We start from the raw sequence: 558,026 nt of genomic DNA, 5'->3' as shown, positions 1-558,026 counted from the left end.
CTCAGCACAGCAACACCCAACCCCATGAGTGCCACGAGCGGAGGCTTCCCAAAAGCTATTGCCAGGTCCAGGGGGGCAGAGCTAAGGGTTTGTAGGCGTTTACCTTCACTCGAGTTCCTGGTTTGGAGGTTTGAGTTTTGCTGAACTTGATGGTCTGGGGAGGGCACCGGGCACCCTTAACACTGCGTTAAGGAATGGTGTGTTGTCACTCCCCCGGACGCCCCCCCTTCAGAGCCACGCACGCTGCTGTGCCCAAAGCAAGGAGGGCCCAGGCTTGTTCCCAGAGTTTCCCTGCCCACACTCTGCTAAGGGGCACGACTGCCTCTGGAAAGGCTCTGCCACCGCTGTTCACCTCTTGCGGGCAGCCCAGATCCGCTGAGCAGACCAGCCCCTTGTATGACAACCAGAGCCGGCTGGAGCTGTCTTCGGGGCTTGCTTAGATGTACCCGATCCACAGGCCCAGCAGGGGGCAGCAAGACCTCACCACAGTGTCCGCTCACCAGGGCTCTGGCCTGCACTGTCCCAGCGCCGGGGCACCCTGGCTCTGCCCGGCGTGTGCAGGGTGGGAAGGAAGGGGGCGTGGAAGGAGCTTGGGGGCAGAGGGCTGCAGCGTGGGAGGTGTGGCTTTTCTCTCCCACCACAGGGCAAAATGTGCCAGGCGCTGAGCTCATTTACACGGCTCTCAGTACAGAGTCACTCAATGGAGAGACTGCAGATTAACAGCCGGGTAAGCGAGATCAGAATCTAGGGTGACCAGATGCCCTGATTTTATAGGGACAGTCCCGATATTTGGAGCTTTTTTTATATAGAGGCCTATTACCCCCCACCCCGTCCCGATTTTTCACACTTGCTATCTGGTCACCCTATCAGAATCTGACCCTGCTTGTCCAAGCACTTTACATGGGCACGGCCAGGCTGGGTCTGAACAGGGGTCCTGAGTCCTGCCTCTGCGAGCTGCCAGCACCAGCTGCTTCAGAGGAAGGGGCAAGAACCCCACCTCCAGCAGTTATGGGAGCTTCCTGACCCTGCTCCCTAGTGGTCAGCTTGAGCCCTGGAGCAGGAGGATTTCTGTCCCTTCCAAAGCTTTATATTGCAGGGTGGCCAAAGTTACTGACCCTCCCAGCTGCATACGACAGTCTTCAGATGTTTGAGAGCCAGGTGCATTTGCTGGGGCTTGGGGCTTCAGCCCTGTGGGGCACGGCTGCCGGGGCTCAGGGCTTCAGCCCTTGTCCTGCTGAAGCCCTAAGCCCCAGCAGGTGCCTCCCGCAGGGCTGAAGCCCCGAGCTCCCACCGCCCCAATCTGGTAGGTGGAAAATGGGGACGGGGGGACTCCGCAAGCTGCACTTTACCTGTAAAAGAGCCACCTGTGACTTGCAAGCCGCAGTTTGGCCACCCCGGTTATATTGGCTTCACTAAGCCTCTGAGCGGCTGCAATGTGCCCCATTCGATGTAAACTAGGCCTGGCACTTGGCCTCCTGGTGCATTGCCCTCAGTCTGGCAAAGTGCGAGCCCAAAAGAAGTCCCCCTCTGTACTCCTGACTCAGCAGAGGAAATCCTGCCTTTATCGTGGAGAAAGCAGCGTCCTCCTCCACTGAAAATAACATAGGGAACTTAGCGATTCCCCCACCCAAATCCGGGGCCTGCCTCACCACTGCCCTGCTCTCTGTGCCACCCTCTGCACCAGGGCAAGCGCGTCCCAGGCTGAGCTGGTAGCATGAGTGTGACGATGTGACACAGCAGGGAGGGGGGAGTGTTGACCTGGGAATGTGCCCTGGGGACGGGAGACCTGAGAGCCTGTTACCTGAGCCAGGAGGGGGAGGGGGAGGTGACACCTCTGCCCAGGAATGTGGACGGAGGCTGCAGCAGGGAACCTGCTGGGTGGGTTTAGTTTCAGTTTGGGGCTGGGTGGAGGAACACAGGGAACCCCAGGGCTGGGGTCTAAGCTCCCTGCTCCCCCAGAAGGACTTGACTGAGGGGTCCTGGGTGTACCCACAAGCTCTGTTTTGGACTGTGTTCCTGTTGTCCAATAAACCTTCTGTTTTACTGGCTGGCTGAGAGTCTCAGTGAATCCCAGGAAGAGGGGTGCAGGGCCTGGACTCCCCCACACTCCGTGACAATGAGACACCCACGTTGCACTGGTGAGAATGCTACCAGACCCAGGCTTGTGGTGTTTTGGTGCCAGAGAGAATGGGGCTCTCTCCGGACACCCCAAAGTCCTCACTAGAGCCCCTTGCAGGTCCTGAATTCTCCTTGGTCCCATGCACAAGAGTTTCCTGTATCACTGCATCAGCCAAAAGCTGAATCCTAGATCTCCTACTCCGGGGGTGCCTCGGGGAATGGTGCCCTAGAAAGACTCGTGCTTGGGGATGGAACGACAGCAATATAGGGCAGAGAGGGGAGGGGAGTGCAAGGAGGGCTTTACAAATTACCCTTGATTAATGATGGGCCTGAATCCTGAAAGGCAAGAGGGCAGCTCCTGCGAACGCTGGGGCGGGGCCATACACCACGCCGAGCTAGAGTTTAAACACACCGGACTTGTGCCCTTTCCAGCTTTTTGATGATGGATAAAAAGAGGCTGAAAGGGGGTTGTTTGTTTGTTAAAAGGGGTTTTGAGTTATGATGATGATTAACGAGTATCTATCTCCTGGTGCCTGGCTCCAATTGTGGCCCCAGATGCCCTGGGGCCAAACACTGCACAAACATAGAACCAAAAGAAGGTCCCTTCCCCAAGGAACTTACAGTCCTGCTGATTCTCTTACTGTAGCAATAACAAGTCTTAGCTCCCCCGGGTGACAAACTGGCCCCCAGAAACGCTAGGCCAGAGGCCTAAGCCTTCTCCTTGAGTTCCGAGTTGAACCGGCTCATGGGGCCTCAAGCTGGGCAGCCAAAAACCAAGACTCCCAAAATCAACAGCTGCTTTTGACTTGCCAGCCCTGGCCCCTGGGGGCTGATTGTCCAGAGTCCTTCCTTGTTCATGACACTTGTACCCTGCTTTTGTGCTGCCTCAGCTCCTCCAGGGGGCGCCAGTGCTGCAGCCTCATCACTGACTGTAATTGCTTCAGTGTCTTCATTAATAAGATGGGAGTAAAATTACACGAGTGCCAGGCTCAAAGGCCGCATGGGACCGGAACTGCAGCTGCCTGGAAGGGGCAGTGTGGGCTCGTGGGCAGTGCACAAGGCTGGGAGCGGGATTGCAGAGACCTGGGTTCTAGTCCTGGCCCTCGTCTGCTGTGTGACCGTGAGTAAGTCACCAGCCCTCCCTGTGTCTCAGCTTCCCCCTCCAAGTCATGGGGCTCGTGGCACGGACCACCGGCCGTCTTTGAGAGCGACTGGGGAAACAGGCTCCTCTTGAAGAGCTAGAGACCCTCAGGGCAGGGAGGAGGAGTTAGACCAGGGGTCTCAAACACGCAGCCGAGGGTTATTTTCTGCGGCCGGCCAGCTCCCCGCGGCCCCCCAGCATTTACCTCGAGCGTCTCCAGCCAGACCCGTGCGCACCGGGGGCAGGGCAGGCTCCCTGCCTGCCTGCCCTGCCCCCGCGCCGCTCCGGGAAGTGGCCGGGACCGGGGGGGGGGCAGGGGTCTGTGTGTTGCGCCGGCCGCTCCTCCAGGCACTGCCCCCGAAGCTCCCATTGGCCGTGGTTCCCCGTTCCCAGCCAATGGGAGCTGCGGGGGGCAGTGCCTCGAGCCATGGCCAGGGCAACACACAGACCCCTGGGCCCCCCCCAGGTCCCGGCCGCTTCCTGGAGCGACGCGGGGGCAGGGCAGGCAGGCGGGGAGTCTGCCCTGCCCCCTGTGCGCGCCGGGCCGGAGCCCACCCCTGAACCCTCCTGCACCCCAACCCCCTGCCACACCCTGCCCCCCTGCCCTGAGCCCCTTGCCGCACCCCGACCCCCTGCCCTGAGCCCCCTGCCGCATCCTGCACCCCTCCTGCACTCCAACCCCCTGCCACACCCTGCCCCCCTGCCCTGAGCCCCCTATTGCACCCCGCACCCTGACCCCCTGCCCTGAGCCCCCTGCCGCACCCCTCACCCCTCCTGCACCCCAACCCCCTGCCACACCCTGCCCCGAGCCCCCATTGCACCCCGCACCCCGACCCCCTGCCCTGAGCCCCCTGCCGCACCCCGCACCCTTCCTGCCCCCAGACCCCCTGCCCTGAGCCCCCTGCCACACCCCTCCTGCACCCCAACCCCCTGCCCTGAGCCCCCTGCCGCACCCTGCACCCCTCCTGCATCCCCTGGGGCCAAGGAGGGGGCAGAGTTGGGGTGGGGATTTCGGGGAAGAGGTGGGACAGGGGCGGGGCCTCATGGAAGGGGTGGAGTGGGGGCGAGGCCAGGGCAAGGGCGGGGGGTCAGTGATGTGTCCCTTGGGCCAACGTACTAGTCCTCATGTGGCCCTCGTGGTCATTTGAGTTTGAGACCTCTGAGTTGGGGCGCTGTGCCTGCCAGCCTGGAGGGGCTTTTCCATCCCCACTACAGGACCCTGCAACCATTCAGCAGTGGAGGAAGGGAAGTGTAGTTACAACCAGTGGCCCTCTAATTTTTCCCACCCATGTGTGGAATGAATTTTGTTATGTCCACCAAGGTGGAGGTGATGTGTGACGCCTCACCTTCGTATCGGTGCACATAACAAAATTCATGTGGGGGGGATGGGAACAAGGGGTTCGGCGTGCGGGAGGGGACTCAGGCCTGGGGCAGAGGGTTGGGGTGCAGGGTGCATGGGCTCTGGGGTGGGGCCGGGGGTGAGGGGTTCGGGGTGCGGGAGGGGGCTCAGGCCTGGGGCAGAGGGTTGGGGTGCAGGGTGGGTGGGCTCTGGGGTGGGGCCGGGGGTGAGGGGTTCGGGGTGCGGGAGGGGGCTCAGGCCTGGGGCAGAGGGTTGGGGTGCAGGGTGGGTGGGCTCTGGGGTGGGGCCGGGGGTGAGGGGTTCAGGGTGCAGGAGGGGGCTCAGGCCTGGGGCAGAGGGTTGGGGTGCAGGGTGGGTGGGCTCTGGGTGGGGCCGGGGATGAGGGGTTCAGGGAGCGGGAGGGGGCTCAGGCCTGGGGCAGAGGGTTGGGGTGCAGGGTGGGTGGGCTCTGGGGTGGGGCCGGGGGTGAGGGGTTCGGGGTGCGGGAGGGGGCTCAGGCCTGGGGCAGAGGGTTGAGGTGCAGGGTGGGTGGGCTCTGGGGTGGGGCCGGGGATGAGGGGTTCGGGGGGCAGGCTGCCCCAGGACTGCGGTGGGAAGAGAGGACTCCCCCCAGCCCTCTCTTGCGGCAGCAGCTTGGGGCCGGTGAGAGGCGCCTGTCCCCGGTGGCAGCTCCAGCAGGCCTGGCCCGGCCGAGGAAGGGGCTTCTCTCCGCAGAAGCTCTGGCGGGGCTGGGCTGAGGCAGGGGTGCAGCTTACAGGGAATGTAGATTGCAAGCCCCTGTTTATGCTCCTCTTCGGGGTCGTGACCCCTGCTCGAGGCCGGGTGGACGCACTTTTGCCGCCGGCCACTATAATAACTTTCCGACTGGGGTCGTGGAACTGTTGCAAACATCCATTCGCCCTCGCTGGGGCACGGGGAGCGACCGTCAGCCTGCACTTACAGCTGCGCACCCAGGTGAAATGACTTGCTCAGTCCCACAGCACAATGGCGGGGAAGCCAGGAATAGAACCCAGGAGTCCTGCCTCCCAGTCCCCTGCTCGACCCACTAGCAGACAGACGCTCCCCTCCCTCCCTGCGGCTGAGCTCTCCCTTTCCCTGCTCCCCTCCGGCAGAGGTTCTGGGGTGCTCCCAGCCGCCCGGCTGCACAGCACTGCCTGGAAATGACGGTCAGGTGAAGGAGGCTAATAGCCTGTAAATGTCGGGGGCGGGGTGGGGGGGGGGATGAAATAAAACATTCCCTGCTCCTTCACTTGGGATCGCGGCCAGGTTCAGAAGCCATCTCCGGCCGCACGGCAGGGTAGACAGGCCGCGTGCGGGGCAGCTGCGTGAGATGGAAAGATGGATTGGCCCATGAGCCCAGAGAGGATGCAAGAAATGGCCTTGCTGGCTTCTCGCCCTCTGGGCTCGGCTGGAGAGAGCTTCCCTTAGCTCACACATCCCCTGGCCTCTGCTCGGCAGCCTGTGGTCTCGAACCCGAAGCTGCCCTACCTGGCGCCACCCGGGAGACTGTACAGCCCAGCAGACCACGCTGCCTCTGGGGCCAAGCAGCTAGCCTGGATGGAGTGCTGTGCATTTAACACAGCCCAGCCCAGCCCCGCTCCGTCAGCCAGAACAGACCTAGCTGGACCTTCGGCTTCAAAGCACAGGCCTCTAGCACTGGAGAGAAAGGAATTGCTCCATTAGCTCGCTCCTTCGCTAGGGTGCTGGGCATGAGCCCGGGCTACAGGAGACCCAGCTGTGCTGGGTGACCTTGGGCAAGTCACTTCCCTTCCCACTCTTTGTCTTGTCTGTTTGGACTGTAAGCTCTCTGAGGCAGGGCCTGTCTCTCTGTATCGCGCCGGGCACAATGGGAACCCGATCTCGACTGGTGCCTCCAACAACTACGTCTGTAATTATACGGCAGCTGGGAGCGACCCGTAAGAAGTCGAATAACATTTTCCACGATAAGAGATTCCTGCAGTCTTCGCCTGCCACACTCTCATGCCTCTGCTGTTTGCAGCAAACCTTTGAAATCAAGGAGGGAGAAAGCCCTGGGGTCTGCAAAGTGTCTTTTCTTTCTCCCCTGAAATTCTGCTCTGGGCTTGCGGAGATGCAGACTTTGGAAATCATCACCCCCCTTCCAGCACTTGCATTTTCAGCACAATGTTGGCAGCAGCCCAAATGACAAGTGAACATGAACATTCAAAGAGGCTGGACCCTCCTGCCCCAGCCGCACTACACTGGAGCAGCCAGCCTCTCCCTGGGGTGGGGAAGATAGCCAAGCAGGGGGGCCCTTGCTGACTGGACCCAGCACACGGCTTCAGTGTCCCATTCCCCTCTGGGGGCACCACACAGGGCAGGAGCTCCCCCAAGGTGAGGGAGGGAAGGAGAGAGAAAAGAGATGCTAGGTTACCCCCAGAGCTAGCCAATGGCCCTAGCAACCCATCCCCAGGGTAACAGCTGTTTCCTGTGGGTAGCTTGAGCAGTGCTGAAGGTTCGGGTTCAAACCCTGCTGCTGTATGATGGGCGGGAGGGAGTTGCGTATATCCCCATTTGTTTTTACATTTGTCTTTTTTAAAAGAAAACTTACAGGATTAAATACAAAAATATTTAACTAAAAGAATGTTCTTTAAATGGCAAAGTCAAGCACTCAAAAGTCAGGAAATGCCAGGACTTAGGGTGCCCCTTACCCTCGCCCTTAGGTACCTCTCTGGCTCCCTCCCACATTCATCCTTTCTGCACCCCTGGGAGATGGTACTTCCCAAGAAGCACCACCTTACGGGTGGGGAACAGAGAGACAAGGACTTGCCCAAGACTCCCCGGGCAGAGCAGGGACTGGAACGCCCATCTCCTAGCCCCAGGCTAGCACCATAACCACTGGACCAGCTGCCCTGACGTTGACCCTGTGTTGCAGTCCTGTTTTGCACAGGATCCTCCCTCGTTCAGGGCACTGGAGTGACAGCGCTCAGGGGAGGAGTGAATGAGACTCTTTTTACAGTTCAGGGCAATGCACCCCGATTCCCCCTCATGGCAGCCACTGTAAAATCCCAGCTCCCCAGCCACCAGCTCTCTCGGGCAAAGACTCGCGTCTCTCCCTCCTGACTGGGGTATTTCCAGACTGCCCAGCTCCCTGCCTACATGGCTGGGCTGCCCAACGTGGCTGGTCTTACTTTTCTCCTCAGAGGCAGTAAATGGTGGAGTTGCCCCAGTAAATGGTGGAGTTACCACCCAGCCCTTTCTAAGCAAGCCCATTTATTCTTAAGGTAAGAGCATTACAGAGAAAACAGATTAAAAACAATAAAAGAACCTGCACACATGCTAATAATCTCACCAGGAGCACCCCACCCATAAGCTCTGGCAGGAGTCAGTCCTTTAGACCCCACCAAGGGGGTTTTCTGGGGTTACAAGTTCATAAGCCCCAGCTCAGAACAAGCACCCATCAGTCTTGTGGGGCCTCATAGGCCAAAATCCTTCCAGCCTGTCCAAGGAAGGATTGGGGGCCCCTAAGACAGAAGGTCCTGTCCGTTTGCTGGATCAGGAAGAAGGATATTTATCCAAAAGTCCTTTCTTTGTCTGCTGGTCTCTGGCAGGGCCAGCGTGAGACTCACTGGAGTCCAGGGGTGGAAACTAAGGAGTGGGCCCCCAACCTGCTGAAGCCCGAGTTGCCTGGTGTCATCGTTCACGCCCTGAATGTTTGGAAATCTCTGCTTTAGTGTGATTTATTTCCTCTTTTAGAGATGAAATGACTGTCGTACTTGCATTACATTTATCCCAGTGACTCTGTAGATATGATGTAACTTAGCTTCACAGGGCCCCCTGTGGCATGGGGGCCCCGTCAGTTGCCTTGCTTGTGACCCCCTAACCCAGCCCTGGTCTCTGGAGAATCCAGCCTGACCCAGTAGATGGGAGAGTCGCTCCAGGGTATGGCACCTCTCCTGAGTGACTGCGCTTCCCCCACCCCCCACTCAGTTCCTAGGGGGCTGTGGTCCCCCTCCCCCACGAAATGACCTACAATCCCCGGCCCACAACAATACAGACACGTAATTCAATAAGGTTTGTCCAGGCAAGTGCCACACTGGTCCCAGCTCTTTGCAGGATCCCTGCCTCACGAGCCGGAGAAGTCGAAGGAGGGTGGAGAACAAGGCAGGGCCTGCAGGCGGGCAGGACAAGGCGCTGGTTAAGGCAGGGGATGCCAGGCAAGCCACAGGGTCAGCGGGTGGACACTACCTGCGCCTGCTTCATTTTCATTTACAGAGACACTGTCTGTGGTGCCGCTGCGAGCCAGCGCCCCAGGAGCCTGGCTACCCAAAGTGGACATGTCTCTGTGCCAGAAACCTGCCTCACTGAGCCGTCCTTCTCTTTCCCCCTTTTCCTGGAGGCATCCAGGCGGCGAAGGAAAGTTGGCCCGTGGGAAGTGAAAATGAAAAGGAGCGACAATCCCAGAGCACCCTAGGCTGGGAGCTGACAATTCAGGGGCCTAGGCTGCAATTCACAGTGACCAAGGGAAGCACCTGGAAGTAGCCCCTTGCATTAGCTCCCCCTGCCCAGAGCCAGTCACCGCCCGGCCCAGAGCAGAGCGCCAGGCCTGGGGGAGCCTAATCCAGCACAATCAACGGGGGGCTGCTGGGGGTTGGGCATGAGGTTGGTCTCAGCTCAGGGCACAAGGGGCTGTCGGGGGGGGCATGAGACTGGTCTCAGCTCAGGGCACAAGGGGCTGTCGGGGGGGTGGGCATGAGACTGGTCTCAGCTCAGGGCACAAGGGACTGTCGGGGGGGGGCATGAGACTGGTCTCAGCCCAGGGCACAAGGGGCTGTCGGGGGGGGGGCATGAGGTTGGTCACAGCCCAGGACACAAGGGGCTGTCGGGGGGGGGGCATGAGGTTGGTCTCAGCCCAGGGCACAAGGGGCTGTCGGGGGGCTCGCTCGAGCTTCCGAAGGGCCCGCCCGGCGCGGGGCAGAGCCGGGCCAGGCTCCCCGCTGAAGAAGCAGCGGCCCGACCCGGTCCCTCCCGGCTCCAGCCCGCAGCCGGACTCCCGCTCGGCGGCTGAGTCGCGGAGCCGGGCCGCGGAGCCGTGGGCTTTGGGACCCTGGAGCCCACTCGCTCCCGCGGCTCTGCGCTCTGCTCCGAGAGCCCCTTCCCGGCAGGTGCCTGGGCCCTGCCTCCCCGGGCCACGGCTCCTGCCTTGGGGGAGCGGGCGGAGCCGCCGGCCCCCGGCTCTCCCTAGCCCCCTTGGGCCGTGCGTGGCCCTTGGCCAGGGGCCGGCCGGAGAGGGGCCATTGCGGGGGCCGGGGCTGCAGCCCGGGGCCAGAGGCACCCGAAGTTACAAACAGAGACAGCGAACCACGAGCCCGGCTGCAGCTTCGCTTCCTGCCCAGCGCGCACCGCGGAACCGCAGCCCCTGCAGCTGCTCCTGACTTCCTCCCCCAGCCCCAGCCAGCGCCTGCTGCAATCGCCGCGCCGCGCCGAGCCGAGCCGCGCCGGGGGCTGCCCGGGCCGAGCCGACCCCCTGGGCGCCGCTGAGACCCGCCCGCGTGGAGATGGAGCCCCGCAGGGGAGCAGCCGCGCCTGGCACCCGCTGCTGATCCGCGGGGGAGGCTGGGAGTGCGGGGAGCTCCTGGGACAGCCCCTTGGGTGCAGGCGGGGGCTCGGAGCTGGCCCCGCTTTCGCCGACCCCTCGCGCGTTGGGAGGAAAGTTTCCTCCTTTTTGGCCCCTTCCTCTTTTCCAATCTGGATTTGGGAGCCTGGAAGCAGCTTTCTGGGCTGGGCAGGAGCAGCAGGATGGGCAACGCGGCCGGTAGCATGGACCAGGCTCCGGCGAAGGAGACTAAGACCCCGCCACCAGCGACAGCTCTGCCAGCCAAGCAGCCTGCAGCCCCGAAGCAGCCCATGCCCAGCGCTGGGGAGCTGGAGGAAAGATTCACCCGTGTGCTGGTAAGTCACTGTGCCCCCAGGACCGCCCGCCCACCTGCATTCCCCGCAGCCCCAGTGGGTCTCTGTGGGGAACAATGTACAGTGACAGCGTCTATTATTTAATTGCCAGAGGGTGTCTGAGGGTGCATCGCAGCCAGGGGGACCTGTAACCTTCCCCCTCTGGCTGGCCTGTAAGACAACTTTCTGGACTTGCCCATTGGAGCAGGGAGGGCCTCAAAGCGGCAGGCCCCATGGTGTCCAAGTCACTGGGATGGGGGGCCAGCACACAGGAATGGCCAGCCCGGCCCCCATTTCAATCCAAGCGTGATGGTCCGGTGTCCAGAGAGAAGGTCACCAAGACCTTCCACTCCTTCCTTGAAGCTAGTGCGTGAAGCTTCTTGGCCTCTCTCCCTCGGGGAGGAGATATCAGGCCTCCTGGAGAAATTTTGCTGTGGGCGGGTGTGTAAGAGCACGAGAAAACCCGGCTGACATCAGGCGTCTCTGAGGGGACCCCACTGCACGCCCACCCGGTCACATGCCCGCCCTGAGCTCCATAGGCACCATAACTTTTCCCTCCTGTGTTCTTGTTACATGACCTTACCTCGGCTGCCTGGCTAGCTGGGCCCGTGCCTTGCAAACGGAAGCAGATCTCTCTCTGCTTTCAAAAAAGAGAGAATGGATGGTTCACAATGTCAAATTAAAATGGACGGGCGTTGGCCAGGGGAACCCCCCAGGCAGGAGCAATGAGGTTCTGACACATCACTTCCCTCACCCTTTGATTTGTAATTTGATTCAATGCCTTGATCTTTGGGATTGTTGGGAGACAGACCTGGGGGGAAGGGGTTAAATTCTAACCCAGAGATTTAGTGCTTGGCCCACTCCTGGCACGGCCTAGAATTTTAGATGTTTTGGAAACTATCGTTTGTCAGATTGCATCATTGGTCCAACTAGTCCATGATCCTGCCTTTGGCAGCAGCCAATGCCTGATATTCCAATGAAAGTGTGTGTGGGTGTAATGCACTCAGCCCCCTGTGCAGTGCTGAGGAGGTGAACTGTTCCTTCCTGACCCCTGCAGCCATCAGTTTGTGTCCTTAAGTTGCATGGCAGTGCGTCTTTGGTATTTGGAGTCCATCCTTGTTTTAAATCTAGTCTCAGATTTGACACTCTGCCCTCCTGCAGCAAGGAATTCCGCAAGTTGTTTATATGCTGCTTCAATTTGTTGCCCTCTAATTTAATTGAGTGGCTTCTCCCCCCACCCCCACCCCCCATCCAGTTATGGGACAAGCACAAACAGAAGGGACAGTCCAGCTTTCACAGTCACTAGAGCTCTTTGAAATCTTCAGCACCTCGGTCAAACCCTCTTTAATGCTACTGGTTTCCATGCTAAACAATATTTGATTTTGAAATTCCTTGTTTTAGAGACAACCCCCCCCCCCACCACCACTTTCATCCTTGTCACCCGCTTTGCTCTCCTTCTTCTAGGCCTTTTTCAGCCTCTTCTCCACCTCAGGACGAGGTGATGAAAACTGGGCACAGAGCTGCACATTGGGTTCCACTCCTGGTTTAAGTTAAGAGGCCGTAATTAAACCATATTGTGAATTGCATTTTTCCCCTTTTATCCCATTTGGGGAGCCTGCTGCTCCTGATTCCTTCACTCCTGGGGCGAGTCCTAACTCATGTCTCAGGTTTCAGAGTAACAGCCGTGTTAGTCTGTATTCGTAAAAAGAAAAGGAGTACTTGTGGCACCTTAGAGACTAACCAGTTTATTTGAGCATGAGCTTTCGTGAGCTACAGCTCACTTCATACGAAAGCTCATGCTCAAATAAACTGGTTAGTCTCTAAGGTGCCACAAGTACTCCTTTTCTTTTCATGTCTCAGGGGCTCTCCCAAGTTCAGCGTCCATCCGTTTGCCGCTGCATGCTGCACTTGATCAAGTTGTAACAAGGCTTGGGGCACCGTTTTCAGAAAGTGCATAAGGGAGGCTAAGCTCCTGAGTGCCTGAGTCCCTTTTGGAAATGGGATTTCAGCTCCTCGCACTCTTGGTCTTGCCTGTACAGTTGTGTAATCCCTGCACAGCACCTACCGCAGACACTCTGGTGACAGGTGCTTTACACGTTCCCTAAACTGGTCCTTTCCCCTCCTGTCATTCTGCCAAGTCCTTCAGTACCTTCACGTCCACTTGGCGTTTCTCACAATCTCCTCCATCATGGGTTGTTGTTTTTTTTTTAAAGGATGTGTGGTCTTGTGGTGAGGTCACAGGTAATGAGGTAAACTGGGCTCTATTCCTGCCTCTGCCACTGGCTTGCTGCGTGGCCTTGGGCAAGTCCTTTTCCCTTCTTGAGCCTCAGTTTCCCTATCTGTAGCATGGGGATAAGCTTCCTCCCAGCAGGGCTGTGCGACTTCATTCAGTGATTTTTGTACAATGCTTTGAGCTCCAAGCGAAGACTAGCAAAACTAGCCCAAATGACTTCATATCATCCTTGGTGCCCTCCATATACACAGTGAATTGGATGGTCCAGTCCTGAGCTCCTGGGCGCTTCCCTTGCATGACCCTTTGTTTCCTGTCAGTTAATCAGAGCCTACACACAACAGGAGCTTTGCTCTGTGAGTATTTCCCTTAATAGTCTCTTCACAGTGTCATGGATTTTGAGACCAGATGGGACCATTATGATCATCTAGTCTGACCCCCTGTGCAGGCCAGCCAGGGAATCTTGCCCCAGGAGCCTAGAACTCCTGCTTGAGCTACAGCCTCGGAAGGCCCCTGGCGGGGGTCTTGTTTTGATCTGACTTTTAACAAAGCCATGTCTGTGCACCTCCCAAAGGCTGGGGGAAGGGGTTAGCCATGCAGTTCAGTGGGACCAGTAGAACGTGGGCAGCTTGAGTTTACTGCCCTCTGTAAGCCTGGAAAGAGCCACTTCCTTGCTGCCCCTGGCAAGAGGAGGGGGCTCGGCTCTCAGTTCCTGCAGCTTTTGCTGTAAAAATACAAAGTTTCCGGCTGTTACAGACACACAGCAAAGATTGCACACGAGACCCTGGTACCACCCAGGCAGTGCCCCATGGGATGTTCCTAGCCTTGAGCCCAGCACAATTGACAAGACTCTGGTCAGTTTTCACTATTGCTGTTCAGCACCAGGCAGTCCTTAAACTGACAAGGATCATGTTGGTTTCACTCTGCTGCTGGCTGGGAAAGCTCGGGTCAAGGCTGATGCATTCTTTTCAAGACTTTGCTGTCTTTTACACCAGTTGCAGGAGTGGGTGGCTTAGTAATCAGTACCAGGCCTGGAATTCCTGCCTTGCCTGGAACACCAGCTCTACCATCAGCAATGTCCACCGACCCTTTCGTCCTTGTATGTGCCATAGATACATGGGTTCTATGCAGTTGCGGGTTGGGGAGGGGTTGGGCCTGGGTTCTTTGTTCAAAATTTGCCTTCCATTGCAGGGGTGGTTGAATTTCGGTGGTTCTATGTTTATAGGTTACATGCCGCTTGGGGTGAGGCAGGGGCTATATGAGGGTAAGATGACGATTACATCTACAGTGTGCTCCCAGGATGTGTTGCTCCCAGCGCTGAAGGCTGAGCATGGTCTGCTGGTTACAGCAGGGGACTGGGAGTCAGGATTTCTGGGTTCTGTTACTCCCTGGCTGGGTGGCCATGGGCCTCTGTTTCCCCATTGGGAAGATGGGGACATTGTGAAGCTGATTGAATGCATGCGAAGCTGTTTAGGATCCTGGGCTGCAAGGTGACGAGAAGAGCAAAGTAGCATTATTAGAACAGCGTGTCTTAGTCCCATCCGGACCTCCAGGACCCTGTGCCTAGCTCTGCAAGAGGGAGTTCACAGCAGGGTGCCTGCTTGCAGTAACTTGGGAACTCTGACTCTTGTGAAACATTGCTGATGTCCCAATCTCTCTTCCTTCTTCCCGCGGACTCCCCCATGCCAGAGCCTGCTCTGAGCATGGGGGGTGGTTTTTGCTAGGCATGCAGGAATTGGAGCCTGGCATTTATCTAGGTCCCAATCCTTCTAAATCTGCTTGTGAACTTTCACAGCCCTCTCTAAACGCTTCTCTGTAATGGCAAGTTGGTGGGTAAAACATTACCCTCAGCAGGGGCCTGCATGCTGGTTAGTTCAAAGTTTATTAACAAGAGTGGTTGGTTGCTGGTATCCGCGTTGCGTTGTGGGTGCAATTCATGTGCACACCATCCCATGCTCTCTGGCAGCTCCTGGCAGCTGTAGCTGCACCAGCAAAGTGGAAATGTTGGGGCTTGGCTGGGCTGGGCTTTGCAGGCAGCTGGGATGGCACTGCAGCCCCATGCAAGTTCCCTTGGACTAGAACCAGCTAGGTCTTTGGACAGAGAGAGATTTGCAGTGTGGGTCAAGCATGTGGCCTAATGCATTAGCCTTTCACCCCCAGAGACCTGGACTGCAACAGGACTGAGGTTACCAGCGGGTGAGTTTCTGAATCCTTCTCATGGCATCGGACATCACTTAGGACAAAGCTCTGCCATCCCTGTCTATCCTGGAGATCTCTCTGTGTTGTAAAGTCCCCTGCTGGGGACTACCCCTTGGCAGTCACCCTGTAAGCTGTGCCAGCAGGAGTTGTCATTTCTCAGAGGGCTACCCAAGCTGGACAGGTCAAATGGTAGGGACCAGCCAAAAGGCAGAGCTCTGGCCCTCCAGGACAGGGGATGAGCAACGGCCTATCCCCACAGAACAGTCACATCACAGAAACACAGCAAGGGATGAGGACACAGTCACACAATGCAGCATGAATGGAAACCTGGGCTCAGGAGAAGCCAGGCCTGGCAATTACAGGGGTCCTGCAGGAGATGGCTGAGGGGCAGGCTGAACTGTGGTAAGGGGCTGAGGACTGGGCTACCAGAGGATGAGCCTGTAAGTCAGGAATGAGGTACTCTGGCAGAGCTGGGGGTGGGATAGCAGGGGGTTGGGGGTTGGAATTGAGGGGCACAGGCAGAGTTGGGGGACGGGGGACAGCCCAGGGCTGGAATTGCAAGGGGATTGCAGGTCAGGATTCCTGGCTGTAGTCAGTGCTTTTTATCCTTGATTATTAAAGCCTTTTCTCCATGGCGAGTTACACCGGAATTGCTCTAGCAGAATAGCTGTTCCTCTAGAACTTGCCCATGGGAACAGAATAAAGTCAGTCTAATCTGGAATAAAATCGCTTTTCTTTTGGAGAAGAGCATCTACCCAGAGGTAGTCTGCTGCAGCATTACCCGTCAGCTTCTCCGCCTGGACGTGCCCTCGGTCCAGGCTTGGGAGGGATTCCCACTGGTGCAGCTTTTCCAGGGGCAGTTTGCTAGAATTCCCCGGTGCCCACAAGCCTGCAAGCCCAGGTGCTTCTCCGCTGGCACCGTCAGGGGTGGGGAGAGGGTCCGGAATGGAAGATGGAGCTGGGAATTGAGGCCAAAGATGCGGGGAGGGGAATGTGAGCAGGGGCTGAAGGCAGGCCCGGCCAAAAATAGCAGAATGAATTTTCAGCTGGGCTGGCGAGCCCACATGACCCCTCCCTCGCAACAGCTCTGTTCAGAATTTGGCTGTGGGGCTTATGCGCAGGCCGGGAGGGGGCTCAGAAGATGGGAACTGGTGGGGGTGTTGCCAGCTGGGGATAACAACAGTGGGAGCTGCAGTTCCGGGGCAGGGCGGGTGAAACTCCCCCGATGCAGGTTGTACAAACTCCCTTTCTTCACCCAGGCAGGGTTTTTTTCTTTCTCCTCCTCAGATCTAAAAGCGACCAGCAGAATCCAGGTGGGGTCATGAGGTAGGGAAGCGATTTGGGCTTGTCTAAAGCCCCAGGGAATTCCAACCCCGTTACCAGGGAAAGCAACAACCAGCTCTGTGAGCTCACTGGGCTGTCTACACCAGGCCTGCGCAGCGTTCATGAACAGTGGGTTTGCTTCAGTGAATCAGAGCACGTCCATTCGGCCAGTCTCTCTGGCTCCTGCTGCGCTCTTGTAGCCTGCCGCGTTGGAGCAGCCGTGGCCCCCGCTGGATCTTATCACTGGTCCATCTCGCCTGGCCTCCTACGCTCACCACACCAGTCCAACCAGTGGACCAGCTGGGCTCAAGTTCTCAGTTTCCAAGTGCTCAGCACCCACAACTGGGACCAGATTCTCCACCGAGCTCTGAGCCCACTGTGCTCTGCTCTTCTGAAAAACTGGCTCTTACTCTGGTGCTTAAAATGGGAGCTGAGCACTTTGGAAAATCTGGCCCGGAGCAGCTCTCTTGAAGGCTCTGGCCGCAATCTAATTTAAAAAATAGCACTGCACAAAATCGGTGCCACACATGTTGAATGGATTAAAAGCTGGCCAACTGATAGACGTGAAAAAGGACTTGTTAATGGGGAATCGTCATCCAGCAGGGGTGTTTCCAGTAAGCTCCCACAGGGATCTGTGCTTGGCCCATTGCTAGTCACTATCTGTATTAAGGATCTGGAACAAACTATAAGCATTGCTGGTAAAGTCTGCAGATGAGACACGCTGAGCAAGTGGTAAACAATGATGGGAACAGGTCATTCCTACAGAGCCATCTGGATAACTGGGTAGGATGGCCTCACATGCACAATGTGTGTCTTCATGCAGGTAGGTGGAAGGTCAGACCCCTCGGAACAAAGAACGTAGATCACACTCACAAGACAGGGCAAAAAGTCCTTCTCCAAGGGTGGCTTATTCTTTCAGGGATCAGCATAAACTGTGTCTCCACTAGGAACACAGCAAGCCCTTCCAGGTGCAGACCAGGCCTAAGGGAGCGAATGCAATCTGTGCATGTGGAAGGAGGGAGGTGAAGGTGCATTGGTATGGCATTGGTGAGACTGTTCCTGGCTGCTGTGTCCAGGGCTGGTGTCCACCCTTCAAAAGGGATGTTGACAAATTGCTGAGAAGAGACCTGCAGCCTGGCTTTAGGGAGAGAAACTGAAGAAGCTCAGTGTATTTAGTTAAGGTTGAGAGGTGACATAATTATGGTCTGCAAGTCCCTATGTGGGGAGATTTCTGATAGCAGAGGGCACTTTAGTCTAGCAGACAAAAGCATAACGAGATCCAGCGGTGTGGAGCTGAAACTAGAGAAACTCAGATTAGAAACAAGGCACAATTTATAACCATTAGAACAACTGACGTAGGGTTCTGTGGCCTGGAGCCTTTACATCATTGGGTGTGTCTTTCTCACGGCCCCGCTCTGGCTCAACCAGAAGGTCTGGGCTGGGTGAGGTTCTCTGGCCTGTGTTATACAGGAGGCCAGACCCAATGAGCGTAACGATCCCTTCTGGCATCACACGCAATGATTCTCTTCTCCAGCCCAGGCAGTGACCCATTCCTGCCATTCTTTTATAAGGCTCCTCTGCAGCTGAGCAGCTTGACCCATGCTGGGGCTGAGCGCTGCGGACTCCCCCTCCTACCAAGCCCAGAAGTTACTGAACAGGTTAGACCCACCTGCCCCTCTGTACAATCCTGCACAGGAGTGGGTTGGGGTGGAAGGAGCTCCTGCTGCTTGGCAGCCCTTCCCTGGTCATACTCCCCAGCACCTGGACTGGCAGTGAATCTTGTCCCCAGTCACCGTCCCTGCCTCCTCCGCACGACTGCCCGCCCCGTCTGGCCGTGCGGCCCCGCCCTGACCCGTGGGCTCTCTGCCGGCTGCCTGGGCGGGCGCTGCACCTGGGCCTGTGAGGTAGCGGAGGGAGCGCGGACCTGGAGCCGTGGGGAGTGTGGGAGGGGGTGTGAGAGGCTGGGACCGAGGGTGGCTGAGCAACCACAGTGACTCCATGTGCGGAGAGAAGCTGCTGCTTGCTCTTAAAATAGAGGTGGGAGCAGCAGGCGGCTGCTCTGTCACAGCAACAAGCTAAGCAGCCTCCGGCGTCTTAGCAGCTCCTTGCGTCAGCCGTGGAGCGCGAGCGGCGGGTTCTCTCCTGGCATCAGGGTCCCGGGAGGGCCGAGCAGACCCCATAGCTGGTGCTGCGGGTGGGAGGGGGGAATGCTCCAAGCCTGGGGACCTGCTCGCTTCCGGCCCCCGGAGCCTCACCTCGTAAGGGATGGAGACCTGACCCAGGGAGCGGAGTCAGTGGCCTTGGCTTTTGGAAGCCTGCGCTGGTCAGCCCGGGCCAGGGCAGGGGCTGCCTGGCTCTGCGTGACGTTCCCACGAAGTGGGGGCAGCTCTGGACCTACCTGATCTGACACTGAGCTGGAGCCACGTGGTGCTGCAGTGAGGAGCCGGCCCTGAGGCCAGGTTAAGCACCACCAGAGACCCGGGGCAGGAGGCAGGCCGGTCCCTGCTGCCAGGTGAGGCTCCTGTCAGCCCTGAGCCTGGGGCAAGGCGACTGGCCCTGCTCCTCAGATGGGGTCAGTGGGTTTGGGGCCAGAGGCTGCTCAGCTAAGCCCTGGCTTTCCTTGCGGGCCCAGCCCTGTGGGGTCCTGCCCCCGACCCAGCTGAGCGCCGTGAGGGCATGGGGGCCTTGGGAGTGGCTCGGCCAGTTGCTGCAGGGGGGTAGATGCACTTTATTCTTTCTTGGGGGAAAATGTGCTGAACAAATTCCAAGCTTGGGCAGGGAATTGGAGTCTGTTTCTGCCTCCCCCATTCTCCTGGGCAGGTCGGGGTATCCTGCCCCAGCAGGGCTGCAGGGGGGCGTTTCTATTCCAGTAACACTAGAGGCCCCCAGTGAGATCAGGGCCCATTGTGCTGGCACTGCAGACACAGACACAGGCGACCTGTGGCCCCTCAGGCCCAGCGAGGGCAGGGACGTGCCCAAGGTCACCCAGCAGCTCAGTGTCCAACTCTGGAATAGAACCCAGGACTCCTGATGCCCAGTCCAGGGCCCTACCCACTAGGCCATGGTGCCACCATAGCTTGCATGGGAGGGAAGATCTGACTCTTGCACCTGCCATGTTTTCTGAGTGGTCTGGTAAAGGTCTAGCTGGGCTCCAGGGGTCTGTCTCCCCACCATTGCTGTCGCCTACTGCAGAGGCAGCCGCCATGCTGGGGAGTGCAGCAATCGCTCCCCGGTGGCTTGTCTCCGTGGGGCCATTGCAAGTGGATCTGTTGGGGCCTGGGTGCAGGATGCCCGAGAGCAGGGGCCCAGCAGGGTGGGGTGAACAGGACAGGTTCCTGTCTGATCCTGGAGCAGGTCGAGAGACAACTGGAGCAGTGGCAAACCTGGCGCCTTCAGCCTACTTCAGGGAGGAGTGTGAACCATTGCTCCGGCCGTACTCCGCTGACCTGGGGGCCAGGACTCCTGGGTTCTGTTCCTTTCTACCATCCTCTGTGTGACCGTGGGCCAGTCACTGCTCCTCTGTGCCATGGGGACAATCTCCCTCCATCCGGTGAGTGTGAGAGCTGATCATGGACAGGGATTTGAGAGCTTCTGGTGGTGGTGCTAGTAGAGAGGGGCAACGTGAGGCTCCTGCCTTTCAGACACAAGCTGGGCTGGTGATTATTCCCGCACCAGATCTGGGTGTGGTTCGTGCATCTCTTGCTCAGTGTGAGACGCGTCTTTCCTGCTTGTGCTCGGACTGGCTCCAGCTGAGCCGCTCCTTCCCCCGAACCTTGGGAGATGGACTCTGCGAGGCTGCCCTGTCCCTCGCTTCCCAGGGCAGAGCCCCCTCCCACTGCACGTGTCTGCCCCTGCACTGATCATCAGGGTCACCTCAGGACCAGCCCCTGAGTTTTTGTGGGTCTGCCCCACATGCTGGGTGGAGTGATGCCATTCTAAAAGCTCGAGATGGAGAAGGCCTATTGGCTCATGGAGCCACCCCCCCTGCCCCCCAAGCAGGAGTGGTCCCTCTTGTAATGTGCTAGTTTTAAATGTCCCGAGCAATGGAGGCTCCACCAGACAGAACCTTCCGCCTCAGCTCTCTTCCCTCGCATGGCGATTCCTGGGGCTTCCCCTGCAGGAGCTCTCTCCCAGGCCCCAGCTCCCTCTGCCTCCCAGCGTGAGGCTCCGATCCCCGGATATCCTGGGTGACGTGCCCTGGACGCACCTGCCACTCCCACTTGGCAGCAGTGACCCTGGCTCCTGATGCAGGGTCCAGCCCAGGAGATCTCTGGGTCTATACAGCGCCACGCACCTCATGGCTCAGCCTAAACTGTCACTTTTAACTTCATCCCCCATCACTTCTACCTGCACCATCCCAGGCCCCTAGTTCATCCCGCTGCCTCCACCGTGGAATTTGCAGTCACTCCGCTCCGAGCACCGTGTGCTGTTCAGAGCTGTACCACGGCATAGCCTCCCAATGCTCCCGCGAAGCTGGGGAGCAGCCACCCTGCCCCACGCTGGGATGTTAAACAGCTGCCATGCTCAGCCCTCAGCAGTGGCTGCATTTCAGTGCTAGGGGATGTGCTCCGTTTGCAGGGAAAGGCATTGTATAAATGGAAGTGCTTTGACAACTGCTCTCCCCAGAGGCAGCATTGACTTCTGGGCTCCAGAAATAAGCCGTGGTGCCCTGGGTGGGGCATCGGGTCAGGGAGGGTTAATATGGCACAGATGGCAGAAGCCAGCAGTGATTAGCCTAGGTGGATGAATAACCCCCAGTGATTAGCCAGTTAGGCCTGTCTCCTTGCTGGTCCCTGCCGTGCTGGGCGCAGAGTCTCCAGAGTGGATCTGGTTCGTCTGGTTGTGGGTCAATGTACTGAAGCCGTCAGTTCGTCAGCCAGGCCCAACCCTCAGCTCCCACCTCCCCAGCCCCGGGGGAAGGGAATGAAGGCGGCCATCCACACAGGACACGCCTAGTGCTCAGCCAAGTCTGCTCCAGGTGCCCTGGATCCAGCTCTGCTTCTTTCCCCTCTCGGCAGCTAGAACCATAATCCCCGCCTGGGGCCAAGCAGGCCCAGGCCAGGGGCGCCTGCATTTCAAGGCCATAACCCTTTATTGCCCATGGCCTTATGCCCCCGGTTCCTGTGGCCCAGCACCTGTGGGGCTGATCCGAGCACTTGTGTCTCTGCCCCTGGGGCCAGGACTCCAATCCAGTCACCCCTGAAATAATGGGGGTCTCTCATCAGCGCCCAGTGCAGAGATGGCTGCATGCCAACAGCACGTTGCCACTGGCCCCAGGGTCCCGGGAAGGTCGCTCTGGGCTCTGAGAAGCTCAGGACTGCAATAGCGGGTGGAAGCCAGCGTAGTGCTGGCCAGCATTAGCCGTGTCTCAGTGCCACGGGCACCGGGCCGGCTAGGAGGGTTTATGGAACCCGGTCACCAGCCTCCGTCAGCTGAACACTTCAGCTCTGATAGTTGGCCAGGTGCTTTTCCTCCTCGCTGGGCAGCCCCCACGTGGGTAGCAAGTGCCTCATCCTAGCCCTGGTTGGGAGTCGGGGCGAGTCCCTTTTTCCCCTCTGATACTCCGCCTGGCACCATGGCAGCAGCATGGTCCCTGCCAGGTGCCTCCTTGGCACTGTATCAGGAGGGTTGGCGGCTTGGGGGGGAGTATAAAGCCCTCCCTCTCCCCCCGATTCGGGGGCCAGAGGCTCATCTTCATCCCTCCTGCTCTGCAAGGGGCCTGGAGCCCGGGTGGTTGCATCTGCTGAATAATCCGCTCCCTTCCTTGAGGAAGAGCCGAACCTTGGGCCATCAAGAATGCAGGCAGCGGCTGCGCTGCCCGGTGTCCGGCGTGGCCGTGGCAGCAGCAGGAAGAGCCCAACAGCACGTGGAGGGTGGGTGCAGAGCCAGCGGCGTCGTGCAGTGCGGCACCTCGGGGGAAGGAGGCCCCTGGAGCTCGTTTGGCCACGCAGTCCCTATGCACAGGGCCCATACGGCTGGATACTGACCAGCCCCAGGGGCACAGGCAGTCAGGAGGGTGGAGGAGCTCATGGGCATGTTACCGGGCCCAGTTTGTAAACAAGCCAGGGGGGCGGGGGGGCCACAGGAGCAGGTGCCGAACCTGTGGGGCTTGTTGAACCTGCCCGGGGGGGGGGGGGAGGGGCGAGGGAGGCCCCTTTGCATAGCTTGGGGGCATGATTGCGGCTGGCGCCCAACAGGGCCCTCGGACTCCAGTGTCTCCAAAGGGCAGCACGGGGGGCTGGGGTGGGGACCCATGAGCATCCCCAGAGTGGGGGGTTCTGGGGACTCCCCCATGAGGAGTCTCCCCTGAGGCTGCTCCTGTACTGGCCCCTCCATCAGCATGAGCTGGACTCTGGCCGCAGTCCTCTCCATGCCCCACTACTCCCGCCCACGACCAGCTCCTGGCACCCTAGGGTGCTCCTGCACCCTGCCCCAGAACAGGCCGAGGCCCCTGCCCTGGGAGTTCCCCCTCTCCCCAAGGTGCCAGGAGCATGTGTTTCTCGACGGGAAACCGAACCCACAGGGAGGGCCCGGCATTTTCTCGCTCTGCTTCTCGTGCCACAACCCGCTGAAGCCACCCGTGATGGTAGCCAGGGGAGCAGCAGGGCGGCTGCTTCCTTCCCCTCGCTGCCTGGCCGGCCTCAGGGGCACTGGGAAGCGGGAGGGAGGGGGACCCCCCACGAGCCGCAGCCACCGCCCAGCTGCTCCCAGACGGGCCCTGGGTGCTGCTGCCAGGCCAGGCTGTGCTGGCGGGAGGTGGTGACAGGAAACAGCGCGGCTGCCTCTGGGGAAGGGCTGGTGTTGAGCTGTAGCTGTGGCTGCCCTCCCGCGTGCCTGCTGTGTGTCCGCCCATGGGCGGCTTCTGTGTGATGGGGCCTCTGCGTGTGCCCCAGGCATGTGCCCATCTCTGGGTGCCCCTGGGATGTGCCCCGGGCATGTACCTGTCTCTGGGTCCCCCTGGGGTGTGCCCCGAGCATGTGCCTGTCTCTGGGTCCCCCTGGGGTGTGCCCCAGGCATGTGCCTGTCTCTGGGTGCCCCTGGGGTGTGCCCCGAGCATGTGCCTGTCTCTGGGTCCCCCTGGGGTGTGCCCCGAGCATGTGCCTGTCTCTGGGTGCCCCTGGGGTGTGACCCAGGCATGTACCTGCCTCTGGGTGCTCCTGGGGTGTGCTCCGAGCATGTGCCTGTCTCTGGGTGCCCCTGTGGGTGTGTGCCCCAAGCGTGTGCCTGTCTCTGGGTCCCCCTGGGCATGTACCTGTCTCTGGGTGCCCTTGGGGTGTGCCCCGGGCATGTGGGCAGACCCTGCTCGTGTTATACTTCGTTTCGCTCTCTCTCGTCTGTTCTCATCACTGAGCGGTCAGGTGGGATTAGCACACTTGCCAGCTGGCTTGGCTGGGCCAAGGCAGCCCCTGGCTGCATCCCCTCCCCCCACTCCCCCCAGGGGCTGCTGCTTTGTCTCCACATCATCCCTCGATCTGCCTGGGTGACAACCCTGGAGCCTCACCCCCCATCCTGCCACCAGCGTGGGAGAGCGAGTGCAGTCTACTGACTGGGGCACCGCCTTGGGACTCAGAGACTTGGGTTCGGCTCCCAGCACCATCCTGACTTGCTGGGTGACGGTGGGTGACTCCCTTCCCCCTCTGCACCTCAGTTTCCCCTCTCAGCTCTTGTCTGTTCAGGCTGTGAGCTCCTTGGGGCAGGGCCTGTCTCTCTGGGTGCCTTTGCACAGCAGCCCCTGGGCCTGTCTCGACGCCCCTGGGCTCGTGCTGCCACCCTGAAAATTGCCGTATGGACGGTGCAGCTCGGGCTCCGAAGCCTGTGGGGTGGGGCGTGGGGCTTCAGAGCCTGAGCTCCAGCCCAGGTCACGGCTTCAAGGTGCTGTCTGCACAGCTGTTCTGAGCCCATCAGCCAGAGCCTGTCTCAGCCTGGGCTCAGAGGCCCGCTGTTGCGGGCTCTTGCTGGCTGCGTAGCTGTACCCATGTGTCTGTTTCACGCCTGGCACCACGGGGCCCTGATCTTGATGGACCTCTGGGTGCTGCTGGCATACAAATGCCAGCATGTCCAAGGCTGCCCTTCTAGCTCCCACCCTACCCTGCCTTCCCTCTGGAACAGTTTCTCTGGGCTGGGTCAATGGCTTTTGCCCTCTGGGCTAAAGGCGCTGGCGTAACCCGATTGGAGAGGGTCCTCTGGTCCAGCTCAGCTAAACGCTCCAGCCCAAGTCTTCAGCCACCCCCAGCGGTGCCCTGTTTCCTGAGGTTTCAAAACGTGTCTAACCACTCTCTGTAGGACACACAGGGCCCTGCAATGGGCATCAGGACTCCTGGGTTCCCAGCTCCGCCACTCACTGTGTGATCTGGGGCAAGTCATGGCCTCTCTCTGGGCCTTGGTTTCCCCATCTGTAAAATGGGCTAATGATGCTCGTGACCAGAGATCAGTGGATGAGAGTGCTAGAGCAGTGCAGAGTATTCTGATCCTTTACAGGAAAGCTTATTTATATGAGGCCATGGGTGTCTGGGACAGGGCAGAGAGAAGTAAGGTGGCAGCTCCCTGCCTGGCACAGTGAGGTGCGTGTGTTGGGGTGGGGCTGCCGGGGAAGCCTGAGCTGAGATCGGAGCCCAATTGCCTCGTTATCTGCAGCCCACACAGCAGCTGAGGAAACACAGCCGGGAAGGAGCCAGATGGCTTAGGTCGGTGTCCCCAGGAATCCCAGCCCAGCACGGACTGGTGCCTCTCTGGCACTGCTGTGGAATAGGGCCAGCTTCCCGCGCAAGCCTTGCCCTGTGTCCCCCAAGTGGGGCAGTGCTGCCAGCCCAACGAGCATCCATTCCTGTGCCAGATGGGAGCAGGGGAGCCGCCGCTGCCTTCATGTCTCAGGCTGCCGACTGAGGCGCAAGGGACCCGCTGTCGTTGCCAAATATAGGCCAGGTTTCCCTGGGGAGGCAACTGCCAGCTCCACAGCCCTGCTCTGCGGGACCTCAGGTGACTGCACGCCAATCGGATCAGCACAGAGCTCCTCGGGCACTGGAGCCTGGATTTGGGGCAGAGCTCCTGGTGGTGGGATCTGGGGCTTTGGTGGCACAGCCCACTGGAGGCTCCCTGCCACCCCCCGCCCCCCATGGCCCTGCCTGTCTGAGGAGTGGCAGCAGGGGTCAGAGTTAAGATCATTGGGGAAGTCTGTGCTTTTTGGAGATGTTGTTTTAGGCTCTCTGCAGACTCAGGCAGTCACATTCCGGTCACGTTTTTCAAGCTTTTTCTTTACATCTGCAAAGGCTGGAAATGTAATGTTTTCAAATGACAGCTGAGATCCTGGGGGCCTAGCCACAGGCCCATAAGCCCGATGATTTAGTCCAGTCCTGGCTGCAAACTGTATTGAGCACACATATGGGAAAGAGACATGGTAGGAGCTGCTGGCTCTCACTCCTCTGCTCAGGCCATTACATCAGCCTCTCCCTGCTGGGTCACCAATGTCCCTCTAAACAGGAAAAGTGGTGCACAATGGCCCATTTGTGGAATCGGTATAGCTGGGGATTGCACTGGTTAACTGGCAACAAGAAGAAGTACTTTTTCACACAATGTACAACTAACCTGTGGAACTCATTGCCAGGGGATGTTGTATAAGCCAAAAGTATAACTGGGTTTAAAAAAGAATTAGACAAGTTCATGGAGGATACGTCCATCAATGGCTATTAGCCAGGATGGGCAAGGATGCAACCCCGTGCTTGGGGTGACTCTAAACCTCCAGCTGCCAGAAGCTGGGAGTAGAAGACAGGGGTGGATCACTCCAGAATTGCCCTGTTCTGTACAGTCCCCCTTGAAGCTCTGGCACTGGTCACTGTCAGGGGCAGGATACTGAGCTAGATGGACGATTGGTCTGACCCCATGTGGCAAGGCTTACGCTCTTATATTTGTATTGCAGTGGTCCCCGGAGCACCCAGTTGAGATAGGGGCCCTACTGTGTTCACTGGTAACAGTAGGGACCATGCGGCACAAAGACTCAAGGGGCACCTGGGAGTCTGGACCCCTAGGCTGGGGTAAGCCACCAAGGCTTGGGTCCCGGAGCTATCGACTGTCCAGACAGCATGTACAAAGGTGTTAACTGGCAGTCAATTCACTGGAGTTTAAAAACTCCTATGTAGGCAATTGCCTCTGTTGCAGCTCCTTGTTTGTAGTAATAATACTGACCTACATTTATAGAGCTCCTTTTATCCCAACGCACTGTGCCATGTGGAGGGAGGAATTGCTTCACCCAGCACTGAAATGCAGCCACCTCTGGAGTGGAATGGGCAGCTGCTTAATAGCGCAAAACAATGCAACACGTTAGTTTAGGACAGGAAGTGAAGAAGGATTCCTTATGCAACTGAAATTGCTGGAAAGAGCTAGGGAGGCAGGAAGTAATCAACCAGACTGGCACTTGGCCCGAACACCAGGGTTAACTTGACCCTCCTCTTGCAGGGTGCTGTGGGATTTTTAATGATCACAAGTGGTCGAAGCCTTGGCGCTATGTCTCATCCAAAAGACGCCCCCCAGCAGTGCCAGCCCCACCTGGGGAACACCCTTCCAAGTGCTGATGGGGGCGGTGCCCACACAGCTGCTGAGATCTGCTGAGGGGGCTGGCAGGCATGGAGCATTCAATCTGTTTACTGCCCTCTGCTTGAGGAAGCTTTGCCTCATTCTCAGCTCCCCCTGGCCCGGTTATCACTCCACGTGCCTGGGCAGGGACACCCAGAGCATGGTGCTGTGCCCAAGTGCTGCCCTCTGTTCCCAGGGGAGGATGTAACGGTGTGCTGGCATGGGCGGGGTGCACAGCTGGGTGCCCTGAGCCCACCTGAGAGTGCGCAGGTGTGCTGACAGCTCCCTGCAGGGTGGAAACTCCAGACCAGGGAGGAATCCAAGCAGGGTCTGATCTGGAGGCTCGGGGAGGGCCGTAGACAGCATGTGCTCCTCTGCTCCTGAGGCGATGGGCTGGTGAATTGCAGGTCTAGGCACCTTGCGGCGATGCCAGTGCAGCATCTCGTTTGCTGAGGGCTTCACGTCCATCAGTAGCCAGGCAGCCGAGTCTGGGCCAGAGGCCGGTGAGGAGCTGGCAGCTCAGCTGGGAGCTGTGGGAGCAAGCCAAGTGGGTGGGCAGGCTCCAGTTTACTAACAGTTGCGCTTTGGAAGCTATATGAAGCACAGCGAGCGAGCTGCCCACAGCAATTGTGATGAACAAAGCCCTGGAGTATTTCTAGCACATCCCTACGAGGGATGGCAGCTCTACGTTCTGTGGGCTAGTGCTCGGGCTGGGAGCATGCCGACCTGCGAGCCCAGCTGGGCTCTTAGATCCTTAATGGAGCCCCCAGAGGTATTGGAAATGGGAGAGGAGGCCAAGTGGGACTCCCTGAATGGTTGGGAGTTAGGGATCCTAGCCCCAGCAGAGTATGGGGGGAGGGGCTGGTCGCTAAGCCAGGGCAGGAATCTGCCCTAAAAGGCATTAGGACAATTAGGAAGATGGCTGTCTTGGGACAGGAGCGAAGTGCCCAGGTTCAGAGCTGCCCCGTGTCCATGGGGCCCTCACATTGGTTTAAAGTCCCGTTGACCTGCCTTCCCTGGACTGGTGAAACGGCAGGGGTCTGCCCAGCTGCGTTAGCCACCCCTGGATGGTGGCACCCAGCAGCTCTCCTTGGTCAATGACGTTACCCAAAGAGGGGCTATGATTGGCGGGTGGCATTGCTCTCTCTCTGCTGGAGCGAAAGCCCCACCCCTTGCCAGCCCCTCCCGTGCCAGGCTCCACAGCCAGGACTGTGATGCGTAAATCTCTCCCATCAGGGTATCTCCGCTTTACAGATGGGCAGGGAAGTGACTGGTTGGAGACAGGAGTTCTGGCTCCCAGCCCTGTGCTTTAGCCCCAAGATCATCCTGCCAGGGCTGGTCCATGCTGGGAAACGCCACCTTGTCCATGAGCGACTGGGCCGTTAAACGCTGCGGGTAGGTGGGGGCGGTTGTGTGTGACGCTCAGGGACTGAAGGCAGCCCTGCCTGCCCGGAGTGCCCTGTGCTGTTAGTTAGCGGACCGCCTGACATGCCGCACTCGCCCTTGTGTCCACTGCTTCCTGGGTACCAGGTGGCACCGTGCAGCATAACCCACATCCCCTCTGGCTGGTGGGCACCGTGGGGATGGGACCCATTCCTTAGGAGAGCGCCCCGTGCAGGTGCAGCGTGGGCTCTCAGCCGGCTGCTCTCAACAGGAGCACAATCCTGTTTGGTCACCTAGGCGGTGAGCGCCGGGGCTGTTGATTGTCTCAGCGAGGCTATTTCTATTTCTAGCCTCGCAGCCTGCTCGGCTCAGCTCGGCTCTGCGTGGCTGCGTGAGGGAGGGAGGAGGGCCCCCGCCAGATGCTCACCCTCGTGTTTCCAAAGCAAAGGGACCGAATGAGCCAGCACGGATGGGATGAGTGTGGAGGGGAGTGGGCTGGATCCAGTGGGACCTGGCTAAACCCAGCTGTGCCTGGAGCAAGGCTCTCCCCAAACCCTGGGATGCCTTTCTGCCGCAGGTTTCCCCACTGCTGGAGAATCCCTGAGCCCTCTCCTGAGGTGGCTCCGTGTCCTCGGCAGAATCTCATCTCCTCTGAGTCGCACACACTGTCTCTGGCAGCCTCATTCATCCCGAATGCACCACAAAGGGCACTGAAGTGCAGTTAGCGGGTGGTGAGATTTCCGCTTCACGAGTGGCTTGGCAGGTCTCCTCCTGGATGCACTCCTCTCAAGTGAGCCGAGTCTCTTTCGCTTTGTTCTTGAGCAGTTTTGGTTTTAAGCCCAAATCCCTCTGGGAGTGTGTTTCCTCTCGTTTCTCATTAGCTGTGCTCCTAGGATGTTCTGTCCATGTTGCCCAGGCTTTGCAGCCTGGTAGCCTGATGACTTAAACTATATTGTGTGAAATGCCATGAGCATTGGCTGCCCTCCACTTTGAGCACTGTGAGAAATCTACAGGCACTTCACAGCTGTCACTGTCACCACTCAGAGTCATGGCAGCGGTGGGGCTAGAACTCAGATCCTCCTGCTCGCAAAGCACAAGCCCTGAGCCCTTGGGCTAAAGGAGAATCCCTGTTGGCAGTGTAGGGTCTATGACCCTCAGTGGAGCAGTTCTCAGTCCATCCGGCCCGGTAGAGGGCACTGGTTTACATAAAAACCCGCCAGCTCATCACATGATGGAGGTGCATCCCTGAGCACCATGTGCCATGCCATTGTTCCTGCCTTCCCTGGGCAATGGCGCTTTTCCTGACAGCTGCCCCTCCCTGGGGCCTTAGCTCCTGTCTCCTTGCTGTTTGTGGGGTGATGATTTTCTTTAGAACCAGGAAAATAACCCACACCCTGCATTAAATGTCTGTGGGGAACTGTGGGCTTCATCTCTCGAGCAGGATCTGTGGCCCCCGTCCCCTTTTAGTGCCCCTCGGGGCTCCTTTCATGGCTGCAACCCCATTGCCGCCCTGAGTCCTGGCAGGCTGCCCGGGGAGCTCCAGAAGCCCCAGGGCAGGCAGGTCTGTGTGCTCGGGCTCCATCTTGGACGCCAGGGTGGAGCATGGACTGCTGGGAGCTGTAGCTCAATGGGCCCTGTGCTGGAAGGGAGCAGGACTTTGGCCTGGTGGCTTCCTCGCTGGGTTCCCGGCACCAACACTCAGGGAGCGAGCTGCGCATAATGTAACTTGGTCAGGCCCGAGCCCTCCCCCAGCACAGCCGAGCATAAGGAGAAGTGAAGTCCCCCGTGCTACCTGTTTGGAAAGGGGAAGTGAGGTCATGTCCTGTTCCCTCACACGCGAGGCGGGGGCAGCCTCTGGAGAAGCCAACCGTTTGTGCCCAATTACCACACGAGGGGCCCGATCCCGGGACATGCCGAGCTGCCCAGGGCCCTCGCTGGCTCCCCGTCTCTCCAGATCGGGCCCTAACCGACTGCCACGGGATGGGGAAGCAGGAAGGAGCTGGGTTGAGCAACATCAGTGCTGGGAACACTGCAGCACACAACATCCTGCCGCTGAGCTAATGCCTCTAAACAGACACCGATTTCATGGGCTGAGACCCATCACGTGGCTGCACACGGCTCTCACGTAGTCTCTCGGAGGGAGAGCGTTAACCGCCCTTAATGCAGCCTTTCAGATGGCAAGGGGCGATGTTCACCGGCTGCAGCTGGGGGCTGGGAGCCAGGACTCCTGGGTTCTACAACCCACTCAGTCACTCTCTGTGCGGACTTGGGCAAATCACATCCCCCATCAGTGCCTCAGTTTCCCCGTTCTATAAAATGGGAGATAACGATACTGACCCATCAGGCAGGGCCAAGCTGTGAGGCTTGAGTAGCTGATTGTAAAGCGTCCAGAGACCCCCGGTTAAAACATGCTGTCAGAGGGAGCCTGGGCTTGTTGAGACGGGTGATGGGGAGCTTAAATCACTGCACTGAAACTCGACTTGGCTTTATTGATCCTTGTGTCCTACACAGGCCGCGCCGCAGCACTGAGTGAGCGCCTGGGGTTCTGGCCTGGTTCTCCCCCCCGCCCCCCCGGCGCCGTGCGCAGTGCAAATCCCGAGAGGGCATGGGCCGATTCCTGGGTTGGTGGTGAGGAGCACTGGAGGGGGAAGTCCTCAGGACGCTATAGGCTGAAGCCTCTCGTTCTGCAGCCAGACACTAGAGTGGATGTCGGAGGTCTCCACCTGTCCAGGACAGACTGTCTGTGTCTGTGCCAGGGTCCAGCTGGCAGTGACCATGCTGGGCTGGGAGTCTGTCTCTCTGAGACCTGACCAGGCCAGGCAGCTCTGGTTGGTGATGGAGCAACCCAATCACTTCCTGACTTGGAGCTGGAGCTCAGGGGCTCCGTCCTTGGAGGTGGAAGGGTGGGGTGGGGTGGTGGGGATGCAATGCTGGTAGGAGGGTGCAGACCTGAGCTCAGCCCCTTGGGTACAGGGCACTGGAGGAAGATGGGGTGACATCACCCAGATACCTGGGATGCGAGGGACCCTGCCTCGTCCAGGTTGGGCATAGACACACAGATGGATAGGGCTCAGCCCTCCCCACACAGGGGCTCTCCTCCTTCATCTGCTTCCCTCATGGTCCTGGCAGCTGGGATGTACCTCGCCCAGCGCCCACTCCTGTCTCATCCTGTCTGTCTCCCCTGCAGGATTCCATGAACCTGCCGCCCGACAAGATGAAGCTGCTCAGCCAGTACGACAGCGAGAAGAAGTGGGAGCTGATCTGTGACCAGGTGAGACTGAGGTGCCCAATCCAGGGAAGTCTTCAGGCGCTGCGGGCACCCATGCGCCACCCCCCATGGCCACCCTAGCACCTGCTGCCAGAGATTCAGCTCCATCCGTTACCCACTGCTACACAACACTCACGGCAGGAAACTCACACCCAGACACTTCCTGTGTTGCTCAGGTTGGTACCTGATCACGGGCGTTCAGTCTGCCGCTTTGCAGCATGACTCACGACAGTGGGGCCGGAGCGGGAGAAGTCACGCTCATTGCTTCAGCCCACAGATGTTCCAGATGTCAGGGGAGGTGCTAGGCCGGCAGCCTCTGCTCCCAGCTGGGACGGTCGGAGGGCTGGCTCCCCTGCCAGCAGTTCGCAGTCATGGAGGTGCCTGCAGAGGAATCTGATGGGTTGAATCCTCTGAAGCCAAGGAGGCTAATCCCAGCGGTTCCTCGATGAGTCATTTCTCTCCCCGTCTGTCATCTCTGCACCCAGCCAGTCAGTTCCTTATCAGCAGAAAGATTCACTCCGCTGCAGGGATGGGCTTTCTGCCAGGGGCCGTTAGCTGGGCCTCCACCCAGGCTCAAGTAGCCTTTTCCTGGTGATCTGCAAAGAAAGCTGGGGGTCGATCCTCCCCCTGTGTGTTGGTGCTGAGAGGCCTTCGGGAGGGAGCAGGGACTGGGCATGTGTGTGCACTAGTTCTTATCCAGTTCAGAGGGGTTGGGGGGAGCAAGGCCCCGTGCTTCCGAGGCCTGCCGGATGGGGCCCTTAATGCCTGCCAAGCGCTTTGAGGATGCAAACGCCGTGTAAGTGCTGAGTATTATTAGAAACCGGTGAAAGATCAAATGCCTCAGAAAACCCTGTAATTGATGCATCTCACTGGAGCGACTGCTGCCCTGGGGGAGGGGCTGGTAGTTTTTGCTAGTGACTGGATATTTTAACCAGTCAGCCTCTGCACTTGCTTCTTAGCTCAGGGGCTCTGGTGACTCCAGATTTTGCTTTGGGGGGGTCTGTGTTGAGCGAAACCCTCAGGTTTGGGGATGGGGGCTTGGGGGTGGGGGTGGGATGCTGAGCTTGCGAGCAGCGAGGCCCCAGGCTCACTCAGGTTGGCAGTGACCACTGGGCATTGCTGCCCCAGGGCTGCCTTCTTTCTCCTGATGGGCAGTTAATTTGGCTCCTGCTCCTGGGGGCCCTGGAAGGAATGACAAAGCCCTGATCATGGCTGAAGACAGGCCAGCGGAGAGGCTGTAGGCTGGGTGGGCCATGGAGACTGACCTCCCTGTCCACTTTCGGGCAGTCCCTGCAGGTTCGGGGCTCAGTGCCCTGCTAATCGTGCTGTCCCTGCGCTCTAGATAAATGGAGGCCGTGGGCTGTTCACCTCGGGGCTCATCCAGCACAGTCATCCCTGGCCCTAGCCCAGAGCTCTGCTCAGGGGTCCCAGGGCTGCGCAAAGGCAATGGGTGTCATCAGCCCTTTCGCCTGCCTGTGGTCCGGGGGCCTGAGTCTGACCAGAGCTTGCTGGGCCGTGTGCTCCCTGAGGAGATGGTGCAGGGCAGGAGTCATCACGTGCCGACTGGGGATACTGCGCAGAGCAGGCTCTTCTTGGCTTGTTCCATGGCCAGAGCCTCAGGGCCCTGATTCTGTCTCTATCTCCCGCCCATCAGTGAAGCCCTGCAAGGGTGCCAGGAGTCCAGCATCTCGGAGGGGGCTCGTGCATTCCTACATCCCAAGGCCGGAAGGGACCATCCAGTCTGATCCCCTGGATAGCAGAGGCCAGACACCTGCCCCACAGTGATCCCCAGGGCAGGTCTGTTAGAAAAACGTCCCATCTTGATTTAACAATTGTCAGGGTTAGAGAATCCACCTTGCGAAGTTGTTCCAATGATTAGTTACCCTCGCGGTTAAAAATTTACACCTTTCCAGTCTAAATTTGTCTGGCTTCAACTTCCAGCCATTGGATCGTGTTACATCTTCCTCTGCTGGATTGAAGAGCCCATTATCAAACCTCCGTGTGCCAGCCTCTGTCCCCAGGACTGTTCTGCTCTGCTGCAGTCACTTCCCTTCCCTTTGCCTCAGTTACCCCATCGATCTACCAGGAAGGAGAAGTCCTGAGGCACTTGGATGAAAGGGGATCTCGATGCCTAACCCAGGCCAGCAAAGTGTGGCTCAAGCTTTTAAATCCAGTGGTCCCAGTTCAAGCCCCATAGATGGATCATCATTAGAGAACTATATGTTTCTGTTATGAAGGGTGCGTCCACACTCAGACTGCTACAGTGGTACAGCTGCAGTGGAGACAGTGATGGGAGGGGCTCTGCTGTCAGGCCTGGTCTACATAGAATCATAGAATATCAGGGTTGGAAGGGACCTTAGGAGGTCATCTAGTCCAACCCCCTGCTCAAAGCAGGACCAACCCCAACTAAATCATCCTAGCTGGGGCTTTGTCAAGCCGGGCCTTAAAAACCTCTAAGGAAGGAGATTCCATCACCTCCCTAGGGTAACCCTAGACCTCCCGCACTGCAACTTGAGACCATTACTCCTTACTTTGTCATCTGCCACCCCTGAGAACAGCCGAGCTCCATCCTCTTTGGAACCCCCCTTCAGATAGTTGAAGGCTGCTATCAAATCCCCCCTCACTCTTCTCTTCTGCAGACTAAACAATCTCAGTTCCCTCAGCCTCTCCTCATAAGTCATTTGCCCCAGGCCCCTGATCATTTTCATTGCCCTCCGCTGGACTCTCTCCAATTTGTCCACATCCCTTCTGTAGTGGGGGGGACCAAAACTGGACACAATACTCCAGATGTGGCCTCACCAGTGCTGAACAGAGGGGAATAATCACTTAGAGTCATAGAATCATAGAATATCAGGGTTGGAAGGGACCTCAGGAGGTCATCTAGTCCAACCCCCTGCTCAAAGCAGGACCAATCCCCAATTAAATCATCCCAGCCAGGGCTTTGTCAAGCTTGACCTTAAAAACTTCTAAGGAAGGAGATTCTACCACCTCCCTAGGTAACACATTCCAGTGTTTCACCACCCTCTTGGTGAAAAAGTTTTTCCTAATATCCAAACCTAATATCCTAAACCTCCCCCACTGCAACTTGAGACCATTACTCCTTGTCCTGTCCTCTTCTACCACTGAGAATAGTCTAGAACCATCCTCTCTGGAACTACCTCTCAGATAGTTGAAAGTAGCTATCAAATCCCCCCTCATTCTTCTCTTCTGCAGACTAAACAATCCCAGTTCCCTCAGCCTCTCCTCATAAGTCATGTGTTCCAGACCCCTAATCATTTTTGTTGCCCTTTGCTGGACTCTCTCCAATTTATCCACATCCTTCTTGTAGTGTGGGGCCCAAAACTGGACACAGTACTCCAGATGAGGCCTCACCAGTGTCGAATAGAGGGGAACGATCACGTCCCTCGATCTGCTCGCTATGCCCCTACTTATACATCCCAAAATGCCATTGGCCTTCTTGGCAACAAGGGCACACTGCTGATTCATATCCAGCTTCTCGTCCACTGTCACCCCTAGGTCCTTTTCCGCAGAACTGCTGCCTAGCCATTCGGTCCTTAATCTGTAGCGGTGCATTGGGTTCTTCCGTCCTAAGTGCAGGACCCTGCACTTATCCTTACTGAACCTCATCAGATTTCTTTTGGCCCAATCCTCCAATTTGTCTAGGTCCCTCTGTATCCTATCCCTGCCCTCCAGCATATCTACCACTCCTCCTAGTTGAGTATCATCCGCAAACTTGCTGAGGGTGCAATGCACACCATCCTCCAGATCATTTATGAAGATATTGAACAAAACCGGCCCCAGGACCGACCCCTGGGGCACTCCACTTGACACCGATCTGCTGGCAGTGCTCCTACTAATGCAGCCCAATATGCCATTAGCCTTCTTGGCAACAAGGGCACACTGCTGACTCATATCCAGCTTCTCGTCCAGTGTAATCCTCAGGTCCTTTTCTGCAGAACTGCTGCCTAGCCACATGGTTAGGTTGACGTAAGCTGCCTTGCATCAACCTAGCCATGGAAGTTTCTTCCTTTAACTGTGAGTCCTGCTGACGTAAGTGCCTCTCTACGCCGGTTTAGTAATGCCACTTCCCCGAGCGGTGGAGAGTCATGGCCACTGTACTTAGGTGGACAGTGTCAGTGCAGACTCTGTTGCTTATATGGAAAGGTGCTGACTTTCAGGAGCCGTCCCACAATGCCCCACAGTGACGGTACACGCATGACTGGTGAGGTTGTGCACCGCCAACACAAGGAGCCAAGCGTGCACGCACAAGCAATTTTATAACTGCAGTGGCTGGATGCCGATGTAAGTTAGGTCGATGTAATTTTGTGGTGTTGACATGGCCTGACTGTAGCTAATCCACCTCCCCGCGGGGTGATAGCTAGGTCAGTAGAAGAACTCCTTTGTGGACCTAGTGCTGTCTGCTCCGGGGATTAGGTCGGCACAGCGATATCTCTCAGCAGTGTGGGTTTGTCACGCCCCCAGAGATGGAGCTAGGCCCATGTACGTTTTCCGTGTAGACGAGACCTAGGACAAGTAGCTCTTAAAATGAGTTAACATCTGTGTGCCCAGTATCTGCAGTGACACTAGATAGCAATTGATTGATGGGCACACTGCTCACCGGCTGGTGTCAGGCAACAATCCCTCTTGCACAATATTATACTGTGGGGCGGGAGGCAGGCCCAGCGCTGTGCCCTGCGGGGGGAGGGAAGGCAGGTGCAGCGCTGTGCCCTGCGGGGGGAGGGAGGCAGGCCCAGCGCTGTGCCCTGGGGACGAGGAAGGCCCAGTGCTGGGCCATGTGAGGGAGGGAGGCAGGCCTGGTGCTATATCATGGGATGAGGAAGAATGGTCTGTGGTTATGCACAGGATTGGACATCAGGAGATCTGGGTTCTAATCCCACCTCTGCCACAAACTTGTCCTTGGGCAAGTCCTTTAATTTCTCTACTTTGTAAAATAGGGATAATATTCACCTAATTCATGGTCAGGGCTTGTGCAGCTTTATGGACGAGTGCATGTAAAGAGCTTTGAGAGCCTGGGTTGGAGGGGATAGGAAGGTGCGGCGTACTATAACAGATGTGGCCTGCGAGGTTTACAGAGCATCCAGCTCTGGGCAGGACTGGCCGTTGGAGGTGGTGAGACTGGAGACCTGACTAGAGAGCGCGGTGGTGTGGTCTGGGGCAGGGGACTGCAGAGTTATCACAGGCAGCTTCTCTGTTCTGTCTTCAGTGGCGTAGCTTCCGAGCTGGGGAGGGTCCCTGTGACTCCCCCGCCCCCAGGCAGCCGCAGCACTACGTGATGACAGGTGTCTGCGAGTGGCTTGTTGGCCGGTGGCAGCTCGGTGTCCTAAAGAAGAGGGCTGGCTGTGAGTTCTGAGCCAGGCGGGCTCACTTGCTCCCACTCAGCATGGAAATCCTGCCGGATCCTGGCAAACGTCCTGTCTGTGTAAAGCCACTAATTCCCCGTCTGGCTAGTTCCCGGGGGCAGACGACCTGGGCAGCAGATCGCTTCCAAAGAGCGAGTCTCTCTCCCTGGCCCTATTCAGCCGTTTCTCACGCACATCTCAGACCCCTGCAGTCTCCTCCGCGTCCCGCTCACTTGCGGGTGCACTTGTGCACACACTGTGTCAGTGCTCGGGGCTGTGTGTTCTCCTCCGTCGTCTGAGGAAGCTGGGCCTGAATGTCTCCCTTCTCCCCCATCCTCGCAGGAGCGGTTCCAGGTCAAGAACCCCCCCTCTGCGTACATCCAGAAACTGAAGAGCTACTTGGACACGGGTGGAGTCAGCAGAAAGGTGACCTCCGACTGGCTGATTGCCATGGCGGTATTATCCTCCCCTTTTATTCTCCCCTCTCCTTTGCCACCCCTTAGCTTCTGTACCGCAGTCGAGAGCCGAGGTCCCCGAAATGGGGTCGTGCACCCCCCAGGGGCACAGGAGCTGTTGGAAGTGGTGCACTGTAGCAGGGTGGTCTGTCCTCTGTAAGGGGGAGGAGAGCCTGGACCAGACAACCCCTTTCCATGCCATGAGCCCTTCAAGGACACAGGTATTGCAGGGTGCAGCAGACTACCTGGGGGTCAGGTCAGGTGGCTACCTCCTTCTGGCTGGCTGGCTGGCTCCCGGGAGGAGAGGGAGAGCAGAATTACAGGGCAGCAGCAGACCAGGAGAGAGGGTCCCAGGGCTGGGACCCAGAAGAGAGACTGGGGGCTGGGGAGCCTGCCCGAGTCACAGCATAGCCCCCAAGGCTTGGTGGGGGCCCCAGAACCAAAGGGAAGAAGTGGGGGAGCAAAGGAGGCTCCCTGGAGCGGGGCTGGCAGCTGGATACTGGCGGGCTGGGGAAGCCGGCTTGAGTCACAGCACAGCCCTTAGGAGAAGGGCTGTGGAATCGCTTGGCTGCGAGGAAGGCATTTAGTCCAGGGACCGGGGCAGAGGGAGACCCACGGGAAAGATGCTCCAGAGGGGTTGGGGCTGGGAGAGCTGCGTGGCTCAGAGAAAATGGGAAGGGAGCCCTGGAATGAGGTGAATTGGAGCTGGAGCTGCCTGATGCCAGTTGAGGACCCCTCACTTCCAGCCAAGGTTCCCTCAGCTCCCTATGCCTCCCTTCTGAGCACTCTCTGGCCTTTTACACGCCCACTCCCTCACATGCTACCAGCGCCCCTCCCCACAGTCTAACCTCATTGGAGCCGGTGGGAAACAGAATTCCCAGCTCACAAAACTTTTCCTGATTTCAAGAACTGCCCCGTTCTGCATCGGGATGAAACTGCGACTTTTTGTAGTTTTTTTGTGTGGAAAAACCTCAGAGAGACACCCCTCCTTGCCATCCCCCATCATCCCAGAATAGCCGGTAGCCTGGGGTCAGGGCACTCCCCTGGGATGTGACAGCCCCAGGTCCCAGGGCTTGTTCTGAGTCAGGCTGTTCTGGACTGAGGCTGCGTCGCTCTCTCATTTTGACTCGAAATTCCATCCTGGGCCCGAGGAACCTTCCTTACAAAAGTTTCGTTGAAGCTGGGACGTTCCTGCGAAAAGTTTTGGATTTAACAGATTGGCATTTTCTGATGAAAAACCATTTAGTCAAAAAATTTCCAACCCCCTCTAAACCTCACGTCCTGTAGCCCTCCCCACCAGGCACCCCCAGCCAAAAGGCCTTCTCTTCTAGATTCCCCCAGGCAGATCTCCACCAGCCAAATTTGAAACTTATTTCACTTTGACTGTAAATACTTAAGTCTGTTAAGGCCTAAAATAACTGTGCACAAAAAGGGGATGCTGGCATGAGGGAAGGCAAGCATCTGTTCCCAGAGGGTGGTACATGGACCAGTAATGTTTGGGAATTGCTGCTCTAGAGGTTATTTGGAGTTAACACAGGTGGTAAAAGAGAAATGAGGCTGCGACCTGGCCAGTGATGTGGCAGATCTGTCTAACTCCCCTTTGCTTTTTGAAACGCAGTTTAAGAGGCGAGTGCAGGAGTCCACACAGGTGCTCCGAGAGCTGGAGATCTCGCTGAGGACCAACTATATCCGGTGAGTGGCTGATGCCCAGGGTTAGTGCAGATGACTGTCTCCCTCTAGTGACCGCTCCCAGCCTGCAAGTGGCTCAACTCGTGATAGGGCTTGTGCTTTGGGGGCTGCAGGTCTGTGTTTTAGCCGACAAGGGGTGTTGCACTCTTGCCTGCTAATCGCTGCAGGCCTGCAAGGAGGCAAGAAGCAGGAGCTGCTACCAATGCTAGCCGGAGGTCTGCTTTGGCTCCAGCAGCAGAGCGGCTGGTTTTTGAGTACAAAGATCCCTGGTTCATGACCCGTCAAGGGTGGGTTCCTGCCATGCTCCATCTGCTGCTGCTCCTCAGCTTGGCTTTCATATGTCATAACTGGTCGTGCCGTGTCTCGGGGGGGGAAGCACTGTGGGGAACTAGGAATGGCCCCCACTGAGTTTGCCTCCGTGCTACCATCCCACTGCGAAAATCGCATGACTGTGGTGGTGAGGCTTTTGTGGGCCCCTGGCTGTCTCCCAGCCCCATCCGGATCATGGAAGATCCAGAACAGGTGCAAGTCTGGGTGGAGATGGGAACTTCACTCCTCTGATGGTTAGAAAGCTTTGCCTAATTTCAAACCTAACCTTGTTGATGGGCAGTTTATATCCCTTTGTTCTTGTGTCCACACTGGCAGGTCTGTGGCCCCAGGCTTCGTGCAGAAGCCTCTCTGAAGTTACCTGGAGTGCAGTGTGTGACGGGCTCTCAGGATCAGAGCCAGGCTGGGTGGGAATGGGCCGTGAGGCCTGGCCGGCCCAGTGTCTGGGCTGCCAGGGTGACCTGGAGTATGTCTGCTGCTAAATCTACCCCCGTGCTGTCGGGCGAACCCACTGGGTAGTGCTCTGGCAAATGGGACCCAGCACTGATCTGGAACGTCTATACTGTTGTCTGAGCATGGGGCAAAAGCAGATGGGCAGTGCCCCTCCCTGATCGTGGGGCTGGGGCTGTCCGGTGCCATCTGGGGCCTGGCCCAAAGCCAGTCACGTCTCAAAGCAATGGAGGCAGTTGGAGGCGTCTGTGGGCGGGTCCTGTGGTAATTGGGCTGGGGGTGATGGCAGCCGAACAGGAGACAAGCGGCGGGGTTGCATGTAGAGCAGGAAGGCAGGTCTGGGGGTTCAGGCATTGGGTTCTGAGACTCAGGCGACCTGGGGGCAATTCCCAGCCTTGCCTCAGACTCCCTGCTGGCCTTGGGCAAGTCCCCGCACATCTCCGAGCTGCCATCCCCACCTGCGAGATGGGGTGGCAGTGATGGCATGCCTGACCTATGGCTCAGTCTGGGGGGAGCTCTGGGACTTTGGGGGCCGGGCGGAGGGACTTGAGCTCTCAGGAAACGAAAAAAAGGCTCCCCCTGGAGCAGGGAACCTGTGAATAACCATGCAGTGGGGGATTCAAGAAGAGGGACTGCTGGCTGCCCTTGGGGGATGCAGCCACATAGCAGGGCCCTGATGGAAAGTGAACCTCTCTCTCCTGTGAAGCCTGCCCATGCATCCAGCCAGGCCGGACCAGGCTGACTCGACACCACCCATACCCTCAGAGGGCTGCGTCCTTACTCTGCTGTCCGCCCTGAGTGTGGGCGGCCTAGGCTAGTGGGGAGAGAGCTGGGATGGGGGGGGACGCAGCCCTGCCCTTCCCCACAGCTCTAGGAAGGGAGCAGATTACTTAATCCCAGGGCTGTGGCCCGTGTGTGAGGGGGCAGAGCCAGCATGCTTCCAGCCCACTCTGCCCCTCCCACTGGCTTGTGCAGAGCAGAGCTGGGTGAGCTGCCCCTGTGCTCCCCATTGTCACGGAGTCCCTGGGCGATACTCAGGAACTGCTCCCTACGAAGCCAGGCAGGACTCTGGGGAAGTCTCCTTTCTGTGAGCAGCCTGTCTGCAGGACACACAGCTCACCCAGCTTCCACCTTCCTGGGTCTGACCTCGGAGCATTCAGCCTCCTCTGCCCCTCCCTGCGCTTCCCCCAGCGAGTCCGCCCAGGCGGGCTCCTGGGGAAGCCAGAGGGTCCTGCCCCCCAACTCCACAGTCAGACGGGACTCTCAGCCAGCCAGTGAAACAGAGATTTATTAGATGACAGGAACATGGTCTAAACTAGAGCTTGTAGGTGCAGAGAACAGGACCCCTCAGCTGGGTCCATTTTGTGGGGCAGTGAGCCAGACAACCACGTCTGCCCTTCACTCCATGTCCCCAGCCAGCCCCAAACTGAAACTCCCTCCAGCCCCTCCTCCCCTGGGCTTTGTCCCTTTCTCGGGCCAGGAGGTCACCTGATTCCTTTGTTCTCCAACCCTTTAGCTCTCACCTTGCAGGGGGGAAGGGCCAGGCCATCAGTTGCCAGGAAACAGGGTTTGGCCATTCTCTGTGTCCAGACCCCTGCACACACCTGCCCTCTAGGGCTCTGCAACCATCATACACCCTTATCCCACCACCTAGATACTTAAGAACTGCCTAGGGGAAACTGAGGCACCCCCACACTATTCAGAGGAAACATTAAGAACAGTCCCGTTTGGTCACATCTCTCCCCCCTTCAAGACCGAACTGAGCGGGGTCACTTTAGCCGGTGACCTGGGGAAGTTGGAAGCCACCAACGTTCCCATGGATGCCCCAGCATCTCTCCCATTCCTTGGTGGGAGTTACACCAGGCCCTTCCAGTTTCACGCCCTCCCTTAGGTTGGGGATGGTCGATAGCACTCGCATACCGCAAGTGGGAAGGTTTATGCGGCCCGTGCCCTTTTGCCACCCCAAAACCCCATGGGGGGTCAAACTGGGATCGGGTCTTCTCCCAGCGCTCCAGTCTGGAGGGCTGCAATTCGGGCTCTCTTGGTTAAGAGCCCCCATCTTGACCTGGGCCACATACTGTTCACTTACAGAACTAGCATGGAGACATCCCTTTCTCAACAACCTTGTCTCCCCAACAAGCTGGCCAAACACAGCCACTTGGTTATAGGACTGTTTAACTTTCTTAACAGCTTTCACTCCATCTGAGACCTTCTCAAAGCTATCCACACTGGATCTTTCAACAGGAATGTCAGTGGATCCATTCACAACAGAAAATTTCTGGCTGTTACTTCAGTTGCAGTAAACTGCTTGCAAAGACTCCATGAGGATTCCTTTCCCCAGGGCTTTTCTATGCAACAATTCACCCCTCACAGAAATTCTGCTCTTACCCTCTTTACCTAGGGCTTGCTCAAGAGGAACACTTTCCTGAGCAACAACAGACTCTTTCTGGGTCTCCCTTACATCCAGAATTACCTCTGGCCCATCAGGTGGGTTCCTACACGATCCCCTTTCAGGCAAACTTACAGACTGCATCAGAGCCAGCATGAGCCCCCTTTCTGGTGTGCAAGGGGACGGGGAGCATCTCTCTGTCCCACCCAGCCCCAGGGGCCTGGTTACAGGCAGGCAGGTATCCTGAGCCTAGCAGCTCCTCCCCCTGTCAGCCAGGTCATCTGAATTTTCACTGACCATTTCCCTCTCCACCGATTGGTTTCCTGGATTCAAATTCAAACCCTTGGCTGTTACAGGAGCAGGGCCTGGATCCTGTCCCTAAGAGACACAGTCACCCCACAACAGGGTCTCACAACTGATATCCTGGAGAACCCCAACGACCAGCCATCCCCACCCCGCCTGGGTCTGCACAGGGATCTGGGCCGTAGGCAGGGCGAGGGGCTTCACCCCTAGGACCCTCACCCAGCTCACACAGCCCCTCAGCATCTGGTGAGGCTGCACCACCCGGGGCCTGACAACAGTTCTCTCTGTCCCAGGATCTTGCCACCCCAGGAATGTCTCCCCATTGACCATCACCTTCCGCTCCCACTGGGGGTCCGAGGGGCCTGAGCCCAGGAGACTCCACACAGACATATAGGTTGGGGTCAGGAGTGGGAGCCTGTCCACCTCCCCACCCATCTGGCTGACGGAGTCTATGGCCTTGGGACCCAGCAAGGGAGCTAGACACCAGGGCTTTTCCACAGGTTCAAATCTCCAGCATGCTCAAAGGCAGTGAGGTGGGCATCCACATCCCCCCCCTCCTTAACCAGGGGCAGCAATTTAGTCTTGAGGTTCCCTGTGGAACTGGCCCCCCGGGGTCTATCCCCACTCACCCCTGGGAGGTCCCGTAACCCTCTCCGCTCCACCACTGCCAGTTCATCCTTCTGCTGCTTCTGCAGCTCTTTCTCGGGCTCTTGCTGTCTCTCACAGTCCTCGTGCTCTCTTGGACTCAGCTCCAATCCCGTCCGTGTCCGATCCCCGGATGGGGAACCCAATCGTGAAGACCCCCGTCTTGTCAGGGACAGGAGTCTTGGGGATGCCTGGCTACCACTCCAGCTGCTCTGAGATCCTGCTCTAGTCCCATTTGGGGTCAGGAATCTGTTCCTTAGAACGGTCATCCTCCTCCAGCTGCACGATTAACTGTGCCTTGGTGAACTTTCCAATGCTCAACCCTCTCTTTCTGCACACAGTTACAATGTCCTTCTTCAGGAGACGGTGACAGGCTGTGACTCCGCTCTTCCCGAGTTGTTGTGGACTCACAGGCCTGTGTGCTCTCAGCTCCCCACGGTTTCCAGGGAGAACCCCTAGTGTGCCAGCCCTTCTCGAGGTCACCACCTCTTTGCCAGGGTCGAGCTGCAGACTCCTCCGCCCCTGGGACCGCTCGCTGCAATCCCCAGGGGGACCCTGTTACTGCAAAAGTCCTTCTCTCTCCCAGGGCCAAGCCGCAGGCTTCTCCGCCGCTGAGACGGCTCACCACAGTCCCCGGGGGACCCTATTACTGCACAGTCCTTCTCGCTGGTCACACACTCCCAGGGGTTAACCGCCCCCCGAAACCGCTCCTCTCCGAGCCTTCAGCACGCCTGGTCCTCATCAATCCCCCTTCGTTTTACTGCTCCCCCATTGCTTACTGCAGGAAGTGCCATCCACGGGGTGCAGTACATCCCACCGCTACCACCAGTTGTCACGGAGTCCCCGGGCGATGCTCGGGAACTGCTCCCTACGAAGCCAGGCAGGATTCTGGGGAGTCTTCAGGACACACAGCTCACACAACTTCCACCTTCCTGGGTCTGACCTTGGAGCATTCAGCATCCTCTGCCCCTCCGTGCGCTTCCCACAGCGAGTCCGCCCAGGCGGGCTCCTGGGGAAGCCAGAGGGTCCTGCACCCCAACTTTGCAATCAGACGTGACTCTCAGCCAGCCAGTAAAACAGAAGGTTTATTAGACGACAGGAACATGGTCTAAACCAGAGCTTGTCGGTGCAGAGAACAGGACCCCTCAGCGGGGTCCATTTTGTGGGGCAGTGAACCAGACAACCACGTCTGCCCTTCACTCCATGTCCCCAGCCAGACCCAAACTGAAACTCCCTCCAGCCCCTCCTCCTCTGGGCTTTGTCCCTTTCCCGGGCCAGGAGGTCACCTGATTCCTTTGTTCTCCAACCCTTTAGCTCTCACCTTGCAGGGGGGAAGGGCCAGGCCATCAGTTGCCAGGAAACAGGCTGTCGGCCATTCTCTGTGCCCAGACCCCTGCACACACCTGCCCTCTAGGGCTCTGGAACGATCATACACCCATATCCCACCACCTAGATACTTAAGAACTGCCCAGGGGAAACTGAGGCACCCCCACACTATTCAGAGGAAACATTAAGAACAGTCCTGCTTCGTCACACCCGTCACAGCTGGGTTCAGTCTGAGCAGGGGTAGCCACAGGGCTGGGTCGCTCCGGCCCGAGGGGAGGGCTGTGGGGAGAGACGCTCTAGAAAGGAAGCAAAGGAAGAAAAGAGAAACGGGCTTGGGGATGGCGGTGCAGCTGGTCTGTCCCTGCCTGATCTCCCTGGCTAACGCACCTCCTCTCCCCCAGCTGGGTGCAGGAGTTCCTGAACGAGGAGAACAAGGGGCTGGACGTGCTGCTGGAATACCTCGCCTTCGCCCAGTGTGCCGTCACGTAAGTTGCTGCTGAGCCCTTTGCTCCTGCCGGGGAGGGGAGGGCGATGGGCCGGGTGCCATTTCCTCCCCGAGCGTCGGCCCTGCTTCAGACCCGCGCCGAGCTGTAAGCACGAGTCGTGCCTGTGACTTCAGGCCTAAAGCGGCAGACCTGCCTGAGCGCCATGCTTCATCGGAGCCCTGCTCCTGCGTCTACAGGGCCTGGCTCTGGACTTCGGCCACAGATCGACTTCTCTAGACTGCCCTCTGCGTCCCTCGCTAGCAGCCCGTGAGCTGGGGGGGAGGTGGCCCCTTCGCTTTCTTTGTGGCTTGTTGGGAAGGAGTCCCTGAAAGCAGCCTCCCGGGAGGGCAGGGCCAAGAGCCACAGGCTGGGGCAGCCCACGTGTCTGCCATAGGAGCCTTCCACCCGTGCACCAGTCTGTGCCCTCTGGCACCAGGCCCCGGGTGTCATGCAAGGAGTGCCAGCCCCTAGTGCAGTAGAGCCTGTCCTGGACTGGTCGTGGGAGGGGAGGGGCCACACGAGCCTGCCCCATGCGACATGAGGGCTGGGGCCCCAGCTCTTCATGGGAGGCCAGCGGGTTGTGGGAGCGGGGCTCCCTCGGCCCCGTGTGACCAGGAGCAGGTTTCTGAGAGCAGAGGGGTCTGGGATTGAGCAGCCTGGCAGAATGAGACCAAGGGCTGGGAGCTGAAGCTGGACAAACTCCGACTAGTGGAACAGGGTAAATTCTCCATCCTGGAGAGTGTTTAGATCAAGACTGGCCGTCTCCTGACAGCTCTGCTCAAGCCTGGCATTTCGCCAGGGGTGGCATGAGAGGCCATCGGGGGTGGCCAGTCACCTGAGAGTCTTGGTACCATCTCAAGCAAGGTCTCGTCCCCCTCCCCTCATGCGCCTTGAGCCTTCAGGGCCAAGTGCGTCGTGCCAGCCTCTGGGAACATGCACAGCTCCCGGACCCGCAGGGTTAGGGGCCATCTAGTCTAACCCCCAGCCGAGAGGCAGGGTTGGCTGAGCACAGGGGCACTGGGACGGTTCTCTCGCCCATGCTGAGGGGGCTGCACGGATTTTGGCTCCAGAGACGGGGTCACCAACTGGCAACGGCTGAGACACTTGCTCTAGCTGAGACGTTCTGGGCCGGGTGGCACCCCTGCGGGCGGGTCTGGGGCCTGTGCTGTGCGGGAGGACAGGCTTAGATGACCCTATCTGGCCTTAAAATCTCTGAAACCCCCGGTCCCTTAACAAATGTCGCCCCATATGTAGGAGCGGTTCCCCTCCCCTATCCCCTTGTCCGTCCCTGTCCTGGGTGCTGAAATTTCTGCAGCTTGCAGAGATCTCCCTAAAAGCCCGTCCGTCTCCACTCCCTCAACCTGCTGCCTTGGGCCGCGCCTGCGCATAGCCACCGGCCGTGGCACTGCTGGTCCCCGGGGGCGTTTGTGGGGCCATGCAGGGCTGTGGTGGCAGCAGTACCTGCCCTGGGCGAGTGCGGCTACGTGTGGCTCTGGCTGGCTGAGTGGTAGCGTTGGGCTGAGGGGGCTGGAGGCTGGCGGGGGGAGCGAGCTGGTGTGGGCCAGTCTCTGCAGTCCCAGAGGAGCGAGAGCTGGGCTGGGCTGGGCAGTCTCATGCTGCCCCTGGGCTCGAGTGGTGGGGGCCTCTGCCGAGGAGCCGTGAGGTACCTGTGCCGGGGGACCTCCTCTCACCGGGCTCTGTCGCTGGGTCTGCCCTTCCCCGCCACTGGCCGGGATCCTGCGGCCTCATATGAGGCCTCACTACATTCTGCTGACTCACACGTCTGTCTTCACGTGTGTGGCTCCAGGTACAATATGGAGAGCGCAGATAACGGGAGCCCGGGCTCTGACAAGGGCAAGTCCCCGGACAGATCCATGGAGGACCTCAGCAAGAGCAGCTCCTCGTCCCCCACACAGGGCTCCTCCAAAACGAGGCACCTGACTATCAGGTAACACACGCAGCCAGCATGGGACACCCCCGCCCTCCGCTCTGCTCAGAGATACTGGAGGAGAGGCCATTGCAAGTGGGCAGCCATCCGGTCGGGGTTCTTCTGGCCAAGCAAACAGGCTGCAGAGAGTCCTCTCCCGTCCCAAAGTTAGCACAGCTCGTGGGCCTGATTCTGCCCTGGGCCAGGAGGGAGGTGCCCAGCTCCCAGTGGGGAAGAATTACATCCACACACACACCAGAACATCAGCTCCCCTTGTGGGAGTGCCCGGGGCACCACTGCACTTGGCCTTTTACGAATCTCGACACACACAGCTTTGTCTCGGTTGCTCTGGTGCTGACCCGCTGCCCATCTGGAGTCAGTACAGCCTGGAGTCGCTGGTCTGAGGAACCCACCCCTCTCCCCACCACCTTTCCTTTTTTGCATACCATATATTTAACTCGTGGCACTCCATGCTGCAGGATGTTACTGAGGCTAATGGCTTGGTGAGTGTCAGGGAAGGGTTAGAGCCCTGAATAATGGAGCCGGTTGAAATTTTTCACAATTAAAATAAAAATAAATTTAAGAAGACCCACCACCACCCAGAAATAAATGTCCAGCACTGCTCCTCAAGTTCTGCGTGTATTGGCTGTGGCTGAGTGACGCTTGCGCAGCGGGGTCAGGGCTGTAGCCGCTAGAGGACCACCAGAAACTGCACTGACCTGATGTTGGCCAGAAGCCAAGTGTGGGTAAATGATAATCTGGGGGGTCTCTAACAACTGCCCCCTAAACTGATAAACATGGAGCTTGGTGACCCAGAGAACATCTGTACCTGAATTACACCCCACTCCCGCAGCCCCAGGAAGCACGGACTGTCTAATGCAGGGGACCCAGCGCCAGGAATCCAGGTTCTGTCCCTGAGAAATTATCGTAACTACTTATCTGTTACCACTGGCCTCTTCTCATGTATTTCTCCTCAGCACCCCCAGGTGGTAAGGAAGTGCCATTGTCCCCATTTCACCCAGCTCAGGCACAGAGAGACTAAACGATTTGCCCAGGGTCACACAGTAGGTCTGTAGCAGAGCAGGGAATTGAACCTAGTGCCCTGACCACTAAAACATCCCGACTCTGCTCCTGACTCACCATGTGACCTTGGACAAGTCCTGTCCCCTCCCGTGCCTCGGTTTCCCCATCAGGATGCTAGCACAGGATAGGTTGTGAGGCCTAAAAGGACAATAGGTTAAAATCTTGTGGATCTGAAAACAAGGTGAAATGTTCAATGTGGACGTTGTGGAGCTGAACCCACCCACACCCAAGCTGAATCTGGCTGGTTCTGATCCATATTGATGGGAGACGGTTCTAGTTCAAAGCCCGCTCACCTCATGCGGCTCTGTGCATGCCCGTTCCCCTCCTACATTCTAACCACAGGCTTCTTTTGCACGCTTCCCTCGGGCCGTGTCTCATGGTAGGTAACCAGGGCTCGCTCTTGGGGATGGTGGAGATTTGGCTCTGCCGTCTGCCCCAGGGTTCCTAGTGCTTGGGGTCAGGCTCTGGCTCACTTCCCAGTTCTGTTTCTAGTCGTGTGTAAGGTCGTCCTACGGTGCCGCTTCACGCTCCCTTTGTGTGCAGTCAGACCTACTGACTCAGGGATACAGGTGTTTACTCCTGTTATCTCCGTGGGGCCAGCCCAGTCAGGGGGTGGGGGTGGGAGCTGGAGTCTGACCCCACTGGTCCTGTGAGGCCAGCCTAGCCACAGGGGGAGCAAGCTGGAGTCTGATCCCATTGGCCCTGTGGGGCCAGCCCAGCCATGGGTGGCAGGGGGAGCCGGAGTCTGACCCCGTTAGCGCTGCGGGACCTGTTTAGCCGGGGGAGGAGCCTTTTGTGCATGCGGAGAATCGCTCCTTTGGGTAGCGCTAGGGCTGCGCAGGTGGTGTCGAGAGCCTGCTTTGGCCTGCAGAGCCTTGGCTGCTCATGGTGATGTGCTAGGAGGAAAGAGCCTGGCGTGTCGTCCCCCGCCACCCCTCGGGGTGTGTTTGCAAGGCTGGCAGCTAGGAAATCACCTAACCACAGCACGCTGGGCATGGAGCCAGAGAGATGATAGCCATGGCACCCCAGGCACTGTGCCAGCTGATTTCCAGAGCAGAAATACCCTTAAGAATCAATAGGGACTTACTGAGTTCCCGGCTCACCCGGCTGCTACCTGCAGTGACTGCTCAGGAACCCAACCCAGAATTACTGGCTTAAAGCCCGTACGGGTGCCCCTGGAGACTGCGCCCTTGCGGGCTGTGGGGGTGTCAATGTGTGCCGTCCGCTCGGAGGGGTTGGGACGCGGGAGCAGCTGCCAGTGCAGTGACAGGGACAGGGCAGGGACCCTCTTTAGGGACGGGATATTTAGAAATGGGAGCATGGAAAGGCAAAGGAAGTTCACTGCATGCAAAGATCAGAGGTGTGATGAGCAGGGCCTGGTGGTAAAGCCAAGGAAGATCCAGGCCCTGGGCCCTCTAGCCGCCTGTAAGAAGAGCGTGGTGCTTAGCGCACAACCTGGCCTTGCTCCCTTGCTGGACGCTGAGGCCTCCTGGCCATCTGCCTGTGCCCCAGAGAGGTCGCCAAGCCCCCGCCATTCCACTCCGCCACGTGCCTCCAAGGAGGGCACCTCCCCATCAAGGACTGTTTCTCCCTCCTGTCCTGCAGGCCGCAATCCTCCTTCAGGTGCTGCCCCTTGAACCAGCAGATCCACACATTCTTTCAACAAGTCCACCCAAGCGTCCCCTCCAGCGCCCCTTGGAGCGATCAGGAGAGTAAACCCAGGCCACCTATGAACTCCTATGCGCCCCGGTGAGCCTCCCGCAGCCAGCTGAGATCACCAGTGCACTAGGGTGCAGACTGGGCCTGGCCGGTGCCCTTTGCTCTCCCCGGCCAGCCGCAATGCCAGGTCGTTCCAGGCCATAAGCCCCCGTAGTGTTGGTGAAAGGCACCGGACGAGGGTCCTCTCCTGATTTCCCGCAGCAGGTTCAGCAGCTGCCCCGCTCGACCCACCGCAGGGCCTCAGTCCTGTCCTGGCGCGAGGCAGAGCCCGGCCCACTCAGTCGCTGGCCTCTCTGCCAGGACGGCCTGTGGGGGGGTGTCTGGGCTGCAGACTGTGGACGGGTCAGAGGGGACCCCGTTCCCAGTCTGAGCCAGCCAGGCCCCCAGCCGGTGCTTTCTGTGGCTGTGCTGCCCACCGAGCCCTTCCCTGGCGTCACCCGCTCTCTCCCTTTGGCCCAGACTCAACCCGGCGCCCAGCAGGAAGGCTCTGCGGAACTCGCGCATCATCGGCCAGAAGGACGACGTCCACGTCTGCATCATGTGTCTGCGCGCCATCATGAACTACCAGGTGGGCCAAGCACGCTCGCCAGCAAGGCAGTTCCCGGTGGGGTGGGAGACTCCTGGGCAGAGAGGGGGGCTTGGGTCCTGCTCTGTGCGGCTGTGCAGGGACCACGGTAACCCTCGGGCTGGAGCTCCCTGTCCAGGCAGTGCAGAGCAGAGCCCCCCCACTCTGGGGCAGGGAGCCCCTCGCCCTTCCCAGCAGCCAGCCGGGGAGAGACGTGTCTGGCGTTGTGATCTCCCTGCTGAGTGTCGGCCCCGCTTAGCTGTGAGCCACCCCAGGGAGCCTCGCTGTCCTCAGCTGTTACCAAGTGCTGACTCTCTGGGACAGTCTCAGGGAAATCACCCCGCCCGGCGTTGGCCCGGACTCCACCAGCCGCCCGGAAAAATGGAGGGACCCCAGAGGCACAGTGCCAGCGGCCCCCACCATTTAATCTGCGGGGTCCCAGCAGGAGACAGTCCCCGAAGCCCAGATGGTGCTGGGGACCTCTCGCCTGCCCCTCGGGCAGTGAGCTGTTTGATTCATCTCCAGCCCAGGCACACGGGGTGGGGGCGAGTGCGGGCTCCCCCCGGCACCCCGGGGGCGTTCCTGGGCGGGCTGTGCTGACCAGAGGGTCAGTCCCACCGCATGGGGGCCTGAAACCTGAACATGACTGAGCGGCCACCTTCCTGCTGTCCCCTGCATCCCTTTCTCCAGCATCCCCCCTTCCTCCTCTTCTTCCCCCTTCCTTCCTTTCTCCCCTCCCCTCCCCTCCCCTCCCCTCCGGTTGGGTTCTCCCTCTTGCCCCCAGCTGCCATCCCTGCAGCCCCTCCTGATGTGCTGCCTGGAAGCCTGGACTCCCTGCGGCTCTGAGCCTGGGGGCTTGGTCCACGAGGGAGACCCTTAAGTGCTGCAGTCTCTCCTCGGCAGGGGAGGGGGCTCTGAGCGCCATCATGCCCATGGCATCAGCTACTCCTCACTGTGGTCCTTGTAACTGGCCTGGCTCAGCTTGGTGTGTCGGGTCCTGTGGGGGCCGGCAGAGGGGGCAGAGCAGCTGGCAGGGGGCTTGCCAGCACCTTGGGCGCGATGGGCCTGCAATCCGTGCCCCTCTGGTCCTGCCCAGGTGGTCTCTGCCTTAAAGACACACAAGCATTTCAGAGAGCGTGTGGGGGAAGGGTGAGGCGTGGGATCCACCCCAAGTTTGCAGATGACACTAAACTGGGAGGAGAGGTAGATACGCTGGAGGGCAGGGATAGGATACAGAGGGACCTAGACAAATGAGAGGACTGGGCCAAAAGAAATCAGATGAGGTTCAACAAGGACAAGTGCAGAGTCCTGCACTTAGGATGGAAGAATCCCATGCACCGCTACAGACTAGGGACCGAATGGCTCGGCAGCAGTTCTGCAGAAAAGGACCTAGGGGTTACAGTGGACGAGAAGCTGGATATGAGTCAACAGTGGGCCCTTGTTGCCAAGACGGCTAACGGCAGATTGGGCTGCATTAGTGGGAGCACTGCCAGCAGATCGAGAGAAGTGATTTTCCCCTCTATTCTGCACTGGTGAGGCCACATCTGGAGTATTGCGTCCAGTTTTGGACCCCCCACTACAGAAAGGATGTGGACAAATTGGAGAGTCCAGCGGAGGGGAACAAAAATGGTCAGGGGGCTGAGGCACACAACTTACGAGGAGAGGCTGAGGGAACTGGGGATGTTTAGTCTGCAGAAGAGAAGAATGAGGGGGGATTTGATAGCTGCTTTCAACTACCTGAAAGGGGGTTCCAAAGAGGATGGCTCTAGACTATTCTCAGTGGTAGCAGATGAGAGAACCAGGAGTAATCGTCTCAAGTAGCAGTGGGGGAGGATTAGGTTGGATATTAGGAAAAACTTTTTCACTAGGAGGGTGGTTAAACACTGGAATGCGTTACCTAAGGAGGTGGTGGAATCTCCTTCCTTTGAGGTTTTTAAGGTTAGGCTTGACAAAGCCCTGGCTGGGATGATTTAGTTGAGGATTGGTCCTGCTTTGAGCAGGGGGTTGGACTAGATGACCTCCTGAGGTCCCTTCCAACCCTGATATTCTATGATGCTATGAAACCTGCTAACACCTGCCTCTCCCCCTAGTCTGGATTCAGCCTGGTGATGAACCATCCAGCCTGTGTCAACGAGATCACCTTGAGTCTGAACAACAAGAACCCCAGGTATGCTCCCCGCCCCTCTTCCTCATGCTGTGGGTCCCTGCTGCGCCAGGTGCTGTACAAACACACAACAAAAAGCCAGGCCCTGTCCCAGAGAGTTGACAGGCTAAGTAAGAAACAAGAGACGGCAGCTGCAGACAGAGATGGGGGAGCACAAGGAAGCAGCGAGACAGGGCTGGTCAGCGGTGGCCTGGCTGTGGCATGGCAGCAAAGGAGGATTTAAGGAGGGTCAGGAGGCAGCTCTGCTGATGTTTTGGGGAGCTCCCCCCAGCATGCAGGGCAGCACGGGACACGTTGTTTGAGAGGTTAACATATGGGCAATGGAGGCTGGCAGGGGGCTGATGGACCTGGGAGTGAACTGGAGACCATAGGGAGGGGGCACAGGCTGTGCGGGGGCTTGTGAGTGAAGACGAGCACCTTGTGGCTGGTGCCAAAGAGAAGGGGCAGCCCCCAGAGGGAGTCAGACCCTGTGTTCTCCCTGTAGGACCAAAGCCCTCGTCCTGGAGCTGCTGGCCGCCGTGTGCCTGGTCCGAGGAGGGCATGACATCATCCTTGCTGCCTTTGACAACTTCAAAGAGGTGGGTCCCCCAGCGACCGGGTCGGAGCCGGTGGGGTCCAGGAGCCGGCTGGCCCTGAGGATCTCAGAGCCCCTGCTGGAGAGGATGGGGGGCAATGGGGGTGGGGCCTGGCCTAGGGGTGGGAGCCAGGAACTCTTGCCTCCTAGTCCCAGTTCCGACAGCAACTCTCAGTGCAGCTCTGATAAATCCCTGCCCTTCCCCAGGCCTCAGTTTCCCCATCTGGTACCCAGCTGCCTGCTGGGGGCTGTGCTGGGCCAGGTCTGAGGAGAGGAGACGCGCCAGGTACTAAGGGACGAGGCTGCGGGTGGCAGCCACCGGAATTTACGCTCCGTGACTGAGCAGCCTGGTTCTGGTCCCTCGGTGCCGCCTTGCTGTGTCTGTGCGTGTCAGGAGCTGGGGGAGCCCTGCTCGATCACCTCCCGCCCCGTCTCTTCCGCAGGGCTGCACCCCACGGCCCTTCTCTAGGGCTCTGGCCAGTCAGATAGGTAACCTGGTCGCTGCTGTGGGCGGGTCTGAGCTACGTCTCCCCTCCAGTCCGAGGACCACGTTGTGCCCTCGGCGTAAGGACGTGGGTGCTGCGCGTGGCCGGCCCGCCCTGTGCCAGAACTGAGCAGAGCATGGGGTTGGGCCCAGGTGGGGTCTCTCTGAGGGACAGGTCTCTGGCTTGGGGGGGAGCATCATGGAGCACGTCTCTCTCTGACGAGCCCCTGCCTCACATCTTGTGGGCCGGGTCCATGAGGGGCTCTCCTTGGCACTGATGCAGTGCTGGAGTGGCGGGACCCTCTCCCCTCTGCAATCCCCCATTCCTTCACAGCCCCGCTCCCTGGAGCCTGTCCTCCCTCCCCGGAATACACAGACATTTCCGCGTGCCCAGCGGGCATCTGCACGGCAGCCGGCCCCTCACCAGCTCGGTGTGTTTTGGCTCACGCTCCCCTCCGTCCCCTCCCTCCCCTCCGCAGCATGCCCTGGCTGGCAGAGCTGGCGTGTCTCTGCAGACAGAGCAGGGGGCAAGGACCCCATGCTCTAGCCAGGATGGGCAGAGGCAGGGCATGTCTCTGCTGCCAGTGCTGGGGCAAGAACCAACCCTCCTGCCATTGCTGCCTCCTGGGAGCCCCCAGCACTGGCTCCGGCTTGACTGCAGGTGGGGGTGTTCAGACTGGGGTCAAAACGTGACCTCTGCCCTCCGTGGCTCCCTGCCCAGGGCTGACAGCTGGCATGCGGGTGTGTCGCAGGGTGTCGGATGGACGCCATACCGAAGGTTTCCCATCTCTTCCTCTCTGCGCCAGCCCTTAGTGGTAGCAAGGAACAATCCGGCGCCCTTCTCTAGCCCCTTCTGCCAACGATCTCAAGGTGTTTTCCAGACGCTGATGTATTGACTCTTGTAAATCCTATGGAGGGAGGTCACAGTTACCCACCATGGTACACATGGGGAAACTGAGGCACAGAGTGGGGAAAGGACTCACCCAAGGCTCCACGGTGAGTTAGTGGCAGAGGCAGGAATGGACCTCAGGTCTCCTACTCCTCGACCCTGGCTCTGACCATAGGGCCTTGCCTGGAAAGCTGGTGATACAGCACGGTATCTCCGCCCATGACCAGTCTTGCCCTGCCCCCATACAGCCAGGAAGGGGAAGTCTTTTAGAAGTTCCTAGAGGAGCTAGGAGCACAGTCCCATTGGCTATCAATGGGAGTCATGCTCCTAACGCCCTTAAACATTTCTGAAAATCTCCCCCAAATGACCTTGGAGCCAGCCTACAATCTTCCGTCCCACTCACATTTAGCCGCCCCCCCCACCTGCCGTCCCTGGGGAACAGCCTCCCCGTTCTGGGCTCCTGAAACCATCCCTCTTGCTGTTGGGGTTTGTAAAATCCCCCCACTTCTGACCCCTTGGCGTCGCGGCTCTGAAGGAAGGGTCTGACGCCCCTTTGAAACGGCCCCACGTCCCGTGCCCCCGGAGAGGGGAATGCCCAGCTCCTCTGCCAGGCACTCAGTGCGGGTTCTGCGCTGCCAGCCGTGAAGTTCTCGCAGGCGTGGCAGTGCCCGGCTGCTGCCAGCGTCTCCCGTTGGGCTCCCTCAGGGAGGTTCTAGTGCAGCATGGGATGGGACGGGGGCACTTCACGCAGCGGCGGAGATTTGCCTCTCGCGGGGGAAGGCCAAGCACTGGGGAAAGCTCCCTCACCTCCCCGCCCAGAGAGCGCGGGGCACTGAGGGAAGGGCTCCTGAGTGTGGAGCTGCTAATGGTGGCAAGCGATGGGCAGAGGCTGTGCCAGAGTCCTGGGGACCCTGCATGAAGTCTGCCAGTGTCCCCATGTCCTGCCTGGCGGCCCCACGCTGCCCCAGCCTAGCCCTGCCCCCCAGCCTAGCCCTGCACCCCAGCATAGCGCTGTCAGTGTCCCTCTGTCCTGCCCAGCAGCCCCCGGGGCCGTGTGTCACGGAGTCTCTGGGCGATGCTCGGGAACTGCTCCCCAGGAAGCCAGGCAGGACTCTGGGGAAGTCTCCTCTTGGGGAGCAGCCAGTCTGCAGGACACACAGCTCACCCGGCTCCACCTTCCTGGCTCTGACCTCGGAGCCTTCAGCCTCCTCTGCCCCTCCCTGCGCTTCCCACAGCCAGTCCGCCCAGGCGGGGTCCTGGGGGGGCCAGAGGGTCCTGCCCCCCAACTCCGCAGTCAGACGTGACTCTCAGCCAGCCAGTAAAACAGAAGGTTTATTAGACGACAGGAACATGGTCTAACACAGAGCTTGTAGGTGCAGAGAACAGGACCCCTCAGCTGGGTCCATTTTGGGGGGCAGTGAGCCAGACAACCACGTCCGCCCTTCACTCCATGTCCCCAGCCAGCCCCAAACTGAAACTCCCTCCAGCCCCTCCTCCTCTGGGCTTTGTCCCTTTCCCGGGCCAGGAGGTCACCTGATTCCTTTGTTCTCCAACCCTTTAGCTCTCACCTTGCAGGGGGGAAGGGCCCAGGCCATCAGTGGCCAGGAAACAGGGTGTCGGCCATTCTCTGTGTCCAGACTCCTGCACACACCTGCCCTCTAGGGCTCTGCAATGATCATACACCTTTACCCCACCCCCTAGATACTTAAGAACTGCCTAGGGGAAACTGAGGCACTTCCACAATATTCAGAGGAAACATTAAGAACAGTCCCACTTCATCACACCATGTCCTGCTGTTGCCCTTTGCTGCTCCCCCTTCTGCCCTGGTGGAACAGAACCAATGTGCCGAGGGCCCCTGCGTGGTGGCTGTTCCACGCTGGCAGCGTGCGAAGTGCTGGCCCCATTCGGTCAGCGATACGATGCTCGGGCAGGGCTGCTGGTGCCTGGCAACGAGCTGCCCCAGCTGTCGCTCTGTTACTGCTGTAACCCTACAAGGGGGCTCCAACAAAGGGGCCGATTGGGTGACATGGACTGCAGGCTGGATTGAATTCCCGGGCGCAGCAGCAGGGAGCTGGGCTGAGGCTAGCGGGAGGCGAGTGGGAGATGGGAACCCAGGCTGACAGCTGAGCGATGAATGGAGGGCAGAGGACCTGGTCGCTTGTGCTGGAGACGGGCCAGCGAACCGGAGCATGGCCTGCAGTCATGGGGGCCGGACACGGTGGGCTCCATTGGCTCCGTGACTCGGGTTTCAGTTCACTAGCATGTCTGTTTCAGCAGCTACCCGTGCTGTCTCTCTCCTATCCCTGCATCCCAGCCATGGCTGCGCTTGGAGCCAGGACGCCTGGGTTCTATTCCTGGCTCTGCTGCTAGCATGCTGGGTGACCATGGGCCAGACCATTCCAGCTCCATGCCTCTGTTTCCCCATCTGTATAATGGGAATAATGAAACTAACCCACCTCAAAGGGGGCGTGAGGCTCCAGTGCCTAGAGTTGTTTTCAGAGCCTTGGCTGGAAGGTGCTATCCTAGGGGAATCGGTATTAATTAATGTATTGAGTGAGTTCTCCGAGCCCCTGCTGGCACTGCAGGATGGGCCATGGGGGGCTCACATTCCCGTGGCAGGGCCCCCACCCTGCAAGGACAGTAGAGAAATGAGAGCCAGGGAGCAGCTGGAGGAATTTAATTGTCCACACCCCCCAATTCCCTCTCCTTGTTGGTTGGCTCTGGCCCAGGTCCTGTGGCCCGGGCAGTGCCCCTGCACTGCACAGGGGTAGGATGGCGCAGGCATCGCTAACTGGAGAAGTCCTGCCCAGAACAAGGCCGTCTCTCTGAGGGCCAGACCTTGCCCATGTCCTCATGCCCTGGCGTTAGGCAAAGGACCTAGTGCTGGAGCTGGACCCAAATGCCCTGACCATCACAGGGCCCTGTTCTGAGCTGCAGCGTCCCTCCTGGTAGGGAAGGGGCCTGGACAGGGCCATGGTGAACCAAGGAGGCTGCTGAACTCAAACGCAGCCTCCGGTTCTCTCTGGCTCTAGCTCCCAGCCCACCTCTCCTCGTATCCCTATCCTGGGTCTTCCCAGGGCCTGCCCAGCCTCCACCAGGCTCACAGAAGGGGCTGCCCGCTGCACTGCATTGGCCTGACCCTTCCCAGGAGTCGCTGCCCTGGACTGAACATTTATGCCTCCGTGGTTTCCATCCCTCTGCAGCTGGGATTCCAGCAATCGCCATGTGGCCGCCTGCTGGTGTACCCTGGCCATGTCCACGTACAAGAGTCCCTCTCCCGCTCTGGGTCGCTGTCATTACGAGTCCCATGGGGCAGCAAGGCATTGGCTTTATTGAGCCATCTGGTCAGCTGATGGATGCCAGTTTTTGGAGTTTCATCCTGGGCCGAGTTGTTATCGAGGATTTGTATTTCAGCAGCACCTGGCAGCCTGGTCACAGACCAGGGCCCCATGTGCGGGGCGCCGCATGGTCTCTTACCTTGGGGGGCTTTGACCTACTAGAGTAATGTGGCAGGGAGGAGGAGCTGGAGATCCCCTGGGAAATCTACCCCCCTTTCTCCCCCAGCTGCCTTTGGCTTCGTTTCTAGGAGTGCACAGAAATCTCAGTCCCACAAGCCTTGGAACAGAAGACGGGCTGCAGGGGTTTTACGCCGAGGGCTCAGAGCTGGAACAGGCTGTGGTGAGGGGTGGGGTTACGCCGGGGCGAGCTCAGCGAAGCGGGGTATCTGCTCTGGCACACTCATTCATGCACATGCACCCCCTCACCTACACTCGCAGACCTGTGCACTGCCCAGACTCACACGTGTTCTGGGAACTGCAACGCTTTTGGACTGTGGCTGGCTGCAGGGCAGACACCGTACTGCTCTCTAGGGCAGCAGGATGGCACCGTCTGGGCCCGGCTCCCTCGCTGGGTGGCTTCTCTGCTGGGCAGGGAGCAGCAGCAGCCCGTGGCACAGAACCCGCCTGCGCTGAGCGGTCTCTGCTCCTGCCCACAGGTCTGCGGAGAGAAGAATCGCTTTGAGAAGCTGATGGAGTATTTCCGAAATGAGGACAGTAACATTGACTTCATGGTGAGCATTGGGGGAGGAGAGTGACGGGGGGGAGGGCAGCCCCGTCGCCTGCCCCATCCCCCAGACCATCCATAACATGCTGCTGCTGCCTCAGTGTTCAGGGCTTGTGTGATGTGAAGACTTGGCTGGTTTTTCCATCTGCTTAGTGCAGGAAAGAGCTGTTTGCTCCGCCTGTCACCGTAGGTGGGCATGCCCCCCTGCCCCTGGGATGGATCCAGGGCTCCGCACACGGCCTTCAGCCCTCTGTTAAACCGTACATGCGCGGCGCTGAGGAAAGAACCTGTAACCTCACTCCCAGGCCTCTGCCACCTGAACTACGGGTGAATCCCATTTGGGGTCAGTAGTAATAGGGCTTTTAGCGTGCATAGGCATCAGACCACTAGAGGGCAGTAGTTTATATATTGCAAGTCTGGAGGGTCTCTCTCGGAGCGAGCAGGGGGCAGTTCCAAATGCCATTAGCCCCTCTGACTGGGTCTTCGAGGCTTGATTTTCCCTGTGTCCGGCAGCTGTGTTGGCTCTGGGCTTGCCTCCTCTCCTCCCACTTAGCGTGGCTGTGTTAAGGGTCCAGCTGGGTGACACTTCTTTGGCAAATAGTAAATCCACCATAAAATTTTTCGGGCACTGAATTTGGGCCGAACACGGTGAATAGTTTCAGCCACAAAAAACCCTGAAAGCAAAAAAGATTATTTAGCCAATGTCTAAACAAACTGGGTTGACGCTTTTGTTTCAAGTCGGCGTTCCGAACGTTGCATTCAGTGAAAATGATATTGGTGTGGTGGTGGTTTTTGTTTCATTGAGAGGAAAAAACGAAAAAAATCCCACTTTGGTTTGAAACAAAATGAGTTATTTATTTATTTATTTATTTAGGGTTTAGCCACCAAACAAAAACAATCGCTGATTTCTTCCGCTCTGATTAAGGGAGACAGTGTTCTGGAGCGGGTGGCAGGACGCTGGGGTTCTCTTCTCTGCTGCTGACTCGCTTGACCTTGGGCCTCCTCTCTGCTAATTCCTTAAAGCACTCCGCGGCCACGCTAGGGCACTAGCTCTGGGAGACGCCATCTCATGCGTGCTGGAACTGTTCACGCTGGCTTATGTGCCTAGCACGAGACCCTCGAGCGGCAAGGTCACAAGATTGGGAGGCCAGGCAGCTGCTTCTGGTGCTGGTCACTGATGGCTATAGTGTCCCTCCTTGTGTCTCACTACCCCCCGCCCGCCGCTTGCCCTGGTGGAAGGAGACGCTCTGGTGCTAACCCTGGGGCTCCCCGGCAGGTGGCCTGCATGCAGTTTATCAACATCGTGGTGCACTCGGTGGAGAACATGAACTTCCGCGTCTTCCTGCAGTACGAGTTCACTCACCTGGGGCTGGATGAGTATCTGGAGGTGAGGCTGCTCTGACCCCCTGAGTTCTGAGGGAGGAGAGAGGAGGCTGGTCTGTATGCCCCCATCACTGGAGGTGTTAGCCACTGTCCTCTCAACGAGGGACATCCTCTGTCTACAGCCATCTCCTTTAATGGGCCTCGTCCGCACGCACCACGTGTGACATACCAGCCTGGGCTATTGGCCACGCAGCCTGGAAATGCTGGGACAGAGAAGGGCTGGGCTAGGACTGGGGTCCTCCGGCTCCCTCTTCCCCAGAGCCACATTCCAGACCAGTTGTGTTGGCTGGAGGCGCAGGGTGTTTCTGGAGGCTGCGCGGAGACCCCAGAAGAGGAGGTGTGTGTGGATGTGCATTCAGCTGAGAACGTTAGACTCAGGACGCCTGGGCCTGGGCCTGGCTTTGAATGGGGACCCTTGCTGTCTTGTGACAGAGGCTGCGTTACACGGAGAGCGACAAGCTGCAGGTGCAGATCCAGGCGTACCTGGATAACATCTTCGATGTGGGTGCCCTGCTGGAGGACACAGAGACCAAGAATGCTGTGCTGGAGCACATGGAGGACCTCCAGGAGCAAGTGGGGCATGTAAGGGCCCTGGGGCACCAGCCAGGGCAGGCAGGGAGCGAGGAGCCGTTCCTGCTAAGGGCGGCTGCAGGAGCCGATCTGCGTATGGGCAGGAAAACGCTGCCATGTGCTCAGCGTCTCTGTGACCTGAGAGCGGGAGGGATTCCAGGGCTGCTCCTCCAGGCCCCTAGTTGCTTTGGTCCCCGCTGTTCCCGTTTTCGGCCAACGGGAGTTGCTAGGGAACAAGGCCTCCATGCCACCTGTGGCTCTATCGGACCAGGAGCTTTGACCCTGGCAGCGAGTGCCCTGGCACCGCCGCTTAGCCCAGGGGTTTCCCACGGCCTGGGCTTGCTGTCCCAGGAGTTCTCGCAGCCCCTGCCAGCTGGAGGGGGGACGCTGGGACCTTTCTCTTGGGCAGGGGGCTCCCAGCGTGGTCTCCTGGCATCGGGGCTGTGTCACCTGCAGCTCCCCTCCTCCCTCGGGATGCTGGGAGCCTGTGCCCAGGCCCACCCCTCGTGGGGGACTGGCTGAGCGCTGGCTCCTCTTGCAGCTCACAGAGAAGCTCCAGGATGTGGAGAACGAGTCAATGGCCAAGATCGCGGAGCTGGAGAAACAGCTGAGCCAGACGCGCCGTGAAGCAGAGACGCTGCGGGTGAGACCAGCGGGGAGGGGAGGGCAGGGCACCTCGGCTAGGGGCAGGGTGAGGCCAAGTGGGGAGGTGCAGGGGGGCAGTGAGAGAGGTGTCGGGCGGGGTGGGGGAGGTGTGGGGGCAGGGAGACGGGGAGCGTGGGGGGCATTCCAGTGGGGAGATGTTCCCGCACTGAGATCTCGCAATGGTGAGGGGCTGATGCTGCTGTCAGCCGTCCCGAGTGGCTCCTCTCCCAGCGCGGCGGGGCTGGGACGGGGGCCCTCCTGCTGAAGGTGGGCTCCTGGTACCCAGCTGCCAGTGCCGGAGATGGGGCGGGGGGGCATGGTGGTGCCTCTCTCTGTTCGTGGATGATCCCCCCACCCCCGCTGGATCTCTCGGGCGGGCTGGTCCCTGCTGGCTGCTGCGCGAGGCAGAGGGGATCGGGTCCCTCCGCCTGTGAGGGGGGATGGCACTGATGCCCGCGGTGCTGTGTGTGTCCGCTCAGGAGCGGCTCAACGACTCCAGCGGCCAAGCCCGGCCCCCCCTGCAGCAGCAGCCGGCGGATGCCCGTCCCTCGGCCTTGGAGCAGAAGCTGGAGGAGCTGGAGGAGAAGGGGTTAGTCCGGATCCTGCGTGGGCCAGAGGGAGCCGTTGCCATCGAGATTGTCCCTGTTGTCATGGAAACCACAGCAGTCCCCACGGTTACTATAGAAGCTTCCGCCTCTGCCAGCACAGGTACCGTCAGTGGGCAGCGTAGCTGGGGGGCTGCAGGGGTTAATAGGACCCCTGCATTGGGAGTGAGGCTCTGAACACTGGGTTACCGTGGCCCACCCCTGGGCTCCTCCCCTCTGGCCTGTCCCGGCTGGGGCTGCAAGCCCCGGAGCCCCCAGGGTGGCTCTTCGCAGGCAGGGAGCTGGATCTCCACATGCTGGTGCTGGCCCCGCTGCCCACCGGCTGCCTGTGTTCGTCCCATGGTGCACACGGGCCACTGCCCGGGATCGGGGCCCCCAGGCCAGGGGCTGCACAGATCTTTCAGATACGCTCTCTGTCTACACCTCCCAGCTGAGGATCTGAAAGCATTTTGCAGAGGAGGGTCAGCATCATACACCAATGGTACAAATGGGGAAACTGAGGCACAGAGAGGGGGCTGTGACTTGCCAGAGGTCACCCAGCAGGTCAGTGGCTAGGGACAGACGCCTCTGCCTCTTGCTGAGCCTAGTCTCTCCCTTGCTGGCAGGGTGGATGGGTGACATTTCTCTTACTTATTTTGCAGATTTCCCATCTCCTTCCATTTGCTGCCCACTGCCGCCCCCTGCTGCTGCCCAGACGATTCCTCCGCCTCCATCTCCCCCACCACTGCCCCACACCGACGACGCAGGCTCTGTCAACCTGCCTTCTCAGCAGCAAGCCCCACCTTCTGCACCCCCTCCAGCTCCACCCCTTCCTGGGAGCGACAGCCCTCCGCCTGCCCCGCCCCTTCCTGGGGTCGAAATCCCACCACCTCCTCCCCTCTCGGTGGAGCGTGGCCCGGCCCCTCCCCCCCCCGCCGCCCCCACCCCTGGGAATGCCAGCTGGAGAGGTCAGTGGCCCGAGCACAGCAGCCAGTTCAGGTGAGTCCGGTTTCCGGGATGTGATGGTGTCCATGGTGTGTGCAGGGTGAGAGCCAGAGCACAGCGCTGGGCAGAGGGGCCGGGGATGCCCTAGGAAGATGGGTCCCCTGGTTATCCACCGTTCAGGCATAGCATCATTCACACCATAAATAGGGTGACCAGATGTCCCCATTTTATAGGGACAGTCCCGATATTTGGAGCTTTTTTTTATATGGGCTCCTATTACCCCCCTCCCCCATCCCGATTTTTCACACTTGCTATCTGGTCACCCTAGTCACAAAAGGGATGGTCAGTCCCCCGGTCCAGACAGCCCTCGCCCCTGCTGAGCCAGCCAGGGGAACGGGTTTGGGTGTGCTGTGGAGACTGATCACACGCATCTCTTCACCGCCATCCCCGAACAGCCTTCAGCTGAAAATGACCTGGGGCCGATCTGTCCCCCGACCTAGCAGTGAACCCCCCCGCCAGCCTGTATCAGACCATCGGTCCGTCTAACTCAGTATCGCACCTGTGGCCATTCCAGCTCGGGTCCTGGCCGCTTAGCCTGGTCCCTGGCCTTCTGCCAAATGGATCAGAACGTCGGTCCATCTGCCGCCTTGCCTCCAGCGGCAAAGCCGTGCTCCGGGGAAAGGAGATTGCCCACAATGCCCCTGGCCAGCTGGGCCGTGCTCTCATGGAGGCGTGAAAACCCTTCTGCAAGCTTTGTGAGGGTGCTGGAGGAGCTGTGAGGTCCTGGCGCCGCAGGTTGGTTCTGTGGGCGCTCATGCCAAGCTTTCCAGCCCACTCCTCTCCCTCCCTCTCCCTGCTAGCCGTCAAGATCAAGAAGCCAATTCAAACCAAGTTCAGAATGCCCATCTTCAACTGGGTGGCTCTGAAACCCACCCAGATCAACGGGACCGTTTTCAACGAGCTCAACGACGAGAAGGTCCTGCAGGTGAGGCTGCCTTGCTCCAGGCGGATAGGCGGGGGGGCGGAGCAGGCTCTGAGCTCTGCTGGCCTAGGCACTTCTGCGTGGAGACTGCCCGAGGGGCCTGCAGGCCGGACTGGCAGCCTGGTGTCGCGAGACTCCGCGTGGGCTCCTGAGCCCGGGAGCACCCAGCCCTGGCACAGCCCAGCCTCCTCTCCCAGCCCAGGGAGGTGAGATGGGGCAGCAGCGTGCAGGAAGCAGAGGGAAGAGCCTCCTGCCTGCCAGCCTGCTGGGAAGTGGCTGGAGGAGGCTCTTCAGCACCCTGGAGAGGGGCTCTAGTGCTGGGACAGTTTCATGGACGTCACCAGTATGAAGCCGGCCCAGCCCTAGAGGAACGGGCTCCCCCTCTCTCCCCTGCACACCCCCCCACATTGTGCTGGTGCTCCCCCTCCCTCTCTGCATCTCTGTCCTGCTGCATTCTGCCTCTCCGCTCCCCTCCCCACAGGAACTGGACATGAATGACTTTGAGGAGCAGTTCAAGACGAAGGCTCAGGGCCCCAGCTTAGACATCAGCACCCTGAAGGTGAAGGCTGTTCAAAAGGCCCCTAGCAAGGTGACGCTGATCGAGTCCAACCGAGCCAAGAACCTGGCCATCACGCTCCGCAAGGGCGGCCTCAGCATCGACAGCATCTGCAAGGCCATCGAGACGTGAGTGCCCTGCCCCACCCTGCGCAAAGCACAGGCCCGAGCCCAGGCTGGCTGCAGCCGGAGGCAGGAGACGGGGGAGGGAGCAAGGAGCACACGGCTTGGACACAGCCTGGCTGGAGGGTCTAGAGCAGGGCCGGGCAAACTTTTTGGCTTGAGGGCCACATTGGGTTTCCAAAATCGTATGGAGGGCTGGTTAGGGGAGGCTGTGTCTCCCCAAACAGCCAGGGGTGGCCCGGCCCCCGCCTCCTATCCGACTCCCCTGCTTCTCCTCCCCTGACAGCTCCCCCGGAACTCCTGCCCCATCCAACCCCCTTGTTCCCTGTCTCCTGATGGCCCCCCGGGACTCCTGTCCCATCCAACCCCCTTGTTCCCTGTTAGCTCCCCCGGGATTCCTGCCCCATCCACCACCCCCTGCTCCCTGTCCCTTGACCACCCCTGCCCCCCCCCCCCGACTGCCTTCTGCCACCCCAACCAACCCCCCTTCTCATTCCTGACTGTCCCCCCGGGACCCCGTCCTCATCCAACCCCCCTGTTCCCCACCCTTTGACTGCCCTGACCCCTATCCACACCCCCACCCCCTGACCACCACCCCGAACTCCCCTGCCCTCTATCCAACCCCCACAGCTCCCTGCCCCCTTACCACGCAGCATAGAGCACTGGTCAGGCTGCAGCTCTGCAACTGTGCTGCCCAGCAGCCCAGAGCATTGCGCCCACGGCGCGGCAAGCTGAGGCTGCAGGGGAGGGGCCAGGGGCTAGCCTCCCAGGCCAGGAGTTCAGGGGCCAGGCAGGAGGGTCCCGCGGGCCGGATGTGGCCCGTGGGCTGTAGTTTGCCAGCTTCTGGTCTAGATCCAGGGCCTGTGAGAGGAGACACCCAGGTGATGGCCAGAGGTGGGGGGTGGAACCCCGGGGGAGGGGAGAGGCTTGGAGGGGCCCAAAGCTCAGCTGAGCTGAAGTTGCTGGCCAGACATCCAGGAGCTGACGTCGGGAGGCTGAGCTGAGGTGTAGGGCTGTGGGGAGGGGAGCCTGGCTAGACGGGTCTGGGCGTCTCTGGCTAAGGCTGGCATCGGAAGCCTGGCTTGGAGGTGAGGGCCTAGTGAGAAGCAGGGCCAGGGGTGAGGAGCAGGGGATGCCCACAGAGAGGACAGGGGGGCCCAGCGAACGGGGCGCTGCAGGGACAGCTGGAGAGGGATGGGAGAATGTGGACGGGATGAGAGCGGAGGGAGGATGGAATTGGAAGCAGGGAGCTGTCGCCGGCATTGAGAGGTTGAGGAGGAAGAGGATGGAGTGGAGCCCTGGCGTGTGGCTGGGAAGAAGCCGTTAGACTTTGGTGAGAGCTGATTTGATGGTGTAGAAGGAGTGAGAGATGCCTGGAGCGGGTCTAAGGGCTTGTCTACAGGGGAAACTTCCTGTGTAATTGTAGCACTCGTAGCTGTGCTGGTGAATTCCCTGCGATGGGATGGGAGAACTGCAAACAGCCTTGCAGACACTGCGTTCAAGGAGCCTGGAGAGGAAGAGAGGCAGGGGAGTCAAGGATGGGTGGTTTCGTATGAAAGAGACTAAGGCATCCTTGTATTGGGAGGGAAAGGTACCTGAGGGGAGGGGAGGAGACGGGATGGCGTCACTGGGATGGCAAAGGAAGAGCAGAAGAGAGTCTGCGACAGGAAGGGGGGGGTTGAAGGGGGAGGTCACACTGGATCTTGTTGGTTATCTCTTTGTGAAAGCCAGTAACATTTCTGTGAAGAGGGGGTGGGAGAGCTGAAGCTGGCAACACATGTCTGCGGTGGGTACGGGATTCAATCTGTCTGGAAAAGTAAAGCCACGTAGCTCGGGAAATGGTAGAACTGGAGAAGAGAACGAACTTGTAATGGAAGTCAGCATGGTCTGAACTTCCAGAGATGCTCCGCTGCACGAGAGCAGGAAGTGGATTTTGGGGTGAACCAGGGCTGAGAACTGACAAGGCAGACCATGTGATGGGAGAGGAGCAGAGACATGAAGGGTGAGGGGGGCGGGGGACACTGAAGCATGGAGAGAATCAGCCACTCTGGTCAATGGAAAATAAAGGGAAGAGCTGGCAGGGAGGAGAGGGCTGAGAGCAGACTGGGCTGAGTCACAGAAGGGCCAAGTGACAGGGCGTGGGCAAGGATCAGAGGGGAGCTCAGCCCCAGAGAGCTCAGAGCGAGCCTGGCGTGGGGAGGACCACCTGGCGGGAGTGGCTGTTCAGGGGAGTGGCGGAGTGGATCCAGAGCTGCGGGCCGAATGGGGCGGGGAGATGAGCGGCTAAGGCTCTGTTCCCTGCGAGGGACACTGTAGCTGGGTGTGCGATGCTGCACTGGCCTCTTTGCCTCCCTCCCCCAGGTACGACTTGCAGAGCCTGAGCCTGGATTTCCTGGAGCTGCTGCAGCGCTTCCTGCCCACCGAGTATGAGCTGACGCTGATCCGCAAGTACGAGAAGGAGCAGCGGCCGCTCGAGGAGCTGTCGGACGAGGACATCTTCATGATCAAATTCAGCCAAATCCCTCGCCTCGCCGACCGCATGAACATCATGACCTTCCTGGGCAACTTCAGCGACACGGCCCAGCTCCTGATGCCGGTATGGGCCAGAGCGGGCGGCCACCTGGCCTGCACCCACAGTGACCCGGGCAGGGGCTCTGCCGGGGGCCGGGGGTAGTGACATCAGAACGCTCCCTCCTGGGCCTCCTCCGGGACTCAATGAGATCGGCGAGCAGGGGCTTGCGGACGCTGAGAAGCATCGCAGGCCTCCAAAGAAAGGCCCGGTGCAGGGAGGGGTGGGCTGGGGGATCACGGGCATTTATTCTTCAGCAATCTGGCTTCTAATCTGCCCAGTCAGGTCAGGAGACCCAGAGAACAGCCTCGGTGCATCTCAAGCTAGTTCATTAGCTATCAGAGCTGCCACGTGCACTAGGGGACATCTGCATGGGCAGCTCGCCTCTGGGGCTGGGATAGCAAGGAGGGCAGCCCGCCAGGATGGTGGTGCCTCAGCTGAGCCGTGGGGTGGGAGAGCCCAGGGCCGGGGCAGCCGAGCCAGGGCAGCCCAAGGCTGGGGTGGCAGGGGCTGCAGGTCAGGACCAAGGGCCAGGGCCTTTGGATGAGCGGGTCCAGAAACCATCCTGAGTGTCGTTGGCTGTCTGGAAGCACTGGGACCGGTGTCATGGTGCGTTCTGGGTGGGTGGGGTTCCTTATTTTGGGCAGGGCTCGGCTGGGGTGGGAGCCCAGCTCTGGGTACTGTGGGGGCTCCCCGGTGGGGATGCCTGGGGAGACTCTTGCATGGGGTGGGTCCAGCAGGGGGGCCTCGTGCTGACAGGGGGAGGGGTGATTTGTGCTGAGCAGAAGGCAGTCTCTGCAGGCACTTTGGACTCGGGCTTTGCCTTGCTGGCCCATCTCACCCGCCTCTCCCTCTGTCTGCAGCAACTCAATGCCATCATCGCAGCCTCCATGTCCCTCAAGTCCTCCACCAAGCTCCGCAACATCCTGGAGGTGAGGGGCCTGGGGCCCGACCGGGTGCCGGGCAAGGCCAGAGCGGCCCCAGCGGGGCTGAGGGGGTTCCTGTGCCCTGGGCTGGGCTTGCCTGTCCCACTGGGACCACTGGAGTCTCTCCCTGCTCAGAAGCTCCTGCGGCGGGCAGGGGGCTGCTCTTTAGGGGCGTGGGCTGGCGGGGAGGGTCCAGGCTGGGCTGAGCTGAGCTGGGCTAGGCTGGAGGAGGAGGGCCCGGGCTGGGCTGGGGTCCTGTCTTGGCTGTGCGGGAGGGGTGGGCTAGGCCGGGCTGGGTCAGAGGGTCTGGGCTAGGCTGCGGGGGAGGGTCCGGGCGGGGCTGGGTGCAGTGTCTTATTTGGGAGAAGACTCCCCCAAGCAGCCCTGCAGCCAGTTGGCTGGTGTCCTGAGCTGCCAGGCTGGGTATCTGGGATTGCCAGTCTCAGTGCCTTTCTGCCCCGTGCCCAGGCCACCTCCCCACTCCAGGGGGGTGCCCCCCTGGCTGGCTAACAGGGATCGGCGCCCTGGCTGCCATGGGAGCTGCGGCTGGCAGGGCTGCCTGGCACTGCCCCGCCTGGTGATCGCTCGCAGCCGTCTCTCTGCAGATCGTCCTGGCCTTCGGGAACTACATGAACAGCAGCAAGCGTGGGGCGGCCTACGGCTTCCGGCTGCAGAGCCTCGACGCGGTAGGTTGTGGGGAGGAGGGCCCCCCTCGGCCCACAGATCTCTGGGGACAGGAGCCCCAGGAGTCCCCAGGCAGCACCTGCTGTGACCGGACAAGGGGGAGGAGGGTCAAGCAGCAGGTTTCACTCTGTGGGTCTCATGCGGGGGGAGTGGGGAGCTGGCATCTGGGGGCTCCTGACTCTGTCAGCCAGGTCTGCCCCCCAGTGAGGAAATCCAGCACTAGATCAGAGGGTCTGCAAAGTCTGCTTTCGCTGCCAGGGCATAAACAGCGTCCCCTCACTGTCTCCTCTGATCATGCCAGGGAGGGGTGATGGTGGCTGGGTGTGGGCACCGGGGGCACTAGCAGGAGGTGGACAGTGACAGCTGGGAACTGAAGGGAGCAGGAGGTTTGCAGGGGGTGGGCGGTGGCAGCTGGGTGTGGGCCCTGGGAGGTTGGCAGGGGGCGGGCGGTGGCGACTGGGTGTGGGTGTTGAGGGGTGGCAGGGGGCAGGTGCTGGCTGGGTGTGGGCCCTGGGGGGTTGGCTGGGTGGACAGTGGCGGCTGGAGGTTGGCAGGGGGCAGGCGGTGGTGGCTGGGTGTGGGCTCTGGGGGGTTGGTGGGGTGGACGGTGGCGGCTGCGTGTGGATGCAGGTGGCTGGGCGTGGGCTCTGGGGGGTTGGCAGGGGCAGGCGGTGGTGACTGGGTGTGGATGCGGGTGGGGGTTGGCAGGGGGTGCGCGGTATTCGCTGGGTGTGGGATCTGGGGGGTTGGCAGGGTGGACAGTGGTGGCTGCATGTGGATGCAGGTGGAGGTTGGCAGGGGGGCAGGCGGTGGTGGCTGGGTGTGGGCTCTGGGGGGTTGGCAGGGGGTGGATGAGGGTGGGGGTTGGCAGGGGGTGGGCCCTGTGGGGGTGGCACGGGACAGGGGCAGTGGCAGGGCAGGAAACGGTTACTCCCTGTAACTGTGGTTCTTCCAGATGCGATCAGCCATATATTTCACTTTGGCATGTGCACGCCCAGTGCACCAGAGCTGGGAATTTTCCCTAGCAGCACCCATAGGGGCAGCGCTTGCACCTCGTGGCCAACCCCATCCCTGTCTGTATGGGGCGGCGGTGCCCCGATCCCTTTCTGTTCCTTCGCACTGAACACCCCTGAGTTACGGCTCCAATGCAGAGGGGCCAGAGTGGGGGTCGTAGAAGAGATGTTTGCAACCCATCTGGACGAACCACAGATACAGGAAGTGACTGTTTCTTCTTCTCCGAGATGCAGCCATGTATTCCACGTGGTAATTCACAAGCAGGACCTGGGAGATGAGCTCGGCGTCTGCCTGCACAGGGATTACAGGGCCACCTTACCAAGGCCTGCATCTGCTCTGGGTGCCACGGTAATGGCCTAATGGGCTGTAAACCACAGAGGAAAACTATTGACGTAGCTTGCGCTTTTGTCTAATGAGCTCGCACCCCTCGAGGGGGTTTAGGGGGACAATGACCTCGAGGGGGTGTAGCCGAAGCCAGAGGTACTGGAACTGGGGGGGCTGCCATGCCCCTGGGCTTGAGGTGGTTTCCATCACATGCAGGGTTTGCAGTTTGGATCAGTGGCTCTCAGCCCCCCCGACTGTGCACATTGTCCCAGCGCCCCTAGCCAAAGCTGTTTCTTACACCGCTTTGACACAGGAAGTTATCCAGTGTATGGAGCCTGCCTGTCCCTTCGCACGGTCTGCCTATGACACAGAGAGAAGGCAAAGCATAGAAAGGTTTTAGCCCTGTCCAGGTAGAAGGCAAGACGTTGTCTGACATCTAATGTGTGGAGACGCTGCTCCTCCACGGAAGAATGTGGCTTAGGAAAGAACACAGTAAATACACCGCCTAGTTCAGATGAAATTGAGAGACCACCTTAGACGCAAATTTTGGGGCGGCCTCAACATCACTCTAGAGAATTACATGTAAGGAGGCTCTGCTTTCAAAGCCTGCAGCTCCCAGACTCCACGCAGATGTCATCACAACCAGGAACGCAGGTTTTTGACACAAGAGAGAAAAGGGGGAAGTTGCCAGAGCCTCAAATGGGGGTTGTATCAGCGCTGCCAAGACCAAGTGACGGTCCCACGAGGGAACCGGTTCCAGCACCAGTGAGAGGAAGGATTTCTTTTAAGAGTCTTGCTACCACAATACTGGAAAACACCAATCTTCCATGAATTGGCAGATGAAACACCAGATGCACCTTCAATGAGCTAACTGTAAGGCCCGATGACGGATGGCCTGTGGGATGGTCGGGAGCGGAGGAGAAGCATACAGGAGAGCCGCTTGCCAGCTGAGGTGGAAGGGAGCAGAACAGATGGTTGTCCCATGTGGCAAGCAGGGCGATCATTGGGGTGCCCCAAGCTGTGACAATGACGCGCAGGACACTGGACTCCCAGGACCACTCGTGACTCAGGGAAAAGTTCCTGCTGAGATGGTCACGAGACGGTTCTGGACTCTGGGCAAGCAGAACCCAGCGTAGAACTGCCACAGTGTGGGCACCCCTTTCCGTGTTCACATAACACATCGCGGCGCTCTTGTCAGCGATCATGCGAGCCACTGAGCCCCGATGCGCTCTAGAGAAGCGTGACAGGCATTGTAGATGGCACATTGATATACAGTGACGCTTCCTGCTCCGACCACAGACCCTAAACACCAGATGTGATCCCCAGTCCATCAGGAAGGTGATGGTGACCACAGTCCAGATTGGTAAGAGCCGGATGAAGGGAATGCCCTGACGTTCTCCTGGACCATCCCCCAGGATCAGCGAGGGAGGAAGACCAACCTGTCCAGGGGCGGGAAGGGTTGGACGGTCAATGGTCCTCAGCCATATTTGAAGAGGGCGAACATGCAGCCTGGCAAATGGACTCACCTGTGGGCATGCGGGCATGTGGCCCAGGAGCCTTCGGCACCTCCGAACTGTTGTGGAAGGTTGAAGTGCAGAGCGAGACAAAGGCAGAGAATCGTCTGAAAACCATCAGTTGACAAAAACACCCTAAAATCATAGAGTCTATTAGGACCCCAGTGAACTCCATTTTGAGTGGGGCCCAATGTTGACTTCCTCGTATTGAGGTGAGACCCAGATGGTCAAGTCAGCACAGTGTAATGTGCACATGAGAGAGAACTTCTCTGGGCCTGCCCCTTAGTAACCGGTATTCCAGGGGTGGGAAGACACAGATTCTCTTCTTCCTGAGACCAGGAGTTTGGTAAAAACCTGGGGAGGGGCAGAAGACAGACCGAAAGGAAAGACTGTACACTGCAAATGGCCATTTGCCACGACAAATCGGAGAAATCTTCTGTGGCTCGGGAGAATTATCACGTGGAAATGCGTGTCCCGAAGGTCCGGAGCATTGGGAACCAGAAAGTGCCAGGAATAGAAACCTTGGCCCCAGTGCTCTGGAGGAACCTTCTCCACCACTCCCAAAGCTAGTAGAGAGAGGACCTGCTCAGGAAGCAGCTGTCACTCATCCGGGGGGGTGCCTGCAGCCCGCGGGACAGGGAGCCAGGGTGGAGAGGAGTAGGGGAGAGGCACTGGAGAGCATAGCCCGATCTGACTGTGCTTAGGACCCAGCTGTGGGTGGCAATCAAGCCTGTCCCTGAATGGAGGGGACAGGGAATGAAAGTCAAGACTGGACCCCTGTGCTGGGCGAAGGAGGCTGGGGGAGGGCATCTCGCCTGGCCGACCCCAGAATCCGATGCTGCTGCCTCTGGGACCTGTGCCCCTGTCTGGGGTAGTCCTGCTGTTTCAGGGGAGGGAAAGATTGCCCAAAGGAGTGTTGTGGGTAGTGACCCGTAGTGGCGCCTTTGCACCGCCGGTGTGCACCCCCAAGGAACCCAGGGAAGCTCTAGAATCCTTGCAGGAGTGCCGAGCTCGGGCCATTGTGACCGAAGTCAGCGAGGCTGGGGAGTGCCGCCGTGGTAACATTGCCGGCGTGACGTCCAGTGGTGCCGCGGAGGTCCTTGTGCCAAGCCCAGCACCAGCCTCACTTGCACAGTCTGCGGCAAAGGCACATCGGGGTGCGGTGCTGACAGACCCAGAGGTTCAGCAGGCCATCCGGACAGCGAGGCTGTGGCTCCCATAGCCCCAGCGAAACCCTGGACTAAGGAAGAGCTCAGGAGGGAAAGGCAGGGGAGATCCACTGCCGCCTGATACACTGCTGGCATGGAAACCGTCACCCACATCGGTACCGGATTCAATAGCCGCGCCGGGGCCAGAACCGAAGTCGATGGTATGGGGTCTCGCTCGCCCCTGTGTGGTACCGGGCAGTGACTGGAAGCACCTGCTCCATCCTGTATGCCAGCAGGAGCCGTGCTCTTCTTGGAGGAGGAAGACGAGTGTCCACGAGACCTGGAGTGGTCTCGATTTGTCTTACAAGCCCCTTTCCATGGCGCACTCGCCGGAGAGGCCCCGGTCCCAAAGAACGGGCTGGTACCACTCGCTGAGGCCGAGGGTGCCCTCCGACCCTAGGCCTCGGTGCTGAAACAGGCCTCGTGGCCTGCTGGACACGGTGCTGCTTTAGGCAGAGGTCTCCAGCCACCCGTGTGTGTTTTGTGAACGCGTTACAAATCGAAGGCTGCTCTCGGACGGGGGCCTCGCCTAAGCGGAGCAAGCACCCTGTGAGGGCATTGATGGGGGTCTTCCCCCCACCCCAATGGACGGTGTTTGAACCCTGGCGAGGGCATCGCCGGGGAACACTTAACTCAGCCAACCGACTGACGCGGGCATGAAAGGCGCGAGCTAACGATGGGCTCCCGGACCAGCCACGTCAGAGGAGGAGGAGTTGTGAGGTTCAGAACCACCCAGAGCTCTGACTCCAGCCACAGGGGGACGAAAGAACCGAAGGAGGGTCGGGGTGGCAGGGAAGGGAGGGGCTGTGGCCGCGCGGCGTGAGCGCCACCTCTTCCGGGTGCTGCCAGGAAAATGCTCTGGCTGGTGCGCACGCCTACGTGGAATATAGAGCTGCCTCTACCCTGAGAAGAAGTGGCTGGGGACAGGGAGGGGAGGGGGGTGGCAGGGGGAGGACAGTGGCGGCTGCGTATGGGCACGGGGGGGCAGCAGGGGGCGGAAGGTGGCGGCTGGGAATGGGTGTTGGTGGGGAATGGCAGGGGGAGGAGGGTGCTGGGGGGGAATGGTAGGGGGAGGACAGTGGTGGCTGGATAGGGGTCCTGGGGGGATGGCGGTGGCTAGGTATGAGTGTTGGGGGGTGGCAGGGGGCAGACAGTGGCAGCTGGATAGGCGTGCTGGGGGGACTGGCAGGGGGAGGGCAGTGGTGGCTGGGTATGGGCACTGGGGGGGGAATAGCAGGGGGGACGATGGTGACCGCTGGGTATGGGTGCTGGTGGGGTGGTGGCTGGGTATGGGGCAGGAGGCAGAGGCTGGGTATGGGCACATGGGGGCAGCAGGGGGCGGAAGTTGGCGGCTGGGTAGGGGGCGGAGGCTGGCAGCTGGGTGCAGGTTCTGGGGGTGGACACCTGGGCATGGCCCCAGCCTGACTGTGCCGTCCCCCAGCTGCTGGAGATGAAGTCGACGGACCGGAAGCAGACTCTGCTGCACTACATTGTGCGGGTGATCATGGAGAAGTACCCGGAGCTGACGGGCTTCCACACCGAGCTGCACTTCCTGGACAAGGCGGGCTCAGGTAGCCAGCACGGCTGGAGCTCAGGGTGCCCGCAGGCAGGGCCAGGCCCGAGCCCTGGGGAGGTGGAGCTGGAGGGCGCAGTCCTGGCAGGGCTGTGTGAAGCCTGTCAGAGGAGCCGGGCCAGGAGCACAGGACGGCCCGGCTCTGCAGCCCTGCCACTCCCCACTGACGCTGCATTCTCCTCTGCCCGCCCAGTGTCCCTGGACAGCGTGTTGCAGGACATGAGGGCCCTGCAGCGGGGCATGGAGCTGACCCGCAAGGAGTTCATGCGGCAGGACGACAGCCAGGTGCTCAAGGACTTCCTCAAGGCCAACACTGAGGTGATGGAGAAGCTGCAGACTGACAGCAAAACTGCCCAGGTAGGTGGGTCGCCCCAGACTGGGGGGGCTGAGCCGAGACAGCCTAGGGGGGCGGGTCACCCCAGACCAGGGTGGGGCTGATGCTCTGGAGTGGGGGCTGTGCCAAGACTGCCCAGGTAGGTGGGTCACCCCAGACTGGGGGGGCTGAGCCGAGACTGCCGAAGGGGGTGGGGCTGATGCTCTGGCGAGGGGGCTGGACTGAGACTGCCTAGGGGGGTGCGTGGCGGGCTGATGCTCTGGTGCGGGGGCTGAGCTGGGGGTGCTCTTGGCCTGGAAGGGGACCTGGCTGGAAGGCCGGTGCCTGCTGGTGGTGCAGGGGGAGGGCCCAGGTGGGGTTGCTGGGGGGCTCTGCCTCTGGAGCAGGCTTTCAATGGCAGCGCCGTTGGGAAGGGGAGCCGTGGGGGGAGCAAACGTGCTGCCCGCCCTGCGTAATGCCATCCACCGCAGCGGGGCGCCCCCCAGGCAGAGCAAGGCTCCTCGGCCCCAGCCAGCTGACGCCAGCCTGGGAGCGGGGTCTCCAGGTCCCCAGCAGGGAATCTACCTGGGGGTGGCTGCGCTAACGGGTCCCCCCTGCCGGCAGGAGGCCTATGAGTCAGCTGTGGAGTACTTCGGGGAGAACCCCAAGACCAGCCCCCCTACCATGTTCTTCCCTATATTCGTGCGCTTCATCAAGGCCTATAAGGTAAAGGGGCCCCAGGAGCTGGGGGGAGAGGCCATGCTGCCCTGCGGCCTGTGGGGCAACGCTCTGGTCGTGCCATGGCAAGAGAATGGCAGCAGCCCTGGGAATCTGCCTTGGCTGGGACTGGCCTACGCCAGCAAGGACCCCGTGGGGCCCCCTGGCCCCGGGCTTATTGGCTGGGCAGACTGGATCTGGGATCCATGAGGGATGGGCACAGAGCCCCGTGGCACTCAGAGGCCATGTGCCGCTGTAACCCTGCGGGGCTCAAGCAGGTTCTGCCCAAAGACTGGCCTCGGGCCCTGCCTGCAGGGCCAATTCCAGCCAGGCTTTGCAAGCTCATCTGCTGCGATCCCTTGCAGCCAGGGGGCGGGGTGGGTCTGCTTCCCGGGCGGTGGGTGTAGAGCCCCAGCCTGTGTAACCAGAGCCCACACCGTTCTCCTCCCAAGAAAGTGGAGCAGGACATCGAGCTGTGGAGGAAAGAGGAAGCAGCTGCCAAAGAAGTGGAGTCCAATTCCCCCAGGAAGCCGGAGCCAAAGGTACGAGCCAAGCTGTAACCCCCAGAGCTGGGCCCCGCTTCATCCCACAGCCATGACACCAAGCGCCTGTCCCATGTGCTCATTCAGGAGCCCTTCCCAGGAGGTGGCGTGTCGGAGCCAGATTCTTGCCAGCTCCGACATTCTGCCTCCCTCAAACCTCCCCTGGCCGTTGGATTCTTCTTCACTTCCTCATAACCCAGAGTGTAGCGTTGCTGTGTGCTGGTACACAGCTGCCATGCTCTACCCCAGAGGTGGCTGCAGTTCTGTGGTGGGTGAAGTGTTTCTTGTATCTGGTTTGTAAAGCACTTTGGGGTCTCCTCCTACCGAAGAAGGAGACACTGTCTGTGAGGGGCCAGATGGCTGAGGGCACTAACTTCTCTCCTTTCCACGGTTGCTACCACAGTCTCCTGTCCACAAGGCCAAGCGCCAGCAGATGGACATGATCGCTGAGCTGAAGAAGAAGCAGATGGTGAAGGAGCCCCTCATTTACGAGGGAGGAGATGGTGCCATTGAGGACATCATTTCGGGTAAGGGGGCACAGACCCAGAGACCAGCAGGGTCTTCCTGAACCCTCAGACTGACACCCATGGGAACTAACGCACCATACGTTAGCCAGTGGGCCAAAGCCAGGGCAGCTGGTGCAGAGCGGGGTCCTGGCCAGGTGGCACCAGAAAAAGCCCATTGCTCTGTGATGAGTTTTCTTTGGGCTCTGCATGTCACATGACCACTAACCCTTGCTCCCTTTCCCACGCCTTGCCATGTGGTACACACCATTGCTGCCAATCACAGGGCTGTGCTCTGGCCTTGCTTCCCAAGGCACCATCCCCTGCCATCCCCTGGCCTGGCTGGCAGCTCTCCCGTCCCCTGGAGCTCAGGGAGGGGTGGGCCAGTGGGCTGCGTAGCCCAGAGGAGTGTGTTGAATAGGTGGAGCAGGGAGCTCCCGGGGTCTGTTCTCAGCTCTGGCACTGTCGTGCTTGGGGCGAGCTGCCTCCTCTCCGGGGTTTGGTGTCCCCAGCTGTGCAGTGGGTTGGTGCTGTGAGCTGGGAGGGCATTAGTGTGTGCAAGGAGCTGCCAGGGCCGGGACTGAGCATCTCTGCCTGGCAGCTGCAGCTCAGCCTGGGGGCTCCCTGCTGCCTTTCCGTAACGCCCCCGGATCTCTAGCCCTCCAAATCTCCCTGGGCTGTGCCAACAGTCGAACCATCCCCTGGCCTCGGGCTGAACTGACCTCCCCAGCAGCTGAGAGGGGGCAGGCTCAAGGCATCCACCCCGCAGAGGCTCGACATTCCTCTAGAGCATCGTTGCAGCTCCAAGCAGCAGTCCTGGCCGCTGTGCAGGGCTGAGCTCTCCCCGTGCACCTCGGTCTGTCTCTCATACATCCTTGGCCTCACCTCCTTCTGCGGCTCTCTCCTGCTCTCTCTCTCTCCCCCCCTTCTGCTGCCTCTCGGCGGATCGCTCTGCTCAGCTCTGAAGACGGTTCCTTTCACAGCCCGGACAGGCAAGCGCTCGTCCCGGCTCTTTTGCGAGGCCAGCTTCAATGAGGAGAGCCCCCTGTAGCTCTAGGTAACCCCCGCCTGGGGAGCCGGGTTCTGGAGGGGTGCCCAGGCCTGGGCTACCGACTGCGTTGGAGGAGCTGGGCTGGGGGAGCAGATTCCTGTGCATGCACCTGCCGGGAATTCCACCTCTTCCCTCTGAGCTGGGTGCGTGTCCGGCGGGAGGACGCTTTTCGGCTGCCTCCGTCCCCTGCGCAGCACGACAGCCAGGGAGGCGGTAGGCCGGGGGCTCACGTCTGTCTGCTTTGGGCCGTGATCTTGTTTGCGCTCACGCTCAGGAGGGTTGGGCCCAGTCCATATGGGGGTGGCAGAGGCCTCGACAAACGGCAGGGGCCTCAGCAATTGGTGCGGGAGGCGGCGGGCCTCCCTTGGCGCCAGCACAGAACGGGGAGGCCCGGCGAGGCGCTGGCCCTCTCCTGCTGGCCTGTTTGGCGAGCGTGGCAATATGAAGCCGTGTCCCTGGCTCCTGGCGTTCCACTTCCCTTCGGAGCCGGCTGGATGGGAAAGGCCCCTCCTACCCCACCCCACAGCCAGCTGCAGTGGCATGTCAGGGTGGCACGTGGCATCTGCGGGGGGTGAAAGGCACCAGTGAGGGGAGTTGCTCTCATCGCCTCAGGGCAGGTGCAAAGGGCTGCGTGGTTTCCCCCTTGCTGGTCAGGCTCCAACCAGGCTCCGTTTTCTCTGGGCACAGGTCTGCGGAACCAGCCGTACAGGCGCGGCGACACCGGCCGGTGCAGCAGCAAGAAACGACCCATGGGCCAGACCCTCCAGGTGACCCCTGACATCTCGCTGTGACAGCCCCGCCTACAGTGATGCCCTGACTGGAGGAGGCCAGCCAGAAGCACCCCCCCCCCCCCCCCCCGGGGAGAGGAGGTGGATGTGACCCACAGGGACTGGGCCACCATGGCCACTGGCCTGAACCAAGGACTCTCACACCGATGGGAGAATCCCTGCTCGCAGCTTCAAGCCGCTTAACTGCTCCGAGTGCCAGCTGGTGCCATGCACACCCTTCCCCCCCAAACCAGCCCTGCACGTCTGGCACAGGGCTCTCCCCCACTGGCCATGTCCCTGCTGCCTGGGCAGCAAAGCCAGTGGCCAAGTCATTGGCTCTGGGGGGAGGGGGAATGTTATGTGTGTGGCAGCTGCTTGAGCTCCACATGAGAGACCAGAGGGGGGTTAGGGCCCCGGTAGCGATTCCCATCCCTCTTCTCCCTCACGCAACACCACATGCTGGGCTGGACCACAGCCACTGAGGGGGGCCCCCCAGTGCACCAACGGTGAGGTCTGCCCGCAGTCTGGTCTAGCCCTGCCTTCCTGCTTGCCAATGTCTGGCAGATGCTGTCTGACTTGGGATTACAGTCCATGGGCTGCATCTTGTACTGTGATTGCCCCTCCCCTGGCCTGACTGGCCTTCTTGTGCTGCTTTAGGGCTGACCCTGACCCCGACCCCAGCCTCCCGCTCGGCCTTGACACTGCCTTGCCCTGTTCTCTGTTGTAGTGAGAACAGAGCGCCCAGGCTCTCACCTCCCTGGCCCGGCCTGGCTGCAAGGGGGACCTACAGAGCAGTGCTAGGCTGAGAGGGGCTGTTGCACCAACCCTCTTGGCTGGCAGGTGGGAATAGGGTGACCAGCCATCCTGAGCTGAGGGGCTTTGTCTTACATAGGCACCTATACTCCCTCCTGGCCCCTGGAAAAAGTGTCCCGAGTAGTCACACCCTTCTCTGGTCACCTAACGTGGGAACAGTATTTTAGGGTGGCTTTTAAATGTCTTCCTTGGCTTTCTTGTTATGCTGCACTGCGTGGGGGAGGGAGGGGATGCCGCTGTTCCTCCCTGGGCTCAGGATGGGAGCAGCCCCTCTCTCATCCCCAGGGAGGCTCAAAACAATGACAATCAACAGGGGTAAAGCAGCACTATTCCTCATGTCACCACAAGGTGTCACCCTTTCCCCATGCCATCTGCACCCCCCCACCCCTGGGCTGGGCTGGGGCCACAGCTCAGACCTAGTGCCCCCTATGCCCTGGGCAGGGCTGGAGCCCCTAATTGTACTGCTGAGCCTTTCACAGGCAGATGAGTGACAATCAGAACAACGGGCTCTGGGCTGCAAGGCTGGCCGGGATGTCTATCAAAGCCCTAAGCACACACCAGGCTGCCCGGGTGCCCCCATTGGCAGGGGGCTGCAGTAATGCAGCTGTGGCCTCCTGGCTGCAGAGCAGGGATGTGACTCTGGCCAGCTGCAGCAACCACAGGCGCAGCGTGTGTCTACGCTCCCAGCTGCATGGCTGTGTACCCAGCTGCAGCGAGGGCTGTGGGCTGCAGCTCCCCATCCCCTCCCCTTTAGCCCCCGGACTCATGCCTCAGCCCCAGGCGCTGGTGGAATGATGCAGCCCCCCTGCTTGCCGGAGTAGAGGAGCCCACTGAGATCGAGCCCTTAGTTCCACGGTGCTCGCCCCCCTTCTCTCGGCCTGACTCAGGGCGTGCAGCTGCCATGGATCCTCTTGCTAGGCCAGGCTTTTCGAGCAGGACTAGCCATGTTTGCAAGCCAGAGCTGTGATTGCTTCCTGCTGTAATTAAGAGGCAAAATGCCAGCTGCTTGGTCTCACTCCCAGACGCTCATCACAATGCAGGCGGGGTGGGGGGTGGGGAAATGAATGTGTAACTTATACGATGCCTTTAAGAAACAGGAACTGCTCCTTTGTATACATTATTTTTATATCCTGGCTGTGAGGCCTGGTTTAATCTGGTAATAAACCCACTACGGCTACAGTTCCCGGCTGCTCCAGTGAGGCCTCCTCAGCCAGCATGTGAAACGTCGCTGCCTTCCCTTGGTGCAAGCAGGGCTGGGGTCGTGAAGTTGGTCCCGTGGGGTGGGGGTGGGGGGGCAGAGAGAGGCAATAGCATCTAGTCAGTGGACCAACTGGTGGGGGTGGGCGGGAGATGCAGTTGAGCTTACAGCCAGGAGCTCTGTGTACACTCACACATCTCGTCACCCCCCCGCAGCTGGTCCAGCAGAGATGATCCTGCCTCACCCACCTTGTCTCTCCAGGGAGTGAAACAGCAGCAGGGAGAAGATACACTCCAGAGCATGGAGATTAAGGCAAAGGTCTGGGGTAGCTCAGGGACAGCATCACTCACTCGGAGCTGAGAGCATTCCTTGGCCTCTGCTGAGCATTACCTGGGGGACACGAGTCCTGCAGTTACCACTGGGAGCTGAGGCCTTCATGCTGGAGGGGAGCTGCTGGCATGTTGGGAGCAGTTCATCCTCCTCAGCTGCTCTAGGGGCTTAGAGGGTGCTGGGCATCACATCTCCACAGAGCGTTCTTGCCCCAAACAACCAAAAGCAAGGAGGGGAGACATGATATGCCTCAGGTCACCAGCCGAGCCAGCATTCAACCCCAGGGCTCCTGCCCAGTCCAGTGCGCTGCTGGCCCAATCTATTTGTAAGTGTCCCAAACAATAGGGCCCTCACCCCGAGGGCAGCTCCTCTCCTGATCCTTAGTGCATTGTTTCTCTTCTCTTCAATTCAGCCAAGTTATAGGCCAGTGCCAATTTCACATCTTCGGTGTGATTATAACCTTCCACTGCTGTGCAGTTATGCTCCTACCCCTGCTTTTCTATATTACAAACACTGCAGCCACGCAGATGCCAACAACAGAACCCAGAGTACCAGACACACACCATGGGGTTTGCTCCCATCAAAGTTCTGTATGTCCTGAAACTGGTCACTTAGCTCATGCAGCTTGACACTTGGAATTCTGCAAATGCTGGGTGTGACGGGTTGGATCACAGAAACCCCCTGGGAGCTGCCACCTGAGGACTCCAGCACCCTGCCTGGTTTGAGCCAGACCTGCTAGCCTGCTGCAAACCCAGACCCAGGTCTGAACCACGTCCCCTAACAGCTGCAGGCTTAACTGAAAGCAGCTTACAGAAGTGTTCCTGCCTTTAACACTCAGATGCCCAACTCCCAATGGGGTCCAAACCCTAAATAAATCTGTTTTACCCAGCTTATACAGGGTAAACTCATAAATTGTTCACCCTCTATAAAACTGATAGAGAGATATGCACAGCTGTTTGCCCCCTCCCCCCCCCAGTATTAATACATACTCTGGGTTAATTAATAAGTAAAAAGTGATTTTATCAAATACAGAAAGTAGGATTTAAGTGAATTACCAAGGAAAATAAAATAAAACCCGCAAGTCTATGTCTAATAAAACTGAATACAGACAAAAATCTCACCAGTTCCAGTAAGTTTCCTTTTAACTGACTAATCTCCTTCTAGTCCAGGTCCAGCAATCACTCACACCCCCTGTGGTTATTGTCCTTTGTTCCAGTTTCTTTCTTGGGGGTGAAGAGGCTCTCTCTTTAGCCAGCTGAAGACAAAATGGAGGGGTCTCCCACGGGCTTAAATAGACTCTCTCTTGTGGGTGGAGACCCCCTCCTCTCTCCTATGCAAAGTCCAGCTCCAAGATGGAGTTCTGGAGTCACCTGGGCAAGTCACATCTCCATGCATGACTCAGTTTTTAGGTGTCAGAGTAGCAGCCGTGTTAGTCTGTATCCACAAAAAGAACAGGAGTACTTGTGGCACCTTAGAGACTAACAAATTTATTTGAGCATAAGTTTTCGTGAGCTACAAAGCTTATGCTCAAATAAATTTGTTAGTCTCTAAGGTGTGTGACAGGGTCAGGCCAGATGGCTATAGGAGAGTAACAGAATGCAGATATATTAGCCCCAGGCTAAGTAGGTCCCTTTTTCCCTGGGTAAGGTAACAGGGAAGGTTCCAGAACAATCAGGAAGACAATTAAGACAGGCTGATTAGAACACCTGCAGCCAATCAAGAAGCTGCTAGAATCAATTAAGACAGGCTAATCAGCGCACCTGGGCTTTAAAAAGGAGCTCACTTCAGTTTGTGGTGTGCGTGTGAGGAGCTGGGAGCAAGAGGCACGAGGAGCTGAGAGTGAGAACGCGGACTGTTGGAGGACTGAGGTGTACAAGCATTATCAGACACCAGGAGGAAGGTCCTGTGGTGAGGATAAAGAAGGTGTTGGGAGGAGGCCATGGGGAAGTAGCCCAGGGAGTTGTAGCTGTCGCACAGCTGTGCCAGGAGGCACTCTAGACAGCTGCAGTCCACAGGGCCCTGGGCTGGAACCCGGAGTAGAGGATGGGCCTGGGTTCCCCCCAAATCCTCCCAACTCCTGGTCAGACACAGGAGTCGTCGACCTGGACTGTGGGTTCAGAAAAACGGCCAAGCTGAGGGCTGCCGTGAAGCTCCAAGGCGAGCAAATCCGCCAGTAAGCGCAAGACCCACCAAGGTAGAGCAGGAACTTTGTCACAACTGGTGTTGGAAGTGGGATCTGGTGTCCACAGCGTGGCGGAAGAAGGAGAGTGTTTGGAAGGGGGAAAAAAAAAAAAAGGAAGAGGATCTATTTTTATTTTTTCTCACCACGATGGAGGAGGGAGTGCGGGCACTGATACAAGCCACGGCTGCCCATCAGGAGGCTACCCGTGTCCAGGCAGCCACCCAACTGGAGGCAGAGCGGCTGCAGCAAGAGACTAATCACCTGCTGACGGACCAGGCTGCTCAAACCGGGCTATGTTGCAGGAACTGGTAAACCAGGGAAAGGCCCTTACAGAGCTGAACCGCGGCCGTGAGGGGACGCAGATCATGTGGGCCAGCAATTGGCCACAGACAATGACACGGGAGGATGATGTAGAGGCATACCTCCTGGCCTTTGAGAGGACAGCCCCGCGGGAGGCTTGGCCCCGAGAACAGTGGTCTGGCATCCTCACTCCATTCCTGTGTGTGGAGGCCCAGAAGGCCTACTATGATTTGCCTGAAGAGGCTGTGGCAGACTACCCCCAGCTGAAAGCAGAGATCCTGGCCAGATCTGCTGGGCAGTGCGGGCCCAGCGATATCATGAGTGGAGGTACCAGGAAAACAAAACCCCACATCCCAATTATATGACCTCGTCCATCTCGCACGAAAGTGGTTACGAACTGAGTCCCGGAGTCCGGAGGAGATACTAGAAGTTCTTGTCATCGACCAGTACATGAGAGGACAACCGCCAGACCTTCGCGCCCGGGTAAGCCAGAACGAACCCTCCCCCTACGACGAGGTTGTCGCGCTGGTAGAGAGGCGAAGGACGGCAAGGGAGCTGACCCGACCAGTTAAGGAAGAAGCACCCCGGGTTAAACAAGCAGCACCAAGCCCTAAAGCTCGGGTGACTGGGCCACCAGGAGAACCCAGGTGGAAAAAGAGAGGGGCTGAAGGCCACCAGAATCCACAAAGAGTCGGAGCACTGAGCGGGAAGAGGATCGTGATGTTAGACTGCCCAAACCAAGAGACCGGGGAACGCCTAGGGCTCCATACAGACGTTACGCCTGCTGGGAGTGGGGACACATAGCTGCACAGTGTCCCAGTGCCGAGGAGCCTATGCAGTGTAATCTGGGGAACTGGGCAGACCCATGCTCCCTAATCCACTTTGTGGGGGTCTCACTAACCCCACATATGCACACTAGACCAGTGAAGCTAAATGGGGTAGAGACCACGGCATTGGTTGATTCGGGGAGTGTTATCGCACTTGTCTCGGGGAAGCTCGTGGAGCGTAGTCAGCTGCTGTTGGCTAAGAGTACGGGGATAACATGCGTCCATGGGACAGTAGGTTATTACCCCACTATCCCAGTAAAAATTGAGATTCAGGGGAACACTACTGAGGTAGCAGCAGGTGTAGTCCCTAAACTCCCATACCCAGTGCTCATAGGGAGGGACTTCCCAGGGTTTGGAGACTTACTCCCGGTAGGGGAATTGGAGAAAGGGGGAAGCCCTGAAAGTAGTGAGGCATCCACAGTAGACTGTCAACCCCCAACCTTCTCTGAAATATCCCCAGATTTGTTCTCCACTCCCAGACAGCGTAGAAAGACGAAAAGGGAAAGAAGGGCAGTTAAGGCCTTGGGAACCTGAATACTGGACCAAAGCCAGAGGGTCGCTCTCATAAGTAGGCGGACCCAAGCAGCTGAAAAGGAGGCCACCCAGGAGGGAGAAGCACCCGAGTCTGACCCCATACCCTAATGCCTCTGAACCAGTAGAGGCAACAGAGACTGGCCCCCTAGATCTCGGGCAGATTAGCCCCGGGAGAGGAAATTTTGGACGGGACCAGGCTGAAGACCCAAGGTACGACAACATTAGGAAGGAGGTGACCGAAATAGATGGGATCCCTGTGGAAGAGAAAACCCAGGGACCAGGACCCTACTTCATGATGAAGAAGGATCTCTTGTACCGGGTTGCACCAGTACAGGGGCAGAAGGTACAGCAGATCCTAGTACCTCAAAAACACCAGAATGCTGTATTAAGTTTGGCCCATAGTCATCTTTTTAGGGGGCATTTGGGGGTAGAGAAGACCCTGGCACGGGTCCTGTGATGGAGGGCGGAGGTACTGTGCGTCCTGTCCGGAGTGTCAGCTCTACAGTCCCCGTCCCCACTTGAGGGCACCTTTAATATCCCTTCCCATCATAGAGGTCCCCTTTGAGCGAATAGCCATAGATCTAGTGGGACCCCTGGAGAAGACAGCCCGGGGCCACCAATATATACTTGTCGTTCTGGATTATGCTACTTGCTACCCAGAAGCCATCCCCCTGCGGAACACGGCCTCTAAAACGATAGCTAAAGAGTTGGTGGGGATCTTTGCCCGAGTGGGGCTACCAAAGGAGATATTAACAGACCAAGGTACCCCATTTATGTCAAAGCTAATGAAGGACCTCTGTACGCTGCTCCATATACATCCGCAGACTGATGGGCTGGTAGAAAGGTTTAACCAAACCCTCAAGGCAATGATAAGGGAAGTGGTAAGTTGAGACTGGAAGGATTGGGACACCCTACTACCCTACCTTATGTTTGCAATCCGGGAGATACCTCAGGCCTCAACTGGGTTTTCCCCCTTTGAATTATTATATGGACGCCACCCCCGTGGCATACTAGATATTGCAAAAGAAATCTGGGAAGAGGAACCCAATGAGGGGAGAAATATAATTGACCATGTGTTGCAGATGCGAGAATGGATAGCCCGGGTCACCCCTATGGTACGGGAACATTTGGAAAAGGCGCAGGAGGCCCAGCGAACCCATTACAATCGCCATGCAAAAGTCCGACAGTTCCAACCGGGGGATCGGGTGATGGTGTTGGTACCCACAGCAGAAAGCAAGCTTTTGGCCCAATGGCAGGGGCCCTAAGAGGTGGTTGAACCCTTGGGGAAAGTAACCTACAGGTTCCCCCCAAATCCTCCCAACTCCTGGTCAGACACAGGAGTCATCGACCTGGATTGTGGGTTCAGAAAAACAGCCAAACTGAGGGCTGCCGTGAAGCTCTAAGGCGAGCAAATCCACCAATAAGCGCAAGACCCACCAAGGTAGAGCAGGAACTTTGTCACAGGTGCCACAAGTACTCCTGTTCTTTTCACAGTTTTTACAGGCAGAAGCCATTGCCCACATGGTATCTTGAATGTCTCCAGGAAAACTTATGTGGATTGGAGCCTTCCAAGATGCATTGTTCCTTAAGTGCTTCTTGACTGGGCCCTTAACTTTGTGAATTCCTTACTCCAAGAACTGACCAACTAAGGTTATTTAGAAGTCAAGCCAGTACATGGTCAATATTTGTTACTTCAAATACAAAAATGATACATGCATACAAATAGGATTAATAGAGTCAGTAGATCATAACCTTTACATAGATATGTTACATGGCATATGTAGCATAGAACATACTCCAGAACATATATTCATAAGCATATTTCCATAAAGCCTTATGGGGGGGCATGTCACACTGGCCCTAGCGCTAAGCAGTAGCACTGAGTCAAAAGAAATCCTTTGAAAAGCCCTGCATGCATCCAAAGGACTCAGCCCTCAGCTTTTCCCTTTATCGGGTACATTCTGTGCCTAAAAGCTCCGGCTGCTTAATTGAAGATGAAGCTTGGTAAGCTTATGACAGTTGCTTGTAATAGGGATCTACACACAGTGATCCTGGAAGTCCCTTCTAGTCCTATGTACCAGTTTCTCCTGGTGCAGCAGAGCCCCCCCTCTCCAAACCCCCAGAAGGACAGTGCTCCCCTCCCCGCCGATTGCCACATGTAGGACAAACAGAAGCCTGAATTTGTATGTGGATGTGGGGGAGGTGCTCAGTTTACTGTCCAAACAGCATAACCAGGTGGGGACGGGCCCTGCACTCATGAGAGGAAGATGTGGAACCTATTTCCAATGCCCAATTACTTGGTTTTGGCTGAAGTTTGTGGCCTAGGCACGGTCTCAGATATGCTGACCCCTCACTCATGGGCCAGTCACTATAGTTAAACTGCTTTCACTGCAGAGCTAGGCCCACGTTAGATATTTCCACTGGAAGCTGGTAGAAGGCAGGGCTGTGACTGCTCGCCTGATACCTCTCTTTGGGCATGGCTACACTGGAAGCTTCAAAGTGCGAGTGTGGTTGCACGCCAGTGCTGGGAGATTGCTCTGCTGGTACGCCACCTCCACGAGGGGAGCAGTTCCAGGCACCATTTACACCGGCGCTTTACGGCGCTGCAACTTGCTGTGCTCAGGGGGGTGGTTTTTCACACCCATGAGCAAGAAAGTTGCAGCGCTGTAAGGTGCCAGTGTAGCCAGAGCCTCTATCTTCCACCTAGCAGGAGGCCTTATAGTAAAAAGGACATTTAAAAACCAAGCAAACCCCAAACCCCACAGTTTAAGCTTCAACCAAAGTGATCAAAGAGTTGTACAAAATCTACACTGCAAGTGGGAAATGCCAACACAGCTGTAGCTTCCACCCATGGGCCCATGCCCAAGGGAGATGAAAAGCAACTTCCAGGGTACTTGGGATGGCACCCTTTTGGTTTCAGGTACCATCTCTAAGCTGCATTCTAGGTCACTGGTTGCCTTTAACCTTCCACTTAAATACCATCAGCTCCACAGTGCCGGTGCTCAGGCACCCAGAGCTTTTCTAGAGCAGGGGGCCTTTCTTCCAGGCTCTGTGGCTAGTACGAGAAACCACGTAGTAATGCTGTGGTAGAACGTGTTTTTAACACACCACTCCCAACCTTACATTCAGCTGAGCACACTCCACCCAGGGTCAGGGACTAGGAAATAGCTTTCTAGCCTCTTCAGGCTTCCTCTACTGGCCTGAGCAAGGAACACAACGTGCTCCTAGACGCACTCTCAGTGAAAGTCAACAGGCAGAACTAGTGAACTGAACCAGCAGGTCGCTGAGTGCTCAGAGCTAAATTTCAAACCCAAACCAGTTTGTTTAGGGATTAGCATGTGTGCTGACTGGAAACGGTCTCAAAGTCCAATGCGCAGTTTGATGGGAGCAATCCATTTTCTCTCATCTCAGCCATTGATGAAAGTGGTTACTTCCCTGTGCAGTACCTGTTCTTTGAGCCGTGTGGGGCACGTACACGCTCACCGGGCGGGGTCTGTGCACCCAAAGAGCTCAAGAGTATTGGGTGCACGTAGAGTCCTGCAGTGCAATGCATGTACATGCTCACTTGAAGAATTGGCCTCGGAGGTTGCTTAGTTGGACAGGTAGTTTATGAGCCTAGTTTTCAATGCCTGGAAGTTGCTTTCAGTGCAGTCTTGCGACAGCCAATTTGTGCCCTGAAGGGATTGATAGAAGTTGCCTCGGTAGGAGTTTTTCTGCCAGCTCTTGGCACCTCCACTAGCTGGAGGCTGACATGACTAAGCACTTCTCCCTAAGTGATCCTGTGATGCAAACCAGCAGTGAAGTTCTCAGCTGCCACTTCATGCATCCGATGAAGTGAGCTGTAGCTCACGAAAGCTTATGCTCAAATAAATTGGTTAGTCTCTAAGGTGCCACAAGTACTCCTTCACTGCGGCGCTCTAAGGGTAGGTCTGCACTGTAATCAGGAGGTGGGATTGCAGAGCTGGTGTGGTGCCACCAGGCAGCCTGCTGTAGAGTATTCTGCACTGCTGACACCTTCACCACCAAGGAGTATGTCTACACTGCAAGGAGGAAGTGGGACTGGAGCGTGTACAGATGTTCCCCAAGTCAGCTTTGATCCAGTTAGCTAGAGTAACAATAGCAATGAAGCCCTGGCACCGGGGCAAGCCCCAGCAGCCAAGACCCTGCACGCGTATTCACACAGCCACTGCAGCTTCATCGCGATTGTTACACACGCTACTAGCCCAGGTACCTCTCCACATGCTGCGCACCTCCCCCCCCAGTCACACTGCAGGGGGGGCACTCTGTCAGCATTACCGGCCGTTCTACGTCAGCTGGAGTTATGGCACCATGAGAGTTATTTCTGAGAGAAAAACAGTGGTGGCGGTGGCGGCGGGGAAGAGGAGAGAGAAATCTCTACCTGGAGCTCTTGCAAACATTCCCACTCCTGCCCCATTCACTCCCTGTGCAGATATCCCATATTGAGGTAATATTCAGACAGCCCAGGTTATCCCTGTGTATTTTAAAAAGCCTCATACCCTGATGGTCGGAGTCTTTGCTTTGGTGACTCGGCCTGCTGCTGTCCCGCAGCCTAGAGCATGGCTCTTGAAGGGGAAAGGCCAGGCTGGAGCAGAACAAATAACCTGGGTTTCAAGGGCTGGCTCGGGTCAGGGAGAGGCTCCAAGTGATGCAGTTTCTCAGCCCTGGGAAGGCTGCTGCAGGTGCCCAAATCAGACCACATCCCAAAGCTCACCTTGCCCCTCCATGTCAGAGGAGGACCATCCCCACAGTATGGTTACTTTCAGACATCTCAAGCACAGGGCTTTCCCCAATTCCACACCTAGACTCCACCTCCCTGCCAGGGCATTTTTCCAAGATTCCCAGCCTAGGTTTCCCCTCCTCCTCCTCCCATCACTCCCCTCCAGAGCCCTCTCAGCAGACACCTCCCACGGGAAGATGTTACTCACCAAGGAATACTAGAATGCTTGACTAACCTGGAATCTAGGCTAGGGCTGTAGCAGAGATGAACCAAACAGGTGCTAGGGTCTTTGGGCTAGTTTTAAGCTTAGGACTAATTAAATGGATAGGTTTGCAATTAGAGGCCCATTTTCCCCCTCCCAAGAACTTCCCTTCCTGAAATGGATTAGCAGGGCGACTGGTGGAATGGGGAAGGGGGTGGAGCTGTTTGAAAGCCACTTCTCTGTAACCCAGTCAGGTGATGTCCCGCAAGAACCCACTGACACTGCAGCAGCAGAGCTAAAGGAACCCGACAAATCCAGTTACACAGTATCACAACAGACACAAAACCAGACAATGCCACTTGGGCACAGCCTCTGGACCAAAGAGCTTTATTCTTTTCATGGACAGGTCAACCTGCATCTAAATTTATGTTTTTTTAAGAAGTCAGTTTTGTAAAGTGTCATCCGTGTACAAATTGTTCAAGCCTATGGAAAACAGGGCAGCTTCCACCCCTAGAAGTAGCACCCATCGCACCTAACAGCTGCTTCTTGTTTTGTTTTCAGGGGCATAGTTTTGCCCTGACCCTTCCAGGAGAGAGCGGTGCATGCCACCACTCTTGCTTTTCCTTCCTCCTCTATTTCCCTAAACTGGGGTTCTCCACGGGACAGTGCACAGGTAATAGCAAGGAGCACCTTCGTACTCGGGCATGTTCAGCCAGATCTGCTGATTCCAGCGACAAGAGCTGTCCCCCACGTTGTACTCCTGTTAGCACTGCAGAGCCATCCAGCTGCAGGGGAGGGACCTGGAATCTCATCTGGCTCCAGCAGCAACAGACTATTTCACCAAGTTGCACCAGCAGATTGTCATTGGCAACAAGAGTCAGGGCCGGTGGCGTCTGAGCTGGAAAGCCGTCTCTTACTTGCAAGGTAAATTTGATCTGGAATTGTTGAAACATGGTGCCCTGAGGCACCTTATGAAGTCAGTTTACAGAGCAGATCCACACTTCAAGGACAGTAAGGAAAAGCGATTGGCTTGTGGTACCAGTAATGAAAGTCAGCCTTGTCCCTGTCAGCTGGAGATAGTGGACACGAGGGCCTGCTCAGCTGACAATGGGCATCTGTCACATGGAAGCTGGATCACAGTGATATGAAGCTACAATGAAGAGGACAGCATCGGATTTAAGGAGGACGAGATACATGGGGTAAAGATACTGGCTAATGCTGGTGTGCCAAAGCACAGGAGGATATACACATCCTGCATACCTGGATTCACAAATGTTTACACTTTTACTCATCATTCAGATAAGTTCCCAGCATAAAAAGGGCAGCATTAATGCTATAAGTAAAATGTAGCGCTCACTCTCCTAACACTGAGGGCTGCTGCATTTTGCTCTAGTGTTTAGCAGAGTTTGATACCAAAAGGTTAAAAAGGTGGAAGTTACTAAGGAGAAACTGGTAAAATTATGTAGTGTCCCCTCAGATACCAGAATGAGACTCTAAGGGCTTGTCTACATTACCCACTGGATCGATGGGCAGTGATTGACCCAGCAGGGGTTGATCTATCACGTCTAGTCTAGATGCAATAAATCAACTGCCGAGCGCTCTCCCGTCAACTCCCGTACCCCACCAGGGCAAGAGGCACGGGTGGAGTCGACAGAAGAGCGTCAGCCGTTGACTTACTGCAGCGAAGACACCGTGGTAAGTAGATCTAAGTAAATCGACTTCAGCTACGCTATTCACATAGCTGAAGTTGCATAACTTAGATCGATCCCTCCCTAGTGTAGACCAGGACTAAGTGACGGAACAGAGGGCATGAGTAAGGCTATGTTTGAGTCATGGATATTTTTATTAAAACTCATGGGAAGGTCACGGGCAGTAAACAAAAATTCACAACCCATAACCTGTCCATGACTTTTACTATATACCCCTGACTAAAATGGGTGTGGATGAAGGGAAGCACAGCTCAGGAGGGCACTGTGGGGGCGGGGGGGGTAGGCTCCCTAACCAGCTCCTGGGAAGTGGTGACCCCAGCTCTTGGCTCCACATGCTGACCCTGCTCTGCCCCAAGGCCTGGGTTCTGCAGCTCCCATGGGTCTGCGGGTGGAGGCAGCATATGGAGATGAGGGAGGGGAGTTGCTGTCGCCCTTCCGGAGAGCCCTTCCCCCAAACTCCTGCTGCTGGGGGACCGGGGGCCTGAGATTGCCCCAGCAGCGGCCCGTGTGCCTGGCCCAGGGGCAACCCAAGCTGCTCAGGCAGCTCCCGGGCCAGGCGCACCAGCCATGCAGAAGTCATGGAGGTCATGGAATCAGTGGCTTCCGTGACAAAAATGGGCATGCATGAGCAACCTTTGGGGTGACAGGCAATACAGCGGGTCTCTGGTTTATGTTGGGGTTGCGTTCTTGAAAAGGGCAGCGGATCCCAAGATGACAGATACTGGGGACCTACTGGTACAGCACTGGCATAGGCAGGAGGGGACACTTGGGTGGGTGGGCAATGACTGGGGACAGAGGGGTAGGAGCGATCTGTCCGCTTCTCTCCCCTCTCCAGCCAGCCCAGGAGGGGGTGGGGGTGGGGGGAAGGCACAGACGCTCTGGCCAGGGGCTCCTGGAAAAATGTGCACACCCACCTGGGTTGGGGGCTTGGCTCAAGTGCTGGGGTGGGAGCAGAGCTGGGACTGGCAGGATGGGCCTGGATGTTAAATGGGGGGGTGGTGGCCCACCCATGGCTACTCATCTCTGTCCCATATCTGGCACTCATCAATAGGGGAACACGTTCCCTTTACATCGGTCCCAATCCACATATCCATTGGTTGCAGTACTGTACTGTAAGTTGCAAACGATGGATATTCAGATCAGGACCAACGTGAATTGGAACACGTTCCCCTATTGAGGAGCGACGGATATGCGAAACAATGGATAAGGGGGAGACATATACTGGGGATATCCAGTAGTTATGTCACAGCAACACACCATCAGCTGTTGACTATAATGCCACGGTTTTCTTGATAGAGGACAAAGAAAATCCTGCGCCCCAGGAGCAGAGACAGGAACCAAAGTCCCCACTGCCAATGAATTTGCTGCAGTTGACAAAGCATTAGGGTTTGGAATTCCTCAGCTCTGTGGAAAGAGATTCCAACCCCGGCAATGCTAATTCAGCCTTTCACTCCAAGGTAGCAGAACAGTTCAATGTACTTTATGGCTTCTGAAAACAGAAGTCATGGAGGCTCTCCATCAAAATTTAAAAAGTTGAATTCCCATGACACTTTTTTTGAGAAGAAGTGTAATGGAACTCAAGTCTCTCCGCTTGGTAGAAATGCCAGGTTTTATTTTCTAGCCGGTTACTGCTAGATGCCAGAGCTGGCTGCATTTCAGCTACAGTAGATATATACGCTGTATAGTTGAAGTATTTTGGGATTAAACAGGTATAGAAATATCACTACACTGCTGCTCAAGAATAACCTCTTTGCTTGTAAAGTTCCACTCTTATCTTGGAATTCACGTTTGCAAGAGCTTTGATTTTCTGATTCAGGATTTTTGATCATATAATACAGCCGGAAACATTAACCATGCAAGGGACCATTGAAGATTAGAGGCTTAATGTGCTTGCATCTTCTAATAAAGGCGGAGGAGAACTGTACTTTAGCCCAGCATTACTTGCAAGTTTCACTATAATTTGCAACATGTTCTGTGGACAAAGCACTCGCTAGTCAGGAACCATGGGTTCTAGTCCCAGCTCTGCCATGCATTCAGAGTGTGGTTTTGGCCAAGTCACTTTGATCTTGCCTCAGATTTCTGATCTGTAAAATGGGGATAATGATAGTTGCTTCCTTACAGTACTCTTAGCCATGGCTCTAACAGAGGACTTACATAGTTCATTGACCTTGACATGCTCCATAGGGGTTAAATCTAGTTGCCATTCCTCCCACCTGTATTCTCTCTATCGTATGGCAAACTGACTCTCAAAAAGGTTAGTCAAGGCACAGCACATCAATGGCAAAGCTGGGAACAGAACCCAGGAGTTCAACTCTCAAGCCTCCTGACCATGTATTCCCTTCTTTGATACATATTGTTTACAATAATGAAAGAGTGGGATAATGCAAGATGTCTGTGGACCAGAACTAAAAAGAGGGGTTGTTGAAATCAGAGGTGAAAGGAAAGCCCTTCTGGAGAGTGGCCCTAATCCTTTTCTGATCAGAAGCTGCAACCTCAAAAAACAGAGTGCTGCTGGGAAGGGAAACAGGGAATACAATGATTTGATTATAACCCTTAAACCCAGCCAGTTACAGCTTCTATTTTCCTCACTGCTCTAATCTTAAGGCAGTGATGCTATTCAAAACCTACAGAAACAGAATTTTTCCTTCACCAAGAAAGGAGTTTGCCACCTCCTCATCCACCATCCTACTATACTCAAGATCCCCATCTTCCTTCCTCTAGAGTTCGAATTCTACGGACTTCATGTCGGAGTTCTGAGCAATCGGGGTGGCCAGCCCCTTCCCCAGCATTCTCCTGGAAAGTGCCGATGTGCAGCAGTACAATCCTGTTCCTCTCTGCTGCATTCAATCTCAGCATGTTCACAGCCCTCGCGCAAGAGACTGCTGCTTGGTCTGGATTCAGTCTCTGCAAGGCAAGGAGTTGATGCACTAAAGCAGGGAATAGCTGAACCCTGAATCCTAGTTCAGTAGGAAACATCAATAGCTGCATTGGATGCTTATCAAGCAAAGTTGGTTGTGGGCTTCTGTAATTCCATGCTTCAACATAAGGAAGTGACCTCCAAGACCAAAAGCCTTATGGTCTATTCTCCAGCTGACCATGCTTGACTCTCCAGGTCCAACCGAAACTGCAGTCAGGAGCAAGGGTGCACTGCAGTTCTATACCAGAGTCAGGAACCTCCATGTCATAGCGAACAGGTTGACCTTCCTTTGTAACAAGGCTGAAAGCAGAGGCCGGTATCTGTGAACCAGAGCAAACAAAGCTTTGTGGCACTTGGCAATCAAAGTCTAATTCAGTGCATGACAGGAATACTCTAGCTGGCTAACAGCATTCTGATTAACGAAAAGTGCAAGGAGAAAGGAGGTTTATGCTTGGCAAGGATCATGTCCTAATTCTCCCCTGGTGATTGACTATTTCAGAAGCCAAATCGAGATGGTATTTCTCCTGCAGCTGGATTCCCACAGACGTTTAGTGCCTACTGCTGGCTGTTCATTAACTGGGATGGCTGGGTTAGTTTAGGCTCCTGTGCCCTTCTCTCTTTAGCTGGACCTCTTTGCTTCGTGATTCTTAAGTGAATGGCTTATCCCAAAGGAGTATACTCCAATAATACAAATCCTTTACACTTCTACAGCCTCTTCATTCTGAGAAGGTCAAAGCATTTTAAGATCAACTGAGCCTCACAATCCTGCGACACTGGTAACTGCCCTTCCCTTACACCTTGCAGTCTCCAGCCAAGGCAGCCCAGTATTTACACTGGAAGCTGACAACACGCCCTCAGGGCCATTATAAAACGATGCACAGCCATTTTCTCTAGCTGACATTCACTACATGCCTCTTCTATGCAAGCAGTATTCTAATTTCCCTAGAAAACCAGTAACGTTTCTAGTCAGAAAGAAGGAGCCCCAGAAGTTTGAACAACTCAACCATCTCTCAACATTGTCTAAAAAATACAACAAGTCAGTCAAGAGGGTGTGTAAGTGGACTAGCCCATTAACCCCCAAGCCACCACCACCTGCCCTCCAGCAGTAGCCCACCTTTGACCAGCACGTGACGGCCCAGCCGCCACCATCTGAGTCACAGCACTCGGCTGGCTCCTCACCTGGCGGCTTATCCCAGTAGCAATGTCCCCCACCTTGGTCCTGTGGAACTCTCGGATATGAAGATTTTCTCCACTTAGCAACTGGATCTGGATTTTCACTCCTGAAACAGAGAGTCATTTACTCCTCCTGCAGGCTTGGTGGAGTTACAGTCTCTTGTTCCAACGGAGATCAGTCAGCGTCCAATGCCCTGGTAGGAGCCTGAGGTACAGGGTTTGCCACTAAGGGGCTCATGTGCGCTGGTCCAAGAGCCCAGAGGCACTGCAAATGCGTACGAGGCACAGAGCTGCACCCCTTGAAGCCATGCAGTCAGCAGTTTTCCTCTGGCTGCCTTACTCTTCAAGGGCCTGAGCACCCCATGAACTCACCAGGAGCTGCGGGCACAGCCTCTCTGAAGCTCCTGGGCTTTTCACCAAATGAAGGGTCACAGACTTAACAAGACCCTCTCCCACCTCCCAGGGATGGTTCCTTTGTACCAATGGGGAGAGAAAACTTGGGGAAAAAAAAACAAAACAGCTACTCCCATGCACAGTGGCTACTGAACCACCCCCCTCCCCACCCCTGCACCAAGATATGGGGTAGCTGTGTCCAGATTTGGAGACCCAAATTGACTCACCATTAAAATAGCTGGGGGTGTCTGTGTGCCGACTGCGATACAGCAGGTTGTTCCAGCTGAAGCTCTGTCCATCGGTCTGACTGTTCCAGGAGTGAACCCCAGAGCTCATTGTGTCCCTCAGGCTCTGAGAGGCCTTCAGAGAGTTCTGAAAAAGTAACCATGCATACAGCTCACTTCCCGACGCTGCATATACAAGGGCCATGCGATCCGTCAGTACAGCACCGCAGGATTGTTACTATTAAACCACAGTGCGAGCGCGCTGAAGAACATTTCACTAGCACCCACCTTCCTGTGTCCAAAGAAGGGAGAATCCCCTCCACAGAACAGTCCCTAGGCCACCCACAGATTGACCCAGAGGTAATGGGAAAGGCAGCACATCTGCCAGGGGCCGTACTGCCACGTCTCCACTGCTGGTGACGCTGGACCTCCCATTTTACATCAGAAGGCAGATGCCTCTCATAACCACACAGCAACCACTGCTGGGATCTGTTTGTTCACCTTCTCGCTGGCATCAGACATGAGCGGGCTGTCAATGCTGAGACACGAGAGCATTTGCTCCTGCTCCTCCAGAGAGTACGGCTGCGACAGGCTGTTCAAAAACAACTCTAAAAGCAAAAGGGAGAGGAAATGGAGAGAGATTATCAATTGTTCTGATCCCACGCCTCCCCAACCCCTCTCCCTTTTGCTGTAATTAATACTTTAAACCCTGAATGAAGGATACTAAAGAAACGCAAAGCTCTTTACAAATATCACATTACCCTCAGCTTCCCTGTGAGGTAGGTACTATTGTGCCCACTGTAAACGGCGGGGGGGGGGGGGAGACTGAGGCACAGAGCAGGAAAGTGATTTACACATCACTTGCCAAGCCAAGAGCCAGGAATGGCACCCAGCACTCCCAACTCAGTACTCTGATCACAAGATAGCCACCCACTCTGGATCCTCCTGTTGTGTGTCTAGAGAACTCTTAGCCAAGCTAGAATTTAAAACAGGCCCTAGTCCCTGTAATCCCCTGCCTGGAGAGTATCCAGAGCTCGAAGTTGCAGGAAGACTGGGCTAATGATCTGAGCACAGGGCCCCGCAAATGCTAATCCCCACTTTGTGGTATCAAGCAAATCTCAAAACAGAATTTCCTTATCTACTAGAGGAGCATTCTGCAGTAATACTGCCCTACTGCATCTGACAGGAATTTGCCAAGATTGTGTTATATTTAAGGACTTCGGATTATTCATTCACATACTATTCCTGCAGCTTTCCACATCATTCATTAAGTGAAAGAAGATGCCTGTCTACATCAGGAGAGAGCATATTAGTGCTATTCTGGCCAATGGAAAGGACTAAAACTTGACCAGTGCTCCTGCTGCACTTTCCAAGACACTGGAAATCAAGCTGCTTGGCTGCTAGACACAGAGATATACTTCCCACATTTACTTCTCCAGGAAGCTTACCAGACAGATCTTAGCTGCACTAGTCAGTTTTTCACAGCTCCTATCAATTATGCTTCATCCAGCATAACAAGATGGTTTGATGCAGCCAAAAGGTCTCCCACAAGTTAGAGCCCACACTATCTGCAGCATATGCAAATTTTCTATAGAGTTTAGGCTCTGCAACTGAATGGGGCTGAAAAGGGGCAAGGCACTACAGCCCTTCATTAAGGAAGGGCAGGGAAACCTAGAAGCGTCAGTCTCAGAATCCCACACCACTGGTTCTGATGCACATGCTACTGACTGAGAACCACTCATCTTGATAATTTGGGGGGAGGGGAGGTTAAGACATGAGGCGTTTTCCCTTTTCTTGGAAAAGTGAAAAACAAAACCATTTCTGGGCACCAAAGAGAAAAAACCAGAAAACAGTAGCTGCATTATCACATACCAAGCTCTTAACAGAGTAGAGAGCTAGTCTCCATGTTACCTATTTCCAGCTGCTGAAGCTCCTGTTCCGAGATAGTTGTTGCCCGTTCTGAGGAGCTGCTGCTCTTGGTGGGGACAGGAGCCAGGGAGGAGGGGGAGAGTGGATCACAGATCCTAGGTAACTCCTTGCACAGATTCCAAGGGGTTACCTCAGTCTTCTCTGTCAGCTCCAGAGATGGTGGCTGCAGGCTTTGGGATAGGCAAGGAGCTTTGAATGCGGACCCAGGGCTAGCCAAAGTCTCAGAAATCAGGCTGACTGTTGGGGACAGGGAGGCATGCAGATTGTTTTTTTCATCCAAAGATAAGTGTCTAGGTTCTCTGTATTCTTTCCAGGGGTTCTTCACATCTCCCACTACAAAACAAAGACAAATATAGGACTGTTATACAGAGAGATGTAGCATGCTTCTACAGCAGGCAGCACTGTATCTTGCTGTGGAATACCCAAGGGCTTCAAAAGATGAAGCCTATAACTTCCCCGTAAATCAGTTCCTCGCATATTACAAACTCTCTGGGGGAAATCTATGAGATAGTCTCAAAGAAGGAACATTAGCATATGGATAGGTTTTATTTAGGGATGGGACACTATTTTCAGATTTGCTGTATACTAAACACTAGCTGTTTGCCGTTGGATAGTGGGAGAGACATGGGGCTCTCGGGTTGCCTACCACAGCCTTGGCTCATGCTAACATTAGCCTCACAGAGAGCACAACATCTGCTTCCAACAATGAAGAGGGATGCAAGAGTGCATGCTAGTGCTTAAAATATTGCTATCTGGACTTTGAACTCATCAGGGCTCCTTTCCTGGTGATTTATATGAACAGGGTCATCTACAGGCCCCATCCAACCCCAGGGGATGTAAGTGTTTTGTGTACACATGAGGAGCAGCAAGGCAACACATACATTACAGCACCAACAGGGGTCATTTTGTACAGTACTTGCATCTGGGAAAGTCTTTGCATCACAAGCAGCATGTTTCAGATGTGGCTGGTTTCTTACCCGTTGTAGTTAGTAATAAATGAGCAGGACCTTAGAAGCAGGACATTCTTACCCTCCTGCAGAGCTATGTCAGCCTTAGTCTTCAACTCAGCTGCAGAAGCTCTTTTAAGTGGCTCCTTCTCTAGCCCGGCTTTAATGATCTCAACAGTGGAACGGTTACAGGAAGGTGGGATTTCCCTCAAAGGAGGTGGCTCTTTGACTATCTGTATCACATAAAACAGGAAGGGAAAGAGGTTAAACTCAATGAACGAACAGTCCAGTCTGCTTCCAAAAGGGACAAGTTCTCCCCTATGTTGGCCACATCCACCACTTAACTGTCTCTTGGCTTAAGAAGTGTGGAATCAGGATCAGAGGCCTGGTAACAATTCATTCTACAAGTAGTTAAGAACGTGCACCTCAATGATGAGCAGAGGAGAAACAGGAAGCAGCTAGTGTGCATGAACAAAATAGGGCCAACAAGTAACATAAGTAAGCTGCTCCCAAATTAAGATCCCTACCACCTGCTAGTTCCCTATTTGCACCTTTCAGACTTCTTCCCTGTAGCTCACACCAGCTTGCTGGATATAATCAGAGTTAGTCTGTCACTCTGGATTTCTGGCACGGTGTACTGTGGATCACTCACCTTTAAGCAAAGAGGGTGGTTGTAATACCGGGTCCAAGGATGACACCCATTGAGCATGTGCAGCATCATGCAGCAGCTGCTCCAGACATCCACCTTTGAGTCACAGCGTTTTCCCATTACTACCTCTGGAGCCATGTGCGTCTCTGTGCCAGGCATGTAGCATCCTAGGGACACAAGTGAAACTCAGTGCGTACTGAGCAGGTCTGATGGCAAACTCTAAGGCAGGGTCGGTAACCTATGGCACGTGTGCCAAAGACGGCACGCGAGCCCATTTTTAGCGGCACACTGCTGCCTGCCGGGTCTCAGCCACCGGCCCACCTCAACCTGCTGCCGAACCCAGCTCAGCCTGCTGCCGAACCCAGGTCGGGACCCCGGCAGGCAGCAGTGTACCATTAAAAATCCTGCCCGCCCTGCTCCGCTCTTCTCCACCACCAATGGCCCCTCCCCTGCCGGGGCAGGGTGAAGAAGCTTGGTCCTGCCGGCTGCTGCTGCAGGGCAGGTGAGCTCCCCCCGCTTCTTCTCCCAGCATGCTAGGTTCCTCCTCCTCCTCCTCTCCCTCCCTGCTGATGATCAATCAGCAAGGGAGGGGGGAGAAGCGGAGCTGCTCCAGGGAGGAGACGGAGAAGAGGTGGGGACAGGGCCTTGGGGAAGGGGGGAGTGGAATCAGGGCATATCCCCTCCAGCCCCCTGCCGTGAGCCGCTCTGGGCAGGAGGCTGTAACACCCCCATGCCCACACCCCCAGCCCTGACCCCTGCACCCCCCCCCACATACCCAGCCCCCCCACACCCTATGCCCTGACTCTTGCACCCCTCACATTCCCACCCCCACCCTGAGCACCAAATGGGAGCTCCTGCATGCCCCTCCCCCCACATTCCCACCTGCACCCCTTGCACCAAATGGGAGCTGCTCAAGTAAGCACTCCACACCCAAACCTCCTGCCCCAACCCTGAGCCCCCTTCCTCATTCTAGCTCCTGGCCAGACCCTACACCCCAACCCCCAGCCTGTTCCTTCACCCCCCGCCCTGTGCTCAGTGCGCTCCCACCCTCAGCTCAATGCAGAGAGAGAGAAAAAAAAAAAATGGGCTAGAACCAGGGAGAAGGAAGGTAGACACTATGTGGACAGGGCCGGGATCCCAGACCAGCAGCAGGCTGACAGGGGCCCTGGCCAGCAGGAGCCGGCGGATGGAACCCCAGACCGGCAGTGGGCTGAGCTGCTCAGCCCACTGCCAGTCTGGGGTCCCAGCCGCTAGCCCTGCTCAGCCCGCTGCTGGTCTGGGGTTCTGGCTGCCAGCCCCTCGCCAGCTGGGGTCCTGGCTGCCGGCCTAGGTGAATGGAACCCCAGGCTGGCAGCGTAAGATCAGCATTTTAATTTAATTTTAAATGAAGCTTCTTAAACATTTTGAAAACCTTGTTTACTTTACATACAATAATAGTTTAGTTATACAATATACAGACTTAGAGAGAGACCTTCTAAAAAACGTTAAAATGTATCACCGGCATGCGAAACCTTAAAGTGAATAAATGAAGACTCAGCACACCACTTCTGAAAGGTTGCCGACCCCTGCACTAAGGAGTAGTCAAAAGGTGATCCCAGGAGCCAAATGCAGCCCACAGGTGCCCAAAACTTTCATACAGAGCTATAGCTTACAAGGCAACTTGGTCCCAAAAGGGACAATATGGAACCATGGCAGAACCTTACCTGTCACCAAGCACTTCCCCAAGCCATCGGGATGAAGGCGAGCAGAGTGGCCGAAGTCACAGAGGAGAGCCCGGCTTCCATCACTGGATAAAAGCACGTTGTCCGCTGCCAGTGAAAAGGCTTAAAATCAATGTCCTATTCATTGAAGTCTGCCATATGCAAAAGAAGCCAAAGCCAGGAGCCAAAGTCCTTGTTGAGCGCAAACCTAGGACACTTCTCATGCTCACAAAAGTAAGCAAATACCAGCAGCTAGAGGAAGACATAATGCCATGCATGAGTCTGCCAATTCTGACCTGCAGAGTCCTCTCTACTCCAGAGTTGGGCGTCCCCAAGCAAAGTCATGCCAAACTGAGTGGTAGAGAGGAATAAGTGGAGCTTACTATACTCACCACTCATGACGGAATGTAGAGCCTGAAAAGCTAGTGCACTAACCCACTGAGCCACCCAGCAGCCATCTGGAATTAGTAAGAGCCTGTTCTGTCAGATGTTAAGAGGAAGAAGAGTAATAGGGTGTTTTACATGGAACCCTACCTTTGACATCTCCATGCAGAATGTGGTGAGCATGAAGATACTCCAGACCCTCTAATGCTTGACCCAGGTAATGGAGGGCTCTATCCTCTGGCAAGTAGCCACTTTGTTTAATCAGCTGGCCTAGTGAGCCACCTATGAGAGAATTCAGAGTGCACACATTTCAGTCTTATATCTGTCCAGTATTCCTCAGGAGCATCAACATTCCTCCCCTTCTGCTAGGGCCAGAGATAGCCATAAGATCAGAGGGGTGACATTTGTCTCCCACGAATGGGAAAGTTCCTGTTATTTATTCCCAGAGTTCTTGCTGTCCAAGTAACCTCCATTTTTCAAAGTCCCTTACTTCGGTCTCACATAACTCAATGGCCTCATAGCAACCAATCATCAATCTGACAGGACCAACCCCATCCAGCCCCTGCTGGTCATCCACTGATCCCTGAAGAGGCTGCGCTTTCTGTTGCCCCTGGTTGAGAAGAGGAGCTGTGTGCAAGGGAAGTACCAGGTTCAACACATACTCCTCGCTCCACACAAGTATATTACATGAGATCAGAGATTCATTTCACAACTTCGGTCTCAATAGCAAACACTGTAGTGTCAAAGCAGACAGGTGCTTGCTTTAGTTCGAGGCTTGGAGGAATTTTGTTGGCTTTCTAGTTTTAAAAATATAAATCCAGAAGTGAGAGGATCACTCAAAATAGATGTTCATTTCTATGCACTAGTGGTGTTGACCTGCCACCACCCCTCCCACAAGAAGTTAACTCCAATGAAAATCCAGAATACCACCAAAGGGATAAAAACATTTAAAATTGTGGCCTGGGTGGGGGAGGGGGGAAGAGAGGAGGAGAGAGAGAGAGACGAGGACATCAATGCCTACTTCGTTTGATAGTTACAAAGGTGCTTCCATCTTTCTTACCCTCCATTAGCTCCATGAAGATAGTAACCCAAGGACCTTCCTTCACGGCTCCATACAAAGGGACAACTTTGGGACTTGTCACTCCAGCACATGTCGTCAACTCCTCTGCACGAAAGTGTTCGACTTGCACCTGGAGAAGCAAAGAAGAAAAACTGGAGTCACGATGACTGATTCCAACAGCTCAGTTAGGTCTGTACAACACCCTTCCCTTAAAGGATTCCTTTGGAAATGCAGCTCTTCCCTCCACACGTGGGACAGCACCACTCAAAATTCTGAGCATACGTACTCTCTGTGCACTAGAACAGATTACCTTTCTGTTCCACAGCCAGAGCCAACTGGACTTTAGCAACAGAGTACAAGAGACAGTACTCGGTGTTTTGGAGCAGACACTTTTGAACAAGAAGTGCACTACAAGAATCCCTAACACTCAAAGCTACACAGCATTTGAAAAATGGCCAGAAAACAGCTCAGGCTTCAGTGCCCTCTCCCCAAAATGCCTCCTCCCCTTGGTCTCCAGATTATAGCTGAGTGAATAACATTTTGGAAGGAAGACAAGACATAACTAGAGCTGATTTGGTTTAAAAAGGAAACTGGCAACTTCACACACACTTCGGTCTGAACTTTTATCTAGCCCACAACATTGCTCAAAACGGACAGGAAATTTTCCTCTAATCTCACTTTTCAATTTGCTCTGTACATTTGATAGCACACAGTGTAGTCAGTGTCCCTGTTTGTGCTTGTCTTTCATACAACAGGAAGAAAACATTTTTATAAATGCCAGGAAAATGTGATTGTAAAAGCCACAAAGGATGGGAAAAACCAGGGGAGGTATAGCACCCAGAATAACTTGTAAGCAATTTTTTTGAAAGAGATTAGATTTCAAGTTCTCTTTATATGCCCATGTACAGTAATCTGCTCTATCTGTCACCTCTTTAGGCAGTAGCTATGCTACACAAGAAAAACTAAGCAGAAAGTTGATTCACATCAGTAGGCCAAAAAAAACACAAAACTAGACACTGCTGAAGACTAGAAGGAAACCATGACTCATTTGGATACTGGTGGGAAAAGGATGCATCATGTTTCATTGTTGTCAATGGTCCAGCCATAGCTAGTTTGGTTTAATCTCAAGAATTTAAAAGCCAGCTGCCGATATCCAATTTGATAAGACATGGGTAGGTAGCTCAAGTCCCGTAAAAACAGAGGTGGTATTAATTTCAGGCAAGCCAGGCATTGCACCTCATTTCCATATTAGTAACTTTAAAGTGTCAGAACTTGGATCTTCATATTTCTTAACTGCTGGTTAAAATCCACCTGTTTTTGACGATGAAGAAATGCAACCTGTCAGAAACCCATCCTTTCATGTACACAGCTGCCTTCTGAAGCCTGCGAGTAACAATTTCAAAGGTGACAGGCTTTTTCAAAATTTACCCTGTACTGGACAATCCTATTGCAAAATTATCTGAGTGCATGTGTTTGCCAGGTGGATAATTAACCCAAATGACGAGATTTTGTACATTATGACATTAGCATAACTTGCTCACATAGTGGCCATATGTCATTGTGTGTATTTTTTTAGATGTACGAGGTATCACGGGTTTCAGAGTAGCAGCCGTGTTAGTCTGTATCTGCAAAAAGAAAAGGAGTACTTGTGGTACCTTAGAGACTAACAAATTTATTTGAGCATAAGCTTTCGTGAGCTTCATCGGATGAAGTGAGCTGTAGCTCACAAAAGCTTAAGCTCAAATAAATTTGTTAGTCTCTAAGGTGCCACAAGTCCTCCTTTTCTTTTTTAGGTATCACAGGAAATTTTAGTATTGCAACATTTTCTGGTTTGTTTTAACTCTCTCCTGCACAGCTCACAAGTGAAACATGTGAGAAGAGATCAGATGTATTTTTTTTTCCAACTTGGTTAATTATATTTTTGCTTGTTTGTTTCCACCAGGTAATCAGTCAAGTTGAGATGGTTTTATTTATAGCTTTTAAAAAAATCTGTTTTTCTATAAGTGAAAATACATACTCAAAAGGATTCTGAACCCAAACTTTCTAAAAGTCAGTTACCTCCCACACTCTTGACTAGAGTAATATAAGGGGAAAAGTATTAACAGCCACCAGAAAGCACATGCACTCTGATACCCAGAGGACTATGTAGTGAGATTATGAGAGAATGTAATTTGTATTAATATAATTACCTATAAAGGTGGGGGCATAGCTAAGACAAATCTTCAAAGAAATTCCCAAGTTCTATATGCATCGTTTCATGAAAACATCTGACTTTGTTTACTGTACAATATCTAAAACAAGCTGGACCACGTAGGATCCTGGAAAAGTATAGTTCCTTTGCAGAGCCTATAATACAAATTCACTACACTTTACAAGCATTGTTCAAACGTAATATGCAAATGATAATGCCAAGAAAAAGCCTTAAAATTAACCCCATATTAGGGTATATGCAGCCACAATTTTTTTTCCAGTATACATTCATCCAATATAGGAAGGCGCACCTAACCTTTTGCTCTTTGCTTTTGGACACATTTTAAGAATACAGTTAGATTCATGCAGCAGCTAAAAACATACTTCTGGTCTTAAAGATTACCCAGAGTCCACAGTAATCTCTCAGCTCACAGTAACAAGTGTGCCTCACTCGATAAAGAAGGACTAGAACTGATCACTGAAATACAGGCTCCCTACCTTATCACACAGACAAAAGTTTGTTTGGTGTTTCCATACAATGCTTTGCAGTATGCCCTTGGATGCACAGCCTCAATAGCACGGACTCTCATGAGAGAGAGATACCTATAGTCCTTGGGAGTTGGAATGAAAACAGACCCAGCTTTTACTTTCTTTGTGCCTTCTTTTATTGGACATATCAAGCTTTCCTTTGTTTTCTTAAGTTACCTTTTTGGCAGCACACTGAAATCCAGTCTGTTTGTCCTCTATTTTGTACACTTCCCCAAAAGAGCCAACGCCCAGAGAGTCATGGCACTTGGTCCAGTGAACCTCTTCTCGGTATTCATAGTCCACCGGCTTTAGTTTCTAAGTAAAGTAAAGACAAGATGAAGCAAGTATGCAGGAACATGGCTGCCAATCAGCTGTGTCAAATCTAAGACAGAGCTGGGATTTTTCAAAAGAAACTAGAAGAGTTAAGGGTCCCAGAATCACTCAGAAGTAACTCTGGGCTGGGATTTTCAATTCTTGCCTTTAACAAGCCCTCCCCTCCTGCTCCATCTAGATTTCTTGGGTCACTGGTTGGGTCTCTGGGATCCAAATGACTATCCCTCCATCCTAAAGAGAAAATGAGCTATCCCCTGGATGCCTAAAGATTTCTAAATAACTAGCCCATCTTTTAAAGGCTGTTCTTTCCACAGGCTGAGCAATGCAATGCACGCACTGGACATTGCTGTAACAGCTAGTGCGACAAGATCCAGAAGTAGAAGCAGGTGGATATTTTGTGTCTGCACGATTTACATGTGCTTCCGTTGCCCCAGGAAGCCCTGCCTATGCAATGGGTATTTAGCTGTGTAATCACCCAGCTTGTTGGTACATGGAACAAAAGCGGGGTTTGCAGGTGCAAGGGAAAAAAAGTCTCGCAGGTGCAACTTATCAACCCTCTGACCACTGGATTCAAAATAAATTGCAAATTGCATATGGAAAATAAAAGCTTATGACCTATTCATCCATATGGCCCTTTTACCACTGAAAAATTAAACAAAGGAAATCTTTGAAGACTGGCTATGCGCCAAACCTCTTCCTACTATAAACACCCACTAAACTGAGCTCTTGATGGCTCTCACTGAGGCATTTTAAGCCACGTGAACTATGAAGGACATTGCAGACTGCACGAGTTAGAGTACTGCTTAAATTCACGCGCACACTACAGTAGAATTTACACCACTACAGATATGACTCAATCTTTATGAGTTAACTCTACGGGAGTCTTTTCCCTACATCACTAAGAGGCATTTAGATATGTAAATTCACAGTCCTACTAAAACAGAGATGGACACACTGCCTGCCACCATGTCAGCCCAAGTACTAGGCCGTAAGTATCACCTCAGTAAGCAGCACCCCCTCATTGTCATCTGTCTCTCGAAATGGCTCCTTCAAATCCAGACCACCTCCTCTCCACGTCTTGGCCAGGCTGGCTAAATTCTGCGGCTCACCGAGACTCACACTCCCCTTAAGAGCATCCACCAAATATTCTTCCACAGAAAGTTTGTCCAAGTTGGTTTCCATGGACTGGCTGACACATTTTGGGAAGCTGTGTTCTAAGCTTAGGCCAGACAAGTGACGCTCACCATTCGCACAGGCCCGATCATCAAGGAGATAAGTCTCCAGAGGATTGTGTTTCATGGCACAAAGAGGACTGTCCAGAACGGGGAAGCAAGGGGGCAATCTGTTGTAAGGGAAGGGATGGAGGGTCTCTGGCTGAGGCACAAAGTCACCCTGACAGTGTAGCTTCCAAACATGGTTCAGGCACTGTACTGGACTTATCAACTTGTGCAGTTCTGGTCTGTGCAGGTTCCTTAGCGAATGGAGTTTGCCTGCGAGCAGAACTTTTCTAGGTTTCTCAAATGGTATCTGATCACAAATTGAGTCCTTGCAAGGTTCTGAAAAACAGGAGCTGTTACTGAAGAGTGTGTTTTGGTGAGTTTCATCCTCCTGTAACACAAGAGGAAGAGAGTTAGACAGGAACTCTAACAATAAAATCCAGTCTCAAAATTCAAACCAATCACCATCAAAGAATTATATTACTCCTATGATTTTCCCTCCCAACCCATGAGGCTGAGCTTGTGTGTCTCACCTGGACTGGGATCGGTGTACAACTTTCCTGTTCTGGAGTTCTGGGCCCTTGCTTAGCAGAGGCCAGTGTTTGTATTCTGACCCTGGATCTTTTCTTGCGACGTTTCTTCCTGCCTTTACCATGATGCCTTGACCTCCAGAAGGCTGGTGCCATTTTCCCTTCTGTAGCATGGGCCACATTGTTGGGGATTTGATCAAGACTGTCTGACCGGCTACCAACAAGAAAAGCAAAGGACACATTTTAATATGACAAACAACAGGCGCACATCTTCCCGGGCTGATCACTGCCAATAAAACAAAACTAGACAGGAATGGACATTACCAGTATTGCTTTCTCAGTAGGAAAAGTTACAAATGCAGCAGCATATTTGGCATTACACAGGAAAAAGATATCATGAAAGAAGGTAGACAGCACTGGGCCCACTAGAAGACATCGTCAATGTATTTTGGAAAGTACAGATTGGCAAGGCCCTGGAGGGGAGACTATTGGAGCCACTGGCAGTAAAAATCATTGCCCAGTTGTGTTATTGGCACAGACTAGCTGTGTATTGCATGAATGTTTAATTATTAAGTTCACAATTTCTCTTATTTAATCAATTAAAAGAAACCTGTAAGTGCTTAGAACAAAGATCTTTACTTACATTTTAAAAAGCAAATTTAGAGTTAAAGAAAGGATCTGGACCAATTGTTTAACAGAGTAGTCAAAATCTAAGCCAAAAACCTCTAGTCTGTGATGACTGCTACTGTAAAACTAAGATAGTTTTACTAGGAAAGCATAGCTATGCAAACCAGCACCACCCATAGATTTATCTTTCAGAAGACAAATATTTACTTTATTAGTCATTCATTAGTCACTGGCCACCAGAAGTTGTTTGTTTTCATTTAACAGGTCTTTGTCCTGTTCCCTAGAAACAGCAGTGCCAGGAGAAGATGTGAGACTGCTCCTCACAAAGAACTTCCAGTTTTAGATGTTAAGTACCATGTATTGGTCCAAGCAGTGTAGCCACCTGCCCTTATTACTCTTTATGCAGTACCTGTCGAGTTTTTCACAGCTTTTTCAATCATTCCCAGAAGTCTCTATCACTGCACATTTAGCTGGTTTAGCAGCCGAGTTGTGGGTGCTAAGCTCATGACAAGATGGTAGCACTAAGCATTGTACATGTTTCATTGTACTTCTTACACACTTAAGGGATTAAAATTATGTGACAGCACAATTTGCACTTTTTCAAAGGTTGCTGGCATAGAGGAAAACATTTACCGTTCTAGCGGAAGGTAAGGCAGCAGTGGGTATAAAACAGAAGTGTCAAGCATACAGACCTGTATATTTTTAAGGTCAGGCTTGACAAAGCCCTGGCTGGGATGATTGAGTTGGGGATTGGTCCTGCTTTGAGCAGGGGGTTGGACTGGAAGACCTCCTGAGGTCCCTTCCAACCCTGATATTCTATGAATCAGATCCACTCCCCTGGAAGCTTTCATCTGGTCTGTGGTGCCCTTAAGCCCATACCAAAGCAATCCAGACTGGAACTTGTTTTGCAGGACTAAGAGGAAGCTGGGCACTTGCTGAAAATGAGGAAGCTTATGCCTGATTGGCCACAGGTAACTAAGCCCCACCATCTTACTCCAGAGCAACAACCCCTTTCGCCGACACCATCAGCACTGAACTCGGCTTCCAAGCTCCCCATCAAGCCACTGCTGCTCCTCATCCCAGCCAAGGCAGAAGGGCCCCAAAGTTCCATTTCCCCCTCCTGTGGCTGCTGCTCCCTGCCCTTCTATTACCCTCTCCTGCCTTTCTCTGCCACCCTTCCTCTTTTCTTTTCCCCTCTGGATTACTGGCACTGCTACAGAGTCCTGCAACACCAGACTTATAGGTGTGGGTCCTTCTCCGCCCACCTTGCTCTTCCTGCTGTTTCCACGGAACAGGACGCAGACCTGCTCCTTGTGTTATCATTGCCCCCACCAGCCAATCCAGCCTCCCACTGCTTTCCAGAGGAAGACATGGGGAAGAATGCATGAACCTGGCTGAAGAGACATTCTTCAGTTAGAGAAGACTGAAAAGATATGTCCCTTAGCATGAACTTTCTTCCTCCAACCCATGGACCTAAACTAAAAGGGTCTTTCAGCTGCCACCCTCAGGGTGATTGTGTGTAAATGTTCACTGGGAAAGAATCAAGGTCCTAGGGATGAACAAGGATGACTGCAAGACAACTAAACACACAGCCCTCAACATGCTTTGTGGGGCAGCATGTCACAGGACAGGATGTGATGCAAACGTAAAGAGAGAAAGTTACCTGGGAAAGTTACCTGGGTTAAAAAGTGTTGCAAGTTCCCCACACTCCTTAGGAAAAAAAAGAGTTCATCAATTCTAAACAGAGTTTCTTTAAATAAACTGTAGCAGTATACAAAGGGGCACCACTGAAGTAGAGTGATGTGAGACCAGTAAATACTACATGGATATATAACTATTTTTAAAGGCCTCTCACCTGTAACGTTTACTATCAGCTATGAAAGGCCTTTCTGAAAAGGTGGGGCTGAACTCCTGGCTGTTCTCACCTGTATGAGAGAAAACAAGATCATCATAAAGCTTAAATATTACATAGTTTCCACTGATGGCAGCAAGTGTCTGAACAAGGAGACAGTGGCAACATCTTGCTGAATCAAACCGTAATCCAGGAAAGTCACCATATTGGTCATGACCAGGGATCTTATAAATCAGTTTACCACAGGAACACACAGAATTTGTATTTTTACATTTTGTGAAAAAAATAAAAACATTATAGTAGAACTCTGTGCCACCAGTGTGCACACAGGAATATGGGGAATTAATGCTGACAGCCCTGGGCATCAGGGTTCCTGCTGACAGATTTTGTTTTAAATCGCAAAAAACCCACCCCCACACAGATTTGTTTTTTTTAAATTGAAGAATTTGGCGGGTGGGTTCATCATGGAACACTAGGATCCCTAGTTATGACATATCATGAAGAGCTATGGTATTTTTTCTGAGATCAAACACTCCCCAAACACTAGGAATCTTCCCTCCAGTTCTTTCCTCCCCTTGCATCTTCTGGAATTTTCAAGAAACTCAGAACTTACTGCCATAGAATGTTCATTGCTGGTCATAAAATCAGGGACCAATGCCCCTGGCTTGGGACTACAATGTGGGTAGGTGCTGCTGCAGGAGCAACCTTATGCAGCTCTGAGAATACCCCTTAGTCATAGCCTTAACCACCCTGCTATTCTATTACTTGGTCTTTATTCAGCAGAGACTGCCAAAATAGTCAAAGGTCTGGTGACCTGGCTAAATGGGAACTGGAAAACGATCACCAAATTCACCTTGCCTACAATCACAAAGACAGATGTGAACCCAGCTCTCCAGAGATGCAAAGCTAGTGAAATACCCCACTGCACTACCTACTCCCCTCAACAAAAAGCTGTGCAACTCACATTCAGCCTGGGCGATGATAGAAATGGATGCAGAACCCCCTTCTGTCTCTTCTTTTGCTGTTCCTTTGGTGATCACATCTTTCAGGATCTTCCATTGACTGTGGAAGGCAACTTTCTCTGAATCTTCTACTTTGCAAACACTGCTCTGCTTCTCACTCACTGTTTCACTCAGTCCTTTATTAGCAGAAAGCTCCTTCTGGTGCCCGATGGTGGGGTCAGGAGCTCCTTGGCATGCAATTTCCATCACGGCCATTTCATAGGTTCACAAAGACACTGCATAAAAAAAAAAACCCTTGTTATAATATTTTATCCTTCTGTAGATTTTTTTATTCAAGAGTCTCAACAATTAAGTTTGAACATCCACATGAAGCAAGGGATAGCTTAGATTTTGGTGGCACCATATGTTCCCCCAGGTCACACAGAACTACCTGGGAGCTGTGAACAGAACTCTGGCATCCTGGGTCCCACTTCCCTGCTCTTACCACTAGGTCAGAGACATAAGATGAGATCTAAAATCTAGGTTAAGACTGAAGATTTTTCCTTCATCTCATATTCATGTGGCCTAACTACAAAAAGTAATCAAGCATAATTATTTAAAAGCCCCATCCTTTTAAAGAGGGAATGATCACTCAAATCCACTCTGTTTCCTGAATGATTTATCAGGTGGATCTGCAGCTTCCATATTCTCTGCACATTCCCTTACAACCTGTACCTTTGAAATGGTCAAGTAGTATTCCTGGCTGTTCTCTCCCCTGCACTGGCTACCATCTTCGAATTTTTTTCTTACAGTTTGTGTGTTAAGGGTGGTTGGTTTGTTTGTTTTAGAGGTGGACGGAGTTTGAGTTTGTTGGGTTGTGTGTGTTAAAAAGAGGAAAGTATGCTCTAGCTATTCCTTGCCTGTCATGAGTCATTTCCTCATTCCAATCCATCCACCAGTAAAAGCGAGATCTTAAAGCAACTGCTTCTTTTATTAAACAGCTTGTGAAAATTCAAATTCTTATAGTAAGTGTAGACAGATGAATATTATAAGTCCCATGCTCCCCCCCTCCACAAAATGTAAGACAGGAAAAAGTGATGTTTGAATAAAACCAGTAAAAGCAGAAACAGGACTATTCCAAGTGCATGTTCATCAGCTTATTGAGTATCACAGTGCTCAGACTCTGATTTTGCTGGTCACTGCCTGGGGTAACAGAACTTAATCTAAACATGCCCCTGGCGACTACAGGTATGATCTTCGAAGGAGCACTGAGGGTGCTTAGCACCTCTCAGGATCAGTGCCTACAGGGCCACCTTAAGAAAGAAATGAATTGTTTGGACTCAAGTGCACATGCTTGTGTGGTTAGCAAATAAGCCACCTCACAGCCTGGCAGGTAGACAAGATAAGTCAACAACGACCACATTCAGAGGCTAATTGAACACAGAACAGCTGCTGTGAGAAAGATGTGCTGGTGACAGAATCCTTCTCACTACACTAACTCCCCTCTGCCTCTTCCCTACAGAAATTATTTCAAGTCCAAGTGCTGTGAACTAATCTCCCGGAGCAGCAGAGTCAGCCTGCCAAATGACTGACTCAAACCACCAGTGACCTAGTAGACAAGTTCAGAGCTATTCTTGAATTCACACTCTCCTAATTTGCAATAAACTTACCTCAGACTCTCTCCTTGCCTTCCCCTCACCCCCACAAGACCCAGAGAGATCTTTGAACCCTACCTCCCAAAAAAAAATACATGAGTATCATTCCCAAAAACTGCACCTCAGTTTTGTTAAATACATTTAGGGAGACTGAACCATCACGACCTCTTGGTTCCCTTGAAATGGAAGGGAATCACACAGATATACTGACATTCAGGTCAGTGCAAGGAAGACTAATTTTGTGTGTAAATTAAAAAGGAGAAATACCAGTCTTAATAGAAATCCCATGTAGCTAGTGTAAACAAGACTCTTTATTAAATTCACTGTAGAGTCAACTTAATACATGATTCAAGTCAACAGGGCTGTGAAGGAGTAAAAATCAAAAATCTGGATGAGTTTGTTACCTCAAATTATAATGCTAATCTCAGTTTCCAACTAAGGACAACTAAGTTGTGGGAATTCTCACAGATATGAGTTGGAAATGGGAGACTGAATAAAAAGGACTGGCCATCATGTTTATAACCACAACATTCCCTGGAACCACAGGTTCCAATCCCAGCAGATTCAACCCTTCCCACATATGTAAACTCTGTTCTACGCACAGTTGGAGGTGTTAATCCCAAAAGGTGCCAAGTATCCACAACTCTTATTGATTTGGTTGCAGGCACTTACCACCTCTTGGCACACAGCTTTTTTCAGTTAGATTTTTAGAGAAAAAGGCCTAGATCCTGAAAGGTATTTCGGCACCTAACTAATTGAAATCAATTAGGGAGTTAGGTGCCTAAATACCTTTGAGGATCTGGGCCAAGGTCCTGTGGGCTCTGAACAGACATTAAAGAGAAGTTTGTTCCAGGGCTCCCCATAATGGGGCAGCGTTGCTGGTTGTCCATCAGGGTGATACCCTACCACTGCGGCGGCAATCACATTCCCCCGAGGTTGTCACTACATACTCTAGCTGGTGAGAAAAAAAAGACAGAAATGCAACATTTATTAGGACTATATTCTGCAGTTAAGACAGGGGTTCCCAGTTTCATTAATGAAATTGCTTCTTTAATTTCAAAACTGCATCTCCCCCACCACCCCCTCCCAAAAGTCAAACTCAAGGATTAAGCTAAATTTAAACACTTCCAGATTTCTTCCCTGCCTGACCACGAAGACTTGCTCTGAAAAAACAGGCCCATGAAAATGAAGAAATCACAGGGGGGCAGCCACGTAGAAACAGAGCTAGGAGATGCAAACACTATACCACCAACCTGCAGTTGACCTCACTTAACTCCATCATAGTTAAAAACTAATTGCACCTTGTCTCCACTAAGATTTTACAGCAAGATAACTGATACATGTTAGCTATCTCACTGTAAAAAACCACACCTTCTTTGGCAGCAAAGACTTAGCCATAGTCTACCTTCCCTCATATGAACAGCAAATTGAAAGTTATCGTACAGCACTACTGAAGATGTACAGCCATTGGTCTGATGGCTTCAGAGACTCTTTCCCCAAATAACCTCAGACACAAACAGTTGCCATACTGGAGCAGGACACCTGCCATACAAACACAAAGGGTGGAATTTTTCAGAGGAGCCTAAAGGAATTAGGCACCCAAATGCCACTGAAGTTCAAAAGGGAACAGAGTGCTCAAATCCCTTCAGCTCTGTTAAAACCCCAGCTTTGATCACTTTGCTTTTTTGATGCACCACTCATCCACTCCAGTTCTTCATCTGAACACTGTCTACTTAGACTGGAAGCTCTTTGGGGCAGGGACTTTGTCACTTCAGACAAACGCACTTATTGTGATTTTAAATTTAAAAAACTTTATGTAAGAGCTAGATTTATAGCTGGGCAAGGGAGAACCAGATCAAAGCATTTCAAAGTCTGAAAGGTCTATAGCACATTAAACCTGCTCTTAATCAGTTGCTGTGAAGGCCAAATCTCCCCTGCCAATTGCTATTTTGGAAGGGTTCTAGTCAGCACTTTGTCAGGCAACCTATATTTTGCCATTTGGGAGTTCTGGCCTAAGTCAATTTATACATTTAAGAGGACTACTTTAAAAAAAAAAATCTAAGGCTATTAGAAGAAATGTATAGCTATAATGTTCAACAACTGTTTCAGACTGACATTGTTTGAAATAAATAACTGCCTCTGGGAGATGAGTTTTATGAGCAATGCATTTAACTCAGGTCACCCAAAAGCTGCTTTTGGTTTATTAGAACATGCAATTAAAAAGTCTTAGCAATATTACTTTGCTGACCTATACCTGGCCACCAAAAATGAAGCTTCACAACTGCAGGATGGAGCCAGGAATTTACACATCACACCAACAGGGAACGCTGCATTCCCATCCCCTAGACTTTGCCTACGCTGAGGTTGTTTTGGGACCTGTAATTCCCAACAAGTGCACACCCACCACAGGCAGCAACTGAGGAAGCAAAGAGTAGTCCAAAGCTCAAATGTCTGAGACATTAGACAACAAGATGGTAAAAAATACTTGAGCCTGTATAATCCCTTACCTACATCACAGCTTCCACAAGGAGAACGGCACTTGTGGAAAGTTATAGGTCCAACAGAAAAATGTTAGAATAGAGAATGCTCTGGGGAGCTGAGAATTTCATACAGAACTACAAGATGCCAATTCCATCATGCAAAAAGTGCATTATCAACTCTGACACAGTTCTTAAAAATGTATTATGCCTCCATTAAAGCTTATAAATGACTTTTTCTGCCATCTTTTCCTTCCTTCATTTGGTTGGTATACATAGACTTCCTTCACTGCCCATGTTTCAATGGAATTGAAATTAAGATAGTTCTGTTTATTTCCTTGTCAGTTTGAGCCATATTATGGCAGCATAGCTCTGTGGTTGGTTGTTAACTAGCAGAGTCAGCATGGGGAAGTTTCAGTTTGTCCCAGAATGGATTAAAAAAATATTTAGAATACAGAGAACATTCCCCCAACAATTTACTTGCAACTTTAAGGTCAGTATCAGCAAAAAGATGATTTCTGGAAATCCTGGATACGTGCTGAAGTTAAATGTAGGCTTTGTACAGAAACTTGCTGTTTGATGACAGAAAGCAGCGTGAGTTAAATAACTTGTTATCCTTCTAGAGAATAATCCTTCCACCTCTTGCACTACACTTTTCCTTCCACAGACAAGAATATCTATACAGACCAGAGAAGGTTAATTGGTCCATAATGGATTGGCAAGTGCTCCTATGCAAAACAGTCTACTATTTTAATGAATCATTATCAAGCTAAAAAAGTCATATTAAAACAGCTTTCCTCATGTTAATATCTTCAATTAAGCCCCAAAAGTTTTCAAAAAGTAAGTATCATTTATTCTGCTTACTTTTTACACTTCAAAGTGATTAATGAACTAGAATAGTAATAGTAATTAGAAATAATAGTGTCATGCACCACTACAATGCTGCAATGTAATGCAATGCTGTGGGGAAACATTTGTTTGGATTTAAAACTTTAAGCATTTTTTAAAAAAATGCTTAAACATGTCTATCTTTAATTCCCCTGGCCACACGCTTACTTATGTCTAGGGCCCAAACTACCTCCTAATGATGTTCTTTTCATATTACTGAAATGGGATGAGATTCGCTAAAACTATTTGCCCAAATATGACATATCTTCATATTTACCCATTTCGTTCAAAGTTAGCTGAGTTAATGTTTGCAAAGCATTTTGTAAATAACTCTCATAGAAGCTGCAAGTTAGTAAGCATCAATCTAGACAAGATTTTCAGTGAAGTTTAGTTGTTTGTACATCACCATCAATGTTCATGATCCAGTAGTCCAACACAACATCCTGACCCCATTTTTTAAAAAGCCATTTCTCAAGCAAACTTATTTGCTATTATATCCCCAACTTAAAATAAGATGGTATTTAAAAAAAGAGACATTCCCATCTATGTCCTATGTTACAATAATTCAATATTTTCTGTGTAGACAGGACTAAACGGTCACCAAATATTATAAATATTGTACAATCCAATACCAGAAGACACAGTAAAATGGTTTGGTCCCATCTACACCAACCATGCTACTTCTCCCCCAGGCCCTTACATGATATATTTTGTAATATCAACAGGAAATCAGCTTTCACTTAAACGGTTTTACTAAGCTTAGTAGAGATCGAAGCATTTCCATATAAGCTTCATTTAAATATTTCCCTTTAATCCTGTGAACCCAAACAACATCGTAATGGTGAATGAGACCCAGAAAGTCAAACTGACTCATTTAGTTTCACTGTCCAATCTGAGAAAAATACTATTAGTCAAACAGTAATATTTTAAGGATGTATAGGGGAGGGATAGCTCAGTGGTGTGAGCAATGGCCTGCTAAACCCAGGGTTGTGAGTTCAATCCTTGAGGGTGCCATTTAGGGATCTGGGGCAAAAATTGGGGATTGGTCCTTCTTTGAGCAGGGGGTTGGACTAGATGACCTCCTGAGGTCCCTTCCAACCCTGAGATTCTATAATCGAGAGCCATTTAGGTCTTTCTAGGGCACCCATCATCACCATGGTATCAAGATGCCAAATACAAAAATGAAGAATCCCAACAATTTTGTACAAAAAACCTGGCCTCTCCTTCCACACAGCTGTTGCTACTAAAAGGTTAAAGTAACAGTAAGCTTTCACAAGAAGCTGAGTCTCTCTGAATAGCAATCACTTAGTAGCCAAATTTTTTCAAAGGAGTTGTCAGTTATGATAATTGCACAGCCATTAGATTTAAGATAGTTAAATGTTAATATAAAAATGTATAGCACTTTTGATGCTCAGATTAATTTGAAATTAGGATTTGGAGACATCCATATGCAGACTCACACTGTGCATAGACAAAAGAAATCACTTGTATGAGGGCTCGGAAATCCGGTTTAAAAAGCAATTTGCAAGTTGTTTATGGACATCAATTTCTTGCTGCCGTTTTCAACTCATGCATGGTAGTGCATGTATGTTTCCAGCTTAACTGATATTAAGATGAAACAGACAGGAAGCATCTGAAATCAACCGCAGCAGTGACTTATTAATCAGCAAAGTAGTATTTTAACCTTTTGCCAAAAAAAAAAAATTGTTTTAAAGAGAAGTGATATGGTCAGATAATGAGTGGTGAGTAAACAGGCAGTTAAACTGAACTTCAGATCTTATTCATTGTATATTTTGATTGGCTGATCTCAAGGTCTCTGCCTCATTCTCTCCTCCCCATTGTAAAGGATAGCTTTTGTAGCTCTGCACTTAGCAACTCCCAATCAAAACACCAAAGTCTGCAATTTAATCTCCTAACGTATTAGGAGCGCTTCTTTGCTGTGAAAAGCAGAGCACGCAGCAAGCAAGTTACTTCAAAAAATCAAAAGGGAAAGTCTGCTCACTAGTAGAAAAATACCATCTAAGCTTAAAATGTCTCTTTAGGCCTCCTCTGAAGCTCTCACCAGAGCACATGGAAAAGAAAGAGCAGGTTCAATTGAATTCAAGACTCCTTTATTCTAGACTGAAAATTCATATTAGTCAATAATGAGATCACTTAGGAATACTATGTTTTTCAATAATGTTTCATGAAACAATTGTTAATTTGCTAAAATATTTCACATAAAGCTGACAATAGATGTGAAGATGTTTGGGTTGGACAACACACAGGTAGAATCCAGAGGAACAGAACAGAGTTCAGCGATAACAACGTTAAGTATTTAGTTAAGGTATAATACATACAGATACAAATTTCAGAGCTATTAGAAATCTGCCACTCTTTCAACACTCCCCTGAATGAATGAAGCTGATGTTTTGCTAATACCATACGTCACGGTTACTCTCAAAACATTCTGGATATCAGATATTACTGGCAAAGCCATTCATGTCAAACTGTAATAGACTAAAATAAGAGACAGGTTTCAGAGTAGCAGCTGTGTTAGTCTGTATCCGCAAAAAGAAAAGGAGGACTTGGGGCACCTTAGAAACTAACACATTTATTGGAGCATGAGCTTTCGTGGGCTACAGCTCACTTCATCGGCTGCATGCAGTGCAAATGGATGCATCCGATGAAGTGGGCTGTAGCCCACGAAAGCTTACGCTCAAATAACTGTGTTAGTCTCTAAGCTGCCGCAAGTCCTCCTTAAGAGAAGAGAGTTTAATTTAACAAGTTCAAACAAACACCGCTGCTGATGCAAAGGTCCAGACTGAGGAAGTCCATTAGTACAAGAAACAGCTCGGATTTCTGGCACAGGAACTTGTCCTGACAGAGGCTAGTTACTTTAGCAGCGGTCGGTCGGTCTAACGCGCCTACAAAACCGACCGAAGCCAGCAGCACGACGCCGCAAGCCCGATTTCTAACGCTGCCCGACGGGAGCCACGTTTCCGGGGCTTCGTCTCCAGCCAGGCCGCGGCTGCCCCGGCGCGGTGAAGACGCCGCTTGCCCCAGCCCCGCCGTGACCGGGCTCCGGCTGGGGGGCCTGCTCCGAGCCCCCTCGCCGCCGCCCGCCCGCATGGCCCCCTCGGCGGCCCCGCAAGCCGCGTGGGGAACCAGCGCCCCCTGCAGGAGCCGGGCCGCTCCCGAGCCCGCCCGGCAGGAGCCGCTCGGGGAGCTCCGCGGCCCCTCACGTCAGCCGGGGGCGGGCGGCGACACCCGGCCCCGCTGTAGGCAGCCAGCGCGGGGCGCCCCCGAGAAGGGGCCCTGCCCGCTGCTGCCGCCAGGGCGGGGCGCGGGGCACGGCCCGAGGGCAGCGCCCCGCGCGGGGCAGGGCCGCAGGGTGCTGGGGGGGGGGAGCGGCAGGGCCCCCAGCCGGGGGAGGAACCGGGACGCGCCCCACGGCCCCGCAGCGGGGGAGGGGCCAGCGGCCGGCACGCTCCGCGCCCCCCGAGAGCGCGCTCACCTACCCGCTCCGGTCCGTGCGGGGGCCTCGAACCCGGCGCGACCCCTCAGGGTCCCTCCACGGCGCCTGAGAAGTTCGGGGCTGGGGGCCGCATCTGCCAGGGCACCTGCCTGGCCACGCCCCGGGGCCCGCCGCCCAATAGCCGCAGACTATAGCCCGCTGCCCACGCCCCCACGGTGCTGCGGCCCCGCCCAACCGCCCTGCCCCGCATTCTAGGCCCGCCCCCTCCAGCCCACGAGCCAATCAGCGCGCACACTCCTTCCAGCCCCACGCCGCCGGTTCGGAAGCGATAACCGCTCCCGCCCCCTGGCGCTACGAGAGATTTACTTGGTCCGCCGCCCCAGCTCTCCGCTTTCATTGGGCGGAGGGGGCCTGTGGTTTCCCAGAAGTGGGCGGGGCTTCTTGCAAACCATTTCCCTTCCCCCTCCGGGCGCGGCACGAATCGCTCAACAGCGCCTGCGCCGCCCGCCAGAGCGTGGGAGGAGGGAAATGACTGCGTTCCGGTGCGCGGGCGCATGCGCAGGTTGAGGGCCGCCGGCTGTTTGTTTACCAGCTGCTGAACTGAGGAGGGAAGTGGAGCTGCGCGTGCGCGGGAGCGCGAGGCCGTTAAGCGGCTGGTGACGAGTGGCCGGCTCCGTCTTCCCGCCTTTGTCTCCTCAGGGGGGTCCGCAGTGTGCCGCGGCCGCCGGCGATGGCTGCTCACGGCCCCAGTCGCTCTGCCCGGCTCAGCCGCTCGCGGGCGAGCGGCCAGGCTGGGTCGGACCCACGGTCCCTCGAGCCTAGTCTCCGCTGCGCGAGGGGCCGGGGCCTGGCGCTTCGGAGGGAGTGGCGCGGCCAGTGACCCAGGCCCAGCCCCCGCACTCGGGGGTTACGGGGCGCCCGGTGCACAGGCTTGCCTCCCTGCCCGCCCTGGCTAGCTGCCGCTGATGGACCTGGCCTCCGGGAACTTCGCTAACTCCGGTTTGAGCCAGTTGTGCTTTGGCCTTCCCAGCATCCCCTGGCAGCCACCAGCCACGGGGCGTTTGCTTTTCCTTCCCACGCCAACACACTGAGTTGTACGTTTACAGGAGGGTGCCGCTATCAGCGGAGTTTCCAAAAATATTTTTTTTCACCTCAGTGAAGCACTGAAGGGACGAAAGAAATCCACAGCTAGGGAACTAAAGCGACACGTCTACCAGCTCCTGCCTCCTGTGGATGCTGTTCGGGGCTTGCAAACCGGCACCACTTGTCCACATCCGTGTCCCTTTCCCCTTTTCCTTGTTTATGAGCCACAAGCTAATCTCAGCCTTTTTCCCCACGAGGCACTTTGGAATGACAGGAACGCCACTGCTCGCCTCCCACTCTGCCGCTGACTTCCAGGGCTGTGATGCTAGATTGTTGGCTGTTTACCAAGTCCGAGGGTTTGGCAGAAGTATCTTCCTAATGCTGTGCTGCAAGTTTCTGCCTTGGAGGCCAAGCCCAGTGAAAAGGAGCATAAAAAGGGCTGTATTTAGGACAATCTTTTCTGCTCACTTGTAGGTTTCCTTAGCAAATCCTGTGAATGTTCAGTGCTAGCATTTTGTACAGAACACTTCGCCTGTCAGGGAACACCAAAGCTTTGACCATTAATTGCTATGCATGCCCTGAGTATTTGGTCTGGTCTCTTTTATTTATAGCCAGTGAGCGATATCATTGTGATTCTTATGACTCCCTACAGTTCCTACCGGCTTGCTATTGTTCAATCTTGTAATTAAAATTTAAGGCATTTAAATTAAGTTTTTCTACAATGCTTAAATCACTGAAATTTGCCCGCAAGTGCAAAGGAAAAGTGGTTGTGGGAGCTGTTAAAGTTACAAGGGGTACATAAACTATTATTCATCCTAAGGCTTTTTTGGATTACATATTCAACTATTCTATGGGCCAAAATGTAAGGTCCTTAGTCCTGCAAACTGGGATTGACTTTATGGGATTTCTGCTTTACGGCTTTGCCGTTCCTCCACCAGTTTTGATGTAGATGATGTCTCGTTTTAAAGATAGCAAGCTGTAGCTGCATAAGATCTTTTTGAAATTCTTTTTGAATTCGTTTCAGAATTCATTGCCAAATATACCATTGGACAACAGTATTCCCTTTCATGTAAGGTTGTTGTGTGTGCACCACTGTCAGCTATTGGAAGTGATGCCACACTTGTTCAAGTGTGAGTGTCATAAGCCTTAATACCATTACAGATGATAAAAGGAAATTCTCCTTTAACTCAGGTGATGAGGATTTGGGGGATTGGAGCAGCAGAAACCAAGTTCTCTCCCTTCATAAATTGCAAAGTCCTTTGTGACCATTTATCTCTCACAATCCCATCACTCAACCATTGGCTGTTCATACAGCAGCAGCACGTGGACAAAACGTGAAAAAAAGATGAAAAGGGAGAGCTATGTTTAATGTAAAATATTCCGCCAACTTGTGCATTTCCTAAAGTATCAGCCAGTGTTTACCTAAAATTGTATAAAATAAGGCGGAAAAGGAGAGGACAAGAAGTGTAGTAGCACCTAGATACTGCAGCTACGCTGGATGCTCAGTTGGATAGTCATGCACTCACCAAGAGTAGTGAGCCTCTGAGCAATATGAAATAGTAACATTTAAAAGGCTCTCTCTGAATTAGTCTTTTACTGGGTGGGGTATAGGAAAGCTTCTGTGGTGTCTCATTGAGTCCCATCCAGTTTTTAAGTCTTCTGCAAGAAGGCAGACCAAATTAAATCTTTTCAAAAATTAGAACTAGCCCCAGGTGTGACCACACTGCAATAGGGAACAATGAAGTTTTCAGCAGATCAGATCGATAGCCTTTTCCCTTTTTAGTTTAGCCTCTTCCCTTCTGCGAAGGACCTCCTCTCTCTTTCTGCACTTTGCTCCTGCTGTTCAAAAGTCTTTAAACATTGTATATTTCCTCTGGTGACCAGACAGCAAGTGTGAAAAATCAGGACGGGGGTAGGGAGGTAATAGGAGCCTATGTAAGACAAAGCCCCGAATATCAGGACTGTCCCTATAAAATCAGGACATCTGGTCATCCTACCCTTAACTGTTGTCAGCTGATTTAGTTTTCAGCTTCTGTTTTACATGGATAAGGATTTCCCATGTGATTTCAGGTCTTCTCCCTGGGACAGATAAAAGTTAAACACAAACAAGAAACCATAACTTGTAAGGAATTCTGAGGGAAAGGAGTTTGTTTAGCAATTGTGGCCTGATGTTCCCTATGCATTTATGCAGCATCTGGCCACCCACTCACTCCCTTTGGACTGAGTGTGGGCAGCAGACTTCTTGTGGCCTTTGTAAGTGACATGCTGTGCCTTGCGGGAGGATGACTAACAGCCTGCAGCAAGCAAGCTTCGAACAAAAACCACCATGGAGGATGCTCTGAGCAATCTTGAAACTTCAGCTGTAGCAGGATCCTGTTTTTCTGGTTAAAGGTACACAGTCAGTTCCCTCCACCTCAAGCGCACACTGTCTGAATGCTGCCATGTGCCCAGACTTCCCTTTTCTACATGCAGTCTTGTCACTGGGCCATTATCCCCTTAGGGTAGAGTTCCTCAGCCTTTAGCTGGAGTAAGGTTCCTTCATAAAGGAATGGAGCTGCACAAAGCCACAAAATAATCCCATCATAACATGCAAGTTGCATAATAATGTGGTGATATTGTGTTATCATAATCACCAGAGAATATTATACTTTGCAGTTAGCAGGCCTTTCCGTGACTACTTAATCCAAGCCAGGACACAGGTGACACCAGGCATCACTGGTTGTGTTGGTCAGTCTGAGAGCTTGAGAACCACAGGATCTGGTATACAGGCCCTAGGAATGCTCAGTTGAGATAGTGTTGCAATTCTTTGGACTAATGATCAGTCAAGTCTCTTCCATCTCTTAGGTCTATGATATCCTACCCTCCAATGATGAATGTGGAAGTATAACTGGCACAGGGGGGAGGAAGGTTGAAAAATGCCACAACCATAAAAAAAGTTTCTGAATGTTCAAAGATTTTAATAAAGTTCTGTCTTGGAACCTTTGATTGTTTCTTCACCAAATTATATTTGCTAGATTAGTATAGATGTTCGCACCATGCAGAAAAGACCTTACTGGTTCTTTTATGCCCCCAGCTCACTGGGATTAAGCATGGTTAGAACTATGGAAAGAGGACACTAAGCCTAACCTTTAACAAAACACAACAGAATCTGGAAGTGAGCTGCTAGCTATTCAAACCACGTTCTTTTCCTCTACAGTCCCTTAAGTGTTTCATCATGATTCACAATCCTTCATACCCAACCCTACTATAACCATGCACCCTTCCAAAATGTTGCCCAGAAACTAAATGAATACTTTGCCTTGATTTTCAGTAAGGATGATAACATGGAACGTGTGCATGGAGGCAGTATGGCTAATGGAAATGAGTGTCTAGAAATGGAAATTACCATGTCTGAGGTGGAAGAAAAACTTAAAGATATTAATGAGCTCAAATTGGAGGAGGACCAGATAATTTCCAGCCCAGAATACTGAAAGAATTGGCATTTGAGATTACTAGTCCAGTAGCAAGGATTTTTAATACATTTATATATTCAGGGATAGTATCATATGGCTGGAGAATAGCTAATGTTGTACCTATATTTAAGAAAGGGGGGAAAAAGTGATCTGGACAATTAAAAACCTGTTAGTCTGACCTCAGTAGTATGCAAGACGATAGAACAAATTGTGAAGGAAAGAATAATTAATGGAGGGTAAGTGGTAAAGGGGATGTAATGCAATATGGGTTCTTGAAAGGTGCATCATGCCAGACTAACTGATATTTTAGGTAAGGGAAGTGCAGTAGATGTGATATACTTGGACTTGGACCCATGATACTTGCCATGGTATCATATGGGAAATTATTAGCTAAATTAGGGAGATGGAGATCAGTACAAGAATTGTAAGGTGGATAAGAAACTGGCTAAAGAGGAGAAGGCAACAGGTTGTTCTGAAAGGTGAATTATTGGGCTGCAGGGAGGTAATTAGAGGAGTTCCTCAAAGATTGGTTTGGGGACCAATCTTATTTAATATTTTTGTTAATGACATTGGCACAAAAATTAGGAGAGTGTTAATGACATTTGCTGATAATTAAAAGTTGGGAGGCATCATCAGTACAGAGGACCAGAAAATTATACAGGACAATCTGGATGACCTTGAAGACTGGAGTGACAGAAATGGTACAAATTCAATGGTACAAAGTACAAGGTCATGCTCCTAGGGTGTAACAATAAGAATTTCTGCTACACTACAAGCATCAGTTGGAAGTGACAGAGGAGAGAGACCTGCGTGTGTGGGTTGATCACAGGATGACTATGAGCCATGAATGTGATGCAGTATGAAAAAGGCAAATGCAATCTAGGATGTATCAGGCGAGGCATTTCCAGTAGAGACAGAGAAACATTCAGGCCACTAAAAGAACAGGAGTACTTGTGGCACCTTAGAGACTAACAAATTTATTAGAGCATAAGTTTTCGTGGGCTACAGCTCACTTCATCGAATGCATAGAATGGAACATATAGTAAGATATATCTATCTTTATATATATACACATACAGATAAGTTGGAAGTTACCATACAAACTGTGAGAGGATAATTAGTTAAGATGCGCTATTATCAGCAGGAGGGAAAAAAAACTTTTGTAGTGATAATCAAGATGGCCCATTTAGACAGTTGACAAGCAGGTGTGAGGATACTTAACTTAGGGAAATAGATTCAATATGTGTAATGACCCAGCCACTCCCAGTCTCTATTCAAACCCAAGTTAATGGTATCTAGTTTGCATATTAATTCAAGCTCAGCAGTTTCTCGTTGGAGTCTGTTTTTGAAGCTTTTCTGTTGCAAAATTGCCACCCTTAAATCTTTTACTGAGTGGCCTGATGTCAGGTTGCTGCCTGCTCAGTTCTTATGCCAGCAAAGTAGGGTGACCGTATTTCCCAAAGGGAAAACGGGACACCACACAGGGCTGGCCCAAGCCCTCCTCTTCCCCCCTGCATGGGGCTGGCCTGAGCTTCTTGCCGGAGTCCCCCCCTACTCCCTGCAGGGCTGGCTGGAGCCGCTCGCCCAAGCTGTACCTGCCCCCTGAGCAAGGATTGGTCTTGTGTCGCTGCTCGCCTGAGCCCTCCCTTCCCCTCCCCCACCCCCTGCACATGCTTGGGGTCACTGCTCACCCCAACCCTGCTCTCCACCCCTGCATGAGGCTGGGGTCACTGCTTACTGGAGCCCTACCTGCCCCCTCCTCCCCCCCCACATGATCCCTGCACAGGGTTGACATTGCTGCTCCTCCCCCCCACCCCCGCATGTTCCTCTTCACCGCACTCCACTTTTTTTTACAAAAGTCGGCATTTGTTCCATTTGCTCTTGCCAACTGATCAAGTCGGCAACAGCAAATGGGACAAATGCCCACTTTTGCCAAAAAAGTTGAGACAGCCATTCCCCTGCCATTGTAGGTGTCACCTTCTAGAATGCAATCCAGATCAGTGGGGGTTGTGCCACTGCCTGCCCTGCAACCTTGGGTGCCTCACAATACTTTGCTATTGTAGCTTCCAATGTTGGTTGCCCATAAACAGCCTACCAGCATGCAGGTCGTACCCTGAGTGTCTGTGTATAGCTGTAGCCTGGTCCAGCAACTCTGACCCAATCAGCAACACACCAGTCACACGCTGACTTCCACCAGCCTGGGTTACTACTTTCAGGGTGATCCCAACACATTCCCAGTCCCAAATTTTCCCCAATATGTGTGCTCTGTGCTATCCAGCCCACTCTTGAACAGATCAGATATTAAAGATCCATTGCCCCGTAAAGGGTCAATATTCAACACTTTGCTACTTTAACTGGTGTTGCCAAACAATCCAGTTTGAACACACCATTGGATTCTCTGAGATTAAAAAATAAAACAAGTTTATTTAACTATAAAGAGAGTGTAACAGGGCGGACCGGACCCACACTGGGACTGAGAGGGTTAACCCTTCCCTCCTAGCAGAGAAAGCCATGCCCCTGAGGCTCTGCTGGGCATGCTCCAACCGGAAGTCAGGTATAAAAGCCTGCAGAGCTGCTCAGTTGGGCCAGGGGCTGAGGAGGAAGGATGCTCTGTGGAGGCTGTAGCCCAGGATCAGTTACAACCCTTACCAGGAAGAGCTGAGGAGCCAGGAACTGGGACCAGAGGCTTGCAGCTATTGGAACCCCAGGGAGTGTTGGGTGCTGAGGAACCTGGAGGCCCCGATGCCACAGGGACTGCTGCTGTTGGAGAACTGGTGGGAAGTGACCCAGGGAAGGTAAGGGAGTGGTACCTCCCACCACTGTGAGGTCAGTGTGTTTTGGTCAGATTCCCCGCTGACCCTATGGCAGATCACCCCACCACTGGCAGGGCTGTGGGTTGGAGCCTGGTGAAGGTGGTGGGCCTGAGCTCCCCCACTGGGGGTCACTAACTGCCCCCCCTTTGATGACATACTCACTTGACCCCTCCCCCCTTATCCCAAAGGACATAGAGGGACTCTGGCCATTGGTCCACACTGCTGTAGGTGCATAGTATATGGACTCTGGCTGCTAGGCTGTGCTATCCCACTAGGGGAAGAGGAGTTATATGGACTCTGGCCATTAGGCCCCACAGTACTGACTACCAGAGGGGTAGTAGAACCGGCATAGATGCAGAGAGGTGGGGTTACCCCGTGGGGGTCCGTCCCCCCCATCAAAGGGGTTGACGAGGTACAAAACCTGCCACAGAGAGGTTTTAAGTGAATTTAAGTATCAGGTATTAAAGTCAGAAATGACTACAAGGGAAATAAAGATAAAATGCTTTCTAGTAGCTAAAACTTAACAAGCTAGACTTAGTTCAAGGTAAAATCATTACCACATGTTCCTAGCAACATGACTGACCAAATTCTTGGTCAGGATCTCCCCCTAAAGTTGAAGGACTCATTCCGTTGTCGTCTTAGGTGAAAGAGAGAGAGAGCATGCTTGGGGTTTTCTCTCCCTTTCTTTCATAATCCAGTTAACCATTGATATGGATTCTTTTTAAGGGTTACCCTTCAAAGTAAAGATTATTCAAACAGTAAAGAAGGTGATATGGAGTCTGTTGGTGAAGGAGACTCCATGCTCTTTCTTCTCACCTGTGTTTGCTGCAATGCAAATCTGCTTTGTCTCCTGCCATCTCCTCTCCCTGCAGTCTAAAGGACCTTGTTTACTGTGTATATATAAATTGAGATAAACACACATTTCCTCATTCAGGATAATTCTGCCTGGGCAGGGCTGTGTGGTTTTGAACATATGCTAAAAACATCATACAGAGGGATTTCATAACTTTACACATAATGTTGCTACATACATTTCACCATTATATTATTGACCAGTGAGGGGTTAGTTTTCAAATGATACCTCACAAGGCATATTTTGTACAAAGATTATTACAGAAATGTGTAGGGTGTGAATACAGGGGTTCTTTTGGTCACACTGGGGGCCTCAGGCACTGGTGCACCTTGGTCCCTCCTATTCTCTGCCTGCGGCACATAATGGTCTAGTCTCCTGTGGGCTGTAATACTGTGGGTTTAATTTCAGTTGTTGGGTTTAGTGTGGGGGTTCAGGGTGGTGTTGGTGGCCTGGAGTAAATTGTCGGGACTGCTTGCTGCTACCCCTGCTTGGCCTGTCCCTATAACTGCAAGGTGAGGCCAAGTGTGAACAAATACAGGATTGTATTGCTGAAGAAAAATTCAAACAAGCAGCTACCAAGACAGGTACAAGTACGGTACATACAAAAATAGCCAGGTGTTCAAATGTATGTAAACATTACTCCTGAGAGAATTCTGTGCCCCTGCAGGGGCGCAGAATTCATATGGCCTGCATTTTCTGTGCCTCCTGTGCAGAAAAACCAAAAAACATCTGCCGGGGGACATGCGCCTCTTCCTTGGCAGCTCAGCGTGCCTGGAGCAGCCTCAGATGGGGGAAAAGGGGCTGGGCATGCGTGCCTGCATGGTTGATCATGGTGGTGGGGCAGGACTGGGCGTATGCACGTGTGTGCCAATAAGCGAGCGAGAGGGACAGACTCCTGCAGCTCCTTGGCATGGAAGGGTAGGGCTTTTTATTATGCACGAGGCAGGCTAGGGGCAGAAATGTAGCAGCCTGCCTGAGTTAATTGATCTCATTCTCTGAGGCAGAAATGTAGCAGCCTGCCTTCGTAGTAACATTGTTATTGTTCCTGTTGTTAGTTAACTCTTCCCATTCTCAGCAAATTCCCCAGAAGCATAAAACCTGGAAAAGTTTTAAGGCCCCTACATTGCCAGAGTGATGTAAAGAAGCCTTATAGTAAATGACAGTAAGGGAATCCTCAGCCTAGGAAGATCTAAGTGATTTCTCACTTTTTTCCTGTGCCAAAGTGGCACAGTGGGGTTCGATGACAGCTCAGGATTTATTTTACCCATTAAAAAAATACTTTGAGGGCAAATAAAACATGTCAGGACAATCAGAACCAAGCACTTCCCAAAGTACCCAGCCAGGTCCAGGATAATGATTAGCAAAATTGTATGACTTTCATGTGTGTGACTTTCCTTTAAAATGACATTCTACTTTTTTTTTTTTGGATGTTCTGTAATGTATTTTGACAAATAAAATATGCAGAATTTTGAATTTTTTGGTGCTGAATTTTTGGCACAGAATTCCCCTAGGAGTAAAACGCCTATATACATTTGTTGCTGGTACCCGGATGCTGCATATCACCAATGTAGCCACTAGTGTCATGAAGTATGGACAGCCTTGGTCTAGGCAGAGTCCTGCCTCTCATTGATGCAACTGATGCCAAGACCTGCTTCTCTGAATATATCCAGTAGCTACGGCTACAAATCTAGAACAACAACTTAATGGAATGCCGTCCCCTGGATGGGTTGATGGTGGCAACTGAACCTGGGACCACTCATCTAAAAGCAGTCTTTACTACCTTTTAGATCTAGAGTTTCAGGTCCAGTGCCTGCCGCTTATGACTGACCCAGGGATGTCATGTTTCAAGTGGTGACTTATACCAGGATTTCAGCTGTGCAGGACCTCCAAAGCTTGGGATATATGCCCCCAGCCCAGAGGCATAAGCAATATTTAAAGTGTCGTTCTCTGTCCCCTTCAGTGGCAGGATCACAGAGATTTATGAGTTGGCTGCACCATTCAAGTTAAGTCTTTTAGCTCAGGCAGTAATATCTTATGTTTTTAAATGTAGAGTTCCTGGGTTCAATCCCTTCCCCATCCAGGTACATCGTGTTACATTAAAAAATGATTGAAAGATCAGAAGCACTTTCTAAAATGAGTTGCTGTGATACAGGGACCTCTTAGTGCTAACTGACAGAGGGCATAAGGGGTGCATAGGGTTTTACAGGGATCCTCTGGTTCAGATATGTGCATAACAGTTCACTGAAGGGTGGTATGTGAGGTCTCTGCCAAGAACCAGTAGCCCACTGGCCATTTTCATCGTTGCAAAATATATGCATGGATAATATTTAAGGAGTTATGTATCTAACAGTCTTGGAGTTACGGCAGATCACCTGGCAATGACATACCTTGGAAATGTTCCTTTCAGACAGGAGAACACCTTCAGGTAGCAGGCACCTGTCTCCCTGTCTGGTAATTTATTGTATGTCTCAGAATGCATGCCTATTTGCATACTGAGTCATAAGATAAATAAGAAAGTGAATCTACAGGAGAGGAAGTTTACAGTACAAAACAAACAGCAGGGGAATGTCCAGCTTTTGAATTAAAAACAAAGGCATGTTTAGGTATATCTTGGATTCCAGTGTTGGATGGCACTTCTTCACCTAGAAGCCAACCTGGCACCATGTCTGTCTCATGAAAGGAGAATCACAGCCAGCTTGGCTGTAAAACGCTGTGAGGATATTGGTGAGCAATATTCTACAAGACATGAGAGTATCTTGTTAATTAAATCTAGGCCCTATAATGTGTGTGGTGATTCTGTTTTATATATAACCATAGGTTTACAATACTTCTACTTCCTATTACTTGAATCTCTATGCTTTTTTAAATAACTGTATACTTGGTTTCACTATAAACATATCTAAGTGCTATATGTTAAGCAGAGTCGTGATCTGGAGTGGAATTGGTAAGTGGTTTGTTTCTCTGCAAGCAGCAAATATGTTAATAGTGTGAGTGTCCAGTGGACCGGGGCTGGATACTCCAGGGAGGGCACAGGGCAGCAGTAGGGTTGCCAACTTTCTAATCGCACAAAACCAAACACCCCTGCCCCACCCCAAGGCCCTGCATTTCCCCTTCTCCAAGGCCCCGCCTCCGCTCGCTCCATCTCCCCTCCCTCTGTTGCTCATTCTCCCCCACCCTCACTCACTTTCACCAGGCTGGGGCAGGGGATTGGGGTGTGGGAAGCTGGTGAAGACTCCAGCTGGGGGTGTAGGCTCTGGGGTGGGGCCAGGGATGAGGAGTTTGGGGTGCAGGAGAGGGCTCTGGGCTGGGGCTGAGGGGTTCAGAGTGCAGGAGAGGGTGCAGGCTCTGGCTCAGGGTGTGGGCTATGGGGTTGGGCCAGGGATGAGGGGCTTGGGGTGCAGGAGGGGGCTCAGGGCTGGGGCAGGGTGTTGGAGGGGTCCGGGCTCTGGGAGGGAGTTTGGGTACGGGAGGGGACTCCAGGCTGGGGCAGGGGGTTGGGGTGCGGGAGGAGGTGTGAGGTCCCGGCAGCACTTACCGCGGCTCCCAGGTCCCTGCAGCCCCTAGGTGTATGGGCATCCAGGGTGGCTCTGCGCACTGCCCTCACGCCCGCAGGCCAGGTTGCCTGTTCAGTTCTTATGCCAGCAAAGTAGGGTGACCATATTTCCCAAAGGGAAAACGGAACACCACATGCAGTTCCCAGCCAATGGGAGCTGCAGAGCTGGCACTAGGGGCGGGGACAGCGAGCAGAGCATCCCTGGCCACCCATGCACCTAGGGGCCACAAGGACCTGGCTAAGGGGGTCTGCCTTATCCCCGGGCCCCCGCTGTGCCGCCGACTGGACTTTTAATGGCTCGGTTGACAGTGCCGACTGGTGCCGCCACGGTCCCTTTGTGACCAGGCATTCCGGTTGAAAACTGGATGCCTAGCAACCCTAGAGCAGAATGTGCCTATTGCTAATCTGTAGAAAGACAGCAGAGCCTTCAACGCCTAGTGGGAGAGCTTGTGTTGCCGATGGAGTTGGGGAGCTGACCACTGGCTGGCACAGATGAGGTTTCCTTATGCTAAGGGAAGATGGGAGCAATGTGTCTCTCAACTCTGGGTACCCCCAGGAAGTATCACAGGTCCATACTTCGTCTTCCCCTGACCCCGTTTGATTGTTTTTTATAAATTTCTTGGTTCAGATAAATAAATCTAATACTTGAGTAATTCCATTGATTTCAATGGGGTTGGGCCAGACGTACGTCAGTTTTACTAAGATCAGAATTTGTCTCTTAGTTCATTATATACAGCAATTCCGTCTGTTACTGTTTTCATTGAGAGAAACCAAGTCTTGTAGCTTTAACTATTTTCTCTATCTTCTTTATCTCCCACGGCCACTCATTCCAATAGCACTCTCTGGACTGCTCCCTGCAGCCTTAAAGTCTCAGCCAGGAAGCTGTCTTTCTCAGTGCCCTGTGCAATGAGGTCTGAGCTGCTCTGGAGGCTGAAGCAGCTGAATTGAAACCTGAAGCAACTGGTTGAAAACTTCACCATTAAGAAGTTTCACTTCCCAAATATGCTGTGCTATAAATAGTGTGTGCAATGGGATATGACATTTACTCCCACACATGAGACAGACAGTATTCTTTATAACCTGTATATTATGGGCCTAAACCCATGAGTTACCTGACAGAAAAATAGGGCAAGGAGCCCACCACTTCCCTCAGCTAGACCTGTGAAACTGCACTCAAGTCAGTGGGGGTTGCGCTGGTGAGGTCAGGACAGAATTGGACCCAGGTTTACTGCATCTATGCACAGGAAAACTCTTCCATTGTCATTTCAAACTGTCAGAACATTTAATGTAGTTAAAGGCTTCTGCCTCAGAACTTACTATACTTTGCACTTCTATCAGGGGCAGTGGACCTACTTTGCCACCCGTGTGCATCATTCTTTGTGAATTGCATGCACATGTGAGGAGGTGAAGGCGAGAGCAGGACTCAGGATCCAGCCAGGGAGCAGGTCAGCACCTCACCCCAACAAGTCTCAGTTGCTTCCCTCACTCCCCATGCAGAGCACCTACCCCATGTCCCTTCCTATCCCTGACACCCCAACTTCCCCGCTCTGCCCCATTGCCCTGACTCCCACCTGCTCTCCATGCAGGGTGATCTTCCTTTGCTTCTCACTTCCATAGTAGCTTCCATCTGAGGATCTCAAAGCACTTTACTCCAAAGAGATAAGGCTGATTAAAGCAATGCAGCCAGTGGAACTCAGGAAAACTTGATTAAAATTCTGGCAGTGCTGCAGACTGCGCATGTGACCGTAGGCATCTCACAATCCCTCTGCCTCCATTCCCCATCTGTGAAATAGGGATAATAATACATCCTTTGCCTTTTTTGTCTACTACCATTGTAAGCTCTTTGGGAAAGGAATGTCTCTTATTGTGTCTTTATACAGGGCCTACTGCATTGGGGGCCTGCATCTCAGGTGAGATCTTCAGGTACTAGTATGCTAAATAATATTATAGGCATCACATCACAAAATCCCCACGGAATAAATCTGTATTATCCCTATTTTTTAGGAATGGAGAAACTGAGGCATAGAGATTCATAGATTTTTAAGGCCAGAAGGGACCATTATAATTATCTAATATGAGCTCTTGTCTAGCACAGGTCAGAGAATTTCACCCAATGATTCCTGTATCAAGCCTATATCTTCCAGTTGAGCTAGAGCACATCTTTTGGAATGATAAGGGAAGCAATTTGCCTATGGTTACGCAGCAAATCAGCTGCAAACAACCAATTTTTACAAAAGGTAAAAAGAGCTTTTCAATAAGTTGTTGTGCCTTATTCCAGACATGCCACCCAACAAGAAGATAATTACTGGAGCAGATCTAAAGGCGCACGTTGGAATGGCAAAGGCTGGATATGAAACAGTTCAAGGAGAGCACAGCACTGGAACCAGAAACTCTGAGGGGGAATGATAGTACAGACTTGTCCGGCATTGCACACACTTTCACAAGAGGGAAAGCCACCTCATACTTTTTCCCAGTGGAGGGTACAAGCCTCAAATTGATTTATTTTTATTAAAAATAAATAGATCATGATTAATGAATTATAGGGTAATTATACGCAAGTGCATTGTGCAGCAACACAGACATCTTCTTATGGACTTCAGAATGCAGAGACCTCAGCAACGTCTGACTCCTGGGCACAGGAAACACCTAAGTGGTGGAAACTTAAAAGAGAGGAATGAAAAAATCTTTAAATAAGAAGTAATGTGTTGATTTCCTGACTACACTCAGGGATGCTGGAGGGTAATTGGTGCAAACTAAAGTTAATATTGCTGATAAACAGCACATGAAGTCCAAGGAGTGATGACACCAGTGTCAAAAGGGAGACTTGGTAGTGGAATCCTCAAGTTAAAGAATCCACTGAGAAGAAAAAAAATAACTTTTAAAAAATGGCAAGCCAGTGGATTAAGCAGAGATAACATGGCTTCTATGGAGACAAAAAAGGAAGCCAAAAGAAGGGCCCAAGATATCAAATTATTTTACAAACCTGCTCAATTATATTCTTCTACAAGAGAGTAAAAGCTTTGAGGCGCCTTAAACATGAAGGAAATATTACACTGTGGGCTGATTATCACGCAATGAAGCTGATGTCACAAGGTATTAAAATATGGGAGAAGATTATTGAAAAGCGTCTGCATGGAAAAGTTGAAATTTGGAAGGGTCAGCACAGATTGATGCTGGGAAGTACAACTGTTGCTACATATGGTCTATGAATCCTCATGGAGAAATTCAGAGAAAAGAGATGGGCATGGACTTTGTACACTTTCTCCAAGTCCACAATCATGTACAAAGAGAATTTAGTGGGGTTTGCAATGTAGTGGTGTGTCAGCAGGATACGTCTGTCTTATCCAGGATATGTATTGATGGAGTGACTACTCTAGCCATAACCAAATAGGGCTTCAACAGAGAATTTCCAATAAATGCTGGTCTGCACCAGGGGTCAGTGTTGAGCTCTTTTTTGTTGAGCATTGTCCTGGATGTGATTTGTGAGAATATACGAAAGGAAAGCCCCCTTGGAACATGCTCTTCACTGATGACTTAGTGATAGGTGCAGAAGATTGTGAGACCCTGCAAGTGGCAACACAGTTTTGAGCAGGAGGGGCTTAGTCTGAACATTGGTAAGACGTAGGCTATGAAAACTGACGAAGGAGGACCCACCATAAAGCATATCACAGGCACAGACCTTATAGTGAAAGAATTGAAATACCCTAGGGTCAATGGTTGCTGACAATGGTGCCCTCCTGATTCCTGCCGGGCATTGTACCACAACTGCTTGGTGCAAAGGGCAGGAACTGACTCCTGTCCTCTGTGATAAGGATGCCAAAGTTAAAAGGTAGAGTGTAGAAAACTGTAAATCAACCCATCCTAATGTACAGAACAGAGACTAGGCCAGCAACAAGAAAAGAAATCAATATACTCTTCCACACAGAAATAAAGATGTTGAGATGGTTGGATGATCCATGAAAGGAAATGAAATAAGGTTATGAGGGGCCTAATGCATGTTGCTCCAATTGAAGAGCAGTTGAGGGAGACTAGGCTATATTGGTATGGACTTGTCTAGCCAAGACCTGAGAGTTATATTGATGAGATGGCTCTTGTAATCATGAGTGGAAGATGACCAAGAGGGAGGCCAAAGACTCAGTACATGGACTGAATAGCAGCAGACCTTAGGGAGAGCAATTTGCACAACAGCCAGGCATACAATCATAAGTTTTGGACGTAGGCTACAAAAGTCACTGACCCTGAATAGGGAAGTGGCAAGAAAGCAGAAGAGTTGGAAGCAGAACCCAGAAGTCAAAGCTCCCAGTCCTGTGATTTAGACATAAGACCAGGGATTTCCCTAGACCTGCCCCCCCCCCACCCCCGAATTTCCCCAACACCCTCCCCAGTTACATGCAGTGTTGCCAGTTTAGTTGTTTGGAAATTTGAATTGAAATTGAAACATTAATCCACACTTTGAAAGCAGATACAGTGTATGAGAAAATACTTCTACCTGAGAAAGCAGAATGGATTTGAAAAGTGTGAACAAAGACTGGCTGCCTCACACAGCTGTTATTTATGACAATGTCAGCACACTTGTTTTGGCTATATTGGCCTACCTAATAACTTCAAATTATGATTTGTAAGCAAGGTCTGAATCAGCTCTTCCATGGCAGCCGGTGATGAGCCAGTGGAGGGTGGAAAGGCTTCAGGACCAGACCGTATTTCCATGAACACACCTACTCTGCCTAGGTGTCAGCGGACAGAGCTGTGCTGCCCAAGGGATCAGTTTTGGCTGGTGTTGGGTTACAAATCCCTGTAGCATTCAATGTGGGGGTCATGAACTGTTGTTCTCCTGATTGCAGGAGTAAAGGGCAGCAGACCTGGGCTTAGCCTGACGGAATGAGGGGGTCTCCCTCCATGCTTAATTTGTACCAGGGCTTCCCAGGGCTGAACCCCGGCACCTCTAGGCTTGGCCGTTCAGAGCCCTGGGACCTCTGGACTTGTCACGTCAGTTATGAAAGTAACTTGCCTGAGCCCCGGCACCTCTTTCCTTACAGATTAAGCCCTGGTCACCCGCAACTGAACTGCACTTGCTAAGCAGGAGGTTTGGATGCCAGATCCGAGCGAAGAGAGAGAGGATGGGGACAGGTGGTTTGCTTGGTGGGGTGGGCTCTGCCTAACAGTCACAGGCACTAGTTGACCTGCCCCTCTCTCCTGTTTAGAGAGAGCTGATTAGGCTCCATAGAGAGTCTTTTGGTTGAAGTGACACTAGAGCTGAAATCACTGAGAATCAGGTCAAAGTGCTCAGACCTGCTGCAGGACAGTGTTTCTGTGGAAGAGACAGCCCAGCCTGCAGTAGCAGCGAGCTTGCCCAACTGCGAGCTGAACTCACTGAGAGCTGGGTGGAACCATGAGAGACCAACTCGCAGAGGTCACAGTGGCAGGAGAACGTGACAGTGCAGGGCCATGGGGGATGGAGTGGTAGAGTGAACGGTGGCATAACAAACCTCGGCCAGAGCGTTGGACCATGTTTTAGTGGCTTTGCTACAGAATGCTAGATTTGTGACTGGGAAATTTATATAAATAACGTTTCCTAGTAGGCCAAGATTTTAAAAATGAATTATTTGCCAAGGTTGTTATCTCACATCATCGCTATCTCAAGAGGTCATTATCTTGGAGTTTTTGTACTAAACTTTTTTATTATTATAAGTATTTTTATGTAAGAACGGCCATATTGGGTCTTATCAATGGTCCATCTATCCCAGTATCCTGTCTTCTGACAGTGACTATTCCAGATGCTTCAGAGGGAATGAACAGAACAGAGAATCATCAGTTGATCCATCCCCTGTCGCCCATTCCCAGCTTCTGGCAAACAGAAGCTAGGGACACTCAGAGCATTGTGTTGCATCCCGGGCCATCCTGGCTAATAGCCATTGATGGACCTATGCTCCATGAAGTTATCTAGTGGTTTGTGGTTTTTTTTTTTTTTTTTTTTTTTGAACCCTGTTATAATTTTGGCCTTCACAACTTCCCTGGCAAAAAGTTCCATGGGTGACCGTGTGCTGTGTGAAGAAATACTTCCTTTTGTTTGTTTTAAACTTGCTGCCTATTAATTTCATTGGGTGACCCCTGGTTCTTGTGTTAAGTGAAGGGGTAATAACACTTCCTTATTCATTTTTCTCCACACCAGTCACGATTTTATAAGCCTCTATCATATCCCCCCTTAGTCGTCTCTTTTCCCAGCTGAAAAGTCCCAGTCTTTTTAATCTCTCCTCCTAGGGAATCTGTTCCATACCTCTAATAATTTTTGTTGCCCTTCTCTGTACCATTTCCAATTCCAATATATCTTTTTTTGAGATGGGGTGACCAGAACTGCACGCAGTATTCAAGCTAAGCTGATCAGCTAAGCCAATACTGGCAACCTATATGAAAAGGCTGCAAAACACCATGCCTCTGGACTGCATCAACATGCAGAAAGCCTTATAAGCTAGGCACTGTCAAAGCCAATTTTAGAAGAACATAATGAGGCTGTTAAGAATGCTGGAGACACAACTCAGTTTATGTGAACCAACATGGCTGTTGCATTATACTTTCTATTTAAGCAAGAGATACCAAACACTGCAAACTGGAGGCCAATGTTAAGCGGAAGTTGGACACTGGTTTCAAACAAGACTGGCAAATGCTCGCTATCTTTCTGAAAAAACTCAGCTGACTCTCTAGAAGCATGTGCTGCAAGAGTGAAAGACTCCACAGCTGGAAAAGTGAAGAACTCTCTCACCATATTCAAAATATGTGCATACGTGGCTGATGAAGCACCAATGCAAATAGGCATCAAGTATTAAGTCATTGTGTATACTATCTTGATGTCCATGGTAGGCCAGTAGATGCATTCTAGATGCTCAGGTTATAGAAGACACATCAGCTCCATCTGTGACATCTTAGAGTTAAATGCTTGTAAATTGAACCCAAAAAGATGGCTGCTTGTGCATTTGATGGAGCTATAAACTTCTCTGGAAGACATAGTGGAGTACAAGCTTTGCTCAGAGAGAAAGTGTAACCCTAATCTCTCCTATACACACTGCAGAAGCCATCTACTCCAGCTAGCACCAGTACAAGCTGCAGAATCTTAGAGACATTAAAAAGCCACACATTGAATGGCTTTTTTTATACTCTTTTTTTCAGCAAGAGTCCAAAAGGACTGAATGTCTTGGAAACAAATAGAAGATACACTGGGATTGAAATTCAAATTAGTCCAACCTGGGAAAACCTGCTACCTTTCTCATGAGCGATTCTTGGCTGTTGTCTTAAAATTACTGCAACCATTATTACTGGCTTTGGAAAGTATCCACCAAGATAGGACGGATCTAAGTAGCGAGGCTGGTGGATTACGTATGTTACTAAGTTCAGAGAAGACCATCACCCTTCTCTCTCTTGTAAGTCTACTGTTGAAACCACTTAGATCATTAAACAATGTCATCCAGGCATCTGTTACAACAGTGGTAGATCTTTGTCCAGCAATTGATCCAAGGGTAGCGTCTATCAGAGAGATCCATTGAAAATGTACTAGAAGAAGCAAATACTTCAGTCCAGAAGTTGACTAATGAAGGTACTTTGTATTGACTTCTTAAGTGAAGAGGACAAGAAGTGTTTGTTAAGCCAGTGGAAAAAGTACACAGACTTGATTCTTACAAATCTACAATAGCGATTTCTGGATTCTATTCAACTTCCATGTAGCTTCTACAGATGCCTGTCTTATAAAACACCTATAGTTAAGTGGAGTGAGACACTAACAGCAACAGGGTTGCTATGTGATCATGACGGAATAGAGAATTTTGAACACAGAGTGGAATATCAGATGACGAAAAAATGAAGATTTAACTTCAACTTCTTTATCATCACTAGTGGTTTGACCCAGTCTTTGCACTATGTTTCCTGGGATGAAAGAAGTAGGAATTCATCTCTTGCTACACCCAGTCACAAAAGCTACAGTTGAGCGTTCTTTTTTCCTCATTGAATAGAATTTTGTGTTCTGAAAGAAGTCACCTTCTGCCTGATCAGGAGCTTATCATGAAGGACTGGAAGTAATGGACACACAAGACACCAAAGAATGCAAAATTACAACAAGAAACCAAGATGGATGTAGTGTTTCATAGTAGCCTTGAGTAGCCAACTTTAATTTTTGTGCTGATTTTAAAATATGAGTTAAATCTAATGGTCGTGAAACATTTTTCAGTTTTTACTATGGTACCATAAAGCCCACCTTTGCCCTCTTGGTCTCAACCCTCATCGGCCCTCACCCCCCTGAATATCCTAACACTCCTCCCCCAATTTCAATTCCTGGGAAAAACGCTGCTCAAGACCACCCTTCTCATGAATAACAGGAATATCCAAGACTAGGTTTTGTGGGCTTTTTATGACATAAGAAATACATTGTTCCATCCACCCTTACTTAGGAATAAAAAAAGAGGGAAGGAAAAAAATGTATTAGAATTAAGCAGAACTGGATCAAAGTAGCATGGGCCTGATTCTGATCTAACTTAGACCAGCTTTACACAAGTGTAAATCTTTTGATTTTTCACTGGAGTTACTCCTGATTCACATTAGTATTTAAAAAGCCCATGTAAAGCTTTGAAACACAATGAGCCTGACTCTGATTTCATACTAAAGAGTGCAGTTAATCAGAGTTTTGCCCTGCAGGGAATATGCTTCTATAAGGCTTCCTCTTATTTTTGCCAAATTATGATCAAATTAGTTGTCTTTCTGTACAAGTTCTGCTTTTGTCTCTGGTTTATTGTCAGGAAACATATGTAATCATTTTAACAGCTGTGTGTCCTGTTCAAAGTGAACTCTCAGTCTGAGTTGGGTGTGGGACAGGGCAAGGAGTGGTACAAGCTTTCATTTCTGGTTAGTAGTCCCACGTAAACATAAACTACACTTTGCCTTTTTGTTGCAGAGTACATCTGAGCATGTCAGTGTTTTGCAAACCAACCTTAGTAAAGCTGACGCCTCCCCTTTGCCTTTGAGGGAAGTGTCCTTATCCCTGATACAGAAGGAGACTGAGGCATGAACTTGTTAAAGCCAGTATTTCTAAAAACGGCCTCTGGTTTTGGGTGCCCAGTCTGAGACCCATTGGGCCCGATATTCACTCGTGGATCCCATTACTTCAGTTGGAGTTGTGCATACTCAGCAGTTCTGAAAATCAGGCCAAAGGCTGTTTGAGTTGGGCACCCAAATACTGAGACTGTCGGTAAAAATCAGTAGTAATCTCTAACGTGTCCTCCTTAGCGAGCTGTCCAAAGCCATTCAGCACATCAGAAGTAGAACCAAAAAATAGAACCCGAGACCGCTAATCCCCTGCCCTACATATCCTCCCTGTACCTAGTACTTCTATATATGTGACAAAGTCAGATCTATCAGCCCTAGAATGGTGAAGTCAGTTCATAGGAAACCGGGCCAAAACACTACCTTAGGTCAACTAGAGACATCTGAGGCTAATGAAAAGCTGCCAGTGACCTTTAAAGGCCCCTCTTCTGGTGAGACAGAGGGAGAATAGATGAGACAAAAGGTGCAGGAGTGAGAAAAGACTTCTCCTGGGTGGAAGACTGTCTGTCCTCCCTACAGGGAAAACAACCAAGTTAGTTGCTCTTTGAGATGGACAGGCGACCAGGAGTCAGCACAGTAAGGCAACACCCCGGAGCAGGGCAGGGAAAGGTATTTCTGTGTATTGTGAGTTTGGTTCATTTTGTTTTGCTTAAGAGAACTAGTTGGGCCTGCCCTAGGCCTGCTGTATAATATTGAAAAATAACTGAGAGTGAAGAATAAAAACCCATTGGAATAGGACTGATTTACTCCAGGCCCCCACCGCCTGAGGGAGAAACACTGATGAGGCAAAGGAGGTGCCTTGCCACTGTATACACACAAACATACCCATAGCAAGATGCTTCTCATTTAAACCTTTCCATGATGCCAAATGTGATTTAAGACTATGGTAGAAAATAACTCCTAAAGTTTCCTCAAGAGTCTCGTAATATTTGGTGATTCTTGTAAAAAAAAAAAAAAATGTCAAGCCCTCATAGCTGCAGATAAAAGTATGAGAATGTATACCTTAAAACCAAAATGCAAATAAATAACTAAGGAATATATTTGAAATTTCCTTATTTTGGGGGACCTAGCCCAGGATTTTGAACTCCTGGGGGTGGTGACAGTGCATTTGGACTTTGCCTTGCCTACTCGTAGCAATATCTCCTGAGGCCAAGATGTGAGTTCCCCAGAGAGAGTTTGCTGTCACACCAGCTGCTTGTGGCTGTCAGATGCTTGTAACTGTACAGCTAAGATGAAACTTCCACCTGTTTTGTCAGGTTTGGTCAGTACATTTTCACAGCTCCTCTGGGAAAAGCAATTGGACCTTAGTCCAGGTCCTGGAAAGAATGGTCCTTGCAAATCCACCGTAACTCCTGGCTTCTCTACTGAAAGTGCCACAAAGAGGCCAAGAACTGAAGAGTCCAAGCAGACCAAGTTCTTGTTCTCTCCTCTCAAAGTGAGTTTGCAGGGCGAGGTTGAGGCACGGGGAGGAGTTGGAACTGCTATTGCCCATGCTAGTTTTGCTTTGCAGATAAAGACCCTGATCTCCCTCAGACTGTCAGTCTAGCTTCTTTCCTCAGTAACTGCATGTCATTATGCAACACTGATGAGCTTTTAACCATTTTTGATACATGGGGATTATTGCTCCACAGCTAGTTAAGTCAAGAAGTGAGGGGCAGGCAGAATCTTTGCGCTTCATTAAGTACTGACAGTGGCAGCTGGAGGCCAGGATTTCCACTAGGACACACTGTAGCTTCCCATAGTTACAATGATCCTCAGTTTTGAAAATACTCCCATTACCCTGATGCAGCTACTGGCTGCTTATTCAAATCCTCCCACTGGTCCTTTGGAACCTCCGTCAAATGTGTACTATATAGTCTGGGGTGCTGGAGCATCCATCTGGAAAAGCTAATCTGTTAAACTAATGGCTGGGAATGGCCCACAGAAATGGGATGGAAAGATTTGTTTTCCTGTGTTTTGAAGGGGGTCAGAATTGCCCCAAATCACAGCAGTTTGTAAAAGGCCTTTTCTCATGCCCTTCCCTCTGATTCCCTGGCTGTCACCTTTAACCCTCTCCCCTTCCCATGATCTGTCCCCAACAGCCTAGGAAAGGCTGGAAGGTCCAAGACCCAGTCTTGATACCCCCATACGCTAGAGAGGGACGCTTTTGTCACCAAACCAGGGAACAATGCTCTTCACTAAGGCTCCTGGTAAGAATCACCTGAGGATTGAGATTGGGAAGTTACTTGTGGATTAAAACCTCACTTATGCAGAACCACCTGGGGAGAACCTCAGGCACAACAAAGAGGTACAACAGGCTCCAAACTTGGGACTTTAGAGGACAGTGGTTTTGGAACCAAACTATTAAACTAGGTAAGACGGACCTGAGCAAACTCCAGCTCCAAAGACCTGAACTTTGGGGGAATCTGAAATCCAGATTGACATGCCATAATCAATGGGACACAGTAATACCAGGGTACAAAATATATCGGAAGGACAGAACAGGTTGTGCTGGTGGGGGAGTGGCACTATATGTCAAAGAAAGCATAGAATCAAACGAAGTAAAAATCTTAAATGAACCAAACTGTACCACAGAATCTCCGTGGATAGTAATTCCATGCTCTAACAATAAGAATATAGCAGTAGGGATATATTACCGACCACCTGACCAGGATGGTGATAGTGACTGGGAAATGCTCAGGGAGATTAGAGAGGCTATTAAAATAAAAAACTCAATAATAATAATGGGGGATTTCAACTATCCCCATATTGACTGGGTACATGTCACCTCAGGATGGGATGCAGAGATAAAATTTCTTGACACCTTAAATGACTGCTTGGAGCAGCTAGTCCTTGAACCCACAAGAGGAGAGGCAATTCTTGATTTAGTCCTAAGTGGAGCACAGGATCTGGTGCAAGAGGTGAATATAGCTGGACTACTTGGTAATAGTGACCATGATATAATTAAATTTAATATAATTTAAAATTAAATTTGCCCTGTGGTGGGCAAAACACTACAGCGGCCCAACATGGTAGCATTTAATTTCTGAAAGGGGGACTACACAAAAATGAGGAGGTTAGTGAAACAGAAGTTAAAAGGTACAGTGCAAAAAGTGAAATCCCTGCAAGCTGCATGGAAACTTTTTAAAGACACCATAATAGAGGCTCAACTTAAATGTATACCCCAAATTAAAAAACATAGTAAGTGAACCAAAAAGGTGCCACCATGGCTAAACAACAAACTAAAAGAAGCAGTGAGAGACAAAAAGGCATCCTGTAAAAAGTGGAAGTTAAATCCTGGTGAGGAAAATAGAAAGGAGCATAAACTGGCAAATGAAGTGTAAAAATATAATTAGGAAGGCCAAAAAAGAATTTGAAGAACAGCTCGCCAAAGACTCAAACAGTAATAGCAAAAAAAATTTTAAGTACACCAGAAGCAGGAAGCCTGCTAAACAACCAGTGGGGCCACTGAACAATCGAGATGCTGAAGGAGCACTCAGGGACGATAAGGCCATTGCAGAGAAATTAAATGAATTCTTTGCATCGGTCTTCAGGGCTGAGGATGTGAGGGAGATTCCCAAACCTGAGCCATTCTTTTTAAGTGACAAATCTGAGGAACTGTCCCAGATTGAGGTGTCATTAGAGAAGGTTTTGGAACAAATTGATAAACTAAACAGTAATAAGTCACCAGGACTATTATTATAGCGGGGGAGGGATAGCTCAGTGGTTTGAGCATTGGCCTGCTAAACCCAGGGTTGTGAGTTCAATCCTTGAGGGGGCCATTTAGGGATCTGGGGTAAAAATTGGGGATTGATCCTGCTTTGAGCAGGAGGTTGGACTAGATACCTCCTGAGGTCCCTTCCAACCCTGATATTCTATGACTAGATGATATTCACCCAAGAGTTCTGAAGGAACTCTTATGTGAAATTTCAGAACTACTAACTGTAGTCTGTAACCTATCATTTAAATCAGCTTCTGTACCAAATGACTGGAGGATAGCTAATGTGACACCAATTTTTAAAAAGGGGCTCCAGAGGTGATCCCGGCAATTACAGTCCGGGCAATTACCAGGCAAACTGGTTGAAAATATGAAAAAATACCTCCCCCCCACCCCACTCTCGTGCTGGTAATAGCTTATCTAAAGTGATCACTCTCCTTACAATGTGTATGATCACCTGCACATCCACCAATGTGATATATGCCATCATGTGCCAGCAATGCCCCTCTGCCATGTACATTGGTCAAACTGGACAGTCTCTACATAAAAGAATAAATGGACACAAATCAGATGTCAAGAATTATAACATTCATAAACCAGTTGGAGAACACTTCAATCTCTCTGGTCAAGCGATTACAGACATGAAAGTTGCAATATTACAACAAAAAAACTTCAAATCCAGACTCCAGCGAGAGACTGTTGAATTGGAATTCATTTGCAAATTGGATACAATTTAACTGAGGCTTGAATAGAGACTGGGAGTGGCTAAGTCATTATGCAAGGTAACCTATTTCCCCTTGTTTTTTCCTACCCCCCTCCCCGACATTCTTGTTAAACCCTGGATTTGTGCTGGAAATGGCCCACCTTGATTATCATACACATCTGTAAGGAGAGTGATCACTTTAGATAAGCTATTACCAGCAGGAGAGTGGGGTGGGGGGAGGTATTTTTTCATGCTTTGTGTGTATAAAAAGATCTTCTACACTTTCCACAGTATGCATCCGATGAAGTGAGCTGTAGCTCACGAAAGCTTATGCTCAAATAAATTGGTTAGTCTCTAAGGTGCCACAAGAGAGGAACAGACACTCACATGCTGGTACTCCATTGACTCTAATTGTCCTCAGCGATGGTGGGCTTTGCAGGATCAGGTCCTGGATGGGAGAAAGAAATGCAGGTCCCCAAAATGAGACTCCCTGGTTATTTTTAACCAAGAGAAAAGCTTTAAATGAAGAAGGAAGAGAAAAGTATGTTTAAAAAACATAAAAAGCTTGAAATAGGTGAGTGACTCTAATTGCTTAGGAGCATTTATCATCCAAGCTTCTAAACGCATCCAAGCATTAGACAGCATGGAAGAGACCCAGCGGAACTCCCCACTGACCCAAACACATTCAGCTACAATATCTCACTGGCCTGTGGGCAGGAAATGACAACCAAGAATCCGGGTTTCCCTCTCAGCAGGCTTGTGTGTTCATGTGGTGCTTTCAGAGAGGTGTAAGCAGGCGTCTTTCCCAGGATTCCCTCCAAACACAGCCCATACATTTTGTAAAGTGAAAATTCAATCCAATAAGATATCAAAGACCAGCTCGAAACTTTTCCATAGGCTCAGCTGTTCCTAAGATCACCCTTAGCGCTGCTCAGCCCATGTTCTAGCCTTTAATTCCCCAGCGCCACTCTGACCTCTTTGTCCAGATGTGATGATGAGCCACCTGCATCAATGAGTCAGCAGAACCCACCTGACCCTTCTCAGCAGGCTTAGCAGCTGCTGACAGCGTGGGGTGTTTCAGGCAAACCCTGCCACCTGTTACAAGACACTTGTTCCCTTCACTCAGGGTGACGGCTGAAGCACTGCCTAGAGCTTTTGCTTCAGCACTCGTTGGCTAGCCTTGCTTCCACTGTCTTCAGTGGTGCAGGATTGAGCCCTTAGGATTGAGCCAATACACTCTTGCTACCGTATTTCTCTGAATAAGTGGTTCCACCAAACTCTCACTTTTTCAAAGGAAAATACAGGGCAAGTCATGAGAGAAGTAAAAAAAATCAAGCTCCAAAGAGATGAAAAATTACATCTCTACCCACACAAAACACACCCATCCCCTAAACTGAAACCAAAGTAACAGTTGCTGGTTCTCGTAATACACATACTCAGATAAAATCTCACATTACTGTCATTCATTTGGTGTTGTGTAGCAGAGCTGTCCCCGTTCACATGAGAGCGAAAACAGAGACAACAGCAGCAAAACACAGCAATGATCAAGCTGTTTGCTTCACGCATGCACCATTTGTATTCCCCAGGGATCCCATAGAAATGAGGGCTCCGGGGTAAACTGAAAAAAATTGTTTCCATTTAGCTTGAATCCTCATTTTAAAATCAGGGGTTAGCCCTAACCCCTACCTGCACACTCCAAAAGTTTCCCCATATGGCCACCCATCATCTCAGGAAGGCTGCTTGACCCTTGCCATGCACCACTTAAAAGGCTCGAAGCTCAGATGGCTCAAATAAAAGACCACTCAGAGTATGTCTACTCTGCAGCTAGGAGCAAGCCTTTCAGCCTGCAGGGACAGATTTGTGCTAGTAGATCATGGGCGTTAGAGGAAGCTCAGGCTCTCAAGCCCCCCTGCCCCACTGTGCGTCAGAGCCGGAGCTCCTGCCTGAAGCAGAACATCACATCGGTATTTTTTGCATGCCAGCTTGAGCCCCGTCAGCACTCGTCTCATGAGTCACGTGAGTCTGTCTCCCTGGGCTGGGAGGTTCACTCCCAGCTGCAGTGTAGACATACTTTAAGCCATTACTATCACTAGCATGCTACCATCTAGGGGTCTCCTGCAGGTCTGTTCACCAATCCCTTACAGCTGCGTTTCCCAGACAGCCACTGCCACCTCCCATATGGCTAAGTAACAAGCCATCTGCCTCAGTGAATCAGCCCTTCATCCTTCCTGTTATCCAGTGTTAATCCTCCTGAGAAAGCGGGGAGTGCTTCAGGTAAGCACTGCCAGTCTGTGCCATGCCAGTTAACTTAGGATATGTCTACACTGCAAGGGAAGGTGTGTTTGTAGCACGGGTAAGCATATGTGCACTTGCTTTCAGGTAGCTAACACAGGTGACAATCGCAGTGTAGACGCGGTGGCACAGGTTTCAGGGTGGGCTCACCACTACCCCAGGGACTCCAGCAGGCATGTTTTCAGGCGGCTAATGTGCTGAAGCCCATGCTGCAATGTCTATGATCCTGTTGTTACCTGCACTAGCTAGATTAAAGCTAGAATGGGTGTGACCTCAGCCTGCTTTGTACCATGGCAAATACCCCATTAAAGATCCTTTAACCTTTTATTACAGATACAGAAAAGAAGGAAACGCAGCTAGTGTTTGAAATGTAAAGGCTGAAGTGAGGTTTTCATTATAACAGCATGCCTCACTCCCTCTCCCTTTAGCTAGAGCTAGTTTTCAGAAGGCAAAACTCCGTGTTCGACAGCCTCTTTGATGGTATTAAAATGGTAATGTGTCCTTGTGGGTAAAAGAAGTTGGTTAGTATAAACTGGAGCTGTTGTTGCTGCTGCTGTTAAAGTCCAATCCTGTTTCATCCCAGGTAGTGTCTGGGGTTCAGCTGGCACCGGGAGAGATGACGATCTATTCTCGGTCCCTCTCTCTGGCCTGGTCGGGTCAGGACAGCCTTCAGGGTCAGGACAATGTAGGTCCAGGGGTCCCTGGAGATAGTGGGGTGGCAGCCATGATGACAAAGCTCACTCAGGTAGCCTCCATCTGTTCTTCCTTTTCTTAACCAATCTGTTCTTTTCCCCCTAAAGTCTCTTTTTAAAGGACCCACAAAGAATCCTTATTTTATCCACCAGTTAGGCCTAATATCTGACACACCAATTTTGGTTCATTAACGTCCAGTGCCACATCATCTGTTTCTAACAAGCATAATTTCAACGTTTCTTGAATTATATCAATGTGGCCTTATTTGGTTCAGAGTAATCCAGTTTCTCTGGCTGGATCTTTTGCACCTGTTTATAACATTCTTTGCTGAAAATAACTTGACCAGCTTTCCATGGTAAATTCCCAAGCAGGCAAAAGTTATAGACCAATTGTCACAACAGCTCCTAATTTCCATTGATGTCCAGAGAAGTTAGGAGCCTAAATACTTCTATGGATCTGGGCCAAAGAACGTCGGTCGCACTTACGAGATGGGGGACTGTATCCCAAAAAGGAGCTAGTCTGAAAGGGACTTACAGATCATGATGGATAATCAGCTGAACATGAGCTGCCAGTGCCATAGAGTGGCAGAGGGTTAATGTGATCCTTGGATGCATAAGCAGAGGAATGTTGAGTAGGAAAGAGCTATTTCATTCTCTGTACAGAATTAGTGAAACTGTCACTGAAATACTGTGTCCAGCACTGGTGTTCACACTTCAAGAAGGATGTGGACAACTTGGAAAGGGTTCAGAAAAGAGTTACAAGAATAATTCAAGGTTTGGAAAATCTGCCTTACAGTGAAAGTCTGAAGAAGCTCAGTCTGTTTTGTATATTCAAGAGAAAGTTAAGGGGTATCTTGATCATGGTCTGCAAGTAGCAACCTGGGCAGAAGGTGTCTGATGCTAAAAGGCTCTTTAGCCTAGCAGACAAAGGGAAAACAGATTCAATGGCTGGAACCTGGACAAATTCAGACTAGAAATAAGGAACAGGTTTCAAAGGCCTGGTCTACACTAAGAGTTTATGTCAAATTTAGCAGCATTAAATCAAATTAGCCCTGCACCCATCCACACAACGAAACCATTTTTGTGGATATAAAGGGTTCTTAAAATCTATTTCTGTACTCCTCCTTGAGGAGGGGATTAGCGCTGAAATTGACATCGCCGTTTCAAATTAGGGTTACTGTGAACGCAATTCGACAGTATTGGTCTCCGGGAGCTATCCCACAGTGCACCATTGTGACCGCTCTGGACAGCACTCTGAATTCAGATGCACTGGCCAGGTGTACAGGAAAAGCCCCAGGAACTTTTGAATCTCATTTCCTGTTTGGCCAGGCGAGCTCATCAGCACAGGTGACCATGCAGTCCCAGAATCGAAAAAGAGCTCCAGCATGGACCGAACGGGAGGTGCTGGATCTGATCACTGTATGGGGAGAGGAATCCGTGCTATCAGAACTACGTTCCAAAAGACAAAATGCCAAAACATTTCAAAAAATCTCAGAGGCCATGATGGACAGAGGCTACAGCAGGGACGCAACACAGTGCCGCGTGAAACTTGAGGAACTCAAACAAGCGTACCAGAAAACCAAAGAATCAAATGGATGCTCCGGGACAGAGCCCCAGACATGCCTCTTCTACACTGAGCTGCATGCAATTCTAGGGGGGGGGCCGTGACCTACCCCACCCCTGTCCATGGACTCTGATGATGGGGTATCCTCCGCCATGCTTGAGGATTTTGCAGATGGGGAAGATGAGGAGGACGAGCTTGAGGAGAGCACACAGCACACCGTTCTCCCCGACAGCCAGGATCTTTTTATCATCCTGACTGAAATATCCTCCCAACCCAACCAGAGAAGGGACCTCTGGTGAGTGTACCTTTTTAAATATAATACATGTTTTAAAAGCAAGCATTTTTTAATGATTAATGTGCCCTAAGGACTTGGGATTCATTCGTGGTCAGTACAGCTACTGGAAAAGTCTGTTAATGTGTCTGGGGATGGAGCAGAAATCCTCCAGGGACAACCTCCATGCAGCTCTCCCGGAGGTACTCTAAAAGCCTTTGCAGAAGGTTTCTGGGGAGAGCAGCCTTATTCCGTCCTCCATGGTAGGACACTTTACCACGCCAAGCTAGTAGCAAGTAATCTGGTATCATTGCATGACAAAGCCTGGCAGCGTATGGTCCCGGTGTTTGCTGGCATTCAAGCAACATCCGTTCTTTATCTCTCTGTGTTATCCTCAGGAGAGTGATATTGTTCATGGTAACCTGGTTGAAATATGGGAATTTAATTAAGGGGACATTCAGAGGTGGCCATTCCTACTGGGCTGTTTGCCTGTGGCTGAAAAGAAATCCTCCCCGCAGTTAGCCAAGTGGTGTGGGGGCGCGGGGGCATTGGCCCTGAGCTGTTCATGTTTGGCTAGCAGGGATCTTCCCTGATACCAGCCACGCAGTGAGGGGAGGGGTAAAGAGATCATCCCAGAGGATTGGATTGGGGTGGGGGTTAGTTTGGTTTCTGCTGCTGCATGTTAACATGAAAACTGCAGCACTAAATGGCCAACTCAACAGGCTTTGCTTGGTATGGGAAAGGAAGACGCTGCTGTTATGAAGGTTGCAGAAGCCAAAAGACTATGACTTACCATGGCTGCCTGCAAGCCGAATTCTGTTGCCCGGCACTGCGTGTGTGATCTCTAACACCAAAGCCGCAGGCACTCAATATAAGATGCAAAATGCGACCTTGTACCAAAATCACATGTGCTATGTGATGTGAATAGTGTTGTTCACCATGAAAGGGTATAGCCATTGTTTTGTAAAGTGTATCTTTTTAACTCCTTCACTCCCTTTTTTTCCTCCCGCAGCTGCAAATGTCTCAAGCCTCCTTCCTCCGTCCCAAAGGCTATCTCAGATAAGGTGGTGAAAAAAACGCACACGTGATGAAATGTTCTCTGAGCTCATGCAGTCGTCTGGCACTGACAGAGCTCAGCAGAATGTGTGGAAGAACACAGTAGCACAGTACAGGAAAGCGGCTGATGAACGTGAGGACAGGAGGGATGATGGAGATGAGAGGTGGCGGCAGGAAGATCAGAGGAGGCAGGATGCAATGCTGGGGCTACTGCGGATCAAAGGGACATGCTCCGGCGTCTGGTGGAGGTTTATGAACAGCAGCAGGATCACAGGTGTTTAACCACCCTTCAGTGGACAGCCCAAACAACCGAAGGCTGGTCATTCAACAAGTTTTGAAGTGGCCTTTTCCTTCCCTCCTACCCTCCTCCCACACCCCACCCAGGCTACCTTGTGAGTTATCTCCCTATTTTTATAATAAATTAATAAAGAATATATGGTTTTTAAACGATAGTGACTTTATTTCCTTTGCAAGCAAGCTGTGATTGAAGGCGGGAGGGCGGGTGGCTTACAAGGAATTAGAGTCAACCAACGGGCAGATTTTCATCAAGGAGAAACAAACAGACGTGTCATACAGTACCCTGGCCAGTCATGAAACTGGTTTTCAAAGCTTCTCTGATGCTCAGTGCTTCCTGCGCTTCTAATTGCCCTGGTGTCTGGCTGCGTGTATTCAGTGGCCAGGTGATTTGCCTCAGCTTCCCACTCCACCATAAACGTCTCCCCTTACTCTCACAGATATTGTGGAGCACACAGCAAGCAATAATAACAATGGGAATATTGGGTTCGCTGAGGTCTGAGCGATTCAGTAAACTGCACCAGCGACCCTTTAAACGTCCAAATGCACACTCTACCACCATTCTGTGCTTGCTCAGCCTATCGTTGAACAGCTCCTTACTACTCTCCAGGGTGCCTGTGTACGGCTTCATGAGCCAGGGCATTAAGGGGTAGGCTAGGTCCCCAAGAATAACTATAAGCATTTCAACATCCCCAGCCGTTATTTTCTGGTCTGGGAAGTAAATCTCTTCCTGCAGCCATTTAAACAGACCAGAGTTCCTGAAGACGCGAGCATCATGAATCTTTCCCGGCCATCCCACGTTGATGTTGGTGAAATGTCCCATGTGATCCACCAGTGCTTGCAGCACCATTGAAAAGTACCCCTTGTGGTTTATGTACTGGCTGCCCTGGTGGTCCAGTGCCAAGATAGGGATATGTGTTCCGTCTATAGCCCCACCACAGTTAGGGAATCCCATTGCAGCAAAGCCATCCACAATGACCTGCACATTTCCCAGAATCACTACCTTTGATAGCAGCAGCTCAATGATTGCTTTTGCTACTTGAATCACAGCAACCCCCCAGAGTAGATTTGCCCACTCCAAATTGATTCCCGCCTGACTGGTAGCTGTCTGGCATTGCAAGCTTCCAGAGGGCTATTGCCACTCGCTTCTCAGCTGTGAGGGTTGCTCTCATCTTGGTATTCTTGCACTTCAGGGCAGGGGAAAGCAAGTCACAAAGTTCCATGAAAGTGCCCTTACGCATGCGAAAGTTTCACCACCACTGGGAATCATCCCAGACCTGCAACACTATGTGGTCCCACCAGTCTGTGCTTGTTTCCCGGGCCCAGAATCGGCGTTCCACAGCATGAGCCTGCCCCAGTAACACCATGATCTTCAAATTGCCAGGGACAGCGGTTTTAGAGAAATCTGTGTCCATGTCCCTCATCACTCTCGTCACCGCGCTGCCGTCGCCTCCTCGCCTGGTTTTTCAGGTGCTGGTTCTGCATAAACTGCACCATAATGTGCGAGGTGTTTACAATGGTCATAACTGTTGTGGTGAGCTGAACGGGCTCCATGCTTGCCGTGCTATGGCGTCTGCTCAGGCAATACAGGGAAAAGGGTGCGAAATGATTGTCTGCTGTTGCTTTCACAGAGGGAGAGTTGACTGACGACATTTACCCATAACCAGCCATGACAAATTTTTGGCCCCATCAGGCATTGGGAGCTCAGCCCAGAATTCCCAGTGGGCAGCGGGGACTGCGGGATAGCTACCCACAGTGCACCGCTCGGAATGTCGACACTTGCCACAGTATTGTGGACGCACACCACTGAATTAATGTGCTTAGTCTGGATGCATGCACTCGACTTTATGCAATCTGTTCCCAAAAATTGACTTTTGTAAAATCGGAGTAGTTTCGTAGTGTAGACAAGGCCTAAGTGAGGCCAATTAACCATTGGAACAACCTCCCTGGGGTTGTGCTGGATTCTCTGTCACTTGACGTCTTTAACTCAAGATTAAACGTCTAAAAGATACACTCTGTCCCCAGGCCGGGGACGACTGGCTAAGAAGCGGTTCTGCAGAAAAGAATCGGGGGATTACAGTGGACGAGAAGCTGGATATGAGTCAGCAGTGTGCCCTAGTTGCCAAGAAGGCCAACGGCATATTGGGCTGCATTAGTAGGAGCATTGCCAGCAGATCGAGGGAAGTGATTATTCCCCTCTATTCAGCACTGGTGAGGCCACATCTGGAGTATTGCATCCAGTTTTGGTCCCCCCACTACAGAAAGGATGTGGACAAATTGGAGAGAGTCCAGAGGAGGGCAATGAAAATAATTAGGGGTTGGAGCACATGATTTATGAGGAGAGGCTGAGGGAACTGGGCTTGTTTCGTCTGCAGAAGAGAAGAGTGAGGGGGGGTTTGATAGCAGCCTTCAGCTACCTGAAGAGGGCTTCCAAAGAGGATGGAGCTCGGCTGTTCTCAGTGGTGGCAGATGACAGAACAAGAAGCAATGGTCTCAAGTTGCAGTGGGGGAGGTCTAGATTGGATATTAGACAACACTGTTTCACTAGGAGGGTGGTGAAGCACTGGAATGGGTTACCTCGGGAGGTGGTGGAATCTCCATCCTTAGAGACAGGTTTCAGAGTAGCAGCCGTGTTAATCTGTATTCGCAAAAAGAAAAGGAGTACTTGTGGCACCTTAGAAACTAACAAATTTATCTGAGCATAAGCTTTCGTGAGCTACAGCTCACTTCATCGATGGAATGCATCCGATGAAGTGAGCTGTAGCTCACGAAAGCTTATGCTCAAATAAATTTGTTAGTCTCTAAGGTGCCAAAAGTGCTCCTTTTCTTTTCCCATCCTTAGAGGTTTTTAAGGCCCAGCTTGACAAAGTCCAGACTGGGATGATTTAGTTGGGGATTGGTCCTGCTTTGAGCAGGGGTTTGGACTAGATGACCGCCTGAGGTCTCTTCCAACCCTAATCTTCTATGATTCTATTGTTCAACCAGGAATTATGGAGTTGATGCAGGAATCATTGGCTGAAATGGCTCATGGCATGATGAAGCTTTGACACAAAACATGACATTGCACTTAAAGGCAAACTCCTTGTTACTTTGTACACCCCTGGTTGCTGCCTCTTGTCTTATGCTTTGATTGTAATCTCTTTGGGGCAGGGACCATCTTTGTTCTGTGTCTGTACAGCACCTAGTGCAAAGGGGCCTGGGTCCAGCGCTACGCAATACAATAGTAGCGAAAGGGAAGTTTGTCCTGTGGCCAAACTTAGGTGGCAGCCCTCGTTCCATTCTTCACACGTGCAGGGTTAGCCAGTGGCTGTGGTGTCTGTAGCGGTCGGGGATCAGCTGTAGAGAACAGCAACAGGCATATCGGATAGCAAGGAGGCAGTTTCCATTGTGAAGCCTAGAAACAAATTTCCCCTCCAGGACACCAACAGACAGACTCCAGCATGTCACTTTATTTTTTAAACAGCATACAAGCATTTCTCATCACAACAAAGATAGCTTGAGGGAAAATCTAGAACAGAAACCGCAAAGGTGCATATTCCCAAATGTCTGCCCCATGCACGCACCACGAGACTTGCTTAGGGAATAAGAGCTAATCTCTAAGCTAGGACAAAGCTGTGTAGTGTCAGTACCAGGCATGTTGCATCTTTTCTGCCCAGATGGTACGAACACACAGGCTGTGTGTGTGTGTTAGGATTTGAATAAACAGATCTCCCTAAAACTTGACCTCTGTGTGGGTATGGGACATGGAGTCTTTCACCTCTGTGTTAACGACAGGAGTTTGGCACAGGTTGTTAATGACCGACACCATTTATAGCACCATTTATTACCATCTGGCCTGCACCACATGTGGTCACATCTCTTTTCTTAGCACGCAGGTGTTCAGGTTGCCTGACAATTGACACTAATTGGCCCCCTTGTTGGCAGCCTGTGCCAGAACATCCAAGGACTGATAAGGACTCCGTTCCCCCCTTCCCTTCGGAGGCAGTACCCTGAGGCAGGGTCTGTCTTCACTGCAGAGTGAGCTCGTGGGATCTGCACTCAAGTGACACCTCTTGAGTTAGCCCAGCTTTGGGGAGAGCCACCACCCTGCAAGTAAGGCATTGGCACTGCACCCCCCCTGGTGCTGCACTCACACGTGTGTGGCAGGAAGGCTTCTGGAGGCCCATCCCATGGTTCTTTGCGCTGCAGTGAGCATCTCTGCCCTATGAATTCTTTCCTAGTGAATTACGGGAAAACTTGCCTGTCCTTCCTGGGCACACGATGGGAATTGTGGAAAGGCACTTGGAGGGCTTGTGGCGCGCAACTGGTACTGGCTTGCATCTGTGCTACAGAGTGGACATGGTAACAGCTGACGAATTGTGCTCACTTGAGCGTCAGCCAATACCCCAACAGTCCAGCTGACTACAGTTAGAAGCAGCACCACACTCACGCTAAGGGGTTTTGTGTGTGGACAGGACTCAGGTTATCAGCACCACCTTCGTTATAACTCCAGTGAACTTACAGCGAAGAGAGGCCCTGAAGCACATTGGCAGTGCAGCCTAGTGGAACAGCTGTACCTGGGTTCTTGATACATAGAAGCTGTCAGTCCCCAGAACAAAGCCAGCACCTTGCACCAGCATTACAATCACCTAGGGACAAATTCAGCTCCCCTTGGATGGGGAAAGTTCTGAACACAACGACGAAGGCCCCCCAGTGGGATCGAAGGGTGGGCCGTGAGAGGAGTGGCCAGGTCGGTGACTGAGTGGATCCACAGCCTATTTCCAAAGCAGGGGTGGGGAGTTGCTGTGGGGTTTATTGCAGGCAGAAAGTAACAGCAGCAGTCAGAGGTGGCTGGGATGGTCTCTTCTCCTGACTCCATTGCTAGGAGCGCTCCTGTGCCCAGTACATGTCCTCAGACTGTGTACAGCATCCAGCGCAGGTCCCTTCGCTCTGGTCTACATTGTGAGTTTAGGTCGAATTTAGCAGCATTAGATCGATTTAATCCTGCACCTGTCCACACAATGAAGCCATTTTTGTTGACTTAATGGGCTCTTAAAATCGATTTCTGTACTCCTCCCCGAGGAGGAGATTAGCGCTGAAATCGACATTGCTGGGTCGAATTTGGGTTAGTGTGGACGCAGTTTGATGGTATTGGCCTCCAGGAGCTATCCCACAGTGCTCCATTGTGATCACTCTGGACAGCACTCTGAACTCGGATGCACTGGCCAGGTAGACAGGAAAAGCCCTGCGAACTTTTGAATTTCATTTCCTGTTTGGCCAGTGTGGCAAGCTGATCAGCACAGGTGACCATGGAATCCCAGTATCACAAAAGAGTTCCAGCATGGACCGAATGGGAGGTACTGGATCTGATCGCTGTGTGGGGAGACAAATCCATGCTATCAGAACTCCGTTCCAAAAGACAAAAATATTTGAAAAAATCTCCAAGGGCATGAAGGACAGAGGCTATCACAGGGACCCGCAGCAGTACTGCGTGAAACTTAAGGAGCTTAGGCAAGGCTACCAAAAAACCCAAGAGGCAAACATCCGCTCGGGATCAGAGCCCGAGACATGCCGCTTCTGTGATGAGCTGCAGGCAGTTCTAGGGGGTGCCACTACCACTTCCCCCCCCGTATGTGGACTCCTGCAAGGGGGGAGTCTCACGCAACAGGGATGAGGATTTTGGGGACGAGGAAGATGATAGCGCACACCAGGCAAGCAGAGAAACTGTTCTCCCCGACAGCCGGGAACTGTTTATCACCCTGGATCCAATACCCTCCCTACCTGGGCTCCCGGACCTTGAAGGCGGAGAAGGCAGCTCTGGTGAGTGTAGCTTTGTAAATATAATACACAGTTTAAAAGCAAGCGTGTTTAATGATTAATTTGCCCTGAAGACTTGGGATGCATTTGCAGCCAGTACAGCTACTGGAAAAGTCTATTAATGTGTCTGGGGATGGGGCGGAAATCCTCCAGGGACATCTCAATGAAGCTGTCCTGGAGGTACTCCCAAAGCCTTTGCAGAAGGTTTCCGGGGAGAGCAGCCTTATTGCATCCTCCATGGTAGGACACTTTATCATGCCTTGCTAGTAGCAAGTAATCTGGTATGATTGCATGACAAAGCCTGGCAGCGTATGGTCCTGGTGTTTGCTGGCATTCAAGCAACATCTGTTCTTTATCTCTCTGTATTATCCTCAGGAGAGTGATATCGTTCATGGTAACCTGGTTGAAATAAGGGAACTTTATTCAGGGGACATTCAGAGGTGGCCGTTCCTGCTGGGCTGTTTGCCTGTGGCTGAAAAGAAATCATCCCCACTGTTAGTCACGCGGTGGGGGGAGGGGTGAAGCGATTATCCCAGAGAACTGGGTGTGTGTGTCGGGGGGGGGTTAGTTGGGTTTGTGCTGCACGTTTAACCTGAAAACATCAGCCCCTCCTTTTAAATAGACAATGTGTCTTTTTCAATTTTACTCTCCCTTTTTTTCCTCCCACAGCTGCAAATGTTTCAATGCTGTGACTAGCATCTCCGTCCCAGAGGCTAGCGCAGATAAGAAGGCGAAAAAAATGCACTCGCGATGAAATGTTCTCGGAGCTCATGCAGTCCTCCAGACTGAAAGAGCTCAGCAGAATGCGTGGAGGCAAGCAATGGCAGAGTCCAGGAAAAAACAAAATGAACGCGAGGCCAGGAGGGACGTGCGAGAGGATAGATGGCTGGAGCAACAGGAGAGGTGGCGGCAGCATGATGAGAGGAGGCAGGATGCAATGCTGAGGCTACTGGAGGATCAAACTGATATGCTCCGGCGTATGGTTGAGGTGCAGGAAAGGCACAGATCGCCACTGCAGCCCCAGTGTAATCAACCGCCGTCCTCCCCAAGTTCCATAACCTCCTCACCCAGACTCCCAAGAACATGGCGGGAGGGGGGGGGCCTCCAGGCACCCAACCACCTCACCCCAGAGGACTGCCCAAGCAACAGAAGGCTGGCATTCAATAAGTTTTGAAGTGCAGTGTCCTTCCCTCCTCCCCTCCTTCCCTACCCCACCCGGTGCTTCCCTCCTCCCCCACCCCTCCAGGCTATCCTGGCAGTTATCCCCCTATTTGTGTGACAAATTAATAAAGAATGCATGAATTTGAAACAACAATGACTTTATTGCCTCTGCAAGTGGTGATCGAAGTGGGGAGGGGAGGGCAGTTGGCTTACAGGGAATTCGCGTGAACCTGTAAGGGGGTGGGTTTTCATCAAGGAGAAACAAACAGAACTGTCACACCGTAGCCTGGTCAGCAATGAAACTGGTTTTCAAAGCTTCTCTGATGCGCAGCGCGCCCTGCGGTGCTCTTCTAACTGCCCTGGTGTCTGGCTGCGCGTAATCAGCAGCCAGGTGATTTGCCTCAGCTTCCCGCCCCACCATAAACGTCTCCCCTTACTCTCACAGATATTGTGGAGCACACAGCAAGCAGTAATAACAGTGGGAATATTGGTTTCGCTGAGGTCTAACCGAGTCAGTAAACTGCACCAGCGCGCCTTTAAACGTCCAAATGCACATTCTACCACCATTCTGCACTTCCTCAGCCTATAGTTGAACAGCTCCTGACTACTGTCCAGGCTCCCTGTGTACGGCTTCATGAGCCAGGGCATTAAGGGGTAGGCTGGGTCCCCAAGAATAACTATAGGCATTTCAACATCCCCAACAGTTATTTTCTGCTCTGGGAAGTCAGTCCCTTGCTGCAGCTGTTGAAACAGACCAGAGTTCCTGAAGATGCGAGTGTCATGTACCTTTCCCGGCCATCCCACGTTGATGTTGGTGAAACATCCCTTGTGATCCACCAGTGCTTGCAGCACCATTGAAAAGTACCCCTTGCGGTTTATGTACTTGCTGCCTTGGTGGTCTGGTGCCAAGATAGGGATATGTGTTCCGTCTATCACCCCACCACAGTTAGGGATCCCATTGCAGCAAAGCCATCCACTATGACCTGCACATTTCCCAGAGTCACTACCCTTCATAGCAGCCGCTCAGTGATTACGCTGGCTACTTGGATCACAGCAGCCCTCACAGTAGATCTGCCCACTCCAAATTGATTCCCGCCTGACCGGTAGCTGTCTGGTCTTGGAAGCTTCCAGAGGGCTATCGCCACTCGCTTGTGAACTGTGAGGGCTGCTCTCATCTTGGTATTCTTGCGCTTCAGGGCAGGGGAAAGCAAGTCACAAAATTCCATGAAAGTGCCCTTACGCATGCGAAAGTTTCGCAGCCACTGGGAATCGTCCCAGACCTGCAACACTACGTGGTCCCACCAGTCTGTGCTTGTTTCCCGGGCCCAGAATCAGCATTCCACGACATGAGCCTGCCCCGTTGCCACCAGGATGGCCAAATTGCCAGGGCCCGTTCTTTGAGAGAAGTCTGTGTCCATGTCCTCATCACTCTCATCACTGCGCTGCCGTCGCCTCCTTGCCTGCTTTTGCAGGTTCTGGTTCTGCACCTACTGCAGGATAATGCACGAGGTGTTTACAATGCTCATAACTGCCACGGTGGTCTGAGCGGGCGCCAAGCTTGCCGTGGTATGGCGTCTGCAGGAGAGCAGCAGAGCAGAGTGGCAGCGGAAGCTGTGGATGACGACAGTCATATAGAGGACCTGCGAGGTGGATTCATAGCATCAAGAGAGCAGAGTGGCAGCGGAAGCGGGAACCCATGACAGCCAACATGTAGAAATTCGCTATCGAGACAAGAGCAAGAGAGCAGAGTGGCAGCGGAAGCGGTGGTTCGATGATGACGGTGAGCAGTCCTACTGCACCGTCTGCTGAAAGCAGTATGGCGCCCGCACAGAAAAAAGGCGCAAAACGAGTGTCTGCCGTTGCTTTCACGGAGGGAGGGGCGACTGACGACATGTACCCATAACCACGCGCGACAATGTTTTTGCCCCATCAGGCATTGGGAGCTCAACCCAGAATTCCAATGGGCAGCGGAGACTGCAGGAACTGTGGGCTAGCTACCCAAAGTGCAACGCTCTGAAAGTTGACACTAGCCTCGGTACTGCGGACACACTCCGCCGACTTAATGTGCTTAGTGGGGACACACACAGTCGATTGTATAAAATCGCTTTCTAAAAATCGACTTCTATAAATTCAACCTAATTTCATAGGGTAGACATTAGAAATTTAAAACAAGCTCCACAAGAAATAAAAGGTACTTGGGAAAGTCTCCTTGACTCACACCAAAGAGCAAGTGTGCATGTTTTCATGCTCCATTAATTCCCAGCGGGCCTCCTCTCCCTGGCATCTCCAACCGTAGAGGGCTCACCTGGCACTGCCAGGAAGCAGGTGTGCATGGGGGCGGGGGCAGGGATGCCCACTGGCTAAGGTCATCTGCAAATCTCTCTCAGGATCTGTGTATGTGGAGGGGGGTTAGTTTAGTTTTAAAGTCAACCTCTCTGTAATTGCCTTTTTGAAGCTGCAGTTACATCAGTCTTTGAGCCGGCAAGCATGTGATTTCCCAGCCCCTGAAAATGAAAGTGATGTGTGTTCTAGGCGGGGGAGGAGGAGGGCAGTGAGTCGGCTGCTTGGATTCAAGGGAAAAGGCTTTTAATTGCTTCTGCAAAGGCATTTGTCCAAGGGGGACCCTCTGGTCTGCACCTTCTCCTGGCAGACACACTGGTGTGCTGCCAGGCCAGGAGCTGGCAGAAAGTTCAGTGATTCCTTCCTGAAAGGGACAGGAATGCAATGTGTTCCCCTCTGGGAACACTGTGAAGAGGAAAATCTCAGCCCCTTGACAAGGAAAACTCAAGACTGCAGCCCCTGCTGCAGACTTACCATGTGGCTCCCGAGGAATTGGTTCAATTCTGGCTGCACCATAGATTGTAATTAATACGTTTCTAAGGTGCCAGTTACCAGAGCGAGCTTGAGCCTGAGCAGTGCAGAGTGCATGCAGGAAGGGGAGTGGAGGGGGGGTCCAGTCCTGTGTTACCAAGAGCACTGCTGTGTAGTCCCATCTTACACCAGTCTAATGTCAGGAAGGAGGCCTGTGAGGGGAGGGTGTAGTTAAGTGCCTCCTTAGCCTGAAAGGATCTCACCGGAGTCCAAGCCACCCTGCCCCATTCTCCTGCACCTTTGTGAGTAAGGGAATGGGTGGGCAGGGAGCTTGTGACCCTCACACCTGTCCAGCAGAACCACCGCCACCTTGTGCACACAGCAGCGGGTCCAAGGGCAGCATGTAGGCACCTAGGTCTGCATGCTGGTTTATGACCAGAGATCTGCCCCAAGGGTCTAATGATTCTGAATCCTGATATTTAATGGGATCCTTCATCCCCAGAGAAAAGCATTTATCCCATATGGTGCAGGGACATGCAGTGAGGCCAAGATCAGAGAGTTTGTAACTTGCAGACACTTCAGAACAGGATTTCCTGAAAACTCCATTCCAAGGATTAGTGATTTTGTGTAAGTCACAGCCCACTGCCAACACTTACTGTAAACACCGGGCAAGGCAAAGCCACTCTGCACAGTGGGTAGGCTGTTAAGGAAGCTACAGTTTGCTTCTCCTAATGGCAGTTTTGTTGTTTTCCTACAGATAAGTTTAATTTAAAACACAAAGTTAGGAGGAATCCATGTTCAGCAGATGCAATTACTGCAGAAATCCTCTCTCACACACCTGGGAATCCAGGACCAGAACCTTTGTCTCTTGAAACTCAGGCTCCTACCACCACTCACTCTTAGCTGGCATGGGCAGTGGGTCACTTATCTTTTCTGCTGGTACACTCCTGCACAAAGCTCGTTCATTGCTGGGGGTCAGAGAGCAAAAGCAGTGAGACCCACACTGGAAGCTGATGAAAATATAATCTTGGAGGAAAATGAACTAGTTTGTAAGTGTGAGTCTCTAATCCAGCTCCAGCCATACTGTATTAGGCAGCTGTGTCGTGTAAAATGAGCATCAGTCCAATTGCTGGCAACTAGGGGCCAGATCTGTTAGAGGTGTTATGCTGGGGAGCTGGGTGAAACCTGATTGAAGCTGATAGGTGAAGCCACTGCCCTTCATTTAGGATAAATGTAAGACCCAATCAAGCTCCTTTATGGAACCAGACAGATAAAACCACAGGAGCCACCGCCCAAAACACAGGCCCTCAGTAAGGGTTGAGTAGACGCTGAGCCATGTGTCCCAAAGGTTTTCCAGCAAAGACAAGGGCTGGGGCACTGACAGGCAGAGCTGTGTCTCGGGCACTTATCTGCATCTTTAGGCACTGAAATATCTTTAAAAGTCTGGCCCTGTATGTCTGCACCAGAAAACTGCCCTAATAAAGGGCATGCTGGGTCCCTTATGATCAGGAACGAGCCTATGAGAGAACACACCCTGGGAGTCGCCGTAGGAAGTGTCCCGTTAAATTATGGGTGCAGTACACTTGGCAGGACAGAGTGAGGGAGCAGCCTGCACTGTCACGGCCCATATTGTCCCTTGTGGGGAAGGGATTTCAGTCTACAGCATCTACAAAAGCACCACATTTCAGAGACCTTTGATTACAGACACATGGCCAAATTCTCCAGTTCCACCAGTGCCGGCCACCCCACTGAAACTGTAACTGAGAAGAATTTGGCCCTAAATTTGTGATTGAACAGACCCACCTAGTGGTGGTTCTCAGCTACTGCAGCAACAAGTCATGACCATCCTCAGACACAACGGAGCACAAACTATGGGCCAGATACCCAGCAGGTTAAGCCAGTGTAGCTCCTCTGAAGCCAATGATGCCATGCTGATTTACACCAGCTGAGGATCTAGCCCTGGGATTCTTAATCTAGGATTGGAGCTAACTGTCAAACCAATTCAAGTGTTATATCTTCAAAAGAGCAAGTTAATGTGAGAGATCTTTGATCTGATACCCAACAGCCAGGAAATTGCCGCGTTAAACCTCTGAGCTGTTAAAGTGGAGTTAAGGTTACAGGCACTCAGCAGCACCCTGTTTGCCTCATGCCTCTCCTATAGGGAGGGTGTCATTCGCTACACTCCGACATGGGGGAACCAGGAAATGCAGAATGACTCTGGGCCCCGGAGTCTTTTCTGGTGCAAAGAGCTTAGAGGCTTATAGACAAGGGAGTGTAATTAATGATGGGAGGGAAAGTGAGGTGGGATGAAGATTGTTCTTTGTAGTAGGTCCCATTATGTGCTGGGTCCTTTCCAAACTCTTAAGGATGGTTCTGCTCTGGCGAGCTCACAGTCTACGGCCAAATAACTAGGTCATGGAATCAAGAGTAATCTGAGTACAGGTTATACAACCTTGGTTAGAATCACTACAGGCAGCATGGCAGAAGTGGGCCTTGCCGAGGGCGGGGGCTTTGTGGTTGAGCTCGCAGGGTTGGACCACACATGGTGGCAGTTGTGTGAGGGTGATAAGCAGGCATGTGAGGTTAGGAGCATGGTCAGAGGTGAGGTGCTACAGTAATACAAATTAATAATAATGGGGTGTCACAGAGTGTGGGGGAGTCAGGGCCCTGCACCCCACCTCTTCCTGAGATTCCCTGTGACTCTCAGCCAGCCAGTAAAATGAAAGGTTTATTAGATGACAGGAACAGTCCCAAACAGAGCTTGTAGGTACAAACAGGACCCCTCAGTCAGGTCCCTCTGGGGGACAGGGAGTTTAGACCCCAGCCCTGCAGCTCCCTCCCTTTCCCCAGACCCCTCCAAACTGAAACTGCCCCCAGTAGTCTCACCCAGCCTCCCCCCCGGCTCCTCCTCCAGCCTTTGTCCAGTTTCCCGGGCAAAGGTGTCACCTGGCTCCAACCCCCCTACTGGCTCAGGTTACAGACTCAGGTATCATCCCTCAAGTAAAGTCATCCCCTGCTATCCCATTCCCAATTCAGACAGTCCCAGTAAAACTTCCCTGCGACATTCCCAAGTCAATCCAGCACACTCCCTACTGCGTCACATCTCTCCCCCCTTCGAGACTGAACTGAGCGGGGTCACTGTGACCAGTGACCTGGGGAAGTACAGGGCCCCCTCTCTGGGACAACGTATCCGCTATCAGGTTGGCACTTCCCTTCACATGGACCACGTCCATATCATAATCTTGCAGGAGCAGGCTCCACCTCAGGAGCTTGGAGTTGGTTCCTTTCATCTGGTGCAGCCAGGTCAGGGGAGAGTGGTCGGTGTAGACGGTGAAGTGTCGCCCGAAGAGATAGGGCTCTAGTTTCTTGAGGGCCCACACCATGGCCAGGCACTCCTTCTCGATGGCCGCGTAGTGTTGCTCCCGGGGTAGCAACTTCTTGCTCAGGTACATGATGGGGTGTCTCTCCCCCTTTTCATCCTCCTGCATTAACACCGCCCCCAGTCCCGTGTCTGAGGCCTCGGTGAACACCACAAAGGGCTTGTCAAAGTCTGGGTTTGCCAGAACTGGGCCACTGACCAGAGCCTCCTTCAGCGCCCGGAAAGCCTCCTGGCACTGCTCGGTCCAGACCACCTTGTCTGGCTTCCCCTTCTTGCATAGCCTAGTGATGGGGGCGGCTATGGCGCTAAAGTGGGGCACGAATCTTCAATAGTACCCCACCACCCCAATAAAGGCTTGGACCTGCTTTTTGGGGAGCGGGCCAATCTCTGATCACCTCCACTTTGGCTGGTTCTGGCTTTAGGCAGCCGCTCCCCACCCGATGGCCCAGGTAAGATATTTCAGCCATCCCCACCTTGCACTTCTCCGCTTTTACAGTCAGCCCAGCTTCCTGGAGTCGGTCCAGCGCTTGTCTAACCTGGGACACGTGGTCCTCCCAGGTCTGGCTAAAGAGACAGATATCATCGATATACACCATGGCGAAACTCTCCATCCCCCTCAGAAGCTGATCCACCAGGCGCTGGAACGTGACCGGTGCTCCCTTGAGGCCGAAAGGCAGGGTCAGGAACTCATAGAGCCCCAGAGGGGTGATAAAGGCTGATTTCAGCCGGGCATCTGCATCCAACGACACTTGCCAGTAGCCCTTTGTAAGACCCATGGTGGTAAGGTATCGAGCTCCTCCCAATTTGTCTAGGAGCTCGTCAGGCCTGGGCATGGGGTAGGCATCAGATACAGTGACGGCATTGAGCTTCCGATAGTCCACACAGAACTGGACAGACCCGTCCTTTTCGGGGACCAGCACCACTGGCGTGTCCCAAGGGCTGGCAGATGGCTGGATCACCCCCAAAGCCAGCATGTCCCGGACCTCTCTTTCCAGGTCCTGAGCAGTTTTCCCTGTGACTTGGAACGGGGAGCATCTTATCGGCGGGTGCGACCCTGTCTGCACCCGGTGGACAGTCAGATTAGTGCGTCCAGGCTGGTTGGAAAACAGCTGTCGGTACGGATGCAGCACCCCCCTGACCTCAGCTTGCTGGGCAGGGGTTAGCTGATCCGAGAGGGGAATTGTTTCCGGGGGGAGCCAGCTCTTGTCCCAGGCAATAGATCTACTAATGGGTCATCTCCCTGCTCCTCCCAATGTCCACACACAGCCAACACCACATTCCCCCTGGCATAATATGGCTTCATCATATTCACATGGTACACCCGGCGGTGGTGTGCCAGGTTAGACAGCTCCACCACATAGTTTACCTCATTTAGCTGCTTGACGACCTTGAAAGGGCCCTCCCAGGCAGCCTGTAGTTTGTTTTTTCTCATGGGGATGAGAACCATCACCGGATCCCCGCTGGCCTAGGCCCGGGCCCGCGCCGTGCGGTCATACCAGACCTTCTGCTTCCTCTGGGCTCTGGCCAGATTCTCCTGGCCAGGCCCATGAGCTCAGCAAGTCTTTCTCGGGTGGTCAGGACATACTCCACCACTGACTCCCCATCAGGAGCGGCCTTCCCCTCCCATTCGTCTCTCATCAGGTCCAGGGGCCCCCTTACCCTCCTTCCATATAACAGTTCGAAAGGCAAAAACCCGGTAGACTCCTGGGGCATTTCCCTGTATGCAAACAGCAGGTGAGGTAAGTACTTGTCCCAGTCCTGCGGGTGCTGGTTCATAAAGGTTTTCAGCATCAACTTTAGCGTCCCATTGAACCTCTCCACCAGCCCATTGGACTGGGGGTGATAAGCTGAGGCCCAGTTGTGCCGGACCCCACATTTCTCCCACAAGCACCGGAGCAGGGCCGACATGAAGTTGGAGCCTTGGTCTGTCAAGACTTCCCTGGGGAACCTCACTCGGCTGAAAATGGTCAGGAGCGCATCTACCACGGTGTCTGCTTCAATGGAAGCTAAGGGCACTGCCTCGGGGTAGTGGGTGGTGAAATCTACCACCACTGGAATGTATTTCTTTCCCGACCAGATTGTCTTGCTCAGAGGCCCCACTATGTCCATAGCCACCTTCTGGAAAGGCTCCTCTATGATGGACAAAGGCCTCAAAGCCGCTTTCCCCTTGTCCCGGCCTTCCCCACCCTCTGACAGGGGTCGCAGGATCGGCAATACTGCCGGACGGTGGTAAAGACCCCAGGCCAGTAAAAGTTCTGTAGCAACCTCTGCCGGGTGCGCCGGATTCCCTGGTGCCCTGCGAGGGGGATGTCATGGGCCAGGTACAGTAGCTTGCGATGATACTTCTGGGGGACCACCAGCTGCCTCCTGATCCCCCAGGGCTCCATTTCCCCTGGGGGAGCCCATTCTCGGTACAGGAACCCCTTCTCCCACAGGAACCTCTCCTGGCATCCTCTCCCCATGGTTTGTACCGCACTGAGGTCGGCCAGGTCCCTGAGCTTCCGCAAGGAGGGATCTTTCCTCAACTCGGCCTGGAACTCAGCGGCTGGGGAAGGGTTGGGGACCTGCTCCCTCTCGCCGGCTGGGTCTGAAGCCGCAGTCTCTCTGAGCCTTGTCCCTGGGCACTCCCTCCCCACCAGGGTAGGGTCCTGCACCTCCAGTGTGGTACCCTCCCCAAGGTCAGGGCGTAGTGCCCCTTGCCGGCTCTGGCTACAGGTCACAACCAGGGTGTTCTGGGGGTTGTTTGGCCAATCCTTTAGGTCCCCCCCGCATCAACACCTCAGTGAGCAAATGGTGGTGCACCCCCACATCCTTGGGGCCCTCCTTGGCCCCCCATTTCAGATGTACCCTCACCACGGGCCCCTTGAATGGGGTCCTGCCCACCCCGTCAGGGTCAGGTAGGTGTTGGGCACCACCCGATCTGGGGCCACCACCTCGGGCTGGGCCAGCGTCCCTCAGCGCCTGTGTCCCAGTATCCATTGACTTTCCTCCCATCCACCTTCAGGGGAACAAGGAACTTGCTCCACAGGGACAGCCCCGCACCCACCTTGTAAACTGAGAACCTTGAGTCCGTAGGATCCAGCCCCCACAGAGGAGCTGGCCTGGGGCACTCCTCCCTCTTGAGCAGTTGTTAAGCTGCCAGCCCGTCTTGCCTGGGAAGCCTGCCCCTCACCTGGATAGGTCCCTACCCAGTTAATCCTGTGTGGGTTCGGTCTGCTCAATCTGTCCTTGAGGTTGGGGCACTGGGTCTGTATGTGGCCTCTCTGGCCACAGTAATAACTGCTCATATCTCGTTGGTCCCCTTGAGCTGGTTGGTTGGTCCTGACGCCGGATGTTCCCCTTGTGAGGGAGTTTTCCATATTCCCCCATTAGGAGGTCCTAGGGTGACTCTCTCTCTCAGCATCGTGATGGTGGTGGGCCTGTTCCTTTGGGACTCCTCCCTGACACCCTCTGACCGGCTCTTCACAAACTCATCAGCCAGCTAGCCTGCGCATCACAGATTCTCCGGCTTTTTGTCCACCAACCATAGCCTCAGGTCAGAAGGGCACCGCTCATACAGTTGCTCCAGTACGATCAGTTTAAGCAGGTCCCCCTTCATCTGGGCCTCATCTGCCCACTTGCGGGCATATCCCTGCATTTGGAGGGCCAGTTGTAGGTACATGACCTCAGGGGTTTTACGTTGACTCCGGAACCTTTCCCAGTACATCTTGGGAGTCAGCCAAAACTCGTGGAGCAGGGCCTTTTTGAATAGTTCGTAGTCCCCTGCCTCCGCCCCTTCCATTCGGCTGTACATTGCCACAGCTTTGGGGTCCAGTAAGGGGGTGAGAAACCAGAGCCTGTCTTCTGGGTCAACCCTGTGCAGCTCGCAGGCGTTCTCAAAGGCCGTCAGGAAGTCATCTATGTCCTCCCTCTCCTTACGCTGGGCCAGGAAGCACTTATCAAAGCTCCTTGCAGTCCTGGGTCCCCCCTCACTCACCGCAGCCGGGGCCTCACTGCTCCTCAGCCTGGCCAGCTCCATTTCATGCTGACGCTGTTTTTCGTGATCCTCCCGCTCCTTCTCCCGATCTTCCAACACTTTCAGTTTTAGCTCTCTCCCATTCGAGCTGCCTCAGCTCCAGGGATGGGGAGCTCTGCTGGGAGGATCCCCTGCTGGCTGCAGGGGTCACAGTGCCCTCAGTATTCGCTGGGTTCCTCCCAGCCCCTCCCCTAGGCATAGGTAGGAGGGGTCTTGGGATGCCCTCAGCAGCCATCTGACCACTCCCAGCTGGGACAGATCCTGGTGCCCGCGCTGCATCTGCCAGACTGCCTCCCTCAGAGACAGGGATCAGTTCATCCGAGCGATCCTCCTCCTCCTGCCTTCTAGACCCTGATTGGCCTCTGCCAGCTCCTGGCCCTTCTAGCTGCTGAAGGACCAACTCTTGCTGGTTCTGTCTGCAGGTAGATCATGGGAAGCCTCTCCAGGCAACCCCTGGAGGTCTGAACTCTCTCCTCTTCCCATCCAGCAGGGCACCTTTAAGGCAGCAGGGCCTCTGGTAGGGGCAGCAAATACCAGGTATACCCCGTCGCACTGTAACTATCCCTTGTGTGGTCAGTAACACTGATGACGATCTACATTAACAGTCTATCACCATAGCTGTAATGGCAGGAACTTTTTAAAGTAACTATTTATACAAAATACGTTGCAACATTTAACAAACATTCTTCCCAGCTACTCAAGCAAAGAATCATACATGCTGAACTTCATACCTCAGACTGCTCGTCTAGTCACTGTAAAAGTGGGCGGAAAAAGTTAGATGCTGGAAAAATTGTAGTCGCATGGCTCCTTTAAAACCAGTCATAACTCATTTCAGGCTTTTCCCTTTAAAATGCCCTAATCTAAGCAGTTAATTACATTAAGCCTTTGAAACTGATCCTATACCTCAAAACACACAGATTTTAGATAATGTTTTCAGTCCTATCCAAATGAAAATCTGGGTGCAGCCTTGACAACAGTGGTGCGACTTCTCCACCATGTCACAGTGACGCTGTCAAGTAGGTTAAGCCCTGAATTTTACAAACTCTAATATGAAAAGGAACCATTGCATCATTTTATAGTGTCAATGAAAACCATTTTATAATGTAAAGTGTCTTCTGCAATGAAGGACATTCTGGTACAATGCTGTTGTTTGTAAGTGAATTGGACTGGAAACAGCCAGAACTTCAAGAATACTATAGTTTTCCCGCCCTTTATGTTTTTGAGGGATAGTGTCACAGCCAGAATAGCTGCAGGTGAGGACCGTATAAGACTGCTCAGAGCCCATCACTGACACTTCAAAATCAGCTGGAGAGGTTATTGTTGAACATCATGAGTTGTTTCCCTCCCCTTTGAACAAATCTCACTGTTTCACTAGGGCTCCCAGTTCTTGCATGAAAACCCAAAGGATGGAGGTCACTAGGTGGCATATGAAGTCACTGGTACAAACCCTGTTGAGGCATTTTCTTCTGGGTAAGCTCATGCCTTCCTAAAGGTTGCAGAATGGAATCAAGAAGTTTGGACCTGTTGGGAGACAAGTGGGGTTCTCCACTCCAAGGCATTGGGTTGGAATTTGGGGAAAGCTTGTTGGTGAAATGAACTGCCCCCATGACAGGGGTAGTCAATTACTTTGTGTCATGGTCCAAATTTCTTGGTCAAGGTATAATCAAAGTCCAGACTCCAAGGAAAATAATAATAATAAATAAATAAAATATTCAGGGTCTGTTCAAAAGCGTCTGGCGGTCTGGATTTGGCCCGCAGTCCGCCTTTTAACTACCCCTGCCCCAGCAATGACAAAGCAGACTCTTCAGACTATTCCAGGAACTCCTGTTCAGACCTGTTGCAAACTTCTGAAATGTAGTAAGAATTTTGCCTGTCCTTAGCAATGATAATGAGATCAATGAGAACCTAAAATAGAGATAAAGCCCTTAGAAAAATCCCCACGTGAGACATAGCATACAGATTCTCTTCCCCAGCTTCCCATTCTTCTCCAGAAAGAATCACAAATGATATTCTCAATATTAGTTCTTTCCAGAAACAGATTCCTATATCGGAAAGGAGCTACTTTTCCTCAAAATGGAAGAATTAAAGATTATGCCTTATTTGCATTTATTTAAATGCAACATCTTACTCTATCAGCATCTGTATCCTGAAAATGAATGTTATCAGACTCTTCCATCTCAATAATGTTTTCTCAGCATAAACTGTGTGCAACAGGCACTTTATTTAGAGACTTGATAAGTTTCATCCTTTCCTTCCCAATATTTTCTGAAGCATCTGAAAAAGAAAAATCGGTATCAGTTTTATCCAAAGCTACTTAAAATTTGGGAATCCACAATTCAGTTTTGTTTAAGTCTAATATCCGCCTTATTGACCACAGATCATAACAGGATCAGGTGTCTATGACGAAGGGTAAATTTCAGTGGGATGTGTAATGTATGTATGTAGCATAGCTAAGCAACAATTAAGGGAGGATGTGGATCACAAGTAAAAAATAGTTAAACAATGCACAGATGATGAATTGATTAGTATAATAAAAAAAAAGGAGGGGGGAAGATATCAGTTGGAATTAAGAAAACAATCTTTCAGGCTCTCAGGGAAAACTACCTAACAGTAGTCATTGCCCAAGAGCTATCTTGGAAGACCCGTCAACTCACATACTTAAAACTAGACCGTACAGAATACTCATGAATGTGCAGTAGAACAATCTTGCAAGGCAGGTTAAATGACGTAATTGGTCTGGATTCAATGGTCCGATTTCAGAGGGAAGTCTAACTTTAGGGGAAGTCTAAGTTGGTGCAGCTCACACCTTACAGCTTCTTCACACTGTATGTTACACCAGTTTAGAGGCTCTCTAGATTCCCACCGAGTACCAATGTGCAGCTTATCCCGCTTTCTTTCCATACCATGCTCCTCAGCCCGGTATCCAAGTGCTTACCTTCCACACCACATCCTTTCCGGATCTCTTTAAAGTTAGCCCACTTAATACAAAGGAATCTAAAGCCCAAATCCTGCTTAACTTTGCTCATATGAGTAGTTCCTTTGCAGTCAGAAATCCAAAGACAGAAAATGTGATCTTCAGCTGTATTTGTATGAGTCCCAGAAATAAATCATTTCTGGCAGGGATGGTTTAGAATCATAGAAATATGGCTGGAAGGGACCTCAAGAGGTCATCAAGACCAGCCACCTGCATCAAGGCAGGACCAAGTAAACCTAGACCATCCCTAACAGGGGCTTGTCCAACCGGCTCTTAAAGACCTCCAATGATGAGGATTCCAGAACCTCTCGTGAAAGCCTATTCCAGAACGTAACTACCCTTAGAGTTAGAACATTTTTCCTAATATCTAACCTAAATCTCCCTTACTGCAGATTAAGCCCATTCTCCTTGTCCTACCTTCAGTGGACATGGGGAACAACTGATCACCATCCTCTTTCTAACAGCCCTTAACATACTTTAAGACTTATCAGATCCCTTCTCAGCCTTCTCTTCTCAAGTCTAAATATGCCCAGTTTTTTTAAACCTTTCCTCATGTGTCAGGTTTTTTAACTTTTTATCATCTTTATTGGTTCCTCTGGACACACTCCAATTTATCCACATATTTCCTGAAGTGTGGTGCCCAGAATTGGACACAGTATCCAGCTGAGGTCTCACCAGTGCCAAGTAGAGCAGAACGATTGCCTTCCTTGTCTTACATAAAATACTCCTGTTAATACTCCCCAGAATCATATTAGCCTTTCTTGCAACTGCACCATATCGTTGATTGAGATCTAATTGTGATACTACTATAACTCCCAGATCCTTTTCAGCAGTACTGCCACCAAGCTAGTTACTCCCCATTTTGTAGTTGTGCATTTGATTTTTCATTCCTAAGTGAAGTCCTTCGCACTTGTCTTTATTGGATTTAATTTTTTTGATTTCAGCCCAATTCTCTAATTTGTCAAGGTTGTTTTGAATTATAAACCTGTCCTCCAAAATGCTTGCAACTCCTCCCATCTTAGGGTGATCCGCAAATTTTATAAGCTCACCTTACAGGGCCTCTCGACTGTCTCATCCCCTTTCTGTGTCCCTGGAACAAGGGGTTAAACAACAGAAAGGTAAAGCAAAGCCTGTAGGCAGCTCCCTCCAGGCCTCTCTGACTCCAGAGGATCCTGCGAGCATCAGAGTTCACTGGCACCAGTGCGAGCCTCAGTTCTTTTCCCTTCTAACTTAGAGCAGTAGGGATATATTACTAACCACCTGACCAAGATGGTGATAGTGATTGAAATGCTCAGGGAGATTATTACTGATTTTTTTATTTTAATAGACTCTCTAATGGGGGATTTCAGCTATCCCCATATTGACTGGGTACATATCACAGGGTTCAAAAAAGGACTAGGTAAGTTCATGGAGGATATGTCCATCAATGGCTGTTAGCCAGGATGGGCAAGGATGGTGTCCCTAGCCATTGTTTGTCAGAAGCTGGGAATGGGTGACAGGGGGATGGATCACTTGATGATTCCCTGTTCTGTTCATTCCCTCTGGGGCACCTGGCATTGGCCACTGTCGGAAGACAGGACACTGGGCTAGATGGGCCTTTGGTCTGACCCAGTATGGCCGTTCTTATGTTCATGGCTTGAGCCCATCTCTACTAAAAAGTGGCACCCCTCTAGCAGAGATGGTTGTCAGACAATGGTGCATTAAGGTTGCCTGTGGCAGCTACCCAATATTTTAACAGATCAGAAAGGTCATACTGAGTCAAACCTTTCTTATGTTGTGCACTCTCCTTCCGCTATGGGAGGGGCTCTGCCGACTGTCAGTCCTTTCTCCACAGCCAGGGGGAGCTCACCAGCCTGTCCCCTGCCCAGGCCTGCCCCCATCTGAGCGGAATTCCCTCTTTTTAACTCCTCCTCCAGACCTATGGGGCCACTCCAGGCCAAAGCAGCTCCTTAACTCCTTCCATGCTAGTGCAGGGTTTTTATACCCCATCACAGTAGCCCATCAATGTCCCGTGTTACCTCTGGGGCCAGAGGAAGCTAGAAACTTAGAGGCATCTCTCTGGAATTTTCAATGCACCTGCTGCACTACAATGCCATGGGATGTATCAATTTCTAATTTTTAAAAATATCTTTGCTATCTAACCTTGGATAATCTCTTGGGAAGTTCTCCAATCTGAGCTGTAAACTGTGTCTCTTTGCATTCTGCAAATGTGAGACTGATTCTGGATTTGATAAAAAAGGCTTGTAACAGGGGGCTTGGAGGGCCAGGAGGCCTACTGGTTGGAGCGCTTGACCTCCAGCCCCCTGCTTGGTAAAGGTGCCTCAGTCTTTAAGGCAGAGAGTGGTAGAGGTACCCAGGACCTCCTGCTCCACCAGGTCCCAGCACTGGGCCCTGTGTAAATGAATCCCAGAGAAGGGGACTTGCAAGGGTATCTCCACAGCTACAGTGATCAATGGCTTGATGTCTAGTTGGCAGCTGGTATCAAGCAGAGTGCCCCAGCGGTCAATGCTGGGGCTGGTTTTGTTCAACATCTTTATCAATAAGAAAAGGAGGACTTGTGGCACCTTAGAGACTAACCAATTTATTTGAGCATAAGCTTTCATGAGCTACAGCTCACTTCATCTGATGCATACAGCTGTAGCTCATGAAAGCTTATGCTCAAATAAATTGGTTAGTCTCTAAGGTGCCACAAGTACTCCTGTTCTTTTTGCGAATACAGACTAACACGGCTGCTACTCTGAAACCTATCTTTATCAATGATCTGGATGATGGGATGGATTGCACTCAGCAAGTTCACTAAGCTGGGGGGAGAGGTAGATACGCTGGAGGGTACAGAAAGGGTCCAGAGTGACCTAGACAAATTAGAGGATTGGGCCAAAAGAAATCTGATGAGGTTCAACAAGGACAAGTGCAGAGTCCTGCACTTAGGACAGAAGAATCCCATGCACTGCTACAGGCTGGGGAACGACTGGCTAAGCAGCAGTTCTGCGGAAAAGGACCTAGGGGTGACAGTGGACGAGAAGCTGGATATGAGTCAGCAGTGTGCCCTTGTTGCCAAGAAGTCTAATGGCATATTGGGCTGCATTAGTAGGAGCATTGCCAGCAGATCGAGGGAAGTGATTATTCCCCTTTATTCAGCACTAGTAAGGCCACATCTGGAGTACTGCATCCAGTTTGGGCCCCCCCACTACAGAAAGGATGTGGACAAATTGGAGAGAGTCCAGCAGAGGACAACAAAAATAATTAGCGGGCTGGGGCACATGACTTATGAGGAGAGGCTGAGGGAACTGGGGTTATTTAGTCTGCAGAAGAGAAGAATGAGGAGGGATTTGATAGCAGCCTTCAACTACCTGAAGGGGGGTTCCAAAGGGGATGGAGCTCAACTCTTCTCAGTGGTGGCAGATGACAGAACAAGGACAATGGTCTCAAGTTGCAGTGGGGGAGGTCTAGGTTGGATATTGTGAAACACTATATCACTAGGAAGGTGGTGAAGCACTGGAATGGTTCCCTAGGGAGGTGGTGGAATCTCCATCCTGAGAGGTTTTTAAGGCCTGACTTGACAAAGCCCTGGCTGGGATGATTTAGTTGGTGTTCGTCCTGCTTTGAGCAGGGGGTTGGACTAGATGACCTCCTGAGGTCGCTTCCAACCCTAATCTTCTATGATTCTATTAATAATCAACACCTCCCACAACACACCTTTCAGGATCCATGGGTCCCACACGGGTCAATCACAACAACAACAACGATGTGGGTAAAACCAGACAATTACTACACTCTGGAATGAACTCAGACAGAAAAATGATAAAAGACAAAAAATACCCCATCACCTGTAGGCACACAGGTCAGATATGGAGTGACTGTTTTGTGACATATCTGAAAGACAAACTTAATGTCATAATTTTGCTGGATATGAAAAAAAATCACAGACTGAATAGATACTAGATCTGTGTCTTATTTAGGATTACTGTACTTCAGGTCCCCAAAAAGAGGGGGGAGCTGGGGGATGCAAAAGGGACACAGTGGAGCGGGTGGGGGGCTCCCTATCATGGTGTCAAGGCGGCTGGCTCAAGCCCAGGACTCAGCAACAGCCAGCAGTCAGCACCTCCAGGCGGGACTCCCTCCCCAGGGCTGGGAGCTGGGGGGCCTAGGTGAGCAGGATCCAGCAGTTGGGGCTGCAGGGGAATGCACCAATCAGCTGTGGGTGCAGAGGAGGGATCAAGCGGCAGACCAATGGGGGCTCTTTCTGAACTGCAATGTCTGCTCTGCAAAAATCCTGGACATTGCCTGTTATTTGAAAAATCCACCCAGATGGAGCCTCAAAAAAGCAGCATTGTCCAGGAAAACCCAGATGTATGGTAACCCTAGCTTCTTACAACAATCCATACCACACTAACACTACCCCTCATGCCTTTCTCCCCTCCCTTCAAATACTGCTTATGTAAACAATCCACTCCACCTTGTATGTAGCTGTGACACTGGGAGTCCCTTTTCCAGACCTGAAAAGCTCTGTGTAAGCTCCAAAGCTGGTCTCTCTCACTAGAAGAAGTTGGTCCAATAGAAGATACTACCTCACCCACCTTCTCTCTAATATCCTGGAACCAAACACAAACACTGCATACAAAAAAAAATTCAGTATTTCAATTCAAAATGACTGTTTCAAAGTTTCTTTCAACTGTATTGGTTTGCTTAAATATTAAAAAAAAAAAGCCAAAAATCAAAATAAAATATTTTATTTGACCTGAAGCAATTTTATTTGTTTTACTTTTTAGCTCAGATTTAAAAATCAATCAGTTATTCACCCAATTCTAGAGGTGATAGCTTAGCTATAAGCTATACTTAAAATTGTGCTAGAATTTCCATTTTAAGAGGAGTAGGAAAAAGCCATAAAAAGTCTGTTTTGTGTCAGAGGATCAATTCCAAATGATTGTTCTGAATTGCTTGAATTTTCTATAGCAGTTTGTGGTGAAGAACATTAATTATGACTCTTTAAAAAGTGCCATGTGATTAAATTTTTTCTATCGTCTTTTTATTTCAACTCCCTTTTAAAAGTGTACCAGTGAAGTCTGATGTATGAAATTCAACACGTGCGATTCTGTGTTTAGAGTAGATTGGAAAAAGGGCACTATGTCTAAGTAGCTATTTAAGGTTTCAGGGCTTCCTGTTTGGAATGCGGACAGGAATGCACTGTTACTGCTCAGGCAACGCTGTTACTGATGACCAGAAGGGACAATAGCAGCTTCCAATTTATGGTAATGATGTAGCTGAAGACACAGGCTATAATGAGAGCATTTAAGTTACCTTGACATAGTGACTGAGGGTTTAATTATCTATCAGACATGCTGCTTGCTGCCTTGACAGGAGGACTTCAGAAGATGCCACTGTACTCTACCTTTTATCCTCCTGGGGATCTCTGTCCCTTGAAGGGACAGACCATAGATGATAATTTATAAATCTGTTCCTGCCTTTGATGTGGTTATTGAGCTCAGGCAGTAGTGACTCCTGCTTTTAGAGCCAGCAGCCTGGGGTTCAGTCCCTGCAGAGGTACATGGAAATTTGAACTGCTCTGGATCTCTGCAGTTTAGGGTGAGCAACCCTGGCTTGAGGCTGGCAGTGTGCTCAGCTAGGGGCTAGCTGATTAATAGATTTTAAGGCCAGGAGGGACTATTATAATTTTGAATGAAACAGACCACAGAATCTCAGTGATGAATTTCTACATCAGGCTCATAACTTCTAAATGAGCTTCAGCATCTTTTGTAGTGCATGTGATAGGTCATCCAGAGGGAAGTGAACCCTGGACCTCTGGCTTTAAAAGCACGAGCTGCTCCTGTTTGAGCTAGAAGAGGAACATGGGGCAATGGCAGGAACAGACTCCAGAACCTCAGTATGTGGCCAAAGAGCTACACCAGACTAGTGTAGGTCACACCATGTGTACAATAGAAATGATGGTCCAGGGCATGTTGGAATCACCATATTGTACAATGGTAGAGTACAATAGGGAGATTAATGCATTAAACATCAGCATTAACAGTTGTCATAATTAAGGGGTAGCCCTGATCGGTGGCAGATGGGAAAGGTACTCCCTCTCCAGCCCCATTAACTCTCCCACAAACCCCAGTTCTGGTCCCTTTTGCCCCAACCATTGCATCTTGCAGCAGACTGGAAGTTTCATTAAACACATAATGATTGCTGGATAAATAACGGATGTTTCAGTTTGACAGTTCTGGGGGAAAAAAAAACAAACTTTAGTTTGACCTGAATTAAATTCTCTGGAATTTTTGGCAAATCAAAACTTCCATATTTAGGTCAAACAACGTTTCAGTTTGGGTATTTTGATAAAAGCAAAGGAAATTAAGGGTTACATTCACAAAAAGAGGAGAAGGAAGAGATGCCCCCTTACACTGAACAGACCAGTGGTTAGGGCACTCCCCTGGGATGTGGGGGACCTAGTCTTCCTCAGAGTGCCCTAAGTACCAGCCTAGGGCAGATTCTGGGGTGGGTTTCTCCTGTTGAAGCGGTTCCATTTTGTGTAAAATACTCAAATATTCACTGAGCCAAAGAGACTGAAAATGATTCTAGTCTGGTGGTTAGTGCCCTCAGCTGTGGGAACCTGGCTTCCAGTCTCTGTTCCCATTCCTTTAATATTTAATTATTTATACAAAGTGGAATAGGTTCCCTAGGAGGGATTTAAAGACCCCACCCCAGAGAGCAGCTAGGGGGAGGACCCTAACCACCAAGCTATGAAAGCTGAGACCTAGGTTCCAGTCTTTGCTCCACAGCAGTCATTTGAACCTGGTTTCCCACATCCCAGCTGAGTGCCCTAACCACTGAAATATTGGTCATAAGGGGGGGGGGGAAGCTTCATCTCTTGTAGTTTTGTGAGCAGCACTTAAATCCCACTGTGAATCTAGCCCCCCAAAATTATTCCTTTTGACACCTTCAAGTTTAGTTTCGGTCAACCCCAACTGCATTTTCAGCAAATAAGCTGCTCATCTGAACCTTGTCACCCACCTCTGCTCCTAGAATAGGATAGTGATCCAAGGAAGGATATCAGCTGGAATGTGGTGGTGGGAGAAGGGGGGTAGAATTCGGACTGTCACAAGGATAAAAAGTCCTAGTAATTGCATTTAAATAGTAATAGCACGTTGAGGCCACAAGCAGGTGTTAGGCTCTGTCTAAACAGTGACAAATATTTGCAAAAAGAAAAAGGGACTTGTGGCACCTTAGAGACTTACAAATTTATTTGAGCATAAGCTTTCAGTATGCATCTGATGAAGTGAGCTGTAGCTCATGAAAGCTTATGCTCTAGAGACTAACAAATTTATTAGAGCATAAGCTTTCATGAGCTACAGCTCACTTCATCAGATGCATACTGAAAGCTTATGCTCAAATAAATTTGTTAGTCTCTAAGGTGCCACAAGTCCTCCTTTTCTTTTTGCGGATACAGACTAACACGGCTGCCACTCTGAAACCGGTGAAAAATATTCTCTCTCAGGCATCTGTCATCCACAGGCAAGTTTGGAGGCAGAGGGGGTGCGTCTCTGCTCCTCACCTCTCTGATCCCTGCCAGCAGGAAGGGAGGCACAGCTGCTGGTGCAGCCACTCCTGGTGTATCCAATTTCCACCCAAGGCTCTGGCTCATTCCAGGAGCCCAGTGATGACAGATTCAGTGGTGGAAGCTCCCTCCAACTGACAGGTTCTCATCACTCCTAAATACAGCAAGCTGCTACTTTCAGGAACTTCACCACTGAAAGTGTTGGAAAGACAGAGAGCTTCAGGAGGGTTGGTAGAATTAGGAGCCGTTTCAGCAGCACAGTTTCTCCCTCTGGAATCTCCCCCATCCCAGCCCTCCCAGCCCCCGGGGAGTTAGGGTTTTTAATACAGCAACTTCAAGCTCAGCCACCAACAGATTTGTTTATTAGCAGCTAAGGCTGCCCGTGGACATAGACTCAGAATATCAGGGTTGGAAGGGACCTCAGGAGGTCATCTAGTCCAACCCCCTGCTCAAAGCAGGACCAATCCCCAAGTTCGGCCCCAGATCCCAAGTGGCCCCCTCAAGGATTGAACTCACAACCCTCGGTTTAGCAGGCCAATGCTCAAACCACTGAGCTATCCCTCCCTCGACATCCCATCAAATCCCTCAAGGAACAGAAGGAAGTTTAGGGAAGCCTCCCCCACGCTGTGTCTACAACATTGTCGATAATACTACATAAGACTTTCACTTCCATTTCCAACCCATCCTGAAAAGCAACGCTTATCACAGCTTCACCGCAAAGCCTTGACAGGAGATCTCAACAACATTAAGGCAGAGGAACTTCCCACTGAATGGGCATATGTGTTGACACATCTGCCTGTCAGATTAGGAGATTTGAGCAAGGTTCTGCAATGCAAAGCAAGTTGGATGAAGTTAGGGTTCTTCAGTCAGTAGTGACCTAGTTAGCTTTCATTTCACTGTCCACTGAAGAGTAAGTTACGAGTCTCAGGCTGGTTTCCAGTAGCCACACCATAAAGCTACCATTAGTACTAGCAGTCCAATATTGGATGTGCTCCAGGAACTGATCTCTTCTCATCCCTCAAGCTGGCCACAGCCTCTCTGGATTGAAAAGGCATCAGATAGGAAGCAGGTTGTGTAACCGAAAGCTAGCCCCATTCATCACTACTAATGGCTCTGCCCAGAAATCCAGACTTTGAATGTCAAGTTTATTAAATTTGTATTACTGTAGCACATCAGCCACACTATCAGAGGCTCGTTCACCTGCACATCTAACAATGTGATATGCCATCATGTGCCAGCAATGCCCCTCTGCCATGTACATTGGCCAAACCGGCCAGTCTACATAAAAGAATAAATGGACACCAATCAGACATCAAGAATTATAACATTCAAAAACCAGTTGGAGAACACTTCAATCTCTCTGGTCACTTGATTACAGATCTAAAAGTTGCAATATTACAACAACAACAAAAACAGACTCCAACAAGCGACTGCTGAATTGGAATTAATTTGCAAACTGGACACCATTAACTTAGGTTTGAATAGAGACTGGGAGTGGATGTGTCATTACACAAAGTAAAACTATTTCCCCATGTTTATTCTTCCCCCCACTGTTCCTCAGACATTCTTGTCAACTGCTGGAAATGGCCCATCTTGATTATCACTACAAAAAGGTTTTTTCCCCCTGCTCTCCTGCTGGTAATAGCTCACCTTGCAAGATCACTCTCTTTATATTGTGCATGGTAACACCCATTGTTTCATTTTCTCTGTGTATATAAAATCATCCTACTGTATTTTCCACTGAATGCATCCGATGAAGTGAGCTGTAGCTCACGAAAGCTTATGCTCAGATAAATTTGTTAGTCTAAGATGCCACAAGTCCTCCTGTTCTTTTTGCAGATACAGACTAACACGGCTGCTACTCTGACACCTGTAGTATTTGAGTGTACTCAGGCTTAGGACTCGCGTACTAGGTACTGTACAAACAGAATAAGGCACATTGGAAGCTCTCTGGAGCAGGGACTAAGTATAGGTTGACATACCCCTCTGGGTATTTGCAGCAGCTGCTCTTGCAGGACTGACTCCGAGTCTTTGTATTAGGGGGCAGAATCACATGCTCTAAGATCTTGTCTATAGAGCTTAATTGTCCAGAATAGCTACTGCAGATTAATGCCATGTGCAGATACTTTTATTCCAGAAGAAGCGTCCACAGAGGCAGTTATTCCAATATAGCCTGAGCACTTTAAATTCACACGCACCTTATTCTGGAAAGGCTTCCTGCTGCAGGCAAGCCTCCTGCAGCAATTTTAAAAAAAAATAAATGCACTTTTGCACTTCTTAGCCATATAGCAATGCATGCCAGTATAATTCTGCCCATGTATGGGAGAATGGCAGCATAAGGGGTTAAATAGCGATTTAACCTTGTCCAAAGCAACTCAGTGGGAGAGCAGAAGTCCAAACTGCAAATCCCCTACTCTAAGCACTAGACCACATTAGGAACTAGGCAACGCCTGTCTCCTTTTAGTGGTGACTCAGCTATTCAGACTGATTTTTCCCAAAAATGCTTGGAAAGCCAGCTGCAAGACATTGAGTGGGACTCAAGTTTCCCCTTCCCTCTGCTGACTCACTCCTTCCAGGTCCTACACCCTGTTTAGAGCCACTGTCAAACTGTGGTTGTTGAAGATACTGCCTTGCTATTTAGGTTGCTTGAATGGCAAGGGGCTGGCCCATCCCCAGCACCCCACTATCAAAGCCACTTCCTCCTGGCTAAGGGAGCACAAGTGGCCTCTCAAGAGCTGCATTGATTTGGTTAGCATACCAACCACAGATACCTGCAAAGAGATGGAAGGTATACATGGCACCTCTGCAGCCTCTTCTGGTTCAGGAGAGAAGGAGCCCTAAGATTTGTATGATTTAGAGAGCCTCCTGTACTTTACAACCAGAGTACCAACCCAGAGGTGTGTTTTTCTGGGAGCCTGTGGATATGTATAGGGCTATAGATGCAGTGCACTAGGATGCTTTCTGCCTCAACTAAAGAGGCATTTCAGTAACGGATCCTCACAATGCAGCAATAGTTACAAAACCTTTATTATATATTAAACCATCACAAGCATTAAAACCATTACATATTAATAAGAGTTCATTTACAGCCAGTGGACTTCATCACAGCTTTGATGGTCTCACACCTATCTTGCTTGGAGAGCTCATGCAGAAGCACTAACTTCATTGCAGCATGGACCTCCCTGCAGGTAATGAGGCTTCTCTTGTTGTGGAGAGACAACCTGGCAGCTTCTAATGCAACTTTCCCAAACAATTGTGGTTTATCCAGAGAATTTATGACATCAGCAACCCAGCAGGAGACCCCTGAGACCTGATGAGCCTGCCAGAGAAGGAGCATTAATGTCAGGTCACTTGCTTAGAAGTACACTAATTTAGTGGCAAGTTCAGCAACACACCACTAGTCCTAAAAAAGCCTAGGTTATCTAGTTAGATTAGGAACCAGGGACTCTTAATGCATAGAAGCCAGGAGTTCAAACAGCTTCCATACAGGTGAGTTAAGATTGCTTACCACTGGCTTATACCCTTCCAGAGTGCAAAACTAAGACTTAAGTGCATGAAAGCCTACACCACACGCTGCCATTCCCCCACCTCCTGTCACTGCCCTCAAGATCAGCAGAGCACTATAATGCTGATATGTGTCTTGGAGAGTTGTCAGGGAAACAAGTTTCAAGAAAGTTCATAGCTTTTAGTAGCCACGGGGGACCACTGTAGTCACAGTCAGACCTCCCACATGACAGGGCCCATAAGCAGGGATCTTGGGGCACTGTAGTTGCAAGTCTCCCAGCCTGCCATGCTGTGCACACAGAAAGTGGAAAGTTTCCTAAGCTATGGGTTTGTTGCATTTCCCTGTGCCTGTTGCCACCTCCACATGGGCAGAGTTAGGGTTGCATGGGAGGAGTTAGACCTGGAAACGGAAAGTTAAGGTGTGAGGTTTAAGTTTGATTTCCTTGTTCTGGAAGGGTAAGAGGCAAAGTTCAGCAACCTCTATTCACCTTTAACAAAGCAGCTCTTGAAGGAGCCGAAAAGCAAGTCAGATTAGTCAAGTAGCTCAGGTGACCCACCAAAACTAGAGTTCTCAACTTGAAGTCAGTGAAACCTCTCAACTCCTCCTACTCCCCAAAGCAGGGGATGCCATTAGATCTGTCTGGCTAACAGCTGTGCAGGCAATGACCCTTCTAACCCAGGCTTGTTAGAAAAGTGCAGCTGTGGGTAGAGTACTCACTGTAGTAATACATCAAAGCTTAAGTTACTGCTCCAGAAGCCTGGTAGTATTTTGCCAAATCCCAGCTTAAGTTGCTTAGCAAATGGGGAGAAGCAGAGTCTAGATGTGCAAGTACAAACCTGCTCTTAGAGTGGTCTATCGGGACAGCAGGCTGCAACAAGGTTGTACAGGACTCACTACAAGGGAGACGGTAGGTGCTTTATACTGAGCAGGAGTCATTAACAGGGCTGGTCCCAGCTGTTTTACCATCTAGAGCAGAAGGCGTTTTCAGAGCCTCCCTGCCTTCTGAGCAGCCAAGTAAAAAGAGGCTAAGCAAGAAAGTGTCCTCTCCACTGCCACGTGTTGATTGTGTGCCTCCAGAAGTAGGTAGGCACTGCTCAGCAACATCAAATCCACAGACACAAGCCAGTGACATATGGCCCAGACACAAGGGTTAAGATCTTTAAGGGAAAGCAGCAGCCAAGTGCCTGGTAATAGCCTCCTACTCCTATAGAAAGAGGGACTCGGGTGTGTCATAGGTAGAATGATTAACACAGCCAAGCAAACATGGAAGTCACCTCTACATTTCTCCAGCTGGCTGCTACTTAGCCTTTAAGAGGCTCTCTTCCTAACCAACCATAGTCAGGGGCATAAATTTATATTAACAGATTTATTTAAGTCAGAAGAATTTCTAGCCAAAAAACCTTGCTTATACCACAGCAATTTAAGACTTTCACCGTAAGCTGCATTTGGAGACCTAGTGAAGACAAGGCTCCTGCAGCTTGTGAAAGGAGAGATAAAAATGTTAGCTAAGCCTGCTCTGAAGCAACCTCCTCCACACAGCATTAAGAGTGGCGCACGTAGACCAGCAATACTTTGCGAGAAATGTGGGGCAGGCAAAGCTCTCCCTCCTCCTTCAGCTATCAAAGCTCAAAGATAAAATGTTCATGTTTAAGCTCTTATTGTAGCACTTGTAGAACCAGGACTTACTTGCTTTAGGACTTTATATATGTAGGTAGCATAGCCCTCCTTTCTCTTGCTACTGTAGAGCCTGAGACACAGAGGATCTCCCCTGGGATAGTCCATCTTCTTCCTTAGAAAGGGAACTGAAGAAAGCTGCATCTCTGCTACCAAGGCAGAGATCAACACAAAAAAGAATGGAATTTACAAGCTTGTTACATATAGACAGAATAGCTCAAAACATCTCTATCCTCCTCAGAGTGCAAATTGTACAGCTGGGAAAGGGGAGGAGAGCACTCCTTAGAAGGAAGGCTAGCTTAAATCAAGTAATTTAGTTCCAGATTTAGTATTTTTACATATTTCAGTGTCTAGTTAATAGATTTTTTTTTTTATAATTCATCCCACAAATTAAGATATTTAGCGAGCCAACAAATGCTAGTCCTGTTACTGACTGCACTCTGGGAAGACACTCAGATACTACCTATAAGAGCCATCAAATAACCGTAAAATAATTGCAAATAGGACATTGTGCACAACTACCCCTCCTTACCCAAAAGGAAGGAAGGCAACTACTATAAAGCACGGTGAGTATTACCAGCAGCACAACCAGATCACCTCTGCAACTCCACTACTTATAATAAAGCTGCAGAGAGCAAATACATCTACAGACACCAATGAGAGAGGTTAGCTTGTTTCCTTGACTCATTGACGTCACCTGCAGATTACATTCCATCCTAAAGACCCTGATTTCAATTAAAGAGACGGTAGCTCCAATATCAGATTTACACACATTTAACTTTTCACATGAGTAGACACAGTGAAGTCAATGGGACTACTCGTGAATAATCTTAAGTAGGTAAATAAGTTTTTGCAGGCTTGGGAGAGTTTCCAAGCATAGAGAACCATGTCCCCACAAAATGCTGGGGATGGGGTCCTCCAAGGCTGTGGGACCCAGGCCCCAATGCAGGGTACTGGGGATGGGGTCCCCTGTGGCTGTGGAATCCAGGGTCCCAATGTGGGACCCAGCAATGGGGTTTCCCCGGGGCTGTGGAATCCAGCCTCCCAATGCAGGGTGTTGGGGATGGGGTCCCTCAGGGCTGTGACATCCAGCCCCCCAGTGTGGGGCCCTGGGGATGGGGTTCCCTGGGGCTGCGGGATCCAGCCCTGCAATGCAGGGTGCTGGGGATGGGGTTCCCCCAGGGCTGCGGGATGCAGCCCCCCAGTGTGAGCCCTGGGGATGGGGTTCCCCGGGGCTGCGGGGTGCAGGCCCCCAGTGTGAGCCCTGGAGATACAGTTCCCCCGGGGCTGCGGGATGCAGCCCCCCAGTGTGAGCCCTGGAGATGGGGTCTCCCGGAGCTGTGGGATGCAGCCCCCCCAAAGTGAGTCCTGGGGATGGGGTCCCCCGGGGTTTCGGGATCCAGCCCCCCAGTGTGAGCCCTGGGGATGGGGTCCCCCCGGGGCTGCGGGATCCAGCCCCCCAGTGTGAGCCCTGGGGATGGGGTCCCCCTGGGGTTGCGGGATCTAGCCCCCCAGTGTGAGCCCTGGGGATGGGGTCCCCCCGGGGCTGCGGGGTGCAGCCCCCCAGTGTGAGCCCTGGGGATGGGGTCCCCCCGGGGCTGCGGGGTGCAGCCCCCCAGTGTGAGCCCTGGGGATGGGGTCCCCCCTGGCTGCGGGGTGCAGCCCCCCCAGTGTGAGCCCTGGGGATGGGGTCCCCCCTGGCTGTGGGGTGCAGCCCCCCAGTGTGAGCCCTGGGGATGGGGTCCCCCCTGGCTGCGGGGTGCAGCCCCCCAGTGTGAGCCCTGGGGATGGGGTCCTCCGGAGTCCAGTGTGGGTCGCGGTGAGCGACCCGGGCGCGCAGGAGCCGGGCGGAGCCGCGGCCGGCAGGGGGCGCTGCCGGCTCTTGGCGGGGAAGGCGGGGCGGGGCCGCGCGCCCGGCTCCACCCCGGGCAGGCCCCGCCCGCTCCTGGCGGCTCCGCGCGCCCCAGGTGAGGCGGGGCGGGCGCTCGGCGGGGCTGAGGCGAGGCTCGGGAGTCGCGCCGCGAGCCCGGCGCCATGGCGGAGCTGGAGAGCCCGGAGTTCGGGAAGGCGGACTTCGTGCTGCTGGACTCGGTCTCCATGCCTGAGTTCATGGCCAACCTGCGGCTGCGGTGAGTGGGGCGGGCCGCCGTGGGGGGCCCCGGCCCGGCCCGCGGGTCTCCCGCCCGCGCTGCGTTGCCCCGTGCGGGGGAGCGGAGCCGGGTGGACCCCGCCGTGCGCTGAGGCCGGGCTGCCCCGCGCATCACCGCACGCCCCGGCAGCCGCCCGCGGCGTCCGGGGCTGCCCCCCAACCGCCGGCCGGGGCGCCTCTGGGCGGGGGGACAGGCCCCCCCCCTCCCGCGCGCCGTTCCGGGCGGCCCCGGCGGCCCCTCGGTCTCCGGGGCGGCGCGGGGTCCCGGGTCACGGCAGCGCCCCGCCTCGCAGGTCACTTCGCCGCGGCGGCGCGGGCTTGGCCGGGCCAAGTCCCACCTCGTTCCCGCCGCTTGTGGCCCACGAGCAGCGCCCATTTCCGTCGCTTCTGGTGTCCCCTTGAGCCTGTCTGGGCAAGTGCGGGGTCTGGACCGCGTAGACAGTGTGTCATTGTGCTCGACTGTCCTGGCAAATGCCTTGACTCGAAGTGTGTTTTACCTCCGGGTTTGTGAGTTGAGCTTCATGGTGATTTTTCTCAGCGTTTACAAATGCAACCTGCTGTTTGGCCATCCTGGATGGGAGGTAGAGATGAGCCCATGCCGCAGATGGCAGGAACTGAGAGCAGTTATGACTTGCTCAGAGTCACAGCAAGCCTGTGTCAGAGCCAGGATGAAAACAAGGAAATTCCTGACTCCTGAGCTACTGCTCCCATCTGTTACACACCACTGCCTTTCTGTGGGTAAATCGTATCAAACTGAAGTCCTCTGCTTGCTGGCATTAAACTCACATTTGCTGCTGCTGCTCTCAACTTTCCTCAAAAAGAAAAGGAGGGCTTGTGGGACCTTAGAGACTAACCAATTTATTTGAGCATAAGCTTTTGTTCGTTAGTCTGTAAGGTGCCACAAGTACTCCTTTTCTTTTTGCGAATACAGACTAACACGGCTGCTACTCTGAAACTTTCCTCAGGCAGCAGCAGAATGAATTGAGGGGACCTTTGATGTTAATACAGCTGGTAAGAATCCTGCTGGCAGCAATGAACCTGATCAATGTCAGCTTTCCCAAGCAATAACCGAATTAAACTAAGTAACTGAAGAAGCACTGGGTTTATTGGAGGAGGACCCAAAATTAGACTGTGGGAGGAGCAGAGTAGCAAAGACCCTCTAGGACTGTCAGGAAGAGAATATGTGGAAGTTAGAGAGAGCTCCTTTTAGCACCAAGGGGAATAGTGGGAGACATTTCAGATTTGTCACACCTCACCAGAAGGTGATATGAAAAAGAGCCCCTCAATGGAGTCCAGAGACAGCATCTCGGTAGGAATGCACCTTACCCCTTCCCATCAGTTTGAGGGAGATTTGCTTTTGACCTGGTTGTTGTCTCTGGAACTTGCCAGTGAGACTCATGGGACCGCCTTAGCCCTCCCTTCTGGACCCTGGGACATGGTAGTGCTCCATATGCACCTACCACCCTGCAGCCCACCTGCTCCGTCAGCTAACATAGTAAGTGCTGGAGCACAAGTGGTAGCTGTCTGTGATGTCCTGCTGAAGGTTCAGTGTTCCAACCTTGTGAACACCTGATGTAGTGGTGGTTACAATTATACATAATATTTATTTTTTACTTTAAAAAAAATCCTAGAATTTACATACAAAAACTATATTAAAAGAACTTTATTTAAATTGCAAAATCCAGCACACAAAAGTTAGGAAATGTCAGATTTGAGTTTGCCCTTGCAACCATAAATCCTTATGTGTTATAGTCTTTAATACTTGATCCCGGAGAAAGAAACATTATAAAACACATTGAGGTTAAGTAATTTTAGTTAAGCTATTATCTCTGCTAAATTACTCACAATTCTTGAGATGAAATCTCTGTTCCTTAGCTAAAGTACAAACTGGAGAAAAAAATTTAATTTATAACTTTTATTAGAAAAAAATAGAATTTAAAGCAAATAAGAGGCCAAAGATGACAAAATAAAGGTGGTTAGATAATAGTATTTCAAAGCACTTCACAAAGGAGGTAAAGGAGAGGTGAAGTGATTTGCTGAAGATCATCCAGAAAGTCAGTAGCAGAGCTGGGAATAGAAACCCAGATACCCTGAGGCCCAGTCCAGTGCTCTGTCTGCTAGGCCATTTTACTGTTTGGTTCAGTACCAGTAGTTTTAGTAACCATTAGTAAAACACAAAAAAAGTTGTACATCCTTCTGTATCAGAACTTGGTCATTCCCTTCCCCTTAGTTGTAGATTGCTTTGTGTGTTACACTGGCTGTCTGCAAATACAAATAAAGAGTGGATCAAGCCCATTGGTCATTTGGGCCTTTCAATATTTTGTTAGGCTTCACCTTAAACATTTTCACTTTCAGTTGGTATGTTAAGCAAATGTAATGTGTCACTTTATTTAATATAGAACAAAGACCTTAACTTTATTGATGAGTACATATATTTTTCACTGATTACATTTCTATTTAAAATAGACAATGTCCGAAATATTTGCAGTACTATTTATGGTCACTTGGCAATGACAATTCCTCAGATTGTTGGAGTCTGTTATATACTACTATAGATAACTTTTAATTTTCCACATAGTTTCTTAAAATTTAATCAATGCCTCTTATCTCTATTTATCCATTAATAAAATTATATGTTATAATATGGTATCAAATAATACCAGTGATGGCATGCTAGATGGGGAGGGATCTGAGTTTCTACAGAGAATTCTTTTCCAGATGTCTGGCTGCTGGGTCTTGCCCACATGCTCACGGTCTAACTGATTGTCATGTTTGGGTCGGGAAGGAATTTTCCTCTGGGTAAGATTGGCAGAGACTATGGGCATGTCTTCACTACAAAGTTAGGTCAACTTAATTTAAGTTGGCATCCAGTTGCTGCAGTAGTTAAGTTGGTCGGGCATGTTCACACCGCACTCATTGTGTTGGTGGAATGCATCTTTACTAGCAGCACTTGCATTGATGCACAGAGCAGTGTACCTTGGATAGCTATCCCACAGTGCAACTAGTCACAAGGGGTTTTGGGAAAGGCTTGCAATGCCTCATGGGTCCAAAACATTGTCTGGGGGCGGGGAAATGGGAACATGGCTTAGAACTCCCATGATGCAGTTTCCTCCCTCCCCTCCCTCCTTACTCTGATATCAATGGCAAACAACCCATACTTTTTCATGCCTTTTTTTGAAAGCCTGGCTTAGCTGTGTGTATGCCAGTGCCTGATAGCCCTGGACCCTGCGGAACTTTGCAATGTCATTCAAGCAGTCCTGTTGCAAGCCATAGAATGAAACAGGTCCTGGTTGCTGCTGGTAGTTGTGCAGCAGCTGAACGCAGTGGAGTGCCATTTCTGGTCCTGGGAAACAAGCACTGACTGGTGGGATTTCATCGTTATGCAGCTATGGGATGGTGAGCAGTGGCTGCAGAACTTTCAGATGTGGAAGGCCGCTTTCCAGGAACTGTGTGCAGAGCTTTCCGCAGACCTGAAGCACAGCAACACTAAAATGAGACTTTCTCTGACAGTGGAGATGTGATTGGTGATTGCTCTGTGGAAGCTTGAAATGCCAGACTGCTAGCAGTCAGTGGGGAATCAATTTGGAGTTGGTAAATCCATCATGGGAGCTGTTGTGATCCAAGTGTGCAGGGCCATTAATTTACTTTTGCTAAGAAGGGTAGTGTCTCTAGGCAACGTGCAGAACAGAGTGGATGGTTTTGCTGCGATGGGGTTCTCTAGCTGCAGTGGGGCGATAGATATCACACACATTCCTATCTTGGCACCAGACCACCTTGCCAAAGAGTACTATATCAAAAGGAATACTTTTCACTGGTGTTGCAAGCACTGGTGGATCACAGGGAGCGTTTCACTGACATCAGTTTGGGATGATCAGGAAAGGTGCATGTTGCGCACATCTTTAGGAACACAGGTCTGTTAAGAAAGCTACAATCAGGGACTTTCTTTCTAGATCACAGAATAACCACTGATGATGTTGAAATGCCTGTAGTGATCCTGGGAGACCCAGCCTGCCCCTTGCTCCCATGGCTCATGAAGCCATACACTGGCCACCCGGACAGCAGTAAGGAGTGGTTCAACAATAGGCTGAGCAAGTGCAGAATGGTGGTGGAATGTGCTCTGGACATTTACTAGGTCTAACCTAGTAAGCAAACTGAAGGCAGAGAGCACACAGCAGGCAAACTGCTTACTAGGTTAGACCTCAGTGAAAGCAGTATCCCCATTTTTCTCTCAGCCTGCTGTGTGCTCCTATCTGTTAGTCAAAGGGAGAGAAGTTTCTGTAAGGGTGGGCCATGGAGGTAGCAGCTAATTTTGAGCAGCCAGATACCAGGGCAATAAAACTTTGAGCCCAGCGAGGAGCTCTGTGTCTCTGGGAGGCTTTGAAAACCCAGTTCAGTAATGAGCCATAGTAATGTGCACCACTTGTTTGCATTGTGCCTTCCCATACCATCCCCTCTGTTGCATCAGTTTCCCTGTACCTCCCGCTCCCACCAAAAACCTCATGCTTGGAATAAATAGAGTATTTCATTCTCAAAATATTGACTTTTACTGCACAAACATGAAGAAACTGAAAGAACAAGAAAATAAATTAACCTGGGGCAAATGATATGATAAAATTGGGAGGGGAAAAACCAAGTCAGCTTTTCTGGGAAAGCACAGAAGACTTGTCCATCAAAGCTCTTCAAATAGCTTTGTTCTTAGTACCCTCCTCTGGTGTTGAGTGGAAGGGATACGGCATCTTCCCCCACACCTCCGGGAATGATTGGGAATAGGGCGATGTTTGCAGGCTGTCCTGCGGGGGCTGCAGAGGGAGTCTAGCAAGCTGTTTTTCTTGAAGTTCAACAAGATGCTTCAACATGTCTGTCTGGTCCTTCATAATCTGCAGCATCTCATCCTGCATGGTACACTTGTGCTCTAGGGATGCTCTCTTGCTCTCTATGTCCAGTTTTTCAGACAAATCCTCCAGGCTCTGAACTCCATATCAGCTGTCCTGGAGGTGTTCATTATCTCGCTGAACATGTCATCCCGGAGTCTCTTTTTCCATCTTCTAATCTGCGACAGCCTGTCTGCCAGTGTGGAGGATGTGCTGAAGGATGCAAGCACAAGGCAACCATTGTCAGTGCATACCCGGGGTCTAGTACAAGGTTGCTATTTAAAAATTCCTCCCGTTATTACACTCAAGTGCAAGCCAGAACATAATCAGAATCCCTAGCCATTCAATGAACCGGTTTGCTGTTCCAACTATGGTGAGTATGGCCCGGAGGCATGGGCAACAGGCCTTGTGCTGCAGCCAGTGTTCCCTCTAATTTTTCCCACCCATGTGTGGAATGAATTTTTTTATGTGCACCAAGGTAGAGGTGATGTATGACGCCTCACCTTCATATCGGTGCACATAACAAAATTAATGGGTGGGGCTGGGGACTCGCAGAAGCTACTAGATCGCACGCCCTGGTTCTCATGGGTGACTTTAATTTTCCTGATATTTGCTGGGAGAGCAATACAGCGGTGCATAGACAATCCAGGAAGTTTTTGGAAAGCGTAGGGGACAATTTCCTGGTGCAAGTGCTAGATGAGCCAACTAGGGGGGGAGCCTTTCTTGACCTGCTGCTCACAAACAGGGAAGAATTAGTGGGGGAAGCAAAAGTGGATGGGAATCTGGGAGGCAGTGACCATGAGATGGTCGAGTTCAGGATCCTGACACAGGGAAGAAAGGTAAGCAGCAGGATACGGACCCTGGACTTCAGGAAAGCAGACTTTGACTCCCTCAGGGAGCGGATGTGTAGGATCCCCTGGGGGACTAACATGAAGGGGAAAGGAGTCCAGGAGAGCTGGCTGTATTTCAAGGAATCCCTGTTGAGGTTACAGGGACAAACCATCCCGATGAGTCGAAAGAATAGTAAATATGGCAGGCGACCGGCTTGGCTTAACGGTGAAATCCTAGCGGATCTTAAACATAAAAAAGAAGCTTACAAGAAGTGGAAGGTTGGACATATGACCAGGAAAGAGTATAAAAATATTGCTCGGGCATGTAGGAATGAAATCAGGAGGGCCAAATCGCACCTGGAGCTGCAGCTAGCAAGAGATGTCAGGAGTAACAAGAAGGGTTTCTTCAGGTATGTTGGCAACAAGAAGAAAGCCAAGGAAAGTGTGGGCCCCTTACTGAATGAGGGAGGCAACCTAGTGACAGAGGATGTGGAAAAAGCTAATGTGCTCAGTGCTTTTTTTGCCTCTGTCTTCACTAACAAGGACAGCTCCCAGACTGCTGCGCTGGGCATCGCAACATGGGGAGTAAATGGCCAGCCCTCTCTGGAGAAAGAGGTGGTTAGGGACTATTTAGAAAAGCTGGACGTGCACAAGTCCATGGGGCCGGACGAGTTGCATCCGAGAGTGCTAAAGGAATTGGCAGATGTGATTGCAGAGCCAATGGCCATTATCTTTGAAAACTCGTGGCGAACGGGGGAAGTCCCAGATGACTGGAAAAAGGCTAATGTAGTGGCCATCTTTAAAAAAGGGAAGAAGGAGGATCCTGGGAACTACAGGCCAGTCAGCCTCACCTCAGTCCCTGGAAAAATCATGGAGCAGGTCCTCAAGGAATCAATCCTGATGCACTTACACGAGAGGAAAGTGATCAGGAACAGTCAGCATGGATTCACCAAGGGAAGGTCATGCCTGACTAATCTAATCGCCTTCTATGATGAGATTACTGATTCTGTGGATGAAGGGAAAGCAGTGGATGTATTGTTTCTTGACTTTAGCAAAGCTTTTGACACGGTCTCCCACAGTATTCTTGTCAGCAAGTTAAAGAAGTATGGGCTGGACGAATGTACTATAAGGTGGGTAGAAAGTTGGCTAGATTGTCGGGCTCAACAGGTAGTGATCAATGGCTCCATGTCTAGTTGGCAGCCGGTGTCAAGTGGAGTGTCCCAGGGGTCGGTCCTGGGGCCGGTTTTGTTCAATATCTTCATAAATGATCTGGAGGATGGTGTGGATTGCACTCTCAGCAAATTTGCGGATGATACTAAACTGGGAGGAGTGGTAGATACGCTGGAGGGCAGAGATAGGGTACAGAGGGACCTAGATAAATTGGAGGATTGGGCCAAAAGAAACCTGATGAGGTTCAATAAGGATAAGTGCAGGGTCCTGCACTTAGGATGGAAGAATCCAATGCACAGCTACAGAATAGGGACCGAATGGCTAGGCAGCAGTTCTGCGGAAAAGGACCTAGGGGTGACAGTGGACGAGAAGCTGGATATGAGTCAGCAGTGTGCCCTTGTTGCCAAGAAGGCCAATGGCATTTTGGGATGTATAAGTAGGGGCATAGCGAGCAGATCGAGGGACGTGATCGTTCCCCTCTATTCGACATTGGTGAGGCCTCATCTGGAGTACTGTGTCCAGTTTTGGGCCCCACACTACAAGAAGGATGTGGATAAATTGGAGAGAGTCCAGCGAAGGGCAACAAAAATGATTAGGGGTCTGGAACACATGACTTATGAGGAGAGGCTGAGGGAACTGGGATTGTTTAGTCTGCAGAAGAGAAGAATGAGGGGGGATTTGATAGCTGCTTTCAACTACCTGAGAGGTGGTTCCAGAGAGGATGGTTCTAGACTATTCTCAGTGGTAGAAGAGGACAGGACAAGGAGTAATGGTCTCAAGTTGCAGTGGGGGAGGTTTAGGTTGGATATTAGGAAAAACTTTTTCACTAGGAGGGTGGTGAAACACTGGAATGCGTTACCTAGGGAGGTGGTAGAATCTCCTTCCTTGGAAGTTTTTAAGGGCAGGCTTGACAAAGCCTTGGCTGGGATGATTTGATTGGGGATTGGTCCTGCTTTGAGCAGGGGGTTGGACTAGATGACCTCCTGAGGTCCCTTCCAACCCTGATATTCTATGATTCTATGAGGGTTGGGGTGGGGGGAGGGAAGGGCTTCGGCTGGAAGTGTGGGCTCTGGGGTGGGGCCAGGGATGGGGTTTGGGGTGCAGGAGCGTGCTCCGGGGCTATGACGGGGAGAGAGGACTCCCTACAGCTCTCTCTGCCTGCATCAGCACCTTGGCTGTGGGGGAGAGGTGCCTCTCCCTGCTGCGGCAGCTCCGGGGCTGGGGCCGCAGGATAGGCGCTCCTTCCCTGGCCCCAGCAGATCCGGGCTGGAGCTGGGTCCAGGGAGGGGCACTGCATCTGGGTCCAGGCTGGCTGGGCCTGGGTCTGGGTCTGGGTCTGGCCACCTGCGGCTGCCCCAGTTGCGACTGGATCTGGGCTGCAGCATAGTTAGGGCCGGGGAGCTGCCCTGGCTGTGACAGGTTAGGGGCTGGACTAGGTTGGAGCCTGGGGAGGGTGCCCCTCCCCCGGCCGCAGCAGGTCCCTGGATGGGTTCCCTGAGTGCCTGCATGCCACTAAATAGATTGCTGCGTGGCCATGCAGCTTGCAGGGAACTTAGGCTGGAACTCGTGGGAAATCAGTGTCGGGAGCACAGGTGGACAATGTCTTTTCCCCTCAGCAATATGGATGGTGCTTTGAGACCAGGGACCAGTGTTAGGCCTCCCAAATTGTGGTCTTTGTCCGAGGCGGCTCCAGGAAGAGGGGTGTTTGCAGCCACGAGAAAACACAAGAAGCCCACCCCTCCCTTACCTTACTGCTGCTGGTGGTAGTCGCCCTGGGCTTGCAGATTCTGAGGTCAATGCCAACACCTATCACCCAAACCACTGGCACGTTCGGGAAACCATGGTTGAGGGACCTGGAAATCACCATAGGTAGTGGATCACATGCTCTATTATTTGCGTTTAGAGCACTTGCAATGAAAACTTCCACCTGGAAGCATAAGTATTTTGAACTTTAAGCATAAAGCGTATAACACAAAAAGATAGGCATTAACTTCATCACACTTCTCAAAAGTTTGAGAGGATGGATGGATGTGGAGGTAGAATTAATATATACAGTATTGCACAGGCAGCCTTGAATCTGGCATTTGCTAATTTTTAGTGCTTGACTTTACAATCTACATATTTTATGTAGTTTTTTGTATGTAATACTAACATAGACTCCTGCAGGGCCGGCCCACAACATTTTGGCACCTGAGGTGGGGAGCTCAAATGACGCCTCCATACCCCCTCACTTGGACCAAAACTTTGAAAGGTCTCAATTCTGCCTTCTTCCTGTTCTACTCTTCTCATGGTACTGCTCTGCTACGTACCCCAATAAAGGAGAACTAACAACTTAAAATGCCTTGTTCAAAAATGTTAACTAACACTTAACTTTCAAACTCCTGAACAGCAAATGTAACTTTTCTTATCTGCATAGTAAACACTGGCACTTCTTTCTGTTTGAATAATCAAAGTGGTGCCTTCCTTGCCTTCTTGGCTGCAAAGATTTGAACTGCTTCCTGCTGAAGGTCCACAGTCTGGGCCAGCTTATGCTCTATTGAGATGGTTGCAAGGCGAACAAGCCTCTCTTGTGTCATTGTGGAGTGTAGATGTGTTTTTATTAACTTTAGCTTGGAGAAGTTGCGTTCTCCACTGGCAACTGTTACAGGAAGTGTTAGAAGTATGTGCAGAACAACAAAAGCATTTGGAAAGAGGGTGGTCATCTTATTTGTGCACATATATTCCAGAACAGTTTTTGGAGTTGATCCTGCTGAAATGTGTCTTGAAAGGGCCTAAATCACCTAAATCACTAGCCTTAATATCACGCATGTCATCATGTGTCAACACTGTTTCTAGTGCCCTGCATTGCTGGTGTAGGTCTTCAAGTATAGTGAGGAGTTTTGGAATATCATACAATATCCCAAATATACTGCTGTGTTCCTTGAGCTGCATGAAACGTTCTTCAACTGACTGTATTGCACAATCTAGCACCTGGTTAAAGAATTCAGCTTTGAATGGTTGTTTGGGGTCTCTTATGGGATTATCCCGTGCCTCATAACCAAAATGTCGTAGTCTTCGGTGCCTCTTGTATTCTTGAATGGGTGGGAAAATAGCTTCAGTGTGAAGTTCCTCTGCCAACTTCTGTGCATTCTTCAGAACGTTTTGAAATCCCTCTTCTGACTGGTAAGACTGTATGACTTTGCTTTGTCCAGTTGTTTTATTGCTCCAGATATATCAAGGTCAACACCTTGGAGTCTCTTGCTTACAACATTTATTTCAAACAGTATGTCATGCCACAACAGTAAGCCAGGCAGAAATTTGAAGTTATGTGTGTTTCTGGTGATTCCATTTCCCTCTGCCACTGTTCTCCCACGAACTATTCCTGTCATAGCGTTATCCTCCATAATGGCAACTGTGGCATTATCTATCTTCCCAATTTGGTGTTTGATAGGCTTTATTGTCTCCACTCGACATTCCCATTGTGTGGCACTCAGTGGTTTCGGTATCAGGTGATGTTCACAGATGTTGCTTCAAAATTTGCCATCAATGAGTTGATGCAGAGAAAAATACATAGATGCTTTGAATTACATTAAAAAAAATTCAGCAGCCTCACTAGAAGGTGATGCTGCATCACTGACTACCGAGTTCAATGAATGAGAACTGCATGGGACAAAAAAAGCTTGAGGGTTTAACTCTCGGATCCGTGTCTGCGCTCCTGTGTTCTTTCCCCTCATGTTGGTACCATTATCGTAGCCCTGACCTCGCATGTCAGCTATCGCAATTCCCATATCTTCCAGCTTTTTAAGAAGCACATTTGTCATACCAGCTCCTGTAGTATCATCAATGTCAATAAATTCTAGAAAATGCTCTCTGACAGTCACCAATTGCAGGGATATTTTCACTAGGTTCTGTTACAAAACGCACCATTAAAGTCATTTGTTCCGTATGGCTGATGTCAGATGTGCAGTCCAGAATAGCAGAGTATTAATTTGCTGACTTCAAATCTGCCACAATCTTCTGTTTGATATTTGTTTCCAGTAACTGTATGATCTCATTTTGAATTGTTTTTCCAAGGTAGCGATGCGTGTACATTTCTTGGGTAGTGACTCTTCTTAGATGCTCCTGGAATACAGCATCAAACTCGGCCATCAGCTCCACAATTTTAAGGAATTTTCCATTGTTTGGTACATGCAGCTGATCTGAAGAGCCACACAGTGCTAGGCTTTGGGTAGCAAGCATTCTCACAATGGCAATGAGCCTTTTCAGAACATTTTGCCAATAAAGAGACTCTGATGCAATCTTCTCTTGATGCTGATCATCTGTGGTGGCCTTTAACCTTAGTCTCATCTTTCCACCTGTGGAATGCTCTTTGGTGGTTTGTGTCCTTCACATGGCTTGCCAGATTTCTAGCCAGATTTTTCTAGTCCTTTGTTCCTGTAGAACCCAATGTGGCTGGAACATTAGACTGGAAGAGTTTGCAACAAAAACAGTATGTAGCATTCTGGGTGTTTGAGTGCATAAGCCATGGCCTCTCCGCTTTGTCACCATTGGGGATTTCACGCCAGTAATGTGTTGGATGGAAACTTCTATTTTCATTGTCTTTGGGCAACACAAAGTTTTTCATTTGCTATGGCCCATGCAGAACAAGGAAGTCCCTCAGGCTACTGCTCAAGTGGGTCCACAGTCCTGGATCATCTAGACTTAAGGAACTAAACTCAGCAGCAGCTGTTTCTTGCACTTCCACCACACTCTTCTCTGATCTACACTTTTCTTCAGGAATGTGCATGGTTACATCCATTTGAGATGGAGATATGGATGCTGCAGTAGCTGCCAGGTCACCTGCACTCTGACTAACTGGAAGATCAGGCATCTCCTCACCACTCTCATCCTCCCTGGGGCCGGAAGGCTCACCGTGAACATTTGTGTCTGTGTATCTCAGGAGAGCTCCTTCCTGCTTAGATAGAAAAGCTTTTTTGCTTTCTTTCTTTTTCTGAATGCTGCCCCAGAGGGGCGTTTTTTTTCACTCATGACTGCTGTTCTGTGCCAGCTATAGTGGCTCTCAACACTCAGTTGAAGGGGACAAATAAGTAGGCTGGTAGCAGGGCCTGAGTGAGGGAAGATATCAGCATCTTAAGGGCCTACCTGGGTCCTACTTCTTCAGTTGACTGCCTGTTCTCCTCAATTGGGTTCAAGGAAGCAGCAGGAAACGAAGCTCCCTGAGCAGCTGATGTTAATCAGTCCAAGGTCCTGGGGGTGCTAGAGAGGTACATAAGAGGCTCTTCCTCCTCTCTCTCCCTGCAGCTCCTGCTGCTTTCTGTTGTTCCCTCTCACCTTTTCTCTTGCCTGCCTCTTATGTCTCTTGTGCCCTCCTTCCGCCAGCACAGCACTCCACCATCTCTGTGCATCTAGAGCAGAGAGAATACAGAGGCATCAGCAGCAGACACAATTTACTACACTCTGCGTCCTAGTGGCGCGTGGCCCCGCCCCCCAAAGTCTGGCACCTGAGGCGGCCACCTCAGTTCGCCTCATGGTAAGGCCAGCCCTGGACTCCTGCTATAGGCTGAAGAGTACCCATTTTGTCTCTTACATTGAAAGTGCTTAATTTTCTCAATGTACAAAACAAGTAACATATTCATTATAAAAATTACAGATAAGTGTCTCAGACTGACAAGTATTTTGTGATCTGTATTTAGTATAGCCACAGTAGAAACACTACTTTAGGTAATACTGAACATCGAGAAAATCTGTATTAAATATTTAGTTTGTATATTTTATACATTAAACACAATTTTTCCCTTTGGTCCTGTAAATATCCTTTATCGTAAACTAAGGACTGATAGCTTCTTCTCTGGCTTTTATCCTTTGTCTGATTCCTCCAGTAGTGATATCAACAGCCATATAGCTAACTTTATGGTATGATCTCAAGATGATCCAGTGGCAAGTTTTGGAAGTTGCAGTATCCTTCCAGCTGCTGTGTAGAGCTCCTTGTAGTCTTTGCAGAAGGGTATTTAGATGGCAGTAGAGTTGTCTTTGTGCTTGTGGCATATGCTTATCTCAAACTGGGAATAGTTTTTCCATTCCGTCTGGTTACACTCTCACTAACTTGAAATGGTGGGTTTGTTCTGAGCTTATATTTGGACTGGTTCCACACTGTGTCGTAATTCTGGCTTCTGCCGGGACTATTTCTGTTCAGGGTCACTGTTTAACGCAAGCAGGTTGTGCTCAATTTAGTTCCCAAGAAAGCCAGATGTGGGTGGAATGGAAACCATATCAGCTTCAGTGCATACAAGGACATTTCCCAAAGGATGTCTTCAGTGAGTGAAAGACAAATGCACTGCACTGTTCAGCTTTTTAATATGTGAATTAGCTGTATGTGTAAAACTGGTACTAGCCTGGGTAGCTGAAATGTAAGCGTGCCAGTGTGCTTTATTTTTGACCTGGTGGGACTGTTTCTAGTAATTAGTTTAGACGCTGTCATTTCACTTCTTGGTTATTCTGTTGTGAGACAATCAGAATTCCAGTGCATGATATTTTTGTGATGTGGACATCTCTCCGTTAGGTATTGAAACAGTAATTTCACTTAAGCCATCAAGCAGCTACTGGATGTTCACTTCTAACTTAGGCTGTGTTTGAACCCCTTAATACTGAATGTTTCTATGTACTACCTACAATCCATCAGTTATTCATTTCTCCAACATTTTAGATTAATACTTATTCCAGAGAGTTCACATGTGCAGTTCAGTCTCTTGATCGGGTATATTTGCATGTTTCTTTTAAAATTCTTTGGTAGATTTTTGTACTCTAAACAACTGCAAAGAAACCAACATAATCACAGCCACCTTAATTCAAATGAATTTCACTATAGCAGAGATTGTCTCATTACTTTGTTAGTAAATTCTTTAGTAGACATTTTAGGCTTAAGTATTGTCAGGCTTCATAGAGATTGATATACCAACTAATGCTCTTTCAGAGGGGCTTGCAATAGATTGAATTAAAAGGACTTTTTAAAACAGTGATTCTTTTTTTAAAAATGTCAAATAATAGAACCTTTTCAGACCCTCTTCTATATTAATACTGGTACTTTGCTGTGTTTAGATAAATACCTGGATAAGCTACACAGGCAAATACCTGACCCTGCATTGATGGTGAAGACATATTTTCATTAACTTCAGTGGTTGAAGATGACTAATTTCCTGAATATTGGACTATGACATCAGTCAGTGGACAGACTTAACAGATATTAGAGGTCACGTGATGGAGCTGGTCATGACAGCATAGTTAAGGCTGGGGAAAAGAGCTCGGTTTAACAGGAGTTTAAAACCTTTATTTTGCAAAAGTCATACAAAAATGGCAAAAGAAAATTTGTTCTAGGCTTCATTTTTTAAGTGGCAGGTTTTGGTGGTTTGGTGAAAAATTGGTTGATACAGAGAATAACAATGCCATTTTTAAAATTCACTGTAGCATCTCACTTTTTTTGGACTCCTTTTGCAATAAATCTGAAATAGTGTGTGTGTGTGTGTGTTTCATTTCATTGCCCTGTACAATAGAACCTTAGAGTTATGAACATCTCGGGAATGGAGGTTGTCCGTAACGCTGAACAAAACGTTATGGTTCTTTCAAAAGTTTACAACTGAACAGTGACTTAATACAGCTTTGAGTACAGCTGGGTAGAAGAAAAATGCTGCTTTTACCAAATTAATTTAAATGAAACAAGCACAGAAAAAGTTTTCTTATCTTTCTTTTTTTAGTAGTTTACATTTAACACAGTATTGTACTGTATTTGGTTTTTTTGGCTCTGCTGCTGCATGATTGCATACTTTGGTTTCCAGTGGATTGCATACAGTGGTTGACTGGTCAGGTCATAAATCTGGTGTGTGTAACTCTGAGGTTCTACTGTATGTGACAGCTACTGCAATGTCATTTATACATAGTTAGCATTTGTCTGGTTAATGATTCATTTTTATAAGTAATACCTAGCTCTTATATAGTGCTTTTCATCAGTAGATCTTAAAGTGCTTCACAAAGAAGGTAAGCATCTCTATCCACATCTTTACTCCTGGGGGAATTCTTTACCACTGTGCAATGCAGAATTTTGTAGAAATCAATGTTTTAGGCGCAGAATGTCCTTTTCCCCCACAGAAATGGGCTTGTTGCTGCCACTAGGGGCCGTTGGACCCAGCAGAACCCAGCTCGCATATAGATGACGCTGCCAGGGGGATGGGGAGAGTTCCTGGGAGCTGCAGTTCTCCGCATGTCCTGAGGGAAAGAGATGGTAGCATGCAGGAAACTCCACACAATCCTGGGACCCAGCAACAGGCTGTTTCTCCCTCTGGATTCCTGGGCTCAGAGGGGTAGACGGGCGGCTGTCTCGGCAGGGGGGCATGGCTGGGCTCTGGGAGGGGGAGCGGGCACAGGTATCTGGGTTAGGGAGGGCCCCACGGCTGGGCTCTGAGGGGTAGCAGGTTTGGGTGTATTGGCTTGGGGGGTCCGTGACTGGGGTCTGGGGGAGGGATTGTGGGTGTCTGCCCTCCCCTCACCACCCAACTGGGCTCTGGGAGAGGGCAGAGAAAGAGGAACTGGGTTGTCATAGGTATTTAACTCCTGGGGGAAATTTTTTGTCTCTATATTGTTAAACATACTTGCTATTTTTTTGGCATTTTGAAATAAAGTACCAAAATAATTGAAACTGGCATGATTACATAGTGTTATTTTGATAAATAATATTTGCAGAATTTTAAAATGTATGCAGAATTTTTATTATTTTGGGGGCAGAATTCCCGCACGAGTAACCTCTTGAAGAAGGAGAAACTGAGATACAAGGAGGTGAAGTGACTTGCCCAAAGTCCCCCAGCAAGCTAGTGGCCAAGCTGGGAATAGAAGCCGCGTCTCCTGAGTCCCAGTCCAGTGCTCTCTGCACTAGGCAACACTGTCAGACTAGATGAAAAAAAAAATGCATCAAGTGGGTAACCTGCTGTATTTTGCAGTGACAATATAACATTCAGCTGGTTAGTCCACCCAGGAGCAGCCTCAGCAGCCAGTTTCTTCCTCTAATTCTCAGGTAGGTGCAACTCCTCTAGCTACCCACCTAGGTACACCAAACCTGTATAAAAAGACTAGGAAGTTAACAGACAAAAAACTTGTTTAATAGCAGAAAATGTTGCATCAGGACACGGTCCACCAATCCAAAAACTTGAAAGCGCGTAAATAAGAGAAAACTGTACTTCTTCGAGTGATTGCTCGTGTATTCCACAATAGGTGTGCGTGCTTGCCACGTGCACCAGTGCTGGAAGCTCCTCTGTGGTGCCCATGAGAAGGGCGTCATGGCTCCAGCTCTCCGGGCTATCAGTGAGGCGCAGACTGCCATGCAGGATATCCCGTTTGATGCCAAAGCTCTGTTTGCGGAACAAACGGATACAAGGCTGCATGGCATGAAGGACTCCTGCATTACCCTCCAGACTCTGGGTCTCTATGCTCTGGCTAAATCTAAGTTCAAGCCACAGCAGACTCGTGCTCAGGCCACCCACCTGAAATATGAGGCTGCCTATAAGAAGTCACGGGACTATAAAAGGCGCCCTCAGAGGCAGTCTCGCTCTGCTTCCCAACATGGGTACTCCAAGGTGTAAAAAGCGGGATACTGGGAGGAAGCACAGGCAGGAATGTCTGTGAGGGGAGGGCTCCTGCCTCATACTGGGAATGAGGGGCGATCAACAGGTTATCTCAAGTGCTTATATACAAATGCACAAAGCCTTGGAAACAAGCAGGGAGAACTGGAGGTCCTGGTGATGTCAAGGAACTATGACGTGATTGGAATAACAGAGACTTGGTGGGATAACTCACATGACTGGAGTACAGTCATAGATGGTTATAAACTGTTCAGGAAGGACAGGCAGGGCAGAAAAGGTGGGGGAGTAGCACTGTATGTAAGGGAGCAGTATGACTGCTCCGGTACGAAACTGTGGAAAAACCTGAGTGTCTCTGGATTAAGTTTAGAAATGTGTGCAACAAGAGTGATGTAGTGGTGGGAGTCTGCTATAGACCACCGGACCAGGGGGATGAGGTGGATGAGGCTTTCTTCCGGCGACTCACGGAAGCTACTAGATCGCATGCCCTGATTCTCATGGGTGACTTTAATTTTCCTGATATCTGCTGGGAGAGCAATACAGCGGTGCATAGACAATCCAGGAAGTTTTTGGAAAGCGTAGGGGACAATTTCCTGGCGCAAGTGCTAGGGGAGCCAACTAGGGGGGGGCGCTTTTCTTGACCTGCTGCTCACAAACCGGGTAGAATTAGTGGGGGAAGCAAAAGTGGATGGGAATCTGGGAGGCAGTGACCATGAGTTGGTTGAGTTCAGGCTCCTGACGCAGGGAAGAAAGGTAAGCAGCAGGATACGGACCCTGGACTTCAGGAAAGCAGACTTCGACTCCCTCAGGGAACAGATGGCCAGGATCCCCTGGGGGACTAACATGAAGGGGAAGGGAGTCCAGGAGAGCTGGCTGTATTTCAAGGAATCCCTGTTGAGGTTACAGGGACAAACCATCCCGATGAGTCGAAAGAATAGTAAATATGGCAGGCGACCAGCTTGGCTTAATGGTGAAATCCTAGCGGATCTTAAACATAAAAAAGAAGCTTACAAGAAGTGGAAGGTTGGACATATGACCAGGGAAGAGTATAAAAATATTGCTCGGGCATGTAGGAATGAAATCAGGAGGGCCAAATCGCACCTGGAGCTGCAGCTAGCAAGAGATGTCAAGAGTAACAAGAAGGGTTTCTTCAGGTATGTTGGCAACAAGAAGAAAGCCAAGGAAAGTGTGGGCCCCTTACTGAATGAGGGAGGCAACCTAGTGACAGAGGATGTGGAAAAAGCTAATGTACTCAGTGCTTTTTTTGCCTCTGTTTTCACTAACAAGTTCAGCTCCCAGACTGCTGCGCTGGGCATCACAAAATGGGGAAGAGATGGCCAGCCCTCTGTGGAGATAGAGGTGGTTAGGGACTGTTTAGAAAAGCTGGACGTGCACAAGTCCATGGGGCCGGACGAGTTGCATCCGAGAGTGCTGAAGGAATTGGCGGCTGTGATTGCAGAGCCCTTGGCCATTATCTTTGAAAACTCGTGGCGAACGGGGGAAGTCCCGGATGACTGGAAAAAGGCTAATGTAGTGCCAATCTTTAAAAAAGGGAAGAAGGAGGATCCTGGGAACTACAGACCAGTCAGCCTCACCTCAGTCCCTGGAAAAATCATGGAGCAGGTCCTCAAAGAATCAATCCTGAAGCACTTACATGAGAGGAAAGTGATCAGGAACAGTCAGCATGGATTCACCAAGGGAAGGTCATGCCTGACTAATCTAATCGCCTTTTATGATGAGATTACTGGTTCTGTGGATGAAGGGAAAGCAGTGGATGTATTGTTTCTTGACTTTAGCAAAGCTTTTGACACGGTCTCCCACAGTATTCTTGTCAGCAAGTTAAGGAAGTATAGGCTGGATGAATGCACTATAAGGTGGGTAGAAAGCTGGCTAGATTGTCGGGCTCAACGGGTAGTGATCAATGGCTCCATGTCTAGTTGGCAGCCGGTGTCAAGTGGAGTGCCCCAGGGGTCGGTCCTGGGGCCGGTTTTGTTCAATATCTTCATAAATGATCTGGAGGATGGTGTGGATTGCACTCTCAGCAAATTTGCGGATGATACTAAACTGGGAGGAGTGGTAGATACGCTGGAGGGCAGGGATAGGATACAGAGGGACCTAGACAAATTGGAGGATTGGGCCAAAAGAAATCTGATGAGGTTCAATAAGGATAAGTGCAGGGTCCTGCACTTAAGATGGAAGAATCCAATGCACCGCTACAGACTAGGGACCGAATGGCTAGACAGCAGTTCTGCGGAAAAGGACCTAGGGGTGACAGTGGACGAGAAGCTGGATATGAGTCAGCAGTGTGCCCTTGTAGCCAAGAAGGCCAATGGCATTTTGGGATGTATAAGTAGGGGCATAGCGAGCAGATCGAGGGACGTGATTGTTCCCCTCTATTCGACACTGGTGAGGCCTCATCTGGAGTACTGTGTCCAGTTTTGGGCCCCACACTACAGGAAGGATGTGGATAAATTGGAGAGAGTCCAGCGAAGGGCAACAAAAATGATTAGGGGTCTAGAGCACATGACTTATGAGGAGAGGCTGAGGGAGCTGGGATTGTTTAGTCTGCAGAAGAGAAGAATGAGGGGGGATTTGATAGCTGCTTTCAACTACCTGAAAGGGGGTTCCAAAGAGGATGGCTCTAGACTGTTCTCAATGGTAGCAGATGACAGAACGAGGAGTAATGGTCTCAAGTTGCAATGGGGGAGGTTTAGATTGGATATTAGGAAAAACTTTTTCACTAAGAGGGTGGTGAAACACTGGAATGCGTAACCTAGGGAGGTGGTAGAATCTCCTTCCTTAGAGGTTTTTAAGGTCAGGCTTGGCAAAGCCCTGGCTGGGATGATTTAACTGGGAATTGGTCCTGCTTCGAGCAGAGGGTTGGACTAGATGACCTTCTGGGGTCCCTTCCAACCCTGATATTCTATGATTCTAAGGCGTTTTTGACGGAATGCTCAGGGGCGCCCTGCCAGCCCTCATCAGGGATCCACCTTCAATAAAGCTCCCCTTCTCCAATCAGTTGTGTGCATTCCTCCCGGAGTGGTCGCGGCTGACCTCGGACCAGTGGGTCCTCAACACAATCTACTAGGGCTACACCCTCCAGTTTACTTCCCCCCCACCCAACCATCCCCCGTCCCTCCTGAGGGAACCCTCTCACGAAGCTCTGCTCAAGCGGGAGGTGGGGCGGCTCCTGGGCCTAGGAGCCGTGGAAGCGGTGCCTGGGAAGTTCAAAGGCAAGGGGTTCTGCTTCTACTATTTCATTATCCCAAAGGCAGGCTCAGGGCTGTCCTGGACCTGCGAGGTCTGAACCAGTACATGGTGCAGCTCAAGTTCTGCATGGTCTCCCTGGCCTCCATTATCCCCTCCCTGGATCCTGGGGACTGGTATGCTGCCCTCGATCTGCAGGACGTGTACTTCCACATTCATATACTGAGGGGCACAGACGCTTCCTCCATTTTGTGGTGGGGCAGAATCACTACCAATTTATGATCCTCCCGTTTGGCCTATCCACTGCTCCCAGAGTATTTACAAAATGTATGTCGGTGGTAGCGGCCTACCTCAGGTGCTGGGTGGGAGAGGGTCCGGATTTGTCCCTATCTGGATGATTGGCTGGTCAAGGGCAGCTCCCGGTTGCAGGTGAGGGATCATGTGACGCTCCTCCTATCCACATGCACCGCTTTGGGCCTGTTGGTAAATATTTCCTGGTGCAAGTGCTGGAGGAACCAACTAGGGGCAGAGCTCTTCTTGACCTGTGCTCACAAACTGGGAAGAATTAATAGGGGAAGCAAAAGTGGATGGGAACCTGGGAGGCAGTGACCATGAGATGGTTGAGTTCAGCATCCTGACACAAGGAAGGAGAATACGGACCCTGGACTTCAGAAAAGCAGACTTTGACTCCCTCAGGGAACGGATGGGCAGGATCCTCTGGGAGAATAACATGAGGAGGAAAGAAGTCCAGGAGAGCTGGCTGTATTTTAAAGAATCCTTATTGAGGTTACAGGGACAAACCATCCCGATGTGTAGAAAGAATAGTAAATATGGCAGGCGACCAGCTTGGCTTAACAGTGAAATCCTTGCTGATCTTAAACACAAAAAAGAAGCTTACAAGGAGTGGAAGATTGGACAAATGACCAGGGAGGAGTATAAAAGTATTTGTCAGGCATGCAGGAGTGAAATCAGGAAGGCCAAATCACACTTGGAGTTGCAGCTAGCAACAGATGTTAAGAGTAACAAGAAAGGTTTCTTCTTGTTGCTAACATACCTGAAGAAAGTCAAGGAAAGTGTGGGCCCCTTACTGAATGAGGGAGGTAAACCAGTGACAGAGGATGTGGAAAAAGCTAATGTACTCAGTGCTTTTTTTGCCTCTGTCTTCACGAACAAGGTCAGCTCCCAGACTACTGCACTGGGCAGCACAGCATGGGGAGGAGGTGACCAGCCCACTGTAGAGAAAGTAGTAGTTCAGGACTATTTAGAAAAGCTGGATGAGCACAAGTCCATGGGACCGGATGCACTGCATCCGAGAGTGCTAAAGGAGTTGGCGAATGTGATTGCAGAGCCATTGGCCATTATCTTTGAAAACTCACGGCGATCGGGGGAAGTCCCGGACGACTGGAAAAAAGCTAATGTAGTGCCCATCTTTAAAAAAGGGAAGGAGGAGGCTCTGGGGAACTACAGGCCAGTCAGCCTCACCTCAGTCCCTGGAAAAATCATGGAGCAGGTCCTCAAGGAATCAATTCTGAAGCGCTTAGAGGAGAGGAAAGTGATCAGGAACAGTCAGCATGAATTCACCAAGGGCAAGTCATGCCTGACTAACCTGATTGCCTTCAATGACAAGATAACTGGCTCTGTGGATGAGGGGAAAGCAGTGGAAGTGTTGTTCCTTGACTTTAGCAAAGCTTTAGATACGGTCTCCCACAGTATTCTTGCCAGCAAGTTAAAGTAGTAGTATGGGCTGGATGAATGGACTGTAAGGTGGACTATAATGGACTATGAAGTGGATGAAGGGGAAGGAATAGCTCAGTGGTTTGAGCATTGGCCTGCTAAACCCAGGGTTGTGAGTTCAATCCTTGAGGGGGCCATTTAGGGATCTGGGGCAGAAATTGGGGATTGGCCCTGCTTTGAGCAGGGGGTTGGACTAGATGACCTCCTGAAGTCCCTTCCAACCCTGATATTCTATGAACACCAAGTCCACGTTAGTTCCGGTTCAATGCTTAGAGTTTATCGGGGTGCTCCTGAATGCCTCGTTGGCCAGAGCCTCCCTCCCACCGGAGAGGTTCGAGACCCTGAAGGGGCTCATTGACACGGTCACGAGGTTCCCGGTGACAACAGCCAGAGTGTGCCTCCAGCTCTTGGGTCACATGTCGGCATGCACGTATGTGGTCCGTCACACCAGACTCCAGATGAGGCCCCTCCACCTCTGGTTGGCCTTGGAGTTCTCCCAGGCCAGGGACAGGATGGACAAAGTCCTCACCATAGCCGACTTGGTGATTGCCTCCGTACAGTGGTGGTCTGCCCCAAGCAACATGCTCCAAGGGGTCCCATTCAGGGACAGGGCCTTGTCGCTGGAACTGGTGTCCGATGCATCGAACCTGGGTTGGGGGGCCCATGTGGGGAACATTCAGACCCAAGGTCTGTGGTTGGCTCAAGATCTGACCCTACACATAGAAGTCAAGGAACTCCGGACGGTATGGCTGGCATGCGTGGCCTTCTGCTCGCACCTGGAGGACAGGGTGGTCAGGGTCCTCACGGACAACATGGCCTTGATGTTCTGTATCAACAGGCAAGGCGGAGCCCACTCCTCTGCCCTCTGCAGCGAAGCCCTCAGGCTGTGGGATTTCTGTATAGCCCACGACATCTGCCTAAAGGCCTTACATCTACCGGGTGCCTGGAACGCGCGGGCGGATTGCTTGAGCAGGGACTTCTCTCAGCACGAGTGGTCTCTCAACCCGGAAGTGGCTCACAGTCTTTTCCAAGTGTGGGGGACTCCCCAGGTGGACCTGTTCGTGACTCGGCAGAACCGGCGCTGTTCCCGGTTCTGCTCCGGGGGGGACTGGGAAGGGGTGCTATCTCCGTGCTTTCCTCCTGTCCTGGTCAGGCCAGTTTCTCTATGCCTTCCCCCCATTCCCACTGATCAGCAAGGTTGTGGAAAAAGTAAAGACGGGAAAGGCCCGGGTCCTACTGATTGCCCTGGCATGGCCCAGGCAATATTGGTATGGGACCCTCATGGGCCTGGCGGTTGCTCCGCCATGGCTGTTGCTGTTCCGCGTGGACCTGCTCTCCCAGGACCGGGGCCGCCTTCTCCACCCCAACCTAGTGGCTCTCCACCTCACGGCATGGTTGCTCAATGGTTAGGTAGGGAGGAAAGGACGTGTTCAGAAGGGGTTCAGCGCATCCTCCTAGAAAGTAGGCGGCCCTCCACTCTCTGTGCCTACTTGGCAAAGTGGTCCTGGTTCTCCAGATGGGCGGATGAACGGGGTGTTTCCCCGGTGGCTGTCCCGATCCAGCTTATCCTTGACTACCTTCTCCACCTTAGAGCTCAGGGCCTGGCGCTCCCATCAGTCAAGGTGCACCTGGCGGCTATATCAGCCTTCCATCCTTTGGTGCAGGGTCTCACGGTATTCTCCCATGCTATGACTGGGCAGTTCCTCAAGGGGTTGGACTGTCTTTTTCCATATGCTAGGCCCTCAGTCCCACAGTGGGACCTGAACCTGGTATTGGCCTATCTCACGGGGCCCCCGTTTGAACCACGAGCCATGTGCTCCTGGTCCCACCTCTCATGGAAGGTGGCCTTCCTGGTTGCGATCATGTTGGCCAGGTGGGTCTCGGAGCTCAGGGCCCTGACCTCCGAGCCTCCATACACAGTTTTTTCATAAGGACACCCACACCCTGCGCTCCTCCTGAAGGTGGTCTCCGCCTATCGCATGGATTAGGACATTTTTCTGCCGGTTCTCTGCCTCAAGCCCCACCCGTCCAGTGAGGAGCGCCGTCTCCACACGCTTGATGTGTGATGGGCTCTGGGTTTCTACCTCGAGTGGACCAAGCTGTTCAGAAAGTCCTCGCAACTGTTCATCGCCTCAGCTGTGTGCATGAGAAGTCGGTTGGCCTCCACTCAGCGGCTCTCCAACCGGATCACGTGTGAAAAAAACACCTCCCTGAATGACACACAAATTTCGCTGGCATAAGTGGTAGTGTGCACACTGCTCTGTTGGCAAGAGAGCTTCTCCCACTAACATAACTACCGTTGCTCTTTGAGATGGTTTTATTATGTCAACAGGAGAGCTCTCTTCCTGTCGGCACAGAGCAGCTACATCAGTACAGATGTGACACTGTAAGCTTGCTAGTGTAGACATGGCCTCAGTGATGCAAGGTGGGTGAGGTAATATGTTTTATTGGACCAACTTCTGTTGGCGAGAGAGACAAGCTTTTGAGCTTCACAGAGCTCTTCAGGTCTGGGAAAGGTACTCCCAACGTCACAGCAGAATGTACGGTGGAACAGATAGTTTAGCATACAGAGTTAGCACATATTGTGTGGGACTATTCAAGGTAGAGTGGCCCGTTTAACACTTCTACAGTTGTGCAGGTTTTCTTTGAGGAATGGAGACCTGTACAACACTTGCAAGAGATGAGCTGGGAGCAGGGCCATCCCTACCCATACGCAAAGTACGCAGCTGCATAGGGCACCAGGAAATTTGGGGCATCAAATTTCCTGGTGCCCTGTGCAGCTGCGTGCTACTCCAGCCCCCGCCCCACCTCTTCCTCATGGCCCCTGCCCCTGCTCCGCCCCAGACTCACCTCTTCTCACCCCTGCTTTGCTCCCACTCCACCCCTTCCCCAAAGCCTCTGCCCCGCCCCCACTCACTCCCCTGAGGACTGCAGCAGGGCTGGGCCTGCACTCACCTGCGGCGGGAAGTGCGTGCTGCTGGTGAGTGCTGGGGGGCGGTTCCCCCTTGCCCCCCAAGCCTGCCCCCCGCGGAGGCCTTCTCCCCCTCCCCCCCAATAGCTAGGGATGGCTCTGGATGGGGGCTTAATTTCATTACTCTTCTAGACACCAAAAAGCATGGACTGAAGAGAGAGACGGGATTTATGGTTTATTTACAATAATCTGTAACACTAAACTCCTCTTGTCCTATGACAGCAGATATTACTTCACCCACCTTGTCTCTCTAATATCCTGGGACTGGCATGTTTACAACTATACTACCTACTACTCACTGATGAACTACTTGTCCTGTTGTGATGGACTACTATTTTCCCCGTTGTCAGAAAGAAAGTAATCAGTGCACCTCATGTCTCTCACGGTGATAGCATACATTAGCTTCAGAGAGGTGAAAGATCTGAATAAAGTGATGTCCAGGAATCGGGGGATGGTGCTCTTCACAGAGTGCTAATTTACATTTGTTTTGTTGCTCCTAGCCAGGTACTTGAGTTCACAGACCTTGTTTGCAAAGGGCCTTTCCAGTTGCTCAGTGATGTGTCTGTAATACAATTCTGTGTTTTAAGTGTTTTCTTGTAGGGCACATGGGGTGTAATTTGCCACTGTTGGCTGAAAGGATCAGCTTAAAACCTTTTGGGTTATTTCAATTACAGGCAAACTTTGAGCTAGCATTATCCTTTTTTGGTATAAAAATAGTAAATTCATACTAAATCACCTTAATAGTAAATTGGTATTTGAGATCTAGTTTAGCTGCTGTTCAGTTGTATTGATGTCTGACACTTTTAGTATACTAAAAGGAAGGACAACAGCAGTTAAGTGTGAGAACAGGTATATAACATCAGGTATGGGGCTGCTTTCAAGCTCTTCAGTTTAGTTTGCACTTACTGTGATTTTTTGTAAGTTGTCTGCTCAAATGCTGATTTCTAATTTCTTAAAGCAACACTCAGGGCTAGTCTACACTAGAAGCCCTACATCAGTGCAGCTGCACCATGTCTGGTGAAGACGTTCCATGCTGATCGGGGAGAGCTCTCCTGTCGGCATAGCTCCACAGTAGCTGTGTTGGTGGGAGAAGCTCTCCTGCTGACATAGCACTGTCCACACTGGTTAGGTCAGTATAATTACATCGCTCAGGGGTATGGATTATTCACACCCCTGAGCGATGTAGTAATTTTCTAGTGTAGGCCAGGGCAGAGTCTATTAGCTATACACAGGGTTGTTGTTTTTTTACTGAGTGCTAGCAACTTGTAGTAGTGCAAGGACATCACTGTTACAAAGATGTGCTAAATTAAGGCACTGGTTCTGAACTGATGTTGATTTTGCTTGTTTTCTGAAAGACTGGTAAAATTGGTTAAAATTAATTTGTCTCTGTGTTACTGGAATCCAGAAAAAAATCTGGCTTGCCCTTTGAGTACTCTCTCTATGTATTCTTGCTCTTGATGGGGGTGTGTGTGTGTGTGTACTTCCAATAGGGATTGGAATGATCTAAAAGCAGTGGTCTCTTGGCCTATGTATAGGATTCCTTGCAGACACAAACACTGGTGTAAAAGTATACAAAGGATTGCTACTCTGCCTGTTTTTGGTTCCTTTCCTCTGCTGAAGGCAATAGGTCAGAGCCAGCTTTGTGCTTTGTTTATTTTTAGTTGATCGTTTTAATAGTGTATTTTAGAAACTTAGTTAAAACTAGAATAAACAATTATTGGTTTGGCTAGCCTGCCTTGGACCCATCATACAATCATTTTATTTATATCCAAGTGTCTGTGGCAGGGGTGTCCAAATCATTTTGTGCAGAGGGCTAAATTCTATGTTCATGCCCTGTGGGCCTGGTTTTACATTTTAGGACCAGATATTCTCTCAATCCACAGTGATCGCCCACTGATATTGCCAGGAGATTCCCAGAGAAATCAAGGGTGAGAACCTGCCTGTTATGTAGTAAATAAACTTTTAGATATTGTTTATTCAGTACCTTATTGTTACATTAAAAAGAAAAGGAGTACTTGTGGCACCTTAGAGACTAACAAATTTATTTGAGCATAAGCTTTCGTGAGCTACAGCTCACTTCAGTGCCAACTGTAGCTCACGAAAGCTTATGTGCAAATAAATTTGTTAGTCTCTAAGGTGCCACAAGTACTTCTTTTCTTTTTGCGAATACAGACTTACACCGCTGCTACTCTGAAACCAGTCATTATTGTTACATTGTCTTTCTACCTCATTCTCCTTTCCTTTTTCTCTCCCTCTTTCCTGCCTGTCTCCTTGCAGCAACTCTCAATTCCTGTCTGGTCTGTTTCATTCAATCTGCAGAAATGATCAGCAGTGTAGTAATTAATGTTGATCCTGAGAGTGAAGCATGAGCATGATCTGGGCATGAAGCCACCAGCCCTTATGAAATTCCAAGTAGTGCAGAATTTGTAGCGCTACTTCTTTGTCAACATGGATCACCACGAGTACATCAGACTTATCTGCTCTCTATACTGGCTTCCCGTAGATTATTGAATCAAGTTCAAGGTTTTGTTTCTCGTCTTCAGGGTGCTCAGTGACCTGGGCCCAGCATATCTAAAAGATCACCTACAGTGCCAGGATAAAGACTGTGATCAACAATTTGCTTCTCAGGCACTGTTGAACTTACTGTCCTAAGGGTAAAGCTTGTCTGTGCAGGGGGAGACAGACTATATTGCTATTTTGACTGTGTCCGTGTGATGTAGGCTGAGGTTGTGGCTGATCAAGACCAATATTGGGCTTCGAATGCAGAAATAAGATGTCTGAAGGGCACTGCTCGAGGAGGTGGTCTGTATATATGCTATACTACTTGGGCCTGTCTCCAGTGAGAACACACTCTTGCTTCTCCTCCTGGATGAAGCGTTGAAGGCTCAGGCCAAGGATGTTTTCTCCTTCTTGGTGCAGAGTACTTCAAACTGACCCACTCTGCATCTAGGCTGTATTGGAGCTGAGGGACTCTAAGCCTAAATAGTCTATCACAATGGTTTTCAATCTCTGGTCTGCAGACTAAGGGGTCCAAAAAAGCCTTTTGTTACCAGAGAATAGTAGTTTTCAACCTGTGGTCCGTGGACCCATGGGACTCTGCAGACTATGTCTAAGATTTCCAAAGCGATCCACACTGTGACGGGTTGGATCACAGAAACCCCTTGGGCACTGCCAACTGATGTGCTGAGACTACTTCTAACCCGTTTTCCCTGCCAGCTTGGGACTCCAGAACCTTGCCTGTTTGAGCCAGACACACTAGACTGCTACAAACCCAAACCCAGGTCTGAACAACGTCCCCCAAAAGCTGCAGGCTTAACTGAAAACAACTTAAGAAGTGTTCCTGTCTCCAACACTCAGGTACCCAGCTTCCAATGAGGTCCAAACCCCAAATCAGTTTTATCCTGTATAAAGCTTATACAGCGTAAACTCATAAATTGTTTGCCCTCTGTAACACTGATAGAGATATGCACAGCTGTTTGCCCCCCCTCCCCCAGGTATTAATACATGTTTTGGGATAATTAATAAGTAAAACATGATTTTATTAAATACAGAAAGTAGGATTTAAGTGGTTCCAAGTAATAACAGAACAAAGTGAATTACCAAGCAAAATAAAACATGCAAGTCTAAATCTAATACAGTAAGAAAGTGATTACAGATGAAATCTCACCCTCAGAGATGTTCCAATAAGCTTCTATCACAGTCTGGACACCTTCCTAGTCCGGGCACAATCCTTGCCCCGGTACAGCCCTTGTTCCAGCTCAGGTGGTAGCTAGGGGATTTCTCATGATTGCAGCCCCCTTTGTTCTGTTCCACTCCCTTATATATCTTTTGCACAAGGCGGGAATCCTTTGTTTCTCTCTGGGTTCCCACCCCTCCTTCTAAATGGAAAAGCAGCAGGTTAAAGATGGATTCTAGATCAGGTGACGTGATCACATGGCACTGTAAGACTCCAAGCCCTCATTCCTCCCAGCCTGACTCACAAGAAGGCCTGCAAGCAAACAGAGCCATCGACAGTGAATTGTCCTGGTTGATGGGAGCCATCAAGAATACAAACCACACTTTGCATAATGTGTGGCCCACACATTTGCATAACTACAATAGGACTTCAGAGTTATATTTCATATTTCTAGTTTCAGATAGAAGAGTGATAAATTTATACAAATGGGATGACCATACTCTGTAGATTATAAGCTTTGTAATGATACCTTACAAGAGACCTTTTGCATGAAGCATATTTCAGTTACATTATATTCACACTCATTAGCATATTTCCATAAAATCATATAGAGTGCAACGTCACACACACCTCCATTCAAAATTCTGTAGGGATCTGCAAATGAAAAAAGGTTTCAAACTGCTGGTCTATCAAGCCCAAGATCCTTGTTGAAGCACTCTTGGATCCAACAAGCTGTAAGAATGGAGGGTTTAGAAGATGCTTGCATTCCACGGCTGGCTACCCTGAAAGGAAGGAATAAGCATCATTTCCAGAGGTTGGAGGTGATGTCCTGAAAATACTGTTGGAGCCATGGATCCAAGCAGATATCAGTGCAGAGTGATCAGTTAGATCTGAAGAACTGCTCTGTTGTTTCCTTCAATGTGGTGTCCTCTAGATCCGGAGGGTGATGCCCTTAGCTCTTCTGCCTTCTATGGGCCTGAATGAAACCAAGAATCTGATTTCAATGATCTTGTCCCTTCCTGCCTTCAGAGAATTGGATGCTTCTTTATTCACGCTGTGTTAGAAAAACAGCCTTAGCAGTAGTTTGGGCCCTCGTACTTTTTAAAGTTTAAAACGTGTACGTGACATTCTTTATCCTTACACTTGACATACTGGAAACTTGTTCACCTGTTGACTTCTCTAGAATAAACCTTCTTTATAGTGAGTGCACATATTGTATTTTACACTGAGTGGTAGGTCTCTTTTTAGCGCCCATCTTCTTTTTAGCCAAAAACACACAACGTACAGTCAACCTTTGGAACTCCTTGCCAGAGGATGTTGCGAAGATGAAGACTATAACAGGGTTCAAAAAAGAACTAGATAAATTCATGGCGTATAGGTCCATCAATGGCTATTAGCCAGGATGGGCAGGGATGGTGTTCCTAGTGTTCCAGAGGCTAGGAAGCTGGGAATGGGCGACAGGGGATGGATCACTTGATGATTACCTGTTCTGTTCATTCCCTCTGGGGCACCTGGCATTGTCCACTGTCAGAAGACTGGATACTGGGCTAGATGGACCTTTGGTCTGACTCAGTATGGCTGTTCTTATGTTCTTAAAAGAATGATGGCTCTGACTTCCATGTTGAAGGGGTAAAGTGGGGAAAAATGAGATCCTCTGGCCTTCAGGAGACATTAAAATATCCTTTTTATACCCCTATAGAGGACGACATAATACACAAGCTACCACTGCATTTATTTGTGCATTCAGTAACAAATATTCATACTTTAAGAACAAGCTTTTCTTTTCTTACCTATAGACTATTATAATCTAATTGTAAGTGGGGATTTGAATGCTTGTTTGCTTGCAATGTGGAATGGTGTGTTGCTTATATACAATTTTGAAGGGCTGAAAGGGTGCTGGTATAGGCATTTCTTCCTCCTGGAGAGGTATGCCTGCTGCCACTCCTCCTTTTCCCTCCTCAGGCTCCTAGTGATTAAGTTTTATCAGTATCTTTTAGCTTCCTTAGAATAATCCAGTTTCTGAAGAACTGTCTTGTGTCAGCATTTGGAATGAATGGAATGAAAACTCCTTCCAGTCAGTCAAAATGTGGCTTATGAGCTTGGGCAGGTTCCAACTGGATCTGTGCTAGTGGAAAGGGGCATAAATCTCACTTTAAAAGGAAATGTCTATTGGACAAGTAGCAAATAGGAGTATTAAAGTCTGATTTTTTTAAATCTTCCTGGGAAGTTTATTTTAGCTTAGTTTTTGGAAATTGATAGCTGTGACAGGTGGGTTTTGAGCATCTCTCTGCAAAATCAGCATGAACAAACCATTAAATGAGAAGATGTTTAAAGTAAAACTTGCCTGAGTGAGTGCATGCTTAGCTTAAGGGGAACCTCACTGAATCTTCCATACATCTGTCTTGCCTCTCCATTTCATGAATACCTCTTTTTTTCTGAGCGTAAAATTTTGCAGTAGTTTGTTTATAGAAGCATGAGTGAGGTGGTGATTGATGAAGTGTTCTAATGCTTGTAACATGAGGGAGTTGTATAACATAAAGGTTATTTTCTAAATTACACTGTCACTTAAGGAATAGCTTGTAGTTTTAAATTCTTAACATATTAGTGCTAACTGTCCCCCATCTCAAGCCTCCTGGTAGCTGATGCATAGCCATGTATGTGATGTCTACTTTCAAGAGAGGGCAAAGAACAAAATTAAATAGTAGACAGCAAGCAACAAATTAGGGAGTGACTCTTCTGTAAATTGTTCAATGAGACATGAAAGATAAATCCCACGCAGAAAAATATTTCTGTAATCACAGGGTTATTTTGTGCTAATCCAGTATGGTAGCCTCCCCCTATACATCCTTTCTTAAGGCTCATTTCTTCTGCTATACCTACAAGTAAGTCCTTTTTTATATTCAATCACTGAGATGGAAACGTGAATAAACTTGGAATCTCATTGCTCTAATCCTTGTCTGTCCTTCACATCCTCATACTTATAAAATGGGAGACTCTATTCTGAGAAGCAGTAACTCTGAAAAAGATTTGGGATCGTGTTGGATAAATAGTTGAATGAGAGCTCCCATGTTTGGCTGTGGCTGAAAGGGCTTAATCCATGGATGTATAAATAGGGGAATCTCAAATAGGAGTAGAGAAGTTATTTTACCTCTGTATTTGGCACTGTTGCGACCACGGCTAGAATCCTGTGTCCAGTTCTGGTGTCCGCAATTCCAGAAGGATGTTGATAAATTGGAGAGCATTCAGAGAAGAGCCATGAGAATGAGTAAGGGATTAAAAAATATGCCTTATAATTGAATTCCTTGAGTGTCTCTGTTTAACTTAACAGAGAAGGTTAATGGGTGACTTGATTAGTCTGTAATTACCTACATGGGGAATAAATATTTGATAGCTTTTTAATCTAGTAGAGAAAAGTATAACACAATCCATTGGTTATTCAGACTGGAAACAAGATGTACATTTTTAACAGTGAGTAATTAACCATTGGGACAACTTAACAAGGGCTGTGGTTAAAGCTGCGAGCTTGTCATGGAGGTCACTGAAGTCACGGATTGTGTGGCTTTCTGGGGCCTCAGTGATTTCTGCAGCAGCTGGTCCGGGGGCCACCTGAGTAGCTCTGGCAGCCCTGAGCCAGCTGCACCAGCTGCTGCTGGAGAAGTCTTGGGCCATCGCCCGCTTCCCCCCACCTTCACCCCCCAGTAGCAGGAGTTTGGGTGTGAGAGGGGGCTCGTGGGTGGGGGTGAGGGTTCCAGGCAGCACTTACTTCGGGGGGGGCGCTCCCCGGAAGCGGTGACATGTCCCTCCCTCAGCTCCTAGGCGGAGGCGCAGCCAGTGGGTCTCCATGCGTTGCTTCCACCCCGAACACCGGCTTGGCAGCTTCCATTGGCCGGGAACCGCAGAAGCCAGAAGGAGCCTGTGGGTGCAGGCAGCACACAGAGCCACCTGGCTGCACCTCCGCCTAGGAGCTGAGGGAGGGACATGTCACCGTTTCCGGGGAGCCATGCGGAGCTGGATAATGAGCCCGCTAACCCCCCCAGCACCAGCGGGCTCCCAGGCCGCCATTCTGAGCACCCGCAGTACCCCTGAGCCCTGATCACACAAGATTTAGGGGTATATAGTACAAGTCAGCTCATGACCTGTCCATGTGAATTTTTGTTTACTGTCCATGACTTTTACTAAAAATACCCATGACTAAAATGTAGCCTTAATTATGGTGGATTCTCCACCTGTGACACACTTTAAATCAAGATTGAGTGTTTTTTCTAAAAGATGTGCCCTAGGAATTATAAGTGTGTGGCCTATGTTATATAGGAGATCAGGCTAGATGATGGCAACAGTTGTCCCTTCTGGCTTTGAAATCTATTAATTTAACTTGCAACCCTGGATCAATTTTCCTGCTCAGCAAAAGGCTGTTTATGTGACCTGGTCTTTACCAAGCACTGATTTCTCTGTCGCTAAGTTCCTCTTTCTGATCATCCGCTCGTCTTTTAGCGTTGCCTATCTGCTCCTTTCCCCACGCCCAGTGTGACAAAGTGGGAATGTTCTTAATGCTTTCTCTGAATACTGTGTGGGTGCCTTAGTTTCCCCTGTACAGTTCTTCAGTATCTAGGTGATGGGATAAGGGTGTGTGATTGTTGCAGAGTCCTAGAGGGCCAGTGTGATGCGGTCTGCACAGAGAATGGTCAGCGCCCTGTCTCCTGGCAACTGATGGCTTGGGCCCCTCCTCTGCAAAGGTGCCAACTGAAGGTGTTGGGGAACAAAGAGATCAGGTGACCTCCTGGCCCGGGAAAGAAGACAAAGGCGAGAGGAGGGGCTACAGTTACAGTTTGGAGCTGGCTGGGGAAAGAGAGGGAGGCCCAGACCTTCCTGGCCTCAAGGTGGACCTGACTTAGGAGTCCAGTTTCTGTACCTACAAGCTCTGTTTTGGACTGTGTTCCTGTCGTCTAATAAATTTTCTGTTTTACTGGCTGGCTGAGAGTCATGTCTGACTGCGGAATTGGGGTGCAGGGCCCACTGGCTTCCCCAGGAGCCTTGCCTGTGCGGACTCACACCGTGTGCTTCCCGCAGCGAGAAGGGGGTGCTGAATGCTCCGAGGTCAGACCCAGGAAGGTTGAAGCTGTGTAAGCTTCTTGCCCTGCAGACAGTCTGCTCACAGAGAGGAGGCTTTCCTGAAGTCCTTGCTTCGTATGGAGTAGTTCCAGAGCATCGTCCAGTGACTCCGTTACACCCAGTCACCTGGCCCTTCTGTGACTTAGTCCATCAATGCTGAAAACTTCTCTTCTGCGCTCAGCCCTCTCCTCCCTGACATATTTTCCCTTTTTTCCATTGACCAGAGTGGCTGATTCTCTCCATGCTTCAGTGTCCTCCACCCTTGATGTCTCTGCTCCTCTCCCATCACATGGTCTGCCTTGTCAATCTTCAACCCTGGTTCACCCTCAAAATCCACTTTCTGCTCTTGTGCAGCGGAGCATCTTTGGAAATTCAGACCATGCTGACTTCCATTACAAGTTCGTTCTCTTTTCCAGTTCTACCATTTCTCTAGCTAAGTGGCTTTACTTTTCCAGACAGATTGAATCCCGTACCCACCGCAGACACGTGTTGCCAGCTTCAGCTTTCCCACCCCCTCTTCACAGAAATGTTACTGACTTTCACAAAGAGATAACAGACAAGATCCAGTGTGACCTCCCCCTTCCATCCTCCCTCCCCTTCTTCCTGTCACAGACTCTCTTCTGCTCTTCCTTTGCCATCCCAGTGACGCCATCCCATCTCCTTCCCTCCCGTCAGGTACCTTTCCCTCCCAATACAAGGATGCCTTAGTCTCTTCCATACTAAAACGCCCATCCTTAACTCCCCTGCCTCTCCTCCTTTCCCTTCTTCTAAGTTCATTGATGTAAAATACTTCCTCTGTTCTGAAAAATGTCCATCTTGATTGTCCATTTGTAACTTTCTAACAAGCACTTTTGCACTTTCTCTAGTGCTGTCCCTCTCGCATGGAAGGGGCTCCCCATAAACATCAACAAAGCAACTGCACCGTCCTCCTTTAAATCCAACTTTAAACCTCTCCTCATCTGAGGGTTACAAAAACTTGACAGTGGTTAGGCGGTTAGTGTACGGTGACTACTCCTTATCGTGCTGATCAGTATTTTCATTGCTTCCTCGTGCTCCCCATCTGTCTGTATTCACCTGTTGTCTCTCATTTTACACTTAGCCTATGCCCAGAAGAACTTTATATCTTTTGTTCAGTGCCTAGCACAGTGGGACCTTAGATTCTCAGAAGCTACTAGATCGCATGCCCTGGTTCTCATGGGAGACTTCAATCACCCTGATATCTGCTGGGAGAGCAATACAGCGGTGCACAGACAGTCCAGGAAGTTTTTGGAAAATATAGGGGACAATTTCCTGGTGCAAGTGCTGTAGGAACCACTAGGGGCAGAGCTCTTCTTGACCTGCTGCTCACAAACCGGGAAGAATTAGTAGGGGAAGCAAAAGTGGATGGGAACCTGGGAGGCAGTGACCATGAGATGGTCGAGTTCAGCATCCTGACACAAGGAAGAAAGGAGAGCAGCAGAATACGGACCCTGGACTTCAGAAAAGCAGACTTTGACTCCCTCAGGGAACTGATGGGCAAGATCCCCTGGGAGAATGACATGAGGGGGAAAGGAGTCCAGGAGAGCTGGCTGTATTTTAAGGAATCCTTATTGAGGTTACAGGGACAAACCATCCCGATGTGTAGAAAGAATAGTAAATATGGCAGGCGGCCAGCTTGGCTTAACAGTGAAATCCTTGCTGATCTTAAACACAAAAAAGAAGCTTACAAGAAGTGGAAGATTGGACAAATGACCAGGGATGAGTATAAAAATATTGCTCGGGCATGCAGGAGTGAAATCAGGAAGGCCAAATCACACCTGGAGTTGCAGCTAGCAAGAGATGTTAAGAGTAACAAGAAGGGTTTCTTCAAGTATGTTGGCAACAAGAAGAAAGTCAAGGAAAGTGTGGGCCCCTTACTGAATGAGGGAGGCAACCTAGTGGCAGAGGATGTGGAAAAAGCTAATGTACTCAATGTGTTTTTTGCCTCTGTCTTCACGAACAAGGTCAGCTCCCAGACTACTGCACTGGGCAGCGCAGCCTGGGGAGGAGGTGACCAGCCCTCTGTGGAGAAAGAAGTGGTTGGGGACTATTTAGAAAAGCTGGATGTGCACAAGTCCATGGGGTGGGATGCGTTGCATCCAAGAGTGCTAAAGGAATTGGCGGATGTGATTGCAGAGCCATTTCAAAGATAATGGACAAACTCATGGTGATCCGGGGAAGTCCCAGACAACTGGAAAAAGGCTAATGTAGTGGCCATCTTTAAAAAAGGGAAGAAGGAGGATCCTGGGAACTACAGGCCAGTCAGCCTCACCTCAGTCCCCGGAAAAATCATGGAGCAGGTCCTCAAGGAATCAATTCTGAAGCACTTAGAGGAGAGGAAAGTGATCAGGAACAGTCAGCATGGATTCACCAAGGGCAAGTCATGCCTGACTAATCTAATTGCCTTCTATGACGAGATAACTGGTTCTGTGGATGAAGGGAAAGCAGTGGACGTGTTGTTCCTTGACTTTAGAAAAGCTTTTGACACAGTCTCCCACAGTATTCTTGCCAGCAAGTTAAAGAAGTATGGGCTGGATGAATGGACTGTAAGGTGGATAGAAAGCTGGCTAGATTGTCGGGCTCAACGGGTAGTGATCAATGGCTCCATGTCTAGTTGGCAGCCAGTATCAAGCGGAGTGCCCCAAGGGTCAGTCCTGGGGCCGGTTTTGTTCAATATCTTCATTAATGATCTGGAGGATGGTGTGGATTGCACCCTCAGCAAGTTTGCAAATGACACTAAACTGGGAGGAGTGGTAGATACGCTGGAGGGTAGGGATAGGATACAGAGGGACCTAGACAAATTAGAGGATTGGGCCAAAAGAAATCTGATGAAGTTCAACAAGGACAAGTGCAGAGTCCTGCACTTAGGACAGAAGAATCCCATGCATCGCTACAGACTAGGGACCGAATGGCTAGGCAGCAGTTCGGCAGAGAAGGACCTACGGGTTACAGTGGACGAGAAGCTGGATATGAGTCAACAGTGTGCCCTTGTTGCCAAGAAGGCCAATGGCATTTTGGGCTGTATAAGTAGGGGCATTGCCAGCAGATCGAGGGACGTGATCGTTCCCCTCTATTCGACATTGGTGAGGCCTCATCTGGAGTACTGTGTCCAGTTTTGGGCCCCACACTACAAGAAGGATGTGGAAAAATTGGAGAGAGTCCAGTGGAGGGCAACACAAATGATCAGGGGACTGGAACACATGACTTACGAGGAGAGGCTGAGGGAACTGGGATTGTTTAGTCTACAGAAGACTGAGGGGGGATTTGATAGCTGCTTTCAACTACCTGAAAGGTGGTTTCAAAGAGGATGGATCTAGAGTATTCTCAGTGGTAGCGGATGACAGGACAAGGAGTAATGGTCTCAAGTTGCAGTGGGGGAGATTTAGGTTGGATATTAGGAAAAACTTTTTCATTAGGAGGGTGGTGAAGCACTGGAATGCGTTACTTAGGGAGGTGGTGGAATCTCCTTCCTTAGAAGTTTTTAAGGTCAGGCTTGACAAAGCCCTGGCTGGGATGATTTAATTGGGGATCGGTCCTGCTTTGAGCAGGGGGTTGGACTAGATGACCTCCTGAGGTCCCTTCCAACCCTGATATTCTATGATTCTAAGCGCTACTGCAATACAAATAAAGAATAATAGCTTCATATAGTAATACATTTTCTGCCCCCACCCCATTTGAAATATTTTTGTTACTATGATTACCTATGTGGATGTCTCTGCAAGTGTAGCTGTATCTTACTGCAAAGTAAAATGTTTGGGTCAAAGCATTATAATATGTCTCAGTGGCTTCCATAATACAACAGTGATTTAGTTTATAATATTGGATGAATGCACCTAAACTAAGAGTCTTAAAAATGATCTCTGTCTCTTTGTCGCCACATACATGCATACGAAATGTTTTAAATTTGCATGTATAAAGTGTGCATAAACAAAGATACAGGATTAATTGTTGAATGCTTTAAAATTTCAGCACCCTTATTTGATGGATTTTTGAGATTTCTGATGATGAAAAAATTGTTTTCAGTTATATACCGTAGATATATTGAAGGTGATATTGCTAATCTTCAGTGAACTGAGATAGATGGTTGGTTTGTTTTGCATAAAGTTTCAGCTGTTTTCCCAAAGATTTATTTCTAATACATGTCTCATACTGTAAACATGCCTTATTTTGGCTACTAAGCTAGCATTGCCTTTACCAGTAACTCTTCTGTTCTATCTGTAGCTGTTAGAATGAACTCAAAACCTGGAAGTTTTAAAAGAACTTGAGCAATCCAATTTACTGTGACATTTCTGAGTAGCAGGACAAAACCGTTTGTTAACCAGTTGAGAGAAATTACATGCCTTACTGCTGGGGGAATTCTGCGCACAATATTTTAAAATTCTTCATATTTTATTTGTCAAAATAACGCAATATAATCATGCTGATTTCAATTATTTAGGTAATTTATTTAAACTATAATACAAAAATGGAGAATGGGAATGAGGAGCATTGGAGGAAATCCCCAAACCCTCTTGCCTAATTGTAATGTAGCTAGTTTTGACCTTTATTTCTAGTTATTGGTCAACAAATATATGCAGCCATATGCTCAGTGTTATACCATAGGCAACTGAAGAGCAAGTGAGGGCTGGGGAATCAGACGTACAATTTATATTGGCTACTGACCTTCTCCAGAAAGGTCAGTAGCAAACAGTTCATGGAGCATATTTTGATAAGAAATTTTTTCAGTCCAAAAATTTAGACCAGTTCTAATCACTAAAGCACCACAAGCATTTATAAGGCCATAGTGTCCTTTACACCACTGGCAATGTAAAGGAGCCTTAAAACTTGTACACCTGTTTTATACTCCTGGGGGAATTCAAAAAGACAATGGGAACAATTCACTAAGCAGGGTAGGCTGCTACATTCTGCTCTGCTTGAGGAGACAGAGCCTGCCCCATACCTACCTCCTCAGAAACATCCCGAAGCCTTGCCCCTCCATGTTGAGCCTGCCACAATAGCGAGCGAGAGGGACAGTGTCTCTCTCTCGTACGACAGGGACAGTCTCTCTCTCTCTCTCTCTCTCTCTCTCTCTCTCTCTCTCTCTCTCTCACGTACGACTGCCCAACTCCAGACCTCCCCCCTCCCCGCCCCAGCAGTGATTTATGTCTCTACTGGCTGCTCCAGGTGCCTGAACAGACCTACCTGTGCTGCCAGGGCAGGGCTAGTGACCGCTCTTGTGGCTTCCCTTGGCTTCCCTGTTAGAAGTTATTTTTCTGCGGGGAAACAAAGAAATCTGCGGGGTTATGAATTCTGCACACGCACAGTGACACACAATTCCTCCAGGAATAATGCCGTAACAACCTGTAAACATAGGAGCTGCGGAGTCTTTCACTCTTCCAGTAACTAATAAATCGCTTTCCCTTCCCATTGTACAGTCACCATAGCCTTCTTCACTGGAGAACTCCTCTGTACTATACTGACGCAGTGAAATCTGGCTTATGGAAATGCTGATAGTGGCTATCCTTATCTCAATAAAAATGGGGCTTGGATCTGGATTTTTCACTTTTAGATACTACGGTGATATAAATAAAGTGAAAATACGTTTTTTTGTTTGATTAAATAAAACCATTTTTTTACAAGAAATAAAAACAAAAGATTGTCATCTCTTTCTACAGAGACAGATTAGATCTGACAACCTTTGTCCCTCATGCATAGCAAAACACACTTTAACTGGGCTTTCTAGATCATGAATAGTTTATGGATAGGTTATGAGCCTCTGAAGCTAGGAAACAGTATCTTAAAGCTAATGTCTGCATTAGCTTGTTTGAGATTTGTTCCTTCTTGAATCTAGATGTAAAGACTGAAGGAACCCACCAAAGAGATATGAAGCAGTTTTAGATACAATTTATTTTGTTAGGGTCCTAGAACATTGTAGCATGAACGCACACACAGTTTTGGCCCAGCTTACTTAGAAAAATCTTATTGTCTTCACTGACTTGTGTGGAAGGCTCACTCGTCTCAGTTTATTTTAAAAAATATTGAGAAGAGAAAAGTGCTTTGTTCTGTCAAGATCAACTAACACTTATTTTCCTGTTGCCCGCAAAGGCAGAAATAGCACTGGTATTCTCCTAAAGCTGGATGTAAACAGCTCAGTGGGACAGAAGCTATTAACCTTCACTGAAAATTGTTCAGCAATGATGAAAAAATGTTCTTTCTAAAAGGGTTTCTTAGCACTGAGGTTTTTCTTTGCAAATGAAAGTCCAAATTCACCACAAAAATGTCCTTGTAACCTCTCGTAATTCAAAACATGTTACTTGCTTTTCCAAAGCACAGGCAAATTAGCAGGGAAACTTTCTAAAATAAGATCCAAGTGTTAGACATATAATTTGTGGACAATAGGCCTTAGCAGTAAAGTGTTTTTCTCTTTTAGTTTGATCTGCATTGCATCAAGATAGCAACAGTGTTTAATGCAGTCTGTGCACAGATGTTTTACAAATGAGCAAATTATTGAAGTATGTCCATGTGTATGTGTGTATGTATAAGTGTGTAGAGGGTATAAGTCCTCTCTTCTCTTCCACGTCCCCCCACTCATAGCATGATGACCTCTAGCCATATGTAAATGTTAGGGATCTTTACTCCATTTATTCTGTGAGTTTTTTAGTGTGGTAATATGGAATTTCTTTCAAGGAAACATTCTCCTTGTAAGTAAGAGACATTTCAGGCATCTCTTGACTGTTGATAGGTAATTCTTTGATTCTTCTTCAGTGTCTGTGTGGGTGCTCCACTCCAGGTGTTGGTGTGCCCCTGCACCTTCGCTTGGAGAGTTTTACAGCGGTGTCCGTATGGGTCGTGCATACTGTTATCTGCTGAAGTGTTGCATGTGCAACCTGGACCCCTCAGTTCCTTCTCAACTGTCCCCAGCCTGAGACGGAGCTCCGCAGTCCCGTTCAAACCGAGTTTTTCAGTCAGATTAGTTATTTAGTGTTAGCCAGCTTAGACAATTAGTTCTTTTTAGAACTAAGTGGTGGTTTTTTTCTTTTTTTTTAAAGAAAGAAAGAAATGAGTTTTTTCTTTTAATCCGTAGTTAGATACTAGCCCTGTTATGCCGGGCTCACCGGGTTTCAAACGACGCACCTCATGCAGAAAGGCAATGCCAGTGTCTGACTGACACTCACAATGTGTCCACTGTCTGGGTGAATCACATGTTTCTGAGAAGTGTGCCCATTGCAGCAAACTTAAAACGAGGGCACAAAGAGGCAGGGACCTGAGGCTCAAACTCATTCTCATGGAGAAGTCCCTGAGACCGACCTCCGACCCAGGACAACAGCCCCCTGGGTCACCGGCTCCTTTACCACCTAGGTCTCCAAAATCGACAGGACCAGCAAAAAAAACCCAGACCTTCTATGTTGTCTCAGAGAGCGCAGACCAGTAAAAAACGGTCGCCACCGAGATCGCTCTCACTGGTGCTGACGGCACTGTGCCTCAGCACGTATGATACCCTGGCCACTTCTGGCACTGTCCACAAGACTGCCGCCGCCAGCACCCACCACCCTGGTACCGAGGCAAATGGCTCAAAGTTGCTGGCCTCCACCACAATACTGCCGGTGCCTCCCATGGAGACTGCACCAGTGACCGCTCCTGCCTCGGTGCCGCTTCCAAAGACCTCTGGAACCACAGTGCCAACACCAGTGGCATTGGCACCCTCACAGCCCTCTGCACTGACAGCGGAGATAACCCCTGTCAAGGTTCCTCCCCCACTCTGAACTCTAGGGTACAGATGTGGGGACCTGCATGAAAACCTCCTAAGCTTACTTTCACCAGCTGAGGTTAAAACTTCCCCAAGGTACAAATTAATTTTATCCTTTGACCCTGGATTTCCACTGCCACCACCAAACTTTAACTGGGTTTACTGGGAAACGTAGTTTGGACACGTCTTTCCCCCCAAAATCCTCCCAACCCTTGTACCCTACTTCCTGGGGAAGGTTTGGTAAAAATCCTCACCAATTTGCATAGGTGACCACAGACCCAAACCCTTGGATCTGAGAACAATGGAAAAGCATTCAGTTTCCTTACAAGAAGACTTTTAATAGAAGTAAAGGAATCACCTCTGTAAAATCAGGATGGTAGATACCTTACAGGGTAATTAGATTCAAAACATAGAGAATCCCTCTAGGCAAAATCTTAAGTTACAAAAAAGGTACACAGACAGGAATAGTCATTCTATTCAGCACAGTTCTTTTCTCAGCCATTTAAAGAAATCATAATCTAACACATACCTAGCTAGATTACTTACTAAAAGTTCTAAGACTCCATTCCTGTTCTATCCCCGGCAAAAGCAGCAGACAGACAGACAGACCCTTTGTTTCTCTCCCTCCTCCCAGCTTTTGAAAGTATCTTGTCTCCTCATTCGTCATTTTGGTCAGGTGCCAGCGAGGTTACCTTTAGCTTCTTAACCCTTTACAGGTGAGAGGATTTTTCCTCTGGCCAGGAGGGATTTTAAAGGGGTTTACCCTTCCCTTTATATTTATGACAACCCCGCTTCCCACAGCACCCACACCACTGGTGCTGCATCCTTTCCTGTGCCATAGGGATTTGCTTGTCTCACCCACCCTACAGTCTCCTCTCTTCGGTACTGATGTTTCCCCTAGACCTTTGGCTCCACGTCAGCATCTGTCTCCAATTCCATCGCGATTCTCTGGGGGGACTGGTTTTCAGCCCTCGACCTCCAAGATGCCTATTTTCATGTGACGATACACCCTGCTCACAGGAAGTTTCTCAGTTTTACGTTAGGCATGGACCACTATTAATACAAGGTGCTACCCTTCGGCCTGTCAGCAGCACCCCGTGTCTTTTCCAAGATCCTCGCAGTGGCAACGGCACATCTGAGGAAGCAAGGAGTAATTATATTCCCTTATCTGGACGATTGTCTCCTAAAGGCTCACACTTGATCCGAAGCCGTTCACTCCACGCAAATGACAATAAACTGCTTCCACAGCCTCGGCCTACAAATAGGCACAAGGAAATCAATGATAGAACCTACCCAACAGCTGGTATTCATTGGCACCTGTCTCGACTGCACGACAGCGAGAGCATCCCTCCCACGGGATAGATTCGACTCCATACAAACAATCATAGCCACAGTGCACAGCAACCTATGAACCACAGCCCATGAATGCCTACAACTTTTGGGCCACATGGCAGCGTGCACATTTGTGGTCAGACATGCATGTTTGCACATGCGCTGCCTGCAGGGATGGCTATCAACATTGTACAAACCAAACAAACACAACATGAACATCTGCTTAACAATGCCCCACAAGATCAACGACTCATTAACCAAGTGGACTCACCTGCACAACCTGTGCTCAGGGATCCCGTTCACACAGGAAGCCCCATCACAATTACTCACAATAGATGCGTCCCTTGTGGGGTGGGGAGCACACATGCAACATCGCATAGCTCAGGGGTGTGGTCCACAACAGAGACCAGGCTACACACATGCCTCCTGGAACTTCCCGTTGTGTGCAATGCCTGCCTCCGCTTCCTACCATTCATACAAAACCAACACATATGAGTTGTGACCGACAACATCGTTTGCATGTTTTATATAAACAGGCAAGGGGGAGCTAGATCCCATTCACTCTGCACCAAGGCTATCAAGCTCTGGAATCTATGCATCCATCACAACATCCACATTTCAGCTGCATATCTACCTTGTTGCCAGAACACCATGGCAGACGAACTCAGCAGAAGGTTTCCTCAGAATCTTGAATGGGAACTGAGCAACCCAGTATTTCAACAGTGGGGTCACCCACGCATAGACCTTTTTACCACGGCCTGCAATACCAAATGTCCCCTATTCTGTTCCAGAGCGGCCCTGGGGAAACACTCTCAGGGAGCTGCGTTCCTAATCAACTGGAGCGCAGACCTTCTATATGTGTTTCCACCGATACCACTGCTCCCCAGGGTGATACAGAAAATAAGGAGTGACAGAGCCAGCATCATCCTAATAGCCCCTACATGGCTGAGACAACAGTGGTACCCCTTCTTGACGTGCATGTCAGCATGGCCCCGATCACTCTTCCCCTTCACCCAGACTTACGTACACAATGGGAGGGACAACTACAACACCCCAACCTGCAAATGCTACAGCTCAAGGCGTGGCTGCTTTATGGCTCTGTCATGAAGAGCTAATCTGCTCAGAATAGGTGCAACAGGTACTCCTCCACAGTAGGAAGCTATCCAAACGCTCCACTTACATACACAAGTGGAAGAGATCCACGATATGGTGCATCACAAAGCAAGCATACGCTGCTTCTGCTCCTCTCCCGATGAAACTAGGCTGTCTCCTAGAACTCAGACAGTCGGGCCTTTCTATTAGCTCACTCAAGGTCCACCTAGTGGCAATCACTGCTTTCCATCAAAAGATTGATGACACCTCAATCTTCACTCATCATATCATCAAACGATTTCTGAAAGGCATCCAAACCCTCTATACTGAAGTGAGGCCACCTACTATACCGTGGGACTTAAATCTCGTACTCCCCATCCTAACTTGTCAGCTGTTCGAATCCTTGGCAACTTGCTCCTTGTTACACCTGTCCATGAAAGTATCCTTCCTCGTTGCCATTACATCCACGAGATGTGTGGGGAGATAGGGGTTCTTTATGGCCGAACCCCATATACCATCTTTCTTGTGGACAAAGTTACATTATGCATCCATCCCAAATTCTTACCCAAGGTGCACTTGTCCTTCCACATTAGTGAACCATTGTAGCTCCCAACTGTTTTCCGCAAGTGACATGCGAACTCGTTTGAGGCGACCATGCACACGCTGGACGTTAGAAGGGCTCTGGCATTTTATCTGGGCAGAACAAAACCATGTTGGGCTACTCCTAAACTCTTTGTATCCATAGCGGACCAGTCCAAGGGAGCGTCCATATCCACACACAGGCTCTCTAAATGGATATCTGGCTGTATTCAACTATGCCATCAGCTAGAGGGCGTTCAGCCTCCAACGACCGTCAGGGCGCATTCTACGAGGTCCATCTCCACTTCCACGGCATTTCTAAACAATGTCCCATTGACAGACATTTGCAAGGCTGCTACCTGGGCATCCGACCACACTTTTGCCAAACATTACGCCATCATGCAAGGCCCTAAAACAGATACTCAACTTGGCTGAGCGGTACTTTCTGCTGCTTTATTTCCTACTCCGAAGCCCCAACCATCCTAAAGGGCATTGCTTTGCAGTCACCTGGAATGGAGCACCCACAGGTAAATCTCTTGAAGAACCTCAGTTACTACACCAGGTGAGTAATCTTTTCATCTAATCAGCTGTACTAAACGGAAACCCCTCTGAAGAAATGCCAAGGAGTACTGTAGATTTGTTACCTTTCTAAAACTTATGTACAGATTAAAATTGGTTGGGAAAATAAGTATTTACCATGAAAATGTTTAGAAAGCATTGAAAAAACTCAAATTTTTACTGAAATTGTCAGTAAAAATTGTCAGTTTTTTTAACAAAAAATTACAAACAGCTCTAGACAGTGTAGACAGAACTGTCCATTATTTTTTGTTGTAGCATTTCATTCCTGGAGTAGGTGCTGCAAAACCAATACAGTCACCTGGGAGAGGAGAGAAGTTGCTTACTTCATTTATCAGCCACTCTTTGTGATGGATAAAGAAAATGGGTTCAGATGCTTCAAAGAGAATGTTGCTGTATGTTTTCCATGGACAAGAGAATGGTGCCTACAACATACCATTTCCTAGGTGGGGTTATAAAAACTAGGACAAAGGTGTGGGGATCCTTATGTCTCCAGTACTTGTGTAACTTCATAGTCACCAAGGCAGAAGAGAAGGAAACTAACTGTTGCTGAGAAAGAATGGGCGGGGACTCACATTTTTAAATAGCATAAACAGCATATATTTTCCACTCTCCTTCCAGTGTCTTGGACCTGTAGTTCTTTAACCTAGTATCTGACTTAGCACCAGCAGCCTGTAGTACAAACCAACTAAGGTGAGACTTATCTTAGTGCTATGTTAGTAGCAGTGGCACTAAAGCACCACTTTTTTTACAATTTCCTTGACCTATTTACATTTTCCCCTTTCAATAATGTAGTCAAACTATGGCCAGTGACTAGTTTTAGTAATGGCAGTTGCTCATATTTTTTTTCAACTGCTGCTATATGTTGGGAAATGTTCATGGCTCAGATCTTGATAGCTTACATCTTTAGGTGTAAACATTGGGTGAAGCTTTTTCTAGATGGGTTTACATAAAACACGGGTAATCCAGCAGCTCTTCCGAAAGCATGTCTGCTAAGACTATCCCAACTGCACCATGGTCTGTTGCTATTTTCACTTCTTTTATTATAAGAGCTGTAACTAAGGAGCTGTAAAATTATATTGCAGAGCAAAAAAGATAAGAGTGTGTGGGAGCTGTTGAATTAGGGCCCTAGAATATTTGTTTGAACTCTTTTATCACTTGAAACATCAGTGAATGTAATATTTGCTCTTGATCTCTGCCCTTCCTCTGCTACACCCATCTCTAGAAAATTTAAGTTGAAATTTTGCTTCAAGTAACTTATCTCCCTCTTTATTCAATTTTAAAGGCAAATTCCAGTGATATGACTCTTCATAGAATCATAGAATATCAGGGTTGGAAGGGACCTCAGGAGGTCATCTAGTCCAACCCCCTGCTCAAGCCGGACCAATCCCCAACTAAATCATCCCAGCCAGGGCTTTGTCAAGCCTGACCTTAAAAACTTCGAAGGAAGGAGATTCTACCACCTCCCTAGGTAACGCATTCCAGTGCTTCACCACCCTCGTAGTGAAAAAGTTTTTCCTAATATCCAACCTAAACCTCCCCCACTGCAACTTGAGACCATTACTCCTTGTTCTGTCATCTGCTAGAACTGAGAACAGTCTAGATCCATCCTCTTTGGAACCCCCTTTCAGGTAGTTGAAAGCAGCTATCAAATCCCTCCTCATTCTTCTCTTCTGCAGACTAAACAATGCCAGTTCCCTCAGCCTCTCCTCATAAATCATATGCTCCAGCCCCCTAATCATTTTTGTTGCCCTCCACTGGACTCTTTCCAATTTGTCCACATCTGTCTTGTAGTGTGGGGCCCCAAACTGGACACAGTACTCCAGATGAGGCCTCACCACTGTCGAATAGAGGGGAACGATAACGTCCCTCGATCTGCTGGCAATGCCCCTACTTGTACAGCCCAAAATGCCATTGGCCTTTTTGGCAACAAGGGCACTAGAAAAGGTTCTACCCTAAGCAGAGTTTTGGTCCCCAAAAGGGAGGAGTGCCAGAGTCTCCACTAAATCCACTAAGGATTTTGTTATCAGTGTTTATTTTAGGTGGAAGGTGCTCTGATACTGTCTGTGGCAGTATAAAATCCTAAAACAGAAGTTCTAAAGATTTGTAAGTAGGATTCCTGTTGCTTGCCCTGCCAGTAAATGTGAAGTATTCCTTCCTATCTCCCTCCCTTTCTCCTAACTTTGTTGCAAATGTCTTTTTTCCCCCCCTGCAGCTTTTCTTGCTGAACGTAGATTGTAGCCATGTCTCATTTGCTCCACAGTATTAACATTTATATATTGTGCTTTAAGTCACTGTCTCCCTTGAAGTTGCTGCAGCATTGAAAAGAAGGCTATTTACCTGTGACGTCACCATATAAACTAAACTGGTGATGATGCTGAGGAATCAGGGACTGAGGAAGTGACTTTGAAAACTGCACTTTTAGGCAGGAGTGTCCACAACCTAGGTTAGCATCTTAGGGGCTCCAATCGTTCTATTAAAAGGTTGCTCCCTAAAGAAACTACCATAAAGACTATAGGCACAATTTAGGCCTCGTTTAAAGTGGATTAACTGTTCCTGATTAACTTCAGAATAAGCGTCGCCACACATGAATTAGCTCATTTGGAATAAGACACTCTTACTCTGGAATAAAAATGTACACCCATGAAGTTAATCAGGAATAACTCCCTGTGTAGATAAGCCTATAGTCTCCTAGAAGGGGTTCTCTATAAAAATCTATTGGTGCTATCCAGAGGCTTCTATGACAGGGTGCCCAGTAGTAGACACCACCTTAAGACAGGGGGAATGAGTACATCTTAACTTTCTTTTGTTGGAATGGGAGTAGTTTTTGGGTAGAGCAATGTTTTCAGAATTATGTCACTTGCTAAATGATAGGTCATGTGGATGGTTTCACAATGGGTATGTCATGGGGATGGGTGCTGCCTTTTAGCCCTATTATTACTAGCTATGCTCCGCCCTTAAAAGGTCCAACTTTTTCTACCACTGCTGCTTTACCCTGCATGGTTGGCATGTGCTCATCTAACTGAATGGCCTGTGGTTGCATAACAGCATAATGCAGTGGGCTAACCAGCTTCAGCAAAGCAATCATCTTGGGCAGATCTTTCAGTAAAGAGCAATGATTAACTAGGGAAGAATTTTAACAACCTTAAATGGCAGTAAATCCATGTTAGCAGATGGAGAAACTATGTACAAGTCATTGCTACTGTTTAATGCATAAACACTCTGAAGAGTCATAGGAATAAAGTTTTACTTCCTATAATATTTTTATATACTGTCTTATCATTTAAGAAACTTTTCCCTAAATATGTGCTGCAGCATTCAAAATTCCTTTTATACAAAACTGTCATTTCTGTGTGTGTGTGTGTGTGTGTGTGTGTGTGTTGTGCTTTGTCCACTTGGGCATGCAGGAGATAGAAAGTGAGGGTCTGATAAATATCAGAGCACTGGAGAGGGCATTCTGCCTGCTCTCAGGAATGCAGTGCATAGGTCTGTGGACAAGGGGTGAGATGCGTGAATGTTATTTTTTTTTAACAGAAATGTTGCTGGTATGCTCTCCTGGCCTTCAGTGTCCTCCTCCTTCGATGTGAGTTCATATGACACTCAATGAGCTACAGCCTGTTCTCAGTAACTCCTGTAGCCCCCCTGCATGGGCAGTGGGTATAATAGGCTGGTGAGGCTAAGCCTTCCCTGGCGCAGGTGCTGCCGCTGGACACCTGGGCTGTGGTGGCCCTGCCTCTTCCCCTCCCTGAGGCCCCCAACACCTGCTGCTGTTGCCTGGTGAATCTTCCTTCTCTCTTCCACTTCACCTCCCACCCCCTCCCGGAGGTCCTTGCCATGTCCTTTCTCACTCCCCCTCTCTCGCGGGAATGGGGGGGTGAGGAGGGATGCAGCGAGCTGGCAGGGGGTGGGTGTTGAGCGGTGGTCTGGCGGGGGGTGAGGAGGTGTGTGGCGGGAGGGAAGAATGGGTGGGGTCTGATGGTGGGTGGGGGGTATGGCAGGGGAGTGAGGAGGCAGCCGTGTGTGTGGGAGGTGAGTGAGGAAGCAAGGGGCTGGCGGGGGGGGAACGAGGAGGCGAGCAGCGGGTGGCGGGGGAGTGAGGGGGCGGGCAGAAAGGTGTCTTGGTGGGGGGGGTCTGGTGGGGGAGGTGAGGAATGCGGTGGGCAGGAGGGTGAGGAGGGACGTGGCCAGCGACAGGCGGGGCTGTGTCTTGGGGGGGAGGGGGTGAGGTGAGGAGGGATGTGGGAAGTGGGGGCGGGGCCAGGGGCAAAGAGGCGGGACAGGGAGCTAGCCTCCCCCAGGTGAAGCTTCACCCGCCACCTATACCACTGATGCTAATGGAGCTACGCAGGAGGTCAGGGTAACCTGAGGTGCACTGTGCTATCACACACACAATGGAAAATTAGAATGTAAGAAGTGTCTTTTTGAAGATAAAACTTTGACCAAAAAATTATAAAATGTAGTGAAATCTGGCAACACCTCATCAAGTGGCTGTTATTTTGACGTTTCCCTTGCAAAGTCTGCTTTGAGGTAAATTTTTGTGACCGATGTAGCGCTGATGTGTAATAGTTACAAATAATGAAGCGTCACAATTTTATGAACCCTGTAGGAGAGCTGGGCAGTGCGGGGAAGTTTACGTTGGTTATGAAAATTTCCTGTATGGATGTATTGGCTGCCTTACTCATGTAGGGACTGTGGGAAGAAGAAACAAGGAAGAAACATAACAGCTTCCCAGATAAGAACTTGTTGTATGAACTGAAAGACAATGGGGCAGCATCAGAAATACTGTATCTTGTCTCAGAGTAGTTGTAAAACTTGGTTTTGCCTGATCGATCAAAGGGCAAAGTGTCTTGATTCCTGTGAAAGGGGGGGTGGGTTGCCCAGAGGTTACTCAGAGTGTCAGAGCTCTGACATGGTGAGAAGGTGCCACAGTGGGAGGCTCTGCAGAAGTGTCAATAGGGTGTTAGTTCTTCCAGGGACCCCATGAGAAAAATGGTTAGACACTGGGTAAGCAGGCTTGCATGTAGGATGTTTTGTTTTTAAGATGTTTTCTCAGAAACAACAATTTTGTTCTAAAACAAATGATCCTTTGCTTTGAGGAGGCTGTTTGGTCTCTGGTTGCGCTGCCATTGCCCTGGAGGAAGGAAATGGAACTACAGGGTCTGAGCTAAGTCACACCTGCTGAGGTGAGCACAGCTGAAACGTAGAGGGTTGCAGCCCAGCAACTGGCCTAAGAGTAGACGACTGACGTAATTCTATGCCAAGGAAGAGGTGATGGTTTGAGACTGTAGAGAGCGTGTGCTGGGAGAGAACGAGGGGTTAGAAGTGCAGTTTGCCTAGTAACTGACAATTAGAGTAAATAAGTAACGTCTGAGAGGTTTTCCATAGTTTCTTCAGATTAAAGAAATCCAAATCTTTAAGAACCCCATAGTGGTATTTCAAGTTGAATATGGGTACAAGTTAAGTCTTGATTTTAGAAGGAAGCAGTTAATATGCATTCCTTGTATTTCTTCATATTCTGTACTTGATGGCCAAAAGGAGATTAGTTTACTGATATGCATCTTCTCTACATAACAGGACTCTGAGCAAGCTAACTTCATATAAATATAGTGTAATTACAAACCTAGGTCCCCAGCCTGCAGTGAGCTCTATGTGGGGTTGATCTCCCTGTACCTTCATGTAATCCTATTGACTTCACTGGTGCTTCAACTGGGTACAAGAATTTACTCGCACGGAGCTCATTGCAGCATCATGGCCTAGATTTTTATGTCTTTTATTTTTTTTTAAATAAAATTAAATATGGAGAAATGGATTTAAATAAGTTTTTAGAAACATTTAAACGACTAGTTAAAAACTTAAGAAGAGGAAAAGTTGAAATGGTTGGATGATGCTCTAGTTCAAAGAGGAATTAGTATGGAGAAGTCCTGTGGCCTTTGTTATACAGGAGGTCAGACTACATGTTCACAGTGTTCCCTTCTGGCCTTCTAATCTATGAATCTATGCTGGTGAAATGCTGTTCATTGTTATGGATTTGTCTTGTCAGAACTCTAGTGCTCAATTTGTACTCTTACTTTGCGATTTTTTTGTACTCTTACTATAAAGGTTATTTTCTTACATACTGTCTAAAAGAGAAAGCAGATGGGGGATAAAGTAGAATGCAAGCAGTGTAGGTTGAGTTACAGTAAATATATATTGTAACAGTTATATCAGTTTTCAGAGTGGCAGCCGTGTTAGTCTGTATCCGCAAAAAGAAAAGGAGGACTTGTGGCACCTTACAGACTAACAAATTTGAGCATAAGCTTTTGTGAGCTACAGCTCACTTCATCCGATGCATTCAGTGGAAAATACAGTGGGGAGATTTATATACATAGAGAACATGAAACAGTGGGTGTTACCATACACACTGTGACGAGAGTGATCACTTAAGGTGAGATATTACCAGCGGGGGGGGGGGGGGTATGTGTGATCCTTTTGTAGTGATAATCAAGGTGGGCCATTTTCAGCAGTTGACAAGAACGTCTGAGGAACAGTGGGGGGTGGGGGAATAAACATGGGGAAATAGTTTTACTTTGTGTAATGACCCATCCACTCCCAGTCTTTATTCAAGCCTAAGTTAATTGTATCTAGTTTGGAAATTAATTCCAATTTAGCAGTTTCTCGTTGGAGTCTGTTTTTGAAGTTTTTTTTTGTTGAAGAATTGCACATTTTAGGTCTGTAATGGAGTGGCCAAAGAGATTGAAGTGTTCTCCGACTAGTTTTTGAATGTTATAATTCTTGAAGTCTGATTTGTGTCCATTTATTCTATTACGTAGAGACTGTCCAGTTTGACCAATGTACATAGCAGAAGGGCATTGCTGGCACATGATGGCATATATCACATTGGTATATGTGCAGGTGAACGAGCCTCTGATAGTGTGGTTTTACTTTCATCCCACTTGGGCCATCATTTCTTAAACAGCAGTTATTGATATGATATAGGGCCAGGGTTCTCAAATTTCATTGCACCGCGATCCCCTTCTAACAATGAAAATTACTACATGACCTCCAGAGGGGGGAACCAAAGCTTGAGCCCACCTGAGTCCCGCCAGCTCAGGTGAGGTGGGGGAGCAAAGCACAAGCCCCACCACCCCAGGGCAGGAAAGCCAAAATCCAAGGGCTTCAGCCCCAGGTGGGGGGCCTGTAACCTGAGCCTGCCACCCAGGGCTGAAGCCCTCTGGTTTTGGTTTTGGCCCCAGGTAGTGGGGCTTGGGCTTCACCTTCAATTCAGAATTACTACAATAACTCCGCACTTAACCTCGTCCCAGTTAATGTTACGTTGCTGATCAATTAGAGAATATGCTCGTTTAAAGTTGCGCAGTGCTCCCTTATAACATTGTTTGGCAGCCGCCTACTTTGTCCACTGCTTGCAGAAAGAGCAGCCTGTTGGAGCTGGTGGGGGATTGGAACCAGGGTGGACCGGCAGCCCCCCTGTCAGCTCCCCCAAGTTCCCTGTGCGGCAGCCACCCAGCAGGCGATCAGTTGCCGGGCAGTTCAGCTGTCCCTCCCCCCACTGCTGTGTGCTGCTCCTGCCCTCTGCCTTGCAGCTGCTCCTGGGAGCCTCTTGCTTGCTGTGCAGGGGGAGGAAGGGTGCTTATGTCAGGGTGTCCCCCTGCTCCTGCCCCCCCCCCCCCCCCCGCTCCTTTACCACATCTCCACAGAGTGGGGGGAGACACGTGACAGGGCTCAGGATGGAGGGAGCTTGCTAGCAGCAGCTGCTGTCTCAATTTGCTAATCTACTTAAAAAGGCAGTGTGCATAGAGTGCGGTCAGCATACTTAAAGGGGCAATGCACGTCTCTCTCTGTCTAACACACAGTGTGTGTGTCTCTCTCTCTCTGTGTGTCTGTCTCTCTCTGCCATATTGCGTCCCTCCATTTGTGCTGCCTTGTAGAGTGTGAGGCTACATTAACAACAATTTGTTAACCCTTGAGGGCTCAGCTGAGTGCTAGTTCATCATTTAGCAGTAAGGCATTCCCTGGGAAATATCCCACCCTCTGACTCCACCACCTCAACCAAGCTTCACAATCATCATTGCTGTGTACAGTATTAAATTGTTTAAAACTTATACTATGTATATGTGTGTGTATGTATATAAAATTATAGTCTTTTGTCTGGCGAAAAAAATTTCCCTGGAACCTAACCCCCCTGTTTACATTACTTCTTATGGGGAAATTGGATTTGCTTAACATTGTTTCGCTTAAAGTAGCATTTTTCAGGAACATAACTGCAATGTTCAGTGAGGAGTTACTGTACCAATATCTTTTTAGATGTTGGTAGTCTGTATCTATCAAAGAGGAGTCTAGATCAGCCTGCATATAATTCCATATTTAGATTTTTCCCCCTGAGTATGATGAGCTAAACTGGCATGTTTCTGATGTAGAAAGACAGTTAGCAGGTAGGAATTTTGTTTACCTTGGTCCATAATTCCACATTTACTGCAAAACATTTCTGAACGAATTTCCAGAGTTTAGTATTGTTGTGAAGAGAGGTTATCTAACACAGTTGTTCCATTTAAACCATCTTAAGTTAAACTTTTTGAAAAAAAAGTCTTTTGTTATTATGGACAAAGCCCATATTATGCAAAGGTAGCTTTGTGGTATCAACTTCAGTCTCCTCCATGGGCAGATGCAACTGTGCCAGTGAAACAGTTTGGAATTCTGGCATGGTTTGCCTTCCAGTGATGTGACTCATATTTGCCAGGCTTATGTCCATGCATAAAAAGAATAAGACATTGTTGGGACACAGCCATTATGAAGTATTTTAATTTATTTAGGTTATTTAGGATTTTATCTAACAGCCACTGAACTCACTGGTCTCTGATTTCCTCCCCCCCCCAGTTTTTTTTGACAGTACACCTCTACCCTGATATAATGCTGTCCGATATAACACGAATTCGGATAGAATGCGGTAAAGCAGTGCTCCGGGGGGCGGGGCTGCTTACCTCGTTATATCCAAATTCGTGTTACCACAAGCGGTTCCTCTGTGTCCCCTCCCTTATTTGCTGCGGCCCCCCCACCCCACCTCAGCTCATCTCCGCTCCGCCTCCTCCCACGAGCGCGCCACTGCTCCGCTCCTCCCTGCTCCTTCCCAGGCTTGCTGCATCAAACAGCTGGTTCACAGCAAGCCTTGGAGGGAGAGAGGGAGGGGGGGAAGCAGAGCGGCGGCAGCGCGCTCAGGGGAGGAGGCGGAGGCGAGCTGGGGCGGGGAGAGGTTCCTCTCCCTACCCCAATATAATGCGGTCTCACCTATAAGACGTTAAAATTTTTTGGTTCCCGAGGACTTCGTTATATCGGGGTAGAGGTGTATATCTCCATTAACTTGCACCCACCTTGCCATCCTATTTTTCTTTTATTTATTTGTTCTGCTAATTAGGAGTCAGGACAAAGTGATGGGTTAGTGGGTGTAGAATGTTCAGATTATTTGCTAATTATTTTTTCCTTCAAGAGGACTGTGGGGCCTTTTGTTGAGTTTCCATTTAGGAAATGCTTGCGCTTCTTAATGTTACAGGGGGACAGAATCAGGGGTCAAAAGATTCATTTGTAGAAGGTTAATTGCCTGTTAATTTATGTAGCTTTCAATGTCACTTAAAAAAACAAACCTAAATCCCTGGGGTTGGGGTGTAGGAGGGGGTGAGGGGGTGCAAGCTCTGGGAGGGAGCTTGGGTGCAGGAGGGGGCTCTGGGCTGGGGAAGAGTGTTGAAGTGCAGGAGTGGTATGGGATGCTGGCTCCGGGAGGGGGCTCATGGCTGGGGTAGGGGGTTGGGGTGCAGGAGGGGGTTCAGGATGCTGGCTCCTAGAGGGGGCTCAGGGTTAGGGTGCGGGAGGGGTGCGGGCTCCTGCCAGGCAGCACTTGCCTCTGTTGACTTGACTCCCAGTTGGCATCGCAGCAGGGTGGAGGCAGGCTCCCTGCCTGCCCCGGCCCCATGCCACTCTGCCAGCATGACCCTGCGGCCCCTGTGGGGCGGAGCACGTGGCTCTGCATGCTGCTCCTGCCTGCAAACACTGCCCCCACAGCTCCCATTGGCTGCAGTTCCCAGTTCCCGGCCAATGGGAGCTGCGGGGGCAGTGCTTGCAGGAAGGAGAAGCGCGTGGAGACCCCTGCTCCCGCAGCCCCTAGGGGCCTCGGGGCTTGCTGGCCACTTCCGGAAGCGGCATGGGGCCAGGGCAGGCAGGGAGCCTGCCTTAGCCCTGCTGTGTCACCAGACTTTTAGCGGACAGAAATTGCAATCAACTGTCAGAGGCTCCAGGGTCGACCAGTCAGTCACGATCTGCCAGTTGGTGACCACTGCTTTAGACAATGAAGTAATGTGTAAACTGTTTTTCCTCACCCTGTTGCCGTAGCAGAACAGATTGTCAGTCTCTGAACAGCAGTGGTCTAGTCTTCGTAAGGCAAAAGTCGTGACATATTAAGCTTTCAGGAAGGAGACAGCTGACTGATATGTGGGCTAAGAAAGGACTAGCCAGCTTGTGCCCCCTGTTGGCCGAGATAGAGGACAAGAGTAGCATGGAGCGTTGAAGGAGATGTTAGGATAAACTTCCAATGCCAAGCATCCTCTGAAAAAGTACATTACATACATCATATTTTTCTTCAGGTGACCCCTGCTTATTATTACTCTTGGGGGACTCATCAATTGGAAAAAGTCCCTCCAGTACCCAAAACCAAAGGTGCAATCTGTTACAGCTTCTTTCAGAGACCACTCGTGTTGGTTCATGGGCAAATGTTTTTTATATTCTCTCTCCATTAAGACTTCATTTATTATAGCTATAACATTGGCTAGTGAAGTCAGCTACAAGCCATTATGGCTGACCCTCCCTATATAATCTCTAGCAAAGGTTGTTTTTCTTATGCTCTCACCCTAACATTCTGTCTAAAGTAGGGACTGATTTGCACCTTACCCAGTTACTCTATCAGTCTTTTCTCCCAGACCTCACTCCCATTCTGGAGAGGTGAGATTTCATATGTTTGGCGCTTTAAAAAAAAAAAAAAAAAAAGTCTTTCCTACATTCTTTTAATTTATTTAGGTAAGCTCCTAATCCATTTGTAGGGTATGGAGATAACCAAAGTAAAGCTATCACTAGACAATGTCTGTCCAAATGGATCAGACTTTGTATTAAATGTTAAAGGAAAGTCAACATCTATGGACGTTTTGAGGGACGTTCAGCTAGCTCCAAAGTGACACTATGACTTGCCTGAGATCAGTGGTCACCAACCTGTCGATCATGATCAGCTGGTCGATCCTGGGGACTCTCCCAGTTGATTGCGATCTCCGGTGGTGTAGTGGGGCTGCCGCTAAGGCAGGCTCCCTGCCTGCAGCAGCCCTATGCTGCTCCTGGAAGCAGCCAGCGTGGGCCCGGGGGGGCGGGAGGGCAGGGATCTCCGCACGCTGCTCCTGCCTGCAAGCACTGGCTGCGCAGCTCCCATTGTCTGGGAACGGAACTGTGGTCTATGGGAGCTTTGTGGGTGGTCCCTGCAGAGAAGGGTAGTGCGCAGAGCCACGTTCCCCCCACTCCCAGGAGCCACAGAGGCAAGTTGGCCCCTTTTGGGAGTGGCGTGGGGCCGGGGAAGGCAGGGAGCCGGCCTTAGCCTCGCTGTGCTGCAGACTGGGAGCCGACTGCGGTAAGTGCTGCCTGGTGGGAGGCCACACCCCAGCCCTGAGCCCCATCCCGGAGCCAGCACCCCAGATCCCCTCTTGTATCCCAACCCCCTGTCCCAGCCCTGACCCCCGGAACCCTCTCCTGCACTCAAACACCCTCCCAGAGTTTGCACCCCTCACCCCCTACTGCATCCCAGCCGCAGAGAGTGGGGGAGAGCGAGCGACAGAGAGAGGGAAGGATGGAGTGAGTAGGGTGGGGCAGATCCTGGGTTGCCCTTAAATTCAAAAAGTGATCTTGGGCGTAAAAAGGTTGGAGACAACTGCTTAGATATACCTCCAGACTGAGTGTATATTATGATAAAACCACTTTAGATCATCACAATACAATGATCACCTTGAATTATAAATTATTATTGTGCCCATTCCTGCCATTCATTTGCATAAAGCTCTTCATACCAACGGGAGTGTTTCATGTGGAATGGTGACAGGATTGGACCTTTGAACAAAAAAGTAAGTACTGTGACCTGTAAAGTAGCAGTAGGTATATAAAACCCTGAATTCCAACATCCCTTGCAATAAAGCAATGAACACCTCTAGTACTAAAAATTCAAATCACATAACTGTGTAGAAAGGGACTTTCTAGCCACAGGGCATGAATTAATTTGCAAATGCTTTTCCTGTTTAGGGGTTTTTATGGTCCTAAACTTGCTTTAATTAACTTTCTTCTCAAACAGTCTTCATTCACAAAAGTCAGATTAGTATTGGAGATCAAAATGTTTGATATATCTGCATTTCTCATTTATCAGCACATCAGAGTAACAGAAGGGACGGCACAGTCTTGTGGTACTGGCTGTATAAACTTTGGACCAGTTTGTCAAGATTCTGACTTTCAGAATTGTGCAAGTGTTATAGGAGATCTTATTTAAGTTCAGCTCTGTTTTGGTATACCATTCTGTACAGGCTTTTCTGTTTTTGTGATCATCAGTCATTGGAACCAGTTCACTGGAAAGCTATTAGTTTGCAGCTATTTTTACTGCACTTGGCTTATTTCCTTCAGAGAACTACAAAGGACACTTGTTCTTTTCAATTCCTACTTTATTATTATTATTATAATATACTTCCCAATGCCAGCTGTGCAGCAGGAAATGCCTAGTAATCCACTGCACCTCTGTATATGAGTGCTATCTGGCACACACATCTCTTTAGACTTCAGACTGTCTATTGAAATGTAACAGTGAGTTTGGATGCCTTGTTCAATAATTTTACAACAGTTGAAATACCTTGGTACCATACCTTGATACCAAACTGTGATGCCAAAAATCCTGCTTCCTTAGCTGTTTAGTTTCACAGTCACAGCTAATAAACGTCCAGTGTTGCTGCTTCTCACTCTGCCAGTGCGGTATGCAGGCCATTTTGCTCCTCTGAATATCTTCTCTAATGTAAACATGAATTTGTTAGCCAAATACTATTGGTTGAGCATTTTGTGTACTACATACAAACAATATTAAATCAACATATGCTTTGCTGTTTTGTTCAGTGCACTCAAGATTTTCTCATCTTTCAACATTGCTTTTATACCTGTTCAGCCCCACTGGTGGTAGCAACCATGGGGAATACTAGCATAGACTACCTCTTAGTAACAGGTTTCAGAGTAACAGCCGTGCTAGTCTGTATTCGCAAAAAGAAAAGGAGTACTTGTGGCACCTTAGAGACTAACCAATTTATTTGAGCATAAGCTATTGCCAGCAGGAGAGTGGGGTATTTTTTCATGCTTTGTGTGTATAAAAGATCTTCTACACTTTCCACAGTATGCATCCGATGAAGTGAGCTGTAGCTCACGAAAGCTTATGCTCAAATAAATTGGTTAGTCTCTAAGGTGCCACAAGTCCTCCTTACCTCTTAGTAGTCTCACCGCTGCCTTCCACTGCACCAAGCAGATCTAGATCACAAGTACTTAAATATCTAAGCACTGTTTGCACTAGCACTGCCATCATTGCTAGCAAGGGTAGAGTACAAGAGTCATTGGTCCTGAAAATTGCTACTAGACCCTGTTAATGGCATTCTGCTGCTGCTGTTTCTAAAGGTGTGTGGGGACCAAGAGTTGCCCCTCCCATAACATGTGAAAAAGTTAAAACAACCAGCCTGAGGCTATGTCTACCCTAGAGACCTTAAGCGGCACAGTTGTATCTATGGCAGCTGTGCTGCTGTAAGATCTCTCATGATAGTCTATATACTGATGCGAGACATAATTACCAGCATTCACTGGGGGGGTGTGACATTCCTCTCTGGTCTTATCTGGACCGGTGATCTGCTAGGTCACTCCAGTCCTTGACTTTGGGAGCCAGCCTTCCCCTGCTCTGCTGTGAGAACCCCCACTCCTGGGCTGGTCACGCACAGCCTCTGGCATGTCAGCTGCTCCCAGCTTACTTGCAGCCGAATGACACTAGCCAATATCTCCGGTCCCAGACACAACCCTGGGAACCTTCGTCTTGCAGTGTCCAGTTATGCCTGTTAGACGCAGCAAGCTTCTCTGACTTTGTTAATTTAACAAAGTAATTGATATGTACCAGGCTTGTTATCCCAAGGGGAGTCTCTGACATGCTTCAAACCAAAGGCACTGCTTCAGGTAGAATAAACAGATTTATTAACTATAAGAGATTTTAAGCGATTATAAGTCAAAACATAACAAGTCAGATTTGGTCAAATGAAATAAAAGCAAAATGCATTCTAAGCTGATCTTAACACTTTCAGTGTCCTAACTAACTTAGATGTTTCTCACCACAGGCTGAGTGGTTGCTGTTCAGCCAGGCTCTTCCCTTTGATCACTGCTTCAGTTGCTTAGTGTAGTGTCTGTAGATGTAGGTGGAAGAGAGAGAGTGCATGACAAACATCTCTCCCTTTTATCATTTCCTTTCTTCCCTCTTGGCTTTGGCGCCCCCCCCCCCCAACTTTAGTCAGGTGAATTCCAAACTGACCAAATGAAGGTGGGGTTGTGTGTGTGTGTGTGACTCCCTCGAGAGTCTAAGGCCTTGTCTGCACTACCAAGTTTTATTGACAAAATTTATGTCGACACCCAAAAGTCGACAAAACAAAAATCGCCGAAGGGTGTTCGCACTTGCTCCCTCTGTCGACAGATCATGCCCACGTTGGGGACGCCATCATCGACAGGGTGAGCAGTGCACTGTGGGAAGGAAGAGTTGATCATTGTGCATCTTGGGATTCTCTGAGTTCTCCCACAGCCACCTCAGCTGCTGAGAGCAGCATCATGAGTAGCTCCGTGAGCTCTCTGTGCTGAGGAATGGCAAAGCAGCACAGCAGACTGTACCTCTCCCCCTGCAGCAGCAGTCTGCCTTCTGCTGTGTTCCTAGCGCAGGGCAGAACAGGAGCATTCCAATGATCTGCTCTTTGTTTGTTCCCCACATGGAGCAGCACACAGATACTTCCCAGAGCTTTGAAAGGGGAGGGGCGCATGCCTGCAGGGCAGCAGAGATCAAAACACTGAGCAGAGCAATTAGGGCAGGCATTGTGGGATACTGGCGGAAGCCAGTTCTGTCGACAAAACAGTCAGTGTCTACACTGGCTCTTGTAGGGGTGGACGTTTTTGTTGCCAAAACTGGGCGTTTTTCGCGACAAAAGTCCCATTGTAGTGTGTATGCTCTTGCTGTTTTGTTGCCAAAAGGCATATTTTTTTTTTATTGCTACCTAGGCCAGCATCCTTTGTTCCTGTGAGGCTGGGCTGGGTTTGTCCCATTCCTGCCCTGATGAGGTGTGAACTGCCTCTCTACTCTTGGAGAGTTTTTTCCTGGACTTATTTTGAGCCATGAGGATACATTTTCAGCCTCATAACTACATATATGAAATTAGAACCTATAATATTACTATAACATTGCTGTAACAACAATGCTCAGTGCATCATGAGCCTTCCAAAGACACCCGACATGACAAACTCTGCATTGGATACCACACAATTATTTTATAAAGATGAACATGGGGGTGTAGGGTGTTCCCCTGAGGTTCAGAGCATCAGAGGGTGGTTTAATTATGTTGGTGGGAGAAGCTCTCCCGCAAATATAGTGCTGTGCATGCTATCACTTATGCAAGTAAAATTTAGTCGCTCGGGGATGTGTTTGTTCTCACACCTCTGAGCCACGTATGTTTTGCCGATATAAGTGGTAGTGTAAACGTGACCTAACAAAAACCCCAAACCAAACAAAAGCAAAAATTCTAATAGCAGTGGATTGTTAGTAAAGGAGAAATAAAATAGGTTAATTCACTGATAACCTTGTTAGGTAAACATCCTCCAATTCAATATGTTCTTTGATAGTAATCGAAGTTGAATTGTAGCTTCAGGATGGGGGGAACTTAGAAGTATTTATGAAATTCAGCAATTTTCTTGTTTTTTGGGCTAACTTGGTGGCTTGGAAAAATCATGTACAAACCGCAGTATGCCCACTTGTGGAGCTGAATGGTAATTTCATGGTAACTATAAACATGATATGACCATGTATGCTGTATGGTTGTAGCTGTGTTAGTTCCAGCATATTACAAAAACAGGATGGGTAAGGTACTATCTTTTATTACACCAACAACCGTTGATGAGAGAGACAGGCTTTTGAACCACACAGAATTCTTCTTCAGGTCTTGGAAAGGTACTCCTAGCGTCACAGTTAAGTGCAAGGTGTGGAACAGGTTGTTCAGCATAACAAGTTAGTGCATATTGTAAGGGACCATTCAAGGTAGAGTGACCTGTTGACACCTCTGCAGTCATAGGACAAAAGAGGGGTTAGTGGGTTACAATTGTTGTAAGAAGCCCACTAGAGAAGTAGATCGCATCATGCAATGGGCCACCCAAATGCTACGAGAGAACCTGCTTCTGTACAGAAATAAATCCCCCTCCGACCGCATACCCTATTTGTTACCTACCACTCCAGACTGGAACCCGTATGGAGTATCATGGAATATGGATTATAGTTGTTTGATGGGAACCCCATCCTGAAAGGAATATTTTTTGAACCCCCTCTTCTGGCCTTCAAACAAACCTGTAACCTCTCCAAGCTCATCAGGAGCAAGCTCCCAACAGACCAAGAAACACCAATTGAAAGCGGCGCCAGAACAACATATGCAAAACCTGTGGCCATATCTCCACTGCTACAATGATCAACAGCCCCTCCCCGCAAACATTCCTTTCAAGATCCATGGATCCTACATATACCTCTCAGGGCTTGTCTACACTGGCAATTTACAGCGCTGCAACTTTCTTGCTCGGGTGTGAAAACACCCCCTTAGCGGAGCAAGTTTCGGCGCTGTAAAGCACCAGTGTAGACAGTGCACGAGCACTGGGAGATACGCCTCTTGTGGAGGTGGGTTTTTTAGAGCACTGAGAGCTCTCTCCCAGTGCTCTGCCATGACTACACAAGCCACGTTAAAGCGCTGCCACTGTAGACTAGCCCTCACAATGTGCTGTACGTCATCCAGTGCACTAAATGCCCTAATAACTATGTGGTGAAATCGGACAATCACTATGCTCTCGAAAGAACTCTCACGGGAAAACAATAAAAGACAAAAACACCCTATCACCTCTGGATGAACACCCTTTTCACAAAGCAATCAATCTGTATCTGACCTGTCAGTGCTCATCTTCAAAGGAAACGTGCACAACACTTTCAAAAGACAAGCCTGGGAGCTTAAATTCATAACCTTGCTAGACACTGAAAATCGCTGAACAGAGACTGGATTTATGGCTTATTACAACAATCTCACTCACTCCTTTCTAAGATAGTCTAGCTTCATACACTCCTATATGCGTCTCCAAAGGGAAGAGAGACATAAGTTTGAGAGCATGGAGTGGGGTGAGTTTAGGGATTGAGGCCACCATGAATGTTTCGCTACACTTCCCTTTTTTTGCCATACTCAGTGGTAGTCGTGGTATGACAGACATGTTCAGAGCTGTTGGACTGTAACTCCCTTTTGGCAAACCACAAGAATTTCACTGAAGGGTGAATTTGCTTTAAAGCACAGAGCTTAATAGCTTGAAGGAGAAGCAGCAGCACGGAGAATGATCTTTCTGGCAAACTGTAGGTCTACATCTAACACTTAGGCTTATGCTACAGTACCATTTATGTCGGTATAAATTATGTTGCTCGGGGGTCTGAATAAGCCATCCCCCGAGTGACATAAGTTACACCAACCTAAGTGCCGGTGTGGACAGCGCTCCTGCCGCTCTTTGGGGGTGGATGAATTAAGTCAATGGGAGAGCTCTCTCCCTACATCTTAGAGCGGGCTACACTAGCGAGCTTACAGCAGTGTTGCTCTAATTTTTCCCACCCATGTGTGGAATGAATTGTGTTATGTGCACCAATATGGGGGTGATGTGTGACACATCACTTTCATACCAGTCCACATAACACAATTCATGTGGTGGGGCCAGGGCTGAGGGGTTTGGAATGTGGGAGGGGGCTCAGGACTGGGGCAGAGGGTTGGGGTGCAGGCATGTAAGGGCTTGAGCTGGGGGTGCGGGCTCTGGGATGGGGCCAGGATGAGGGGCTCAGGTCTGGGGCTGGGGCAGGGGGTGAAGGGTCCGACTGGAGGTGCAGGCTCTGGGTGGGGTTGGGGATGAGGGGCTTGGAGTGCAGGAGGGTGCTCTGGGACTATGGCAAGGAGAGAGGACTTCCCTGCAGCAGCACCTGGGCTGGGGCAGCGGCGCCTCTCCCCGCCGGGGCAGCTCCGAGGCTGGGGCCGCAGGATAGGCGTCCCTCCTCTGGCCCCTGCAGGTTCAGCCAGGGCTGTTTCGGGGACGAGAGCCCCTGGCCACCACAGATCTGGGCCGCCCCACCTGCGGCTGGGGCCGGGCCGCAGCATAGTTGGGGCAGCAGGTTGGGGGCTGGGCTAGGTTGGGGCCAGGGGAAGGGTGCCCCTCCTCCAGCCGCGGCAGATCCCCGGGTGGATTCCTTGAGCGCCTGCACTGTGCTAAATAGTCTGCTGCATGGCCGCACAGCTTACAGGGAATTTAGGCTTACAGTGGTGCAGCTGCAAGCTCTGTAGTATAGCCGTTGCCTTAGGCTGACCTATCTACATTGCTCAGGGCTGTGAAAAATTTCACACCCTGTGTGTCTAATTAGGTCGACCTAACCCCCACAGGAAACACTGCTTGGTTGATGGAAGAGTTCTTCAGTTGGCCTAGCTAACGCTTTTTGGTGGGCTGGGGTGGATTTACTTCAGCGAAAGGAAAAACTCCTGCAAGTGTCTACAGTGCAGCACTAGAGCCACATAGCTGCAGTGCTGCAGCTGTGCCACTGTCATACTTGTAGTGGAGACCTACTCCTAAGGCAAGTTGATACTGCAGAATTGTCCACCGAAGTTTCATCAATATACAGCCACTGCAATAATTATAATAATAATAGATCACACCACACGATCTATGGTCTACAGCCAAGCTCTGCGATACAACCGCATTTGCTCCAGCCCCTCAGACAGAGACAAACACCTACAAGATCTCTATCAAGCATTCGTACAACTATAGTACCCACCTGCTGAAGTGAAGAAACAGATTGACAGAGCCAGAAGAGTACCTAGAAGTCACCTACTACAGGACAGGCCCAACAGAGAAAATAACAGAACGCCACTAGCCGTCACCTTCAGCCCCCAACTAAAACCTCTCCAACGCATCATCAAGGATCTACAACCTGTCCTGAAGGACGACCCATCACTCTCTCAGATCTTGGGAGACAGGCCAGTCCTTGCTTACGGACACCCCCCTAACCTGAAGCAAATACTCACCAGCAACCACACACCACACAACAGAACCACTAACCCAGGAACCTATCCTTGCAACAAAGCCCCTTGCCAACTGTGCCCACATATCTATTCAGGGGACACCATCATAGGGCCTAATCACATCAGCCACACTATCAGAGGCTCGTTCACCTGCACATCCACCAATGTGATATATGCCATCATGTGCCAGCAATGCCCCTCTGACATGTACATTGGTCAGACTGGACAGTCTCTACGTAAAAGAATAAATGGACACAAATCAGAGTCAAGAATTATAACATTCAAAAACCAGTTGGAGAACACGTCAATCTCTCTGGTCAATCGATTAGAGACCTAAAATATGCAATTCTTCAATAAAAAAACTTCAAAAATAGACTCCAGTGAGAGACTGCTGAATAGGAATTAATTTGCAAACTGGATACAATTAACTTAGGCTTGAATAGAGACTGGGAGTGGATGGGTCATTACACAAAGTAAAACTATTTCCCCATGTTTATTCTCCCCCCTCCCCCCCCCCCCCGCCCTGGGCTGTTCCTCAGACATTCTTGTCAACTGCTGGAAATGGCCCACCTTGATTTTTCTCCCCCCCCTCCACCCCTGCTCTCCTGCTGGTATTAGCTCATCTTAAGTGATCACTCTCCTTACAGTGTGTATGGTAACACCCATTGTTTCATGTTCTCTGTGTATATAAATCTCCCCACTGTATATTCCACTGAATGTATCCGATGAAGTGAGCTGTAGCTCACGAAAGCTTATGCTCAAATAAATTTGTTAGTCTCTAAGGTGCCACAAGTATTCCTTTTCTTTTTGCGAATACAGACTAACATGGCTGCTACTCTGAAACCTGCAATAATTAAATCAGTTTTGCATGTCCACACTATGCTCCTTGTGTTGATGGTGCACATCCTCACCAGGAGCACTTGCACCAATTTAAGTGTCAGTGTCGGGCATTGTGGGACAGCTTCTGAAAGGCAGCAGGAGTTGATGTAAGCAATGCAGTGTCTACACTGACACTGTGTTGACCTAACTACATCAGTGGTGATCAATGGCTCGGTGTGTAGTTGGCAGCTGGTATCAAGCGGAGTGCCCCAGTGGTCAGTCCTGGGGCCGGTTTTATTCAATAACTTCATAAATGATCTGGAGGATGGCGTGGATTGCACCCTCAGCAAGCTTGCATTAGACTGGGAGGAGTGGTAGATATGCTGGAGGGTAGGGATAGGAGGATCCAGAGGGACCTAGACAAATTAGAGGATTGGGCCAAAAGAAATCTGATGAGGTTCAACAAAGACAAGTGCAGAGTCCTGCACTTAGGATGGAAGAATCCAATGCATCGCTACAGACTAGGGACCGAATGGCTAGGCAGCAGTTCTGCAGAAAAGGACCTAGGGGTTACAGTGGATGAGAAGCTGGATATGAGTCAACAGTGTGCCCTTGTTGCCAAGAAGGCCAATGGCATTTTGGGGTGTATAAGTAGGAGCGTTGCCAACAGATTGAGGGACGTATTTATTTCCCTCTATTCGACATTGGTGAGGCCTCATCTGGAGTACTGTGTCCAGTTTTGGGCCCCACACTACAAGAAGGATGGGGACAAACTTGAAAGAGTCCAGCGGAAGGCAATAAAAATGATTAGGGGGCTGGAGCACATGATTTATGAGGAGAGGCGGAGGGAACTGGGATTATTTAGGTTTCAGAGTAGCAGCCGTGTTAGTCTGTATTTGCAAAAAGAAAAGGAGTACTTGTGGCACCTTAGAGACTAACAAATTTATTTGAGCATAAGCTTTCGTGAGCTACAGCTCACTTCATCGGATGCATTCAGTGGAAAATACAGTGAGGAGATTTATATTCATAGAGAACATGAAACAATGGGTGTTACATGTTCTCTATGTATATAAATCTCCCCACTGTATTTTCCACTGAATGTATCCGATGAAGTGAGCTGTAGCTCATGAAAGCTTATGCTCAAATAAATTTGTTAGTCTCTAAGGTGCCACAAGTACTCCTTTTCTTTTTGGGATTGTTTAGTTTGCAGAAGAGAAGAATGAGGGGGGATTTGATAACTGCTTTCAACTACCTGAAAGGGGGCTCCAAAGGGGAAGGATCTAGACTGTTCTCAGTGGTAGCAGATGACAGAACGAGGAGTAATGGTCTCAAGTTGCCATAGGGGAGGTTTAGGTTGGATATTAGGAAAAACTTTTTCACTAGGAGAGTGAAGCAGCACTGGAATGGATTACCTAGGGAGGTGGTGGATTCTCCTTCCTTAGAGGTTTTTAAGGTCAGGCTTGACAAAGCCCTGGCTGGGATGATTTAGTTGGGGATTGGTCCTGCTTTGAGCAGGGGGTTGGACTAGATGACCTCCTGAGATCCCTTCCAATCCTGATATTCTATGATCAACCTAAGCACTATGCCTCTTGTGGAGGTGGAGATATTAAGCTGGTATAGTGGGCGAGTTATGTTGGTGGGAGCTACATTTTAGTGTAGACGCTTACAGAGTTAGCTTGATGTAAGGCAGCTTACGTTGACCTAACTCTGTAATGTAGATTAGGCCTAAATTGAGGTTGAGAATGGGAACTAATGGGTGGAATGGTCGGAGATAGGGTATTAAATGATCTAACTGCTTATTCCTTTGTATTTGTTGGTTTGCATTGGTGAGCTATAGATAGTAGCAACATTAGACCAAAATTACTTAAGTGCTTTGTGTGGGAATATTTCAATGAACCACCTATGCCAGCCTCCAGTTCGCCTAATAAGACCAAGATGTGGTTGCTCAAGATGGCTATAGCCATTCTTAAGCGTCAAACTTCTTTGAAAAGGAGAACAAAAGATAAAGAAGCAAACAGGAAATAACTAAATTTTGTGTCTCTTCCTGTAAGTAGCTATTGAATATTTAGGGGAGGAAAGGAGTCATTTGGTAAGCATATTCCATTCTCCTTTTGACAAAGCCAAGATTTCTAATGATTGGGTTGGCATTCTATGAAAGTGCTGTGAATGAAGCACTTAAATCCTCTTCATTTGTAAATCTGTATTCCTTTATATCAAGAGGCAGTAGACACACTTTCTCGGTAATTCTATGACTGATCATCGAAGTATTCATCAGATTTTCTGAAAAAGAAGCAGTCTAATGCAATGCATACAATAACTGTTATGAGATGCCTGTATATATGTAAATATTAATAGATCTTCTTTTACCACTCTAGGCAGGGAAAAGCCTTTTTATTTCAGCAGAACAATTAATAGTACATTTGAATATAGTAAGTGTCTAGCCTCTCTGCACTGGGGTGATACATGATGATGTTGGACAAATGTTTTGTCAGCATGAGTGGGAGATGGGCTTATGTCTGAGCCAAAACTGAACAATTTCATATGATAATGCCAAGGCACTTCTCTGCTTTCAGGGCTTCCTCCCTGTCAAATTTCAAATACCCCTGCTGCAAACAATGGAGGTGTAACAGATTATTTAAAAAGTCACAAGAATTTTTTATAATGGAAGGTATTAGGCAACCTATTTATATATTTATATAGGGTGCTACCAGCTTCCCCTGTAACATACAAGAGAAAAAACTCTAACTGTGTATATGTGCGTACAATGTGATTTCAATTTTGTAACTCTACATAGAATGTATGGGATAGGGCTTTGGGTGAGAGGAGGAGGGATAGTCTGTTCATTACCCTCTCCAATGTTACCATTTGTAGGAATCTGAGACTAGATGAGCTCTGAGGTAGTCAGGCCTCACATTTAAGGCTTTCTGGGTTATTTACATGTCATAATCAGTGGGATTGAATAGAATTATCTGTTTTTATATTAACCTGGCATCTTTTTAATAAGTTACCATCCTTTCCCTCCCCACCACTTTCAGCAAAAACATGATCTGTCTTGCTGAATCCCAGTGGCAGGTGATCTGTGCTTTGGCTATGTCTTACAGCATTGGCACAGAATGTAAATTATTGTGATTATATCAATTTTGAAAACTCAGTACTGTGCCAATAACGGTTCTAAATATCCCTCACCAAAACTTCTATTTTTGACATAGCTTGTGCATACACTTACACAATTTTTAAACATTTTTCTACTTTGAGCTGAATTAGCCTAGTGGGGCAAGTTCCTTTCCACTTTGGCATGAAAACTCATTTGTATGCTTTCACTGACTGTTTTGTGTGCTGTGATCATTTAAACTTCATGCTGATAGAGCTCGATGTGACTCTTTTCTTTTCTGCTTTGCTGTACTGTCGTCAAAATCGAAGCTATGTTTTACTGAAATAGTGGTTATTTTAAAAAGAAGGGTTTGCTTTCAGGACTTGTAAGAAATTTGGTAATGTTTGTTTTTACAAAGATGTATTTTCCCGATTAGCATTGCATCAGTTTTGCTTAGCAGGAAACATTACATTTTTCCTCTGTCATGCTTTTAGTGAAGCCTACAGTAAATATTTACTACTGTGGATGAAAGAAGGGTTTTAGTTCTAAACTACAGATTTGATGAAATCACCCAACCAAAGGCATGTGATGGATGGCAGCTTAATGGTTGGGAACAAACTGTGAAGAATATGTACAGAATTACTGTGCTGTTTTCATTAGTAAGTATTTTATATTATGGTAGTGACCAAAGGCCCCAGTTGGGATTGGGGCCCATCATGAAATGTAGATAAGAGATCCCTGCCCCCATACAATCTAAAAGACTTTTTTATGGCCTGCTGCCATTATAGGTTTTCCCTTCGAGTGAGAGAATGGTATGGTAGATCTCAAATCAATGAAAGCTAAACTCCGAAAGACCTCAAGACTTCTGGAATATGCTGCTTAAACAGTTTCACTTTTGTTTCTACTGCCTGTCCCTCCCTTCTCACTTTTATCTCCATACTTCTTCTCCTTGTCCAGATCTATTCCGCTCCCAACAATCTTCTATTCATTGAACTTTTTGAAACTTCGCACTTTTAGTGAGAGGTAAGGGATTGACTCTGTGTACACAAATTTGCAGAGGGACAGTAGGGCTGAGGTTTGTTATTTCTCACGTCTATATATTTATTTAAAAACATTTTTGCTATTAACAAGCATGTTACCTCTGGAGACAAAAATCCACAGTTTGAGAACTGCAAAACTAAGCATCTCTGATGGTATCTTCTAGACTGAGCACTGAGTCCCATTGGGTAGATAGAAAGATTAACCTAAATAATCTATACAGAAGCCCCTGGAACCCAATAAAATTGGGTCCCTAATCCATGAATTATTGGAACTCATTTACAAAACTTTTTTTAAACTTTATATGAAAATATTGTCTCATACTATAGAATTAGAATTTACAATCCCTATTCCATGATGAAATATCTTTGAGCTATAATGTATCTTTATCTTTAGATTTTTTTGAGGAAAAAACCTGATTTAAATAAAAAAAATCTGTTTTTTAAATTTTTGTTCTTTAAAATAATTGATTTTTATCCACCCTGTTACAGGTTATGGTAAATCAGAAGGTAAAGACAGGTTATTTGATTAGTCTGAACTAATAAGCCTTTAGAAAAAAATCAACACTGCTAGGTGTTAAATCATTGATTAAAAAAAAAAATCTCAAAAAGCCTATTAATAAGATTGAGGGTTTGTACAACTAATTTGAAAATTTTACTGTTACAAGTTTAAAACAAATAATGAACTAAATTATAAATATTGTGTTTTTTTTAAATACCACTACTGGTAGGTATCTTATTTGAATTTTATAAAACTACTACAAGTAAATCTAGGAATGAAAGTGAGGGCCCTAATCCTGGGAACACTGAAGCAGATATGTAATTTTGCTCACATGAATAATCCCATTGAATTCAAGCATACAAACAGTCCTATTGAAGTTAAAGATGTGCATAAGAGTTTGCAGCATCTAGTGCTCAAATTGTAATTTTATTAACTTCTTAGTGGCATGAAACCACTGTTAACCACTGTTAACAATGAAAAGTTATTTAGACTTTCAGTACATTGACTTTGTGTGAACTGTGTATTACACGAGTCGCACTTTTCAAAAATAGCTCGTCTGAGCTCTTAAATCTATATTTATACACCTGAGAGGAGGATTTTCAAAAACATCTAAGTGACTGCAAACCCTGATGAAGTATGTAGCCTGGTCAAGGCATTTCAGCTTTCTTGGCTTGAGGACGTTTAGTATAGTAGAAGGTGGTATTGGTTGCAAATTATCAATTTTGCATTTGAATTTATGGTGTTCACAGTAAGGTTATTAATGAGGCCCTGAACTTGTCTTTTTCAACACAGATAAGCACTTTTAAATGTGAAAAGTCTCAATAGAAAATCTCTCTAAAATCTGAAATTCTCCTAATAATTAGGAAAAGAGGCAAGTACAAAACACCCATGTTAGCAATTCAAGACAAAGGGAAACACAAAACTAGCAACATGTAAATAATCTCTAACATTTTAAAATTAAATTCAATTTATTTAAATATTTTTTTAAAAAATTGAAGATTTTTTTAAATCTGCTGCTAGGTAAATTCTGTTAAACTATTGTTTGAGCACTTAATACAGTTGGGATTTGAAGATGCATTGCTCTTGGCCCATCTGTGAATGATGGATAAATCAGAAGCACAGATTAAGGTGACGGTCACCTCTTCCATCTGATAATCATTTTCCTTCATAGAGTTTGAGGTGAAGTGCTCCAAATACAAAGTGTTTTGAATACAGTAACATTTTCTAATTTGTTTTTTCTCCAGTTATTCCATTTTTAGACCTTACTTTGAGACAGTAATATCACTACATTAATTATAAAAAGGATAAGTGGAAAATATGGTATACAATTATTGTCCTGAAAACCAGTGCAGGTATTGGAAATTGGAATGGATATTTGAGTGTGGACTGTACTAGACTACTGCCCATCACTTATTTCCCACAATTCAGATAAACAAGCAGTGGTTTCCTGATGTCATGTATGTTTGTATGCAAAAATGTTTAGCTTTAAGAGTTCTTTTCTTTGGCTCTTTATTCCCTTCTAGGAGTCGTAATCCTCTTTGAACATTATAATCTCTTTCACAGCAGCAGTCTGTAAGGTCAGGTTTATTACTTTGAATGAAAACAAAGTACTTGTCATGAAAAAGCAAAGTGAATTAAGGAAAATGATACTCTGTTTCTAAACCAAGGCTTCCCATGAGGTATTAGCAGATCTTTAACTGGAAAATTAAATCTTGATTTGAGCAGGTTGAGTATTTACTAGGCTTTTTAGCACTGGTTCCAATGTTTTACTCCTATAATCTTTGTACTTGAAGTTTGCTACCCGTTTCTTCAGTCAGAGGGTTCTGATTCTGATTGCTACTTCTAAATTCCTGTTAATGCTGGAGATGGTAAATGAAATAGGTGGTGAAATCTTGAGACAGTTTCATCGCACTACCAGTTTGGTTTGCCTTTAACAAATATCATGAAGCTCTACTCCTGGGGGAATTCTGTGCCAAAACATTAAAAATTCTATGTACAACATTTTAAAATTCTGCATTTTTTATTTGTCAAAATAAAACAATATATTCATGCCAGTGTCAGTTATTTTGGTAATTTATTTCAAAATACCTGTCAGCAAGTATATCTGTAACAATGCAGACAACAAAAAAGATTCAGGAAATGTTTTTTGACAAATAGATTCCTTGGTAGGCATATTAATACGGAACTTTGAATAATAATTCATTTAAACTACAATACAAAAACATATTTCCCTTACCCGTCAGAAGCAGTGCAAAGGCTTGGGGGAATCAGGGGTAATGGAGGAGCTGAGGGAGAGGGAAGAAGCCTGGGAGTGAACCTGGAAGATTGTTGGGTGTGGGTGAGAAATATGGAACGGTTGTTTTTTGGGGTGGGGAGAGAGGGATAGTTAGGGAGTTGAGGTGCCTTCCCCATGCAGACCCTGGCTGACCTCTAGTCCCTCTCATTCAGTCAGGCACATCTACCCCTGTCCCCATGTGTCCCTGCACCTCCATCAGTCACTCCCAGTCCCTCTGTGTCCCTGCACCCCTACTCAGCCACCCCTCCTCCTCTGTCCCCATGTGTCCCTGCACCCTCACTCACTCCCCCCTCCCTGTCTCCATGTGCTCCTGTATCCCCTCCCTACTGTCCCCATGTGCTCCCTTGTAGCCTCATGTGCCCCATGCTGTCTGTCCCCCCATATCCTACACCTCTTCACCTGACCCCACTGGCAGGGTGCTGTGAGGAATGCAGCCTCTTCTGCTCCCTCAATGCAGCTTGCTGCTCCCGATAGAGCACTTGGTGATCACCTGGTGATTTGGACCTGGAATTGGGGTCTTAAATGAGGTGTCTCCATTGGTAGCCTAATGTGTTTGCTAGGCTAATTAACCCTGAGATCTTGTGGTTTTAGCTTGTAGGTCCCCACATACTGTGTATTTACAGAAACAAATACACCCACCCACAAAAACCAACCCCCCATACAACTGCAATTTTTAAAGCTATAATGTAATGTTTAATATCATGACTAAAAACAGGGCTGTAAACTATCCCTTCTCTCCCCCTTGCCCCCCTTAAAAGGAGGACATTATGCTGCAGACATTCATGCTCAGGTGAGCTGCTACAGTTGATCACCAATGCAGTTGATAATAAGTAATTCATCTGCCTGATTAAAAAAAAATAAAATATACAACATTAAAATGGTCATGTTGCACTGCTTCTGACTGACCTGCAGCAGTTTATAGGACACCTCTGCAAATTTCATTTTTGTAGTACAAGTTACTAAAAGTCTAAGTAAGCCCTTTGGAGTAGTCACAGGAAATTCATAGAATATTTCACCCTGGAAGATGATTCTTGTGTGTTTTTGAACTAAACTAGATCTTGCATCCAAAAGCCCTGACTCAAAACAATGCTGTATTCAGGAGTTTCCAGCAATATCCACAGATCAGCACTGGGCCTGAGTTTAACACAGGCAGAATATTTCTTTATAACAGAACAACAACAAAGCATTAGAGTATCAGTAGCTAGTGCCCAGCTGAAAGCAAAAGGAGTCTCTAAATATCTACAGAGTGTTTTTTTCTAATACTGTGATTATATCCTGGCCTTTGAGGGTAACATTGGTAAACAGAGGTTTTATTTTAACAGAAACATACCAACTTGTAGTTTTAATGCTCCTGCAGTATAAATGTTTTTAAATTGGGAGGGTGATATACTACCATATTTTATACATATTATAGAAAATGCTGTTGGTCTTCAATGCTTTTGTTAATACAGCAGTCCTTATGCTCCTGTTCATTTGAACAAGGGTACTAGTGAATAGATATCACCAGCAGTGATGTGAAGAAATTTTTTTCATATTGCCCTGACCATATTTGGGAGTGGGGTGAGAGATTATGAATAAAGGGCATGACCTCAGTTTCTTACACATATGAGGATTACTTCTATTTTTCTGCTCACTTGACAGCCCTGCCTTAGTGGTTGCATGTTGTAGGTACTGTCTTTGCTAATGTGCATTGATAATCTGGCAGCCATTCTGGTCAGCCTGGCTTTAGGGATGATACAGATTTCTTTGTGTATATTTCAAGGCCATACGTTTTAAGAATCTGCCTGAGGACACTCTGACTGTTGAGTACTTTGAAATATTGACATTTCATCTCACTCACCACCACCGCCTGTAATCAGAGCTTCCGTGATTTGGGGTATATGGAATCAAGGCAGAAGCGTTCTAATATGTGTAATATGTGTATTTAACATTTGCGATATCAGTCAGAAACCATACATATTTGAATAATAGGCGTACATGAGGAGTGGGGATTGGGTTATAGTATGAACTTCACTTTTCATTTGGTACAGCGACTACTCTTTTTAATGTGAAAAATATTCTACACATTAATTTTGTTGAATATATATTTATATAATAACTTTAACCAACTACATCATTTGGAATAATTAAGAATCATTAAGTATCCTCTCTCATTCAAACTACAGTTTTGTCTTGGTATGAGTAATACAGGTCACTTACTTAACACTGTTTTCATGTGCTAATATTGAAGCTGGTTTTGTCAGGTCATTGTAACACACCATACCTCCTTGGCACTGTTTTCAGGGCAAGGAACCTTTTCTGCTATGGCTTTCCTGGGTCTGACCTCTGAGCATTCGGCACCCCTGTTCTCACTGTGCACTTCCTGCAATGAGTCCACCTGGAATGGACCCCTGGAGAAGTCAGAGGGGCCCCGCACCCCAACTCTGCAGTGACTCTCAGCCAGCATTGTAAAACAGAAGGGTTTATTAGTAGACAGTAAAATAGCATCGAACAGAGCTTGTTAGCACAGAAAGTAGGACCAATTCAGTAAAGTCCATCTTGGGGGGATCCAGGGCCTGGTGCCCTGGACTCTTCCCCCCTCCGAGTCCCGAACAGGAGACTGACTCACTTCCAGTGGCCCAACCTCTAACAAGCCCGTTGCCCCTCCTCCGATCTTTGTCTTGCTTCCTGGGGAAAGTGTCACCTGGTTACCTCTCCCTCCTGGTTCTCAGGTTACGAAGGGCAGGCAGCTGGAATAGCGTCATCTATCCCCGAGGGTATCATCAAAAGTCACATATCCTTATCCCTACCACCTAGGCATTGGTGTAATAAACAGGGGAACTGAGGTACACACAGTATTCATGCAAAACATTGACTCATATAGGCTAACATACAACATAACAAGGGGGAAAACTGCACTTCATCACACCATGCTGTGAGAGTTCAAGAAGAATGTGCTTTGTGTGTCTGTTCAGGAGGAGAAATGGGCAAATGATTCATAGATTCCAAAGCCAGAAGGGACCATTGTGATCACATAGTCTGACCACCTGTATAACACAGGCCAGAGAATTTCCCCAAAATAATTTCTAGATCATATATTTTAGAAAAACATCCAATCTTGATTTAAAAATTTTCAAGGATGGAAAATCCACCATGACAACTTGGTAAGTTGTTCCAATGATTAATTACTCACTGTTAAAAACTTGTACCATATTTCCAGTCTGGATTTGTCAAGTTTCAACTTCCAGCCTTTGGATTGTGTTACACCTTTGTCTGCCAGATTGAAGAGACGGTTATCAAATATTTGTTCTCCATATAGTTCCTTACAGACTGTAGTAGTCAGCCCATAACCTTTTCTTTATTATGCTCACTAGGTTGAGCTTCTTGAATCTCTCTCTGTAAGGCAGGGGCAGTCACTAGGTGGACCGTGGTCCAAATCTGGACCGCCAGACGTGTTTGAATGGGCCACAAAATCTTTTTATTTACTTAATTGTTTTTATTTTTACCCTCTCATTCCCTCACACTGCAGTCTCCAATACATTGTACTGTGAATTAATGATTCTCCTTAATTCCTTATTTGCTTCATTTGAGCTATCCTTTTTCTTGGTTTGATTTTATTTTTCATTTAATGCACTAAAAATATAAGCAATAAGGTACATTACTGATGCACAGCATTGTATCTGTTTGTTGAACAGGGCACCTGCGGTGTGAAAAGTGTTTCTCTGGAGTCTGGACCTTGATTATAACTTAACCAAGAAATTAATTGACAAAAAAATAGACTACCCTTGCTATAAGGCATGTTTTCTAGTCCTTTAATCATTCTCGTGGCATTACTGTGAACTGTCTCCAATTTATCGACATCGTTTTGGAGTTGTGGATACCAGAGCTGGACAGAGTATTCCAGCAGCAGTCACACCAGTGTCAAATCCAGAGGTAAAATAACCTCTACTCATACTGAAGGTTCCCCTGTTTATGCATCCCAGGATCACATTAGCTCTTTTGGCCACAGTGTTACATTGGAAGCTCATGTTCAGCTGATTATCCATCATGACCCTTAAATCTTTTTCAGAGTCCCCCATCCTGGAATTGTGGTCTACATTCTTTATTCCTAGAGGTATACATTTAGCTGATCCCTGAGGGACCCCTCTGGAAACGCATTCATTCTGTGATGATTTCCCATTTACAGTTATGTTTTGAGACCTATCAGTTAGCAAGTTTTAATCCATTTAGTATATGCCATGCTAATTTTATATCATTCAAGCAAGGTATACTACTAATACAGACACCACATATGTACCTCCTAGCTAATAACTAAAATATTAATATCTTTTCATCAAAAATTGAAATTCTGTAAAAGTGGCTTCACTGTCACTTGGCTTGTGAACCAGAAGGATGGTGGTAATAAGTACTCCTATTCCAAAAACCTCAACAGTGACCAGGTGCCATCACACAGTTTCTTTTAATTTAGGGTCTAGAAATTCAGAGTCCACCAAAAAAAAAAAATTTATATGGATACTAAAACCAAAGTACTGTGGAAAAACTTGCATTTGGCTACTGGACTAGGAGAAGAACCTTTCAAAACTGCATCTTAATTGAAGGGACTTGCTACTGAGTAGTGCAAGCCAGTAATTGCCTACCATGGGCTGTGGATAGTCCTACTATTGCAGAACTTGCTCTTTGGTGAGCCAGCGACTAGAGATCAACACCTATATTTCCTGCCAAAGACCAACCGCTGGGCTGGGCTGACTTTTATGCTGCTGCTTGCCTACCTGTAAACTTGAGGATTAAAATTTAAAATACAGTGCATTGTGTGGTATATTGCCACGGTTAATGTAGTAATCATAGTCATCCAGGCAAATACCAAAGGGATGTAGCCTCCTTCTAGATTGAACACCACCTAAATTTGTCTTTAGTTAGGGTCCTTAAGACTGTCTGTCTAGATTTTCAGTCTGTCATTGGTAAGGATAAGATTGTCAGTAAGGTCACGGATTCCCTGAATTTGAGACCTCTGTGACATTTTCTGTTTCAGCTTCAGCTCTGAGGCATGGGGCAGTGATATCCCCGAAGCTGTTGACTGCAGCAGGGAGGCCCCCGTTATTTTTAATAAAAGTCACAGATGAGTCAAGGGCTTCCATGACATTGTTTGTTGTCAGTGACCTTTCTGTGACTTTCACTAAAAATAACCTAACAAAAATCTTAACCATAGTGATTGGTGATCTTATTGCCACCAAAGCTTTTGACTGCCAGCCATGTAGCCGCATTCCTTGGTAAACATGCTGTGTACTTACTTGGCTTTCCATCCCAATGAGTCTATGCCATTCTGATATACTGTTAGTGCAGTGTGAACTACAAAAATGGAAGGTCCGATAAAAATTGGTGTGGAAGGTGAAGCTGCTGATGGACGTATACTGACTTATTTGGGTGTGCGCGTGCAGGGTATTGGTAAAATGGATTTATGGAATCTCGGCCTGTTTTCAGATCTATAGGTATCAAAATAAAAGTGCTGTGGCTGCCAACAGAAGAGCCACTGAATTACATAAGAACAGCCATACTGGGTCAGATCAATGGTCCATCTAGCCCAGTGTCTTCCAGCAGTGGTCAATGGCAGGGGCTTCAGAGGGAATGAACAGAACAGGGAATCATCAAGTGATCCATCCCCTGTCACCTATTCCCAGCTTCTGGCAAACAGGGGCTAAGGACAATTTGGAGAATGGTTTTGCATCCCTACCCACACTGGATAACAGCCATTTTTGGACCTCTCCTCCATGAATTTATCTAGTTCTTTTCTGAACCTTGTAACAGTTTTGGCCTTCAAAACATCCTCTGGCAAAGAGTTCCACAGGCTGACTGTGCATTGTGTGAGGAAACACTTCCTTCTGTTTGTTTTAAACTTGCTGCCTATTATTTTTGTTTGGTGACCCCTAGTTCTTGTGTTATGAGAAGTAAATAACACTTCCTCTACTTTCTCCACACTGGTCATAATTTTATAGACTTCAAACATATCCCCTCTTCGTTGTCACTTTTCCAAGCTGAAAAGTCCCAGTCTTAATAATCTCTCCTAATATGGAAGCTGTTTCATGCTCCTAATTTTTTTTTTGTCCCTTTCTGTACCTTTTCCAGTTCCCATAGATCTGTTTGAGATGGGGTGACCAGATCTGCATGCAGTGTTCAAGATGTGGTTATATCATGGATTTATATAGAGGCCATATATTTTCTGTCTTATCTATCCCTTTCCTAATGATTCCCGACATTGTTAGCTTTTTTTTTAAACTGTTGTTGCATGTTGAATGGATGTTTACAGAGAACTATCGACAGTGGCACCAACTTTCTAATGTGCCGTGGGGTGCTCGACCCCCCTCTGGCTCTGCCCCTTCTCCGCCCCTTCCCCCAAGTCCCCACCCCACCACGGTCCTGAGTGCACCCTGTCCCCTCGCCTCTCCTTCCCTGCCCCCCCCCCCCCCCCAGCGCCTCCTGCATGCCACAGAACAGCTGATCTGCAGTGGGCTGGAGCCGCTGGGAGGGAGGGAGAGGGGGAGGTGCTGGTTGGCAGGGCCACTGGGAGGCGTGCGACGGCTGCTGGTGGGTGTTCAGCACCCATAATTTTTTCCTGCGGGTGCTCCAGCTGCGGAGAACCTATGGAGTCAGCACCTATGACTATCCACAATGGCTCCAAGATCTCTCTCTTAAGTGGTAAAAACTAATTTAGACCTCATTTTATATGTATAGTTGGGATTATATTTTCCAATGTGCATTACTTTGCATTACTACTTCCTGAGGCACTTTCTATGGCCCAGTTCCCTTATAGCTAGATAGGGTATCTTGTTCTTATGAACGCATTTTGACTGCTTTTGGAGGCATTACATGGACGTGAGTCATGGTCTGGAGTTCTTATCTAAACCCATGCCCTATCCATTCCATGCTCAGTGTAGTCATGGAGAATCTGCCTTTCAGAAGTGCTGACAACAATAGTTGTGGTTCATAGACTACTTTTTAAGACAAGGAGGTGCCATTATGATAATCTAATCTGACTTGTATAACACAGGGTAGAGAATTTCATCAAGTGGCTTTTGCATCAAGCCTATAATTTCTGACTGAGCTAGAGCATATAATTTAGAAAGACATTGTCTTGATTTAAAGTGATAGGGAATCTACCACATCTTTGTTCCAATGTGCTTCAATTCTAGTATGTATTTGTCGGTCTCTAGCTTCCAGCCTTTGCATTTTGTTGCTCAGGATGTCTAAGATTCAGGCCCTTAGTTCTTATTACAATTTTTTCTGAGTGGTAGAGAAACCTTTAAAGGTATGGCTAGTCATAATCATATCATGATTAAGGCTGTGATTTTGTCATGCATATTTTTACTAAAAGTCATGGACATGACCCAGGCAATAAAGAAAAATTGACGGAAGCCTGTCCATGACTTTTACTAAAACTATTAGTGACAAAATGGGGAGCTGCCCCCACACCGCCCATGGGCTGAAGTGGGGTGCCGCCTGTGGACTGAAGTCATGGAGGTCTCTGGAAGTCACAGTTTCCGTGACTTCCACAACCTCCATGACAAAATTGTAGCCTTAAATCATGATTTATTTATGTAGTGCCCAGAAGCGTACTTAGTTGCTTTAGACATGTAAGAACCCAGTTTTCCCTCCCTGTAGAGCAGTAGTCACCAACCAGTCGATCACGATCGACTGGTCGATCCTAGAGGATCTCCCAGTCAATCGGGATCTCTGACACAGCAGCGGGGCTGCTGATAAGAAGGGGTCCCTGCATACTATGGCTCCATGCTGCTCCTGGAAGTGGCCAGCAGGGCCCTGCAGCCCCAAGAGGCAGGGGTCTCTCTCAGCATGCTGCCTCTGCCTGCAAGCGCCACCCCCCGCAGCTCCCATTGGCTGGGAAAGCTGTGGGAGTGGTGCTTGCAGAGTGGGGCAGTGTGCGGAGCCATGTCCCCCCCCCACTCCTCCCCAGGGGCTGCAGGGGTGCATTGGTCCCTTCTGGGAGTGGTGTGGGGCCAGGGTAGGCAGGGAGCCTGCCTTAGCCTCGCTGCGCCTGCCACCGACCGGGAGCCACCGGAGGTAAATGCTACCCCGCAGGGAGGCCACACCCCAACCCCCATCCCTGAGCCCCCTCCTGGAGCCAGCACCACATCTCCCTCCTGCACCCCAAGCCCTACCCCGAGCCCCCTCCCAGAGCCAGCACCCCATACCTCAGCCCTGAGCCCCCTCCTGGAGCCAGCACTCCATACCCCTTCTGCACCCCTGCCCCCCCTCCTGGACCCAACACTCTGCCCCAGCCTGGAGCCCCCTCCTGCACCCAGACTTTCTTCTAGAGCTTGCACCCCTCACCCCCTACTGCACCGCAACTCCCTGCCCCAGGCTCAGATGAGAGCCGCCTCCCACAGTGCTAACCCCTTGGCCCCAGCCCAGAGCCCGCACCCCCTCCTGAATCCCTGCCCCAGCCCAGTGAAAGTGAGTGAGGGGACACTGAAGATTTGTCCCGCCTTCGGTCAGACAGCCCCTGCCCTGTTGAGGATGAAAGGCCCAGGGAAGGAGAGCAGTCAACGGGAGCAGAGGGAAACCTTCCTACAGTTGGGACCCTCCTTCCAGATGATGTTGGGGTATCCTCTCGCACTGAGGTTCTCTCTCCAGGGGAGGTAACTCCAGTCATTAGGAAAAGGCAGGTGTTAGTAATGGGAGATTCAATCATTAGAAACATAGACAGCTGGGTTTGTGATGACCGGGAGAACCATATGGTGATTTGCCTGCCTGGTGCGAAGGTTGCGGATCTCTCAAAGCATCTAGATAACTTATGTGTAGTGCTGGGGAGGAGCCGGTGGTCGTGATATATGTAGGTACCAATGACATAGGGAAGGGTAGGAGAGACGTCCTGCGGGCCAAATTTAGGCTGCTAGGAAAGACTGAAATCCAGGACTTCTATGGTGGCATTCTCAGAAATGCTTCCAGTTCCATGCACAGGGCCAGGTGGCAGGCAGAGCTTCAGAGTCTCACTGCGTGGATGAGATAGTGGTATAGAGAGGAGAGGTTTAGATTTATTAGGCATTGGGCAAACTTTTGGGATAGGGGGAGCTTATACAGGAAGGATGGGCTCCACCTAACCCAAAGTGGATCCAGACTGCTGGCACTTCACATTAAAAAGGTTGCAGAGCAGTTTTTAAACTAAGAGATGTGGTGGGGGGGGGGGGGGGGAGCAGATTGCTGCAGGGGAGCACGTGGACCGGACAGAGACGTCTCTTAGAGGAGAGTCTATTGATAGAGATTCTCTGTTTTAGTCAGGAGGAGAGGATGGAAGAGGATAAAGTATGGGCCAGATCAGACGAGAAACATTCACATAAAAAAGAATGACTCATCAGAAAAGGGCAGACAGATAAAGAGTGACAAGTTTTTAAACATGCTTTTTTGTACACATGCTAGAAGTCTAAATAATAAGATGGGTGAACTAGAGTGGCTCGTGTTAAAGGAGGATATTGATATAATAGGCATCACAGAAACCTGGTGGAGTGAGGACAATCAATGGGACACAATCATTCCGGGGTACAAAATATATTGGAAGGACAGAGCAGGTTGTGCGGGTGGGAGAAGAGTGGCACTATATGTGAAAGAAAAAGTAAAAATCTTAAATGAATCCACATGTTCCATAGAATCTCTATGGATAGTAATTCCATGCTCTAATAAGAATATAACAGGAGGGATCTATTATCGACCTCCTGACCAGGACAGTGATAGTGACGATTAAATGCTACGGGAGATTAGAGAGGCTATCAAAATAAAGAATTCAGTAATAGTGGGGGATTTCAGTTATCCCCATATTGACTGGGTACATGTCACCTCAGAATGAAATGCAGAGACAAAATTTCTCGATACATTAAATGACTACTTCTTGGAGCAGCTGGTACAGGAACCTACAAGGGGCAAGGCAACTCTCGATTTAGTCCTGAGTGGAGCGCAGGATCTGGTCCAAGAGGTAACTGTAACAGGACCGTTTGGAAATAGTGCCCATAATATAATGACATTTAACATTCCTGTGGTGGGACGATCACCTCAACAGCCCAACATATGGCATTTAATTTCAGAAAGGGGAACTATGCAAAAATGAGGAGGTTCGTTAAACAGAAATTAAAAGGTACAGTGACTAGAGTGAAATTCTTGCAGGCTGCATGGACACACCATAATAGAGGCCCACCTTAAATGTATACCCCAAATTAAAAAACACAGTAAAAGTACTAAAAAAGAGCCACCGCGGCTTAACAACCATCTAAAAGAAGCAGTGAAATAAAAAGTGGAAGTCAAATCCTAGTGAGGTAAATAGAAAGGCGCATAAACATTGCCAAATTAAGTGTAAAAATGTAATAAGAAAAGCCAAAAAGGAGTTTGAAGAACAGCTAGCCAAAAACTCAAAAGGTAACAACAAAATGTTTAAGTACATCAGAAGCAGGAAGCCTGCTAAACAACCAGTGAGGCCCCTGGATGATCGAGATTCAAAAGGAGCACTTAAAGACAATAAAGTCATTGAGGAGAAACTAACTGAATTATTTGCTTCAGTCTTCACAGCTGAGGCTGTTAGGGAGATTCCTGAACCTGAGCAGTCTTTTCTGGTGACAAATCTGAGGAATTGTCACAGATTGAAGTGTCACTAGAGGTGGTTTTCGAATTTAGTTGAGAAACTTAACAGAAACAAGTCACTGGGACCAGATGGCATTCACCCAAGAGTTCTGAAAGAACTCTAATGTGAACTATGGTTTGTAACCTGTCCTTTAGCTATCTTCCAGTCATTGGGTACAGAAGCTGATTTAATGTAAGGCCAATATTTAAGAAGGGCTGTAGAGGTGATCCTGGCAATTACAGATCGGTAAGTCTAACGTTAGTACTGGGCAAATTAGTTGAAACAATAGTAAAGAATAAAATTGTCAGACACATAGAAGAACGTAAATTGTTGGGCAAAAGTCAACATGGTTTCTGTAAAGGGAGATCATGTCTTACTAATCTATTAGAGTTCTTTGAGGGGGTCAGCAAACATGTGGACCAGGGGGGTCCAGTGGACATAGTGTACTTAAATTTCCAGAAAGCCTTTGACAAGGTGCCTCACCAAAGGCTCTTATGTAAATTAAGTTGTCATGGGATAAGAGGGAAGATCCTTTCATGGATTGAGAACTGGTTAAAAAGACAGGGAACAAAGGGTAGGAATAAACGGTAATTTTCAGAATGGAGAGGGATAACTAGTGGTGTTTCCCAAGGGTCAGTCCTAGGACCAATTCTATTCAATTTATTCATAAGTGATCTGGAGAAAGGGGTAAACAGCGAGGTGGCAAAGTTTGCCGAAGATACTGAACTGCTCAAGATAGTTAAGACCAAAGCAGACTGTGAAGAATGTCAAAAAGATCTCACAAAACTAAGTGATTGGGCAACAAAATGGCAAATGAAATTTAATGTGGATAAATGTAAAGTAATGCATATTGGAAAAAATAACTCCAACTATACATACAATATGATGGGGGCTAATTCAGCTACAGCTAATCAGGAGAAAGATCTTGGAGTCACCATGGATAGTTCTCTGAAGACGTCCTTGCAGTGTGCAGCAGCAGTCAAAAAAGCAAACAGGATGTTAGGAATCATTACAAAAGGGATAGAGAATAAGATGGAGAATATCTTATTGCCCTTCTATAAATCCATGGTATGCCCACATTTTGAATACTGCGTACAGATGTGGTCCCCTCATCTCAAAAAAGATATACTGGCATTAGAAAAGGTTCAGAAAAGGGCAACTAAATGATTAGGGGTTTGGAACGGGTCCCATATGAGGAGAGATTAAAGAGGCTAGGACTTTTCAGCTTGGAAAAGAGGAGACGAAGGGGGGATATGATAGAGGTCTATAAACTCATGAGTGGTGTGGAGAAAGTGAATAAGGAAAAGTTATTTACTTGTTCCCATAATATAAGAACGAGAGGCCACCAAATGAAATTAATTGGCAGCAGGTTTAAAGCAAACAAAAGGAAGTTCTTCTTCACTCAGTGCACAGTCAACCTGTGGAACTCCTTCCTGAGGAGGTTGTGAAGGCTAGGACTATAACAGGGTTTAAAAGAGAACTGGATAAATTCATGGAGGTTAAGTCCATTAATGGCTATTAGCCAGGATGGGTAAGGAATGGTGTCCCTAGCCTCTGTTTGTCAGAGGATGGAGATGGATGGCAGGAGAGAGATCACTGGATCATTACCTGTTAGGTTCACTCCCTCTGGGGCACCTGGCATTGGCCACTGTCAGTAGACAGGATACTGGGTTGGATGGACCTTTGGTCTGACCCAGTCTGGCCATTCTTATGTTCTTAGGGTGGGGGAGAGCGAACAACGGAGAGAGGGAGGATGGAGTGAGCAGGATGGGTCTTTGGGGAAGGGGTGGGGCTTCGGGGAAGGGGTGGGGTAGTTCCTGGGTTACCCTGAGATTCAAAAAGTGACCTTGGGCATAAAAAGTTGGAGACCATTGCTGTAGAGCTTTCTCAGTATTACCTACGTACCCCCTTCTCCTCCGTCACCACTCCCTGCACTTTGAGAGATGTGATAGTTTCCTTATGATTGGCTGTTTTTAAAAAAAAATCTCAAATCATAGAAGATTGGGATTGGAAGAGACCTCAGGAAATCATCTAGTCCAACCTCCTGCTCAAAGCAGGACCACCACCAACGAAATCATCCCTGCCAGGGATTGGTCAAACCTCTAAGGATGGAGATTCCACCACCTCTCTAGGGAACCCATTCCAGTGCTTTACCACCCTCCTAGTGAAATAGTGTTTCCTAATATCCAGCTAGACCTTCCCCACTGCAATTTGAGACCATTGCTCCTTGTTCTGTCATCTGCCACCACTGAGAATAGCTGAGCTCCATAGTCTTTGGAACCTCCCCCTTTCAGGTAGTTGAAGGTTGCTATCAAATCCTCCCTCATTCTTCAGTTCTGCAGACTAAACATAAACAAGCTCAGTTCCCTCAGCTTCTCCTCGTAAGTTGTATGCCTCAGCCCCCTGATCATTTTCATTGCCCTCTGCTGGACTCTCTCCAATTTGTCCACGTCTTTTCTGTATTGGGGGCCCCAAAACTAGACGTAATAGTCCAGATGTGGCCTCACCAGTGCTGAATAGAGGGGAATAATCACTTCCGTTGATCTGTTGGCAATGCTCCTACTAATACAGCCCAATATGCCATTAGCTTTCTTGGCAACAAGGGTATGCTGCTGACTTATATCCAGTTTTTTATCCACTGTAATCCCCAGGTCCTTTTCTGCAGAATCGCTTCTTAGCTAGTCAGTGCCCAGCCTGTATCGGTGCATGGGATTCTTCTGTTCTAAATGCAGGACTCTGCACTTGTCCTTGTTGAACCTCAGATTTCTTTTGGCCTAATCCTCCAATTTTTCTAGGTCTCTGGACCCTATCCCTACCGTTCAGCGTGTCTACCTCTCCCCCCAGGTTAGTGTCATCTGCGAACTTGCTGAGGGTGCAATCCATCCCATCATCCAGATCATGAATAAAGATGTTGAACAAAACTGGCCCCAGGACTGACCACTGGGGCACTCCGCTTGATACCAGCTGCCAACTAGACATCAAGCCGTTTTACCACAGGAAATTGTAAAGGTGTCTCCCTGCCCTAGGGAAAAAAATCTGCAGGAGTTTCTCTGTAGTGGAGTGGGTAGAACATCTTCCAGGTGGTGTGGGCTCCCTCCCTGTCTGAGGAAGTTACACAGCATGTCCTCTCTCATACTTTCTATTGCCCAGGTGTTGTGCCTATGTAGCATCCATAGCTAAATAAGTGTTAAACACAAAAAAACCTAATTTGTATCAAAAAAGATTTCTAGCGCTGCCTAAACGTTGGGGAGGGACCGCTTGTGCTGCCCTTTGAAGCGAACAGAAATGAAAGTGTTCTGTGTCTCCTGTGTTTAGTGGTTTAGCCTTCCCCCCTCCCCTCCCCAGCAAGGTTAGTAGTTTGTAGCTTATTTTTAAGGAAAGGGCTTCAGTAAATATTCCAACTTTCAGTTTGACTGTCTTTGAAAGGGAATCTGTCTGTAATCTGTGATGATTACTATGTAGGTTTCAGAACTTCACTTTCTATTCAACCACTGTTAAAACTGTAATTAGAGATAAGAGGCTCAACAGTTTGATACTTTCTCTTCTCTACTGCTAACCTTCTTAACATTTGTATAGCTTGCAAAGTCGGCTATATAAATCAAGAGTTGGTGGTGTGTAAGAACTGAGTCAGCCTTGTAAAAGGACTCCTTGCTGTAATATGACTGGATTGATGATAAGGTTGTGGCACTGCAGTTTAGTTTATTTCCTATGGGAATCATCATTATCGTTTACTATGCTCCTTTGTAGCCTTCTGGTGGGTGCCCTTCAAAGGAGACTTTACCCTGTTTCTAAGCAGGTCATTGTGAAAGTTGCTGATGAATGAATTACTTATTCCTTGCCCTGCCCTTTCTATTCCATCCCGTACAGGAAAGGAGTGGTGCAGAATGCACCGTGAATGGCATTTCCTATTTTATTAAATTGGCAACATTTTAACTTAACTGAAACAGTTCAGAACCATGCAAAGGAAGACTTAGTTTTTCTAGAGCACAGTCCACCAGCAAAACCTAGATTTGAAATTGATTTATGGCATGAATTAAAACATCTGGGGCATATTAAGAATCCTATCAGGACTTGGACTGTTTTTTCTAGGAGCAAAGGTGGTAATAATGACTGGATATTCTTTTTTCTAACTATAGTAAGGAGAAAGTATTGGCTACACATTTCCCCCTCCTTATTTCAATCTCAATTCTCCTGGTTTAGGGATTATTTGCATTATAATGAGTTACGAACAATTTACTGTAAGACTAACTTAATTCCTCTGTGCCTGTTTGAGAGACAAAGGTACTTTTTTTAAGTAAACCTTGAAATAGTGCTTAATATTGATGAAAGAAGACTGGAGTTGCATATGGAAAATTGCACTTGTACCTTAGAGGTATACAGGAGAAGGCCATTTAACCAGTCCAGTTAAATTTCTTCAAAAGTATGAGGGGACCATCTGTTGCTGATTTTGTGTCCAGATAGGAAGCTTATTAAAAATAGTGTGTATATGCTATTTCACTGTCAAAGTGGAGTTTAATAAATCAGGTTTCTCTACTGATAACATCCTAATCTGTCCTGTGTTAACATACAGCTTGCCCAGTCTACAGTAGAGTTTTAAACTTAATGTTTTAGCTAACATGTTTTAAAAAATAAACTGAATCTGTGCAGTTTAGTGTGAGCTTAAGTATTTGAAAAATAATTTTAAGAGTCATCGACAGACATCCTTCCTCTAACCATACATAGCACTTAAGAGTACTTGATGTGTTCAAACTCTGTATGAAAACTAAATTTTCTAGCTTTGTTTGAGTTGTCCCAGCAAAGAGAAAATCCCTTATTTTCAGTGAACTTCTGTCAAACTACATGTGTATGCTGTAAGATGACTGCTGTGTTAGTGCATGCTTCTAAAATGCAAGGTCCTGATGGTTTAAAGTGTTTTTTGGGGTTGGTTTTTTTTTTTTTGCATTTTTCCCTTTGCAAGCCAAGTATGATATTTAGTGGGGATTACTCTGATTGCTGTGGTGAAAGTAATGGTCTCTGGAATGTGCATATCTGTATCTACGGTTATCTGTCACCATTATCATGGGGTCTGACTATCTCACAATCTTTTAAATGTATTTATTTTCATATCCCCTCATGTGAGGTATGAAGGTACTGTTATCCCATTTGTATAGATTGGGACATGAGACACAGAGACTTTGTGTCCAAGCCCAAGGTCACGCAGAAAGTCTATGGCAGACCAAGGAATTGAACCTGGATCTCCTGAGTCCCATACTAGCACCCTAATCTTGGGGGCTGTCTTTCCTCCTATGCATATGGATGGTAAGGAAAAAGGGGGAAATAAATTGATCACACTAATATTAAATGTTCCATTTATTGTTGATAAAGGGTTAATGATTAATCTTTTAATAAGTCAAATGAGAGTACAACAGCTCAGTCTTTTTAACAACCTATAAGATCTTATACGGATATGCTTATGTGACAGGTTTGGGGGGGACCCCATCCAGTGTGGGGTGAGTGCACCCTGTCTCCCTTAGGGTGTAGGGGCAGGGTGTAAGCAGCCCATGTTTATGCCTCTTTAGCCAAAGTCAATGTATTTGTGCGAGGTAGCAAGGCTTAGTGGCCAGAGTCAATGGCTTCATCCTTGTTAGGAGGGCAGTAAAGCCTAGTGGTCAAAGTAAATAGCTTTGCTCCAGTCAGCAGGGCTGTAAGGCCTAGCAGCCAAAGTCAATGGATTTGCCCTAGTCAGCAGGGCAGTGAGGCCTAGGGGCCAAGTGGCCTCAGTCAAGGAAGGGGGCTGCCACACACAAAAAGGGGTGCTGGCAGCCCAGATAGGGGGCCCAGGCCCTTTCTCTCCACCAGGCCCCAGTCCAGAGCCCTGGTAGTGGCATGAGCACTTGCCACTGCATCAGTGGGGGTCCAACCAAAACACTCTGACTCAAAGTTCTGGGTCACTAACTGGGCAACTATCTAATTCCCCTGGACTGCTTCCTACCATGGTTTCCGCTGCTGTGGTCTGGGCATCTCCAGGTTCCCCAGTATGTGCTGTCCCCAGTGACTATGGACTCTGTGGGGCCTCCTGGCATCTGCCTGGGTTGCGGTGTCTCCAGCTCCCATGGCTTTTGGCTTCAGCTGCTCCTCAGCTGGAACCTGTAACTTGCATCCTTCTTCACCAGCAGTCAGCCCCAACTGAGCTGAGCTGCTCCTTTTTATACTAGTGCATTTGGAGCATGCCCAGTAGAGTTGAGTGGGCATGGCTTCCTCAGCACACAATGTGAGGTTAACCCTTCCTCGTCCAGTGTGGGGCAAGTGCACCCCGTCTCAGTTGATAACAATCTCTAGCACACACACTACTCATATCTGTAATGTGCTTATAACATCTGTAATTTATTAGCCTTTTATAAACCGTTGATTTGTGGAACCTTACTATAAAGCATTTAAGCACTGTTAAGATTAAACTGAAATTAAATCTTCACTGGTGGTTTAAGAGGAGCTTCATATAGTGATAATTGCTCTATTTCTGAAGTGGTCTCTGGTGTGGTGGAGGAAAGGACAAGACTGAATAGATGCATTGGGTCCTGCACTTTTGGAATAGCAGTTTAACTTTTAAGTGTGTGTGTGTGTGTGTGTGTAAAACAAAACATTGTATAAGACACTCAGTGCCCAGATAAGTAGTGAATGGATCCCACAGCAGACAGCCTTCTCCCACAGACAAAATAGAAACTGATAGTAATGTCTACACCTACTAGTTCTTTTAAGATGTGGTCAGGTGACTTTATTCTGGAATGCTTTTCTTAGAGGCTAACAAAACGTATCTTTGATAAATGAAAATTTTAATTCTTGTGTAATAGCTAGAAAACAATCTATCTCTGAAAAATCAGTATGTTCATGTTATTCTTCATGTTAACTATCTCAGAAAGTAAACTGAGTTTTATAAACTGTGATATTACAGAGTGAGGTTATCGCTTGAGGTCCCAGCTAAGCATGAATGGACAACTCATTTTCAGTGCAGGGGAGCAGTGTTGTAAATTCCCTTTATAACTACTGTTTTAACTGGCACATTTGGAGTGGGGGTTGCATGGTAGCATGCTTTTCTTTAACAGCCTGTATTCTGCAAATGTTTTGAAATATGGGTTCCAACTCTTGCCAACTAACTTTTTCTTTGTTTGTACTGAGTGTGTTTGAAGTTGCATCATTTCCTCAATAAGAACAGTGTTTTATTTTTGACTGTAGCATTTGTCAGGTGGGAGGAATTCTAGCTTTCAACTACTGAGAGCTAAACATTAGCGCACTCTGGTGGTGGGTCCATTATCAAGAACCTCAGCAGTTTTCTGATTTCTGTAGTGCCTCTTTCTGTGCAGCTAGTCTCTTGGGTGTGTAATGGGTTTCACTGTTCTTTGGGAAAAGAAGTTACTTTGACTTATAAAAAAGTTACCATGCACTAACCTGTAAAGTTTCCTTCCTTTCAAGTACTGACTAAGGACCTCACAGAATACTGACTGTGAAAATAGCCTTACATGTACTCTGTGTGTCTGGTATTTACGGGACTCTCTTCATTATATTAAGGACACTATTGAATGTTTTGGTGAACTTGAACCAAAATAGTCAAACTAATGGGGAAGAGGCATGTTTATCCTGAGTAGTAATAGAATCCTGTATACAGGGTTTCTCTCCCCCTTCCCTGTCACTCTTCTCTCCTACACTTTTGTTTCTGTCCATTTAGGTAGTGTTTTTCTGGCTTACCTGTTTGTATTCGCTTCCTATCTTTCTTTTTGTTACTTTGTACAAATTCTTAATGGTATAAAGATTTAATTTAAAAAACAGACCCAGCATTCCTGATCCTTATGCAAAATATTTACACAAGAGTTAAATATTATGACTTCCCTTAATAGCTACTGGATCTTAAACCTCAAAGTAGCAAACTGAGAACCCAGGAAATATGCAGTGTACTTGTAGTTGTGTTGGTCCCAGGATATTAGACCTAGAAAATAGTGAAGCAGATAATAGATGCAGTTAATCTTTATGGAAACATAACCTCTGCAGAAAAATGCTGCATCTTTTAGGTGAGAATGGAGCTTATTGTTACTGGAAGTAATGTAAATCTACAGGAAAAGGTATGCCTGTGGGAGTGTCATTTATGCAGGTATGGACGGTGGTTTGTCTTCACAAAAATGCCATTCTGCTGGCTTTTAATAATGAAAAATCCGCTACTGTGTTATACATACAGCATTGAATTATTTAAGATAATGTACGTGTTGATGTGCATCCAGTTGGCAGAGTATCTTTCCCATTGCCAGCTTTGTAATAAAGTTTTGAATGTATCTGGAACCTGTATTTTGTGCAACCTTGCAGTAAAGTGGATTAGGGAATCTCATGTTGCTTGAACCTTCCAGTTTGGACTGCAGTCATTAGGCTACTTTTTACTCTTTCATAAGTTCTTATTTTTCTTTACCCAAGAAGAATCACAACCAAAGAAATGCAGCTAGAAAAACAGCCATAGCTGTTCTTGGCCTGCAGCAGTGCAGTACTCCACTGTCGTCTGAAAAGAAGCTTTATCAACAAGGAGGGGTGCGGAAGGGAAGCTCATAGTTTAGGAACATCTAAACACAACTATGTGCGGTACTTAGTATAATTTTAACACAAGTATTAAGAACTTAAACTTTGGACAGAAACATCCATGGTCCATGAATTCAGATACCCTTAAAGTAAAATCTGTTATGGTGAGACATGCATTTCCTTGTTAGAGCCCTGAGGGAGGTCCACCTCCTGTGCCACCCCTACCTATCTGATCCAGTACCCTGGGAGCTGATCCAGTCCTGGGATCACCTGGGAAATAATAAATGTGTGAATTTGTTTTATGACAAAGTATTACAATGTTAACAATTTAAAAATTGACAATTGCTTTATCAGCAGGGGTGTTTCAGATCTGTTTAAATTTCCAGCTGAGAGGGAGGCTTCTGAAGCAGATCAGTAGATTGTTGGCTGTCATCTGCCTGTACCAAGCTGCTCCCTTGTAGCTGACTATTTTGATTTTCTGCCCCTTCACTGGAGCACATGGAGAATACCTCTAGGCAGAGGCGGATGAAGATTTATTGGGGTCCTGGGCACAAAGAACATTTGGGCCCCCTATACCCAGGGGGCCTAGGGGCCCCAGAATTGGTGGGGGGCATGCCCCCGCAGTTTTAAAACTAGGAGGGCCATGCCTGCCCACTTTTTAACATGGGCGTTGTCAGAGGTGATATGTAGCTGTGGCTAGTGGGGGACACAAATGAGAGGTTCTGGTGGGTCACGTGCCTTCCCCCCAATTTTCAGGACATTTCTGTTGCAGACACCTAGTAGTGAGGAGACAGCACTCCCCTTGGCAACGGTGCTCCCACCGTGTCTGTCTGTGCAGTCTGGGGAGGGAGGAAGCAGCAGGGCGGCTGTCTGTATTATCATAGCCCCTGGGAATCTCAGTCGTGGACCAGGACCCCATTGTGCTAGGCACTGGCTGCTTGCTGAGCTGCTCCTCTGCCATATCAAGCTGCTTTTTCGCCTTCCCTGCTGCTGGAGTCCCATGCATTGCCTCTGCCTCCGCTCCCTGACTCCCCCCGAGGGATGGTATGCAAAGCAGGCAGCAGCACTGGGACTCCAACAGCGGGGAAGACGAAGCAGTCCCATGTGGTGGGGGAAGGAGTTCAGCTGGTCGCCAGCTGCTTCCTTCCTCCCCTGGGCTGCAGGGACACAGGGAGAGTGCTGCTGCTGAAGGAGTGCTGTCTCCTCACTGCTGGGCATCTGCACCGGAGGCATCCTGAGAAATTGGGGAGGGAAGGGGGCATTGTGACTCTGCATGCCGCCCCCCCCGGCCTCGGGCAGGTGCGGAGCAGTGGCGGCAGGGAAGCTGATAAGATGATCATCTTCTCTCCTGTAAAGTGCAGCCCCTGCTGGTGGTACCAGCTTCTTCCCAGTGTGGGGAGGCTAAGGTGGGCCTTAGGCCTCACCCACCACAGGGTCCTGCTCCTCCTCTCTTCCCCGAGACCCCTAAGAGCCGCTCAGGGAGCCTGGGCCACTGTGGGGAGGCCCAGGCCCTCCACCTGCCCTGGGTGGTGTGCTTTGTGGGGGCGGGGATAGGGTGGGGCCTCGGGGGGGGCAGGGAAGGAGGAGCAGTGGGTGGGGCCCCAGGGGAAAGAGGAGGAGCAGGGGTGGGGCCACAGTTCTGGTGCTAATGGCCCTCCGTAATTCTACACAGATTCCAGCGCTTCTGGAACCCCCAAATTAGCTGTGGCCCCATGGTGCCGTGCATTAATCTGCCACTGCCTCTGGGCTTCGTAGACACCGGGCAAAGTACAAAATCCTCAGCTGCTGTGAAGAAGGAAATCAAATTATATTGGGAGAGGGAGGATGAGCGAAAGGAACTGCTGCAAAATCCCAGAGTAATGGCTCTAGAAAGACACGGATCCAATTGGTATACCTCCCAGAAAAGATCAGCAGGGTAATAGAGAATATACTCTGCTTCCCATGGATTCCCTGCTTCCAAAAAGTCACGACTGTGTAAGTATGGAAGGAACTATTGAATGGAAAAAAAAAATGCTAGAAGATTCTTTAACTTAGCCCGTGTGCACATGCTCTGAGAGGGGCAGCCATAAGATTCAGGGAAGAACTACCAGGGTCTTTTCAAAAGCAAAAGAGCCATCCCTGTTGACCAACGTCCTGAGTTTTTTATCTCCACAACACCCAATACTTTGACCTCATCTTCAAGTTATGAATTATGTAACTTTCAGTAGCTGGACAGAGAGTTTAAGTTACATTCCTTGACATTTTAATGTTTTTGTCCCCCTTCTAAACAAAATCTACTGATCTGCTTCAGAAGCCTGCTTTTCAACTGGAAGTTTTGATAAAACAAATCTGAAACACCCCTGCTGACAATTATTAGCTTCAAAAGTGTTAAATAGTTTGGGTTTCTGCCCAAAATCATCCCTCCAAACTTCACGTATTTGTACAAAGTAAAGTTAGGAATTGGAAACCGCCAGGATTGAGTCCAATTACAATTACCGTGGGGGGTGGGGAGAAGCGATGCTTCCTTCTTGGTTCTTTGCAGGTAAATTGGCATTTTAAGAGTTGGTGATGGGACCCACACTCGAAACTGTTGTTTAGTATCATAGCTGCCCTCCAAGTTTCTTTTTTGTGTGTAATCAGTTGTTTCTGTCACAATAATTGTGTGGAAGCCAATATATTTCAGTCTTACTGCTAATTTAAAAGTATTCATTTTTCAGGAAAATCCTTAATTTTGAGTTGCCTTCAAAGTTCTCTCTGTTCCCCCACCAAAGGAAAAAAAAATAAGTGTAGGTATGAGCTGAAAAACATTGCTTTGGATTTTTAGCTCCCTAATGAGGAGGATACTGATTGGGAACATGTTCAACCATCTTCAGGGGTCATTCCTGGGGCCGTTTTTGTTCAATATTTTCATTAATGATCTGGAGGATAGCGTGGACTGCACCCTCAGCAAGTTTGCAGATAACACTAAACTAGGAGGAGTGGTAGATATGTGGAGGGTAGGGATAGGATACAGAGAGACCTAGACAAACTAGAGGATTGGGCTAAAAGAAATCCGATGAGGTTCAACAAGGACAAGTGCAGAGTCCTGCACTTACGACGGAAGAATCCCATGGACTACTACACACTAGGGACCGAGCGGCTAGGCAGCAGTTCTGCAGAAAAGGACCTAGGGGTTACAGTGGACCAGAAGCTGGATATGCATCAACAGTGTGCCCTTGTTGCCAAGAAGGCTGACGGCATTTTGGGCTGTATAAGTGGGAGCATTGCCAGCAGATCGAGGGACGTGATCATTCCCCTCTGTTCGACATTGGTGAGGCCTCATCTGGAGTACTGTGTCCAGTTTTGGGCTCCACACTACAAGAAGGATGTGGAAAAATTGGAAAGAGTCCAGCGGAGAGCAACAAAAATGATTAGGGGGCTGGAACACATGACTTATGGGGAGAGGCTGAGGGAACTGGGATTGTTTAGTCTGCAGAAGAGAAGAATGAGGGGGGAATTGATAGCTGCTTTCAACTACCTGATCAGGGTTCCAAAGAGGATGGATCTAGACTGTTCTCCGTGGTAGCAGATGACAGAACGAGGAGTAATGGTCTCAAGTTGCAGTGAGGGAGGTCTAGGGTGGATATTAGGAAAAACTATTTCACTAGGAGGGTGGTGGAGCACTGGAATGGGTTACGTAGGGAGGTGGTGGAATCTCGTTCCTTTGAGGTTTTTAAGGTCCGGCTTGACAAAGCCCTGGCTGGGTTTATTTAGTTGGGGATTGGTCCTGCTTTGAGCAGGGGGTTGGACTAATGACCTCCTGAGGTCCCTTCCAACCCTGATGTTCTATGATTCTGTGATTCTAACTCAGTTGTCCTGGCATGACCAAGACCATACATTTAATGATGCAAGCTGAGCTTTTTAGAAACCAATCTGCTGAATCACATACTTTAACGGATGTGCAGCAAAACTGAAGACTGTAAACCCACCAAGACTCCAGCTCAAGGACTGACGCAGTGTGTGCACTGTAATAGCTACTATATTCCATTCATAAGCAGTGGAAAAACAATCAGATTTCTGCTTTGTGGTAAAGATATGACAATGCATTTTAAGAGAGAAATCTCAGAGCTGTGCTTTAGTTAATGGACAATCCTGAAATCTCTTGCTTTGCTTCTTATAAAAGTGTTATGATGCCATCTAATGTTAGTCATAACACAAATTGCATACTGCTACACAATACAGTGGTTCTCCATCAGGGGCTGGGGGCAGGTTTCAGGGGGTCCTCCAAGCAGCCAGCATTAGACTTTCTGGGGCCAGGGCAGAAAGCCAAAGCCCCACTGCACGGGGCTGCAGTCTGGGGCTCTGACCCCCGCCACCCGGGGCTACAGCTGAAACCTGAGCAATGTAGCTTTGCAGGGGCCCCTAAATTGCCCTGCTTTCTACCCCTTTTATATGCGGAAAACCAGTTGTTGTGACACAGGTGGGCCGTGGAGTTGTTAGAGTGTGTTGGGGGGGCTCAGAAAGAAAAAGGTTGAGACCCCCTTCTTAAAAATGGCTGTGTAGAAACTCCAGACTACTTTTATTCATCTCTCCACAAGGAGGACTGGTGCCGCTGAGGGTTGATTGGTTAATGTTAGTCGTAGCTATCTCCTTTTGTATACTCGTCTGGGACTTGATAGTTTTCAAACTTCACTTAAACATTGGGGCTGTAGTTCCACTCTGGGCTCCTTACTGTGAAGAGCTCCTTTTGAATGGAAACAATCACTAGGGTTGAAAGTTGGATTTTTCCCCCCTGAATTGTAGGTTAATTCACTGTCTTACAACTTTCCACCCTGTAAATGTCACCAGAGCTCTAGTTCTGGCTCCCAGATTTCTGTGCATCTTGCTGGGCCATGCAGTGTCTAAGATCCTCAGAACTTATCATTTGAAAGCAAACCTCTCCTTCTAAATCTGGTTTATTTAGGCAGGTGGATTAGAAACTCCAGTGTTTTTTATACATCTTTGCTCTATTGAATTCAAGCAGTGATTTAAAATTTACTCCAGCCTGAGTAAAATAATGTCTACAGCAAATTCTGTGCCTTTGTAGATCACGAACTGTAATAGAAATGTCTGAAATGCATGTTGAAAGGCTGGTTGGGTATGTATGTGGAACAAAGTGTAATCTTTGGTTTCAGAGTAGCAGCTGTGTTAGTCTGTATTTGCAAAAAGAAAAGGAGTACTTATGGCACCTTAGAGACTAACAAATTTATTTGAGCATAAGCTTTCGTGAGCTACAGCTCACTTCATTGGATGCATTGTAATGTAATCTGTGGTCCTAAGCTTATGTTTGCAGTATTGCTGTAACCACGTTGGTCCCAAAATATGAGAGAGACAAGGTAGGTTAAGTAATATCTTTTGTTGGACCCACTTCTGTTGGCGGAAGGGACTAGCTTTTGAGCTTCACAGAACTCTTCTTCAGGTCACCTATTAAGTTTGAAAGCTTGTCCATTTCACAAACAGAAGTGGGTCCAGTGAAAGATATTACCTCACCTACTTTGTCATAAAGTTTTGCAGTAATACTCAGCAGGCAAATCTGTATCAAACATTTTTAGGTGAAACACCAGTGGTGGTAATTTCTGTAAGTAGCATTTGATTCAAAATCAGTCTTGATTCATAGTCCTGTTACATGAATACCTAAAATGACACATTGACGTACCGTGTATGCTGAATAGAAAGCTTTTCCTTAGTAGTATTTTATTATATTGTAAAAAAGTGAAAAATATTTGTATCAAATGACTGGTATAATCAAATGGACAACTTGGATGCAGAATACAAATTCTGATTTATTACATTTGACTTACCTTCCCCTTCGGCTCTCCCTGGGCAGGTTTGATAAGGGACGGATCTACACATTTATTGGTGAAGTGGTGGTTTCTGTGAACCCTTACAAAAACTTGAACATTTATGGTCGTGACATGATTGAGCAGTACAAAGGACGGGAGTTATATGAGAGGCCCCCTCATCTCTTTGCAATTGCTGACGCTGCTTACAAGGCCATGAAGAGACGATCAAAAGATACCTGCATTGTAATATCAGGTAAGGTGGAAAAGCCTCTCCTCACTACCTGAGGACTAGTTGACCCTCCTTGTGAAACTCAAGGAAGGAAGCAGAACAATTTGTCTAATGTTACATTTGCTAAAGGGAGAATTTCACTATGTTCAAAACTTTAATTTGCGTATGAGCCTGCATCTATATCATTCAAATACAATTGTCTAATTCAAGAACTTGTAGATTAAACTAATTATTGATCCATATTATACTCCATGAAGGAATTCTGCTCCAAAAAATTAAAAGTTCTGTGCCAAAAAGAAAAATTCTGCACACACTATTTTAAAATTCTGCAAATTTTATTTGTCAGTGAATGTATGTAGAGGTTCTGGCATGGCAGTGGGGAGCACAGGCCACTAGCTGCCTGGAGGTGGGGTGAGGCTGCACCAGACCCTGATACAGCCCAAGGGCTGGGTCTGTCCCAGAAACACCCCAGGACCCTGACCTTCTCCCACATGTGCACCAGGTGTGGGCAGACAGGCTCAGCCTGGCAGGATCCAAGTGTGGAGGGGCTTAGTGTGGGGGGAATCCATGTGTGGGGTGAGAGGGTTCTGTCTGGAGCAATCTGGATGTGAGCGGCTCAGTGTGGGGTCCGAGTGCAGGAGGGATCTGGATGCATAGGAGCTTGTTGGGAGGGTTCTGAGTGCAGGGGCAATGTACTCTGCAGGGGGGTTCAGGTTAAGGTGTTTAGGGCTCCACAGGGGGGATCTGGGTGTGGGAGTCTCAGCGGAGCTGATCTGGGTGCAGGGATGAGGGTCCGGATGCAGGGGAAGCAAAGTAATCTGTGAATTTTGCACATGCACAGTGCCGCAGAATTCCCCCAGGAGTAATGTTGTTGTGTGGTGGTAACTTGAATATGAGTCCCTTCCTTATAACACCCGCAGTCTGGTTGAAGAATGGTTTCTGGAAAAAGCCTGTAGCATTCAGTCCTGTCCTTTCTTTGAGGACTCCCTTCCACCTTAGATGACTTCGGTTAGTGTTTTGTCTTCTGTTTTGATGGCCAAAGCTAATTGCTTGCCATGACTCTAAACAGTGGGGGAGATGCTCATAGAGGGAACTGTTGCCATTCAGATCCTGGCACGTAGTTTCCATGGTATCCCTATGCTCTGGCAGCCTGCGGAGCAAGAGACCCAAGATAGCTGCTGAACAGTAGTCTCTTGTATTACAGTTCACAGCATTGCTGCCAGCAAGCCACTGCATGCCAACCTTTTCCCTCTAACAATATCCCTTCTGATCCTCTGCCTGCTTGGCGTTACAAACCTGTGAAATCTTTTATTCGTTACTGGTTTTAAGTTAGCATAGTAATGGCAGTCAGGCAAGGTTACATTGGTATCAAAAACACCTCATATCTCAAATAAATAAGAAAACGTAGAGAAGCCATCAAAGCAGAATGACATGATTGCAATGATCAATGACTTACAGTATCTTGATTTTTTTAAATCTCTTCTTTGCTTATGGTACTACTTTGCTGTTTGTGTCCTCAGGTGAGAGTGGGGCTGGGAAAACTGAGGCCAGTAAATACATTATGCAGTACATAGCAGCCATCACCAATCCTAGTCAGAGAGCAGAGGTTGAAAGGTAAGGGCTTTACAGAAACTTATGGGGGGAAAATAGCTTTGTATCCTGATACCATGATACTGGGCACTCTTGATATACCTATCTTCTTTTCTTCTACTTTATAATTGCATGAAGTTTTCATATCAGTTCATCCTTTCCTGCAGGTAAAGTTTTGGACTTAGGGAAAATTTTGAAACATAGATAAATTGCTAACAGATAATTGGCTAGAAGTGTTGGGAGTATAACTCAAGACTTTGCACTTCTAAATTGTAAACAATGCCCTGAAATTAAGTTTCTGCTGAGGTATCAGACACACTTCATGGAACTAAATGTACTTGTACATTCAGTTCATGACAAATGGGATGTTGAACAGAAGCAATACACTCTAATTTTAGTCCAGCATTTCATGTTCATGCCTATCAGGCATACTGAGTAAAAGTATAAAAGTCTTTAAATAAATGAACATGGCATACTGACAAAGAAAATTAAACTCCCACCTTGGAACTAACTCTCGAACAACTTGCCCACCGTACAGGAAACTGAGAGAGAAACTAGATGAGTATTTCAGGGGTGCAGACTCAAATTTAGACAGACTAACCAAGGAAGTAAATTCTACAACCAAAGGCTTTCCAATGAAAATGCTCACTCTCCAGCTCCCCATTCATGTCTAGGGATTGTTAGCAAAAGTTCCCAGCTGATTTTCCAGTGTACCACCTATACATATTATCTGTCTAAAGTAGATTCCTGGTTACAGGGAATAAGTTATGTAATACAATGTGTTTGAATGCAGCTAAATTTAAATTTATACATCTAGGATCAAAGAATTTGGGCCATACTTACAGGATGGGGAACTCTACCCTGGTAAGCAATGGCTCTGGAAAAGATTTCGGGGTCATACTGGATAATCAACTGAACATGAGATCCCAGTGTAATGCTGTGGCCAAAACAGATAACAGTCCTGGGGTGCATAGATATGGAAATCTCAAGTAGGAGTGGAGAGGTTATTTTACTGGGTGCTGATGTGACCACTGCTGGAATACTGTGTTCAGTTCTGGTGTCCACAATTCAAGGATGTTGGAAAAATTGGAGAGGGTTCAGAGAAGAACTACAAGAATGACTGAAGGGTTAGAAAACCTGCCTTATAGAGATACATTGAGTTCTTTGTAAAATACAACTGGCTGTATTTTAAAGAAGCCTTATTGAGGGCTCAGGAACAAACCATCCCAAAGTGCAGAAAGAATAGCAAATATGGCAGGCGACCAGCTTGGCTTAACAGTGAAATCTTTGGTAAGCTTAAACTAAAAAAGGAAGCTTACAAGAAGTAGAAATTTGGACAGATGACTAGAAAAATATTTCTAGAGCATGCAGGGGTGTAATCAGGAAAGCCAAGGCACAATTGGAGTTGCAGCTAGCAAGGTATGTGAAGGGTGACAAGAAGGATTTCTACAGGTATGCTAGCAAAAAGAAGTTGTTCAGGGAAAGTGTGGGACCCTTACTGAATGCGGAGGTAACAAAGTGGCAGATGATGTGGAAAAAGCTGAAGTACTCAATGCTTTTCTTTGCCTCAGTCTTCCCAGATGAGGTCAGCTCCCAGACTGCTGCACTGGGCAACACAGCATGGGGAGGAGGTGATCAGCCCTCAGTGGTGAAAGGACTGTTTAGAAAAGCTGGCCATGCACAAGTCCATGGGTCCAGCTCTAATGCATCCAAGGATGCTGAGGGAGTTGGCTGATGTGATTGCAAAGTCATTGGCCATTATCTTTGAAAATTTGTGGTGATCGGGGGAGGTCCTGGATGATTGGAAAAAGGCAAATATAGTGCCCATATTTTAAAAAGGGAAGAAAGAGAACCCAGGGAACTACAGCCTCACTTCACTCCCCAGCAAAATCATGGAGCAGGTCCTCAGGGAATCCATTTTGAAGCACGTGGAGGAGAGGAAGGTGATCAGGAACAGTCCACATGGGTTCACCAAGGGCAAGTCATGCCTGACCAACCTGATTGTCTTCTATGATGAGATAACTGGCTCTGTGGATATGGGGAAAGCTGTGGATGTAATTTGACTTTAGCAAAGCTTTTGATATGGTCTTCCACGGTATTCTTGCCAGCAAGTTAAAAAAATATGGATTGGATGAATGGACTATAAGGCGGATAGAAAGCTGGCTAGTTTGTCGGGCTCAAAGGTTAGTGATCAACGGCTTGATGTCTAGTTGGCAGCCGCTATCAAGCAGAGTGCCCCAGGGGTTGGTCCTGGGGCCGATTTTGTTCAACATCTTTATTAATGATCTGGATGATGGGATGGATTGCACCCTCAGCAAGTTTGCAGATGACACGAAGCTGGGGAAAGAGGTAGATATGCTGGAGAGTATGGATGGGGCCCAGAGAAATTGGAGGATTGGCCCAAAAGAAATCTGACGAGGTTCATCAAGGACAAGTGCAGAGTTCTGCACTTAGTAAGGAAGAATTCCATGCACAACTACAGGCTGAGGACTGACTGGCTAAGCGGCAGTTCTACAGAAAAGGACCTGGGGATTACAGTGGACGAGAAGGTGGATATGACTCAGGAGTGTGCGTTTGTTGCCAAGAAGGCTAACGGCATATTGGGCTGTATTAGTAGGAGCATTGCCAGCAGATCAAGGGAAGTGATTATTCCCTTCTATTCGGCACTGGTGAGGCCACACCTGGAGTATTGTGTCCAGTTTTTGTCCCCCCACTACAGAAGGGATGTGGACAAACTGGAGAGAGTCCAGCGGAGGACAATGAAAACGATTAGGGGGCTGGGACACATGACTTAAGAGGAGAGGCTAAGGGAACTGGGGTTATTTAGTCTGTAGAAGAGAAGAGTGAGGGGGGATTTGATAGCAGCCTTCAACTACCTGAAGGGGGGTTCCAAGGAGGATGGAGCTAGGCTGTTCTCAGTGGTGGCAGATGACAGAACAAGAAGCAATGGTCTCAAGTTGCAGTGGGGGAGTTCTAGGTTGGATATTAGAAAACACTGTTTCACTGGGAGGGTGGTGAAGCACTGGAATGCGTTACTTAGGGAGGTGGTGGAATCTCCATCCTTAGGGCTTTTTAAGGCCTGGCTTGTTGTGCTTTGAGCAGGGGATTGGAGTAGATGACCTCCTGAGGTCTCTTCCAACCCTAATATTCTATTCTATGATTCTTTAAATTTATTTAGCTTAACAAAAAGAAGGCTAAGGGGCAACTTGATTACAGTGTGTAAGTATCTACCTAGGGAACAAATATTTAATAATGCGCTATTCAATCTATCAGAGAGAGGTATAACAAGATCCAATGGCTGGAAGTTGAAGCTAGGTAAATTCAGAGTGGAAATAAGATGTAAATTGTTAACGGTGAAAGTAATTAACCATTGGAAAAAATTTACCAAGGGTCCTGGTCTGTTCTCCATCCTTGACAATTTTTAATCAAGATTGGATCTTTTTTTGTAAAGATCTGCTTTAAGAATTATTTTGGAAAAGTTTTCTGGCCTGTGTTATACGGGAGGTCAGACTAGATGATCACAGTGCTCCCTGGGAATCTATGAATCAGGACACATTTGAATCTTCTTGTAGAATATAACCCTGCTGTTACTAAAGCCCTCTGAAAAGCATGATTTATGTCTGGAAAAAGATTGCCCTAGATATCTAGGAACACACTACCTACACTTGTGCTGTTCTCTTGCCTTTTCTGCTTATCTGTACTAGAGTGAAGAACATGTTGTTGAAATCCAACTGTGTGTTAGAGGCCTTCGGCAATGCCAAAACCAACCGTAACGACAACTCCAGCAGATTTGGAAAATACATGGATATCAACTTTGATTTCAAAGGAGACCCGATAGGTGGACATATCAATAATTACTTGCTTGAAAAGGTAAGCTGAGTTTGTCTGTAACGTGCTAGGCTGTCTTCCCATGTATGATTATTTGTAAAACATAGTATTTGCCATTTTAAATGTCTCCTGAACTCACTTCAGATAGTTTATTGAATATCCATCATAGAATGACTGTCACTTCAGAACTAGACCGTAATTTTTCCCCCCAGAGTCAATAAAGGTATGGTTACTAAAATTAAGAAACTGTCAAAGCACCGCAACCAATTTGTTGCAGCACAAACACCTTGAAACCATTGTTTTCAGAGCTCATCCCATCATAGAACTCGGGGGATAAATAGAAAGGTTTCAGAATGTTTTGTCTGTGCTTTATACCCAGAATAAAATCTGATATTAATTTACCATGTGTAAAATTGCTTCCCACAGACATTCTTGCACTGAAGTCTCACTGGTCAAGCAAAAGTTATGAAGATTTCTGTGTGTCTGCAAGTAGTGGTGATGTGGTTTTAGAAATATTGCATTGAACTGATGCCATAGCTTTACATGATCATCTGTTAACTTTTATTACATATTCCAGGAGAGTGATGGAAACAATGTCTTTCATGTCATTTTAGACTGTACAGATTTGACAGCATCTGGCAACATTTTTGAACTTCTGTCTTTATTTCTCTGAAACCTAGTTCCAGAATAAACATTTTGTTGTGTTTAGTGTTTAATATGTACTGCTATGACCCTAGTGACACACTAAGGGAAAATATTGTTTGCAACTGTAATGGCTTGAACTCATAAGGCTTTTTATAAAATGTGTTTGACTGCACTATGCTAAGTTCCTGTTTCTGTTAAAAAAAAAAAAAAAAATGTTATTCTGAGGCTTTAATGTTAGCCCAATTGGGTGATGAGGGCAGGCAATGATTTTCCATTGCTGCATATAGAGGTCTGATCTTAAGTCAGCTAACCTTGCATGATCATACAAATCGTTATATTTACAACAACCACCTCACTAATTCTCACTGACTTTTTGCTAATCCACTAACCTGGTAATTCTCACAGGAAACCTAGTTGTTTCACTCTACTTCTCAGCAAGGATTTAATAGCAAAAGATGGCTCTGTAGTGAGCTTTTATTACTAAGACATTATTGTTACAAAATATTCTGCGCTTCACCAGATAGTTAAGGATTTAAACAAAACTACATTATGCTATTCAAAGGCCTGGTCTATACTACAGGGAGAGATGGATCTAAGTTACGCAACTTCAGCTACGTGAATAACGTAGCTGAAGTCGACGTACTTAGATCTACTTATCGCGGGGTCCACACTATGCGATGTCGACTGGAGATGCTCTCCTGTCGACTCCCCTTGCGCTTCTCGTTTAGGTGGAGTACAGGAGTCGATGGGAGAGTGATCTGCGGTCGATTTAGCGGGTCTTCACTAGACTCGCTAAATCAAACGCTGATGCATTGATGACTGTGCGTCGAGCCCCCGGTAAATGTAGACACGGCCAAATTATACGTTTTGTCATGTGGTATCAGTGACTCCTGGCTTAACTTACTCATTATTTTGCAAAATTCTGTAGTTGGCAATGGTTCTGAGTCACTATTGTGAATGTGAAGTTCCACTGTAGTTAACAAGAATTCCCCTAAATCTTACACTGTGGGACTAAGATTCAGTGAAGATCTGAATGCCTCTTGCTCCTGCCAGCATTGGTCTTGGGTTAAAAGTGAAGCATAACTTGCCACTGCTTTACCTGTTCTGGTATGCATCCGATGAAGTGAGCTGTAGCTCACGAAAGCTTATGCTCAAATAAATGGGTTAGTCTCTAAGGTGCCACAAGTACTCCTTTTCTGTTCTGGTATGTTAGCAGAAGAGTTTACCACAAGAGTTCCCTAACTGTGGACCCTGGAGCACTTGCTGGTGATCAAGTGGTGCTGTTCCCTATTTCCTATTAGATGCACAAAATAGTTTCTTATGTGAGTTTTGCATGTAAGCAATTACCATGGTCACCACAGGGGAGTCATTTTTAAAAATATCCTATTGTTTGTATAATTGAATAATCTGTGTATGACTGGGCTGTACACTCCATGGGACAGGGACTGCCTTGTGTCATACACAGCTAGTAGTGATCAGTAATACATTTGTAGGGTAAAAAGTGCAAGAAGAATTTTGGTAATGATAGTGAATTATTGCATTGGCAGACTTAAGTAAAATATTTAAGCACACTACTAGTGTCTAAAAATATATGTCTTTGTATCTCCCCCCCAGTCCCGAGTGATTGTGCAGCAGCCAGGAGAACGAAGCTTTCACTCTTTTTATCAGGTTAGTGTTTGCCTACTCAAACACATGGAAATTAGTTGGCTCATTCCTCTACTCAGGGGACATAGAGGCGAGGCAAAGCAATTAACACAGTCCCTCTTGCATGCTTTTTGTAAAGGGGTGTTTTGTGTTATCACACTCGGGGCCAGTTTTCTGTTTTTTCAACCATTTCTAGGTTGGCTGAAGATGCCTAATTTTGGAGAGGGGGCCATGGAAAGGTGGAATATTCCTCCTCATCCTCCTATTTATTAACACATTTGTAAACTTAGTAGTACTTCTGAGCATATGGTACTATACCTGGACTTTGGATTAGTACTTCATTAGCAGTAAAACTAATGTCCTCTTTTCTCATGAGGCTTCTGTAATTTGGATTGAGCTAGTTTCATGGCATTGGGTACATTCATATCTTAACTTAATATTTTTACTTAAGTGCCTTCAGTATTGTTTGTGGTAGGCTGATGCCTCTGTGTAGGCTCTTCTGGGGAAGAAGATGCCCCTCATTATACCTCTTTGTGAAGAAAATGATCAACATACCTGCCTTACTTTGTTCAGCACAGTTTCTGATATTTGCCACCATGGTATATACGGCACTTTATTTCCAACATGTGGCAATTTGAAGATGTTTCCATTGGGGAAATTACATGTGTTTGGTCCTGCATGCTTGCCTGAAAACATCTGTATGATGATGCCCCTGTGCAGAGGTTTTGACTTCTTTTCAAGATTGTTGCTTTAACAGCCTTAAAGGCAACCACCTGGAAGGTGTTTTTGGCTCTGTAATGGTGGAGACTGTGTATATGATAGCCACAATGCTTACACAGCCTTTCCCTGTGACTGGAAAATTCACTGCATGATGCTTACTGGCTTCAGGTGCCAAGGCTGTTTGCATATTAGTAATGGAAATAGAAAGTTGTGGTCATGCCTAACCATGCATGAGGAAGAAGGAATTTATTCAATGTAGCAATAAATGAGTAACTTATGATATTACACCAACTATGAACATACTGGATGGTGTTTGTTTTTTTGATTGATCATTTTTTAAAATACTATTTGACAGCTTCTCCAGGGAGGTTCTGATCAGATACTACGCTCCCTACATCTTCAGAAAAATTTCTCTGCATACAACTATATCCGGGCCGGAGGGCAGTTAAAGGTGAGGATGCAGTCAATTAGTTTCAGGTAACTTGTTCTAAAGTTGTAAATGCATCTGGAAGTGGTATGTTGACTTTAGCCGTACATCCTTGCTCACAGTTATGGGAAGATATCATAAGAGAAATGAAGAATTCCAGCCACAATCTAAAAGACTGGGCAACTACCAGGCTGTCACCCCCAGCTGCTGTGGTGGATTGCTGTGCCTTGTTGCTGCTTCCTCCCTGCAGCAGCTGCCAGTATGATGAGAGGGCAAACAGCCTGGGTGTGGAGTACAGGCAGGCAGTAAAGGGGCTCTAAGAATCAACCTCAACAGCTCATGGTCTAAGTGGCTTCATATAAAAATGGTTTCATGTAGGCATGTGGGACTTTGGTTATTGATAGCAGACCCCCAGACAAATTGGTTCCCGATGCAGGCACCATTATGACCTATCTCATGCCTTTCATGGAATCTCCTTTAGATCAGTTATACAATCCAGTCTTCTTCAAATGCACGTGTCCATTCCACTTCAGGTTTGTACATGCCCAGTGCACTGTTGGAGATTTTTCCCTCAGCAGTACTCATTAGGGCCGTGCTTGCGCCATCTGCTGCTCTGTGCTGCTGCGCTATGTTATAAAGGGTAGAGCCACCACCCAGTCCCCTTCAGTTCCTTCTTACCGCCCGCGACAGTTCTTGGAGCATGCTATGGTGCTGCTGCTGCAAATTTTCTTCATTTTGCATTTGTATATAGTTGATACTCGTTAATAGTTTTTGTTAGGATAATGTAGCATTAGGTTTCCTTTATTGGTGTACTTTTTTGGTACTCTTTGATTCCTGCTGTGTGGGTACTGGTACTTGGTGTTGGGGGTGTGCCTCGGTCCCCAGGCTTCAAGCCGTGATGCCTGCAAGAAACCAGTGCTGGTTAGTGACCTGCACTTCAAGTGCCTGAAATGCCTAGGAGAAGCTCATGATAGAGATGGTGCCAGATCTACAGGGACTTCAAACCCAGAACTAAAAAGGAAGGGAGGTCACACTAAAACACCTTCTGATGGAAGCAGCCCTGCACCCACACTCAGAGCTTCCCCATTCGGAGTGTGTACCAAGCATATCCGCTTCAGTTAAGAGTGCTCCTCCTGTTTTGGCAGACTCTTGATGCCAGTCTTTCTCCGGTACCGAGGAAGACACCAGAAGATGGCATCGAAGGACTTGGTATCTGGGAGATCAAGGTCCCTGACACCAAAGTCCAGCAATTGTGCTGGGGAGGAGGATAGATTGTGTCAGTGGTGCGGTCTTTGTTGGCTTAGCAGCAGCAAGAGACGGTACCATTTGAAACGTATGTTGTGGAATGCGACCTTTGGAGTCTCTCGATACTGTGGGCACTGCAGCACCTCCTTGTACACTGCTGTCGAGAGGCAAACTGCAGTGATCTCGCTAATGCCCTTTTCTCCAGACTACTGACACCAATTCTTGGCACTGACAGGAGTAGCTCCTCTTTAGTGGGATGAATCCAGTTCATCCTCTGAGTTGGAAGCTGGCTTGTACGTGTCACGGCTGTGTCACATAGTCACCACCCTGATACCCAGCAGAAGCTCTGTCTTGGCTGTCCGGGAAGGAATTGAGCTCTGCACCATACCAGTGGCCATTTTGGAACTCTTGGAGGTTTCTACCTGCCTCAAAGTTGTCTCCACACCTTCTACTTCTATATCCCCAGGTAGAGGATCCTATTTCCCGCTTAGGACCTAAACCTGGTATTGACAAAGCTAATGGGTCTTTCCTTTGAACTGTTATCCACCTGCTCATTACTCCATGTCCCGATGAAGGTAGCCTTTTTGGTGGCAATCGCCTTGGGCAGGGGAGTGGGTTAATTATGAGCCTTAGTGTCTGGTCCTCTGTATACAGTCTTCTACAAGGACAAATTATACCTGCTCCTTCATCTGAAGTTTCTCACCAAAGTTGTGTCTCACTTCCACATCAATTAGGCAATATATTTGCCAACTTCCTTCCTGAAGCCTCATGCTCATAAGGACGAGGAAAGATTTAATATAGCCAATGTAACTTTTCCAAACAACGTGCTTGCACTTGCTTGTGAGTCACCTGAAGAGGAATGGATGTGTGCAAACTGTTCCTAACCTGTTCTGTAACTGTTCTTTGTGAGGTGTTGCATGTGTCCATTTCAGGACCTACCCTCCTTCCCCTCTATATCAAGGTCTGTCTAGTAAAAAGAAGCAAGGAGGGTGGGAGTGGGAGGCGCAGCAATGTGAAGCACCAAATGACACATACGCCACCCTGATGGGTATGCTGAGGGAGAAATCTCCAATAACAGTGCACCGGCTGTGCACACACCTGAAGTGGAATGAACATGTGTACGTCTCGAAGACCAATTATGGAACCTGTTAATAACCCTTTCTGTCTCATTAAAGGCTGTACGTCACTTACGTCTAGCCTCAGTAACGTGGAGCAAACAGAGCTGGGCTCTATCTGAAACATTTGAACAAGTACCTGAAGGAGACACATCTTCAGAGTCCCATTTTATCATCCCAGAAATAATTCTCCTGTTTTGCCTGTAGTGGGCAGCTTTTTCAACTCTGATCCTTACCATTTAATCGGCTCCAAAGGTCTTTTCCAGGATTATGGTAGTATCAGTATTGGCTTTAAAGGAGGAAATTCACTTCTTGGTCTTTATGGACAACTCTGTTCGGTGTGATGGGATCCCAGGAGCGCAGTCTGAGACTGCGGGACTGCTGTGCCCCCTTAACTCTCCAGCCTGTGCTGTCTCTCAGTGACAAGCAGCAAGCCCCTCCAGGTGCTGCTGTTACTCAGCACAACCGCATGTGGAGCCCCACACCTAGCTAAATTGCATGAATGCTCCCAGAGCCACTCATGAATCACACAGAGAAAGGCACCAGCCAAATCCTCCCAGCTGCTTACCTCAGGAATATATCGTCTTGCACTGCTCAAGATGCACTACTCAATTTAATTATTGGTTCACCACTTCATCAGTGAAAAGTGAATATACACCCACCTTTGTAAATCTGACAAACACTCTTACCAAACGCTTAAGGCAAACTCAAGGGTAAAGATAAACAGTAAAAGAAGTTTGACTACAAAAGATAGATTTTAAGTGATTATAAGCGACGGGCAAAAAGTCAAAGTGGTTACCAAAATAAAATAATATATATAACCACGGAATATAAACTCTCAACCCTATTAGACTGGGCAACATCTAGATCAGGGGTGGGCAAACTCGGCCCGGAGGCCACATCTGGCCCTTCAGACATTTTAATTCAGACCTTGAGCTCTTGCTGGGGAGTGGGGTCCGGGGCTTGCCCTGATCTGCGCGTGCTGTGGCTCTGCACAGCTCCCAGAAGCAGCGGCATGTGCCCCTTCCAGCTCCTATGCATAGCGTCAGCCAATGGGGCTCCGCAGCTTCCATTGGCTGGGAACTATGGCCAATGGGAGCTGCAGGACGGTGTCTGTGGATGGGGCAGTGTGCTGAGCCACCTGGCTGTGCCTCGCATAGGAACTGGAGGGGGGACATGCCACTGCTTCCCGGAGCTGCTTGAGGTAAGCGCCATCTGGAGCCTGCACCCCTGACCCCATCCCCTGACCTGATCTCCCTCCTGCCCTCCAAACCCCTTGGTCCCAGCCTGGAGCACCCTCTTGTACCCCCAGCCGGAGCCCTCACCCCCCCTCCACACTCCAACCCTCTGCCCCAGCCCAGAGCCCCCTCCTGCACCCTGAACTCCTCATTTCTGGGTCCACCCCAGAGCCCACACCCCCAGCCAGAGCCCTCAGCCCCTCCCGCATACCAGCCCCCAGTTTCATGAGCATTCATGGCCCGCCATACAATTTCCATACCCAGATGTGGCCCTCGGGCCAAAAAAGTTTGCCCACGCTGATCTAGATTTAAGCAGTTTTTCTCACCTCACTGGATATTGCAATTCATAGTACACAGGTTTCACCCTTGAAACCTGGGCCAGTCTCCTCTGTTGGAGTCTTTAGAGTGTCCTTGTTGCTTGCAGGGTAGGGGGGGGGAAGGAGAAAAGCCATGCATGGGGCCCTTGTGTTCTGTTTTATACCTTTAATCCCATGTGCTTGGAGAACACAAGTCCAGGGCATGTCTGGTAGGCGTTGCTGAGTCACAAGGTGAAGCGATACCCTGGTGTGTGTCCTGTGAGTGAGTCATTGAATTGTAACTCCTCTGCTGGACAATGGCTGGTGATGTCTGTTCAGCACCCACCTGGGCGTTGGTTAGCTCCCGTGTCGTTGTCTCTGGAGGGCTTGTATCTGGGTGCCTCCCAAACCCACAGCATATTTTAGTGAAAACCGTACAATACATTCTCATAACTTCACATGCCTTAATATGGAGATGGGTGACAGGAGAGAGATCACTCGATCATTACCTGTTCAGTTCACTCACTCTGGGGCACCTGGCATTGGCCGCTGTTGGTAGACAGGATACTGGGCTGGATGGACCTTTGGTGTGACCCAGTATGGCCATTCTTATGTTCTTATGTAATGATATACCTATTTAGATAGAACCATGGGTTTCAGCAGATCATAACCTTCCCCCTGATACCTCACATGACCTGCTTTATATGCAATATCGCAATGATATATAAATGAGGAATGTGGGGATTACAGGACACTCCCCCAAGATATAGAATGTCGCACAGGGGTCTGTCGGGGGAAAGCAAAAGCAAAGTGATTCATGTTTCTGCATGCTACTACACACCAAGGCAGACTAGTTTACTAGGCAGAAGTTAAATTAAGCAATGTGTCTTCATTCATTGTTATTCACTTAGTTTGGATCAGTGATTGATCGCTCTGCATCTGGAAACCAAAAATCAAGTGCCTCATGGCCTCTCCAAATGTCAGGACTTGTAATTCAAGTAGATGAACGATTTCATATCAAGCAGGCCAAGATCTTTGTTATATGCTTTCCTACCATTCCACTGCTTCTTAGGACCATGCACAACCTGCATAGTGTGGCAATGATATCGTTTATGCCTTTCTGGCTGAAGAGGCTATGGTTTTCAGGCTGATTAACTCAGTGTTGAATCTCCTGATCCTTCTGCATTGTATAGGAGGTCATACATCTTTAGGACAAGACAAATTCAAAACGGTTACTCATATGAGGTGATTAACACCCTCATGAACCCAGAAAGAAGTCAATGACCAGAACTTATTCTATTAGCTGGTGCAGAATTCATGGTGTAAGGATGGAAAAACAGTTTTGAACAGTCTCAGGTTCCTCCAGGAGGGCCTTAATGTGGTTGTATAAAAACTTCCACGCTATAGGTCAAGTCTCCACATTATGATGTACACATTACGTTCAGGAACATAAAGTTCAGGGGAAATCCTGACATCAAATGCTTCCTGTGTGTCACTGCCCCACAAGGTCATTGAATAAAACCTTGGGACCTCAGCAGCAGCATCCAACAGTTCATATCGCTTTCTGGATAAGTGTTTTGCTGCTGTCAGCTAGTTTTGTAGCTCAAGTGATAGCAGACTATGGTCCAGTGCTGAAAGTTGAGATTAAACCCTGTCTCTGGTGCTTGATGGGAGAATTGTACCTACCGTTTTTCTTTAAAAAGAAGAAAAAAACCCCAGCTTTTTGTAGATAACTTCCTGTCTTGAGAGTGTTTTTAGGTTGCAAAGTCAAGAAGTTGGAATCTAGGAACCTGCACAACCATAATTTGGCTCTCTTGTGCGTATGCATTGTGATGGTCTTTAATTATGTGATCACATACTATTTCCAGCTTCTTGCAGATTATAGGATTGATGTACAAAGGAGGCAGAATTAAATTGCATTGGTAACTGTAAAACTGGCATTTCTTAACTTTTGAGTGGTTGATTTTGCAATCTAAATAACTCTGAAGGGTTTTTTGGTATGTGATAAATAGAATAGATAGTGGCTGTGACCTACTGTTCTGGGCAACATTCACTTTTTTTTTAGTAACACGTCCGTGACGTCTGTGGTGTTTGCATAATGGCTGCCACGTTATGTCCTTAAAGCTGTACCATGGTGATGCTTTATATTCAAGAATGTTTGTCTAGACCGTGAAAGGTACTAACTTAAATAAATCTCTATTTTCCTTAGTGTTCCATCAATGATGGTGCAGAGTTCAAAGCAGTGGCAGATGCTATGAAAGTGATAGGCTTCAAACCAGAGGAGGTTCAAACTGTCTACAAAATTTTGGCTTCCATTCTTCACTTGGTGAGTTCCCTGCATGTGGGTTTTTGCAAGCTGTTCTTCCAGGATTGCAATGGCAGGGCAGCCAGGCTGTGTTACTTGTGTTACTTCAATAGACAAGTTGTTCTATCAGATGCAGTTGGAAGTGAAAAGTCAACACTATTCCTGCCTGCCAGTAGTGGGTCAAATTTCCCTGTGGGACCATTGTGATCATCTAGTCTGACCTTCTGTATAACACAAGACTTAGAATTTCCCCACAATAATTCAGACTAATAGCTCATCAGTCTTCATGTCAGTTTTTCTGGTGATGTCATTAAACTGGAAACTATATTCTAGGACGTTGTGGTGAGCTGTAGTGAAGATGGAAATGATAAATATAATAAATCTGTGGGTTCTGCTTAGTGTCTTTTAATTCCAACTCCTCTCTAGACCCCTGGCTTGTAACAGTCTTTGCCTGATTAAACTTTATTTGAATTAGTTTGTCATAACTTTGTTCCTTCAATCCTGCTAAATACTAAAGGCCAAGTCCTTCTTTTGGTCACAGGCAAAGGTAAAGCCTGGGTTGGGGGGGTGGTCAAGAAGGGTCACATGCTCCTCCCCAGACACCCTAGGGCAGGGGGTTCTCAAACTGGGGGTCGGGACCCCGCAGTGGGTCGCAAGGGTATTACATGTGGGGGTCATGAGCTGTCAGCCTCCACCCCAAACCCCGCTTGCCTCCAGCATTTATAATGGTATTAAATATATTTAAAAGTGTTTTTAATTTATAAGGGCGGTCACACTCAGAGGCTTGCTATGTGAAAGGGGTCACCAGTACAAAAGTTTAAGAACAACTGCCCTAGGGGGAGGCACATTCAGCAGGGAACCACAGTAGCGAAAGAAGCAGAACGTGTGGCTGCCGGGTGGCCACATGCTGGCAGCTCCTCCAGCATGGCTGTACTGCCCCCAGTTCTGCCCCAGCCGTTCCACACAGCTTCGACTCCTGGGGTCTGTACAGCCCCAGTGGAGGACAGGATTGGGGTCTGGGGGTGGTACTGAGACAGCCAGGCCAGAGGAGCTGCCGGTGTGGGGCCTCCTTCCTTGCGCTGCGAAGGACAGAGCCCCACCCCAGGTAATGTCGAGAGAGAGAACCGGGGACCCAGGGTAGAGCGGGGGGCCCAGGCTGGGGGCAGGGCAGGGAGGAGTCGGCAGGGGGAAGCCACATGCCCCCGTTAGCTGGTGCTCCCCTTTGTGTCCCTCGCGTGAGTTGCCCATAAGGGGAGCATACAGTACTGAGGACAATTTAGCCTGAATTTAGAAATGTGCTAATGGTGTTTCATTTGTTGATGAACTGAACAGCAAATCACTCCCTGGAAATGAAGTGCTTACTTCAGCTTTGCTGACAATATTCTCAGCAGAGGCACATAGAATCATAGAATATCAGGGTTGGAAGGGACCTCAGGAGGTCATCTAGTCCAACCCCCTGCTCAACTCCAACTAAATCATCCCAGCCAGGGCTTTGTCAAGCCTGACCTTGAAAATCTCTAAGGAAGGAGATTCCACCACCTCCGTAGGTAACCCATTCCAGTGCTTCACCAGCCTTCTAGTGAAAAAGTTTTTCCTAACATCCAACCTAAACCTCCCCCCCTGCAACTTGAGACCATTACTCCTTGTTCTCTCATCTGCTACCACTGAGAATAGTCTAGATCCATCCTCTTTGGAACCCCTTTTCAGGTAGTTGAAAGCAGCTATCATATCCCCCCTCATTCTTCTCTTCTGCAGACTAAATAATCCCAGTTCCCTCAGCCTCTCCTCATAAGTCATGTACTCCAGCCCTCTAATAATTTTTGTTGCCCTCCACTGGACTCTTTCCAATTTTTCCACATCCTCCTTGTAGTGTGGGGCCCAAAACTGGACATAGTACTCCAGATGAGGCCTCACCAATGTCAAATAGAGGGGAACGATCACGTCCCTTGATCTGCTGGCAGTGTCCCTACTTATACAGCCCAAAATGCCGTTAGCCTTCTTGGCAACAAGGGCACACTGTTGATGCATGTCTAGCTTCTCGTCCACTGTAACCCCTAGGTGTTTTTTTGCAGAACTGCTGCTTAGCCATTCGGTCCCTGGTCTGTAGCAGTGCATGGGATTTTTCCGTCGTAAGTGCAGGACTCTGCACTTGTCCTTGTTGAACCTCATCAGATTTCTTTTGGCCCAGTCCTCTAATTTGTCTAGGTCCCTCTGTATCCTATCCCTACCCTCCAGCATAGCTACCACTCCTCCCAGTTTAGTGTCATATGCAAACTTGCTGAGGGTGCAGTCCACGCCATCCTCCAGATCATTAATGAAGATATTGAAGAAAACCGGCCCCAGGACCGACCTTTGGGGCACGCCGCTTGATACTGGCTGCCAACTAGACATGGAGCCATTGATCACTACCCGTTGAGCCTGATGATCTAGTCAGCTTTCTATCCACCTTATAGTCCATTCATCCAGCCCATACTTCTTTAACTTGCTGGCAAGAATACTGTGGGAGACCGTGTCAAAAGCTTTGCTAAAGTCAAGAAGTAACACATCTACTGCTTTCCCCTCATCCACAGAGCCAGTTATCTCGTCATAGAAGGCAATTAGGTTAGTCAGGCATGACTTGTCCTTGGTGAATCCATGCTGACTGTTCCTGATCACTTTCCTCTTCTCTAAGTGCTTCAGAATTGATCCCTCGAGGACCTGCTCCATGATTTTTCCAGGGACTGAGTTGAGGCTGACTGACCTGTAGTTTCCTGGATTCTCCTCCTTCCCTTTTTTAAAGATGGGCACTACATTAGCCTTTTTCCAGACGTCTGGGACCTCCCTGATCGCCATGAGTTTTCAAAGATAATGGCCAATGGCTCTGCAATCACTTCTGCCAACTCTTTTAGCATCCTCAGATGCAGCGCATCCAGCCCCATGGACTTGTGCTCATCCAGCTTTTCTAAATAGCCCTCAATCACTTCTTTCTTCACGGAGGGCTGCTCATCTCCTCTTCACGCTGTTTTGCCCAGTGCAGCAGTCTGGGAGCTGACCTTAGAATCATAGAATACCAGGATTGGAAGGGACCTCAGGAGGTCATCTAGTCCAACCCCCTGCTCAAAGCAGGACCAATCCCCAACTAAATCATCCCAGCCAGGGCTTTGTCAAGCCTGACCTTAAAAATATCTAAGGAAGGAGATTCCACCACCTCCCTAGGTAATGCATTCCAGTGTTTCACCACCCTCCTAGTGAAAAAGTTTTTCCTAATATCCAACCTAAACCTCCCCTACCTCAACTTGAGACCATTACTCCTTGTTCTGTCATCAGCTACCACTGAGAACAGTCTAGACCTTGTTCGTGAAGACAGAGGCAAAAAAAAAGCATTGAGTACATTGAGCAATCTTGTCTTTCACTACTTGCTACAGGGGAATTTGAAGTTTTCAGTGGATGGCGACACGCCTGTGATTGAAAATGGCAAGGTTGTGTCGGTCATTGCAGACTTGCTGTCAACAAAGTCTGACATGGTGGAGAAGGCCCTGCTTTTTCGAACTGTAGCTACAGGCCGGGATATCATTGACAAGCAGCACACAGAGCAGGAAGCCACCTATGGTAGAGATGCTTTTGCAAAGGTGAGTCTGAATTCTCTTTCTACAAGTCTGTGCTAGTTTGTCATGCAACAATTTCCAAAACCAGAATTTCCAATTTGCAGTTTTTGCTCTTTAATTTCACAAATGATAGGAGCCTGTGGATGAATGAAAGCACAGTAATTCCTCGCTTAATGGTGTAGTTATGTTCCTGAAAAATGCGACTTTAAGTGAAACAATGTTAAGCAAATCCAATTTCCTCATAAGAATTAATGTAAATAGGGCGGGGTTAGGTTCCAGGGAATTTTTTTTCACCAGACAAAAGGCTATATTATGTATATACACACAGTATAAGTTTTAAACAAACAATTTAATACTGGTACACAGTAATGATGATTGTGAAGCTTGGTTGAGGTGCTGAAGTCAGAGGGTGGGATATTTCCCAGGGAATGCCTTACTGCTAAATGATGAACTAGCAATTGGCTGAGCCCTCAAGGATTAACTCGTTGTTAATGTAACCTCATACTCTACAAGGCAGCAGGAATGGAGGGAAGGGAGACCGCACACACCCTGTGTGTGAGAGAGAGATGCGCATTGCTCCTTTAAGTACGCTGACCCCACTCTTAAGTACATTGCCTTTTTAAGTTAATCAGCAAGCTGAGATGACAACTGCTGCCAGGAAGCTCCCTCTGTCCTGAGCCCTGTTGTGTGTCCCCCCTGCTCTATGGAAGATGGGGTAAGCGGGGTGCGGGGGACACCCTGACATTAGCCCCCCTCTTCCCACCCCTCTCCCCCGGCACAGCAAGCAGGAGGCTCTGGAGAGCAGCTCCAAGGCAGAGGGCAGGAGCAGCACATGGCAGTGGGGGGAGGGACAGCTGAACTGCTGGTAATTGATAGCCTGCTGGGTGGCTGCTGCACAGGGAACTTAGGGGAGCAGTGGGGCTGCCGGTCTACCCTGGTTCCAAGCCCCCACCAGCTAGCTGCAATGGGCTGCTCTTCCTGCAAGCAGTGGACAAAGCAGGCAGCTGCCAAATGATGTTATGAAAGAGCACTGCACAACTTTAAATGAGCATGTTCCCTAATTGATCAGCAACATAACAACGTTAACCAGGACGACTTTAAGTGAGGAGTTACTGTATTGCAGAGTCTGAAATCTGTGTAGCAAAAGTTACAGCAAAGAGTGCAGATGCTTAATGAAGTTGTTAGAGACGGTCACAAGGTTTTGGGGGCTGTTAGTCTGGATGTTGCTTCTTCAATATGTATTTTTAGAATATTCACTTAATGAAAGACTTATTCTTCTAAATTAATGGGTTCAGCAGAGTTAAAATTTTATCTGGGAGCTAGGGCAACCCACAAAACAATTTTGGCTGCAGGGTTTGCCAGGACGTTGGAAGTCTCTGCTCTGTTAGTTCATATCTTGATACAATGGAAATGCAATGAAATGAGATTGAGAGAACAGATTGACAGTTCTAGCTGCCTGCTTGCTGTCAAGAAGAGAGCAGTGGAATGGCATGACATCCTTAAACACACATTAAAGATCATGACAAATGCTACACCTTTGGTTGTTTGGCAACGACAGCAGCCTCATTTGGAAGGGTGATAGTGAGGGACTATTGGGAGGACACTTAACTACTCACATTTATTTTAATTGTGGGAAGGAGGAATGGAGGGAGTTAAATGGTGGTATTGGGTAAGGGTTCACATTTGGGCTGTCACCTTGAATGTCGTTTTAAGGTTGTAATGCTTGCCGGAACTGCTTAGTACAGGTGTCACTAATTTGAATGATTAAATTTTGAAGACAGAAAATGCTCTTGCTTGTGACTACTTCTTGAAAAGTGAACAATGATAATATTTCATCGTACTATATTTTGTGGTGTTAAGTGCTCAGTTCTGATGGGTGTGAGCACTGTATAAAAATCTTAATCCTGCATTCATCTGCTCACCTATATTTTCCATATTCATACAATTCTCTGATGTGGAGATAATTAGGTAGGAAGTAGGTAGCAGAATTGGTAGAGCTGTTTAAGATTCTGTTCTCATATAAATGAATTTAGAAAGTAATACAGCAATGTTATATGGAAAGAAAAGAAGGTTTCTCAGATCAAGAAGTCTGTTTAATTTTAGCAGGAGTTTTACCAGTGAATATGGGTTTAATCTGAAAACCAGCTTGAACTAAACTACTACAGACACTAGCATAGAGACCTGATAGAAATACAGCTAAATCAGTTATGAGAGAGATCAGAAATTAAGCCCAATGTTTGTTCTCCTTGTAGGCTATATATGAGCGCCTTTTCTGTTGGATTGTCACACATATCAATGACATCATTGAGGTGAAGAACTATGACACCACAATCCATGGGAAAAACACAGTCATTGGAGTCCTGGATATCTATGGCTTTGAGATCTTCGACAACAACAGGTAAGCTGCATTGCTAGAGAAGGAGATGCTTCATCTTTCCTCAAATGAAAAACTAATCAATTCTTTCTCAACTTTATTTTTGCAGTTTTGAACAGTTCTGCATTAATTACTGCAATGAAAAGCTGCAGCAGCTTTTTATTCAGCTAGTTCTAAAGCAAGAACAGGAGGAGTACCAGCGAGAGGGGATTCCCTGGAATCATGTGAGTGAATTGGCAGTGGGGGTCTGGTTGAATCCAGTGTGCCATTACAGGGCATGGTCCGGAAGTTGCTTCACATGTAGACTCCCATCAAAGTCAGTGGGAGCTCTGTATCCAGAGCAGATGCAGCATCAGGCTTGTTATCCATAAATCAGACTCTGGAAAAAGCAAATTGAAAATATATGACACCCTTTCTATACCTTTTGTGGCCTCTTTCTGACTACCATTGTAAACTGGGTATATGTATTTTGTTTAGTTAAACAGGTGTTCAAATAGAAAGATTTTTTTTTAAATTGATCCTTTCTAACTGGTAGGATTTTGATTAGAAGATGCTGGTTCGCATTGTATAGACATTACAATCCTAATCCTCTACTATAGAAAATCAGTGGCAAAACGCATTGATTGCATTGGTGAACAATCTGGCCTTATAATAGCATAAACGAGGCTTTATGAGCCAGTTATGAAAATGTAATGGGGAAATCTATTATAGGAATACATTTCAGGGGAAGAGCAGTTACACTTATTACCCACTTTCTTACATTGTTGGAAAGCATTTTGCCTTTGTGTGCCTTACAATATGACTGCAGCCTGCGAGTATCCAGTAAAATTGCACAATGTCATGTATACCACTATCTTGCTGTCACAACTTCCAGTGCCATAAGTGTGTATGTGAATGTCTCACTAAGGTGACTATTGAAAGGTAGTGTAGTTGATTATGGGGTCAGTGCAGTGGTAATCTGAAACGTGTGAAAGGAGACCCTTCTCTGCTGTGCCTCTTAATGCTGAAAATGTTTCTGCTATAGCTATGCACTTCTTGACAAATAACTCTTCAGTGCTGTATAGGAATGAAAAGGGGCAACTATAGACATGCATATGGGTGTATCATGTGGATCATGTTAAAGCTGCCTAGCCAAATAGACATCAGGTGAGCCTCTTCCACTAGAGTCTTTCGTTTTTAGATTTGAATGTTGGTGATGAAAGTAATGTTTACAGAACTCCTGTGCCCGAAGAGGAAGAGCCAATACTGGGCCAGATTGTCCTCTGTTATGTTTGTCTCCCTACTGGAATCAATGGGTTTTCCACTGGGGTAACTGAACAAAGTGAAACTTACTTTTTAGTGCTAATGACTAGGGTTTTTTGCTTGCTTCAGTAAAATCTAATCCTGATACAACTACTTTGCTTTTAGTCACTAGACTCCAAGTAAGGGATGAAGTTTGGACATGAGCACTAAACACCTGTTACGAGTACACTTCTCTTAGAGTAGGAAGTCTGAATATATGATCTGCAGTCCAGCATATTTTCAGATGGTCTGTCTGGGAAGCAGTAATTTTCATTACAATTTGTATGTATATTTTATTTCCACTATCTCAGTGGATCTCAAATTATGGTCTATGGAGTATCAGTTGACCACAGAATGGCATGTTTTGCAAAGCAAGCAGTGGGATATTTTGGGGACGTAAAGGCCTAGGAGAAAAAAATGCTCAAAGTGGTCTGTAGAATGAAACTGTTGAGCACTGCATAATGAGCCTAGTACTTCTCAGTTTAGTTTCTGTATTACAGTTAATAATGCTGTATTGCATATCATTCTCCCTGTGTGGTTACTGGTGTGTGCATAGAGTTCATCCGCTTCCTTCTCACTCAATAGTGAGAGAAGACCTGCAAATACCTGTTTTGTGTTCTGCAGATTGATTATTTCAACAACCAAATCATTGTGGATCTGGTGGAACAGCAGCACAAAGGGATCATTGCCATTCTGGATGATGCCTGCATGAATGTTGGAAAAGTCACCGATGAGATGTTCCTTGAAGCACTGAATAACAAACTGGGGAAACATGCTCATTTCTCCAGCAGAAAGGTAACCTGTTCATCTGTGTAATCAGAACCTACCTCTCTCCACATGCAGCTCACGCTGTATCATTCTAAGTGGGATAAGGAAAAGGACTCACGCAGTGACTGGAATAGAGGAAGGCCCTTTTCTAGAATAGAACTTAAATGTCTGCTGCACATGGTATTTCTATACTTATGTGGCCAATCAAGTTCTCTAGCTTAGAATTAGTTAATGAATGAATGTTATAATGGTTTGTATCCAGAAGAGGGAGCTAAAGTATGATCAATGCTATAGATTTTATTGCAAGGGAAAAACGGGAAAGCATGAACTTGTCTTGACATATGATGTCATTTATAACCAATAAGTGCCCGGTTCCAGTTCATGTGACTGTTCCCTACAAAACCAGCTTTAATATGCTGTGGCAGTGAAAATGGCTCACATTTCTGCTTTATTACAGCTATGTAATCTTCACCCTCAGTGGCTAAAAACATGCTCATTTAAATGGTATCCATAGTCCTCCAGACCCTTTGATATGCTTTGTTTTGGTCTGATAACCAGTTAAAAGATTTTGTCACCTGGTAATATTTTAAAAATATGGGCACTGGCTTGATAAATTTGAGAACCACTCACGTTGAATAATCCAATAATGTCCTTTAATTTATTGATGTCTTTTCATTGAGAAATAGTATTTGAAATCTGTTCATTAGCATACTGTCTTCACCACTGCACAGCTTTGTATATAAGGTAGGAATATCTCCGTAGCATACTTGTCTAAGAAATGTGCTAAAGACTATCTCCAGAGACTCTGAATTCAAACAGTAGAAAGAGCTGGATCTGGCTTGTTTTAGTGAAGAATGGAAATGGAAGTAAAATAAAAAGATTTTCATTCAGCTATGGCTTATTCTTACGTACACTTCACTTGGAGTGTAACCTGTCAGCTAAACTGCCATATACGATTTTTTGGTAAACAACGAACAATATTTTCACTGTCCGCACTAAGCTGCGGGATTGCTGTGTAGTTAAGGTAGGGGCATATGTTATGAGTACTTCAAATCTTATGAGTAAATGGCAGTGAATTTACTCAGTATATTGAAGTGTTATGTCTGTCATGCATAATTGAGGCTAGTGAATTTGGATGCAAATTCTTTCCTTTGTTGTTAATAATGCTTTTGAATGGTGCCAGTCTCAGGGGCTTTGGGAATGAAGTCTTATATTTTCAGAACAGGTATAGCAAGGACAACAATAGTCCAGATTTCCAGTGCTACCCTACCAATATACTTAAACCCAAGGGAAGATCATTCTCTGTGACCTGTTCGTTCCTAGGTCTCTTCTATGCTGAGACCACCAGCAAGTGGCTATGCATGGAGGCGAGCGCTGTTGGTATAGTGTGCTGCTGTGAGGGGAAGTGAATTTGACAATGAGTGAGGGGCTATAAATGGAAAAGCCACAACTGACTGAACCACTGGCTTCAGAAGTTTCTTCCTTGTGTAGGAAACATTCAACAGTATGATGCAGTGCTAATATTCCTCAGCAGGGAGCGGTATCGTCAGGAAATTCTATATTAGCACAGACTGAAGGAGAAAACAAGGAATACAAAAGTAAATGAGCACTTCCACAAGTGTAGACAGTTATACGAATTACTGATGGAAAAACAATCATATCAGATAGTGTAAATCAATATTACCTTGAAGGTTTTGACCCATAAAATCCTCAGCATCTTGTTTCTTCTTCTTCTGACCTCTTGTACCCCTACAAATAACATTCTTCTCACTAATACCTAAAATATCTTGTTTACTGGCTGTTGCTTCCTCCAGTTACCACCCAATAAAAGTCTGAGTTGTTTCCACCTTCATATTTTAAGTTACAAATAAAGACCTGGTTTCATTTTGCTTCCACTTATTTACTTGGTTTTGTGGACTGCAGTTAAAATACTGTGGTGTCTGTCAGGTAAAGTCTTAACATAATTACTGTGTAAATTAAAGATATTGAGGAAGATGTTCTTAAAGAGTTAAAATACATGTGCTGATTTGTTCTGGGAATAGCTCCTGTTTTCCTGCCTCACGGTTAATGCTTCACTGCCCCCCTCTACAGTATGTTGCACTCCACATCAGTGTGAATAAGCTCTAAGGGGCTGCTGTGCCCTAAATAGTCGTGTCCTAGTTTATGTACTGCATATCTAATCTATTGCTTTCTGCTTGGTTGTCCTGGTTATTCTGGTGAAACCTAGATAGACTAGAATAAATACAAGATTTTCACTGTGGCAATAAATAAACAGCAAAAATGTATTATCCATAGAGCAAAAAATGTAGATCTTTGAGACTTTCTTCTCAGAATCACCTAATAACATAGTTCTGTATGAAAATTAACTATTGCTCGCAACACTTGTGATGTACGTAGCAAAGTATTATCAATGAGCAAGGGTTTGTATTACATTCAGTTTTGTAATTGATTCATCTTGTGGGTGTAAGAGGGTCAGGTGCACTGATGGTTAATCATCAGTGAATTCCTAAATAAACTTTAAATGTCTGGAGATTCTCAGAGGGCAGGTAAAGTGACTTACTAAAGCTCACAGTGAGTGTGTGGCAGAGGTGCTATTACAACTTAGTACCATGGTCACTCTTTGACCATGGTGCCTTTTATTCATTTCAATTGTAGTTTGTGTTTACAACTAGCAAGGTTTAGTATGATCAGATGTAAACATTCCCTATTTACATCTATCAGCTCATATACTAAGGCAGTAAAACTTAAATACATACACATGCCATTAATACATTCAGACGTACTTCCGCCATGAATCACTGAATGCAGTGATTGTCAGCATTAATATTAACAATACGTGACTAATGCCATAGTCCTATAGCTGATTTGGGATGAAATTTACTCATTGCATAAATCCTATATACATCAGCGTTGTTCTCGAACTCATGCTCGTTAGAGTCCACATTGAGTAAACTAAAGCCAAGGTTAGCATATCAATCAACATTCTTAGTGAACTGGTTACATCACAATGTGGTGGAGACCTGTCCATTCCATAATCAACAGCATTGGCATTTTGCTATTCCTTTGCTGTATCTGCCTATGCAGTGTGGTCAGGATTCCCTCACGCAAAGAAACTGAACCCTGTACTTAATGCTGCCTGCCGCTATATTACAGGATGCCTTAAGCCTACTCACGTCAACAGCCTCTACGCCCTTGCAGGTATTGCTCCTCCTAATGTACATTGGGAAATTGCTAAGAGTGCAGAAGGCAATGCACAGATCCAAGACATCCGCTATGTGATATAACACTGATGCTGAGTTGACTGAAGTCACAACAAAGTTTTCTTGCCACCATTAAACCCCTAACATTGTTGCCCAAACAGACAAGGTTTCAGTTATGGCAAATGAGTAGAGAATGACCCTGTAGCCTCTGTGCTCTGGCTCCCATCAGTGGAGCACCTGCCACCCAATGCAGCTCAGCCCTGGGGTATACGGCATTGTGTTAATCAACTCCACACTGGAGTCTGCCAGTCTAGAGATGCAATGATAAAGTGGGGCTATGTTACTGGCCCCAATACCTGTGACTGAAAGACTCAAAATATGATGAAGCATCTCCTGCAGGGCCAGTTCCTTGACCATGACTGCTCTTCCAGTGAGCTGGCAGAGTGCAATGATCAGGCAATTGCATGTGCCTGGATGTGGCAGAAAACAGTATGAGGACGCAAGAAGAAGTTCCCATAGTTAACCAGTTGAGCAGTTTATGGTGCTACCACAACTATGCCAATTCAAGGCTGTGACTTTCACATAGCTGATGTATGTAGTTTCCTAGGAGAATGGGTGCTGTTTGACATCTGTCAAACCATGAAGTAACATTAGCACTACTTGTCTGAGGGTATGTCTACATTACAAAACTATGTTGACCTAAGTTACGTTGACGTACAGCCACTGCAGTAATTAAATTGCTTTTACACATCCACGCTACGCTCCTTGTGTCGGTGGCGTGCATCCTTACCAGGAGCACTTGCACCAGTTTAACTCTCAGTATGGGGTATTGTGCAACGTCTTCTGAAAGGCAGCAGCAGTCGATGTCAGCAACAAGTGGCTGTGCTGAAACTGCATTGACCTGAGCGCTATGCCTCTCATGGAAGTGGAGTTAAGTCAGCATAGTGGGCGAGTTACATCGGCAGGAGCAATGTTTTAGTGTAAAGGCTTACAGAGTTAGGTCCATGTAAGTTGCCTTGCATCAGCCTAACTCTGTAGTGTAGACCCGTTCTCAGAGAGGTAGCAGTTTACTTTTGAACTTGATATGTATTTTGAAGGCCAAATAGCCAGCAGAAAAGGATAAGATGTGAACTGAGAGAGGTTTTAAAAAGAAGGAAACTGCTTTTCTGCAATCCTGTACTGTCAGTCATTTCTCAGGTTTTCTTGGCCAGACTTGGCTTCCTAAATATTTCTGCTGGCAAGCACTATTAGGTTGACAGGATGCAAAAAGCCAGGCTAGTGCTTCTTAAATACATAGGAAGAAAAGATGGACCTTATTAGGCCCTTCCACAAGGGACCAAAGAAAACTAAAAAGAACACCCTTAAAAATGAAGCCAGTGCACCATCTTAAAAATTGTAGTCAGATTGGATTATCCTTCATGTGTGCAGCATGGCTACTGGATGGTCCAGCCTTGTGGTCTTGTGCTTGTAACTAGTGTGCAGTCATTTTCATTTCTTTGCTAGTTCCAGCTTTTTAAGGAAAACTGGGCTAAAACTATTTGCATTTTCTTTTAGATGCTAGTGACTCCTATGTTGTGGGCTGTTTATGTATCTTCTTTGCAGCACAGTAGTCTAACAGCATATTAAGAGTGTTCTATGGCAACAGGGATAGAGCAATAGCTTTAGTCGCTATTGAGCACCCTGGGGTTAATCACTGACTAGCAGAGCTGTGAAAGTTCTAGCTTGTGTGTTTATTGGCTGCCAGGTATTGGTGGGACCTCATCCTCAAAGGAAACCTACACAACACTTTCAAAAGATGAGGCTGAGACTTAAATTCATAACTTTGCTAGACACTTTGAAAATCATGGACTGAATAGACACTGGGTTTATGACTTATTACAATAATCTGTAATCCACTTACACCCCCCGCCCCCAGTTTCTTTTTTCTCCCCTCCCTTCCTTTTCACCTATGATTGGAGGGGTGTTAACGGGCCACTTCACCTTGAATGGTCCCTTTAAATGTTTAACTGCTTATACTAAACAATCTGTTCCACCTTGTATTTAGCTGTGATGTTCTGAGTATGTTTCCCAGACCAGAAGAAGAGCTCTGTGTAAGCTCGAAAGGTAGTCTCTTTTACCGACAGAAGTTAGTCCAATAAAAGATATTATATCACCCACCTTGTCTCTCTAAATATTGGTGGGACAGATTGACTGATGCTTTGTAAATACCTTACACTTCATTCAGTCATCCTGAGTTAGTGATACCATGGTATGTTGATTTGGAGGTGATTATGATGTCATGAAGGAATAAATATGAGCAGATGGGGGAACACAAGACTAAGCAGTTCTGTTTCCATGCACATATTCTTATTAATAAAAAAGGAACAGTTTTTGGAGGTGTCAGTGACTATTTAATTTTAAAAAAATCTGGATCTTAAAAATATGGTTTATTTTTATGTCCCTGTGTTTTTATTTATCCAAAAAAATCTGGATAGAGTACATGATGACTTGTGTCTGTAGAAAATAGAGTAATTTTACAATTCCAATTTGTTGTAATACAAGGTGAAATCTAAAAGCTGCTGTGCCCTGAAATTTGTGGAATTTCAATGCTTACACGTAATGCCCTCCTTTTTAATAAATGTGTGATTTATTTTAGCTTTGTGCGACAGACAAGATCCTGGAATTTGATAGAGACTTTCGGATTAAGCACTACGCAGGAGACGTTATGTGAGTGTTTTCTTTCTGTATTAGAAGGTGCACCTTCTACTTGTTCTTGTCCAGCTTTAACCTACATTGTGTTCTCATTTCTATGTGATAAATGCAACAGATTTAAAATAAAATTCAGTGTCACACTTGTTCTTGCTACATATACGGTCTTCTTGAAAGTTAGGGAATATGAAGGGTAGAGGAGGAAAAATGAAGTTTCCCAAGAGAAGCTTAGGTCTTTTCTACACAAGAAAGTTGTACTGACCTAAGAAATCTGTTTAGTGCCATACCAATTTAGCTTAAATGGATAAAGAATCAGTTTAAGATTAATTGAATTAAAATAGGGCACCCTTAAACTGAAACAAGAGTGTTCACACAACGAGTGTGCATCAGTCTAACTAAATCTCCATAGGGGTTTTTCTACACTTAAAATTTTTTACCCAAAGTAGCTATTTTCGAATAATTATTTTTGGATGTGGATTAAGTTAAATTGGACAACAGCACTCTTATTCCAGAATAAGAGTGTTGACATGGAAAGTTACTCCAGAATAATTATTCTGGCATATTTCTTGGTGTAGACAAACCCTAAAAAAATCATTAAATCAGTCCAACTTTCTTTTATAGACAATACCCGAAGCTTGTTAATGATGGAACAATTTGGTGACCAATCCAGGCTTTATGGAGTCCACTAAGTGAAGTGACCTCCTGAGTTCTCTTCCCAACCCTAAGCTTCTATGATTCTGAAACAGCCAAATTTCTCTGGTAGTTTAGGGAAAAAGAATGAGGTGACACCTCTGTGGTTGAAACTTGTGCACTGCTAGTGGCTTGCAAATCTAAGAGGACAGAAGTGAATTGTGAAAGCACCTGCAGGCAGTACTAGAGCCCATAGTTTGCTGGATGAAATAATTCTTATTGCTTCTCATCTGTAGATTTAAAAATGCATTCTCAAATTAGGGAAGCATTATTCCCATTCTAAAGAAGGAGAAATTTAGGCACATAAAGGAAGTGATTTCACCCAAAAGGTTATACAGCAAGTTAGTGACAGATCTGAGAATGAGCTTATCCTTTGTCTCCCAGTCCCACCCATCGACCACATTTCTTCCCTTGTATGTGATTCCACGTTGGTGCACATAGGCTTTTTCTTCCAAATACCCAAATATATGACCTCTGTGCAACTGACTATTTTTCTCTTTCACAGATATTCAGTCACAGGATTTATTGACAAAAACAAGGACACTTTATTCCAAGACTTCAAACGCCTAATGTATAACAGGTAGGAACAAAGCTTTGGTCAGCCAACCTGTTTTGTACACTATTTTATATTATGCCAAAATATTTTGTTATAGTCTAGTTCATAGATTTTTAAGACTATAAGGACCTTTATGATCATCTAGTATGACATCATGAATACCCAGGCTAGAGAATTTCACCCAGTAACTTCTGCATAAAGCCCATAATTTCTGGATGAGCTAGAACATAACTTTTGCAGGATGACATCCAATCATAATTTAAAGGTTTCAAGTGATTGAAAATCCACCAGATTGCCAGGTAAACTGTTTCAATGGTTAATTACCCTCACTGTAAACAAATTGCACCTCCTCTCTAGTCTGAATTTGTCTAATTTCAGCATCTAGCCATTAGATCTTCTTATGCCTATGTCTGTTGGATTAAGGAGCCCTTTTACAATAGGAAATCTTTCCCCCATGTAGACCTTGATCAAATTACCTCTTAACCATCTCTTGGATGAACTGTCTATATTGAGTTTCTTTAGTCTCTTGCAGGTTTTCTAGACCTCACATCATTCTTGTAGCTCTTTTCTGAACCCTTTCCAATTTGTCAGCATCCATTTTGACGTGTGGGCACCAACAGAGAATAAGTATGCCAGTAATGGTCTCACTAATGTTTTCTACAGCAGTAATAGCTCCTCCTTACTTGTCAGTATCCCCCCTGCTTATACATCAAAGGATCACATTAGCTACCTCAACTGCCAAGCTACAGTAGAAGTTCATGTTCAGTTGATTATCCACCATGATTCTAAGCCCCTTCCAGAGGTGCTGCTTTCCAGGATCCAGTCCCCCATCCCATCTATTCGGCTGTATTAAAATGCATGCTTGAACCCAACTTACCAGGTGATCCAAGTCACTCTGTACAGCGGACACGTTCTCATCATTTACCATTCCCCCAGTATATATGTCCTTTGCTAACTTGCCAGAAATGATTTAATATTTTCTTTTGAATCACTGATAACTATTGAATAGCATTTAGCCCCAAAACAACTTCGGTGGGACTCTACTGGAAGCAGCCCCATTGATGGAGTCTCCATTTATAATTTTTCTGGCATCTGCCAGTTAGTTTTAATTCATTAAATGTGCTACATTGATTCTGTATAATGTCAGTTTTTAATCAGAATGTCATATATATTTCAACACAGTTACCTTTGTCAGCCAAACTTGTAATCTTATCAAACCATGGTACCAAGTTAGTTTCACAAGACACGTTTTCCATAAAACCATGTTGATGTGCATCAGTTATTCTGCCATTCTTACTGAGTGCATCCCATATCCTCTGCCTTCCCGTGATTTTGCCCACAGTCAAAGTCAGGCTAACCAACCTGTGGTTACCTGGGTCATCCTATTTGCCTGTTTTAAATACTGATACATTAGCTTTTTTCCAGTCCTCTGCAACTTCCCCAATATTCCAAGATTTGTCAAATAACAAAAGTCTCTCAGAGAGCTCATCTGCCAATTCCTTAAAGATGTGATGAATAATATTGTCAGACATATAGATGAACATAATCTGTTGAGGAAGAGTCAACATGGTTTTAGTAAAAGGAAATCATGCCTCACCAATCCACTAGAATTCTTTGAGGGGGTCAACAAGCATGTGGACCAAGGGGATCCAGTGAATATAGTATACTTAGATTTTCAGAAAGCCTTTGACAAGGTCCCTCACCAAAGGCTCTTACACAAAGTAAGCTGCCACGGGATAAGAGGGAAGGTGCTCTCATGGATTGGTAACTGGTTAAAGATAAGAAACAAAGGGTAGGTATAAATGGTCAGTTTTCAGAATGGAGAGAGGTAAATGTTGGTGTCCCCCAGGGGTCTGTTCTGGGCCCAGTCCCATTCAACATATTCATAAATGATCTGGAAAAAAGGGTAAACAGTGAGGTGGCAAAATTTGCAGATGATACAAAATTGCTAAAGATAGTTAAGACCTAGGCAGACTGCGAAGAGCTACAAAAGGGTCTCTCAAAACTGGATGACTGGGCAACAAAATTGCAGATGAAATTTAATGTTGATAAATGCAAAGTAATGCACATTGGAAAGAATAATCCCAACTATACATATAAAATGATGGGGGTCTAACTTAGCTGTTACCACTCAAGAAAGAGATCTTGGAGTCAATGTGGATCGTTCTCTGAAAACATCCACTCAATGTGCAGCGGCAGTCAAAAAAGCGAACAGAATTCTGGGAATAATTAAGAAGGGGATCGATAATAGGACAGAAAATATCATGTTGCCTCTATATAAATCCATGGTACGCCCACATCTTGAATACTGTGTGCAGATGTGCGCCCCATCTCAAAAAAGATATATTGGAAAAGGTTCAGAAAAGGGCAGCAAAAACGATTAGGAGTATGGAATGGCTTCCGTATGAGGAGAGATTAATAAAACTGGGACTTTTCAGCTTGGAAAAGAGACGGCTAAGGAGAAAGATGATTGAGGTCCATAAAATCATGCCTGGTGTAGAGAAAGTAGATAAGGAAGTGTTGTTTACTACTTCTCATAACACAAGAACTAGGGGTCACCAAATGAAATGAATAGGCACCAGGTTTAAAACAAACAAAAGGAAGTATTTCTTCACACAACGCACAGTCAACCTGTGGAACTCTTTGCCAGAGGATGTTGTGAAGGCCAAGACTATAACAGGGTTGAAAAAAGAACTAGATAAATTCATGGAGGATAAATCCATCAATGGCTATAAGCCAGGATGGGCAGGAATGGTGTCCCTAGCCTCTGTTTGCCAGAAGTTGGGAATGGGTGACAGGGGATGGATCACTTGATGATTCCCTGTTCTGTTCATTCCCTCTGGGGCCACTGTTGGAAGACAGGATACTGGGCTAGATGGACCTTTGGTCTGACCCACTAGGGCCATTCTTATGTTCTAAGTTATCTGGCCTTACAGATTTAAAATGTTTAACTTTGGTAGATGCTGTTTAACACCTTGCCCATTTACTGTTAGAATAGAAAGCATTTCATTTTCACTGTAAGATGTGACTCCATCTTCTAGCTTGTTTCCAAACACAGGAGAGAAATATTAATGAGCACTTCTGTTTTTTCTACCTCATTATTAACAACTGTGTCATTTCTGTCTAATAATGGACCTATACTACTGCTTGGATTTTTTGTTGTTCCTGATTTTTTAAATATAATTTCTTACTGTTCTGGCCCTACTAGCCACAGATTTTTTCGTTGGTACCTTTTCTACCTTTACTAATTGTCTGCATTTTATAATTAATTATTTATAATCATTGCTCTCAGCTTCTCCTTTTCTGTTTTTATGAATATTTTAATAGGATTTTTAACTGAAGAAGCCTTTAGCGTCTGGAATTGAGTGTTTTTGGCACCTAAGTCAGCAGTTGTCTAAGAATACTTTATTTTTGCACAACTGTGTTTTTGTTTGTTTTTCTACCCACAGTTTTTCTTGTTTTCAAGCTTTGAGAGAGTGGCCCTTTTTATAGTGTCAAATATATATCACTGGTTTGGGCTGTATTCTGTTGGCACATGAATGTAGCCAATCATTCCATATAAGCAACAACTAATTTTTACGTATCAGTCATCTTTATCCATCAGAAAGAGGTTAAAATATAAAGTTACCTTTAGATGGGTGTAATACTTCCTGTGCTAGAAAATTATCTATAATTCTTAGAAACTCATAGGATGCTTTACTAATGGCAGCATGAGACTGCAGCATGTGTCCCTCTGACTGAAATCCCCCAGGATAATGCTGCTTTTCTTTCTACACATTATAGATCTATATTTTAAGGAATTGTTCATCCTGTTTTCTGTCCTATTCATCTATTATAGACCCCAGACCAATACTCCATGTTGTGACTTATCAGTTGATACTGTACATTGATTCATAAGCATTCCAGGTCTATCGCTTCTGAAGTGTCTATCTCTGAAGATGGTAATGGCACCCCTTTTCTGCCCACTCTGTTCTGCGTAAATAGGTTGTCTGTTATGGTTTTTAACTTACTGATCATGTGACTCCTCTGAGATTTCAGTAATACCAATTATGTCAAATTTTTTCATAAACCAGCATTTCTGATTCCTCCTCGCATCCATATATATAGGCGGTTAAAATTTTTTTTTCTCTGTGTCCCTTAACTTCTTGATTCTTTTTATTCATGATGCCTTGAGTATGACTTGTTTATATTTGTAATGGTTACTCTTTAATAGCTTCTTCTTTTTGTTGCTAGTTTAATGCCCAGCCAACTAGTCAAGCTAATCTGTCACCAGGAGTGTTGCTTCTCCTGCTGCTGAGGTGGAGGCTTTCCAAACCAAACAGCCTCATCTCCCCAAAGAAGTGGGCCCAATGTTCCATGAACCCAAACCTTCTACTTTACTCCACTTACCCAGCAGCAGTTTACATCCATTATCGTCTGTTTATCTTGTCTTGCTTGTGAGGTAGAAAAGATCTCTCCAAGACAACCACCTGTACTTTCCTCTCCCACAGCTCCCTTTTATAATGCCCCCGATGGATCAGCTATGGATCAGTCTTGTTAAAGGCATGAATTTAACTGTGACTTTGTTTATTTTTACCCTGTATTTCTGATTGAGTAACGTAGGTTAAAGTTTAAAATTGGTTTGGAATGTTTTTGGCTTTATTTTCAATAAAAGTATCACTTGTGCAGGATATATTAGTTTGGAATAAAATACTATGCATCTTAAAGGAAGGGGTGGATTATGCAGTGTTTCATATTAATTTCTTAGGTTACTGATCTTAATTTTGGGCCCTCTTTTATGCACATATTTATGCTGGCTAGACTAATGACTATAAAGAGGAAATCTCTCAAAACCACTTTCTAGTCTACTATTATCTAGCTAGGAGAATGTGTGCTTGCCATACTACCAGTGTATTCAGTAATGACCTTGTACTGTAAATTAATTAACTAATAAACAATAGAGTTTTGCAGCACCAAACTGATGTATTGTCTTAGCCAATCTGTCAAAAGAACTGGGATTGCCATCAGTCTCTGACCCAGAAGTTAATTGTCTAATTTAGAGCACTGAAAAATTAGTTACTGCCACTGACACCTTGTTAGAATCTTCATAAGTAAACAAACTGCTTCCTCTAACTCTGGCCTTCTAGCTCCAATCCTGTGTTGAAGATGATGTGGCCTGAAGGTAAATTGAGTATCACAGAAGTGACCAAGCGACCCTTGACTGCTGCTACCCTTTTTAAGAACTCCATGATTGCACTAGTAGACAACCTGGCATCTAAGGTAATGATCTGACTGTCTCAAAATAAGTTCTGACTTTGGATTATAGAGATGTGTGGATCCTCTCTGCAGTGTGTCTGTGCCTTTCCTGGTTTAGAGTTCCAAGTTTATCTGTCATATTATTTTTGCCTCCAGTTGAAGTCCCGTTATAGAGGACACCAGTCATAAGTAGTTCTTATTACACTAAGCAAATACTCCTTGCCTTTAGCAAACTCTTGACGTTTATGGAGTGTAATGCTGAGAAGTATCCTCTTTTTTTTAATTTGTCTTCCAATACAAGGCGTGACGTGTGTGGAAGCAAAGTGGGGAAAGGGGAGGTGGTTCTCACCTGAAATGTAGTTGGCTTGGAAAATGCAGCCCTAGGTCGAGACATTCAGGCTAGTGGCAGAAGTCAGAATGCGGATACTGCAGTGCAGCACTTGAGCATCAGGATACTGTTGCGTTGTGTGGTTGAGAGAGCATTTAGAATGTATCGGCGTCTGGCAATGATTGATACCAGGGAGATTTATAGTATGTTGACAGGAATAGTGAAGGGTGACTGTTCTCAAATAAGGGGACAAGCGACCTTGGAAGCTGCTAAAATATATTCACACACTTAGAATAATGGAAGATGGATCTAACTTTTAGGTTATCCTTTGAAATCCATCCCAAGTCAAAATTCATTAGCTTTTGAAGGCTAAAGTATGGTACCCAGAATTGGACACAGTACTCAGCCAAGGCCTCACCAGTATTAAATAGAGCAGTTACCTCCTGCGTCTTACGTACGACACTCCTGTTAATATACCCCAGAATTATTAGCCTTTTTTTTCAACTGTATCACATGGTTCACTCATATTCAATTTGTGATCCACTGTAACCCCCAGGTCCTTTTCAGCAGTACGTCCACCTATCGAGTTATTCTCATTTTGTAGTTATGCATTTGACTTTTCCTTCCTAAGTGAAATACTTTTCATTTTATTGAATTTCATCTTGTTGCATTCAGACCCATTCTCTAATTTGTCAAGGTTGTTTTAAATGCTAATCCTGTCCTCCAAAGTGCTTACAACCCCTCCCAGCTTGGTGTTATCTGTAAATTTTATAAGCACACTCTCCACTCCATTATCCAGGTCATTAATAAAAATATTGAATAGTACTGGACCCAGGACTGACCTCTGTGGGACCCCACTAGATACCCTTTCCCAGTTTGACAGTGAAACACTACTCTTTGAGTGTGGATTTTCAACCAGTTGTAATTTATAGTAATGTCATCTACACCAGTTTTCAGAGTAGCAGCCGTGTTAGTCTGTATCCGCAAAAAGAAAAGGAGGACTTGTGGCACCTTAGAGACTAACAAATTTGAGCATAAGCTTTCGTGAGCTACAGCTCACTTCATCGGATGCATTCAGAATGCATCCGATGAAGTCAGCTGTAGCTCACGAAAGCTTGTGCTCAAATAAATTTTAGTCTCTAAGGTGACACAAGTCCTCCTTTTCTTTTTATCTAGACCAGTCGTTCTCAAACTAGTGCCGCCGCTTGTTCAAGGAAAGTCCCTGGCAGGCCGGGCCGGTTTGTTTACCTGCCGCATCCGCAGGTTCGGACAATTGCTCTCCCACTGGCTGCGGTTCGCCGCTCCAGCCCAATGGGGGCTGCAGGAAGAGTGACCAGCACATCCCTTGGCCCGCACCACTTCCCACAGCCCCCATTGGCCCGAGGCGGTGAACCGTGGCCAGTGGGAGCTGCGATTGGCCAAACCTGCGGACGCGGCAGGTAAACAAACTGGCCTGGCCCGCCAGGGGCTTTCCCTGAACAAGCGGCGGCCCTAGTTTGAGAACCACTGATCTAGACCACATTTCACTGGTTTGTTTATGAGAATGTCATGGGCCTTACTAAAATGAGGTTTGCAAACCTTTCATTTTAATCCTACTAAGATCACATTAGGCTAGTTTTTAGGAGTGTCTCTGTGGCTTTATTAGCCTTGAGACGCATGATAGCCCTGCTCCCCACCAATAAAGATGATTAGTTACACAACTTGAACACAGCAATTAAAATACAATTCCTTAACAAGTCAGTTTGAGAACCTGTAAAGTACCAATGAGTCTGACCCTCAGGAACCTATTAACAGTCCAAGTTGCTGCTGCCAGAGTTTACTCCATCACTTTAGTCCTTCCTCATTATGGAAAAGGCTGGTCATAAAACTTTGCAGGATCAAGATAATCTTTGCTCCATGTGGCACAGCAAGCAGCCCTCTTGGGACTGACTAGTGGTTTTCAGTTTTATCACCTACTTGGATTTATTTGCTGCACTATATTTCAGTTTAAATTTTTTTTTGCCTTCTCTATTTACCTTTGTTTGATGAAGACTGAACCTGAAATTATAGAATACAATACCATATCTAAGTGCTGTTGTACTATACCTTAATTAAATATTCAAGAGTCTTTGTTCCAGACCTTTCTTTTTAAACAGCTTTGGATTCTATATTATACCAGTCTTGTGCAAACATTAACATTGTTTGTTTGTTAGAAGTAGCCTGTGTACCATTTATTAGTCCCAAGCGGATTTGTATGGAGAGCTTTGCATAGATTTAGCTCAGCCATCTAAGGGCTTGTCCACAGTGGTATAATATCCTCTCCAGGGGTGTGATTTCTAAACACAGGGCACGTTTAGTCTTGCGAAAATGTAACGCATTGTTATAGAAGATTTTGATCAATTGTTCTGCATGCCCCCTGGAGGTAGGACAAGAAGTACTGTGATGGACTTAATCTGGAGCAAGGAAGACTTAGTTTAGATATTAGGAAACCCTTTCTAACTATTATAAGGGTAGTTAAGCTCTGGAATAGGCTTGTAAGAGAAGTTGTGGAATTGCCATCACTGGAGGTTTTTAAGAATAGGTTGGACAAACAGCTGTCAGGGATGGTCTGGTTCTTTGAGTGCTTGCTCATGTCTATTCCATTGTAGGTGTGCGCGCGCCCACGTGCATGGCTGTCGGAGACTTTTGCCTTAGCGGTACCCGTGGGGCCGGCTGTGGCGCCCTCTGGAGTGCCGCACTCATGGTGCGGTGTAACAGGCACCGCCGGCCCTGCACCCTCTCAGTTCCTTCTTACCACCTGTGGTGGTCAGTCGGAGCGCCTCTGTCCCTTGCTTGGCAAATGGTCGGCGGTTTCTCATCTAGCTTAGTCTTGTGCTTTACCTGTAAATAGTTTAATCGTTGTTAGTTTGTTCTTAAGTACCCATTAAGTGTTAGTTAGATAAAGTCCCAGAGGGGACTTTGTCCCTAGCAGGGCATGCCCTGGTCTCCGGGTTTCAAGCCCTGCTCTTTGTGTAACAGACCTATGCCTGTTAGTGACCCATAAGAGAGTTTTCTACAGTGCCTCGGGGAAACCCATATCAAGGAGTGCTATCGCATCTGCCAGAACTTTTGTCTGCGGACACAAAGAGAATGCTGTCGTGATGCAGGCTGTTCTGTGCCCTGCTTCAGAGCTGGCTGTGGTTAGATGTTCGGCTGTGTATGTGTGTTCTCTCTGTGTGCTGCCCCAGCTCTGCACAGTCAGTCATCACAACAACCTCGAGCAAACCACCCAGTGACCACAAGATCCGTTAAGGTACGAAGGCGCCAGGCCAGGTTTATTGTTGACAAAGCATGTAATAGCACCTGGCAGACTCTGAAAATACAAAGACATGTATGCCCATGACAATGGATGCAGCTCAGTGAATGGCAGGACCTTCCATTTCCTCCTCGGCTGGACAAAGATACTCCCTCTGAGATGCATCTTTATACCCTGATACAAACAAGTTAGTACTGCCTCTTACATAGTTAATCACTGCCCTCTGATGTGGCTAGTTATCACCTTGTGGTTCAATCAGAACATCTTTATTACATACTGTCATCCTGACCTTATCTTTTAGGAGGGTTCAGTGTGTTCCTGTTATCCTTGGGGAATGTTTTTGTACTGTCCTTGATATTGGGATGTGTTTGCTTGAGTATTCTGTGACTAGCACTTCTTAGGAATGTGTATGTTTGCGGTATCAGTCCTGTTCTTGCCAGATTCTGTGAGCAGGTCCTGCCTCATGCCAGGCCTCTGATACAAGGGCTTACGTCTCAGGTTCTCTTCCTACTACAGCAGCACAGCCCGAGCCGGCACCCAGTGCTTCAACTTTGGTGTGTAGCGCACCCCTGGCACCGGGATCCTCCTGGCACCGATCCCCATCACCGGTGCCAAAGAAAAAGACTAAGAAGGCAACACCGAATAAGGGGCTCTGGGCAAAGGACCCTGCTCAGGCCTTATGCCCACTCCGGACCCACTAAAGAGTTTGACCTTGGGGAGTTTCTCCCCCCGAAAGGACCTGCCACTGGCTCCGGGGAGCAGTAAAGGGCCTAGGCCAGTGGTGCAGTCGTAGAATCATAGAATATCAGGGTTGGAAGGGACCTCAGGAGGTCATCTAGTCCAACCCCCTGCTCAGAGCAGGACCAATCCCCAACTAAATCATCCCAGCCAGGGCTTTGTCAAGCCTGACCTTAAAAACTTCTAAGGAAGGAGATTCCACCACCTCCCTAGGTAACCCATTCCAGTGCTTCACCACCCTCCTAGTGAAAAAGTTTTTCCTAATATCCAACCTAAACCTCCCCCACTGCAACTTGAGACCATTACTCCTCGTTCTGTCATCTGCTACCACTGAGAATAGTCTAGATCCATCCTCTTTGGAACCCCCTTTCAGGTAGAATCATAGAATATCAGGGTTGGAAGGGAGCTCAGGAGGTCATCTAGTCCAACCCCCTGCTCAAAGCAGGACCAATCCCCAATTTTTGCCCCAGATCCCTAAATGGCCCCCTCAGGGATTGAACTCACAACTCTGGGTTTAGCAGGCCAATGCTCAAACCACTGAGCTATCCCTCCCCCCCAAAAAGAGGACCAATCCCCAATTTCCTAAATGGCCCCCTCAAGGATTGAACTCACAACCCTGGGTTTAGCAGGCTAATGCTCAAACCACTGAACTATCCCTCACCCCCAGGTAGTTGAAAGCAGCTATCAAATCCCCCCTCATTCTTCTCTTCCATAGACTAAACGTAGATTCACAGATATTAAGGTCAGAAGGGACCATTATGATCATCTAGTCTGACTTCCTGCACAATGCATGCCACAGAGTCTCACCCACCCACTCCTGCGATAAACCTCTCACCTATGTCTGAGCTATTGAAGTCCTCAAATCATGGTTTAAAGACTTCAAGGAGCAGAGAATCCTCCAGCAAGCGACCCGTGCCCCATGCTACAGAGGAAGACGACTAACCTCCAGGGCCTCTTCCAATCTGCCCTGGAGGAAAATTCCTTCCTGACCCCAAATATGGTGATCAGCTGAACCCTGAGCATATGGGCAAGATTCACCAGCCAGATACCCAGGAAAGAATTCTCTGTAGTAACTCAGATTCCATCCCATCTAACATCCCATCACAGGCCATTGGGCCTATTTACCATGAATATTTAAAGATCAATTAATTGCCAAAATCATATTATCCCATCATACCATCTCCTCCATAAACTTATCGAGTTTAATCTTAAAGCCAGGTAGGTCTTTTGCCCCCACTGCTTCCCTTGGAAGGCTATTCCAAAACTTCACTCCTCTGATGGTTAGAAACCTTCGTCTAATTTCTAGTCTAAACTTCCCGATGACCAGTTTATATCCATTAGTTCTTGTGTCCACAGTGTTACTGAGCTTAAATAATTCCTCTCCCTTTCTGGTATTTATCCCTCTAATATATTTATAGAGAGCAATCATATCTCCTCTCAACCTTTTTTTGGTTAGGCTAAACAATCCAAGCTCCTTGAGTCTCCTTTCATAAGACAGGTTTTCCATTCCTCGGATCATCCTAGTAGCCCTTCTCTGTACCTGTTCCAGTTTGAATTCATCCTTCTTAAACATGGGAGTCCAGAACTGCACACAGTATTCCAGGTGAGGTCTCACCAGTGCCTTGTATAACCGGTACTAAAACCTCCTTATCTCTACTGGAAATACCTCGCCTAATGCATCCCAAGACTGCATTAGCTTTTTTCACGGCCATATCACATTGGCGACTCATAGTCATCCTGTGATCAACCAATACTCCAAAGTCCTTCTCCTCCTCCGTTACTTCTAACTGATGCGTCCGCAGCTTATAACTAAAATTCTTGTTATTCATCCCTAAATGCATGACCTTACACTTCTCACTATTAAATTTCGTCCTATTACTATCACTCCAGTTTACAAGGTCATCCAGATCTCCCTGTATGATATCCTGGTCTCTCTCTAAATTGGCAATACCTCCCAGCTTTGTATCATCCGCAAACTTTATTAGCACGCTCTCACTTTTTGTGCCAAGGTCAGTAATAAAAAGATTAAATAAGATTGGTCCCAAAACCGATCCCTGAGGAACTCCACTGGTAACCTCCCTCCAGCCTGACAGTTTACCTTTCAGTAGGACCCGCTGTAGTCTCCCTGTTAACCAATTCCTTATCCACCTTTCGATTTTCATATTGATCCCCATCTTTTCCAATTTAACTAATAATTCCCCATGTGGCACAGTATCAAACACCTTACTGAAATCGAGATAAATTAGATCCACTGCATTTCCTTTGTCTAAAGAATCTGTTACCTTCTCAAAGAAGGAGATCAGGTTAGTTTGCATGATATACCTTTTGTAAAACCATGTTGTATTTTGTCCCATTTACCATTGACCCCAATGTCCTTAACTACATTTTCCGTGAAAATTTTTTCCAAGACCTTGCATACTACAGATGTCAAACTAACAGGCCTGTAGTTACCAGGATCACTTTTTTTTCCTTTCTTAAAAATAGGAACTATGTTAGCAATTCTCCAATCATATGGTACAACCCCTGAGTTTACAGATTCATTAAAAATTTTTGCTAATGGGCTTGCAATTTCATGTGCCAATACCTTTAATATTCTTGGATGAAGATTATCTGGGCCCCCTGATTTAGCCCTATTAAGCTGTTCGAGTTTCGCTTCTACCTCAGATATGGTAATATCTACCTCCATATCCTCCTTCCCATTTGTCATGCTACCATTATCCTGAAGATCCTCATTAGCCTTATTAAAGAATGAGGCAAAGTATTTGTTTAGATATTGGGCCATGCCTAGATTATCCTTAATCTCCACTCCATCCTCAGTGTTTAGTGGTTCCACTTCTTCTTTCTTTGTTTTCTTCTTATTGATATGGCTATAGAACCTTTTACTGTTGCTTTTAATTCCCTTTGCAAGGTCCAACTCTACTTGACTTTTAGCCTTTCTCACTTTATCCCTACATGTTCTGACCTCAATAAGGTAGCTTTCCTTGCTGATCCCTCCCATCTTCCACTCATTGTAGGCTTTCTGCTTTTTGTTAATCATCTCTCTGAGATGCTTGCTCGTCCAGCTTGGTCTACAACTCCTGCCTATGAATTTTTTCCCCTTTCTTGGGATGCAGGCTTCCGATAGCTTCTGCAGCTCTGACTTGAAGTAATCCCAGGCCTCCTCTGCCTTTAGATCCATCAGTTCTTCAGTCCAATCCACTTCCCTAACTAATTTCCTTAATTTTTGAAAGTCAGGCCTTTTGAAATCAAAAACCCTAGTCAGATTTATTTTTGTTTGTCTTTCCGTTCCATTTGAACTGAAGTGGCTCATGATCACTTGAACCAAGATTGTCCCCTACAGCCATTTCTTCTATGAGGTCCTCACTACTCACCAAAACCAAATCTAAAGTGGCATCCCCTCTAGTCGGTTCAGCAACTACTTGATGAAGGAATCCATCAGCTATCACATCTAGGAAAATCTGAGCCCTATTATTATTATTAATTATTATTAATGCATCCGATGAAGTGAGCTGTAGCTCCTGAAAGCTTATGCTCAAATAAATTTGTTAGTCTCTAAGGTGCCACAAATACTCCTTTTTCTTTTTACGAATACAAACTAACACGGCTGCTACTCTGAAACCTGTCATTATTATTACTAGCACTCGACCTCCAGTCTGTATCTGGGAAGTTAAAGTCTCCCATGATCATGCATTTTCTATTACTTTATTAAAAGTTATTTATTTTTAAAAAATATTTTATTTTTATTAATTTTTAATTAATTTATTTATATTAATTAATTTTTATTTAATAAAAAGTTATTTTATTTTTAAATAAATATTTTTAAAAAATTATTATTATTTTACTTCATTAAAAACATTAAAGAGGTCTCTATCGATATCCAAATTAGATTCCGGCGGTCTATAGCACACCCCAAGCACTATCACAGGGGAGGCTCTTGTAATTTTCTTCCCCAATGTGATTTTTGCCCAGATGGACTCTGTCTTATCCATTCCATCGCTTCTTACTTCTTTACATTCTACCTCACCATTGATATAAAATGCTACTCCACCACCTTTACCTTTATTTCTGTCTTTCCTAAACAGCACATACCCTTCAATACCTGTAGTCCAGTCATGACTACTATTCCACCATGTTTCTGTTCTCCCTATAATATCTGGTTTCACTTCCTGCACCAGTAGCTCTAGTTCTTCCATTTTGTTACCTAGGCTCCTCGCATTGGTGTATAAACATCTTAATTTTTGCTGTTCGGCCTTGCTCACATTCTGTACCCGATTAGGCACGGTCATTCTACAGCCAGTATGACCTATTAGACTTGTATCCATACTGCCCTTCCTCCTTATGTCCATTCTCCTACCCACGGCTGTATCCTTTCTTACTTTTTCTTCCCTCTCAATGCTAAAATCTGGCGTGGGGATTACCTGGACATCTCCCAACCATCTCCCCCAAATTCCTAGTTTAAAGCTCTCTTAATCAGTTGTGCCAGCTTCCATCCTAGAAGTCTATTTCCTTCCCTACTCAGATGAAGTCTATCCCGAGAGAACTGTCCTCTGTCCATGAACGCCTCCCAGTGGCCATAAACCCCAAAGCCCTCCTTATACCACCACTGCCTAAGCCATCTATTGATAGTTATAATCTTGTCGCACCTTTGTTGACCTTCTCTAGGAACAGGCAGAATCCAACTAAAGATCACCTAAGCCTCAATTTCCTTAAGTGTCTTCCCCAGCCTAGCATAATCTCCCTTGATATGTTCCAGCGGGAATCTACCGGTATCATTTGTTCCCACATGAAGGATAATTAGGGGATTCTTTCCACTCCCTTTAGGATCCTTTTCAACCTCATACTTCATTAGCACACAATCCCAGTTCCCTCAGCCTCTCCTCATAAGTCATAAAAAGAAAAGGAGTACTTGTGGCACCTTAGAGACTAACCAATTTATTTGAGCATGAGCTTTCGTGAGCTACAGCTCACTTCATGTGGTTAGTCTCTAAGGTGCCACAAGTACTCCTTTTCTTTTTGCGAATACAGACTAACACGGCTGTTACTCTGAAACCTCTCATAAGTCATGTGTTCCAGTCCCCTAATCATTTTTGTTGCCTTCTGCTGGACTCTTTCCAATTTTTCCACACCCTTCTTGTAGTGTGGGGCCCAAAACTGGACACAGTACTCCAGATGAGGCCTCACCAAGGTCGAATAGAGGGGAACAATCACGTCCCTCGATCTGCTGGCAATGCCCCTACTTATACATCCCAAAATGCCATTGGCCTTCTTGGCAACAAGGGCACACTGTTGAGTCATATCCAGCTTCTCATCCACTGTAACCCCTAGGTCCTTTTCTGCAGAACTACTGCCTAGCCATTCGGTCCCTAGTCTGTAGCGGTGCATGGGATTCTTCCGTCCTAAGTGCAGGACTCTGCACTTGTCCTTGTTGAACCTCATCAGATTTCTTTTGGCCCAGTCCTCTAATTTGTCTAGGTCCCTCTGTATCCTATCCCTACCCTCCAGCATATCTACCACTCCTCCCAGTTTAGTGTCATCCACAAACTTGCTGAGGGTGCAATCCACCCCATCCTCCAGATCATTAATGAAGATATTGAACTAAACCGGCCCCAGGACCGACCCCTGGGGCACTCCACTTGATTCTGGCTGCCAACTAGAAATGGAGCCATTGATCACTACCCGTTGAGCCCGACAATCTAGCCAGCTTTCTGTCCATCTTATAGTCCATTCATCCAGCCCATACTTCTTTAATTTGCTGGCAAGAATACTGTGGGAGACCATGTCGAAAGCTTTCCTAAAGTCAAGGAATAACACGTCCACTGCTTTCCCCTCATCCACAAAGCGAGTTATCTCGTCATAGAAGGCAATTAGATTAGTCAGGCATGACTTGCCCTTGGTGAATCCATGCTGACTGTTCCTGATCACTTTCCTCTCCTCTAAGTGCTTCAAAATGGATTCCTTGAGGACCTGCTCCATGATTTTTCCAGGGATTGAGGTGAGGCTGACTGGCCTGTAGTTCCCAGGATCCTCCTTCTTCCCTTTTTTAAAGATGGGCACTACATTAGCCTTTTTCCAGTCATCCGGGACTTCCCCGGATCGCCATGAGTTTTCAAAGATAATGGCCGATGGATCTGCAATCACATCTGCCAACTCCTTTAGCACTCTCGGATGCAGCGCATCCCGCCCCATGGACTTGTGCTCCTCCAGCTTTTCTAAATAGTCCTGAACCACTTCTTTCTCCACAGAGGGCTGGTCACCTCCTCCCCATGCTGTGCTGCCCAGTGCAGCAGTCTGGGAGCTGACCTTGTTCGTGAAGACAGAGGCAAAAAACGCATTGAGTACATTAGCTTTTTGCACATCCTCTGTCACTAGGTTGCCTCCCTCATTCAGTAAGGGGCCCACACTTTCCTTGACTTTCTTCTTGTTGCTAACATACCTGAAGAAACCCTTCTTGTTACTCTTCACATCTCTTGCTAGCTGCACCTCCAGGTGTGATTTGGCCTTCCTGATTTCACTCCTGCATGCCCGAGCAATATTTTTATACTCTTCCCTGGTCATTTATCCAATCTTCCGCTTCTTGTTGGCTTCTTTTTTGTGTTTAAGATCAGCAAGGATTTCACTGTTGAGCCAAGCTGGTCGCCTGCCATATTTACTATTCTTTCTACACATCGGGATGGTTTGTCCCTCTAACCTCCATAAGGGATTCTTTAAAATACAGCCAGCTCTCCTGGACTTCTTTCCCCTTCATGTTATTCTCCCAGGGGATCCTGCTCATCAGTTCCCTGAGGGAGTCAAAGTCTGCTTTTCTGAAGTCCAGGGTCCGTATTCTGCTGCTCTCCTTTCTTCCCTGTGTCAGGATCCTGAACTCAACCATCTCATGGTCACTGCCTCTGAGGTTCCCATCCACTTTAGCTTCCCCTACTAATTCTTCCTGATTTGTGAGCAGCAGGTCAAGAAGAGCTCTGCCCCTACTTGGTTCCTCTAGCACTTGCACCAGGAAATTGTCCCCTACACTTTCCAAAAACTTCCTGGATTGGAAGTCGACCCCCTCCAAGGCCCCAGCACCTGGAGAGCTGAGAGTACCTCTGCTGCAGCTGACACTGCGTGTGGCTGTGGACCCGGATAAGGCTCCCTGTGAGGGCAAGCCCACCGGCAAGGCCTCGCACAAAACAGGCGAGCACCACTGGCCTCCGGAGCCAGGACAAAGCCCTAGGTCGGTACGTTCTTGGTCTCTGCATCCACCCAGGTCTCCAGCTCGCCGCTACAAGTCATTGGCACCGTGCTTCCGATTCCCATCGTGGTGCTGAAGCATCGTCGATCTTCCTGGCACCAGTCTTTATCGTGCCTTCAGTTGCCATTGCTGAGAGCTCGAGGACGTTCCCCGACACGGCACTGCTCCCCCTACCTCTGGCACTGGTCGGACTGTTCCTCGCACCAGTCTCCAGCAGCGACAGTGAGCCATCACTCAAGCCTCCACAGTCCTGCCCTGGTCGCTGGAGGGTGACGACTTCTGAGGCTCAAAGGCACAATTCAGCCCCTCACCCAGGCAACGTGATTGGGCTCTGGAGAGCGCGTCCGTGGCATCAGTGCCAACCTGGCAGCAGAGCCAGTGGCCGACCCAATGGCCTTATTGGAATGGATGGGGCGTTCCTGTCATGCCACTGCCCCACTCCCTCCAGCCCTTGGTTGCTGTGTCAGACACATCGAAGGCAGGGCCCCCACTATGCTGCAATTGAGGTGGCCGCTGCAATTGAGGAGCTGCCCTCCCCGACGGGTGAGGATGCTGCTGGACCTCCCCTGGTTGTCCTGTCGTCGTCGTCCCTCCAGATGAGGAAGTGGCAGAGCCTTCCAGAACTAGCCATTGAGTTGATTTCCACGAGCATCAGGCACTGCTCCACAGGGTGGCGTCCACCTTGGGCCTCAAGGCGGGGGAGATGGAGGAGCAGATGGACACATTATTTAATGTGCTCTCTGCATCCTCCCCAGCCCGGATTGCGCTCTTGGTACACGAGGGGTAAGGTTTATATACACAGTGAACATGAAACAATGGGTGTTATCATACACACTGTAAGGAGAGTGATCACTTAAGATGAGCTAATACCAGCAGGAGAGCGGGGTGGGGCGGGGGAGAAAACCTTTTGTAGTGATAATCAAGGTGGGCCATTTCCAGCAGTTGACAAGAACGTCTGAGGAACAGTGGGGGGGCGGGGGGAAGATAAACATGGGGTAATAGTTTTACTTTGTGTAATGACCCATCCACTCCCAGTCTCTATTCAAGCCTAAGTTAATTGTATCCAGTTTGCAAATTAATTCCAATTCAGCAGTCTCTCATTGGAGTCTGTTTTTGAAGTCTTTTTGTTGTAATATTGCGACTTTTAGATCTGTAATGGAGTGACCAGAGAGATTGAAGTGTTCTCCGACTGGTTTATGAATGTTATAATTCTTGACGTCTGATTTGTGTCCATTGATTCTTTTACGTAGAGACTGTCCAGTTTGACCAATGTACATGGCAGAGGGGCATTGCTGGCACATGATGGCATATATCACATTGGTAGATGTGCAGGTGAACGAGCCTCTGATAGTGTGGCTGATGTTATTAGGCCCTATGATGGTGTCCCCTGAATAGATATGTGGACACAGTTGGCAACGGGCTTTGTTTATTCCCCCCACTGTTCCTCAGACGTTCTTGTCAACTGCTGGAAATGGCCCACCTTGATTATCACTACAAAAGGAGTCCCCCCCCCGGCCCCCCCGCTCTCCTTTCTGGTATTAGCTTATCTTAAGTGATCACTCTCCTTACAGTGTGTATGATAACACCCATTGTTTCATGTTCTTTGTGTATATAAATCTCCCCACTGTATTTTCCACTGAATGCATCCAATGAAGTGAGCTGTAGCTCACGAAAGCTTATGCTCAAATAAATGTTAGTCTCTAAGGTGCCACAAGTACTCCTTTTCTTTTTGCAAATACAGACTAACATGGCTGCTACTCTGAAACCTGAGGGGTAAGGCTACATTTTAGTCACGGGTATTTTTAGTAAAATCACGGACAGGTCACAGGCAGTAAACAAATTCACGGCCCGTGACCTGTTCATGACTTTTACTAGAACCCCTTGACGAAAACTGGGGCTGGGGGGCTGCCCATGGGTGCTGCGGGAGGGGGCGGCCTGGGTGCTGGGTGAGGGAGGGGGAGCCTCATGGCCAGGGACCCCCACTGGTGCTGGTGGCAAGGGGGCTTGGTGGAGCCGGAAGGCTCCCTACCTTGCTCCGTGCCTCTCTCCTCCCCGCAGCAGCCAGTGCGACTGGGGCAGGGGCTGCCTAGCTGCTACTTGGCCAGGTGCAGCAGCTGCTGCAGAAGTCACGGGAAGTCATGGAATCTGTGACTTCCGACCTCCATGACAAACTCACAGCCTTAATGGAGGGGGTCCTGAACATTTCCCAAACCATCCGGCAGACCCCATCCTCCATCCTGTCCACCTCTAAAAGGGCAGAAAAGAAGTACTACTTTCCTGAAAAGGGGTTTGAGTACTTGTGCACTAATCTGCCACTGGGGTCGTTGGTCGTGTTGGCGACCAACAAAAGGGACAAGCAAGGACTCACCAGTTCCACCCCTAAGAATAAATAGGATAAGACTGGATTTGTTAGGTCAAAAAATTAATTCTACTGTCAGCCTCCAGTTTCGGGTGGCGAACCACCAGGACATCTTGGCTTGCTACAGTTTTAACTTGTGGGACTGTCTCCTCAAATTCAAGGACTCCATGTCCCAGGAGGCAGCCCAGGAGTTTGCAACCCTGGTGGAAGAGGGGACTGCAGTGGTCCGGTGCTCTCTCCAGATGTCCTGCGATGCAGCAGATTCAGCTGCTTGAGTGGTCGCCTCAGCGGTGGTCTTGTGGGGCAGTTCCTGGCTCCAGAACACCGGCCTGTCTCAGGAGATGCAGGCGTCTATTCAGGACCTCCCCTTTTGACGGTGTCGGCCTGTTTTCCCACCAAACAGATGTGCATTTGCATGTCCTGAAGGGTACGAGGGCAACCCTTTGCTCCCTGGGGGTGCCACTTTTCAGACGCCCAAGCAGCCGTTCCGGCCTCCTCCGCCACCTAAACAGTGGCAGCCTCAGCTCGGGCCTGCGAGAAAAAGGGACACCTGGTTTAACTGCTGCCGCTCTTTGTCGTCCCAGTCTCTTGCACAGCCTGGCCCAGCTAAGCACCGGGGGCCAGAAGTGCTTATTTTGAGGGTGCACTTGGGAGTGACGCACCAGCCAACTGCCCGAATCCTTCCCACCCTTTCCTCGACCGCCTTTTCCCTACTGCTTGGCCTGGTCGTGGGTTATGTCAGACCATTGGGTCCTGGACATAGTGGCTTGAGGATACACCCTGCAATTTTTGGCTGCCTCTCCTTCCCACCCCCTTGCCCCAAGTTCCCTGTCCCTCTTCAGGGACCCTTTTCATGAGCAACTCCTCATTGAAGAGATCGAGAACCTCCTATGTCTAGGGGCCGTGGAGGAGGTTTCTTGGGCTATGCAAGGAAGAGGATTCTACTCCCGCTACTCAGACGCATTCTGGACTTGCGGAGACTCAACAAGTCGCTCACAAAGTTGAAATTCCGCATGGTATCCCTGGCCTCCATCTTCCCTTCCCTGGATCCGGGGGACTGGTATGCTGTTCTAAATTTGAAGGACTCCTTACTTTCATGTCTCCATATTCCTGGGACATGGATGTTTCCTGTGTTTCATAGTGGCGGGGCACCACTTCCAGTTTATGACGCTACTCTTTGGCTTGTCCATCCTCTGCCTGCAGTGTGTTCACAAAATGCGTGGCACTGGTGACGGCTTACCTGAGGTGTCGAAGGGTCCAGCTCTTCCCCTATCTCGACGATTGGCTTATCAAGGTCAGGTCTCCGGAGCACGTCCAGAGGAGCCTCAATCTGGTGTCCTCCACCTCCAGTGATCTGGGTCTCCTAATAAACAGAAAAATCCACATTAACACCTGTTCAACACATAGAGTTCTCGACTCCACAGGGGCTAGAGCCTTCCTACCGGAAGAGAGCTTTCAAGCTGTCATACTTGATCAGCCACATAAGTCTGATGGGCCACATGGCCATGTGCACCTACGTGATAAGTCACGCCCGCCTTCAGCTAAGGCCCCTGCAAGCATGGCTGGCCTTGGTCTAAGTTCCAAGCAGGCACCCCCTGGATCGAATGGTCACGGTGCTGAACCACGTCCTCTCCTCCCTGGACTGGTGGCGGGATTCCAAGTCCCCTTCGTGATCCCGTCACCCTTGCTCACCTTGGTCTCGGATGTGTCGGACCTGGGCTGGAGGGCCCATATGGGTGAGCTCAACACCCAGGGTTGTTGGCTGCAACCTGACCTAGCCCTCCATATAAATGTCAGGGAGCTCAGGGCGGTTTGGCTGGTGTGCCAGGCTTTCTTGCCCCACCTGGAAGGCAGGTGCAGGAAGATGCAGGTCCTGATGGACAATACTGCCGCAATGTACTACATCAACAGGCAGGGCAGCGCCAGCTCTTTGGCCCTCTGTCGGGAAGTGCTCCGCCTCTGGGTCTTTTGTGTGCAGCACACCATTTGTTTGGTGGCCACCCACCTGCCCGGAGCCAAGAAAGTCCTGGCGGATTGCCTCAGCAGAACCTTCTTGTCTCGCCATGAATGGTCGCTCCACTCGGAGATGGTCAGCTGTGGCGGTTCAATGATGAGACAGAACACAGCTTTATGCAAGCAAGCAGGCTGGTTAGCTGAAATGGGCTGCTGCCCCCAGCTTTCCACCTTCTCCTTTTATTATATTTCTCCCCCCTACGCATTACATACTCCTACTGCAAAAAGACACAACAAGGAATGTATGACGTTGATTAATATTCTTATTTACCAACTTCTATCTACTACAATCCTGGTTCTCAGGCCTTGAGCCCAGGCTAAGAAAGCTTCCCACGGCCACTGTCTTTTAATCAACTACTCATGGTTCATAACTAGTCCTTGTCCTTGGATAGAGCAATGTGTGCATTGCTTCTACAAAACAGTCAGGGTGTGCCCTGACTGTTTCCAGGTGGAATAACTAAACATGAACCCTTCAGTCAGCCTAGTTTTCCACAGGTGTTGGACTCCCCGGGTAGACCTGTTTGAATCATAGAATCATAGAATATCAGGGTTGGAAGGGACCCCAGAAGGTCATCTAGTCCAACCCCCTGCTCGAAGCAGGACCAAGTCCCAGTTAAATCATCCCAGCCAGGGCTTTGTCAAGCCTGACCTTAAAAACCTCTAAGGAAGGAGATTCTACCACCTCCCTAGGTAACGCATTCCAGTGTTTCACCACCCTCTTAGTGAAAAAGTTTTTCCTAATATCCAATCTAAACCTCCCCCATTGCAACTTGAGACCATTACTCCTCGTTCTGTCATCTGCTACCATTGAGAACAGTCTAGAGCCATCCTCTTTGGAACCCCCTTTCAGGTAGTTGAAAGCAGCTATCAAATCCCCCCTCATTCTTCTCTTCTGCAGACTAAACAATCCCAGCTCCCTCAGCCTCTCCTCATAAGTCATGTGCTCTAGACCCCTAATCATTTTTGTTGCCCTTCGCTGGACTCTCTCCAATTTATCCACATCCTTCTTGTAGTGTGGGGCCCAAAACTGGACACAGTACTCCAGATGAGGCCTCACCAGTGTCGAATAGAGGGGAACGATCACGTCCCTCGATCTGCTCGCTATGCCCCTACTTATACATCCCAAAATGCCATTGGCCTTCTTGGCAACAAGGGCACACTGCTGACTCATATCCAGCTTCTCGTCCACTGTCACCCCTAGGTCCTTTTCCGCAGAACTGCTGCCTAGCCATTCGGTCCCTAGTCTGTAGCGGTGCATTGGATTCTTCCATCCTAAGTGCAGGACCCTGCACTTATCCTTATTGAACCTCATCAGATTTCTTTTGGCCCAAACCTCCAATTTGTCTAGGTCCTTCTGTATCCTATCCCTCCCCTCCAGCGTATCTACCACTCCTCCCAGTTTAGTATCATCCGCAAATTTGCTGAGAGTGCAATCCACACCATCCTCCAGATCATTTATGAAGATATTGAACAAAACCGGCCCCAGGACCGACCCCTGGGGCACTCCACTTGACACCGGCTGCCAACTAGACATGGAGCCATTGATCACTACCCGTTGAGCCCGACAATCTAGCCAGCTTTCTACCCACCTTATAGTGCATTCATCCAGCCCATACTTCTTTAACTTGCTGACAAGAATACTGTGGGAGACCGTGTCAAAAGCTTTGCTAAAGTCAAGAAACAATACATCCACTGCTTTCCCTTCATCCACAGAACCAGTAATCTCATCATAAAAGGCGATTAGATTAGTCAGGCATGACCTTCCCTTGGTGAATCCATGCTGACTGTTCCTGATCACTTTCCTCTCATGTAAGTGCCTCAGGATTGATTCTTTGAGGACCTGCTCCATGATTTTTCCAGGGACTGAGGTGAGGCTGACTGGCCTGTAGTTCCCAGGATCCTCCTTCTTCCCTTTTTTAAAGATTGGCACTACATTAGCCTTTTTCCAGTCATCCGGGACTTCCCCCGTTCGCCACGAGTTTTCAAAGATAATGGCCAAGGGCTCTGCAATCACAGCCGCCAATTCCTTCAGCACTCTCGGATGCAACTCGTCCGGCCCCATGGACTTGTGCACGTCCAGCTTTTCTAAATAGTCCCTAACCACCTCTATCTCCACAGAGGGCTGGCCATCTCTTCCCCATTTTGTGATGCCCAGCGCAGCAGTCTGGGAGCTGACCTTGTTAGTGAAAACAGAGGCAAAAAAAGCATTGAGTACATTAGCTTTTTCCACATCCTCTGTCACTAGGTTGCCTCCCTCATTCAGTAAGGGGCCCACACTTTCCTTGGCTTTCTTCTTGTTGCCAACATACCTGAAGAAACCCTTCTTGTTACTCTTGACATCTCTTGCTAGCTGCAGCTCCAGGTGCGATTTGGCCCTCCTGATATCTTTCCTACATGCCCGAGCAATATTTTTATACTCTTCCCTGGTCATATGTCCAACCTTCCACTTCTTGTAAGCTTCTTTTTTATGTTTAAGATCCGCTAGGATTTCACCATTAAGCCAAGCTGGTCGCCTGCCATATTTACTATTCTTTTGACTCATCGGGATGGTTTGTCCCTGTAACCTCAACAGGGATTCCTTGAAATACAGCCAGCTCTCCTGGACTCCCTTCCCCTTCATGTTAGTCCCCCAGGGGATCCTGGCCATCTGTTCCCTGAGGGAGTCGAAGTCTGCTTTCCTGAAGTCCAGGGTCCGTATCCTGCTGCTTACCTTTCTTCCCTGCGTCAGGATCCTGAACTCAACCAACTCATGGTCACTGCCTCCCAGATTCCCATCCACTTTTGCTTCCCCCACTAATTCTACCCGGTTTGTGAGCAGCAGGTCAAGAAAAGCGCCCCCCCTAGTTGGCTCCCCTAGCACTTGCACCAGGAAATTGTCCCCTACGCTTTCCAAAAACTTCCTGGATTGTCTATGCACCGCTGTATTGCTCTCCCAGCAGATATCAGGAAAATTAAAGTCACCTATGAGAATCAGGGCATGCGATCTAGTAGCTTCCGTGAGTTGCCGGAAGAAAGCCTCATCCACCTCATCCCCCTGGTCCGGTGGTCTATAGCAGACTCCCACCACTACATCACTCTTGTTGCACACACTTCTAAACTTAATCCAGAGACACTCAGGTTTTTCCACAGTTTCGTACCGGAGCTCTGAGCAGTCATACTGCTCCCTTACATACAGTGCTACTCCCCCACCTTTTCTGCCCTGCCTGTCCTTCCTGAACAGTTTATAACCATCCATGACTGTACTCCAGTCATGTGAGTTATCCCACCAAGTCTCTGTTATTCCAATCACGTCATAGTTCCTTGACATCACCAGGACCTCCAGTTCTCCCTGCTTGTTTCCAAGGCTTTGTGCATTTGTATATAAGCACTTGAGAGAACCTGTTGATCGCCCCTCATTCCCAGTATGAGTCCAGACAGAACAGGAAGTGCCACATGTTCTGCTCTCTGCTGGGCAGGGACAAGGGCTCCTAGTCGGAAACCTTCCAGATTCTGTGCTCAGGAGTGCTGACCATACTTCCCACCCGTGCTGTTAATCTACAGAGTCCTGCTCAAGGTGAAGCAAGACAGAGTGACGGTCATTCTCATGGGCCTGGCATGACCTCGGCAGCACTCGTTCGCCATGCTCCTGAGTCTTTCAGCAGCCACCCCGTTGCAGCTGCCTCTTTGGATGGATCTGCTGTCCCAGAACCACGGGAATCCTCTGCGTCTGAACCTGGCAGTGCTGCACTTGACAGCTTGGTTTCTGCATGGCTGAGTAGGGAAGAACAGCAGGGTTCTGCCGGTGTCCAGCAGGTTCTGCTGGGCAGCAGGAAACCCTCCACAAGGGCTACGTACATGGCTAAGTGGGAGCGGGTCATGTGTTGGGCCTCGGATTGCCGCATCTGGGTGGAAGAGGCCCCCCTGCAGGACATCCTGGACTGTTTGCTGCACCGTAAGCTTCAGAGCCTGTCAGTATCCTCCGTCAGGGTGCACCTGGCAGCCATTTTGACTTTCCATCCTCTGTTTCACTGCAGGTCAGTCTTTGCACATCCCATGACAATGCGGTTCCTGAAAGGTCTGGAACACGTCTACCCGCATGTCAGGGACCCGGTTCCTGCTTGGGACCTGAAGCTTGTGCTGTCCAGGCTCTCAGGGCCCCCCTTTGAGCCTCTGGCTTCCTGCTCCCTTCTGCTTCTCTCCTGGAAGGTCTCCTTTTTGGTTGCTATAACTTTGGCCTGTAGGGTGTGTGAGATCAGGGCACTCATGTCAGAGCCGTCTTATATGATCTTCTATAAGGACAAAGTCCAGCTGCGTCCGCACCCAGCTTTTCTGCGCAAGGCCATCTCCCAGTTCCATACTTCTCAGGACATATACCTACTGGTCTTCTGCCCGAAGCCTCATACTATGGATGAGGAATGCAGGCTGCAGACTCTGGAGGTCTGGCGGGCACTGGTCTTCTACACAGAGAGGATGAAGCTGTTCCATAAGTCTATGCAACTGTTCGTTGCTGTTGCGGACCGGATGAAGGGTTGCCCAGTGTCTACCCAGAGAATATCGTCCTGGATCATGGCGTGCATCCGCTACTGCTATGAGCTGATGAAGGTAACCCCGCCAGCGATCGTGACAGCTCACTCGACTAGGGAGCAGGCATCATCGATGGCCTTCCTCGCTCAGGTGCTGGTTTCAGCAGAGCAGTCCTCCAAACTGCAAGACTGTGAACTCCGAGCCCACCTCTGAGGATTCTGCTTGTGAGTTACCTACAGTGGAATTGACACAAGCAAGCACTCGAAGAAGAAAAAACGGTTACCTAGCTTCTGTAACTGTTGTTCTTTGAGATGCGTTGCTCATGTCCATTCCATTACCCACCCTCTTGCCCCTCTGTCTGACTTGTCGGCAAGAAGGAACTGAGAGGCGCGGGGCCGGTGGCGCCTTATATACTGTGCCATGAGTGTGGCGATCCAAAGGGCACCACATCCGGCCCTATGGGTACCACTAAGGCAAAAGTCTCCAGTCGTGTATGTGGGCGCGTGCACACCTACAATAGAATGGACATGAGCAATTCATCTTGAAGAAAGAAAAGGAGTACTTGTGGCACCTTAGAGACTAACCAATTTATTTGAGCATAAGCTTTCGTGAGCTACAGCTCACTTCATCGGATGCATACTGTGGAAAGTGTAGAAGATCTTTTTATACACACAAAGCATGAAAAAATACCTCCCCCCACCCCACTCTCCTGCTGGTAATAGCTTATCTAAAGCGATCACTCTCCTTACAATGTGTATGTGATTATCAGACACATTGTAAGGAGAATGATCACTTTAGATAAGCTATTACCAGCAGGAGAGTGGGGTGGGGGGAGGAATTTTTTCATGCTTTGTGTGTATAAAAAGATCTTCTACACTTTCCACAGTATGCATCCGATGAAGTGAGCTGTAGCTCACGAAAGCTTATGCTCAAATAAATTGGTTAGTCTCTAAGGTGCCACAAGTACTCCTTTTCTTTTTGCGAATACAGACTAACACGGCTGTTACTCTGAAACCTGTCATCTTGAAGAACAATAGTTATGAAGGGTAGGTAACCGTTTTGTTTACTTGGTCCTGGCTTGGTGCAGGAGGCTGGACTTGATGACTTCTCGGGATGTCAGAAATCAGGTCCTGCATCAGAGCCAGTCTCCCAGCACCCTAATGAGTACAGCTGGCCTGTAATAGGTGGCCTGATTGGCTTTGCCTGCCTGATTGGTTGGAAAAGTCAGCAGACTGGCTCTTTGGCCTAGCAGTAGAAGCAGTTCAGCAGCTGCTGAAGCATTCCTGATGGCTCCTGCATGTTCCCTGCCCTGGCCCCTCACTTCAGGTAACCCAGTCCGAACCCTCGGCTTGGATTCCTTACTTCTGACTCTGGTTCCGTGACTCTTGGTTCTGGCAGCTGGTCTCTGATTCTGGCTCTGAGGCATAACTGCCCATGTCTTGGCCACTGATGTGAGGACCTTTTGAGCCCTACATTTCTATGGTTCTATGAAACTCTGGCTCTGCAGGTGCAGAAGGGACATGTCTCTTGATTCAGGGTTTCAAACAAGATGATCATTAAACATAGTAACACATCGGTTGATAACATCAGTTGACAATTTTACAAAATCTTCTGCTGCTTCTGTTTGTGTTCTCTGATTAGTAGTCGGGTTATTGTTGGCACAGAAGATATGAGATTACTTTGATCTGAATGCAGAATGGATTCTGTGCAGTAATACACTGCTAGAGCACTCTGACCTTACAGGTACTTGAACTGTATGGTTCATATATTGGTGGTGTGTAGGATTCAGCTCCAGCCAGGACACCTGTGTGCTGTCAGAGCAGCTGTGATCTGTATAATCTGTATGTTCAGAAGGCCTGTTGCACCTTCCCACCCCCCCTTCTGTCTCTTCTCCCTCCTGGAATACCTGTGAAGTGGCTTTCCCCCTCCCCCTCCCTCCTGGAATGCTTGTGGGATGAATGGGCTGCTTGAGCACCTGGAAGATCAGAAGAGCTCCCAGGTAGACAAAGTGTCTGGGACTCTGATTAGGCAGCGTTCACATGCCCAGTGCATGGACACTACATGGACACTGGCCGAGGTGGAGTGTGACCAACCAGACGCGGCCAAGTCACCTTTAGTCGCAGGCCATGCGGAGCAGGTCCTTAAAAGGGGAAGGGGCCATGTGCTCAGGAGTGCACTCACAAGATTGTAACTTCCGTGAAGGCCCTTTGCCCAGACCGCCTGGCCAGTGGTTCGCCGTGTTACATTCCATCGTGCCTCGGGAAGACTTACTTTCATTGCACTGTCCATTGCTGTGCTGTGGAACACTTTCCTTGAAGAATCCTGACATCTCCAGTGCCTTGCCTGTCCTGGGAGCATGAGTATGCGAGTGTGTGTGTGACCCCTCTCCCCCCTTCTTTTGAGCTTAGCTATCAGTATAATAAACGTGTTGCTTTCTTCCAAACTCTGGTGGGTCATTAGTCCTCCCTAAGCTTACTAGCTGGCCCAATTTCGGGTAACACTGTGGACGTAAGGGGAACTGCCACTAGAGGCTGGCAGGACCAGTTCTGATCTGGGAAAAGGCTTGATTCCATGAGCCATTGACTCTCTAGAAGAACTTAAAGCTTTAAACCTTGGCTTCAGTTCATAAATTTCCACTTTTCTGACTTAAAGATGCTTCTTCCAGTGCTATGGTTTGAAAGGTCTGCAGGCACTGTTGTGGTTGAAACAGTCCTGGGCTTCGTGAGAAAAGCACCTTGGTGCACTCCATCACATGGCTTGCTGACTACGTGGCACTCTGTTCACTGAAACTAGACTGATAGTGACTAGAGGACAAAAAAGAAAGGAAGAAAAAAACCAACAACCTGAACAACAACAATGCACAAAAGACCAGGGAAACTTTTAGAAAGCATTTAACTCTTCACCCAAAGAGTAATTGCTAATTAATGTGACAAATAACATGGACAGTTTTCTTGCAGCCTTGATGCTGGTGTCATATAAGAAATTAGCTACTGCCAAGAGAAAAATAAGAGAACATAACTGAATGGGCAAAAGTGTGTTCAAATAAATTACGCTTGTTAGTAATTACTAACCTTGTGTGATTTTTTTTTTTTAATATGGTCATTTTAGAGACAAAACCTGTATCAATTCAAGTAAAACTCTAATAGATACTAGAACTTTCTAATATGCTTAAATGGACACACTTTTTCAAAGATGAGTTTAATTGTTCCCCAGACATTCTAGTTGAATCCTATTTTTTTTTCTTCTTAAAACTGGAATTCTGAAATTTTTGGGAGGAAAGGGAAGGACTTGTGGCTTAAACACAGGGCTTGAAGTCAGGTGTTCAGACAATAGAGTGAGCATGGGAAGAATAGACAATTTGAGTTCTGTTAGTGGCTTTGCAAGTCAATTAATTTCTCTGAGGCTTAGTCTACCTGTTTGTAAAATGGGGGTGGCAGACTGCTCAGTGGCAATGGGGTTTAATTCATTGTTTGTAACATGCTTTTTGAGTATCAGATGGCAGTTGCTATAGGAATAAGTATTTTAGAAGTGTTTATCATGTACTATGCAAGAGCTATCTGTAAACACTGAATTAATTTTAACAGAAAATTCTGTCAAAGCTGCCATGATACATAGACACACAATCAATTTCGTTTTTCCCAATTGTAAAACGTATCTTTAAAACCTCACGCCTACCTTTGCTAAAAGTCTACTGGTTGGATAGCTAAGACTCCTAATTCAAAAGGGTGTTCAGTTCTGCATGTTTGCCTTGTTAGTTGAGATTCAATTAAACATATTTTTGGAGCACACTGAATCTAAGTGATGGCTCCTCTTATTATGGCAGGTTAAATACTTAATCTACTGTCCCCTTCCAAACTTGTACTAAGAGAGTCCAGGGACAGAAACCTAGGATTGTTAAACATACTTTTATTGCACTGGAAAAAGGGAAATGAAAGATCTGAAGAGGTGTCTTCAAATGCATCTTTTTAAAATGTCTATAGGCTGATTTATGTAGCTGTCACATAAAGCTGTGTGCTTGACAGATGTTATCTTCCCATGTTTTCCTCTTGAGTATTTGGTCTTGTTTGACTGATCACTTGGGTTCTTCCTTTCCTTTAAAAAACACTAGAGCTTGTACTGCTCTGGCTGACATTACGATGAATGATGAGCTATTCTGGGGCTGACTGCTCTTTTGAGACCCTTCCTTTATTCCAACCTCTCCATCTCTCCCTCTGAATTTTTTTCCTCCTCTCCACTCCTAGCTTTCTAGCACAAATGTTTCCCTTCTGCATCTTTTTCGGAGGGTCTAAGCATATCTCAGGTAATTAGCTGCAAACCATAGAGGAGACACTTTCAAAACTAGAGGTGAAGAAAAATGAAGAAACTTTCATACAGAGAAAGGCTGAACCAGTGGTTAGAGTGCTAGGACTTGAGGTTGTTTCAATTCCCTGCTCTGATGCAGACTACCTGTGCAAACTGGGCAAATCACTTAGTGTCTTTGTGCCTCAGTTTCCCATCTGTAAAACAGAGAGAATAGTTCCTCCCTACTTGACAGAGGACAAATGCACTAAAGAGAGTGTGAGGGGCTCAGATACCACAGCAGTGCCAACCAGATGTGTACCTCTATAAAAATCAAGTGGGCAGTAATGTTAATGTTGAAGTATCCATTGCAAAGTTTACAGGGATGTTAATTGCGGGCCATTATGAGGTACAAAAACTACTTTGAAAAAGCATTAAGCTTAAAAACAAAATGAAATCCAAAAAATTCAAAATGAAGGCATTATCCTGATGCAAGAGATCGCAAGACAGGTTTAGGAGTCTCTCTCATGTTAACCTTTCTGGATTTCTCCACTGTAGAACATTTAGATAAATGTAAGATTATGTAAGATGTAGAACATTTAAATAAATTTAAGTTTAAGCGAGTTAAACTCCATTTGTGTGAAGGATGCACTTGACAGCACTGGAGACCAGTGTCCTTTGTTCACACACTTGGTAAAACAGGGCATGTCTACCAGCAGTAACCTGCCAATGTGCTTCAACTTGGACCTGAAAGAGCTACTATTGGTCTCCATGGCCCATTCCATCCTTGATGACTCTCATAACAAGGATGTTAGTTACTGCCAGTTTTGACTTTTGTGTTGTGGAAACCTATGATGTTGGAACTGGATTTAAACCAACTCATTCTTCATTGTGCTCAGGTCCACAGATCCATCACAATGAGTATTTCAGCCTGTATGCAGTTTGGGAGCCAACCCAGCCCTGGCAATGACTGGCAGCGGGAGAATGCCTGCCTCCTGAAAATCCTTCCAGTTTTTTCTGCCTGCTGGTGGCTTGGCCAAGCTTCCCTGCTGCAGAGCTGCCTTGAGGGAAATTCCAAACTTTATTTCAAGTTTTCAGGCGAACAATTCAGTAACGTCTCTTTCCAGTTCCCATCTGGGTCCTATGGCTGTGTTTGAACTTTCAAAGGGAGTTGTCCCCTCATCACTGCTCCCCCTTTAGGGGTGTTTGCTGTGGTTGATATCCCAGCAGTCTTCAGGGAAAGCTAGGTGAGAAAAGCCAGAGGTAAAAGGAGGGGTCTGTGTCCTGCTGGGGAACTTGGCTGGCTCTGGGGGAGGATGTAGCCCAGTCACTTCAGGGTCATTTCACCTCACTCTCTTGTGCAGGAAGGGATGTAGGCAGGATTGGAGAGGCAGGCTCTTCTGGGCAGACAGTCTCCTTACCCATTTCCATGGACGCCTCGATAGCAAGGATATATCCAATTCTAGAGCGGTTCCAGAAGATTCGGGACCTCCTTGCATTGTTTTAGAACTGCAAGAAACCCACTATAGCATGGAGCCTTCGAGTATTTGGCCTCCTAGTACTGTGCAAAGGGATCACTCCATGGGTGCAGTCAGACAACAGGCACCTTCACGGCTTCATCTTTAAGGTCCATTCCTGGGAACATATTAAGTGAAGGTTCTGGCACAGATAATCAACTCTTTTAAATGGTGGTCAGCCCAAGGCCGTGGCCATAAAAGGATACCCATATGCCTTCTAGATCTCCTTATCTTCACAACCAATGCCAGCTTCAAGGGATGGGGAGCACATTTGGGAACTCATGCAGCTCAAGACATCTGGAATCCGGAGGAAAGAGCCCACAGTGTAAACTTCCTATAACTAAGAGCAGTCAAGCTGATGCTGCAAAGGTTCGAGTCCAGCCTAGAGGGGAACCACATCCTCAATCAGTCAGACAACGATTGTAGTTGCATAAGTGAATGATCAGTAGTGAACAAGAAGCCCAGTACTATCTGCTGAAGCGATGGAAATCATGCAGTGGGCATAAGAACGGCTATGGTGGGTCAGACTATGATCCATCTAGCCCAGGATCTTGTCTTCCAACTGTTGCCAGTGCCAGGTACTTCAGAGGGAATGAACAGAACAGGGCAATTTACCAAGTGATCCATCCCCTGTTGTCCATTCGCAGCTTCTGGGCAGAGCATTCTCTCCTCTCCCTCAGGGCAGTTCATGTAAAGAGAGACTGGCTCAGTAGGCATGAGGTGAAAAACTCTTGAGTGGTGTCTGAATAAGGAAGTCAGAGTTAATTGTCCCTTGTTGAGCCTGCCTTCATAAACCTATCTGCAAACCACATGAACTTGAAACTACCAAAAGACTGCACCAGGCAGGTAGACTCCAGGTGCATGGGGACAGATGGCCTACCTTACAGATGGCCTCATGGCCTCCTCTTTGCTTTTCCCTTATTAGGGAAAGTGGTCCAGAAGATAAAATGAGCTGGTGACAGTAATATTGGTATTCCCACATCAATTAAGGAGAGCCTGGTGTTCAGACCTGAGAGAGATGAAATTAGGACTGCCACTATAGCCCCAGTGAGACAGGACATCTTCTCACAAGGTCCTCTTTTTCATCTGTCCCCAGCTGGCTGCACCTAACAGCCTGGCTATTGAAAGAGAAGTGCTAATGTCATTGGGTTTGTCCTCCAAAGTCAGGCCACTTCTTACTTCTAGAAAGTATACTTCTATCTGGACCAAGTTCTGTGGCTCATGCATGGAATGTGAAGCAAATTGTAGTAATTCAGGAATTCCAACTATTTTGTATTTTCTTGAAGAAGGCTTTAAAGGTCTCCAGTGCGGCCCTATTGCTAGTCAGATGTCTGCCTATAGTAGCATGATGTTTGCAGAGTCTCTGAATTCTCTGACACACAAACCCAGGGTAGCCAGATTCCTTAAGCAGTCCGGTTAGCCAAGCAGGCAGGCAGGCCTCTGTTTCCCTAATGAGACCTGCCACTTGTGATGTGGGCCCTGACCAAAAAAAACCCCTGTGAACTACGGATGTCAGTATTTGTCCATCAAGGCTTTTTTTCGGATAGCCATCACGTCCTCCAGATGAATGTTTGAGTTGGCAGAGCTTTCTATGCAGGAGCCCTACTGCATATTTCATGAAGACAAGGTAGTACTCAGAACTCCGGAATCTTTTCACCCAAAGGTGAACTCTTCCTTCCATGCCTCCCAAGAAGTGATTCTCCCTCCATTGTGTCCAAGGCCACAGCATCCCACTGAGGAGAGGTGGCACACCTTAAATGTTAGAAGGGCTCTGAAAATTTACCTCAAACATAGAGTCCATGAGGAGATTGGGTGCCTTTTTGTATCCTCCACCTGAAATGTTAAGGACTCAGAGATTCCAAGTCCTCTGGTGCTAGGTGGAGTAGACAATATATTATGGAAGTGTACAAGGCATGAGAGATTCCAGTCCAGAAAGGGTCAGGTCACACAGGGCTGGTTCTGCCCCCAGGCTTCATGCAGGCTGAAGTACCCATTGTAATGAATCTGTGGACCTTATTTCTTAAGGAAAGGTAACTTTCATGTAAGCATGGATTAAACTTTCCTATTTTCATAATTCACAGAACAAATATAAAATAGCTTTTTTCGGACATTATCTGGGCTGAGGTTTCCTAAACCTGCTCTAAACATGAATAAAGATTACATTGACTTGTAATTAAAAAAAAAAAATTAAATCCAGTTATTTATTATCTGAATACTTTGTTGACGACATGTGAGCTACATATTACGAAGACTGGGCATTTGCCAGCCATTTGTTTTCAGGCAAGGATTTTTTCCACAGTTACTCTTGGCTACTTGACTCATGTTAAAAATATGAATGTTTTATCCTTTTGAAGAGGTACAGTGTTCAAAGTGTAGATGAATTTACATTCATTTTGCTAAGACATTCCAAACAAGAAAATCTTACAGAAGTATGATGTAAAATGTATGAACTGTTCGTAGTACTGTCTCTTCCTTCACACAGGGAGAACACTTCTTGTTCTTCTACTGAGAGAGGAAAATACATATCAAGGTTCAGACTTAATATTGATCCAGTGAATGAATGGATGGGCAAACATTTAACCTTTTGTTAACAATTCTCTTCAATCTCACATCGTATATATGGATTATCTAAATTTCCTTAATGAAGCTCTTACATCTTGTTCATCCTGGCTGCTTCTTGTTTGTTTAGCACCAGTAATATGCTTGGTGCTGCACATACCTAATATGAAGATAATCCTTGCCCTGCCTACTCTGCAGATTTAAAGTTATGCTAGAGGAATACAAGATTCTATCCAGAGATTGAGATAACTTAGTTTTTGTGTTTAATTATAAACTTGCTTCTTTTGGGACTTGCAGAAATGGGTTTTTAACAGGGAGAATTGTGGCTTGACGTACTGGGATGGGGATTGCATTCCATGAGTAGGGGGCAGCATGAGAAAAAAGGCACAGATTGGGGTGGCAGAGAGGAACTAATGAAAAATCAAAACTCATTGTTTGCAAAGCAAAGAGATCAAATGGGAATGTGCTGGGAGGAACAGTCATCAGTGTCTTAGGTTGCTTAGAAGGAGTCAATGGAGGGATTCTGAGTCAGGGGAGATGGTTTCTGTGTTGTGTCTTGCAGGTGAAGCAATACAGGACAACTGCTTGGGGAGGGCGTGGCAAAAGTAGTTTAAAGCCACCTTCGTGCTGCTTCAGTTCTTGGCATTCTGAAGACCGATGCAGCTACCAGAGGCTTCTCTAATTGGCTGCAACCTTATTTGAAGAAGCCCATGGGCTATGCTATAGCCCAATGTAGTTCAGAGTTTCTATGGCACTCACCCCTACAGAGGCTCCCCTTCCAGTATGCTCTCTACCAAGCACCAGGTGTGGCAGCATAAGTTGACTCTCTGTATTTTCTGTTCTAGAAGAATTCTTCCCTAGCCAGTTGTGGAACCTATATGGTCTCTCTGTGCTGCTTGAATGGCATATATGGGCCTGAGCTAGAATTGACCAAGGGTGCTTGAGATGTGGTTCAATCAGGTTATGGGTAAGCCAGGCTCAGGGCCTGCTACAGAAAAGTTATGGCTGTGCAAGGTGACCCCGTGAAAAGTGAGTGGTGAAGCAGCCTCACTTGGTGGGGCTCATGGTGGCAACTACCGTTGTGCTCCCCTGGTGGAATCTTTAAATGTGAGTGGTGAAACACAGCTCTCTCCCTCCCTTGGGATAAAGTCCTCTGGAGTGCAAGTGGTCGATTTGCACCTCTTTGGACCAGTTGGGGGAATCTGACTCTATACTTTTCAAGGATGTGTGTCATTTTTGTGCCAGTGACTCGTTATTGTACTGGGACCCCTTAATTTGTCTATATTTATGCCTTGCAAACATGTCCCTCCGGGTCATCTTATTACGCCAAATGCTCCTTAATGACAGTAGCTTTGTCTTGTTTCCTTTCTGTAACTGAAGAGAAAATTTTAGTTAATATGTTATATCATGTTCATATTCAAAGGCAAACTGTTTAGGAGAATGCATACTTACTTTAATTGTGCATTTGTGTGTTTTATTTAGTAAATTGTATCCTTCACAAAGTTCTTAGCTCTGTGTAAGTCATTGTTTGATTTGTCCCTGTAGGAGCCATATTATGTCCGATGCATTAAGCCCAATGAAAAAAAATCATCACAGCTGTTTGATGAAGAACGTTGCAGGCATCAAGTGGAATACCTTGGACTTCTGGAGAACGTCAGGGTTCGACGGGCAGGATTTGCCTACCGCCAAACATATGAAAAGTTTCTTCACAGGTGAGAAGGGAATTAGTGCATGCTTTTTTTTTGAGATGTTTGCCGGCTTTCTAGGCTATTGGTTGAGCTGCACAATCTAATGATCTGCCTTCACTATGATCTGTAAATATAGAATCCTTTAGTCTGGTGATCTTTAGTCATGAATGGTACACATATATTGTTTCTTTTTTGAGCACACACTAGTGCTTTGGATAAAACACTGTTGGTCACAGAAGGGTGCTGGCTGTCTCAGCCTGATATGGCAGCAGATGCACAGACTTGAGGAGTGCATTCTTTATGGCCTACCATTTTCCACCCTTTATAAACAGCAGGGATGAAAACCCCATGACCCCAATTAGACTGAACCAGTGTTCTGTTACTGTCTTAGTATCGTTAGAATTAATAGACAATGAGGATCCTCCCCACAAAAATTAACTCTAGACACAGAATTAAATAGTGTCTTTTGTTTTCTTTTCTAAATATTGTCTTATATTTTTGGAGAAGTGTGGAAAGTTTCCTTTCCTGGGGGAGAAAAACACTTTTCAAATATGGAGTGACATTACATGGGTCAGAAAGGAAACCTTTGGACTCAGTGAATTTATAAATAGAAGGTGGGAGGATAGGAATGAGATGATATGACATGACCCCATGAAAACATGATTTTTGATGCATGCTGCACTCTGTATTTATTAGGTAGAAATGTTGCTTAAGCTAAGGGCTTGTCTTCACTACCGGGGAGATAGACACTGCTGCAATTGATGCAACGGGTGTTGAGTTAGCAGGTCTAATGAAGGCCCCGCGAAATCGATGGCAGAGAGCTCTCCAAGAAGAGTAAGGTAAGTCAGCGGGAGAGCATCCCCCATCGACGCAGTGCAGTGAAGATGAATAAAGTAGCTGGGGTGAATAACGTAGCTGGAGTAGTGTAATTTAGGTCGGCTTACCCTGGTAGTGAAGACAAGCCCTAAGGTTTCTTAACACGTCTGTAAAGTACTGTGCATATCTAAAATTTCATCATCTTGCTAGAAAGAACGAGGAGTACTTGTGGCACCTTAGAGATGAACAAATTTATTTGAGCATAATAAACCTGAAGCAAATACTCACCAGCAACCACACACCACACAACAAAAACACTAACCCAGGAACCTATCCTTGCAACAAAGCCTGTTGCCAACTCTGTCCACATATCTATTCAAGGGACGCCATCATAGGATCTAATCACATCAGCCACACTATCAGAGGCTTGTTCACCTGCACATCTACCAATGTGATATATGCCATCATGTGCCAGCAGTGCACCTCTGCCATGTACATTGGCCAAACCGGACAGTCTCTACGCAAAAGAATAAATGGACACAAATCAGATGCCAAGAATTATTACATTCAAAAACCAGTTGGAGAACACTTCAACCTCCCTGGACACTCCACTGCAGATCTAAAAGTCTCAATTATTCAACAAAAAAACTTCAAAAGCAGACTCCATTAAGAAACAGTAGAACAGGAATTAATCTGCAAACTGGACACCATTAAATTAGGCTTGAATAAAAACTGGGAGTGGATGAGTCATTACGCTAACTAAAACACACACACACACACAATTTTCCTACTGTATTTTCCACTACATGTATCTGATGAAGTGGGCTTTAGCCCATGAAAGCTTCTGCTCAAATAAATTTTAGTCTCTAAGGTGCCACAAGTACTCCTCGTTTCTGCTGATACAGACTAACACGGCTGCCATTCTGAAACATATCATCTTGCTTGTGGATCATTGAATCGGTTTTGGTTTTTCACTCATTTGAGCAAGTGAGAAACTGACCCTGAGTGTGGGAAGAATAAGCAAGTGTTGGAAAGAAAGAATTGGAAGAACTGCTGTTCTTAATGACTGATATGGCTTTGATGGGATTTTTCCAGTAGCTGAAGAGTAACAGAAGAGTATGGTTCAACAAATAGTATTTACTGTACTTCATTTTTGTCATGAACTGTCGCTTTTCAACATCATACAAGTTTAGGGCTTGATTCTGCCCTCAGTCACACATGCACGTTATCAGGAATCCATTAAAATCTGCTCTTATGATTGCACAAGAAGCTACTGTTTAGTGGATATATGATAAGCTCTTGTATGTCTGAGAGCAAAACGAAGCTAATAGCTGGAAAATTAGATTCATGTATAGCAATTGGTATGACCTTTTAAATCTTTGTTGCATTGCTTAGCCCTAACACACTCGATATCTCACTTTATTAGCAGAAGTGAGAGAAACAATAATTAACATACTGTATTCTGACCTCCTCACTCTCTTTAGTTAGAACTTATATTCAAGAAAGCTCCCACTGCAGTCACAGTGAGTCTGGTTATTTAAGAACTGAGTAGAGATCCTAGAACCTGGCCAAATATCACTTTCAGTAAAGTAAGATCAAGCATATTTAGATCCAGCCCACAGTCAGTCTGTTTTCACTGGCATCCTTCGGGTAAAATGCATCTTGAAATCAATACGTTGTCATTAAATGCTTGTGTGTTGCATTATTGGTTTTAACATCTAAATTGCCAAAAATCTTATGGCTTGGTATTTTGGGGGGATGGTGGTGGCTGGGAAGCTTGGTTTCTTGAGGATATAATCGAACACTTTTCATTGTTGACATTCCCAGTTCTAATGCCTCTTCTAAAGTAACATTAAGTGTGGCATGAAAATAACACTGGAAACCCCACCAGCTGAATTGTTGTGATAGAAATATTGCACTTCATGTTCAACCCCGAGTTTATCAGCAAATATTATGTCTGAATTTCAGGAGACTTTCATTGAGGATTGTAGGTTTTAGAAAGCAACCTTTCTTCTTTCTGTACAGTTTCCTTCTGTAGTTTAAAAATGAAGGGGAGAGAAAAACAAAGGAGTGCAGACGAGGATGTTTAATGTATGGATGACCTTGAAGGCTGTTGAGATCTTTAGGCATGGGGGAGGGGAAGAGCTATTCTGTCAGGCAGCAGATTTATTCTGGGTCCTGCTTCATTATATTTAGCAGTAAAGTTTGGGGATTTTGACTTGGTAGGGGATCGGGGTCATGTTCTTTGCCTCAGGGAAGGAATTAGTGAGCTTGCATTGCACATGCTGCTGGAGAGATGGAAAGCCTGCAGCAGTATTCTGGCAATGTTAATACTACCAGTTGTTGTATTAAGAGAAAATGAGCGTAAAACTGCCCTGCATTAAATTGATACCTGTAATGTTGTCTAAATGTTGGATCTCTTTTGTTGATGCAGCCTTGTCTCTTCTGGGGATTTTAATTTCTCTCCACCTCTTTCATAAAATGTTCCTCCACCTTGTTGTACAGGTTTTAGATCTGACATTTTATTCCTCTTGTCTGACCCCATCAGGTCTGCTTAATAAAAGGCGGATTTGTTCTGTCACCCTGATTGTCTCTTTCATCTAATGTGAAATGTCTAAAGTGAAAGATTTTTCCATTTCATGTCCCAGTGAATTAATTATAGCAGAAACATTTTTCCACTGGGAATAGAGAGCAGAGATCTGAAACCAAACGAAAGTTTTTTGGTATGTGTGTGTAAAATATTTATGTACTGCATAATATTTGAGAGTGAGAGCTCTGAGCCCTTCCAAATATAAATGCAAAAACTTTTCATCGTGAGACGATGAGGGATATTTTAAAAATATCAGCTTTTATACACTTTAGCATACTCTTAATAAACAATCATGTTGTGCCTTCCATTACCGTCTGTCACTGATATACTGGGGCCTGCTTCGAACCATGTGCTAGAGCAGGTTTTTTGCTGTCAAGTTTGTTCAGAGGTTAATTTTAAAAGAACAGTGACAGTATTGTATATATTTTAGTCAGTTTAATACTCTCTTTTTTGTTATAGAATGAACCCCAGCAACTTTATATTAGACCCTATTTCCTATAAAAAGGTTTTCTAAGGTTGTGACACCAGATTTGTGGTTGTCCATCTAACATTTATTTCTGAATTAGCTTGCCAACTGAAAAAAATCCATGCCTAGAAAATTGGGATTGAATTTTGACTTCTCAGTTCATGGGTTTTTAAATGGGCATATAGTTAAAACTATGTTGAATGTGTTTCCTTTAGAACATGAATAGAGATAATGTTGTTATGGTGAAATTGCCTATTGCATTATTGATTAGGTCTGTAAATCATATGCAGAAAATTCATCGTTGCTCCCTTGCAAAAGCCTGTTTATCCAATCAGCACTTCTCAAATATAGCATACGTTATGGCAGAGCAGAGTCAGATCTGATTATTTTCCCGTTTGATTCATAGTTGTTTAATGCTGAACTGTTTTCTGCTTCTCTTTGTTTGTGTGTGGGGAGTTTGGAAAAGTGAGTAATTAAATGCCTGATAAAGGAGAATAGTTCTTGCACCCACCTACTTGATGATCAGCTTGTGATGGGATGCAGCCTGAAACTGGGGTACCTCTGAGCCCTCTGGCTTACCAACCTGGGCTCTCTCACACTGTGATGCTGTTGCTAAGCCACAAACCTCTCTAGGTACTGCACTTACACAGACATCCACAGTCAGGGACACACCCAACTGAGTTACATGAATGCTTTTGCCAGCCGCTCATGAACCAACAATCGAGAGGCTCCAGCCAATTCCCTCAGCTCCCCAGCCTAGGACCATAGAGCAGTACCATCTTGCCCTGGTCAGAAGCCGGACCAGTGTAAGTTTTATTACCCAGTCTGCCACTTCTTCAAAAGAAAGAGGGTATGCACCAGCTTTTGTTCACTGAGTAGATTCCTCAAGCATTTCAACAAATATGCACTGTTTTAGGTAAAATATAAAATAGATTTATTAACTGCAAAAAGATAGATTTTAAGTGATTATAAGTAATAAGCATACAGATCAAAGTTAGTTACCTAAGAAATAAAAGTAAAATTGCAATCTGAGTTCTTTTAACTAGACAGGATTTGAATCAAACAGTATCTCACCCTGGTAGATGGTATAGTTCCTGAATTCACAGGCCTCTCCTTTCTAGTCTGGGACCACCTCCCCTGTTCAGTCTTTGTTCTCCAGATGTGTTTGCAGGTGTTGAGTTGTGGGGAAAGGGAGAGGCCAAGTGATGATGTCACTTCCCCTCTTTTGTAGTTTCTTTCAGCTTCCTGGAAAGAACCTTTGCTATGATATGAGTCAAGCGTAGAATCATAGAATATCAGGGTTGGAAGGGACCTCAGGAGGTCCGTAAAAACCCTAAGGATGGAGATTCCATCACCTCCCTAGGTAACCCATTCCAGTGCTTCACCACCCTCCTAGTGAAATAGTTTTTCCTAATATCCAACCTAGGCTTCCCCCACTGTCATCTGCCACCACTGAGAACAGCCTAGCTCCATCCTCTTTGGAATCTCCCTTCATGTAGTTGAAGACTGCTATCAAATCCCGCCTCACTCTTCTCTTCTGCAGACTAAATAATCCCAGTTCCCTCAGCCTGTCTTCATAAGTCATGTGCCCCAGCTCCCTGATCATTTTGGTTGCCCTCTTCTGGATGCTCTCCAATTTGTCCACATACTTTCTGTAGTGGGGACCCCAAAATTGGATGCAATAGTCCAGATGTGGCCTCATCAGTGCTGAATAGAGGGGAATAATCACTTCCCTCGGTCTGCTGGCAGTGCTCCTACTAATGCAGCCCAGTATGCTGTTAGTCTTCTTGGCAACAAGGGCACATTGTTGACTCATATTCAGCTTCTTGTCTGCTGTAATCCCCAGGTCCTTTTCTGCAGAACCGCCTCTTAGCCAGTCGGTCTCTAGCCTGTAGCAGTGCAAGGGATTCTTCCATCCTAAGTGCAGGACTCTACACTTGTCCTTGATGAACCTCATCAGATTTCTTTTGGCCCAATCCTCCAATTTGTCTAGGTCCCTCTGGACCCTATCCCTACCCTCCAGTGTATCTACCTCTCCCCCGAGCTTAGTGTCACCCACGAACTTGCTGAGGGTGTAATCGATCCCATCATCCAGATAATTAATAAAGATGTTGAACATAACTGTTCTCAAGACCAACCCCTGTGGCACTCTGCTTGATACAGGCTGCCAACAAGACATCAAGCCGTTGATCACAACCCTTTGAGCCCAGTGATCTAGCCAGCTTTCTATCCACCTTATAGTCCATTCATACAGCCCATACTTCTTTAACTTGCTGGCAAGAATACTGTGGGAGACCATATCAAAAGCTTTGCTAAAGTCAAGATATATCACGTCCACTGCATCCCCATATCCACAGAGCCAGTTATCTCATCATAGAAGGCAATCAGGTTGGTCAGGCATGACTTGCCCTTGGTGAATCCATGTTGACTGTTCCTGATCACTTTCCTCTCGTCTAAGTGCTTCAGAATTGATTCCTTGAGGACCTGCTCCATGATTTTTCCAGGGACTGAGGTGAGGCTGACTGGCCTGTAGTTCCCAGGATCCTCCTCCTTCCCTTTTTTAAAGGTGGGCACTACATTAGCCTTTTTCCAGTCGTCCGGGACCTCCCCCGATCGCCACGAGTTTTCAAAGATAATGGCCAATGACTCTGCGATCACATCAGCCAACTCCCTCAGCATCCTCGGATGCATTAGATCTGGATCCATGGACTTATAGAATCATAGAATATCAGGGTTGGAAGGGACCTCAGGAGGTCATCTAGTCCAACCCCCTGCTCAAAGCAGGACTAATCCCAAACTAAATCATCCCAGCCAGAGCTTTGTCAAGCCTGACCTTAAAAATATCTAAGGAAGGAGATTCTACCACCTCCCTAGGTAACGCATTCCAGTGTTTCACCACCCTACTAGTGAAAAAGTTTTTCCTAATATCCAACCTAAACCTCCCCCACTGCAACTTGAGACCATTACTCCTTGTTCTGTCATCAGCCACCACTGAGAACAGTCCAGATCCATCCTCTTTGGAACCCCCTTTCAGGTAGTTGAAAGCAGCTATCAAATCCCCCCTCATTCTTCTCTTCCGCGGACTAAACAATCCCAGTTCCCTCAGCCTCTCCTCATAAGTCATGTGTTCCAGTCCCCTAATCATTTTTGTTGCCCTCCGCTGAACTCTTTCCAATTTTTCCACATCCTTCTTGTAGTATGGGGCCCCAAACTGGACACAGTACTCCAGATGAGGCCTCACCAATGTTGAATAGATGGGAACGATCACGTCCCTCGATCTGCTGGCAATGCCCCTACCTATACATCGCAAAATGCCATTGGCCTTCTTGGCAATAAGGGCACACTGTTGACTCATATCCAGCTTCTCGTCCACTGTAATCCCTCGGTCCTTTTCTACAGAACTGCTGCCTAGCCATTTGGTCCCTAGTCTGTAGCGGTGCATGGGATTCTTCCATCTTAAGTGCAGGACTCTGCACTTGTCCTTGTTGAACCTCATCAGATTTCTTTTGGCCCAATCCTCTAATTTGTCTAGGTCCCTCTGTATCCTATCACTACCCTCAGCGTATCTACCTCTCCTCCCAGTTTAGTGTCATCCACAAACTTGCTGAGGGTGCAATCCATACCATCCTCCAGATCATTTATGAAGATATTGAACAAAACCGGCCCCAGGACCGACCCTTGGGGCACTCCACTTGATACCGGCTGCCATCTAGACATGGAGCCATTGATCACTACCCGTTGAGCCCGACAATCTAGCTGACTTTCTCTCTACCTTATGGTCCATTCATCCAACCTATACTTCTTTAACTTGCTGGCAAGAATACTGTGGGAGACTGTGTCAAAAGCTTTGCTAAAGTTAAGGAAGAACACGTCCACTGCTTTCCCCTCATCCACAGAGCCAGTTATCTCGTCATAGAAGGCAATTAGATTAGTCAGGCATGACTTGCCCTTGGTGAATCCATGCAGACTGTTCCTGATCACTTTCCTGTCCTCTATGTGCTTCAGAATTGATTCCTTGAGGACCTGCTCCATGATTTTTCCAGGGACTGAGGTGAGGCTGACTGGCCTGTAGTTCCCAGGATCCTCCTTCTTCCCTTTTTTAAGGATGGGCACTACATTAGCCTTTTTCCAGACGTCCGGGACCTCCCCCGATCGCCATGAGTTTTCAAGATAATGGCCAGTGGCTCTGCAATCGCATCCGCCAACTCCTTTAGCACTCTCGGATGCAGCGCATCCCGCCCCATGGACTTGTGCTCCTCCAGCTTTTCTAAATAGCCCTGAACCACTTCTTTCTCCACAAAGAGCTGGTCACCTCCTCCCCATGCTGTGCTGCCCAGTGCAGTAGTCTGGGAGCTGACCTTGTTCGTGAAGACAGAGGCAAAAAACACATTGAGTACATTAGCTTTTTCCACATCCTCTGTCACTAGGTTGCCTCCCTCATTCAGTAAGGGGCCCACACTTTCCTTGACTTTCTTCTTGTTGATAACATACCTGAAGAAACCCTTCTTGTTACTCTTAACATCCCTTGCTAGCTGCACCTCCAGGTGTGATTTTGTTGTACCAATAAAATAAAAACCAGCAGGATCTTATTAAAGGGAAAAAGGCAAAATACCACATTTATTGTGAATACAGAAAGAATCATAGTAAGCAGTTAGTTACAGCTGTAACATTCCATTCAATCTCATCTTTATTCACACATTCATTCATATACACACACACACATAGGTTCTGCAAGGTTGTTATCATAGTAAGCAGTTAGTTATAGCTATAACATTCCATTCAATCTCATATTTATTCACACATTCATTCATACACACACACACACACACACACACACACACACACACACACACACAGGTTCTGCAAAGTTGTTATCATAGTTACCAGCCTTAGAGTTGCTCATGCCAAGCCACTGGCCAGGTGGCCTGGACATGAGGAGGGAGCAGGGCCTTGTCAGATGCTCATCTGATGCTCCTGGAAGTTGGTTTGCAGAATCAGACCCCAAAGTTCTCACTTTTTAGAGTCTATTTTTATAGGAATTTCTTTCTTTGCCAGTCTATGGGAATTGCTTCATCATGCTGTTGCTGAATCAATCAGCAGATAGCACATTCCTGACGGCTCCTAGATGTTATCTTGTTCTTTGGTTCTCCCATTCTTGAGGCTGTTGGGTGGATTCCAGTCTGCCCTCCGGGGGTCCTCTGGTTATTTCCACTTGACGCCTTCTTCAGCCGATGGACACTGGATTCTTAGGCTGGCACCTCCCTGATCATTCAGTTATTATCCACACCAAGCATCCATCCACATACATCCTCTATCTCTATTTTAATCACAATTGTTAATACAACAAAAGGGCGGGGAGTCTCTGGGTGCTGTTTCTATTGTTAGAGTATTGCTTTGAGTCTCTGTGAATTGCTTTGAGAACAGACTCTGTCTTAGAATGTACTAACACAACTAGCAGCTTGCAAGTTTCACACACAGAGGGAGAGAAACAGTACCAAAAACCAAGAGACCTCTTAATTAGTAATACCCTGGAATTTAAACTATGGGGAATCAAACTCATTTGTGGTTTTAATACAGAACTTCTTTAATATGATCCAACATAATCCCCCTTTTGACACTAAGATTTATAATCGTCAGTGTCACTTTCTATGTAGCCTATTCAAGAGAAGGTACTGTGAGGCAATTTGAGTTTGTGATTCCAATTCATGCCACATACACGATCCTAGTGATGTATCTTTACTACAAGGTTCTGGGGCAACAGGCAAGGTGAGGCACACCCACTTTTGAGGAGTCCATTCGGTACAACCTCTAGTGTCCAATAGCTTCCCTCCCTCCCCAGCCCACTGGCTCGAGGTCCAGGGTAGCCAGAAGGATCCCATGTGTAATATGGGGAGTGGGTTAACCTTCAATACCTTTGCCTCCAGGGACTGTTGGTGTGCAATTTTGACAACAATTTCTCCCATTAACAAGTCTGGTTTACAATACTGGAAACATATTGCATCCATTCATATTGATAAGTGTCAAACAATGATCTCTTTCTTTTTTAACAAATGCATCAAACCCTTAATATTTCCCAATATGACCCAGAACATTTTGTGTTCCAAAGTAGCTAGTGCAAGTATCTGCATTTCAGTGCATCCCATAGCTATGGCTGTGTAGTTTCCTATTTCTAATATTTTTTTTTTTCTTATGGATAAGCCATGTGGTAGTATTAAGCCATTACTAAAGATTCCATTGGCCTTTTAGGTTACCCAGACCAATTTGGACCAAGTCTACATTGGCATGTACTTGTTTTTGTATCAGGCTGTCCTGTAGCTGGGACAGAAAGCTTAATTTATTTTTAAGTTCCTGCAGGTCTTCAGTATTTTTTTTTTTTTTTTAAACACGCAACAGTGCTAGCAACAAGACAAACACAAGACAAAACATAGAACACAAAACACAATTTCTATTGTGACAGTAGATTCATGGTATTGGGTTGCTTTTCAGCTGGCATCAGCTTTTCCTGATTTTCTGAAAGACAAAAAGAACATGTTTCTACCCCTTTTGGGGTGGCAGATTATTGCTTAAAATATTTCTTTTGCAAATACCCTTGCTGATTGTAGGCAAAACAGAGGAATTGCCCCCACATTTTCCTGTTTTTGTTCTATAGGCAGGCCAGGTTTCAATGGCTTTTATCTTTTAAGGGTTACGGGGAAATTATCCCACTGTTTAGTCATTAAATCCCTGAGTTTTCCTTCTTATACAGCAGACCAAGTTTATAATGTTTTTCCTGCTGTGTTAAGCTTTAAGTTTTATTTACAGGTAATAACTGAGAAGCATCATTACCATACGACGTAAAAGGGTTTTTCCAAAAATCATACACACTATTCATTGTTACAGGGATACTTATTATCATCAAATCCATTAAAATTATCTTGTTATCCCATGCCTTTTATTTAGACAATTTGTTTGCTGACCAGGTATGTCCTTTATCTGCAGCTCCTTTGTGCTGCTAGTTCTTTCCTTCCTTTATCATTTAGGTAATTTGCATTTTCACAGAAGCTTCCTGCTTTTGGATTTAAAGCCATCAGCAGCTCAGAGACTCTATCTTAAAAGGGACACAATCAACTTTCACCAGAGTTTTGATTACTTTTAACTTCTGCTTCCAAAACACACAGCAATCTGAAAAAGAAAACCCAACCTACTGTGGCTCCCTTTGGAGCCCTAATAGCATTTTAATTAAGTAGCATGGTATGTCTGCATTTCTTTTGCCCCTTCTACAATATACCCTGCACATGTTCTGGGGCAAATGCACATTCCTTCCATAGTTTAACTTCTATAACATTATCCAGATCCATTTTTACATAAGGTGTCACTATTTCTTTTTTTGCTTACAGAGTTTTCATGTACCTTTATCAAAGTGACAGTCTGATTACTCAGAGCCATTTTAAGACTCAGTGTTTCTAACATTGCTTCTTCTTGTTTTGTGCACCTCACCCCTGCTGTTGCTTCAGAGAGGCACTGTCTTTTTTTTTTTTTTTTTTTTTTTTACTACAACTCTCATCTGCTATTTTGTTACAAAAACAAACAAAACAAACAAAAAGAATCCAGAATTTTTTTTTTATATTCTCCTGATTTTGACCGCTCTGCTGCAGCCACAACTTAAAAACATTTTAATTTTGTAAAGCATTGAGTTACCTTTTAAGGGTTAAATGCCAAATCCCAAAGCCAAACAACACTAATTACCTGTGTCTAGCAAAAAGGTCTGTCAGTTTTGCAACTTTGAATTAAAGAGTCAAATGGATTTTTAGTGGCATTATTTAAAACAAAAACAAAACCAACTGGTCCTTAGAACTTTACATATTTACACACACACAGACAGATACATATACATTTTCTTTTCCTTAACATCCCTTCCACACTGCTCTGTTTTTTACATCTTACATTCCCTTTATACATTTGAGGCAGTTAAGTTCCAATAGAAGCCTCTTATGTTCTTTTAGCAAATTTGACTAAATTGTCCAGTCAAATGATTTTAATCAGATAGTTTATTTTTGCTTGGCTAATTTACAGACATTCCTTTGGAAAAGGGCCCATTTTTCTTTCAGAATGGCTGCAAAGAAACCAAGAATGCTCTTTCTCTAACACTTTTCCTTTTTAACATTTTCACAAAGTTTAGCTGCTTAATTCCCTCCAGCCTCTGCAGAGTTTTTTTTTTTTTTTTACTCTTTTCTCTTTGTAATTATGCCTGGGGGTGCCATACATAGGACCTTCTCCCCCTTTACCTGCCTCCCTCCAGCCTCTGCAGAGTTAACTTTTTCACTCTTTTTGTATTCCTGGAGTGCCTCTTTCACTATTTTCAGCTGGCTTTGGGTATTTGTAGCCAGCACCTTCCAATTGTCTGCTCCCTTTTCCGTTTGTGCCTTTTCCTCTTTACATGAAGACAAGCGGAGGGAAGAATCCTTACATGCCTCCCACAACAACCAAATTGCTGCTGCATCTCTTATGGCAGCACTAGAAGGTTTGTATATGAGGATATACTGAGCCAATCTATCCTCTAGGTCCGAAATAGTGCAGACATCAGCTAGGGCTTGTTTAGTCCAAGGACTGTGGCCAAATTTTTGAAGGATTTGTTTAAAAGGTGTAATTTCTTTAACAAAAGGTGAGGTTGGAGTTCCTTCTGACTCCATTCCTCCCTCTGGTACTGGCTTACCCTGTTTTCTTTTAAACATCTTAACATGGATATTTCAATCTCTTTGTCACTGATGGTATTACTTAGCAAGTGACACAGCCTAGATTCTGAAATCATAGCTTAATCTATGCGTTTTTCTCCTGCTACCTTCCCGGAGGCCAGCAGGTTCCCTGCTACCTTCCCGGAGGCCAGCAGGTCCGGTTAACCTATTTCTCCCTGCTACCTTCTCGGAGGCCAGCAGGTCTGGTTAACCTATTTCTTCCCTGCTACCTTCTCGGAGGCCAGCAGGTCCCCTGCTACCTTCTCGGAGGCCAGCAGGTCTGGTTTAATCTGTTTTCCCTACTACCTTCTCGGAGGCCAGCAGGTCCCCTGCTACCTTCTCGGAGGCCAGCAGGTCTAGTTTAATCTGTTCTTCCCTGCTACCTTCTCGGAGGCCAGCAGGTCCCCTGCTACCTTCTCGGAGGCCAGCAGGTCTGGTTTAATCTTTTTTTCCTGCTACCTTCTCGGAGGCCAGCAGGTCCCCTGCTACCTTCTCGGAGGCCAGCAGGTCTGGTTAACCTAATAGAAATGCCTAGCTCACTAGAGCTGGCGGTGTGCACACCAATATTTACAATAACTGAGGTTTTTTACCAATATTCCCCCTTTCGCAATTCTCCACCAAAATGTTGTACCAATAAAATAAAAACCAGCAGGATCTTATTAAAGGGAAAAAGGCAAAATACCACATTTATTGTGAATACAGAAAGAATCATAGTAAGCAGTTAGTTACAGCTGTAACATTCCATTCAATCTCATCTTTATTCACACATTCATTCATATACACACACACACATAGGTTCTGCAAGGTTGTTATCATAGTAAGCAGTTAGTTATAGCTATAACATTCCATTCAATCTCATATTTATTCACACATTCATTCATACACACACACACACACACACACACACACACACACACACACACACACAGGTTCTGCAAAGTTGTTATCATAGTTACCAGCCTTAGAGTTGCTCATGCCAAGCCACTGGCCAGGTGGCCTGGACATGAGGAGGGAGCAGGGCCTTGTCAGATGCTCATCTGATGCTCCTGGAAGTTGGTTTGCAGAATCAGACCCCAAAGTTCTCACTTTTTAGAGTCTATTTTTATAGGAATTTCTTTCTTTGCCAGTCTATGGGAATTGCTTCATCATGCTGTTGCTGAATCAATCAGCAGATAGCACATTCCTGACGGCTCCTAGATGTTATCTTGTTCTTTGGTTCTCCCATTCTTGAGGCTGTTGGGTGGATTCCAGTCTGCCCTCCGGGGGTCCTCTGGTTATTTCCACTTGACGCCTTCTTCAGCCGATGGACACTGGATTCTTAGGCTGGCACCTCCCTGATCATTCAGTTATTATCCACACCAAGCATCCATCCACATACATCCTCTATCTCTATTTTAATCACAATTGTTAATACAACAAAAGGGCGGGGAGTCTCTGGGTGCTGTTTCTATTGTTAGAGTATTGCTTTGAGTCTCTGTGAATTGCTTTGAGAACAGACTCTGTCTTAGAATGTACTAACACAACTAGCAGCTTGCAAGTTTCACACACAGAGGGAGAGAAACAGTACCAAAAACCAAGAGACCTCTTAATTAGTAATACCCTGGAATTTAAACTATGGGGAATCAAACTCATTTGTGGTTTTAATACAGAACTTCTTTAATATGATCCAACAATTTGGCCTTCCTGATTTCACTCCTGCATGCCCGAGCAATATTTTTATACTCTTCCCTGGTCATTTGTCCAATCTTCCACTTCTTGTAAGCTTCTTTTTTGTGTTTAAGATCAGCAAGGATTTCACTGTTAAGCCAAGCTGGTCGCCTGCCATATTTACTATTCTTTCTACACATCGGGATGGTTTTTCCCTGTAACCTCAATAAGGATTCTTTAAAATACAGCCAGCTGTCCTGGACTCCTTTCCCCCTCATGTTACTCTGCCAGGGGATCCTACCCATCAGTTCCCTGAGGGACTCAAAGTCTGCTTTTCTGAAGTCCAGGGTCCGTATTCTGCTGCTCTCCTTTCTTCCCTGTGTCAGGATCCTGAACTCGACCATTTCATGGTCACTGCCTTCCAGGTTCCCATCCACTTTAGCTTCCCCTACTAATTCTTCCCAGTTTGTTAGCAGCAGGTCAAGAAGAGCTCTGCTCCTAGTTGGTTCCTCCAGCACTTGCACCAGGAAATTGTCCCCTACGCTTTCCAAAAACTTCCTGGATTGTCTGTGCACCGCTGTATTGCTCTCCCAGCAGATATCAGGGTGATTGAAGTCTCCCATGAGAACCATGGCCTGCGATCTAGTAACTTCTGTGAGTTGCCAGAAGAAAACCACGTCCACCTCATCCCCCTGGTCCGGTGGTCTATAGTAGACTCCCACCACGACATCACCCTTGTTGCTCACACTTCTAAACTTAATCCAGAGACACTCAGGTTTTTCTGCAGTTTCATACTTGAGCTCTGAACGGTCATACTGCTCCCTTACATACAGTGCAACTCCCCCACCTTTTCTGCCCTGCCTGTCCTTCCTGAACAGTTGTGCATGTCCAGCTTGTGCATGTCCAGCTTTTCTAAATAGTCCTTAACGTGTTCTTTCACCATTGAAGGCTGCTCACCTCCTCCCCATACTGTGCTGCGCAGTGTAGCAGTCTGGGAGCTGACCTTGTTCGTGAAGACAGAGGCAAAAATTGCATTGAGTACTTCAGCTTTTTCCACATAGTCTGTCAGTAGCTTGCCTCCCACATTCAGTATGGGTCCCACACTTTCCCTGACCACCTTCTTGTTGCTAACATACCTGTTGAAAGCAGTCTCTATTGTCTGCGTGCTATCTCTGAGAAGTCTCCATTGTATACAGTTTCTAGGATAGTTGTTGTGAGTGTGGACTCACTTTATTAGGCCATCATCAGCTACTCCATTGTTGTACCTGAAAGGCTGGTTGTGGGTGTTCCCAATCTTACACCATATTTCAGTAACAAACACATAGCAGGACTTCATAACTTCCCATACAATGATAGCACATACAATCCAATAGGATATTAATGTTCAACAGATCAAGCCTTTTAAAATGATACCTCACAAGGGGCATACTTTGTACCAAACATATCATAATTATATCACCATGGTAAATATAGAGGTGCCAGGGTACTGCTTTGGAGTGCAGAGTGCCACACAACTGCTTGCCACTTTCTAGCATAATGAAACTAATCTGGGAGTGGTACAGAAATGATGGGCAGGAGATGAGTGCAGGATTTTAAAAAGGTCCAGTTTTTCTGAATAAACATTAAGTACATAGCTCAATTTCAGTTGACTTCTGCAAAGAAATAAGTTTAAATAAAGGTTTTGTTCTTAGCAAATGTTTAAAAACTGTTGAAATGGAAAGTCTAGAAATAACTTGAGTTGAGTAGCGCATCTGCTTATCCTGCAAGGATCTATGGGTGGGCTCTGCCATGTTGCATCTGTTCTTATTGGGGTGACTGTGGTAGTTCTTACTGGTATTCCACAAATCATCCATCCTCAGCTCTGCTTCTCGCATTCCTTTTTGTACTTCTCATGGAATCCCATCACATCCACAGAATATCTTAAGTTCCTACAGCCATCAGCGAACTGAAATCTTAATCTAAAAGATAAACTCTAAAATGTGTTTATGGGTTGGCTTGGGAGCACAGATGGGAAGTTGATGGATTTAATTTTTTTGTGTTAATCCAGGTACAAGATGGTCTCAGAATTTACTTGGCCAAACCATGACCTTTCTTCAGACAAAGAAGCTGTGAAGAAATTGATTGAGTGCTGTGGGTTTCAGCATGATGTAGCCTATGGGAAGACCAAGATTTTCATACGGACTCCACGGACGCTCTTCACCTTGGAGGATCTGCATGCCAAGATGCTTGTTAGAATTGTCCTCTTCCTACAGAAGGTAAAGTTAGCTTTAGTGCACTGATAAACCTCATTTTAGTGTTCATAAAATACCATCTCTCCTTACCAAGCCTTCTCAAGGTAATCTCACAAAGGTGATGAGTCTGCACAAAGCTTTAACAGAATTGCAGTTTATTTGATTTTTGAAAAGCTATATTCAGCTCTTTCTATACTTTTCTACATAAAATGAACTAGAGTCCAATGAGACCTGATATGTTATAATGTGTGCTCTGTTGAACCTATAAACATGCTGTATATCCTTGCAAAATGTAAGATCTCCAACAAAAGTAGGTCTTTTTGAGACCTAGAGAATATTTATGAGTAAATTAACACACTTTGCCCAGAGGTTCACTTTGTGGTTTGACTCGGTGGCCTGTGTGTTTATCCTTAGGGTAAATAGTTTTGACATTCTGTTACTACTAAGTTGAAGCAGAATGGCTCTGGATATATCAGGGCGCTACACTGACTTGGTCTAACCAAGGAGGAACAGCCAGAGATATATGATACTCTTGCTTATGGAAGATGTTCCTCTAAGCAATAGAAATTTGTAATCTTTTTACTTAAGACTTATCTGTCTCCTGAATTCTTTTCAGGAGTTTTTGGGACAGTTTCTGTTGGAGCAATCTGGCTTTGTAACATAGGCAATGTGAATTACGAAAAAGAGCTCCAGTGCTTTATGGAAGATCTGGGTTTCAGTCACATTCCTGGTTTCCTGCATCCCAGATGAGCATGTGCTGGCATGTATATGGTATTCTCCCATGGCTAGCAGGGCCATTCCGTTTTAGTGGGGAAAAAATTTCTTCCTGCTTGAAAGTTCCATGTCTCTATCTCAATGTCCTGTTAATCTGAAAAATCAGGGACTGATAAAATTATTTCAGCTTCCCTGCATTGTGTTGTTTAGTTCCTAGCTGGCCTTTATTATTTTGGGAGAGCCTGTCCAGGTGCCACCTGTTTATTTTATACCACTGAGTTCTATGTAAGTGAAGCATCCTCTGTCTTCTGCAACTGTAGAGAAGCTAAAGGAAAGAATTTCTTGAAATTTCTTATGCTAATCTAAAAGAGTTGTTAAGAAGTTTGCCTAAAAGGCAAGATTTTGAAAGAAGTAGGTCTTGAAAGTGAGACATCCCCATGGTTGGAGCTGGGGAGATATAAACAGGGCCTTTGATCCTTACTTGTCTAATTGAGGATAGTAGCCGCTGACATTTGGGTGTTAGAAGTTACAATAGAGGTGTGTAAAGCCCCATGGAATGGTACGCATTTATTAGAAAGACTGCAAAAGCTTTGTAAACCATGTAGATGGATCACACCATTTTTATTAAATGGCCCAATGAATTGAAAATTGTATTTCTCTATTGATATCTTATATAGGTTTGCAAGACAGTCAGACTAAATTAAACCTTTTAGGTTCATGACACTTCTTTGAATGAATAACCTCTAACATTCTTGCAAATCCAAGGCCACTATGTCCAGTTACTGTTTCTCCTTATCATTGGAGGTTGAGCAATTTGGGTTTCCCTGTAGTTAATAAATTACTGGGAGAACACATTATTGACAAATGTTGGTGTATAAATTTCCATTTCTGATTAAATGGCTGAAGGAAATGGGAGGTGAGCTGGATCAGAGGTCTGGATCAGAGGTCCCCAAACTGTGGGGCATGCCTGGGCCAGCCCCCATGGTGGGGTGAGAAGGGAGTGCCACTCAGCCCCTCTGCCTGGCTCCGTCTCCAGCATCGGCCCCGTCTCTGTTCCAGGCCCTGCCCCTGGCTGTGGCTCTGTTCCTGGGCTGGGGGCGGAGGCAGAGCTGCACCAGGCTGCGGGCCTGGCCGCTGGCCCCGGCCCTGCCCCTGCCCCTCCTCCCGGTCCCATCCCCAGCCTTGGCTGCAGTTTTGTTCTTGGCCTGGCGCCAAGGTTGGGGGCGGGGCCGGGAAGGGAGCTGAACAGGGCCCGGCTGCCAGCCCCCACTGCAGCCTGGCTGTGGCTCCGGCTCTGGCCCCAGACCCACCCCCAGCTGCAGTTCCAGCCTCGGCCCCCTCACCCATGTCCACATCACATAAGAACAGCTATACTGGGTCAGACCAAAGGTTCATCTAGCCCAGTATCCTGTCTTCCGACAGTGGCCAATGCCAGGTGCCCCAGAGGGAATGAACAGAACAGGGAATCATCAAGTGATCCATCCCCCTGTCACCCATTCCCAGCTTCTGGAAAACAGAGGCTAGGGACACTATCCCTGCCCCTTGATGGACCTATCCTCCACGAATTTGTCTAATTCTTTTTTTAATCCTGTTGTAGTCTTAGCCTTCACTCCCATCTTGGGGGTGGGGCACAGACAGGGGTAAGTGGGGGTGAGACGCTGAAAAGTTTGGGGACTGCTGGTCTGGATTTAAAGATTACAGGTATTGAAAGGTAATAAAAATCCTTACGCAGGTGTGTCAATTAAAGCCTGTTAAACAGAATGGGCCAAAACGCATGGGAGTGAACCTGGAGGGTTGTTGGGTGTGGGTGAGAGAAATATAGAAATATAGTTTTTTCCCTGTGGGTGGGGGGGGAGGTATCATTAGGGAGCCTCCCTGATACAGACCCTGGCTGACCCCAGCACATCTGCCCCTGTCCCCATAGATTCATAGGACTGGAAGGGACCATGTGTCCCTGCACCCCCACTCAGTTACCCCTCTGCCAGTCCCCATGTGGTCCTGTACTCCCCATCACCATGTGGCCCTGCACCTCCATTCAGCCCCCATCCCAGTCTGTCCCCTCCACTAGCCTTTCTGAAGCCAGCAGCCCCGTGTGCCCCACTCTACCTGTTTCTCCCCCCTCTTCATCCCCATGCCTCCTTGATCACTTGATGATTATCTGTTCTGTTCATTCCCTCTGAAGCATCTGGCGTTGGCCAGTGTTGGAAGACAGGATATTGGGCTAGATGGACCATTGGTCTGACCTAGTATGGCCGCTCTGATGTTCCTCTCCTAGCCCCATAGGCAGGGCGCTGTGAGTAATGCAGCCTCCTCTTCCTTCCTTCCTCCGTAGCTCACTGCTACGGATGGTGAGCTGGCTGCCCTCTCTTCTGGTGCCATAGCAGCCCCTCGTGGGTGAAAGACATAACTGCAGCACCTCTCCGGTGGAATATATTTTCTGTGGAGAAAATAAATCTGCAGGGATATGAATTCTGCACGTGCTCAATGGCACAAAATTCCCCCCAGGAGTAGCATATGAACCTCCTGAGAGTAGCCTGATATGAGGGGGACTCTGTAGTAGGCTGTGTACAGAGAAGCAACATAGCCTTGAGCATGGGATTGGAGTCCAGATGTCCTGATTTCTAATCCTTTCTACTGCTGATTTACTGAGGTGTGATGAGCAAGTCACTTAATATCTCTATCTCCTCATCTATAAAATGGGGCTAATACTTATTTGTGTACCTGCATAGGGCTTTTTATTATATACAGCACTTTAAGAATGAAAAGTGCTGTATGAGCAGACGGTATTGTCATTATAGTCTCTTCAAATCATTAGCATGTACAATGCATGCTGTTCATTAATTCTCCTTTAATAAAATATAATAAATGAGTAATCCCTGGAAAACCTCTGTATTCATCTGGGTTTGTGAAAGGGGAAAGCAGTGGACATGTAATTCCTTGACTTTAGCAAAGCTTTTGATACGGTCTCCCACAGTATTCTTGCCAGGAAGTTAAAGTAGTATGGGTTGGATGAATGGACTACAAGGTGGATAGAAAGCTGTCTAGATTGTCGGGCTCAACGGGTAGTGATCAATGGCTCCATGTCTAGTTGGCAGCCGGTGTCAAGTGGAGTGCCCCAGGGGTCGGTCCTGGAGCCGGTTTTGTTCAATATCTTCATAAATGATCTGGAGGATGGTGTGGATTGCACTCTCAGCAAATTTGCGGATGATACTAAACTAGGAGGAGTGGTAGATACGCTGGAGGGTAGGGATAGGATACAGAGGGACCTAGACAAATTGGAGGATTGGGCCAAAAGAAATCTGATGAGGTTCAATAAGGATAAGTGCAGGGTCCTGCACTTAGGACGGAAGAACCCAATGCACCGCTACAGACTAGGGACCGAATGGCTAGGCAGCAGTTCTGCAGAAAAGGACCTAGGGGTTACAGTGGACGAGAAGCTGGATATGAGTCAGCAGTGTGCCCTTGTTACCAAGAAGGCCAATGGCATTTTGGAATGTATAAGTAGGGGCATTGCCAGCAGATCGAGGGACGTGATCGTTCCCCTCTATTCGACATTGGTGAGGCCTCATCTGGAGTACTGTGTCCAGTTTTGGGCCCCACACTACAAGAAGGATGTGGATAAATTGGAGAGAGTCCAGCGAAGGGCAACAAAAATGATTAGGGGTCTGGAACACATGACTTATGAGGAGAGGCTGAGGGAACTGGGATTGTTTAGTCTGCAGAAGAGAAGAATGAGGGGGGATTTGATAGCTGCTTTCAACTACCTGAGAGGTGGTTCCAGAGAGGATGGTTCTAGACAATTCTCAGTGGTAGAAGAGGACAAGACAAGGAGTAATGGTCTCAAGTTGCAGTGGGGGAGGTTTCGGTTGGATATTAGGAAAAACTTTTTCACTAGGAGGGTGGTGAAACACTGGAATGCGTTACCTAGGGAGGTGGTAGAATCTCCTTCCTTGGCAGTTTTTAAGGTCAGGCTTGACAAAGCCCTGGCTGGGATGATTTAAATGGGGATTGGTCCTGCTTTGAGCAGGGGGTTGGACTAGATGACCTCCTGAGGTCCCTTCCAACCCTGATATTCTATGATTCTAAGGATGTGGAAAAATTGGAAAGAGTCCAGCGGAGGGCAAGAAAAATGATTAGGGGGCTGGAGCACATGATTTATGAGGAGTAGCTGAGGGAACTGGGATTATTTAGTCTGCAGAAGAGAAGAATGAGGGGGGATTTGACAGTTGCTTTCAGCTACCTGAAAGGGGGTTCCAAAGAGCATGGATCTAGACTATTCTCAGTGGTAGCAGATGACAGAACGAGGAGTAATGGTCTCAAGTTGCAGTGGGGGAGGTTTAGGTTGGATATAAGGAAAAACTTTCACTAGGAGGGTGGTGAAGCACTGGAATGCGTTACCTAGGGAGGTGGTGGAATCTCTTTCCTTCGAGGTTTTGAAGGTCAGGCTTGACAAAGCCCTGGCTGGGATGATTTAGTTGGGGATTGGTCCTGCTTTGAGCAGGGGGTTGGACAAGATGACCTCCTGAGGTCCCTTCCAACCCTGATATTCTATGAAATTACCTCTCCATCTGAGTGAGATTTAAGAGGTTAGGTAGAGTGGCATGTGTCAATGGAAGCCTTTTTAAAATGGATACAAGTAGTACATTCACAGTCTCCCCTTTCCATTTTTTGTTTCCTGGGTGCATGCTATCCAAACCTTCTTCCTCTTTCAGTGTCTCTGCCAGCTCCATGCTATGGCCAGTAAGTATGCCAGTATTCCAAATTGCCAGGATGATCTTAGTTTTCTGGGCTAACTTCTTTAATTATACTTGTCCAAAGCTGTGCCATAGCCCTCACCTACATTCCACAACACTCAGGTGGAGGCACTGTGTGTTGTTTCTAGAATTCCCATTTATTTTCTTGATTAATATGAGGACTCAGAGTGTATGTCTACAGTGCAGCTAAGTGTCTGCGGCTGGCCCATGTGAGCTAACTTGGGCTTGTGGGGCTCAGGCTGTGGGTTTGTAAAACTGCAGTGCAGACGTCTGGGCTCAGGGACCCCATGATGGGGATCTACACTGCAGTTTTATGGCCCTGCGGCCCAATCTCCACAAGCCTGAGTCAGCTGACACCAGCCAGCCTGAGGTGTTCAACTGCAGTGTAGACATACCCATAATGTCAGTTTCTGGCAGACTTTTGTGGCCAAATGCCAACCTGATGCCAAATCTCCTCCTTTTTCAGCTGGGTTTGGGACTGGCTGTGTATTAAGATATAAAACGACATCCATTATAAACACCCTAATACAGTAATGTTTTTACCTCTGGAGCATGCTCCTGAAACAGGCAGGACTAGGAGTGGGGTATTTTTTCTTAGTTTACTCCACAACCCCATGAAAAAATTGCGGTGTGTAATTTTAATTTGCCTGATAAGTTACAAACATTTACCTGAGATCTGGGGAAAATACAAGCTTCTTTTAATTACCAGAGTACTCTACAAGCTGTCAGGTTATCCTTAAAAGTCGTAAAAGGAATCAATGTAGTTGTGTGTGATCCAAGTTCCATGTCTGTAACTCATATCCCTTGCTGATTCACCCCTCTTTTACTTGTTGTTCAAATTGCCTCCGGAAGAGAGGAGATTTTTTGCTTGCAGAGTGCTAAGGAGAAGCTGTTTTAGAATCCTGCTTCTTACAGCTAAAGGCAAGAAATGCTAATGAATCAATAATGCCTACTGTCAACGCAATCAGTAAAAGAACAGATGTTGTCTTGAAGTTTATTATAAGTAAAATTATATATAGTATTAATATAACAAAATACTTTGTACAACATGAAATCTGTCTAGAAAGTCCTTGTTTCATATAACATGTTTCCTTTCTGTTTCCCCTTATTTTGGTCTTCAACCTCATCCTCTTATGTTTACAGTTCAAACAGCTGTCATCTTCATGTGCCAGTCCTGTGTTCACCAGCAGATGGGGCACTTGCAGGTTGGCAGAGGAGAAGAAGGAATAATCAGCATAACAAACAGACTTAAAGATGCACTGAAGCCTCATTGACAGCTCGGAAAAATAATGAGGCAGTTGTGCTTCTATGTCACAATTCCTGTATTTCTCCTCCAGCTTTTCATTGGAAAGGATACTTTCATGAAAACTTGCTTCTTGCTGCATACTCCTTACCTGAAATCATAATCTCTATTTTTGACTCATTAGGGAAAGAGTAACCAGCAAGAGCCAGTGAACACAAACTGATTGTGTTTTCGTTGGGTGAGGGAGGAAACAAAGTTGAAGGGGAGCATATAGGAACTAAATTGTTTCTAAATAGAATTTTGTTATTTAAACAACCTCTTTTATTATACAAGATGCTTTCAAAAGTTTGAATTATGTAAGTAAAAATGTTCCACCTTTATTCAAATTATTCAATTATTCAAATTACACGAGAGCAAAACTCAAACTGAAGATAGAAACTTTAACCTTGCCATTATTATAGGCAGTTGTGAATAACCGAAAAAGCCAAAGTTGATTTTAAATGAGCCAAACAATTAGTCTGGAAATTTTAATGTGCACACTCATGCACTTGTAGTAAAACTTTTAATTCTGGTTTTAAGGCTACCGCAAGTTGTGGTCTGTTTGTGATGCTTTATCTTTTTAAAAGGAAGGGGAATATTTGCAAAAACAAATCCCACATTGCATCTCATACTTTTGCTTCCTGTTTCCTTTAAATGTACATCATAGTCTCTTATCATTTATGCTAAATGGTGTTATGGTACAATAAACAGGATGCGCAACAGGATGGTTGTCATTAGGAGAGAAACCTCTGAAGTGCATGACTTCTCACTTAAAATAACAATACTAATTTTTGCATTTAATAAATGGTTAAGAATGTGCTAGTTATGAATTCACTTAAATTGGATAATGAAGACAATGTGACCAACAGTATGATGAATGGAATATTTTGCTTTCATTGTCACCATCTTGTGTCTTCTTCCCTTGAGAAACCTTTATTTTTGTCTTCATTGCTTAAAAAAAGTGTGTTTAACGTGGGATAACTAACGCAGATTAACTATCACATTGTAAAATCCTAGTGGAGGCATGATACCCATAGTTTTTACTGAGATGTAACTAGGTAAGATCACTTATGACTAGGGGATATTGTGTTCATAGAATCATAGAATATCAGGGTTGGAAGGGATCTCTGGAGGTCGTCTAGTCCAACCTCTGCTCAAAGCAGGACCAATCCCCAACTAAATCATCCCAGCCAGGGCTTTGTCAAGCCTGACCTAAAAAACTTCTAAGGAAGGAGATTCCACCACCTCCCTAGGTAATGCATTCCAGTGTTTCACCACCCTCCTAGTGAAAAAGTTTTTCCTAATATCCAACCGAAACCTCCCCCACTGCAACTTGAGACCATTACTCCTTGTCCTGTCATCTGCTATGACTGAGAACAGTCTAGATCCATCCTCTTTGGAACCCCCTTTCAGGTAGTTGAAAGCAGCTATCAAATCCCCCCCTCACTCTTCTCTTCCGCAGACTAAACAATCCCAGTGCCCTCAGCCTCTCCTCATAAGTCATGTGTTCCAGTCCCCTAATCATTTTTGTTGCCCTCCGCTGGACTCTTTCCAATTTTTCCACATCCTTCTTGTAGTGTGGGGCCCAAAACTGGACACAGGACTCCAGATGAGGCCTCACCAATGTCGAATAGAGGGGAACGATCACGTCCCTCGATCTGCTAGCAGTGCCCCTACTTATACATCGCAAAATGCCATTGGCCTTCTTGGCAATAAGGGCACACTGTTGACTCATATCCAGCTTCTCATCCACTGTAACCCCTAGGTCCTTTTCTGCAGAACTGCTGCCGAGCCATTCGGTCCGTAGTTTGTAGCGGTGCATGGGATTCTTCCGTCCTAAGTGCAGGACTCTGCACTTGTCCTTATTGAACCTCATCAGATTTCTTTTGGCCCAATCCTCCAATTTGTCTAGGTCCCTCTGTATCCTATCCCTACCCTCCAGCGTATCTACCACTCCTCCCAGTTTAGTGTCATCTGCAAACTTGCTGAGGGTGCAATCCTCCCCATCCTCCAGATCATTTATGAAGATGTTGAACAAAACCGGCCCCAGGACCGACCCTTGGGGCACTCCACTTGATACCGGCTGCCAACTAGACATGGAGCCATTGATCACTACCCGTTGAGCCCGACAATCTAGCCAGCTTTCTGTCCACCTTATCGTCCATTCATCTAGCCCATACTTCTTTAACTTGCTGACAAGAATACTGTGGGAGACCGTGTCATAAGCTTTGCTAAAGTCAAGGTACAACACGTCCACTGCTTTCCCCTCATCCACAGAGCCAGTTATCTCGTCATAGAAGGCAATTAGACTTGTCAGGCATGACTTGCCCTTGGTGAATCCCTGCTGACTGTTCCTGATCACTTTTCTCTCCTTGAAATGCTTCAGAATTGATTCCTTGAGGACATGCTCCATGATTTTTCCAGGGACTGAGGTGAGGCTGACTGGCCTGTAGTTCCCAGGATCCTCCTTCTTCCCTTTTTTAAAGATGGGCACTACATTAGCCTTTTTCAAGTCGTCCGGGACTTCCCCCGATTGCCATGAATTTTCAAAGATATAATGGCCAATGGTTCTGCAATCACACCCGCCAACTCCTTTAGCACTCTCGGATGCAGCGCATCCCGCCCCATGGACTTGTGCTCCTCCAGCTTTTCTAAATAGTCCCGAACCACTTCTTTCTCCACAAAGGTCATCTCCTCCCCATGCTGTGCTGCCCAGTGCAGTAGTCTGGGAGCTGACCTTGTTTGTGAAGACAGGGGCAAAAAAAGCATTGAGTACATTAGCTTTTTCCACATCCTTTGTCACTAGGTTGCCTCCCTCATTCAGTAAGGGGCCTACACTTTCCTTGACTTTCTTCTTGTTGATAACATACCTGAAGAAACCCTTCTTGTTACTCTTAACATCTCTTGCTAGCTGCACCTCCAGGTGTGATTTGGCCTTCCTGATTTCACTCCTGCATGCCCGAGCAATATTTTTATACTCTTCCCTGGTCATTTGTCCAATCTTCCACTTCTTGTAAGCTTCTTTTTTGTATTTAAGATCAGCAAGGATTTCACTGTTAAGCCAAGCTGGTCGCCTGCCATATTTACTACTCTTTCTACACATCGGGATGGTTTTTCCCTGTAACCTCAATAAGGATTCTTTAAAATACAGCCAGCTGTCCTGGACTCCTTTCCCCCTCATGTTATTCTGCCAGGGGATCCTACCCATCAGTTCCCTGAGGGACTCAAAGTCTGCTTTTCTGAAGTCCAGGGTCTGTATTCTGCTGCTCTCCTTTCTTCCCTGTGTCAGGATCCTGAACTCGACCATTTCATGGTCACTGCCTTCCAGGTTCCCATCCACTTTAGCTTCCCCTACTAATTCTTCCCAGTTTGTTAGCAGCAGGTCAAGAAGAGCTCTGCCCCCTTGTTGGTTCCTCTAGCACTTGCACCAGGAAATTGTCCCCTACATTTTCCAAAAACTTCCTGGATTGTCTGTGCACCGCTGTATTGCTCTCCCAGGAGATATCAGGGTGATTGAAGTCTCCCATGAGAACTACAGGTGCCTAATGTCCTCTAGGATCAGTGGTGTTGGAACAGTTTTTATAGTAGGGATGCTGAAAGCCATTGAACAAAACTGTACATAAAACAAGTACATAAAAGTTTGTTACAAGGAAGGAGGAGAAGAATTTTTCTTCTTAACCTCTGAGGATAGGACAAGAAGTAATGGGCTTAAATTGCAGCAAGGGAGGTTTAGGTTGGACATTAGGAAAAACTTCGTAACTGTCAGGGTGGTTAAGCACTGGAATAAATTGCCTTGGAAGGTTTTGAAATCTCCATCATTGGAGATTTTTAAGAACAGGTTAGACAAATACCTGTCAGGAATGGTCTCGACCAGGGATTGGCAATCTTTGGCATATAGCACACCAGGGTAAGCCCCTGGGTGGGCCGGGCTGGTTTGTTTACTTGCTGCATCTGCAGGTTCAGCCGATCGCAGCTCCCACTGGCCGCAGTTTGCCGCTCCAGGCCAATGGGGGCTGTGGGAAGCGGCGGCCAGCACATTCCTCGGCCCCCGTTGCTTCCCACAGCCCCCATTGGCCTGGGACGGTGAACTGCGGCCAGTGGGAGCCGCGATTGGCCAAACCTTCAGACGCAGCAAGTAAACAAACTGGCCCAGCCCACCAGGGGGCTTACCCTGGTGGGCCACGTGCCAAAGGTTGCAGATCCCTGGTCTAGATAATACTTAGTCCTGCTATGAGTGCAGGGGCCTGGACTAGATGACCTCTCGATATGCCTTCCAGTCCTATGGTTCGAAACCCTGTATCTGATGGAAGCCACTTCAAGCCAGGAGGTGCTGCTGCACCCCCAGCACCCCTAGTTCCAGCACCTCGACTAGGATGTTACAGTGAGATACTTATTGCATGTTAGTCATCTCTGTTTGAAAACTAAAAAAATCTTTTTGACAGTGAGTCTGTGACACAACTTGAATGGTGATTTTATACTCACTAGATCAGTACTTCTTAAGAAGTGGACTTTGAGGTTATTTACTGTAGTTGTGGTCTTTCTGTCACTATGATTAACCTTTTGGGAAACAAATGAGCTGTTCTACTGTAACAAGGACTGTTGTTACAAGGACTCTATCTTTGGGTATTCCCCCCTCAGCAGCATTTTCCAAGTGGGTTAGTTGGTGGAATTTTTTTCAATAAATGTAGATGCGTGTCTAGGAAGTATGTTTGGTACAGATTCATAGTTTCCAAGGCCAGTCTGACCACCTGTATAACGCAGGCCAGAGAACATCCCCAGAAGAATTCCTATAGTGAATCCATAACCACCCCTTGGTAAGTTGTTTCAATGGTTAGTTACCCTCACTATCAAAAATTTATGCCTTGTTTCTGGGCTGAATTTGTCTAGCTTCAACTTCCAGCTATTGGTTTGTGGTGTACCTTTCTCTGCTAGACTAAAGAGCCCATTATAAAATTTGTTCCCCATGTAGATAGTTATAGACTGTAATCAAGTCACCCCTTAACCTTCTCTTTAAGATAAATCATAGAATCATAGAATATCAGAGTTGGAAGGGACCTCTGGAGGTTATCTAGTCCAACCCCCTGCCCAGAGCATGACTAATCCCCAACTAAATCATCCCAGCCAGGGCTTTGTCAAGCCTGACCTTAAAAACTTCTAAGGAAGGGGATTCCACCACCTCCCTAGGTAACACATTCCAGTGTTTCACCACCCTCCGAGTGAAAAAGTTTTCCTAATATCCAACCTAAATCTCCCCCACTGCAACTTGAGACCATTACTCCTTGTCCTGTCATCTGCTATCACTGAGAATAGTCTAGATCCATCCTCTTTGGATCCACCTTTCAGGTAGTTAAAAGCAGCTATCAAATCCCCCCTCATTCTTCTCTTCTGTAGACTAAACAATCCTAGTTCCCTCAGCCTCTCCTCATAAGTCATGTGTTCCAGACCCCTAATCATTTTTGTTGCCCTTCGCTGGACTCTTTCCAATTTTTCCACATCCTTCTTGTAGTGTGGGGCCCAAAACTGGACACAGGACTCCAGATGAGGCCTCACCAATGTCGAATAGAGGGGAACGATCACGTCCCTCGATCTGCTTGCAATGCCCCTACTTATACACCCCAAAATGCCATTGGCCTTCTTGGCAACAAGGGCACACTGTTGACTCATATCCAGCTTCTCATCCACTGTCACCCCTAGGTCCTTCTCTGCAGAACTGCTGCCTAGCCATTCGGTCCCTAGTGTGTAGCAATGCATTGGATTCTTCCGTCCTAAGTGCAGGACTCTGCACTTGTCCTTGTTGAACCTCATCGGATTTCTTTTGGCCCAGTCCTCTAATTTGTCTAGGTCCCTCTGTATCCTATCCCTACCCTCCAGCGTATCTACCACTCCTCCCAGTTTAGTGTCATCCACAAACTTGCTGAGGGTGCAATCCATCCCATCCTCCAGATCATTAATGAAGATATTGAACAAAACTGGCCCCAGGACCGACCCTTGGGGCATTCCGCTAGATACCGGCTGCCAACTAGACATGGAGCCATTGATCACTACCCGTTGAGCCCGACAATCTAGCCAAGTTTCTACCCACCTTGTAGTGCATCCATCCAGCCCATACTTCTTTAACTTGCAGACAAGAATACTGTGGGAGACCATTTCAAAAGCTTTGCTAAAGTCAAGGAATAACACGTCCACTGCCTTCCCTTCATCCACAGAACCAGTTATCTCATAATAGAAGGCAATTAGATTAGTCAGGCATGACTTTCCCTTGCTGAATCCATGTTGACTGTTCCTGATCACTTTCCTCTCGTCTAAGTGCTTCAGAATTGATTCCTTGAGGATCTGCTCCATGATTTTTCCAGGGACTGAGGTGAGGCTGAGTGGCCTGTAGTTCCCAGGATCCTCCTTCTTCCCTTTTTTAAACATTGGCACTACATTAGCCCATCTTGCAAATAGATTGAGCTCTTTGAGTCTTTGACTATAAGGCATGTTTTCTAATCCTTTGATTTGATTCTTGGGGCTCTACTCTGAACCCTCTCCAATTTATCAACATCCTCCTTGAATTGCGGACACCAGAACTGGACACAGGATTCCAGCAGCAGTCACACCAGTGCCCAATCCAGAGGGAAAATCACCTCTCTGCTTCTCCTCAAGATCCCGTTCATGCATTCAGGGATCACATTTGTTGTGGCCACAGCGTCACACCGGGAGCTCATGTTCAGCTGTTTTTCCACCAAGATTTCAACCCCAAATCTTTCTCAGTGTCGCTGCTTCCCAGGGTAGAGTCCCCCATCGTGGAAGTATGGCCTATGTTCCTAGATGTATACATTTACATTGAACCATATTAAAATGTGTATTGTTTGCTTGTGCCCAGGTTGCCAAGTGATCCAAATCATTCTGTATCAGTGATTGATTCTTCTTCATTAATTGTCACGTCTCCAATTTTTGTGTCATCTGCAAACTTTATCAGTGATCTTATGTATTCTTCTAGGTCATGGATAAAAATGTTTAAATAGTATAGGACCAAGAACCCATCCCTGCGGCACCCTACTAAAAACACACCTGTTCAATGATTCCCATTTACAATTACATGTTGAGACCTATCAGTTAGCCATTTTTAATCCATTTAATGTGCGCCATGTTAATTTTATATCATTCTAGTTTTTAATCAAAATGCATAATATTCATAGATCAGTACAATTTAGTGCACTATTTCTGTGTAATTCTGTCAGAGTATTACACCTGCAGTTATCACTTCAGTATATCTTTCCAGTTTAATGCAGGGGAAGCAGGGGTTGGTCTTGCATTATAACCCAGCAACTACTCTTCCCAGTCAGTTCTTTAAAATTCTTATGCATAAGGTAATCTTGCAAAATTGTCAGGAAAATGTACCAGCCTAGGTATAAAACCTACTTACACTGCCTTTGATGTGATGGGAAAGAACTATGTGTTACTTGCCCATTTAAAAAAAAAAAAAACAACAACAAAAAAACCAGGGTAGGCAAGTAGAATTGAGCAAGGCTGGGATAATGCCAAGATGATAAATTATCTTAACCCTCAATCTGCTTTCCTGCTCATCCCATATCCTATCTCACTACTGACAGCTTGTATACTTGTGCTCTCTGTCTGCTTGTCTTCATTTTTATATTTTCCTCTTAAAAGCAGATCAAACTCTCTCATTTCTCTCCACTCCCAGATCAAGCTGGGAGGCTTGTGATTTATGCTCTTGGAAGCAGCTCTTCGTTAGTTGCCCTGGTGATATGTGATTACCGAGGCAGTAAATTTGATACATCAATATGACAGCCATTGCTAAAATGAAATGGTCCCAGGTCCAAGACACCTACACTTAACCTTTGCTAAAGGAAGCCCCAGTACTTTGGGAAAGAATTTCCTCTGTTGCATGCCTTAAAAGCAGAGGTGTGTGCTAACACTTCTTCCTAATGCACAGAACTGCAGTCTTAAATTATCCTTGCCTTTGTATATTCTAACAGCTTGTACTGGCAGCATTTGTTTTCACTTGAGGCATTGTAGTTCCCAGACAGTCCTCTCAGGAGATCTGTCACTCACAACCCTGCAGCTGTTGTTACCATAGCAACATTCCCTGGGCTCAGTGGGGAAGAGTAGGAAAGAGAACCATGGCTGACTTGTCATAATTTAATGTTTCACCTTCCCTTTCTTCAGTCCCCATGAGTCCTTAAAGCAAAGCGTGCTAGGAAACATTAACCACATAGGGAAGCTTCCATTCTAACAAAGGAGGCATTTTCATGTCAGATTATGGATCTGCCGTGGTAATCTGACAAGGGCTTCTGCTCAGTGACCCAAATAAAAGGTGATGTAACGGGTTTACCATCTACAGTCTCAACACAATTACCATCTTATGAGAGAGAATGTGTGTTCTTGAAGACTGGGTATAAATTGAATAATTATGTACATATTTCCTAGATTTATAGCATATGTCTAGGCCTTGATACTGTGACCTCTTAGGCAGTGAGGAGCAGATGATCAGGGTGGTCGTGCTTCAGCGCAAGTGCATGCAGATGCTGTGTGTGGGACCAAATAAGGATAAACACAAAGAGTATCCTGGGTACTGAGAAGGGAACTAGTCTCAAGCTCCTCTGTAGCTGTTTCCTCTCAGTGGCACAGGGTAAAATGTGATGGAATGTTGGCAGAGAATGGGCATATCTGAGGAGACATGGGCTTAAGAACCATCCTCCTCATGCTAATGTGGTCCTCAGCTACCTTACCAGGCCTCCCTTTTGCTGGTAGGCCAGAGTAACTTGAGGGTCCACAGCCGCATGCTCAATAATGCAGGATTGGGATCTTCTGTATGTCGTCTGCCCAGCTACGCTTATACACAGTCCTCCACTAAAGGCTCCCTAGTGTACTGTTTCAAACAGAACTACATTGAAGCGCACCAGCTGGGTCTGCACTTATCAATTAATGTGCAACATGTTAGTGCACTTTAGAAATCACAACCCTGGAGAGCATGTTACCCCGGTGCTGAAGGCTTGTATTAGAACCTTGTAGTAGGGTTTACTAGATTTGCTCACTTTTTAAAACAGATTTTTTTGAAGGCCTACCTCTTTGATCTTAACCTGGTGTCCAACAGCTAAACTAGGCACTTTATGATTCATTTGGATCAGAAATAGATTCTGAAGGCTAAATTCTGCTCTGTTACATCCGTGCATCTCCATTGTCTTCACTGAAGACAGCAGTCTTCCTTAGTGCCCAGAAAGAAAAGGAGTACTTCTGGCACCTTAGAGACTAACAAATTTATTTGAGCATAAGCTTTCGTGAGACCGCCACGAGCGATACAAAATACATCACCCTTTGATGAATCCTCCACTCCTAGGGTTTTCATGGTATCAATAGTGATAACAGCTTGAGTGAGGAGTTGGGGCACTAGTTAGAAAACACAGTCATCAGAGCATCAGCAGAGGGTATCCAGTGAACATGCTCCATGCTTCAGGCTTTGAATTTGTGATAAATGTATTGCTCCTTGGTTCTCACTCAAAAGACAATCCATGTAGGATTTGAGATAACATTATTTTCCTGATGCAGAAATGGTAGGATAAGATCCAGGCACTGATTTCTAAGTTGTCATGAAACAGATTTCTCATTTTTCTGTTCATCCTGTCTCTTCTTGGTTTTCCAGTTTTACACAGGTTATTCCATGGGTAACACTACGCGTGTGTGTCAAGGATTCCTTAAAATGACCTGGACCCATTTCTGATGAGATGAAACTAAAGTAATTAGTCATTCAGTTGTTGGACATAGGAAGCCAACATTATAAGATAGTCAAAGGGATATCTGAACATTAAAATGCCAACCATGCCTAACAGCCTCTCTGGATGGGCAGCATAACTCAGGCACCATGTTTGATTCTCCCTCCCTGCACCCCTGTCCGTTCTACCCATAGGCATGTCTTAGTCCTGGTCTACACTGGGGGGAGGAGCAGGTTGGGAATCAATCTAAGTTATGCAACTTCAGATCTAAGACTTACTTAGATTGACTTACAGTGTTGTCTTCACCGCGGTGAGTCAGCTGCTGCTGCTTCCCCGTGGACTCCGCCTGTGCCTCTCACGGTGGTGGAGTATAGGAGTCAACGGGGAGCGCTCGGGGGTCGATTTATCGCGCCTAGACTAGATGCGATAAATCGACACCCCCCCCCCCCCCCGATCGATCGCTGCCCACCGATCCGGTGGGTAGTGTAGACATACCCTTGTAGTAGGAGACATTACATTTCAACAAAATTTAAGAAATTGAGTTCGCTGCTTTGATACTGGCCACTAGGTCTGGTCAAAAATTTTCTATCAAAGCTGTTCTGATGGAAAATTGCATTTGCGACTAAACATTTTTCGAGAATAGTCTGACTTCTGCAGAAAACTTCAATTTTTTAATAAAAAAAATAGCCAAAACCCAAAATACTTTGATTTAGATATGTTGCTACCATTCTCCATGGGAGTTGTAGTTTGGTTGCTTCATGTCCCGATTTTCCTTCATGGATTGGGCTTCCAAGCTGGGCTACATTTCCCATGTTGCCCTACCTCCCCTCTCCAAGAGGAGAGACCATGGTGCATCGTTGGAGACATATTCTGACCAGGGCTTCTAGCCTATAGAGGAGAATAGAAACACAAAACACAGAACTGCACTGTGGCAGTATTTCTGAATCAAAACAATATGGTTTTCCAAAATATTTTGCCAAAAACTCAGTTTTCCATGGGGGGGAAAAAACATGTTCTGACAAGCTCTGCTGGCCACTATTTACTGGTCAGTGTAAACGAGGACGATTAGTATTGATCATGACCAGTGAACCAGGATTGAGTGTTGCTGGGACCAGGGTATAACCATAACCACCTGACAATGCTGACCTTTGTCCTTGTTAAAATTATCAAAAGTGCCTAAGTGACTTAGGCTCTTAAAGCCAGGTCTACCCTAAACACTTTTCCACAAATAATAATAATGGTAGGAGTGTGACATTTTTCAACATTTCTACACTATCAAAAGCCCAAGATCAGATGCTGTTATACTGGCATAAGTCCTTTTGTCTTTAGAGCTTATTTTGCTCAGGGAACCAGCATAAACTATGTCAGCAAAAGCATTTTATTGCCAGTATAAGCCGCATTTACATTAGGAGGGTTTGCTGCTATAGCTACACTGACAAACCTTTTCTAGTGTAGATCTGGCCTAGGTCTGTCACTTCTGATAATGGGCGTTAGGTTCCTAAGTCACTAAGACATTCTTAAAACTTTTACCTCTTGTCTGTACTGATCAGTTGAGCCAGCCAGAGACTTCAGCTGGAAGTGCAGAAGCAGTCAAAACAGGGACTGCTGCACTGTGGGGTTGGGGGTGTGTGTAAAAGAGGCCCAACCATGACCATCTCTTTCCCTCCCCCCCCTCTTCCCCCTCCCCCCCGCCAATGTCCCCTGGATTCAGAACTGTGCAGGAGAAACCATGCCCCATTACGGAGACATTAGAACCCATATGGTCGCTTTGCTCCTTCCATGTGGCCTTGAGGGAAAACTGTAGATAAGAGGCAGCCAGAGACTCCAGCTGATAGGAGCAGAAGTAGCCAAAGTAAGGACCTCTGGACAGTCAAAGAACTTCCTACAGTTTTGGCTGGATGAATGGACTATAAGGTGGATAGAAAGCTGGCTAGATCTTCGGGCTCAACAGGTAGTGATCAATGGCTCCATGGCTAGTTGGCAGCCGGTATCAAGCGGAGTTCCCCAGGGGTCGGTCCTGGGGCCAGTTTTGTTCAATATCTTCATTAATGATCTGGAGGATGGCGTGGATTGCACCTTCAGCAAGTTTGCAGATGACATTAAACTGGGAGGAGTGGTAGATACGCTGGAGGGTAGGGATAGGATACAGAGGGACCTAGACAAATTAGAGGATTGGGCCAAAAGAAATCTGATGAGGTTCAACAAGGACAAGTGCAGAGTCCTGCACTTAGGACAGAAGAATCCAGTGCATTGCTACACACTAGGGACCGAATGGCTCGGCAGCAGTTCTGCAGAAAAGGACCTAGGGGTTACAGTGGATGAGAAGCTGGATATGAGTCAACAGTGTGCCCTTGTTGCCAAGAAGGCTAACGACTTTTTGGGCTGTATAAGTAGGGGCATTGCAAGCAGATCGAGGGACGTGATCGTTCCCCTCTATTCGACATTGGTGAGGCCTCATCTGGAGTCCTGTGCCCATTTTTGGGCCCCACACCACAAGAAGGATGTGGAAAAACTGGAAAGAGTCCAGCGGAGGGCAACAAAAATTATTAGGGGACTGGAACACATGTTGTCATAAATATAAAGGGAAGGGTAAACACCTTTAAATCCCTCCTGGCCAGAGGGAAAACCCTTTCACCTGTAAAGGGTTAAGCTAAGATAACCTCGCTGGCTCCTGACCAAAATGACCAATGAGGAGACAAGATACTTTCAAAGCTGGAGCGGGGGGGAAACAAAGGGTCCTCTCTGTCTGTGTGATGCTTTTGCCGGGACCAGAGCAGGAATGCAGGTCAGAACTCCTGTAAAGAGTTAGTAAGCAATCTAGTTAAATATGCGTTAGATTCTGTTTTGTTTAAATGGCTGATAAAATAAGTTGTCCTGAATGGGATGTATATTCCTGTTTTTTTATCTTTTTGTATCTTTTTGTAACTTAAGGTTTTGCAGTAAAGGGATTCTCTGTGTTTTGAATCTAATTACCCTGTAAGATATTTACCATCCTGATTTTACAGAGGTGATTCTTTTACTTTTTCTTTAATTAAAATTCTTCTTTTAAGAACCTGATTGCTTTTTCATTGTTCTTAAGATCCAAGGGTTTGGCTCTGTGTTCAACAATGCAAATTGGTGAGGATTTTTATCAAGCCTTTCCCAGGAAAGGGGGTGTAGTGCTTGGGGGAATATTTTGGGGGGGGGAGACTTTTCTGAGTGGGCACTTCCCCTGTTCTTTGTGTAACACTTTGGTGGTGGCAGTGTTTAACCTAAGCTAGTAAGAATAAGCTTAGGGGGTCTTTCATGCAGGTCCCCACATCTGTACCCTAGAGTTCAGAGTGGGGAGGGAACCTTGACACATGTCTTATGAGGAGAGGCTGAGGGAACTGGGATTGTTTAGTCTGCATAAGAGAATAGTGATGGGGGATTTGATAGCTGCTTTCAACTACCTGAAAGGAGGTTCCAAAGAGGATGGATCTAGACTGTTCTTAGTGGAAGCAGATGACAGAACAAGGAGTAATGGTCTCAAGTTGCAGTGGGGGAGGTTTAATTTGGATATTAGGAAAAACTTTTTCACTAGGAGGGTGGTGGAATGTGTTACCTAAGGAGATGGTGGAATCTCCTTCCTTTGAGGTTTTTAAGGTCCGGCTTGACAAAGCCCTGGCTGGGATGATTTAGTTGGGGATTGGTCCTGCTTTGAGCAGGGGGCTGGACTAGATGACCTCCTGAGGTCCCTTCCAACCCTGATATTCTATGATTCGATGACTGGACTTTCTCTGTGCTGAGCTGTTTGTTCCAACCCTTTCCCTTCCACTGCTTCACAGTCTCTTCACCACAGCATCACTCCACATCTGCCTCCTTATCGTCCTCTCCCCTGCCCTGTTTCCTCCTCATTCCTTGGCTTTTCGTTCCATTTAGCTGATCCCCTTCTAACTTTTGAGATGAACCTGACGTATTGCCATCATTCACTCTACTTGTGTTGTGCCCCTTCCCTCACTCTGTCTCCTCTCTGTTTAGATCAGCAGTTCTCAGCCTGCGGGCTGCATGTGGCCCAATTAGCACACAACTGTGGCTCAGCTGTGTAATAAAAAAAAGTCAAAATTTGCCTCTCTGGTGTGATAGGGGATGGGGCTGGCTGAGGGGGAGATAGTGTCTGGCAGCCTGCAGGAGGGCTGATGCCAGCAGGGGGCTTGTGAGTGCAGCCAGGGGGCAGGAGTGTGTGTCTCTGGGTAGGTTTATGGGGGGAGGGGCGCTGGGAACCGGGGGTTCCCAGGGTGCTAGGTTTTAGGTGGGGTTCCGTGCCTAGGGTCTTGGCTGCCAGCCTGCACCTGGCGCTCTGCTCCTGGCCCAGTGCAGAGGTCCTGGCTGCCTGGCCCCACACAGCTGGGTCCTGGTCTGGCTGCCGGCAGCCCGGCTCCCTGCCTGGCTCAGTGCGGTGGGTTCCAGCTGCCTGGCCCTGCAAGGCGGGGTCCTGGGTTCCAGCTGCCTGCCCCGCGCCCAGGGCTCCCCTCCTGGCCCCCTCTGTGGAGGGGTCTCTGGGTGGGGGGGAACTTGCCATAGGGGAATGTAGAGCCTTTGGGGGCGGGGGGGGCTGTGGTTCTCAACCTGTGGCCCACAATGATAGGTTGCGAACCACTGGTTTAGATTGTAAGTTCTTTGTGGCAGGAGCAGTCTAGTCTGTGTTTGTATACCAAGCAGCATAGTGGGGTACCATTGTCGGTTGGGCCTTAGACCCTATTCTAACAAACATGATTATTGATAATCATATTTGACTGCTTACATTATTGCTTAATTCCACTAAGATTACTTAATAAAGACAAACTCCACAAGAAACTGTTCAGAGATATTTGCGATGGATTTTATTCAGTCTTGGCATGGAGTCAATACAAGATATCATATATATTGATTCTTTTGGTGGAGTTGGGAGAGGAGTTACGGGGGAGCAGTCTTGCATATGCAGAGCGATGCCTTTTTACAACCGCTTGCTGAATAATATGCATTAGACGTCATGACTATTTGAACTACAGGTGGTCAGGAACCACTTGTCAAAATGTATTTCACTGGAAAATGCAGATTCATCAAAACAAAACTTTTTGTGGTAAAGGGTCAGTTTTGACAAATTTTTCAACTTGAAAATTGTTGATGATGATAACTAACAATTCCAGTTTTCAGTTTGAAATGACTTTTTGTTGAGAAACTAAAGGTAATTATAGTAAATAAAATGGTCAAAATTGAAACCAATCATTTTGACTGACCTGACCCTCTTTTCGAATTTTTGATTAATAAAATTATTAAGATTTTGACTTTTGTCTCAATTTGGGAATTTTTTGCTATCATGGAAATTTTGGCAGGATGGGAAATTGTTAATTGACATGTTCTGAAGATTGAAAATGCTGTGGTCATTTAATGTAGGAGACTTTGGTATGCTCTCTTCTCCTGGGGCTTGTCTTTCCTGACTAGCAGGGGCAAAACATTTTGCAGAAACAGTGCAAGAGGCAGTAGTGGGTAGGACCCTTTTTTCACATCAGTGCCCACATTGACAGGGTGATCCTAAGAGCACCAGCATGAATGCACTAAACTCCTTGGGGTGGAATGGAAAGACCTCTTTTGATTAAATATTACAGTGAAGGACCAGTTTGAACCTTGAAGATATATGCATGCATGCCCCTGTGCCATTCATTGAAACCTTGGCTTGTTTGCTAGATATATTAGCTGAGAAGCAGAACATTCATGTTGCCATGGATTTTAATGCTCTCAACTCCATATTTCACACACAGCATGATGGCTATTGTACATGAAACCAAACCAAATGATTTGCTCTATGTGGAGTACTTGTAGGAGGGAACAGATTTATCATAGAAAGCAGTATCTGACTATAACTGAATTAATCTTCAGTGTGTGACCCTTCCATTCACAGTTCTTTCTCTAGTGAAATTCTTTCTTTTCAGTAGAAATAAATATAGAATGTACAATGCACACTTCTTGATGTCAGTTGAAGATGGTACATGTGTAAAGCAGGCGGTTTTCCACTCGTTGCTTATAGGTCCTCATCTAATTGAGATGAGCTATTGGAATTGTGGACACTGAAACACATATATAAAAAAATTAAATACCATATTGTACCTGCTTTTCTTATAAACTTGAACTGAAGGAATTTGTCACAAATCGTGCATGCAAGTGGCTCAGTAGACTCAGTATTGGAGTACTGTCCACTCCCCCATATCCCATGTCTGCAAGGAGATGATGTCTTTGAAGAACAATTGGAAATCACATAATTAAAACCTGGCTTCAGGTTTGAGCATTGTTCTCTAACACCTGGTGTTCAGAGGAGTTAAATGCAGCCCTGCATGCTATTTATGTGCTGCACTTTTGACTTAAATGTTTAATAACATCTGCTATTTTGAGACCTTTCAGAAGCTGTGTAGCAAGGTTCACATCTATGTGAATTCTCTAGCTAGGGTGGTTTTTTTTTCTTCTTCTTAGTTTGGATGCCTTGAGGGCAACTATACTAGGGCAGCATGAAATATTGATCATGAAACACTTCAGGCAAGTGTGAAGGAGGCCTAGTGGGAAGGGGTGTGTTAGGTTATAGCAAGCATGAACTGTTTTTCCAAGGTTCATGTACCTTCAGCAGCATGAAACTGGTATTTAATTTATAAAGGCTTGGTTTGTTTTTTGAATTTAAACTGCACTTTGTGCTTGTTTGTATGTTTGGATAGCATCATCTCATGGTCTTAATGAGTCATTTTATATTGTCTGAAATTATGCGCGGTCTGTACAAATCCAGATCTTGGTTTTCTATTAAAGGTCCATGACTGAGATGCTGTTACCACCCCACGTCCAAAATAGCCCAAATTTATGGCCTTACAGGCACTTTGCAAGGCCAGCTATTTTCTTGGGCTTTGTGGGGAAGATTGAGAGAAATGGGAAGATTGGAGTCCCTAGAACAGAATATTTAATTTTGGTTTTTGCCTGGTTTGTTGGTGATTGTGAAGGTTGGATTAATCTGGATTAGGTTTATTTTAGTTGTGTGAATTTTGGTAGAGTTTGGCTGAATTTCAGTTCAAACTTTGAAGATGTACCTGCACACCCCTTTTGTTAACCTGCTGGCTAGAACTGAGAAGATCACCATGCCTACTGGCATGTATTTTAACACGTGTCCATATCTTGCACAGAAATATGATGTAGATTGTGCATTAAAGTAAAACACATGAATTATACTGTACTTTATACTTAAAGGTGAACACTTCAGAAGGTAGAGTACAAAAAATTCTTGTACTTGTAGTTTTGTGTGAATTGTACATTTTAATTTGTGTACAAAGCTTTTGGACAAGCTCTTTAATTTAAAAAATCTAAGAAAGTATAATTACATTTACCTAAAAATATTTGCTTTGAGAAAGGAAAACCAGAAGGTGATAACTACTTTAGAATCATCAAAAATGTGACCGGGGGAATACCTAGTAATGGCTGCTAGTAAGAACTGTAGCACATATCTTGATTTTTCAGACGTATATGCTCTACGTCCTCAAGTTGTGCCAGACTCAGGTGTTGAAATTCCAGCTTGGTCAGGCAGAAGCCTGGACCCTGTACAAGATAAAAGCTGCTCAATAAATCATAGCAGTTTCAGAAAGAAGTTGCATTACAGAATCCTTTCTAAACCATACACACAGAATGAATTACAGCAGCTGTTGTGGCTTTGGAGTTGCATTTTTCTCTTGATTATGCTGGCAACATACAGTTGGAATATGAATGTGGAGTACCATGCATATTAGATTATCCCTTTTCTGCACAGCATAACTGTCTGTACAACATGACCTTGATGTTTTCTTAGATTTAGTGCTGAATATACATGGGTAAGAAACAACTGTATGATTCAATACACTTTTGGAGGACTCCTGCCCACTATCTCATAGAAGGAAAATGATTCGTATTCCATGTCATAGCCAATGTACCTTAGATTGACAGATTCCAAGGCCAGAAGGGACCATCTAGCCTGACCTTATGCACAACACAGGGCAGAGAACTCCCCCAGAATAATTCCTAGAGCAGATCTTTTAGAAAAACATCAAATCTTGGTCAGTGATGAAGAAGCTAGCACAACTGTGGTAGGTAGTTTCAGGCGTTAATTACCCTGTTTTAAAAATTTATGCCTTATTTGTAGTCTGAATCTGTCTACCTTCTGCTTGAACTTTTGGATCCTGTTATACCTTTGTCTGCTAGATTGAAGAGCCCATTATTAATTTGTTCCCCCTTGCAGGTACTTAGTGTAATCAGCTCACCAGAAAACCTTCTCTTTGTTAAGCTACATAAATTGAGCTCCTAGAATCTATCACTATAAGGCATGGTATATAATCCTTTAATCATTCTCATGGCTCTTCTCTGTACCCTCTCCAACTTATCAACATCCTTCTTAAATTGTGGACACCAGAACTGGACACAGGATTCCAGCAGCAGTAGCACCAGCACCAAATTCAAAGATAAAATAACCTACTTGGGATTCCCCTGTTTATGTATCCAAGGGTCTCATTAGCCCTTTTGGCTACATTATTGCACTGGAATCTCATGTGTTCAGCTGATTATCTACCACAACCCCCCAAATCCTGTTCAGTCACTGCTTCGTAGGGTAGAGTCCTCCATTCTGTAAGTATGGCCTACATTCTATGTTCCTATATGTATATATTTACATTTAGTCATTCAGGTGCAAATTGTTTGCTGGTACCCAGCTTACTAAGAGATCCAGAATGCTCTGTATCCGTGATCTGTTCTTCATTATTTATCATTCTCCCAGTTTTTGTGTCATTGTCAAACTTTCAGTGATGACCTCTCCCACCCCCCACCCCCGCCCTTCCTGGTCATTGATAAAAATGTTAAATAATGAACGTAGGACCTGTGGGACCCCATTAGAAACACAGCCAATCAATGAGGATTCCCCATTTACAATTACGTTTTGAGACCTATCAGTTAGCCAGCTTTTAATCCATTTTAATGTGTACCATGTTAATTTTTTATTCTAGTTTTTTAATCAAAACTTCATGCTGTACCAGTCAAATGCCTTACAGAAGTCTAAGTATATTATGTCAACACTATTACTTTATCAATCCAACTTGTAATCTAATAAAAGGAAATCAGGTTACTTTGACAAAATCTATTTTTCATAAACCCATGTTGTTTGGTATTAATTATAGTACCTTCCTTTAATGTATTAGTTGAGTCTCATATCAGCCACTCCATTATCTTGCTTGAGATTGATGTCAGACTGACAAGCCTATAATTACTTGAGTCATCTTGTTTACCCTTTTAAAATATTATCACAACATTAGCTTTCTTCCAGTCTTCTGGTGCTTCCCCAGTGTTCCAAGACTTACTGAAAATCAACATTAATAGTCCAGTGATCTCCTCAACAAGCTATTTTAAAACTCTTGGGCTCCTGGACCAGTTGATTTTAAAATGCCTAGCTATAGTAGCTGTTGTTTAACATCCTCCTAATTTACTGTTGGACTGGTAGATATTTCTTCATCATCATATGACCATATTTGATTTTTCCAGCTACAGAACAGAAATATTTATTGAACACTTCTGCCTTTTTTGCATTACTATTAATACTAATAATAATTAATAATTCTACCATTGCATCTAGTAATGGGCCATTACCAGTATTACTATTCTTTTTGTTCCTAGTATAGTTAAATTCCTCCTTATTGTCCTTAACTTTGCTGACCATATATTTCTCTGTGTCCCTTTGGTAAAGGAAGCAATTTTTTGTAATTCCTAGTTTATAATTTATATTCATTACTGTCATCTTCTCCTTCCTTCCATTTGTTGAATATTTTTTAATTTTATAGCGCTTTCACTTATCTAAACTAGGTTTACAGCCTTATTCCTTGATTGTGGCTTTTTGGGCATCAAGTAAAGTGTTCTTAAGCAATTCCCAATTATCATTCACATTTTTCCGATTAAACTCTTCCTCCCAGCTGATTTGGCTCATAAATGTTTTCAGCTTTGTGAAATTGGCCCTTTTAAAGAACACTCCTCATCTGCTTCCCATTATCCATTTAACCACCAGAGCTGGTCGGGGAAACAGATTTCCAAAGACTGGGGAGACTATCCAGGGCAAACTAAATAATGGAGAAGAACATAGGTGGGGATTCATATTTTTTAAATTCAGTTGAATATTGTGTGTGGCGCTGCTTTAAAACTCCCTTAGTTTTTAAGTGGTTCTGGCTAGGCTTTGAAGTTAATATTGCATTGATACCCATAATGGGCTGTGTCATGAAAAATTCTTAACACAATTTGGTGAAGTCCAGTCCACATTAGCTGTCCATGTGATGGTATAGATTGGCTTAGCTGGAAGCATCTTGAAATGTAGCTAAAAGTCTAATGTAGTATGGGGGAATTTGGGTCCATCTGTCTATGGACACTCATAAAGCACATATCACCTTGCTGTTATGTGGGGATTAAAGGAAAAGTGAAATCAGTCCAGAAGAGAACAAGCATTGGTTCTTATGAAAAAACAAAAACTGGGAAGAAACCTCAATTTCAGGTCAAGTCTCTTCCCTCTAATTTCCACTGGTGCTAGTTGTAAGTATGTGTATTTAACTGGAACTCTTTCTTTGCCCTAGTAAACAAAAGTTTTAGGAGAGACCAGTTGTTTGAGTGGTGAAAATGAATGCATTAAGACTTTGCTCCTAATCGTATTCTGCAGTTAGGAAGGATGCACAAGCCTTGGGTCTAGTTAATTATGGAACCTAGATGGAAAGTGAGCCAGACACTTGCTAAATATAGAGATTGGAGCTCACCAGTGCCATTATGGTGGTTTGCATTTTAATTGGAATATACCCTTTATTGACCACATGGCTTGAGTGTGTCAATTATAGCAAGTTTTGATTCAGGATAAGAGGATTGGATATCTGCCTTTTATTTTGGTCTTTCCCAAGAAATCAAAAAGCACAAATCCCACCCTTGGTGACTTCACTCAGACAATAACCTGGGGAAAGATGACTAGAAAGGAAAAAGAAATTATGAATCCTCCTCCTTTGTTTTTTGATCTATTGATCTTTCCACATCTCTGTGTAGTTCTTAAATACAACCCTCCCACAAGTTAAAGCTCCTCCAGGATGCAGGAGAAGCATAACTTGCTTTGGCCACAAATTTGGGATCTGGCCGTGGTGGATACAGAAAGCACTTGCCTGGAGGATTTCAGTCTAAAGTAGACATAACAGAGCAATAAATGACTGTCAAAGTGTGGGGTTGGAGGGAGAGAGCAAACAAGGTTTAGAGGAAGGTTCCTTTTTCACTCACTTTCTCCCTGTACTGAGGATCATGTGGTGTTTTACTTTGAAGAAAGCCAAACTGAGCTTTCTTAACTCACTAATGCATCTTCTGAACATCCTGTGGGTGTTGCAGCAAAGCTGACCCTGATTCTGAATATTGTTTTGCACTGCAGTGCTTAATCTACCTGGATTTCAGCAAAGCATTAGATACAGTTCCACATGGGAAATTATTAGTTAAATTGGAGAAGATGGGGATTAATATGAGAACTGAAAGGTGGATAAGGAACTGGTTAAAGGGGAGACAACAGTGGGTCATACTGAAAGGTGAACAGTCAGACTGGAGGGAGGTTACTAGTGGAGTTCCTCAGGGATCGGTTTTGGGGCCAATCTTATTTAATATTTTTATTAATGACCTTGTCACAAAAAGCAGGAGTGTGCTAATAAAATTAGCAGATGACACAAAGTTGGGAGGTATAGCCATTATTCAGGAGGACCGGAATATCATACAAGATCTGTACAACCTTGTAAACTGGAGTAATAGAAATGGGATGAAATGTAATAGTGCAAAGTGCAAGGTCATGCATTTAGGGACTAACCAGAATTTTTGCTATAAGCTGGGGACATATCAGTTGTAAGTGACAGAGGAGGAGAAAAATCTGTGTCTATTGGTTGATCACAGAATGACGATGAGCACCAATGTGATGCGGCTATGGAAAAGATTAATGCAGTCCTAGGATGTATCAGGCAAGATATTTCCAGTAGAGAGAGGGAAGTGTTAGTACCGTTATACGAGGCACTGGTGAGGCCTCATCTGGAGCACTGTAGGCAGTTCTGGTCTCTCATGTTTAAGGAAGATGAATTCAGACTGGAACAGGTACAGCAGCTTTTCTCAAACTTCAACGCACTACCACCCCCTTCTGGCAATAAATATTACTACACGATCCCAGGAAGCGGGACAGAAGCTCAAACCCTGCCGCCCCAAGTGGGAGGGCCCAAGCCCGACTGCCCGGGGGGGGGTCTGGGGGTGGGGAAACCAAAGCTTGAGGACTTCTGCCATGGGCAGGGGGGCTGTAACTTGAGCCGCGGCATCCAGGGCTGAAACCAAAGCCTGAGCTCTGTTGCCCAGGACTGAAGCAAGTCTAACACCAGCCTTGGTGACTCCATTAAAACGGCGTCACGACCCACAGTTTGAGAACTGCTGAGGTACAGAGAAGGGCTACTAGGGTGATCCAAAGAATGAAAAACCTACATTATGAGAGGAGACTCAAAGACCTTGTCTTGAGTCTAACCAAAAGAAGGCTGAGGGGAGAGCTGATTGATCTCTAAATACATCAGAAGGATAAATACGAGGGAGGGAGGGAGAGGAGTTATTTAAGTGCCAATATGCACACAAGAACAAATGGCTATAAACTGGCCATCAACAAATTGAGGCTTGAAATTAGATGAAGGTTTCTAACCATCAGAGGAGTGAAGTTCTGGAACAGCCTTTGAAGGGGAGAAGTGAGGGCAAAAAACCGTAACTGGCTTCAAGACTGAGCTTGTTAAGTTTATGGAGGGTATGGTGTGAGGAGACTGCCTACAATGGCATATAGGGGTGAATTCTTGTAGTCTTGACAACTTGACTTAGGGACATTGTCATAAATATAAAGAGAAGGGTAACCACCTTTCTGTATACAGTGCTATAAAATCCCTCCTGGCCAAAGGCAAAAACCCTTTCACCTGTAAAGGGTTAAGAAGCTAAGGTAACCTTGCTGGCACCTGACCCAAAATGACCAATGAGGGGACAAGATACTTTCAAATCTGGAGGCGGGGGGAACAAAGAGTTTGTCTGTCTTTGTGATGCTTTTGCCAGGAACGGATCGGGAATGCAGCCTTACAACTCCTGATAAGTTAGTAAGTAATCTAGCTAGAAATGTGTTAGATTTCCTTTTGTTTAATGACTGGTAAAATAAGCTGTGCTGAATGGAATGTATATTCCTGCTTTTGTGTCTTTTTGTAACTTAAGGTTTTTGCCTAAAGGGATTCTCTATGTTTTGAATCTGATTACCCTGTAAGGTATTTACCATCCTGATTTTACAGAGGTGATTCTTTTACCTTTTCTTTAATTAAAATTCTTCTTTTAAGAACCTGATTGATTTTTCATTGTTCCTAAAATCCAAGGGTTTGGGTCTGTGTTCACCTGTACAAATTGGTGAGGATTCTTATCAAGCTTTCCCCAGGAAAGGGGGTGTAGGGCTTGGGGGGATATTTTGGGGGAAGACGTCTCCAGGTGGGCTCTTTCCCTGTTCTTTGTTTAAAATGCTTGGTGATGGCAGCATATGGTTCAAGGACAAGGCAAAGTTTGTACCTTGGGGAAGTTTTTAACCTAAGCTGGTAAGAATAAGCTTAGGGGGTCTTTCATGCAGGTCCCCACATCTGTACCCTAGAGTTCACAGTGGGGAAGGAACCTTGACAGACATGCTCTTCATTGATAGTTGGCTGAGGGTATTGCGCAGGGAAGTGCCGCAACTGGGTAATTAGATTAGGAAGGCTGATGTTTGTAGCCACTTTGTGATACTGCTTGCTATGAAGGCAACCTCTGCAGTGATGCAGCCTCCATACAACATCAAGGGCAATCCATTCAGTTTTTTCTTGACATGCCATGGATTTGACAGATAAAAATTATAAACACAGCAAACAAGACTCTTTTCTAACTTATCCATATTTCAAGGCTGAGAAGCTAAAATCTAACCATCTAATTTTAAGAATTTAATGTAAAAATGAGGAATACTAACAAGAATACAATTGATATCATTGTGTAAAATACATTTGAAGCCTACACAAATAGCACTGTAAAATCCCTCTGTAGCATGCACAGTAGTGTTTGTTCTTAATTTCTACTCCCTTCTTGTTACACAGGAAGATAGGAAGTTGATAGTAGAATTGTGCTCAGTTTTTCTTTCTTATATTTTTATATCTCTATTTCCCTGGTGTTCCTTGCAAAAGACAGACATGCTGTTTCAGTATTAAGTTGTCTAGTTCCTTCTTTGGCCAGCGCAAGATTGTTCTCTGTTGTACATGTACTAGTGCTTTGTTCAGTCTAGATTTAAATGTATGTCTTGAGCAACAGGCTTTCTGCCACTCTTCTTTATTAGCGGAAGGAAAACGCAAATTAAATTCATACTCTTTAGTTATGCGGATCCATGGATTTCCAGCTAGCTGTCAATTTTATTAAATATTATACTATTTCTCAGTCTGATGTGGAATCAGCCATAGAAGTAGTGGTCTTCAGGGCAGTGCATCTGGGGTGAACTCTTGACCCTGCAAAGTCAATGGCAGTTCTTTTGGTTTCAGAGGGGCTAGGATTTCACCCCAGAAATCTGATTTTACTATTCCAAGCAATTGTGGTTAACTATGGATCTTACTTGAATTTGCTAGGGCTATATATACTCATACTATAGCTAAGAAAATTTGTCAAATAGCAGTACTATTTCATTTGCTTTGTGTTAATACAGATTACATATATATTATATAAATAAGTTTACAATAAAAATTGAAAATATTGACAAGGGTTCTTATGAATAGCATTCTTTTCTCATAGGTTGGCCACTTTTTTAAACCGGACATCCCCTATCTTGGCTGGTAAGCTCTGGAGAGTGGACTTGAGGGGGAGATAGTGCTTGTTTTTACTCTCTCACAACCTATAGGTGTCATCATTTGGAGTGACAGATATATGTGAAATCCCAGAGAGATGATTCTCATATCTTTACATTTGACTTGTAACTAAGCTTTCTGTGTACCAGATTTTGTTATCCAGTCAGAAGGGCTTTTTCTATATTATCCACTTTTATTTTCCAGGTTTGGTTCTTATAGATCAATATGCACTCCAGTTCTCTCTGTACTGTGCAAAGGAGTTCATTTACCATAAGGTCCATCTTAAAGGCATGCTGCCAAAAAGCCTCTATTAGACTAATCTGTTTACTCTGCATTCTCTTGGAAAGCCTGAATTGCAATCGCAGGCCCCCTGTTTTAAGTTTGACAAGCCTGTGAGTTTCCCTTTTGTGGTATAACCTGGGAGATCCATTAAAAGTTTCCAGCTGCATCATAAGAGCAAGAGTTGAAGCAGTATATGATACGTCATCTGTAAAAGAAGCCTCAGACAATTGGTGCTTCACTAGGACTTTTCTCCAATACCACCTTATTTCCAAAGATTTCAGAGAGACTGCATGTACGCTCTTGGGATGTGACCAACTTGCACTTAACTGGAAGTCTAATAAACTGGATTGTGCTGTACCTTAAAACTGTTTGTTTTTGTTCTGCTTCAGTGTGTGTCTGTAGATTATCATCAGTAATTTTATTATGTTCTAGGGGTTAAGAACAGTTTTAAAAATTAGATTAATGGTTTTTACTCTGACTATGATAGTGTTTATATAAATTCATTCTCAAGGTTGCTGTTGTACTTACTGTTAGGCTGCACATAACAAATAGTGGAGACAGCCTTGGAAAAAGTTAGAATATTTTCAAGGTGGTCCCTTAAGGCTTATTTTCCCTCTGTGTCTAAATGCTTTACCTCATTTTAATGGTTGGTTAGATACTGAAATGTATTTTTCTCCTGTGTTGAGTGAGAGTGTGTGTGTGTGTGTGTGTGTGTGTGTGTGTGTGTGTGTGTAAGTGAGAGAGAGAGAGAGAGAGAGAGAGAGAGAGAGAATGAATGAAGCACTGTATGGATCAAAAGACTGCTAATGATATAGAGTCTTCCACCTCCAGATCACCAGTTCAGATCCAGTCTGGGTCAATAATTTAATGCTATTGCTCTCTGATGGCTATTGGGTAGTCTGTTATTTTAAGTGTTAGCTATATGCTCACCGTGGTATAAGACAGCCAAATAAAGTCAAAGGGCCCCCAGGAGTTTACATTCTTTGGGGGGTTAATTATAGATGGGCCTGGTAGCTCTGACTATTAAAGTTGCCTGACACTTCTCACTACAAGATCCTGTTTTCAGTTGTGTGTAACATTGCCATACTTTAACAGTGTGGGCTGAAATTTTTCATGCCAGATGTCTGGTTAAGGCTGAATTGTTTTGGAAAGTTTCCGCCAAAATGGCATAGCTGTTTTTGAGACTGAAGCTATGTCTACACTAGCACTTTTGTTGATCAGGGGTGTGAAAAAAACACCCAGAGACACACAGACAAGCTAGACTGACGAAAGCACTGGTGTGAACAGCGCTATGTTGTCAGGAGACACAATTGTTGCTCATTGGCACTGCTGGAGTACTGTGTCCAGTTCTGGTGTCCACAATTCCACAAGGATGTTGATAAATTGGAGAGGGTTCAGAGAAGGGCCAAGAGAATGATTAAGGGATTAGAAACCATTTCTTATAGTGATTGATTCAAGGAGCTCAGTCTATTTAGTCTAACAGAGAGAAGGTTAAGGAGTGAGTTGATTAGTCTGTACGTCTACATGGGGAACAGATATGTGATAATGGGCTCCTCAATCCAGAAGAGAAAGGTATAACATGATCCAGTGGCTGGAAGTTGAAGCAGGAGAAATTCAGGCTGGAAATAAGGCATACATTTTTGATAGGGTGATTAGCCATTGGAACAATGTACCAAAGGTTGTAGTGGATTCTCCATCACTGACAGTTTTTGACTGGATGTTTTTCTAACAGATCTGCTCTACAGATTATTTTGGGGGAATTTCTATGGCCTGTTGTAGAGGAGATCAGACTGGATAATCACAATGGTCCCTTCCAGCCTTGGAATGTAGGAATTGTATTTCTGATGGCTTGGTTCATGAAAGGGAAGGTCTTAGCCAATATGTAACAATATGCTTCCAGCTACCTGGAACATAATCCCCTCTGGCCATGCTATAGGCCATAGTGCATATTCTGTAAATGCTTCCTTAAAAGGTTGAAGTTTGCAAGTGTTTAAAGCCTGGATTTTCTGCAGAAAGGTGTAGAGAATGGTCTAACATTGTGTACTCTAAGGACTGTCTTCACCCAGGGACGTGTCTGGTGAGGAGATTGACTCACAATCGTGTTGTGTTGTGTTGTGGTTACCAGCTAACAAAAAATGCAAATACTAGGGAATAAGTAGTGGGAGAATTGTTTTGTCCTGGAAGTCACTGGCTTAGGCAATGTTACACAGGGGATCAGAGCCCTCCTTAGTTCTTGGCATGCTAAAGGTGAGAACATTACTACAGAGACAGCATGTTCTAGCACTTAAGGGAGCAGCCTACTGTCTGTTTCAGGAATAAGCCTAGTCTCTTGAGGTTGAAGTTCTAGCCATTGGTTGGAGATGTTTAATACTACACAAGGGCTTTGAGTTAAAAGGGAAAATGAGGAGAGGGTCATTCTGAGAAAATATTACTGTACCTTTTAGGCCCCATGAACCTTAGTGTCTCTTTAAATATTCTGGTTTCAGAGTAACATTAAATATTCTAGCTCTTTAGTGAAGAGCATCTGTATATCTGTTTTTCCTCTGTCAGTACTCCAGAATCTTCTCACACATATAGGAAAATGTTTAGTAAACCTTGCAAGAGAAAACTTCTGACACCTCTTCATGCAACAAATAAATGCCACACTGGAAATCGCGTTAGGTAATTAATCCTTGTGTAAATAGAAGGCTTGATGTGCATCTGTGGGGCTGTAAGATGCATCTCAGGCGATAAATAAATTCTCTATCAGAGCCCTGAATGAGTTATAAAGCAGTCTTTTCATGGGTAGGATGTTCATTATCTTTCAAGTGTGACCCTATGAGAAAACAAAAATATAAGCCTTCACCTTGGTAGATGATACTAAAGTGGAAGGGCAGCTGTTTGCTGATTTCTCAGGAATGTGCATGTTAGCTGGAGAGCACTCAAATGAACACATTAAAATTACCTGGTTACAAGATAGGAACAATGCTACCTGCTCAGCTAGGGCAATGCATTTTCCCCCATGTGAAGGTAATTTTTTCTTTTGTACATTGTAATGAAATCAAGAATCTAGTGTTGATTCTTATATATTGTAATGAAATCAAAAAACTAGTGTTGATAGAGGTAGAACTGCAGACAGGTCAGCACTTGCTGTGGGAAGACTACTTGAAAACAGTGTTGTTGCAGCCGTGTTGGTCCCAGGATATTAGAGCAACAAGGGGAAGAGGTAATATATTTTATTGGACCAACTGCTGTCAGTGAGAGAGACAAGCTTTCAGGCTACACAGAGCTTCTCTCTTTTATCAAAAGAAGTTGGTCAACTAAAAGATATTACCTAACCCATCTTCTCTCTCCTTGAAATCAGGCTCTCTGGGGCTTACCTTTTTATTTGCATGGTGTATCTGAAAGGAAGTCTGAGAGCATACAAGATTTTCTGCTTTAGGGCTTCTTGTCGGAGTTTTGTGGTACACTCTAGGATATATGTAGCAGGGAATCCTGGGAGTGCTGATGAATCTGGCTGAGCAGAGGTCACCATACTTATTGTCCTGTCATTCTTCCTTTCCCTTTCCTTCAGTCCTGTAATGCAGGGAGGTGGCACAGTAGAATATGAGGGATGAAGTGTTTGGGAATGTAACTCAAACCAAAGATTTGCTTAATTCCATAGAAGGATGATGGTTGAAATCAATTAATCTCTTGCTGAATTAATTTTATTCATTTCTAGCTGATACTGCGCTAAAATTCTGCTCCCTAAGTACATAGGAATGGAAGCAGCTCTGGGATTAGCATCTGTATAACAGGGTTTTTTTGACTCAATTTAAGTTTTACAGAAAAGCGAATCTCCCAGAACTGCATCACTAACTTTCTTTTTTGCCTTCTGCACAAAAGCTGTAGAACTTGGGTAGGAACAGAATGTGAAAGTAAATTAGAAGTTAAATGATTTCATAGCTTTGTATTGTTAAAAATCTCAACTCTTCTCCTCCTCTAGGTCTGGAGGGGCACACTAGCCCGCCTTCGGTATAAGAGGACAAAGGCTGCCCTCACAATAATTAAGTGCTACCGCCACTACAAGGTGAAGTCCTACATCCGTGAGGTCACCCGGCGCTTCCAAAGCGTGAGGTCCATGCGGGATTATGGAAAGCATGTGAAGTGGCCCAGCCCTCCAAAAGTGCTGCGCCGTTTCGAAGAAGCACTGCAGGCAATTTATCACAGGTACAAGGAAGACCCTTTATTTCATTCGAAATGAGGCATCGTTGGTCACAAACTAAAACATAAGAATTAACAATGGCCATTGATTCCTATGTGAATATATTTTTCATATAGTAGATCTACCGTATTCTGTAGAAAACATATTATGTATATTGTGACAAAGTCAGACTGAACAGCTGCAAGAGGGTCTTCATGTTGGGTTCTGGGAGGTGAGCGGGCACAAGCCCGCCCACAGCTCAAGATAGGTGTGCGCCAGGGTCTCCCTCATGCTGCAAAAGGGACAGGCATTGGGGACAGGTGAACCGCGCTAGGTACAAGCCTGCCCACGGTTAAAGGACCCTCCCCCAGCCTATGGGGAGGATCCACTGAGCCTGGGACTCAAATAATTATGGGGGGGGCAACTGAAAAACTAACAAGAATGGGTGTGTGGGTCAAAAGTAGGGAACCTGAAGGGGACACTGAGCAGAGAACCCTGGACAGCGCCCACTGCTCCTCTAAGGTGCTAAGGGACACTGCCCAAAGGAACTCTGCCTGGGTATGTGAGTGGAGAGAGGAACTTACCCAGCGTGCCATGAGGCCAAGGTGGAGTATAAGCTGACCCACCGGGGTGCCTCACCCTCAACAGGTGGCATTAGGTCCTACCATTTAGTGTCAGTGCGGAACATGAGGGTGAGGAAATGGAGAGTATGGAGCACGAGTGTGTACAGATATGCCCGTCGCGCAGTTTGAAAGCAAACTGGCTGCAGGTCACACAAGGTATACGGGTGGGGCAGCCAGGGAGGCTCATGGGACAGGGGCCTGATAAAAAGATCCAGAGGGCCTAGGGTATGGGGGTGGGCAGGGAACACCCTTCCGCAGGACCTGCTCGAGGTGAGCCCGAGAGGCGGGCGGCAAGGCTGCCCTCATCTCCTGAAATACAAAGCATGGAGAGCCCCATGCGCTGAGCAAGTGTCAGGGGATCCGCGCAATTTCCCTGGTCATAGTCCAGGAGGTCTCCGATCCTGATGTCTCCTGCTAGGACCAGCCTCTGGCGCACCTAGGGGGACTCCGCCACCTGTACACCGAGTTGGGAATTGTGTAGCAGGGGCTCCGCAAGGAGATCTACTCCATTGGCGGCTGCCACAGATCTGGTTGGCAAAACCAGCTTCCAGGTCTGGAGCACGTCCTGGTGGAAGACCGGCAGCTCAGAGATGTCTCACGGAAGACCTCTCGGATGGAGATAGTCAGAGATTCATAGATACTAAGGTCAGAAGGGACCATTATGATCATCTAGTCCAACCTCCTGCACAATGCAGGCCACAGAATCTCATCCACCCACTCCTGCGATAAACCTCTCACCTGTGTCTGAGCTATTGAAGTCCTCAAATCATGGTTTAAAGACTTCAAGGTGCAGAGAATCTTCCAGCAAGTGACCTGTGCCCCATGCTACAGAGGAAGGCGAAAAACCCCCAGGGCCTCTTCCAATCTGCCCTGGAGGATAATTCCTTCCCAACCCCAAATATGGCGATCAGCTGAACCCTGAGCAGCTGATAAAGGAGCTGCCGGTCGTATCAGAGCCCTCGGAAGTGGCGCAGGAAGGCATGCGCCAACATGCTCTATGCCTGACTACCTGCACCTTAAAGAGGTCTCTGTAGGGCCTGGGACAGAAGACATGGACCTGTGCAAGAGGGTCCTGGAAGGCCGATACGTTAGCCCTAGAATGTTAAAGGCCCTTTTTCATACAAGCTGAGAAGGGGTTACCTCAGGTCAATCAGGGATATCTGGATCCAATTAAGGGCTGCCTGAGGCCTTTAAAAACCCCTCCTCTGGTGGGGAGGAGAAAAGGGGTGAGAGAGAGACAAGCTAGTGGCAGCAGGGAAATAAGCTTCTCCAGGGTGAGAGGCTGTGCTCCTTCCTATAGAGGAACAACCAAACCTGAATGCCTGCTAGGGGAAGGACTGACACCCCCTGGCAAGCAACAGGATGACACCCTGACCCAGCGAGGAGACAGGGAAAGGTATCCCTCTTTGTTTTTGTATTTACAAGACTGTTTCTTTTTCGTTCGGTGAAGAATCACTCCTTAGGCCACCCTGGGGCGTACCCTGAAAACACAGCTGAAGGAGCACAGAAGGAGGAAGGCAAACACTCCCCAGGGTAGGGCTGATTTACCCCAGGCCCACCATTGCCAGAGGGGGCAGTGCTAAGTCTGGTGAGATGAAGGAGGTGCCTTGCCACAATATCTATAATCTATATTTAGTACTGTCTTCCAGAATTTAGAGGCATCAGAAATCAGTGCTTTCAAACTCAGTGGTGCAATATCAACATCTGGTGCTAGTCCAACAGAGTAGAGAAATTAGCATGGCTGCATTTTGAAGAGTGACTGTAAAAATGGTGCCTCTTTATTGAACAGCTCTGCTCCCTGTATATGTTCAGAGTCAGAGCGGACTTTGGCTAAAAGGTTTTTAATAGCGTTAGCCTCGTAAAGCCAATACTACTACAGAAGAATGGGAGACAGTGTGGCCTAGTGGATAGGGCACTGCACAGAGAGTTAGGAGACCTGGATCTAATCCTAATTCTGCCATTGACCTGCTAAGTGACCTTAGATAGATCACTTCACCTCTGTGCCTCTGTTTCCCTTTCTGCACTAGTTTGGCTTGTCCAGTTAGATTGTAAACTCTTCAGTGCTGGGGCTGTCTAACTCAATCGGGTCCCAAATTTAGTTAAAGCTTTGGAGCGTTCCTGTAATACAAATAGTAAGAGTGAAGTAGACTGTGTTCCTGTTTTCACGTCAACAGTTAACTGAGTTCCAGTTGCTGGGTCAATTCTGTCATTAAAGGGAAATGGGGTAGCTGAGCCAAGAATTTGGCTTGCAGAACCTTTATTATTGGTGATGTGCTAACAGCCCAGCATGATTCTTGGATGCCAGGGCATGTTTACAGGACTAGCAGGTAGGAAAACATTTTATTCTGGAATTGGAGACGACAAACATGGAACTTTGTGATGCCATCTCTTACAAAGTCACTAAGTGTGTTGTTTGAAAAATGACTTCAGTTGAATAATGGCAGCTAGAAAAGTCTGTTTACCCCAACTCTCCCAGTGTAAATCAGGTAAGGCTCCAGATTAGTCTGGTCTTGCTATGGGGCACAGATAAACTTTGGAGTTGATTAGATTTTCTTTTTTCAGGTGGAGAGCAAATGTGCTTATCAAGAGCATCCCACCAGAAGATCTGCCTCAGCTCAGAGCTAAGGTTGCTGCCATGGAATTGTTGAAGGGTCACAGAGCAGATATTGGGCTACAAAGAGCCTGGGAGGGTAACTATATTGCATCGGTGAGTGCTGTGATAGAAATGTTCAATCTTCCGTCAGTGCAGATGAATAGGGAAGAGCTTCCCTGGGTGAGGCCTAAGGGAATCAGGAGGGGAGAGTCTGAAAACAGTGTGTGTTCTAAAAATTAAATGCATTCCAACTCCTCCATTAAGTAGTAGTCTGTAAACCATTTCAAAAAGGTTCCAACTTTTACTATGCTAAGAACTATAATTTTGTAAATACCAAACCTTATTCTCATTATTCTTGGGGCCACTGTTAATCAGGATACCAATTAACATCGTCAGTTGACTCTTCCAGTGGCCAGAGATAGGATGGAAAATGCAACATGAGAATAAAATTGCAGTCGTTAGGGTGGAAGTTAGAAAATAGCATAAATGGAAGAACTAGGCAGAGGAAAATGCTTAACTGCCTCTGAGAGCGTAGTGGAAATCTCCTTATGTGTTTTCCTCAAAGGTAGCTCCTGCTTATTAGAGCCTTCCTTTTCCCTTAAGCCTTTGTTTCTAAAAGGTCCTTTAGAAAAGCATGCAAAACTCCGGATGCTGTTTTTCTGTACTGCAAGGAAATGTCTGATAAAGTCTCCTGGTAAGGGAGTGTATTACAGACTTCTTGGTGAGCTTGCCATTCCATCAGGCCTAGGTTGATGATAAAGCATGATTGCTCTGTTTGGTAATTAAGAAAAATTATGTGCCCGTCTTTGTTTGCTCTTCCAGAAACCAGATAACCCTCAGACCACAGGCTCTTTCATCCTTATTGCCAATGAGTTGAAGAGGAAGGACAAGTACATGAATGTGCTCTTCTCATGTCACGTCCGCAAGGTAAACAGAATGAGTGGTTGGAGGAGAAGGAGAGAAATCTACAGAAAGTCAAAAGCTAGGCTGGGAACAGAAATGCCACAGACTGATTTTCTTGTGGCTGAAGTGAAGTTTTCTGATGCTAAGGTTGAGGAGAAAATATTTAAGTTCTGAGCAGCCCTATCATCTGACCATTTGTTGCTTTAGGGAGATTGAGTTTGGAGTAGATATTTTATCTTCTGTAATATATCAGGTGGAGTTCAAAGCAGCAGCCCAAACAGAAGGCATGTCATTGAAGTTTGCTTTCCACTAAAGCTCACAGGCACTGGATAACAAACTATTCTCTAAATTCCTTTGTGATGTATTGTGGTGTAATAATTCTTTTCCTTAGTGTTTGTAAGATCTCTGAAGGTTTAAAATACTACTCAGCAACCAGTGAAACCAGGGAGGCTAGATCATAGTGCAAGTATATAGGCTACTTTTAACAAGGATTTTGATCAAGAAAACGAAAACTTTAGGATTTAGTTTGTCTGAAGAAATGGTGCCAGGAGGGTCACATCCTATCCTTGTTATGTTTCAAGTGTGAACATTCATATTTTGGACCACTGCTTTCTTAATATTGAGCCCAAGCTAACAAGGAACCCTTCACTTTAAGGGACACCTCTGACCACCTAGGACCTGGGAGATGAACCCAGGCTGGATTAAGTGTAGCTGATTTTGGTCTGATTGGAAGTCTCTTTCCAGGGTGGAGACACTTAAATCAAGGCAATTTCAAATTATTGATTTAAGTCAGGTTGAAGGTTTGTAAAACTAACTTGAAAGTTTGTGCTATTGCAAATTGAGAATAACATTTGTAATGAAGTAAATTATGCTGTTTTTAAATGCTGATCGAGTATCTTATTTGAATGTTATGAAACTGCTATAGACAAAAAACAGAATATTTAAAACTAGTATCTGAAAGCTTGTGCTGTTGCACAGGTGTAATTTGTAAAGTAATGTGTAAAAATTTAGAACAGCTGAAAATGGCTGAGAACTTAAAAATTTGAGAGTAACAGACTGTGAATCCCAGTGGTGTTTGAACCTGGTGATATTCTAAACAAAGAGCTCTCAACCATGCTTGTAGCTGTTACAATTGCTTCACACTGACTCAACAGACATTCTAGGCTTCAGAGTGATGTTTGGTGGTGTGTGTGCTGGTTATGTTGTTGGGTGGATCACAGAATCATAGGACTGGAAGGCACCTCGAGAGGTCATCTAGTCCAGTCCCCTGCACTCATGGCAGGACTATTGTCTAGACCAGGGGTGGCCAACCTGTGGCTCCGGAGCCATATGCGGCTCTTCAGAAGTTAATATGTGGCTCCTTGTCTAGGCACTGACTCTGGAGCTGGAGCTACAGGTGCCAACTTTCCAATGTGCTGGGGGATGCTCACTGCTCAACCCCTGGCTCTGCCACAGGCCCTGCCCCCACTCCCTCCCCTGAGCCTGCCGTGCCCTCGCTCCACCTCCCCCCGCAGAGCCTCGTGCATGCCACGAAACAGCTGATTGGGAGGTGCGGGGAAAGAGGGGGAGGCGCTGATCGGCGGGGCTGCAGGTGGGTGGGAGGTACTGGGAGTGGCGGGGAGAAGGTGATGGGGGGCTGCTGATGTATTTCTGTGGCTCTTTGGTAATGTACATTGGTAAATTCTGGCTCCTTCTCAGACTCCGGTTGGCCACCCCTGTTCTAGACCATCCCTGACAGGGGTTTGTCTAACCTGCTCTTAAAAAATCTCCAATGATGGAGATTTCACAACCTCTCTAGGCAATTTATTTCCGTGCTTAACCACCCTGACAGTCAGGAGGTTTTTTCCTAATGTCCCGCTGAAACCTCCATTGCTGCAATTTAAGCCCATTGCTTCTTGTCCTGTCCTCAGAAGTTAAGGAGAACAATTTTTCACCCTCCTCCTTGTTGCAACTTTTTAGGTACTTGAAAACTGTGTCCCCTCTGTCTTCTCTTCTCCAGACTAAACAAACCTATTTTTTTCAATCTTCCCTCATAGGTCATGCTTTCTAGACCTTTAATCATTTTTGTTGCTCTTCTCTGGACTTTCTCCAATTTGTCCACATCTTTCCTGAAATGTGGTGCTCAGAACTGGACACAAGACTCCCAGTTGAGGCCTAATCAGCGTGGAGTAGAGCGGAAGAACTACTTCTCGTGTCTTGCTTACAACGTTCCTGCTAATACATCCCAGAATGATGTTCGCTTTTTTTGCAACAGTGGGGTGGAAGTTGTTGAAATCCAGGTGGAATTCTTCAAGGGCCTCCTTCCTGTGGGTCCATATGATGAAGATGTCATCAGTGTAATGCAAGTAGAGGAGGGGTGCTAGGGGACGAGAGCTGAGGAAGCGTTCTAAGTCAGCCATAAAAATGTTGGCATACTGTGGGGCCATGCGGGTACCCATAGCAGCGCCACTGACTTGAAGGTATAAGTTGTCCCCAAATCTGAAATGGTTGTGGGTGAGGACAAAGTCACAAAGCTCAGCCACCAGGTGTGCCGTGGCCTCATCAGGGATACTGTTTCTGACAGCTTATAGTCCATCCTCATGTGGAATATTGGTGTAAAGAGCTTCTACATTCATGGTGGCCAGGATGGTGTTTTCAATGCATCACCAACGCATTGTAGCTTCCTCAGGAAGTCGGTGGTGTATCGAAGATAACTAGGAGTGCTGGTAGCGTAGGGTCTGAGGAGAGAGTCCAAATAGCCAGATAATCCTGCTGTAAGAGTGCTGATGCCTGAGATGGTGGGGCATCCAGGGTTTCCAGGTTTATGGATCTTGGGTAGCAGATAGAATACCCCTGGTTGGGGCTCTGGGGGTGTGTCTGTGTAGATTTGTTCCCGTGCTGTAGCAGGGAGTTTCTTGAGCAGCTGGTGTAGATTCTTTTGGTACTCCTCAGTGGTACTCCTCCCTTCTCTTCAGGTGTTAGTATAATAATGCCTGCATCTGTAATTTTCACTCCATGCATCCGATGAAGTGGGTTCAAGCCCACGAAAGCTTATGCCCAAATAAATCTGTTAGTCTTTAAGGTGCCACCGGACTTCTTGTTGTTTTTGTGGATACAGACTAACACGGCTACCCCGTAAAATTTAATTAACACTTTTTTTTTTTTAAACAAGCGTCATCAGCATGGAAGCATGTCCTCTAGAATGGTGGCCAAAGCATGAAGGGGCATATGAATGTTTAGCATATCTGGCACGTAAATATCTTGCAACACCGGCTACAAAGTGCCATGTGAATGCCTGTTCTCACTTTCAGGTGACGGTGTAAATAAGCAAGCAGCAGTATCTCCCATAAATGTAAACAAACTTCTTTGTCTTAGTGATTGGCTGAACGAGTAGTTGGACCGAGTGCACTTTAGAGCCTGCAAGTTTTACATTGTTTTGTTTTTGAGTGTAGTTATGTATTTTTGTACATAATTCTACATTTATAAGTCACATTTTCATGATAAAGAGATTGCACTACAGTACTTGTATGAGGTGAACTGAAAAATACTATTTCTTTATCATTTTTACAGTGCAAATATTTGTAATAAAAAATAATATAAAGTGAGCACTATACACTTTCGTGAGCTACAGCTCACTTCATCGGATGCACACGAAAGCTTATGCTCAAAATAAATTTGTTAGTCTCCAAGGTGCCACAAGTCCTCCTTTCTTTTTGCGGATACAGACTAACACGGCTGCTACTATACACTTTGTATTCTGTGTTGTAATAGAAATCAGTATATTTGAAAATGTAGAAAAACATCGAAAAATATTTAATACATTTCAATTGGTATTCTGTTGTTTAACGGTGCAATTAATTGCAATTACTTTTTTTAATAGTGATTTTTATTAATTGCTTGAGTTAACTGCAGTTAATCAACAGCCCTAGTTTATATTCATCCTTTGTAATTTGACCTAGTTTCTAATTTTTGTAGGACTCTTTTTTGAGTTTCAGATCATTGAAGATCTCCTGGTTAAACCAGGGTGGTCGCTTGCCATACTTCCTTTGTTCTTGCACCCTTAATAATGTCTCTTTGAAAAACTGCCAACTGTCTTCAATTGTTTTTCCACTTAGACTTGCTTCCCATGAGTTCTTACTTACCAACTCCGAGTTTGCTGAAGTCTGCCGTCTTGAAATCTTTTGTCTTTATTTTGCTGTTCTCCCTCCTACCATTCCTTAAAATCATGAATTCTACCATTTCATGATCACTTTCACCCAAAGGATGGTTGTGTTGATCTGTGTCTAGGGAATTGTGCTGGAAGAGTTGTCTAGATAGCAAATAAGTGTGAGCTGAAGTCAGGGGCTGTGTGTGTTTGGGGTTATTGTGTATGTTGGTTGTGGTGTTTGGATCATTTTGTGTGTGCGCCTGCAGGGTTGTGCTGGGGGATTGTTGTTTTGTGTAGGTGACGGGCCAATTAATCCATCATCTGTGTAGTCTCCTTTATAAAATCAATTAAATTGTTGCATGCAAATTAGGTGTAGAGTAAGAGTGGTGATTTGTTATTATCTCTGATATAATGGTCTAGGACTCTTCGAATGGCAGAGGTACATGCTTTACTGTAGCTGTACACTGCACATGTAATTGATAAAGTCAAAAAGGCTGAACTTAAAAATTTGGTGGTAACAGACCACAAAACCCAGTGATGATTGAACCTAGTGGTATACTGAACACAGAGTCCCCAGCCATGCTAGTAGCTGTTTCCATCGCATCATGCTGACTCAGCAGTCATTCTAGGCTTCAGAATAACAATCTTGAAATCATATTAAGTAGATGAAGGTCCCAGTCCAGCAAACACTTAGATTCATAGATTCCAAGGCCAGAGGAATCACTGTGGTCTTCTAGTCTGACCTTCGGTATAACACAGGGCCAGGAACTTCCCCAATATAATTTCTAGAGCAGATCTTTAAGAAAAACATCCAATCTTAATTTAAAAACTGTCAGTGAGAGAATCTACCATGACCCTTCATAAGTTGTTCCAATGGTTAATTACTCTCACGATGAAAATTTTACTCCTTATTTCCAGTCTGAATTTGTCCAGCTTCAACTTCCAGCCGTTGGACCATGTTATTACCTTTGTCTGCTAGATTCAGGAGCCCCATAACCTTCTCTTTGTTAAGCTAAATAGATTGAGCTCCTGGAGTTTGTCACAATTAAGGCATGTTTTCAAATTCTTAATCGTTCTTATGGCTCTTCTCTGAACCCTTTCCAGTTTATCATCATCCTTCTTGAATTGTGGACACAGAACTGGAGGTAGTATTCCAGCAGTGGTCACACTACTGCCAAATACAGAGGTAAAATAACCTCTCTGTTCCTACTGGAGGTTCCCCTGTTTATGTATCTAAGGATCGCATTCGCCCCTTAGGCCACAGGGTCGCACTGGAACATCATTATCCACCATGACCCCCAAATCTTTTTAGCGTCACCCTTCCTAGGATAGAGTCCCCATCGTTGAAGTATGGCCTACGTTCTTTATTCCTACATGTATACATTCACATTTACCCATATTAAAATGCATACTGTTTGCGGGAACCCAGTTTACCAGGTGATCCAGATCGCTCTTGTCCTCTTCATTATTTACCACTTCCCCCAACTTTTTTCATCTGCAAACTTTGTCAATGATGATTTTGTGTTCTTTCTGATCATTGATAGAAATGTGAAATAGCACAGGGCCAAGAACTGAACCCTGCCCTATGCTATTTCAAGCCAAGAACTGAACCCACTAGAAACACACCCACTCAGTGGCGATTCCCTGTTTACAATTACATTTTGAGACCTATCAGCCATTTTTTAATCCATTTAACTTAAGCAGTTATGTAAGTTTACTCAGAAGACTAATCAATGGGACTACTTATGTTCTTGAAGTTAAGCTTACATATAAATGTTTGCAGCATCAGATGCTAAACTTGTATTTTTATTTAAAACTTTAGTGATATAAAATGTCACTTCAAAACAACATTTTTCAGTGCTAGCCATGAAAGTTATTTAGACTTTCAATTCAGTAATAAAGTTATTGTGATCTTTCTTATACACATAGATCAAAATTTTCAAAAACAGAGGTGCCTATAGGCGCCGACTCCGTGGGTGCTCTGGGGCTGGCGCACCCATGGAAAAAAAATAGGGGGTGCTCAGCACCCACTGCGATGACCAGCTGTTGGCAGCCAGGGATTAACTGTTTTGCGGGAGCCTCCGCAGATGAGCTGTTTCCTATGGGTAGCCTGTACGCAGCTGCGATCACCTGTTTGCCGGGTAGGCTCAGATCAACTGTTTCCTGCCTCCCTGCTCCAGCAGGGGCTGAGTGAGTCTCACCAAAAAAAAAAAAAAAAAAAAGCCTTAGGGTTGGCGTGGGCGGGAGTGCTGGGCTATCAGCAGCAGCACAGCCAGCCCCTGCTCACTTAGGGCTGCCCCACACCTCTTGGGCTGATGGCCACGTGTATGGTTGCTCCCTGCCAGCCAAGCTCGACTCCGGCCACAGCAGGCATCAGGTGACCCAAGGGAGCCCAGCCAGGCTAGGGCTGGGTGTAGTGAAGGATTAGGGGGAGGAGAAACCCTGGACCCTGGCAGGAGCTGCGCTGGAGGTGGGTTGAGAGGAGAAGCCCCAGACCCCGGCAGGAGCCACGCTGGGCAGGCGTGCGGGGAGGAGAAGTTCCAGACCCCAGCAGGAGCCGCCCGGGGGTGGGGGGAGGAGAAGCCCCAGACCCTGGCAGAAGATGTGGGGCTGAAGTCCCCAGCTCGGGAGCCCCAGCCACCCAAGTGGCAGAAGCTGCAGGGCTGAAGCCCCGACCCCACTCTGTGCAGAGCTGGTCTGAGCCCCTCTCTCTCCTGTCCCCCCTGTGCGGAGCTAGCTTTCACGCTCAGGGTGTGGAGAAATTCAGTCCAAATCTACCCACACTGGTATCTCCATTTCCCCTATCATCACACAGGGGCCTTGGGGAAGGGGGCGGAGCTGGGATGGGGCACCCACCAGCAAAACCCAAAGTCAGCACGTGTGGAGGTGCCTATAGTTAGGCTCCTAAGGATGGGATTTTAAAAAGTAGCTCAACTCCCATTGAGTTCCAACTGCAGACCCTAATGAAGGATTATAGCCTGGTTGAAGCATTTCAGCTTTCCTGGCATGTGGAAATTTGTTCAGTATATTGACAGATGGTATTAGTTGCAGATACAACGCAGGGTATTTATTTATCAATGATGTGTTTGGGTTTGTGTTGATCTCTCAGTAAGGTAGTTAATGAGGCCCTGGACTTGTTTTTTTACAGCAAAGCTAAGGCTCTTTATTTTCGGTTTTTACCCAAAACAATTCCCAGCCTTTACAAAAGCTAATGCTAATTTTACTAGCTTTACTAATTTTCACCTGAATTTTGGATCATTCATGTATATGAAAATTCTCCTTGTGTTCAGCAAATCCAATCTACTACATTAATGGATGTGTGGTTGTTAATAATAAAGTAGTCTAAGTGTAAATGCAAGTCTGTCAAAGTAATGTAGTGGACGATACACGCACACACACGTGTGTGTGCATTTGTATACGTACTGTTAATGTATAGTTAATTTTTTGTACTTCCTGTCCCATAATATTAACCCTGATATTTACCCAGAAAACTGTGAAGTTTAATTTTTTTCACTGATTTTCACCCATTTTTAATCTTAATTACAACACTGATAAATTCCCAGGAAATTTTAAACAAAATAAAAACAGAAATGAGGGGTCTTGAACGTAGCTGAGCACTTTAAATCTGAAATTTCCTAATAGACAAAAATCTCTGTAAAATCCGAAACTCTCCTAACAATTAGGAAACTAAACAAGTCCAAAACACCCACATTAGTAATTTAAGACTATAAATGGGAAAAAGTACAAAACTAGTCACATCTCATTTAAGTTTAAAAATCTATTTAATTTTAAAAATGTCTTGTATCCACCCCACATCTTGAGGTGGGGGGTATGTGTGTCAGTGGGATGTTCTGCTAGCTAAGTGATCTGATTGGCTGAAATTTTTTGTGGTGTGTGCCAGCTCAGTTGTTTGGGGGTTCTCTGAATCTCTGAACCGCCTTCTAGTATCTTGTAGCAGTGAAGTCCTTCCTACTTTTCCTTATGCCAAGGGCACTGTATGACCACTTTGCTCCTGGCTTTTATTTTTCTGATTGTGTTGAAAACAAAAGAATAGAAATATTATATTGTTGGAAAAAGAAAAGGAGTACTAGTGGCACCTTAGAGACTAACCAATTTATTTGAGCATAAGCTTTCGTGAGGTACAGCTCACTTCATTAGATGCATTCAGTGGAAAATACAGTGAGGAGATTTATATACACACAGAACATGAAAAAATGGGTGTTATCATACACACTGTAAGGAGAGTGATCACTTAAGATGAGCTATTACCAGGAGGAGAGCCGGGGGGGAGAAAACCTTTTGTAGTGATAAGGGGATAAGACACTGTGGGGGGGTTTCAGAATTTAATTTTCCTCACCATTATGCAACTTTTAAGCTTTTAAATCCCTATGTTTTTCTCACACACTCATTCACTCTGATTCAGCTTTTGGTAACAATCTAACATACAAGGACAGAGGAAATCGATTTTCTAAAATAGTGAAGATTGTTACTTCATTCAATTACAGGCAGGCAAAGAACTATTTAAAAATTCCAATAGGATAACATTTGAGATTTTTATAAAGGGGCAGATTTCTTTTGGTTGTGGTATGTGGAAAGAATTCTCAGGAGCGAACACAAATAGATCTGTTATCCCTGTAGACCCCACCACTAAGTTCCCGCTGCCACACGTATTAAAAGATGGCTGTTCTCAGTTTAGTTTAGTTTTGTTGCATCAGTCTCTCATCACTTTACTAATAGCTAATGCAGTCCTTGGAATGCGGGGAGACGGAGTAGCCAAAGATAATACTGCTGTTGCTTATCATGAATGCAAATGCAGCACCCTTACCCAGAAGCTGAAGGTCATTTCAATGCTTTCGATGCTGGAGAAAACTGCAGCTTATCCAACTATGCTTTTGAGAGCAAGCCCAAGCTGTAATTGGAAAATATTGGAGGGAGCATGGGATTATAGAAATGTAGTACTCTGGTTCTACTTTATAGTTTTAATAGTCTGTCAGTGACTTTTTGATCGTTTTTGAAAGGTTAAATTGTTGGTGACTTAATTTTATGGAGTTTAGGTCAGACTTTATTCTCTGTGCAAACGGTCAGTTAAGGAATAATATCACATGACAATTCTTGAAACTATCAGCAATGAAAGCCCATGGGTGGAAGATTTGTATTGCAGCGGAATTTATACACAGTCCTGTGAATACATTCTTAGAGCCCCACGGATATGTCTGGACCATTTTTGCGGATTGCAGATCGGATGCAGATACAAAATTTGTATCCGCACAGGGCTCCATACATTCTCTTATATCCTTGTCCCCATTCTTGAGGATCTGTCAGACACCATCCAAGTTATCTAGTTGATGAGTATCGGTACACCTTTAGGAGTCTGTAGCCCCAAAGAGTATGTCTACACTGCAGCTTGGAGCATGCCTCCTAGCCTGGGTAAACAGACTTGTGATAGCTCAGCTTGAGCTAGTGTGCTAAAAATAGCCGCATGGTTGTTGAAGCGCCAGCAGAGGCTTGGGCTAGCCACTTGAGCTTGGACCTAAGGGAGCGGATGAATTCTAGGTCGGGTGGCTACCCCAAGCGTCTGTTGGTGCTGTAATGTTTGCACTAGCTTGAGTCAAGCTTGCATGAGTCTGTCTACCCTGGCTGGGAGGCATGCTCTCGCTGCAGTGTAGACATAGCCAAAGAAACTGACGGCAGCAGGTTGAACAACACACGTCTGTTTTATAACGTTAGTAAATCTCATTGGGTTGGTCTAGTCCTCTGTGTGGTAATGACTTAGTACATGTGCAGCTTCATAGAATCTCAGGGTTGGAAGAGACCTCAGGAGGTCATCTAGTCCAACCCCCTGCTCAAAGCAGGACCAATCCCCAATTTTTGCCCCAGATCCCTAAATGGCCCCCTCAAGGATTGAACTCTGAACACTGGGTTTAGCAGGCCAGTGCTCAAACCACTGAGCTATCCCTCCCCCTAAGGCTGAGTCTGTCATGTTTCTGTTGAATACAGATTTGTCCTGCCTGCACCATTACTGAAAGCATGACTGATATTCTGCAAACCAGGTTTTAATCATGTTTTTTAATAATTGTACTGAAAACAGCTTTACCCCATCTATTTTAGGGCTCCTACCAAGTCAGCTGTATCAGCACTGTAATTAGAACTGGTTGGGAATTTTTTTGATGAAACACTTTACATTTGAGAATGCCAAGTTGTTGAAACTGAACCTGTTTGTTGGGAAAGGATAGATTTTCACAAATGTATCGTTTCAAAAACTATTTTGGGGGAAAAAGTTAAAGGTCAAAAATTAAATGTTTCATTTGACCCAAACATCATCTCCCCTGCTCCCCCCATTTTTTTAATTTTCAAGAAGTGAAAATTTTCGGAATCTCCACACTTTTCCCAGGTTGGGAAAACGGTTTCCCATTCAGCTCTAGTTGGAATTAGTGGTGATTTGTAAATTTTCGTCGTTGTAGACATGGCCAAGCTGTTCAGCTCTTTCCAGCACTAGCTGAGCGGTGGGGGTGGTGGTAGGGGAAACCCTTTGCTTACAACCGTTTCCAGGAAATTGACCCATTGCGAGCTGGGGTGAAGCAGCAGTGCTGCTTCCTAGTGGCAAAAGTGTTGATTAATATGAGGCATATCTGTCCAGGCAACAAGCCTGGGTATTGAACCAAAGTGCAAGAAGTTTTTACTGGACTTTAGACTTTTTTGTCACAGTAAAAGTTACCCGTACCTCAATTGTGTATAATGGTAAAATGTGAATAACGGCAAAATGTTCAGTGGGAAAGCAGTGCTAGGCGGGATAAAATGGTTTTAAACACCATTATATTTCTATAATGGTGATAAAACATGTCTGCTGACATATTTTGTGAGAGTCAGTTCATTTAAAGAAATCAACAGCAGTTTTCATTGTTGCGTAACTTGCCTAACTTGTAAATTGAAAGTTAAATTTAAGAACTAGTTGGCAGCCGGTGTCAAGTGGAGTGCCCCAGGGGTCGGTCCTGGGGCCGGTTTTGTTCAATATCTTCATAAATGATCTGGAGGATGGTGTGGATTGCACTCTCAGCAAATTTGCGGATGATACTAAACTGGGAGGAGTGGTAGATACGCTGGAAGGGAGGGATAGGATACAGAGGGACCTAGACAAATTGGAGGATTGGGCCAAAAGAAATCTGATGAGGTTAGCCAGCAGTTCTGCGGAAAAGGACCTAGGGGTGACAGTGGACGAGAAGCTGGATATGAGTCAGCAGTGTGCCCTTGTTGCCAAGAAGGCCAATGGCATTTTGGGATGTATAAGTAGGGGCATAGCGAGCAGATCGAGGGACGTGATCGTTCCCCTCTATTCGACACTGGTGAGGCCTCATCTGGAGTACTGTGTCCAGTTTTGGGCCCCACACTACAGGAAGGATGTGGATAAATTGGAGAGAGTCCAGCGAAGGGCAACAAAAATGATTAGGGGTCTAGAGCACATGACTTATGAGGAGAGGCTGAGGGAGCTGGGATTGTTTAGTCTGCAGAAGAGAAGAATGAGGGGGGATTTGATAGCTGCTTTCAACTACCTGAAAGGGGGTTCCAAAGAGGATGGCTCTAGACTGTTCTCAATGGTAGCAGATGACAGAACGAGGAGTAATGGTCTCAAGTTGCAATGGGGGAGGTTTAGATTGGATATTAGGAAAAACTTTTTCACTAAGAGGGTGGTGAAACACTGGAATGGGTTACCTAGGGAGGTGGTAGAATCTCCTTCCTTAGAGGTTTTTAAGGGGGCTTGACAAAGCCCTGGCTGGGATGATTTAACTGGGAATTGGTCCTGCTTCGAGCAGGGGGTTGGACTAGATGACCTTCTGGGGTCCCTTCCAACCCTGATATTCTATGATTCTATGAACTCAGTGCAGTGGATTAGCTAAGAAACACATCAGCTGGAAATGTGAAATGGATTTTTAGTTAACTTGTTTTAACTGTCTTGATGGTCACTACTTTTGTCTCATTGAATAATAAAGTGGAATCCATCAGTGGGAGATTGCCTTCCTGTTTGTTGTTTGGATTCAGAATCTCATTCTTCAGTTTTTGTGACTTACTGATGTTATGGAATACACATTATTATAATTCTGCCTCTGCAGTCCCAGTTAATGCCAATCCTGGAGACTGATGCCATAACAGGAGCTGTTAATATGTGAATTAGTTGCCAGTGATACTAATGATCTTTACCACACTGTAGCTGTTCTATTTTTAATTGTAAGCCTACATAGCTACTTCCAAGAAGAAGATTGGAAAATATCCCCTGGACATGCTGTTTGGGAGAAAAACATACTCAGCTAAGTTAACAGTTTGAGAGGGAGCCAGTTCCAGGGAGAATGGTGAAGAAGGGAAGCAGAGGAAGACAAATAATGCTTTTTAAAAGCAGCATTTCCACAGCAGGCTCCGTTTGTCAGTCCATGGAAAGATGAGACTGGAAGCAGCATTTTGACCACGTTATCACGTAGACTGGGATAATCCCTGAATTTGCCCTGTGTGTTTTCCTACCCCATGTGTTGGTCCTGTACCACTTTGATTCTTGTGTTTGAATCCAGGTTAGAATTACCAGATTTATAATCATAAGGGCCCTTTTAAACCCATGGAAGTGATTATTTTATTAGAGAAGTATGTTTGATATGACTTTTAACTTGAACAGCTGCACGTGATAATTAAACAAATAAAGTTCCTGCATCTGTTGGTGTTTTTTCCTTTCTTGCCAGAACATGAACTGTAGAAAAGTCATCTTAGATTAATCCCTTAAACCCTTTTAGTACTGAATGGGGCTAGATTTCAGAGTCCAAGATTTCTGTTTGCAACAGTGACATTTCCTGCTTCTCTCACTCTTTGTCCATATTCCCTCAACACTGTTTTAGCATGACCACCTTGCAAAATAATAGAATTCAGCCTCCAAAACCATTAAATCCTTAGGATCACTTCTGAAATGGGGATCACTTTGGTTGTGATTTTTTGAAACATGGGACTGCACTAAGAGTGCCACAAATATTTTAGATACACCACTGAACATTCTACAGCTAGTAATCATTTTCAGTCCCCATTGACTGGGTTAGAACAGACAACCTATTATAGAGGCAAAGCACTCCATATCCCATTAGCAATCACCTGAGCCAGTCAGTTCCACCTTTCCCCTAACTACCCAGTTGATAAGCAAGGAGTGATAAGTGCAGAACTGTTGTATGTCTCCTGTTTCTCACACATCTGGCATAAGAAACCATTTCTCAAGCTGCAGTGACGGATCCCTGTCCAGGCTGACAATTTCAGAACCAAGGAGGCTCCCCTGATCTAGTATGCAAGCTACAGGATTCTCTATATTCCCCCAAAGGAACAGGATACATCATTGCAGTCAGAGGACTAATTTCCTGTATTGTTAAAGATAAAAAGATTTTCATTTTCTACTGTCGAACAGTTGTATATAAAAATGAATTATAAAATTCTTTCTAACTAGTTTTACCCTTCCTTTAACTCTCCATAAACCCATTATTCCCACATGTATTGCCATTTGGTGTCAGCACCCTGAATGCTGTAATGATCTTCAGAGTGTTCTTATGGGACCTGAGGTCTACACGTAAGACTTAGATTAGCCTATTTCTCAGCAGTGTGAAATATTCACACCCCGTGAGAATCAGTTAAACTAACCTAAGCCCCAGTATAGACTCTGCTAGGTTGATGGAAGAATTCTTCTGTTGACCTGGCTACTACCTCTCGAGGGGATGGATTAACTACAGTGATGGAAAAATCCCTTCCATTGCTATAGCAAGTGTCTAAACTATGACACTACAGTGACAGCATCGTAGCTGTGCTGATGTAGGATCTAGTGTAGACATTAGTAGAGTTCTGTTTGCATTACAGTAGTTAAACTTGTGTCAGCCCTCTAATGTTAAACCTGGATTATTGGGGTTTATAAACAGTCTGCAAACTCTCTCCAGCCTGAAACGTGGCACACAATATTTCAGGCCGGGAGCAAAGAAGGTGTGAGTTACAGAAGTGAAAGTGTGATAAATGTGAATTGATTTTATTGCTTCTCTTAAAGGGTATTCTTTTGCAGGCCTTCAGTCCTTAATACATGAGGGCTCAAATTCGTCCTTAGTTTACTTCCCTGACTTTGACTTTGACCAGTCTCTTTGGGGATTTCAGAGCAAAAATGTATATCTGGAGATAGTTTAAGAAATCAAATACTTGGCTACTAGCCTCATTACAGCGGGAAGGAGATTCCTGGCTCATCATCAGATTTCCTGTGAGGCTTAGGGCAACTTATTTGTACCTCAGTTTCACCATGTGTAAAATAAGTCTATACCTGTGCCAAATGCTTTGAGATGGAAAGTGCTTTAGGAGTGCAGTTCATTTTATTAATAATGATTTCAAAAGGCTTTTGGCATACAATAGCAGGCAGTTCCAGCAAATATTAATAGAGCCTAGGGAGCTCAAAAACTAAACAGGATTTACACATTGAGCATATTTGTCTCAAAGGTACAGTACTACTGTAGGATATCTAATCCTTTATTTACAACTCTTTAGGGCAGTTCCTCAGCTGGTGTCAATTGTCATAACAAAGGAGCTATGTCACTTTACACCAGCTGATGATCTGCCCCTTGGACTCAGTGCGGTTGTAGTGTAAATGATACATGGTGTGCTCTTTTTGAATTTTTCCTCTCAGTGTGCGCATGTAGTCTTCGTTTCATCGACTCACTATGAATGATCCTGAGTAATCTGCCTGGACTATAGTTTTGATAGCCCTTGATTTAGAATGCCTGTGAAGGGAAGTACTTTGAAGTTTAATAACTGCTGCACTAGTGAGCTTTGTATTTCTGAAGCAGTTTATTTCTGCATATGGAAAAAAGTGAGTCTGTTCTGTAGATGAAAGACTAGGTTTTGGAGGACCTGCATCTGTTGATTCAGGGAGAGGGTGGGAGCTTCATCGTAGAAGACAAGATGTCTGTGAGGTGACAAGAATCATCAGATTTTCTCATCGCCTGCAGAGAGTAAGATCACTTAGGAAGTAAAGCCCACTCCCTCCCATACAAGTGCAGCTCTCTTCCCCTCCCACCCAAATGAGGCAAGAGACTCTCCTACAGAGGTCACTCTTTCATCATTTTCCATCACCAAAGTGAAACTCCTCAGTGCTTGTAGGACTCTGGCACATCTGGTGGAGAACTAGAGAGCTCTCTTTGGGTTTCTCTGTTGTGAAATTAGATCTTTGCTTTTCTTCAGCAAAATAAATCAGGAAGCCAAGCCACCTCCTTGAATTGAAACTTGAGATTACAAAATTGTAATTGTGAACAAGAGCAAGTCTTGAGTCTCATTTGAATCAGTGAAAATATAAATAATACAAGAAATTACTTGGTGTGGTGCAGAGAATACAAGCTAGAAAGGAGTGCTCACTATGGAGGTATAAACAATTGTAGCTGAGAACATAATAGATCTACCTTTACTCCATTACAGAGCCAACAAAGCAACAATGTTGTCTTTAATGCATTGGCATTTTTAAATATTTTTAAACATTTGAAGAAAACCTTCCAAAATGAAAATGCCCTTTAGGAAGTGTTGATTAAAACAAATCAAGAAAACCCCACCGTATGCATGAGGCTGTTAATCTACATGAACATGCTGAAGCTGAGGAAAGAAATAAGGTATTGATTGCTTAAATCCAGAAAAGGGTGTTCATTTTAAGAGGAGCAAAACCTTGCTCTTCCTGTGAGACAAGCCAGTGTACTTTCCTATCTGGACATCTCTGCATGTTACAGCTGGGCTTATTGTTCAGTGTGAATGTTAAAAACTACATGTACAGCACACATGGGATGGAATTTGTGGTACTCTTTGATTTGTTACTGTTCTGTACAGCCTGGCAAGACTTGGGCACACTTCCCAGTCTCAGCTAATAGCTGCTGGAATTGTTACAGAGGGAGCATAGAAATTGCCATAGTGGATCAGACCCCCCCATGGTCCATGTAGTTCAGTATTCTGACTCCACAGTGGCCAGCACCAGATGCAAGAAACCACCTAATCCCTAGTAGTTTGTCTTAAACCCTGAAGTATGAAGTTTTAATATCCTCCCAAAGTTAATGTTAGCATTAGCTATTATAATTCTGGATATTCTTGTTATCCATATAAGTGCCCAATCCCTGGTATAACCTTGCTAAATTCTTTGCCTCAATAATGTCCTATGGCAATGAGCTGCACAGTTTATACATTACATGACAAACTATGCTTTGAATTTCCCAGTTCCATTCAGTGAAACTTCAATGAATGTCCCTGTCAAGGTTCCTTCCCCACTCTGAACTCTAGGGTACAGATGTGGGGACCTGCATGAAAGACCCCCTAAGCTTATTCTTACCAGCTTAGGTTAAAAACTTCCCCAAGGTACAAACTTTGCCTTGTCCTTGAACTGTATGCTGCCACGACCAAGCGTTTTAAACAAAGAACAGGGAAAGAGCCCACTTGGAGATGTCTTCCCCCAAAATATCCCCCCAAGCCCTACACCCCCTTTCCTGGGGAGGGCTTGATAAGAATCCTCACCAATATATACAGGTGAACACAGACCCAAACCCTTGGATCTTAAGAACAATGAAAAATCAATCAGGTTCTTAAAAGAAGAATTTTAATTAAAGAAAAGGTAAAAGAATCACCTCTGTAAAATCAGGATGGTAAATACCTTACAGGGTAATCAGATTCAAAATATAGAGAATCCCTTTAGGCAAAAACCTTAAGTTACAAAAAGACACAAAAGCAGGAATATACATTCCATTCAGCACAGCTTATTTTACCAGCCATTAAACAAAAGGAAATCTAACACATTTCCAGCTAGATTACTTACTAACTTAACAGGAGTTGTAAGGCTGCATTTCTGATCGGTTCCCGGCAAAAGCATTACACAGACAGCCAAACCCTTTGTTCCCCCCACTTCCAGATTGGAAAGTACCTTGTCCCCTCATTGGTCATTTTGGGTCAGGTGCCAGCGAGGTTACCTTAGCTTCTTAACCCTTTACAGGTGAAAGGGTTTTTGCCTTTGGCCAGGAGGGATTTTATAGCACTGTATACAGAAAGGTGGTTACCCTTCCCTTTATATTTATGATCGTCCCCTTAACTTGTGTTACAGGATACGTAGAGCAGAAGCTCCCAAGCTAGCTTTTCTAGACCATTCAGTATTATATATCCTTTTTATATGCCCTTTTATTCATCTCCTTTCTGAAGAAAATAATCCCAATTTTTTAAATCTTTTCATGTCAGAGTTTTTCCAGACCTAGTAATTTTTTACCTTCTCTGAATATTCTGCAACATCCTTTTTTGAGATGGAATGACCAGTACTGCACATAGGAACCAGATGAGGCTGCACCAGTGATTTATATGGCATGTTTTTCAGGTTGTCTTCCACCTCATTCCAAATATATTCAAACACCTTGTTTGCTTTAGAATGCAGCTGTGCATTGAGCCAAAGTCTTCTATGAGTGTCTGAAATTGAGCTCAGATCAATTTTTTCTGAGTAGATAGTTAATTTAGAACCCTGTAAACTGTATAAGTATTCTCATTTTTTCCCTCCAGTATGTATTACTTTGCATTTACCAACATTTAACTTTGTTTGCCATTGTGCTTCCCATTCATCTAGCTTGGTTATGTCCCTTTGAAGTTCATCGGTCTTCTCTGGACTTCATTAACCTAAGTAACTTTGTCATCTAGAAATCCCACTGCCCATGCCCTTTTCCAGATTCTTGTTAAATGTGTTAAACACCAAACCTAATACACGATCTTGAGGCATCCATCCTGCTGTTTATCTTTTGCCATGATGGCATCCATGACCAGGATGGTGATAGTGACTGTGAAATGCTCAGGGAGATTAGAGAAGCTATTAAAATAAAAACTCAATAATAATGGGGGATTTCAACTATCCCCATATTGACTGGGTACATGTCACCTCAGGATGGGATGCAGAGACAAAGTTTCTTGATGCCTTAAATGACTGCTTCTTGGAGCAGCTAGTCCTGGAACCCGCAAGGGGAGAAGCATTCTTGATTTAGGCCTAAGTGGAGCACAGAATCTGGTCCAACAGGTGAATATATCTGAACCGCTTGGTAATAGTGACCATTATATAGTTAGATTTAATATCCCTGTGGCAGGGAAAACACCACAGCAGCCCAACATGGTAGCATTTAATTTCAGAAAGGGGAACTACACAAAAATGAGGAAGTTAGTTAAACAGAAATTAAAAGGTAGAGTGCCAAAAGTGAAATCCCTGCAAGTTGCATGGAAGCTTTTTAAAGACACCATAATAGAGGCTCAACTTAAATGTATACCCCAAATTAAAAAACATAGGGAACTCCAACCAGGGATCTGTTCACATCTCAAGCAAACAGGAAATGCACCACATATTGCTCCAGAGGAGCCTTCAGTTGCCTCTTCCAGGTTGATGCTCTGCTTCTTCCTTGATCAGACCAGTTCAACTCTGCCTTTCCTCCGTTATCACTCCTGTCATGAGTTCAACGATGAATCCGGCAGGACAGAGCACAGGTCATTCTGATCTCCCACTTCTGGTTTTCCCAACTGCCTATGCACATCATCCCAACCACCAATCATACTCCCCAATGTGGTACTTAAACCTTATTGTACCTGCAAAGAACAAAACCAATCAGGAAATCCCCAAGACAATCCACTTCTGTAGCAGAAAGAATCAGGAGGTACATGAACTGTACCCAGAGAATCTCCAAATGGATCTCTGGCTTCATTCTACTCTATCAGCTATTGAACCTTCCCTTCCCTCCCCATGGGGTAAGAGCTGCTCATTCCACCACAGCACAAGCAACAGCAATCACATCACTTCAGGAGGTATCCCTTGACATCTGTAAAGCAGCCATGTGGAGCTCCATTCACGTGAGACATTATGCCCTGCTGCATGATTCCTCTGCCAATGCCTCCTTTGGGATGGTGGTCCTCTGCTCATCTCTACCCTGTACATCCTCACACCTTCCCCCTACTTAGGTACTGCTTGTCAATCACCCACCGTGGAGTACAGTAGGGACCATCCCTCAAAGAAGGAGAGGTTACTGACCTGAAACTGGAGGCTCTTTGAGATGTTTGGTCCCTATCTGTATTCCACTATCTGTATTACACTACTGTATTCCCATACCCACTACCCACCCTCTTTCCCCTCTGCTTCCACTCTTATCTGATTCGTGGCACAGAAGGAACTGGAAAGGCAGACGATCTGCCCAGCCCTTTATCCCCTTGTACAGAGACACGAGATGAACCAGGGTGCATGCGCAGACCAACGAACACTACTTTCATATTCTTTGGCTCTGGGTGCATGGTGCACATACATAACCCACAGTTCACATATCTCAAAGAACCTTCAGTTATAGGTCAGTAACCTCCCTGTGATGGGTTGGTCCCTCCATCCGGGATGCCACCTGATATACTGGGGTCCCACTGAGCCTGCCTGTTCCACCAGCCTGGGCTTTCTCACCCTACTCTTGCTGTGCCAGGCCCTCAAGCCATCTCTAGCACACGCACAGGTAAGGCCACACCCAGCTGCAGATACAGACTGAAATCAGCTCTGTGTGGGAGGATTCAGCTAAGGGATTTACCCAGCACTCACGTGCACGCCTCCTTTGGGGTGTAAACCCAAAATTATATTGTCTTGTGCTGTATAGAGAGATCTGTAGAGCGCAACTCATAAAAATTGCCCCCTCCCTCAATGTGGAGGGAGATATACACAGCTTTTTGCTTTCCTCCCCGTGCAATATGAATTGCACAAACTGGTTTATAGAAAACAAAGATAAATTTATTAACTACAAAGGACAGATTTTAAGTGATTATAAGGGATAGGAAACAGATCAAAGCAGATTACTAAGCAAATAAAACAAAACATGTAAAATAGGCTTAATACATAAAAGAAATTGGCTACAAATAGTAATTTCTCACCCCAAATGTTGTTTTTTTGCAGGTTACAGAGTTTTTTGAAGGTAAACTGCATTGTTTGCAACTTAAATCTCCAGGTATACCCTTCACAGGCTGACCTTTTTCAGCCTGGTCCCAGTCCTTCTCCCCAGATCAGTCTTAGGTGTTTACAGCAGTCATCCTGGGCAGGGATCCAGTGAAGAGCCGGCGACCATGATTAAATCACACTCCAGCCTTAAATAGAATTTACATATGGTATGAATGTTTTGTTTCCCAGTCTGACTCCCAACCCCCTCCCTCTTAATGGAAAAACAGTGAAAGCCCAAGGTGGGGATCTAGTACAAGGTGACATGATCTTATGACCTTGCGGTGTCAAAGCAACCATGAGACAAGGTTTATTTGTAATGTCCACAGGAAGGAGCTCCAGGAAGATGGGAGATCAGCATCTTCAAAGACCCATTCCATTGTCTTTCCTAATGGCCCATTCAGGCTGATTGCCTACTGTCTGGTGGGCATTTCCCAGGTGTAAACACTTTTGGAATTGATAGAGTTTATATTCCTAACTTCAGATACAGCAATGATACATGCATACAAATAGGATAATCACATTCAGTAAATCATAACCTTTCCAATGATATTTCACAAGACCCATCTTGCATCAAATACAACTTAGTTATGCCATATTCATACCATAAGCATATTTCTATGAAGGATATGGGTGTACTGTGACACTCCCTGTATGTCAACCCGTTCTCTTTTATCCACTATTTTACTGACACATTCAAAGAATTTTAACGATGAGATGCTATTTTCCGTTTGCAGAAACCGTGCTTGTTAAACCCTATCATATCATGATTTTCCAAGTGTTTTTATTCTTTTTTAATTATTGTTTTAGCCTTATATCTATAACTGCCTAATTGGCTTACTGGTCTTCACTTTCCTAGATCACCCCAGAACATTTTTATATATAGGCACACTTGCTATCCTCCAGCCCTCCAGTACAGTCGCGATTTTTAATGGATAGCAAAAATATGTGAGCGTCTCACTAGAGATGATTTGTGTGGCAATAGCAAGCCCTCTGGCTGACTGAGGTGTTGTACTGGGATCATTTGGTACTTTGCTGGTGATTAAAAGTGAATGCAGAAAAGAGAATCTTGAGAACTAGGGGAAAACATCATTTTATGGTAGTTTTAAATAGCTTGCTGCTAAATTATACCTTTTACTTTTAGTGTATTAGATGAGTTGGCCCTTTTATTATGTCTATCTTCCAGTTGCTGTGATGGCATAGAAACAGTAAGTTCCCCCTGATTATAGTAACATGCATGAATTAAGACAAAATACTAACTGACTTAAACTGTTGTTCTGTACTGGAAAATAATCCAAGGGGCATACACTACTAGATTGGGAAGACTGTTTCAGTCAGAGGATTGGTGCCCTCTTAATTCCATCAGATTTGATGTAGTGAGAAATTCAGTATAGTAACTGAGGTGAAGTAAGGTTCAGCAATGATCAGCACAAGGGAAACTTAATGTAGCCACTTCAGAAAAATGCTTTTTATCATTGTTCTCAAGCCGTCCTTCAATATACCATGCATTAAGATCAGCTTCCAGAGGGATCCCCTCATTCTGAGTGTTCAGTCATACAGATAATATCCTACTAGGATAGAACTGTGATGAGTTTAGCTTAAAATGAATGAACCACCTGTGCATTTCTAAGGATTGTCCCTCTAGTGCCTTGACATGTATCCAGTTAATTTCAGGTTCTGTTGGACTCTTGTTGGCAGCCAGTGTGGTTGAAAAGTGATATGATAGTGATGAGTCTCAGCAGGAGAATTAGTGGTTCTTTACTGAATTCCAAGAATCTCTATAATTGGCTTAACATTTACTGAGTACAAGTACTGCATTAAAACATGACTTTTTTCACTGAATTATATTAAATTACTTCGTTTGTAAATTATCACAATAGAGTATGAAATGCATTTCACATTGTCCCCAGATACTACCCAGCTTTATGGTTCATAAGAAACCTGAGGATATGGAGCTACCTTGATGAAGATATTTACATGTTATGGCTCCACATCCCAGGTTTGGCATAGAAATTTTGAAGCAAATGTTAAACCTCTTCTGATCACACAGTAATGTTCCCTGTTGTTTCTGTTAGGTGCACTTACGTATGTAGGAACTTGATACCATGCATTTTGATCCTTTCAAGCAACTTGAAGTAATTTGTGAGACTTAACATCTATGGGGATTTGCCTTTTTCCAGGTTAATCGCTTTAATAAGGTGGAGGACCGAGCAATTTTTATCACTGATCGACACCTTTATAAAATGGACCCTATGAAGCAGTATAAGGTGATGAATACCATCCCACTTTACAATGTAAGTATGAGGACTGGAATCCAATGGCTTCAGAGTTCTAATCTCAGGCTCTGACACACACACTCCCTCTGGTCTTGAACAAGGCACTTAATTGACTCAGTTTCACCTCCTGTAAAATTGAGATGATACCTACATTTGCATCACTTATATGTTTAATGTTTGTAAAGCGCTTTGAAGATGTAAAGCACTATTTAAATGCTGCTAAATAATGTTCCTTTTAATTCCAATATGTAATATGAAGGCCAGAAACCAAACTACTCATTATGTTTTCCTCTTCAAATTGTTTTATTGTTTGTGTACAATACATTGCAGGATTGTGGTCCCATAAAATGAGGTTAGAAAGTCACAGCAGCTCTAACTCAGAATTTCCATGCCTTTGTGGGTTTCTCTAACCCTTAATATTTGAACGCGTGTTGATAAAATGTATATTAAATAGTAAACAGAGCCAAATATTGAATTGGATTGGAGTATCTGGTCCTCAGGCTAGCAGAGACTTAACTCATATTGACAAAGTAGAAGATTATCACTGGTGAAGAAGGGGTGGAAAGAGCTGGCCTTTTAGCTCTTCAGTGTCCCTTTTTAGCTGGTTTGCTACTACTTAATTTTCGCAGCCTGAGTTAAACCTGCTTCAGAATGGAGAGGGGTAACTAGTGGTGTTCCCCAAGGGTCAGTCCTAGGACCAATCCTATTCAACCTATTCATAAATGATCTGGAGAAAGGGGTAAACAGCGAGGTGGCAAAGTTTACAGATGATACTAAACTGCTCAAGATAGTTAAGACCAAAGCAGACTGTGAAGAACGTCAAAAAAGATCTCACAAAACTAAGTGATTGGGCAACAAAATGGCAAATGAAATTTAATGTGGATAAATGTAAAGTAATGCATATTGGAAAAAATAACCCCAACTATATGTACAATATGATGGGGGCTAATTCAGCTATAGCTAATCAGGAGAAAGATCTTGGAGTCATCATGAATAGTTCTCTGAAGACGTCCACGCAGTGTGCAGCGGCAGTCAAAAAAGCAAACGGGATGTTAGGAATCATTAAAAAAGGGATAGAGAATAAAACGGAGAATATCTTATTGCCCTTATATAAATCCATGGTACGCCCACATCTTGAATACTGCGTACAGATGTGGTCCCCTCATCTCAAAACAGATATACTGGCATTAGAAAAGGTTCAGAGAAGGGCAACTAAAATGATTAGGGGTTTGGAACGGGTCCCATATGAGGAGAGATTAAAGAGGCTAGGACTTTTCAGCTTGGAAAAGAGGAGACTAAGGGGGGATATGATAGAGGTCTGTAAACTCATGAGTGGTGTGGAGAAAGTGAATAAGGAAAAGTTATTTACTTGTTCCTGTAATATAAGAACGAGGGGCCACCAAATGAAATTAATGGGCAGCAGGTTTAAAACAAACAAAAGGAAGTTCTTCTTCACTCAGCGCACAGTCAACCTGTGGAACTCCTTGCCTGAGGAGGTTGTGAAGGCTAAGACTATAACAGGGTTTAAAAGAGAACTGGATAAATTCATGGAGGTTAAGTCCATTAATGGCAGTTAGCCAGGATGGATAAGGAGTGGTGTCCCTAGCCTCTCGTTGTCAAAGGATGGAGATGGATGGCAGGAGAGAGATCACTGGACCATTACCTGTTAGGTTCACTCCCTCTGGGACACCTGGCATTGGCCACTGTCGGCAGACAGGATACTGGGCTGGATGGACCTTTGGTCTGACCCAGTCTGGTCATTCCTATGTTCTTATGCTGTAGTTACTACAAAACTTCACGGGCTGGTTAGGCTACTTTGGCAATGTCACAGCTGTACAGAGTCCCACTGAATGTACGGCTAGGATTTCATCAATAAATCTGGGTATTCCTTTATTGGAAATGATAGTGAAAATGGGGAGTGGGGAATGAATAATATTTGCTGCATATGTAGCCATAGTTACTAGCTCCCTCCCGCATGGTTAGCACTGGTTCTTGACTCCCCATCCAGCCCTGCCGCATGCTTTGCTCTTCAACCAGCCAAGAAGTGCACCACGGCTCATGAACACACACCGTAGCTCACTGCCTCATGGGTTAACATCTGCCCGTGTTAGCCACTTGTTCTAATAAGAATAGCTATTGCAATAGAGCATTGTCATGGCATCAGGGCCTCCTTCTTTGAAAACAGGCCTTGCCTCTAAGTTTATGTAGCAGCTGTGGGGCGTTTTCCTGGGCTGATGTTCTGTTCCATTCACATTATTTCCTAATTGTACAAAATGAAATTGTCAGCAGGTTTGATTGCTGGATGGCTGACTCCAGACAACCCAAACCAACTTATGAAAATATACAGGGCATCTAAAAAGCAAACTGTACTTTCGAAGCAAGCTGCTGGCTTTTATTTTTGTTTAAGGAATCAAAATTCATTTGATCCCTGAATTAATGAAAATCTGGTTTCTGATTTATGTTCTAGTGAGCAACTGTGAGCTTGCTATCCCATTGTCTCAAACCAAATGGTTAGATCAATACAAGTAACTTGCTACATTGGTAATTGAAATAAGTCCACATTTATCAGATGACCACTGTCATCTTTGAAGGAAGTGTTTCACATTAAACCTATATGAAAGAAAATTTTAAAGGCTGAGCTTTGTCTCTGCGTTCATCTAGCAGAGGGAGACTATATTATTCTGTAACAACGTTCTATGCCTTGATACAGACAGCTATCAGCCTGAGTACAGCATGGCTTGCTTGGAAAACTTCTTAATGTTTGAAAAATTGAAGGTCGCAAAGAAGTCAGATGCACAGTCTTGTGCAAGTTGCCTGGAAAACACATTTTGGGTGCGAATAGCTTGTTGTTGCAGTCCTTCCCATAGAACATCCATTCACATGAATGGAGTGAGGACTTCCCAGAAGTGCTAGCTAAGGACACTCACTACACTGGACTCAATTTGGACCCAATCTGGACTCCTGTATTGAACAATCTCCTCAATCTAAATAATTGTGAAGAGACCTTGGGGTATTTTGTAAGGGGGTAATGGGGCAAAATGAAAATATTCTGTGAACTATAGAGACCTCAGAATGTTAGTGTTCTGAATTGGAAATGCTTTATATGAGCATGTCTTCTTCAAACACTGTAATAGTAAATAACTACTTTGCAATCCTGGGCCCCTCTTCATATATGTTTTAATTACAGGGAACAACCCTTGGGAATATTAGAAAAGGACCAAAGAAATTGCATCATAGTGCTGAGGCATGCTGCCTGAATCCTTGTCATACTGATTTACTGTTGAGCTAGTGGCATCCTGCAGGAATGGGCTGTGAGGAGAAGAGAATGCAGAGTTGAGATGATTTAGACACAATGTGTGAAATGTTTTATTTTTCTGGTTTACAGGGCCCCCTAAATTAAATCCGTGCCTGTGATTTTTGCTCAAGCTCATCCATCATTTCTTTCTATTTGTAGATTTGTTTCGTACCTTATCTAGTGGTTTGAATGTTTGCGGTTTGTCCCTTACCATTTGAGCTGCCTAGTGTAGTTCTCATTTTTCAGCACATATGGTCTCTTCAGTAATAGCACTGGTTTTTATATTGGTGTATATTTTGATGAGGGAGGTGGCATAAGTAGCCAATTAATAATACAGGTGTTTTTCTTTGTTGAAAAAACACAGTTCTTTGGATTGATGTGGATGTTTTAAAGAAGTAAATGGATGATAATTACCACCAGCCTCTGTGCTTGCTCTATTAGATGTTCCTTGCTAGAAAGATATATGTTCATCTGAAAGATGGATTGCCCTTCTAATGTGTACAAGGGTGAACCCGGCTGAAATTCATCTGCCTGCCAGCAATATTCACTATCAACATTTCTAAAGCACCCTATCAACATGGCAACATCCTTAGGGATGGTGTTTCCATGGCGATCTCATTGGAGACAGTCAGCTGATGTCTGGTGCTACCCGTGAACTTGTTTTGAGCTCAAGAAGCCATCCTGTACTTTACCATTTTCTTTAACTGCTTATTGCTCATATGTAATGGCAAAGACTTTCCCTTAATGAATGACTGATTAATGCAATTCAGATCCTGGATTTTGTATGCTCTCCTTGTCTCTTTACAAAGGAGTCTTTGATTTTGTGTATGGAATTACAAACTATATTTGTTTGAATATGCTAGACATTGAGGAATCTGGCATTAATTACTCTGGAAACATACTTATATATTATTACAAACACACGACTTGACTTTTTTAATAAAATCTAGGCAGAAAAAAACCCTTAAAGCTCTCTGGAAAAGGGGAAAATTCAAAGGATTTTGGTATTTTTGTTTCAGAGATGTCTTCCTTACTCCCAGTTTATTACAGCCTTGTCTGGATTAAAGTGTTTCTATTTTGAGATTCTGCTATAAAGTAAGTGTGCTGGTAATAGTTTTAATGTGGCATTCATTTTAGTCTCCCCTACAGAGGGGGGGAAACTGATTTTTCAAGATGGCAGAGGGCAGTTTAAAGGTGATTGACAAAGCAGTGGAAGGAATTTCTTCTTTGGCTACTTTTCACAGTATATACATATATTTCTGATTTTTAAAAAGGACAGACGTTCAAAGTTTTGAGTTTTTTCTGACCTTCACAACTAACACCCCGGAAACTGAATGATTACCATTCTTTGTACTTAGTGAGACAATTTTCTTTCCTTTTTATGTGCTATGTTCAAGATTTGGTGTTAATTTTTTAAGCCTGAGATAGAAAAGCAAGAGAGTTCTTTGTTCAAGGGCTGTTGGCCTCCTAAAGCAGCTCAGTTAATTATTAATTTTTAAACAGGCTTTTAAAATTCATTGATTTCAATTCATTCTTTTTTTTCCCTCCATTAGATGCACTTTTAAAGCCCAGATAGCACTAACCCATGGGGTTCTATTGTGATCAATGGCATGATATTTAAACATGCAAATTAATTTTAAGGGACACTGTACACTCAGGCAGCTGACAATTTCCATGCATGAAGTGTAACTTGTTTAAAAATTGTTTTATAATCTTTTTAAGTATTGTGGGTAGTGGAGAGTAAAATCCTATTGTGTGCAGCAGATCACTGCTGGGTATTTGACATATTAAAATGAGTCTGTATAGTTTGTCTGAAAGCTTAGTCCAGAAGCAGTGAGCTGCTCTCAGATCAGTACAGCATGAGCACCTCTGAAGAGGGTGAATAGTCCAGGGCTCTTTTGTGCCAGAGATCTGTCCAAAATTTGGTGGCGGCTACTGTGGTGTTCATTACATATACTTTTGGGGGATGCCACAGTCGTGTTAAGCGTTTGACTGGCCTTGTGGGAGGATTCTTGATGCACCCTGACCAGTTCTGAAAATCAGACAGGCTTCTCAGGGTACAGAGTAGTCTCTGATTGGATTAGCATAAATGTTTGATCACAGGATATGGGAGTTTGTAGAAGGAAATTCTTTTAGAAAAGAAGGCCTGAGGACTTTCAGGTTCCATCAGTATTATGCTTATCAGGTTCTTCTACCTCATTTTTAGAGGATGAGCATGTTCCTGGTATCTCCAGACATTTCTGGAGAGGAGCCCTGCAATCCCTGATGAGGCTCACAGAAGCTAAATTTCCAGAGAAGAATGTCTGCTGTATCTGATCGTTGTGGAGTTTACTGTTGTTGTTTTTTTCCTGGGGGTCTCTTGATTTTCCTATTTCCTTATATCTTGTATATTATCTGCACATTGTTAAATACAAAGGGCTACATTAGATTGTTAGCTTGAGAGAAAGAAACGTGCTCTCAGCCGTGCTACCATTCTGCTACTGGCTTCCTTTGGAAAGGAAAAGCAGGGTTGTGGGCCTGCTGCCACCTGGCATAATGGTATCCCTCCAAAGATACTTGGTGGTAGGCACTCCAAACAATTGGAAACAGGTTCCTCCATTTTCAGAGGGGGGCACAGCACGAGAAGAATGGGGTCCTGGTCAATGACCTGGGCTCCTAGGTGCTATGATATTACAAATAATAAATACTACTAGTAATCCCACAGAAAGTTGGGCCAGACTGAGTAAGGTCTCGGGAGTCTATTCTTGTCCTTTGTTTCGACTGCTGGCTTCCAGGATAATGTGTAGTTTCAATCTTCCTTCTTTCCCTTGAGTTTTTCTGGGCTTTCAGGGGGAGCATTGAAAAAGCCATGCATGCTAAACTCTCTCATGGAAATATTTAGTTCTGTGATCCTTTCAGAGCTAAAAACTGAAAAGATGGGATAGCATACTGAAGTAAATGATCAAAATTAAAGATGGAAAAGATATATTAGATTTAGTCCTTTCCTCTGGTAGTGGAGGATTGTTACCAAGATATATGCCATAAGACTATTCTGTGCTTTCTCTCTGTAGTTGACGGGATTGAGTGTCTCCAATGGAAAGGACCAGCTTGTGGTCTTCCACACAAAGGATAACAAAGACCTCATTGTCTGCCTCTTCAACAGACAGCCAACTAATGAAAGCAGAATTGGAGAGCTGGTTGGAGTCCTGGCAAACCATTTCAAGAGGTCAGTTATTCTGTGAAAGTTCAGAATCCAGCTCATCAGGTCTGTGACGACCCTTAAAGTTGTTTGATGAACTTGCTTTATATCAGTGCTGACTCATTATACTGTATTCTTTCAAATATCATATTGCCTCTATATAAATCAATGGTAGACCCACATCTTGAATACTGCATGCAGATGTGGTCACCCCATCTCAAAAAAGATATATTGGAATTGGAAAAGGTTCAGAAAAGGGCAACAGAAATGATTAGGGGTATAGAACGGCTTCCGTATGAGGAGAGATTAATAAAACTGGGACTTTTCAGCTTGGAAAAGAGACGGCTAAGGGGGGATATGACTGAGGTCGAAAAAATCATGACTGGTGTGGAGAAAGAAAATAAGGAAGTGTTATTTACTCCTTCTCATAACACAAGAACTAGGGGTCACCCAATGAAAGTAATAGGCAGCAGGTTTAAAACAAACTGAAGGAAGTATTTCTTCACACAACGCACAGTCAACCTGTGGAACTCTTTGCCAGAGATTGTTGTGAAGGCCAAGGGTGAACCTATAACCGGGTTCAAAAAAGAACTAGATAAATTCATGGAGGACAGGTCCATCAATGGCTATTAGCCAGGATGGGCAGGGATGGTGTCCCTAGCCTCCGTTTGCCAGAAGCTAAGAATGAGTGACAGGGGATGGATCACTTGATGATCACCTGTTCTGCTCATTCCCTCTGAGGCACCTGGGATTGTCCACTGTCGGAAAACCGGATACTGAGCTAGATGGACCTTTGGTCTGACCCAGTATGGCTTTTCTTATGTTCCAGCGTTATAGATGAGCAGAAATTAAAGTAGATGAAGATGTGTATTCCACTTAGGTGTGTGCATGCCCAGTGTGCCAGAGCCAGAGATATTTCCTAGCAGTACCCATAGAGGGGTGGCTCACGTGGCTGTGGCCCCTCCTCTGGCTATATGAGGCGGTGCCGCCCCGACCCCCTCAGTTCCTCCTTACAGCCTGTGGTTGTAGCCTCACCACCTCGCAGATAGTCTTAGTCTAGTTTCTTATTGTATATAGCTAGTAGTCAGTGTTAGCTAGTAGTCTCTTTTCCCCAGTGATGCTCTCACCAGGGTGTGTGGAGGAGAAATCCCCAATAGAGAGCAACGCCACATGTGGGGATCAGTCTCTGTGAGGCCCACCTCAAGGAGCATTGCGCTAGTGATGTGCATCCCGTGCAGGGGCATCCAGCGCCTGTCTAACAGGAAACGGCACCGTCGACTTCAGGCCTGCAGAGGGATCCATTGAGTCTGGCACCATTGGACTCTCCTGCTAGAGAGTGCCAGGTGGGGGAGTTGGAGTTCCCTTCCACCCCAGACACATTTGAAGTGGCCAGGGACCTGATTGCCATACCGGCACCACAGTCCCCTGTCAGGTGAGATACGCCTTGGGCACCGCAAGGCGTGAGGCAAGCCCGCAATAATGCGGCACCGTACTGCTCGGCACCATTGTGGTCTCCGTCCTTGAAGTCCCAGTCATCAGACTCAGAGGCAGAGTCCTACTACTCCAGGCGCACCCAGCACCCATTGGAGTGGTGCCGCTATAGACAGGAGGCAGGTCAAGGCCCCTCGATCATGCATTGGTAAGGGCCTGTGCAATGGCCATTCTGGACGCCGTGAGCATACCATCAGGCCCAGGACACTTATTCCAGAGGCTCCCAGTCAGTAATTTCGGAAAGTCATGCCCCTCCATCACCTCGGGACCATATCCCACCATGAGGCACCGAGACAGTTTTGCACCACGGCGCAGAGTCCTGTCTGGGTCCCGGCATCATGGCTGACATTGAGGCCACTACCAGCACCAAGCAGCAAGGCACTGGACAGGACGATTCCAGGGAGCTGGAGGGACAGGAGGGCCTGGTAACGCCTCAGGCGTCTTCGTCATCTTCGCCTGATGAGGCGGTGGTGAGGTCTTCTTCCTCTGGGCCTCCCCCCATTGATGATAAAGCACACCAGGAGCTGTTGCGCAGGTTGGCTCATAACATGGGGCTACACGCCGAGAAGGTGGTCAAATCAGTGGACCCCATGGTGGACATCTTAGCTCCTGAGGGGCCCTCAAGGGTAGCATTACCCCTCATAAAGACCATCACAAAGACCTTGTGGCAAACTCCCGCTTCTACTCCTCCCTTTCCTCCCCTCCCCCCCACAGCTAAGTGGTAGAAAGAAAGTATTTTGTACCCTCTAAAGAGTACAAATATCTATTCTCTCATCCACAGTTGGGGTTGTTGGTGGCAGCGAAAGAGAGAAAAGACAGGCAGCAGGGCCCAACTCTGAAATCTAAGGACTCAAAGAAGCTAGACCTCTTTGGCAGGAAGGTGTACTCTACTGGCAGACTCCAGCTTCAGATTGCTAACCAGCAAGCAATCCTGAGCATATATAACTTTAATTCATGGAATACCATCATGAAATTTAAGGAGTTAATCCTGGCAGACTCTAGAGCAGAGTTTGCAGCACTGGTGGAGGACGGCAAGGCGGTGGCATGGACCTCTTTACAAGCCTCACTGGAGATGGCAGACTCAGCCGCACAAACCATGTCCTCCGCCATAGCCATGAGGAGGAGTTCATGGCTCCAAATGTTGGGCCTCCCCCCCCCCAAGGTCCAGCAAACAATACAGGACCTGGTTTTTGACGGCATGGGGTTGTTTTTGGAGCAGATGTACTCCAAGCTCCATAGCCTAAAGGACTCACAGGCGACATTGAAATCCCTGGGCCTGCATATCCCCGCTACCCAGAGGAAGCATTTTAAGCCCCTACCCCCTCCGCGCTTCTGCTCTCCCCAGCCTAGACAGGACTTCTCAGGAAGCAGGGCAGGAATGGCAGGCGCAAGCCTCCCCATCCACCGCCCAACCAAGGCCAAGGCTTGGTGAGGCAGTCCTCTGGCTCTAAGCACACCTTTTGAGAGTGTGCCGGGGGTCACACACCAGTCCAGTCACAGGATCCTTCACCTTGTTTTCTGAACCGTCTGTCCCACTTCTATCGTGCATGGGCCCAGATAACCTCAGACCGCTGGATTCTCCGCATGATAGAAGTGGGATATTCTCTCCAGTTCTGCTCCTCTCCTCCCTCCCATCCTCCTTTCTTGTCCCTCTTCTGGGAGCATTCTCACGAGCAACTCCTCCTGCAGGAGGTTCAAACGCTCTTGGGTAGTGGGAGCGGTGGAGGAGGTTCCTCAGGAGCTATGGGGAAAGGGTTTTTACTCCCGATATTTCCTAATCCCCAAAGGCAAAAGGGATTCTCAACCTGCGAGTCCTCAAAAGATTCATGAAAAAGCTGAAGTTCTGCATGGTCTCGTTGGCCACCATCATCCCCTCCCTGGATCTGGGGGACTGGTGCGCCACTTTGGACCCGAAGGACACGTACTTCCACATCGATGGTCCCGTCCCACACATGTTTTCTCAGATTCATAGTGAACCGCAACCATTACCAGTTTACAGTCCTCCCTTTTGGCCTGTCAGCAGCCCCTTGAATTTTCACCAAGTGCATGGCAGTCGTAGCCGCCTTCCTGAGAAAAAGGTGTGTGCGGGTATTTCCATACCTCGACGACTAGTTGGTCATGGGCCACTCCAAGGTGCAAGTGGAACAGCATGTCAGCATGATAGGGTCTACCTTTGGCAGGCTGGGTCTCCTGTTGAATGTACAAAAGTCAACTCTATCCCCTACCTAGAGAATAGAGTTTATAGGAGCAGTGTTTGATTTGGGTCAAGTCAGAGCTTTCCTGCCAGAGTCTCGTTTTCAGACAATTCACGACATCATAGGAGGCTTCAGGCAATAACCCACCACTAGAGCAAGGAATTGTTTGAAGCTTCTCGGACATACAGTGGCTTGTACGTATATAGTATAACATGCAAGTCTGAGGCTCAGACTTCGCCAGGCCTGGCTGGCATCAACATATTGACCAGGCTGGCATCAACATATTGACCAAGCTGCGACAGTCTGGCCAAGGTAGTCACACTCCCACCACAAGTTCTCGAATCTCTCCAATGGTGGCTCGATCTGCAAGCGGTGTGCACGGGGGTCCTTTTGCCAAGGCCTCTGGTCTCAAGACAAGTTCTCGCTTCACATCAACGTCAGGGAGCTGAGGGGATTCATCTGGCATGCCAGACCTTCCAAGCCCAGTTGGAAGGGAGATGTGTGTCAGTGGTGACTGACAATATGACTGCAATGTTTTATATAAAGGCTGGAGCTCGCTCCTCTCCCCTGTGTCAGGAAACCTTCAAGCTCTGGGACTTTTACATAGCCCCCACAATACACCTAGAGGCATCCTACCTTCTGGGTTCTCAAAAACGAGTTGGCGGACCATCTCAGCAGATCCTTCCACAACCATGTGTGGTCCATTCGCCTGGACGTGGTGAACACCATTTTCCAACGCTGGGAAGTTCCCCAGATCAACTTGTTTGCCACAAAAAGCAATAGGAAGTGCCTACAGTTCTGTTCCTTCCTGAATCACAATCTGGGCTCGCTTGTGGACACATTCCTCCTCCCCTGGACGGACCACCTGTTTTACGCATTCCCAGCTATCCTGCTCGTCCACAAGGTTCTGCTCAAGAGCCGTAGGGAGCGGGCCGCAGTCATACTGATAGTGCCAGCCTGGCCTTGCCAGCACTGGTATACCATACTCCTGCGGCTATTGGTGGAGAACCCAGTCACATTGCCCTTGCTTCCGGACCTAATCACTCAAGATCACGGCCGACTCCAGCCTCCCAACCTCGAGTCTCTCCACCTCACTGCTTGGAAGCTTCATGGTTAAACCTGGTAATGCTAATGTATTCTGAACACGTTAGGGAGGTTCTTCTTGACTGTAGGAAACTTTCCACCAGGGCCACCCACCTGGCCAAGTGGAAGAGATTCTCGATCTGGTGTTCGCAGAGCTGTACCTCTCCGATGCAGTCATCAATACCACTCATCTTGGACTATCTGCTACACTTAAAGCAGCAGAGCCTGTTGGTCTCATCAATAAGGGTTCACCTGGCTGCCATTTCAGTCACCCAGGAGTGGCTGGCTGATAGGCCTTTGCTAACCTGGTGGTTGGTCGGTTTCTTAAAGGATTTGACAAATTATACCCGCAAATTAGGCAGCCGATCCCAGCTTGTGACCTTAATCTGGTCCTTTCAAAACTAATGAGGCCCCCCTTCAAACCCCTAGTGACTTGCTCATTACTCTATCTGTCATGGAAGGTGGCATTCTTGGTCTCAATAACATCAGCTAGGAGGGTGTCCAATCTTAAGGCTCTAACTTCCGACCCTCCTTACACTGTTTTTTATAAGGACAGGGTGCAGTTTTAGCCCCACCCAGCCTTTCTCCCAAAGGTTGTCTCAGTTTCATGACAATCAGGATGTTTTCTTCCCGTTCTTTTACCCTAAGCCTCATACCAACAGCTGGGAACAAAGACTCCACTCTTTGGATGTTCGGTGAGCTTCGGCTTTTTATATTGAATGCACAAAGCCGTTGCATATATTGAACCAGCTATTGATCGCGGTAGCAGACAGGCTGAAGAGGCTCCCGGTGTCTTCTCAAAGAATTTCATTGTGGATCACGTCTTGTATCTGGGCTTGTTATGATTTGGCAAAGATACCTGCCCCTGCATTGACAGCACATTTTACAAGAGCGCAGGCCTCCTCGGCCGACGTCACTCCTGGCCCAGGTCCCGACCCAGGAGATCTGCAGGGAGGGGACATGGTTGTTGGTCCATGCTTTCACTTCTCACTATGCCATTACCCAGCATACCAGGGATGATGCAGCATTTGGCAGCATAGTGCTAAAGTCAGCGGTTCCATGAACTCCAGCCCCATCTAGGTAAGACCTGGGAGTCACCTACTTGGAATGGACATGAGCAACACATCTTGAAGAACAACAGTTATGAGAGGTAGGTAACCATTTTTTCTGAATGATCCCTCTATTCTCCCTGCATTGTCTCAGAACAACTGGTTTGCTGCTCTGGACATTCAGAGTGCCTACTTTCATGTGGTGATTTTACCAAGCCATAGAAAATTCCTTCTCTTCGTCATGGTAGATTGCCACTTTCAATACATGGCCCTCCCATTTGACCTCTCTTCCACCCACTGAGTTTTCACCAATGTATTGTGGTGGTTATGGCATACCTCAGAAAAAGGAAATCCACACCTTCCTGTACCTCGATGACTGGTTACTGTGGGGCAGATCCAGAGATGAAGTTCTCACTCACATTAGCACCACATTGCCCTTGCCTGTGCTTCTGGGTCTCATTCTAAACACTAGAAAGTCAACCTTGAATCCCACTCAAAAAATTGAGTTCATTGAGGCCCCATTAGATTCCACAATGTCAAGAGTATTCCTTCTGACTGACTATTTTCAGACAATTCAACGTCTTTTCCTCAGTCTGCAATCTCAGCCTTCCATAACAGTTCAAATGTGTCTGAGACTGTTAGGCCACATGTCCACTTGCAAGCAGGTGACCAGGTTTGCAAGGCTGCACCTTTGCCCCCTTCAGATGTGGCTCAGGACAATCTCCTGTTCTAACCTTCTCTGGACAGACTGGTTTGTCTCCTTCCACTGTTCCTAGACTCCTTGCAGTGGTGAATGTGTCCACAGAATGTTCGGCAGGGCATTCCTTTCACCTGGCCCTCACCAACCAAGTCATTTGTTACTGATGCCTTCCTGCTGGGTTGGGAGGCACACCTCAGTTTGCTGAAGGTACTCATTCCATATAAACATGCTGAAACTTCGGGCCATCCACAATGCATGTTGCGCCTTCTGGGAACCATATCAGACACTCGGTGGTTCACATACTTACCAAAATATGACCGTGAGGTACTATGTGATCAAATAAGGGAGGGCACACTCCAGGGTGCTCTGCCTAAAGGTGATCAATGTGTGGCAGTTTTGCATCAAGGAGAGCATTGCTATGATAGTTGTCCACTTGTCCAGGGTATAGAATCATCTCATGGACCATCTCATCAGGTATTTTCCCCTGAGTCATGAGTAGTCCCTGAAGACGAGTGTTCTCTTGGTAGTTTTCACAGTGTGGGCTGTTCCCATCTGCTACAGGGAAAACAGGAAATGTCACCTGTTCTGTTCTCAGAGGGGACGGGGGGGGGAGGGGGGACTTTGGTCCAGGCTTGCTCTCCAAAGGGGTCTCAGTTTCATTTGAACCAGGCGGTATATTTACCTGTGTTTTTTCCTAAGCCACATTCATCTCCGGAGGATCCCTGTCTAAATACCTTGGATGTCTGGAGATGTCTAGCTTTCTGTCTGGATAAGACTGAACCATTTTGTGCTTCACCTTATCTGTTCCTGTCATGCAGACTGCATGAAGGGTCAAGTAGTCTTTTCACAGACCATCACTAGATGGATAACATCCTGTATCAAGTTTCAGAGTGGTAGCTGTGTCAGTCTGTATCAGCAAAAACAACGAGGAGTCCTTGTGGCACCTTAGAGACTAACAAATTTATTTGGGCATAAGCTTTCATGCATGCATCTGATGAACTGGGTTCTAGCCCATGACAACTTATGCCCAAATAAATTTTAGTCTCTAAGGTGCCACAGGGACTCCTTGTTGTTTTATCCTGTATCAAGACTGCATATGAAATAGCTTCGGCTATGTTGCCTCAGTGGATACGAGCTCATTCGACGAGGACGCAAGCAAGGTCAAGAGTATTCCTCAGTGACATTTCCATATTGGATATTTGCCAGGCTGCCATGGGGTCATCCATACTTACGTTTACAGACCATTATGCCATTACCACATCTTCCAGAGCCAATAAAAATTTTGGAAGGGTGGTCCTGCAATCCTAATTTAGGTAGACTTCAAGCCCCGCCTCCTGAGAGGGGTACTGCTTGTGAGTCACCTAAGGGGAATACATATCTGCATCTACACAAAGAAGAAATGGTTACTTACTGCAACTGTGGTTCTTTAAGATGTGATTCAGATGTGTATTCCATGACCTGCCCTTCGTCCCCTCTGCATCGGAGTCATCTCTCATGGGTGTTCGGAGAGATGGAACTGAGGGCGGTTGGGGTGTCCTTATATAGCTATGGGAGGGGCAACAGACATGAATGCTTCTCCCTAAGGTTACTACTAGGCAAAAATCTCCAGCTCTGACACTCTGGGTACACACACACCTCAGTGGAATACACATCTGCACCACATCTTGAAGAACCAGAGTTACAGTATGTAACCAGTTTTTTTTCTTGTATAACAAAGTATCTAAAAGAGTGAAATAGCATCCAAGATATTTCATTAGCCAGCTGTAAGGTCCCTGGGCTTCTGCTTGCCAAAAGGATGTATATTCAGGGCCGGAACATGAATTGAGAAGAATGGGAGTTGCAAATGGTCTGCAATTCTCAGGACTAGGCCTTTAATTTGTATTTCAGTATTATTTCTCTTCAGTTTTTCAGCTTTCTCTTTCATCATGTGTATAGATCACTTTGTGCTTGATATGTAAAGTGTTATCTTGCTGCTTCCTTGGAAAGTGTTTTCTCTTTCACAGAAGAATCTAGTCAGGTGAACTGACTGGGTTAACCATATCCAAACAGCCATGGTTAGCCCATCAGTCAGTCTCCAGACTAGAGGATTCCTTTGTTAGGTAAAGACACATCTGCAGTAAATTCATATGTCTGTTTTATAATGTTAGTAAATTTCATTGGGTTGGTCTAGTCCTCTGTGTGGTAATGACTTAGTACATTTGCAGCTTCATAGAATCATAGAATATCAGGGTTGGAAGGGATCTCAGGAGGTCATCTAGTCCAACCCCCTGCTCAAAGCAGGACCAGTCCCCAACTAAATCATCCCAGCCATGGCTTTGTCAAGCCTGACCTTAAAAACTTCAAAGGAAAGAGATTCCACCACCTCCCTAGGTAACGCATTCCAGTGCTTCACCACCCTCCTATTTGGGATGCATTTTATAAAAATGCTAGATAATATAACAGATAATATACGTTATGAAAATAAAATATGGGCAATGTTTTGACGGCCTTTCCCCTCTGAGCCAGTCAGTTCTTGTTCTAATAAATGCCTTGATTTTTTTGGCACTGACTTACGTATTACAAAAGGCCTTTAGAAAGGTCTCTCTTTCCCTGGCAGGAGTAGTGTACAAGGAAAGGGACAGACCTTCCAAAATTGTTCTGTCTAATCCAGTGTCCCCTTCCCTTCACAATTTTCAGGGAAGGAATAAGAGTGCAAAATGTCCTTTCTCTTCATCATTGCCTCCTTAGTGCATTCTGCTCATAACCCTATCTCCCTAACTCCCATTGCCGTGAATATCCAGGAGGAGGAAAGGAGAATTCCAGCAAGCTGCTGAGTCTTGCGCCTCCGCTGCTCTGTTTCTTCAGGTACAAGGGTGTTGAGGGATTTGGAGGCAAAGCAAGAAGTGTCATCTTGGCTGGCACCGGCAGTCTTCTCTTGTCCAGACTAAACAAACCCAGTTTTTTCAATCTTCCCTCATAGGTCATGTTTTCTAGACATTTAATCATTTTTGTTGCTTTTCTCTGGACTTTCTCCAATTTGTCCACATCTTTCCTGAAATGTGGCACCCAGAATTGGACACAATACTCCAGTTGAGGCCTAATCAGCGTGGAGTAGAGTGGAAGAATTACTTCTCGCATCTTACAACACTCCTGCAAATGCATCCCAGAATGATGTTTGCTTTTTGTGCAACAGCATTACACTGTTGACTCCTATTTAGCTTGTGATTCCCTATAACCCCCAGATCCCTTTCCTCAGTACTCCTTCCTAGGCGGTCATTTGCCATTTTGTATGTGTGCAACTGGTTGTTCCTTCTGAAGTGGAGTACTTCGTATTTGTCCGTATTGAATTTCATCCTGTTGACTTCAGACCATTTCTCCACTTTGTCCAGATCATTTTGAATTTTAATCCTATCCTCCAAAGCACTTGCAACCCCTCCCAGCTTCGTATCATCCGCAAACTTTATAAGTGTACTCTGTATGCCATTATCTAAATCATTGATGAGATATTGAACAGAACCAGACTCAGAACTGATCCCTGTGGGATCCCACTTGTTATGCCCTTCCAGCTTGACTGTGAACAGCTGATAATTACTCCCTGGGAACGGGTTTTCCAACTAGTTATTTACCCTCCTTAGTAGTGTCATCTAGGTTGTATTTCCCTAGTTTATTTATGAGAAGGTCATGTGAGACCGTATCAAAAGTCTTACTAAAGTCAAGATATACCCCTCCCTTCCCCAGCTCCCCCTCCCCCCCAATCCAGAAGGCTTGTTATAGATCTATCTCCAACTAAACCTAACCCTGTTTAATGTGTTAAACATCCACATTATTTAAAATTCCCTAATCTTGGGAACAGCTGAGAAGTTGGTGAATTTTCCATCTATTGACTACATTCCAGATCCTGTGACCTTATGGACTAAAGCATTCAAATAATCCTCTTTGGTTTTTCTCTTTGTGCTAGGTATGCCATATGACAGATGCTCAGGTGCCCCAATTTGTGGTTGTTGCCATATATCCAGCATAGTTATATGTGTGGTAGATGTTTCCTCATAGCAAGAGAATACTATACATAGATGACAATATAAAAATATTGTGTACCTCAGATAATGGTATAGCTTTTTTCGCTTGTTCACATTTTTTCATTGATGTAATAATGGAAAGCTTCTAAATCTAAAAATAACCCCAGTCTTGGCTTGCTGTTACCCAGATAATTCTCCAAATGTTTCAGAATGGTAGGCAAATACTTGCCTTTTGGTCTTCCCTTGGATACACAACGTATCCCTCTCACTTGATGTTTCAAAAGGCACCTGTAGGTACTGCCAGTTAAATAAGAAAGCTGGGTCACCAGCCATCCCTTTTTTGACATGCCAGTAAAAATAACTAGTTAATAGTGATCACATCTCATAGGGGAACAGTGCGAGTTTGTGTCCCTAAATATTTATCACAAAGCCAGGACTTTGGGGGGAGGGATAGCTCAGTGGTTTGAGCATTGGCCTGCTAAACCCAGGGTTGTGAGTTCAATCCTTGAGGGGAGCCATTTAGGGATCTGGGGCAAAAATTGGGGATTGGTCCTGCTTTGAGCAGAGGGTTGGACTAGGTGATCTCCTGAGGTCCCTTCCAACCCTGATATTCTATGATTCTATGACTTCCTCTATCAAAGCAAAGCCTACAACTCAAAATAAATAAAAGGAAATACCTTCTTTCTCAGCTGGCTTCAGTTTTCTGGAAGTAAAATCCTCCCCGTGGAAGGGATTAGCTGACCTATTGCTTCAGAGAGATTTTGAGAGTTCCTTGTTAAACTATTATTAGCTGAAAATCACTGCATGCAGATGGCAAGTGTTAGGTTTCTCTGTGGTGCCTGTCAAGAGGTGGCCATGAAAAGAAAGTAGATCCAGCAGTAAAATCTCCAGCTTGATAGTGACCCTGTAATGTGACTTCAGAGCAGTGCTTCATACTTGATACACTCCACACCTGTGGCAGCTGAAGATATGTTTTCACTAGTTGTAAAAGGAAGTTGTGGAAGGGGTCTCTGTTTAAGTCACCCTGTATGGGGCACACAGAGTATTTCATGGCCACCATGATATGAATGCTGGAGTCTTTTTTTTTAATAAGGTTTTTTTTTTTTTTTTTTTAATGTTTAAGGATCAGTGTACACAGTGACTCCAGATTAAATATCATTTTTTGGGATAGAAGCAAGGCTAATTTAATGATAGTTCCTTTGAACTAGGTTTCTAACACTTAGTTTATATGTTGGAGTTCTTAATTACTGTGTTAATTCTTCTGCTTGCTCAAGTCTGTGGACATAAATGAACAATGGATATTTAACTTTCAGGGTGTGTTCATGTGTCAGTATACTACACTATATTAATCTGGTAGATGTATTCAAATGTGTATTATAGGTATAGCTGGCAGCAACCCCTATAGTTAAAGTTGCCTGGTGCTTTTCATTGTAAGATTTTTTTTCATTTTCTCACACCTTTGCCAACCTCTTAACTATTTGGGCTGAAATTTTACATGCTGGTGTTTCTCAGGCTGAATTTTTTGGAAAATGTCTGTGAAAACAGTTCAGCTGTTTCAGAGAATGAGGTTTGGGGAAAATGTTTTGCAGTGTTAAATTCTTGCAGCCGTTCTGTTGAGAAGTTCTAATTCCTCAATGCTTTAAAGGCGCAGAGACTTGAAATTGGCAGGGGGAGGCAGCTTCTGTCAGGGAGCGTGCCTTTTGCTTTCCCTGTAAAAAATCCACATACATTTGGCTGAATTACAAGCCTTTGAAAATCATCCTGCACCTGTTCAGTGGAAATTTGTTAAAGGCTGCCAGAAAAATTCAAGGTGGGCTGGGCACCATAACTCAGAGCAGGGAGCCTGTGGCACCCAGGCATTGTGGAAGAGGAAGCAGCATCTGGTTCTTGTCTTTTATTGCAGAGGAGACAAGAACCTGATGAGGGGCAGTGAATGGAGTAGTCTGGGACAAGCAGCCTGGTGAGAAGGGAACTTTGAGAAATGGAGGGTGGGACTAACTGGACACAAAAGTCTCCTGGCAGCTGGGGGGGAGTGGTAAAGAGCAGGCTGGGACTTAGGAGCCTGAGAAAGAGAGGTTATGACTAGCTGGGCAAAGAGATTGTGACAGAGTGGGTGAGGGAAACAGGAGGCGGGAAGGAGTTTGAGGCCAGAAGGGATCACTGTAATCATCTAGCTGACCTCCTGCACATTGCAGGTCACAGAACCTCACCCACCCACTCCTGCATTAGACCCCTAAGCTCTGGCTGAGTTACTGAAGTCCTCAAATCATGACTTAGACTTCAAGTTACAGAGAATCCACCATATACTCTAGTTTAAACCCCATGCTGCAGAGGAAGGCAAAAACTCCCCGTGGTCTCTGCCAATTTGGCCGGGGGAAATTCCTTCATGACCCCATGGTGATCAGTTCAACCCAGAGCACGTGGGCAAGACCCACCAGCCAGACACCTGGGAAAGAATTCACTGTAGTAACTCAGAGCCCTCCCCATCTCGTGTCCTATATCCGGCCCTTGGGGATATTTGCTGCTAGCAGTCGCAGGTGGGCCTCATGCCATTGTAGGCAGAGCTAGTTGGAGAATGTGAGAACACGGAGATTGAACAAGGAGCTGGGAGGAAAGACCGGGATTTGCTTGACAAGGAGGCAGACTGGGATCCAGAGAGGGTAAGGGAAGACAGACCTTCTGAGACGGTGGGGAGGGGGGAACTGTGACTGTCTGGGTAAAGAGACTAGGACAAACAACCCAAGATGGGAGATATTGGGAAGTGATCTGGGGAGGAGGTGGAGACTGAGTTTGGATGAGGAACTCAGTGGGGAAGACTGGGAGCCAGTGGTAAGGAATGAGGACTGGCTGGGCAAGGAGACTGAGATTGTTTATAAGGGGAAGAGACTGGGATGGGGAACCCAGAGGGGGAGACTAGGACTGCCTGAGCAGTGATTTTGGGATTAGGATGAGACACCTGAGAATGGAGACTGGGCCCTAGGTAGCAGGAGAATGGGCCTGAGATGAGGCACCAGGAACAGGACTGGGATGGGACAGAAGGCATCGAACTTAGAGGAAACAGACAGAAGAGTCTGTGACAGCTAGACTCCAGAGTCCCAAAGTAAACTCAGGATTCCTGAGTCTCACCATTCCTTTGCTATCAGCAAATGTCTCTGAAATCCAGAGGCAAAGCATGTCCCATCCCCCTGTAGTGCTGGTGCCTCCAGAGGATGACAACCTACTACTTCTATCAGTTGTTTCCTTACCTCCAATGGCAGAAATGTGCAATGGATCTAAAGGTTCCAGCCCTGCTGATGACCCTATGTAGGTGCTTATATGGTGCCACATGATGGAATTTGTTTTTTCAGTTTGCTTTTTCGTTTCTGTTTTAATGTCTGATTTCATCTGTGCATATGACATTATCTAGCAGAGAGAACTTAGCTTTCATAAAGTTTTTTTTCAAATCTTCAGGTTTCTTGTTTGAAGTTCACACTCAGCAAATTGTTTGACGTGAATGTAGCATAAAACTAGCATGGTGAATATCTGGGTCAAATAATAATAAAGTTTGAAATGGAAACCTTGTTAACTTGTTAGCCAGTTGTTTACTCTAGATAAGGGACCTGAATTGTTAATGGTTAGTTTTACCCTCGAGAGGTTTTCCTTTTTTAAATAATACAGCCATTAAGTGAACTTACTCAGTTTCTCAGTAGAAGTGATGGCGGAGCCAGTTGAGGTTCTCTAGGGCTGTGGTTTTTAACTCTTTCTTCCTTCAACTCATCAAATGGCTGAAAAATCCTCAAGCATCCCACCATATTTGCAGCTGCAAAGGAATGTGAGGTATGAGTCATAGAACAATGTTTCTGCTGTTGACTGTGGATCCAAAAAGGTACTGTGAAGACCATCTGGGGCAGAGGTTGTGGGTTGTGGGGGGCGGTGATTCTCTCTCCTCTCCTTATCCTGTGCCTGTGCAATGCTCTGCTCCAGGGCAGGAGAAGTGCTGCTCTGAGAGGCTGCAAAGTTGGCTGTTCTGCCCCTTCAGGCACTGTATCTGAGCCCTTTGTGTGCTGGGGAGGAGGGACTAAGGAGCTGCTGTGGGAGTGGGTGATACGCATGAGGGATGGGAGATCAAAGCAGGGGGAAGAAGTCATTCCTTCCTCTCACTGCAGACTGCTGCTGAATCCTACTGATTTTAGCTGATTTTTCAGCTTATGGGCGCAACCCACTGAGGAACCTCTCATGACCGCATCCTGAATCACACCTCACCAGGGAAGAACTGCTATTCTAGAGACAGCTTCCAGTGATTCCAGCCAATCTCCAAGAATAATTCCTCCCCCCCACCCCATTTTACTCCTTCCTTTTCATGTATCTTCCCCCCATCTGACAAACTGAACTGTGGGGAATGCGCCACCTTCATGGGGTATGGAGGCAGACCAATAGGTTTGGCTGCATGCAGGAGCAAGGATCACCACTTCCTGGAATTCCCCAGCATTCTCTGCCCATAGTCCATGCCAGTGACAGACCACCACCAGACATTTTAAACCGCATTCATCACCTGGGCATTGAAGTGCTTTGCAGAAGAAGTCAGTGAAAACTTTCTTATGGGCAGGTAATTTATTATTAATCATTAATATTAATAAATAAATTATAATTACTTACGATGGATAGGCCAAGATGCAAGTGGTGGCGGTGGTGTTTATATTGCAGTAGCATGTGGCAGCCCAGTGGTAGGGCTTCACTGCAGCAGGTACTGTGTGTACACAACAGAAGGACAGCCCCTGCCCCTGAGAGCTTACAATTGAAGTCTGAGACAAGTTATGCCATTTTTGATCTTGAGGGAGATATATTGTGGTCATTCTTACATCTCAGGGACAGAAGTTCCCGAGCTATGAGACCTCTATTGAGAAAATCTGCCATCCACTTAAATTTTACTCTTATTAGTGGCAGTTCCTTTGTCCATGGTGAGCATAGCTTTTAATGTTTTTGACCAACCTGGTGTGGCAGCCAAGAGACATTTGGGATGTTAAAAATATTCAGTGCAGTTGTGGCTTGTCATGATTAGCAAAGAGTGAGTACACCTGTTGGCTGAGTAAATATCAAAAGAATTTTGATTTATGGTACCTTTCTGGAGGAATGATTTAACTTATTGTTTAAAAACGTATAGTAAAAAGGTGGTTTCCTCGGCCTTCTCATAAAGAGGAGGTAGTGTATACTAGAAGCGCTCCAGCGGCACACACATACCAGTGCAGCTGCACCACTGTAGCACATCTGATGAAGATGCTCTGTGCCGACGGTGGAGAGCTCTCCTGTCGGCATAATAAAACCACCTTTGCGAGAGGCAATAGCTATGTCTGTGGGATAAGCTCTCCTGCCGACACAGCGCTGTCCAAACTGGCGCTTAGGTTGGTGTAACGTATATTGCTCGAGGGGTGGCTTATGGACACCCCTGTGCAACATAAATTGTACCGACATACGTGGCAGTGTGTACAGGCCCGATGTGTTGGGTAATGTGATTCACTTCTAAATACACACTCTCGGTACGAGCTGAGTCAATAGAGAATGTCGCAGGTGAGTCATATCTTGAGTCAGAGCCTTAGATTCATAGCAAGCTAGAGTTGGTTCTGAAAGCAGAGAAGACTGGACAAGTTGAATTATTAAATCAGTTTCCTTTTACCAGTATCTTAAATATCTGAAGTGTTTATGAAAAAATCTGTAGCTGCCATCAGCCATTCAGAGGTTACCTTGGGACGAGAGCCTGGACAATGCCTTATACCCCACTTACATCCCAGGTTAACACATGAAGAGAGCCTTTTGCAGGCCCTGTGCAATGGGCTGAATTTCACCCTTAGTGAATATGGAAATATTCTCTGTTTTCCTAAACTGCTGTAGTTGTTTGAATTATGATAGCACCTAGAGGTCCTAACTGAGCTCAGGGCTCCACTGTGCGAGGCACTGTATGTACACATAGATAATCCCTGACCCAAAGAGTTTACAATCTAAACAGACAAGACAAAGGATGAGAAAGTTCTGTCACTGAACAGACAAGCGATCTAAGGCACAGGACAGTTGCTTCCCCAAAATCACAGGAAGTTTGACAGAGCCAGATATTGATCTCCAGTCTCCTGGATCTCAGTCCAATTTCTTAGCCACATCATGCCTATTGCTGTGATCTCTGCTTTAAAGGATTCAGAAGACCATTGAGCTCTGATTCTGGTTAAGGTGGCCTCATGTACATATTAAGGAGACCACTTCAACTTGCATGGTTCTACTGTCAGTGTAAAAAAGAGCATAAGCTAGTTAAAAGGTTTCTGAAAATAATTCTTCGGGGTACATTTGGTAATCGCCTAGCCTTGAATGGTTTTTAACAACATTAACAGTGATGACACAATGGTTAGCTCAAAGTGTTTTAAAACTACTGCATATGTAAAATAAAAATCATCATGATATAAAATGTAGAATGAAAGTGTCTGCAATGCTGACTGTTCTAAAGGCTTTCTCTGTTAATTTATAATTGTTTGAAACATTGTGGGGGTGGGGCACGGGCTTAACCATAACAACCTACATTAATTGCGACTTGAAAGCAAAGAAAAACCAGAATTGCAGGCAGTTTCCGGAGATAAAATATGTTTGGTGTAAACAAAGGAATTGACAAATGTTCTTTCTGTTCTTTGCTGTCCATAACAATACAGGTGACAATTAAAGTTATTGCAGACAAAGATTTGCGAACACATTTTAAGTGAGAGATTTTAAAACCAGTCCTTGGAGCAGAGTGAATATTGCTGTCCGAATAGTAAAGTAGCCTAGGAGTACTGGATGATTCTTAATTAAAAGTTCAAACTGTTTAGGCATTTGCCAGATTGAAAGAGGAAGGCAGCATTTTTATAATTAGATACACATTTTCAGCCTGCCCTCCAAATGTTGTATGGGAATTTCACACAGTAATTTTAGCAATAACAGAAGACAGCAGTACTGGTTTTTAACTTGAGCAGGGCAAAAAATATCTGTCAAATAGAGTTTTTGCTGAAAAATGCATTTTTCAGGGCTCCGAAACTATTTGCAAATTTGGATCAATTCAATGAATAATTTTGGCTGAAATTTTTTTAAAAATTCAAAATTTCAATTTGTGTTACAAAATGACATTTCATTTTCAGATTTGGCCTATTGAAAAAAGCCTCAAAGGCGAAAAACATCTGAGAACACCTGATTGGAAATAAAAAATAAAATTATTGTAGAATGAACCAAAGTATTTTCGTTGATTTGAAACGAATTGAAAGAAACAAAACAAAAATAATTTAGAGTCGACCCGAAACAGTTTGGTAAACTCAAAAAGAATCTTTTTTTTTCTTTTCTTTTTTTTAAATAGTTTTGTGTGGAATTGAACCAGATTTTTTTGGTTTAGCCTCAAAATTTACTCAGTTCTAATCTTAAGCATTTTTGTATTTCAAGTATCCTTCAGTTAAAAAATCATGCCCACAGTTTAGCCCTGACAAGGAGATCCCAAATTTATTTTTTAATTCTGTTTGATATCCGTTTTTAAATGTCTCTTTTTTCCATTTTTATGACTTGCTCCCCAGAATTTCTAGACGTTGCCTAGGTAATGGGTTGAGACAGGCCTCAGAGATGACATTTTGGAATCAGCATCTCGTCTACATGAGAAAGATGTGCAGATTTTTTTGATCTGTTTGACATTGCCCCTTCTGTTAAAATAGTGCAACTTTCTAGTGTAGACAAGGCTGATGGATTAACATATGCAAATCCTTAAGGGGTAAAACAGCAACACTTCCTTTGTACTTGAACCACTAAAGATGGTGTTTAAGGAGAATTGTAAGTGGGGCTGGTAGCGTTGGCTGGTAAGGTGGCCTAACACTTCCCATAAGACCCTGTTTTCAGTTTCTTATAATTTTGCCAGACTTTAACTGTTTGGGCTGAAAATTTCTAACCTGGGTGTCTGCCTCAGTCTGATTCCTCCCGACCCAAAAATTTCAGTCAGATTGGTTCAGCAGTCTAAGAACAAGGCTAGGCAGCCAGAAAATGAGGAAAAAACAATTAGTGACCACCTCTGAAAAGTTTGGCTTAAGTGATTTGACTAACATCACATAGGAACTCTGTAGTATAGACAGGGTTAGAGTCCAGTTCTCTAGGTTGTCATTCAACTACCTTAACCATGAGACCATCTTTTCTCTTCCTGCCATCCCATGCCTTGTTCAAACACATCTTCCTTCCAACTTCCTCAACAAATGAGGCAGGGGTCCTACAGACCAATCTCCTTCAGTCACAACCCTGACTATCCCCATAGCAACTTCATTACGTACACTGAATACCACAGGGTCCTGTGGAAAAGATAGCATGTGAACGTGTAAATAAAGATTATATCATACTGCATGTGCACAAGGGAGCCGAATTAAGGTTGCACAGACAGGAAGTGCCAGATTTAAGGCCAACTTTTAAGCACTTGATTTTGCAGCCTTAATATTCTTCTAACATAGATTTTTGTATGTAATATTGATTAATGTTTGTGTCTCTGGGACAGGAAGAAACATTAGCCCACATTGTCTAAAAATGAAAATGGTGTTGTCTTGTTAATGAGAAGATGTCACTCCAAGGAAATAACCATCTTGTGTAATGGCAGAAAATCTCCATACAAAAGGAAGGGCCTTAGAGCTTGCAGTGTCGAATTAATCTGTCACTTAAGCTTTGTGTGCACTAGGAAAATTACCCACTACTGACAGTGTCATAGAATCATAGAATATCAGGGTTGGAAGGGATCTTAGCAGGTCATCTAGTCCAATCCCCTGCTCAAAGCAGGACCAATCCCCAACTAAATCATCCCAGCCAGGGCTTTGTCAAGCCTGACCTTAAAAACCTCAAAGGAAAGAGATTCCACCACCTCCCTAGGTAACGCATTCCAGTGCTTCACCATCCTCCTAGTGAAACTTTTTCCTAACATCCAACCTAAACGTCCCCCACTGCAACTTGAGACCATTACTCCTTGTTCTGTCATCTGCTACCACTGAGAACAGTCTAGATCCATCCTCTTTGGAACCCCCCTTCAGGTAGTTGAAAGCAGCTATCAAATCCCCCCTCATTCTTTTCCGCAGACTAAACAACCCCAGTTCCCTCAGCCTCTCCTCATAAGTCATGTGTTCCAATCCCCTAATCATTTTTGTTGCCCTCCGCTGGACGCTTTCCAATTTTTCCACATCCTTCTTCTGGTGTGGGGCCCCAAACTGGACGCTCCAGATGAGACCTCACCAATGTCGAATAGAGGGGAACGATCAGGTCCCTCGATCTGCTGGCAATGTCCCTACTTATACAGCCCAAAATGCCGTTAGCCTTCTTGGCAACAAGGGCACACTGTTGACTCATATCCAGCTTCTCGTCCACTGTAACCCCTAAGTCCTTTTCTGCAGAATTGCTGCCTAGCCATTCGGTCCCTAGTCTGTAGCGGTGCATGGGATTCTTCCGTCCTAAGTGCAGGACTTTGCACTTGTTCTTGTTGAACCTCATCAGATTTCTTTTGGCCCAACCCTCTAATTTGTCTAGGTCCCTCTGTATCCTATCCCTACCCTCCAGGGTATCTACCACTCCTCCTAGTTTAGTGTTATCTGCAAACTTGCTGAGGGTGCAGTCCACCCTATCCTCCAGATCATTAATGAAGATTTTGAACAAAACCGGCTCCAGGACCGACCCTTCGGGCACTCTGCTTGATACCAGCTGCCAACTAGACATGGAGCCATTGATCACTACCCGCTGAGCCCGACGATCTAGCCAGCTTTCTATCCACCTTATAGTCCATTCATCCAGCCCATACTTCTTTAACTTCCTGGCAAGAATACTGTGGGAGACAGTATCAAAAGCTTTGCTAAAGTCAAGGAATAACACGTCCACTGCTTTCCCCTCATCCACAGAGCCAGTTATCTTGTCACAGAAGGCAATTAGATTAGTCAGGCATGACTTGCCCTTGGTGAATCCATGCTGACTGTTCCTGATCACTTTCCTCTCGTCTAAGTGCTTCAGAATTGATTCCTTGAGGACCTGCTCCATGATTGTCAGATGCATGCAGCCAAACCAGGGCTAATTACTGTTTAACTGGAAGGCCCTATCTGAACTAGGGAATTTTAGTGGCATAGACAAGGACATATGGAATTCAGCTGTGCTTCAGCAAACCATAGTTAAAACAAAATTACTACTAAATCAATTAACACTGTAAATTATTAAAACTCTTAATCTTTTTTTTGTGCATTTCCCTTAGTATTGATAGTGGAATAAGACTACTCAATTTCAGTTTTGATGATGATCAGTTTCACTTTCAGGTTCTCAGATGCCCTGCATAATGCAGCTGTTTTAGGGTTTCTAATACTGCACATGAATGATATCATAAACCCAGCCTGGCTTTTTTGGGGGGTGACGGAGAAACAATATTTTTATTTATAAAACATTTCTTGTAGTATTAGGTTAGTACAGCTCTTTCTCTTCCCTTTTTAACAAAAGAAAATTGGGAGCCTGAACTCTACTTGGGTTTTACTGTAACCTTCATAAGACCAGTTATCCAACCTTCTATTCTACAGAAGTTTTTGGGAGTGAGGGGAGGTAATAAAAATAAATTACATATTATGTATATGTACAGTAGTCTGGGGGACAAATAAACAAACTGGCAAAACTGGTCAAACTATTGGCTTAATATTATTTGAGGTTGGTTGAGATCTTAGTGTCTTGGAAAAAAAATTGTAGAAAAATGTGATTGTAGCTTTCTTTATCACCAATAATGTTTCTAAAGATTGTTGAACCCTGTGCAAATTTATCTAGTCTCTGTTCTCCATACTTCTTGTGATTCTTGAAAAATGAAGGGCATGGATTAAAGAGTGTAACTTTCAGAGTGGAAATTGAACAGGGAGGAGTTCTAGAGCTTTCACAGGAAGTAACAATTCTTAGCATGCTATTTTCTATCATCCCTTTCAGTTTGTAGCTTGGATGTTTCAGCCACTGATGCTATCTGCTGTTCTAAGGAAACCACCCATGAAAGCTAGTTAAAAATCAGATAGAGGATCATTTCAGTTCTTTAAACTCAGCATCATGATATCACCACGAGAAGGTAGTGGAATTTGTTGTTTGGCTAGTTTTCATAGAGGCAAAGGACCCTTTTGAGTGCACAGTATTCATGGATAGAAGGAGCTAACCTCTTGAACTTACTTCAATGGAAAGATTTTATCAGAAGCTGAAGCTGTGTTGTGAGCAAGATACAAAATTACCAGTCTTGGCAGAAATTGATTTTTATTTTTTTATAATTTTGATGAATAATGTTGGTCTAGTTTTAAACATTTTTAGATTTTTATCAATTTACATTTTGATAGTTGCAGGAAATTATGGGTGGGAGTCAGGCAATGAGAGAATTAGACATGAGATTCAAAAAAAAAATAAAGCTTTGTAGCCACTAAAATACAAACTGTCAACATCACATCAGGCTAAATATCCTTAAATCAAACCAGTAAGTTCTCAAGTAGTATTTTCTTACTTTCCTACTCTGTTTCTGTTATCACTGGAGATATTTGTTCCTCAGTTTGGGTGTCTACAGTGAAATAGATGTTTACCGTAATTTACCAATAAAAATCTAATCCTTCCAAGTCTCCAGATTCCCTAATAGAGTGGTGTTCATTTTCTCTGAAATGAGTTCATAGTTATATGACCTATGCAGTTCTTGTCCGCCAGAGAGCCCTAGTTCTCCTTGGAGTGATGGTCTCTGTCTATATTCCACTGAGGGTAATGCGCATGTGCCTGGAGCTTTTCAGAATAGCGGTATCTCTTGGTCCGCCCATGTGCCCTTGTGTTGCCTCATGGTTTTGCCTGAGGCAATAAAGGGCAGGATGGACCAACCGCGTCTTCAGTTCGTTCTCAACGCCACATGGTCCTAGTTGGAGCTTCAACTGTCCTCTTGTCCTTGGTGATGCATTTTCCAAACTTTTATCGAAAAACTGTTGTTGTTCTTCATTTTATTCAGGATTTTGTTTTGTGTACTAGTTATCTTGTTTCTGCAATTTTTGTAGGATTAAAGACTGGGGACGCCACTCCGGCAGTTTCCTGCCAAACAGTCTACAACACACACATACCCCAACACCCATGTCTGGATATTGGCCGTAGTCAGGATTTCCATAGTTTTCTGTAGTAATTTTCTTGTTTCTGAAAGCCTTGGAAGCCTTAAGACTCAGGAATGAGGACTGGTGGCTTCACTCCCTCCATGTGCGTAGGGCCCTGGCCTTTTACCTACAAGGGACAAAGCCCGAAATGAGGACCGGTGGCTTCACTCCCTCCATGTGCGTAGGGCCCTGGCCTTTTACCTACAAGGGACAAAGCCATTCTGGAAGTCTCCCAGACCATTTGATGCCATAGTGGAGAGAATCAAAGGGTAGGCCATTTCCACCCAGAGAATCTCAAAGTGGGTCTCAGGATGCTTTATGCTCTATCAACTGTCGGGATGGTTCCCACCAGGTAGGATATGGGGGTATTCCACAAGAGTGTAGGCATCAACTACTGCCGTGCTCCTTGACCTGCACCTTGCAGATGTATGTAAGGCAGCCACATGGAGTTCGGTACACACCTTTTCTTCTCATTATGTTCCAGTGCATGATTATGTGGATGGACATCTTGTTTTGTGCAGCGGTCCTCTGCTCCATGGCTCCGTCATCTTACTCGCACCGTCCACCTAGCTGGGTACTGCTTGTCAATCACGCTCAATGGAATACAGTAGGGACCATCACTCGAAGAAAAAGTGGAGGTTACTTGCATGTAACTGCAGATTCTTTGAGATGTGTGGTCCCTATCTGTATTCCGTTACCTGGCCTCCTTCCCAGCTGCTGCAGATCTGTAGGTCATGTGAGGACCAACGAACATTACTACTTTGAAAAGCTCCAGCTCTGGGCACATGGCACATGCGCATTAACCTCAGTAGGATACAAAGAGGGCCCCACACATCTTTAAGAATCTCCAGTTACAGGTAAGTAACTCCCCTTTTGTGATCTTCAGGAAAAAACTTACTGCTGTGTGTAGCCTCTCCTTATTACATCCCTTTTAAAACAAGTTAGAGTTTTTGTGCTTTTGAGATGATTACTGCAAAACTTAAACACTTACTTAGATAGTTATCTTGTAGGTTAAGTCAGTTCTTATGTCTAATAACATTGATCGCAGCCCATTACCATGTCAGATATGTAATATCCTTTTGATTATAAATAGGTTGTACCGATCAGACTTTTCCTTTTTCAGACTGGCCCTGGACCCATGTCCTACTCCCAGTCAGACTCATTAATTTTTTGTCGAATTCAGTGGGAACAGGATTTGGCCCAAACCAGATGATGAGATTTTCAAACTACTCTATTTAAGTAGTTCCATGAATGTTTGTAAACAGCACCTAGCTGCTAAAGCAATAAGGGGTGTGTGTGTAAAAAGTGTGTAACATTCTTTCCCAGAAACTTAGACTCCATCCCAGATGCACTTCAAGATCTAGGTTGTCAAAAGTGATTTTGGGGGCCCAAATTGAGACTCCTTAGCAGGGCCTGATGTTTCAGGGGGCAGATGCTCAGCACTTTCTGAAAATATTCTCCCTGTAAGGAATTTCAAATGGGCACCCAAAATCACTAAACACTTTGAAAATGTAGGCCTATGTCTCAGTCCTTAGTAATTTTCAACAGCCCCAAGTGTAAATCCCTCAGAAATAGCACTCCCGTACCCTAATGACAGGTTTCAGAGTAGCAGCCGTGTTAGTGTGTATCCGCAAAAAGAAAAGGAGGACTTGGGGCACCTTAGAGACTAACAAATTTATTTGAGCCTAAGCTTTCATGAGCTACAGCTCACTTCATCGGATGCATGCAGTGGAAAATACAGTGGGGAGGTTTATATACACAGAGAATATGAAACAATGGGTGTTACCATACACACTGTAATGAGTGGTCAGGTAAGGTGAGCTAATACCAGCAGGAGAGCAGGGGGGAAAAAACCTTTTGTAGTGATAATCAAGGTGGGCCATTTCCAGCAGTTGACAAGAACGTCTGAGGAACACCCCCGGGGGGGGGGGAATTAACATGGGGAAATAGTTTTACTTTGTGTAATGACCCATCCACTCCCAATCTTTATTCAAGCCTAAGTTAATTGTATCCAGTTTGCAAATTAATTCCAATTCAGCAGTCTCTCATTGGAGTCTGTTTTTGAAGTTTTTTTGTTGAAGAATTGCGACTTTTAGGTCTGTAATCGAGTGACCAGAGAGATTGAAGTGTTCTCCGACTGGTTTATTAATGTTATAATTCTTGACATCTGATTTGTGTCCATTTATTCTTTTATGTAGAAACTGTCCAGTTTGGCCAATGTACATGGCAGAGGGGCATTGCTGGCACATGATGGCATATATCATACATAGACTCCAATGAGAGACTGCTGAATTGGAATTAATTTGCAAACTGGATACAATTAACTTAGGCTTATTAACTTACACAAAGTAAAATTATTTCCCCATGTTAATTTCCCCCCCCCCCTCCCCAGGCTGTTCCTCAGACGTTCTTGTCAACTGCTGGAAATGGCCCACCTTGATTATCACTACAAAAGGTTTTTTCCCCCCCGCTCTCCTGCTGGCATTAGCTCATCTTAAGTGATCACTCTCCTTACAGTGTGTATGGTAACACCCATTGTTTCATGTTCTCTGTGTATATAAATCTCCCCACTGTATTTTCCACTGCATGCATCCGATGAAGTGAGCTGTAGCTCACGAAAGCTTATGCTCAAATAAATTTGTTAGTCTCTAAGGTGCCACAAGTCCTCCTTTTCTTTTTTCCTGTATCCTAAGATGCCATTCCAGCTACTTAGCAGGATGATCCTAATACTACCAGGTGAAGCTTTCTTTTGTTAGCCTCCCGTAAAGGGAGCTATTTGGGCTGAATGGGACCAGTTTACTTCCTGTCTCCAGCTGCTGAATGCTTTGGTCAAAGCCATCTAAGCATTCCAGTAATATGCAGTGGTCACAGATGTGTGGGATTAGGAAGATTATTTTGTTGTTGTTATGGGATGGGGAGCGAAGCAGCAGTGTGCATATCAGGGCCTCGTTAACATATTCTGCAGTATCCCAAAATAGCTGCCAGTTAGTACTGTAAACAAAAGCACTTAGTCCTGTCCAAGCCCCGAAGTATGTTGTTGTTCTCAACTTTAGGGCACAATTCAAAAAAATCTTCTTCCTCTTTTTTCATTAATCCACATTTTTTGCCATTCCTCTTTTAAAATTTTCTGTACTAGGTTTTTGAATCGGTGTTTACTAAAGGGTACTTGTGTCACTTTCCATTTCTTAGTGTTTTTAGCTGCTTTGTCCACCATTTCATTCCCTGTTGTTCCAATATGCGCTGGGATCCAAGCTAATGGTGTCCCTAGCCTCTGTTTGCCAGAAACTGGGAATGGGCGACAGGGGATGGATCACTTGATGATTCCCTGTTCTGTTCATTCCCTCTGGGGCACCTGGCGTTGGCCACAGTCTGAAGACAGGATACGGGGAGAGACGGACCTTTGGTCTGATCCAATATAGCCGTTCTTATGTTCTAATGCTACATGTATCCCCATCTGTACAAACTGTGTTGTTAGAAATATAATTTCATTGATTAAATCACTTCTGTGTACTGAGACACCCTTTGTCTTGCCATAAGGCCTGAGACTGAATCTGAAAACATGACTACAGCTGGGCATGCATCCCAGATCCAATTTATGCTAGCATTATTGCTACTAGTTCGGCTGTCTTGACAGCTAAGTAATTGGATATTCTTTTAGATGTACTAATTCCCAATTTTGGTGTACAATATGTCATCCTGTTTTTTCTTTTTTGGACCCATCTGTAGATATTTGACAAAAACGACTCCACTTTTCATCTATGTATTGGTATGCTTCACTTTTATACCTACTGTCTCTTTTTCCCCTTACACTTTTATCAAATCTAAAGCCAGGTTTGACCATGCAACTCTCCATCCGTAACTAATTTTCCCATGACTAAAAGTTTTTACTTCATTTAGCTTTTCCTTGTCTTTCAATTCCTTCATCCCCACACACTAACTCAAATGGTAAATTGAGTTCTAACATCCTGTGCTATAGTTTGCCTATCAAATTCCCAACAATCCTTGGGTATTTGGTCTTTCATCACTGCAGTTCCCATTAACGGTGGTCTAGAAAGATAGGTTCAGTGCTTTCCTTCATAGTGTAACCGGCATTTCACTAGAAGCTATCTGTAGCACACAAATAGGAGTTGTAATAAGTGTGCAATTTGTAGTGCCTGGCTTGTATTAAATCTAATTTTTTAAGTCTTGATTTTGATGCTGACCCAAAAGCTTGGGAGCCATAGTCAGTAACTGGTCTGACAAAGGCTCTGCAGTGTTTTCTTCTTCATTCCCAAATTAGTCCCAGAAAGACTTTTATGCAGGTTAACCCTTCCTGTATGTTTGTCTTTAACATAGTTTATATGATCTTTCCAAAGTAATTTAGTATCAAATATTACCCCTAATAATTTAAACCTTTTAACTATGTCGCTTTGTTCTCCGTACAGACACCAACCCCCTTCTTTTCTCACCTTCATTCCTTTATACAGGCCCAACCTGCTATTTCCAGCTGAACTTCATCTTTCATTAGGCTTTATTGATCCCTGGCTCTCCTCCAGGTGCAGCAATAAGGTTAATTGACCTAATTTAACCTACTCTGCCTTGTGTGGGTTGGACAACGCATCACACACTGACATTGTGCTCTGCCTGTACAGGGACCCAGATATTCACTGTCTTGCGGAATTTACATTTCAAAAGCATCCTTAAAAATTCAAACAAAAGCTTGAGTAGCATTAATGCAGTTTAGCAGTGACATGGAGTTACTTATTTTGACAATTAATGCATACAGCTTTCTGCTCAGGATGCCCTTCAGTGCCACAGAATAGCACATACTGCACAGAGCTCCCTCCAGAGGAGGTAGTGCTGAAAACTTAGTGCTTTGTTAATGTTCCTTTTTCTAAACACAGCTATTCGCATCCATTCAGTGCTTTTTGATATTGAGGGTATGAAACTAAACAGCAGTTTCCCTCTACGAAGTCATCTTGCTATATGTACATAGACAGGGAAAAAATCCTTTAAACACATAGTATAGTTTATTCCACTGATGTACAAATCCCAAATTGCATTTGAAAACAGAATGCAATGCTGGTGTGTGTCTTGCCATCTGTATTTGTGTAGCTCTACAAGCAAAGATTATAAATACTGCTGATCTTGCTGTTGGTTTATTTCTCAACCAGAGCGGTGGCTACCTGCTGTTCCAGGAACATTTCCTCTCTAGCAAACAGATGGTCCTAAGTTGGCTGCCCTTACCATGGTTTAGATTCACCATTATCAAGCTGTCAAAAGACCCATCTGCCCTGAGCAGCTGTCCTGGCATTGCCTGTCTGTGTGCTGGGAACCTCAGCATTTCACCAATCTCAGACATATAAAACGTCTATTTCTGTTTTATTTGGGGGGTTGCAATTGATGCCATCTGGCTCTTGTTTTTAATCAAACAGATATTAGAAATCTTACACATTAAAGATTTGCTGTGAAAGTTATTGGACAGAAGAATTGACTTTTAGATACTCTGACCTAGTTTATAGATCTTACCTGAGGCTTTCAAAACATTCATTTTTGTTGTAGCATTTAAAAAAAAAATGTAGGCAACGGCGGGGGGTAGACACTCAAGTTATGGAATGAGCACAGAACCTGGGAGCAAGGAACTTGGTCTTTTTTTAATTATTGTTCTTCCCCTGTCTATTGTAAGTCCTTGAGCCAGTCATTTGGGACTTGTCTACACCAGCACTTTACAGCACTGCAACTTTCTCCCTCAGAGGTGTGAAAAAACACCCCCCCTGAGTGCAGCAAGTTTCAGCGCTGTAAAGCGCCTGTGTAGACAGTGCACCAGCAGCGCTGGGAGCTACGCCCCTCGTGGAGGTGGGTTTTTTAGAGCGCTGGGAGAGCTCCCTCCCAGTGCTCTGCAACAGCAGTGCTTTAAACGTTGCCAGTGTAGACTAGCCCTGAATCTCTGTGCTGCAATTGACCTGTCTTTAAAATGGAAATGATACTAACTGGTCTGAGTGGTTGAGGATTAATGAGTTAACGTTTGCAAGGCTTTTGAAGATTAACAGTACTTTAAGTCGTGCTAAGTATTAGTATAACAAGGTGATGTGTTGACCTCTTTGTTTATAATGAGACACATTGTATAGGATTCCTACCCTGTCTCATAATTTCCAACAAAAAAACCTTAATTGGACCCTGTTCCTGAAGCGTATGGACCAGCAACCCATTTGCAAACACAAGTTTCAACTCTTCGGTGTCTCCTGACCCTATATTTCCTATTTTAAAAGCAATTTGTTACATATGAATCCAGATGCACTTTTTAAAAAGGCAACAACAAAAACTTCTCCACAAGATTTTCACTTGACTTTTTAATGGGGTGAGGGTCCACAATAAAATTATAGGGGGATCCAGCATACTAAGCCTGGATGCTTTTCCACTGCTTCCAGCTTTCTGTTGAAATTTTCTGAGAGTTATTTTTTTGGGATTCCTATTACTCTTTATATGATTCTCATGGGAGAACAGCAAAAAAGTACAAATACTATAAAACTCTTTGGGTTTCCAGCTTATTCAGCTTTAATAAAACTAATATACATCTTGTACATTTGCTTTCCCCTTGTTCACACCTGTGCAATTTTTGCTGCTAGCTCATTTCACTTTTTCAAAAATAATTACCCAAAGTTATGCTTCTGAGGCTTCCATTTTCAACATTGATAAGTGATTTTTGGGTGCCTAGCTTTGAGACACGCTAAAGGGCCTGATTTTCAAAACGTTTTGACTGCCCACCTTACAAAAATTGAATCCTATTAAAGCTTCTCAGATTGGGTCCCTAGAATCACTAGTCACCCTCTGAAAAATTAAGGCCATAAGTTCCTTGTTTGGTGTCACAGTTCAGGCCAACTTCACCCATTCCAGGCTCTCAGCTCCTCAGTTGTCACCTCTCTTGTGCAGACAGCCACATCTCTCTCCCTTCACAACCTGCACAGTTCCCTGCCCACACTGTGTTATTCCCAGCAAGCCAGAGTGTCTAACCAGACCAGCATCAGTGCTTGGCTTACTCTTCAATGGCCATGAACAATCTAATTGCCAGCAGTTATGAGTTGCCACACAGCCCTTTATAAGCAAGGATATTTATTCTTAAGATGAAAGCATTACAGAGAAAACCTATTAAAAACAAGAGAATCTGCATGCATGCTAATAAGGAGATCACCCCAACCATATACACAACTCCAGCAGGGGCTCTGGTAGGAGTAAGTCCTTCAGACCCCACCAAGGGGTTCTTCTGGGTTTACAAGTTGATAACAGCCCCAGCTCAAAACAGGCACCCATCACTCTGTAGGCCAAAGTCCTTCCAGCCTTTCCCAGAAAGGATTGCACATACACACCCTCCCCTTGGACAGAAGGTCCTGTCCATTTTCTGCACCAGAAAGAAGGCCCGGAGTCAGTTTAAACTCAGGCTACTTATTCAAAAGTCCTTTCTTTGACTGTTTGTCTCTGGAGAATCCGGTAGATGTGAGCCTCTCACCAGGCGGCGGTACCTCTCTAGTGGTGTTACAACCTGAGTGAATTTGCCTAATTACCTCTCACTGGTCATAATTCCTGGAGGGCTGTGGTCCCCCTCCTCCATGGAATTACATACAATCTCTGGCCCACAATGATACATAAACTTAATACAGTAAGATCTCCCAAAGATCACTAGTCACCTCTGAAAAATTAAAGCCACAAGACCTTTGTTAGGCACCTAAATACCTAAAAAGTGAGCACCCAGCAGTTCCCACTGAAGTCGGGATCCTATCATAGAATCATCATAGAATATCAGGGTTGGAAGGGCCCTCAGGAGGTCATCTAGTCCAAACCTCTGCTCAAAGCAGGCCCAATCCCCAGTTTTTGCCCCGATCCCTAAATGGCCCCTCAAGGGCTGAACTCACAACCCTGGGTTTAGCAGGCCAATGCTCAAACCCCTGAGCTATCCCCTGCCCCCCGCCCCCCGTCACTCACTTAGATGCCTAAATATGGATTTAGGAACTTTAGCCTTTTATTTAAAGTGAGTTTTGTAATGTGGCATTACACCACTGTGGGGTAGGCTCTGACGGCTACAGTTTCAAGTTTAACCGAATGAAGTCACCTCTACTACTTGCTTCAGAGTTAGAGTCTCTAGGAACACACAAAGACCAAGGGTATTGACCACACATACACGTACCAGTACAGAGTCTAGTCTATTTTATAAGTTTTATTAAAGTTACAGTTAAAGTTATGATAACCCAAGCATATAGAAATTCTATACAAACCTATGCACAAGTTTTACAAATTTCGTTATACTCACATCCTTAACAGTAGTGTTAGGGTCTGATGGGACTCTCATGGCTTGATCATCAGTAGAGGGTTGGTTCCTGCTGGAGTCTCCCAAATGAAGCTCAATTTTCCCATTCTGGCCATCCCCTTTTTATAGTGTGATTCTGTCTATACCTACATTCTGCGCATGTCCATAAAAGTGTCAACCCTCTTTTCTCTTATTGATCTGTCCCCTGGAAACTTAGGGGGACCCCAATTTTCTATAGGCTGTGTAAGTTCCCTTTGTTCTCATTAGCATTGACGCACAACCTGTACCCTGTGGTTAAGACACATGTCTGAGACCGATGCGCCTTTAGAGTATTTTTATGATCTAATATTAATCTGGGTAATTTTGCACAGTATTACTTTTTGGTATCTCTTTTCCCATAATCTCAGGGCATTGGCTTATTTCTCGGTCATTGGCTTAAGTCATCATTTCTTGTCTCCAAGGCCTAAACTAGCTAAGCTAAAGTCTTGCAGGCCTCAGCCTATGGGTTCTTGCGTTTCAGCTTGTCTTACTCATGTCTAATACTTGGTTCCTCTAAATACTGATCAATCTTATACTTTTATAATTCTACAAATTCATTCTAATTAACATACAATAAATATATGTAATATACCATGGATTAATCATAACGTCACTCAAATGGATAATGAACTAAAATAATTGGCTACAGAACCTATTTTTATATGAGCTTTTTTTAATATTGGCACTTCTGGTTTTTATTTCTTAAGCAAGATAAACTTTAAATTCTATGTAAAACCTATACTGAAGTTTTTAATCTTGTGTTTAAAAAAGCATGTTTACTAGAAAAGAAGCCTGTACAGTTTATATATGAGGAGTGAGCCCAATATATTGGCTTCCTAATACACTCTTTTTTTTTTCTTCAGTTAAGTGCTTGTAAAATGTAAGTGAATGGGAATTCAAAGGTGATGGCACAAACTAGATCATAAGTAGTTTATTTCCTCGTTATATCCTGCTTGAACCCAAGTGATAGCTTTGTAAAAGACTTCTGACAGCACCCTTAAGAAAGACACTTACAGTGATGTCCTAGCCAAACAGAGGAATTTGCTTCTCCTTCTTTCCTTCTGCTTGATCTGTCAGCTATTTCCTACTTTCGTTTATAGTAGAGCTGTCAAGCGATTAAAAAAATAATCATGATTAATCACGCTGTTAAACAATAATAGAATACCATTTATTTAAATATTTTTTGATGTTTCCTACATTTTCAAATATATTGAGTTCAATTACAACACAGAATACAAAGTGTACAGTGCTCACTTTATATTTATTTTTGATTACAAGTACTTGCACTGTAAAAAAAACCCCAAAAGAAACAGTGTTTTTCAATTCACCTAATACAAGTACTGTAGGGCAATCTCTTTATCATGAAAGTTGAACTTACAAATATAGAATTGTGTACAAAAAATAACTGCATTCAAAAATAAAATAATGTAAAGCTTTAGAGCCTGCAAGTCCACTCAGTCCTACTTCTTGTTCAGCCGATCGCTCAGACAAACAAGTTTGTTTACATTTGCAGGAGATAATGCTGCCTGCTTCTTGTTTACAGTAGCACCTGAAAATGAGAACAGGCGTTCTTATGGCACTGTTGTAGCTGGCATCGCAAGATATTTACATGCCAGATGCGCTAAAGATTCATCTATCCCTTCATGCTTCAACTACCATTCCAGGGAACATGTGTCCATGCTGATGACAGGTTCTGCTCGATAACAATTCAAAGCAGTGTGGACCGGCACATAAAAAGTTATGGTAGGATGAGGCACTCCACCAGAGAGATACTAGAGCAGTGGACACAACGTTGCCCCCAGGCTCAGATAATGTGTTGAGGAGCACAGTAGAAGAACTTCAAGAAGTCACATAGGAGAGCCACCAGCGGTTCAGCCTGCAAGCACTTGCAGGAGGGATTTTCAAAAAACAAATGACATAGCAGCGCAAATCCCACTAGCTCACTTAGATTCTTTTGAAAATTCTTCCCTACACAAGTAAAACAGCTTCTCATTTGAGATGATGATTCTATTTCATGCTTGTGAAAAAATATAAAAGAATGAAACAAAATGCACTTTTCTGCAAAACAGATGTAATCTTTTGCTGTTGGCAAGCCCCAATCTCCCCAGACCCAACTCTAGACAACACATCCCAGTATCCTCATCCTACCATAACTTTTTACAATAATGTAACATTGTTTTAGGATAAGTGTTTTTGGTATTAAATGAAAGTGTTTCAGTCTCATAGTTTCATTCTCATGGGTCAATGTTTGTTGGCTTCATTTGAGTCTCTCTATTCTTCAAGCAAGTCATTAATCCCAGAGAAAACTACGCTAGGCCTTGATCGTTACTACTCAGAGTGTTAGAGAGCAATTGCTGAGTATATGGACAGGAGCTCCCTCATTTCTTTCCCCTTTTGGTTTTCTCATCTAAGCAGGTCTTTTTAAAACTTTACTATAGATATTACTCTGTAATTTGGAAAACCCCTTCATTTTACTTAGGGAGAGTATGATTTGAGTTATTTACCACTGTCTGAAGCACAAGTACCCCTGAGTAATGAACTACTGTATAGGAAGTTTCACGGCTGTATAACTTAGAAGGTTAAAGCAAACCAAGAGAAGGGAAGCAACATTGTGGTGGTGGTGTGGAAATCCCCATTTTACAGTTCGTAACCAGCAATTTGACTAAAACTGTCTACAGCATATGATCTTAGTACTGAAGGCTGGTTCCTCAAAACTGCTACTGTATTTAGTGTGTGTTAGTAAACGCCCACATTTTATATAGTAGATTTCAGGACACGGTCTTGTTTAGACGCATCTCTCCTACCTTCTCTTCAATTAAGAACTGGAAATACCTGCTTTACAAACTCCCCACTGACTGCCAACAATGTGACTGTTCCTGGACAAGCCAATACCAGGGGAGAGTGATGTGGAGATTTTTGGATATTTATAGGGAGTTCCTCCTGAGTGATGTGCAGTATTTAAGACACGCTTCCCTCACTCACATTCAATACCCTGTACAATTATATTTCTAGCCCTTCTGCTGGCATCTTGGGAGTTACTGAGGTCCTGGTATTTAGCCCTGATAAACAGCCTTACAAACATTAATCTTCATAATCCCTTTGAGGTAGGCAAGTGTTATCCATATTTTTAAAATTGGAGTGCTGAGGCATTACGTGATTTGTCCAAGAAAACACACAGTGAAATTCTGGCTGTGTTAAATCTCTGGTAAAACTCCTGTTGATTCATTGGGGGCAAGATTCCTCCACGGGTCTTTCAGCGTCAAGTTTAACCCAGGAATCCCTGGCTCTCAGTTCTGAATTCTGATTGCTAGACCATGCCTCTAGAAAAAATGCACATCAAAGAACAGAATTATCATGAAGGTGCCATTTTCCGTTTCTTTTACACTAAGGCCATGATGCAACACAAACTGTACTATCATGTAAAGAGGGTTTTTCCAAAATTTCACTACACTCCTTTGTAAATCTAGCTCTGAATAAACACTGTTCACTATTGAAATCAAGCTAATGGAGCAGCTCATGTTTCAAGCTGCAAGAGCTTAGAAACTAATAAGGTGACCTGCTATTTCACCTTCAAAACTCAGATTTATAAAGGCAGCACATCACAAGTACAAAGGCACATGGGTAGGGAGAGATGGCAAACAACTTACCACACATAGGCTTCTTCTCTTTGGAGGAAATAAATTATTACAACCCAAAAATGCACTGTGGTGAATTCTTTTTCAAGAAGTGTCTAACATAACAGCCCCTTTATGTAATGCTCCAGTCAGTGGCTTAGACATTTGGCTTGCCAATTAGCCAAAGATGAATTGCATTGCCGCTTGTTTTTTCCAGCTGTTCTGACATGGCCTATCAATACTCTCAGGCAGCTATTACCTACCTGCCCTTTCATGGCAGCTCAATCAAGACGTCAGCAAACCCTAATGTAGTTGGCATTCCTGCACTCTTCAGTAACCAGTCTGAACAACAAACGACCTCTGTTGTCTTTAATAAGTTGTTTGTATAACACACCATACGCTTTGTAGTCATTGCACCCATATAACCTATAAACATGACATGCTTCACCTCCATAGCTTTTCAACCTCTTCTGCATCTAAAACTTGAACCAACATGTGGTGAGCTAATGATGGTGCTCTTTCATTATAGCCAGTTAATATGAATTGAACCATATGTTTCAGGAGTTCACTGTGTGACTCCAGCATTGGCAGAGGAATCTGATCTATATGACCAAACTGAATGCAGATAAATATGTTACCCAGGTAACACTTAGCAGTTATACAGTGCTTTCCATCTTCAAATTGCATCATCAATATTAACCCCTATACCTGTAAAGTCCATCAGGGAAAATGGAGGTATACAGAGCCTAGGGGCCAGTCATGGCTCAGCACCCATGGTGAGAACTGGATTTTCAAAAGAGCCCAGCAAATGGGAGCTACAGAGAGCTGAGCACTCTTGAAAATCTGACCTTTTATTTAAGTAATAGAATCATAGAATGTCAGGGTTGGAAGAAACCTCAGGAGGTCATCGGGTCCAACCCCCTGCTCAAAGCAGGACCAACCCCAACTAAATCAAGTCCCTAAATGAGAGCAGAGTGCACTCAAAAATCTGACCCCAAGTGTCTTGTCCAAAGTCCACGTGAAAGCTGGAAATAGTACTCTGGGATTTCTGGCTCACATTCCTGTCCTCATACCACTAGACCTTGCCTCCTTCTCTGCTTTCTGTAAAGGAGGACTTGAATATTGGTTTACATCCAGGACAGCATGTTGTAAAGCACCAGTGAACATTATAGAACTTAAAGCAATCCACTCTGTCTGTCTGACCACAATCCTGTCCTGTGTTGAACATCTGTGAATATGAACAGCTAAGTACATGAAGCTGGCTTAAGCCAAAGTGAGGGGCTGCTTGTATTTTCCCCTGACCTTGCTCTCTGAAAGTTTTTTCTTTCAAGAGATGAGGAGAGCAAGAGCTTTCCTTAGTCAAATGTTGGTACCAGTCCAAATGATAACTCTCAAGGTTAAGAACCACTAGTATCGGGCACATTTCTAGACAACAGATAGCGTGAGGCAGAAAAAAATGGGTTCTGTAGCTGCACTTGATCCACAGCATAATGTACTCCCAGCGCTTTCCACCATGTGGAATCTGTGCCTGTGGCAGTATGCACAGAGTATCTGTGGTCCCAGCTTTATTGTAATAACCTTGAAAATGTAAAGTACTGACACTATTTTTGGTGGGAAGGGGACTATCTATAATAAATCTATGAATGCCGTTCCTGTGTGTACACAGTGTATCTTTAAACCCTCCTACAGACCACTCGGATATAGCAAGACTCCATACTGGAGAGAGTTCCTGAATGGATTCTGTAGGGGCAAGTGGGAACAAATGTTGGTAGATATGGACGTCATTGTAAAATTGTGTCTATAAACCTATTTTGTATAAAGTGTGAACAACAATCCCATCCAGAAAGGAGTGAGATTTTACCGCACATGTCAGATGCAGCCTTGCCTAGCTGTCTTCCCCATTCATAGAATCATAGAATATCAGGGTTGGAAGGGACCTCAGGAGGTCATCTAGTCCACCCCCCTGCTCAAAGTAGGACCAATCCCCAACTAAATCATCCCAGCCAGGGCTTTGTCAAGCCTGACCTTAAAAATCTCAAATGAAGGAGATTCCACCAACTCCCTAGGTAACGCATTCCAGTGTTTCACCACCCTCCTAGGGAAAAAGTTTTTCCTAATATCCAACCGAAACCTCCCCCACTGCAACTTGAGACCATTACTCCTTGTTCTGTCATCTGCTACTATTGAGAATAATCTAGATCCATCTTCTTTGGAACCCCCTTTCAGGTAGTTGAAAGCAGCTATCAAATCCCCCCTCATTCTTCTCTTCCGCAGACTAAACAATCCCAGTTCCCTCAGCCTCTCCTCATAAGTCATGTGTTCCAGTCCCCTAATCATTTTTGTTGCCCTCCGCTGGACGTTTTCCAAGTTTTTTCACATCCTTCTTGTAGTGTGGGGTCCAAAACTGGACACAGTACTCCAGATGAGGCCTCACCAATGTCGAATAGAGGGGAACGATCACGTCCCTCGATCTGCTGGCAATGCCCCTACTTATACAGCCCAAAATGCCATTGGCCTTCTTGGCAACAAGGGCACACTGTTGACTCGTATCCAGCTTCTCGTCACGTGTAACCCCTAGGTCCTTTTCTGCCGAACTGCTGCCGAGCCATTCGGTCCCTAGTCTGTAGCGATGCATGGGATTCTTCCGTCCTAAGTGCAGGACTCTGCACTTGTCCTTATTGAACCTCATCTGATTTCTTTTGGCCCAATCCTCCAATTTGTCTAGGTCCCTCTGTATCCTATCCCTACCCTCCAGCGTATCTACCTCTCCTCCCAGTTTAGTGTCATCTGCAAACTTGCTGAGGGTGCAATCCACCCCATCCTCCAGATCATTTATGAAGATATTGAAGAAAACCGGCCCCAGGACCGACCCTTGGGGCATTCCACTTGATACCGGCTGCCAACTAGACATGGAGCCATTGATCACTACCCGTTGAACCCAACAATGTAGCCAACTTTCTCTCCACCTTATAGTCCATTCATCCAGCTCATACTTCTTTAACTTGTTGGCAAGAATACTGTGGGAGACCGTGTCAAAAGCTTTGCTAAAGTCAAGGAACAACACGTCCACTGCTTTCCCCTCATCCACAGAGCCAGTTATCTCGTCATAGAAGGCAATTAGATTAGTCAGGCATGACTTGCCCTTGGTGAATCCATGCTGACTGTTCCTGATCACTTTCCTCTCCTCTAAGTGCTTCAGAATTGATTCCTTGAGGACCTGCTCCATGATTTTTCCAAGGACTGAGGTGAGGCTGACCGGCCTGTAGTTCCTAGAATCCTCCTTCTTCCCTTTTTTAAAGATGGGCACTACATTAGCCTTTTTCCAGTCGTCCGGGACCACCGCCAATCGCCATGAGTATTCAAAGATAACTACTAGATTTCAAAGATTCTGCTAGAGTTGTCTTTTTTGCTGTGAATTGGTCCTTTGGCCACACCGAAGCTATTCTTCCAACTTTCAATCTCTGTCCTTCCCTGCCCATTGCCTGTCCTCTTCCTGTTCGCTGTTCTCCCTGCTGTCGGCAGCGGCTCTGTTTCTTACAGTGGCAGGAAGAGAGAGCAGCTGGGAGATGGTGGCAATAGGGAGGAGGCAACCAGTGGCAACCCAACTGCTCCCCAACTATTCCACATCCTCGGGAATCTACCCCCTTTTTTACACACAGCTGGCAGGGCAAACATCAAAGCCTGGGGGGTGCAAGGTGCAGATAGATGGTTTTTCAAAGGGAATGAGTGGGAAGAGGTGAGACCACAAGAGAGGACCCCAGTGGGTAGAGACCTAGGCAGGAGGCGTATGGGAAGAATGTTCTCATGATTGATGATTTCCCTTGAATTGAAGGGGGCACCTGGGGGCAAGAACGTGAAGGGGTGGGATGGAGGGAACAACTACAAATGGAAGAGGTCTTTGCTCCAGACTTGTTAAATTCAAACACTACACCATCTATTCAGGGGATTGGTGTCTAAACTACCCTGGGGTAACCCCACGCACCCTCTGTTTTCCCCCACATCAGTCCTCAATGCTAACTATGTAATGTAGTTGCTCTACATCTACATTAGGCATATGAAGAAGACGATCCCAAAATAGCTGGTCCAGCATGTATTCAAAGCCAAATTAGGTGTTCTGTGTGGGCTTCTAAAACCCTAATACCACTTCTGGGATAACACTTATTAGCAAGCTGATGTTGGCGGTGATGACTGTCAGGGGTAAAAGGTTTGGCTATAAAAGGTAGTGGTTTAAAGAGCAGGCCTCTCTTCGAATTTGCTGCCTACCTTGCTTTATATACACCCTGCATTTTTTTCCAGCACTAGCATTCCTTTCAGATAAGAAATTCAGTGGCTGCCAGCAAACAAAAACAGCAAAAAAGAGCTGCTGTGATCATATATACTGGTGACCTACTTAAAACCCTCTTTCCTCATCCTCTTAATGTGTGTGCGATGATACCGGCTGGCGGTCTGAGGGATTGTTAGGAGAATAATGAACACGAACCATGGACCTCATTTGTTTAGCAATAGTTTATGAACATCAGAAATGTTTTATTTTTGATTACATCATTTAGGCTTTTTTAGCTGTGATAGCTCATTCTGTTCTGTTTGTCTCACTGCTCAGAAGCGTTTGTATTGTAAATGCAGACAATGCTGGTGCTTCAGAAGATTCAGTTAAATCTCACAGTGTTTTGAGCTGAAGAATACAAGGCTTCCAGCGTCTAACCAGTTAGCAGAGAATGTCTAAGCAACAGTGACTGAGACCCGGGAGGTTTCTGGTCATTGTAATTTTTCTGAACATGCTTCAGGAAGAGCTGCTTTTAAAACAACATTTGAAAGATACTGTGGTGTCTTCTGTTTGTAAGAAAACAGGACTGTATAAAAGGATCCGGTCAAGGATGGTAGGTCAAAAATTCAACTCCCCTGTGGCAATCAATGCATGTGAAATGCAGACTGCACATATGTTTCTTCTTTCCATTTCTGCCTCCTATAAGAAAACTAATTTCTCACTGGGCAAATCCACTCAGAAGAGAGCAGAATTCTCCTGTCATTTGATTGCCCACATTCAGGGGCAAAGTGGACAGGGGCAGTGAAGGAAATATTTCTATACATGTTTCCACCATCTGGGCATGTGTACAGTTATCAGAGTGGATAAACAGTGCATTCATTTGGATTGTCATCACCAATAATGGAATGTCTTATTTTTTAATAAATTGGCGAGGCCTTAAAATAAATAAATAAATAAAAGGTATCAACAGGGTACTATAAACATCTACATAAAATTCCTCATGGTAGTTTAGTTACTTAGCCTACCACAAAAACAGCAATTTCTCATCAAGAAATTATACATAAAACATTCCTATTTCTTCAGTGACTGTAGAATTTTACTTTCCATAAATTGAGTTCTATAAAGAATAAATTGTTTCTTATTATGCCAGTCACAATTCCCAAAGCAGTAGTCAAAACATAGAGTTTCTAAACAAATGTTTTAAAAATGAAATAAGTAGAAAAATCACCACAGTTTGGCTTTTCCATCTCTTGGCAACCAAAAATTCTACAGTGGCAACCAAAAATTCTACAGTTGCAACCAAAATTCTCTTGGCAACCAAAAATTCTACAATGATTGAGGCCTAAACATGCATGCAATAAAAATAACACCAACGTGTAACCCAGATAGTTTCTAGTTTTTTACCAAGCCCTCTGTGGTAGAGATTTCCTTTTGGCCCGAGGGCCACATCTGTTTATGGAAATTGTATGGCAGTCCATGAATGCTCACAAAATTGGGGTTGGGTTGCAGGAGGGGGTGAAGACTCCAGCTGGGGTGCAGGCTCTGGGGTGGGGCCAGAAATGAGGAGTTCAGGGTGTGGGAGGGGGCTCCGGGCTGAGGCAGGGGTTGGGGCGTGGAGGGAGATGGGGGTTCCGGCTGAGGGTACGGGCTCTGGGGGGGGACTGGGAATGAGGGGTTTGGGGTGTAGGAGGGTGCTCTGGGCTGGTATCGAGGGGTTTGGAGGGCGGGAGGGGGTTGGGGTGTGGGAGGAGGTCAGGGGTGCAGGCTCTGGGCGGCGCTTACCTCAAGCAACTTCTGGAAGCAGCAGCACGTCCCCCCTCCGGCTCCTACACAGATGCACAGCCAGGCGGCTCTGCGTGCTCTGCCACCCCTGCAGCTCCTATTGGCTGGGCTTCCCGGCCAATGGGAGCTGCAGGGGCAGTGCTTGGGGCGGGGGCAGCATGCAGAGCCCCCTGGCTGTTCCTGTGCATAGCAGCCAGAGTGGGGACATGCTGCTGCTGCTTCCAGGAGCCATGTGGAGCGTGGGAAGCCCCAGACCCCACTCCCCAGCAGTAGCTCAAGGGCCAGATTAAAATATCTGATGGGCCAGATGCGGCTTGCAGGCCACAGTTTGCCCACCCCTGCAATAGGGCAACTTTTCCCATCCCTCCCACAAGTATCTCAGCGTTGCTGCAGTTTACTGCACCCTGGATGACAAGACGTTCCTTTCATTGACCAGCTGGAAGCGTCCGTAACAATGGAGGAAAATGGGGCCAAAACGGAGGGGGCAAATTGTATATTCTGTAACTCAACTAATTAGCTTTAATATACTAGTGAAACCACTGGGTAGCATCTAGGGAAGCATATTCACTTTCTGACTTGGGCACCAGCTTAAAATGGAACCTCCTGTAGGTAATTTGTTTCCCACAAAGCCCTGAGGAGAAGTTGGCAGGGAAAGCACAAATGTGAAAACAATTTAATACCATTGGTGTTGCACCCTGCTTATTCAGTGAGGAGTGACGTGGCTCTTTGGAAAAGCTTCCCATTGTGCCCCGCCTGTGGATGTTGCGTGCTGTAGGAAATCAATGGGGTGGGAAGAGATTATACATGATTAGTTGTCTCTGTAATGCAGATATTGCGTTAGATGTTGTTAGCGTCAGAGTGCCACCGCCAGGTTAGTAGAGTCCAGGAGCGAATGGGAGTTACCAAGTCCCATGGGAGCTTGGCATGTACTATATTATTGTATTTCCCTGGAGCGGTATTGATGTGGCATCTACAAAGTGTGATAGGAGGTGAACTGGAGGTTTTATCCCAGCACAGTGTTTCACAGCAACGAATTATCTTTCCTTCCAAAGGAAGGGAAATCTCTACATAAATGCATGTTCTGCACCATCTTGTCAGATTATGGTGCAGGGTATTGACATTTAGGCTGCACAGACCTATGTCCTTGTGAGTGAATTTGCACTGGACTAGATTAAGCATCCTTTACAAACATACAGTACAGACAGGAATCAATACTATGTAAAGGAAGCCACTTCAGTTTTATTTACCACATAAATCTCTTTGTAGAGCTGAATGGCACTACTTATGCTGGTGGTCATTAGCGAGATGGATCTTGTTGGTAACACAGATGACATTACAGCTGTGTATTGTCTGCTATGGATCTCTCTTAAAGAGTTACCTAGGGAGGTGGTGGAATCTCTTTCCTTAGAGGTTTTTAAGGCCCAGCTTGACAAAGCCCTGGCTGGGATGATTTAGTTGGCGTTGGTCCTGCTTTGAGCAGGGGGTTGGACTCGATGACCTCCTGAGGTCTCTTCCAACCCTAACCTTTTAAGATTCTAAAGCAAGTAAGGGGAGTTTTTGGAAATGGCTCCAGTTCCTTGCACCTCATTCTGGGTGTGGGGCCATCAGGATAAACTTGCTTCCTATGTACCTCAAAAATGAAAACATGTTAATGTGTGTCTGTATAGATTATTTTGAGTGAATGTAGTGTTAGGTGTTAGATTGACAAACCTGATGATTAAAATAGTGTATCTGGTACAGAATCGCCGGAAGCAATGAAAGTCTCCCCCACACAACTCATTGTCAGTGTGCTTCAGTCCTGACCTAAGGGGATTTCTCCCTGGAACAAGAGTTTAGTTCAGTCACTATGGTAATGCTAACAGGGATTTTCGAGAGGGAGCTCTCCAGATGAAGGCGAAGCAAATATGGGACCCTTGGGATAAGTGGCTGTCCGTAGTGTGTGTCTGTGTTTGGGGGTTACTTGCTGTTTGCTGAGCTTGTGTTTGTTTGTTTGAAGGACTGTGTGCTGTGGCCCGCAGCTGGAAGCTGTGAGCTTCTAAACAAGGTTTGAAATCTAGAAGCCCCTGCTCATTGGCTGAGCCTTGGTCAGGGGGTGGGGCTATCAAGAAGGCCAGGGCTTTATAAAGCATAAGCAAGTGACCAGGGACCACTAACAGGGAGTTTCGAGAGGGAGTTTGGAAGGGTAGTGGAAAGGGGGTGAGGTACACTTGCCATTCTTTAAAACCTTTAAACTATAATCAAAACTTCTTGATTTAAACAAAAACCCTATCATTAACCTAGGTAGGTGTAGGAGAGAATGCAGGCAGAAGCCCAGCAGCAGAATGGGGGCTATCCTGTTTATTGCACTCGGTGTAGCATGTATCTTACCTGCCCTGTGGGTGGGTGGCGTATGTGTGCATTCGGTGCAAGGAGCTCCTGGCCCTCAGAGACGGTGTGCGGGCTTTGGAGACCAGGGTGGCAGAACTGCAGGAGTTAAGGGAGACAGAGAGGTATGCTGATGAGGCTTTCCGGGACACTGTAGATTTGTCTCACCTCCAGTCAGCTTAGTGGGTTGAGCATTGGCCTGCTAAACCCAGGGTTCTGAATTCATTCCTTGAGGGGGCCATTCTGTGTGACAGTTGTTTTTGTTTCTCCTTGATGTAAAGCCACCCCCTTTGTTGATTTTAATTCCCTGTAAGCCATGTTGTCAGTCGCCCCTTCCTCCATCAGAGCAACGGCAGGCAATCGTTCCGTGCCTTTTTTCTGTGCAGACGCCATACCACGGCAAGCATGGAGCCCACTCAGATCACTTTGGCAATTAGGAGCCCATTAAACACCACGCGCATTATCCAGTAGTATATGCAGCACCAGAACCTGGCAAAGTGAAACCGGGCGAGTAGGCGACGTCAGCGTGGTGACGACAGTGATGAGGACTTGGACACAGACTTCTCTCAAAGCACGGGCCCTGGCAATGTGAGCATCATGGTGCTAATGGGGCAGGTTCATGCAGTGGAACGCCGATTCTGGGCCCGGGAAACAAGCACAGACTGGTGGGACCGCATGGTGTTGCAGGTCTGGGACGTTTCCCAGTGGCTGTGAAACTTTCGCATGCGTAAGGGCACTTTCATGGAACTTTGTGACTTGCTTTCCCCTGCCCTGAGGCACAAGAATACCAAGATGAGAGCAGCCCTCACAATTGAGAAGCGAGTGGCAATAGCCCTGTGGAACCTTGCAAAGCCAGACAGCTATCAGTCAGTCGGGAATCAATTTGGTGTGGGCAAATCTACTGTGGGGGCTGCTGTGATGCAAGTAGCCAACGCAATCAAAGATCTGCTGATATCAAGGGTAGAGATCCTGGGAAATGTGCAGGTCATAGTGGATGGCTTTGCTGCAATGGGATTCCCTAACTGTGGTGGGGCCATAGACGGAACCCATATCTCTATCTTGGCACCGGAGCACCAAGCCGGCGAGTACATAAACCGCAAGGGGTACTTTTCAATAGTGCTGCAAGCACTGGTGGATCACAAGGGATGTTTCGCCATCAACGTGGGATGGCCGGGAAAGGTACATGACGCTCGCATCTTCAGGAACTCTGGTCTGTTTCAAAAGCTGCAGGAAGGGACTTTATTCCCAGACCAGAAAATAACTGTTGGGGATGTTGAAATGCCTATAGTTATCCTTGGGGACCCAGCCTACCCCTTAATGCCATGACTCATGAAGCCGTACACAGGCAGCCTGGACAGTAGTCAGAAGCTGTTCAGCTACAGGCTGAGCAAGTGCAGAATGGTGGTAGAATGTGCATTTGGATGTTTAAAAGCGCCCTGGCGCAGTTTACTGACTCGGTTAGACCTCAGCGAAACCAATATTCCCACTGTTATTACTGCTTGCTGTGCGCTCCACCATCTCTGCGAGAGTAAGGGGGAGATGTTTATGGTGGGGTGGGAGGTTGAGGCAAATCACCTGGCTGCTGGTTACACGCAGCCAGACACCAGGGCAGTTAGAAGAGCACAGGAGGGCACGGTGCGCATCAGAGAAGCTTTGAAAACCAGTTTCATGACTGGCAAGGCTACGGAGTGAAAGTTCTGTTTGTTTCTTCTTGATGAAACCCCCCGCCCCTTGGTTCACTCTACTTCCCTGTAAGCTAACCACCCTCCCCTCCTCCCTTCGATCACCACTTGCAGAGGCAATAAAGTCATTGTTGCTTCACATTCGTGCATTCTTTATTAATTCATCACACAAATAGGGGCATAACTGCCAAGGTAGCCCGGGAGGGGTGGTGGAGGAGGGAAGGACAAGACCACACAGCACTTTAAAAGTTTAAAACTTTAAAACTTATTGAATGCCAGCCTTCTGTTGCTTGGGCAATCCTCTGGGGTGGAGTGGCTGGGTGGCCGGAGGTCTCCCCCACCGTGTTCTTGGGCGTCTGGGTGAGGAGGCTATGGAACTTGGGGAGGAGGGCAGTTGGTTACACAGGGGCTGTGGCGGCGGTCTGTGCTCCAGCTGCCTTTCCTGCAGCTCAACCATATGCTGGAGCATATTAGTTTGATCCTCCAGCAGCCTCAGCATTGAATCCTGCCTCCTCTCATCATGCTGCGGCCACCTTTCAGCTTCAGCCCTCTCTTCAGCCCGCCACTTACTCTCTTCAGCCTGCCACCTCTCCTCCCGGTCATTCTGTGCTTTCCTGCATTCTGACATTGTCTGCCTCCACGCATTCGTCTGTGCTCTGTCAGTGTGGGAAGACAGCATGAGCTCAGAGAACATTTCATCACGAGTGCGTTTTTTTCGCCGTCTAATCTTCACTAGCCTCTGGGACTAAGAAGATCCTGTGATCCTTGAAACACATGCAGCTGGTGGAGAAAAAAAAGGGACAGTGGTATTTAAAAAGACACATTTTATAGAACAGTGGGTACACTCTTTCACGGTAAACCTTGCTGTTAACATTACATACATAGCACATGTGCTTTTGTTCCAAGGTCGCATTTTGCCGCCCCCCACCACGTGGCTAGCCCCTCCCCCCTCCCCGTGGCTGACAGCGGGGAACATTTCTGTTCAGCCACAGGCAAACAGCCCAGCAGGAACAGCCACCTCTGAATGTCCCCTTAAGAAAAACACCCTATTTCAACCAATTGACCATGAATGATATCACTCTTCTGAGGATAACACAGAGAGATAAAGAACGGGTGTTGTTTGAACGCCAGCAAACATACACTGCAATGCTTTTTTCTACAGTGATTCCTGAGTACGTGCTACTGGCCTGGTGTGGTAAAGTGTCCTATCATGGTGGACGGAATAAGGCTGCCCTCCCCAGAAACCTTTTGCAAAGGCTTTGGGAGTTCATCTAGGAGAGCCGCGAATGCCAGGGCAAATTAATCATTAAACATGCTTGCTTTTAAACCATGTATACTATTTTAAAAGGTACACTCACCCAGAGGTCCCTTCTCCGCCTGGCGGGTCCAGGAGGCAGCCTTCGGTGGGTTCAGGGGGTACTGGCTCCAGGTCCAGGGTGAGAAACAGTTCCTGGCTGTCGGGAAAACCGGTTTCTCTGCTTGCTTGCTGTGAGCTATCTACAACTTCATCATCATCATCCTCATCTTCCTCGTCCCCAAAACCTGCTTCCGTGTTGTCTCTATCTCCATTGAAGGAGTCAAACAACACGGCTGGGGTAGTGGTGGCTGAACCCCATAAAATGGCTTGCAGCTCATCATAGCAGTGGCATGTTTGGGGCTCTAACCCGGAGCAGCCGTTCGCCTCTCTGGTTTTCTTGTAGGCTTGTCTCAGCTCCTTAAGTTTCACGCGGCACTGCTTTGAGTCCCTGTTATGGCCTCTGTCCTTCATGCCCTGGGAGATTTTGACAAATGTTTTGGCATTTCGAAAACTGGAATGGAGTTCTGATAGCACGGATTCCTCTCACCATACAGCGATCAGATCCCGTACCTCCCGTTTGGTCCATGCTGGAGCTCTTTTGCAATTCTGGGACTCCATCATGGTCACCTCTGCTGATGAGCTCTGCATGGTCCCCTCTGCTGATGAGCTCTGCACTCACCTGCAGCTTGCCACGCTGGCCAAACAGGAAATTGAAATTGAAAAGTTCGCTGGCCTTTTCCTGTCTACCTGGCCAGTGCCTCTGAGTTGAGAGTGCTGTCCAGAGCGGTCACAATGGAGCACTCTGGCATAGCTCCCGGAGGCCAATACCGTCTAATTGCGTCCACAATACCCCAAATTCGACCTGGCAAGGCTGATTTCAGCGCTAATCCCCTTGTCGGGGGTGGAGTAAGGAAATCGATTTTAAGAGCCCTTTAAGTCGAAAAAAAGGGCTTCATCGTGTGGATGGGTGCAGGGTTAAATCAATTTAACGCTGCTAAATTCGACATCAACTCCTAGTGTAGACCAAGGCTAAGAGATGGGGGAAAGCCGATTGCTTCAGAGGCACACGTGGAACGGACAGAGACTTCTCTTAGAGGAGAGTCTATTGATAGAGATTCTCTAGGTTTTAGTCAAGAGGAGAGGATGGAAGAGGATAAAGTATGGGCCAGATCAGACGAGAAACATTCACATAAAAAAGAATCTGACTCATCAGAAAAGGGCAGACAGATAAAGAGTGACAAGTTTTTAAAGTGCTTGTACACAAATGCTAGAAGTCTAAATAATAAGATGGGTGAACTAGAGTGGCTTGTGTTAAAGGAGGATATTGATATAATAGGCATCACAGAAACCTGGTGGAGTGAGGACAATCAATGGGACACAATCATTCCGGAGTACAAAATATATCGGAAGGACAGAGCAGGTTGTGCGGTTGGGGGAAGAGTGGCACTATATTTGAAAGAAAATTTAGAATCAAATGAAATAAAAATCTTAAATGAATCCACATGTTCCATAGAATCTCTATGGATAGTAATGCCAGGCTCTCATAAGAATATAACAGTAGGGATCTATTATCGACCACCTGACCAGGATAGTGATAGTGATGATGAAATGCTACAGGAGATTAGAGAGGCTATCAAAATAAAGAACTCAATAATAGTGGGGGATTTCAATTATCCCCATACTGACTGGGTACATGTCATGTCAGGACGAAATGCAGAAACAAAATTTCTCGATACTTTAAATGACTGCTTCTTGGACCACTAGTACAGGAACCCACAAGGCGAGAGGCAACTCTCGATCTAGTCCTGAGTGGATCTCAGGATCTGGTCCAAGAGGTAACTGTAACAGGACCGCTTGGAAATAGTGACCATAATATAATGATATTTAACATTCCTGTGGTGGGAAGAACACCTCAACAGCCCAACACTATGGCATTTAATTTCAGAAAAGGGAACTATGCAAAAATGAGGAGGTTCGTTAAACAAAAGGGATAGAGAATAAGACGGAGAATATCTTATTGTCCTTCTATAAATCCATGGTACGCCCCGGAAAAATCATGGAGCAGGTCCTCAAGGAATCTATCCTGAAGCACTTACATGAGAGGAAAGTGATCAGGAATAGTCAGCATGGATTCACCAAGGGCAAGTCATGCCTGACTAATCTAATTGCCTTCTATGACGAGATAACTGGTTCTGTGGATGAAGGGAAAGCAGTGGATGTATTGTTTCTTGACTTTAGCAAAGCTTTTGACACGGTCTCCCACAGTATTCTTGTCAGCAAGTTAAAGTAGTACGGGCTGGATGAATGCACTATAAGGTGAGTAGAAAGTTGGCTAGATTGTCAGGCTCAACGGGTAGTGATCAATGGCTCCATGTCTAGTTGGCAGCCGGTATCAAGTGGAGTTCCCCAAGGGTCGGTCCTGGGGCCGGTTTTGTTCAATATCTTCATAAATGATCTGGAGGATGATGTGGATTGCACTCTCAGCAAATTTGCGGATGATACTAAACTAGGAGGAGTGGTAGATACGGTGGCAGGTAGGGATAGGATACAGAGGGACCTAGACAAATTGGAGGATTGGGCCAAAAGAAATCTGATGAGGTTCGACAAGGATAAGTGCAGGGTCCTGCACTTAGGATGGAAGAATCCCATGCACCGCTACAGACTAGGGACCGAATGGCTAGGCAGCAGTTCTGCGGAAAAGGACCTAGGGGTGACAGTGGACGAGAAGCTGGATATGAGTCAACAGTGTGCCCTTGTTGCCAAGAAGGCCAATGGCATTTTGGGATGTATAAGTAGGGGCATAGCCAGCAGATCGAGGGATGTGATCGTTCCCCTCTATTCGACATTGGTGAGGCCTCATCTGGAGTACTGTGTCCAGTTTTGGACCCCACACTACAAGAAGGATGTGGATAAATTGGAGAGAGTCCAGCGGAGGGCAACAAAAATGATTAGGGGTCTGGAACACATGACTTATGAGGAGAGGCTGAGGGAACTGGGATTGTTTAGTCTGCGGAAGAGAAGAATGAGGGGGGATTTGATAGCTGCTTTCAGCTACCTGAGAGGTGGTTCCAAAGAGGATGGTTCTAGACTATTCTCAGTGGTAGAAGATGACAGGACAAGGAGTAATGGTCTCAAGTTGCAGTGGAGGAGGTTTAGGTTGGATATTAGGAAAAACTTTTTCACTAGGAGGGTGGTGAAACACTGGAATGCGTTACCTAGGGAGGTGGTGGAATCTCCTTCCTTAGAAGTTTTTAAGGTCAGGCTTGACAAAGCTCTGGCTGGGATGATTTAATTGGGGATTGGTCCTGCTTTGAGCAGGGGGTTGGACTAGATGACTTCCTGAGGTCCCTTCCAACGCTGATATTCTATGATTCTATGACATCTTGAATACTGCATACAGATGTGGTCCCCTCATCTCAAAAAAGATATACTGGCATTAGAAAAGGTTCAGAAAAGGGCAACTGAAATGATTAGGATTTTGGAACGGGTCCCATATGAGGAGAGATTAAAGAGGCTAGGACTTTTCAGCTTGGAAAAGAGGAGACTAAGGGGGGATATGATAGAGGTCTATAAAATCATGCGTGGTATGGAGAAAGTGAATAAGGAAAAGTTATTTTACTTGTTCCCATAATATAAGAACAAGGGGCCACCAAATGAAATTAATGGGCAGCAGGTTTAAAACAAATAAAAGGAAGTTCTTCTTCACTCAGCGCACAGTCAGCCAGTGGAACTCCTTGCCTGAGGAGGTTGTGAAGGCTACGACTATAACAGGGTTTAAAAGAGAACTGGATAAAGTCATGGAGGTTAAGTCCATTCATGGCTATTAGCCAGGATGGGTAAGGAATGGTGTCCCTAGCCTCTGTTTGTCAGAGGGTGGAGATGGATGGCAGGAGAGAGATCACTGGATCATTACCTGTTAGGTTCACTCCCTCTGGGGCACCTGGCATTGGCCACTGTCAGCAGACAGGATACTGGGCTGGATAGACCTTTGGTTTGACCCAGTATGGCCATTCTTATGTTCTTATTAATCTCAATCTTGGAACTTTTCCTGAGGTGACCAGTAAGATGCTAGTTATGATGTCTTGAGCTGTGGATACCTGACCCTGGGAATCAGACTGACACCACCTACTCATTTCGCAATAGCCTCAAAAAGCCATCACCTGTAACGACAACAGTCATCATCGAGTTGAACCAGTTTTGAACCCTCCAGTTGCAGGCAATTAACTTAGATCAGTTCCCTGAGCCACCCAGCCCCTCCTTGTGCTTTGTTTTTGTTATAGAGAGAAGCTGTGGGGATATGTTCTTTCAAGTGTTTTCCCAGAATTTCTTTGCATAGACCATATTGGAAGAGTTGACCTGACTCCTCCCATAAAGGAAGGAAAAGACCTTTAATATCAGTTTAGGAGGCGTAGATGAACTCAGCCACCCTAAATTGGTGCAAACTTTCCAGTTACATGTGAGTTTGACGCTGCAGTAATCAGCCCTGATAACAGGAACTGAGCTTTACTGACACTGAGCCTCAGCAATGTTACTTCCTCTCACTAACAACTGGAAAAGGAAAAAATCACAGTCAGCAAAAGATTTAGTCACCAATCTGTCTCACCGAGAGCCGCAGAAATGTTCCATTTTGCCGTGCTAGTCTTGTGCCAATTTTAGGGTGAGAGTGTGCATGATAGTCATCAGTTGTGAAACACCAAGACTCCCTGGAACCATAGATTCACGTCCCAGTAAGATTAATTCAACCCTACATGCTTTGGAACTCCGTGCAGTGTACTGCATGTGTAGGTCATTCAGATGAGATCTTCTAAAATCAGAGGGCTTATAGGATCTGCAGAAATTAAAGATCACCTGGCATATTTTGAAAGAACAGAGATGTGCACCGGTGGCATTGGGTGGCTGTTAGGTCACATTAGCTAGCTTGATCTAACACACTCTAAAAGTCAAGACAAGGCTTCCCCTTATGCTTTAATTCATCCAACTTAGCACATGCTGACGTCCAGTTTGCCTTGTGTGACTAGAGCTTTTGAAGGTGTTAGATTGTGCTAGCTCAAGGTGGGTGAGGGGATATCTTTTATTGGACTAACTTAATATAAAAAAGAGTTTTAAAATGAAACCTTGTCCCAAAGCTGTGATTTTGTGGCTAGCACTCTCCTGCTCAGTGTCACAACATTGGCTGGGAATCCTGGCAGTCTATTTAAGGTCTTGTGAGAGGACAGGAAATGTACAGTAATTAAGAGCACAACTCTGCCATGTAGCAGCATGGCAGCTGTGCTAGTGAGCCTATGTAGAGTAACGTGCTACTGTTCACTGGCTTTCTCTCTCCCTGCCACCATTTCTCAGTCTGTGAAATGGGAACAATACTTTACCGGGTGCTCAGATGCCATGGCAACAGGTTTGGTATAAGAACCTAAATACCCCTTCCATTGGTGTAGGTAGTGTCTACACTGGTGCAGATGCAACAGCATTTCAAGTGTAGACAAGCCATGAGCCTCACAACATTGTGAGGTGTAGGGAAGTCTGTGGCTGAATCAGGAATTGAACCCCGGTCTTCTGAGCCCCAGTTTAGTGTTCTATCCACTAAATCATCTGTTGCAAGCTAGAGTAGATTTTTTTATTCATAATTATATTTAAGAGGAAAATAGCAAGACTGCCAAACATTCCTTTAATATTATGGGTGTTAATTGGTCCCACAGACATCAGGAAATTTACATTCTAATGCACACACCTAAGTCCCTCAAGGTACAGCAGATGCAGCACATAGGACAGTTTCAGATCACTGACTATTTGTAAAATCTAATTCCCTGGGACGCTGGCCGACTTAAATGCACCTGTGTATCATATAGGACTGTTTGAGTCTGTGCTAATATAGCTTCATGTGTCAGTTTAGAATCTCACATGTATGTTGTAGCTAATAGTAATATACTTACTTTGTAGCATATTAGTAATCACAGCTAAGTACAGGGTGTGAAACTAGGGCAGCGGAGTGGCCAAATGCTGACCTAGATTTTTTTTGGATGGCTTCCTAAAGAGGAGATCTATATAAAATCTGTCTGCCTCTGAAACAAGTTTCTAATTGATGTTTCTGTTCAGGGGAAGTCTTTCCCTGACATATTGGCTTGTTTCTTGGGTCCCCCATCCTGGCCATATAATTAAAATGATAGCAGTAAATTAATCGGTTTAGTCTGGGTTTAGGAACTTAATCAAATTTTAGCTTAGAGAGAATTTTTACTACAAAGTTCAAATAAATTCTTGAGAATAAATGTCTAATAGGAAATCTATCTGAACGGTAATGTTTAGAGGAAAAGGTAATTTCTTTCCTTTAGGTTTCTCTATATGTAAGTCATTGAACATAAAGTGTCTGTGTTATGGAGGAGCTCTAGTGGCTCCGGAGTTAAGGTTGCATTGAGATTTCCATTTAAAGCAGGGTTAATACTTTAAACATGAAATTCTTCTTTGAGATGAGTGTCCCTGTGGGTGCTCCACTCCAGGTAGTGGTGCGCCCCTGCGCCTTCGCTCACTTTGACAGCAGTGCCCGTACGGGCCGTGCACACGCAGTACCTCACGCACCGTTGGCGGTTGAAGTATCGCGTGTGCGACCCGGACTCCTCAGTTCCTTCCCAACTGTCTCTGGTCTGAGATGGAGCTCTGCAGTCCTGTAAAAACCTGTAGTTTTATTCAAATAAGTTACATAGTTAGCTTTAGTAGTCTTTCTAGTAGTTAGGTTTCATTTTTTAGCTTAGTTCCTGTTAAAAAATAAAAATTCTTATTTACTCCGTAGTTGAGTTCAGTGATAATGCTGGGTACACCAGGCTTTAAGCAGTGCACTACATGCAGAGAGGCAATGCCGGTGTCTGACGGACACACTCAATGTGTCTGCTGTCTTGATGAATCCCATGTTCCCCAGAAAAGTGCCCATTGCAGCAAATTGAAAGCTAGGGCACAAAGGGACAGGGACCTGAGGCTTAAGCTCATTTTAATGGAGAAGTCCTTGAGACCAGCCTCTGATCCAGGACAAGAACCCCCTTCCCGGTACGGGTCACCAGTTCCCTCACCACTGAGGTCCCCAATATCCAACAGACCTGCCACGAAATGGTCGTCCTCCTCATCCCAAAGAGAGTAGACCAGCAAAAAACAGCCTCCAATTAAATTGCTCTCATTGTGCTCTCAGGTGCAATGGTCTCAAGTTGCAGTGGGGGAGGTCTAGGTTGGATATTAGGAAAAACTATTTCACTAGGAGGGTGGTGAAGCACTGGAATTGGTTACTTAGGGAGGTGGTGGAATCTCCTTCCTTTGAGGTTTTTAAGGTCAGGCTTGACAAAGCCCTGGCTGGGATGATTTAGTTGGGGTTGGTCCTGCTCTGAGCAGGGGATTGGACTAGATGACCTCCTGAGGTCTCTTCCAACCTTAATCTTCTATGATTCTATGGTCCACAGCCAAGACAACCCTAATATAAACCTTCTAGAACTCCACGCCATCCGCAATGCCTGCTTCCACTTCCTGCCGTTCATAAAAAATCAACACATAAGGGTCATGACCAACAACATCGCCTTCATGTTCCGTATAAACAGGCAAGGGGGAGCCAGATCACATTCGCTCTGCACTGAGACCATCAAACTTGGAATCTCTGTTAATTAGACACAACATCCATATCTTAGCTTCTTACCTAGCTGGATCCCAGAGCACAACAACAGACAAACTCAGCAGATGATTTCCACGTGACCATGAATGGGATTTGAGCAATCCAATACTGCAACATGTATTCCGACTATGGGGTCACCCACACATCGACCTATTTGCCACTGCCCGCAACACAAAGTGTGAAAAATTTTGCTCCAGGGCAGGTCTGGGGAAGCAATCCATGGGAGACGCGTTCCTAATCAGCTGGATCATGGACCTCCTATATGCGTTCCCATTGATACCATTGCTACCCAGCAACAACCACACACCACACAACAGAACCACTAACCCAGGAACCTATCCTTGCAACAAAGCCCCTTGCCAACTGTGTCCACATATCTATTCAGGGGACACCATCATAGGGCCTAATAACATCAGCCACACTATCAGAGGCTCGTTCACCTGCACATCTACCAATGTGATATATGCCATCATGTGCCAGCAATGCCCCTCTGACATGTACATTGGTCAAACCGGACAGTCTCTACATAAAAGAATAAATGGACACAGATGTCAAGAATTATAACATTCATAAACCAGTCGGAGAACACTTCAATCTCTCTGGTCACTCCATTACAGACCTAAAAGTCTCAATATTACAACAAAAAGACTTCAGAAACAGACTCCAACGAGAGACTGCTGAATTGGAATTAATTTGCAAACTGGATACAATTAACTTAGGCTTGAATAGAGACTGGGAGTGGATGGGTCATTACACAAAGTAAAACTATTTCCCCATGTTTATTCCCCTCCACCCCCACTGTTCCTCAGACGTTCTTGTCAACTGCTGGTAATGGCCCACCTTGATTATCACTACAAAAGGTTTTCTCCCTCCTCCCCCGCTCTCCTGCTGGTATTAGTTTATCTTAAGTGATCACTCTCCTTACAGTGTGTATGATAACACCCATTGTTTCATGTTCTCTGTGTATATAAATCTCCCCACTGTATTTTCCACTGAATGCATCCAATGAAGTGAGCTGTAGCTCACAAAAGCTTATGCTCAAATAAATTTGTTAGTCTCTAAGGTGCCACAAGTACTCCTTTTCTTTTTGCGAATACAGACTAACATGGCTGCTACTCTGAAACAAAGCCAGAGTCATCCTAATAGCCCCCACATGGCTGAGACAACTGGTGTATCCCTACATGTCAGCACACCCCCCAATCACACTTGCTCTCCATTCAAATCTACTGATACAATGGGAGGGACAGTTACAACACCCCAACTTGCAGATGCTACATCTCAAGGCATGGCTTCTCTTTCATGATGAACTAAACTGTTCAGACCAGGTCCAAAGGATGTTATTCCATAGCAGGTCCCCAGTTTTTGTCAGGGTTGTGTTCTTGAAAAGGGCGACAGATACCAAAATGACGGATGCCAGGGACCTGCTGGTATAGCAGTGATGTAGGCAGGAGGGGAGGGCCCTGGGTGGGCGGGCTGTGGTGGGGGGCAGAGGGGTGCAAGTGATCTGGCCACCTCTCCCCACCTCCAACCAGCCTTGCGGCAGCGGGGGAGAAGGCAGAAGGGGAGTATAGACACTCTGGCCATGGGCTCCCAGAAAAATGGAGGCCCCCGTAAAAATATGTGCCCCACCCAGCACTTGGGGCTTGCCCCACTCCACCTGATGCTCCTGCTAGGCATCGGGGTGCGGGGGCTTGCTCCGCTCCAGCCAAGGAGCGGGGGTCGGCAGCTTGGAATGTTTGCAGTATTGTACTGTAAGTTGCAAAGGACGGATATGAGGATCGGGACCAACGTGAATCGGAACACATTCCCCTATTGATGAGCAACAGATATGCGAAACAATGGGTAAGTGGGAGGCATATACCAGGGACCCCCTGTACTCGTAGCACCTCTTTCTATAAGTGGAGATTTACAACATGGTGCACCGCCAAACAAACTGATGCAACATCTACACCTCTCCCTAGACTACCTCTTAGAACTAAAACAATCGGGTCTTTCCATCAGTTTACTGAAAGTACACCTGGAAGCCATCACCACTTTTCACGGAAAGATTAACAACACTACAATCTTTGCCCACCCAATCACCAAATGATTCCTCAAGGGCATACAAGCTCTATACTCAGACATCAGACCACCCACTGTATCTTGGGACTTGAATCTGGTGCTAACGACCCTTGCTCAGAAAACTTTCAAACCTCTAGCAACCTGCTCCTTATTGCACCTGTCCACGAAGGTGTCATTTCTAGTAGCTATGACATCATGCAGACATGTGGGAGAAGTAGGGGTGCTTATGGCAGACCCACCGAATTTGATCTTTTTAAAGGATAAAGTTATGCTATGTACCCATCCAAAATTTCTACCCAAGGTACATTCATCATTTCACATTAATGAACTGATGCAGCTTCCGCCTTTCTTTCCTAACCCACATGCGGACTTGTTTGAAGCTATGATGCACACCCTGGATGTTAGAAGAGCACTGGCTTTCTACCTGAACAGAACCAAGCCATTTCAGACTTCTCCAAAACTCTTTGTATCCATAGTAGAACGATCCAGGGGTACATCCATGTCCACTCAGAGACTCTCTAAATGGATATCTGGGTGTATTGGCCTATGCTACCAATTAAAAGGCACCCAGCCCCCATCAACAATCGGGGTGCACTCAACCAGATCTATATCAACGTCTACAGCATTCCTAAACAATGTTCCCTTGATAGACATATGCAAGGCTGCCACCTGGGCCTCCAAACACACCTTTACGAGACATTATGCTATTATGCAAGGCCCTAAAGCGGATACCCGGCTTAGCTGAGCGATACTATCCACAGTTATCTTATCAACTCCAAAGCCCCTACCACCCTAAAGGGCACTGCTTTACAGTCACCTGGAGTGGAGCACCCACAGGGACATCTCTCTTGAAAAAGAAGAGAAGGTTACTCATCTTGTGCAGTAACTGAGGTTCTTCAAGATGAGTGTCTCTCCTCTCTACTTTGGAGTTTGGTTCAGGCTCTGCAATAGAGAAGGAACTGAGGAGTCTGGGTCGTGCACACGATACTTCAACCACCAATGGTAAAATTCTCCGAGCAAAGGTGCAGGGGCACACCAACATCTGCAGTGGAGCACCCACAGGGACACTCATCTCGAAGAACCTTAGTTACTGCACAAAGTGAGTAACCACCTCATCTGCACACCCTTCTCAAAGATGAGCTGTTTCAGAGGCCACACGAATTTTCTAGGTAACTGTTAGTCACCTTAGTCATATGTGCAGAATTCTAAACAATTTTAAATTGTTCCTTTTTAAATTTTCTCAAAGCTTCTGATATTTTTCATGTCCCTATGGTATCTCAGTATCAAAAGTGACAAACTCTAGATTTCACTCTGTGGTTCAGCCTTTATCAAATGCCAACATAGTGTAATTGAGCAGGTTAAAAAATCAAGTATACTTAAGTTATTGGGTTTCTTAGCCAAAACTTTTATTTTTAGCCACTGAGGCTGACAGAACACAGATTCTTTGCTCTCCTTTTCCCTTATACAATGCCTGCTCCAGCCCTTCTCCAGACAGTCCCTGGTACAAACCTCAGCTACTCAGCCTCACTACCCAACCTTGCTTCCAACCTCCATCCAGCCCCTTGCCAACCTCCCTGCCCATATACTCTAATGCTTTGTTTTTCCTCACCCATTCACCCAGCCTTCTATTGACCTGCTGAAGTTCACCATATGCACACATCCAATTATTCAAAATCACACAATGCACAACCTTAACTCTGACCTCAGAATATTTTTTTTGTAGAAATACTTCCATTTTAGAAGTGTGTTTGATAAAGTAGCTAACCCTTACTGAGGTTGGAGCTAAGGTTTTGCTTTTGACCGGTTTTGAGGAATTGGGCATATGCTTTGTTGATGGTAGTGGAAATGAAGAGAAGTTTGTGGAGCTGAGTAGTCACGCATTGTGGTGATGACGGCCATGCCAAGTACCTAGATAGTGTAAATGTTTGTCTACGTGGAGAGTTGCACTAGCTTAACTACAGGTGTGATTTTAAAACTATTTAGTTAAACCTGTTCAAACACCTGTGGTGCACTCACTTATTTCAGTGTAAGAGTGGCTTATTTCAGTTTAGTTAAATTGATCAGTAACAGGGTAAAATTCATCTGAAATAAATCACACTCAGGACAGGTCTATGCTCAGATACACTGGTATATTATTCTAGCAAAACACTTCTACTGTAGATGCAATCTTACTAATACAGCTGCCACTATATTAGGGTCTTTTGCCAGCTCAACTTAATCAGTCACAAATCGTACCTCATCTCACCCCTGATTAAAATACCTATGGCAGCAAAAGTTTATAGTGTAGATCTGGCCACTTGGGTATTTGCACTGGTTTAGCTAAAAGGGTTTAATTAAATTGGTATAAATTTGTGTGTAGGCAAGGCTTCAGTGCAGATGGATTTTTACCTAACCGGTCATGTCTGTGATTTTTAGTGATTGCTTTGTTAGGAATTGCACTTGAGAATCTGTAACTGTAACTGAACAAAGTTTGGGGTGTGGTTATACATTCTCCCCATATTTTGTTTAAAGACTTTATCATATTATACACTTGATTCAACAATTTCTAGGTAATTTATAGAATAAAAATAAGTTACTTTGACGATAAGTCTCAACCATTAATAATGCCTTCTTCCTGCCTCCCCATTGGTTCTTTGTGACAGACTCTTTTTCAAGGTAATTACTCAGCTGGACTATCCCACAATATGAATAAGGCAGAAAGTCCCAGATTATGTTGATTTTTTACCCTAAGCAATGTGCAGTGAGTGTATTTAAGAGGGGAATAGATACCTCTTTAAACAAAAAGGATAGTGAGGGAGGAACTAGTGGGAGCATAAAAATGAAGAGGGTGAAAGCGGCATCCCCGCGTGGCACCATTGTGCAGCTGCCTTCTTTCCCCAGCTTCCTGGGCATTCTTGCTGTAAATGGGAAAGAGGTTGATTGCTAACCCTGTATCAGCTTAAGCAAGCATCTTTCTTCTCTTTCATGTCAGCAGGTGGTATCACTTTCAGCCGTACAGCTGACTGTGAAGAGGTTTGTTGGCTATTTTCAAACCACAGGTGAGGGCATGTGATGACAATACAGTATCAAGTGCTGACTTAATGTTTATCCTGCAGTGGAGAAGCACTCATGTAATGATTTCAAAAGAAGGAAATAAAAGAGCTTTCCTTGAAAACCAAGTGGAAAGGTCAAAAGGCTTGTCATTCTGCTCGCATTCTCCCTACATTCCTCTTGCTCCCAGAGCCTCATTGACATGTTAGCCGTTTGACATCAGAGGTTGGTAACCTGCAGTGCACTAATGCAAAATGTATGAATGTTAAACTTCCACTTCACCTGGTGCCAGAGAGCTAATATAGTTACTGACTGTGCCTGTGCTCAACTTAAAGATCACTTTCCACTTCCTTTTCTCTGGCTAAGTTACAGTATAGTATTAGCTTTAATATCTGATCCCTCCTCTAATGGAGCGACCTTGTTTTGCCCAGACAAGGGGATGAATTCTACTGATAGGTCACTTCTATTTCTTTCTATAAGAAGAAATCTAAAGTAGAGTCCTAGAAGGTGGTAAGGGCTCCTGGGTTCAGATAGGATTTAGGTCATACACTAAAATGAGTTTTGTTGTCAGCTTTGTTTCCTATTGGTGCCTTTTCACACTGCACAGCTACAATTAGAAGAGCTCCCCCTCCCCCCCCCCCCATTCTTTCCAGGATTGATACACAGGCTTGGTGCAGTATAGGACTGACTGCTTTGCTGATGGGGTACCTTGCTTTAGCTAGTAATATCTGGTTTTAATTTTTATGAGCAGTCAGATTCACTTATGTTTGTTGGAAATAATTAGGAATGAGCTGTAATTGTATTTTCATCTGGTATTGCAAGTAATCGGATGAGAAAGATTATAACTTTGATTTCTATGAGTTAAATTTGTAGGGTTGTTATCTGCAAGAAGAGTGAATGAATATGAAGGACAGGGAATGAAACCATGAAAGAAAGGGTTTGATATGAATTTTGCTTTGATTAGCCACTGGAGGTTGGGGAGACTGACACACAAATGACCAACTCGCCCGTGACTGAGCTTTCCATCAGAGGTGAACTTTTCCAGGACTTTATCTCTTGTGGCATCCGTTTAGAGGCTGCGTGTGAGACTTGTCTGTGATCTAATGATTGATGTAGCATCTCAGTGTTCAAAGGAAATAGGTTAATGTCTTAAACCAGTGAGCATAATATCGCCTTTAAATTATTTTTTGGATTTGTCTATTTCCTTGGTTAGTCTCTAAGGTGCCACTAGTACTCCTTTTCTGTTTCCTACCAATTTCCCAGTCCTTCCTTTTCTCTCTCTCCCACCCTTGTGAACAAGGCAGTTGGATACAGTAAAGATACACACACTAGATATGATCAATTTACCAACTGTATTCAGTAATTTACTTGTAATAATGTGGTGTTTAGCATGACAACACTGTATGAGAAAACAGAGTAGAAGATGGAGGAAAAGAAACTTTCCTTCCAGATTAGTAGAAAATCATTGTCCGGAGAAAACAGAATCAGTGGTTCATAAGGGAAGCTTCATGTCTAGATCCTGAGAGATTGTAACATCCTGAAACCTTTGGGTACTTTCAGCAGTATAGAAGAGAGTTTAGTGACGTAAAATCTGTCAAAGAGGAGCAGTGGCTCGGGAGAACTCATGTGAAGGACAATTAAATCAGAAGTAATTGTAATTGACAGCTGTAGGTTTCATGCCGGTGAGCAGGGTTCTGAACTGGAGCACCCAGGAGGTGCCTTTGTCATCTTGAATAGCTGATTCAGTCAAATGGTGTGAGAGTCTCTGTGGTATACAATTTACAGAAACTGAGAATAAAAGCACTAACTTCTCTCAACTCTTGCCATTCAGCTGCTGTTGCACCTTGAAGTATGGAAGATGTCATGGGCATTTTGAATAGTAAACAGTGAGCTATTTCTGGAATACCATCGGGTATAGGGTGCGGGTTGAATTTAGAATGAATCCGCCGATTTTAACACCACCTGAAACCTACAGTTTCTTAAGAGTATCTTCTGCGAGCAGGGAGGGAGTATGAGAGGCAAGTATATCAGGGTAAACTAGATGAATCCCAGGATAATAGCTAGTGGCAGCAAAAGAGGCTTGCCTGGCCTGGTGCTTTGTAGTACTGTTGCATGCATTGTGAGCCGTTCTTCTCTATAAATTTGGTCCTATATGTGCTTGGGGAAGGAGTGCCCTAAACAGTGCCAGCACTGGTTCTGCTGAGACAGTGTCAGTCGATGTGAGCCATGCTGCAGTGTGTCTGAGAGGCTTTCCTTTCAATCCAGGCACTCGGTATAGGAAAGGGTATTATCAGCAAATATTTTAAAATTGTTACCATCAGATTTTACAAATGTACCACTAAATAGAAATCTCTGACAAATTGCCTGTATGCCTTTCAGGCTACCGACAATTTCCACATCCCCAACCTTTAGCTTTGCTACGCACCTTGTCATTTGAACCTTGGAGGCTTTGCAGAGGCAGGAGTTACTGGCTGACAGTAGTGCAGGAAATAAGTTAAAATTCTGTATCCATGGCATCTTTGTGTTAACCTCCTGATTCTTTTAGTGGCAGTAAACGTATTGAGAGAGCTGTGTCACAGTGTGCATTCTGTAATGGCATGTGTCAGAAATGACCCTTGTGAAGAAAGGACACTTCTCTCATGACTTAGCCAAAATGGCTTTGGACATGAATAGAAATGATCCAGCAGAGTAGGTTTCATTGGTACAGAAGAAGGGGGGGGGGAGGGCGGCTCGGTGCAGTTTCATGCCCTTACTAGTTAAACCCTAAAATGTTGAGCTCATGCAAATGTTTCACTTCCTTCTCATGACAGTTTTGATTTACCTGCTGTACCTGGGACCAGTTTACACTATTCCTGTATTATACCCATAACCCCATGATTGATCCAGACATCTCCAGCTACAATCCTGGCATTCACTTGAATGTTGTTAGCATTCATAACTAGATCTGATCTGTATCGCAGCATGCCAGCATTACACTGGTTACCTCTTTATATGCATTCCAATGCAGCCAGTTAAAACTAATGGTCAGAACTGGCATGCAGGATTTACTCTTCTTCAGTAGGAAATGACTGCGTCCGTATTTTGGACTGTAGGATTGTATTTGTAGCATTAGATTAGCACTAGCACTATGTGGTCGATAGACATCAGATTATGAAACTACCCAGTATCAAATTAACTCAGTGCAATTTTTAATCTAAACATTGTAGAATTTATCCTCTATATGTAAACATTGCATCTCTACCAGCAGCTATATTGATACTGACAGATGTCTTTGATACATTCCACCCCATTCATCAGTGAATTAAATGGACTCTATTTCATAGAATCATAGAATCATAGAATCATAGAATATCAGGGTTGGAAGGGACCCCAGAAGGTCATCTAGTCCAACCCCCTGCTCAAAGCAGGACCAAGTCCCAGTTAAATCATCCCAGCCAGGGCTTTGTCAAGCCTGACCTTAAAAACCTGTAAGGAAGGAGATTCTACCACCTCCCTAGGTAACGCATTCCAGTGTTTCACCACCCTCTTAGTGAAAAAGTTTTTCCTAATATCCAATCTAAACCTCCCCCATTGCAACTTGAGACCATTACTCCTCGTTCTGTCATCTGCTACCATTGAGAACAGTCTAGAGCCATCCTCTTTGGAACCCCCTTTCAGGTAGTTGAAAGCAGCTATCAAATCCCCCCTCATTCTTCTCTTCTGCAGACTAAACAATCCCAGCTCCCTCAGCCTCTCCTCATAAGTCATGTGCTCTAGACCCCTAATCATTTTTGTTGCCCTTCGCTGGACTCTTTCCAATTTATCCACATCCTTCTTGTAGTGTGGGGCCCAAAACTGGACACAGTACTCCAGATGAGGCCTCACCAGTGTCGAATAGAGGGGAACGATCACGTCCCTCGATCTGCTCGCTATGCCCCTACTTATACATCCCAAAATGCCATTGGCCTTCTTGGCAACAAGGGCACACTGCTGACTCATATCCAGCTTCTCGTCCACTGTCACCCCTAGGTCCTTTTCCGCAGAACTGCTGCCTAGCCATTCGGTCCCTAGTCTGTAGCGGTGCATTGGGTTCTTCCGTCCTAAGTGCAGGACCCTGCACTTATCCTTATTGAACCTCATCAGATTTCTTTTGGCCCAATCCTCCAATTTGTCTAGGTCCTTCTGTATCGTATCCCTCCCCTCCAGCGTATCTACCACTCCTCCCAGTTTAGTATCATCCGCAAATTTGCTGAGAGTGCAATCCACACCATCCTCCAGATCATTTATGAAGATATTGAACAAAACCGGCCCCAGGACCGACCCCTGGGGCACTCCACTTGACACCGGCTGCCAACTAGACATGGAGCCATTGATCACTACCCGTTGAGCCCGACAATCTAGCCAGCTTTCTACCCACCTTATAGTGCATTCATCCAGCCCATACTTCCTTAACTTGCTGACAAGAATGCTGTGGGAGACCGTGTCAAAAGCTTTGCTAAAGTCAAGAAACAATACATCCACTGCTTTCCCTTCATCCACAGAACCAGTAATCTCATCATAAAAGGCGATTAGATTAGTCAGGCATGACCTTCCCTTGGTGAATCCATGCTGACTGTTCCTGATCACTTTCCTCTCCTCTAAGTGCTTCAGGATTGATTCTTTGAGGACCTGCTCCATGATTTTTCCAGGGACTGAGGTGAGGCTGACTGGCCTGTAGTTCCCAGGATCCTCCTTCTTCCCTTTTTTAAAGATGGGCACTACATTAGCCTTTTTCCAGTCATCCGGGACTTCCCCCGTTCGCCACGAGTTTTCAAAGATAATGGCCAAGGGCTCTGCAATCACAGCCGCCAATTCCTTCAGCACTCTCGGATGCAATTCGTCCGGCCCCATGGACTTGTGCACGTCCAGCTTTTCTAAATAGTCCCTAACCACCTCTATCTCTACAGAGGGCTGGCCATCTCTTCCCCATTTTGTGATGCCCAGCGCAGCAGTCTGGGAGCTGACCTTGTTAGTGAAAACAGAGGCAAAAAAAGCATTGAGTACATTAGCTTTTTCCACATCCTCTGTCACTAGGTTGCCTCCCTCATTCAGTAAGGGGCCCACACTTTCCTTGGCTTTCTTCTTGTTGCCAACATACCTGAAGAAACCCTTCTTGTTACTCTTGACATCTCTTGCTAGCTGCAGCTCCAGGTGCGATTTGGCCCTCCTGATATCTTTCCTACATGCCCGAGCAATATTTTTATACTCTTCCCTGGTCATATGTCCAACCTTCCACTTCTTGTAAGCTTCTTTTTTATGTTTAAGATCCGCTAGGATTTCACCATTAAGCCAAGCTGGTCGCCTGCCATATTTACTATTCTTTCGACTCATCGGGATGGTTTGTCCCTGTAACCTCAACAGGGATTCCTTGAAATACAGCCAGCTCTCCTGGACTCCCTTCCCCTTCATGTTAGTCCCCCAGGGGATCCTGGCCATCTGTTCCCTGAGGGAGTCGAAGTCTGCTTTCCTGAAGTCCAGGGTCCGTATCCTGCTGCTTACCTTCCTTCCCTGCGTCAGGATCCTGAACTCAACCAACTCATGGTCACTGCCTCCCAGATTCCCATCCACTTTTGCTTCCCCCACTAATTCTACCTGGTTTGTGAGCAGCAGGTCAAGAAAAGCGCCCCCCCTAGTTGGCTCCCCTAGCACTTGCACCAGGAATTACCATACACTATTCAATTACCATACACTAAGTGAGTTTAAGCCTTCAGAATTTGAACCAAAATTTTAGTTTAAATTTTAATAATCTTAACATGTAATTGTTTAAATCCCCACTTTTATCCATTTTGGGCTGGAGGTCTATGCATATGGCACAAGTTAATTAGTGCTAGTGAAACCTCAGGAAGGGAACACATCTTCCAAATGTCACATTCAGCACTCTAGTAGGTCAGATTCGAGTTATTGCCTCAGACAGCAAATCGTTTACTTTTCAAGATAGACAGTAGGATAAGAATTAGGTTTTGGTCAAAGCCACTAGAAGCTGAGCATCCTTTGGGAGCACCTGAACAGTGCCTTTTAAAAACAGAGGGCAGAAGGAACGTTAATCCTTTGAGAGCATCCTTGTTATACATCCAAGGAGCATCTTTTGTTTCAGACTTTCTAGGAAACCTTCTGGAAAATAGCCAGTATAAAAGGATTAGGAGGGGGATGGGTTGGAGTGAAAGTATTAGCTAAAAATACTGACACAACAAGGGTTTGTCCATTTGAAAGCAAAAATGGAGTTCCTTTGTATGCCAGCCTCTGGATGGTACATGCATGGAGCTGCAGCTTCTCTACATATTATTTGGGATGACAGTAATTATGGAACCATTGCACTCCTGAGGCAGAAAGGATCTCCTGAGCAGAGGAATGGTTTCCATGGCAACAGCATCAGCATCTGAATGACTTCCTGTCACCCCAAGTGGGTAATATAATGAGTTCATTACTGAATTCCAAAGGAAAACATGAAAGTGGGTGAGCTGCTGCTGCTGCAGCTCCCCCCCGCCCCCTGAGGTAGCAGTGAGAGCAGAAGGAGCCATTTAGAAATCAGACCGTGTTTGGGTGAGGGCTTCAGCGGAAGTGAAGGGATAGGGTAACCACCACCCTGTCTCCAGGCTCCAAACATTGATACAGATTTACTGCAGCTCAGTCGGAAGGGTGGTGAGGGCTGTATATGTTTCTAGTCTGTTTTAATGTGGGTTGGGAGCACAGTTATTTTCTTATTTTTAGAATATGAGCTTCAGTACATTGCATGAAAGAGAAACTGTTAACATGGAAATTACTCAGTGCTCCAAAAACTCCCCCTCAGCACATGCAGCTGCAGTGAGAGATGACAGGATCTCCAGATTGCATAGAAATTAGCAAGTAACACTCAAAAAAAAAAAGGTTATCTCTGAGGACCGCTATAAAGTCGCTTCAGTTGTTGCTTTCCTAACATAACCATGATTTAAAATCCAGAGGTTTTTTTTCTTTTAAAATTTTATGGGTGAGTCTCAGGGACAGCCATAAATATATAAGCGGTTGTGGAACACCTGTATTTTCTGCACTGAACCTTCCCCTCCTATCATCTTAATAAAAAAATTAGAAACAATATCCTTACTGACTGTGGCTCTTCTGAGGAACTGCAGTAGGGTGCACAAATGTGTTTATCTTCGTGTATGACAGTCATATAGGTTATTTGTAGTGCGTCTTGTAAGACGGTTATTGAGATGTAAGCAAAAGATAATACCTTTCTGAAAATAAGTAAATAAACTAACTCACCTTAGGTGTGCAGTAATTACAGAAAAACTGGGAGTGACTAATTGTAATTTTTACTTTAGTGCTATGTATTTTATTCTGTGTGATTTCAAACTCCTACATTATCCCCTTGCATAACTGTCTAGTTCTTCGTAATATGTTCATGCTGAGATAGAAGATGATTTCACTGGCCTCCTCACATTAGCTCAGTGAATACATTTCTCCATGTTCCTAAGCCCAGTTTTGTTGTCCTAATGGCAGGGCAGGGGAATGTGGGTTCAGTACTGTGAATGAGGATGTGCATGTTTGTACTATCCATATACTCAGGTTTCAGAGTAGCAGCCGTGTTAGTCTGTATCCTCAAAAAGAAAAGGAGGACTTGTGGCACCTTAGAGACTAACCAATTTATTTGAGCATAAGCTTTCATGAGTTACAGCTCACTTCATCAGATGCATTTATAAATTTATTAGTCTCTAAGGTGCCACAAGTACTCCTTTTTTTTTTTTAATCCATATACTGTTATTGTATTATCCTTAGTTATCCTCTTTTGGCTCTTTGCATGGCCTTTACTTTCATCCTTATTCTAACCTCAAGTGAATGATTTGTGTGCGCTCACTCCATGTTGGTAATACATTTGTGTTTTAACTACATAACCTTTTTGCCTTCAGATTAGCTTAGCATGCTTGATTTGACTAGTGAGTAAAGCTAGCAACATGCTGTAACTGAGAGTAGGTAGCGTGCTTGTCACAAAGGAAGTTGTGCACCTTACTTCATCATAACTCTTCTTTGAAACTCTTTGAGTTACAAGTTAGAACATGTTGCATGCCGTTACAATAAAGCATGATACAGATAGTGCTGGACTAATTAGGCCTAATAAATGAACATGCCTTTTGAAGATACCTGTGTCAAGAAGCTGTTCTTGCTCTTCACTGAGGGTGTTTTCAACCAGCAGTGAACATGTCCCATTGCCTGAGCCTGTGCTAAATTCTTCTTTCTGGACTACTTGGCTATTTTATTTCCCCTGCTCCCTTAGCACTCTGTTTGCATAACTGAGATCCCCGTCCTTGGATTTTCAGCTAAGCATTTCAGCAAGAACTGCACCTGTGCTGCGTACAGATTGTTTGAAAGAAAAAGCTTCCTAATATGGTTGTCTGAAACACTGTATTGATCTTTCTTCCACTAATTCTGCTCTGTCAACAAATTTTTACATCAGTATTTCTTGGGACTTTTATGAAACATTCAACTTTAGACTGAATTTTCTATGCTTCGTTTCGGCCTGAAGACCTCTTTTAAGATAGAGGGAAAATATATATATATATATTTGCATCAGGCTAGAGCAATACCAGCTCGAGTTCTAAAACTTTGCATGTCAGTAGTTCATGACTGATGCTTGCTTGGTTACAACCGAGTTTTTGTTTAAATGCACATACTGCGTCCACAGTAGCTTATTTTTCATTAGGTACGTAGGGGCACATTTAACAATGCCCTGCATGAATATGTGCAGTTGGCTAAGTGTCCATTTGTGGACTCAATAAACTTACAGTGTCTACTGGTAGAGCCAGAGGATCTTATAAGTTACCCAAGGTAAGTAGCTCCATATTTTCTTTTCTTTAAAAGGGGGAAAGACTTAAATGTGAAAAACTAGGGTTAATGCAATAAGATGAAATGTAAACAGTCAGGTCAGACCACAAAAGTTCAACAGTTAAGGTGCTGTGATGATATCTGTTCCACATTGCTCATTTTTTACGTTTTGTGGTATACATCCATAATTAAAAGAAAAATACATAAAGAAAATGCGACACGCAGGTGTGTATGAGATGCGTAACATAAGGTTGCTCTAGCAGCATTAACTCAGCCACATAGCATGTGCCTGTATCTTGGTTTTTTTTCTTCCTCCCTTGTTAAATGTAACACTTACAGATCATTCTCTGTTTATTATGCTATTAAATACCTAGGTTTTTCAGTGTGGGACATTTAGCGTTGCCACAATAACCTTGACTCTTTCCATTTCCTGATCTGAGAGTTGGAACTGTCAGGCACAACGTTGGACCTCCTCTAGCTTTGTGCATTTAATATAATGAACACTAAGGCTGAACGTCAAAATATGGAACTGAAAACAATCTGTGTAACCCAAAGAAGAACTGAGGTGCCTAATAAATGTCAGTGGATTAAAATGCCGGAAGAAACATGCCATGGAAACCAGTCTCTTTGCACTGTTGTTCTAAATGCAAAGTATTCAGGTAATTAAATGGCACCTTCTAGTAATGTGAACTGAAATGGGGAGAGACTTTCTAAGGGGAAGTTCTTGCTTTAGAAAACAGAACAGGCAGTCCCCAGCCATAGAATGAAGGAGGCTTCAATAATATAAGAAACTTTCTAGCAAAAGATGAGTGAATGCAAGAAACAGCTGATGGTAGATGGGCTCCATGATTTCTCACTGTTGCTGTTTTTCAGCAAATGTCAAAACTTAATATTAATTTCTCGTTTTCCCATTTCCTTCTGCCCTTCCTTCCCTCCACCACTCTCAGAAAAAATAGAAGTATGTGTTAGTATGATTGAACGCCTTGACACATGGTTTGTGGGGGTGAGGGAATGTGCACAAACGGAAATGAAATAGTGTAAGCAACGGATAGTTGCTCATTGAACCCTACCACCCACCTGTTGTTCTACAGTCAGAAAGGGAACAGCAGGTGTTGTGGCAGATCTGTGCATGTTTAAAAATAAAGCAACTGGAAATAAAAAGTACCACTTTGTCAGAAGCTGCAAATCTCCATATGCTGGGAAGTGTCTGACCATTGCAGCTGATCAAAGTGGCCTGGTATATTTAGGACATTGTTGTATGGCAGTAGCATCTGTGGAATGAAACCCAATCGAAATGGATGTTGTTAATTCTAGTGAGGAGGGGGTTTACATTGACAAAAGATGCACTTTCTCCAAGTCATTCTTTCCAGTGGTTGTGCCTTGTCTCCAAAGCAACAGGGACAGACCAGATCTTTGCTGTGAGCCTGGTTTTAGGCCCACCTGCGGAAGAGCTCTCCAGAATTGTCTGTCTCAACGACTTCACAGGCAGCAGTCTCCTGTTCTCCCTTTGGATCAAAACTTTCATGGGATTTGTAAAGACTTAACTAAATTCCTTTATTGGCTTTGCCATTTTTCTCCTCAGAATTGCAAAACTCAAATTGTTTTTTGGCTTCCTGAGGAAGGTTTGAAGGTAGCCCTTTGCTCTCAGAAATGGCCAGCAGACAGCCAGGGGAAGCAAGAAGAAATATTCTCACTCTCCCTCTCACACACACACGGCAAACTCCCAGGGCACAGGTGAGGTGCTCAGCCAGTGCACTGGCAGGGTATGGGATAAGGCAATTGAGCAGGCTTCAGGGGAACTCTGCTCTCAGCTGGTTTGTTGGCAAGATCCATACTGAGACAGTTAAAGGTTGCAGATTCTCCCCCACCCCCAAACTGTTTACCTTCACTGCCTCAGCTGTTATAAAAGGTGCCAGCTGCTCCTGAAGCCAGTTGGTTCAAGTTATTTGTCTCTAGCATCTCTGGCTCCCTCCTCATGCTGGGTAGTCAGCCTCCACTTGACTAGGACCAAGCAGCAGGGAACTTGGAGTGAAGTGATTCAGACAAAGCAATCACTGATGCCACAGACAATGGAGTAAAGTCCTTTCTTCCTTCCAGTCAGAATCATCAGGCTGGCACTAATAATTAACCATCGGAACAACTTTTCTCAGAATGTGATGGATCCTCTGTCACTTGAGGTCCTTAAATCAGCATTTGATACCTTTCTAACAGATACTCTAGCTCAACCAGAAGTTACATGTTTGAACACGTGGTGAAATTCTGTGACTTGTATTATGCAGACTGTCAGCCTAGATGATCATAATGGTCCCTTCTGTCCTTAACATCTATGAATCACACAGGTATTCACAAAGATTGTAGTCCTTCCTCCCTTCATGTAAAAGGGATACATGTCTGTATAGGTCTATCCTTATCTGGATTACCTTCTCATTAGGTCCTCTTCACAGGTCAGTTCTGCTAAGAAGGTAGAAAACCTTCCTCACTGCTCAGGGCAGCAGCCTTGATCATGTCCCTGGGTTAGAAGATCTCATTCTGTTCTTCAGGATTCCACATGTTAAAGGAGAAGAAAGTCAAGATTACCCAGCTCATCAAGATGCACTTAGACCCAAGGGAATGCAGCCTAGACTAAACCCATCCTTTAGAACAGCACAGGTCAGGTTGATTTGATGAACATATTTGCATCCAGGTCCCAAGGGAAAATCAAAAGGTACTACAAGTGAAGGCTGTGGATAGTTTACCTCAGTAGTACTCTCCAAACCTTCTATATGAATCCTAACCCCATTCCCACCCTTTCAACCACTGAGAGTTAAAGAATATTGCAAAGGAAGAAACTATGGTGATTCTGGTCACTCTTTCATTGACCCCTAGGTTTTAGTTCTCAGACCTGATTGAAACGTAACTGGAGAACATCTTCCAGTGCCAAAATACAACCACCCTATAGTGCAACAGGGACCAGTCTGAATCAAAAATCCAGTGCTGCCAAAAGTGCCAGCTGAGAAGGAACAGAGGGCCTGACCATTCAGCTCAAAGTCACAGTTGGGAAAGACAAGTCTGTCTGCACTGTAAGAAATCCACGAGACTCATTACCGTCACATAAAAGATTCTTGAGGACCATCATTCTCACCAGTCCTCCAGTAATATGCAGATTCTTGTCACGATTGTGAGCTGTGTGCTGCAAGCCCTTATAAAACTGCCTTTCTAGCATAACCAGTCAGTATTTCTCTACACCAGGGGTGAGCAAACTATGGCTGCATCCAGCCCATCAGACGTTTTAATCCGGCCCTCGAGCTACTGCCGGGGAGTGGGGTCTGGGGCCTGCCCCGCTCTGCATGGCTTCTGGAAGCAGCGGCATGTCCCCCCTCCGGCTCCTATGCGTAGGGACAGCGAGGGAGCTCCGCACGCTGACTCTGCCCCAAGCGCTGCCCCTGCAGCTCCCATTAGCCGATAACCAGGGCCAATGGGAGCTGCGGGGGTGGCAGCGCGTGCAGGGCCACCTGGCCGTGCCGCCGCATAGGAGCTGGAGGGGGGACATGCCGCTGCTTCCGAGAGCTGCTTGAGGTAAGCGCTGCCCGAAGCCTGCACCCCTGACCTCCTACTGCACCCCACCCCCTGCCCTGATCCCCCTCCCGCCCTCCAAACACCTCGATCCCAGCCCAGAGCACCCTCCTACACCCCAAACCCCTCATCCCCAGCCCACCCCAGCACCCTCATGACTCCCAACCCCCTGCCGAAGCCCCCTTCCACACCCTGAACTCCTAATTTCTGGCCCCACTCCAGAGCCCGCACCCCCAGCCAGAGTCTTCACCGCATCCTGCAACCAACCCCAATTTCATGAGCATTCATGGCCCGCCATACAATTTTCATACTCTGATGTGGCCCTCAGCCAAAAAGTTTGCCCACCCCTGCTCTACACCCTTGTTACTAAAAGTATCTTGCCTACTTGTCACCTCCACGATCAGGGGGATTTTGGAGTTTGGCCTGCTGGCTATGGAACCTCAGTTGCACCTATTTCATCAAACATAGTAATTCTTTGACAGGCCTTCATTTCCAAGGTTACTATAACCTGCCTGTTCTGTACGGAAGTGGTATTGTCATCATCCTATCTGAATTCAAACATTTTAGATAAGTAGAAGGGCATAAGTTGCGTGCAGACCAGGTCATTAATGGGGTAAAGGTGTATAAAGTAGAGGCACTGAGTCTCAGGTACAATTCCTCCCATTACTGCTCACTCCTTGAAAGGAGCAATAATTTGCTGGGTGGAGAGATTGCACTCATCAAATGATAACTGCAAGGCTACTACTTGCTCTTCCAGGCACACTTTCTCAAAACACTGCATAGAGTCAGCATCCTTGTGATGCTGGCAGACCAGGCCCCAGCTCATGCCAGTACCTCGGGCCAATTCACTTGTGTATTAGTATAGATCAAAGTGATTGTTAAATGTATAAGAGTGCATTTGGTGTTTAAACTTCATACTTGTGTTGTTTTTAGGGCTGTCAATTAATCGCAGTTAACTCACGCGATTAACTCAAAAAGATTAATTGCAATTGAAAACATTGCGATTAATTGCAGTTTTAATCACACTGTAAAACAATAGAATACCAACTGAAATGTGTTAAAAATTTCTGGATGTTTTTCTACATTTTCAAATATATTGAGATCAGTTACAACACAGAATACAAAGCGTACAGGGCTCACTTTATATTATTTTTATTACAAATATTTGCACTCTAAAAAAAATAAAAGAAATAGAATTTTTCAATTCACTTCATACAAGTACTGTAGTGCAATCTCTTTATCATCACAAAGTGCAACTTACAAATGTAGAATTATGTACAAAAATACAAAACTGCACTCAAAACAAAACAATGTAAAACTTGTAGGCTCTAAAGTGCACTCGGTCCTACTACTCGTTCAGCCAATCACTAAGACAAACAAGTTTGTTTACATTTATGGGAGATACTGCTGCTTGCTTATTTACACCATCACCTGAAAGTGAGAACAGGCATTCACATGGCACTTTTGTAGCCGGTGTTGGAAGGTATTTACGTGCCAGATATGCTAAACATTCATATGCCCCTTCATGCTTCGGCCGCCATTCTAGAGGACATGCGTCCATGCTGATGACTCTCGTTAAAAAATAAAGTGTTAATTAAATTTGTGACTGAACTCTTTGGGGGAGAATTGTATGTCTCCTGCTCTGTTTACCCGCATTCTACCATCTATTTCATGTTATAGCCATCTCGGCCAGTACATGTTGTACGCTTTAAGAACACTTTCACCGCAGATTTGATAAAATGCAAATATCTATGTAAATATCTTGCGACACCAGCTACAACAGTGCCATGAGAACGCCTGTTCTCAGTGTCAGGTGACATTGTAAACAAGAAGCAGGCAGCATTATCTCCTGCAAATGTAAACAAACTTGTTTGTCTGAGCCATGAGTGAACAAGAAGTAGGACTGAGTGGGACTTGTAGGCGCTAAAGTTTTACATTGTTTTATTTTTGAGTGCAGGGGTTTTTTGTACATAATTCTACATTTGGAAGTTCAGCTTTCATGATAAAGAGATTGCACTACATTATTTGTATTAGGTGAATTGAAAAATACTATTTCTTTTCTTTTTTACAGTGCAAATATTTGTAATAAAAATAATATAAAGTGAGCACTGTACACTTTGTATTCTGTGTGGTAATTGAAATCAATATATTTTAAAATGCAGAAAACATCCAAAAATATTTAAATAAATGGTATTCTTTTATTCTTTTAACAGTGCGATTAATTTTTTTAATCGCTTGACAGCTCTAGTTGTTTTCACTTATCTGCATCCCATTATAATGTAGGAGCAAACATTTACATTATGTATACCCCTGTAACTAAATAACTAATCAAACGAGCATTAAACGAAAAAGAAGCCTTGTTGCAGGCAAATGAAGAACTTTAACAGAAAAGTGCTAATTTCAAAGCAAGTGGTCATTGTGTGTGATGATCGGAGGCCAAAGACCCAAAATGCATTCCTCACTCTCCATCATCAAAGGAAAAGCCCATATGGGTAGTGACACTGTCAGCTTGTTTTCTGTCAGAAGAAGCTAGAACCAGAAGAAGTGTGGATTCAAGGAAAAATCCAGCATCTCTGAACTGTTTGGACTCTTAGAGGGAAGTGTACCAGATGCAAAGCAGAGCTCGACAGAGACAATCTGGGACTCATGAAAAGACTTTTGACAATCTGGCAGTTTATTGCATCACTGCCACTATTTGGGATTACAAACTGTGACTCACCTCTACATATATTTTACCTGCTTCAACCTCTCAATAGCTCTCATTTCCTTTTCTTAGCTAATAAACATTTAGTTAGTTTACTGTAGAATTGGATACCAGCATTGTCTTTCGTGTAAGATCTATGATTGATTATGAGATAACTATGATAACTTCTATGATGAGATAACTGGCTCTGTGGATGAGGGGAAAGCAGTGGACGTGTTATTCCTTGACTTTAGCAAAGCTTTTGACACAGTCTCCCACAGTATTCTTGCCAACAAGTTAAAGAAGTATGGGCTGGATGAATGGACTATAAGGTGGATAGAAAGCTGGCTAGATTGTCGGGCGCAACGGGTAGTGATCAATGGCTCCATGTCTAGTTGGCAGTCGATATCAATGGAGTGTCCCAAGGGTCAGTCCTGGGGCTGGTTTTGTTCAATATCTTCATTAATGATCTGGAGGATGGTGTGGATTGCACCCTCTGCAAGTTTGCAGATGACACTAAACTGGGAGGAGAGGTAGATACGCTGGAGGGTAGGGATAGGATACAGAGGGACCTAGACAAATTAGAGGATTGGGCCAAAAGAAATCTGATGAGGTTCAACAAAGACAAGTGCAGAGTCCTGCACTTAGGACGGAAGAATCCCATGCACCGCTGCAGACTAGGGACCGAATGGCACGGCAGCAGTTCTGCAGAAAAGGACCGAGGGGTTACAATGGACGAGAAGCTGGATATGAGTCAACAGCGTGCCCTTGTTGCCAAGAAGGCCAATGGCATTTTGGGCTGTATAAGAAGGGGCATTGCCAGCAGATCGAGGGACGTGATCGTTCCCCTCTATTCGACATTGGTGAGGTCTCATCTGGAGTACTGTTTCCAGTTTTGGGCCCCACACTACAACGAGGATGTGGAAAAATTGGAAAACGTCCAGCGGAGGGCAACAAAAATGATTAGGGGACTGGAACACATGACTTATGAGGAGAGGCTGAGGGAACTGGGATTGTTTAGTCTGCGGAAGAGAAGAAGGAGGGGGGATTTGATAGCTGCTTTCAACTACCTGAAAGGGGGTTCCAAAGAGGATGGATCTAGACTGTTCTCAGTGGTAGCAGATGACAGAACGAGGAATAATGGTTTCAAGTTGCAGTGTGGGAGGTTTAGGTTGGATATTAGGAAAAACTTTTTCACTAGGAGGGTGATGAAGCACTGGAATGCGTTACCTAGGGAGGTGGTGGAATCTCCTTCCTTTGAATTTTTTAAGGTCAGGCTTGACAAAGCCCTGGCTGGGATGATTTAGTTGGGGATTGATCCTGCTTTGAGCAGGGGGTTGGACTAGATGACTTCCTGAGGTCCCTTCCAACCCTGATATTCTTTGATATGTCTTTATTTTCTTGAAACTTGCCCACCCTGACTTTCGCCTCCTACTGCATTCTCCTTCAAATGAGTTCTCTCTGCTCAGCTGCTGACCCAGGTAAATATATTTGTCAATCTCCTTGTAGCAGACTGCAAACTCACCAGTGCGGTGCCTCCTGCTGGTCATCTGGAAATTAGCTCTTTTCCAGTTTCGGAGCACCCTCTGCTGACCGGTGTCTCGCCTGCCTCAGGCCCCCGTGTCGCTCCCGGACCCGGTGTCCCTTTCCTTGGGGTTCTGCCCCCAGCAATACCCCACACTCTGGGTCTCCCCTCCCAGGGGAACCCCTCAACCCTCTATGCCCACCTTGCCTCAGTGGCTACTGCCAGTCATCACCTAGCCCCCTCTCACTGGGGCAAACTGCAGTCTGTAAAGGCCTCTCATCATTGGCAAGGGGGTAGGACCAGCTGCCTCTGCCTATCCCCACACTACACCTCTGTAGCCCCAGTACCTGTTTTGGCCTTACCCAAGGCCTCAGCCTGGGGAGTTGCCAGGCTGGAGCTCCCCAGCTCCTCTTGCCTTTCCCCAGCACTGCTCTGCTTCCACTACCCTGCTCCCAGGCAGCTAGGCCCTTCTCCCTCCAAGGCTGGAGAGAGACTGACTCAGCTCCTGGCTCACAGCCCTTTTTTAGGGCCAGCTGTGGCCTGATTAGGCATGGCCCCAGCTGTGGCTGCTTCCCCAATCAGCCTAGCCTTTTTCCACTGGAGCAGGGTAACTGCCCCGCTACACTCCTCGATTTCTTTCCCATTTATAGTGATGATTCCTTCTGCACAATGCTCATTCCAGATCCACTTCGTCTTCTATGTGTTCACTTCCAACCCGATATCATGTGAAGGTGTTTGCAGTTGCTGCAGTTTGTTCTCCAGTTCTGCTGTGTCCTTTGCCAGTATTATGCAGTCGTCGACGAAGAGAAGATGCGTTAACTTCCCCGTCAATTCTGATTCCTTCTTCCCAGTTCAATTTCTTGAACAGCGACTCCAGTTCTGCTGCAAACAGCTTCGGTGAGATTGTGTTGCCTTGTCTGACTCCTCTACGTACAGTAATAATGCCAGGGACATTGAATAATGTTATCTCTGTCGAGCAATTGCAATTAATTTCTTTCAGGAGGTCAGTGTACCTCGGATCAATTCTGATTTCATTGAGCACATTGTGTACAGTGTTACTCTCCACCGAGTCGAATGCCTTTTTGTAGTTGACAAATACAATGCACAATGGTACTTTGTATCCCTTGCATTTTTTCAATGAGCCGCCCAACTGAGGGGATGTGATCAGTTGTCAGATACCCTGAGCAGAAACCTGCTTGTTCTCTGCTTTTGTGCATTTTGAGGTCCTTCTTAATCCAATTGAGTATGATGTGGTTAAAGTCTTTATACACTTGTGAGAGGAGTATGATCAGACAGCAGTTGCTCTGTTTTTCTGGATCACCTTTCTTCATCAATAATATTGTTTTCGATTTCTTCCATACATCTGGAACATGCTTGCTATTGAGGTAGATGGTGAACCATTGCGCCAATGCTTTGAAGAGAGTATCTTCCCCTGCTTTGAGATATTCCGGACGAATATTGTCCACTCCCAGACTCTTCCCTCTGTTTATGTTATAAACTGCATATTCAGTTTTTTCCCCAGATAACGTTGGAAACTTCTTCTGTAAACTCCTGCCTTGACAGTGTACACTGGACATTGACATGCGAGGAGTAGTGGAATAGCCTACCAGTGTGGCTTCACACAATGTACTCACCAAGCAAACAGTCCATGAATGTTATAGGAACAGTTCTCACCAAAGTAACATTATATCTACCGTGGTGGAATAATCACAAATAGCTATGTGAGCGTTCCCTTTCTTTCCCTCTAACCAGATAGGACAGTCATTACAGATGCCTTCCTCTTAGGCTAGGGAGCCCATGTGGACAGCCACACAGCAAAGGGTACTTGGATGTCCCAAGAGGCCAGGATGGACATGAACATTCTGGAATTGTGGGCAGTCTGAGAGATTTATGAAGCCTTTCTCCCACTCATCAGTGTCACCATGTCCTCATAATGTCAGACAGATGATGACTGTCTTTTGCATCAACAGGCAGGGAAGAGTGAGATCTAGACCCAAGGGCAGAAGCAGTCAGTCTATGGAATTGGTGTATCAGCAATTGAATCACCCTTTCACCAGTTTACTTTCCAGGGAACCAAAATGTGTTGGCAGACTCCTCCCTCAGCAGGCACTTTGCTATCAACCACAAGTGGGAGCTACTTGACTCTGTGCTAAGCAGTATTTTTGCTCTATGCGGAACACTCACAAGGGAACTGTTCACCTCCCAAAAGAACAGGAAGTACAACATATACTGCTTCAAAGGAGCCCTAGTGCTTCATTCTTAGGGTGACAATCTCCTCCTACAGTGGTCAGCTCATCTTAACTATGCTGTCCCTCCTTGTGCTCCTACCTCGGGCATGGTTTTTGGGCAAGCATCAATTCTAGATCCTTCATGCTCTGAAGCCATGTAAAACATATTTACTGATAGTCAAAAAGATTCCACAAGGAAATGCTACTTATCCTAGTGAAAGCGTTTATCTGGGCGCACAAAAAAATTTTATATTCCCCTTATTCTGGATAATCTTCTTTCCCTCAAAACAGTTGGTCTTCCCATCAACTCTTTACAGGTCCACGTGGCAACAATCACTGTGTGCATCCCACCCACCCATCCTCACATAGTTACTCAATTCTCGCTCACCCATTGACTACCAGGTTCTGAAAGGGCCTAGTTAGAACCTTTCTACCAGTAAAGAAACCTACTCCTACTTCCTAATTTCACCCCCAAAGTTGTTTTGGAGTTTCATCGGAATCAGTCATTCCACTTATTGTTTGTTTCTTTTTTCTGAAACGACGCACCTTTGAAGAGGAGAGGAGACTTCATTCCCTCAACATGTGATGAGACTTAGTCTCTTATCTGCAAAGGACAAAACTAGTCAGAAAATCTCCTAGACTGTTTCTCATAGAGAAAAGTGGTCAGCCTATATCCTCTGAGGAGCTCGAAATGAACCTTGGCCTGTATCAGTTGGTTCATCTCCCTCCTCCTACTCATTCTACAAAAGCACAAGTTTCATCAATAATTCGCTTCAGGAATACCTTGACTTGACATTTGCAAAGCAGATGTGTAGAGTTCCATTCACATGCTCGCAAGACATTATGTTTTAGTACAGGACTCACCTGCTGATGCGTCTTTTGGAACAGCAGTCCTTCGAACATCTCTGCTGCCTGCATTCTTGCACCTTGCTACTACTTGAGTATTGCTTGTCAGTCAGTCACCCACAATGGAACATACATAGGGACTGGTACTTGAAGAAGAAGAGAGAGTTACTTATCTTAGAATTAGTAGAGGTTCTTCAAGATGTATGGTCCCTATCTGTATTCCTCTACCCATCCTCTTTGCTTCAGATCATTCATGGATTCATAGCAGAGAAGGAACTAGAAGGTGGTCAATCTCTTCTGCCCTTTATCTCCTCGGTTGGAGGCTCGAGGAGAGGAAGGCCATGTACACAGACCAACAGACACTGCTTTCAGAATTCTTCATTTTTAGATGCATGGAATGCAGATAGTATGTAGGAAGCTTGCCCTGCTACTGTCCTTTAGATAAACGGAGGACTTCATATCCCAGGACTATCAAGCCAACACCTTTCAGGAGTAATAAATCCCCACTTTTACAAACTGAAAGTTTCTGGTTCTATGTAGATTTGCAAATTAGTTCACTAAATAACTTGAATCAAATGTCCATGCACAGAGCTGCACAAAACTTGGAAGCTTATGTATGAGCTATAAACTCTTTTTTAGCTAATGGTGTGAATGGGTCTATTGTCCATCAGTATAGATGCCAGGATTTTAATGAGAGAGTGACTGTAAGGCATATCCTTTCTTTTAAAAAAATATTCTACAGAGTTAGTCATAAATTTAAAGGCCAGAAGGGACCATTATGATCATCTAGTGACATCTGACCACCAGCATTGCACAAGCCATAGAATTTCATCTTCTGATTCCTTCATCAAGCCCATAACTGCTGGTTGAACGTGAGCATCTTTTAGTGCATCGATACCATGGTGACGAGTGCAGTATATGTACCAAGAGAGAACTGACCAGGGAAGAGAAGCCCAAGTGTTTGTGACAATTAAATCCATCAAGGGACATTTCTGTAGACTCAAACCCTCTTGATCCTTCAACTTCGTGTGTCTGTGTGTTCAGGGTGTGGATGTTAGTCCTCGTGCAAGAGTTGAAGTTCCCCACTGTGGTCCAGGGAGTACTTGCTTGTGGGAAAGAGAGCTTTCTGGTCACATGGTTCTGCTACCTCCTTCTTGCATCCACTGCTAAACTGCATTAAAAGAAACTACAAATATATTACTTTTCCATATAAGTAATTGCTGTAGTTAGAAAAGTTGTGACTGAAAAAGGGAAAGGCAGCAATGCACCCAATTGTGGATGGTAAGGGAAGTTCTCAGAGATTATTTAACTTTATGAAAAAGTTAAGATTCCCATGCCAGTCTGCAGCAAGCCCCCAGGTGTTACCTCCATAACGGCAAAGAAAAGCTTTCTGACCTTGGAGTCATCAAATTTTATAATTTAAAGCCAGAAGGGTCCACCAGGTTATCTGGTCTGACCTTCTGTATAGCACAGGTCACCAACACTACCCAGCACTTGCGCACTAAACCCTACAACTAAAATGAAACCAAAATATTACAGCCCACAGCAGATTAGACTGTTACGTGCCACAGGCAGAGAATAAGAGGGAATGAGGTGCACCAGTGGCAGGGAAATGATTAAGTGAGATACACCCAGATAATCCTGGCAAGTGACCTGCACCCCACACTGCAGAGGAAGGTGAAAAAACTGCACGGTCACTGCCAATCTGACCTGGGGGTATATGGCCCTGAGCTCCTAAGCAGGAACCAGCCAGCCAAGAACCTGAGAGAGTGAATGCTCAATGCCACCTCCGATCCTTGGCCCTCTCCATCCACGCTCCCATCTCCATTGTTAAGAGCAAGGTCTTTTCTGCTACATAGAAATACATACCATATTTTTTTAAAGAAAGATTGCTTAAATATTTAAAAAATACACTGAACAACTTTCTGGATACCATAAGGTAGTTCTTTTTCAAGCAATGTATTGAGATCAGATTCACTGCCCTTTTGGTAAGTCTACAGTCGAGCTCATCAGTCGGTATGAATACAGACCATGCCTCAAAAGGTGGAGGGGGATGTTTCTTTTCTCAGCAATTATTTCACAAATTGGTGGCATCTTATCTTGTCACTGCAATGGCTCTTCACAAAATACATAGCATTTTTCAGGGAGCCTCTTGACGTGCTGTGATAGCCTTGGAACAAAGAGTTAATCTATTATTGGTGGAGGCATTTGCATTGCATTTCATTTTTCCAATTCGCGGCTTGATTTTTCCATTTATCACAGCAAGCAATGTGGAAGATTTAACTCTGGTAAGCCCAAAGGAGGGTGGAAGCTGATTAGAAACAGAGGAGGGGAATGTTTTCCTCAACTGGAATGGCTGCTGTAAAAAGAATTAATACCGAATGCTTGAGGCTTACAGATACTGGGTTTGTAAATGGCTTTATTTTTGCTGGCATTTAGTTGATGTAGCAAACTCTTCAACACCCATTGTGTAAATTCGCTGCTTCCTCCCTGCATGGACCCCGCAACACTGATATTTTGGATAGCACCTTCCATTCAAACATGGATATTAATGGTGAACATGCCACTGCTTGGCAGCTCTAAATAGATGGAACTTCAATGCTGTGCCCTTGTCTGGCACTCTTCCATTTGAGGAGTTCAAATATTAATGAAGTAAGTCTTGCCATATTCCTGTGAGGTAGGTAGCTAAGCCCTTTACAGACAGGGGAGCTGAGACATGCTTGCTGTGGAGGTTATTTCCCCAGCTCACATTGGAAGTCTGTAGCAAACCTAGGAATAAAACCCAGATATCCCAGATCTTTGCAGTACAGAATTAGAAAGGCTGATTACTTCAGATCTGAAATATTATATTTTCATTCTGTAGGTTTCTGAAGGGGAACAAAATGACGTGTCTAGATTTTTAGATCAACGTGGTACCACCAAAGGGTGTCCATGTTTGGAGAGGTTAATATCTGGGAAATAGGAATTAGGTAGAATCCAAAAGAGTGGTGGGCCCAAATGAACCTTGCAATGGCAGGCAGGTGTAGCAGCCGCACTGTGACTTACTGCAGAGAAACCAGCAGTGGTGCTGTCTGTCACTGCCAGTAATTACAGGTTTTGGCATTGGTTCCAATCTACATGAAACAGAAGGTCGGGGGTGGCGAGGAGGGAGGCTCATCAGCAGAAATAGCATTTAACTAAAAACTCCCCTGTAGTGCAGGTGGAGATAGGAGGAAAGATCAGTTATTTCAGCTGAGCATAAAAACTGTGCCAGATGGTAGTTAAAGGCATTTTACTGTACCTAGTAACGTGTCTGGCCTCCAAAGCTTGCATCCTGGAGCCTGTTCTTCTATTGCAATCAGGTACATAGACAACAACGACACAGTTTAGTTAGAAGCTGGATATCTAAATTGTAACCTTTTCCTCTGTACAACTTTTCTCTTAATTTAATTTTGACATGTCTTTTCTCACTTGCTTTCAGTAAAGCAATGTGATGTGCACTAGAGATCATTTGAAAGTTTGACCAGCAGAGGAGTAGCACAGACAATATAAATATTTACTTCTTGTTTGGTGTGAACTCTCCTGCCAAACAGGAAGTAGAGTTGCAGACAGCAGGGAGTATGTTGTTTCCAAGTCACTTAACCAACTATAGCAACTGTTCACACATGCATAAATTGTAACATCGTTAAGTATATTCACATGAACACTGAAATTAAAAAGACATACATTTCAATGCTATTGCACAAAAATATTGAATATACCTCGTTTTAATCCTGCAAAACCAACAAAATTTAGAACTACCTCATTTGATTGGAGGGGGCTTCTGTTTTAAAAGATACATTAATTCTCAGGAGACTTCTATTTATATCTTTAAATCTCAGGGAGATTGTCGATTTGCCTGTATCTTGCTTTTATTTAGTATTCTGGTTGTTCACATGGGCCCAAACCAAACCTGTATACTGTGGGGAACTCTGAGGAGGACAAATGGAACCAGGGAGTTAATCCCTTAGTCAGCACCAGGTGCCAAGCCCACAACAAAAACTAGCTTGATTCTTAGAAAAATGACACTTTCCCCACCAGTGAAAGTTCTTTCATGTTCAGAAAAGTCATTTTGCTGTCTTGTGCACCCTGCTTTGTATTGGCTTTGCCACTGGTGAGTGTGTTTACATGTGAGTCAGTGCAGCATGTTTCTTTCAGCCATTTCTGCAAATCCAAATTTCTTGTTGAGTAAATTAGGCAGAGCAAGAGCAGAAATAGGTCAGTTATTTAAATGAGACATAGTTGTTTCTTCACAGCAAGCTGCCTTTCTCCTGCCTTTGTGAATTGTGCTAATATATCAGTGAAGAAGGCAGAGAGAACAATAACTGGAGCAGAAATGCCAGGATTTTTATTCTGGGACTATAGCTTCCCAGCTTTTTTTATTCAGTGTAAGTGATGTTGGGATCACCATGGAGCATCTCAGCAAACACAGCTGAAAATAAAACTGGCTCATTCATCCACCATTCTGGATTCGTGCACAGATCTCTTTAGACAGCTTAGAGACTCCCTTCATAGAATCATAGAATATCAGAGTTGGAAGGGACCTCTGGAGGTCATCTAGTCCAACCCCCTGCCCAGAGCAGGACCAATCCCCAACTAAATCATCCCAGCCAGGGCTTTGTCAAGCCTGACCTTAAAAACTTCTAAGGAAGGGGATTCCACCACCTCCCTAGGTAACACATTCCAGTGTTTCACCACCCTCCTAGTGAAAAAGTTTTTCCTAATATCCAACCTAAACCTCCCCCACTGCAACTTGAGACCATTACTCCTTGTCCTGTCATCTGCTATCACTGAGAATAGTCTAGATCCACCCTCTTTGGATCCACCTTTCAGGTAGTTAAAAGCAGCTTTCAAATCCCCCCTCATTCTTCTCTTCTGTAGACTAAACAATCCCAGTTCCCTCAGCCTTTCCTCATAAGTCGTGTGTTACAGACCCCAATCATTTTTGTTGCCTTTCGCTGGACTCTCTCCAATTTTTCATTTTCCATTACTCCTATATGTGCAGTATTTAAGATATTTAGCAGTGCAGTTAGAAGACTAACCATCAATAGCAGAAGTAATTGGATCTTTGTGATTGATTGACCCCCAAATTAAAACAATCCCTTTATACCTCTGCCCAATTCTTTTCCCCACTACACTTCATGTTGAGGGTATTTTCCCCGTAGGAACCATTTAAATTCTTGGCTGTAATTTTGCTGACACATAAAGATCAGTTTACCAATCTACATGGTATCAGTATTTAATGTATCTCCTTCAAGGTAGGTGGGTAGAATCCCCAAAAGCATACTTTGGGATCATCCTCTGAAAGGTGGCTATTGTAGGTTCCGGGGAGAGGTACGTATGGTGTCTCTAACTATTAGTGACCTGTATGGAGCTGTACATTCGTGAGATTTGTTTTAGGAAATATGCGGAAGCAGGTTCAGTATTCCTAGATGTCCTTTGGCTTGGAAGTTGGTTGCCTTTAATGATTCAGTTATGAGACTGTGTGGGTTTTTTAAAATGTCTGGTTTGTTGTTTTTTAGAGAGCCCAGAGCTGATACCAAACACCTAGAGTGCCAGCTGTCACTTTGTTTTAATATTGTCTTGCTGTGATAATTCCTTGGAAGGCGGCATAGGAGTTCAAAATTTTATTCCTGTTTTACATATATTATTTTCCCCTTGTGTTACTTACCCCATTGGCACTGTTTTGCACTGTGGAAGACTTTGTTTCACAACTACTCTCTATCTGCTCCTGGATTTTCCTTCAATGCGGGGTTTCTGCAGAGCAACCTTTCTTCACAGTCTCCATCCTACCCATTTGTCCTTCTACAAAAAATTTAATCGGTTTACTTCTGTGTTTCTTAGAATCTGGTCCACATTAACACTTTCTGTTTTAGTGCTAATAACTTAATCACACATTATAGTCATAACCTGCATTTCAATGGATTACAGAACGTTTCCTTCGTTAGGCTCCGACACCACAACACTCCAGTACCATTGTGATGGGGACCGTATGAAACTCTGGTTAGGTGAATGCATCTCAGGCCAGCAATTTCCCGTGATTGTTCAGGGGAGTAGACATAGAGTGCTTCCTGTCATCTTTTTTCTATAAACATTATAAAATCTGTCCATATGTGAAAGCTCGTGCTGCCCCTCATGTGCTTTCCATTCATTGCTACTTCTGGTGGAGCTTAGTATAGACAAGGTGCTAGCAGCAAATGGCCCTTTAAAAAGTGGTGTAACCTGTTCTGAGCATGGTTAAACTTGGTGCTGAAAACACTGGCAGCCAGCTGGATCCCCGTCTACTCCAGCACTCTCGCCAATGGCGGGAAATGCGGCAAAACAGTTCAACAGAAGACACGCCTACAGAATCACTTCACTGGCTTCCCCGCTGCTGTATATTGTCCTTCCTTCCAAGGCCCTGGCCTCGCTCTGTGTTTTTCTCCCACCCTTTCTTCTCCATCAGTGCACCAGCCTTTCTCCTTGCAACCGTGCCTGGGCTTCCTCTGAATCCTTCTGCCAGAGCACTTCCTTCACCTCACTAGGTTCCTCCAAAGGCCAGACCCAAAGAGCACAAGGGGAGGGAAAGTGGCAGTTGTTTAAAAAGCAAAAACCTACATGTAATGGAACAGTCACCATGTCCAGGCCTTGAGTAACTGCGTGATGTTTATTGTCACTTCTCCTTCCCCTCCCTCTGTCATCATCCCCTTGTCCATTTGACCCTCCCCCTGCCTCGCTATGGAAGCTGCCTTTGTTCTGAGAGGCACCTAGCACCTTACGGGCACTCAGGGCAGCTGCCCCTCTGTAGTGCTGAGTGAGGAGCTTGTCTGCACCTCCCTTAAGTCTAGAGGCCCTCCCGCTCACATAGCACTGTCTACACCGGGGTTTAGGTCGATATAACTACGTCGCTCCGGGTGCGGATTGTCCACACATAGCTATATCGACATATGTTCCCAGGGTAGACCACGCCTCAGAGAATTCTGTGATGTAATAGACCGGTCCCTGAGGGGGTCACCATCACAGTAACGTCATCCTGGGCAGCACTGACTTCCTGGTAAACCTGAAAGTCATAAGCTGAAAAATCATTGTCTTCAAGAGATGGTTACTTTGGTCAAACAGGGGAGTGTATTTTTTACAGTAGTGAGGCTTGATCCCGACTCCTCCTCATTAGGTTGAATCCAAGAAGGGAGACTCAGTCGCAAGCTGAATGTTGTGCAGTACTAGGACTCCTGGGAAGGAGGGGCTGCCTTTCTCACGCACCCGTCCCACATGAATGCATTCGATAATCCTATAAAAGCTTAGGCACGCCACACCCTCTGGCACTTGCCTTTGATAACCTTCACATTTAGGCTTCAGAAATGACTCTCCTAGTGTCTAACTGGCTGTGCTACTGGCTTTCCTGCATCATCAGGGGCAACCTTCATGGACACTTACATTACTTGGTCTCTATTAAACTGTGACTGGTTCACTTCCTGTTGATGATGCAATTTGGCATCATAGGGGGAAGGTGAGTTTGTTTGGGGGGTACTGCTATGTGAAGAGAGCAGAGAGATGCATTCAGATTTTCTATATTTCTGTTTAACATTCCTCTCCTCCCAAAAAGAGTCTTGCTGGGAAAGTCCAGTGCTGGTGTAAAACCAAAAATCATCACATTGCAGCTAAAAGACAGTCCAAGAGGGGGAGGGGGTGTCTACCTGAGATTTCTTTGCGAAAGATTTTTCCATCAGTGCTGTCATCGGTTCAGCTTCACCACTGGGCAAACTAGTGCAGACAGGGCACCAGGAGACAACTGTTGTTTTATGCATGGTGTCCTCTAACCCAGCTCAAAGCAGGTCAGTGTGACCGTGATTAAAACTCCTGTGGCTGCATGCCTCCTAGTGCTCCGGCCATTGCTGCTGGGGGGGAGCGGAACTGGTGACAGCAATAACTAAAAGCTTTGGGTAGAAAAGCCTAATGTAGGCAGGGCCTCCAGGAGGAGGCGGAGAATAATTTTAGAATTAGAGTGTGCAGTGGGGTTGTGAAATGATGCACTAAACAATAGTCAGAGGCAGCCGATGTAGCCATCTCTATAGTGGTTTCCCAGCATGTCAGCCCTAGCCTGTGGTTGGCTGGCAGAAATGAAGCAGCAGATGTAATAATTAATATCCAGGTTGCTATAGTGACCGAGTGAGCTGTAGTGCTAAAAGCAGTAGTTTCTCCATTTTGACTCCCTCCCCTGTGCGCGCACTCACGCGTTATTTAAAGGGAGCTACGTGAATCATTTTCTAGCTGAAAGATGTTGTGTTGTTGAGTAAGCTCAACTGGCAACAAATCTTCTCCCATTAAACTTTCTACTTCAGCTCTAACGATCTCCACCAGGATGTGTACAGAATATAATGGAGGCAACGCTGTTAGCTTACACAGTAGCTCAAGATTTCACTGGCTGCAGGTTGGGAGCATAGCCAGGATGTCCGGAAGCTGCTGTTGTAGGCCATGGAAGAAGGGCCTACCGCATAACAGCTACAGAGGCTGAGAGTCCACATCATTTACCAGCAGTCTTTAAGCTTTCAAAGCCTTGTGTGGGGGAGTAGTGCTGCTGCTCTCCTTTCCACCCCCACCTTTTTTGTGCTTGTGTGAGAGAAAGGGCTACTGGTATTGTATTTTTTCACACACAAAAAAGTACTCCAGTACTGCAGTTGTGTTGGCTTTGTCCCCCACACCTACCCTATGTTTTTCATAACTCCCTGGCCATCACTACACTAAACTCTCCAAAGAGACAGTATAGGCAGAAACCCAGCTTGCAGCTTCTGCCTCAGCAGTTTGCCAGCTGCCCGTCTATCGTATGTCGTCCTTGGATTTTATACAGAGAAGTGGATTAAAAGTTGTGATACAAAACAGTGAAGGGAGGAAACCATTTCAAAAGCACGGTCCAGTTTATATTAGCATGCAGTTAAAACAGTCATACAGAGCCCCTGTCCAAATCCCTTCCAAGGGAGAATTTAACTAAGGCTGCCTGGCCGCTGTCATCAGTTTTATTTTGGCCGTCAAAATGGGCCAGGTTTTGGGAAGGGCTCCATTCATTTCAGTGAGTGCTCTGCACCTGCTGACAGGGAAAGCTGGGGTGACAGTTATCATTCAGAAAGGCCATAAATTATTCCCACTTCAGAGGGAAATCATCTGGGTAAGTACAGTGATATAAGCACTTCAATGTGGGATGGCTTCCACATGTGGTGTGCCTCACAGAATTCAGTAACTGTCGGTGGTGGATGTTTAATACTGGAAAATCATTGGCCCGTGTGCGATCTTTGGTGACAAGAGGCTGCGTAGCCCTCTATTCCTGTGCTCTTGGAAGGTAAAGCCTAGCACCTCCAATGCATCTAGGGGTTGGATGACACATCCCAGGCACAGTCAAACTGTTCTTGTTTCCCCATGTGGGGTAGGAAAGCCCATTTGCACAGGTATTTGCAGTCGTTTTTCAGAATTTCTACGTGGGGTTTCTCATGCTATAGATTCCTTGGACCTGTTGTAAATCCATGCTGCAGTCTATTTCACAGTCATCCTCTTGTTAGCCTCGTGTCTGAAAGGTTATTCCAGATCTGGCCTGTATATTAATCGGGGCTTATGACTTAGCCTGGGAACACACCTTCATTCATCTTCCTGGGTGGCTTTATTTTATTTATCTGTATATGCATTTATAGTGCAGGGTTCCTGGCATACTAGTTGAACGAGTTGATGTTCTGATCTTAATCCTTCTAGACAGAAGGGTCTTGATTCATATATTCCTGGTATAGCTGGTTTATTGAATGAGCAGGCTTGCTATCAAGCCTCTTATTGCAACATTTGATTCTAATAAAGAGCAGAAAGTAGGGATGAGAAGTGACCCTCAATGCTTCCCTAGGAGTCAAAGGAAATATAATATAAAATATGCTAGCTTGCAAATTCAGAAGAGGTACTAGTTTAGGAATTATGCTGCATCCAATGGCAGTTGTTAGAAGGTTTAAGAATTAGGACAATTTAGCTAGAAAAGAAGATGTGGTAGGAGCCATTGCAATATGTAACCTAAATTTATGTTCAGCTTCAGAGTAAAATCCTCTCTTTAGCCACAGAACAAGCACAGTACGAGCAGAGGCAGTGCAAACTGTGCCCCTGCTGCCCTTGTCTGCCTAATCACTGATCTAATGGTAACAAGATCCCTGGATATAACATGGTTATGCAGCCATTTAAATTGTCTCATAACTGTGGATAATTTTTTTATTGTTTCATAATAGTGATCCAGAATTAGTCTGTAGTCCACATGGAATCAAGTGTAAACAATGCAATACTGTCTTAGTGAATCTGCAGACGTCACAAAACAAGCTATGTGGCATTGATTCTGGAACCTAATGATTATGATTTAAATGTCAAAATTAACTTTTTCATTGCTGAACATTTTAACACAGCATCAAGATGTCTGAGTCTTGCCATGTTGTTGGAAATGTAGTGGCATCTGATAAGTAGCAGTTGTCCAAAACATGAAGGGAAAGACAGAGGAAACGCTCTTCCTGGTATCAATGCTCAAACTACTTCCCACACGTTTGGTGCCAGAAGCCTCAATTGTGCAGTGGCCCAACTCTCTCAACCTCCAGCTTCCCCACACCAAGGCCCATAATTTCTTTGTTCATTTTCCATACATAAATCTCCAGCAGGTTGGCAACTTTTATCTTTAGGGGGAGAGTAAAATAAATTGATTTCAATATCAAACAAAATACACAAGGGATCAGAATTGGGAGGGGGGTGGCAGGGAAAGGGCGCAGTTCTGCTTATTTATGGATTCCCTAGCATGTTATGCTGTACTAGAGCGCTGCATAGGACAAGGGGCCATCCTTACAGGTATCACTTCTGGTGGCACCAGCATGCAACCGGCACACCCACTCAATTGCTGTTGGTCTTGCTGTTACTGCCCTAGACTAGGGCAGGGGTTCTCGGGACAAATTATTTGTTGGCCTCAGAGTGTGGCCACCAACTCCTGCTGCTGGCCGCTCTCACGCTTTTCTCTAAAATACTTAATTAGCTTTAGGAAAGACAAATACATATGCACATACACATGTCCAAATCATTGTAATTTATTTATTGCTAGCTAGTAAGTCTATTGTGAAAAGTGATATTAACAAATATACAAGCATCACTTTTCATGGCAGACTTACTTAGCCCCGGCAAGGCTGTGGACAAATTAAGCCCTGGATGGGGGGTCAGGGGAGGCAGCAGGGGCCGAGGCGATGGAGATGGAAGGGTGGCCGGGGGAGGCAGCAGGGGGCTGCAGCCTGAAGCTCTGCAGCTGGTGAACAGAGCCCAAAGCTGCGTGGCTGGAGCCTGCCGCCACGCAGCCAGAGCCCGGGGCTGGTGCCCAAAGCCCTTCAGCCAGAGCCTGCTGCCCTGCCATCCCAGGCCTGAAGTCCGAAGCTTGAGCCCCACTGCCCCAGGAAGGTGGGGATTTCACTGGCTACCTGCTCCTCCAGCGTTGTGCCCCAGGTATCTGGGGAAGTGGGGGGGCAGGGCCCAGCCCCTGCTGTTGGCCCCAGCAACCAACACCAAGGCAGTGCATCCAGGAGCACCAGGGACGGGGAGGGGCCGCTGCTTTGCCCCCACCCCAATAACAGCCCAGGAGGCAATGGCCACAAGAAAAGCCCCTGGTGGCTGCATTTGAGAAACACTGCACTAGGGTGTGAATTGACCTGGCAGGTTCTGGGTGTGAGCATTAGAGCTAGCTGGGGAAATTCTGACTTTTCACTTATTTTTTTCCCATGCCAAATTGGAACAAAAAGCTGAAACTTTCTGCAAAACAGAGTTTTTCCCCAAAAAATTGACAACACTTTGTTTCAATTTTGACTTTTTGATTTTTTTTATTTTCTTTATATTATAAATTTTATTTCAAAATAAAAATAATTTCAAAATGAAAAATCAATACCTACCATTCTGATAAGGTCAAAATAAAACATTTCAACCTTCTTGAAGTGTTGAGTTTGGATTTGTTTATTTTTTAACAAAACCTCAAAATCCAGGTGTTGCTAAGGCACCTGTCAACTTCAATGAAATGACATTTTCCAACAGAAAAATGTTTGACCAGCTCCACTGAACACTCATCTGTTAGGAACTAAATTATGTCACGTTCGGATGTGCTGAAGATATTCCAGGAAACAGGAAATCTATATAGGATGCTTCATCTTAAGTGTATAGCTGAATCTTTAGTTGTACAGGAGCAGCGAGCAGTAAGTGTCTGAAAAGGCCTGTGCTATTTTAAAAATGTCTCAGCATAACACTCCTTTATGTTCTGGAGATGTGGAACATACTGACTGAAATTCCTCCTTTACGTCTATTGTACCCAGGATATGTGCACCTGGGGGTGGCAGGCGATCAGTTTCTGTTAATAACCAAAGTGTGGTAATGAGATGAGGGTATATTTTATAGCTGATCTTAGGTTCCCAAAGTAAATCTCTCCCATCTGACTGCCTCTCTCTGCTGCCAGTCAGATTAGAGATAGCGGTGAGGATAGGTCCTTGCTTCAACTTAAATTTTGGCAGTTTAACATATGAGGCATTTTACTCAGTTTAATGACGGAGTGAGGCTTATCTAGGCTCTTTGTGACCCCTCCTGAATTTTACACAATAAAGTTTGATCATATTCCATTTTGATTTCTATATCAAAGTTTACAAGGGGGAGTAGGGGAAGAGAAATGATGTGATTCCTCATTCCCTATGCTTGCAGTCCCGTATTCCATCCATGGACTGCCTTGAAATGAAATGCCTTGTCCATGCTTCCGCTAGGTATAGTAAGAGTTTTTTTCAGATGTGCTCTCTTGACCTTGCCTGCTTTGAAAGACTGCCCCTGTGTTACTGACACATCTATACCCCTGTTCTCAAGGAGGCTCTCCAAAGCGGTTTACAGAACTACGTGGGGATCGCAGCGCATGCTATCTGTCCATCACAGCTGGATTAGGAACTGGATCCTTACTGTTTCGGAGGTTGTCTTCCCTCCTCCCAACCGATTCAAATGTCAATAGTAGATTAGACTGTTGGTCTGCCTTATTCCAGTATTCTGTCACTTTCCTCACCAGATTAGACCATTGGTATGGCTTGTCCAGTAGCATGCCTCTGGCTGTGACCAATGCCTGGGGCTTCAGGCAAAGGTAAACTGCCCAGTGCTGTAATGGGAAGGGGGAGGACAGGGCATCCCGCTTCCTGATCCCCGTGGTGGTCATCTTATGCCCAGAAGCAAGTGAATCATAGTTTTCCTTGGAATAGCTGCAAATATTTAACAGTGCTGTGACTTTCAAGCACCAGGTATCAGAGTAGCAGCTGTGTTAGTCTGTATTCGCAAAAAGAAAAGGAGGACTTGTGGCACCTTAGAGACTAACCAATTTATTTGAGCATAAGCTTTCGTGAGCTACATGCATCCGATGAAGTGAGCTGTAGCTCACGAAAGCTTGTGCTCAAATAAATTGGTTAGTCTCTAAGGTGCCACAAGTCCTCCTTTTCTTTAAGCACCAGGTAAGCATCCTTTGGCTAGTTCTCTCTAGCATCATGACACTTAACGTCTCACTTTATAAAACAGTTGTCTTGTCTGTTCCGTTTGGTTTTGGTGCCATCTGACATTAAGTTCAAGCAGATAAAACTGATGGCTCTACCACAGATTCGACATAACGTAAAAGCATTGCAACACTGTGGCAGCATTGTCTTCAACATCTTCAGACGCAGGCATCCTGTGATGCCTCTAAGATGAACGCATGGTGGAGTTCTATATTTCTTGTAGCCACCATGATAGACTAAGTACCACTGTCTGAAACAGAAGTAGTTTAACAGTTCTTTAGACAGCAGGAAGAGCAAGCTACAGAATGAACAAGTGACTTTTGTAGCTTATACATGAATAAAAGGAAAGAGCCTTGTGATAAAGGCATTGGCCTGGGAGCCAGCAGATTGGTGTTCCTGCTACATGCTTTGCTATTGAATTGCTGTGTGACTTTGGGTAAGCCACTTAAACTCTCTGTGCCTACTCTAATCTGTGATGAGAAACAGAATTAATTAATATTTGCGGCCTGCTTTGAAATTCTCTGATGGAAGGTACTGTATTTGTCCAAAGCGTACAATCATGCTGTACTGTACCACGTATTCATATGGTGGAAGTCAATGTGCAATTACAGCTTTTAGCATGATGGTTCAACTCTAGATCGCTCCAAATCCACTTCCTATGGTGCTGAGATTACCTGCCTGATCAGGGGACATTTGGGAGCAAAGCTCAGATTGGAAACAGTTTCTTTGCTGCTTTCAAAGACAGAAAGGAATTACACAGCTTCAGGTGTTGCTTGGCTCCAGGTAGAAAATCTCACACCATGCAGAAGGGCCAATTAGGGTCACTTTGAACCCAGCTGACCTGACTTGGCATTAAAATGCCTGAAAGGACCCACTCTGCGCTTCCACAATGGAAATATAGTTTCTGTGTATGAGTTTTCCTTTATTCAGATACAGTTTCCTTTTATTATTCTCACATCCATTTCTCAGCGTTCACTCACATTAACACCAAGTGTCAGCTAATATTGTTTTATGGAGCAAGGCACTAAAATGCAAGTACTTATCTCTAAAATCCAGTAACTTTTTGTTAAAACATCCTGTTTCTCTCTCTCTCTCTCTCTCTCTCTCTCTGTGAAAGCTCAAAGCAGCATTTCACAAGGCAGATTTTGAAAGCTCTGTGTGGTTTAGGATGTCACCATAACCCTGTGTGTGAACGTGTATTCAGCCTTGTGCGTGCTTTCAGAGTAGGCAAAACATTACGTATACAATATTAGTCAAAAACAAATGTGGCCACCTAGTTGCATTTAAAGAGTGAGTGGAGAGAAGTGGTTTGGACCAGAAAAATGAATTCTGTTGTTCCACTCTTATCTACGGCTTCTTACTACTTATATTTATAACTAAACAGAGCAAGGGAGAAGTTTAGAATGATACAAAACCCAATGTCAGACAGGATGTTGGTGGCTTGGTTTGGATGATATTGAAACAAGAAACTACAGCTTTCACAGGTTGAGATCCTCCCCTTATTCTGACTGGCAAGTTTGCATAAAAGAAGACATGAAGTTATCTATCAAGGTAGTTGGCTGCCAGTCAGTCACATCCTTTAGCCTCCTGTGGGCTGGTAAGCCTTATTGTACTACCCAGTGTATTTTAATTAGAGCTGGGTGAAGAAAAGTATTCCATCTCATCAAGGATTTCACTCTTCTGAAGTTTGGTTTCATTCTGATTTGGAATGAAATCCAAAAAAATTGAAATGTCTGTGGGGGGATGTAGCCCCAGCTCTGGGGCAGTCCCCCTGGTGGGCTGCTGCAGACCCTGGAAGTCCTGGCATCCCCAGGAGCCAAGCTGGTGAGAAATTACCTATAAGTGAGAAATTAATGGGACATATAACCTTTCACTTCTTTGGTGCCTGTTGAAATCCCAGTCTAGGTGGTAGTGACCAAAAACTGCTAATTACCTGATGGCTGTGATTGTGAAATGAGTTGATTTCTCAGTCCAGTTCACATGGACAAGGATCTGTGTCATAAAATCTACCATTACACTGGCCCCTAAACGTTGCCTCCTTTGGCCGTCTCAACAAAGACACTAAGGACTGAATGGGCCATGGAGATGTGGGGAAAATTTTAAAATAATCTAAGTCTCATTGACTGTCAGAGCCACGTAGCTTTTGAAAATTTTACTCTTAACTACTTCTCCCTAGAAAGAACAGAGGGGAAAAAGTTGCACCATTGTTAACTGTGCTGTGTACTTCTTTTGGGAATACACAAGAGCCCTTTAGACTACAGGGCTGTCAATCCCACACCTTTCACCAGAATTTAATATTCATAAAGGGGTATGTGTATGTGAGACTATTCATGCCCCTCAATGCCAACATAAAGGACTATATTTTACATAATCATCTAAAACAGATGAGGGGGCTGGAGATGCCATGTACTATAGATACATGGAAAAAAACAACTAAGTATCTGGGCCATTTTTGGTACATTTGAGGTGAGCTCAGAGAGTGCCTCTCCTGAGTTACCCTTTCTCTTCTCACTTAAGTATCGGGTTACATTAGAGATGAGCCATCACATATTTTGATCTCAATAACACAACATTATACATACATAACAAACTGCACATCAAGAAATCACAATCAGTGTCAAAAGACCACTAGTTCCCATGAGTTCCTTGTATCTGTTCAAATGGGTCTGACACTGTTAAATTGTCACAGTCAGTGTCTTTGTGAATTTGTTTTTGTCACAGGAATTCCTTTTAGCCAGACTAGCCAATATTCTGTCTCTGAAGGTGCAAGAAATCCCACAGGAGTCATATGTGGGACAATTCCCTCCCCCTCCCCCCTTAAAAAAAAAATCACATCTTAACCCTTATAGCTAGAGATTGACTTTAGCTCTGAGGCAGGATGTTTTATATCCCTTCCAAATTTTTTGTTAGCTTTAACTGTATTAACTCTGGATATTCTTGTTATCCATAAAATTGCCCAGTCCACCTTCGAATTTTGCTAAGTTTTTGACCTTAATGACATCCTATAACAGAGAGTTCCACCGTCTATTCGCATGCTGTTTGAAAAAAGTATTTTTGTTTCAATTTTGAATTTTCCACCTTTCAGTTTCACTATATTTATATTTGTTCCTTTGTTTTTGTGTTATGAGCCAGGGAGAACAGAAGCTCCCAGTCTACCTTCTCTAGACCATTTATTATTTATATACTTCAGCATGTCCTCTCTTATACATACTTCTTTCTAAGGTATGCAATTCCAGTCTTTTCACTCTGTCTTCATATGGAAGCTTTTCCATGCCCTGAATCATTCTCATCACCATTCTCTGAACCCCCTCCAGTACTGCATGCCATATTGCAGATAAGGCTGCACTATTGACTTATACAACAGCATAATATTTTCCATATTATTCTCAATCCTATTCCTATTGTTTCCTAACATTTTGTTTGCTTTTTAATTGCAGCTGCACATTGAGCAGAGGTCTTAACTGAGCTGTCTACAGCCTTGACCAGGTCTCTTTCCTAAGTTGATACAGTTATCTTAGAACCCTGTAAGGGGGACACCCACTGTTTACCATTCGCTATGATTAAAATTGGCCATTTATTCCTAGTTTTTGTTTCCCATCTCCTAGCCAGATTTTGATGCATGGCAATACTTTGCCCCTCTTCCCATGATTACTACAAGCCTCTTTTGTGGAAACTTGTCCAAGGACTCTTCAAAGTCTAAAATGTCAATCCCCTTGTCCTTTTCCTCTACTTTGCTAATACATTCAGAGAAGTCTGATTACTTAGTGAGGCAGTATTTTCCTTTGCAGAAATTTTACCGATTAGACCCTATCGTATCATGACCTTCTAGGTGTCTGAATATGCCACTTTCTAACTATGATTTCAACCAATTTACCAGGTGTATATATAAGGCTTCATGGTCTGTAATTTTTTGGACCACCCCTGGAGCCTATTTTAAATACAGGTATGATATTTTATTTTCAAGTCCTCTGGTACAGTAGCTGTTTCTAATTATAGTGCATATTTTTGCTAGTAGCTCAGTGACCTCATACTTAATCTTCTTTAGAACTCTCGGATGGACCATCTGGGCCTGGTGACTTTTATTGCTTTTTAAATAGTCAGTTGTTCCAGAACCTCCTCTTCTGACCTCTCAAACTCTGATAGCAGCTTATCTTTATTACCAGAAAAGAGCAGGTCTAGTGTAGGGCTCTCCCAACATTCTCTGTGGTGAAGACTTTTGTAAAGATGTCCTTTAGCTTCTCAGCAATGTCCTTATCTTCCTTTAATTGCTCCCTGCTGGTGATCCAGCAGGCCCAGGGCTTCTTTTGCAGGCTTCCTGTTTCTGATATACTTTAGCTATCTGCTCTTTGAAATCCGTCTTGGCTCTCCCAATTTCCCTCTTGCATGTCACCTGCTGTATTTCTGCTCTTATCTCCTTCCCTGGGGTTAACATTTTTGAATTTTGAAGGAACTCTGATTTGAATAACCTCCCAACCTTGCTATTTAGTAAGCCAGGCTGGCTCATTCCTTGCCTTCCAAGTTCTCTTTTTGTCCAGAGGTTTGCCAGCCTTCTAAGACTCTGGTTCCTTAGGCAGCATTCATGCCACATCTAAGGATTTTACTTCCTTTACTTTTGCCTTTGAGCCCTTTTTGACTAGCTCCCTCACTATATTGGACTCTCCTTCTCTGAAGTTCAGTGTCACTATCATGTTCTGACACCTTCCCTCTCCTCTAGATCATTGAACCTAATTATAGGTGTCAAGGAATTGCTTCTCTAAACTTTGTCCCATTGTGCTTTTTGATTAGCTTAAAGGCAGGTAGTTGAATTTTCCCCATTATTATTATTTTGTTAGACTTTGCTGCCTCTTGTATCTCTCTGAGCATTGTGCACTCGATTTCTTTCTCTGTCTGGAGGCCAGTAGAATGGTCCTACTTGGATATTTACATTCTTTCAGCTTGGAATTTGTATCCATATGGATTCAGCTGTGTGATCTTCTCCACTTAGAATTTTTATCTTGCTATATTCTATAGAATCTTTTAGACACCACACTGTTCCCCTGTCTCTGTGGCCTAGTCTGTCCTTCCTGTATAGTTTATAGCCAGGAATTACAATAGCTCGTTTATTTTTTGTTGTTCCACCATGTTTCCATAATGCCTGTTATATCAAGAGCCTCATTCATGGCCAGGCATTCTAGTTCACCTATTTTTGCTTTTAAGCTTCTCACATTCATTTTATCATGTTCCTCTTTTTATTTAACTCAGTCTGACACTGCTGTTCACACAGAAATTTCATCTGATCTTTCCCTACCCCTCCTCTTGCTCAGTTTTGTTTCCTACCATTTATTGGATATCTTTGTATTATTAACATCGTTGACAGATATCTCTGTCCGATTTATGTGCTCTTTGGCTCATGTCTGTTTTCTGCCCAGCTCCCAGGTTAAACCCTCAGTCAAAACCTTAATTTCACATGCTAGCGATCTGGTTTCACTTTCATTAAAATGGAGCCCCATCCCTTCCATGTAGGCTCCCTCTTCCCCAAAATATTCCAAGGCGCCTAAGAAGTTTAAACCTCTTTTCTGTACGCTATAGTCTCAACCACACATTGAGTTTAGAATCTGATCTTTAAATAAACATACAGCTACTACTCATATGTTACATATATGTGCTTTCATCCAGAGAGCAATTGACTCTCTTTGCCATTAGTTTCTCTAATGAGCACAAGGCAATAGAGGCTAGTGCAAAGATGAAGGGAAGTAATCTGATAAAGGCACTTTGCATGCCATGATGGTTTGGAGCAGATGCAGAAAAAGTCACTGAATCCTGCAGAGTTCACTGAGCCATTAAATCCAAATAGAAATAAGAAATCCCTCACACAACCAGCCGAGATCAGTAGCTGTCACTTGTACTGCCAAGATGTGACGAAAAAGAGTGTCTCTATCCAAAAATACTGTCTGCCATTATACAGAAGGACCTCAGTGTTTTCGCAAAACACCAAGACCTTCATCTGACTCCAAAGATAAAATTTATCTTGTGGTCTTCTTGCCAAGGCTGGAATGTTGCTGGTTTTGTTCCCTGTTGCCCATGAGAGCTCCCTTTCTTCCTTCACACTCCTGCAGGATTACTTCATGCCCAGATTTCAGGGAATTGCATTCCCCTCACATTCTCCAATAACCACATTGTTTTTATTCCCCAAAAGGTGAAAGATGCACAGCAGCAGCATCCTTCACTTCTTCCTCATCAGCAGTGTCTTCTCATGGCGAAGAAAATGCCATGGTATTACTTCCATCCACACTTGAGTTAAACCTCATGGTACACGGCCAAACCCGCCTTAACTAGCCACTCAAGGAGCTGGCTGAAAGCCAGAACTAATTCCATAAAGGTGGAGCAGAATTCTACTAGCAGTGTTTGGAGATATTTTGGGACAGACTTTTGTCACAGTGTGTGGCCTAGTAAGGGAGTCACGGTGTATAGAAAGGTTTCAGAGTAACAGCCGTGTTAGTCTGTATTCGCAAAAAGAAAAGGAGTACTTGTGGCACCTTAGAGGTTAATAAATTGGTTAGTCTCTAAGGTGCCACAAGTACTCCTTTTCTTTTTGGTGTATAGAAATTGTAGGATCTGAGGGAGAAACTGTCCAAGAGGCCTGTGGAATGGATAGTGACCCAGAGGAAGGTGCTTTGGAGCAATCTTTTCCTTGCAGATCAGTGCACAGTAATGATCAGCCTACTCATGGCTGTGAAATCTGCCACTTATCCTGCTCTCTGACCTCTGGGGTACATGCTTTCTGCAGGCACAAGCTGATCATGGATGGAGAGTGGTAGAAATGGAGAACAGTTGCAGGATGGATGTAAGGCAGAAAGTGGGTTCTGATGAAAGGCGTACCTTTAAATCGGCTTTTGGGTTGCGCCAGCTTTACAGTTCCCCTTGAGAACACAAAGTAGAGGTTAATTCAGTTACCTAGAGCAGAGGATATTAGCTTTGAAGTCATTCTCACTAAGAAACTAGGTTTCAGTAATTATATGTGATATATTTGAGTCCAGTGGCCTGACTTGAACCAAATGAAACAGAGACTATGGCATTAGCATCCATATAGTACTTTACAATTGTAAACTAATGTTTGAGCCCCAGATGAGTTCTGTGCTCTCTCACTGGCCAAAGATACAGAAGGATCCTGTGATTAAGGCACACAACTGGAGTCAAGAGGCTCGGGTTCAGTTTTTGACACTGCCACTGACTTGTGTGAGCTTGGGCAGGGTGCTTGACTTCTCTATGTTGCATCTGTTTTCCCCCCGGTGGAGTGGGATAGTTATAAAGCACTTCCAAGTCCTTGGATAGCACTAGAGAACACAAGGGAATTTTATTAAGCACAGTTGTTTCTAAAACTTGTCTATGGTCTAGATGAATTATTTTTTTAAATAATGAACAAATTCAGGAGCATTCCTCAATCACTGAAAATGCTGCCAACATGTAAGAACTGAAATGAGGATGGACTTTGAGACAGGGTTATGACCTCACCTCTGTATTGCCAGACTGTAAATTTGAGCTTTACTAGTGTGAGTTCTCTTCCGTCTTACTGGAGCTTTTCATGTGTGAATTATTTTATTACTATGGAAGGCTGGGAGAAATGAAGCATGGGGCTTAGAGTTAGGCTTTCCTATTTGAAGGACTGACTAATCCATTAGCCAGAGAATGACTGTGGAAGTGAGACCTTTCACTAGCCTGGATAACATCTGTGTCCTAGCTCAATCTGACCTGCCAAACACCAGCCACCCCAAAGGGTATTTTCATTAGGTGTTGCATTAGCCTGTGAAATCGCATTGTCCACCCGTACGCACTAAAGTCTTACAGCGGATCTCCATTTCAGTCTCTCCTCTCTTTTTGAGAGCCTGCAGGAGACTGGGGAATAGTGGATTTACCTTCCCCCGTGCCCTAGTATGCAGTATTTAGATCAGTCAATAACATGCATGCTGATAAACTCGAGTTGTACCAATGGGCTCTGGAAGATGCTTTGGTTTTTTGGCTAAAGCAGACAGCTGTTTTCTGCCTTTCAAGTCCGTGAATATACCATCTTACCTCAGGGCTACTAGCATCTGTCATCTCCCCTTTCTGCCACTGCCATAACAGGTGTGATGCTGCTTTGATTGATGGAATGAAAACCAAGTTGACATTTCTTTCACCCTCTTCCTCGTCAGCATATTGACAGACGACTGGAGTATTATCTGAGAGCCTTGGTGCATTGGCACACTGACCTGTTCATACTGCTTTAGGGGGATTCTCAGGGCTGCTTTGCCCAGCAGGGAGGCTGAGGATGGGGTTGGACAGTCCTTCTTTGGACTCACAAAAGTGGATGCTTTGGCTGACTCCTCCCGACACACGTCTCCTGGAAAAGCCTGCAGTCTCTTCTGACCATACAATACCAGCCAAAGTACTGAGGATTCGTGATCATCACCAGGAGGTTATATTGATCTGAAAGCATTTGTATGAAGCCAGTTGGAAAGGCTGGAAACACTATTTCATGGGGACTGCTATTGTAGGGAGTGGAGCAGATTGGATCCCTGGGAGGGAAAAATTTACTGGGCTGCAAAAAAAACCCAAAACCAGCTGCTTCGAGCGCTCCACAGGAATCTGTCTCGAGTATGCTTCTCTGATTTCTCTCATCCAAGCAGAGCAACATGTTATATGAACAGCTGTTAGTTTAGCCTCACGGTACCCCTCTGAGATAAGTGTCATTATCCCCATTTTCCATAGAGGAAAGTGAGGCACGGGATGGCTAAGTCTCTTTCTGAAGGTCATGCAGGAATTCTGATGGAGCTTGGAATAGAACCCAGGTCTTCTGACTCTCAGGCCTGGAGCCCTGTTCACAAAATCATCCTTCCTTTCCCGTGGAGAGGAGGGCTAATGAGAGTCCTTCTACCCCATTTGGGGTGGGTTGCTCCTCCATGAGGGTCCACAGAGTTAGAGGCCAAGGTATCTGATAGCTGTTAATAGCCTGTCTTACCCTACTGCTTTGAGGAATACGGCTGAGGAGAATGAAAGTCAGGAGCCCTTCTCCTTTTCTACAACTGCTTCCTGTTACACCCACCTTCCCCGCGCATGTTGGCGAGAGTCTGTTGGAACCTCTGATTGGCTTTTCCCTGTGCACAGCTAGTTCTGCTAAGCCATGGTAAAAATAGCAAATTAAGTAGGGACGTCAGCTGCTTCTCCCTGAGTCACGACTAAATAAGTATTAAATACCCGTTTGCGTGCTGCTTCCAGTTGTCCTGCTAATGCGACTCCCCTAAATAGAATGACTGTATATTTTTTTAAAAGTCATTCACATGTTAATCACATGGGTGCGCTCTAACTCATGCGGTTCCTGGGACAAGGTGCTCTTTCAGGTGCACTGGGGAAATCTTCTTTGAACAGAAGTTGTGGCAGCAAAGGGGTTAATAGCCTAGGTTAGGACTTTTTAGTCTAGCAGACAAAAGCCTAACAATTGCCAATGGCTAGAAACAAGGCAGAAGGTTTTAAGTGAGGCTTAGTAACCATTGAAACCACTTCTCACGGGTTTGGTGGATTCTCTGTCACTAGAAGTCTTTAAATGAAGATTGGACACGCTGACTCAAACAGAATCACTGCAGGAATCACGAGGTGAAATTCTCTGGGCTGCGTTATACTGGAGGTCAGACCAATCAGTTTCTTAGATTCATAGGTTTTAAGGCCAAAAGTGACATGTGCAATGATGTCACACAGAATGAATCCAGATCTCTCATCCTTCAGGATCTCAGGCAGTGCCCTGTTTGATGTATCATTTGTCCGGTGCATGGGTGGGTGCTCAGTGTATAAAGGCAGGATTCAGTGATGATCAGTTCTAGTCATTTGACATGTTAATATCTCTGATTTTTTTAAAAACTTGTACTTGTTTTTTCTATTTTCTCCCAAACTGTACTTCAATAAAAAAGTGACACGCTCAGGGGAACTAATGGACAATCCTTGCAGGCAACCTCCCCTGCAACCCACTCAGTATCGGCTCCCCAAGGCCCTGTCTCAAGCAGAGCCCCTTGGTGTGCTCCTGGCACAGACTGTGGAGGCTGATAACTAGATGCTGGCTGTGGGCAGGGGCCAGAACCACCCCTTCCTGGAATTCTGTCCCGCTGCAGTCTTTGCCAGGAGCAGACCAAGGGACTCTGCTTGTGTCAGGGCTTCGGGGAGTCTTTTTAAACCCTTCAAATCAATTGGAAAACTTGCCTGCATGGGAATAGGAGCAACTGGTTTTTAAGGCTGATATTCCGGGGTCTTTTTAGGGCCAGCTCCTTCCGACACCTTCATCCACTTCCCCCACTTGGGCGATGGCTGAGGGGACAGGAAGAATTGCTGCAGCTGCCCTTCTTGCTCCTGCACGTTCCAGCCAGAGCCACGTGGTGCAGTGCTCCATGGCACAGCGTGCTCCACAGGCTGGAGCTCCTCAGGCACAGCGCCGGCATGCTCGGTCCCCCTGCCGCCCTGCGAAGGAGGAGGGCAGCATCCTTGGCCACTGAGAGGGCCCGGTCCTCGCTGAACTGCTGGGTCAGGCACACAACTCTCCCCTCCGTACTGGGGACAGGAGTGGAGAAAGCGAAGAGATGTCTTCCTTAAGATCAGCCCAGGAAGAATTACAAAAGCCCTCCTTTGGTTTTAACTCCTCCTTTCGAGGCTGTCTGTCCTACAGAGAGCAGCAAAGAGATTGCAAACCTGGAAGAGGTAGGTGGTCTGATTTCAGCAAGCCCTGGAACTACAGATAGGGCTCTTCTGGAAGGCTTTCCAGCCAGAGGTCCCCACTTGATATCAGATGTCCTACATCCAAAACAATCTCCCAACATAGGGAGGCTTCCAAGATTCTCTGGTGTGTGAGCGAGCTCACCACTTCACACCACTGGGCATTGAAGACAGTGAAAGAGGGTAGGTCCTGATCAGCATAGAGAAGAGTCATCCTTAGCCATATCAGCACCTTCCCCACCTGGGAGCGATCCTAGACATTGGTCAGGTCAAGGACTTCATTTCAGAGAACAGAAAGCAACAAGTCTTTTTGGGTGATTCATCAGGAATTCTCCCTTCAGGCCTTAACTCAGCTCCTGGGCAAGCAGGACACTCTGCAATGGGCCCACATCCATGAGGTCCCTCCCAAAGCTTCTCCTTTCCCACCAGAAGGAAATTTCATCCAACCAGGATATACGGGGTTAGTGTTCAAAACTGGTTCAGACCTCCCTCAAGTGGCGGCCTTGCCCCCCAAAGTTCCAGTGAGGTTCTCTAGTGTCAGAACCAGAGAGGACACCAGTCTCCAGGGCTGGGGGCTGACTCCAGCTCCAACCTAGCCCAGAGTCTGGGTGGAGGAGGGAGAAAGCAAAGAATGTATAAATTTAGCTGGGGCTGTGTGCCATCAGGCTAGCTCGTCACTCTCACCAAGCCGCCTGTAACTACCATGTCCCAGCCAGGCCACCATCAGTGCCACAGCCAGGGCATGACCACCAGCAGTGGGGGCAGCGCTCTGCACTCCTGACATGGGCGGAGCAGCCTCTAAGCTCCAGCAGAGCCACCCACCTCAAGGGAAGCAGGTGAGCAGACTGTCACTTTGAAAAATGTCATGGGATCCAGACTCTGTTCCCCCAAGTCCCTCCAAACATGCAGCTTTCTCATTCTGGGCCTTTTGCCCCACAAGCCGTCTGAAAGGTTCTTCGCAGAGACAAGATCCCAGAGCACAAGCCTGAGTTGCAGCAAACCTCTGCTGGTTGTATGGCTCCCATGGTCTCCAAGAAGCCTCTACACTCATTTCGCCCCACTGGAGAAGCACAGTGACAAAGAGGTGGTGAAGCCAGAGCCCCAGTCTCAGAGTAGCAAGGCCAATGGGGGCTGTCCCCTGCAAAAAAATAAATGGAGGCACAGCATATCCTGTGGGTCTGTGCATCGAGCAACGGGGATAAAAGCATTGCAGGGGCCTGTGAGACCTCAGGCAGATCCACCACTCTCCAAGGGGATCAGGCACCTTGCACGGGAGAAGCACTGAGTTCCTGTAAGGCAGCGATGTGGGCCTTGAGCCACACATGGACAAAGCATGGGAGGAGCAACACCAGGGCGCTGCAGAATGTGCTGCATTAACAGCAGGCAGGGTCTCCTCCTTTTGGATGTGGTTGGGATTCTCCTCCCACACGTACAGACTGCTTTGTATATCCCACAGCTCTGACCACCCGGCACAGAGGGGACGGGAGAGAGAACTTGGTCTTCATGCCCAATAGTCTGTCCTCCCTGTCCAGGGAGCATTTTTTGCGTTGGAGTCTTAATACTTACTTCTGTACTGAATGGTCTTTTACATCAATGCAGAGTTTAGAATTAAAAAGCTGGGAGAGTTCTTGTATCCCCAACGTTCTGTGACAAATATCTCTACTCGGTGGTTGCATGCTCACCTTTCTAGGTAAAACATTGTCAGCTTTGGAAGCTAGTGATCTGGTGATATCCAGGAGCGGGTGGTCTGGGCTCCTGCATGGCTTATGGGGCAGAGAATGCTGGCGAATTCCAGGAAGGGGTGGTTCTGGTGCCTAAATGCAGCCAAAATCTATTGGTCTGCCTCCATGCCCCGGGAAGAAGGGGCACACCTCACATGTTGGGCATGCAGAGTACCAGAAAGAAAATTCACAGGCGGTAATAATCCCTTGGTTTTCTAGTGCCTTTATCCATAGATCTCAAAGCACTTTACGAATGAGGTTCATATCATTATTCCTGTTTTACAGATAGGGAAACTGAGGCATGGAGCAGTGAAGTGACTTGCCCAAGGTCATTGGCAGGCCAGTGACAAAGCCAGGAATAGACCCCAAGTCGCCTGAGTCCCTGCCCTGTGCTCTAACCAGTATGCCATAATTTTCCTATCTCTGGTTCATTCTTGGCCTCTCTGCTAAATCCCGCAACAAAGGGGATACTGATAGTGCTGGTGATTTTTGTACTGCAGACTCTTGTCTGGACTGGACTGAGACCAGCTCAGCATGATCCCCTGAACAGGCATGACATGGTGGGAGAACCCTGTGATGTTCCTGGCAGGGTTTTTTCCTGAGAGCTCTTCCTTTTTTCTATATACAAATATCTGGAGTGTTCCATGCAAACAGGTGAGATCTGAGTGAGAGTTAAATTAGAAGTAAAATGGGATAGGTATAGGGGGACTTGCTGCACCCCCAAGGGAACCATTCTCAGATTAGAACGGTGTAGATCAGCTCTGTGCTCTGATTAATGGGTCAGGCCACTGTCTGCTCTGATAGAATCGAGCGAAAAGGAAGTGACTAGCTGTTGTTTTCCATGGCTGTTCTGATTAGGGGCCTCAAAGCTGCTGCTGAGGTGGCCTGCACAGGTCTGCATTGGACATGGTGACAGAGGAGCTAACAAGTCAAGGAAGCTTGTTGCTAATCATGTAACTACACGATAGTCCCGGCAAAGGCTCTTCAGCAGGTAATCTAGTCAGTTTCTGGTTCCATCTCTTAATGCGCTTGTTTTCTTTTTGCCCAACAGTGAGAAACGCCATCTGCAAGTCAGTGTTACCAATCCAGTCCAGTGCAGCATGCATGGCAGGAAATGCACAGTCTCTGTGGAAACCAGGATCAACCAGACACAGCCAGACTTCACCAAGAATCGTTCAGGTTTCGTCCTCTGTGTGCCAGGAAATTAGCATCCCCTCCACTAGAGCAGAGAGCCTTGAAAGGAGCATGGGAAAGGAGACAGACCCGGGCTTCGGTTGCCCTCCCTGTGCCTTGAACTTTCCAAGCGAATTAATTTAGAAATGCTTAGCTGTGACTTGCAGTCATGCACCTAAACAGGTCTCTAAAGCTAGAGGTTTATCCAGCCCAAATACAAGAGAAAGTTTCTCTGCCACATCTACTAGAGTTTAAAATAGCCAATCAGATGTGCCCAGCTTAGCAGGCCTGGACTCGGGAAACTGCTTCTGAGCTATTCAGCCGAGAGCATTTCCTTCTGGGCACTGCTACACCTGGCTTCCTCCCTTCCCCCTCACTCTTCTAACCCTCTCCCATATTCCCCTCTGCGTGTATCTCCATGTCTCAGTTTTACAACATTGTGCAGCCTCTGTTGGAGGGACCAGAGACTGGGGCTCGGAAAAGGAGTCCAGCAGTAACAGGACTTGAATTGGAAAGGCCAAATCTCCCTTAAGAAGGGAACCATATTTGCAAAGGGCTGGATTCCCTTGAGGGAAGGCACAGATCCCACACTCCTCCCAGCCCCTCTCCGTCAGTGCTCATGTGACCGTTGCGGGTACCTATAAATGCATCTCTAAAATAAGCCTGCTGCTTTTCCTGTAAGAAGTCTATTGGCCTGTGAGGAGGGAGGGCATGGGGAAGCTATGCTAGCATCAAGGAGGTGGAATGAAAGGTGCGGAGGGCTTTAAGCTGCCTTTGCTGTATAGAGCATAGCTGTTGTCTTTCCTAAGTGGTAACTGCTTCCTAAACCCTCTGGATTCCCACACTGCATTCTCCTTGCATGACCCATGTGGTTTCTCAGCCCCAGCAACATGGTGCAGTGCAGCTGAGCGCTCTGCCCGGTTGGGTTAAGGTTAAGGTTAAGGTTGGGTTTCTTTCCCAGAGTCTGCGCAGAGGCCCTGGAAACATTGGAGCGGTGAGTCTGAGGAGACCCAGCCCACAGCTCCCAAGTCTTGCACTGTGTGTACACTAACTCTGGGCAAGTCCGTCCAAGCATAGAGGGAAATCCACAAACCCTGTTCTTAAATGGAGAGACTTCCTCTTCCGCAGCTGAATAGAAACCCTCCTTAGCCATGCATTGGACACCTTCAGCACAAGCCAGTGGAGCCCCCTCTGTTCCTCTCTCTGGCCTTTCTGTTAGCATCATACTTCGCAGCTGGTGCGTAGCCTGCATGTGTCTGGCCACCGTACCCTTGTGTTCCGTGCTCCAGGCTGGTAATAGGGCACTGGGTTCAATAAAGTGCAGTCTTTACCATCTCTCCATTGTCCCCTCCAGAATTACTAACCAGCTTTTTATTTAATGTCAGTGGATGGTATGTCAGGCTTCTACCGTGGTACTTTAATGGGGGAGACAGGGACATTATGGGGCTATTGCAACGATAGCTCTTCAATTCTGGCACTGCTGGTCAGGTCAGGATTCCAGTCTTCCATGCTGTACAAGGCCTTCCTGGGGGAACTGTCCCAATGAGCCCATCTTAGGGACCTCCAGTCCCTGGCCTCATTGTAGCAGTTGTTTAGCTCTCAGATCTATATGTTTTAGCAGCCCAAAAAAAGCAGGGGGGAGGGGCCTGAAGAGGCACTTCCCCTATTCAAGGGCATGGTAGCAATCCAGCTCCATAGTGAATACAAAGCCACCCTATGGACAGAGGGGAGGGTATGTGGGTCACAACAGTGTCTCTGCCCAGCCACTGCTAGGGAGACTCTGAGGTTAATTGGTATCTGGAATAGAGGAGAGAAGCTACAGAGCTGTGTTTAATTAGGACAAGCTTAATTTCCCGTTTTGTGTTTGCCAGAGTCCGTGTGGCATAGCCCCTTCCTATGGCTGCTCTGTCCCTTCCCCTGATGTACATCGCACAATTGCAGTGCGTGGCCTCTAGCCAGGACCCACCGAGAGCAGCCCAGTGTCATTAAGGAGCAGGAGTCTCCAAAGCCACCCTGTCACCTGCTCACTCTCATTGTTTGCTGTACTGGATGGCAAGGAAAGATCCTGCAGCCTGGGACTCTCATGGCCTTTTCGGATTCCCCCCGATCCTTTGGGAAGACACAATTATGGCTGTTGGCCAATGCAGGTTAACTGTTGGCGGCTGCTTTACCAGGGCCTAAAACCCTGAGAGCAATAAGGAGCGTGGAAGCGACTACCCAGCCAAGCAATTGCTGCTACACGTGGTGGGTGGGTGTGCATACGCACGCGCAGATAGGTTATCAATAAGGGGCCTTTACCTCTCATTCTGCTTATTCCCTGGCTTTTGCAGCTCCTCAGCAGAATGCCAGTTCTCAAGCTGTCTTGTAATTTGTGCTAGGAAGGAAGATTTGATTTGTCACTAATCCCTATAAAGCAGAAGAAGAAAAGGGGAGCCCGCCCCCCCAGCCGCTGTGCCTTTCCATTTGCACTTTTTGCTTTTTTATGTAATTGCCCAAGTGCCTCCCCAGTATCACTAGTGTAGTAGCCACCTTAGTGGGAAGAGTTTTAATTAGCACTTTCGTACAGTATCCCTCCGACGAAATGGTTGTATAGAATCATGATGGATGTTTTTAGGAAATCTCAAACAGTGCAAGGTGGGGATATTGTATGTGATGAAGTATGTGTCTTTATTAAATGAAATACATTATTTGTGCCTGGTCTGGTTTATATATATAACCCTGTTTTTCCCATAAATTAATTATTTCTAAATTGTATTCTGATTTTAAGCCTGGGGCAATAATGCAATGACCCTTTTTTAAGTAGTTGATACTGTAAGATATTAAAGGGAAAAGCCCTGCTATTATGAAATTGGGGGTTTTTGTTTACATAATTCAAAGTAATAAATAAAAACACTATTAGTTGCACCCTGATATTTCTGGTCTCCCTTTCTTATAGTGGAGATAAAAGTCACACTGGAGATAAGCATTTGTTTTTCTGCAGGGTTTTCCCTGAAAAGTTTATTGAAGAAGAGTGATGTTTCACATACTGCCGTCAGAGCTCCCTGTGTTTCCTGCACAGTTGGGTGGGACCTTTGGTTAAGTTAAAATGCTGAACACTGCTCCGGGGGGTGCCCTGGAGTCCTTAGTATAGGGCTTGATGATACAGAAGCTGTTTTGTTAAACAGGCCTCGGTGGAGCTAGGGACTGAAATGAGGTTTTAATTTCCCGTCTTGCTCATTTCTTTACCACTTTCTCAACATCTGCTGCTCATTGGGGTTTATCTGAATTTAGGTGACAAATGAGGGGAATAACCCAGCCAGAGCACCCCTCGACAAACTGCCATTGTCTGAGACCATCACGCAAAACAGGAAACGGGAGGATTTCTATCAGTGACTTGCCCTAATTAAACTGAATCTGAGAGGCCAAACAAATTCAGCCTCTTGCTTTCTCATACTGTGCGACTACCGAGACCAGAGACCCAAAGTGCATTTGCAGGAGGACAGCCGGATGAGCGCGACAGCCTTGCCGTATGATTCAGGACATTCCTCAGCCTCTGACCCGTACAGTCCTTATCCTTGTTTACTCCCCCTATGCACGTGTACAGGGAGGCAGGCATCCTTGCCTGGCTTCTGATGGGCCGCGTCAGGAAAGCCATGTCTCTCCTCTGCCTGTCTGGCTAATTTCCTTCAAAAGACAGCGCTCTCTAGTCTCCTCACTTCACAGGAGATTGTGCGACAACCACCAGCAAAGCCATGAACCCAGTGACTTTAACATGATTAAGATTCTAGCACGGCAAATGTGTTAAGCCCTCTTTCGTTAAGGCAAATCCAATTATTTTCCAATAGCATGAATCGTTTGTGAAAGGTGTCTTACACACATGGGCTGCTGCACAAAAGACTGCTACAAAAGGCTTCAATGTAATGGATGGTCAGTGCATTTTATTTAATCAGCACAGTACAAAAATAAATAAAAATAAGGGAAGGGGGCTAAATTACAGGCACACTGAGCTTTATGACAGTCTGTCAGATTATAAACCACACGTACTTACAAACACACTGCGCACATACATACAGAATGAGACAAATATAAATTAATAAGTAACTATACCCACCAGTTTGGTCAACAAAGATCTACAGAAGAGATTGCACTAAAAAAACCAACATACAGATACATGTATCATTAGCAGTTTCAAATGTACATCTATGAAGAATTTCAAGTGAAAAAATGGCACATTGTTTCCTTGTTTTCATTTGCAATTTTAACAACTGTTGGAACAGAACTAACCTAAGAACTGTGCACAGTAAGAAGAACCTATCAATCCCCAGCTCCGATGAGAAAATGCCAACTCAAATACTGAACTAGTTTTGTGTTGTGGGGGGTTTTTTTGTTTGTTTTTGTGCATGAGTGTAATTTTTACAGCCATCAGTTGTAAGATTGTTTTTGTTTGCTGAAGACACACAATGCTTCTGTTTGCATGCACAATATCACTGTCAAAGCAATGATGAAAGAATAAAGAAGGGTTTTTTGTAAGTTTAGTATTTTTTTGTTCTAAAAGTTTTCTTTATAGCAGCATGTAAATGTATTTCATTGCTTGCACACTCAAGTATATCAGTTGATCCTTAACACAATACTTATGATCAGTGCACAATGGGAACAATACATTTCACATTGATGTCATGATACAGTAGCATTTATTTCCCTTAATCCAGAACCACTCACAAAACTTGAATCTCTTTTCAAAATAAATAGAGGGGGGGAGGGAGGAGAGAGAAGAAAACGCCTCTCCCAGACACAAAGCTGGAATCCAGTCAGTTATTCAATGCCTCAAGAGACGTATAGGATCTGACCTGTTCAGTCCACCTTAGGAACAAGGTGACATCACATTGCCACATTTTACACCATCCATTTAGAACAGCAACTCTGCAATGGAGGGAGCTGAGACAAATATGTACAAAGACCAAGAGGAGAATTTATTTTTCCCCCTGCTTTTGCTAATAGATCTTCCTTTCCCCTCCCACCCATCACTGATCAAGTGGCTGCAGGTTTCCTTTCTTTCCAGCTCTGTCTGAAGAAGTGTTAGCTTGTGGTCGGTGTTTCTTAATGGCTCAGATTTCGGCCTAGCTTTAGAGGTGATGCAAGCTCTCCCTTCATTTGCAAGTCCAGCAGCCTTCACTATTGCAAGACCAGCTCCTCTCAAATCCAGACCTTTAATTTCACAGCTTTGTTCCTCTGCATTTCAAAATGTGCTTGATGCTAATTTGAGAAGCAAACACAATCTGTTCTAACCCAGTTAAATACAAAGCCCACCCTCTTCTCCCCCCCCCCCGCCCCTCGCCAGAATGCCAGCATCCTTAAACCTACTGTTGGATTTGAAGAAGCAGATAGAGATTTCTAACGAGTCTGTGTCTGCAGCCATATTACATGCAATGAAACCCTAGTCTTGGTTTTCCTCAACATCTGGCACTGTAGGAAGCTCTAAAGTCAGAGGATAATATTACCTGTGAGCGTCAACCCAAAAGTGAATTCACTTTTCAGTAGCATTAACGTGCGTGTTAGCATCTAGAACCAGGGACCTTGGTCTTTTAAATGACATCATCAAACTCAATCAGTAGCATGCTAAGCCAAGGAAAGATGCATTAATATTTCTAGTGTAGGCTGTAAGGCCCAGTCCCTTCTGCCCACTTGGTGATGAGCTTTTTCTTTCTGAAATTATTTTAACAACCTCTTTTCCCCCTACGTTTCAATAAACACACTGTACCCGCACGCTGACATCAGAGGTTGGCCATGATGGCAGCTGCAGTGGGCAGAATGCTAAATAGGCCCCGTTCCACACAGCGTGATCCGGTAGGCTAGGGAAAGCAACTGATAGTGCCATTAAACCCCACAGTAAGACACATCAGTACAGACCACTACTGCTGCAGTTCAGAAAATACGAACAGAGTAATGTCCACCCCTCGTGACAGGACCAGGGTGGGCTGCAGACAGTCATGTTACTGACTAGCACAGAATTATTTGCCGTCGCAAACCAAAACAATAGCCAAGTAGCCACAGTGTGGTCTCACACCAATCCCAACCTGGCCACCTCACCTCTTGGGTGCCTTGACTGGTGAGACAGCATTCCAAACTCGCCTTAGACCACAGGCTGCAGCATTGATCACGAATGATACTTCTATGCCTGTGAGGAACTGTTTTGCCTGCTCAAAGTTGGGCTTTCCCAAATCTGGGAATTTTGAGAATTAAACATGTGAGCCACCAATGCAGAGTCAAAGGTGTGTGCGATTCCACCTCTCCCCCCCTCGCCTTCCCAGCTAACTACATGTTACATGCAATAAGTCCCTTTTGGAGTTTGATACTGATTGTTTTTAAGGTTAATTTTCTTAAGTTTTGTGCTGCTCTGAACCCCCGCCAGCTTTAAAGCATTGGATCCCTTTGTGAAATGCCAGATGCTCAAGACTCCACTGAATTACCCCATTCCCACACCACCAGGCCCTTCAAGAAAGTAAAGGCCAGCATTTCCTTCAAGTCATTTCTTGAAGCCGCCTGCTCACAAGTGTGAAGACTTCTGCGTGGACAATCCCTCCGGCAGATACTGTCTGGGCAAAAGGACAGCCAAGCTCCCACTGAGCACTCGGTGCGACGGCCCAGGAAGTGGAGGGAGCAATGGATCTCCAGGCAGTTACAGAAACCGAACAGACACTGGCTACAACAACAGCTTCAAACCCGCCCCCGTGGCTGCAGCACTGCTGGAGGCCAAGCCAGGCGGCTACTGTTCCAAGGTCAGTGCTGCCAGCTGGGGGCTCCGCTGCCCTTTCCAAGGTCCACCCAACCTCCACCTGCGTCTGACAAATCAAAGCACCAGAAAGGTGCCCCAGTCCCAGCGGCGGGGGGTGCTCACCGGTCCAGCCCGATGAGGAGCCGGCTCTTCTCCTCCTGGCTGCACTCGTTCTTCAGGTCAGCAAACACCTGGGTGAAGTAGTGCGGGTCCGCGTTGATCTGCAGCATCTTGGGGCTCATGAGGTTGATGATGGAGAGGCAGCGGTCCCAAAAGGCCTCCTTGCAGCTCTCCACCAGGAAGGGCTTGAGCGGGTAGGAGATCTCGTTGCCCATGTAGGAGTAGGAGAGGTACAGGCAGGTCAGCAAGCTGGCCTGCAGGTCGTGGTCGGTGGCCACCTCGGCGGCGATGACGTCCCTGCACAGCATGTAGAGGAAGACCACGTTGGCCGGGGTGATGAAGCCCTGGTCCTGCCAGCCCTGCAGGAGCAGCGCCCGGTCCACGCTGCGCAGCCACAGCACGGGGTCCGTGGGCGACAGGTGCTTCAGGCGGTAGCAGCGGCGGCAGAGGAAGTCGCCCAGGCAGCGCAGCAGCTCGCCGGTGGAGGCCTGGACGATGACCCGCCGCGGGGTGCCGGCGGCGCCGGGGTTGGGCGGCGCCTTGCGCCCGGCGGGCGCTGCGCTCTTGGCCGCGGAGAGCGGCGGGGCCGCGGGCGGGGCCGCGGGCGGCGCGAAGCCGGCGAGGTTGGCGCAGGACAGCGACTTCTTCAGGTTCTCGCTGTTGAGGTGGGCGACGCTGCTCGGGCAGCCGCCGGGCTGCACCTTCTGCGAGTGCTTCTTCTTCTTGGCCGAGACGGCGGCGATGCGCTTCCAGGGCAGCGCGGCCAGGATCGGGTGGCGCCGCAGGCCGCGCTCCTTGGCGCTCCGGCCGCCGGGCGCCGCGCTGTAGGGCCCCAGCCCGGCCGCGCCGTCCTCGCACAGCGGCGCCTTGCGGTAGCTCGGGGACAGCGACAGCACCGTGCCCATGGCGCCGCCGGGCGCCCGCCGCCTCCGGCCCTGCAGCGGGGACACAACGCCGGTGGGTCCGCGGCGCCACAGCCTCCCCTCCCGCTCCGCCGCGCCCCCCCGGCGCCCCCCGGCCGTCATCCCCAGCGCCCCCCCGGAGCCCCCCCGGCCGTCATCCCCAGCGCCCCCCCAGGACCCCCCCGGCCGTCATCCCCAGCGCCCCCCTAGCGCCCCCCCGGCCGTCATCCCCAGCGCCCCCCCAGGACCCCCCCGGAGCCCCCCCGGCCGTCATCCCCAGCGCCCCCCCGGAGCCCCCCCCAGGACCCCCCCGGCCGTCATCCCCAGCGCCCCCCAGCCGTCATCCCCAGCGCCCCCCCAGGACCCCCCCGGCCGTCATCCCCGCCCCCCGGCGCCCCCCCGGACCCCCCCCAGCCGTCATCCCCAGCGCCCCCCCGGCCGTCATCCCCGCCCCCCAGAGCCCGTCCCGGCCGTCATCCCGGGCCCTCGCCCCCGACCCCCCAGCTCTCACCCCCACCAGCTCCCCGGGCCGTCATCCCCACCCCCCAGCGCCCCCCCGGCCGTCATCCCCGCCCCCCGGAGCCCCCCCCCCGGCCGTCATCCCCGACCCCCAGCTCTCACCCCCACCAGCTCCCCCCAAGCACTCACCCCCGCCCCCCCAGGGCTTCCTCCAGCCGTCATCCCCCCCTCCGCTCGCCCCCCCACAGCGCCCCCCGCCCCCCCCCACGCCGCCCCCCCGCCTACCGGGGGCCGGTGCCCGGGGCGCTGCGCTCAGCTCCGCCCTGCGCGACCCGGCGGCGGCTCCGCTTCTGTCCAAGGTTCTGCAGCGCGAGGCCCGCCCCGGGGCCGGCTCCGGCTCCCGCCCCGCGCCCCGCGCCCCGGCCGAGCGGGCCCCGGCGGCGGCGCAGGGCCCCGGGGCCGGGGGCGCCCGCAGAGGGGCCCCGCCGGACCCGCCGCAGCTCAGGCCCCCGCGCCGGCCCGGCCCCGCCCGCGGCAGCAGCGGCCGCTGGGCTCCGTGTCCGCGGGACGCTCCGGCGGCGGCGGCTGCGCTCGGTGTCGCGCCGGCCGAGGCTGCGAGCCGGAGCCAGCCCCACGCGGCGCCTGGCCCCGCCCCGCCCCGGCCCCGCCCGCCGCCCGCCCCCCCGCGGAGCCCGGCCGGGGGGGTCGGCCCCTGCCCCGAGGAGCCGCCGAGCAGCGCCCGTGGGCGGCAGGGAGCGGGCGGGGGAGGGTGCGGCCGGCCCGGCGGGGGCAGCTGCAGGAGGAGGCCGGTCAGGGCCCGGCAGGGCGAGGTGACCAGCTGCGGGGCGGGGGGGGGGGAGGTTCAGCCCCTGGCTTTGCTCCTGTACACTGGGGGGCCGGTTTCGGGGGGTGGGGGGGGGGAGCTAGCTGCTGGCCGCCTGCTGGGGGTTTGTGTCCCCAAGGGCCGCAGGGCGCCCGCCAGGCCCTGGGCAGCGAGGGGGCCCTTGGGTGAAAGCCCCGGCCCAGCTCCCCCCCTCTAGCCCCCCAGGGCGAGACACTGGAAACGGCCTGGAACAGGCTCTGAGCCTGCACCATGGGGGAGGGCGGGGGGGGGGGCGCCTCATTGCTGGGGTGGCTCCACGTCGTCTGCACCCAACGGGCAGGGGGCTCCTGCGTCCCTGGCGCAGCGGGTGCTCAGCAAAGGGTGCTCAGCAAAGGGACAGTCACCACCTCAGCCTGATGCTCACATGCACCTGTTCTCACCCAGGGGGAGCTGAGCGGCTGCTCTCCACCCCTGTGAGCGGGAGCCCCTGCAGCCTTCACGACACTTGCAAATGAATTCAGAGTAAGGTAAAGTCTGGAACCGATCTGGAATCAGTCCAGGCGGGGCCAAGCCCTGCAGCCGTGCAGCGGCTGCCCTCATTAGTCACCTCCAATAGCTCAGCCACTCACCTGCCACCCTTCTCAGCCCCCGCCACCACCAAGGCGAGGTTTTCCAAGAGGGGCAGGTACCAAAGAGTTTGGCTACAAGTGGAGCGATTCCAGAGCAACTCTGCTAAAGCCACACGTGCGGACACTGTTCCGGAATGGCCAGTGGACCTTAAATTCACACCTGCTCTTCATGGAATTACCCATGTAGACAGGCCACAGACCCCCCTGGCCAAGCATGTGATCAGAGAAGGCCAGGTTTTTTTTTTTAACAGCGATTGCCAGTGACTGTTACTGGATCTGGTGGGCCTCTCCCTGAAGCACCAGAGCTGCATGGTTTTTAAAGGAACCTGGAATCTCTTTCCATAACTATTCACAGCCCTCTCCATCCTGCCCCCCAAACTCCTGTCCCAACCCCCTCACCCTTGCTCTGTCTCCACCTTGTTTTACTTCTACAACTTTCCGCCCAGTTAATGTGCGTTGATGGAATGACCTCATCAGTTTTAATTAACACGGCCCATGGTCACAGGCCCCTGCCCTGCCCTGCCCTGCTCTCTTACTGAGGGAGAGGATACTAGCCCGTGATCCGTTTTCTTCTTTTCGGTAAGGACACACTGAATAGACTTTATGCACGAGAACTGCAAACTGAACCGAACTGCAGCGGGACTGGGGACTAGCTAACAGCAGGAGCCCCCCGTTCGCTAATGTTAATGTGCCCAGCCCTAATCCCTCACCCACCTTGTCTCGCTCCCATCACAGGAGGGACACGGCTACAGCTACACTCATAAGGCTGTCAGACAAGGAAACTTGTTTATTATGAAAACAAAGCCCCAATCTGAACTGGATTAAACACTTGTGTGACTTGCAAAATCCTGAGGCCTGGCGTGCCTCAGGCAGGCAGCTGACTCATACAATGTTGTCAGCGATAACTGGTTCTGGGAAGCAGCAGTAGGGACAGCCCAGCAGTGGGGGAAGTGAGGGGATCGCTATTCGCCATCCTAGATGGAAAACACCAGCGGGCAAAGTTTTAAAACAACCACCCCCCTCCCATTTCTAAGGCATCACTCTCCTTGCAGGTGTGCAATACCAAAATGAAACTACAGTCCAAGGAGTGACTCAGAGCGAACGTGCTGCCCTGAGTTCATTCCCAGTTAGTCCAGATCAAAATGGCCTCCAGCGACAACACAAAAACTGTTTTTTCTAACTGCACCTTCCCCCAGAAAAGCCAGAATGTTACAATCACGTCTTCGCCCTGCAGCCATTGCAGAATCTTCATTACTTGGGTTGATCCAGTCAAACTTTAGCCAAAGCTCATGGACGAATCCCAGAGGAGTTGAACTCCTTCGGCTCCGTAGGGTGACCAGGAGCACGAGAGATGAAGACCATCTCTACACTGGCCACGGTTTGCCCGTAGTACGCCTGCCACCCTGCCCAGGGGAGCTGCATATTATATTGGCAAAAACGTGCTTTTGGTGCATAGTTTATGCTGGCTCCCCCCGTTAAATAAGCTAGCCCAGCAGAAGGACTTTTATGGCAGCATAACCACAGTTAGCCAGGGCGGGTGCCGGGATAGCCGTGTCATTTAAACAAAACAAATACCCAACCCCCCAGTCTGACATAACAACACTGGCAGAAGTGTCTAGTGCCACCCTGGCCCAACGCCACATCCGCTGATGAATCAGCCAACCACAATTTGAGGACTTCAATAGCTCAGACACAGGTGAGAGGTTTATTGCAGGAGTGGGTGGGTGAGATTCTGGGGCCTGCATTGTGCAGGAGGTCAGACTAGACGATCATAATGGTCCCGTCTGACCTTAGTATCTATGAGTCTATGAAACAAACCCAGCCTCACTGGCATCAAGAGGAGCTGCTCAGCGGGTCTTCCCAATTTTCAAATCGGGGCCTTTACAGTAGGAGAATTAGGCGCTTGAGCTCGGCCTGAGTGGTCACTAGTGTAGACAGGCCACTGGAGTTTTCCCAACTGTGTCATCTCAACGGCCTGTGCTGAATGGAGGAAATGCTAGTGGTCGAAATGCCTCCCCCACTGCTACCCAAGCAGAGCCCGACAGCCCCTCGTTTTCCTAGGCCGCAAGCAAGCGGCGCTGCTGCCTGAACTGCTGCTGTACGTTACAGCCTCTTCCCTGCCCAGTCCAGCCGCCAGTAGCAGGAACACGAGACGTGACCTAGAAAGGATACACGCCCGGCCTTGGTCGCGCTCCCTGGGCAGTTTCCTGCAGCCCTGTGCCGCATGACCACAGATAACATATTACACATCTGACAAGGCTGGGTCACGTGCCCAGCAGAAAACAAGACGACGACCACGAGTAAAGGCCAGAGCAAACCCAAGGCATTTAACGGGACGAGGGAAGTTCCTGCAAATGTCGTTCAACCACAGGCCCAGAGCGTTACACAAGAGTTGCACAAACAACCCTTGAGACACAAGGTTTCCTGCCTGCGCTATCTGGTGGTCGGGGCTCTCCTAGGACAAAAGCAGAGGTCAACCCAGGACCACTGTGCTTTGGTTTGAGCCCAGACTTGTGGAGGGGGGGTAGTTTGGGATGAGACAACAGCCAATCCTTAGCCCCACCCCAGCTAAAGCAAAACACATGGCACACGAACAGCAGCTTCCTCCAGCCCCTGCTGAGGCCAAACTGCCTGGAGCCACCGTTTCCTCCTGCTGCCCAGCAAGCCCCCCCTGAGGGGAGGGTTAGATTCCTTGCAGACATTACTGGTTCTGGGTTCATTGCAGATGAGCAGGGCTACCCATCACTGCCCTACGGTGCTACCAAGGTGGGGCCAGGGCTACACTAGACCCTTGCGGCAGTAACATAAGTTGGGGCGGGATTTCTGGGTGACAGTTCTATAGGGGGCACAAGGCCTAGGCTAGATGAAGTTAGACGGACAGAAATGGCCTTTTGCTGGCATTGCTCATGCCACTCAGGGAGCAGCTAGGGCTTGGGCTGGTAGCGCCTGTACCAGTTGCCCAAGAGAAGTAAGCGATACCGGCCAAAGGACTTTTCTGCCAGTAGAACTAGAGGTAGACGAGCAGGGTTTCCAGTGCAGCTGTGTGTCGATGGGCCTGCGTGTTCCTTAGTCCAGACAGGCATTTCTAGCCACCAGCGCACATGCAAGTAAAGCATCCGCGAGGGAGCCAGCCCTCCGGCACACGGCGCTTGGGTTAGGCGCTGGGCACTGAACAGACATTGTGCTCCTTGTGTAATGTTTTAGGCCCCGAAAGACAACCTACTACTGCAGCGTTCTCACTAGAGCACGTGCCAGGCCCAGGCTGCAGCAAAGGGCTGAACCAGGCCTCCAGCAACAGCCTTCAGGGGCTCTTGGCACTAATGCCCTGGAAGCCGGCGTGCCTGACGCGAACAGGGTTTCAGAAGGTGAGATTTAAACCACTCAGGGCAGGCACCGCCCCCGTGCATCACACCAGCACTTCCGGAAAGCTCATGCTGTGACCGTCTGTGTCTGGTTCTTGCAGCTTGGACTCTGCAGTGGGTCAGTTTTATCTCCTGCTTTTCAGGCCTTAGGACACACACTTGCCAGAGACCTAGCAGGCTTTACAAGAGGTCTGTTTTAGGCTTAAAGCACTTGATAGCCCCACTTGAAAAAGGGAGAGAAGTTTTGAACACTCAAGGGGAGGCTCAAACCCTTTACACAGCAGGGGGGTAGGATAATCAATGGGAGTCAGGATCTGGCTCCCTGCCTAGAACATCTTTGCCGTTTGTCAGCCGGTGAATGGAACGAGCGCCTTGCGGAGCAGCGTGGTGCTTATCCCCTCACTGCACTCAATGGCCAGGCTCAGGCCCTCCCAGAAGCAGGGAATGCCAAGTTCAAGCAACAGCACCGACAAGCTGATTCTGTCCAGCCTGTGCCATAGTCTGGAGACATTTTGTTCCACGCCTAGTGTGCACTGAATTGTAGCGACATCGAGAGGCCAGTTACAGCACTGCAGCTTATGTAATCATTTCCATTTAGACTAAAGCATCAGGTTACTCTGTGTTCTGCAGGAGCAGCCTGATGGTGCGTTACCAGCCAGACCACGCTTCTTTTAATATTTCCTTTGCACCATTTGAACTCTTTGCATCTCGTTCAGCTTGGGCAGCATCATGCTTGTTTTTATGCACTAGCAAATGCTGCTGGCGTCAGGTTGAAGATACTGCGGGGGAAGGTTTAAATCCTTCCTCCTATCTTAATTAGGAATTGCCATACCAGCTGCGTCCCAGGGCTCCATTTAGCCCCGTTTCCTTGTCTCCACTGATAGCCAGCAGCAGCTGCTTCAGAGGAGGGTGCAAGAAACACTATAATGGACTAACATGTCCACAGGCGAAAGTTCCTCCCTGACCCTGTAAGATAGTGATTGACTGAGGCCCTGAAGGAGGAGGGTTTAGAACCCTCATATATGCATGTAGGGTTGCCTCTTCTGCCCTATACCCTTCCAGGAGCATGGGGGGTGGCTAAACTTAAAAGCCTCTGAAACCAGGAAACAGAGTTAATCTAACATCTCCTGCTCCACCTTAACTGTGCCCCCTTTGAGCCATGCACCAACGCCTCCCTGTCAGAGAATTGGCCTGTCTCCTTCATACACACGTAGAAGAAGGGTCACAAGAATAGCGTGGGAGGAACACACTGACGTCGTCATGCCTAGGAGAGAAGTGTAGCTTGGCTTTAGCAAATGTTAGGCAGATCATGTCACCTCTGCAGCCACCCTCAAAGACTCATCAGATGTGGGGCACGTGTCCGTGTGCAGGTGGCACCGGAAAAATTCCTGGACACAGCTTGCCCCCAACTCCGCCCTCCTGGCTCCTGGACAGGCTGGCAGGCCATGGGGACGAGGGACGCTGGTAGCACCTGGGGACCTAGTATAGGAACGGGCACTTGCCACCCCACTGCGGCCCAGGAGGGTTGCAGGGGTGTGACCTGCCCCATCCATCTCACTGGGGGCTGTCCCCTACTCTCAGCACTGTGTGCCTGGGGGGATGTACCCCAGGAGAGGTCCAGACCATGCACTGGGGTGCCTAGTGCTGCCTGGCAGTGCAGTGAGCCTCTCCCAGCACAGAACCACTTCATCCTGGCTGGGACTCCCACCTCAGCCTCTCAGTTGCAACGTAGCAGCAAGTCCCTCCTGGAGCCGCCCAGTTCTCCCCGGCCTCCCATACCAGGCTCCATCTCCGGGGCACTGGGGTCTGCCTACCAAACTAGGCACAGGTAGGCTGCATAGGGGGCCCACTTGAAGGAATTGCGTACACCACTCACTTCCAAAAGGAGAGCCAGCATGGGCAGACACCAAGGGAAAGGCTAAACTCTCGGCCTTACCATTGTACAGCAAGGAGCTACCTGCGTCAGACATTGTGAAAAAGTGTTTCCTTTGCCAGTTTAACCAGGCTGCTTTTCAACTGACAAACGTCCTGTTCTCAGGTGATGAGGAAGAAAAAAACGGTTACTCACTTCTTTCAGAGTAGCAGCCATGTTAGTCTGTATTCGCACTCACTTCTTATAACTGTTGTTCTTCGAGGTATGTTGTTCACGTCCATTCCAATCAGGTATGTGCGCACACACGGGCATGGTGGCTGGAAGATTTTTCCCTTAGCAGCATCCCTCGGGAGTTGCACCCTCATGGCGCTCAATATAGAGCCCTGCCGACCCACCACCCCCTCAGTTCCTTCTTGCCGGCTACTCTGACAGAGGGGTAGAAGGTTAGGTATTGGAATGGAGGACATGAACACCACATCTCAAAGAACAGTTACGAGAAGCAAGTAACTTTTTTCTTTGAGTGCTTGCTCATGTCTGTTCCAATCAGGGGATGACCAAGCCAAGTTCAGGAGGTGGGATTGGAGCCGTCCACTGATTGGAGAACGGCTCTTCCAAAGGACGCATAGTCTCTGGCCTGCTGGGTAATCACATCATGTGCAGCGATAGTGTGTATGGAGGACCACATCACCACGCTGCAGATTTCCTGGGTGAGAACCAGAGCCAGGAATGCTGTAGATGAAGCCTGTGCCCTGGCAGAGTGTGGAGTGATCGGAGGTGTGGGAACACCTGCCAGGTCATAGCACTCACGGACACTATCCATGATGAGATGCATTGGGATGAAACCGGCTGACCTTTCATCCTGTCTGCCCCTTCTATGAACAACTGGACCGACTTTCTGAACGGTTTCATTCTCTCGATGTAAAAGGCCAGCACCCTGCGGACATCCAGAGAGTGGAGTCTCTGCTTCCTGCCGCTGGAATGAGGTTTAGGATAGAAAACCAGGAGGAAGATGTCCTGGTTTATGTGAAACTGCGAGACAACCTTCGGGAGGAAAGCAGGGTGAGATCTGAGCTGACCCTTGTCCTTATAGAACACAGTGTAGGGAGGGTCTGATGTCAAGGCCCTAAGCTCAGACGCCCTCCTGGCCGAGGTTATTGCTACCAGGAACGTGACCTTGTAAGAGAGGTAGAGCAGGGAGCAGGTTGCTAGAGGCTCAAAAAGGGGGCACCCCCATGAGCCTAGAAAGGACCAAGTTGAGGTCCCAGGCAGGGACCGGCTGACGGACGTGAGGGTATAGCCTGACGAGGCCCTTTAGGAATCAGCTTACATGGGGTTAGTAAATACCAAGCGGCCCTGCATGCCCGGGTGGAAGGCCGAGATGGCAGCTAAGCGCACCCGTATAGAAGACAACAAGAGACCCCCCACTGTAGATGGAGGAGGTAGTCCGGAACGTGCAGCACTGAAGCCAGCGTCGGTGGCGAATGGCACTGCACCGACCAGATTGAAAATCTCTTCTGCTTGGCAAGGTACGTGGCTCTCCCACTGCCCAGGAGAACCTGTCTGTCTAACTGGGTCCGAACAGGAAAGCTCCAACGGATTTAACCATGGAGCGTCCATGGTGCACCGTAAGATGGAGCGACTAGAGGTTTGGATGTTGGAGACGTCCGTGATCTTCTGTGAGAAGGTCTGGGGAAAGCGGCAGGGTAATGGGGGCTCCCACGGACATGTCTAGGAGGGATGTGTACCAGTGCTGATGGGGCCAGGCCGGTGCTATCAGTATGACCCGAGTTCAATCTCTGCGGAACTTGAACAGCACCTTGTGAACAAGCGGTATCGGTGGAAAGGCGTCTAGGAGAGAACTTCCCCAACAGAGGAGGCCCGCATTCGCGCTGGAGCCCGGGCTGTGATTCTGGAAGGAACAGAACGGCAGGCACTTCCTGTTGCGTCGCGTGGCAAAGAGGTCTATCAGGGGAAACCCCCCACTTCTGGAAGATTGAAAATGCAACTTCCGTGAGAAGGGACCACTTGTGGCTGTGGAAGGATCTGCTGAGGTGGTCCGCCAACTCGTTCTGAACCCCGGGGAGGTATGAGCCTGCAGGTGAATTGAATGTTCTACACAGAAGTCCCACGCCATGAGGGCTTCTTGGCACAGGGGAGAGGAGCGTGCACCCCTGTTTGTTGATTTAGAACATTGCTGTCATATTGTCCGTCATGACTGATAGACATTCCGTCCTTATCTAACCGGGCAATGCGTGACATGCTAGGCGCACCGCTCTCCGCACTCTGACATTGATGTGGAGGCGTAGATCTCCTTGCGACCAGAGGCCTTGAGTTCTGCGGTCTCCCAGCTGAGCTCCCCAGCCCAAGTCTGATGCGTCCATCACCACTGACAGAGATGGCTGTGGGGCAGCAAAGGGGACCTGCTGAGCGTTGATCCACCACCAGAGGGAGTCGAGGACCGGGCGAGGCAGGGTCCCGATCCTGTCCAAGCTGTCCCAGGCTGGGCGATACTGATGCAAGCCACGACTGAAGCGGTCGAAGCCTGAGTCTGGTGTGTAGGTACAGGCAGCCATGTGCCTGAGAAGTTTCAGGCAGTTTCTCGCTGTAGTGGTGGGGAACTGCATGACACCCCTGATTATGTTGTTGAGGGCCTGAAACCATGCCTGTGGCAGGTATGCCCTGGCTTGGGTCGAGTCCAATACTGCCCCTATGAACTCTATCATCTGGACAGGAGATTTTGCTTCGTTTAGGAGTAGACCCAGGCTCTTGAAGGTGGCTCTGATAAATGTGACCTGAGATTCCACTTGGGTCCTGGAGCGGCCTTTGATCAGCTAGTCACTGAGGCACGGGAACACCTGTACCTGCTATCTCCGCACGAGCGTAGCCACGACTGCTGTGCACTTGGTGAATACTCGAGGTGCTGCTGACAGGGCAAACAGGAGGACAGAAAATTGGTAGTGGGCACCGTTGACCACACACCTGAGGTACTTCCTGTGGGACTGAGTCATTGCGATGTGAAAGTACGCACCCTTCAAGTCGAAGGCAGCATACCGGTCTGCTGGATCTAGTGAGGGGACAATGGAGAACAAGGCGTCCATGCAGAACTTGAGTTTCTTTACAAACTTGTTGAGGTCTCGCAGGTCCAGGATAGACCTGAGGCCGCCTTTGGCTTTCGGTATTAGGAAATACCAGGAATAGAATCCCTCGCCCCTGTGCTCCAGAGGAAACTCCTCCTCTGCCCCTAGCAATAGGAGCAACTGCACCTCCTGGATGAGTAGATGCTTGTGAGAAGAGTCCCTGAAGAGGGACGGGGAAGGGCACAGAATTGGATGGAGTATCCTCTCTCCACGGTGCGGAGCACCTAGCGGTCCGAAGTGATACGGGGCCACGCGTGGTAGAAAGGGGACAGTGGGAGGAAAAGGTAAGGCTGGTTAGATCCACTCTGTGATCTGGTGCACCGTCCTCGACCGCACCTTCAAAAGGCTGGTTTAGGGCCAGAGGACAGCTTGGGCTGGCCAGAGCCTTGGCCTGAGGATGGGTGTTGCCTCCTCCTGCCACTCCTATCCCTCCTCCGAGAACCGTCCTGTCGGTTCTGCTGCCTCCATGAGGATCACCTTAAGCCGCTGTTCCTTTTCTTTAAGAGTTCTAGGGCAGAACTCGCAGCAGATCTTACAACAATCCTTTTGATGACTCTCCCCTAGGCACCGTAAACACGAGTGTGGATCGCTCTTTGGCATGTGCTTTGCACAGGCCACAGTTTTTAAACCCTGGGGACTGTGGCATACCATGGCTCTGGGGAGGCTGGATGTGGGGGGGAACAACGCTAAGAACTCTAATATTAAGATGACACTAATGACTACAGAACGCGCTTGCTAAGCAAGGGCTACGGGAAGTTCCAGCCAACCGTCACTGGCGGTAAGAAGGAACTGAGGGGGTGGCAAGTCGGCAGGGCTCTATATAGAGCACTATGAAGGCACGACTCTGGGGGCGCCCAGGCTGACCCGACGCATGTGGCTAAGGGAAAAATCTTCTGGCCATCGTGCACATGCACGCACCTGATTGGAATGGACATGAAACAAGCACTCGAAGAATAGGAGTGCCTTCTTTATTCTCTATTAATTAAAACACAAACACTGCACTGTGCGTCAGTAAAAGGCCCCTTCCCTAAATTCCACCTCTCGCCTCCAACACCCCGGGCACAGGAATGGCGCTGGAAGGGGGGAGCCCAGGTTGTGGTGTATGGCACCGACACTAAGGTTGAAGTGCACATCTAGGGATGGGGAGTAAAGGGAACATACTGTTGGCAGTATTAACTTTTCATTTCCTCGCTTTTTAGGGGTTGTGTTAGGTATGAGAGAGAGCAACAGGACCTGACATAGCTCCGTGTTTGTATGTTCATTTGCTGGGGAACTGTGGTTGTTGCGTTTTTAAATTGACTAAAATACTAAGTAACGATTTACACCCAGACCAAGATCCCACAGAACGCAGCTGGCTTGGAAGAAGATGAACAAAGCTGGT

The 558,026-nt window shown here is 47.3% G+C and overlaps 4 protein-coding genes, 1 long non-coding RNA gene and 1 other non-coding gene across 18 annotated transcripts; 2 read left to right on the top strand and 4 right to left on the bottom strand.

The window, feature by feature from the left end:
• Positions 1–9,759: 9,759 nt before the first annotated feature.
• On the top strand, positions 9,760–77,939 carry FMNL1 (formin like 1). Its single transcript, XM_043536841.1, has 28 exons — positions 9,760–10,529; positions 31,415–31,498; positions 37,198–37,311; positions 38,929–39,002; positions 44,841–44,924; positions 46,732–46,872; positions 50,113–50,221; positions 52,309–52,385; positions 52,867–52,960; positions 58,324–58,398; positions 59,668–59,778; positions 60,207–60,356; positions 60,886–60,987; positions 61,469–61,697; positions 62,236–62,554; positions 63,093–63,103; positions 63,379–63,503; positions 63,982–64,184; positions 66,540–66,774; positions 67,611–67,679; positions 68,279–68,359; positions 73,859–73,988; positions 74,184–74,347; positions 74,928–75,029; positions 75,473–75,562; positions 75,966–76,089; positions 77,025–77,122; positions 77,804–77,939. The coding sequence occupies exons 1-27, from the start codon at positions 10,377–10,379 to the stop codon at positions 77,114–77,116; spliced, it is 3,342 nt and encodes a 1,113-aa protein (XP_043392776.1). The 5' UTR covers positions 9,760–10,376; the 3' UTR covers positions 77,117–77,122; positions 77,804–77,939.
• Positions 77,940–89,377: 11,438 nt separating this feature from the next.
• MAP3K14 (mitogen-activated protein kinase kinase kinase 14) lies at positions 89,378–119,114 on the bottom strand. Of its 4 annotated transcripts, none has more exons than XM_037886840.2 (16): positions 118,831–119,114; positions 110,334–110,606; positions 109,373–109,442; positions 106,894–107,104; positions 106,143–106,751; positions 104,988–105,125; positions 102,093–102,222; positions 101,183–101,314; positions 100,652–100,756; positions 98,952–99,115; positions 98,382–98,532; positions 97,335–97,685; positions 95,925–96,031; positions 95,427–95,571; positions 94,813–94,913; positions 89,378–93,953 (listed from the first exon to the last, which is right to left on the bottom strand). In XM_037886840.2, the coding sequence occupies exons 2-16, from the start codon at positions 110,584–110,586 to the stop codon at positions 93,789–93,791; spliced, it is 2,832 nt and encodes a 943-aa protein (XP_037742768.1). In that variant the 5' UTR covers positions 110,587–110,606; positions 118,831–119,114; the 3' UTR covers positions 89,378–93,788. The 4 variants fall into 4 exon arrangements, with proteins under 4 accessions (XP_037742768.1, XP_037742769.1, XP_037742770.1 ...); XM_037886841.2 differs by having other exon boundaries at positions 118,827–118,932; XM_037886842.2 differs by lacking the exon at positions 118,831–119,114 and adding an exon at positions 112,755–112,981.
• Positions 119,115–183,086: 63,972 nt separating this feature from the next.
• Positions 183,087–184,178, bottom strand: LOC114020829. The gene is made up of 2 exons (XR_006287648.1): positions 183,591–184,178; positions 183,087–183,207 (listed from the first exon to the last, which is right to left on the bottom strand). It is a non-coding gene; the product is annotated as an uncharacterized LOC114020829 (transcript).
• Positions 184,179–184,979: 801 nt separating this feature from the next.
• Positions 184,980–541,493, top strand: MYO1D (myosin ID). 6 transcript variants are annotated; one of them, XM_037887148.2, is made up of 22 exons: positions 184,980–185,187; positions 281,793–282,001; positions 283,498–283,591; positions 287,272–287,437; positions 289,655–289,708; positions 290,760–290,855; positions 296,935–297,051; positions 300,435–300,638; positions 302,867–303,012; positions 303,098–303,212; positions 304,894–305,064; positions 310,873–310,943; positions 312,121–312,195; positions 317,298–317,430; positions 347,749–347,915; positions 364,169–364,376; positions 399,950–400,173; positions 403,333–403,477; positions 404,186–404,290; positions 426,561–426,674; positions 433,002–433,156; positions 538,468–541,493. In XM_037887148.2, exons 1-22 carry the CDS (start codon positions 185,093–185,095, stop codon positions 538,622–538,624), a joined length of 3,021 nt encoding a protein of 1,006 aa, XP_037743076.1. In that variant the 5' UTR covers positions 184,980–185,092; the 3' UTR covers positions 538,625–541,493. The 6 variants fall into 6 exon arrangements, with proteins under 6 accessions (XP_037743076.1, XP_043392628.1, XP_043392633.1 ...); XM_043536696.1 differs by lacking the exon at positions 538,468–541,493 and adding an exon at positions 491,744–491,786 and having other exon boundaries at positions 184,999–185,187; XM_043536695.1 differs by lacking the exon at positions 538,468–541,493 and adding an exon at positions 447,827–448,184 and having other exon boundaries at positions 184,999–185,187.
• Positions 482,973–508,620, bottom strand: LOC119564548. 5 transcript variants are annotated; one of them, XR_006287649.1, is made up of 4 exons: positions 508,374–508,620; positions 502,497–503,147; positions 489,587–489,711; positions 482,973–485,732 (listed from the first exon to the last, which is right to left on the bottom strand). It is a non-coding gene; the product is annotated as an uncharacterized LOC119564548 (long non-coding RNA). The 5 variants fall into 5 exon arrangements; XR_005223531.1 differs by having other exon boundaries at positions 503,034–503,147; XR_005223532.1 differs by lacking the exon at positions 489,587–489,711 and adding an exon at positions 486,149–486,269 and having other exon boundaries at positions 503,034–503,147.
• Positions 541,494–542,483: 990 nt separating the features above from the next.
• CDK5R1 (cyclin dependent kinase 5 regulatory subunit 1) lies at positions 542,484–547,234 on the bottom strand. Its single transcript, XM_037887149.2, has 2 exons — positions 547,107–547,234; positions 542,484–546,395 (listed from the first exon to the last, which is right to left on the bottom strand). The coding sequence occupies exon 2, from the start codon at positions 546,363–546,365 to the stop codon at positions 545,460–545,462; it is 906 nt and encodes a 301-aa protein (XP_037743077.1). The 5' UTR covers positions 546,366–546,395; positions 547,107–547,234; the 3' UTR covers positions 542,484–545,459.
• Positions 547,235–558,026: the final 10,792 nt, after the last annotated feature.

Source organism: Chelonia mydas, chromosome 27 (genome assembly GCF_015237465.2).
Source record: "Chelonia mydas isolate rCheMyd1 chromosome 27, rCheMyd1.pri.v2, whole genome shotgun sequence".
Classification (NCBI taxonomy): Eukaryota; Metazoa; Chordata; order Testudines; family Cheloniidae; genus Chelonia; species Chelonia mydas.
Note: the sequence above shows the minus strand (reverse complement) of the source record. Positions and strands in the feature narration are given on the sequence as shown.

What these genes read in the sequence shown, in the direction of transcription:
- FMNL1 (XM_043536841.1), top strand. Translation starts at nt 10,377, where the DNA reads ATGGGCAACGCGGCCGGTAGCATGGACCAGGCTCCGGCGAAGGAGACT. An exon ending in TTCGCCCAGTGTGCCGTCAC is followed by an intron (nt 44,925 to 46,731) that starts GTAAGTTGCTGC and finishes GTGTGGCTCCAG; the next exon opens with GTACAATATGGAGAGCGCAG. An exon ending in CATTGAGGACATCATTTCGG is followed by an intron (nt 76,090 to 77,024) that starts GTAAGGGGGCAC and finishes CGCTCTGCTCAG; the next exon opens with CTCTGAAGACGGTTCCTTTC.
- MAP3K14 (XM_037886840.2), bottom strand. Translation starts at nt 110,586, where the DNA reads ATGGCCGTGATGGAAATTGCATGCCAAGGAGCTCCTGACCCCACCATC. An exon ending in TATCATCGCCCAGGCTGAAT is followed by an intron (nt 109,443 to 110,333) that starts GTGAGTTGCACA and finishes TCTCTCATACAG; the next exon opens with GTGAGAACAGCCAGGAGTTC. An exon ending in GGGGAAGTGCTTGGTGACAG is followed by an intron (nt 99,116 to 100,651) that starts GTAAGGTTCTGC and finishes TTGTGTCCCTAG; the next exon opens with GATGCTACATGCCTGGCACA.
- MYO1D (XM_037887148.2), top strand. Translation starts at nt 185,093, where the DNA reads ATGGCGGAGCTGGAGAGCCCGGAGTTCGGGAAGGCGGACTTCGTGCTG. An exon ending in TACCTGCATTGTAATATCAG is followed by an intron (nt 282,002 to 283,497) that starts GTAAGGTGGAAA and finishes TTGTGTCCTCAG; the next exon opens with GTGAGAGTGGGGCTGGGAAA. An exon ending in AGGGGATTCCCTGGAATCAT is followed by an intron (nt 303,213 to 304,893) that starts GTGAGTGAATTG and finishes TGTGTTCTGCAG; the next exon opens with ATTGATTATTTCAACAACCA.
- CDK5R1 (XM_037887149.2), bottom strand. Translation starts at nt 546,365, where the DNA reads ATGGGCACGGTGCTGTCGCTGTCCCCGAGCTACCGCAAGGCGCCGCTG.